Below are 576,716 nucleotides of genomic sequence, written 5' to 3'. Positions count from 1 at the left end.
AGAAATATAGAGAAATATACAAAGTAGGATAATGGAACGGACCTGGGATTAAACCACGACCTCCTACGTATGAGGCAGAAGAAGTAGCCATATGACTACCAAGCCCGTTCTATTATTATTTTAATATTTAGTTAGCATTTATGTGATTAACTGATAATCAATTATTATTTATTTATTCAGACTTAGGCCGAAGTGGCCTGTGCGGTATATAAATGTCTTTTATATTCGGCTCGGTCCATGGCTACACGTCGCCATTTACGCAGTATACGGAGGGTCCGCAAGTCATCTTCCACCTGATCGATCCACTTTGCCCGCTGCGCACCTCGCCTTCTTGTGCCCGTCGGATCGTTGTCGAGAACCATTTCACCGGGTTACTGTCCGACATTCTGGCTACGTGCCCGCCCCACCGTAGTCGTCCGATTTTCGCGGTGTGAACGATGGATGGTTCTCCCAGCAGCTTATGCATCTCGTAGTTCATTCGCCTCCTCCACGTACCGTACGCCTTCTGCACCCCACCATAGATGGTACGCAGCACTTTCCTTTCGAAAACTCCAAGTGCGCTTTGGTCCTCCACGAGCATCGTCCAGGTCTCGTGTCCGTAGAGGACTACCGGTCTAATTAGCGTTTTGTAGATTGTCAGTTTGGTACGGCGGCGAACTCTATTCGATCGGAGCGTCTTGCGGAGTCCAAAGTACGTACGATTTCCGGCCACTATGTGTCTCCGAATTTCTCTGCTGGTATCATTTTCACCAGTGAGCCCGAGTACACAAATTCTTCTACCACCTCGATATCATCACCACCTATGCAAACTCACGGTGGGTGGCTCACATTGTCTTCTCTTGAACCTCTTCCTATCATGTACTTCGTCTTCGACGTGTTGATGACTAGTCCGATCCGCTTGGCTTCCCTCTTCAGTCTGATGTAGTCTTCCTCCATCTTCTCAAAGTTTCGTGCCATAATATCTATGTCGTCGACGAAGCCAAATAGCTGGATGGACTTATTGAAAATTGTACCACTCGTGTTAATCCCTGCTCTTCGTATTACCCCTTCCAAAGCGATGTTGAATAGCAGACACGAAAGACCATCACCTTGCCGTAACCCTCTGCGGGTTTCAAAATCCGTGTTCGTGCATTAGCTGTCATAGCTGGTCCCGATCGATTGTATCATATGCGGCTTTGAAGTCGATGAATAGATGATGTGTGGGCACGTTGTGTACTTGGTGTACTTGCGGCACTTCTGCAGTACTTGGCGAATGGCGAACACCTGGTCTGTGGTGGAGCGTTCGTCCATAAATCCCGCCTGGTACTGCCCCACGAACTCTCTTGCAATTGGTGCTAGTCGACGGCATAAAATTTGGGAGAGTACCTTGTAGGCGGCGTTCAGCAATGTGATTGCGCGGTAGTTGCTACAATCCAGCTTATCGCCCTTTTTGTAGATGGGACACACGACACCTTCCATCCACTCCTGCGGCAAAACTTCCTCCTCCCAAATCTTGGTAATGACCCAGTGCAGTGCTCTAGCCAGTGCCTCACCACCGTGTTTAAATAGCTCTCCTGGTGGTTGGTCAACCCAAGGGGCTTTGTTGTTCTTCAGCCGGCCAATCTCTTCCTGGATTTCTTGTAGATCCGGAACCGAAGTCGCATGTCCTGCGCGCGTTCCCCCAGGTCTATCACCATACCGATACCGCCATCTTCGTCTGCCACATCGCCATTCAGGTGCTCTTCGTAGTGCTTCCGCCACTTTTGGATCACCTCACGCTCGTTCGTAAGAAGGTTCCCGTTTATGTCCTTACACATATCAGGCTGTGGCACGTGGCCCTTACGTGAACGGTTTAACTTCTCATAGAACTTTCGTGTGTTATTAGCGCGGTACAGTTGCTCCGACTCTTCACGGTTTCGATCTTCCTGATGGCGCTTTTTCCTCCGGAAAATCGAGTTTTGTCTGTTCCGCGCCTGTTTATATCGTGCCTCGTTCGCTTTCGTGCGGTGTTGCAGCAATATCGCCCATGCTGCATTCTTCTAATCCACTAACTGCTCACATTCGCCGTCATACCAGTCGTTTCTCTGATCCGAAGCCATCGTGCCTAGTGCAGCGGTTGCGGTGCATCCAATGGCGGATCGAATATCTCTCCAGCCATCTTCAAGAGACGCTGCGCCTAGTTGATCTTGGGAGTGCCTTTTCCAGCTACTGCGCGTAGTCTTGGGCTAGTCTACCATCTTGTAGCCGCCCAATGTTTAGCCGAGGCGGACGACTCCGACGCGTGTTGTACACCGTCGAGAGTTTTGAGCGCAGGTATACTGCAACGAGGTAGTGGTCGGATTCAATATTCGCACTGCGGTAAGTGCGGACGTTCGTGATGTCGGAGAAGAATTTACCGTCGATTAGAACGTGGTCGATTTGGTTTTCCGTTTCTTGGTTAGCTGATCTCCATGTGGCATTTTGGATATTCTTACGGGGGAAGAATGTGCTTCGGACTACCATTTCGCGGGAGGCTGCGAAGTTTATGCATCATTGGCCGTTGTCGTTCGATACGGTATGCAGACTATCCGGTCCGATGACCGGTCTATACATTTCCTCCCTTCCTACCTGAGCGTTCATGTCACCGATGACGATTTTGACGTCCCGCACTGGGCATCCATCGTATGTCTGCTCCAGCTGCGCATAGAACGCTTCTTTCTCGTCGTCGGATCTCCCTTCGTGTGGGCAGTGCACGTTGATGATGCTATAGTTGAAGAAACGGCCTTTTATCCTCAGCTTGCACATCCTTGCGTTGATTGGCTGCCACCCAGGTAGAAGGTAGCCGCTCGATGCCCGCTTTTCCACACTTTCTGTCCTGTCCAGCAGATTTCCTGCAGCGCTACGACATCGAAGTTGCGGGGATGTAATTCATCGTAGATTATCCTGTCGTAACCTGCAAAGCCTAGCGACTTGCAGTTCCATGTTCCAAGCTTCCAATCGTGATCCTTTATTCGTCGCCTAGGTCGTTGCCGATTGTATCGAGTCGTATTATCTTCTATGTCGTTCGTAATTATTGGTTTTCCAGGCGGCTTATTGGGCCTGCGCAAACCTCCTGTCTCGCCGGAGGGCCATCGTGTCAGGGCTGTTTAGCGTCCCACCTAACACCAGGACTTGGGCTTGTGCGCTTTGAGCGGCACACGGTCGCTTTGGCGGAGCCTACTTGCGGATACATGCAGCTTTTTATAGAGGTTTAACAGGGCCCACTGTCAAACCCCACCATATCCTAGGCAGGCGCCACAACTCGCAGATGGCCTGGGGAGGGATCGTCAAGCCCTTGGACGATTTGATTTGTGTCCATTAAATTTGATAATTTGTTGGCGGTCAGTTAGGTATGATTCAAGCCATTTCAGGAGTCGTGGTTCAATTCCAATTTTGTGTAGTTTAAAAAGCACCATCGGTATATCAATGCGATCGAATGCCTTGCTAAAGTCCGTATATAGAGCTTCTACATGGTTGCCGTTATCCATTGCATTCAATGCAGAGTCTACGAATTGAAGTAGATTTGTCGAGGTCGAGCGACCTTTAAAAAAGCCTTGTTGTGTGTCAGTTACTCTGGTTTTGATTTGCAAAAATAGCTTCTCGTTGACAATTGCCTCGAAAAGTTTTGGAATGCAAGAGATAAGGGCTATTCCGTAATAATTACGTACGTCTGATTGATTTTCGACCAGATTTAAATAATGGTACTAGAAAAGAGCTTTTCCATATTTCAAGGAAGATTCCAGATTCCAGAGAAGATTGGAATAAACTTAGAAGAAATGGAATAAATTTAAAATATATCCCACAATTATTCTCAATACCACCTTCTTCCGCTCTAGAGCACGCTGCATCTCTTTCTCCTTCTTCCGCAGCTGCATCTCCACCTCCAACTCCTCCACCTGCCGCTTCTGTCGCTCCACCAGCGCACGCACCTTTGCTTCCAGACTAGAGACGGCCAAATAAGCATTCTTGCTGGATTTGTCGGATTCATCGGCTTCTCTCTGGCAACAGGTCTGATGCTTCTTGACGGTCTTCTTCTTCTAGGACACCTTGGCCATCTCCTGAGAGGCTGTCCATAAACCACGTAGACTTTTGAGGGGGAGGGAGGGGTTTAGAAAAAGTCTACGTTAGTCTACGAAGGGGGACGGGAGGGTATATCAAAAGTCTACGTAGACTTTTTAATTTTTTTTTTTTGGAATACAATTTATACAGAAGCTATGTGCAAAGTTCACGATTTTTTTTAGGATTTTCCTAAAAAAAATTTGCAAGTCGTTATCGAAATAATCTAATGAATTTCACTAAGTAATAGTCTGTACTACGGCTTAAAACTTTCGAGAAAATTTCAAAATTTCCACTTGGATTTAATGGCTATTTTTTTAATTTTCGTCGTGATTCCTTATAATTTTCGAAATTTCCGCGAGAAACCCTTCACTGGAGATTTTCTGGGAGGTCCCCGGGAATTTTTTCTTAATTTCGGAAATTCTTCGGAATTTTCGCGAGGAATTCTTCAGATATATAAGCGAAATTCTTCGAAATTTCCATGGGAAATTCTTCGTATATTTAAGGGCAATTTCTTCGGGAGTACTAATGCGAATTCTTTGGAATATCTTAGGAATTTCCAAAGAAACTGTTGAAAATTTTTACGAGAAATTATTTGAATATCCCATCAAAAACTCTTTGAGTTTCCGTAAAAAAAAAAGTTTGCCATTTTTGTAAGAATGCTATAATTCTATATAATTTCCACCGCAAATGAATAAAAAAGTCTTTGGAATGTCCATAGGATTTTTTAAAAAGAATCTCAGGAAATTGCTCCAAATCTGCAAGCAAGAACGTAGGAAACCATTCCAAAATTCCACGGGAAATATTTCGGAATGTCCATTTAAACTTAAAATTACCTTGGAAAATATTTCTTACTTTTCACGGAAATTATGAAAACTCTTCGATTTTATACAAATTTGAACCGGCGTGAAGAATTGTAGGTCAGATGTGTGACAGATTTTAAGCAGTGGCGTGCCGATCCAAAAGTGTCGGCAGCGGTGGTGCACACCTCTAGGAGGAATCAAATTTAACAGAAATTGAATAAATTGACTTAGAGGTTTGGTTTCAGGAGCAGTGGACAAAGGATTAAATTTGATTTCGGTTTTGATTGTAATCACATATGATTGTAAAATTTGGAAAAGTCTACGTATACTTCAAGGGGTGGGGGAGGGGTTTCGGAAAAGTCTACGAAAGTCTACTAGGGGGGAGGGAGGGGTTTGAAAATATGAAATTTCAGTCTACGTGGTTTGTGGACAGCCCCTGACAGGCATCGCAGGGGCAGAACCACTTTTTCGGCAAATTGAACTCGACAATACCCACGCAACGAGAATGAAACCATCCCGAACAACCGTCACACCCTACCATTTCCTCATCATGCGTTGAGGGGCCACATATTTCGCATGGCGTTTCCGTGAGATTTAGGACCGTTTTGTCCTTCACGGATTCGGAACCGGATTGCATGTTGCAGACAGTACACACTCACTGAACACTATTTATTTCGAAGAAATCGAAATATTCGCTGGCAATTTGTTCAAAAACAGTTTTTTGTTGTTTTCTCGAAATTGGTACAATGGATATATGCAGTTTCTCAAACAAATGATTCATTTGTATTTTTGTATTACAAAAAACAAATCATTGCAATATATTATAGCTTTGAAGCTGCATATTAGCTGCTATCTGGATTGTTTTCCTTTCCGTCCGAACAGTGATCGCTGAATTATTTCACCGAGTTCCCAATATATTTTTTTTCAAGGGGATCACTGCCGATTTTTGGCAGTCTTGTTTTCTGCTGAATTCTTAGTAGTGTTGCTTGTTTTTTTTTGCTGAAAATCAGCTTACAAATTCTCTTTATTGCCAAAATTTTATTTGGCAATATACTGATGACGGTTTGATAATTTGTAACATAATGCGTCTCGTATGATGCATGATCTATACGTACTAGAGTGGGGCGCAGTTGTATGGAAAAACGCAAACTTCGTCCGATCAAGTGAGATCAAGGTTTTTCTGAATCGTTTTGGGACCCCAATCAACTGTGCAAAATATGGGCTCGATTGGTTATAACCTCGCATGCCGCATCGCGTTTTAAATTTACATGGAAATTAGTATGGGAAAACGTACTTTTTTACATTTTTGCACTTAGCGGCTTCAAATTACCATCAATCACGTGACTCAATACGTTAGCATATAGCCTGGAAGATGCCGAAAGACTTTGCCGAAGAAGCTACGTAGCTGGAAGGTCTACAAAAAATGTTATTACGTTTCGAAAATTGATTGTTTAAACCATATGCAAGAAATCAATGTTTCTGCCAGCACTACCGGACAACCTGTAATTGTCAGAGGGCAAAACCCATTTTCCTTCTAGTCGGAATTTCTACTTTGTCAAATCATTCCGAATATCTCCCATTAGCTCCAAAGTCCAATAAAATCAATAATTTTGAAATAACACTCAGTTAAATTATTACTCCACGTAGTACGGCAGTGCTGGCAGAATAAACGATTTTTTGCATATTGTTTGAACACTCAATGTTCGAAGCGTTATAACTTTTTTCGTGGACGTTCCAGCAACGTGCCTTCTTCGGCAAAGTTTTTCGGCATCCTTTGGGTTATACTTTAACGCAATGTGCCACTTGGTTTACGATGAACTGAAACCTCTAGCAGTAGAAATGCAAAAATATACGTTTTCCCATACTAATTTCCATACAAACTTCAAACGCGATGCGGAAAGCGAGGAAGCAACCAATCGGTCCCAAATTCTGCACAGTTGTTCATGACCCAGAATGGGTTCGAAAAACCATTGATTTGAAAAAATGACCATGACGCCCCACTCTAATACGTACTGTCGCCAGTGCAGTCTACTTTCAAGACAAACTTTCATCCGCTATTATACTTTCAAAATAGTGCGATAAAAAACTTCGCCCTAACGAAGAATCCATAGTTATCAACGTTTTCGAATATTCTAAATATTGCAACATTTTATCGACGTGTGATTACTCAAACTCTTCCAATTCACTCTTCAGGCCCGCTTCTTACGAATCGTATCACATAAATATTTTCCAAACCTGCTGCCGATATAATCCAACGTTAGCATTTTTCGTTGCTCCAGCAGCGGCGCAGAGCGTGGTGAAACCTCCAGCATGGAAACTCACATCGCTGCTAAACCAGCGAAGACTCCAATTGCAGCACCCAAGTTCCCTCGGTTTCATAGCCAGAGCATAGCTTCTCGTTTGACGGTGCATTTTGTTGCATGCCGCAGCAAAAGTTTCAAATTACCTACCGCTGGCTGGCTGGCTGGCTGGCTGGCTGGCCTGTTACCGGAGCGTCCAGCAGCGAACGAAGCCCCATGCACGTACGTACCTACATTGATGCCTCTGGTGTGTGTTGTAGAGCTGTAGGGAACCTCGCTCTTCTACACGTTGTCCGACCGCCGACCACCACCGCGAGAGCCGTGTGATACTATGCGGTTAGGTCGCCCTCTCGCGCTCTGATCGGTTCGCTAATAGACACCGTAAGAGTGATGGTAGAATTTGTGGCAAGTTTTATTTGATAAAAATTGTTAAAATGAAATTATGGATGATTTCGACATTGTTACAGACAGGTTCGTAATTTCTGAGCAAAATTTAAATTTTTCAAATTATTTCGGTTAAGGTGAAATCGATCGCCATTTTAAAATGGCGGTTTGAAATCGTTTGTGAGAACGCGATCGATAACTTCAAATAGGGATTCTACTGACAAACTGTAACGCCGTATATTGGCAAAGCCTGCTGAGTTTTTCAACAATTGTCAACAAAAAGTGCAATCTGGTATTGCAGTTTTGCTTTGGGTGCCCGCTGAGTTGATTACTCCTCGGTTAGACCGTCAGTGTGCGTTTGGGGAATGTTTATGCTGAGCCAAGCTGCATTCGCGAGCTTAGTATATGTGTTCCGATTGCGCTGGTCTGACTAACTACGAAGACGGCGAGGAGACGGCAAGCGCTCGCTCAGCGTTTTTCGTCGCGGTGCTGATTCAGTTGCTTTCGGATCGCCTCTTGGGAAAGAGAGAATGTGTCATTAGGTGTATCGCGGTTCCGTCGTGGACACTCGTTTCTATGTTTGAATATTTTTCTCCTGTCGCGCTTTCTGTGTGTCGTCGCCGTTGTCCCCGTTGTCGGTATCGCCTTCTTGTGAGTTTTAATCAAGTTGGGGCTTAGTCCAACCGAGCCAAGGAGCTCTAAACAGTGTCACCAGCGCGCGGAGTGCGACAGCAGCATAGCGGCCAGTGCAAAAGCGCAACAAGAATAGCGATAGCGGAGTGTCTTTCCGTGGTAGACCGCATATTTAGGAGGAAACTAGTTTTCTTTCATCGCGCGAGGGCTGCCTTTTACATACTTTCGAACGATTTTTTTTTGTCTTCGCTTCTTGCGAACGGTGTGTGGACAAAACGTTTCAGTGTTTATCCCCTTGGCGCCTTGTACTACATACCACACGCGAACCAAAGGCCCCGGATTGGGATGTGGCCTTAGGAAAACCGCCTTTCAACGATTATCGGCTGTGATCGGTTAGTTTTTTATGTGCATAAATTGTTCGAAAATTGAACCAAAATTATTTTCTGAGTGTATTTCCACCCGAACTGTCAGACGAAAAGAATCTAAGTGGGCGATGCAATGGAATGCTGCACCTGATGAAACCGCAATTAGAGTGTATTTAAATTTTGAAAAGATTTGATCCACGACGAAACCGCAATCGAGTTTCGTCCCAATTTAAAAGTGAAGTTTCCGTTCACCTATAATTCGTACTTATTAACCTTAAAAATTCACGTTTCTCGAAACCGCATCCGCGAGTGGCAATTTTTAGTGAAAACAAGTACCCGACCAAGCAACCAACCAACAGCGCAACAGAAACAGCACCAACAATAATAGCAGCAAAAAAAGTGGAATGTTCAACATTCTTTCGTCGTCTATATGTCAATCGGGTGGTGGGGTTCCCACCCACCTCTGGTTGCAGTCCGCCACCACACCGCATCTGTCACGTACTCTCTCGGAAACCATGCTCTACGACACACACACATACACATGTGGCAGTGAACCACCGATCAGATTCGTTTATGGAATCGTTCGCTCGCACGAATCGAGAGCGCGAGAGATCGCGCGCTCAGAACACAGGATCGCGCAATGTGGTGCAGCGGTGGCGGTGACTCCGATGCAGAGCAGGCGGGGCGGGGCGGTGCCGGGCGGGCTGCGTTCGTTTGGATCGGTGCCGTGTGGCACAACGGCAAATGTGAAATGCCATGAAATACTGATTATAAAATAGCTGTAAATAATTTAAATATTTTTCTCTGCACAATTTTATGCCTTTTTCTCGTCGGAGGCGCGCACGCTGCGACGTGATGGGCCCACAAGGTATTGCCGCGGCTCGGATTGGATCAGGGGGGGAACCTGGTGTGGCGACGACTGTGGAACAAATGATTGCGAATAATGTGTGCTGAGCCAAGCTCTGCGGCTTGCTCTCCACACTACTGCCGGCTGGTATCTACCCCCAGCTCGTGAATGTGTGATGAGTTGAAAAAGTCGGTGGAATTGCCCGACACTTAGTCTTAGAGCGAGCGATGGAATTGCTGTGATTGGGCTGATGGTGACGAAATTTCGCTGGAAAGTATCAGATTGGGCGACAATGTTATCGAGCAAAGTTTATTCGTTTGGATTGTATCAGGTTTGGTTTTTAGTATTGTCCAATTGTTTAGTGAATTCAAATCACTGATGATAAGAGGGTGATATTTTTTTTCCCCTGAAACCAGTTTACAATCAGCTGGAATGTCTCCGTTTACTACATAAAAGAGATCAGTCATATATCAATCCTTGACATCTCAACGAAATACAAAGAAACTTAAATCTGCCACAAGTTGGGATATTTGAAAGCAGTTCAATAAAACGCATAACATGTTCTTGAGAAACTTAATTAAACTGATGGAGAGAGCATGATTATCAATGGAAGTTGTAAAGGTATGAAGGGGCTATAAGACGAAAATTTCTTCATGTCATTGCAAGAATATTGAATATGTTCAGACACGAAAATCAGTAGGTGTATTTGATTATAATCATTTGGTTCACAAGTCGATTTATTCAGTAATGAGACAGTGCGGATTTTGAGTTAGAGAAGTTAGTTCATAGATAAGGAAAGCCCTGTTTCAAATAAGATTCGTGCTTACATAATTTAATTTTCTATTCAAGTGGGGAAGGACGATCAGTATGCGCCCCAAAGCAAATCTTCGAATTTAACGATGATAATAATCAAAAGTATGCACTGCCAATGTGTTAACCACTAATTTAACTTACCATCTATTATAATACGGAATAAAAATGTGGACGAAAAACTAAAACACCCACATTCTGACGTTTAGCTGCTTTTTAATTGGGTTTCGCCCCAATTAGTGAACTCCCAACTAAAAGGCACCCGGCGGCAAACCAGAAACATTTATCAATGAGAAAAAGGGGAAACTGTTGAATATACGATGGGCAGAGATAATATACCTTGCTAAAATAACTACTTTGGCTATCATTTCTCCAGGCTATCGAAGTATTCATTGCCTGACTTCACCACATGGTCCTTCTGCTTCCGATGGCGATTCCGACCACATAAAAGTTGGATTTTATCGACCCAACGAAGTACAACAGTTTCTCCAAACCAGCGACAGACCCATTCCTGAATTTGATTTTTCTGGATTTTTTTTAGAATAATAGCGATTTCGACCATCAACCGATTTATTTCAGTGTTGAATTTTCTTGACTCAACAATCTTGCATAACATTTCTCCAATTAAGTGCTATGACGTTATGGACTGTATGAGTTATAAGGATTCATAATAAGTAAGTAAGTAAAGATTCAAAATGATTGAATGTAAACTACTGCACATTTTCTTCTTTAGTAAAAGAGGGAGGCCCACAAAAAAAGATTTCGCCAAGGGCGCCGGGAATCTACGCTACGGCTCTGTATATGCCCCTTGTAATTCCTAATATGATATATGCCCTTGATAGTCCAATAAATCTCTGAAGTAGGGCCATAATGTCTACAGGAGCAACAAAACACCAACCAAATTGTTTTAGACATGGTACATGCCCTTTGTGACACATGGAATAGAATGCGTTCCCAGCATAGATTCTTGATCGTCCATGAAATGCGTAACCAAAGATTACTTTGATTGTTTCAAATATGGCACATGCCGTTTGTGATGCATAGAATAGAATGTGTTCACAGTATGTGTTCTTGGCTGTCCGATAAATCCCTGGAAAAGGCCTTTAGATCTACATGCGTAACCAAAGATCGATTGGATTGTTTCAAATATGATTCATGTCCTTTGTGATTCATAGAATTATCTTTTGCTACGCATGTCCAATTGACCTTTTGATATTTTGGATGTCCGAGAAACTCTGACATGGACACAAAAAGGCATGTACCATTTTTAAAACAGTTTGATTGATCTCTAGTTACGCGTGTAGATCTTAAGGCATAGCTCCGAGTATTTCTTGAACGACCGAGAATATCTGACGCTGACTTATTATATTCTACACATCCAAAAGGTCATGTGCCACATTTGAAACAGTCCGTTAAACTCCAAGGATTTCTTGAATGACCGTGAGTCTCTAACTTTGACATATTTTTCATACACACCCAAAGGACGCATGCCATATTAAAAGCAGTTTGATTGATCTTCCGTAACGCGTCTAGATCTTTAGCCCTTACTCCAAGGATTTTTTGGATGCCCAAAAATCTATGCCGAAAAAAATCTCGATTATCACTTCTGACATCCCATTTATCAATATTCCTCTTCTAGATTTTTCACTTCTCATTTCTCACACAAAGTATCTCGATTATTATCTCGCACATTCTAATACTTGCTTCTTGCATTGCACTGATCACATCTTAATTCGCACTCCATACTGCTTGCGTATCGCTTTTCTTTTCTCAATTCACATTCTTTCTTCTCGCTTCTCCAATCTCACTTTTCATCCCAGTTTTCAATTCAATTCTCACTTTTTTGATATTTTTTAAAAATATTTTATTGGTGGCCATCTATAGTCAAGCATATCTTATGGGTGCTTTTTATACTGCATGCAAAGTTTTTATTAAAACGTGTTTTTTAAAATACACATGCAAAGATTATTGAAAAAATATGTATATCTAGTGAAAAAAAAACCTTAAGGGTACGGAAGCGTAAATTTTATCAAAAGGCGGGAAAAACAAATTTATTTTCGACTGAAAAGAAAAACATTTCAATTATCCGGTTTGCAGTGGGACTCTGTTTGCATGATTGCACATATTGAAAGTCATTTACGTTTCAATTTAACACGTCGCCAGATGGGTTCCAGATCATACCAAAAAGTAACATAATTTCCACAGGAACTAGAATTCAGGAATGCCGCAGAACGTGCCAAACACTACACCAGAACCGCCAAATGAACTGCATATGTATTTCAAAGTCATGATGTTTGACACGTCGACAGATGCTCGCAGGTTCTGTGAGGGGTGAGGAACTTAACATCGTCACCCTCGGAATGTACTAAGCTGCATATATTTTGCGAAATATTGAAGCATTTTACGTCGCTACATTGGTTTTAATACACTTCAAGGAGTTGCACTTTTTTGTGATAAACAGCTTTCGGAGAGTGCTCTACTTTACAAACCCACCATACAGCACTTTGTTGTCAAAAATTCAACCACTGAAGCCCCGGAATCAAATTTCAGTAAAATTTAGTAATTTTGGTCAATTTTTATAGGGCAACTGTTCCGATCTCCATCTCATCCCTAAACAAAGAAATACGGCACCAAATTCGTCGCTTCTTTTTGTCAACATGCGTGCTCACTGCTGCAAAAACAACAATAATGTTCAATTGAATCAAGCAGTGAACAAGACGTGTTGAACCAACAACATTGAAGATTGAAATGAAACAACAATATCCACCTTGTTTGACGCAACAATCGGAATACATAGTTGTTTCAATCGTGCAAGATTCTTCTGCCTGCAAGAAACAAAGTATTTGAGCGAATTTTCTCAGCAACCTGAAAAAAAAAACTGAAATAAATTTTCTCCCCGTAACAAATTAAGAAATAAAATAAAGAAAATTTTTCCTGTTTTGCTTTTATCCTAGATTGTCAGAAACGAGAAAGGGTCGTATGGCCGAATGCCACTAGGCCGAAAGTTGTTTGGCCGAATATACCATTTGGCCGAATAGACCATTTGGCCGAACAGACCATTAGGCCGAAATGGTCGTTTGGCCAAAAAGGTCATTTGGCCGAAAGGATCATTAGACCGAATGGGTCATTGGGCCGAAAAGGTCGTTTGGCCGAAAGGGTCATTAGGCCGAAAGGGTCATTTGGTCGAAAGGGTCATCAGGCTGAAAGGGTAATTTTGGCCGAATAAGTCATTTGGTAAAATAGGTCATTTGCCCGAATAGGTCATAGGAGTATGAAGAGAGACTTCTCAATTCTCATTCCTAATTTCTCAAAAATTAAGAGTGCGCAAAGTGAGTAGTGATACGTCTCACTTCTCACTTCGCGCTTCTCACTTTTTACAGCAAGAAGTGATAAATGAGGAATGAGAAGTGAAACGTCTCACTACTCACTTTGCACTGTTTACAACGAGAAATGAGAAATAAGGAGTGAGAAGTTAGACGTCTCACTTCTCACTCCTCATTTATCACTTTTTAAATGACCTTATCGGCCAAATGATCTATTCGGCCAAATGCCCTATACGGCCAAATGACCCTTTCTGCCTAATGACCCTTTCGACCTAATGACCTTTTCGATTAAATGACCCTTTCGGCCAAACGACCCTTTTAGGAAATTGATCCTTTCGGCCGAATGACCCTTTCAGTCAAATGACCCTTTCGGCCCAATGACCCTTTCGGCCACATGACCCTTTCGGCCAAACGACCCCTTTCGGACAAACGACCCTTTCGGCCGAATGACTTTCGGCCCAATGGTTTGTTCGGCTTGTTCGGCGAACGAGGTTCTGCCAAACGACCCTTCTCCGCTAGAAATTTATCTATTGAAGTTTATCGGAATTAAACTTCTTTTGCACAAAAAAAGGAAATTCTGACTACCTTCAGAAACAAGTTATAAATCAAGCAGAAGAGAAACATAGCCGCCTCGACTTGGGTGATATGTGCTCGAATGTGCTCGAATGAAAGTTTTCGCTGGGCCAATACTCGAATAAGCGAGGCTTTGGCCAACTTCACCGCAGCCTTCCAAAGACCGCCGCAACTTGGTGTTCGTGGCGGAATTAATTTAAAAACGTTTCCTCGCTGGACAGTTTCGTTGGAAATTTCGGATGCAGTTTTTGGATCGCTTTGTAGATCGTTAAGTTCCCGAAGCTGGTTTCTGTCACCTTTTAGGTTGCAACCCGTATCCTAGTGGATTTCAGTAGTAAGACCTCGGCGCGAGATGAATCGCCAAAAAGCAGAAAGGAAAGCCGAAGTTGTGAGGTCTCCTACCAGCTCGAAATGAACCACCTTCATGCGCTACTGCTCGGCAATGTACGGGCTTGAGGTAGACAGGCCCATAATACTCCACACCAGTGATAGCAAAGGGGCGAGAGGCTGTTGTACGGAGTTTTTGAAGTTTACCAGGGGCTTGGGATATCGAGACATGGTTGGTTCGGAAAACATGGTTGCTAGGGAGAATCATGGGGTGCCGAACGGGATACGACTCACCAGCTAGCTTCAGCCGGCCTACAACGCAAAGTATACACAGTAAAGGTGAAGGAATTTTAGCGGCGAGTGCGCAGGAACAACTCAATGGTTGGCGAGAGCCATGATCTCCACAGCAAAAGGTTCCTTTTGAAGACAGCGTACTAATGCGCATTTTGCCTTTTGCAGTTCCGCAATAGTGCGTTACGTTTTTCTTCCCAGCAGTTCTTCTGATGATGGCTCGTACTCCAAACGCTTAGCGGTATTCCAGTGCTAATCAAGTAAAGACATCCAGTATGGACTATGAAACCAGTACCGCTTGTCAACGAGATCCTTTAGCATCACGTTTCTAGAGATGAGATCGGCTGGATCTCAACTCCCTTAACGTGGTTCCACCGGTGTCCTTTTAGTTAGCGTTAGCTTCTAGATGTGCGAAACGCAATTTTCAAAGAAAGTCGGCAAAACATGAGTCATGTCAAGACAACGGTAGAATCCGACCAAAACCTTGTTTCGGTATCTTCCATCTTCAAAGCCTTAACGGTGGTACAATACAGTTTTGCGGCCACATGAGTGCCGCAAAGTTCAAGCCTGACTAGAGTCATCTTCTTTCTAGGCTGGCTGGTTGGGATTTGACTGCTAAAAGCCCCACTTTGATGTGTCCAACCAGGTCGATCGAACGGGCATATACAACAGCCTCCGAAGCATCCCAAAAGACATCATACTGGACTAGCATGGGATAGTTGGTGAAAGCATGTCATTTCTTCTAGATCTCTGGGAGAGCAGGTAGTTGTTGGTAGTACTCGGTCCGCCTAAGCGCTAAATCGTGGGAAAAGGGGTCACCCATACTTGCACTGAAACCCACAACATCTGCGAACGTATCTTGGTCCAAGAGATGACTGGAGCCGTAATTTCGCTAAGGTCCAGGTGAGCGATATTGGAATACACCTTGCGCCTCCCCCACTGCCCGTTTGCAGCAAGCTTGGAAACATCAATGCGAAACAAATCCGGTCCTGGTTTCCAATAAATTCATAGTTCCTTCACCTAATGGTCGAAATTAAGCGTAGACTGAGTCCCTAACTCGTCCACCGGAAGACCTTCCAACACACCTTTAGCGTCAGTTGCTTCATCCAGAGAACGGTTAGAAGTCGTCTTTGCAAAACCGTCGAACACCGGTCGAATTCTTCGTGGTCACACTCGATTCTTCAATAACCGGATGATGAGGCAAATATTCGTTGTAATGCCTCAGCAAAGCTTCGTCCTTTCCCAGTCGCCTTTCAAGCTGCAACAGTCTTCGCAGCACCACATCCTTCGACTCGTCAACCATCTGCTCGAAACCTATTCGCTTCGGAAGTTGCACCAATGCACCATATACAGGGGTTAGACAAAAAGGTTGAGATAGGTAAAAATAAGTCTAAATTTAATTCAGCATAACTTTGCGTATAATAGTCCGATTTTGATAAAACCAGGACCATGAGAAGCGGACACTCTTCTAGTATACTGCCCCCCTGCAAAACCTGAAATTGGTCCTTGGCCACCGGAAGTGTTCCGGGTTTTCCGAGGGTATGTTCAAGATGCATTTTTTCCACTGCTTGTCATTTTATGTGAAGTTAACTTTCATCACGTTTTATGCTTTCTCCGAAAACTAGAGCTAATATGCCGACCAATGGTGGCTGTAGATCGGCCATTTCCGTAAAAACGGTACCGGGAACATGATGAAATCTCGCTTAACTTTTCAAAAGGACCCAAGTAACATTTTTTTCATGAATTAATTTGAATAGCGCAAACAACAGAAAAACATGAAAGCTTTTGATTGCAGTACTGAAATTAATTCATGAAAAAAATGTTACTTAGGTCCTTTTGAAAAGTTAAGCGAGAAATGATAACAGTTCGGAATAATGCAAATATGAGTACCGTCAAATGGGGGGAAGATGATCATTGAGGCAAGGATGATCATTTGATGTGTCAGTCAAAAGTGTCTAATTTTTTTATGAAACGGTAGTCAACAATATTATCCGTTCAAGTAATATTACCGCTATGTAGAAAATCCGAGTTTTTCGATTATAATCATAAAAATGTATTTTGTGAAGAAAGAGAGAGATAGTCATAAATGACGCTATTTTCGTTTCAAATATTGACTTCGTAGACTTCTTTACGTAGTAAATTCAACATTTAACCTAGTGTATTTTGACGGCTTGGTCATAATGATTTTAGTACAGCTATCTTGATCAACTTCACCCCAAACCAGATTACTCAAAAAATGTGTGATAATTTAATTTATTTTAAAAAATCCGAACGCATTTAAGAAAACTAAAGTTGTTGGTTATTGCAACGTATAGCAGTACATGTTTTGAAAACATTTGTATCGATTTAAAATGTAAACACACATTGTTATTGCATGTTTTGTCTTAAAAATGATCATCTTCCCCCCAGATGACGGTATCTGACTTCATGGATTTGCAAGACGATGATTACAGAAACATTTCCAGAATGATAATGTCCACTGCCACCCTTATAGCAGGTTCCATGGCTTTCCAGGAGGGGCCGGTTTTGGCACCATCTGGACCATGCATTTATGGGTGTCAAAAATCATGTTTTCCCAAGACGATGAATATAGGATCTTCATTAGAGACATATGTTGAGGACTGTAAGACTTTTTGGCCAATTTGTAACAGGTTCCGGAAGTTCCGCGAAAGTGACATTTGTTCAGGGTGTATGGCCAATCCCGTATCGTTTTCACGAAAATCGCCATATCTCTGCGTATACCTAACGGATTTTCGATCTGCAGCCAGCATTGGTCAGCATATTAGTTATAGTTTCTGGGGAAAACATAAAACATGATGGCAACAAACGTCATATAAAATTACAAGCAGCAGAAAAATGCATTTTTAACATACCCTCGGAAAACCCGGAACACCACCGGTGGCCAATGGCCAATCAGAGGTTTCGCATAGGGCCAGTATACTAGAAGAGTTTCCGCGTCCGATGGTCCCAGTTTGATCAAAATCGGATCATTCTACGCAAAGTTATGCTGATTTGAACTTCGACTTTTTTTTCCTATCTCAACCTTTTTGTCTAACCCCTGTATCTCCCTGTTCGATCGCGTGAATATGTGGCTTGAAAAAACTCCTCGCAGTCCTGTCCTTCTTGAGTGAGCCGTGGGACATCGGGCAACTCTTTGATGGCTCAGAAACATACGATTTTTTCAACTTGCGCTGATCCCATCAAAACGTGGTGGCACAGTCCTGGGTTGAAAATCAATGGGAGCTCTCTTGTTGATACCTGGATCCACTAGTACCATGTTTGGAAGCAGATTCCAACCGTTAATTGGAATGATTGTTGGTGGTTGATCCTCAGTAGAGTGGCCCAGCCTAGTATGGGGAGAAAAAAAAGTTGTCGGATTCTACGGGGCACCCTCCAGGATTTTGCCTTTAGGTAAGAATATCATTCTCTGAAAATTTCAGCCTGATCGGTCATTGCATAAGCTGGCGCAATTGATTTGAAGTTAATATGAGGGTTTCAGCCGAAATATATGGGGAAATACACCTCTGTTCCTATTTCGTACAGGAAATTGGATGGAAGAGCCCGATTGAGCCCAGATTTGCTGGAAATGAAGTTAACATTCCCATGAACAACTCGACATAAAATTCTTGTATTACTAAATAAACTTTAAATCAGTTTTTGGCTGATTTATTTGGAGTTGGGTTGAGCACTTTGAAATTCATTAATTGCCATGAAAACATACGCAAGCAATCAAAGCAAATCCTGGGGGGTGCCCCGTAGAATCGGACGACTTTTTGTATCCTGGTCCAGTCTAATCCTCAGTTACCTTCTTCAGTATAAGGAAATCCACGGGAAGCGCATATTCTGTAACAAGTGAACCGATTGTGGCAAAATACGAACCATTTATCTAAATCCGCGCACTATCCACACCGAAAACCGCTAAATTGCAATCCTTTCGTGGAAGCTTCAGCGTTTGGCATAACCTCTACGAAATCGAGCAGAGCCCTTACTTTGTACATCCGTCCGTTGCAATCCTTTACCGAAACGAGAATCGTTGACCGGAAAATGTGGACTTCTCGCGACTCAGCTGGAATGTTCGTAGCGTAGATCTTAGTCACTGAAGATTGAAGCGACTATAGTGGCTACGACGAAGACAGTTGATGTACAGTTTCTTCGCATTTACAATCTGGAACCGCTTATCCAATGTTAGTTTCGCAAAAGCCGCGCAATTAATGATGTAGTGTGGTCTACTGCAGCATTCGGAGCGTTGATCGACCGCTATCGCATCCAGAATTCGGATTTGTCCCTCGAGGAACTCCAACATGTGCAACGCGAACAGTACCCAGTCTCTTTGCGTCAAATCGTCCAACTTCGAAATCAACAGATCCAGGATCCAGGATCTTCGTGTGCCTATCAAAACAATCGATGACGTCATGTACCCTATTCGCGTGCATTTTTTTTCAGTTTACGCATTGACTTGGCGTTCCTTTTGCAGATACACGTTCGAATAACGTTTGGTCAATGCGGACCAGGCAACCCCATAACTGACTTCACTCATTGGAAATGAGTCAATCTCTTTTAGCGACTCACCCTTTAGAGCCGCTCACAAATAGTGGAAACGTTGAATAGCGATCAGAACCGGATTAGTGACTTTGAAGATTTGAAAATTTGAAGCTCGAAGATTTGGAAAATTTAAGATGTCAATATTTGAAGATCTAAAGATAAAAGATATGAAGATTTGAAGATTTGCAGATTTGAAAATTTTGATGATAGAAGATTTGAAAAATTTGATGATAGAAGATTTGAAAATATTTTAAAAACTTGATGATCGCAGATTTGGAAATTCAAAAATTGGAGGGTTTGAAGATCTGAAGATTTGAAAACTTGAAGATTTGCTGATGTATAGATATGAAGATGAAGATGTATAGATATGACGAGATTTGAAAGTTTGAAGATTTGAAAATTTGTCAATCGAAAAATACTTGTAGATTTGATTCGATAGATTTGAAAATGAAAATGAAAAGTTTCGAAGATCGAAGAATCAAAATTTTAAAGATTGAATCATTTGAAGATTTGAAGATTTGCAGATGTGAAAAGATTTGAAATGATTTGAAAATTTTGAAGATGGAAGATTTGGAAACTCGAAAATTTGAAGATTTGAAGATCTGAAGACGTGAAAATTTACAGATTTGATGGTTTGTAAAGCCATTGAAAAAGAAGAAGATATGAATATAACAAGATTTGGAGATTTGGAAATTTGAAGATTTGAAAATTTGCAATTTGAAAATTTGAATACTTGTAGATTTGAATACTTGTAGATTTGAAGAAAAGAAGATTTGAAGATTTGTAGATTTAAAAATTTTGAAAATTTTGAAGATAGTGGATTTGGAAATATTAAAATTTGAAGATTTGAATATCTGAAAACTTGAAAATTTTAAGATTTCATGGTTTGTAATTATGAAGATAACAAGATTTGAAGATGTGATAATTGGAAAATTTGAGTGTATGAAAATTTGAATTTTACAAGATTTGAGAATTTGAAAATTTAAAATTTTGAAGGTTTGTAGATAGGAAAATAAGAAGATTTCAAGAGTTGCTTGTTGTTAAGTTGCAAATTCATAGATTTGATGATTTGAAAATTTGTAGATTTGAAGATTTGTAAAGCTTTGAAGATTTGATTATCGAAGATACGAAAGTTTGAAGATTTATTGATTTAAAGATTTGAAGTTTTTACGACTTGAAGATTTAAAATAAAAAGATTTGTTGATTTGCAGAATTGAAGATTTGGAAAGCTGTACAGATTTGAAGACCAAAGATTCGAAAATTGGAATATTTATTAATACGAAGATTTGAAAACTTGAAGATTTATAGATTTGAAGGTTTTCAGATTTGCAGATTTGCAGATTAGAAGATTTGAAAATTTGAAGATCGTAGATTTGAAAACTTTGAAAATTTGTAGATTTGAAGATCTGAAAACTTGAAAATTTGTAGATTTGAATGTTTGAATATTTGAAGATATGAATATTTCGGCACCAACATTTCAAAAAGGCGAAACTGCTTTGGTAAACAAGAGCTTCTCACGTCGCTGGTGGGTTAGTTTGAGCTCAACCACGCAATCCAACAACACTGACGGAAGCAGCGAGTCCTCTTCTTTCATTCAATGGCGCTGGATTGCGTGGATGGGCACTCTCAAGCCCACCAGCGACGTTAGAAGCTTTTGTTTACAAAAGCAGTTTCGCCCTTTTGAAATGTTGGTGCCGATTTGAAGAATTGTAAATTTGGAGATAAGAAGATTTGAAGATTTGAAAATTTGTAGTTAAGGAGCTCTGAAGCTTTGGTGGTTTGAAAATTTGAAAATTTAGTGAAAAGGAATCGTTCAAAAATTACGTACATAGTTTTTCGGTATTTTCAACCCCTCTTCTCCTCCTGTAACAATCTGTCACAAATCACTGACCCCCCCTGTACGTACAACTGTAAAATATATAATGGTTCGTCTTCTTTGTACACAATTTTATTTAAAAAAATAGTGGGAATTAACTCGTTTAGACAAGGCAAGAAAATTGAGCTTGAATCGAACGCGAATGGAACATGTAAACACTTTAATTTAATTCATTTGAACGAAAAGAAAGTTGAACATGTTCAACTTTTGGCAAATCAATTAATTCACCTGAGTTGTTCAATTCCCTTGCCCTGTCAAAACGTAGCATAACAGCAAATTAAAATACTTTTTAGCTAATCAATTGTTTCTAAAATGTAACAAAGTATTTTTTCTTGTTGGACATAACACAAGACGAGACCCCCCCCCCTCTCCCTCTGTCACAAACTGTCACACATTCTAGACCCCCCCCCCTTCTCACAAACCTTGGCCGTAATTTTTGAACGATCCTAAAGACGATTTGAAGATTTGGAGGGGTTTAAAAAATCTGAAGATTTGATTTGAGGAGCTGCAGATTTGAGAAATTTGAAGATCAAAGATTTGAAAACTCGAAAATTTAAAGATTTAAAACTCGGGAGATTTAAAAATTAAAAGATTTGTGATTATGAAGATTTTAGGATTTGAAAATTTGAAAATTTGATTTCAGGATAAAAAGATTTGAAGATCTGAAAATTTAAAGATTTCATGATTTGAAGATTTGCAAATTTACAGATGTGAAGATTAGAAATGAATGATGTCAAAATCGACGATTCAAAAAGTTTAAGATTTAATCATTTGAAGATCTGTGTTGATTTGAAGATTTGAAACCGTGGAGATTTTAAGATTTTAAAATTTTAAGATTTGATGATTTGAATATTTGAATATTTGAAAATTTGAAGATTCGAAGATGTTAATATTTGAAGACTTGAAGATTTGTAGATATGAAAATTTGGAGATGAGAAGATTTGAGGATTTGAAAATTTGTAGATAAGAAGATTTGAAGATTTGATGGTTTGAAAATTTGAAAATTTGGTGAAAAGACGATTTGAAGATTTGGAGGTTTGAAAATCAGAAGATTTGATGATTTGAAGACTTGCAGATTTGAAAAAATTTAAGATCATATTTAAAAACTCGAAAATTTAAAGATTTGTAATTCTGGAGACTTTAAAATTTGAAGATTTGGTGATTTGCGGATATGAAGATTTAAAAATTTAAAAATTTGAAGACTTTTAGATTTGAGTATAAGAAGATTTGAAGATCCGAAAATTTGAAGATTTGATGATTTGAAGATTTGCACATTTACAGATTTGAACATTTGAAAAGCTTGAATGATGTGAAGATCGTCGATTCGAAAAATTTAAGATTTAATGATTTGAAGCTTTAAAGATTTGAAAATTTGAAGATTTAAAATTTTGAAGCTGTGGAGATTTGAAGATTTTAAAGTTTGAAGATAAGATGATTTGAATATTCTAAGATTTGATGGTTTGAAGATTTGCAGGTTTGAAAAGATTTGAAATATTTGAAAATCAATGATTTGAAAATTCAATAATTTGAAGATTTGAAGATCTGAGCACTTGAAAATTTGAAGATTTGAGGACTTGAAGATTTGAAGATTTGAATATTCGAAGATTTAAAGATTTGAAAAATTTGATGATCAAAGACTTGAAAATTGAAGAATTTGAAGATTTGAAGATTTAAAAATTTATGACGATGATGATTGGCAGATAGGAAGATTTGAAAAGTTTTGAAGATTCGAAGATAGAAGCTTTAAAGATTTGAGGATTTAATGATTCAAAGATTTGAAAATTTGGAGATAAGAAGATTTGGAGGTTTAAAAAATTGGAGATAAGACGATTTGAAGTTTTGGTTTAAAAATCTGAAGATGTGATGATTTGAAGATTTGCAAATTTGAAAATATTTGAAAAAATTGACAATTGAAGATTTGGAAATTCGAGAATTTAAAGATTTGAAGATCTGAAGACTTCAAAATTTGAAGATTTGGTGATTCAAAGATATGAAGATTTGAAGGTTTGTAGATTTGAAGATTTTAAGATTTGAAAACTTGAAAACTTTTAGATTTGAGGATAAAAAGATTTGAGAATTCGAAAATTCGATGAGTTGATGATTGCTGAAAAATTGAGAATTTGAAGGTTTGAAGATCTGAAGGCTTGAAAATTTGAAGATTTATTGATTTGAAGATGTGAGGACCTTAAAAATTATTGATTTGAAGATTTAAAGATTTAAAGATTTGAACATTTGCAGATTTTCAGATCTGAAGTTTGAGATTTGAGGATTTGAAGATTTGATGATTTGCAGATATGAGGATTTGAAAAGCTTTGAAGATCGAAGATTAAAAAAATTTGAAGATTTAATGATTTGGAGAGTTGAAAATTTAAAGAATATATGATTTGTAGCTTTGAAAATAAGATAAGAAGATAAGAAAACTTGAAGACTTGATTATTTGAATATTTGCAGAATTGAAAGTATTTGAAAAATTTAAAAAAATTGAAGATTGAATGATTTGAATATTTGAAGTTTTGCAGATTTGAAATATTTGAAGATCAAAGATTTGTTAATTCGATAATTTAAAGATTTTATGATCTTTTTAGCTTTTTAGCTAATCAATTGTTTCTAAAATGTAACAAAGTATTTTTTCTTGTTGGACATAACACAAGACGAGACCCCCCCCCTCTCCCTCTGTCACAAACTGTCACACATTCTAGACCCCCCCCCCTTCTCACAAACCTTGGCCGTAATTTTTGAACGATCCCAAAGACGATTTGAAGATTTGGAGGGGTTGAAAAATCTGAAGATTTGATTATTTGAAAAATTTGAAGATCAAAGATTTGAAAACTCGAAAATTTAAAGATTTGAAACTCGGGAGATTTAAAAATTAAAAAATTTGTGATTATGAAGATTTTAGGATTTGAAAAATTTGATTTCAGGATAAAAAGATTTGAAGATCTGAAAATTTGAAGATTTCATGATTTGAAGATTTGCAAATTTACAGATGTGAAGATTAGAAATGAATGATGTCAAAATCGACGATTCAAAAAGTTTAAGATTTAATCATTTGAAGATCTGAAGATTTTTAAAATTTGTTGATTTGAAGATTTGAAACCGTGTTGATTTTAAGATTTTAAAATTTTATGATTTGATGATTTGAATATTTGAATATTTGAATATTTGAAGATTTGAAAATTTGAAGATTCGAAGATGTTAATATTTGAAGACTTGAAGATTTGTAGATATGGAAATTTGGAGATGAGAAGATTTGAGGATTTGAAAATTTGTAGATAAGAAGATTTGAAGATTTGATGGTTTGAAAATTTGAAAATTTGGTGAAAAGACGATTTGAAGATTTGAAGGTTTAAAAATCAAATAATTTGTTGATTTGAATATTTGCAGATTTGAAAAATTTTAAGATCAGATTAGAAAACTCGAAAATTTAAAGATTTGAAATTCTGGAGACTTAAAAATTTGAAGATTTGGTGATTTGTAGATATAAAGATTTGAAAATTTGAAAATTTGAAGACTTTTAGATTTAAGTATAAGAATATTTGAAGATCCGAAAATTTGAAGATTTGATGATTTGAAGATTTGCACATTTACAGATTCAGATTTGAACATTTGAAAAGTTTGAATGATGTGAAAATTGTCGATTCGAAAAATTTAAGATTAAATGTTTTGAAGCTTTAAAGATTTGAAAATTTGAAGATTTAAAAATTTGAAGCCGTGGAGATTTGAAGATTTTAAAGTTTGAAGATTAGATGATTTAAATATTCTAAGATTTGATGGTTTGAAGATTTGCAGGTTTGAAAAATTTGAAATATATGAAGATCAATGATTAGAAAATTCAATAATTTGAAGATTTGAAGATCTGAGCATTTGAAAATTTGAAGATTTGAGGACTTGAAGATTTGAAGATTTGAATATTAAAAGATTTACAGATTTAAAGATTTGCAGTTTTGAAAAGATTTGAAAAATTTGATGATCAAAGATTTGAAAATTGGAGAATTTGAAGATTTTAAAATTTATGACGATGATGATTTGCAGATATGAAGATTTGAAAAGTTTTGAAGATTCGAAGATAGAAGCTTTAAAGATTTGAGGATTTAATGATTCAAAGATTTGAAAATTTGGGGATAAGAAGATTTGGAGGTTTAAAAAATTGGAGATAAGATGATTTGAAGTTTTGGTTTAAAAATCTGAAGAAGTGATGATTTGAAGATTTGCAAATTTGAAAATATTTGAAAAAAATTACAATTGGAGATTTGGAAATTCGAAAATTTAAAGATATGAAGATCTGAAGACTTGAAATTTTGAAGAACTGGTGGTTCGCAGATATGAAGATTTGAAGGTTTGTAGATTTGAAGATTTTGAGATTTGAAAACTTGAAAACTTTTAGATTTGAGGATAAAAAGATTTGAGAATTCGAAAATTCGATGAGTTGATGATTGATGAAAATTTGAAGGTTTGAAGATCTGAAGGCTTGAAAATTTGAATATTGATTGATTTGAAGATGTCAGGACCTGAAAAATTATTGATTTGAAGATTTAAAGATTTAAAGATTTGAACATTTGCAGATTTGCAGATTTGCAGATTTGAGATTTGAGGATTTGAAGATTTGATGATTTGCAGATATGAGGATTTGAAAAGCTTTGAAGATCGAAGATTAAAAAAATTTGAAGATTTAATGATTTGGAGAGTTGAAAATTTAAAGAATATATGATTTGTAGCTTTGAAAATAAGATAAGAAGATAAGAAAACTTGAAGACTTGATTATTTGAATATTTGCAGAATTGAAAGTATTTGAAAAATTTAAAAAAATTGAAGATTGAATGATTTGAATATTTGAAGTTTTGCAGATTTGAAATATTTGAAGATCAAAGATTTGTTAATTCGATAATTTAAAGATTTTATGATCTTTTTAGCTTTTTAGCTAATCAATTGTTTCTAAAATGTAACAAAGTATTTTTTCTTGTTGGACATAACACAAGACGAGACGCCCCGCCTCCCCCTGTCACAAACTGTCCCACCCTCTAGACCCCCCCCCCTTCTCACAAACCTTGGCCGTAATTTTTGAACGATCCTAAAGACGATTTGAAGATTTGGAGGGGTTTAAAAAATCTGAAGATTTGATTTGAGGAGCTGCAGATTTGAGAAATTTGAAGATCAAAGATTTGAAAACTCGAAAATTTAAAGATTTAAAACTCGGGAGATTTAAAAATTAAAAGATTTGTGATTATGAAGATTTTAGGGTTTGAAAATTTGAAAATTTGATTTCAGGATAAGAAGATTTGAAGATCTGAAAATTTGAAGATTTGATGATTTAAAGATTTGCAAATTTACAGATGTGAAGATTAGAAATGAATGATGTCGACGATCGACGATTCAAAAAGTTTAAGATTTAATCATTTGAAGATCTGAAGATTTTTAAAATTTGTTGATTTGAAGATTTGAAACCGTGTTGATTTTAAGATTTTAAAATTTTATGATTTGATGATTTGAATATTTGAATATTTGAATATTTGAAGATTTGAAAATTTGAAGATTCGAAGATGTTAATATTTGAAGACTTGAAGATTTGTAGATATGGAAATTTGGAGATGAGAAGATTTGAGGATTTGAAAATTTGTAGATAAGAAGATTTGAAGATTTGATGGTTTGAAAATTTGAAAATTTGGTGAAAAGACGATTTGAAGGTTTAAAAATCAAATAATTTGTTGATTTGAATATTTGCAGATTTGAAAAATTTTAAGATCAGATTAGAAAACTCGAAAATTTAAAGATTTGAAATTCTGGAGACTTAAAAATTTGAAGATTTGATGATTTGTAGATATGAAGATTTGAAAATTTGAAAATTTGAAGACTTTTAGATTTGAGTATAAAAAGATTAGAAGATCCGAAAATTTGAAGATTTGATGATTTGAAGATTTGCACATTTACAGATTCAGATTTGAACATTTGAAAAGTTTGAATGATGTGAAAATTGTCGATTCGAAAAATTTAAGATTAAATGTTTTGAAGCTTTAAAGATTTGAAAATTTGAAGATTTAAAAATTTGAAGCCGTGGAGATTTGAAGATTTTAAAGTTTGAAGATTAGATGATTTAAATATTCTAAGATTTGATGGTTTGAAGATTTGCAGGTTTGAAAAAATTTGAAATATATGAAGATCAATGATTAGAAAATTCAATAATTTGAAGATTTGAAGATCTGAGCATTTGAAAATTTGAAGATTTGAGGACTTGAAGATTTGAAGATTTGAATATTAAAAGATTTACAGATTTAAAGATTTGCAGTTTTGAAAAGATTTGAAAAATTTGATGATCAAAGATTTGAAAATTGGAGAATTTGAAGATTTAAAAATTTATGACGATGATGATTTGCAGATATGAAGATTTGAAAAGTTTTGAAGATTCGAAGATAGAAGCTTTAAAGATTTGAGGATTTAATGATTCAAAGATTTGAAAATTTGGAAATAAGAAGATCTGGAGGTTTTAAAAATTGGAGATAAGATGATTTGAAATTTTGGTTTAAAAATCTGAAGATGTGATGATTTGAAGATTTGCAAATTTGAAAATATTTGAAAAAAATGACAATTGAAGATTTGGAAATTCGAAAATTTAAAGATATGAAGATCTGAAGACTTGAAATTTTGAAGAATTGGTGGTTCGCAGATATGAAGATTTGAAGGTTTGTAGATTTGAAGATTTTAAGATTTGAAAATTTGAAAACTTTTAGATTTGAGGATAAAACGATTTGAGAATTCGAAAATTCGATGAGTTGATGATTGATGAAAATTTGCGAATTTGAAGGTTTGAAGATCTGAAGGCTTGAAAATTTGAAGATTGATTGATTTGAAGATGTGAGGACCTGAAAAATTATTGATTTGAAGATTTAAAGATTTAAAGATTTGAACATTTGCATTTGTGGATTTGAAGATTTGATGATTTGCAGATATGAGGATTTGAAAAGCTCGAAGATTAAAAAATTTGAAGATTTAATGATTTGGAGAGTTGAAAATTTAAAGAATTTAAGATTTGTAGCTTTGAAGATAAGATGAGAAGATAAGAAAATTTGAAGACTTGATTATTTAAAGATTTGCAGAATTGAAAGTATTTGAAAAGTTTGAAGATTTGAAGATTTGAAGATTTTAAAATTTGAAGATTGAATTATTTGAATATTTGAAGTTTTGCAGATTTGAAAAGTTTCGAAAAGATTTGAAATATTTGAAGATCAAAGATTTGTTAATTCGATAATTTAAAGATTTTATGATCTGAGCACTTGAAAATTTAAAGATTTGAAGATTTGACGATTTGGACCTGAAGATTTGAAGATTTGTATATTTGAGGATTTACAGATTTGAAGAAATGCAGTTTTGAAAAGATTAGAAAAATTTGATGATCAAAGATTTGAAAATTCGAGAATTTGAAGATTTATTGATTTGCAGATATAAAGATTTGAAAAGTTTTTAAGATTCGAAGATCGAAGCTTTAAAGATTTGAGGATTTAATGATTTGAAGATTTGAAAATTTGAAGATTTGGAGGTTCAAAAATCTAAAGATGTGATGATTTAAAGATTTGCAGGCTTAAAAAGATTTGAAAAATTGACGATTGAAAATTTGGAAATTCGAAAATTTAAAGATTTGAAGATATGAAGACTTGAAATTTTGAAGAATTGGTGGTTTGTAGATATGAAGATTTGAAGGTTTGAAGATTTTAAGATTCGAAAATTTGTAAACTTTTAGATTTGAAAATAAGAAGATTTGAAAATTCTAAAATTCGATGAGCTGATAATTTATAGATTCACAGATATGAAGATTTGAAAAGCTTTAAAGATTTGAAGATCGAAGATTCGAAAAATTGAAGATTGAATGATTGAAAATTTGAAAATTTCAAGATTTGAAGCCGTATAGTTTTGATGATTTGAGGACTTAAAAATTTGAAGAATTTTAAATCTTTAATTAAAGATTTGCAGATTTAAAAAAAATATGAACAAAAATTTGAAAATTCGAGAATTTATAGATTTGAAAATCTGAAGGCTTGAAAATTTAGAGATTTATTGATTTGAAGATGTGAGGAGCTGAAGACTTAGTGATCTACAGATTCAAAAATTTAAATTTGTAGATTTGCAGATTTATTGGAGATTTGATAATTTAAAGATTTTTGATTTGCAGATATGAAGATTTGAAATGCTTTGAAGATTTGAAGATCGAAGATTCAAAAATTTGAAGATTTGATGATTTGGAGAGTTGAAAATTTGAAGAATTGAAGATTTGCAGCTTTGAAAATTTGAATACTTGTAGATTTTAAAATAGGAAGATTTGAAGATTTATTGATTTGAATATTTGCGGATTTGAAAAAGATTTGAAAAATTTAAAGATCGAGGATTTGGTATTTTGAAGATTTGAAGATATGAAGACTTGAAAATTTGAAGATTTTATGATTCGAAGATTTAATGATTTGAAAATTTTAAATGTTGAAGATTTGCAGATTTGATGACTTGAAGATTCAAAGATTTGCAGATTTGAAGTTTTGAAAAGATTTGAAAAATCACAGATCGAAGATTTGGAATTTTTTTAAAATTTAGAGATTTGAAGATCTGAAGGCTTGAAAATTCGAAGATTTGGTAATTTGTAGATTCAAAAAATAAAAGGATATGAAAATGTAAATGCTTGTAGATTTGAAGATAAGAAGATTTGAAGATTTTTATTCGGGAACTAGACTGAGGAGTGACCGATCGTAAAGAACAAAAGACTGGATTTGGGTCATCAGAGCGCCGGTGAGCAGGACGCCCTCGGTCACGATCCCCTACTATCGTCATTGATCTTTGCTTTGAACTAGCTTGAAGCAACAAAGCTACATATAACATATTTTGAATAAGCACTGAAAACTGCCACGGGAAATTGTTTAGACGTTCTATGAAAAATGCTTTAAAATATCCACGAGAAATTCTTCCAAATTTCCACTGAAAATTATTTCGATTTCCACGGTAAACTACTTCGATTTTCCGCGTGAAGTTTTTTAGAGCTTCCACGAAAATTCTTCTAAATTGCTGCGGTACATGCTTTGATTGATTACAAAACCGACCTTTGCCAAAATCCCTGTAATCCTTTAGGCCACACAGCCCTTCTCTTATATATGCAAATGGCATAGATTGTAACCGAACACATAAGGTAATCACTAGAAATCCGGAATTATTGAAAGTTGAAGTCCGCTAGTCCATAAATTCTACAAAACTCACGTCATTGGAATATTGCAACATTCCTGCGAAACGACCTCTGCAATTATCACCTCCAATTTTCAATTATTTTCCTTCGTCAGGCCATGCATGCATGCCGCACACATTTCCGCGAAAAGTATGGCCCTGCGTGACGGGCGGGCGTGAAGCTCGCGCGGTACAGCATCGTTCTGCCTCCTTTCTGGTTCAGGTCCCTTATGCTTGGCCTTGCTCTAGCAGGCCCCAACCACAGTATTGCACACCGCGAGTGCAACATCGCATCGCGGAGTGTCCATCCGCTTTGCCACACCACGGTGACCTCTCTCGCCCTCTCCGCACGGACCGATAGTGTGCAACCAAGCCGCTAATAGCCGTATGAAAACTGCAAATAAATATCAAACAAACTTAATAACCACACTGACTGACTGACACAGGCCGGCCGAACCGCGGCGCGCCGACTGAAATAGCACATGCCGACGACCGTCCGACCGAGGAGAGCGCGTTTGGCCACAGTCCGTCTGATGAGGCTGCGAAAGCGTCGTCGGACGCAGGGTGCACAGCAAGGTAACGTTGCTGCGCTAAATTCCAACGTGATTTTGACATTCTCGGCGCAGTTCAGTTTTGCATTACCGACCGACCGACCGACCGCCCTAAAGACTAGGCTAGCAGAAGGAGGAGGGCCCCTAATCGACCGAGGTCGATTCATCGCGGAAAAAAGGCAGAGTTCAGATGCAACCCGTCCACACGGTGGGGGCTCATCTAAGGGGGCGAAATGTTTGATCTTTCTTTGATGACGCACCGCATCGTCGTCTCTAACGGGATGATGATGATCGCTTGGGTCGCATTGCAGCTCTCCGAAGGGTGATCGTAATGTGGTACGGAATGCGTTGCTTTCCAGGTCCGATCCCAACGAGGCGGGTGGTAAAGAATTCGATCTAGTTGGAAATTTTACGCTTGAAGTATGTCTTTATGAATTCCAATCGGACTACGTAAGACGCGATGCAATAGTTTGCACAGTTGTTTGTTGGAACAAGATTTCTAATGGTTCGATAAGGAGCTGTTATGTTTTGGGAATCCATATGGTGCAAGAGGAAGCCTTTACCGATTTGTGTTAGAATTGATTCTATGCCACTGTTACCTTTAATATATTTCAAAATTATCAACTAACTGGGAAAGAACTGCTTACATTAGATCGGGATCGTCCAGGACGAATTGTTAGAAACGAATCAAAATCACTGCTAATGTCAATTTAACCGAATAGAGTCGGCCATGAAAAATTAAAACATAATATTCGCATTGTGTTGCTCCTCAAACACCCAACCAATATTGTCAATATTTGTTTTATCCACATTCTTCTATTTGTTTAACAAGCAGCATAAATTTTACGTTGCTTCGGTCAACATTTTCCTCTCACCACCCTGCGTTCCCCTGTCGAGGCGTATTCCCAAAACACCCGAACCGCACTGTGCCAAACTTATGGCCGCAACAACCAACAACATCATCACAATCCCCCATCATCATCGTCATCGTCATCAGCCATGCCGCAGCCTCAGCAATATACCAGCGAACAGGCTTGGCAACAGCGCATTTGCGCTTCACGCAAACACCTTCAAACCATGCTGCTGCCCCTTGCGTGCGCGCACCACACACCTCTCGCAGAGGGTACTTGCTGGGTCTCTGATGGTGAACCAACAACGTGAGCAATGCGTCTCCAACTCTGACACAAACACATGGCCTACTGGATCTGTTGCTGCTGCTGGTGGATGCGCATCGCGCACCGATCGACCGTCGTCGTCGAGTGGATCACTTTGCTTGTAGCAAGAAGGAACGATCGCATTCGTTTCCACACCATGGCAGAAGGTCCATCATCGCATTTACAGTGCTGCTGCTGCTGCCGCTGGGTTGGATAGACGAACGCCGATCGCATGGACGCGATCGTCGTCGTGGTACTCACGCTTTACACGGGGCTGAAGCAGTGTGCGTTGCGCGTTCGAATTGTTCCGAGGAAAAGGCCAACTGCGGGGTAATTCAACTGCGGTGTGGTTTGGCTTTTCTGTGTTCGATTTTAAGACACTTTTGACTTTTAAACTTAAATGTAACTCTTCACATAGTATTTTAAAACTCTTTGGAATTGATAAACTGACTGAAAATAAAGGTCGGTGGTCGGCTGAAACATCAAAAATCCACACTTCTCACAGTGTGAATATAAACATGAATCATTAATTAGTTCAAGACAACACTTTCAAAACGACTTATCTGCTTTGGTAAACAAAGATTCAAACGACGATTTGACGAATCTGATAGCTCTCCCACGCAAACTCAAACCATCAATAGGTAGGTGAAGAATTCCGCTACCTGTTGATGGTATTGGTTTGCGTGGGAGAGCTATCAGATTCGTCAAATCGTCGTTTGAATCTTTGTTTACAAAAGCAGATAAGTCGTTTTGAAAATTTTGTCTTGATTTGCAGTATGCATGCTCTTTAAACATTCGATGTTTTGTCTCTTATTTTTGTGTATGGGTCATTTGGCATAAAGTCACTTGTCATGACGACCATTTGGCATAATATTGAACCGCTACTAAAGAGTGGGTCATTTGGCATAATTTGGAACTGTAAATGAGAAAGAGTTTTTTAAATGTATTTTTTCACATAGATAAAGTAGGTACAAGATTTATCAGAACATATACATTTATAATGATGGTAGACATTTTCCGGAAGGACGATCAAACAAAACGGCAGATCTACTTACGAGGATCACATCCATCTTTGACTTATTCTAAGCAAACGCCTACTTCCAAAAAGGAACCGCAATTATAACAGTCAACAGTGTTTCACTCTCCTCGACCATTTTCAGTGTACATAAAAGTTAAAAGTCATGTATTGTACTTCCAGTTGAAAACCGAAGTGAGCTCTCGCGACAATCGAGTATTCTCCCGTTTCCTTTTGTCGCAACTACGTCGCGACTAGTGCGCATCATGGCGCATGGCGGTGGCATAGATGCGCACTAGTCGCGATGCAGTTGCGACATCAGGAAATAAGGAAAAACTCAATCGTCGCGAAAGCTCACTTCGGTTTTCAACTGAAAGCACAATATTCGGATTTTTTGTAACACGTAACAGTTTTTGAGAAAAACGGGTTCCAATTCATAGAGCTACGTATTCTCATGGAAAATTGGTTTCTATGCTCTGCAAAGCCGAATTTCGGCTTCTCACTTATGCAATAAAGCTTGAATTTCGTAGAATGAACCTTGCAGAATGCATATGGTTTGATAGATTTTAGTTGGGACAATCATTTGTTGTGAAAAAACGGAATTTAATTTACAAAAGTACGTATTTTCATCGAAATTTGGTTTCTCTCCTCTGCAAAGCAGAGTTTCGGCTCCTCACTTTGAGAATAAAGTTTGAATTTCGTTAAATAAACCTTGCACAATGCATATGGTTTGTTGGATTTTATTTGGGACGGTCATTTGTTGTGAAAAAGGGAAATTTATTCACAAAAATACATATTTTCAAAGAAATTTGGTTTCTCTGCTCTACAATATTTCGGCTCCGCACTTTGAGAATAAAGTTTGAATCCAGCTTTTCGCGCACGGCAATGGCGACTGCTGTGGGTTTCAAAGTATATCCGTCCCTGTACTTCTTTGACATCTGGCTTGGATTTGTCACTCCGTTTTCCTCCTGTTCCAGGATGAGGGGAGAGGGTATTCAAAATGTCAAGCCCAAGCCAAGCCACTGAAACCCACAGAAGCCGCCATTAACGTACGAGAAAAGTTGGATATCGTAGAATAAAGATTGAATTTTGTGAAAGGGGCCTTGCAGAATGCGTATGGTTTGTTGGATTTTCTTTAGCACGTACATTTGTTGTGAAAAACGGGATTCAATTAACAAAAGTACGTATTTTCATACGTACGTATTTCTCAAAGTGAGGAGCCAAAATTCAGTTTTGCAGAGGAGAGAAACCAGATTTCGATGAAAATACGTACTTTTGTGAATTAAATCCCGTTTTTCACAACAAATGAACGTGCCGAAAAAATCCCACAAACCACATGCATTCTACAAGCCCCATTCTACAAAAATCAAGTTTTATTCTCAAAGTGAGGAGCCGAAATTCAGCTTTGCAGAGAAGAGAAACCAAGTTTCTATAAAAATACGTACTTTTGTGGATAAAAATCCGTTTATCTCAAAAATTGGACGTGTTACAGAAAATCTGAATTCAGCGTAAAAAAATCTATTGAGTACATTGAAAATGATTAAAGGGAGCGAAAAAAAGTTCAATTTTGTTGGATAGTGTTATTGCTGCCTGATGCCAGACAAACAAATGCCCCTGTCCGGGCAAACTTCTACTTTTAGAAAAGGGATCACATCTACCACTGCCTTGTTCCGGGTTAACGCCTACTTTTAAAGAAGGAATCGCATCTACTATTACCCTAATCCGGGCAAGCGCCTAAATTTAAAGAAGGGATCACATCCAACATTGTCGTAACCCGAGCAAGCACCTACTTGTAGAGAAGGAATCACATCCAAACTGCCTTATTCCGGGCAGACGCCTACTTCTTAGGAAGGGATCACATTCATAATTTACTTAACCAGGGCAAGCGCCTTCTTTAAAAAAAAACAATCACATCCACCATTGTGTTAATATCGGCCAACGCCTACTTTCATAGAAGGGATCACATTCACCATTGTCTTAATAAGGGCAAACGCCTACTTTTAGAAAAGGAATCACATCTACCATTGTCTTAATTCGGGCAAGCGCCACCTTACAAAGAAGGAATCACATTCACCATTGCCTTAATTGGGTCCTAAAGCCCTACCTCGTTTATAGTTGCAAACGATAGTGCATCGGTCAAAGATACTTGATCCGATGTTATAAAAATTCTCTTAAAAGTCTAAATCAGTAAAAATAATATTTTTGTGTTTAAGACATTTTGAGGCAAATTTTGGGCTGTGCAACATTTCAGAACGAATCAACCATCAGGCCCATATATTAATTGTCAAAGGTTGAGTCAAGTGCCCTGCGGTGTTTTGCTAGTGCGTTTGAATCATATTATTCCGTACGTCAAACAAGACCGAAAATGTCAAGGAAGCATTTTTCATCTATTTTCAAATTTCAAATTTAACAATAATCTTTTTGATTTTTGAGTCGGAAGAAAAACTGATTCGTTCAAGATGATTAACTTCATCGTTCCCTGAAGGAAAATCAAATATCGATTCTTCATTTCAGGACCCAATTCAGGAAAATGCCTACTCTCGAAGAAATAATCACATCCATCATCGCCTTGATGATGGCAAACACCATCCTTTAAAGTAGGATCCACTTCTACCTCTTTCTTATTCCAGGCAAACGTCTACTCTTAAAGAAAGGATCACATCCACCATTGCTTTAAACCGGGCAAATGCCTATTGAGAAATCATGTCCACCACTATCTTAATGATAACAAGCGCCTTCTTCTAAATAAGGAATGACATTCACAACTGCCTTAATTCAGGAGAATGCCTACTTTTAAAGAATGCCACTTAAAGAAACTTCATCCAGCATTGCCCTAATCCTATCAAACACCATGCTTTAGAGAAGATCCATTTATACCGGACTGAAATAACTCCCTCTAAAAATAAGAAATTTTTCATAAAAAAATTGGAAATTTTTCATAAACAAATCAAAATGTTCCACGGAGAAAATACAAAATTGCCATAAATACAGATCCCATTCAATTTTGGCAACACAAATTTTTGTTTTATTAATTTTTTATTTTTGATATTGCTTATAAACCAAGTAAATATCGTAATCCTCGTAAAAAAGTAGACCCCTAAACCGACGTGAATCACTTGATTTTTTTTAAGAAGAACTTCTAAATAACGAAATTTTCGTAAAAGAAATTGATTGGACCTCGAAAACGACGAAAAAAAGTTTAAAAAAAATCCACCTAAAAATGTTTTCTAGTGTAAACGTTTAGATTTCAATACTCGCGTAAAATAGAATCTTAGTGTGTCTAGCGTCACAAAAAGTGAAGAAATGTTGAAGTATCATGAGAAAACAAAAACCATTCGATTTTGGCAACATAAATGTTCCGAACGTGTTGCCAAAATCGAATCTGTTAGAATCGAATGGGGTCAATATTAGCGATAAAAATGACAAAATTTCTCGGGAAAGTAAGTATTCTTTTACCACAAAAAAAATTAAAAACTTTCCATGAAAAAATCAATAGAGAACAAAAAAAAAATTAGAAAATTCCCATAAAGATGACCCTTTCTTTAGAAGCGTCTAAAGTTCATGGAAAATTTTATCAATTTTATTCCTTTTTCATTTTTTAAATGGAAATTTACAATTTTTTTTCACTGCCCTTTATTGGTTATTTTGTGGATTTTTTTTTATTTTTTTTGAAAAAAAGATATTTTGTGGCAAATTTTGCTATTGTTCATTGCTAATACCATCATTCAAATTAACGGGGTTCATTTTTAATTTGAACTTCTGGTTACTCTATTTGCATCAGAAAAACTGATTTCTGGTTGCTCTCTTTGCTGGTTTGTTTTGATTCTGCGTTCCGTTTCACGATGTTCCATTTTTCTTTTCTCGATTCCACGTGTTGCATGAACGATGTTCAAACGAACGGGGATCAAATTAAAAAGTGTTCAAATTAATAACTGTCATATTACCGGGGGTCCACGGTATTGATTTATTTATGAAAATTTTGTATTTTTTTCGTGAAACATTTTGATTTCTTTATGGAAAAATCTTCTTTTAAAATTGCAATGCTCCCTAGTAATATTTGGTTTTATGCTGGTTTAATAACACTCTTGTAGAGTAAATTATGGTCTTCAAGAGCGTTATAAAACTAAAAATGTTAAAAGAGCTAATTTATTTTTGTTTTTTGGAAAATTTTCAATTGTTTATGGAAATTTTGTTATTTGTGGAAATTTTATATTTATTTATTGCTCATACACTGATTTCTTTATTGGCAATTTTCTGATTTTTGTGGAAAATTTCTAATTCTTCATGGAAATTTTATTTTGCTGCCTTTCTACCGTTGTGACGAACTCGTACTTTTAACGAAAGAATCACATTCACCACTGCCTTATTTCTGACAAACTTCTACTACCAAAAAAAGGAATTACATTTTCCGTTACCGGATTCCAGACAAGCGGAATAACATTAATTATTGCTTTCTACAGGAAGCGCCATGAATCCTAAAGAGGAATAACAATTATCATCGCTTCAAGCTCGGATAATGCAAGCTTCCTACGAAAGGATTATGTCTTTTCAATATTATTATTGACCGGTGTTGTATTCACTATTCTGAGTTTTTTTTTATCAGCACCACTTAGTTTTGCTGCTTAACTAACTAAATTTGAAGAACACAAAAAAAATATGCCAAGTGACACTCACGTTTGACCCTGTTCAAAATTATGCCAAATGTCCGTTTTGCCAAACGACCGTTATGCTAAATGGCCTTTATCCCAAATGGCGTTATTTTAAATGACTTTGAACCGAATAACCCGCTCCCCTTTTCAACGCAGATATTATTATTAAATTTATTTAATCGGAAAATTATTTAATCTGGAATAATATTTCTGAAACAATGGTCTTATGATTATGACTATGACTGAGTCTAATGAATGTTATTGCAACACATCAATTAGCGACATTATATCTGTTTTTTTCTGTCCCACTCCCAGGCCAATTCAGTTAAGGCCCAGTCTAGCTCCATTCCAGTCCTAGTTCAGTTCCAGTTCAGTCTCAGTTCAGTCCCAGTCCAGCCCGATTCCAGTCCCAGTTCAGTCCCAGTTCAGCTGCAGTGAAGTTCCAGTACAGTCCCAATTCAGCCCCATTTCAGTCCCAGTTTAGACACAGTCCATTCCCTTTTCAGTCCCAGTCCAGTCCCAATTCAGTCCAAGTTCAGTCACAGTTCAGTTCCAGTCCAGTCTCAGTTCGGTTCCAATCCAGTCACAGTTCAGTTCCAGTCCAATCTCAGTTTAGTCCCATTCCAGTCATATCCAGTGCAGATCCAATTCAGTGCCAGCCAATTCGCATTACAGTCCCAGTCCCAGTTCAGTCCCATTCCAGTCCCAGTTCAGTCTCAGTTCAGTTGAAGTTCAGTCCCAATTCAGCCCCATTTCAGTCCCAGTCCAGTTCCATACCAGTCCCAGTTTAGTCCCATTCCAATCCCAATTCAGTCCAAGTTCAGTCACAGTTCAGTTCCAGTCCAGTCTCAGTTCGGTTCCAGTCAAATTTCAGTCCCAGTTCAGTTCCAGTCCCATTTCAGTCCCTTTCCACTCCCAGTTCAGTTCCAGTCCAGTCTCAGTTCGGTTCCAGTCAAATTTCAGTCCCAGTTCAGTTCCAGCCCCATTTCAGTCCCTTTCCACTCCCAGTTCAGTTCCAGTACAGTCCCAATTCAGCCCCATTTCAGTCTCAGTCCAGTCCCAGTCCAGTTCCAGTTTAGTCCTTGGTTCAGTTCCATTTCAGTACCAGTCAAGGCCCAGTGCAGATCCAGTGCCAGCCCATTCGCATTTCAGTCCCAGTCCAATTTCATTCTAGTCGAGTTTCAGTCCCAGTCTCAGTTTACTTCCAGTCCAGTCCCATTTTAGTCCTTTTCCAGTCCCAGTTTAGTCCCATTTCAAGCTCAATTCAGTCTAAGCTCAGTCACATATTCAGTCCCATTCCTGTCGCATTTGAGTCCCAGTCCCAATAAAGTTCCTGTCTGGTCACATTTCAGTTCCAGTCGAGTCACATTTCAGTCCCTCCCCCATAGCACCACCCGCTGTGCTCGTCTTCCAGAGACTCGACGGAGGGTTGTTGGAAGCTGGGAATCGAACCCATGACCATCCGCTTATAAGGCGAACGTGTAGCCAACTACGCTACGGGACCCCCCTAAAATTACATTTTATTAATGTTTTTTTCTTTGAGATTCTTGTTATTCTTATCCGCAGATTTTTTCCACTTATATTTATGAAAAAGGGATTTTCCCAAAACCGGCCTTAGGCAGGGTATTTGAATTGCTCAGAATTGGAAAAGTTTTTGATATTGCTTAATACAGTCAACTCTCTACAACTCAATGTTCTATATCTCGATATCTCTCCCTATGTCGATGGTTTCCTCAGTCCCTTCAATCTACATACATTTGTGCTTTCTACATCTCGATAACCTCCCTATCTCGATATCTCTCTCGATGGGTTCTGATCATATTTTGTTCATGATTCACTCTCTTTTATGTCGATATGTTCAAATTTTTAGGCTACTAGACCATCTTTGGACAAAAACAAACACATCAACAACAGGAAATGACATTTGTTTTGTTGACGTTTTTCATAGCAACGAGCTTTTTTGGATCTAGTACCCATTTCAATTTTCCTTCCATTCCTCGATCTCTCCCTATCTCGATGGTCCCTTCAATATCGAGATGTGGAGAGGCGACTGTAATAAACTCCTTAATGTATATCAAAGAATAGATCAAAATAAAATTTCAAAATTCTACATTTTTATTAAACATTGAAAGATGCGTAATTTTCTGTTCCTTTGTGGTTTTGTCCGCGTTGATGAAGCGTGAAATATTAGTAGTCAAGTATTAAAGTTTCCACAACTAACTTAATACAATAGAATGTTATGATGGTAAATGATTCACTCTGAAATATTTCTGATTTCTTATTTACGAAAAATGAAAATTAAGGACATAGTTGGAAGAGTACCATGATGGCAGTCAATAAGGCTCCATAAACAACATAATATCTAAAGTTTCCAATTTGCCCAACAAGACTGGGACTGCAAGGAGAGGGGAACAGCCATTTGACCAAAAGTCCTCTGGCCGAAGAAACCATTTAGCTGATGACCATTATTCCGAAAGTTATTCAAACAATTAGGCTTAAACCCATCTGACCTTACGTCATTTGGCCGAATGGGGCATTTGGTCGAAATGTAGTTTGGCTAAAAGGGTCATATGGCAGACAATGTAAGAAATAAGAAGTGAGACGTCCCAGCAAACTTCGGAAGAGGATAAAGCGTTTAGGGGCCGTCCACAAAGTACGTCACGCCTCTAGGGGGGAGGGGGGGTTCAGAGCAGCGTGACGATCCATGCAAAAATTTTAGAGGTTTATTACAAAAAGTGTGACGAAGGGGGGAGGGGGGGTCGAAAATCGCCGATTTTTGCGTGACGTACTTTATGGATCTTCCCTTATTAGAAAAAAAAGTCTTCATCAATCAAAAACCCTGCTTACCCAACAAATATTGGAGGTGGGTAAAGCACCTGTATGCACCAAAAATAGGCTTCTTCAGCTAAAAAACTTGCTTATTCAGCTAAATGTTTGCTGGGGTCTAACTCCCCATTTGTCATTTCTCACAGTGACGGCCTTTTCTGCCAAACGACTATGATCGGCCAAATGACTTTTCCAACCACACGATGAGTAAGGCCGAGCAACATTTTGGGTCGTATATCCCATTTGGCCGTATGTCCCGTATGTTTTTGCTAAATGACATCTTCGGCTAAGCGTCTTATCTGCCCAACAAGTTTTCAACCAAACATTCAATTCGGCTGAATGTAACTCTGGGGCTATGACTGGATGATGATGATGATGATGGTGATGATGATGACTGGGACTGGGACTGGGACAGAACAGAGACTACGACTGAGACACGGACTAAGCTGGTGCTAAAATGGGACTAAAATGGGACTGAACCTAGATTTAACTGGAATAGGACTGGGCTGGAACTGAAATGGAACTGAACCACCGACGAACCGACGTGTTACCCCATGGAAAATAATTCAAATTTGCTGCCCACGACGCCATGATGAAAAATCATTGAATACTACCGCCACCCCCATAATGACTCGCGAAGTTTTCGTAGCTGGTACAGGAAAGCAACTGGACTGGAACAATAATGGGACTGAACTGGAACTGGACTGCGAGCTGGACTTGTTCTGGACTGGTACTGGACTGGGACTGAAAAGGGACTGGACTAGGACTGAGCTGGGACTGGACTCGGACTGAAATGGGAACGAGCTGGGACTGTAATGAAATCAGATTGGGACTGGACTAGGGCTGAACTGGAATGGAACTAGACTGGAACTAAAAATGAACCAGATCGAAACTTTACTGGGACGGAAATGCAACAGAAATGGGACAGAAATCGAACTGAAGAAAGACTGGGGTAAAGAACCAGGATTGACACTGAAATGGGGTTGAACATGGTCTGAACTGGGACTGGGCTGGGACTCGACTGGGATCAAACTAGAACTCGACTGGGACTGAAAAAGTGGAATTGGACTGGGACTGAAATGGGACTGGACTGGAACTGGATTGGGGCTGAACTGGACTGGGACTGAACTGGGACTGAACTATGATTGGACTGGGACTGAAATGGGACTTGAATGAGACTGTACTGGAACTGAAATAGGACTGGACTGGGACTTAAATGGGACTGGGCTGGACTGGTATTGAACTGGGGTTAAACTAGGACTTAAATGGGACTGTTACTGGAATGCGACTCAAAATGGGACTTGAATGGGCTGAATTGGAACTGAACTTGGATTGGATTGGACTGAACAGGAACTATACTGGGACTGAAATGGGACTGGAACTGGAATGGGACTGAACTAGGACTGGAATGGAGCTGGACTGGGACTGAACTGCACCTGGAGTGGTGCTGAACTTGGATTGGAATGGGGCTAAAATGTGACTGGACTGGAACTGAAATGGGACTGGAGTAGGACCGAGTGAACTGTGGCTGAACTAGAACTGGACTGGGGCTGAACTGAGACTGAAAAGAGACTGGACTAGGAGTGAAAAGGGACTGGACTGGGACTCAACTGGGGTCAAACTGGAACCCGACTGGAACAGGAAAGCAACTGGACTGGGACTGAAAACGTGGGACTGGACTAGGACAATAATGGGACTGAACTGGAACTGGATAAGGTATGAACTGGACTGCGATCTGGACTGGGACTGAAAAGGGACTGGACTCGGACTGAAATGGGAACGAGCTGGGACTGGAATGAAATTGGATTGAGACTAGACTGGGGCTGAACTGGAACTAGAATGGGTCAGGACTGGAACTGAAATGGAACCAGACCGGAACTTTACTGGGACTGGACTGGGACGGAAATGCGACGAATGGGACTGAAAAAAGATTGGACTGGGAGTGAAAAGAACCTGGATTGAGACTGAAATGGGGTTGAACACGGTCTGAACTGGGACTGTGCTGGGACTCAACTGGGATCAAACTAGAATTCGACAGGGACAGGAAAGCGACTGGACTGGTACTGAAAAAGTGGGACTGGATTGTGACTGAAATGCAACTGAACTGGATCTGGATTGGGGCTGAACTGAAACTGGACTGGGACTGAAATGTGAGTTAAATGGAACTGAAATGGGACCAAACAGGAACTTTACTGGGACTGAGACTGAAATGCGACAGAAATGGGACTGAAATGGGATTGAACTGAGACTAAAATGGGAACAAGCTGAGACTGAACTGGGAACGAGCTGTGACTGGAATGGAACTGCACTGGGACTGAACTGGAATGAGACTAAAATGGGACTTGACTGGATCTGAACTGAGCTGGGACTCGCCCGTCCAATGCTTGGTCTTCAACCAGTACCTGAGACAACATTTTCTCTTCAGATGTATTCATCAAAACGTATCCCGAATAATGGCAACCGAACAATGGCTCTCATAACGATGGACTCTTTGAACAGACTAAGCTGGACAGTTCAAGTGCGTGCGATGATCACCTGTCGGTAAAGAAGATGGGTTAATTTGCAAGAACAACTATTAGATTACGATAGTGTATAAAATAGAATTATTAAAAATGTAATTTAAATTATTTCCATGAATATGGTATAAATGTCAAATCTAATCAATTCACAGTCCTTTTTGAACGAAATTGATTTAAATGACGCTAAAAGTTGCATCACACCTTGGGAATCTTGTCTTGTTTTGTTCCTATGTGCTCCAATAAAAAGCGGGACTCATGCAATTTTGTCGCGAAAAGTAAAAACAAAATCCTTGCCAATTTAAAGTCTGGTTTACAGCTCGAACTCTCGGAGAATTCCGCCAGATATTATTTTAAATTGCGCCGAATTTTTAATTTTTCATAACGGAATAACATAATAAATCCCGTCCACACACATGGGAGGGAAATTTGCAGACAAGCTCCCAATGTGTAAGCTAGCCTTAAAGTAAGTGAGGACCTTAAATCTAGCCTTTAATACGACCAAATTTTCCCTCGGTTCGAAACTGCCTTAAACCACCATGTGCTTAAACTCAATTTTGTTCAGTTGATTTTTAAATTAATTTTTATGCCGTCGTTTTTTATAGTGGAAATATTCAGAATTATTCAGAAAGACTTTGAATGGTTCATAATGTTTCGAAAAGAATCAACTGATTGAAAAATAACCAGATCTGAAAAATAAAAATTCATACTTCGGAAGATTTAAAAAAATAAAATAAAAAAGAACTTAATCTGAAGAATAGAATGTCTGTTCCCACGCTTCATTTTATTGACGTTGAGACGTGACCTGTTTTTCAGGAAATAATTGCCTAAATTACAAATTACTAACTCCGTTCAAGCCACTGATGAAATTGGCCACATTTTAATGCCTTCGGAAAAGCAACGGTTGGCAATAACTTTTAAAAACCTTAAGAAAAGTCGATGAATGGAAAATGCAAAACGGCATAGAGAGCAATCTCACACTTTTTTATTGGTTTCGTCCTTTTTCTTTGTTGAGTGTTGAGTCAGCCAAGGGCTGCAAATCCCTCCAATATAGAAACAAAATGAAATAATTTTCTATATATTTGATTTTAGATTCCTGCCTAAAATAATGAATTTATATGAATAATATTTTGAAGCTCCTTGGAAGAATTAATGAAAAAACGGGACAAATTGAGGCCTTTTTAGACTACGACGGGACAGCACAATAAGGTCTAAAAAACGGGACTGTCCCGTTGAATACGGTACGTATGGTCAGCCTACTATAAAAGCTCAACTGTAACATATATGAAATTCATATCAATATGAGACAGTTATGCTTGCAGCACCAGTAAATCAACGCTTTTAACGCCGTTGTCGACCTTCACGAAAAGTGGACAATCTTCTTGAGAAAATGGTATCGTTTCGAAGCTCCGGTATTGAAACACAGAGTACACTGTATTCAACGCATTTTTTAAACCCATAAAGGAGATCATTTAGACTCATCGTTTCACATCTTATTTTTAGGCAGCATATCATTCCGCAAATAAGCAATCCGTAGCACCATCGCCCAGATCTCAAGTTTTCCTAACCAGCCTCACTGAAAAACGCCAAACGCTCTTCGCATTACCTTTCCCTCGCGCACAGCAACCGTAAAAGCATTGGAATTTCAATTTAATTCAATATGGCTGGCACTGTTGCTGCGCTCTCGGCCGAAATGGTTTATTAATTGCCAGTTGTTGGTTTCGGTTTTCCGACGGTTCTAGCGTTTCAGCGAGAAGTTCTTATAAACTATAGTTGCGCATATTCCAATACTCCAGCGTGACAAATTCGCCGACTGACAGTTCGCGGTGTAGTGCAAAATTTCAAACTGGAAATAAAAGAAGTGTGAATCGCCTCGAATCGAATTGTAATCGTTGATTGCTTTCTATCTCTTTCTCCGTCTCTCGGCACAGAATGTGAAAATGCTGGCAGCGGTAGGAGCAGCAGCAGCAGCAGCAGCAGTTGGATCACAGTCGTTGTTTATGTGAGGTGCACGCGCGCGCGAAGGAAAACGGGCCTGCTACCGACCGATCTCTATCCAGGCCAATTTCTCACCAGGGAAAATACGGGGCAACGCGCAAATCGTCAGCCAGATCGGTTTGTGGAAGGAAAAGTTTTGATGACGGAGTAGTGAGTGTGCGGCGAGAGCGTTTGTGAAACGAGCAAGCAAAAAAAAAAAACGGAAGAAGTTTTTCAGATTTAGTGCAACCGTGCGGAAAAGTGTTGCGTTGTGAAGAATACAGGAGGCAACGACTTGTCCACGATTTTTGCCAATTTCGGCGAAGGAAATGTAGTGTCTGAAGAGTGGGGCAGTGAATCGTGCGTGAGAGTGTGAACGCGGTGACTCCATGGACAGCCATGGAGAAGAAATACGCCTAGCCAGCTACTGTAGGACTGTCGTAACGTCGCAGCCAAGGCATTGTCACCTTCGTCGCCGAGTAGGCCGAGAGGTGAAAATTGTCTGATCGCACCGAGAGAATCGAATTGCATGTGGAAAAGGGTTCTGGGAAGTGGTTCTGAAACCGATGGCTGTGAAGTGAATGGATGTGATTGAGTGCTCGGTAATAAATGAGAAGAGGCTGGAGTACGGCAGTATCCGGCAAGGGGGAGAAAAAAGTGAAAGAAGCTGCGAAATAGCTAATGAAGAAAAGTTTTTTTTCTCGAGCAAGTGAGGGAGTGAATGATCGGGCAAAGTGAAGAAAACGAAAAGTTCTGAGGGTTCAAATTGAATATCTCCTCAGTCGAGAACGCAAATATCCTCAACTAAAACAACCTGATTCGATCAGTCACCCGATCAGTTCGAGAATTGGAAGCCGCACTGGAGAGGACGGGATAAATTATGCCAAAAATTTCCAGCGATGCAGATTTACCACTCGGCTGGGAGATTAACACCGACTTTGATGGGAAGGTTTATTTTATTGATCATATTAACAAGAAGACCACATGGATCGATCCCCGTGACAAGTAAGTAAATTGCAACCTTGCGGAATGGAAAACTTCAAAACTGTATACACATGGGTAGCTTATAAGAGCGATAATAGTCATCTTCGTGCCGTGCACATCAACCGCAAGGTTTTTTTCTTCCTCAAATGTTTATGTTTCGAGCAAAATTCGCACATTCTTGACGTGTTTGTGCAATTGGCGACCGTGCGCAGCAGCACAGCGCAGAATACAGATTAGATTATGGAATGCGGCGTCGCACAGTGACGGGCTTTCGAACAATGGTACGATGAAAAATTGGTTTTGTGGGAACAAGCTACATGTTAAGTTCCTCGTACAAATCAGTCCATGGAAATCAGTTCAAGAAAATTAAATCGAATTTCGATCATTATTAGAATTCATCTCGTGCATTATTAAATAAGAAAACAGTTTGTTTAAATTTATTTTCTACTTATTGGTTTGTTCCCATATAATTCTCGCTTAACTTTTCAAAAGTACCTAAGTAACATTTTTTTAATGATTTAATTTGAGTACTGCAATCGAAAGCTTTCATGTTTTTCTGTTGATTGCGCTATTCAAATTAATTCACGAAAAAAATGTGACTTAGGTCCTTTTGAAAAGTTAAGCGAGAGAATTAAACTTTCTCGACGATATTTACGAGTAGTCACATCTTTTTGAATGTCATTGAAATTCAGAAGAAATTCTTTCGAATTTCAACGGATTTTTTTAATCTTCACGTAAAATTCTTTTTAATTTCCACAGGTAATTCCTCAATTCTTTCAAAATTCTGCTAAAAATTCTGAATCTCTACGAAAAAAAAAACAATTCTTCCAAAATTCCCCAAATTTCAGTAATGAATTTTGTTAAAAATAAGTTTGAGGGTGAGATACGTTACAAATTGGGCAATACACTTCCAGTGTGCATTGATGGCAGATATGCAAATATCATCCGTATAACGGGTCGGTTCCTTGATTGGTGAACAGCAGGCCATGACTTTCCCTTTTTTCTCGCCGAGTAACCAACGGGGTTCCACGCTTCATAAAACAGCACACAAGTGACCAAAACCAACGGATAGCTCATTCGGCGTAATTGACCACACAATAAGTTCTTTACTTGTTCAGTTGAAAGCCAGTCTGAAGTGAGCTTAAGCAAATCCACCCTCCTGTCTGGACCACCCTTAGACTTAATTTGATAACATGATAAAAACCTAGGGTAAACAGAGAAAACAGGAACTTAAGTAATACATATAAAGCTCTGAGGTAGAACTGGACGATTTCACAGAACGATGGTTTTAGTTGAGGTAACCGTTGGTCTAGAAAACATATCTCGCGTTTAGTTTCATAGGGGCGTAACTGTATTGATCGATTTCTCTTAATCGATTTTATATTTTGTCAATAACTCAATTGTTTCAAAAGCTACAACCGTGATTATTGATTCTGGTGCAATATACAATCATCCTTTATCACAACAAACCATTAAATCATCGACAAACTAGCGCAATTCGGTACAATAATAAAAAGAAAACATCGACGAAGAGAAATCGATCAATACAGTTACGCCCCTATGTAACTAAGCGCGAGATATGCCATAACTTGGAGGTCTTCTCCGGAACAGCCTGCTTGTGATTCATAATCAGAATCTACGGAATGGTGTTGTAGATGCGCTGTTCTTCGGATATATTGTTAACTCTTCTTGAGATGTAATCCAAACCTTTCGCCTTTCCTACTTTCAATCGGCCGAAAAATGATTCAGAGCGGAAATATTTCCGTAGCTGGCAATGATCAGTACGCCGGCTTGGCGGAAGGTGTGGTAAATATACAAAAATTTCATCAGAATGCTGTATTAAAAGCAACACCAGAACGTGTAGTTTTTTTTTAATTCCTGTGAAACTGCAAGTAAGCGGCCGATAAAATTGTAATCAGTGGGATAAATTCGGTGATGCACTGCAAGGGTTGGGAGTGAAGACCTCACAGTTGACATTGTCGAGAGTTAAGTAATTCGGGATTTGAAGTTGAAGCTTACTGCCCAGGTTTGGGTGTCCAGATGTCCCAGTCATGGAGAGGGAAGGCGGCTCACAACCTTTGATGAACCAGAAAGGCCCGTTCGCCTCTGTTCGTGGGACATACGGCTCTGTTGCGTAACACGGGGTTCCCAAGGAAACATGTGTTTGTTAAATAAGGCGATACAAGCCCCTATTTCTAAGGAAGCAGATGACCAGCCATAAAAAGCCTTTTTGACTCTAATAAGGATTCTGAAGGCTCCCTTTAGAATTCTGGGACCTTGGCACGGGAAATGTTCCACTGTATTGTGCACTCCGCAGATGATGCAAAATATCCGGAAGGTCGATGTCCTCCAGTTGCGGTTCCACTGTTCACAGATAGATTTAATAATCCAGACCATGGTGTCTGAGAATGGAACGGACGCTGGGATAGCCGGTTACCGTTTTGTGATCAAGACAAACGTCGTGTTCTGGCACTTATCAGGCTGCATCATCAGTGAGAACTAGCACTGGCTCAATAAAAACTGCGGCCACTTTGGCAGAAAATATACATATGGCGTTATTATTGGTTGAACGTTCGGGAAAGAGCTTCGACCAGGTTCCGATGAGCCAAGCAGGCAATCTCCAGTCCGTGATGGTCTTACGTTTTCCAGTCAACGGCATCACGGCGCCAGCAAGGTCTCTTGGCATGTCTTAAATCTTTTGAATTGGGAAGTGGTTACTACCGATGTGCTTCAGTAAAGGTGTGGGCCAAAGTCCTCTATGTCTGTATTAGTCGAAAAAATAATGTAAACATCGCCACCCACAGTGGGCGGGCGGAGTGAAACGTCACGTCTGTTATAAAAATTGTACTGAGTATGCCAGACGTGACGTCACATTCGGCCATCTTCGGCAACCCAGCTGAGAGTTTCTATCTCAAAAGAGCGAATTTTCGTTGAACAAATACTACTTTAGGGTTTGGCCCACACCTGTAGTAAAGCACATCGGGTTACTACTTGATTCACTTTTGAATTGAAGAGAAGATAACTCGGATGATGGTGGGTCATGTGAAAGAAAGCACTGTTGTATTTAAAGTTGGAGGCCCCGGTTTGTTCCAGCAAATGTCCGGAAGAGTCAGTCGGCTGCTTAGGCCACCTGTGGAGCGAATGAAGTAATCCCGCGCAGGGCCTCCAGGGAAATGGTGCTTTGACCGAAAAGGTCATTTGGTCGCAATGGTCGTTTGGCAGAAGTCTTGACATTTTCTGCCAAATGGCCCTTTCTTTCAAACGACCATTTCGGACAAACATATTCCTGATGATTCGGCCAAACGATCTGTTAGGGCAAACGACTTTTCAACCAAATATTCAGCTCGCCCGTATTTTGCTTTGGACAAATGAAAATTTTGGCCAAACCGTTTTCGATGATTAACTGTTTCGCCCAAACGTTAACTTCAACCAAATGCAATATGGCAAGATGACAGTCGGCTTAACGTGTTCTTCGGTCAAATGGTTTTCCGTTGAATGATTTTCCGTCAAACAACTCTTCTTTTTTTATTCCTTTGTTTATTTGGTAGGCACTCTGTGTTTCTTAACCGCTACAGTGCCGTGATCTTCTGTGGTATTCTGCTGTGCAGAATCCATACAGAATCTATTTTTAGACATTCGTTGTTGTTATCATTGGCGGGTCTATCTCATCGTGAGTCCATTGTGTCCTTTTTGTCCGTATCGTGAATCAAATTGCTCGTTACATTGTTCGGTTTCTATTTATCCGGGTACGTTGGATGAATGCCTCCGAGAAGAACAATTTGTCAGTCGTCACCGGGCAGTCGTGTCGGCAAGACGGCGCACCCCAAACGCCATAGTTTAGGCTGCACTTCAGGCAACTGACAATGGCTTGGTAGAGGGGCTGGAAATCGAACCCATGACCGTCCGCTTATAAGGCGAACGTGTAGCCAACTACGTTAAGGGACCCCCTAAACGACCCTTCTCTTTATTAATGATTCCCATCCATAGAATTTCCAAAGATTTTTTATAGACGGTACGAAAGAATTTCCCGTATGAATCAAAATAAATTCTTCGAGATCCTGAATAATTATCCATTGGAATGCCGAACATTTTTCCCTGAAAATTAAAAAAAAAATCACAATTGTGAAGAATTTTCCATTAAATAAATTAAAAAATCCGTGCAACTTCCAATGAATGTCATATGAAAATTCCGAACAATTTTTCGCTGAAATTCAAAGATTTTTTTTTACTGAAAACCTCATTTTGAACCTAAGAATAGATACGGCAACGTCTGCCAGTAGCCTACGTCTACTGACACACACCTTGGAACATTATCCTCGATAATACCGCAACAGCAGTCGAAGCCCTCTTGCACGCGTAGTCGACATGGCTGGTGAAGGTCAGCTTGTCGTCTATTACGACCCCGAGGAGCTTCAAACTCCGCTTTGATGCGATCGCGACTTCACCCACGTGAATCACTGCATGTTGAACCGACTTGCGGTTGTTGACGATAACCACCTCCGTCTTATGTTGAGCGAGCTGCAGGCCTCTAGCGCTCATCCAATCCTCCACCGTGCTGATCGCGTGTGCTGCGGTCAGTTCTACCTCGGAAATTGACTCCCCGTAGACCTCCAAGGTTACGTCATCTGCGAAACCGACGATCTTAACACCAGGAGGGAACTTTAGCTTCAGAACCCCGTCATACATAAGGTTCCATAGTACCGGGCCCAGTATTGAACCTTGCGGAACTCCTGCGGTAATAGGTACGCTTCTCTGACCGGCATCGGTCTCGTATAATAGTACACGGTTCTGGAAATAGCTTTCCAAAATCCGGTACAGGCCCACCGGCAGGCTAAGCCGGTGTAACGAGAGCGCGATGACATCCCAGCTTGCGCTGTTGAATGCGTTCTTCACATCAAGTGTCACTAACGCACAGTATCGAATACCTCGCCTTTTCTGTTGGATCGCAATCTCGGCGGTCTTTACCACCGAGTTAATAGCGTCCAACGTGGACTTACCCTTGCGAAAACCGAACTGGTTGTTAGACAGGCCGTTCGTACCCTCTGAGTACGGGGTTAGCCTACTGAGGATGATTCTCTCTAGCAACTTGCCCGTCGTGTCTATAAGGCAGATTGGTATATGCGCCGATGGGTCGCCCGGCGGCTTCCCGGCCTTCGGCAACAACACCAGTTTCTGTCTTTTCCATCTTTCGGGGAATCTACACTCATCTAGGCATCTTTGCATAGCTAGCCTGAACATGTTCGGGTTCGCTTTCCTCGGCATGGTGGTATCACAGGCGCGTGATAGGACAGCTATCAACGCATCCCTGCTTAGACCTTCAGTGTTGGCTTCCAGTCCCAGGGCCGCGGTGAAAACTTCGCTGTCGAAGTGATTGATTCTCCACCCCCGGACCTGGCAGGGATCCCCAGAAAGCTGGCAAGCTGCAGACGACACAATGGGAAGCAACCACATTCCGATATGTCTAAAAATAAACGAGCCACAGATAAGATTTGAACTTTCCAAACGGTGGTTGTACAAGGACGCAAATTGGAACGAATTCGCACGGGAATTCGAAAAGCAAATGACCACGGACTTTGAAAGCGCAGCATAAACCTTTGATCAAATTATATATCGTGCGGGGCTTCCATCAATACGTGCATGTTACGAGTCCAGAAACAATCGCTGAGCGTTTCGCCAATATCTTTGAGAAAAATATTTCGAAAAACCACGGGCAATCAGCCAGACAACTGTACAACAGCAGAGCAGATGACGTGGTTATCGAAAACGATGACACTGGTCCCGCTGAAATGTGCTCCACGGACTGTCATTTTACTCTTCCGGAATTATTGAATGCAATCGAATCAACGAAAGGACACTCAACCGGAAGGGATCTCATAGGATATCCGATGATTAAGGAACTACCGCCATCTGGATAATTAGCAATGCTGACACAGTTCAACAAAGTATTGGCTGAGGGACGTTTTCAAAGCCGTTGGAAAGATTGTATCGCAGTGCCAATTTTATAACCTGGAGAAAAGCAAAAATGTGTCACTAGCTACCGACCTATCACGCTTCTCACGTATCGGCAAAATCTATGAAAGAATGGTCAACCCTAGATTAACAACACCATAATCGTTTATTACATTCTGACCAGCATGCATTTCGAGCAGGCCATGATACCGCCATTGTCCGCACACTCTCCCCCACATGAAAAAAAAACTCAAAATTGAGTTCCTAATTAGCTTTCAGAATCCCAGTGGGGTTTTCTCCTTATTATAATTTCAACACTAACTTTAATATTTTAAGACTAAATAGGAAATATTTTCCCATGGTTCTTTTGCTGAACTGAATGAAATGTTATCGCATGCAATCAGTACGAATCAACACTGTGAACTGACATTGTTGGATCTTCGGAAAGCCTATGATAGAACATGGCGTCCATACATACTTCGTATGGCAAAGGAGCTTAAACTCGTCGTAAATATTACTAGACTAGAGTTCAAGAGACCGGAGTTCCGTTAGGCTCGATACTCTATGGTCACTCTATCCCCCTGGCGATTGATACAATCTTTGAAGTCGTCCCTAAAGGCGTCAAAATTTTACTTCATTCGAATGATATTTTATTGGTTGCAATAGGAAAGCAAGCTTTTCTAAGACTTAGAAAAACCATCGAAGCAGTACGAATATGGGCAAAAAGCAAACTATTTGAACTGTAATCTAACAAATCCACAATGCTCTATATGTGCCAACGATATCATTCGAATAAATTTGCAATCAAGATCAACGGGGAGAAAATACTTGAAGCCCCATCAGCTAGAATTCTTGGGGTCTAACTGAACAGACGATGTACTTTTAAGAAACATTACATAACAGTCAGAGAATCAGTCAAAAGGCGTATCAATTTCATAATAACGAGTCATGACTTAGAGAAATTGCATGGCGAATAGCGAATGCTATATGCCTATCGAAGCTTTTATATGGTATCGAGCTGTACGGAATGAAATGTACAAAACCATATCAACCAGTCTTCAATAAGTTATTACGCGCGTCTTCCGGAGCTTTCCGAACATCATCATCAATAGCGATGATGGCCATCGAGAATGGTATTCTACAATTTAAGGAACAAGTTGTTTTAACTATAGTTAAAATATTTAAAAAAAATCTAGAACCAAAAAGCATTTGCTTAGAAAATTCGCCGACTTGGCGATGACTTCTCCAGATGGAAAAGTCATTTCACCAGTACAAAAGCTTCGACATCTTGGTCGTCGGCCATGGAATGCAGTCAATACATCTATAGGCTGGACAATCAAAAATGAGTTCAAAGTAGGACCAGGCTCAACGTATTATGTCCAGGATACTGAACGGAAAATATACTGCTTTTGAAAAGTTCCCTACGGACGTTTCCAAGCGAGAATCCGAGGTCGGATTTTGGTATCATCCGACCTGGCCCTATAATCGAGCGGAAACTACCTCATTATTTCAGCCTCTTCTCGGTAGAAGCTGAAGCTATCGCTGCAGCTGTGAAATTTGCCAGCTGTTTGGAATGCATGCATTTAAACAATCCATCGTCCATCGGGCAAAATAACATCAAATTTTGCTGGAATCCTAGTCACGTAAGAATCGAAGGAAATAAAAATGCCGATCAAGCAGCAAATAGAGGTAGATCATCGCGACTGCTGACACGAAATATACTGTTGCTGTAGACGTCAACAAATGGGCCACCGGAGAAATCGGGAAGAATCACCGAATCAATTAACAGGAACGTCACCATCATCTAGCATCTATTAAAAAGAGTATAGACAAATGGTCAGATCAATTCGAACGTGAGGAACAAAGAGCATTAACACTAAGCTGCGAGGCGGCTCTGTCCCAGTGTGGGGATGTAATGCCAATAAGAAGAAGAAGAAGAACGTATTGACCGCAGCAACCCATGCAATCTATCACTTTGTTGACCTTTCATTACGCGAAATAGACGAAAGCAGGTCGAGAATTGCATCTAAGTCGGTAAAATATCGCTCGAATAGCTTATCTTTCTCTCTGATTTGCATCAATAGTTGCGATAGTGTTCCTATAGTTGCGAGTCGTATAGGAAAACAATAGGATTCGCAACAGTAGGAACTCGAATTAAAAAATATCTTAGCTATTGTAACATTACACCAATAATTGGAGGTATTATTTTTGGTATAAAATATAATTGATTAGCTATTAGCTTTTGAATGCGTAGCTAAGGTGAGCGAAATGAAGTATAGACGTGGTTTAAGCAAATAAATAGTGATGGATCATTCTCAGTTCCTCCACTATTGGATAATACACTAAAATACTTAGTTTGTAAAGCAGGCCTCGTTCTTGTTGGAGTGTAAGGCCAGTAAAAAAGAGAAGATTTAACTCGAGCGGATTTTTTTTCGAAAAGAAATTTGCAAGAAGCAATCAATACCTTGAGCTATCAGTTTGTTCTCATCTATAGCATTATCGTGATCTTGACATGTTTAATTGTATTGTCTGTTCTTTTATTTATTATAAAAATCATGTCCATATCATGTTTTGCTATTCTGTTCATGACTTCTGTCCGGGAATTGATAGAACTGAGCGATTCTCGCGGAAATCACTTTTTTTATTTCAAATTTGTAGTTTTTAAATTTTTACTAAAAAGAACAATTTGCATGACGAACCGTCATATTTTACCTTAACCCTTTCAGGTCCACGGGGTTATATATGACCCCAAAAGAAAAATGGATGTATAAAATTGTACAATGAATAAAAATGCACACTGTCTTCAGCAAAATTGCTTGAAATATACTCCCCTATCAGGGAAAAATATCAGGCAGGGGCGATTAAGGCATTACGACAATCTAGAACGTCCTGAACACGGTGAAGTAAGGAAAAGGAAAAAATTAGGTATATTTGTAGCGAATGGTCCTGTTTTAAGGTCACTCCTGACGGAATCCAAGTTTCAAAGTGCTCGCGTTTTCGGAGGCACACCACTCGATACGGAAGCAACGCACAACTGTCATTTTTGTTGATCTAGTTTTGCTGCGTCGCAGCATGCGTGAAAAAAAAAGGACAGTTGTGCGTTGCTTCCGTATCGAGTGGTGTGCCCCCGAAAACGCCAGCATTTTGAACGTTGGATTCCGTCAGGAGTGACCTTAAAATAAGATTTTTATTCAAACGTATTCGTAGGGTTACAAACAAACTATTTTTGATCTTCCTTGGGCGTCCTAGGCCATCCAAACTCTCTTGAGTTCCCAGCTATAATAAAGTCTTGTGATCTACAGCTATAATAAAGTATTTTTTTAGTCCTCAAAGTTTCAGTTGAATCAATTACAGCTCCTAGGAGATCAACAGATACCGTGAGATAGTTTTGAGATGTTCTGGGCCATCCAATCTGTTCTTGAGTACAGGACTTGAGATCTACACCAACAAAAAAGTCTTTTTTCAGTCTTCAAAGCTTCAATATGCATTCAGTTATATCCATTACAGCTACTGGGATTATGTCTCTCGATCTCCAGGAATATTTTATGGAGATGGTTTAATGCATCGACCCCTAAGGCTCTCCTTCGTCGGCCAGAGAGTCTGCCCACGCTCGCTTGTCCCGTCGACATGAGCGTTTTACTTCCATCTCAAGAGCCGCGTATCGTTGACGGGCTAAGACTTTGGCTCCTCTGGGTTTCGATCGCTCTAATGCGGCTTTGGCTCCTCTTCGCTCCTATATCTTCCTCCAGGTCTCATCGGTGATCCATTGTTTTCTCTGGGTGCGTAGTTCGCCCAGATTGTTCTCGCTGGTGGCGATGAAGGCATTCTTGATGGCGGTCCATTGGTCTTCCACGCGGCCACCTTCCGGAATATCCGCAGCACGCGTCTCCAGTTCTTCAACGAAGGACCGTTTCACCGTGGCATCTTCCAGTCGGCGTGTGTTGAATCGTCGTCCAACTCTATCCTCCTGCCGACGAATCCGCGCAATGCGCAGGCGTATTTCGCCGGTGAGGAGATGATGATCAGACGCGATATCGGCACTACATTTATTCCGTACATCAAGAAGGCTCCGTTTCCATTTTCGGCTGATGCAGATGTGGTCGATTTGATTTTCTGTAAAGCCATCACGGGAGACCCACGTGACCTTGTGAACCGGTCGATGAGGGAAGAGCGATCCCCCGATCACCATGTCGCTATTACCACAAAATTCTGCGAACAGCTCTCCGTTTTCGCTCATTTTTCCGAGACCATGGCGTCCCATAATGCGCTCGTGGTTCGAGTTGTCGGATCCGATCTTCGCATTAAAGTCGCCCAAACAGATCTTGATATCACCCTTCGGAATTCTATCTACGACGGCATTGATTTGACTGTAGAAGTTCTCTTTGTCTTGCAGATCAGCAGCATCGGTTGGCGTATAACATTGGATTATAGTAAGGTTTCGGACCCGTGTTCTAAATCTGGCAACGATTATCCTTTCACATATAGGTTTCCACTTCATAAGCGCAGAGTGTGCCTGAGCGCTTAGTAGGAAGCCAACTCCGCGATGTCGGGGAGCGTGTTCACCTCGTGAACCAAAGTATAGCAGAACTTGTCCCGACGGCGTTCTGTGTTCTCCAAAGTTTGGCCAATGGACTTCACTCAGTCCCAGGATCTCAAGCTTCATGCGGCGTGCCTCATTGGCAAGTTGTGCCAATTTACCCTGCTGGGCTAGGGTTAAAACGTTCCATGTTCCTATTCGTGTCCGTTGTTTCGCGCTAAGTGTCGTCGCCGTAAAATCAGTCGGATTCTCGAACAAATTGATGTTTCGGGAACAGTCGGTTGTTGGCCCAAGGTTCCCTATCCACCTGGATGGGGCTGCCATCTTAGGTATAGCTTCCGGGAAATATCATTTCATACGCAGCCGCTGGATGCCAGAGCAGACGCTGTTGGAGCCGCACCTCCTTGGTGGACAGACGCTCGACCAGTCGGGTCAAATTTGTTTAAAGTTCTACCCAACACCAGGACTAGGATAGTGCGCTTTGAGCGGCACACGGTCGCTTTGATAGAGCCTGCTTGGGGACACATGCAGCTTTTTATAGTAGTTCAACAGAGCCCACTGTCGAACCCCGCCACATCCTAGGCAGACCCCACATGACGCACCCTCTCACTCTAGCTGGTGTCAGAAGAACAACAGTGCCCAGGCTACACTACCAGCTAAGTACGCTACCCTTAGCTGGCGGTCAATTGTCATCGGAAGACCCGTGGAAGCGTGAGTATTGGAACTTGTGAGCACCAGAGCTATGTTAGGCGCCCCTTCCCGGATGTCAACTCACCATTTCGTAGCCCGTGGCGCAGTAACCATTACAATTATTTCTCCAGAATATGCTTCAAAATACTTTGAGGAAACATTTTCAAGGAAATTGCTAAAGTGATTTCCAAAGAAACTCGTGAAAGAATTGGCAAAGGAATTTCCAAATGATTTTCTGAAGGAATTTACATAAGAAGTTCTTAAGGAATTCTTGAAGAAACTCCCAAACAAAGTTTGAAGTTTCATTGACGAAATTATCGAATTTAAATTCAAAGGAATTCATAAATAAATTTGCCAAAGAATTCTTAAATAAATTTCTGAAGAAATTCCAGAAGGAATTCTTGAAGAAATTTGAAAAGAAAATCTGAAGAAATCCCCAAAGTATTTTACAAAGGTATTTCCGATTGATTTTCTCATTATTTTTTTTAAGGAACCTCTAAAGAAATTTCCAAAGAAATTCGTAAACGATCTCTAAAGAAATTAAGGAATTTCTGGAACAATTCCTGGAGGTGTTTTCTAACGTTTATGTGAAGATATTTCCGAATGAAATTCTGGAGGAAGTTCCGAAGGAATTCCCGAAGAAAATTCTAAATGCCCGAAGCAATTTCTGGATGAATTTACGATGGAATTTCATTAAGAATTTCTTAAGTAAATTACGAGAAAAAATGTTGTGAGGCCAGCAATAATTTCTTTTGAAAAACTTTTTTTGCAATATGCCTTTACCTGGAAATTAATGGAAAGCACCTGGAAAAAACAGGGAATTTTGTTTTTACAGATGAGTAGACACCTCGATGCAGAAAACAACCTATCATAGGTGCCATGGGAGGATTTTGGAATTGTTAGTGTGGAAGATTATTGCAGTAGGAGTCGTTTTGATAGAACGTGAAACACAGAAAGAACTAAGATAGAAATACAAAGAAGGAAAGGGATGAGCCTGGAATTGAATCCACGACCTCTTGTTTATAAGGCAAAAGCTGTAGCTACTAGCCCATCGAGGTCGTCTCCTGTCCTGACGGTATTTTTCAGAAAAAAAAATCAGATTCTTCTGTAGTAATTGTGGGAACATTCCTTCTAAAAGGTAGGAATTATTTTAGAATTGCAAATTCATACTATCGGGAATTCTCTCAAAAAATGTTTCGAGAGCTCCCTCAAAAATTTCTATAAAATTCTGCAAGCAAAATCTTTAGGATGAAATTTTACGAAACTCTCTAAGCAGTTCCATTCACAATACCTACTATGCTGCCAAAGACAGAATTCCAAATTCCTTAGGATTTTTTTAGGATATTGTACACCAATTTTAATTATGGATTTACGGCTATGCAGTGCAATATGATTGGAACGAGTTCTTTTATTTGACAGACAATTTTAATTATGGATTTACGGCTATGCAGTGCAATATAATTGGAACGAGTTTTTTTATTTGACAGACTTTTCAAAACGGTATTAGCCTTCTTTGGTCGTGCTGTAAGATGTGCTGCCACAAAGCAAGACCATGATGAAGGTGGTTGGGTTCGATACCCTGGGCATAAAATTATCCACGTATTATCGTGACGAATGTTTTTTTTTTGTTGAAGCGAGAAACCACTGCGTCCACTAGTTGAACTAGTAACCTGGCTTAGAATCTTAGCAACTAACATATGTGGAAGTGCTTAATGAATACTAAGCTGCGAAGCGGCTGTCACCGTGGGGGCTGTAATGCCAATAAGAATATTAGTTACTGACACTTCCAAAAGCACGTTATTAAAATTACCAACTTATTCTTTTCACTAATTCCATGTCGAATCGTCAGAAGAGTCAAACACTCGCTTCAGCCAAACGAAAATTCTTAGCCGTAAAGCTATAATGTTATCATAATTATGTTCTCCAAAGGTTCTTGGTAATTCTTCGAGATGAAATTTAATCAAAGATCTGCACAATATTTCTTCGTTTGAGATTTTTTTAATATTTATTCCTTTCATCGGACTCAAATCAAAATTAAGTCGAATGGTGGAAAGCCATCTTAAACTACTTTTCCACGGACCTATGATAACTTAAGTTAGCATAGATCCTTATATATTTTAAATATTTGAGCGAATAATAAACTCTATTTTGAGATTATTCTGCGATCTAAGCTAAAAAAAATTCAGCGTTTTGGCTGCACCACCGCATTGAACCGTTGAACTAGAATTCATCAGTGGACATAATTCTAAGAAAGGGTATGCAATGCATTCCAATGCATTCAATACTTTCGTCAATTTCTGGTAAAATTAGAAAAAGACAAAAATGTAATTTTAGTGAACGTGCATCAAGGGGCCATCCACAAAGTACGTCACGCTAGGGGGAGGGGGGGTTCCGAGCAGCGTGACGACTCATACAAAAATTTTAGAGCGTCAATACAAAAAGTGTGACGAAGGGGGGAGAGGGGTTTGAAAATCGCCAATTTTTGCGTGGCGTACTTTATGGATCTTCCCCAATTAGATATTCACCCACGATACATTGAAAATAATCTGTTTAAAAACTATATTGCCGCGTTACATTGATTTGTGCAATTGTAGCAAATAAAAATTCCAAAAAGGTTGTCTTACCGGCAGCACACACCAGTTTTCCCCCATGAAGCTACACATTCATTGGATCAACTTGACCCACATTGCCTACAAAAAATCATACCGCGAGAAATTCAGAAACAAAGGCAGTTACTACGCACTCGAAGTCGATAAGGCGTAAACTCAATAAGCTCTACAAAACTCATAAACAACAGGCAGAAACGCGTACTCAGCACGCATGTGTCGATTGCCTTTACCGACAAACTAAAGAAGAAAACAAAACCTATAGAGATCCTCCCGTCCCGACTGAGTCCAGCTCACTATGAACCGCACTCCAGCTTTCGAGGGAAACAGCGAAGACAAACGCATCTGCTTCAGTTGGGTTTTTGGAGATTGGTTGGTACACGTTGGAATAATTGCTAACCATGGCACAGCATATGTATGGCGGAGGGAGGTACACAACCTGATCATATGCTGCTGCTGCTGATGATGATGCTGCAGTTGTTGATGTTGTTGTTGTTGCCGAGGCAGAATGGGACACGAACGATCCGACAAAACAGACCCCGGCCGTGCAGTCCCGAACAACGAAAATGACGAGAAGGAAAAAAAATGAGATGCTGTGGTATGCCAAGGTCATTAGCAAATATATTTTGACTGACGACGACGACGACGTGAGCGGGTCGCGTTGAAGTTTCCGTTCCGATCGGTCGGATCTGTTGTTTGTTGATGTGGATGTTTCCGAAATGTGCGTACCGCACATGCTCGCAGGCAAGCAAGCGACAGTTGGTGCGGATCGGACCTCGAGAGAATGCATCAGGATCAATGGGTATCAAGTGGTTGAGCTGAAGGACACGGTTTTCGTTTTGTAATTTATGGATTCAAAGCTATTGACATTAGATATATTACAAGTACATTAAAATACTTGGCTGTAAATAATGAACATTTGAACATTATTGTCAGGTCAGCTGTGATTACACGAGAATCGAAAGATGATGTTTAGGACTAACACCATTCTTTGTGCGAGAAGTGGTGAACCAAAATTAAGCGGCACCATGTCCGAATGCAGAAAAATGTAGGAAAGTGTTGAAGGCTTTGATGAAAGCCAACAAGGCATTTGCAGTTCTATCACTGTGATGTAAGACATATGGGAAGTATAGCAGGGTTCGCCTGCAGTTTGTGTTTGATAGAAGCACGATTTCCTTTTGGTGTCTCTTCGTTTGTTGTGATGAAGCTTGTGATAGAGCCCATGTTCTTCTAATTTGAGAGCTACAACGATTTATAAAAAGTTATCGATCGATGATTTGAAGTTGAGTAAAGATATGTTGAGCGTTACATTTTTAACCAACTACTTCCTAAACCATGCCTTTCGTGAAATTTAAAATAATGTCCATGACAAATAGAAGATTGATCTTTTATTTACTGATAAAAAGGTATATTTATTACCAAAATGCCACTGAAGCTCCAACCCACCTAAAATTCTTGTTCAAAATTAAACAATTGGTTGATATGTTTCCATTTCTGATATTCGTTTCGGTCCAATTCCTAAACTATCCACCCCGTGGAAGCCACATGACTTAACAGCAATCAACTGTCACGCAGATCGAGTCAATAAATCGCACATCGTTTACATACTGGCTCGTTCCTTAATAGGGAACTAAATTATCCCCTTTGGTCGGAATCGTATGCGATTAGCGCCCACTGTCGAACCCCTTTTATGGAGCAGCTTAGCACTCAATAATCGAGCGAGGGGGATTTTCTTTTCTGTCCAGCCTAGCCACATTCCATCTAAGCAATCCAAGCAGCCAGCAGTGCGCACCCAATCACAATCGCCGGTATTGTTTATCGCGCGAAAATTTATGCGTCCCATTCCCGACACCGAAAACGGGTTTACGCATGTAAATGTGCTCCACCAGCAGCGATCGCATATCGCCCGAGGAAATACCTACCTCTATGTATATAGCGCAAAGATCCCGCACCCCGAACCGTCAAGTCCGCCAAGAATGGGGTGTTATTTTGGTTTGGTTTGGTTCGGTTTGAGAAGAAAATGCCGCCGCCGTCGTCGCGCTGCCGCAATCTGCGTCGCGCATTCGACCGCCGTAAACCCGACAATATGGCTTATCGAATTCCATTGCCGTGCACGGCGGCCCCAGAGCTGTGGAATGTTTTGTGTAAATATACAAACACAAGGCGTTGTACGTACATACTATGCGAGCAGGCAGCACCTATACACATTATCGGGAAAGTAAACTACGCGTATTGGAGGTACAGTGGCCGAAGGCCGGACCTATTTTCGATTTTATCCAACTCTCAAGCTTAACAAAATCGTTAAAACAAATTTCCAATAGTTGAAATAAAACAAATCTCTCCACCAGTTATTAGCTTATGCCTATTGGCATTCATTGGCATGCAAATATCACCATATTGCGCAACTGGACGAAAGTTATTGACCAAAACAAAAGGGTGCCGACAACCGACCACCAACCCTTACATTCTTACAAGAAAAGAGTTTCTTTTGAAAGTTTGAGTAGCGCAACAACAGCAAAATTTCCAATATAAATCTGAAACATTCAGTCAATTTTTGCCGAGGTTAGTTCAGTTTTTTGGAACTTTTTTGTAGAAAATGTTGTGTTTGCAAGTAGCTGCAATTCGCCCAGGAGATTCTAGTTCATCCTCACGGTACGAGACTCTCCGTAAATAACGTGTACGGTTCGGGTTTTCGGTGAAATTTCTTCAAAAGGTATATCTAGGTTTATTTGATATATTCCGTTTGTTTCCGTGGTTAATAAAGAAGAGATGACAAACCAAGTTGAAGAATATAGTTTTAGGAAAGGTCATCCAAATCGGCCTTGATTTCAGAACTGGCGATCTATAGACGATACAGTATTTTTTTTTAAATTACCCACATCGTGTGCCATACTCGTAGTCAGAACTGGTGATTTGCAACCGCCACAGTGAATTTTTCGACTCAATGTTTTGAGTCGAAATGAAGGCCAAACAACATCGTTTAATAGTTTGGTCATCCAAACTGCCCTTGAATTTAGGATTTGAGTTCTACTGCTGCGAAAGTAGCCTATTTCGTCCCGACAGATACCGCAAGATAGTTTTGGGATATTGTTGGCCATCCTGTACTTCAGTTCAGTACTTGCAGTCAACAGTTGTGACAATTTCTCTTTTCGTTACCTGAAATTTCGCGACGCATTTAATCATATGCTCCCTAAGGTCAAAGTTTGAGATCTACAGCAACGACAGTAGATAATGCTCAATGAATCACAATGCTCACATACATGTAGACTTTGAGAAACGAAACAAGTTTTTATGCAACTGTAGATGTTAAGTAATAAACTAAAGGTTTCGGAGACGAGCCACCCTCGGGCTGAAAGTCTCTTTAATAAAGACACAAAAAAAAAAAAAAAAAAAAAACTAAAGGACAGCTTGGATGACCCAAAATATCTCAATCCTATTTTACGGTAACTGTTGACCTTCCACAAGATAGTCAAGTCAAGACAATACGAAAGTCAAATGATCAAGAATACATCAAAACTATCCTACTAAGGACTGAAGGACTGTATCGGAAGTAAGTTATCCTCTTTCAAAGTGGTACTACTCAAAATCTAATGAAGGTATTGGTTTGTTTTATACTGCATTCAATGTAGTCTTATGTTGAGTTTCATACCAGTTTTTTTTTTGTTTGTTGATTTTTTTTTTTGTTTCCGATTAACATCGGAGTAATTACATTTAATTTTTATTTTCAAATTAACTTAGTTGAGGTCACTAGAAATGAGGTACAAGGTGTTTAAAAATATTTAATCGGCGATTTAAAAAAAAAGTGTTTTTTATTAGTTTTTCCCCAATATACCCTATAAAAAGTTAACTGATAACTCAGCACTTGATAAATCATTATAATTAGCCCTCAAAATTAAAAATAATAATATTTGTAGCTCTTTTTGTATCGATTACTTATCTCGAAACGGATCAAAATTATTGAAAAATAAGTTTTTTCTGTGATTCAAGCGTTTTCAAAGTATCTTTTCGGATATTTTTTTTCTAATTTTTGCTTCACTGATTTTTTTTTTAAATTTTAAAAAATTACCTCCGGCGTTAAATAAATCAGTTTTAGGCCTAAGTTAGGTCTCGGTACAATACAGGCGGAAACGAAATTCGCTGTTTATAATATGTACTTTAATTCTACCGGTGGGCAATAACGGACATTAAATGTAAAGAGGCAGACCAAGAAGCTTCTGAATTTTTGAAGCGGAAGGTGCTGCATACAATACATAGTGGTGGCGCATACGCACGAATTAAAAGTAAAATCATTTGTTCAAAGGAGAAAACATTATAATTCCTTTAAAATACGGCGTACTTCAGTGGGCAGGTCATCTAGTGTAAATGTTATAGATAATGAAGATAGAATTTCATAAACAATATTCATCAGACAACAGTATAGACGCCGGAGAAATCCGATTGTTTTCTATACAAAAAAGCTACAAATATGTATGTTTTTAACTTTGAGGGCTAATTACAATTATTTATAAATTTCTGAGTTTTCAATTAACTTTTTATGCGGTGTATTGGGGAAGAAAATAATAAAAATCATTTTTTTTAAATCGCCGATAAAATATTTTTAAACAGTCATTTCTGATGACCTTGTCTAACCTTCTGTGAAAAAAATCAGAAGAACATGAAATTTCGATAAGAATCCATTTTTGTACACCGTGGCGGAGAACGTTTGGTCTTTCGAACTTTTTTTGGGCTTCCGAACGGAACTCTTTTTGGGCTTTTGAACAAAATCCTTTTCGCTTCCGAACGGAATCTTTTTAGGCTTCGGAATCCCAAAAGGATATCCCTTGTCCTGGAACAGAAATAAAAACCATTGAGAAGCTCAGATGGCTCCACGAGAAATTCCAAAAGCGTTCTGTTCGATAGTCTAAAAGGAATCCGTTTGAAAGTAAAGTCCAAAATATTTTCGTACAGAAGCCCAACATGGTTCCGTTCGGAAACCCAAACGAATTGGTTTTGGAAGTCCAAAAGAATTTCGTTCAAAAAAATAATACCTATAATACCTTCCAGAATCCCAAATAGTTTCGTTCTGAAACCCAGAGAAAGGGCCTCTGTTGGGTATACGAACCGAGATTTTTTTAGTTTACTTTTATTGGTTTTCGGGAGGAACTCTTCTGGGATATCGAAACGATTCCTTTTGCGCTTCCTAATAAAATCCTTTTAAGGGTTCGGTAAGAAATTCCATAAGTATTCCAATTGGAATCGCTTGTCCAGAAGCAGAAAAAGTTTCCTTACAAAAGCCCAGAACGCTCCAATCAAAACTTCAAAGGTATTTTTTTCGAAAATCCGTTCGGATTTCGTTCGGAAGGCCAAAAGTAATTCCGTTCGGAATTCCAGAATGATTTTGTTCAGAATCCCATCAGAATTCCGTTCGGAAGTCCAAAAGAATTTCTTTGAGAAGCCCAGAGTGATTCCTTTCGAAAACCCAAAAGAATTTCGTTCAGAAACTCAAAGGGATTCCCATAGTAAACCCAGAAGAATTACGTTCGAAAGTTTTCATAATTCTGTATGGAAAGAAAGACAGGTACACCGTCTTCGACCAGAACCCGAGTAGACGAAAATAATTCATTAATATCTAATGTTAATAAGATAGCATAATGAGATATTGACATGATTGATATAAGAGATAAAAGATCACATTTTGCATATCACAAGGAGATCAAGTTATGCTATTTGTAAGAAGTGATCAATATCAAGTGCCATTAGTTTGTTCTTATCCACAGCATATTTTGATATTCAAATGATATTTCGGTGCAAATTTTTGATATTGTTGTCTGTTCTTTTATCTCTTATATCAATCAAAACCATATCATGTTTTGTTATTCTGCTCATGGCTTCTGCCGCTTCTGACACCTAGCACGAGACAACGGACAGGACACATAACACCCAATGGACCAGTGGAGAATTTTTCTATCACGAAAATTTTTCTCTTTACCGGGGCGGGAATCGAACCCACACTTCATAGCACATGCGTCTAGACGATTGACGTCGCTTTCCGCACGGCCACGAAGCCCGCAAGAAGAATTGATTATTTTTTGACTTCTGAATGGAATCTTGTTAGGTTTCCGAAAGGAATCAAGAAATCTTTCCGTTTGAAATTCTAAAAGAATTCTGTTTGGAACCCAAAAGGGATCCCGTTCTGAAGCCTAAAAGCACAGACAAACAGACGTAACAGCTAGAACAATTTCCTGAAAAATTAATCGCCCAGTTACTTTATCACCATCCCGTGTGCATGTTGAATGAAAATTTAATTTAATTTAATTTAATTTTTGTTTAGTACAACATTGTCAACAGACGGCGCCAGAGTGAGATGTCATATCTAAAGATAAACTCGCTCCTCTAAGTGTGGAACATGTAACCAGTGTAATATAAAACGACCGTTTAGAGCATCCACGATGGGAATTTCATCAGTGTTACGACTGTTACTCCTGTTACTTTCGCAGCCCAAAGCGGTCGCTCCACAGTGCTCATCTGATTCTTTACCATGTTCTGAGTGTCCTCTGAAAATTTGAGCTCATTTGGATTAAAACTGATTTAGCACAAGCCGTTCCAAGTTTGCATGTAAATTAGTATGGGGAAATTTATTTTTTCATTATACTGTTAATGACGTTCCTCCATTAAGCGCAGGTAAAAAGAAAACCTACATAGCTAAAAGGAATACTCAACAGCTTTCACCGAACGAAAATCGCATGTTGATTAATCACCCCAATAATTAGTAATCGATTTTAAGAATCTTTAAATCATGATCGTTAAACTTCTTTGAGGGCATCACTGAAATGTGCAGTGCAACATAGTAGCCTGAATTTGTGTGTGCTATCTTTCGCGCCACGAGCAGCAATGTTGCCTGTTGGTGAGTTATGCAATTAGCTCCAGAAAACTACGGTATAGTTTAAATTCGATTACTAATTATTGGGGCGCTTAATCAACATGCGGTTTTCGTTGGGTGAAAGCTGTTGAGTATTCCTTTTAACTCTGTAGGTTTTCTTTTAACCTGCGCTTAATGGGGAAGTGTCATTAACAGTATAATGAAAAAAATAATTTCCCCATACTAATTTGCATGCAAACTTGAAACAGCTTGTGCTAAATCAATTTTAATCCAAATGAGCTCAAATTTTCAGAGGACACTCAGAACATGGTAAAGAATCAGATGAGCACTGTGGAGCAAAATCGATTTTTTGAACCACCCTAACATACAGACATGTCTGTATGTCTGGCAATGTAGGCTCGTAAGAAAAAATAGTGACGTATAGGTTATCGCCACGTGTTGGAGTGCAAAAAAAAAGCATGCTGAGAGCGTAAAGCATCGCCACAGTGTGCACATTCGAGCTAAAAAACGGACGCAATTCAACCACGGTACGGGCCCTCGTTAGCCGTGCGGTAAGACGCGCGGCTACAAAGCAAGACCATGCTGAGGGTGGCTGGGTTCGATTCCCGGTGCCGGTCTAGGCAATTTTCGGATTGGACATTGTCTCGACTTCCCTGGGCATAGAAGTATCATCGTGTTAGCCTCATGATATACGAATGCAAAAATGGTAACTTGGCTTAGAAACCTCGCAGTTAATAACTGTGGAAGTGCTTAATGAGCACTAAGCTGCGAGGCGGCTCTGTCCCAGTGTGAGGATGTAATGCCAGTAAGAAGAAGAAGATGTACATATCTGGAGAGTACCTTAAAAAAATCACAAAAATCCAAAGAGTCTAATGGTGCCGACCCCTTTGCCGTTAGAATACTGGAAGTGGCCTATTTTGTCCAATTTCCCCTACAATTAGAGAATTTTGCTAATGCATATGTTCACATCAATCGAAAATACAGGGAAAATCTTGACTTGTGTTATGGAAATATCATAATATATATATAAAATGCTTCAGATGATACAAATTTAAGATTCGAGGAGATCATCAAATGAGTTACTGTCAGTTATGGAATTCAGGACGATGAAATAGTGTTATCCTCGGACAATTCACTGGGAATATGTTTAGTGCCTGTTTTTGTCTGATGCCCCCTATAATTTAAAAATATTTTCAAAAGTATTTCATCAAATCAATTTTAGTTTTAGGAAAATGTACTGAGATCCTTGAAGATTATTGTAGGCATATCAAAAGGCTATTCCTTTTTTGCAGTGTCCCTTCCCTTCTCATTTTGTCCAATATCCCTTATACCTTGAACCGTTTTTATTCAATTTCTCAGAACACACAAATTGAAAGTTAGAGAAAATTTTGTAAAAATCGGCGAATTATCTGGACAATGAAATTTGACTTTTCCTAGGGGGTTGAATAGTGTCTGATTTTTCTAAATATCCTGTATAGTTAAATGAAATTTTAGAATAAGATAGAGCAAATCAATTAATAACTTTGAAAATTATATTAGCATCCTTGCTTACTTAGTGGACATATTAAGAGAGGTTTTTTTTTTCTTTTTCAGAGTGCATCGTCCAGTGTCTCATTCTGTCTAATACCCCCTATACTATGAAATTCTTTTAATGCACAAAACATCAATTAAAGTTCGAGAGAATTTTGTGAATTAAGCTAATGTTAGCAAATCACTTGAACAATAAAATAAGGTCGTAGCCTTAGCTAATTAACAGGGAGCTGTGTAATAATAAATGAAGTTCCGTTATATAGTAGAACAAATCAATAAATAACTTAGAAAACTATATCAAGATCCTTGCGTATTATAGTGGCCATATTAAAGGAAGGTTGTTTTTCTTAAGTGCACCATCCAGTGTCCCATTCCGACAAGTATCCTTCTAGGAAATATTTCAGCTGGAGATATATCAGCTTCCACACTGATATTCTTCCCTCCCCTTGGAGCTTGGCAGAAGGAAGGTCGTGTGATATGTGCCATCACAAATATTGCCCTCCGCTCGCTTTCAAATCGACTTCTATAAAAACATTCTTCATGCCTGCCGTATCCTAACGGAATTATCAATTCTATACTTTCGCCTCTAATTCTATCATGAACATGTGCGTCTAAGTTTGGAAGATGATATTAGCATTTCCATATCAATATTTTAATGCTACGAACACACAAATCAAAATAACTAGAGAATTTTGTGAAAATCAGTGACTCATCTGTACAATAAAATGTTCTTCTTCGAAATGAGAGTTCTGATGAGATATATCAGAGCAATAAAAAGTAATAAAATGTGATAAGAAAATTATTTTGAGCTTTTTAGTGGAATGTTTTCACCTGTCATAAGACGAGTTTGAACAATCCCATTGAATTCCACCACTTAATTGTATCCTGACAGATACGTATTTCGACCTCAACAGTAAGGCCGTCTTCAGTGTCTTGTACGTCGAGTCGAGTCAAGTACAAGACACTGAAGACGGCCTTACTGTTGAGGTCGAAATACGTATCTGTCAGGATACAATTAAGTGGTGGAATTCAATGGGATTGTTCAAACTCGTCTTATGACAGGTGAATAAAATGTGGTTCTCCTCATTAATTTGTTTAGCAGTTTTGTGACTGGTTTTGCCAAATACTTGTTTTATAATTTAAAGTAATAAACTAAACATATCAGATCACTATGAATTTGAGTTATTTCCACTTGCTGATTGTAGGCAGCAGATTGTAGGAATTTGTATGACGAAAGACATCTAACGCGGGTTTTCTCGAAATTAGGAACTTTTCATGAAAAACTATTTGGTACCGGTTATGAAGGATGGTGTCCGTTACTACGCCTACCAAATATTTTTTTTGATTAAGGTCCCTAATTTTGAGAAAATGAACCTTAGATGCCTTTCGCCATACTGATTCCAGAAAGTTAACTCCTAGTGTGCCGCTGTAAGCACGCTCAAAGCAGGCGATTCATTGAATGCATTCCCAAAACAGTATAGAAGTACATGTAAAAGATTTCAATGCTTCTAGGTCAACCAGATCATACTGTGTTATATAGCTAAGCATCACAAAGCCTACTTTTTCTTATCTTCATAATCATGCATGATGCAAAAACTTTTCCATTTGGCTGCTTGTTAAAACCTACGTAACTGTCATTACAATCTGACGTGATTGTTGTAGTTCAAACGTGTATTCGGAAAATGAAGAATAGAGAAGTTGAGGAGATCTATTTGAAATCAAAACAAGATCAAGAGTATCTGGTCAATGAGCTTACCGCAGCAGGAGTGAAGGATAGGAGAGCGTTCCCGAGTAGATGAAAATAGCTCAATAATATCAAATGTTGATAAGATAGCAAAATGAGATATGGACATGATTGATATAAGAGATAAAAGATCAGACGATAATATCAAAATTTTGCACCAAAATATCATGGGAAGATCAAGTTATGCTATTTGTAATAAGTGATCAATATCATTTGCCATTAGTTTGTTCTTATCAATAGCATATATTGATATTTAAATGATATTTCGGTGCAAATTTTTGATATTGTTGCCTGTTCTTTTATCTCTTATATCAATCAAGTCCATATCATGTTTTGATATTCTGTTCATGGCTTCTACCCGGGTTGTAGACCAAAGTTAAAACATGGATCCGGGATTTCCGCTATCGTTGGAAAATATCTCATGTGAAGCAGAAATTTTATGAGAAATACCGCGACTGGCTTGATGGAACCTTCACGGTAACATACCTATCCATTACATGTATTGCCTAATGTTATTTTGGAGGGCCATTTTGGACCTAAATGTATTGATCGATAAGTTATGTCTATTTTTATAGCATTAACACTATTAAATAGAGAGATTAGCCAGCCTAGGGCTGAAAAACTCTTCAATAAAGACAAAAAAAACTATTAAATAGCACGATTGAGTCTTCTACATTTTAAAACTTTGAACATTTTTTTACTTCTTTATTATTGAATTCAACACATCAACGAGGAAGATCCAATAGTTCCTATTTTCGAACCAGGTATCCTCAACACCGGAAGTTGGCGATAGAAAATGTGGCTTCAGCTTCGAGTTCCTTTCTGAAAGTCTTAAGAGTAACAGAAGTTAGACTCTCGCAGAAACAGAGCCACTGGAAATGCTGTTGAGAGCTGCTGAGAAGAAATGTGGCCATGGTTCATCGCCTTTCATGGCAAAGGTGCTCAAGAAACTGAGGGTCCAGGGATAGAAATGGGCATGCACAGTTTTGAAGAAGGATACGGGGCGAGAGAAGCTGATTGAGCCCACAGCGGAAAGATCGTTACACCTCAAGACACGGCAGGGACTGACCAATAAAAAGTATCACGGTATCAGAAGATACACGAAATCCGTTACCGCTGAATACGCTTTAGTGCCATGGGCAAAAGCAATGCAGTATCGAAATACAATTATTCCGACATTTGCTCCTCCGGTTTGGGAAGAAGGCGTCTTAGGATGCAGAGTCACGCTACAAGACATGGTATCAAATATCATTACAAGATTGCTGTGCTTAGATGAAGTTCAAAAAAGAATCTCAGATCTCACCGACGCCGAACTTGATTGCTGTTTAATGCTAACAGCTGGTGTAGACTCCTCTACTGGCTTTAGTCATTATAATCAGAAATAAATTTTGGCGAAAGACGATTCTCTTCTCACGGAACGTGTCGTACCCCTAATTCTGGAAACTAAAATGGGACAAAAACTATGGACAAACCCTAACCCACAGTCAGACAAGCTTTGCAGAGCAAAGTCGATGAGCTGGCAGAAGGAAACGGAATCGGTAACAAAGCGAATTTTCAATAGCTTCTATGCTGAAGTTGAACAAGTTGCGGATCATCCAGTAGTTGTTCGAACCCAGGTATTTTTTTCTGTTTTCTTGTTTCATTATCTTGACCTAATTGGTTTTACTTACTTTAGCATGGAAAAATGCTACGAATCAGTATTTCAGCTATTTTTTCCATGGTGGATGGTAAAGCAGCGAACGCTATTGTGAACAATCGGAGTACACATGCTTGTGCTATATGTATTGCTGGTGTTGATGCTCGCGTTGGCCCTTCATATATTCATTGTCGTTTGAATACGGTTGAATGGCTAATTCGTGTTGCGTCCCAACTACAAGTGCCAGGAAACCCACCGCAAGCAGATGCCCAAGTGAAAGCGAAGGGAAGAGACATTGCCAACCAGTTGGAAGCATCTTTCAAAATGCAAATCAATAGACCAAAAATTGGAGGAAGTGGATCGAACAATGGAAACATGGCTCGGAGACTCCTGGCTGACCCACAGAATGTTGCTGCTATCCTGGTTATCAATCAAGATTTGGTTGAGAAGATCCGGTTGATCAGCAGCCTAGCTCTATCTTCGAAAAAGCTGGATGCGGAAAAGGTGCAACATCTCCACGCTGAACTCGAAAAACTCATTCGAACGCAGTTCCCGTTTGTTAAAAAGTTGCCTCTGTCTGTTCATAAACAGAATTCATCAATAAACTGGTAAATCCATGCAATAATTTTAAACAAAAAAACTAGAAGATTTTGGAAATTTTATTTTACAGCCGGAGAAAGATGCCATAAGCGGTCGAAGTATGGCCGTACAAATCTAACTTGGTAGATTTGGTAGACCTTATGAGACTTTCTCTAGCATGGTCGGATCCTCTGTTTGCAGATCAAGATATTAGAAAGAAACAGAAATCAAGGGCAAAAGTGGACGAGGAATTTGAACGGCAGGTGGCTTTCTTTTTTTTTGGAACGATCTGAGTATGAAAATGACAGGAGCGATGATTATGAAAATCTCCATGAATCTGATGAAAGTGAAGAGGACAGCACTGAAAACGACAGCGATTGAAACGGAGTTTTTGAAATAGATCCAATAATTTTTGACGTAGGACTTATTTTTGCAATGGCTCAGAACAGCCTAAATTTGTGTTTAACTTTCTAACATCAGAACCTTTTTTTTACCTGTATGTACGTTATTTTTGTTGGATCACTAACCACTACTGATTTATCCGCCGAGCGGTGTTGATACCCTTTTTGAGTATTAAAAAAGGTAGCACTAATAGAGGGATAGGTCCTTACTCATTGCAAGAATTCACGCTGCTCGACACAAGGTGTACTAAAAAAAGATCACATTTTCCTTCAAATACGACATGTTGCCAATAAATCGAATGAGGCTAAGCAGCAAAAAGTGTGTGTCACATATATGTGCAGATAGATATTACCTCAATTCGTTAAGCCATTATATACCAATTAACAATTGGTATATAATGGCAGGTCTTCTGGACATCAAAAAGTCAGATTTTTTATTACACATTGTTGTACGAGAAAGGTAAGAACTAACCTTTTTAGGAGATTAGGAATCAATTCAAGACAAAATTTTCAAAACGACTTATCTGCTTTTGTAAACAAAGATTCTAACGACGATTTAACGAATCTGATAGCTCTCCCACGCAAACCAACACCATGAACAGGTAGCGGAACCCTTCACCTACCTATTGATGGTATTGGTTTGCGTGGGAGAGCTATCAGATTCGTCAAATCGTCGTTTGAATCTTTGTTTACAAAAGCAGATAAGACGTTTTGGAAATTTTGTCTTGAATTCTTAAGTTTTGCAAGACGAATCTTATTACCTATATTTTATTTCAATGTGGCATTGACCAATTTGCTCATCTCATTCAAGAAGATAGTTGGATCAATTTTTTACTATTGAAAATCAGCTAAATAGGTCTTTGTTTTGGAATTATGGTCTAAAGTTTGAAATCTTAGTTCGTGATTCGATTAAATAGATATTCGGAACAGTATAACTTATTTGTTTAATATGCGAGATAATCACATTTTAATGGTTAAAAGACTATTATTCTTCCATTTACTTCCACTATTAACTTTTTTATGTATCAACAATCAGATACGCATTTCGTTTCCTACTTGGAAACTTCTTCAGTGTTTGTTATCGTCGATAACAAACACTGAAGAAGTTTCCAAGTAGGAAACGAAATGCGTATCTGATTGTTGATACATAAAAAAGTTAATAGTGGAAGTAAATGGAAGAATAATAGTCTTTTAACCTTGTAGCATTTCCCCTAAGACGCTCTAAAATAATTAATCACATTTTAATATTCGTTATTGCTCTCTTCTGTAAAGCCACAAACGTAGCCAGAAACGAAAACCATTGTTCAGATGATTCGATTAATTTCACAAAGTTCTCTCGACAGTCCAGAACATTTATTATTGGTTCAATGGCTGAGGTGTGTTAGTAGGAAATAGGAATGGGACACTGGACGGTTCTCTAAGAAAAACAACCTTTCTTTAATATGTTCACTATAATACGCAAGGATCTTGATATAGTTTTCTAAATTATTTATTGATTTGTTCTACTATATATTGGAATTTCGATGCATCGTCTCGGTTCGGCTTGTTCGAAGATAGTAGTTATGTCATATGTTTACATTCAAACTGCGCCTGTCTTGCTTTTGTTTGCCGTGGGTATGACGCGTGTGTGGTAAATGACTCGCGCACTGCTTGCTGGTTTGTTTTTGAAGGGTATTAACCCAGAAGGCTATTCATCCCTGAATGACTCGTGCGCGGCAAGCTCTGCTTCTTTTACAAACAAAAAAATCTTTGGGGAATCAAAAGGCTCGTAACTTACATCAATCTGATGTCCGTGTAGGAAATGCATGAACGGGATTAGTTAGTACTGATTTTTTTTACTAGGTATGACAAGAATTGAAATTTTCAAAACGTGTAAAATCTTACATAATTTCGTGACGGTCCCTAATTTTAGATTCTGATTTGACACTCAGTACCTTCAGGTACAACATCAAAACTTTTTTGAAGCTTTTAACGATAACCTTCATGCATTGATGATTTGGTAATCACATCTGTTGAAGTCATATTTAACGGCTACATATTGGCTAATTTGTTTCATCACGAGAACGGACGTCGATGATTAAAACTAACAGCTTATGATGACGTAAAATAGTCCTCAAGACATTTATCTAAACAATTCTTCAAAAGTGATTTCCAGAAAAATTGCCAATATCTTCCAAGTATTTGTTTTTAAACGCTCTTGAACACCATTATTTACTCTCCAAGTGTGCCTTAAAATAATTATAAAACAAAAACTTTACTGTTGAGATTTTCATTTAGTAATGATTTACATACCACAGAACATGCCAAGAAGGTTGGAGCTGTAGAATAGAATGATTTATAACAATTTTACATTCCTATTCTCAAGAAACAAAAAGGAATAGTTAAAAACAATGAAAGTTTTTAACATTTACCTCCACCGCATTTCAAAATCTACGTTTTCTACAGGTGTCACGGTAACTTGTATTGCAAGCCAGATACACATTTGCTTCTTTTTCTCCTATTCTGGGGAGAACGAACACGACAAAAACATTTCGCTCGGTCGGTATCAGAATGTGCGGGCATACCAATAAATTCAACGAACTGTTGCCCAGGGTTCTAAGGGGACCAAGTTTCCTCGATATGGCATTCTTTTCTTCTCTACTCTTCCTGTGCACCGTTTCACAACTTCGTTCACCCGCGCACCTTCTTCGATTGCCATTTCTTACGGAATACAATCTCCTCTTCCTAACTTCTATTCGGTCACGACAACGACGACGACGGACCATGGACAATGAACGTAGGACAGCAGCAGAGGGTTGTAGACAGAAGGCTATAGACCGATGTTATGTTGCGTCCACTTTCTTCGGTCGATCTTCCCCGATTAACAGGCGTGTTACCTGCCGGATCGGCACACGACGATGACGATGAGGGACCATGCGGAATGGGTGGTGGTGAGCATAGAAAAAAAAAGACCAGGCTGAAAAGGAAATATAAATTCTTGGCAAGTTATTGACCCGTTTGTTTGTGGGAACACATAGTTTCGGCCTACGGTGGATGGCGACAGTGGTGTAGAGGTTCCACTCGGTGTTATTAAAACACTAATAAGTAAAAATCTGCTCATTTTAATTAGCAAAAATGATAATGCCAATAGTTAAAGGCAATATAAAAAACCCGACTTAATCCACCTACAGTGAACGCAACCCTTCTTACACTTTTGAATGGTTGTGTGTGCCCAGTGCATATTACAATTTCTATGCATATGACCTTCAATTGAATGTAAAATAACTGATATTATCATGCTTTTAATGATTTCAAAATAAAAAAAGGGATATTTCTGGAAATTTAACAATTTTTAAAAAATACAAAAAGACTGCAGATTTGATTTGCCGCCTTAAATGGCAATATTACAGCTTCTATTTAAGCCCAAAAGAGTTCAAATCGGGTCATAGACGGCTGAGATATTGGTGTGACAATTCTTCATTAGTAGTCTGAAAATATGTCTCATATTCGTATTTCACAGATATCTCTGAAACCGAATTTCCAATTGCAGAAAAAAATGAATGGGTCCAATGACAAAACATAGCTTTCGTTTAAAAGATAAAATCGCACAAATCGGTCCAAGGACGACTGAGATTTTGATGGGACATATTTACCAATGTGTGAAGTTGATACGTCTAATGCTTTATGTTCGTATTTCAGAGATATCTCCGGAACCCAATGTCTAATTGCAAAACAAAATACAATGGGTTCAATGGCAAAGTCATAGCTTTCGTTTAAAGATAAAATCATGCAAATTGGTTTACAGACGGCTGAGATATTCATGTGACATTATTATGTTAGTTTTCTGAAAATGCACTTCATGTTCGTATTTCTCACATATCTCTGGAACCAAATGTCCGATTGCAAAAAAATTGAACTCGTACAATGACAAAGTCATAGCTTTCGTTTAGTGTTAAAATCGTGCAAATCGGTCCACGGACGGCTGAGATCTTGATGTGAGATTTTGTAACGCACACACATACGCACACACGCACATACGCACACACACACACACATACATACATGTGCTCAGTTCGTCGAGCTGAGTTGATTGGTATATACGACTTGGGTCTCCGGGCCTCGGATAAAAAGTCGACTTTCAAGCGATCTTTATACCCTTCTTAGGGTGTAAGAAGGGTAAAAAGCGATATTTCTGAAAATTTAACAATTTTAAAAAATACAAAAGGCTGCAGATTTGATTTGCCGCCTTAAATGGCAATATTACAGCTTCTGTTTAAGCCCGAAAGAGTTCAAATCGGGTCATAGACGGCTGAGATATTGGTGTGACAATTTTTCATTAGTAGTCTGAAAATATGTCTCATATTCGTATTTCACAGATATCTCTGAAACCGAATTTCCGATTGCAGAAAAAAAAAATAATGAGTCCAATGACAAAAACATAGCTTTCGTTTAAAGATAAAATCGCACAAATCGGTCCAAGGACGATTGAGATCTTGTTGGGACATATTTTACCAATGTGTGAAGTTGATACGTCTAATGCTTTATGTTCGTATTTCAGAGATATCTCCGGAACCCAATGTCTAATTGCAAAAACAAAATACAATGGGTTCAATGGCAAAGTCATAGCTTTCGTTTAAAGATAAAATCATGCAAATTGGTTTACAGACGGCTGAGATATTCATGTGACATTATTATGTTAGTTTTCTGAAAATGCACTTCATGTTCGTATTTCTCACATATCTCTGGAACCAAATGTCCGATTGCAAAAAAATTGAACTCGTACAATGACAAAGTCATAGCTTTCGTTTAGTGTTAAAATCGTGCAAATCGGTCCACGGACGGCTGAGATCTTGATGTGAGATTTTGTAACGCACACATACGCACACACGCACACACGCACACACACACACATACATACATGTGCTCAGTTCGTCGAGCTGAGTTGATTGGTATATACGACTTGGGTCTCCGGGCCTCGGATAAAAGTCGGTTTTTCAAGCGATCTTTATACCCTTCTTAGGGTGTAAGAAGGGTAAAAAGGATATTTCTGAAAATTTAACAATTTTTAAAAATACAAAAAAAGGCTGCAGATTTGATTTGCCGCCTTAAATGGCAATATTACAGCTTCTGTTTAAGCCCGAAAGAGTTCAAATCAGGTCATAGACGGCTGAGATATTGGTGTGACAATTTTTCATGAGTTGTCTGAAAATATGTCTCATATGTGTGTTTCACAGCTATCTCTGAAACCGAATTGCCGGTCGCAGAAAAAAAAATAATGAGTCCAATGACAAAACATAGCTTTCGTTTAAAGATAAAATCGCACAAATCGGTCCAAGGACGATTGAGATCTTGTTGGGACATATTTTACCAATGTGTGAAGTTGATACGTCTAATGCTTTATGTTCGTATTTCAGAGATATCTCCGGAACCCAATGTCTAATTGCAAAAACAAAATACAATGGGTTCAATGGCAAAGTCATAGCTTTCGTTTAAAAGATAAAAATCATGCAAATTGGTTTACAGACGGCTGAGATATTCATGTGACATTATTATGTTAGTTTTCTGAAAATGCACTTCATGTTCGTATTTCTCACATATCTCTGGAACCAAATGTCCGATTGCAAAAAATTGAACTCGTACAATGACAAAGTCATAGCTTTCGTTTAGTGTTAAAATCGTGCAAATCGGTCCACGGACGGCTGAGATCTTGATGTGAGATTTTGTAACGCACACACATACGCACACACGCACACACGCACACACACACACACATACATACATGTGCTCAGTTCGTCGAGCTGAGTTGATTGGTATATACGACTTGGGTCTCCGGCCTCGGATAAAAGTCGGTTTTCAAGCGATCTTTATACCCTTCTTAGGGTGTAAGAAGGGTAAAAAGGGATATTTCTGAAAATTTAACAATTTTTAAAAAATACAAAAAGGCTGCAGATTTGATTTGCCGCCTTAAATGGCAATATTACAGCTTCTGTTTAAGCCCGAAAGAGTTCAAATCGGGTCATAGACGGCTGAGATATTGGTGTGACAATTTTTCATTAGTAGTCTGAAAATATGTCTCATATTCGTATTTCACAGATATCTCTGAAACCGAATTTCCGATTGCAGAAAAAAAAATAATGAGTCCAATGACAAAAACATAGCTTTCGTTTAAAGATAAAATCGCACAAATCGGTCCAAGGACGATTGAGATCTTGTTGGGACATATTTTACCAATGTGTGAAGTTGATACGTCTAATGCTTTATGTTCGTATTTCAGAGATATCTCCGGAACCCAATGTCTAATTGCAAAAACAAAATACAATGGGTTCAATGGCAAAGTCATAGCTTTCGTTTAAAGATAAAATCATGCAAATTGGTTTACAGACGGCTGAGATATTCATGTGACATTATTATGTTAGTTTTCTGAAAATGCACTTCATGTTCGTATTTCTCACATATCTCTGGAACCAAATGTCCGATTGCAAAAAAATTGAACTCGTACAATGACAAAGTCATAGCTTTCGTTTAGTGTTAAAATCGTGCAAATCGGTCCACGGACGGCTGAGATCTTGATGTGAGATTTTTGTAACGCACACACATACGCACACACGCACACACGCACACACACACACACATACATACATGTGCTCAGTTCGTCGAGCTGAGTTGATTGGTATATACGACTTGGGTCTCCGGGCCTCGGATAAAAAGTCGGTTTTTTAAGCGATCTTTATACCCTTCTTAGGGTGTAAGAAGGGTAAAAAGGGATATTTCTGAAAATTTAACAATTTTTAAAAAATACAAAAAGGCTGCAGATTTGATTTGCCGCCTTAAATGGCAATATTACAGCTTCTGTTTAAGCCCGAAGGAGTTCAAATCGGGTCATAGACGGCTGAGATATTGGTGTGACAATTTTTCATTAGTAGTCTGAAAATATGTCTCATATTCGTATTTCACAGATATCTCTGAAACCGAATTTCCGACTGCAGAAAAAAAAAATGAGTCCAATGACAAAAACATAGCTTTCGTTTAAAGATAAAATCGCACAAATCGGTCCAAGGACGATTGAGATCTTGTTGGGACATATTTTACCAATGTGTGAAGTTGATACGTCTAATGCTTTATGTTCGTATTTCAGAGATATCTCCGGAACCCAATGTCTAATTGCAAAAACAAAATACAATGGGTTCAATGGCAAAGTCATAGCTTTCGTTTAAAAGATAAAATCATGCAAATTGGTTTGCAGACGGCTGAGATATTCATGTGACGTTATTATGTTAGTTTTCTGAAAATGCACTTCATGTTCGTATTTCTCACATATCTCTGGAACCAAATGTCCGATTGCAAAAAAAATTGAACTCGTACAATGACAAAGTCATAGCTTTCGTTTAGTGTTAAAATCGTGCAAATCGGTCCACGGACGGCTGAGATCTTGATGTGAGATTTTTGTAACGCACACACATACGCACACACGCACACACGCACACACACACACACATACATACATACATGTGCTCAGTTCGTCGAGCTGAGTTGATTGGTATATACGACTTGGGTCTCCGAGCCTCGGATAAAAAGTCGGTTTTTCAAGCGATCTTTATACCCTTCTTAGGGTGTAAGAAGGGTAAAAAGATTTTTCAGATAAGTTAAATAAAAAAAAAAAAATAGAGGATGTAATATAGTGACAATAAAATGCAAGTTCTGATCCAATTTCGATAAATACCAACGAATTATTGATCTTTTCAGAGCTGCTTTTTCCGCATCTAAAATGAAGAGGTCTTACCTCATTAAGTACGTCCCACACAGGTTGAATCATGAACTACTTGAATTGGTATCGATATTGCATTCCATAAGTTGAACTTCCGACGTCGTTCGGTAAATTAATTCACAGCAATGGATTTACACTGACCAGTGACCAATTGCCACATACAGAAACCTCAGCGACTTCGATTGTATGTTTGCCGTTGAGAAAGAATGATTCATGGAGCATTTTTAGTAATTTTTCTACAACGATAACATTGAAAAACAATTTCAAGGAATTCAAAAGAATAATTTGGAATCCTGGCTATAGTTGAATCTCGTTCGTTTAAATTGATTCGAGACTGAAAAAGTTCATTTAATTATCATTTCATAAGTGCGTTCTGGGATGGAATAAACTCCATTCTATTTTCTTCGAGAGTCTGTCATTTTAATGATGTTGTGTTCGATATGATCAACGGCTTTTACTTTTTTATCTGTTCTTCTGAAATCGATAGGAAACTCTGAAATTGGAATCTAAAGTTTCATCTGTATCGTGTGATAAATCAGACCTAAAATAACGAAAAGACATAAGAAGAAGATTAATTACTAACGATTCTTACTCGAGTGTCTATGATTTGACGATTACAACCAACTTCTTCGATATATTCATTTCACCGATACGCGAGAAGAAAGCCCACAATCTGTTCCATCCTACGGATCAACCTGTCCGACCACTCTTCTTCGAACGAGTCGACGGCACCGGTTCCAACCGATCGCTCCATTTTCGCCACCATTTGCCAAACGGGTTCCAGCGGAACTGAACCATCACTGAACCTGGTCCCTGCTGGACGGCTGGCTGGCTGGTTTAGCGGGAAACCTGATTCTCCGCAAACGAGCATCCGGATAAGGCGAATTCCTTAAGCCCAAGCTCGAGCCAAAGCAGGGGACAGCAGGATTGTAGACTCATCGCACTCGCCGCCCATCGAACCTGTGCAGTAAATAAAAACCACAGCAAATCAAACGGCACTTTTAATCGCAAGAACTCCTCCGCGCATCGCGGCTTAACCCGCCATTAGGGTGACCATTGGGCTCCGTAAGCCATGTTAGCAAATTAACCATTGTCAAAAAGTTGATTTAATGGGTTCAAGTTGTCTTGATTTGGCATAATTTACCTTCAAACCCCGCACAAACAAAGACTCCTGTTTGCAGAAACAAAATATGCTGACTATTAATTGAGTTAGCTATTTGATTGCAGTGCATTAAAACGTCCATTTCCGGTGTCACCCTACCCTTCATTCAGGTTCAGGTGCTGGCAGGGGATGGTGTCTCGTTCCAACTCGGGAATCGGGTTCACTGGCAGCTTAATGAAGGCAAACATTTTTACACAAAGTGAAACATTTTCCTGCCCCGACCGTCGTCGTCGTCGTTGCCGGTTGTCGATCTATACGCTATCTGTACTGTAGCAGTGCGAGTTCGCGCGAATTGGAAATGATAACATTATTATGCCGCCGCCTTGTGCCGTCTTCTGGTCGTTTGCAGTCGTTCTGACCACGACAAAGGCAGAGTGCACTGGGGCGGGAGGAAATGAAGAAACGATTGCCTAGATATTCACCTCAATGGTGGGAAATTGTGCTCCCTTTCTTTCGAGGGGTCTTATTTATTAAGCGATTCTACTATGCTGAACCGGTATCGGTGATCGCACTGTGGAAATCCGGGTGGCCAAAAATAGTGCGGAGATCACGGGTTCAGCTCGACGAGTCAGTCGGAATCAGACAACACGACGAGCACATCAACTGTACGATCATGTTAAATGATCGAAACAATCAAGTAAGTTATCAAGTCACAGATAAAATATAACCGTCTATACTTTGCAAGTTGCCATAAAGAAAAATCATAAGCTTGAAGGACTCCTTGTTTTTCAGACAAGGACCTTATGAGCAATGACCACCAATTCCGTGAAAACTGCTCAAAGTTCCAGCCGTAGGGGTCTCACCTCGTTGGAGATTCCTCGGCTAATGAGCAAAACAAAGCGCAATCCGCACGATGATGGTGCGATTTTATGAGGAGCTGGGTTTGGGGTAGGGGAGCGGAGAGGGCAGCCAAGCAAATTGGATCTTGAGACCCGCTGCACTCTTACTTGCCAGTTACCACCGCACCCACCGCCTTACCGGGCGGACGCATAGAACCACCGAGTCGGAGCCAGAAGAAATGATGATGTGGTGTTTCAGTCCGGGTACTTTAGAACCAAATTTATGCCACCGTTGGAGTGATAAACTATGTTGTGTTTGTTAAGCGGGGTGAAAATTTTCCCACGGAATTTGCTTCGAATGGAAGGGAAATGGCTGTATCGGAAGATTTGCGACCTAATAATACAGAAGTTTAGTACGCCTGGGTGGAAATGGATTCAGAATTTCTTATGAAGGCGATTTATCATAAATCTCGCATTCGTAAAGCATGGTCGAGAAGTTGTTTTATGAATTTTTAGATTGTTTGCTTTGGAGAAGTATCCAATGGTAAAATATTCTGTTTCATTAATTAAAACATAAACTCAACTCAGTCAACAGAATCTGAATTATATTTCTCGAGTACTTATTCAAAAGAACGTATTTGATTTTGTAAACATAGATTCAAACGTCGATTTGTCCAATCTGATAGCCCTCCCACGCAAACCATCACCACAAACAGGTAGGGGAAGCCTTCGACTACCCGTTGTTGGTGTTGGTTTGCGTGGGAGTACCATCAGATTGGATAAATCGACGTTTCACATACGTCCTTTTGAATAAGTACCCGACATTTATTAAATGGGGTTTGTGGCGACTATAAACCAGGTCGACTGAAAACATGGAGTGCGAAAAATCGAGTAGTGACATCTGTAATGAGGTGGCTAGGTCAAATAACAGTGCATATTTGGTCGAGGTTATACCAAACCGAACCAAGCGCCAGTGGCAGAGGCAGTTACAATCAATCACATATCGTATTAATGGTTCATCAACTAGTAATTGAGACTAGTGTATAAAAATACACGCAATAATAAATATGAATACATTTCTTAATTACTTCCATTTCATTAACTTAGTTTGACTGTAAAGTCTTTCGAATTGTCATGGATAAATACATTGTAAATCATCTGAATTTTATGAATTTAAAAGGTTATTTTTTTATTTTCACAATAAAATCTTCTGAATATTCAAGTGAAAATCTTCTAAATTCTCAGGGAGGGGGGTTTAAATGTTTTCTTTCATTACAAGGAATTAATTTTACCGTGGCCACATCTCTTCATCCTCGATTGCGCCCCTCGTTCGCCACGTCGTTCAGTACCAGGTCAGTCCACCTCGCTCGCTGTCCTCCACGCCTTCTTGTGCCCGCCGTATTGGAAGCGAATACCATCTTTAGCCTGACTTCCACAGATGATGCGCCTTCGACTAACGTTACTATCAGCCGTTAGCAAGGACCAAGGTAGACGATTCCATCGATCACATCGAAAGAATCCCGTCTATCGTAACACTACTTGTGCTTTGTCTTTGACACATTCCCCACCAGTACACCTTTTGTTGCCTCATGTTTCCGGTGGGTGTACAGTTCTGCCACCTTTGCAAATGTTCGGCCGACCATGTTATCCGCAAATCAAACAAGTTTAGTGAATCTGTGGAAAGTCGTACCCCGACTGATACACTCATGACACCTTCTAGCGCAACACCTGACCAAGTCTTTACGATCAGTGGGAATATGGGTAGAACTTCACAGATATCTGAAGTTGAAATTTGGTTGGGTAATTGTGGGATGTTTTCCATGGCGAAATAACGTAATTTTCAATGTTTACAACAATCTAATCGGAAAACAATGGCATTTGGTATTGCATGAAATGTGAATGGTGGAAAGCGATAGCAATTCCGCATACTTCTGAAATAAGCTTAATAATAATGGATAATTTAAAAGTTGACATTGGTATGTGATGTTGTGCCAGAGCCATCGTCTCATTAAATGTCGCTGAATATGATTGATTATGTGTACAAGTTAACGGTTTAATAATCGCTTTTTGTTCTTTACTCTGTTAGATTACCATAAACCATAATTCCTATCATTCACCGACCACCTTTGAAAGGCTAATTTCAAATCGAATTCATTACAATCGAACACTAACTTTACAAACTTGGTAACTATTTCCTTGGCAAGGATTTGATCAGGGAAACAGCTAAATGATTTTAGGTCTAGCAAAGACTCGAATGATCCAGAAGTTTAGAGATTCGGCAAGTCACCGCTTCACGCTTACATACGCAGTATGGAATTGCTGTTGAAAATATCGTTCAGGTAAATATATTTGATGGGATTCGGCTTTACAGTCTCAAAATTGTTTAAACAATAATGTTTTAACTGCCCGACGTTTCGGCTGTGTTTGGCAGCCTTCCTCTGAGGGAATTAGTTTTACTGTTTTCGTTGTTTTGTTACACTGTAATCTTTTGTCGTGTTGTCATTAATGTTTTCTGTTTTGATTATTTTGATTAGGATCCGTAATTGATAGTGCGAACAAATTGAAATTTTTTTTTGATAAAATCCACGATAATCAAAATAAAAAACATGATTTACAGATTACAATGTAATAAATGCCAAACACAGCCAAAACGTCGGGCAGTTAGAACATTATTGTTTGAACAATTTTGAGACTGTAAAGCCGAATCCCATCACATATATTTAATAGTCGAGATACCATAGAGGTAAACATATTTGTGTACTGTGTGGCCCTAAATGGCCGGAACGGAGTTATGACGGCGACTCCCCGTGGATGCGCGTGCACGCCGTGGAGGTCTGACTGGAAGAGGCAAAATCATGGCTTGCTGCTCGCCGATTGACACGCTGATGTGTGAATCTATCATAACACGCTGAAGGCATTTTACTCAAACCCCACATTTCCCTTCTTCTCTCATTAAAAAAACGCAAAAAAAATCTTCTAGCATAGGATGCAATGCTTGTTTTTCTCCTGGGTTATTTAAATTTTTGAAGCCTTATTTTGTTTGTCAAATACAATGACAAAAAACATTCCAAATCTTACCCAAAATGCAATCCAAAACTAAGCGGCGTTGAACTTCATTACTAATATAATTTAAGAACAACCTAATAATGATAAGAAAATTCATGCTAATCCAACTTCAATCCAAATCCAATCCAAATCCAATTCAAATCCAATCCAAATCCAATCCAAATCCAATCCAAATCCAATTCAAATCCAATCCAAATCCAATCTAAATCCAATCCAATCTAAATCCAATCCAAATCCAATCCAAATCCAATCCAAATCCAATCCAACCAATCCAAACCAACCAAATCTAATCCAAACCAATCCAAACCAACGCAAACCAATCCAAACCAATCCAAACCAATCCAAACCAATCCAAACCAATCCAAACCAACCAAACCAATCCAAACCAACCAAACCAATCCAAACCAATCCAAACCAATCCAAACCAATCCAACCAATCCAAACCAATCCAAACCAATCCAAACCAATCCAAACCAACCAAACCAACCCAAACCAATCCAAACCAACCAAACCAATCCAAACCAATCCAAACCAATCCAAACCAATCCAAACCAATCCAAACCAACCAAACCAATCCAAACCAATCCAACCAACCAAACCAACCAAACCAATCCAACCAACTAAATTCAATCCAAACCAACCAAATCTAATCCAACCAATCCAAACCAATCCAAACCAATCCAAACCAATCCAAACCAATCCAAACCAATCCAAACCAATCCAAACCAATCCAACCAATCCAAACCAACCAAACCAATCCAAATCCAATCCAACCAATCCAAATCCAATCCAAACCAATCCAAACCAATCCAAACCAATCCAAATCCAATCCAAACCAATCCAAACCAATCCAACCAATCCAAACCAATCCAACCAATCCAAATCCAATCCAGATCCAAATCTAATCCAAATCCAATTCAAATCCTTTCCAAATCCGTACATTTAATCCAACTTTTAGTTTAGCGTACAGTACACCATCAATTATTTGCCATCAACTAGTATTGCTAGCCAATAACTCCAAACTAATCTTACGCATAATGAATTCGAACTTCCAAATAGCTTTGTAAAGTCCAGCAACCTTATTAATTTTTCAAATTCCAAGATATCTGCTCCTACAGGTAATCCCGCTATGGCTACTAAGTCAGTACATTCCAAGATAAATTTCTAGATAATATATTTGGCTTTCCGAACAGTACAGCATTGAATATTTCTCCATTTCTCTCAGATTTCGTTATATAATAGCTCGACTGGTAGTCTCATGTACGTTGCCAAGTGGCTTCATGTAATCTAAATTTGTTTTAATCAAAATCAATGCTCGCAGGACTTTGAAATTTTCTAGATCGTAAACCATTTTCCGTTGGTCTTCCATACTCACCTTGTAGTTTCATGAACTACAATACATTTTTTCGGCCACCTTTCAGACACGCCTTATAGTTTTCTAAACCACAAATCATTTCCACCGATCTTCCAGACGCGCATTGTAATTTTGCAAACCACAAACCAATTTCTGACGGTCTTCCAGGCGATGCTTTAATACTCTTCAAACCACAAACCATTTTTCCAGCGGTCTTTCAGACGGGCCACCACAAATGTCCGACGACGCGTAATGAGATTTAGCAAACCACAAACCATTTTCCGACGGTCTTCGAGACGCGTCTTGTGATTTAGCAAACTACAAACCATTTCCCGACGGTCTTCGAGACGCGTCTTGTGATTTAGCAAACCATAAACCATTTTCCGAGGTCTTCGAGACGCGCCTTGTGATTTTGCAAACTGATATATATCACTCGTCACAATTTAACCACTTGAATTCAACTCACCTCATGAAATCAGCGACAGGATCCAAAAAAATAGACTGGCAGGTTCGCCAAAATGTGTGGCCCTAAATGGCCGGAATGGAGTTATTACGGCGACTCCCCGTGGATGCGTGTGCACGCCGTGGAGGTCCGACTGGAAGAGGCAAAACCATGGCTTGCTGCTCGCCGGTTGACACGCTGATGTGTGAATCTATTATAACACGCTGAAGGCATTTTACTCAAACCCCACATGTACTGCATGATAAAAAAAAAACAAAACATGTTAGAAACAAAATGTTCTTAGCCTTGTCATGAAGAAACCGACATGGCGTGTCAGTAAATCCAATACTACACTACGGTGAAGGAACGCGAAAAAGAAATTGCAAAGCTTTCGAAAGAAACACTTGGCTTGCGGATTAACGAACCAAGACCTGGAGGCGGAAATTCAAATGATTAAAATACTGCCCGAAAGTCTTTCAAGAATTGGAAACTGGTCGCAAAAAGCAAATAGTAATTGAAAATGAAAAAAAATGATAATTTTTCAGTGCATTGGTATGGGGTTAGTTTAAACTTCTCCCCTGATTTATATAAACGAAAACAAAGCCTGAAAGTAGTATAAAAAGGTCGGGGAAACAGATTAAAAAAATGTTTGCGCCAATCATAGATACATCCATTTGGAAAAAAACATTTTTCTCGAAGAAAAACCTCAAACTTTTGATCCGCATAAGATATCAAGAAGCTATGGTCGCGAAAACATGCACCTTGCAAAGTTCTAAAAGTGGTGTGAACCAGGGGACTGATGAGAAGGCTAATACGCCTACCCACCATACATTCAATATGGCGTACAATGTTTTTGTTCTAATTCATGATAACAAAAAAATTTCGAAATAAAAAAGCCATACAAACACAAAAGGTTCGATGTACCTCAACTAATTGCAAGTTTTCGCCAGGAGAAGTTAATTGCCGAAAATTAGCACTAACTGCGTACGAACCAATCACCCAAAATGAGCATTGCTGAGAAATTTGAAACAAAAGAGTTAGAGCAAAAAACTGTTTTTTTTAGAAACTAGCCAAGCTACAACTTTGTTTGCAAAACAATGTATTTTTGTATCTCTGTGAATAAAAAAAACTATATTTTCTTTTTTTTTATGTGGTCCACCCTAATTTTTATTATATCCACAATAAGGCCCTAGCCATCTGGAACAATTTTGTAGAACAAAGTTTTTTTCTATCTCTGCTATTTTTGGCTTGAAAAAGCTATGACCATTTTTAGGCTACCTGTACCATTGTGATTGTTGATCTGGTAACGCTTCGGGCTTGCACAGTACTGCTGGTTCAGCTCTTTCGAGTACTCGTTACGCCATCTGTACCAAAAATTCTGGGAATGCCATTGGAGCTTTTCAAACAGATTGAGACGGTTGATGGCTACATCACGAATATCGGCTTCAGATAACGGACAGTAACACAAGGAAATGAGCTGGGGCAAGATGAATACACAGCTAGGTGTTTCAATCTGCCTAATTTATGGACGAGAAGAAGGCGGGGGTGCAAAACATAAACAAACTGGCTGGCTCACCCATACTAAAATCCAAGATGGTTGAATCGTGAATTTGGCAGAATGGATTGGTGTATTCATCTTGAGCTGGGGTGAGCGCTCTAAAGTCGTTAGGATCAAGATGAATATACCACAGCGAGTTTGTTTACGTTTTGCACTGAAAATGAATATTTCACCACCGCCTTCTTATCTTCCATAAACTTGGCAGATTGGAGCACCTAGTGGTGTTTTCATCTTGGTTAGGATCACTCGACAGCGGCAAAACCCGATCAGGAGAAATTAACTCAATAATACCTCGTTCTGTTATTGATACCATATTCTGTTATGAACTAGCGTTCCCTAAGAGGAGGTAAAATACCAAAAAATAATAACAACAATAATTGATGACGTGGCGGTATTAGATGCCACTGAATGCTTTCTTCTGCGAAATGCTTGTTGATCAATCCGATCAACGACGATCTATTCGTGCAGTGCTGAACATCCCAGCAGGTCCATTGAGCCGATAAGATTTCACTCATTACTTTTAGAAACTACTACAGGCTATTTTGGTTATTCAAAATGTTCTGGAGTTGGGAACATGCGATCTATCCGATCAACCAAACCTTTAACGATGTATACGTGCATCGCTAAAGATCCCAGCAGATCCATTGAGCCGATGAGGTTCCACCCATTACTTTTACAAACTACTACAGGCTTTTCAGTTCTCCAAAACGTCATGGAGCTCAAAACATGCGATCTATCCGATCAACCAAGTCCTGAACGATGTATTCGTGCATCGCTGAACATCCCATAACTTGTGCCAGTTTGCGTTGTAATTCCGGGGAAACTTTATCGTCCCATCTCAGCGACAAGAGCCAGAGGTTCTGCGTGATGTTTTTTTCCTGTACAACAACGGGGTCATACAGCTGTACTATAGCAGAGAGAATCGTGCGCTTGGTTGGTAGGAGATCCTTCACGATGACTGAGATGTCTAATCGAAAAATATCGGGCCCGGGTTTCCAATGTATTCCAATAGTTTTTAAGCTTTCATCAGGGTCGAACTTCAATGACGATTGCGTTCCCTGTAGCTATGGTGGTAAGATAACCAGCTCAGGAAGCGAATTCGAACCCCATTTACGGAATGAATTGTTTAATCTCAGTGAGACCTAATATTTTTTCCATGAATTAATTTGAATGGCGCAATCAACAGAACAACATGAAAGCTTTTGATTGCAGTATTCAAATTAATTCATGAAAAAATGTTACTTAGGTCCTTTTGAAAAGTTAAGCGAGAAATCCACCTTTTTTAGAAGATCAGTTAGCTCCATGCGAAGCTGTCGCTGCAGGACATAAGATCATCAACGTATACGTTCTTTTTAATAGCCGTACTGGCTATCGGGAACGAACGACCTTCATCTTCAACTAGTTGCAGAAGTGTTCGTGTTGTGAGGAATGATAACGGAGCAAGACCGTAAGTAACAGTTCCCAGTTCATACGTCTGAATGGGTGTAGAACTTTTAAAGCGTGGGGTATTTTGGCATGCTAACTACGTGGTAGATAGTTCGAACCGTTATTTTGAAGAGCTAATACGCCAGAATAGTTCTAATTGATCGCTAATAGAGTACCTGTCGACACATGACAAGTTACTGTAGCTTGCCGGAGTAGTTCCCCGAGATTTTCAAATTTTCCAGCAATTATCCAACCAAAGACAGTTTCAACTAAAATAGGACCCTGGTTGGGCAAGCGGAATCGGCCATCTCGAAGAAATACGCAAACGTGGGCTGCGCTGATAATCATGTCGACTTTCCTAGAGGTGTTGAAATCGGGATCGTCGAGAAGGAAGCTTTCGACGATTTCCCACCGGTTGGTGCAGAACGATACCGATGGCGTTACTTTCACTGGTTACGTGAACTCGACTACTCGGGAACGAATTTCTACACGAACCTCATGCGTTTGTGACTGTACTATCGACCCCAACTATAGGAACGTTGACAACTTCCCGTGGAAGATGCAACAATTGGCATAGACGTTCGCTGATCGCGTTAGGCTGTGAACCGGTATCCAGCAAGGCTTTGACGACTTGTTTTTGGCCGTGGACATCAATGACAATCAGCACTACTGTCGTCCATAGTACACTGGCACTGGTTGATTAGACTGTCGTTAAGGTTTCACGGCTCGGAGTAACTGCGACAGCTGTAATTACGCCAGATGGACCAGCGCAAGAATTTTTAGAACTGTTTTCAGAAGCTGTCTTTTTCATGTCCAATAATTGGACTAGGTGAATCATGGAGTTATGCCGATTACGAGCACTGCTAAAACAGTTGCTGTACAACTTTTTATCAGACACTACTACGGCCTTTAGCGAACCGTTGAAAACTGAACAATAAGTGTCTGTCGGTGCTTCTCACATGCTGGAAAAATCGAGAACGATATCAGCGATGATTCAATAGCTGCGCTTGTACCTTACTTAGGCGATACTGGTTGGGCTTCTTCGGGGCAGCAGAGTGAATATTTGGCTTAGAATGTTGTGCATGGTTAATCGAAATAGTTTCCAGTATGCGGGCTCGATTCTGCAGAAATTCAACCATGTTGTTTTATGTGGAATGCGCATTTGTCGCAATAGATTCTTCCCCAGAAGTAAGCGATGCGTCGTCCAACTTGTCCTCCAGTAACTCAGGTTATAAAGTTGTTCGAGAACCTTCCTGTGGCGCTGAAACTCGTCCACGATTTTGAGCAAGGCTTCAACATTGTTGCTCGGGATCTTCGGGTATTTCAACAGGGCTTGTGTGGAGTATGACCTTATTTGAGTAGCACTTTACTAACGTGTCTCAGGCGACGGCATAGTTATTCGTCGTTATCGTAATAGACTACACTAAGTTGGCAGCTTCACGCTTCAAAGCTGCCCTAAGGTAGTGAAATCTTTGTACTTGCGAGATTTCCGTCGAGGCATGAATCATTGACACGAACGAGAAGGAGAGATTGTGGGTAACCTTACATTGACCATTGGAGACGGGCCGACGGGGGCAGCAGTAACGGCGGGGACACTGTAATTTTCGAAACCGATCCAGCCTTCACACGAAAATACAGCTGTTCAACCTGGCCGCGGATCTCTAGGTTTTTCTTGACGAATTCATTCTTATCATCCAGCTCCTCGTATTTCTTTTTGAACCACTTCGTAAACATTCCATTCTTGTTCCAGCCGCTCCAATCGATACGGAAGTTCGTGTTGATATTCGGCGGGTTCGTAGTTCTCGACAAACCGGCCCAAACGCGTCAGTGTTTCGACAGCATTACTTCGCTTCTGTTCTTTCGTCCGGCATAACTCCATTAGAGATTTCGCACGATGTCTAAAAAGGTCAAAATAGACCAAAGAAGTACCTCAAAACGGGAACTAAAGTGATTGGAAAGGTACTCATCTGGCCCCCTGTATGATATAAAAAGCGGGAGTCAGTAGCAATACTTCCAGCGGCCACAATCAATCGTTGTGTGCGGCGAACGGGGTGACCATCAATCCTGATCCTGGTCACGGCACCAAAATGATGTGTAACGGACTGACTAAATGGGATGTAAAACCTTCTCACTGGTTTTCGGGGATTGTTTGCGGAGTATTTTTCGGGATAAATTCCCTTTTAACGGAGCAACGTGATTCATAGCGTGATTAACTTAACTCAATTACGAAAACTAATATAGTCTTTACAGGTCAATATAAACGAGTTAACAGGCCGAATTCAACTCTCGGATCAATGTAGCTGGGGAGTCTCTACCATAAACCATTGCAGGAGTTCATCAAACTCACTCACCTAGTAGATTTTGACACTTGAGCGGGGTATTTACTAGAACAAAAGTTCATTTTGCGTTCATTTACGACCCGCTCAAACGTCATAATTTATTAGGGGAGGAAGCCTCCGGAAGCCATAAACTCAAAGATGAATTCTGGACAGGGATTGCGTTGCGTGCGTTGCGTTCTGGACAGGGATTGAATTCTATAGAGAATGAAAAAAAACTCTCACTTATCATCTCCGTTCAATATGGAGCATACCGTAAAAGACTTTTTTCGAAAGCTATCATGATAAAGAACTGATTCGGCAGGCTATATCTTATGATAAATTTATTTTAAAAGGCTCCAAACGCGGGGAGCACTGGTTCTGATGATGCATTTCAACTTGTTCTACACAGCAGTGCGGTCCCCAATACAAAATGAGCGAAAACAAAGCGTGAATCATCACTTATTTGTGGGGGTTGCCTATCCGATTCTGTTTTTTCGCAGTTGTATACAAGTTTGATTAATTTGTTATCATGGCTTGTTATGATTCGGATTTCGGAACAGTTTTTGCCTTTCTTTGATTTTTGTTCGTTATTTATTGAAAGCGATTTCTGCAAACCCTGATCCTGAACAATCATGCGTGATTAAACGTATACAATTGCTAGTCGCTATTTAAACCTCGGTAATTGATCCTTCCTTGGTCATGCGGTCAGATACGCGGCTACAAAGCAAGACCATGCTAACGGTGGCTGGTGGTGGGTTCTATTCGTGGTCCGTTCTAGAATTTTCGGGTTGGATATTATCTCGACTTCTCTGGCTTCTGGTTGGCTTTTATACGCATCATCATGTTGTTAGCCTCATGATATGAATACAAAACTGGTAACTTGGCTTGAAAACTTCGCAGTTAATAGCTGTGGAAATGCTAAACAAACACTAAGCAGCGAAGCGGCAATGTCCCAGAGGAATGTAATGCCATTTATAAGGAAAGAAGAATTGAAGGCAGTCATCTACAATCTACCCCAGTTGCGTTTAGTATTGGAAAGGAAAAGGATGAACAACTGAAGATATGTACCTAACCTAGTGACTATATGTTCTTCACTTATAAAACTTTGACTCAATGTTCGTCACATTACCCGCTTAGGGTTTCGAACCTCTTTCTACAGACATAAAGAGGCGCATGATTAGCATTAGCATTTAGCAGTTCGCACAAATTCGTAGGTGGTACAAGCCAAGACTGTTGTATGAGAGTAGTATCACTTTTATCCGTTACCACAGATATTGATTTGGGGCTAATCACTAACTCTTAGATGGAAGCAATGCAGTCTCCAATAGTTGTGTCCTGTCCTGGCCACGTCCTTGCGAATGCTGAGGAAGGGGAAGGATGGTTTGTTGAACACCTACTTAAGAAATATGCAGAGAACTCTACGACCTCTCATAGGTGCCACGGGAGGTTTTTGGGATTGTGAGGAAGGTTATAACAGTAAGAATCGTTTTGGTATAACGTGAAACACAGAAAGAACTTAGATAGAAATACAAAGTAGGAAAGGGACGAGCCTGGAATTGAACCCACGACCTCCTGCTTATAAGGCAGAAGCGATAGCCACTAGACCACCGAGCTCGTCAATACAGACATAAAGAGGCGCATGATACATACATTTTCAAATTTTCACAAGCAGATCTCCAGTTAGCCTTGTGTGCAAAGGCGTATGAATGTCATTCTGGGGATGGCGAGTTCGCCCATCACAAGATCGTATATGATGTCACATAAGATGCTAAAGTGGATGCCATATAGGTACTCCCCATACAATATGTACGTATATCGCCTCTACTTTAGCATCTTATGATGCATCATATACGATTTTGCGTTGACTGGACGATTGTTGGTCTGGCCTACAATGTTTTTGATTGGAACGTGAGAAATTATTGATCTGCTGCGTAACATAAGAGCCAAGTGTAGTGTCATATATTCATAGCCTCGATAGCCTTTCCAATGACACCGAATATGCGACGTTTTTAAGACCTTATTTGCTGTCCTTAGTCTACTCGCTGGTCGCAGAAAATGATAAAGTTCAAACTATCAACTAATCCAGCGCCAAGGCATTGTCAGATGATTCTAGAAAGTCAATATTCGGATTAGAAGCACAAACACAAAGAATTCCGTCGTCTGAATGTGATAGGTGGTGTATATAAATATATCGATGATGGACACATTTTTTTCTAAATTGTGGAATGGAATTCGAGGACAGCCGGCAATGGTTTGTTTAAAAATTCTCATCTGCAAGTTAATCGGTGAATCAGCCGATCTTCTCAGAATTACCATATCATTAACATAAAGCATGTGCATAGTAAAATTCAGCCAAAATGAAATTCTACGATATAAATCCAGCTCAATTTCGGTATTAATACAAACGAAATTTTCGTTTTTGACAGGTGTATAAATTTCTTTTATATTTGTCACACAGAAAACATTCTAAAACATGGCAACTACAAGTTTCTGACCAAATTGGAAAGCAGATTGGTATTCGAATTGGATTCATATTTCAGTGACCGAATTTTGCAGCGTGTGTACCTCAATTTGGCCATACTCTACACACAAACCCACCACGTCACTTCCGGCCGTCATTCAGAAATGTCTCAAAGCTAACTGAGCGCGAGCTGCGCGCGCCCCTGCCGCGCTTCTTCCCGCTTCGTGGCACACCCCGTCATGAGAATGGCAGGGCAGCAAAATTATCACTCTCGGGGGACTCACGATGGCACATATTTTTATCGCCAGCTAATCACCTGAGGAATTTTCATTATCTCTGCAGTGCAAACGCAGCACAAACCTCTCCCATACACAACACACATCGCTTCGGTGGACTCGCAGTGGCGACGTTCGGGGCAGCACACTACACAGAAGGTGCGGTGAAGGTGAATATGAGGCATGTAAATAAACAAGTTTTCTGTGCTCTGCTCTTCCTTCTCCACGGTATGTGATCGCGCGCTTTTTTTTCTCTTCCTGCTTCTAACTGCTTGAAACAGCGGAACTGTGAGGAGGAGAACCGTTTTATTCGGTCGAGTCGAGCGCATTCCGGGCAGCCAACCGACCGACCGACGACGACAAGTAGCTATAGGGTAGAATGTGTTTCATGAGAATAAGGGCCAGCAGCAGCGGTAGCGAGGCCTGTTTGTTCCTCGAATTATTTAACTGCAGCCATCTGTCGTCGAGCGGTAGTCTTCGACTTGTGGACGACGTCGATGTGCAACGTGACGATGACGGCAATAATGATGGGATGGAACCGTAAACACAGCTTTCTTCTGCAGACGTCGATGCGCTATAGCTCATATGATTTGACACATTACAATCGGAATTTTAGTTTGCATTAATTATTTAAATATAATTATTTTAAAAGATAAACGTTCTTCAAAAGCTCAAAAGTTAAAATATTGTTGTCGACCCATCTGATTAAGGATTACTCACTGTTTCGGGGCACCTCAATACTTAATATGGATCAATTTTTTTGGAAGGTCTTTAACAATTGTAAAGTACAAACAGTTGTTAACAGGTAGTATTGACTTCAATCACTTTTCGTTGAGGAAAAATATTCTTAGTAGTATTATTATTATTATTTTTCTTTTCAACACAAAATTTGGAGGAGGGAAAAACCTCTTTGGGTGAATTCCTAATGAATTACTTCTAAATTAAATTAAAACATTAATCCATTAAGGAGCCAGATTCTCGATGAAAACAGTAACAAAGAATAACATCAATCGTAGGGGCCAATATTCTTAGTATTATTCCGCAAGGAAAAGTGACATAACTCGCATACTTGAGCAGGATGATTCCCAAAAAATCTGCACGCAAAGCTTTTTTTCAGCGCTTCTAGTGATCCGCTATCAAATGTTCTGACAGCAAATTGTTTGCGCAACCCTTTAAGAAAAATCTTTAAAATCAACGTGATATTTAACCTTTCAGCAAATGAGGGAATTGTTCTTTGAGAACTTATATAACAGCCATGGGCGTAGCCAGGATTTCGAGCAGGGGGGCAACTTTTTGGGTCTATGGTTTTATGAATGGTTTTATGAAAACACCTGAACATTAGTGCTTGGCACTATTTCCTTCTAAGTTCCAAAAACTTTGAAACGAAATCCACAACCAACAGTAAAGGCTGGATCACAATAGCCCGTTGCGCTGGGCGTTGAAGTCAGCGTTTTGTACTAGAACGCAACGCTAATAAACGTGACGCATTCATGCCCACAATGCAACGTTCGCGTTGTGCGTTTATTTTATTAATGATATATGAATTTCTAAACAAATCCGCTCTGAAATAATATTTATTATTAAATAGGCAGAAAAAAACAATATGCAAGCTTCCTCCAGGAATTCCTTCGACATTTAGTCATTCTATCCGAAGTTCTATCAGGAATTCTTTAAGAATGCCTCCAGCAACTTCTTCGGCAATGTCTTCAGGAATTTCACCATTAATTTCGCCGGGAATAAATCCAAAAATTTCACCATTATTTACTCCAAGAAATCTTCCACGAGCTCCTTTACAAGTTCTGCAGGGAATTCTTCCGATAATTCTTTGTGCTGTTTCTCATACAAATTTCTGAAAAATTGCACCGTGAAGTTTCTAAGAATAGCAGAACTGCCAGTAAACATTCCTAAGAATTTCGCAAAAAATCTTTGAATTTCTTGTGTAAATTCCATAAAATTTTCCCTGAAAGTTTCAAATAATTTCTTGTGAAAATTTCAAAGAATTTCTTCTGGGATTCCACCGAACATTTATACAGAAATTATACCGAAAATGAAATTTTCATCAAGATTTCCACGGGGAGATCCTCCAGGAGTTTCTCCAAAAAATCCTCCGGGAATTCTTCCAGGAGCTCCACCGGCAGTTCCTCCAAGAGTTCCTCCAGGATTTCCTTCGAGAATTATTCCAGTAGTTCTATCGGCAGTTCCTACGGGGGTTCCTCTGAAAATTCTTCCGGGAAATTCTCCAGAATTTCCTCTGGGAATTCATCCAGGCTTTCTTTCTGGAATTCATTCAGTTTTCTTCAGGAATTTATATAGAAATTCACCCAGAAGCTCCTCCGAGAATTTCTCTGGGAGCTCCTCAGAGAATTCTCTGGGATGTCCTCTGACGATGAAGATGGTCCAGCTATATACCCCTACAAAGGTTTCAGCTAGACAAGATTTGTCTATAAGATGAATTTTCCACGATTTTTTCCGAGGATTCTTCTGATAGTTTCACTGGCATTTCCTCCGGGGGTTCCTTTGAAAATTCTTCCGGGAGTTTCTTCAGAAATTCCTCCGGAAGTTCCTACGAGAATTCCTCCGAGAGCTGTTTCGGGAATTCCACCAGTAGATCTGCCAGGAACTCATTCAGGCTTTTTTCAGGAAATCATTTAGGCTTTCTTCAGAAATTTAAATGGAAATTCCTCCTGAAGTTCTTCCGATAGTTTCTGTGGGAGTTCCTCCGGCAGTTCCTTCGGGAACTCCTCTGGGAGATACACAGAGGAAGATACAGAAGAGGATTTCCAGAGTAATTTCCGGAGGAACATTCGGAGGAACATCCGGTGGAATTCCCGTAGAAATTATCAGAGGAATTCTAAGTCGCTAAGTTAAATAAGTCCCGTTTTATTAGGAAATGCTAAGACAATGTAACAATAAAACCGGACTTAGTTAACTCCTTCATAAAGGTACAATATATGTAACCGAAACGTCGGATAAAAACGTAAAACCCGTTTTTGAGCATAAGAAGACTGAAAGCCATAACCTCAAATATTATTATTATCTTTATTTGGGAAGTTTTCAGTCCAAGGCTGGCTCACCTCGAATCCAGGAATTCCCTGTGAAGTTCCTGGAGGGATTCCCGAAGGAACTCTTGGTAAAACTCCTGGAGGAGTTCCCAGAGGTACTCCCACAAGCACTTCCGGAGGAATTCCCACAAGGAAGTCCTGAAATAATTCTTGGAGAGGTTCCTGAAGGAATTTCCGGAGAAATGTCAGAAGTAATTCCCGGATAAAATACCAGAAGAAATTAATGCCAAAATTCCCAGATGAAATCCTGAAAGTATTCCCAGATGAATTGCTGATGAAATTACTGGATGCATTCCCGGGCGTTTGTTCTGAAGAAATTCCTGGAAGAACTCAATGGAAGATGTCCTGAAGGAACTCTCAAATTAATTTCCGAATGAAATTCTGGAGTATATTCCGAGTGAAGTCCGGAAAGAATTCTAGGACAATTCTGCGAAAAATATCCCGGAGTAATTCCTGAGGGAATTCCAGGAGAAGCACCTGAAGGAATTCCCGGAAAAATACCTGGAAGAATTTCCGGGGAAATACTTGGACGAACTCCTGGAGAAATTCTCAAAGAAAATTGTAGAGGAATTCGTGAAGGAAATGTTGAAGTAATTGCGAAAAGAATTCTAGAATGAAATCCTAGAGGACTTCGCTATTAAGTTTATGGTGGTTTTATCCCGGAGGAATTAAAGAAGAGCTCCTGGAGAAATGCCTGAAGAAGTTCCTTGAAGAATTTCCGAAGGAATTTCTTATAGATTTACAAGTGAAATTATGGAGCGAAATCGGAGAATTTCTGTCATAAATTTTTAAAGAAACTTCTGGTGGAATTTCGGGAGGAAATTCCGTATGTATTCTTAAAGGAAATCTCGAATACATTCCAGAAGAAATGCCGGAGATTTTTCTGGAAGAATAGCCGAAGAAATGTCCAGAAGTAAAACTTAGAAAGAAGTAAAAAATCTTCAAGGAATTTCCTCATGAATTCCCTAAAATAAATTTAGTGAGGGGTTTCTAGATAAAAAGGAATTACAATTACATGAGAAGGATTTTCGAACGATTTTCAAACGGAATTTGTGAGTAACTTCCCGGAGGAATTAAGAAGTTCCCAGGGGAGCTGCTAGAAGGATTTTAAGGAGAATTTATGACCCCGAAATGTTTCGAGATGTTTTGAACTTTCATATGTATTATGGGTCCTGGATACCCTAATAAGTTTTTGGGAATCTTTTGAATTTCAACCACCTATTTCTGAATATGATTGGATTGTAAAGTGCACATGTTAAGGGAATTAATTTCAGTCCCCGTTCAATCTTACCACCATTTAGGGGGGGGGGCGACGATATTCCGGGATATTCCGGGTAAAATCCTAAATTTCTTGGTGAATTTTTAGGTAACTTTTGGGAGGAGTAACTGAAGGATTTTTAAAGATAATTCCTGCAGAAGTTTACGTAGGAATTGCCGGGAGAATTTCTTTATAAATCCCGATGAATTTTCGGGGGATTCTTCAAGCAATTTCAGAAGGAGTTCTTGTAGAAATTTCTGGAGGAATAACTGGATTAATTTGTAAAGGATTTTTAAAAGTACTTACAGGGAAATTACTGAAGACCCTTAAAAGAATTTCTTAACCATTCTCTAAGGGAATCGTAGGAAGAATTTTAGGAGACATACCCGGAGGAATTTCCGAGTAAATTTATGGATGAATTTCTGGCTAAATAGGCCTAAGGCAGATTGAAAGGAATTTCAGGGCGAACGTCCGACGGAATTCTTGGGGAAACATCCAGCGGAATTCCTGGAGGAACTTCCGGTGGAATCTCTGGTGGAACTTCCGGCAGAAATCCTGGAAAGACTTCCGACGGAATTCTTGAAGAAAGTTCCGTCGAAATTCCTGGAGAAACTTCTGGAACTTCCGGCGGAATTCCTGGAGGAACTTTCGGCGAAGTTCCTGAAGAAGCTTTCGGTGGGATTCCTGAAGAAGCTTCCGGTGGAATTCCTTGAGGAACCTCTAGCGGAATTCCTGGAGGAACTTTCGGTGGAACTTCGGGTGGAATTGCTGGAGGAACTGTGGGTGGAATTTCTGGAGGAAGTTCTGGCGGAATTCCTGGAGGAACTTCCTGTGGAATCTCTGGTGGAACTTCCAGCAGAAATCCTGGAAAGACTTCCGACGGAGTTCTTGAAGAAAGTTCCGGTGAAATTCCTGGAGAAACTTCTGGCGGAGTTCCTGAAGAAGCTTTCGGTGGGATTCCTGAAGTAGCTTCCGTGGAATTCCTTGAGGAACCTCTAGCGGAATTCCTGGAGGAACTTTTGATGGAACTTCGGGTGGAATTGCTGGAGGAACTGTGGGTGGAATTTATGGAGGAAGTTCCGGCGGAATTCCTGGAGGAACTTCTGGTGGAATTCCTGGAGGAACTTCTAGCGGAATTCCTAGAGGAACTTCCAGTGAAATTCCTGGAGGAACTTCCGGCGGAATTTTGAAGGAGTTTCCTGAGGAATTCCTGGAGGAACTTCCGGCGGAGTTCCTGAAGAAGCTTTCGGTGGGATTCCTGAAGAAGCTTTCGGAGGAATTCCTTGAGTAACGTCTAGCGGAATTCCTGGAGGAACTTCCAGTGAAATTCCTGGAGGAACTTCCGGCGGAGTTCCTGAAGAAGCTTTCGGTGGGATTCCTGAAGAAGCTTCCGGAGGATTTCCTTGAGTAACCTCTAGCGGAATTCCTGGAGGAACTTCAGGTGGAATTCCTGGAGGAACTTCTAGCGGAATTCCTGGAGGAACTTCCAGTGAAATTCCTGGAGGAACTTCCGGCGGAATTCTTGGAGGAACTTCCTGCGGAATTCCTGGTGAATTTTTTGGAGAAATATCCAGCGGAATTACTGGAGGAACTTCCAGCGGAATTTTGAAGGAACTTCCTGTGGAATTCCTGGAGGAACTTCCAGCGGAATTCCTGGAGAAACTTCCAGAGGGAATCTTAGAGGAACTTCCGTAGGAATTATTGGAGGAATGGCTGGAGGACCGTCCGGAGAAATTCGGAACAATTTCGACTGCATAATATTAGTTCACGCTGCCGATCACCAACGGCGTTACGCCGCCACGTAGTGAAATAGAGCTATCACTCCGCCGCTGATACATTTTTAATCGGTGCTTCACGGGCTTCACGAATAGAGTTGAAATGGTTTCAGCCTGCAGCCAACAATTTGATAAGTAACAGAATGTAGTTTTACCAAGCATCGTTCTTCGATTCTCTACGAGATGTAATAAATCGATACAGTGTTGACCCGATTTTGTCACTCCCCGATTTTGTCTACCCTCGATTTTATCACGTTTTCGACCCGATTTTATCACGTTCCGATTTTGTCACGTTTTCGACCCGATTTTGTGACCCCAAAAAAATTGGCATTCTTTTTATTTTCGTAAATAATACCAAAAACAACATTAATTTTCATGAAATAACTTTCACCGCCTGTAGTTTATAACGAATGACTTCTAAATACCTGGGAAATATTCTGTAAGCAATTTCGACAAGAAATAATGGGTACCGTTCACGCATTTTGTCTTTCCAAGGCATAAAATGATTCATATTTGTGGAATTAATTTAAAAAAATGAAAATATTTTTTTTCCGATTTTGTCACATACCCTGTTTTATCACCCCAAAATTCATCAGGGGGGTGATAAAATCGGGATATTACTGTATATTCATTTTTAATTGACTCACCTATAGGGTTCAAAATTCCAATTCACGAACGAGCAAATAACTTCCTCTTATCTGCGTAGATTTTATCGTCTCCGCGGTTTATCGCCTTACGGCGATAAACCATTGGTAACAAGTTCGCTATCCACTCCACGCAAATATAGGGGAAAAGGTGGTAAAATGAACAGTTGGCTATATTTAGATTAAAACATGCCTTGCCAAAATGTTAGATGTTTCATCAAAACGTGGAAAATTTCAGATTTTCCTACATTCCTATCTGTTATTTTGACACTTTATTCGCCCAAATTACATAAATTTTGGTTTTGATATCTCAAACATAGTAAATATAAGTGAGAGTCGTTTTGCCTCGGGGGGCGTTTTGGTGCCTCTTCCCCTATAGAGTAAAATTCCTGTAAGATTCAATCATTGTACAAAAAATAGAATCATTCAATTAGGTACTGTGCTTATCGAGTTGACCTTGAAAAGGACTTTTTTTACGTTCATGGTGTTGACATTTTGCTTTTTCACCGCTGATTTGATTAGAATCGGAAAAGGTTGAAATGTTGTTTGATGAAAAGGTTATTATTCACACAAACAGAGTGATTGTTATTTGAATATCTATTATTATTAATTAGACTAAGACTAAGGTCGAAGTGGCCTGTGCGGTATATAAGAGTCTTCTCCATTCGACTCGCTCCATAGCTACACGTCGTCAGTCTACGGAGGTCCGCAAGTCATCTTCCACCTGGCCCGCTGCGCACCTCGCCTTCTTGTGCCCGTCGGGTCGTTGTCGAGAATCATTTTCACCGGGTTGCTGTACGACATTCTGGCTACGTGCCCGGCCCACCGCAGTCGTCCGATTTTCGCGGTGTGAACGATGGATGGTTCTCCCAGCAGCTGATGCAACTCGTGGTTCATTTGCCTCCTCCACGTACCGTCCGCCATCTGCACCCCACCATAGATGGTACGCAGCACTTTCCTTTCGAAAACTCCAAGTGCGCGAGCATTTCCCATGTCTCGTGTCCGTAGAAGACTACCGGTCTAATGGGGAATACCCCGTTAGGGATAAGTACGTTAGGCATAATGGACGATAGGCATAACGGACGTTAGGCATAAAGTACGACATAAGGAAGGCAGAATTATGCCAAACGTCCATTATGCCTATCGTACTTATGCCTAACGTCGCGGACCCGGTCTAATGAGCGTTTTGTAGATTGTCAGTTTGGTACGGCGGCGAACTCTTTTTTTATGTCTTTATTATCGAGACTTTCAGCCCAAGGCTGGCTCGTCTCGTTGGGAAAAAAGAGTAATTACATTTTAATTTATTATTCTAGGGTTGGAATCGGACCAGATGGGTTCCGTCTTAAAATTTGTTATTCTAAAGGGGGCTGGCCCATTTAGGTACCGAAAAAAGAAAATGTTGAAATTTATGTTTGGTGCATGTTCCGTTGATCGTTGTCCGTTGGGTTTAGCAGAGGGTCGTTCTGGGTTCCGTGGGGGATGTTGTGGTCCGTTTATCCAAAGGGGTTCCGTGTTCATTGCTGGGTCTTCGTTGTGTTTTGGGTGATGTCAGTGTCATTCTTTAGAGCTGTGTACTCGTTGTCGATGTTATACGCTCTTCTCGCCTCCTCGTATAGAGGGCAAGAGTTGAGGATGTGGCTGATGGTTAGCCTGCAGCGGCATGTTGTGCATCGTCGATGGTATTCCTTCGCTCCCAGGTTGTGGGTAAGGTTTGTGTGGCCCGTGCGTAGGCGGGACAGCACTACCTGCTCTCGCCGGTTGGGGAGGTCTTCACCAGGAAGCGTTGAATTTTTTTTACCATGCGGCAGACGTTCCATTGCCTCCTCCAGTCGTTTTCCCATGCCGTGTTGGTTTGGTGTTTGCTCCATGTCTTGGCGTCGTCGGCTGGGACGCTACGACAGAGGAAGTTGCTCGTTCTGCCGATGTACGTTAGGAGGTCGGCGCTCTCGTTCCCCCGGATGCCGGAGTGGCCGTGGACCCACATCAGGGTGATGCCGTCGTGCAGTATTTGTTGGGTTGCCTGGATGAAAGGGTGACGATTGGTTGTAGATGCCAGGGCCGCGAGCACGCTTGCCGAGACGGTGATGATGAGTATCGGACATGTCCGGTAGTCGATGAGAGGTGGACGGGTTGTCGCTTGAGTCGATGCCTATACCTACTTTGCCCGTGGCTTTGGAGCCGTCGGTGTACCTTACCTGGAATGACTGGTAGCGGTCTTCGATCCGCTGGCTGAAGAGGCATTGCGCTTGCTGCCTGTTGGGTGGTCTTCGTAGCTGCCCAACTAGAAGAGCATAACAAAAACTTAACACAATTTTAACATATTGTGATAGTTATAACTTATGTTGATACAATTTTGTTCTTATTTGCCATTAACTTTCAAATGCTGTAACAGAATTTGATCATAATATGATTTAAAAAAATGATTAACACCGAATTGCCCAACAGTAGGCAATTATAATAACATCTAAGGCAAAGTCTCCTGCCATAGTTATCATATCGATGATATAATTTGAAAAGGTTGTCTAATTTGTAATGTTGCTAGTTTTATGTTCAGGAAAGCTTTGATCACCGCGTGACTTTATCGAAATTAATTTATTGGCTTTTTTCGGTGATAATTATACTACTCAAAGCGAAAGGGAGTAGATGAAAGTAATGAAGATACAGATTCGATTGACACCGCAAGCGAGCGGCAAGTGTGAAATGAATAGAAACTGAAGATTAGCAGAGGGTCATATGAGAGAACAAACATTGTTGAAATCGCTGTTATTCTGCCTAACGTCCACCCAGGAACGGCTTGGATAGTGACGTGGTGATCACTGTACCAAGACAGCCTGTCTTGGTACAGTGATCACCACGTCACTATCCAAGCCGTTCCTGGGTGGACGTTAGCATGAGCATGAGCATGAGCATGATTGACCGCCCACGGTTGCTACTCCGTTATTGCCAGGTCAGCTGTAATTACACAGAGAACCAACAGATGATGTTTGGGACTAACATCATCTTCAATGTGTAAGAACTGGTGACCCAAAATTAAGCAATACCAGCGCCGGCCGTGTCCGAATGCAGGTCAATTAAGGAATAGGTAGGAAATTGTTGACGTGATACTCGCTTTGATAGAAGCCGACGAGTCATCTGCACTTCCACGAGAAATCACTGGGATGTTGGATATATGGGGTAGGGTGTGTGGCAGGGTTCGTTTTGGTAAACGGTTTGCCGTGTGTAGCGTGTAGTTTGATCGACGTTAAACAAAAACACAATCGAAAGCGCACCAATTATTTGACTTTTGACTTATCGATCGCACATAGCAGAGCTAAATATTTCAATGATCACGCGATCGTCCTGCGTGCTAAAGGAAACACGATCGGACGCGTACTAACTATTTGCTTGCTAACTAATTTACTCACCCGCGCAACGCAGTATAAAGTACTCCGATGATCGCGTGATCGTTCTGCGTGCTTGAGGTGATAAGTACGGACGCGCACTCTTAACTACGAGACCCACAAAAGAGAAAAACTGTGTGGGACAAATGTGCATAGAACGACGCAAGAAAAATCTTACTTCTGTTTAGCTTTCTAGTACAAACAGCGACAGTGCAGTAAACATCAGTTTGCAGCTACATTTTCAAAACGATATACCAAGCTGTGCCCCTATTCTAATGTGACCAGCATGCGTCCTGCGAAACGTGGGACTCCTATCTGGATTGCGTCACTGGCTTGCAAATGGATCCTCCGAAAGTGTATTTCGCATAGATTTTGGCCCAAAAAAAATTGGAAAAGTATTTGTAAAGCTGTATGAATTGTATTAAAATTGTAAAACGAAGTTGAAAATTACAGCGTCTGGTCACATTACCCTATTCCAACCAGTGCCTAATTCAGTTCACGCAAGATACAATAATAGATAATAAAGAGTATATGTTTGAAAATAACCGATACATATTCTTGAAGTTTTCTATGGTTTTATACGCATGAATTTAAATGAAAAGTAACATCATTTTTAGCGATTGACAGCGAAAATTTAAACACATTTTGTTGGACTGGATAGCTGCCATCATTTTTACCGTTTTCTTCAACTCACTTGCTAAGAACATCTGTCATATTAATCAAGCGTTTTAAAATAGACAATTATTCTAAATTTCAAATACAGCTGCATTTCAAGATGTAACAGGTAGCATTAGAGTGCATTACCCATTCGTTGTCTGTATGGTAAGTAAGGTAAGTTGTCTGAAGAACCCTGAGTAAAAATTCAGTTTGGACAAGATAGCAATAAGAATAATTTTGCTCAGAGATATTGTTGTGGTAGTTTCAGGTCAAAATTACGTTAACGCTAAGGTGGAAAACTCCGATTGTATCTGTCCTTTTCTGTGGTCATGCTGGTGTGTATTTAGCCTCAATGTAATTATTGAATTCTCATAATAGAACAAGGGCACAGCACGGTATGTGATCCTGCAAACGAAGAAGACTCAAACCTCGACCCGTCGTAGCCCTCGCTGTTACGTTTCGATAGGGCAAGTGAGTCGAACCTGTATGAACGCGAATTGAACGTCTAACTATCTCTATTCAAAATGTATAAAAGTTGAACATTTGTCCACACTAAACTCAACTTATATGTCTGTGATGCCGGAGGGTATGCTACCAAAATTGACAAATCGACGCCCGAATCCACACTCTCGAAGTCACGCACGAAAAAGTATCATTGAGTTGTGCCACAAAATTAGTAAAAATGAAGTTGTGAATAAGAAAAACTTACCGTTGTAATCCAACTTCAGTAATACATCTAGTAAGAAAAAGTTTGATAATGTGATACCTAGCTGCGGCCGTATATTCTTCCTTCCTGAACACTTTGAAAGATTGGTATTTCCAAGTTGATGATGCATCCTAGACATTTCCCATTGCACATTCCTGAAGGTAGTCAATATCGCCGTCATCTTCCGTTGAGAAATATATTGCCGCATCCAATTCCTTTTTCACTGTTCGAGTTCCGGCCGCGAAAAATCCTTACGTCGTTCACTGGGCCAGTCTCCTCAGCTTTGACACTGCACGGCAGGTAACTTTCAAAGTTTCCACATTATAAAATTTTCTCAAACCTTAGGTATTTCTATTCTTGGATTTTATTCTGACGGAAGAAAAATCACGTCTTTCCACCATCGTAGCTTACTTCGATCTTTTTCAAGCCGTTCCTGGGTGGACGTTAGGCAGAATAACAGCGATTTCAACAATGTTTGTTCTTTCATATGGCCCTCTGCTAATCTTCAGTTTCTATTCATTTCACACTTGCCGCTCGCTTGCGGTGTCAATCGAATCTGTATCTTCATTACTTTCATCTACTCCCTTTCGCTTTGAGTAGTATAATTATCACCGAAAAAAGCCAATAAATTAATTTCGATAGTTTTATGTTCTTAAAAATATTCTTTTTTAGACAAAAACTAATATTTCTGATTGCTGATCACAATTTGGTGGCCTATCACGACCTGTAAAACATTACAACTGCATAGAGAACAATATATTTTGTATCTGATTCTAATATTTTTTTGATTTTTGTGTGTAATTTTTGATAGAAATTTAGATATTTTAACAACATCCTGCATCATGTTTCTAACAAATTTTGTTATAAAAATTTAGTATAACATAATAACATATGTTGATATAATTTTGATACGACCTTCTAGTCGGGATGAGCCTTCAGCGTCATGTCTAGTCTCGGGGGACCGGAAGCCCAGCTTCTGGGGCCGAGGCAGTGGAGCCCGGTGATTTTAGGTAGCTGTTGTTGGGTTTTACTACGGAAGTCAGTGTTGGCTCTGTCGAGGAGGTGACAGGAGTCACGGGTGGCTTTGGTTTTTTCCAGGTACCCAACAGTTTTGGAACTGAGGGTTGCGGTGACCTTGTAGCGGAAGGGTATTACGCCAGCCTCGGCACAGGCGATGTCCGCAGGTGTTGACGGGAGGTGTCCCGAGACAAGCCGAACCGCCCGATTGTACACGGGGGCTACTGAGCGGGTGACTTCTGGTAGGTTCAACGACGTAAGCTCCAGACCGTACAGCAGGCGGCTTGTAATGACCGCGTCTGCCACACGGAGGCGCAGAGCTCGGTCGCTTCGGGTTCTCTTTCTGGAGATAAACTTGATCATGTTACCTCTTACCTTGCAAGCTTCTTTCGTCCTTTTGCAGTGTTCTGCGAAGGTCAGGTCAGGACCCGTTCAGCACGATGGGCTGCCCGGGGGGCCGATGGTTGCTTTGGCATACACAGAAAAAAATAATGAAAAGTAAACAGCGCGTAAAACTTGACATGCGGAAATTTACGCTATTCTATGCTGAAATGGTTCTCTTCCTAACAAGATTGCTTACAACTTGTATACAATATCGACGATTCACGTCAAATATTGTATACATTTAGGCTATATCCCGTGTGGAATCACGCTAATAATGGTGTTCCATTTATGTGCATGATTTTTAACGTAAATTTCAGTGGATTTTTCTATCTGTGTATGTGCGTTCTCACGCACTTGTTGGCTGACATTACGAAGCCGACCGAAAGGCACCATTTACTCACCTTGCTGACGGCGGACTGGATCCTTCTTCGGAGCCTCTTGGGGTGCTTGCCGACGGCGATAAGAAGGATGTCGTCTGCGTAGACGAGTATGTGCACGTCCTTTGGCAGATTGGCGAATACTTCCTCCATTGTGACGAGAAACAGCGTTGCAGCGATGACCGAGCCCTGGGGCACCCCGGTCCTTCATGGGTTTGGATGCGTAATTCCCGAGAACGGTCGGAAGCACTCGGAAAGAACGGTCCAGCAAAAAATTCTTAACGAAATGGAGAAGGTTGCCGGAGACGCCCCAGAGTGCCAGCTTTTTCAGGGCGCCGGGAGTCCACGCGCGGTTGTAAGCGCGCGATATTTCCAGGGACACCAGCTCGGCGCGCTTACCTTGGGATCTGCCTGATCAGGATTATAACTCAATTCTATCAATAGTTGTTATTCAAAACAACGTGTGTTATAATTAGATAATTCGATAAAAAACTGTCTTCGGACAGTTTTATTTCATATCAAAATTATAACAACATTAGTTATGTATATTTACACAAAATAATTGCCTACGAGGGGCCCTCCTTAGCCGTGCGGTAAGACGCGCGGCTACAAAGCAAGACCATGCTGAGGGTGGCTGGGTTCGATTCCCGGTGCCGGTCTAGGCAATTTTCGGATTGGAAATTGTCTCGACTTCCCTGGGCACAAAAGTATCATCGTGCTAGCCTCATGATATACGAATGCAAAAATGGTAACCTGGCTAAGAAACCTTGCAGTTAAAAACTGTGGAAGTGCTTAATGAACACTAAGCTGCGAGGCGGCTCTGTCCCAGTGTGGGGATGTAATGCCAAGAAGAAGAAGAAGAATTGCCTACATTTTTGATATTGGAAAAAAGCGGAGGTAATCACCTCCAGTATAACTTGAATCAATGTTCGATGACAAAGTTAATTGCCTACATTATGGAGTACAGTTAAAGCAGCCATTAACGACGCAGCGGAGAACAACGTCGGGTATATGGGTCGAAGTCGACGGAACGATTGGTTCGACGAAGAGTGCAGACAGATTCTGGAGGAGAAGGACGCAGCGCGGGCGGTCGCGCTGCAGCAAGGTACCCGGCAGAACGTGGAACGTTATAGACGGAAGCGGAGACAGCAGACCCGCCTTTTTCAGGAGAAGAAACGCCGCTTGGAAGAAGCGGAGTGCGAGGAGATGGAACAGCTGTGCCGTTCTCAAGATACACGCAAGTTCTATCAGAAGCTCAACGCATCCCGCAAAGGTTTCGTGCCGCGAGCCGAAATGTGCCGAGATAAGGATGGGAGCATCTTGACGGACGAACGTGTGGTGATCGAAAGGTGGAAGCAGCACTACGAGGAACATCTGAATGGCGCTGAGAGTACAGGCAGTGAAAGTCAAGGCAGCGGAGGAGATGACTACGTCAGTTCAGCGGACGATGGAAGCCAACAAGCCCTACCTTGAGGGAAGTTAAGGATGCCATTCAACAGCTAAAGACCAATAAAGCAGCTGGTAAGGATGGTATCGGAGCTGAGCTCATTAAGATGGGCCCGGAAAAGCTGGCCACTTGCCTGCACATACTGATAGTCAGAATCTGGGAAACCGAACAGCTACCGGAGGAGTGGAAGGAAGGGGTTATATGCCCCATCTACAAGAAAGGCGACAAACTGGAGTGTGAGAACTTTCGAGCGATCACCATCCTTAATGCCGCCTACAAAGTGATATCCCAGATCATCTTCCGTCGTCTGTCACCATTAGTGAACGAGTTCGTGGGAAGTTATCAAGCCGGCTTCGTTGACGGCCGCTCGACAACGGACCAGATCTTTACTGTACGGCAAATCCTTCAAAATGCCGTGAATACCAGGTCCCAACGCACCATCTGTTCGTTGATTTCAAGGCGGCATACGACAGTATAGACCGCGTAGAGCTATGGAAAATTATGGACGAGAACAGCTTCCCTGCGAAGCTTACCAGACTGATCAAAGCAACGGTGGATGGTGTGCAAAACTGTGGGAAGATTTCGGGCGAACACTCCAGTTCGTTCGAATCGCGCCGGGGACTAAGACAAGGTGATGGACTTTCGTGCCTGTTGTTCAACATTGCGCTAGAAGGTGTAACAGAGCCGGGTGTAACAGCTGGGGTACGATTTTCAACAGATCCAGTCAATTTTATTTGCTTCGCGTGGATGACATGGACATTGTCGGCCGAACATTTGCAAAGGTGGCAGAACTGTACACCCGCCTGAAACGTGAAGCAACAAAAGTTGGACTGGTGGTGAATGCGTCAAAGACAAAGTACATGCTTGTGGGCGGAACCGAGCGCGACAGGGCCCGCCTGGGAAGCAGTGTTACGATAGACGGGGATACCTTTGAGGTGGTCGAGGAATTCGTTTACCTCGGATCCTTGCTAACGGCTGACAACAACGTTAGTCGTGAAATACGAAGGCGCATCATCTGTGGAAGTCGGGCCTATTACGGGCTCCAGAAAAAACTGCGGTCAAAAAAAGATTCGCCACCGCACCAAATGTGTCATGTACAAGACGCTAATAAGACCGGTAGTCCTCTACGGACATGAAACATGGACAATGCTCGAGGAGGACTTGCAAGCACTCGGAGTATTCGAGAGACGGGTGCTTAGGACCATCTTTGGCGGTGTGCAAGAAGACGGTGTGGCGGCGAAGAATGAACCATGAGCTCGCCCAACTCTACGGCGAACCCAGTATCCAGAAGGTAGCTAAAGCCGGAAGGGTACGATGGGCAGGACATGTTGCAAGAATGCCGGACAGCAACCCTGCAAAGATGGTGTTCGCTTCCGATCCGGCAGGTACGAGACGGCGTGGAGCGCAGCGAGCGAGATGGGCAGACCAGGTGCAGAACGACTTGGCGAGCGTGGGGCGTATCCGAGGATGGAGAGATGCGGCCTCGAACCGTGCATTGTGGCGTCAAATTGTTGATTCAGTGTTATCTGTTTAGATGTTAACTAAATAAATGAAAATGAAAATGGATGGAAATCCGGCGTTGTAGCGTACCACATTTTTATACGTGATGTAGGCAATTACCATGAAAGTAGATTTTTGTACCTCATAATCATATCAACGGTTGTTATAATGTTGAAATGAAGGTAACAACCTCTGATATAATTATGTTACGGCTAGAGGGAATTTTGATATAATTTTTGTTATTTTAACAACTAACCAGCCAATTTTATAACACATTTTGTTACATTATTTTTCTGAAATAAATAACTCCCCTTGTTATAATTTTGTTATGCATTCTTGATCGGGTGGCGTCTTCAAGAATTTGCCCCAGGGAGGCGAGGTAGGTCCCTGTGCCGCTTCCGGGTCTGAAGGCGTGTTGCCGGTTGTCGAGCTTTCCCATTGTTTCCAGATGGTGGGTCAGTTGCCGGTTCACCATTCGTTCCATGATTTTGGAGCCGACATTGGTGAGGGCGATGGGTCGGTAGCTTCCTGCTTCGTTCGCTGGGCCTTGGTTTTTTGGTATCGGGACTACCAAGCTGGATCTCCACTCTGCAGGGAAGGTGCCGTTGGTCCACTCTTGATTGATTTCCTTCAGGAAGGCCGCCTTGCCACACGGAGGAAGGAACGATGAAGTTTGAATCTCTTCTAGTATTCAAAGCACTTCTCTTGAATAAATTGATCCAATGGTAGCCCGTGGAGCAAAGCGTGCTTTTCATTGCACCAGTTATTAAAAAAGTAGATAATCAATCTTTGAAGTTTTTCCAACTACTTTTGCACCACCCTTTCTTTAGTTTTTGGCCACCATATTAATGCAGCATATGAGATTCTGGGTTCAACAATCGCCTTTTGAATCCACTGAATCATTGCTAAGTGCTTTTCGGAGATGTAAGTTCCAATTCAGCTTTCTGTCAAGTCTAACTCCTAGATGCTTGATTGAGTTTAAAAGTTTCAAATCTGTTCCTTTCAAGTTCAAAATTAGAAATGAACTATTTATTTTTCTTGTAGATGCCGCTAATGTGGTCTTCGAAGGATTGATTTAATTTAGAGCAATTTGCATTCGGTTAGAAATAATACAGTCATATTTTCCGCGAAGCCAGTTATTTCGAAGTCTCGAGCTTCCAGAAGAAGATCATCAACGATTAAAGACCCCAACAGAGGTGACAATACGCCTCCTTGGGGACACCATTTAACTGCTCTCACACTGATTGATGAGCTTACAAGGGTAGCTAATATTTCTATCAATACATAAATCGAAACCTCATTTCAACATAGCATCCTTCATTGACCTGTGAGACGTGTAATCGAATGCTTATTCAATGTCAAGGAACGATCCAAGTGAAATTTATTTTGCTTCAGAAGATTTCTTCAACTTCTTAACTAACCTGTGCAGTGCCGATAATGAAGATTTGCCATCCTGATATGCAAACTGAATTTTGCTTAGAGGAGTTTTCTTGGCGTAGATGAGTTGGAAAGCTGGATAGGGTGGGTAATAAAAAAGGAAATATAGCGGTGTAGCCATTTTCTATTTTTCTAACTTATTTTAAGTCAAATAAAACTTTTTGAAAAAGTGCTAACCTAAAGTTTTTTTTATTTGATAAGTAAGTTTTCAATTATCTTTTATAGAGAAGGAACGGGGGTAAAGTTCGAAATATTTGATTATAATGAAAAGTGACAACTGCTTGAGCATTCTCTACGTCACTGATGTACACCAATTCATTTGGTAATTTATCGAAGATGTCCAAAGCTAAACACATTCGATGGAGCTATCAGTCGCCGATGAAACTAGTTTGCAACATCTGCACTACCACTAAGCTCTACTAACTAGCGCAACAAGTTGTACCCACTTACTCCGAAGTGGCATTATACTGAAACATGTGAGCAAACATTTACAAGTATGCGTCCAAGGTGCATAAAATATTTCAATGCAAAACCTCGAAGCGGTTTTCGGCTTTCTGTACCACTGATGGAAGCGTAATGTGGCTTGAATGTTAGCAGCGGCGGCGGCGAAGGGCCCGATTCCACAAAGTAAGTGATCGAGATCGAAAAGTTGTACGGCGGCGGATAGCGTAGCGAGGTGAAGGTAAAGCCCCCAGAGGGATCGTACCTACATATGTTTTGCGCACCACTTGAGTCATCCGGTCGCGGTGGAAACGCGGTTCGGGCACTACCGACGGACGCTTTAGCGCGCCAACCTCGAAAGAGAAGGTGCTTGCGGTGCGATTTTCGCCCCGGTGAGATTGTAGTTTCCTCGGCGGCTAGCGATTCGTGGTGCATTTTGCGTCCGGCACTTGAACTGGTTTCACTGCAACATAGTAAGATAATGTTATTCATTTTTAAATGTAGATTAGTGTGTCTTCTTGGCGTCTATTGTCCAACTGGAACACAATTTCTCGGCAAATTGTGCTCTGCTGATTTGTTGGGAACTTAATCGATTCCAATGGAATAAATAATAAGCGATTTTTTTCAAAATAAATTATGAAAATTATTTCGGCAATTTATTAATCCGATGATGCTTTCTACTGGACCTTGTTGGGTAACAAAAATCTAGCTCTGGAGTGAATTGGTAGATTGCTATCGGACCTATTCGGATCAACAAAAACCCAACTCTGAAATGGCTTGGGTTAAAACGAGCAATTTCTTCTCAAATCTACAAAATATCCAAACCACAGCTTCCCAGTATCAATCATCAGAGCAAACAGCCCCTCGGAATTTGATCATCCGGTTGCAAATGGATGAATTCCCTAAAGGAATCAACTGAGGAAAGCTGAAAAATTTCGAACCTATAAATTTGAGAGTAAATTGTGCTGTAAAACATGCAGGTTCTAGATAGAGGTGTGCGCCGCTGCGCCACGCCGCCGACAATTTTACATCTGCACGCCGCTGTTAAAATTTTGTCACACCGCTGATTTGTTATTTTCCACGCCGATTCAAATTTGTAGAAGTCCGCAGAATTTTCCGAGCAAATTCTGTTGGAATATCAGGAAGTGTGGAACACTTCGCAGTAGATCGTAGATGGATAGGAAGCAGGCGCCAGTTGGTTGTAGTTGCTCTTCGGTAGATTAAGGAATATTGTTATGGATGTATTGTATATACTGCCGCTAACCGCAAGTCAGACTGGATATGGCTTCCATATACAGATAAGTCTGACTTGCGGTTAGCGGCAGTATACCTGTTGTTGAATAAAGAGAACTGCAGCTGCTGGCAGAAGTATCAGTCAGTAGCCTGCCTAGGAGTGATAGGAAACTCTAGTATTTGTTGCTCTTGATGAGGGAGTTTTCTTTTGTTTGAGTGTAGTTTTCGTAAAATTTCCTGATTGATATCCTTACAACATAACGTTGAAACTCCATTGATTTTTTTTTTTTTAAATTCTAAAGCTCTCCGTAAAAACGAAGAAAAACTTCAAGTGGAAAGAAAGGAAGACTTCCCGTTGAAATCCGAAAAAGTTCTCGTGGAAATGTAATTTTGAACGCCAAAGACCACGAACCGAAGGTTGTTTGACCAAGTACGCCATTTGACTGATCAAATCGTTTGGTATAAAATGACATCCGGCCGGCAGAACAGTTCTTTTGGTTGACAAAGTTGTTTGGCCGAAAATGCCATCGTTGGTACACTGATCATTTAGCCGAAAAGGGTATTCGGACGAAAGTGTCATTCGGTCATTTTATCAACTGGTCATTTTATCGAAAAAGTCGTTTGGTTGAATAAGTCATTTGGTCGAAATGGTTATTTGGCAGAAAGGACATATTCGTGCCAGATGGCTCTTTCTGCCAAACGACCATTTCTATCAAACATCTTTTTCAACCAAATGATCTATTCGATCAAACGACATTTTCGATCATACGGCCACTTCGGTTGTAGGACAAAAGGTCGAAGGTCAAAAGGTCGAAGGACAAAAGTACGAAGGTCAAAAAGTCGAAAGGACAAAAGGTCGAAGGGTCAAAAGGTCGAGGGGACAAAAGGTTGAAACAAAAAACTGCGTCAAAAGGACGAAAGGTCTTTCTTTTTTATTCCTTCTTTCTTATTTCTTCTTCTTTTTCCTTCTATTCTCTTCTTCCTTTCTCCTACTTACTTCATATGTTTCCTTCCTTCTTTCTTTCTTCTTCCTTCCATCTTTCTTCCTTCTTTCTACCCTTTTTCTTCCTTATTTCTTCCATCTTTTTCCCTTCTTTCTTCCTACTTGCTTTCTTCTTTCTTTGATCTTTTTTCCTCCTTTCTTCCTTTTTTGACCCTTCCTTCGGAAGTGTCTATAATTTCACTTTGTATGCGTTACGCAGGCGTGTTATGTATTAATCTATCAATAAACCTTTTGAATTATGAAATAAAATGTATGGCAATTGAAACAAATTCACTTTAATATTGAAAATATAATTACAACAAGTGATATGATATGAAAATATGCTTATTTTTCGGGTTTGTTTCAAAGAAACAATTGATTTTAATTAAGTAACAGATAGAAACATGTACCGCAAAACCTTCTCAGAAAAGCAAAAACGTGAAAATTTGAAGGGATTTCAAAAATTTCTTTAGTGGATAAATAGCAAATGTGAGCATGTTTTGAGATACTAATAGACCACTTATATGCATGTATGTGTGCGTATGTGTGCAAATTCTGAAATTTACTACCATTTAAATCTCACTCATTTTTAAGGTATTAAACATAATTAGGTTTACTAAATTAGGCAACCATAAGGCAAAATATATGTTATTATTGAACGCTATTGAGTTTCGTTCAGATCAATGACTGATTTAGTTAGCTCTGGATTAATTAATATCAAGGGGTCTGGAAATTACGAGTACAGGTAATCTTCGATATAACGTACCCCCGATATAACGTACACTCGATATAACGTCACTCGATATAGCGTACATTTTTCCCCGTTATAACGTACACTTTGAAAAATAATTTTAATTTTGGTAGTTATTACAAAATAATTTACTAAATCGTTATGATCATTTATGTAGGGATGGCATTATTGTATGGAGTCTAATTTTATCAGCTAGAGGCATTAATTACTGTTTTCCCCACTTTGCACTATCCTCAGAAGGATAGTATTCCTCCCGAGGTATTGGATGATATTGAGTTAATGAGGTTTTAGGCATGTCTAGTTGATATTAGTCAAAGTCAGAATTGATGACGGGTTGTTTTCAGGACTTAGTCAGCTAATGTCGAGTGAAGTAATGGTGTTGTAGATCCAGGCTTGAAATGTGTACCAGATTATTTTAAAATTAATTCTAGAGGTAATTCTTGGAGAGGCTCCCAAAATAATTTCTGGTGAATTTTGTAGAGGAATTCCTGTAGGAAATTATAAAATAATTCCAAAAATAATCTCCGAAATAATTCTTAAAAAAAATCTGATTAAATTCATGAAGGGATTAAAAGAAATTGAATAAGTTTTCGAAACGAATTCGTAAAGTAATTTCTGGAAGAATATTTTAAAGAACGTCCAATGGTATTTTTGAAGGAATTCTTAAAATAATCTCCGAAGGAGTTTCCTGAATATATTTTCAAGCAATTTCTAAAGGAATTTAGGAAGGAACTCGAAATAGAATTTGCGAGAAAATTCCTAAATTTCTACAGGAATTCCTTCGGAAAATCCTTCAGGAACTCCAGCAAGTCCCGGAGGGATTTCTTCAAAACATCATCCCGAAATAAATCCAGTAATTTCTTCGAAAATTCTTCCAGGAATTCTTTCGGAATTTCCCTTAGACATTAGGTCAATACTTTCACATCGTATTTGTTCTTTAATTTCTTTCAAGAAAATCGTAAGACCTCCGAACCCCCTTCGGATACACCTTGAGCAACACTTTTAGAAATCATCCAAGGAATTTCTCAAAAAATTCTAGAATAAAAGTGATGAGCGTTTCCGAAAAATTCTTGAAAATGTTTGCTAGGGTGGCTCAAAAAACACTTTTTCAAATTTTTTGATGGGCCGCCTTCTTATTCGGTTCTATTTGATGCCCTGATGCTCTGGACAAAATTTCAGCCAAATCGGTTTACGTTTGGGCGGTGCTAAACTCGTTGGAAGTTTATATGCAAAAATGTATGCAGAAACATCCAAAAAACAGTGATTTGCAGTTGGACGGCACAATTTACAATCAAGAACCATGATACTCATTCAATTCTTGTAAAATAAAATACAGAATGTTATGCTGAAAACCGCGAGAAGATTAGAGTTTATTACGCAAAGATATTAACATTTTACTGGAGTGTTGTAGGGGTGAATTTATTTCTTTTCAAAGGTAAAAGAAACGAAATGTGCTCAAACCCCACTGCAGAGAAATGCTAATAACTAAGCCAGGCAAACTCAAATCTTCTCGCGGTTTTCTGCATAACATTCTGTATTAAATTCTCCAAGATCTGAATGAGTATCATAGTTCTTCATCGTAAGTTGTGTAGTCCAGCTGCAATTTACTGTTTTTGGATGTTTCTGCATACATTTTTCCATATCAACTTCCAACGAGTTTAGCACTGGCCAAACGTTGACCGATTTGGCTGAAATTTTGTCCAGAGCATCAGGGCATCAAAAAGAACCGAATAAGAGGGCGGCCCATCACAAAAATTGAACAAAGTTTTTCCCATACTAATTTGAGCCACCCTAATGTTTGCGAATGGCAGGTAAAACTCGTCTCGTAGGTTTTCCCAGTACTTTAGCAATTGCAGTAGAGCAGGGCATGATTAGCCTCCACCACCCTATAAGACCGCATCCAACCACTCACAATAGTCCTCCAACCCAACACCAGAAGGCCAGAAGTATCTTCGTTAAGTAGCCATTAAGGGGTGGCGTAATTGGGTCGATACTATGAGACGAGGTCACTGACTTGAAAAAGGAGGTCATGACCCTGGGATGCGGTCACTATTCCAAAGTATTTTGAAGCGAACGGATGTTACAAAGTTACCAAAGTTGGAAGTTGAAGAGTAGAGAGAAAGTACTTAGGTCAAGGGAAGGCGTTGAGAACAACCCCACGGTCTTTACGTTGAAAACCCCAGCAAGAACCGCCGTAATTCCCTGGTTCCGTAGTCGGCCACATCCGACATTGTTTCCGCTGATAGTCGATCGCCCATCTTATTGGTCGAGTTGTAACGAAGCAAGAAGCGAGGAAGATCTCCAAGCCACCCAGCGATATCACCTGTAAGCCCGCATAGCCACAGAAGGAAGGAAGGAAGAAGAGGAAGGAAAGAGTGGTGCTGCGAGGAAGGCCAGGGCTCTAAAGACAGGTTAATTAGCTGGGATTTTTTTGAAAAAATCATCCGGAAGCAACTTCGGAAATAAATCTAAAAATCATTTTTAAATTCCTCCTCAATGTTTCTTCGAAAAGAACGAATTTTAAGAATTACTTCTGAATCTACCTAATGAGTTCCTTCGGAATTCAAAACTTCTTCCTGGAATTCTATAGGAAATTCTTCGAATCATTCATTCACGAATTCCTTTTAAACATTATCCGGAAAAACCTTCCGAAACTCCTTTGGAAAGATCTACGGAAAATATTTTGGTAATTCTTTCGGATATTTCTTCAAAAATTCCTTTGGAGATTCGTTCTGGAATTCCTTTACAAATTCCTTAGGAAAGTTATTAAGGTTTTGAAAATTCGCTTAGGAATTTCTTCGGAAGTTGCTTTAGATTTTTTTTAGGAATTCATTTAAGAGTTCCTTCAGGAATTCCACCGGAAATCCCTATGGAGATTCTTTCGCAAATACCTTAGGAAATTTCTTCAGAAATTCCTGTTAGCGTCGAACTTAATTTCTAAATTAAAAAAAGACGTTAATAAAAATTAAAAAAAAACAGGATTTTCTAAAAAGTCCTCCAGAAATTCGTTTAGAACTTTTTTACTTTTATTACTTTGCATATTCCTCAGTTTTTTCAGCCACTCTTTCAATTTCTTCGGAAATTCCTCTGGAATTTTCTTTAGAATTTCCAGAATTTCTTTAAACATTTCTCAGGAAATTCCTTCAGAACGTTTTTCGGTAATACCAGCGGAAATGCTTCTTTTTATTTTTTAGGCATTCCTTTGGGAAATAGTTTAGAAATGTCGTTTGGAATTTCTTGGCATATCCCTTTAGGAAATCTTTGACTTTTTCGTTGAAAATTCCATCAAAAAATCCTTCAAACATTTTGTTGAAAATTCCTTCAAGGAATTATTAAAATTTCTGGAAGAATACATCCAACAAAATATCGGATAGAATCCAGGTATTTTGTATGATTTAATTGAAGAAAAGAATTCCTAAAGGAATCTCTGAAAAATATATCAAACGAATTTCCGATGAAAAAATCATAAAGTTCTCCAGACTTTTATTCAGGAATTTCTCCAGAAATTCTATTGGAAATTTCGAATAAAATTGATAACCGTGATATCAGCTTTTATTCAGAATAATGTTGGTGTATATAGGGGAACGGTTCGCCACTTCATTTCATAGCTCCTATTTCCATCCCATCAAAAACAAAGCAATGAAAAGGAATTGGGTGTGTTTATTATTTTTGTGATTTTTTTCAGCAGTGAGCACGCATGTTGGCAAAAAGAAGCGTCGAATTTGGTGCCGTATTTCTTTGTTTAGCGATGAGATGGATATATGTACAGTGAGATGGAGATCGGAACAGTTCCCCAAATTAAATATTTATGAAAATATTCAATTTGGCGGGTCAAGTGCCCCATCGTGCCCTAGTTTAAATCCACTAAAGATCGCGGATACTCAATAAATAAAACAAACGGTGCAACGAAAAGCAAGCCTTGTGTTTCCAGTGCCTCTTAGTCTCTTATTTCCTGTACTATATGGCCGGGGTTCTGCCAAATCGCACCAAGCGCCAACGAAAAATAACCCATTTTACTGCTCAAACTTTCGTTCAGCAGATTTAATTAATCGCAAAGCGTATCAGATATCCCTCAACCCCAAAACTGAGGATATCCTAATGCAAATGACCGCTTGAACTGATATGAAATGATTTTCATTGTCCTTGTACGAATAAAATATCACAAGTCAGTCAAAAAGCCGCTTGGTGCGGTTTGGCTGAACCCCGACCATATATAGACATACAATGACGAATACAATTCTTCGGGTCATTATACTTAGCAACGAAAAATTTTGTAGGAATTGTTCACAAGAAAAGCTGTTTCACACTGCTAGCTGCTCATTATATAAAATAAAAATCGCCCATAAAGTACATGATAGTACAACATTTATGTAGTGTAAAATAAGGATGATTACTCATGCTTCGATATAACGTACAATTCGATATAACGTACAAACTTGAAATCGATATGTACGTTATATCGAAGTTTACCTGTATACATGCTGCCAGCGTTACGATAGTTTCTAACCAACCATGTTACCACATGTTACAATAGCTATTCAATCCGACGAGCACCTGATAGATAGGCAACCTGACGTACAGTGCGGAATCATTCGTTTTGTTGTCACTTAACCCATGGAATCCGCCTTTTGGTAGGCAATTAATTTGTCATTTAAACTTTCAATCGCCGTGGGAGGTTGAGTAGTTTTATCTCGTTTCAAATACTGGAGTCTGAAAATATTTCCTTTTAATTAAGGAAGGGTCAAAATCTCACTGTTGGTGGATTAATCTGGGTTTTTTTTCCTTATTTCTTCTCTCTTTCTTTTTACTCTCCTCCCCCTTTTTTCTTCCTTTTTGTTTCCTGTTTTTCTTCCTTCTTTCTTTTTATTTTCTTCCTTTTTTCCTTCTTTACTCTTTCTTTTTTGCTTCTCTCTTCCTTTTTTCTTTTTCTTCCTTCTTTCATCCTTCTTTCTTCCTTTCTTCCGTATTTCTTCTTTCTTTTTTCCTACTTTTTTTCCTTCTTTCTTTTCTCTTCCTTCTTCCTTTCTTCCTTTTTTCTTCTTTCTTTGTTCTGCCTTTATTCCTTCTTTCCACCTTCTTTCTTCCTCCTTTTTTATTTGTTTTCCCTCTTTCTTCCTACTTTCTTTGTTCTTTTTTTCTTCTTTCTTCCTTCTTTCTTCTCTCTTTCTTTCTTCTTTCTTTCTTCTTTCTTCTTGTTTCCTGTTTTTCTCCACACTTTATTTTTCTTTCTTCCTTCTGTCTTCCTTCTTCCTTTCTTCCTTCTTTCATTCTTATTTCTTCCTTCTTTCTTTCTTCTTTCTTCCTCATTTATCTCTTCTTTGTTTCTTATTTCTTCCATCTTTCTTATTTATTTCTTCTTTCTTCCTTCTTTTATCCTTATTTCTCTCTTCTTTCTTCCTCATTTCTTCCATCTTTTTTCTCTTTCCTGTTACTTCTTCCTCCTTCTTTCTTTTGTTTTGCTTCATTGTGTCTTCTCTCCTTCTTCTTCCTTACTTCTTTCTTCCTTCTTCTATTTTTCTTTTTTTCTTCCTTATTTCTTTCTTCCTTCTTTTTTCCTTCTTCCATCTTCCTCCTTTCTTTGTTCTTTTTTCCTCTTCTGTTCTTTTTCTTTCTTCCTTCCTCTTTTCTACTATATATGTTTCCTTTCTTTATTCTTTTTTCCTTTTCACTTTCCGTTCTTCATTTCTCACATCACATTTCTCACTTGCCACTTTGTACTTCTTATTTCTTCCTTTCCCCTTCTTACTTTTCACTTTTCACTTCTCATTTATCTATGCTCACTACTTCCATCTTGCATCTCACTCACAACTCCCATCTCATTTCTTGTCTTTTTGTTCCTTCGACCTTTTGACCTTCGACGTTATGACACCTATTCGACCTTTTGACCCTTCGACCTTTTGTCCTTTCGACCTTTCGACCTTTTGTCCTTCGACCTTTTGACCTTCGATCTTTTGACACAGATTCGCCACTTCGGCAAAACGGCATTTACAGACAAAGGACCTGTTAGTGCTATTAACTTTTTCGACCAAATTACCAATTCAGCTCCATGTCCCTTTTGACTGTATATCGCTTTCGGCCAAATAAAATGTTTGGCCAAACCATTTTTGACCTAACAACCGTTTCGGACAAACGTTCAATTCGGCCAAGTGGAATTAAAGAAAAAGGCTTTCCTCAGAATGACTTTCGGTAAAGAGAGAGAAGATCCGTTTGGTCGTAGACCACAAGGCCGAAATGTTTTTGCCGAATATGTAGTTTGGTCGAAACTCGTCTGGTCGAAAATGTCATTTAGACGAAATGGACATACGGCTGTAAATTTCATTCGGCCAAATCGATCCTATGGCCGAAAAAGTAACTTGTCTAAATAGGTCATTTAACCGAAAATGCCGTTTGCCGAAATGGTCGTTTGGCTAATTTTTATAAATTTACTTCCGTGAATTTTGAAATGACTTCAGTCCTTCACCGTTGGCTTAAAGTTTCATTTGGGCATACGGTCGAAAATGATCCTTTGGTCGAAAAAGTCGTTTGACAGAAAGGCCATTTGATCGAAAATGTCTTTTGGCCAAACGGATCGACATTTTTGATCATACACAATCAGGTTTATTTCTGGAAAAACGAACAGATATCCCGGCATAAATTACTTTTGTTAATTGACTTTCGGCGAACTATTTGCAGATTTTCAGCAACTTTGACAGATATTTCAACAAAAAAATGTTTGCTAGGGATCGGCTTCTCGGTAAAAGTTTAACAAATTGCTGAGATCTACCGCAAAGATTTACAAATTGCTGAGCTTCCGCTAAATGGCGTTTTTAACCAAATAACCTATTCGCCGAAACGACCTTTTGGGCAAACGGCTTTTTCTGCCGAATTTCGCTTTTGGTCAAATGAAATTAACGGTTTTCGAATCAATAACCGTTTCGCTCAAATTTGAAATTATCATGCATGACGCTTTTTTTGCGTGTTTTAAAAACTACATTGATTTCGATCAACACGGTTTTTCATCCGAAGCGGTCAGTTACTACGAACTTGGTTCAATTAACTTCCAGCTGCCTGCGTTGTTTGGATTTCGGATGGCAGGTTGATGCAGCATATATGGATCTGAAAGCCGCTTTCGATACTGTGGACCATGAAATTCTGCTTGCTAAGCTGATGTTACTTGGCATCTCATCAACGGCTGCCGATTGGTTTGGATCATATTTGCAGAATCGTTCGATGCGTGTGAAAATTGGCACGTCAGAATCAGAAGTTTTCGCAAACAAATCGGGAGTACCTCATGGCAGCAATCTGGACCCGCTACTATTCTCGATCTTTATTAATGATATTGTTCATTCACGGAATATCGTATCGTAGCTGTATAAAATTTGTAGCAGCCAACTAGCTTCCTTATGACAATCGTCGACATAACTGAGCAATGAGATATGCGTATGTGTACTTGCGCGTTGAAATATTGTATAGCTTTATTATCCAATTGTTACAAATTATTGAAGTTAATGTTTATACGGAAATCTTTGTCATTAGTCCATCTATAAAATCTCCACAGACGCTAGAATAAGAAATAGTCCTTGCGACTCGTTGTCCAAGCGACATACAGTTTGTGATATAATCCGCGCGCAGTTAAATTTTGCTGTTTGTTATTGTCAGTTTGATTAAACTATACCAAATTAAGTGAAGGCAATCGTGTATAATAAATTACAGTCCTCCAAGTCAGAATTCCGTTCATCCATCCTCAATAAACCGTGTATTTGTTAAAGACAAAGTGATTGAATTCATTGCCTAAGCCCACCGAAACCCGACTGTGATCAAAACCAGCAATCGCTCTTATGTGCGTCAACATAAAATGATCCGGCTCGAAGTACCTTACCGCCCACTTTGAAAGACGGTAAGCTGAAGCTGAGGGCTTTCAGCAAACTGCTCTAACTATAAAGGCTTATTATTGTTTGGGATGTGTGCTACATACACTAATTTCGTGTGTTCTAGTCTATTTTCACTTGTTTACTGCTGGTCTGCGGATGTCATCATTGGACAGATGGTCTGTATAGTGTTGTCGCTAACTTGTTGATTTTGTGTCTCAAAACCCTTTCGTTGTGGATGGCTGTGCAGCTCCGGGAGGACGTGATGGCGCATTTGTGCTGGAACCGCTGAGCTTCTTCTCGTAAGCTGCATGCTGAGTGAACGACTGTACTGTACGGGATGCCGTGGATAACTGCTGTGTCAGGCTGGATTGACGGCGATGGATTGTAGTGGTGCAGACCTTCGATGGCCATATACTATGACCAGCATGCTCGTTGACGTGGGTGCTCGAACTATGGATGACGATCAACTCTATCAATAAAATGAGAGACGGCTTTTTCGACTGAATTGACATAATATATAACGACTTGCCTGAATGGAGGCCATAAGGCCTCCGATGAATGCCCGTTTGGCACCAATGTCCCGATACTTGTTGAGGTGCTTCTCAGTATTCAGGTAGTCCCTTAGCACTATTTCCTTCCTCGAGTCTGTGAAGGTTGTTGCAGTGCCGATTGCACGGCCAGGTGCTTGTTGATGTCTCCTTGATTTCTCAGACTAGCTGACGTTGACTTCCAGGTGAGGTGCTAGCTGAGCCAATGATAATCTTCACGGTTGTGAATTCGGCTGCGGTTGTAGTTTGACGATTTAGTTCACGTGTGATCAACGATAATACTGCTCTCCTTAACTGATGGAACCTTACTCCAAAAGTTTTGATGACCCGATGTATTTCTCGATGTTCAGCTGCTCTTCGACTGCAGAAGCCTCGACTGGTAGGCACGATACAATACAATTTGCGCTCCTTCGGATGCTCATACTAGCTGGTTGACCTCCATTCGAGGCACTAACTGAGCCGACGGTACTTCACGGCTGTGAAGCTGTCTCCATTGACGGGCAGACTCCAATGTGTGGTATCCACTCTTGTTAAGTGAACCGACTGAAATCGTATCGTGATTTTCCAATCACCTCCTCATACTCCAGTTATCGCTAGACTGTTGGCCTGATGCGTATGAGGTACCAACGGACCTTTAACCGGTGGCATGAAATTTCCCAGAACTAATCCTCATACTCCAACGACCGATTTTATTGGACTGCTGGCGGGTGCGCATGAGGGACCAACGGACCTTTAACCATTGGTCGGAATAGTTGACCCTGGGTGGTCAACCCTAATCAAAGTTTGGAAGTACGGCTGCACTGACATAAACAAATAACACGGATGGTGAAACGATTGCAGGGAGCATTATCTCATGACCTTCGTAGAGATGACCCGTGGTGGGTTTCATCAAAGATGGCAAGAAGCAACAAGATAACCGAGTTCAAAACTTTTCATACATCTCACCGGAGACACTGAAATCAATGAAAGTGCTTCCATCTGTTGCACAAAAACTCAAGCATTAATACTATTTTTGAAGGTTTTTGTTTATCGTGTATCGAGAATGTAAATATAAAAAAGAGCACAAACGTCAATTACACCGTTACACGGCAACACCATCTGTGTTTTTTGTTTTTGCAACGAGATTTGTAAAAGCAGAGTTGGCGAAATGCTTCGAGCAGATTTGACTGCTCTTATTGATACCCGGGTTTTGACAAAACTCGATCCATCATAAACAACATAATTTAATATACGCACTTCATTAAATGAAAATAAGATTGGTAAACATCTTGCCAGTTCACTTTTAAAGAAACTGTTTTTGGCCATCGCCTTGTATGAGTTGTTTGCATAGTGCAATGGCTCAGCTGTTTTTGTTTTATTTTATTGACATTTCTTTAACAGATGATCGATTTAAATTAACAGTGTACTAGTTCGATTTTTGTTCACTTGGGGCGCTTATCGTGTCTCCGTAAAATCATAGAAGTCGGGTATCTTGTTGCTTCTTGCCATCTTTGGTTTCGTTCAACTGCTACTGCACTGCTCTGATTTCGATTCGTTCAACAATCTAGCTAAATCCTAGTCTCCCAGTTGCATTCTTAGACAACTATCTCGTTGCATGCTGTCTTCGATTACTCCGTTCCCAGCGACATTCAGCATGAACGGTGGATCGAACGGATGTGTAACGATTTTCTAATTATGCTCGGAAAGTCGAGCCCAGCTGAAGGAGGAATTACCAGAAGCTGACAACAACTGAGGAATTACCAGAAGTATTAAGTGCTGAGAGTCTTGCCACCGTACCATCAGCGAAATCTGTTTCAACAAATCAATCGGAAGATGAGTGTATCCAAAAGGTCAACATCGAACGCTTTAACGAGGGCATAGCTGGGATAAAAGTGACTCCGATTAAATGGAGTAAGATGGACTACGTTTATTACCCGGAGAAAAAATACCGTGAAATAAACGAAGCTGTACGAAGAAACCTCTTCAAATTAGGACCTGATGAAAATACAGACTACGATGGAAATACAGACTACGATGAGGTAATTATAAATATGAAGGAAAGGTTCTCGAATGCAGCCACGACAAGGATAGAAAAATTATTGATTTTGTCGATGCTGCCAAGTTCGTGGTCTATTCAGGATGCCATTGATGAGTTCAAAACCAATAGAAATACTGTTTGACTATTATCGGCTCTTTCAGTCTTATAAAGCAGCTAAAACGTTATTGCATCTATTTTCCGACGTTTCGGTGTATATTTCACCTTCTTCACACACATACACAACAAAACGTAGCCTCTAAATCCCTGAAGAAGGTGAAATATACACCGAAACGTCGGAAAATAGATGCAATAACGTTTTAGCTGCTTTATAAGACTGAAAGAGCCGATAATAGTCAAACAAAATTTAACACAACAGTCGAAAGCATCCTTTCAATAGAAATACAGTAAAAGAGGCAAAACAATTGAAGAATAACTGTCCTTCAACCAAAAATACTAGGTCTAGTACTGCATTAACAGATGAGACAAAAGAAATAGTAGTTCAATATTTTGAAGATGATGAAGTAAGTCGAGCTATGCCTGGTCAAAAAGATTATGTATCAGTAAAAAAAGATGGAAAGCGTCAAGCAATCCAAAAACGATTAATGATGACGACTTTGAAAGAAGCGTACACAAGCTTCAAGGAAATCAACGATAATATTAAAATAGGTTTTCCTCATTTGCAAGCCTTCGGCCAAGGCAATGTAAGCTTCTTTCCAATTCAGGAACACATAATGTGTGTGTGCACAACCCATGAGAATATTAATCTTATTTTACATAGTTTGAAAAGAATCAATTTAACAAAGGATATTAAAATGTTAACTGGTAGTCTTTTGTGTGAAAATACAACATCAAATTGCTATCTACGATCTTGTTCGGATTGTCCAGATTCTTCATCATTGGAAAATACTTTATTCGCTGAGTTTGAAGAAAAATATATTGATCAGTTATCATTTGAGCAATGGGTGACCACGGATAGGTGTGACATAGAAACTATTGTAAAACCTGTAGATGAGTTTGTGTCATATTTTTGCTTGAAATTAGAAAGTTTAATCCCTCACGATTTCATTAAAACAGAACAATCCAGCTTTTTAAAAATACGAAAAATACATTACAAAATGGTGAATTTTTAGTCATTTGTGATTTTTCTGAAAATTACAGCTTTGTATTGCAAGATGAAGTGCAGTCCCATCACTGGAACGTACAACAAGCTACAATTCATCCATTCGTTATTTATTTTAATGGAAGTACGCAAATTGAACACTTAAGTTTTATTATAATTTCCGAAGATTTAAGACACGATTCAGTATCCGTAAACTTGTTCATTGAAAAAATGATTAACTTTTTACGCGTTGATAAGCATAAAGAAGTCAAAAAGATATATTTCATGTCTGATGGAGCAGCGTCGCAGTACAAAAATCGTAAGAATTTTTCGAGCCTATGTCAATTTAAATCAATGTACGGAATTGATGCAGAATGGCATTTTTTGCTACATCACATGGCAAAGGTCCTTGTGATGCTATTGGAGGAACAATAAAGCGCATGGCCACAAGAGCAAGTTTAGCCAAAGAACGTGAGCATCCAATTAAAACTGCGAAAGAACTTTTGATTGGGCAAATCGTAGAAAAGAAAAAGATTTAACCAAATTATCATTTTGTTTTACTACTACTGAAGAGTACGAAATAAAGGCTTCAGAGCTCAGCGAGCAATTTAATAACGCGAAAACGATCCAAGGAACCCAAAATTTCACTGTTTCATTCCATTGTCGGAAAATAAAATTAAAGCAAAACTATACTCAAACTGTGCTGATAATAATTCAAAAGTGTTCGATATTTTAAAAATTTGAATAAAATAAATAAAAATAAGTATTAATAAACTGTTTTCATGATATCATAACCCATACCAAAATTCAAACCCAAAACTCTTAGAGTTTCTATAACAACATTGTGTAACTGCCACATTTAATTTAATACTTAGGATAATATTAATTCATTTTTATTTATTTATACATATAATATTTATACATATAATATACATAATATCGATGAATACATAAATATGGAATATCATACAAACAACTTGTTTAACTCACGCAAGGCCCTTAACAATAAAATCAGCATCAAACTGCGATTCTTGAAAAAAAAACCCAGATTAATCCACCTAGCAGTGATAGTGCCTTTCTCGATTCTTGTGAGTGAGTAATTTCTTCGCACTTTTGGTATGAAAAAAAGTATTTTGGCCACAACTTCTGAGCCCATAGTCCGATCCGGCCAATTTTTAATAGGAAACAATGGGACATGATTCTGCGTCGAATGTTGCGAGTAAATCAGCCGAGAGTAAGTGCTTAAATAGAGGAAAAGAATTTTTCTTGTAAAAACTGGCCATAACTCCGAAGCCCATAGTCCGACTGGGCCGGTTTTCGATATGAAACAATGGGACAAGATTCCGCGTCAAATGCAACTTGTTGCGAGCAAATCGGTTGAGGATAAATGCCTAAGAAATGAAATGGTTAAGGATAAGTGCCTGAAAAATCTGTGAGATTATTTTGCGCACACACATACACACACAGACATCACTTTAATTCGTCGAGCTATACAAGAAAGGCAAAAAGTATTTTGGTCATAACTTCTAAGCCCATAGTCCGATCGGGTCAATTTTCAATAGGAAACAATGGGACAGGATTCTGCGTCGAATGCAACTGTTGCGAGCAAATCAGTTGAGAATAAATTCCCAAAAAGTAAGCTAGACTTTTTAATATGATTTTTATGAAAAAAAAAGTATTTTAGCCATAACTTCTAAGCCCATAGTCCGATCGGGTCAATTTTCAATTAGAAACAATGGGAAAGGATTCTGCGTCTAATGCAACTTGTTGCGAGCAAATTGAGAATAAGTGCCCAGAAAGTGAGCTAGACTTTTTAATGTGCTTTTACACGATTTTTTTTTTGGCCATAACTTCTAAGCCCATAGTCCGATCGGGTCAGTTTTCAATTGGAAACAATGGGACAGGGTTCTGCGTCGAATTCAATTTGTTGCGAGCAAATCGGTTGAGAATAAGTGCCCACAAAGTGAGATAGACTTTTCAATGTGATTTTTTTATGAAAAAAAGTATTTTGGCCATAACTTCTAAGCCCATAGTCCGATCGGGTCAGTTTTCAATAGGAAACAATGGAACAGGATTCTGCATCGAATGCAACTTGTTGCGAACACATTGGTTGAGAATAAGTGCCCAAAAAGTGAGCTAGACTTTTTAATGTGCTTTTTTATGAAAAAATGTATTTTGGTCATAACTTCTAAGCCCATACTCCGATCGGGTCAGTTTTCAATAGGAAATAATGGGACAGGATTTTGCGTCGATTGCAACTTGTTACGAGCAAATCGGTTGAGAATAAGTGCCCAAAAAGTGAGCTAGACTTTTTAATGTGCTTTTTTATGAAAAAAAGTATTTTGGCCATAACTTCAAAGCCCATAGTCCGATCAGGTCAGTTTTCAATTGTAAATAATGGGACAGGATTTTGCGTCGATTGCAACTTGTTGCGAGCAAAACGGTTGAGAATAAGTGCTCAAAAAGTGAGCTAGACTTTTTAATGTGCTTTTTTATGAAAAAATGTATTTTGGTCATAACTTCTAAGCCCATACTCCGATCGGGTCAGTTTTCAATAGGAAACAATGGGACAGTATTCTGCGTCGAGTGCAACTTGTTGCGAGCAAATCGGTTGAGAACAAGTTCCCAAAAAGTGAGCTAGACTTTTTAATGTGCTTTTTTATGAAAAAAAGTATTTTGGCCATAACTTCTAAGCCCATAGTCTGATCGGGTCAATTTTCAATAGGAAACAATGGGACAGAATACTGCGTCGAATGCAACTTATTGCGGACACATTGGTTGAGAATAAGTGCCCAAAAAGTGAGCTAGACTTTTTAATGTGCTTTTTTATAAAAAAAAGTATTTTGGCCATAACTCCTAAGCCCATAGTCCGATCAGGTCAGTTTTCAATAGGAAATAATGGGACAGGATTTTTCGTCGATTGCAACTTGTTGCGAGCAAATCGGTTGAGAATAAGTTCCCAAAAAGTGAGCTAGACTTTTTAATGTGCATTTTTATGAAAAAAAGTATTTTAGCCATAACTTCTAAGCCCATAGTTCGATCGGGTCAATTTTCAATAGGAAACAATGGGACAGGATTCTGCGTCGAATGCAACTTATTGCGAGCAAATCGGTTGAGGATAAGTGCCCAAAAAGTGAGCTAGACTTTTTGCGCACACACACACATACACACACACATACACACACACATACACACACACATACACACACACAGACATCACTCGAATTCGTCGAGCTGAGTCGATCGGTATATAACACTATGGGTCTCCGGGCCTCCTATAAAAAGTTCGTTTTTGGAGCGAACATATAGCCTTTACGTATACTTTGTATACGAGAAAGGCAAAAAATACACGGAAATTTTTTTTTGTTTACTATATGTGAAAATTGTGAAATGTTTGAAATGTCATAACTTTTTTGTTTATTAGTTTACCATCACCAAATGTTTATGGTAGATAGCTAATATAATGGACCGTTTTCCCTAAAAAAATTACGTTCGAAAAAAGATAGGGTTTTGAGATATTTGAGTTTTTGTGACAAAAATGATATTTTTAAAGGCAAAAAAAAATTTTTTTTACTTTGCACATTTTCTTAAGAATCACCATTTAGTTGTCTAACTTTGCTGAAAAATCATAACAATCGAACATTCCGTTTTTGCTGTGCAGCTTTTTAAATATTTTTGAACCATTTTCACATACACCCTTTTGAAAAGTTAGTCGTGACTCAATATGAAGATTTGATATCGAAAAATGACGATTTAGATGAAATTGAAAAACTGTGCAAAGTTTCAACTCAATAGAAAATCATGAATTAAAAATTTTCTTAAATTTTGATGCTGTTGCTTGGAATCGCTCTTTTGCAATCACGATTTTCATAAAACTTCCCAGAATCGATTCGATTTCACAATGTTTATGCACAACAATTTCACAAAAACGAGCATTTTTACATATTCGGCCGGAATTCCCGATCGAACTTTTTGTTTGTCTCACTGCTGAGCAGACGGAGGCTTTTTTCGCGACGCACTTTCCAATTTGATCGCGGGGATCACTTTTCAAACATGAATACGAGTTCTACCGGAGTTTCTGGGACAATTTTCACAAATTTCACGAAACTTTTCTCGACGGACTTGTAACTGCACGTTTGCGGATTGGTTTGCTTCGATCGCGCATACATACTAATGTTCATCTCGTTCGACCGAGAGCTGCGGTTGATGATTTTATTATTCGCCCGTTCAATGGTTCATGGTTTATGTGCGCGTAGGTGGTTAGGTTCGCAGACGGGTACAATTTACCCAGCAGAAATGTTTTAGGGCACCTTTTCGAACTGTTTTTACTTCACCATAGAGTACGATAGAACAAAGATGGTACACTTTACGGTAAGCATAATGGCGAATTACACAAAGCAATCACTTAGCGATGACGGAGTTTTTCTTAGGCTTGTTACATTACAATACGGATAATGAACGGGATTTACACCAATTCGCGGCGTTTTGGTCATGCGTGTTTCATTCGACGAATATTTTAATTTTTGCTAGTCGCACAACTAACACTGACACATTTTGCCCAATCCATAGCAGTTTTGTTATGTCGACGATTGTCATAAGGAAACTAGTTGGCTGCTACCAATTTTCTACAGTTCATCCTCTCTAATACGATATTCAATTCACGCGTGAACAAATATTTTCATGCTGTTGTCACAAGGCTGCCGACTCTTCTACGCAGACGATTCAAAAATCTATTACGTTATAAAAAACCTGACAGACTGCAACGAACTACAAAATATGTTGTATATTTTTGCGGACTGGTGCTCAAGAAATCTTATGGACTTAAGTATTGAAAAATGCAACATCATTTAATATCACCGGAAAAACGCACCAATCATCTTCGATTATGTCCTGTCTGGATGATCGCTCACTCGCGTTCAGCACATTAGGGATCTTGGCGTCATCCTGTATAGCGGATTGACATACAGACCTCACTACGATGCCATTGTAGCCCGAGCTAATCGTCAATTGAGTTTTGTTTTCAAAATTGCCGGTGAATTCCGTGATCTGTATGCTTTAGATCACTGTACTGTTCCCTTTTGCGATCAATAGTGGAATCATCCGCTGTTGTTTGGTGCTTTTTCCAGACCACATGGATCGCTAGAATCGAAGCCGTTCAACGGAAGCTTCTAAGATACGCTCTTCGATCCCTAAGGTGGCGTGATCCGACGAACTTGCCACCGTACGAGGAGCGGTGCCGGTTGATTAGCATCGAACCACTAGAGTTTAGACGGATCGCCGCTCAAGCTACGTTTGCTGGGAAGCTGCTCACGGGTAACATGAATTGTCCAGCACTACTGTCGCAGTTAAATCTATATGCACCTGAAAGACCTCTTCGTCAGCGTCTATTTTTGCTTCTAGAACCACAGACTAGCAACTATGCACTACACCAGCGGTTCTCAACCTGGGGTACATGTACCCCTGGGGGTACCTTCGCTAACTCCATTATTACAATTTTGATACAAATTTATCGATAATGTTCTGATAATTGTATATACTATTTTATTTCAAAACTTTGTATTGTACATAATATGCACGGCGATCAGTGAATCAAAGTCTATTAAATCCGGCGCACTACAACCAGCACAGTATTTGAAGGGCTGTTGGATGAAGGATCTGAAAAAGAACTTCAAATGCAATCTACCTGTTCGAAACAAAACGTTGAATAATATATTAAGAATATGCAATCTTAAATTTAAATGTTCGGAAATCTTCATTTGAGAGGCATGAAGGCTTTTTTTTTAAACAGCGCAGTTGCTTCGTTGCAAGAGGCTGGAAACCGCCTTCTACGCGTGTCGAAGGCCTCATTTCATGTAGGTCCTAAGCCTCCTTTCAAATGGTTTGGAAGTCTCAGTTCAAGAGGCTCACAAACTTCTTTTCAAGAGGCTTTCAAAAGGCTAAAATGCCTCCTTTCAGGAGGCTCGGAAGCTTCGTTCCAAGACTCTCGAAAGCATTTTTCAAATATGAGGCGTGGAAACTTATTTTCAAGAGGCTCGGAAGCCAACTTTCAAGAGGCTCGGAACCCTCCTTTCAAGAGGCTCGGAAGCCTTCTTTCAAGAGGCTCGGAAGCCTCCTTTCAAGAGGCTCGGAAGCCTCCTTTCAAGAGGCTCGGAAGCCTCCTTTCAAGAGGCTCGGAAGCCTCCTTTCAAGAGGCTCAGAAGCCTCCTTTCAAGATCCTTTCAAGAGACTCAGAAGCCTCCTTTTAAGAGGCTCAGAAGCTTCCTTTCAAGAGGCTCGGAAGGCTCATTTCAAGAGGCTCAGAAGCCTCCTTTCAAGAGGCTCAAGCCTCCTTTCAAGAAAACTCCAAGCCTCCTTTCAAGAGGCTCCGAAGCCTTCTTTCAAGAGGCTCGGAAGCCTCCTTTCAAGAGCCTCGGATGCCTACTTTCAAGAGGCTCGGAAGCCTACTTTCAAGAGGCTTGGAAGCCTTTTTTCAAGAGGCTCGGAAGTTTCCTTTCAAGAGGCTCGGAAGCCTCCTTTCAAGAGCTCGGAAGCCTCCTTTCAAAAGGCTTGGAAGCCTCTTTTCAAGAAGCTCGGAAGCCTCCTTTCAGGAGGCTTGGAACCCTTCTTTGAAGAGGCTTGGAAGCCTTCTTTCAAGAGGCTTGGAAGCCTTCATTCAAGAGGCTTTGAAGCCTCCCTTCAAGAGGCTTGGAAGCCTTCTTTGAAAAGGTTTATTGTAGGAAGCTCCTTGATGTATAAGCATTGAATGTGAACATGTTTTCAGGTCTGTATTTCGCCTCCATGGGCATAAATGTATCATTGAGTTCAGTGCGTGATCTCTCATGTTTCGGACAGCAGAACGATCGCGCGGTCGGCCGAATTATTGTGTTCTGCATTGCGCGGCCGGTAATAAAAATAATCAGTTCAGTGCATGATCTCTCATGTTTCGGACAGCAGAACGATCGCGCGGTCGGCCGAATTATTAGTGCTGTCCAATGAGCAGCTCGAAGTAGCTCGAAGTTGTTCCCGTCCTGCTCGTTCTTTTTTGTCAACAAACGGGCCTGAGCGTGACAGGAACAACTTCGAGCTACTTCGAGCTGCTCATTGGACAGCATTATTGTGTTCTGCATTGCGCGGCCGGTAATAAAAATAATCAGTTCAGTGCATGATCTCTCTTGTTTCGGACAGCAGAACGATCGCGTGGTCGGACGAAATATTGTGTTCTGCATTGCGCGGCCGGTAATAAAAATAATCAGTTCAGTGCGTGATCTCTCATGTTTCGGACAGCAGAACGATCGCGCGGTCGGCCGAATTATTGTGTTCTGCATTGCGCGGCCGGTAATAAAATTAATCAGTTCAGTGCGTGATCTCTCATGTTTCGGACAGCAGAACGATCGCGCGGTCGGCCGAATTATTGTGTTCTGCATTGCGCGGCCGGTAATAAAAATAATCAGTTCAGTGCGTGATCTCTCATGTTTCGGACAGCAGAACGATCGCGCGGTCGGCCGAATTATTAGTGCTGTCCAATGAGCAGCTCGAAGTAGCTCGAAGTTGTTCCCGTCCTGCTCGTTCTTTTTTGTCAACAAACGGGCCTGAGCGTGACAGGAACAACTTCGAGCTACTTCGAGCTGCTCATTGGACAGCATTATTGTGTTCTGCATTGCGCGGCCGTTAATAAAAATAATCAGTTCAGTGCATGATCTCTCTTGTTTCGGACAGCAGAACGATCGCGTGGTCGGACGAAATATTGTGTTCTGCATTGCGCGGCCGGTAATAAAAATAATCAGTTCAGTGCGTGATCTCTCATGTTTCGGACAGCAGAACGATCGCGCGGTCGGCCGAATTATTGTGTTCTGCATTGCGCGGCCGGTAATAAAATTAATCAGTTCAGTGCGTGATCTCTCATGTTTCGGACAGCAGAACGATCGCGTGGTCGGCCGAATTATTGTGTTCTGCATTGCGCGGCCGGTAATAAAATTAATCAGTTCAGTGCGTGATCTCTCATGTTTCGGACAGCAGAACGATCGCGTGGTCGGACGAAATATTGTGTTCTGCATTGCGCGGCCGGTAATAAAATTAATCAGTTCAGTGCGTGGTCTCTCTTGTTTCGAGGCGGTCTTGGTAGTCATATGACTACTGCTTCTGCCTCATACGCAGGAGGTCGTGAATTCAATCCCAGGTCCGTTCCATTCTCCTACTTTGTATCTTTCTCTTTATTTCTCATGTTCTAGCAATCGCTAGAACTGGAAATGGACTTCCATACCGTTTCCATTACTATTCCTATACCTTCAATTTGAGTATTCTAACAGTAATCTGCTAGAATGGAAATGAACTTATAGAGCTCGTTTCCTATATCCAATTAGAAATTCCATCAGTTACCTTCTCCTATCTATCACATTGGCAGCTCGTTAACCAAGACGGACCTCTGCCTCTCCAACCTAACCCAGAAATTCCAACAAATTCCGCATGAACTCGTGGCAAGTGCAGAGGTATATTCGGCTTGCAGTGGGCGAGTGATTGCATCATCATTTCCTCCCCCTTCCCTACATTGACTTGCATTCTGACGTGGCAGGCGCCAGTATGACCTAACAAATGAGATCACCAGTACTTGTACATTGAAGATGTGTGCCAGTCCCAAGCAAACATCTGTTGGTTCCCTGTGCAAGAACAGCTGATCTGGTCATAATGGAGTAGCAACTACGAGCAGTCAATCAAGCTCAAGCTCAAGCTCAAGCTCCATGGGCATAAATGTATCATCGTGTTAAGAAAATTATTTTGAGCTTTTTAAATAGTGTACACCCGATTTTTTTTTACACGGGGGATGCGTTCCGTGTAAAAATAAATCCGTGTAAAAATAATCCGTGTAAAAAAAAAATCGGTTGTATTGTCTCCACTTGTCATAAGACGAGTTTGTACAATCCCATTGAATTCCACCACTTAATTGTATCTTGACAGATACGTATTTCGACCTCAACAGTAAGGCCGTCTTCAGTGTCTCGTACTTGACTCGACTTCGAGTCAAGTCGAGTCAAGTACGAGACACTGAAGACGGCCAAGGATGTTATCGATCATTTAGTAATCTGCGTTCGATCATTTAGCAGTTTGTCAATAACTCATTCCACCGGCCTTATTTTCAAAATGTGTTGTATGGTGGACTTTTAGTGCGAAGGTTTTTCTACAACTCTCCTTAACAGGTCGATGTTCGAATTCCACTGTTAAAGGAGTTACGGTGCTAGTTTCTATACTTATATTAAGTGATAACAAAATATGCAATCATTTAGTCTAAGCTACTGCTACTAGCGCTATAGCTCCGTTATTAGTGAAATTCAGACAACGAACTATTAGGCAAAGTTGTAGGAAAACCTTTGCACTAGATGTCCACCATACAACACATTTTGAAATTTAGCCTCTGGAATCAATTATTGACAAACTACTAAATGATCGAAGGCAGATTACTAAATGATCGATAACATCCTTGAAGACGGCAGTACTGTTGAGGTCGAAATACGTATCTGTCAAGATACAATTAAGTGGTGGAATTCAATGAGATTGTACAAACTCGTCTTATGACAAGTGTATCATCGTGTTAGCCTCATGATATACGAATGCAAAAATGGTAACTCGGCTCAGAAACCTCGCCATTAACAATTGTGGAATTGCTTAATGACTAAGCTGCTAGGCGGCAATGTCCCAGTGGGGGACGTAATGCCAATAAGAAGAAGAATATGAGTTACTTTTATTTTCATTTACAGCCAAAAATAGGGGGTACCTCAATGAATGCAAAAGACCAAAGGGGTACCTTTCTAGAAAAAGGTTGAGAACCGCTGCACTACACGAACCAATTCGATTCATCAGTCGCCGCTTAACGAATCCTTCGATATTTTTTACTTTAATTCATCAGTGGCCGTGCGGTAAGATGCGCGACTACAAAGCAAGACCATGCTGAGGGTGGCTGGGTTCGATTCCCAGTGCCGGTCTAGACAATTTTCGGATTGGAAATTGTCTCGACTTCCCTGGGCATAAAAGTATCATCGTGTTAACCTCATGATATACGAATGCAGAAATGGTAACTTGGCTTAGAAACCTCGCAGTTAATAACTGTGGAAGTGCTTAATGAACACTAAGCTGCGAGGCGGCAATGTCCCAGTGGGGGATGTAATGCCAATGAAGAAGAAGATCAGTTGACGTGTTTCGTCATCGGTTACTAGACTTTTTCCGTACCGCTGACCGTAACCAATTAGTTTAACTAATGTTTATTTAGACATTCATTATCAGTTGAATTATTTTAATAAATAAACAAATATTAATTTCGGCCAAATGAAATTCGGCTAGATGACTTTCAGCGTAACATGTTTTTCGGCCAAATAGCTTTCCGTCGAATGACTCTCGGTTAAACGACTCTTCCTCTTTTTGCATTATTTCCCGTGAAATTCTTATGTACAATACAAAAGTATTTCCGAAGAAATCTTAAGAAGCTTTCTTAATTTTCCAAAAAAAATATAAAGGAATCCCGTGGGACTTCCCAAGAATTTCTCATGGAAATTCCAAACAATTTTTTTAAATCCAAAGAATTTATTAAATCCACTTTTTGAACAGTTTTCCATGGAAATTCCGGGAAATGTCCCGTCAAAATTTCAGGGAAGTTCTCATGAAAAGTCCTAAGAGTTTTACGCGGATATTTCGAAGAATTTTCTGTGAAAATATTCAACAGAATTTTTGAAGAGCTTTGCCAGGATATTTTGAATAACTTTCGGTAGAAATTTGGAACAATTTCCCGTGACAATGAATCATTTTTCATAATTATTCCGTAGAATTTTCTGCTATTTTTTTGGGAATTCCGAAGACCCTCCCTTGAAAATTCTACAAAATTTTCTTGTGGAAACTTTAAATTAGTTCCCGTGAAAAATTAGAAAATAAATTCCATATCAATATTTTGGAAAAAAGGTAGCTGGGGACGTACATTAGGGTTCATTCACAATTTACGTTGTGCTTGCGTTATGTTATTTTGCCGATTTTGAATCTCCTTACTCCCCTCGTAACAACTTTTGTATGAAAACTTTTTTTTTTTGTAAGAACCGTAACGCTTGGCTTGACTCCACCCTCCCCCTATAGCGTTACGTAATTTGTGCACAGCCCCTTCGATTGTTTCGACGATATTCAAAAGATTCTCACGTAGATATCTTGAAAATGTCTCTCTAAAATGGCTGTCGGCGTGACGCCGAAAACGCCGCCGCCGCCAACCAAAAATTATGACAAACGCCGCCGCCGACGATTTTCGAACCGGCGCACACCTCTAGTTCTAGATTCTAGAAGCTCATAGGTGGCCGTAATAGTGGCAACAAATTAAACCAACGCGATCCACGATCTATGAGTATCAAAGTTCATGATTTTCAAATAACTTCTTAAATACGATACTTCCAGATTATTTATATCCCATTGACCTTTGGACTTTGAGACTGATTTATTATTAATTGTTTCTTAATCTTCCGGGACTCGCATGGTCTTGGATCAGCCTTGCAATCTTCTTGTGAGCGGCAAGCGTGCTTGTTTCGAAAGTATTGTACTTTTTACAGCAGCGAGAGTCCCGGAAGGTCTCCTATTAAAATTGTTCTATTTCTCATAACGTTGGGATTTCGACGCCCTTAGCAAAGGTCAATCCGACCAACTGCATTCTGCAGCGCTGCTTCTGAATTGTGATGGTAGCTGTTTCAGACTTCCACTTCTTTTTCGAATGCCATTAAATAGAATTCGAATGCTTTTATTCTGCGTATGAGCGCTACGCCCGCTATTCCTGGAACAAACGCAAACGGATAGACCAAAGATAATTATCTGCGACACTGCAACCAAGGCTGCTTGACAGGTCTCGTGCATTTTACCAACGTTAGCCAAGCAACAAATCCTAGATCAAAGCACAATGAGGTACCGCATTCAAAAAAAAAAATCTAAACATTTCCGTCGTCGCATGATAAAAATAAAATTGATAAACAACATTTCGGATACTAATTGTCGTCATCTGAAGCATTCATTCACGGAATCTAATTAAAATGGAACCGTTTCCGTCACCGCGCCGTTAGCGACAAGAACGAAAACATCATTACGAAACCTTCGCCGTCTTCTTCGTTATTGTGTCGAACTCGTCTTCTCGCGCCTAATAGGGCCCCGGTGCCGGCACTTCCAAGATGTTGACGATGATGATGGGGCTCTATCCAAACACATCGCGCGCTGTACGCTAAACAAACAGCCCGAGTCTCCACATTCCATTCTTATCGTTTTATAAACAGTTCGCTTCATTATCTTCGTTGGACTGACGGGGAGTGAGCGGACGAGCGGCGCCGCGTCGCGTCGCAGGCCGCATAACCACTCCCCTTTTTACCAATTTGCGCCCACCCTACTTTTACAGCAAATAGACTCATGAAGTACTCTGACGTGCATTCCATGCTTTTGTTCAAAATAAAGTAATGCGGACTTTGGCAGAAATGATTTCCATTCGATTCGATTTAAATTCTACTCACGTGCTGTTTACAAATCAATCAATTTCGATCTGGTCAACATCACAATATAGTCATCCTATCGAAAAGTTAAGCATCTGCAGTGTCAATCCGTGTTATCAACTGAGAAAATGATCCCTATCGGGCGCCCGATTGATTACAATTGACCGCCCAATCCTTCCACCCCGTACATGCACGTCTGCGTTGCAATGCATCCAATCCTCGGATGATTTGACATCGTCAGCAAATATTACTTCTGACGACGATTTCGAGAGTGGCGACTGCGGAATGCGGTACCCTACGTGATAGAATGCGCATAGCGCTCCGTCAGTTCGACAGCTCAGGTGAGCCGCCACCGCACCGCCGTGCGTCGTACTACCTCAACCGGTGATGAGGCACAACGCGACTACTCATTTCGTCATACGGCAACAGTTTTGACGCCCGACGTCGCCGGGAATTTGTGTACCATATTTGCATGTCCGCCCGTTCCGAATCGTTTGCGGGTTTCGATTTCATCTGGGATTCGATGAGTCCGCAAATCCCACGCCTCGTTGCACGTTGGCTACGACGACGCCGGGCGGCCTATTGATACCATTTCCGTAATCAGCCTGTTATCGTCGCGCGGTGCCGGATTGGGCGGACCCGCCTGCGCGTCGAGTGGTGGAATTTTTCGCACTTGCCTCGAAACGGTTAAACGTTTGCAGGAGACGGACCGGACGCACTTGAGCGTGACACGACGGATGGATAGATATAGGATGGTGCAACATGTTCAACAACACGCTGATGAGTGTTTACAATTACTCACTGACGCTTGACGTTTTGTAGGGGAGGGCAGTCAAGTGCGAGACGAATTTGACGAGTAGTTGTATGTGCACATATTTGTATTAATTTGCTTTCCCTCACAAAATCACATGCATTGATACGCTTTACTTATTAGAGACCACGACTCCTTTATGTACTGTGAGAAAACGTGACCGACCATGCACGATTCTTACTTGATATAACACTTGTGCGAATACTTGATGATCAAGCAATATTTTTGGCTTGTGGGGGTTGTGTGTCGATGCTGTAGAATTGAGCCCTTTTCTTGCGTCTCGACATATTACTCATTACAATGTCTGAAACTCGATTTGTGCAATTGCACAACACGTGAAAGATTTAGTTCGAAAAATGTAGAAAACGTGTCAGATGCGTTACTCTTTCTTAACAATTTGTTGAACCTTTTGTTTCCTTATGGTTTCTGATAGAAAGAAAATACAATTAGATTTCACACAGAAAACTGTCAAATTTTGTCTTCAATGATGATACTTATCTCGGTATTTAAAAAAACTCACGTTTTTTTTTTAGGAGTAATTCTTCTCAATTTCTATGAAAAATCCAACTGAATTACAGAGCTGGTAGCGGTTTAAGGGATAAATAATAGTTTCTTCAGTGAAATTGTGACCAAAAAGTGACTTCCAAATTTGCCCAAGTAGCACATGTAACAACTCTTAAATATAAAAATAAATGAATGGTTACATAATGGTTGGATTTAGGATGCTTGAAACATTACAAGTCACGGTTGATTGCATTTGGGTCATTTTTCAGTCATCTTGAAACATTGTGTTATCAGTTTTAAAGCAGTTACAGGGTCATTGAATTTTAACCATAACATTGAACTGTCATAAGCACTCAAGTCATAATAAAGTTTTTAATTAGTTACCGAAAGACTATCCGAATCCTAGATGCCAAGTAAAAAAAAACACCACAATAATATCATGATATAGAGTGAGGGGGCCTCCATCCTGATTTGAATTTCTAACACCATTGATGTCTGGTGTCGAATTATAATTTTGATACAGAGATACTGCACATGCACACTAGAGTGATTCAAATTTTGACTTTTTCGCTCCCCTATGCTTAAACGATGGCATTTGATGTTTTATTAATCCTCCTAAATTTTTAGCTAATTTGGATGTAACTAGACTGAGCACGCGCAGTTTCAAGTTTGTATGAAAATTACTATGAAAACAGTCACTTTTGTGGAAAACCGTTCCGCAACGTTGCTCATTAGGCTCTAAAAACATATAAATATGTTGCCAATATAGAAAATTTTGCAATGAAACTGATCGTCTTTGTTGCGAAACGATTCTATACTTGCAAGATAAGTTATTAGAGAAATACTGAATCGTGGTAAATTCAATTTTAACACGTAAAGAATAACATCAATATCAATAATGAGCATTTTTGTTTCATTAATAACTTTGCTTACAAAGTCAAATCGCTTCGCAACAACAACTGGCCTCTCGCTTAGGAAGTATTCTATGAAAGCACCGTGTCGATTACATTTGAATAGTTAATGGGTCGCAACACGGAACAGTTTTCACTTATGTGGCAATTCCTATAGTAATTTCCATACAAACTTCAAACTGCGCGTGCTCAGTCTAGTTACATCCAAATTAGCTAAAAAATTAGGAGGGTTATTAAAACATCAAATGTCATCGTTTAAGCATAGAGGAGCGAAAAAGTCAAAATTTGAATCAGTCTAATGCACACTATATACACTAATTTGGAATTGAATTCAATAATTAAAACACAATACGAATTATTTTAAAAGTTGCCAAACGTCAAACGAAGCGAGTTACCCTGAAACATCAATAGCTAAGGAAGCAAATTACAATGTAACTAATTTCAATGTTGAGGTGAGTCACATCAATGTTGCAAAAAAAAAATTGTTACTAGTAACTAATCTTCACAGGCGTACTAGTTGCAATGTAACTTGTTTATGATTTGTAAAAATGATAGGTTACTTGTAACCCGTATGTAACGGATTTGTATAGCCCCATTTATATGATCAACACTGCATGTGAAATGATTGTGTCCATATCGGAAATCGTTGTATACTGAAAAGTTTCATGTGCACTTAGAAAAACGAATTTTGGTATTATCGTTTAAAGTACTAAAAATTATCGTCTAGTTTAATATTGTTTAGTGCACAGAAATTTGACAAAACTGTCTTAACAAATTTGTCTTAACAGCCATTAGTATAAAATAAGGTAGATTTTTTCTTCTTTGAAAAATGTCAAAGGCATCTACTAATCTCGGAAATTTGTATTTAGATACAATTATTCGAAGTTTTTTCCTTATAGTTTTTTTTTCCACATAGCTGTTTTTTCCATAACTTTTAAAAAACAAGAACAACAACAGTGTATTAATGATGCTGCTTGTCGACCAAAATTCTTGTTTTTATAAAATGTGGGAAAATACTTATCCGTCAGAATTTTTGTATCAATATTCCTATGGAATTACCAGCAAAAAATAAGTTTCCATTCCTATTTACAAAGGAAAACGAAACTCAAAGGTGTGCATTAGTGATGCTAAAATTATGTCATTAAAAAATCAAGAATTTTCTAACTATGAAATGTTATTTGAACACCTGCTTTAGAAAGATGTTGATAAATCTACGGCCTTCCTTAAGGGTCATGTTGTGGAATTGACAGTATGAAAAGTAAAAAATATAGAGATGCAAATAAGCAAGAAACGATTGAACCATACACGACCTTTTACTCAAGGCAGAAGCATTATCCAAATGCAAACATCAGTACATTGAAAAATTACATAAGTTATCAAATCTTTTGAACCTCCATGTATGCGGTCGCTTGATGAAATATGCCTGTATAATATATTTTTGGTAAATGATGAATATAATAAATAAGAAAACGACTGTCTCTATGAATCTACTTTTAATTTTAAATTCGAGATTTAGAGATATAATAATGGAGACATTTTTTTTTCTTTTCTGTTATTGATGCTTATTTAAGAACAAAAATGCACTCATGTTACTTACTTGATAACACCTAAAAGTTGGTTTGACGGAGGGCGCGAGGTTTTTAGCTTGCTAAAATGATAGGTTTCACCAAAAATTCCATTCCGCACATTAATCTCTGCTAATATAACATAAAAATATCGCTTTGCTTATAAACATTTACCATTTGTTGTTTTAGATTCATGTCTTCAACTTTCTGATTAATGACACTCAATTTAAGTGACATTGTGACCAGATTTGTTTTATTTTCGTATTAAATACATAACAAAGTTTCATGACAACAAATAAAATGTTGACAAGTAGAAGTCAGTAAATAGTTGCAAAGTGGCAATCAAGACCAGAGTGTTTCAGTTACTGTATCATGGAAATGTTACGGATGGATTACAGCGCAACTTATGTAATGTGAGACCGTATAGTTAGTAACATAGTAGCTCAATTTTTTGCGCTTTTTTGTTGCACTAGTGTTACAAATACAGTTACAGTTATTAAAATTTCACATATAATTTTGTCGCATATCGATCACCGTAATTCAATTGTGACAATCTGTGCTACTTGGGTGAGTATTTTATAGTTTTCTATACATTTGTTGTATAAGTACAGTAGAAATTAACTAAGTGAACACCCGTTAAGAATAAGTACTTTATGTAAAGAAGCCTGTAATCAAACTTTTTTGTTCTCCATGACCTCCTGCATTTGGTCCGCAGTTGCGAAGCCTTTTCTTTACGCACGATCGAAACGCCTTCTAGCATGCTCTATGCTATTATTACTTACTCATTAGACATTTCGGGATGAGGATGGGAACAAGTCTAATATTCAAAAACGAATTTAATGTTCTTCATGTCATTGACGCCGTACCATTGCACAATGGTCGGGCTCTTTACATAGGCCAAAATTACCAAAACGCAGATTGTATACTTTGTTTGATATCATCAAAAAGTAAATAAACTATATTTTCATGCGCACTGATTGAAATCTAATTTGAAAATTGTTTTCATTTACAATGTTATGAAAACTCATATGTGGATATGTACGTTATGTGGAAGATATTGATTTGGAAAATGTATGGGAGGTAACCACTTTCCCTTCGATGGGACTCGAACCCATGACCCTACAGTACGCTAGACTGGTGCTTTAATCAACTAAGCTACGAAGGACCTCCGTCGGCCTTCGCAACCTAGCGGCTACTGAACGAGCTCGAGATTCCCAAATTGGGCGCATAGTCAAATCACTCGCAATCCATTTTCTCAAGCCAATACTTCCACATGTGTATAGTACACGTCCACATTAAAGAAGCGTGAGTATTTAGAATGTCTGGCGGCTGTACACATTCTTCAATTCACATTCCAATTTGGGAATCTCGAGCTCGTTCAGTAGCCGCTAGGTTGCGAAGGCCGACGGAGGTCCTTCGTAGCTTAGTTGGTTAAAGCACCAGTCTAGCGTACTGTAGGGTCATGGGTTCAAGTCCCATCGAAGGGAAAGTGGTTACCTCCCATACATTTTCCAAATCAATATCTTCCACATAACGTACACTGCCAAAAATATCTATATAACATATATGTGTCGCCGTTATAAATTTTTGCAATAGCTTCACCCTAATATAATCAATATAGAACCACACATAAATTAAATTATTGCTTATTCGGGACCACATATAAAGTTTATTTAGATATATATTTTATTAGTAGTTCGCGTGGAGAATGGTTATGTGTGTGCTGATATACATCATAAGTTAAATCTATGGATTTTTGCCAATAAATATGTGTGGATTTTTAGTAGTGTACATATCCACATATGAGTTTTCATAACATTGTAAATTAACGTCCAAGGCTTTGGTCCGATTCGTGAATTAAAATCGAAATTAACTTAAAAGTGACAGTTCGGAAATTATGAAATCTCCCGCCCATAAGAATGGCTGGTGCTACCCAGCAATACCAACAAAACATCTATCAAAAATGATTCAATATCTGTCAAAAGTAATCTTGCTCTGCGAGCAGGGTTATTTGGAAATTTTTGAACTGTCACTTTTAAGTTTAATTCGATTTTAATTCACGAATCGGACCAAAGCCCAAGTCGGGTGGTTTAATCCCCGGAAAATAGGCAATTAACTTTGATTGAACTTGTTTTCATTGTTGTTAGAGGCATCAAAGTGGCCCTAGTGAAAAATGTGGGAAAAGTTGAATTACAAAAATGCGTAAATAACAATAGGGTGGTACAAGAAATCGATTTTGCTCCACAACGCTCATCTGATTCTATATCATGTTCTGAATATACGTTCAGTTTGTTTATTATACTGATTATCGGGTCACTTTTTAGTGACTTGGTCACTTGTTTCTGGCAAGTCACTAAAAAGTCTCTTTTTTCGACCTCAAGTAACTAAAGTCACTTTTTGTCGCAAAAAGTCATTATTTTCAACTATTTTGAAACTATTGACTAAGATTTTTCTTAATAAAGCTTCTTGTATCCGTCGGATGATGCTTTGTTCTTGGCGGAAATGAAAACACGGATCTTGGAAAAATGATCGCTCTGACACTTTGCCACCCTGTTAACTCGCTGCTCTTATTGACATTTCACCAGTAGCTAATGGAAGGTGTTTTACGCGACAATTTATAAATCGGTATACAGTCATGCAAGAGACCTGCCGGTTCAGATTTTTTTTTCAAAGGTCAAACATTATACAATAGGGGAAGGTGGGGAGACTTGATTCCTTGAGAGACTGATTGATTTAGTTCTCGATAACTAAAATAGTGTTGTTATAGCGTATTTTTATTATAGATCCTCTATACAAATGATAGTTTTGTGGCGAGTTGTTTTTTGATTGACAACCTTATTTACTCTATTATTTACTGTGTTTTGTCGCTCCTAAATATGTTTTAAGTGGCCAACATTCCATCACAATTTCAGGATAATTGGATTTTGAGTTGTTGCCATAATATGAGGATACTGAGATGAGCATCAGCTTGAGACTTGACAAATTTGGCGAAAAAAATCAAGAAAATATAAATTGTTCTCAGGTGGATTTGCAAGATTTGACAGATGTAAAAAAAAGTATTGAGTAGAATTCATAGAGAGGGAATCAAGTCTCCCCAATTTTGAATATTGCATGCTCTATCGCATTCCATAGCAAAAATCGTTCATGAATACGCACAGCAACTTGGAAAATCTGGGGAAAATATTTAAAACTCCAGAGATTATCCTGCATTATAAACAGGAGGTCTAGCGTCCAATACCAGGGTCCCCTAGCAGCACACTTGTTCCACTTAGGTTACTGCAACTCGTTTGTGACCAGATTTAGTCACAAACAAGTTGCTGCAACCAATTTTGCCTGACTTGTGCTGCTTGGGTCGTTGTACCTGAATCTTTTAAATTTTTGTTTTGTTCCTTTTACACTAAAAATTCCAAAAAAAGTCATGTCACCTGTGACAAATCGTGGAGTTCTCTGCATCTTTCTTAAGTAGATGTTTAGCTAAACCAGTGATCGCAATTTTCACTCATTCTCACGAGACGAGAATGCTCATTTACGCAGATTTTCACCAAGAAACCATTTTCGGTAGTCTTATGAGTGATAACCATGTTTCGCTCACTTCCAGTGGCGTAAGAATTTGATTTGCTGGCAATACTCATAGTTTTGAGTAGTCCTGCTTTTGACTGATATTGAGTTAAATCTCCGTGAGATTAAAAGAGAGGGGAAAACAATTTTACTTAGTCACTGAGTAGATAAAAGTTAGCGTATACGATTTTCGTTCGTGAGTTCGTTCTAAGAAAGTTGTAAGAGAAAAGAATGGTGAGTGAAAGATGTTTTCCGCAGGCTACTGACATCCTATTGTTTAGCCCATTGCCAGATCGTAGCCAGGATGTCCCGGGAACTATTTTTTCATATTGCTTTTTAATGATGACATCGGTCTATGTCTATTGATGATGATGACACAGCGCTTGTCACAGGCTTGGTTTTCGCCACAAATTACGAAAAAAAAAATCTCATTGGACCCAAAAACGCTTAATTTCGTCTCATAGAACTTGCAACTGAAACTGAAAGTCACTATTTGGTCACTTTTTCTGCAACTGAAAGTCACTATTTGGTCCCTTTTTTCGCCAGCTTTGGTCACTAAAGTCACTATTTTGAGCGGCATCGGTCGCTACCAGCCCTGATTATAGCACTTCCTCATTAAGCTCAGGTTAAAAGAAAACCTACATAGCTAAATGGAATAATAGATTTCACTCAGCGAAAGCCTCATCTTAAATAATCGTTCCACTTAATTTTAACTAAAATTTTAAAAATAGTGTTTTTGCCTTCCTCGTACAACAAAGTTGTACCGAAAGGCTACCATTTCACTCCAAAATTGAACTTTTTATAAAAGTCTCGGAGACCCATGATGTTATATACCAATCGACTCAGCTCGTCGAACTGAAGAACTGAACAGTTCGTGTGTGTTTTTTTTGCAAGGGTTTAAGGCTTTGGAAAAATCTGCGCGACAGACACCTCGAGCATCCACACTATGCTCAAAGGCGAACAGGGATGGGCTCCTCCCGACCTGCTAAAAATGCGCCTCCCGGATAAACCTCCCTTATCCCCTTATCCCTGATCCTCTTTGCCTCGATCCCCCCGGGACCACGGGATGCTGCGACTACTTCGGGGGCCGGAAGGGGGGGGGGGGTGGTCTGTGCTGCTCATGCACTTCTTCTAAAATTCCGGCCCCTAGCTTAGGCTAGTTCGCCGACTGCCTTGCTGAGATCCACTGCTACGTTGTCTCGATCCCTCGGCGGTTGTGCCACAAACTTCCTCACTCGAATCCTCCTGACTTCCCCCGGCGTCTAGGGTGGTCCACCAGTTCCGGTGAAGGAAACTTCCGCACTGATGGTGCCCCGACTACCGGCGGCTATCGCAGCCCAAGTAACATTTTAAGTTTTATAACGCTCTTGAAGACCATAATTTACTCTTCAAGAGTGTTATTAAAGCAGCATAAAACTATAATGTTACTAGGGAGAGGACGCTTTCGTGCATTGCGCCGACCTCATCTTCGGGTTGTAGAGGTGGTCCGACAGCTCTGGTCGTGGATGACGTCCGCACTGGCGGTGCCCTACATACCCGAAGCACTTCCTTCTTCTATCTTCTTTCTTCAGCAGGTTGGCGGTTCGAATGCCGGGGTCGATCCGACGATTCCGGTTGGCAGAAGACTTCCGGTTCGCTGGCGCCACGATGACACGAGGTCAAAAACTGCTCACTGTGCTGGATTTCTCTCCAAACCGACGCTTACTTGCTGGTCCCTTCTCCATCGACGCTGCAGCTCTGACAGTATTTGCGTCACAACTCTGCTTACCACATTCCACGTACCTTCACGACACATTCGCTCTGAGATGGCAGGCATTCTTCTACGTGCCTCCGCACACCTCGGGCAGTCGAATATCACGTGCTTTGGAGTCTCCTTTACGTTGATACACGCCGGGCAGACTGACGATGACGCATGGCCACCGGTGCAAATATTGGCGGAAACAACCGTGTCCGGACAGGAACTGAGTGAGATGAAAGTTCACCTCACCATGCTCCCTGTTCACCCACATCGACACTTTGGGGATGAGCCGGTGGGTCCTCCTTTCATTATCCCACTCCTGCTGCCACTTCACCATAGAGTCCAGTCTCACCGCCTTCCTCACATTTCTGGTATCCCTTCGTTGGTAGCATTCGATATCCTCTGCTAGGGTTATGCAGATTGGAATCATCCCTGCGATAACCTAGACTGCCTCCGCCGAAATACGTACGCAGTCGCGGCTCGAATAGTCATTAGACGAAACACGCTATTCTGCTTCCTCCGATTAAGTTTCGTCTTGAGCGCAGCTCCCCAGGCTGGAACTCCGTACCATAGTACCGTGGATGATACTGTCGCAAGAAGACGCCTATTGCTGCCTTTCGGACCGCCGACGCTCGGCATGTTCCTTGCTAACGCACTGATCATTTTAGCCGCCTTTTCACAGGAATAGTCCACGTTTTGAACTTCAACCGGTCATCAATCATCACACCTAGATGTCTGAGAGTCTGCACCGACGGGATGTCGTGCCCTCCGATGGTAATCTGCATCCGCTGGATTACTTTGCAGTTGCTGACTAGCATCACTTCCGTTTTGTGATGAGCCAGCTGCAGCTTGACTCCATTCATCCAGGTTTCTACTGCGTCGGTTGCTTACGTCACCAGCATTTCCACCTCCTCCAGTGACTCACCGGTTATCGTTAGGGCGTCATCATCCGCGAATCCGTAAATCTCTACACCTTTGGGCAACTTCAGCATCAGCACCCCGTTGTACATCACCCTTCCATAACGTCGGGCCTAGTATGGACACTTGTGGAACACCCGCCGTAACCTTGTTCGTGTCGTAAACCAGAACCCGGTTCAGGAAGTAGCTCTTAAGGATCTTACACAGGAAGTCGGGGATTTGCATTCCATGCAGCGCTGCGGCGATGGTCTCCCAGCTGGAACTATTGAACGCGTTTTTGACGTCAATCGTCACTACCGCGCAGAACCGATTACCGCTCCTCTTCTTCTTGGATGCCCTCTCTCAATCTTCAATAACTGTCCTGATTGCTTCCACAGTCGATCTGCCTTTACGGATTCCGAACTGTTTTTCCAATAAGCCAGTCTCACCCTCCGTGAGCTGTGTAAGCCTATTAATGATAACCCTTTCTAGAAGCTTCCCCAGTGTATCCAGCAGACATATGGGCCTATACGATGCTGGATTCCCCGGCGGTTTTCCTGGTTTCGGCAACAATACTAGTTTCTGAATTTTCCACTTATTCGGAAGGTAGTCGTCTGCTAGGCATTTCTGCAGCACTATCCTGGAAAAATCCGGAAACACCAGTAGTATCGCAGTTTTTAGAGCCACGTTTGGAATTCCACCCGGACCCGGAGTTTTATTCATCTTCAAACCTTTCGCCACTGATAATAGCTCGTCATTGGAGACTTGCATACCTGCAGCGCTTACTTGGTCTTCATCTTCGTACGGCGTACGCGGCCACGTCGTAGAACCATGCTTCGGGAGAAGGCCCTCCACGATGATCTTTAGCTTGTCCGGACACATTTCGGCTAGCGTCGCAGGGCCCCTGATCTTCTTTGTCACGACTCGATAAACGTTACCCCAAGGATCAGCGTCAGCTTCCCGGCACAACTCCTTGAAGCAGTTGGACTTGCGGATTTGGATCGCCCGTTTGAAAGCCGTTCTAGCTTCACGGAAAACTATCTTTCGCTCCTTTCTGACCATTTCAAACCTTGCCCTCTGAAAGTGTCTCCTAGCTCTGAGACAGACAGCGCGAAGGTCAGCGTGTCAAGTACGAGACACTGAAGACGACCACACAGTTGCGGTCGAAATACGTATCTGCAAAGCTAACAAAACGTAGTGGAATTTCCACTAAATGGAATTCCACTAAAAAGAGCTCAAAATGTTTTTTCTGAAACTTTTTTTTTGTTTTTTAACAAAATCACTCGCTGTTTGCGGGAACTTTTTCTTAATGAAGTAAAGACAGCGGGATTGAATGAATACAGTGCGGACTTGATGTAGAAGAGCGGAAAGTATGCATTTTCTCATTTATTTAGTCGACTTTTCCCATATAAACTTCATGCTTGTTGAGCACCCGCTTAGACTTGACGGATCTGGCCGAATTTTTTACATAAGCTTCTGGGAGCAAAACAATCTTATTTTCAATTTTATTTTACGTCTAGAAAAAATAATATTGATTTTTTTCATATAAGGCCGATACAAATATTAAATTTATTTTATGTCACCCCCCCTTCAACTTTCCTAAAATATTGAGGGGGCGAAAAAAAATTTTTTTTTTTTTGAAGTATTTTATTTTTTTAAATTTTGAACATTGTACATAACTGCTTTTATCTTGTTGCGAAATATACCATCTATAGACCATACATTTGTTACCATCTATTTTAATTGAAAATACAAAAATATTCTATATCCTATCAGGTCCCGAATATTGAGGGGACTCTTGCTTACAGATTTCATCCTCCCTTGCATTATGTGGCCATTTCCATCCACGTTTGCAGCATCTATTGTTATCTGAGTCTGATGACTTTTATGTTGCTCGGCACACAATATCCAGCTGTAAGGCCGTCAAAATTATGAATTTTAGACATCATCTGCGTTATATCTGCCTATACACAACATGTTTCACAATAGAGTAGTACATTCGAATTTTGGTGCGTCCGGTTGGGTCTCCGAATATTTCGAAAACTCGCGAAGGTAGCCCCAGCCTCTCTGACTCGTGCTTCCATGTCGATCTTAATTTCGCCGTCTGATGATATAAGACTGCCAGGATATTGAAATCTTTCGAACGTCCAACTACTGCAAAATTTTAGGAGCTGTTCCAGTTGACACTCAGCCACCTCGTCATGCTGACGTTGATGGTGAGACCAGTCGCAATAGAGCATACGGTTAGCTCGTTGTACTAATATACCGTTTCATGATCATTCAAATCAGAGTCGTCTAGATGTTACACGAAAATAAACTGCCAAAGCAGCTCAAGGTATAATACACAGTCAATCGCACCCACCAAGATCTTATCGATTACGCTCAGAAGTAACAGGGAAGATGAAATCCTTGCCTCACATCAGCGACTATCCGAATGGGGCTAGACATCTGAAAATCGATCTGAAAATCTGAAAATCCCTTGCACCCCTGGGTGCCACACAGATTTTCGTGACTCAGACAACAGAAATCCCTTCCGTAGTCAATGAATTACAAACAAAGGGACACTTCCAACTTGTTGCCGTGCTCCAGAATGATGCGGAGTGGGGAAAAATATTGCGTAATAGTTGCTACAACATTCGCACAGACAGTATAGGATCAGCCCTGAACACCTCCACCGACATCCGACCGACATTGGGGCCCCCTTAGATTTCATGCTTCGGATGGTTGCTTCATGAAGAACACTGACTGAGACTTGGAGAAAGTATTCGAAGTGCTCACCAACATTTCAGCTGTCCAAGTCAGTGAGTAATTGATAATCTCCGGTTGCTGTAACCATCCTTTCTGTCCTGTCCTGCCTGCAGCAGCGCCCGCCTCCTACTCACAGAGACACATACCGTTGACGGGACTCGAACTCCTCTGATTCTCTCTGTTGCTCAATCTTTTCTTCTCTATGCCCCTCAATCTTCAGTTCTTTTCGCTGAGTGCACAGCACACCCAAGTTGTTGTCGCCGGTTGCGATAAAAGCATTCCGCCCATTTCTCCTCTACGCTACCACCATCCAGAATATCAACTACCCGAGCTCCAAGTTCTTCAACGAACGATTTCTTCACAGATGGATCTTCAAGTCGGTCTATTTTTATTCGTCGCCCGTACCTCTCCTCCTGCCGCTGAATCCAAGCAATGCGTTGTCGGGTACCATCTCCACTTTCAGCTAATCCATTACCAGAGGAGCCAAATACTAAACCTGTCAACTAAATGCGGCTTCAGAGAAGTAAGTCAAACGCTGCTGGCTGCATACGGGAGAAACGGGCGCTGGTGGGCTCCACGATCGACGATGGAAGGAAGCCGAAACAACCGTCAATAATAGCCTCTTCTACGATATTTCACGACGCAAGGACAAATCTGTGAATGTCAGAGAAAGACGCGACTTGTCAGTCACTGACCACACCAACTGATCAGCTGAAACGTTGGCTCGACCACTTAGAACAACTTCTTGAAGTTTTGACGACTTATCCTAATTCAGCTATAGGGAAAGGTTGACGGCAGCAGGCAGGATTCCCCTGCACACGATCAAGTCAGAGCCATTCTGTCACGCTTTGCATCATTGAATTTCAAAAGTACCTCTAGTTGGTACTAATTGCCCACAGAGTCCTGCGTAATCGTATTATATCTCTGTTGCTGTTACCCATCGAAATCGACGAAATCATGGACCGCTCTAGCAGCCCACCACCATAGAGCAATCGAACAACCTCAACCCAGATGATGATACAGCCTTATCATTGCAAAAGTGCTCTACCGTGTAGAGTAAACTGAATGACCTGGCCGTGTGACTGAATGACACTCATCAACGTCAACAAGACCAAATCGTTGGATGTGAACAACTTCAACTGTGCGGTTGCCGGGCAAACAGTGGAGAAGGTTGAAAATCAACAACCGGCGGCGGACCAAGATCAACATTTAACATGGAGATCCAATCGGTTCAGGCAATGCACCAAACCCCGAATGCGCAACTCTAACGTGAAATCTGTTATGTTATACCCCAGTAAGACTTGGTGTGTATTAGCAGAGATCACAGATTTGCGAGTATTTATCAACCGATGTCAACGTCCATCGAAATCCGATATCAACAGCATCTCTACAATGTGAACGGATGTAGGCGGGTCACACACCACGTAAGAGCGGAGAAGAAATCTGCAAGCAAGCGCTGGACAGGAATCCGGCAGAACATCGTAGCACAGGCAAACCTAGGATCTCCTGGCGACGAAACCTTAACAGAGAAATAAACGAAGTCGATAGGAATCAGACTTGAGCCGAAGTCAAGGATGGAGATCTTTTACGTTGGCCCTATGTTGGCCAACTAAAGGTACTCAGAACACACGTACATGGGTGCTGAGAAGGAAACCAACCCCGGTGTCGTAAAGCCAATGTAATTTTGATTAACTATTTTATAAAGAGAGATTTATTTAGATTATTTTAGAACTTGTTTGGAAGAATGTTTTATTTTTCATAAAACTCCCAATAATCAAGGTTGTTTTTAGTGTATCGTACCTTTGCTTGAAGTAAGGTAAACGAAAATCTGCAACCAGACACCTGAGAAGACATCTCAGATCGTGTGGGGGTTGGGAAGCGCCCAGACAGCAACCGCCGTGCTTGAGCCGAAATGACCTCCGTAGTCGATCCGCTAACAAGTAGTAGGGCATGCTGAAATGATGATTCACCGATTCTACTTCACACTTCACATTAGAGTGGCCCAGCCTAGTATGGGGAGAAAAAAAGTCGTCGGATTCTACGGGGCACCCTCCAGGATTTTGCCTTTAGGTAAGAAAATCATTCTCTGAAAATTTCAGCCTGATCGGTTATTGCATAAGCTGGCGCAATTGATTTGAAGTTAATATGGGGGTTTCAGCCGAAATATATGGGAAAATACACCTCTGTTACTATTTCGTACAGGAAATTGGATGGAAGAGCCTGATTGAGCCCAGATTTGCAGGAAATGAAGTTAACATGCCCATGAACAATTCGACATAAAATTCTACTATTACTAAATAAACTTTAAATCAGTTTTTGGCTGATTTATTTGGAGTTTGGTTTAGCACTTTGAAATTCATTAATTGCCACGAAAACATACGCATGCAATCAAAGGTGCCTGCGATGCGTGATTTCGCGCGCACTGAAACATAAGTAACTGAACGCGCGCCACAACACATATCGCAGCTACCTTCGATTACATGCGATTGTTTTCAAGGCAATTAATGAATTTCAAAGTGCTCAACCAAACTCCAAATAAATCAGCTAAAAACTAATTTAAAGTTTATTTAATCATAAAAGAATTTTATGTCGAATTGTTCATTGGCATGTTAACTTCATTTCCTGCAAATCTGGGCTCAATCGGGCTTTTCCATCCAATTTCCTGTACGAAATAGTAACAGAGGTGTATTTTCCCATATTTTTCGGCTGAAACCCCCATATTAACTTCAAATCAATTGCGCCAGCTTATGCAATTAGCGATCAGGCTGAAATTTTCAGAGAATGATTTTCTTATCTAAAGGCAAAATCCTGGGGGGTGCCCCATAGAATCGGACGACTTTTTGTATCCTGGGCCAGTCTACTTCACATGTATTCCGTATAGTCCGGGAAGTCTGCAATTCCGAACCTTTGCAAGAACTTCATAAAATAGTCATGTTCAGACAACACGTCTGTGATTTCAAAAGTACATCTGACCATTGCCCCCATTTATTCAACCAGTTTGAGTTTCATTTATTTATTTATTTATCATCAGACTAAGGCCGGAGTGGCCTGTGCTGCACATAAAAGACTTCTCCATTCAGCTCGGTCCATGGCTGCACTCCGCCAACCACGCAGTCTGCGGAGGGTCCGCAAGTCGTCCTCCACCTGATCGATCCACCTTGCCCGCTGTGCACCTCGCCTTCTTGTTCCCGTCGGATCGTTGTCGAGAACCATTTTCACCGGATTACTGTCCGACATTCTGGCTACGTGCCCGGCCCACCGCAGTCTTCCGATTTTCGCGGTGTGAACGATGGATGGTTCTCCCAACAGCTGATGCAACTCGTGGTTCATTCGCCTCCTCCACGTACCGTCCGCCATCTGCAACCCACCATACATGGTACGCAACACTTTCCTTTCGAAAACTCCCAGTGCGCGTTGGTCCTCCACGAGCATCGTCCAGGTCTCGTGGCCGTAGAGAACTACCGGTCTTATAAGCGTTTTGTAGATAGTCAGTTTGGAACGGCGGCGAACTCTATTCGATCGGAGCGTCTTGCGGAGTCCACAGTACGTACGATTTCCAGCCACTATGCGTCTCCGAATTTCACTGCTGGTATCGTTATCGGCGGTCACCAGTGAGCCCAAGTACACGAATTCTTCAACCACCTCGATTTCGTCACCACCGATAGAAACTCGTGGTGGGTGGCTCACATTGACCTCTCTTGAGCCTCTTCCTATCATGTACTTCGTCTTCGACGTGTTGATGACTAGTCCAATCCGTTTAGCTTCGCTTTTCAGTATGATGTAGGCTGAGTAGTTTGAGTTTCATACTTGACTTAAAAAAGTTTATAATTCTGGCAGTACTAAACATTTTGTTGTTATTGTTTTAACAGTTAATAGTCCATCAGTAAAACAGCATTTATCAAAAAAAAAACTAAACAGCAGTACGGAGGTGAACTAGCCTTGAGCTAAAAACCTCTTTAATAAAGATTTTAATAATAATAATAATAAACAGCAGTAAAAACTAAACAGCACTAAAAAAAAAAAAAACAAAATGTTCTACTAAAATAAGTTCCATTTTTTTTTTTTAAATATAAGTTTATGCTATATTCACTACTGGATAAATATGTTACAAATATTCATATTCTTTGCTTTATCTAAAGATTCTTTGCTATCATTATCCATTAAAATTTTAAATTTCCCATGGGATAATTGCATTTGGACCTTTTTTTTTGTTTCCTTGTTATTTTTTTTATTCCCCCCCCTCGTACCTTCCGAGAGCTGTCGGACATAAAATAAATTTAATATTTGTATCGGCCTAAGTGTAAGTTGTATTCAACGTGGAATCGGGTCCCATTGTTTTCCATATAAAATTGAACCGATCAGACATTGTCTTCTGATGTTATTGCAAAAAAAAAGCGGACTTTAAACAAATTTCACTGTTAGTGTACATAAAATGAATGTGTTCTCCACTGATACACACCATGTTTCGCTAGCGTATAACAGCACAGATTTCACGTTAGAGTTGAAAATTCGTATTTTGGTGCGTTCACTTATCTGCCTGTTATTCCAGATATTTCTTAATTTCGCAAAGGCAGCCCTTGCTTTCTTGATCCGTGCGCCTATGTCGATCTTGGTACCACCGTCCGACGCCATTTGGCTACCAAGATATTGGAAGCTTTCAACATTCTCCACTGGTTGCCCGGTTACTGTGAAACTGGAAGGAGTCACCGTGTTTACATCCAATGATTTGGTTTTGTTGACGTTGATGACTAAACCTGCCGAGAAGGAGCGCTCGGCAAGGTCGTTGAGCTTACTCTGCATATCAGAGCGCCGTTGCGTGAGAAGTGCAACATCATCAGCCAATTCGAAGTCGTTTAGGTGCTCCATGGTTAAAGGCTGCCATAACAGCCCGCGGTTTGGTTCACGGTCAATCGCATCTACCAGAATCTCATCGATTACGATGAGGAACAGTAACGGTGATAGAATACATCCTTGCCTCACACCAGCTACGACCCGGATAGGGTCGGACAGGACCCCATTGTGCAGCACTCTACACGAAAAGGCCTCGTACTGTGCTTCGATAAGGCCGATGATTTTCTCAGGGACCCCCTTGCGTCTCAGGGCGCCCCACATATTCTCGTGATTGAGGCGGTCGAAAGCTTTTTCGTAGTCAATGAATACCAAGTAAAGACCAAGACTAAGACCAAGACCTGCTCCAGAATGATGCGGAGCGTGACAATATGGTCCACACAGGATCTTCCGGCACGGAATCCGGCTTGCTGCCGCCGGAGAGTCGCATCGATCTTCTCCTGAATCCGAGCTAGGATAATTTTGCACAGAACTTTGAGAACGGTACACACAGCAACATAATGCCTCGCCAGTTATCGCATACAGTCAGGTCACCCTTTTTGGGCACCTTCACTAAAATACCTTGCATCCAGTCGACTGGGAAAGTTGCGGTATCCCAGATATTACGAAATAAACGATGCAGTAGTTGAGCGGATGTGATGGGGTCAGCTTTGAGCATCTCGGCTGATATGCGGTCGACCCCTGGCACTATGGGGGATCCCCATACAAGCGAGCGGTCAAAAATAAAATTGGACTTTTAAAGTGATTTTCCACTTAGTTTTAGCTGTGTATGGTCGAAATAGCATGAATATACAATTTCCAACCCCCCCCCTTTGGGGATCGTCTATGAATTACGTAATTATTTTTTTCATAGGTTCGATTAACGTGACAAAGCAAACCTATTTGGGAAGTTGAAATTTCGTGCGTTTTCTTAAGGAGAAGGAAGGGGCTGTACAAAAACTAAGTTCAGCAATTTATGGACATTATGGCGGCGATCATGTTAAATGACATTAATTTCATGACATTCCGTGATATTTTTTGTTCTCACTCTCATGCCTCACAATTTGTATTTAGAACAATTTGTTTGACAAAGTACTAGGATCTGAAGGATCATAAAGCATTAAATGTTAATCAAATAATCAGAATTGAAAATAACTTTTGAAAAAGGGTATTAGCAAATTAGAAATCGCAATCCCATGACATTTTTACGTGTACAAGTTATTCAAAAAATGAGATTAATATATTCTCAAAAATGTGGACATTCATTGTGGAATGTAAGAATGCTCCATTCTTCCGAAAAGCAAAATTCTTTTAATTTAAATAACAACACTATTTGAATTACTTTTGATTTGTTTTCATGATTTCTACAAGTTATATACAGCATCATTCTTTTTCTGTGTCAAGGTTTAAGTCTTCAATGATATTTTCTTCAATTCCATCAACGATGGAAGATGAGATAAATTCATCTAAAGTATTAGAAGATAAAGAACTTTCTTCAAATCTTCAAATATTACAAAATTACGCATGGCATAAGAATAACTAAGTGAAAAAATTTTTTCCAACGTCTCCTCGTTATCCAAATCGAGCTTAAAATGGATCTGATTCATGTAAGGCACGAAGGAAAATGTCAACATTTGCCTCTCTTGATCATTTTCTTGCATTATGAGTTCTAAATTTCTTCAACTGTTTATATTGACTTTCCGCTGGTTGTTCAGCCAGTGAACCTCAAAGTGTAGATGAGTGAATAAATATTTCCCTACCATTAGCCAGACATTCATGAACACTAGCAGGAATTTCATACGCTCCGTTCTAACTAAGATATTGTTCGTCTTTACTTTTGCAATAAACATGTCGGGAATTATTGATTCCAGGAGATTTATAAATATTTACATATTATGAAATCTCATATTTAGTTCTCCATCAGTAGCTAATGAATAGCTCAGAAAATTAGGTTTAGAGAATGACTCAAACCACTCAAGCCCCAAACGCATTTCAGCGGAATGGCGACGGAAACGGTAAAATTTGACAGGAAATATATGAGCGAACTGTTAAATCCTTCCGTTACCGTTGTGCTGCATTGCATTGGGGGTTTTATTCATTACTCCTTTGAAAAGTTAATTAAATGAGCTCAAATGGTTATAAATAAAGTCGAAGTTATTACCAATAAATGTATTTTGACCATACCCTTTGAGCGCATAGTTCAGTCTGACCCATTTTCAATAGGGAAACGATGGGACTAGATTTCCGTCGAATGAAACTTGTTGCGAGAAAATCGGACACAAATAAGTGTCTAAATGGCGATTGCGTTCTTTTGCGCACATACATACAGACGCGCATGCACACACATACAGACATCACCTCAATTCTTCGCGCTGAGTTAGTTGATATATACCACTAGGGGTCTCGGGCCTTCTATCAAACATTCGTTTTTGGAATGAGCATTAACCTTGGAGTACGAGAGAGGCAAAACACAGTAAAAAACAAATGAAAAAAATCAGAGGGACTGAACTCTGTTAATTGCAAATACTGGCAAGAAATTCTTTCGGGACATTTTAGTCGAAGCTTTGTCCTTGATGTGTATCATAAAAGAACCCGGGGATTCCTGAGGAAAAAAAAGTTCTTCACTAGCAAAGTTGAAAATAGCGTCGTTTTGGAAAAAATATTGCTTCCGCATTTTTTCAATTTTTTCACAGTGTAACCATTAGTTTTTGCACACCATTTAAAAGCTTATACAATAACCTTTGTAATGATGTATTAACATTGAAGAAAAAACATTTAAAAAATATTTCAATAAATAGTTGAAAATAAAATATTTTTTCAGAAAATTTGCTAACTTTTTTACCCATTTCTGACTTTTCCACCTTATATCTTTGGAACTAGTGCACCTAGAGACTTCAAATTCAGAATTTCTCTTAATTAGAGTATTGACAATGGAGAGAAAATATTTTAAAATAATTCGGAAGACATGACATTTTCGATTAATGACCGCCCGAAATCCTATAGTGCCTGGGGCTTTATTCGATTTCGTGCTTTGGATGACTGTTAGAATCTCTAGCAGTGATGGAGCTTCAGTATTGACGCGTGTTATACGTCGGATCCTAGGCAGATCCTGCCGAGGTGGTGATGGCCTGGCTGGCACTTGAAAAAGTTGTTGGAAGTGCTCAAACCAGCGTTTCAGCTGGTCAGTTGGGTCGGTCAATAACTGATCATCGCGTATTTCACAGGCATCGTTGCATTCATCTTCGCCCCGCTTAAACGTCGTGAGATATCGTAGAGGAGGCGAATGTCCCCGGTTGGGGTGGCTCTCTCTCTCCTTCGTTGGCCAGAGAGTCTGCCCACGCTCGCTTGTCCCGTCGACATGAGCGTTTTACTTCCTTCTCAAGAGCCGCGTATCGTTGGCGGGCTAAGACTTTGGCTCCTCTGGTTTTCGATCGCTCTATCGCGGCTTTGGCTTCTCTTCGCTCCTCTATCTTCCTCCAGGTCTCATCGGTGATCCATTGTTTTCTCTGGGTGCGTAGTTCGCCCAGATTGTTCTCGCTGGTGGCGATGAAGGCATTCTTGATGGCGGTCCATTGGACTTCCACGCTGCCACCTTCCAGAATATCTGCAGCACGCGTCTCCAGTTCTTCAACGAAGGACCGTTTCACCGTGGCATGTTCCAGTCGGCGTGTGTTGAATCGTCGTCCAACTCTTTCCTCCTGCCGACGAATCCGCGCAATGCGCAGGCGTATTTCGCCGATGAGGAGGTGATGATCAAACGCGATATCGGCACTACGTTTATTCCGTACATCAAGAAGGCTCCGTTTCCATTTTCGGCTGATGCAGATGTGGTCGATTTGATTTTCTGTAAAGCCGTCACGGGAGACCCACGTGACCTTGTGAACCGGTCGATGAGGGAAGAGCGATCCCCCGATCACCATGTCGTTATTACCACAAAATTCTGCGAACAGCTCTCCGTTTTCGCTCATTTCTCCGAGACCATGGCGTCCCATAATGCGCTCATGGTTCGAGTTGTCGGATCCGATCTTCGCATTGAAGTCGCCCAAACAGATCTTGATATCACCCTTCGGAATTATATCTACGACGGCATTAATTTGACTGTAGAAGTTCTCTTTGTCTTGCAGATCGGCAGCATCGGTGGGCGCATAACATTGGATTATAGTAAGGTTTCGGACCCGTGTTCTAAATCTGGCAACGATTATCCTTTCACTTATAGGTTCCCACTTCATAAGCGCAGAGTGTGCCTGGGCGCTTAGTAGGAAGCCAACTCCGCGATGCCGGGGAGCGTGTTCACCTCGTAAACCAGAGTATAGCAGAACTTGTCCCGACGGCGTTCTGTTTTCTCCAAAGTTTGGCCAACTGATTTCACTCAGTCCCAGGATATATATATAGATAATCAAAATTGAAAAATATCATTCAAAATTGGACGAAAAACCATTTCAACGAAAAGATGGGGCATTGATCTAAAAAGTATTCCAGTTTCATCATAAAATTTTTCCTCGTAAATAAAAGAAGAAAAGTTTAGCTTAGACTAACTGTATTCATATCAATGGTTGCTACTCCGTGATTGATCAGAGCTGGTGCAAATTGCACTTCGATCCAAGTGAATAGTGGTTGGGGTTTATCATCTATTCTCGAAGTGCACGTTTCAGCAGCTCGCACATGTTGATCAGTAACGGCGCCGGCCAAGTCCTTACAGTCAATTGGGAAAGGAAGGGAAAGTTGTGTGTGGTAATTGTTGCTACTAGAGACCGAGAATACCTCTGCATCTTCACAATTACCACAGGAAGGAAGTTTTGTTAGTTGGGTAGGCGGTAATCAGAAACATAGATCGGGATGCACCATGGAAAGTGATATGACGTATGAAACTTCTATTTACTTCTATTTTGAATATTATCATTTCCTTATCTCCTATAATTGTTCATCCTTCGCGAGGATAAACAATCAATCCGCTTAAAGTAACAAAATAACGCGAGGAAAGTAGAAAAAACGGGCATGAATTTGAAAATAAGGAGAAAACCATGGCTGTTTAACCAAATTGATAATTATCGGAAAGCGAAAAACAATCAGCCACCCTTATTGAATCTCAACTTGAGGTAAAAAAAGAATGAAATATTTTGACAATTTACGTTGATTTTGATGTTTATTTTACATGTCGTTTGGGAATGTTTGGGAATGTTTGCTGTCTCGCGCTTAACTCGGCTTCGAGCTGAGTCCGACACACGCATCCGTAAAGATTAGAAAAGTGTCATATTTAAGTCAACTTTGAAATGGAAATCAAGGAATTCGGGTAGTTGGAACCCAGAAAAAAATGACGGAGCGAAAAATTTACACTTCCGATATTTGCCATGGCACACTACTCGTTTCATTTTTCCTCGTAAATAGAAGAAGAAAAGGGATATAAATTGGGCAAAATATGGGCTGTGATGCGCGGTCGTACAAATGCCAACTTTGTTTTTTATATATAGAAAAAGATGCAGATGTTACAATCTTTATCTTCAATTTGATGATTTTAAAACATGATGGAACATCAGCTGCCATTGGTATTGTAACAAAACTGGGAATGTCGATCCCACATCGCTGCATCTGTTGGATATTAGTGGAGACACACTAGGCGATGAAGAAATTCTATACTTCTTGGAAACCTGCAAAACTTGAAATGGATATTGTGCATAGTTTGGATTGATTTTGTTAATAGTTAACCTTTCTTTTAAGTTCATAATAACATCATCAACCCAAATATTAAGAAATGTAAATGTGTATACAGGAAAAAAGTCCAATGTGGGAAATGTTAAAAAATATTTGCATCAACAGCTAGATGTGAGACAAAATACCGTGCGTCTCCATCTGTTTGAAAATGCATGATGACGAGTATTTTCCCCATTGTTCCCCTGAACGACATTCCTAGAGATATAATCATTGGAGATCTACCTAATATGTAGAGGAAATGTTCCATTTTCTGTTTTACGATCCGACATGCTTCTTATCTTTATAGAGTGAACAAAGCAATAAAGATCGAGTGTGAAACCAGGCACCTTCGGCTAGCTATGCCTTCTTTTACATCCATAGTCACATAGTTTCAGTCATAACGACCTAAAATTACCAAGCAGTCTAATAAAATTATTGATGCATTGATTCGGAGATTACAAATATTTGAAATATTCGAGATCTTTTGATATCTCACTTTCTAAAACAGAACCACTCAACATGCACATGTGGTTACTTCTCCAACTTCTATTAAGAACGAATGTGTTTGATGTCAAGGACGGTCATAAATATCCATTTTCATCATGTAAAAACAACCCTTCGTCATGTCCATATAGAACTTGCATATCTATAATCCGCACTATCAATATCAAACCGGGTGCCATGCCTCGGTTCATTCCTAGGATGAGTTTCCTATGACTCACCCGTCTATTTGTGGCGGTCCACCACCATCGAAGCAGGAGCAAACAATTTTCCGCAATCTTTTCCTCGCCACCCTGCCAAACGCAAAATCGCATCAATCTCTAACGGTACCAAAATGTGTTGCATTCGCTGCTGTGTGTTGAAGCACCGTCCCGAGACCCAAGCTCCCTTTGCCGTCGCCGTCGTCATCGCGCGCACTGCTGGGAAAATATGTTTGCTTACAGTAAATATACGGGGAAATATTTCGCATACCAGGAATTTCTCGGCGAAAGAGTTTGTGCCTGCCTTGTGCCATAAAATTTCTCGTTCTGGTCTGATGGCGCTGCTGCCGGGATGGGTGCTCGCGTTTGCGAGTCTAGATATCAGATCGGCACATAATTCTTACTGTTCGCGCTCGAAGATGTCGGCGATTACGAATATGAGGATGATGCGATGCACGAAGCTAAACGACTATTTTTGGGCCGCACAGAAGTTCCTCGAACCAGCACAGCGCGCACTAATTTTCGTGTGAATTTCCCGTTTCCCTCGTTTTTCCTCAGACTCACCAAGCCAGAAACGTTTGCCGACTGCATTGGAAATGAGCTGCCGTTCGGGTGGGAGGAGGGCTATGACCCCCAGATTGGAACCTACTACATCAACCACAACTCGCAGAAGACCCAGCTCGAGGACCCGCGGCTGGAGTGGAAAAGCAAGCAGGAGGAGATGCTTCGCGAATATCTCTGCTCCGCACAGGACACACTGGAGGCAAAGAAGGAGATCTTCAACGTGAAAACCCAGCGGCTGCACCTGGCGCAGGAGGAGTACAACCACCTGAACGCCCTGGCCGCCAGTAGGACTAGCTGTGAGTATGATCGGGATTGGTCAAAAAGGATTTTGTTGACTTAGGTTCTATTTCTTCTTTTCAGTATGTTCATCAACTAGTTCATGTAGTACAAAGTTCGATCCGGAGTTACTTCGAGCGGATCTTGCCCTGGCTAAGGAGCGTGTGTCTCGCCTCAAGAAGGAACTCTCTCGGATACAGAAAGAAATGCATAATACTCAGAAAGGTGTCGATACTCTATCGAGGTAAGTTTCGCCCAACCCTAATATTGTGAATCAAATTTAATCAACCCATCGCTTTGTTTCAGTGTTGAACAAAAGCTGAACTCCCACATCAATGGCTGCTACAACATAACCGAGGCCCAAGCCATATTGGAGGAGGTGAAGATGATTCAGAAATCTCTGATAACGGGCGAGAAGGAGAAGAAAGAACTGATGAAGAGTCTGGCGCAGGTGAAGGACGACCTGACGAGGTTGCAGCTACGGCAGGAGAGTCCCGACGCGTCCACCTTCAACCTGGCGCAGGATCGCGTGTGCGCGGCATCGCAGACCGACCTGTCGTCCGACAACTTCCCGATGGGAGCTCGGGAGATGGCAAAGATGCGCCAGCGGTACGACGAGTGGCGAAGGCGCGTCAAGGAAATACAGGAAAAGCTGGCAGCACTGGAGGAGAAAATCCGGCCCGGGGAGGTTGAATCCGACCAGGACCGGTTACTGCTGTTCCAGGAGAAGAAACAACTTCTGCTGGAGTACCGCAGCATAACGCCCAAGTCCCGATCGCAAACCGAGATGAAACGGATACAAAGCGTCTGCAAGAAACTGGAAGCGGACCTGAACATGGCGTACGAAGAGTCCAATCAATGCATAGCAACCCGCCTGAAGCTACACGAAGAGAAGCAAGCGCTACTTCAGAAGCTGCTGGAAGCGCTCAAAGAGTTCACTCATCTGGAGAATCAGCTCAAATCCCTCTCCGCTAGCACTCTATCGATCAGCAGTAGCTCCAGCTTGGGCTCCCTGTCCACAGCCAGCAGCAAAGGCTCACTTAGCGGTCTCAGTTTCACCGACATCTACGGAGACCCACTCTCCACAGAACCCCAAATCGATATGGTCGACATCAACCGGCGAGTTCAACGGTTATTCCACCCGAGTTCGGAAGTATCGCTATCGCCGCGTAGCAGCTTGTCGATAGAAACTCCACCTGCCTCCCCCATGAAGATGGAATGGAACGGCGGCGAAGCGTCGTCCAGCAAGTGCTCCGCTCCGTTCAACATTCCAGCGCCGAGCTACGCTCCGGATTACAACTTGGACAAACAGCGGCTGGAAGAGCAACTGCAAGAGCTGAAAATGCAAAAACTCGCCATTGCCCCTCTCTCGCCAATCTACGAGAAACCTTCGTACCTGGACATCCCCCCGGCCGTCATCCTAAGCCGGTCGTCTTCCACGTCCAACACGCGGTCCGTATCGACCACCGTGAGCGACGAATCCGTGGCCGGTGATTCGGGCGTCTTCGAAGCATCCCGCGCCCTGCTCGCCAACAAGGATTGCGCCCAGATCCAGATCGGCATTCGGTACACCACCGCTGACTGTACCCTGCGCATTGTGATCGAGAGGGGACGCAACTTGACGGCCCTGTGCATACCGGAGGGCTGTCAGCTGTTCGTACGGGCGATTCTCCTTCCCGGCACGACGGCAAACTTCATTCGAACGAACGCCGTGACGGACTTTGTGAAGCCGGTCTTCCAAACAGCGCTACTGGCGCAGATGCCGCTGGACAAGGTGTACATGAAGTCGCTGCACGTGAAAGTGATGATCACGATCGGTCAGCGGGAGGACTGGGTGGGTAGTACACAGATCAGTTTGGCGGAGTTTAATCCAACGGACGGCAGCAGCAAGTGGTACAACATCATCAGCCGGAAGTCGATGAACGAGCTGGACGGACTGGAGGGTTGTTCCTCCGGGTTGGGCATCAAGGAGGAATCGTCGGACGAATCGACGATCATTTCATCGCAGACGTCGACGTTGACGCGAAACCAAGGCCAGGATGAACTGCAGGCAGTGCTGGAAATGGTGTTCGACGATCTGGGCGGGGATGATTGTGAGGAGGACGATGAAGATGACGAGGATGAGGAGGACGAAGAGGTGGAGGTGGGAGTGGAGCTTGATGAGGAGGCGGCGAATCAAGGTAAGTTGGAAGAATGGCTTGTTGTGGGAGGGGATATTACAATTGCGATTACATTTACAGCAGCGACACAGTTGATGCTGGAGGAGTACATGAATAGCGTGAAGGGTACGATTGCTACGGACGTGGACGAAGCGGCGGAAGCGATCGCACTGGCAGTGGAAAAGGTCGACAAGGAAACCAATACGGAGTGCGCCTTCCTGCCGGAGAAGGGCCGCCGGCGGTTGCATGATCCGGCGCGCAACAGTAATGGGACGATCGATGAGAACGCAGTGATCGACGATCGGCTCGTGAAGCGGTCGCAGACATTCTCGCCAAGGTATGTGCATACGTTTTGCTTTAGATCTTGTCGTAACTTAGACGAGCTTCTTATCCGTTATCTACCAACAGTGCCGTCGCCAGTAAGGCTCGCTACATTTGTCGGTTGAACCGCAGTGACTCGGACTCGGCCATGCATTTCAACAATCCTGTGACGCCGCATCCGTTTAAACGGGGAGCCGTCGAGCGGAGATCCTTGAGGTACCATAGCCGAACTCCCAAAGTGTATCACAGTAAGTTAGCCCCACTCTCCCAATCATTCAGCCTGTAGTTTGCTAATATTTCCTTTTGCTCTCCCCTTCAGAAATGCACCCAGCCGTGCCCCGTACTAGTCTGGACCTGGAGTTGGATCTGAAAGCGCAACAAACCAAGCTGGAAACGCTGACGGACGAGATTGGTCGGTTGCGAGATCTTAAAAAGCGTCTGGAGCTGGCTCGTGATAACAATGACGTCAAGGTCGCCACCTGGGCACTGGAGAACGAAGATTTCCTCAAGCTGATCAAGAATGCGGGCAGTGCGACGACGCCGGAGGAAAAGCATCTGGCCAAGCTACTGCACAAAACCTCCAAGGAGATCTACAAGCTGCGCAAAACCAAAGCCGGCAAGGGGAAGCTGGATCTGATTTCGTTCAAGTAAGTTCTCTCACATCGTCGCTTCTTCGGACGCAAATCTAATCGTTTTCCATTCCTTCCCATAGAGAAAAGATGGCATTCTTCACTCGCCGGGGGGTCTCGGTGCCGGAACTCCCAGCCGACATCCTGCAGCAGGACGACAGTGAGGAGCTGTCGTCCAGTTCGTGCAATTCCCCCAGCAAACCGGTGGACCCGTGCGGGGAACCGTCGACGAGCAAGGGCTGCCAGTTTTCCTACGACGACGTCGATCGAACGTACGGTGTCGAGGTGTAGCAACAATTCGACACCTATCCAAACAAATTCGAAACATGACAAAAGTTGGCGGCTGCGTCGCCGGCACATACACACACACAAACCAGCGAACGGCTGGATCAAAGTAAACAAACACAAACAAGAAAAAAAACTTTAGCAATGGTAAAACGACCACACAAAACAGGGGTTATCGTTTTTGGTTAACTTTTTTAGTAGGGAAAAGGACGGGGAATTAGGGAGAAGCCAAACTCTGCGCTTTGTTCTGCGAACCAAAGCTCTACGTGCATTTACGAGATAAGATTTTGTTTTAGAGAAAGAGTGAACGCATTACAGAATAAGCTCCGATTCTACTACCGCACCATATTTATGCGCTGCTACTACCAATTCTAGTACGGCCTGTATAGATTTTGTTTTTGACATATTTCGGATCATGGACGATGAGTCATCGTGATTGGCAATGGCGAGCGGCATTGACGTCCCACACATTGGAACGGGGACGTGCGGAAAATTGGAACCGGGGAACTGTTTTTATTTTGTCTCTGCTGAAAAAAAGAAGCTTACGATTTTAGCCAGTGAGTGTGAGCAGAATAGGGATGGGGAATGCATGCGATAGAGATAGCTAGACTGACTGAGCGACCGGTGGAGTCAAGATGGAATGTGCAATAACTTTGTAAATATATTTAAACACGGAACAGGGCAAGGGGTGCGATTGAACCGAGGTGGGTGTGTGAGAGTGATAGGAGTATAGAAAATGGGGAATTTTAAACTAATATGCGTGGAATAGGACGGGAAATGAAGTAATCCGATGGTTTTCGAGGGAACGTTTCGGTACGAGTAATAATATTTGTTCAGTTTCGACTCAGATTCGGATCAGCTCAGTTTCAATCCAGTTTCAGTTCAGTTCCATTTCAGTTTCACTTCACTTTCAGTTCAGTTTCTGTTTTGTTTCAGTTCAGTTTCAGTTCAGTTTCAGTTCAGTTTTAGTTCAGATTCAGCTCAAATTCAGATCAGCTACAGTTGAGTTTCGACTCAGATTAAGTTGAGATTTAGTTTCCGTTCAACTTTAGTTCATTTCCAGTTCAGTTTCAATTTAGTTTCAGTTCAGTTTCAGATCATTTTCAGTTCAGTTTCAGTTTCAGATCATTTTCAGTTCAGTTTCAGTTCAGTTTCAGTTCAGTTTCAAATCAGTTCAGTTTCAGTTCAATTTCAATTCAGTTTCAGTTCAGTTTCAGTTCAGTTTCAGTTCAGTTTCAGTTCAGTTTCAGTTCAGTTTCAGTTCAGTTTCAGTTCAGTTTCAGTTCAGTTTCAGTTCAGTTTCAGTTCAGTTTCAGTTCAGTTTCAGTTTCAGTTCAGTTTCAGTTCAGTTTCCGTTCAGTTTCAGTTCAGTTTCAGTTCAGTTTCAATTCAGTTTCAGTTCAATTTCAGTTTCAGTTCAGTTGCAGTTCAGTTTCAGTTCAGTTTCAGTTCAGTTTCAGTTCAGTTTCAATTCAGTTTCAGTTCAATTTCAGTTTCAGTTCAGTTGCAGTTCAGTTTCAGTTCAGTTTCAGTTCAGTTTCAGTTCAGTTTCAGTTCAGTTTCGGATCATTTTCAGTTCAGTTTCAGTTCAGTCTCAAATCAGTTCAGTTTCAGTTCAATTTCAATTCAGTTTCAGTTCAGTTTCAGTTCATTTCCAGTTCAGTTTCAGTTCAGTTTCAGTTCAGTTTCAGTTCAGTTTCAGTTCAGTTTCAGTTCAGTTTCAGTCCAGTTTCAGTTCAGTTTCACTTCAGTTTCAGTTTAGTTTCAGCTCAAATTCAGATCAGATACAGTTGCGTTTCGACTCAGATTAAGTTGAGATTTAGTTTCCGTTCAACTTTAGTTCATTTCCAGTTCAGTTTCAATTTAGTTTCAGTTCAGTTTCAGTTCAGTTTCAGATCATTTTCAGTTCAGTTTCAGTTCAGTCTCAAATCAGTTCAGTTTCAGTTCAATTTCAATTCAGTTTCAGTTCAGTTTCAGTTCAGTTTCAGTTCAGTTTCAGTTCAGTTTCAGTTCAGTTTTAGTTCAGTTTCAGTTCAGTTTCAGTTCAGTTTCAGTTCAGTTTCAGTTCAGTTTCAGTTCAGTTTCAGTTCAGTTTCAGTTCAGTTTCAGTTCAGTTTCAGTTCAGTTTCCGTTCAGTTTCAGTTCAGTTTCAATTCAGTTTCAGTTCAATTTCAGTTTCAGTTCAGTTGCAGTTCAGTTTCAGTTCAGTTTCAGATCATTTTCAGTTCAGTTTCAGTTCAGTTTCAGATCATTTTCAGTTCATTTTCAGTTCAGTTTCAGTTCAGTCTCAAATCAGTTCAGTTTCAGTTCAATTTCAATTCAGTTTCAGTTCAGTTTCAGTTCATTTCCAGTTCAGTTTCAGTTCAGTTTCAGTTCAGTTTCAGTTCAGTTTCAGTTCTGTTTCAGTCCAGTTTCAGTTCAGTTTCAGTTCAGTTTCACTTCAGTTTCAGTTTAGTTTCAGCTCAAATTCAGATCAGATACAGTTGCGTTTCGACTCAGATTAAGTTGAGATTTAGTTTCCGTTCAACTTTAGTTCATTTCCAGTTCAGTTTCAATTCAGTTTCAGTTCAGTTTCAGTTCAGTTTCAGATCATTTTCAGTTCAGTTTCAGTTCAGTTTCAGTTCAGTCTCAAGTCAGTTCAGTTTCAGTTCAATTTCAATTCAGTTTCAGTTCAGTTTCAGTTCAATTTCAATTCAGTTTCAGTTCAGTTTCAGTTCAGTTTCAGTTCAGTTTCAGTTCAGTTTCAGTTCAGTTTCAGTTCAGTTTCCGTTCAGTTTCAGTTCAGTTTCAGTTCAGTTTCAATTCAGTTTCAGTTCAATTTCAGTTTCAGTTCAGTTTCAGTTCAGTTTCAGTTCAGTTTCAGTTCAGTTTCAGATCATTTTCAGTTCAGTTTCAGTTCAGTTTCAGATCATTTTCAGTTCATTTTCAGTTCATTTTCAGTTCAGTTCAGTTTCAGTTCAATTTCAATTCAGTTTCAGTTCAGTTTCAGTTCATTTCCAGTTCAGTTTCAGTTCAGTTTCAGTTCAGTTTCAGTTTAGTTTCAGTTCAGTTTCAGTTCAGTTTCAGTTCAGTTTCAGTCCAGTTTCAGTTCAGTTTCACTTCAGTTTCAGTTTAGTTTCAGCTCAAATTCAGATCAGATACAGTTGCGTTTCGACTCAGATTAAGTTGAGATTTAGTTTCCGTTCAACTTTAGTTCATTTCCAGTTCAGTTTCAGTTCAGTTTCAGTTCAGTTTCAGATCATTTTCAGTTCAGTTTCAGATCAGTTTGAGTTCAGTCTCAAGTAAGTTCAGTTTCAGTTCAATTTCAATTCAGTTTCAGTTCAGTTTCAGTTCAGTTTCAGTTCAGTTTCAGTTCAGTTTCAGTTCAGTTTCAGTTCAGTTTCAGTTCAGTTTCAGTTCAGTTTCAGTTCAGTTTCAGTTCAGTTTCAGTTCAGTTTCAGTTCAGTTTCAGTTCAGTTTCAGTTCAGTTTCAGTTCAGTTTCAGTTCAGTTTCAGATCATTTTCAGTTCAGTTTCAGATAATTTTCAGTTCACTTTCAGTTCAGTTTCAGTTCAATTTCAGCTCAAATTCAGATCAGATACAGTTGAGTTTCGACTCCGATTAAGTTGATATTAAATTGAGATTCAGTTTCAGTTCAGTTTCAGTTCAGTTTAAGCTCAAATTCAGATCAGATACAGTTGAGTTTCGACTCAGATTAAGTTGAGATTCAGTTTCAGTTCAGTTTCAGTTTCAGCTCAAATTCAGATCAGATACAGTTGAGTTTCGACTCCGATTAAGTTGATATTAAATTGAGATTCAGTTTCAGTTCAGTTTCAGTTCAGTTTCAGTTCAGTTTCAGTTCAGTTTCAGTTCAGTTTCAGTTCAGTTTCAGTTCAGTTTCAGTTCAGTTTCAGTTCAGTTTCAGTTCAGTTTCAGTTCAGTTTCAGTTCAGTTTCAGTTCAGTTTCAGCTCAAATTCAGATCAGATACAGTTGAGTTTCGACTCAGATTAAGTTGAGACTAAGTTGAGATTCAGTTTCATTTCAGTTCAGATCATTTTCAGTTCAGTTTCAGTTCAGTTTCAGATCAGTTTCAGATCATTTTCAGTTCAGTTTCAGTTCACTTTCAGTTCAGTTTCAGTTCAATTTCGAATCAGTTTCAGTTCAGTCTCAAATCAGTTCAGTTTCAGTTTAGTTTCAGTTCAGTTTCAGTTCAGTTTCATATCATTTTCAGTTCAGTTTCAGTTCAGTTTCATTTCAGTTTCAGTTCAGTTTCAGTTCAGTCTCAGTTCAGTTTCAGTTCAGTTTCAGTTCAGTTTCAGTTTCAATTAAGTTTCAGTTCAGTATCAGTTCAGATTAGATTCAAAATCACTAAAAACAACCCATCTTTGGTGAAAAGAACATCACTCGTACCGAACGACACAACTCGGCTGAACTAATATTTGCCACACTGCCTTCGATATGTTTTTGTTTTGAAAATAACCTAGTAATTGTATTTCGTAAATCGATGTCTTGTTTTGTCACCTTTCATTGTTGATTGTTATTAGCAGAAGCCTAAAATACAAAATATTTTATCTAACGAAGCTAAATGAATTGAACTTAAGCTTATTACACTCAAATTTTATTAGAGTATATATTGATGTTGTAGGAACCGATTTCGGTCGTTGTTTTCGTCCGAACACTTTTTTTTCAGAATTTGTTAAATCAAACAAATATATCAATGGGGCCAATTATTTGACCCTAATCGGAAGGACACTCGCCACTACAAAGTTCAGAACTTTCGTCACACCTCTGGCGAAGGCTCTTTTGTTGTGAAATGAGCCTGGGGAAATTAAAGCTGCGTAATTTTAATTATTTTTTGTACAGAATGAATCCAAGTTAGTGGGGTGGACATGTAAAACAACTTTTTGAGCGATTTTAAACGTTTCACGTTGAATTTTATTTTAACTTATTAAAACAAAAGAAGGGTAGCGAATCAAGAAAAGGGGAAAGCAAAAAACTGTATAAAATGTGCCTTATGTAACGAATTACAAATCAATTTAACACTAAAGTATAGTATTTAATGCGAAACAATTGGGAGTAAATGGGAGGAAGATGCTTGCAAATTAACAAAAAAAAAACAACTTGAATTATTAGGAAGCATAAAAAGAAAAGAAAAACAGGTTAGTTAACGACTGCAAATGTCGGTGATTGATATGCAATGTTGGTTGAGCTTCTGCTGTTTAACAAAATACAATAACGGAAAATAATCCAACTAAACTTAAATTCGAGAACAAAAAAAATAAATCTGTGCCCAAATCTAGTATTTTCGAATTGTTAGTGTTTTTTAGCTGAGCGCTGTGTACAATAGATGTATTGAAGGGGAGGGGTTTAGAGAGAAATACACGGAGAATAACGGCTAGTTTGACGAAGAGCTAACCAAGAAAGTCGACTGCAAATGATTAAGCGTAGCATATTAGAACCTAGTAAGGGGGGCAGCGTAGTTAGCTGCGACCGAAATTAACGAAACTTGTGTACAGAGACGAGAGTGAGAGAGAAAAAGAGAGATACGAAATTCACGAAACTAATAACACTAAACATTGATTGCCAATAATAACACTTTTCAGCTGATTAGTAGAGGGAAAGTAATACGCAGAGTGAACGTACATGGGCGAACGTTTTGGATATTGTATTTGTTATTTAATTTTTATATCTGTAGCTATTACTATATATTTACATAGTTTTTACAGGAGAAGAAAAAGCCTAATAAAATTGAAAAAAAGATCTGAGATGTAAGACCCTTTGGCGTTTTGTTATGGTGATTCGATGACAGCATTGATTTGAATAAGGTCAGAGCCAGAATGAAATGAGGAAACTAAGCCAAATGATTTTAACCCTCGAGGACTAGCACTGTTGTAAAAAGCGAACTAGCGAATACTAGTGAAAAAGCACATTTGTAAAAACTGGCGGGAAAAGTGAGTGAGTATACGGTCCCTTATCTCCTATCTTTATCTGTCTTCATATATCTTCTATAAAACAAAAATTATATTTCCTCATGTGAAAATCACTAAAAAGGTTGAGAAAATTAAGAATAGTATGGAATTTTTGCATGGGCAGTTCTCAACACGTTTGACCACATATCAAATTACGCCAATCTACTTCTTGGGTGCAGTTTGGCTAACCATCTTAAGATTAGAACATGCACACAAACGTTAAAAATGCTTAGTAACCCTCCTAAATATCTCAAAAAATTCTTCACTTATACGCGTTCAGCAAGAACACCGTCACTGATTGTTTCGTGATACTACACAAATTACTTGAAGGATTCATTTCGTCACCGCGCGGTCAAATTATGGAACGAGTTACCGTCAAATTGTAGACTTGAAAGACATTTTCATTCGTTTAAAAATAGAATTACATAATTTTTCAACCGTAGTTAGAGTACAATGGCATTCTGCAATTAGTTATAGTTATGGTATCATATACTTTGAAAACCTTTAAAGGTTATTTATGTTACTATATAGATTATTAAATAAATAAATAAAAATAATGTCATTCGATTGGTCGAACGCTCCTCCAAGAAGCGGACAACCACCGAATTCGGTCAGAAGCCGGAGGAACACGATCGAAGGCGGGAGCCTCGGAACCGGATCGATCCAGTGTGCTCATGTGCTTGATTATTTTACTCTGGCGGTGCAACAAAAGGAAGCGCATGGTACCTGATACTTTGTTTCCGCATACGAGATCCGGGTGAAGTAAACCAACCTCGATGGAAGACTTGACCAATCAAGCGATGACGAAACGACGAACGTTTTTTTCAATTTAGTACTCTCCTACATTTCCTCAGATATTTATTGAAGGCTTTATTATGCCCGCCATTGCATAATACACTATGTTCAGGGAGTCGAGAATGTTACCCACCGAAAAACATCCTAGGCCTGACCGAGAGTCATGCAAGGCTAATTCCTTTTGCATATTCGTCCGTATGCATCCCGTAAACTGTTAATGCTCGTTTAGTGGATCCTTTATTATGTACTTCACAAGTCCTCCGTAATACTAAAAATGCATCGGGTGAAAGCACCTGAATTCTTAGGCGAACATGGAGTTGATCGACTGCTCCTTCTAGTCCTTTTACCACTTGATATGAAATTTGCGAAAAAGAATCCACGGGTCATTTGCACAGTCAAGATATTTAACAAAAAAAAATGTTCGTGCCGAGTTGCCGAATAATATGCAATTAATTGTAATTAAGTGTCGGTCTTCCACCGTCATTAGTCGTTTGAGCACGCGGGACCGCATGCGTAGAACAGTCACAATCATCAAATGCTCTAGCCAAGCAAGCCTTTGGCACAGCAGTGTGATGTTTTCGATATAAACAATGTGGTCTCGCTTGACTGTGGATATACAAACAGTAAAGCATATGTGACAATTGGGCAAATCAAGCATCCGAAAGATATTCAATTTGCAAAAAGAGCTATCCGCGGTGAAGGTTGGTACTCGGATTCTGATGGCTTTTTCGCAAACGGGCCCTTTAAGGGGTCTTGTTGTGTAGGGGTTATTACGCCTATCTAGAGAGTAGGATAGGAGGTCACGTGGATTCTTTTTCACAAATTTCATATCAATTTGTCCATTTTCGAAACATGTGCATATGCACAGCCAAGATATTTAACAAAAAATAGGAGTTGATCAAGAACTAATATATTATGACCAGCGGTGCCGGGAGTGCGTAAGACAAGTAGGACATGTCCTACGCACATATTTTCGTGGGTGGGACAGTAAAGGCATTGTCATACACACGATTATGGTGAGTATATATCATCCAGGTTATTATTTTAGTTGCATTGCAATACTGTCTGCCTAAAACAAATCGCTGATTTCTACGAAATTTCTCCGAAATGTAAATAGCAGAATTTTGAGAGTTGAACAAAGGAAAATATCTCAACAAATCTGGGAAATAATTACCGATTGTTGGGATTTCGGCGAATTTCACCGAAATTCATCGAGATCTGTGGTATGTCGGGTTTCTACCCCGTAAAGCTGGTAGATCACTTTTACGTAGTGTTTTATGGTGTAAGATCTACCAAACCCTAGCCCTGCCCTAGCTTAATCAATTTTTTAAGCAAGGGCAATAAGTTGTGAAATTATAACAAAATAACTTTACCCTGCACATGGTTTAAAGACTCAAATTCTTCCCGTTTGTAACCAGTCGTTTAGCAATGTTCACTCTCCTCTCAAGAAATTCCAACCACAAATGTTGGAAATTCAGCTAGCTAGTAGGGACAGTCTGAAACCATATATTACACTAGTGAAAATAATATCAATAAATATGGTTCAAATTTTTTTTTTTAAACTTTATTAAAGTGTTTTTAATATGGTTCATAAACTAAATCATGCAATCAAATAATAATCATGAAGAATTACTTAAAGCTAGATAGGAGGACGGCACAACGGTCAAATTGAAATAATGCAAAAAACACAAAACAGAATTTGTATCTACAGTCATACAACACTACACTTCTACAAAACACCCTTCTCGCTGTCTGAGCTTGGTAACCGTTGTATGTGGGCGAAACCGTTTTCCACTGGTCCCGACGAAAAAAGCCTTTTCCCCGATTCCGAGATGGTCTAGCTCTCTCCTACTTGGCAGATTCTGAACAACCACGTTAAGAACAACACGTTTACTAAAGGTATCAAGAAAAGTTGTTCAAGTTCACTAAAAGTAGTGTCAAGCGTCGGTAGATAGTGACGAGCATAATTGGACCTCAAATCACCACCATATCTAGTGAGTGTCCCGGAATAACCGGTGAAGAACTCCGGTTCTGTGAAAGGTGAGAGTTCCGGACTCGAACGTGACGGCCGACGACCTACCAAAACGTGAAAGCGTACTCGGAGCATCCACTTTCGGACGCGAACGCGACGGTAATAACCCTTAAACACCATTCCGGCCCGGCGGCCGACCCCTCAGCATCGTAGCGACGGTACACGAAGTGGCGGACCGCAGGCATCAGCAAAGTCATCGAGACGATATTTTGGCGACGACCACCGGATAAGGCATCTCGCATGAGCGACTGCGTCTCCGGTGCTACGACTGTCCACGAACGGATCCACAGAAATATACCAGGCGGCGGCGTCATCAGGGCCCCACACTTACACCATACACTAACTGTGAGTATTTTGTCAATGGTAGGCCGTAGTTGAGGCATTAGGGACGCTAGGGACCAGTATCAATCAAAGCCGTCATTACTCCGTATTATTACCGTATTTTTCTCTTGTTCGTTGGAAAGAACTGACCCTGAGTGGGCTGGGAGTCCTTGTGACTGAACGGGCGTAACAAACGTAAGTTACACGTTTGAGGCTAAATTGTATGTAGCGGAAACATATTTTCTAGCAATTGTATGTATGTATGTATGTATGTAGTAAGCCACCATATCCTGGCTGGAGTCTTGCTCTGCATGCGGTTCCACTTAACAGTAAGGTCGAATTTCAATATCATTTTAAATTCAACATATTGCTGTATGAAGGGCCAAAAATGGGGGTGGTGGACCTGTAAGCAGAGACATTTACACGAAACCCACGGGGAAATAAGAATCTCCTTCCAGCAAAATGATTCAACAAAAAGAATAATGAAATTTTCAATACTTGTCAAGCTTTCCACGGGATGGTTTGTTTGAAGAAGGGCGCGTCAACTGGTTAACAACTGTTGGAGATAAAAGTAATAGACGCGAACGACTAATACTTTCTTTCCTCGACTCCGATTGGCTACCACTTCATTGTCCAGTTGTAACTTCATTGATGCCCTGATGCACCCTCCCAACCCCATCTTATATATTTACAGTCAAATCAGTAATATTTTAAAGGGATAATAAGGCATGTGTACAAAATATATGAAATAGTGATATGGTAGATTATCCTGGAAAGGTACTGTGCTCCGATACTTTACTCTGTATCATCAATTTCATCGTAAATTTAGGTTATAAATTACTAGTTCCTGTTAGCACAATGACTTGAAGAATACTCCTATGGAAAAATCATTATATGTAAATATATACAATATATAATACAGCTTATGTATACTAAATACAGGATACAGGATAAGATGCAATGTGATGAGTATGAAATATGTAAAAGTACCTAATCCATATTTAAAATATAAAAAACAGCGATAAACATAATCTATACATTCAATATAGTAAATATTATGATCATAACAGGGCCAACAAAGACCCTGTATTGCCAATCCGAAGAAAATGATTCTGGTACAGTCCGGAGGGTGATGTGTTCGACAAAGGTCCAGTAAGACATGTTTTCTTTTTTTTTTTTTTGATAATGTTATGATCTATAAAATGAATTTATTAGTTATCATTAAACATTGATTATGATCTATTTAATATATGTGATAAATATAATGAATTTTATGGAAATACATTGTCATTGGCTTAAAATGAATATATTTTGATGAATGTCTTGAAATAAAATAGATACAATGATCCCAAGTAGCACACGCAACATCTTCCTAAAAACACCTTGTTTCAGTTCAGTTTCATTAAAGGCATTGGAAAAACTTCAAAGCACAAGAAAGTTGCATCAAGATGTCAAAAACGTTAGAATTGTGATCAATGTTTCATTAAAATTGCAATGCAGTACGTGTTTGACATTTGGAAACAAACAAACAAAGAATACTGCACTTCATGTTGCAAACACGAAACAAAATCATTAAGTTGCATATTCTTTACCATGTAACTTGAATGCGTCTTTCAAAATTTAATTGTTTGTTTAAATTAAGTTGCAGATAAGTTGAATGTGTCTTCATGTTTAATTTAGCATCGTTCAACGTTTTGACAACTCACATTTTTTTCCTGTGATGGTGCAATCAAGTAGCAGGAAACCCGAGTACAAAACTTCATAATCGTATGGTGAGTCAACATGCAATCCCTTCGAAGTGTTGAATGGTGCTGTGGTAGAGTGAAGGACCGTCAATCAGAAGATCCATAAATCGAATCCAGTTTTATATTTTTATTTTATTTTTTTCTGCTGTAGTATTTTGCAACATTATTAGAATTTTACTGCAATCGAATGATGTTTCCGTAAGCTCCACCTCTTGCGCTTTTTAGATTGCAAGAGAGTTATATTTGATGGCACATACGCAAACATTGTTTCTTTCCGAATAGTTGCAACACAGTAAAATGTTCAGTAGTTAAACAATTGTGGATATTCTTACGGGGGAAGAAAGTGCTTCGGACGACCATTCCGCGGGAGACTGCAAAGTTTATTCATCGTTGGCCGTTGTCGTTCGATACGGTATGCAGACTATCCTCCCTTACTACCTGAGCGTTCATGTCACCGATGACGATTTTGACGTCCCGCAGTGGGCATCCATCGTATGTCTGCTCCAGCTGCGCATAGAACGCTTCTTTCTCGTCGTCGGATCTCCCTTCGTGTGGGCAGTGCACGTTGATGATGCTATAGTTGAAGAAACGGCCTTTTATCATCAGCTTGCACATCCTTGCGTTGATTGGCTGCCACCCAATCACGCGTTGGCGCATCTTTCCCAGCACTATGAAGCCGGTTCCCAGCTCGTTGGTGGTGCCACAGCTTTGGTAGAAGGTAGCCGCTCGATGCCCGCTTTTCCACACTTTCTGTCCTGTCCAGCAGATTTCCTGCAGCGCTACGACATCGAAGTTGCGGGGATGTAATTCATCGTAGATTATCCTATCGCAACCTGCGAAGCCTAGCGACTTGCAGTTCCATGTTCCAAGCTTCCAATCGTGATCCTTTATTCGTCGCCTAGGTCGTTGCCGATTGTAGCGAGTCGTATTATCTTCTATGTCGTTCGTAATAGTTGTTTTTAAAGGCGGCTTATTGGGCCTGCGCAAACCTCCTGTCTCGTCGGAGGGCCGTCGTGTCATGGCTGTTTAGCGTCCCACCTAACACCAGGACTTAGGCTTGTGCGCTTTGAGCGGCACACGGTCGCTTTGGCGGAGCCTACTTGCGGATACATGCAGCTTTTTATAGAGGTTTAACAGGCCCACTGTCAAACCCCACCACATCCTAGGCAGGTGCCACAACTCGCAGATGGCCTGGGGAGGGATCGTCAAGCCCTTGGACATAGTCCCTGCTGCCCAGTTCAATGCAGTGAACTAATTCTTATGAATATGACACTTTAGAGGGCGTCTAGAGAGAGTTAATTTTTAATAAATGTAATATATAATGAATAAGATAATTTAATAACACGTTGTGATGTAACAAGCTTGCAATGCCTTTGACAGACGATGGTTAGCATTTAGTTTGATTTGTCACTGTGACAATGGGCATTTTTTGGCCTTATTTTCTCTAATTCTGAAGATAAAGTAGCATGAAACGAGCTCACCCATTGTTAGTGGTTGATCCAAGTCGTAGGTTCTTGAAACTCAAAACTGGCGGAATAATTCCCTTCCAGTCAGCTCCGTCAAATTGTTATAATGTTTATTTAAATCTCAGCTGATTGAACTGCATATCACTAGCGTTAACTTCATACACAAATTTCACCGGATTTCACTTGTAGGTTTATGAAAATAACAAACCGTGCCACCATCAGCCGAATTGAAAAATAACACTTAGATCAAAGTACGAGACAAAATGTCAAGAAGGTCCATTTTCACCCAAGGCACACTGCGACTCCACAGAAAACAATTTACATTGAAACATATTTTCTAGCAATTAGTCATAAAACCAGGGCCCATCGACCTAAGCTGAACTAACTGCTGGAAAAAGTTCGAATTAGGGTTCTATGGATGTACTAACTCTTCATGAACTGATAAACAATGTTTGTGAAGAGAAGGTGTGAACCAAACACCGAAACGTCGGCGATGATAAAATAAACCCTTCCAGCTGTTAAACAATGGTAGTTCGAGGAACACACGGAAATTCTTGTTACTGAACAACTTCTCTAGATTAAAATGGTCTTGTAGATAGAGCTAAATCCCGGGTTTGTAGCTTTACTGGTGATATTCTAGAAGCAAGACAAGGATGTGCCTGGGGCTCCGATGCATGGCCAATTAACAGTATTACTGGAAAAGTACTGCACATAAATCGCGCATTTACAAGCAACCATAATTCAACCAAAATATTGTTTGCTACAAACTTCTACATTGTTCAAAATATCACCAATCGGTTTGCATCTTCGGACCTTTTCAGATGTAGTGCGCTTCATTATATAAAATTTCCATTTATTTGGAACATCTTCACCACAATCTTCCAGATGTAGTGGAGGGCTTAAGATAATTCTTGTTACATAATTTGCATAAATCTCATACAATTGAGTCATATTGAATAGCTCTGTTCATACGGGCTGATAAACGGACCATTAAATCGTCAAATATGACCAGTTTTATATATCACAGGCCATAAAAAGGTGGATGGTACGGAGGGTGGGTTTGCATGTATTTATTGCGAAAAAGTATAGCTATTCTCCTTGACTGTAGTGAAAATTGCAAGCAAAAACCTCTGTTCTTAAGACCGTCTTAAAATATTCTTCCTTTGTAATTCATCCATCGTGGAGGGGATATATCGCGCACTCCTGTGCGATTGGCGAAACTCAAATCTACTGGATGTTTTTCCCGAACGATCAGTTCCACTTCTCCAAACGCCCAAAGTGCTGATGAAAGATCATCACCTTCAAGTTCCTGTGGCAGATCAGATATTCGGAGGTTCCTGCGATGAATATACGCAATCCCACCGACTTTCCGTTAACATACGAGAGTTTTTGTGGATCTGCATCTTTTCTCAATGCTTCCTCTATTGCCTCCAGGAGTCCAGGGTCGTTCATTTAACAAAAAGCAACCGTTCCTGTGCCATTCTATAGGCAGTTTCGATTTGCATCAAATCTGCATTCAACTGTTTCACGAAAGTAGCTACTTTCTCCCATAAAAGTCGTGGACATCCCACCGGGAAACGAAATTGAACGGTGTGGATAATTTCAATCACCTCGAATAACTGAGTGTTGCTTCCAACGAGATAACAAAAGCACCAACGACTAGTCAAAAAACAGTGTAACGACCAACAAAGCATGCTTAAAAAGGAACCGCTTTAAAGAACACAGAAACGAACAACGTGGAGAACGTTTGTGTGTTTCCTCTCCCCTATTTTCAGTGAACGGCTGCGTACTTCGTTCCTTTTAAATTTGTTCATTTTGTGTTGCCAAAAAATAAGAATCTTCGTAAGTGACCGCAAGCCATTCAGCTAATTCAAGCAATGTCGGCTTGCATGAGTAAATTTGGAAAGTTGCTTGGCTTGTAATAATATGGTAATTTGGGTCATGTAGACTTTGTTGAATGCAACTTTTCAAGAGAAATGACAGAAAATAGGATTCTAGGTAACAAGACATTTGTTCTATATGGTAAACGATGCAACGAGGATATATCCTTAAAATTGCGTTAAGGCTTATTCTATGCATATTGAAATGATGTACCTTCAATGCTGCCGTTGTATGTATAACTGTCTTATGTTAATAGGAAATCCCAGCAAACATGAGACAAATATGCGTATGACGGCAGAACGAACCTTGAGGTAAATATAATAAAGTTATAAATATGGTCTTTTGTTGAAGACCTGACCTTTACCGTTTTAAAACCATTCATAGAGAGTTTGCAACTGCATCATTTTACATTTGTAGCACATGGCACCACTTCAACCGGCATTCATTCATTCGCATTCACTCACGAGGTGGTTTCGGACTGTCAAGAAAACATGAAACAGCAAAATAAACAAAAACAATCTACGTACGTACGAGGACGACGACGGGTGGTTATCGAACGTCTCTGGTTTTCATTGAACAGAGCTTCAGTGAGGTGCTGTGAAATAAGTTTTGTTGCTTGTGTTCCAAGTGCTTTTGAGAGGATTTAGTGAAATTGTTACAATTCTGGTAGCGGTTAGTGTGTGCTGTTTTGAAAAGCGAGTTACCGATATCACATCAATCCACGCCTTCACTGACGAGCCTTCGCAAGCTACGCATCATCCCGCTTCCTGAACATATAAATCCTACATGAGTCAGCTAGTTTTAAGCTCGCTCGATGTTAGTGGTGCAAAACTGGTATCAATCAGGTGTTTGCACAAGATCATACAGAATTTCAACATTCTTTTTAGATTAGAGATACCGTCAAATGGGGTAACTTGCAACGATGGAGTTATGTGCAACCTGTGCAACACTTTGACTGGATCCCATTCAGACGCATTTTTCAAGGCTGTTCGTTGTGTTTTTATTCTGGACATCAAGGCTGCCAAATTTTAGCATGTGATAGCAAGTTATGACGTTCATTTCAGAACAAAAATAAAGGCCGGAACCCGTACTTCTTACTATTCAGACGAGAGTTGCTCAAAGTTCAAAGCTTGCACATTTCAAAAGAATAAATATTATGTAATTAACAAAATTGCGTGTTAAAAGTTGTATGAGTTGAACAACAAAACTTAAAAAATGTGCTAAACTATTTGGGGAGTTTTGAGTGTGTTTATTTTTGAGTGACGTTGTTTATGAATGGACTTTGCTCTACACTCAAAATTATTTTCACTAAGAAGCTACATGAAAACATATGGAAATATTCTCCATCTAGTTTCGTGTGTAAAAGTTACATGATGCATCAATGATGGTACTCATTTATCATTTACTATTAAAGCAAATTAGTTTTAAGTGAATATTTGTTTCGCAACTTACATAGATTTTACGTAAAACATCTTTCTTAATTTCCCTGTTGTAGTGGTAGCAATGAGGTTATTTAAAAAATATTAAGAAATTAAAGTTGAGCAAAATTCAATATTATTTTAATGTTATACATCTTTGCATATCATAAATTCTTGAACATGCGATGTAACCAAGTTATGAAAGCTCAGTGCGTATTGCTGACAATTCGCCAAAATGTAGGCAATTATATTGAAACTAATGAACTTGAAGGCATTAATGGTAAGACATGGCAACAAGGTATGAATGGCACGAATGGAGTGTTAACTCATCATTAATGGACCATGTCTCATATGTCCATAGATATGAGTGAAAAAGATAAGAATGTTTGAATTTTTGGCCGATGTGTTGGAACGCATCGAAGGTGGAACGTACACCTGGGCGGAGACTACCGTAGCGTAGTGCCCATTCCTAGACCAGGACCTACAGGAGTAGGTCCAAGCGGCGGAGGACCTACAGGAGTAGGTCCGTGTTCCCGGTGGCATTGGTAGGCAGCGGGTAAGCGGGTGGCACCGCCCCTGCTGGTCGAAATGTCGCCGGAGGTAGCAGTTCCCGATGACGATTAAGTCAGAGAGCGGGTAAAACTGCTCTCTACTTAAATTGTCGTTCGGAGATAGCAGCATTAGCTCCGATGAGGAGCTTTGGTTGGTCTGGTCGCGACACCTGTCATGTTATGTCCACTAAGAGCAGACGAGGTCAAAAAATGAAGCAGAACATTATTTCATACGCAAACATTTTGTTTTGCAAATCGTTCTCATTAAAGTGCCTGCATTATACAAGTGGCGCAATACTCCTACCTTTAAGAACCTTGTACTCGATTGGAACACCTGATTTGACAGCAATTTTGACATTATTAAGCACTTCCACAATTATTAACTACGAGGTTTCTAAGCCAAGTTACGATTTCTGCCTTCGTATATCATGAGGCTAACACAATGATACTTTTATGCCCAGGGAAGTCGAGACAATTTCCAATCCGAAAATTGTCTAGATCGGCACCGGGAATTGAACCCAGCCACCCTCAGCATGGTCTTGCTTTGTAGCCGCGCATCTTACCGCACGGCTAAGGAGGCCCCCTCGTTATCTTGGATGTAATGTGATAAATACGGTCAAACCACCTAAGGCAATTGCGGATCAGTCACACTCATCCATATTTTCTTTTCTCATGCACATGTTTTCTATTATAGCCCACAGTATCAAAGTGTGGCTATCGCATCTAACTGTAGTAGCGCTTGGCTTTGTCCCGGACACTCCAAGGACAATATGTGACGGATCGCTGTCAGGTTCCCACCGGTATATTTCATATTCTATCTCTAATGAAAAAAAAAATGTAACATTCTTCCTGGGATTCCGATGAGAATCCTTTAGTGACTCCAAAGGGAATGTTCCAGAGATTACGACGGGAATCTCCAGACATTTCTACAGTATTCCTCCGAGCATACCGACCGAAAGGAACATCCAGAGATTCTGAAAGGAATCAGGGATTCCGACGAGAATGTTCCAGGGACTCCCGGGATGTCAACGGGAATGCTCTAGGAATTCCAACGGGAACATTCCAGGGATTCCAACGGGAATGTTCCAGAGATTTTGACGTGAATGTTCCAGGAATTGCGTAGGCAATGCTCCTGTGATGTAGAAGGATTTCGAAGCAATATGTCGAGGGAGCACGAAACAATTCGTCGAGGGACTTCGAAGTAATCCTCCAGGGATTCCAAAAAGAATCCTTCAGCGATTCCGAAGGGAATCCTCCAGAGATGTTGAAATAAATTGTTGAGGGATTCCGAAGCAAATCAACGAAAGATTTCGAAGCAAATCGTTGAATGATTCCGAAGCCATTTATCGAGGGATTGCGAAGTAAATCGTTAAGGGACTCCGAAATAAATATTCGAGGAATTTCGAAGTAAACCGATGTATTCCACAGCAAATCGTCGAATGAATCTAAGCAATTCTCTCTGAATTAAATCTTCAAGGGATTCCGAAGCAACTGGTCGGAAGATTCTAAAACAAATCGTCAAGGAATTCCGGAGCAAATCTCCCAATGATTCCGAAACATATCTTCGAACTTCCTAAACCGAAAACGATGACATCGCTCATCCAGAGCGCCTTTGGCAACATAGGCCGAAACCGATGGAAACTCGAAGTCAATCCGACGCTTTTCTAGAGCCGAAACCGGTGAAAACCCGAAACTGAAGCAATCTTCACTTACCGTACAAACAATTAGTTATAGATCTTATAAGGCTACTTCTTACTTAACTTGTTCCTTAACTTAACTTTACTTAACTTTGAAGAAGGTGGAGTGAACACACTGTCGGTAAACTGTATCCCTCTACGATACCGAAAAGAATTCAGTATGATTTCCTCTGGATTCCGGTTGGAATACTTCGATGATTCTGACAGGAATTCCATAGATGTTCCAATGAGAATAGGGCAAAGACAAAGGTGCTGTTTGAACGAGATGGCGCCACAACATTTAAAGTAAAATGAATTTCCTTGTATGGACAAATCATCCGTTCTCATCAACTACGCATCGCATCTATATGAAAGCTAGGTCAAAAAGCAACAAATAATTTTTAGATTTTTTGTACCCACGACTTGTTTTGCAGTTCTAAACAATAAAAGAGATTTCATTGTACTTCCATACTAAATTCTAGCTGTATACTTTCGATTGCTTCAAGACTGTTCTCCACCTCGTGTGTGTGGAAGGAACATTGAAAGCTTACGATATCGAACAGCAGATGTCACTAGTGTATATGCAATATTACATTAATACAAACACGCAGCAACACCACCTGTCGCCTGATAATGGAAATATTGCAATTATACCATCAGGTGTAGTGGCTGTTGTTAACAAGTTTTGAAAGGGCCTCAAGCGGATTTTTTGGTAGAATGCAACTGACGATCTCCTATTGTTCTCGGATTCTGATGGGTTTTCCTTTCCACTAAGGTAAAGACAAAGGTGCTGTTAGAACGAGATGGCGCCACAACATTTAAAGAAAAATGTCGTCAGTTGCATTCTAGCAAAAATTCCGCTTGAGGCCCTTTCAAAACATTTTAACAACAGCCACTACACCTGATGGTATAATTGCAATATTTCCATTATCAGGCGACAGGTGGTGTTGCTGCGTGTTTGTATCAATGTAATATTGCATATACACTAGTGACATCTGCTGTTCGATATCGTAAGTTTTCAATGTTCCTTCCACACACACGAGGTGGAGAAAAGTCTTGAAGAAATGAATCGCCTGCTTTGAGCGTGCTTACAGCGGCACACTAGGAGTTAACTTTTGGAAATCAGTATGGCGAAAGGCATCTAATGGTTAATATCTCGAAAATAGGCACCCTAATCGAAAAAATATTTGGTAGGCGTAGTAGCGGACACCTTCCTACATAACTGGTACCAAATAGTTTTTCACGAAAAGTTCCTACTGGTGAGAAAACCCGCGTTAGATGTCTTTCGCCATACAAATTTCTGGTGATTAACTCATGCTGGCTATTTTGCGCATATACTATAGCGCCTGGATGTGACAGCGGCGGGTAGAAAATCAGCCACTGCCAATAATTCATTGAAAGTATACAGCTAGAATTTAATATGGAGGTACAATGAAATTTGTTTTATTCTTTAGAACTGTAAAACAAGTCGTGGGTACAAAAAATCTAAAAAATATTTGTTGCTTTTTGACCTAGCTTTCATATTGATGCGATGCGTAGTTGATGAGAACGGATGATTTGTCCATACAAGAAGATTCATTTTACTTTAAATGTTGTGGTGCCATCTCGTTCTAACAGCACCTTTGTCTTTACCTTATTCCGAAGGTTCAAGAAAAAAATTCTTCATAAAAAGAGATTTACAAATTCCTTTTTCTCTTTCCAAATTCCGCATTCGAATAGATTGAAGAGAAAGAAATAACTAAAATTTCCTGCAAAGAAAAGTATTAGTTAATATTTCTAGACCAACATTTGAAAAGGACGTAACAGCCAAAATTTATTCCTTTCGATTCTTCGTCCTTATATATAGCTATATATGTAGACAAAGAATCAGAAGGAATACATTTTGGCTGTTACGCCGCTTTCAAATGTTGATCCAGATTATCCACTAGATCTCTTTTAACAAGTATTGTATGCTCTACTTTTTCCCACCTACAAACTTAATTTTTTTTACCGGGATCTCAGCAAAATGTTGAACTTTTACCGAGTTTCGCACAGCCGTGCCCCAGCAAACATGTTTTTTGCCGAGATTTCTGTCAAAGTTGCTGAAAATCAGCAAATAAATTGCCGAAAATCAGCTAACAAACGTCATTTTTGCCAGGATATCAGTTTTTATTTTGCTGGGCAGACGGCTGTGCGGATTTTTGCCGAGCTGCAGAATTAAAAACTGAGTGTGTACCTGAACTCGTTCAACCCGCCGACTGTAAACGATAAGCAATCTACGAAGTGAACTCGAGAAACTGTAGCCACGGCCAACGCAATGGGAGTGAATTTTCCCAGCCCCGTGGAACGCAATACAAATTAAAAACTCAAGCTAACTCAAAAAACTCAATCATGGCCATGAAACAACAAGCTCACATACCTGCGCAGGTTTTTTGCTTCTTGGTGCACTGATGCGTTGGAAGTACTCCGCCGAGAAGATGGCGACGATGTCCTCCGACCAGGTTGTGGCGATGGCGGCCGATTGGCTTTGCCGCAGATGCTGCAGATTAGCGCGCAGCGATGGAGGTCGAGCTCGAACGATATGGCCGAAACTAAAGATGCAGAGGGAAGGAGTTTCGGCTGGATGAAAGGCTTCCAATTTCGGAATAGAGCGTGGTCCGGAATACCCGCTCCCTCAAGCTAGTAGCTTCCATTCCCTAACGACCCGGCTTCGCGTACCTTTCCGGTTCACCGAGCGAGGACTAAAAGGAAAACTACTAACCGTCGGTTCGGGTTCGGTCCTGCGTACGATTATTGACGACTTACGGGGACCGCACTCTCTGGAATGATCCACGGGAATTGGCTTGGGGATCTTACCTTCGACAGTTGATTGGCGACCGCCGAGTTTTCGCTTTTTGACGAGCGACTTCACTCCTTCTCCGTTTAACTACCTTTACAGCGGGCCACACACTCGAGCTCTCGATGTCCGTTGGACAAAATGGCGGATCATGTAGACGCCACAAGTATTCCCGTACCCGACTCCGGTCGAATACTCAAAATCCAGCCCGATCCAAAAAGCGCAATGCGCTGGAAAATCCAACACGAATTCGTTTCATTAACAAAAACTTTACATTAAACAATAAAATTCGTTTTACCTTTTTGTACGTTTCACTTAACTAACTCGGTGTTCGCGGAATTCAAAAAACACGTCCTAATGACGTCTGCTACGTTAATTGTCAATTTGGAAATTTGATTAAAACAGACACATAACAATTAAATCCAATCACATTTTACCTTTTAGTCGAACTAGCCAAACTCAACTTTAAATACTGAAAAACTTCGTAGCCTACTTGCAAACACTTCTAATCACCAGCCGTTCACTTAGCGAAATGATCGAGTTCTTGTCTGAATTTTATAAAGAAACTTATCCTTTTGAAAAGTCGTCAATTATTTTAAATTTGCGCCAAATAAATTTGAAATGGCGACAAAGAGTGCGCGGATTGTACGACAATTCCCCGAAAACCAATTCCCCGAATGCAATTTCCCCGAATGAAATTTCCCCGAATAACAATTCCCCGAACGTAACATTTCCCCGAATGTAACAATTCCCCGAATTGTTTCCACAGTGCAGATAAAACTAAAACTGAAAAAGGAATCTGCGTCGTTTAACATAAAGTCGCATAATTGGCTTTTGACATAATTTTGAGTTGCAACAAAAGTGAGAGTCGCGGAACAACTCGCTTAAAAATTGTAAAAAAAAAGATGCTGGCACATTGGGCCGAAGACAATTACAGTCAAACCTCCATGAATCGATGTAGAAGGGATCGTCGACTCATGGAAATCTCGAGATGTGGAATAGAAAATCCTCTGGAAGCTGATTGAAGGGACCATCTAAGTAACCCAGGAAATATATTTTAATATGGCATAATTTGCTTCCATGAGTCGATATCGAGTCATGGAACATCGACTCATGGAGGTTTTACTGTATGCCGAACCGTCATTAGGCCGAGTAAGAAGTAAGAAGTGAAAAATTAGTAGTGAGTAGTGAAAAGTGAGACGTGAGAAGTGAGAAGAGCGTAATGAGAAGTGAGTAATGAGAAGTGAGAAATGAGAAGTGAGAAGTGAAAAGTGAGATGTGAGAAGCGAGATATGAGAAGTGAGATGTGAGAAGTGATAAGCGAGGTGTGAGAAGTGAGTGGTGAGTAGTGAGTAGTGAGAAGTGAGAAATGAAAAGTAAGAAATGAGAAGTAAGTACATAATAAGAAGTGAAAAATATGGAGTAAGTAGTGAGAAGTGAAAAATATGGTGCAAGAAGTGTTATGTGAGGAGCGAGAAAGAGCGAAATACGAAGTGAGATGTAGGAAGCATGAATGGAAAAATAAGGAAGAAGGATAGAGATACAGGAAGAAAATTACTGCGTCTTCCGGTATAAGGCGAAGGAAAGGGATAATGCTTTTTATAATCGCTTCGCCCGGTATTAGAGGAAGACGAGTTATAATGCCTTCTTAAAATAAACACGTTTGCCCGATATAAGACAAAGAGGGTAGATAGACCCTTCTTCAATTGTACACGTTTGCCTGGAGTAAAGCGAAGGAAGGAGATAATGCCTTTCTTAAATGATCGCGTCTACGCACTATAAGGACAATGGAGGAGATATTGCCTTCTTTGAATGAACACATCATTTTTTTCGATTTATATAATTGATATTTATTGCTAGATGCGATCTCATATATTATATCTATTCCAGCCTAACTCGTCTACATCAAAGGAAGAGACTACATTTATCATAACCTTATTGCAGGCAAATTCCTACTTCTGAAAAGGTAATTTCATTCTACTTTGGCTTATTTCGAGCTAACGTCTAACTTTAATGAATTGATCACATCTACCGTTTCCATAGACCAGGTAGATACAGATTTTTAAAGAAGGAATAACATTCACTTCTTCATTATTTTGGAAAAAACATCTACTTTCAAAGTAGAGATCAAATTAATTCATTGCGTTATTCCGAGTAGATGTACTGAGCATGAGCATGAGCATGATTGACCGCCCACGGTTGCTACTCCGTTATTGCCAGGTCAGCTGTAATTACACAGAGAACCAACAGATGAAGTTTGGGACTAACAACATCTTCAATGTGTAAGAACTGGTGACCCAAAAATAAGCAATACCAGCGCCGGCCGTGTCCGAATGCAGGTCAATTGAGGAATGGGTAGGAAAATGTTGACATGATTCTCGCTTTGATAGAAGCCGACGAGTCATCTGCACTTCCACGAGAAATCACTGGGATGTTGGATATATGGGGTAGGGAGTGTGGCAGGGTTCGTTTTGGTAAACGGTGTGCCGTGTATAGCGTGTAGTTTGATCGATAAAAACAAAACTAATAATTTTAATTTAAAGCCGCACAAAGCAGAACAAAATTTCGATGACCGGCTGATCGTTCTGCTTACCGCACAAAGCAGAACAAAGTTTCGATGACCGGCCGATCGTTCTGCTCCCCGAAGAAAACATGTCTGGACGCGATCTAAATTTTAACTTTCTAATTAATTTACTTACCCGCACTGCGCAGAACAAAATTTCGGTGACCGAACGATCGTTCCGTTTACCGCACAAAGCAGAACACAATTTTGATGACCGGCTGATCGTTCTACTTAATGAAGAAAACATGGACGCGATTTGCGATCGTTCTACCAGGAACTAATAACCGGGACCAGACACTCGGGATTTTCCCGTGTTGCGTTCAAGTTTCAATCGGTGTGTAGGAGTCCTAGGTATACAACTGAAAAGACACTAACCAGATGCTGTCAGTCATCATTTTCCGCAAGATTATTTTTCCGTGCACGCATAACTGACAGCATCGATGTTTTGTTTTTGTTTTTTTGTCTGCTCTGATCATAAATAAATAGTTCTGTTAAAATTATAAAGTGAGATGAACTTGATGGTTCTTAGTTCCTGCTAGTGCCACCGTGAAGCTAATCGTTGAGATGGAGATTAGTAAAACTACCATCGGGATTGCAGCTGGCGTGACCGGAACACTGTTCCTGGGCTACTGCATCTACTTCGATCACAAGCGCCGCAAAGATCCGGACTTCAAAAAGAAGCTGCGAGTGAGGAGGTTAGAAGTTCATTTCGTGGAGAAAAGCAGGAAAATTTCTTCGCTTTTCGACCTCTCTCTCGTTCGGAATTAACGTGCTAGTGCCACCGTGAAGCTCGGGTCCGGAATCGTTGAGATGGAGATTAGTAAAACTACCATCGGGATTGCAGCCGGCGTGGCCGGAACGCTGTTCCTGGGCTACTGCATCTACTTCGATCACAAGCGCCGCAAAGATCCGGACTTCAAAAAGAAGCTGCGAGAGAGGAGGTTAGAAGTTCATTTCGTGGAGAAAAGCAGGAAAAATTTTCGCTTTTCGACCTCTCTCTCGTTCGGAATTAACGTGCTAGTGCCACCGTGAAGCTCGGGTCCGGAATCGTTGGGCTGGAGATTAGTAAAACTACCATCGGGATTGTGGCCGGAACGCTGTTCCTGGGCTACTGCATCTATTTCGATCACAAGCGCCGCAAAGATCCGGACTTCAAAAAGAAGCTGCGAGAGAGGAGGAAAGCGAAGAAGGCTGCTTCGGCTGCTGGAGGGCCACGGACGACGATGCCCAACATGGCAGACCATGAAGAAGTGCAGTTTCCTCCAGGAAATTCAGATGGGCGAAGCCCTCATCTCTTCCGGTGACATCGAGAACGGTGTCGAGCATCTGGCCAACGCAGTGATCGTCTGCGGCCAACCGGCACAGCTTCTCCAAGTCCTCCAACAGACCTCCAACAGTGCCAGCCCAAGTGTTCACACTACTGATATGCGGCAGTACGGCGGCGGACAGGGCGGAGGCGCGACAGCGAGAGGGCCAGATTGCAAGAAATGAACGACGATCTGGAATAGCTTGGAGTGTTATAGAATTCATAGTAGTAGCAACAGACGGAGATTGGAGATACCAAATACAAACAGAGAAATCCTAGAGTACAGCTTCGTCTGCGGTTATCGCCCACGCAGTTTGATGTATCGAATCACACAATAATTATAGAAAGAACATATGTTACAAGAAGCTTCTCGAAAGAAAAACACTGTTCAGCTGTCCGTGATTTATTTTCTGCACCGCGTTTAAGTTTTGGCATGACAAGCGGAATCACTATTCCGTAATCCACATTGTTCGAATGTTAACCCATACACGATTGTCGTGATCGCTGATTCTCTATGGGTTCAATTGTCCTGTGTTGATTTCGGGTTTGCGACGGCAAATACCGCAAAATTGATAGCTAGTTAAACGTGAAACCTTCATTTTCATTTATTCAGACTAAGGCCGAGGTGGCCTGTGCGGTATATAAGAGTCTTCTGCATTCGGCTCGGTCCATGGCTACACGTCGCCAACCACGCAGTCTACGGAGGGTCCGCAAGTCATCTTCCACCTGATCGATCCACCTTGTCCGCTGCGCACCTCGCCTTCTTGTGCCCATCGGATCGTTGCCATTTTCACCGGGTTACTGTCCGACATTCTGGCTACGTGCCCGGCCCACCGCAGTCGTCCGATTTTCGCGGTTTGAACGATGGATGGTTCTCCCAACAGCTGATGCAACTCGTGGTTCATTCGCCTCCTCCACGTACCGTCCGCCATCTGCACCCCACCATAGATGGTACGCAGCACTTTCCTTTCGAAAACTCCAATTGCGCGTTGGTCCTCCACGTGAAACATCTTGTGATGGCGGGGAGGAGTCGGAATTTCGATTGACGTCTACTTTTGACAGTTAACTGCTTTTTAACTGGGCTGCAGCAGTTAAGAAGCGCTTAGTTAGCGAATTGTTTCTGAACGTAGTAGAAGTCATTAAGCAAAACAAAATGAATCGGACTTAGTCATGAACTGGCTTTTACTTCATGTTTTCTGTCCCACAATAAATTACACAAATCGTCAAAAATTGCACATATGTATTGCGTTTTTCTATATCCACGACGTTTTTGCCTTTATGGTCACCCAGAAAACGAATTTTTGATAGAAGGCCCGGAGACCCATAGTGTTATATACCAACAATCGACTCAGCTCGACGAACTGAGGTGATGTCTGTATGTATGTGAATATGAGTACACATTTTTTTGAATAGTTTAAAGTACAAGCTCTAACTTGTGAACAATGAGACGTTCAGAGTACTAAGCAGTGAGTACTTAGAAATGGAAGTTAGTACTGAGTAGTGAGATGTGAAACCTTATCTATCTACTAATATAAAAACGGAGTTTACTGTTAATTCGAATATGCTTGTCGTATTCCAGCCGAAAACAGCTGTATGGAATCCGCCGTTGAAGAGCGGTGCGACTGTTCGTTTTTAAATTCGACAACAAACTGTCGAACTGCTTTTTTAGTAGTTCGGTACTGAAGTTCTGTAAAAAATAGAAAGTAGATATTCGTTCATTCATCACCTGTTTGGACAAGCTGAAGATAAATTTGCATATGAGGTGCGAATTTTCTTTGACAAGAACAAATCGCAGAATAGTTCTACGACAATGATGTTTCATGACAAGGACAAGGACCAGTGGCGTAGCCACGGGGGTGGTTTTGGGCATAAAACCCCCCCCAGAGACAACATTTCCAGAAGATTTTTTTTTTCTTCGAAAAAAAAAATGTTCAGAAAACCCCCCCCCCCAGATCAATTTTCTGGCTACGCCACTGACAAGGACGTCCACATGTTTCCTACAGTGACCAACCAGCATAGCGTGCGACAAAATCTACAGTCCCAATCATGAGATTAATCACGGGTGCGAATCGGATCCTCCACTAGTGTAATATTTGTAATAATACGAATTATCACACTTTGTGTTAACTCTTTTAAAAATGAACGTAAAAAGAAAATAACTTGATAACATCAAGGCAAAATAAAATAATTAATAATTTGTTATAATAAAAGATATACGAAAAATACATTTTTGACCTATATTCAATTTTACAAAAAAAAAGCACACACTGTGAGTCATTTTTTCGCGCTATTATCTATAATAGAGCTGTGCAATAAAAGCAGTTTTTGCAGATTTTGATTCATCAACCTTTGATAAAACGCCGGATGATACTTTATACCTTCTCACCAAGCATGCTTTTCCATAGTCACAATACGATAGTCTTTAAAAAAGAACGGTAATCCTGTTAAATGAGGCTTAACTAAAACGTGCTAAAACACTGTTTTGACTCGTTCAAATGTTCAAATATACTACGGGCAAGAAGAGCACTTGTAAAAATCAATGTATTAGAGCATCAATATTAACAAAACATAATAGCTATATTAAGTTATATTTTTTAAATTATTTTTCATTAATTACCTTCAAAATCACATGAAATAACTGATTCGTATCTAGAATTTTAAAAATGTATAAAACCATTGAATAATAAAAATCAGCTTAAAATGATAGTAAATCTGATAACGTACGTTACTCAACAGATTCAGCGCATAGTAAATCATAATTGAAGGTTGTGCAAGAGTTTTAGTAGCTTCGGTATCATTTAATTGTTTAAATATGGGGTTTTCTTGCCCCATTTGAGATACATTATTCAAATATTATCAAGCATGGTCAAGCATTTAACTATTAATATTTTTAATGGTCCTGAAATATTCTTTGAAGACATGTATTGTGCTTCCAGTTGAAAACCGAAGTGAGCTCTCGCGACAATTGAGTTTTTCCTTATTTCCTGATGTCGCAACTGCATCGCGACTAGTGCGCATCTATGCCACCGCCGTGCGCCATGATGCGCACTAGTCGCGACGTAGTTGCGACACAGGAAATAAGGAAAAACTCAATGGACCAATCAATAAGCAAAAACTGCCGCTATGAAATGAGCAGATTGCGCCACCGTAGACATGTTCTGTCAAACACACACGAGTAGAAATATGCGTATACAGTGCCGCCGTTGTTTTGATGCGGTGAGTGCAAAATGAGATACCTTGATTGATCCATTGTCGCGAGAGCTCACTTCGGTTTTCAACTGTAAGTACAATACTATGTGTACTTGGGGAACGTCCACAAATTACGTAACGCTTCGAGGGGGGAGGGGGGGTTGAGTGAAGTGTGACAATCCATACAAAATTTTCAGAAGCTTCATACAAAAAGTGTGACATAGGGGGGAGGGGGGGTTGAAAAAGTCCAATTTTGGCGTTACGTAATTAATGGATCTTCCCTTGGTCAAGATCTTCATTAAAAAACCCAGATTAATTCACCTAGCGTTGGTGGTGCCTTTCTCGCCTTTAGTTGAGACACCAACCTTATATGGAGTATATTAGGGATCCTATAATGAGAGATATGCAAATACTTTTCCAGACGATTTAGCAACGCTGTTACTTTTGTTAGCAAACGCTTCCAGCACTTGCCGCAGCGCAAAATGTTGAAGCTTGTATATGACTTTGCATTTGAAAACAATTTGGAATATGTTTGTATGTCCACTAACAGTGTTTAAATAAGCATTATCACTAAAATGACAGTGCAATACAAATAGGCGAAACACGATACAAAAACTAGATTACTTTTACTCGCAAAAGTAAAACAAATTGTTTATTCGATGAAACTTTCTCCAAATTTATCTCAATACCTTTCAACCTCGTCTCAATCTGCAACAATAACAACGTTCATTTGGCTCACGTTTTGACAGTTCTCAATGCTCGATTGGCTTACAATGGCCGCTTTCGCATATCTCTCATTATAGGATCCCTAGAGTATATATGGTCCGATGTGCCATTTTCTTCATAACTTTCAAATGCAATGACCGATCGTTATAAAATTCAATAGTGATCAACAAGGCTTTGTCCCCTGTCGAATGAAACTTGTTGCGAGAAAATCGGTTAAGGATTACTATACGAAAAGTTGTCTAATGTTTTTCATAGCTTTTGTGCACACACATACGCACACACATACACACATACATACACACGGACAGACAGACATGTGCTCAGCTCGTCGAACTGAGTCGATTGGTATATAATACTATTGGTCTCAGAGGCTTCTATCAAAAGTTCGTTTTCGGAGTGAAATGATAGCCTTTCGGTACAACTTAGTTGTACGAGAAAGGCAAAAATATGTTTTTAAATACTGACTTCTTTAAGAAAATCCAAGTTTTCATCAACTTTTGCTAATCTTTATTTACGAGATTTTTATAACAGATTTTTATTTTTACAATATTTTTTTGAGTGTCAAGTTTTTCTGGACTGTTTAACAGTGTGCATGGTTATTTAGAGAGAAACATTGTTTTGCAATTCCTGATCATAATACCTGGTTTCGTGCTTGAGTGATGAAATGCCCTACTTTTTATATCAATGAAAGGGGTGCTTTATGACCATTATTCAACTGAAAAGAGTTGCTTAAAATCCGTTTTTACACTCATGTGGGTGCTATAATTATAAACGAACATTAGAACAGTACGGGTATTGTTCACATTTTGTTCACGCATTTTGTCTAGGGTTAAGAAGATTCATATTTGTGAAATGAATTGAAAAATTAAAAATTATTCTCTAAATTTACCAGGGGGTGATAAAATCGGGCTATTACTGTAGCTTGATGAACAAAGGCAAGTTCTTCTACTTCTACCGCTTCATGGTTTGTCGAACTATGCAGTGTTTCATAACTTATTGGCAAGAATGATCATGTGAAGTAATTTAGAATGTACAATGTTGGTATAGATTTATCATATTAAAACCCCATTTCTCGCCATTGCAAAAAATAGCTTGTTCAAAACTTGATTTTCAGCCCTCGTAGTATTTATCGCACAACTGAAACGTGAATCAATCGTACAACGTGCTGAAAAACATCTTTTATAACTAGTTGCAAGCACTACTAACGCATTTGCTCAAAAGTACACGCGGCGCTCCCCACAGGAAACGACACACCGCGCTTTTTCTGGCCGTATACTCTATTGTGATGGGGAGATAACATTGTGGCATTTCCTAAGGTGCGGTTGTTCCTTTCGAATCATTGCAACATATCAAAATCAAGGTAATAGACGAAGCAAAAATAAGAAGACACACGACGGTGTTTAACAGACAGATCTTGCAGTACAGCAGAGATAATTTTAAAATGGTTGTAATAAATTCTAGGCATCTAAGGCTCGATTTCTCAAAATTAAGCACCTTCATCGAAAAAATATTTGGTAGACGTAGTAGCGGACAGCATCCGTCATAACAGGTACCAAATAGTTTTTCAAGAAAAATTCATAATTTTGAGAAAACCCGCGTTAGATGTCTTTCGCCATCAAATTTCGGGCGGTTAACTCTTGCTGGCTATTTACGCATATACGACAGCGCCTGGATGTGGAAGCGGCGGGTAGAAAATCAGCCACTGCCAATAATTCATTTATTGTTGATTCACATGTTCTGAAAATTATAACTGCAATTGGCAATCGTTAGGAGATGGCGCGACAATCATTGTTGTCTAAAACGCAGTCCAAATGCGACTATCAAACGCATTGGCTACGTTCGACGATTGCTGATAAGTTGCGTCCGTATGTAGTTCCGCTATCAGTTGAGTAGATGGCAGTAGTGAGCCTACGTATATTAATTCAAAAGTTTACACATGATTTTCAATTAAATTGGTTCTAGTTAAAATATCTGTTATCTGTGGTGGGATGGAAAACGGACCTTTTTTTCCCACAAATAACAGATTAGAGTGCTTTGAAAATAGGTCCTATGTGCAAAATTTATTGAAAATCTTGTGTAAATTTTTGAAATGATACGTTGACTCACTACTGCCATCTACTCAACTGATTGCGGAAGTACATACGGACGCAACTGATAAGTAATCGTCAAACGTTTGACAGTTGTATATATGCTGCGTGTTACACAGTAATGATTATCGCGCCATCTTCAAACGATTGCCAACCGCCTTCCAAATGATATATGCATTTGAATCAACTGTTGCTGATATTTACACACCTATGGTTCTTCTCCTTTTTCTTCTTATTGGCATTACATCCCCACACTGGGACAGAGCCGCCTCGCAGCTTAGTGTTCATTAAGCACTTCCACAGTTAGGGGGCATCTACAAAGTACGTCACGCTTGGAGGGGGGAGGGGGGGTTGGCCAAAGTGTGACGATCCATACAAAATTTTCAGACGTTTCATACAAAAAGTGTGACATGGGGGGGAGGGGGGGTTGAAAATGCCCAATTTTTGCGTTACGTAATTAATGGATCTTCCCTTATTAACTGCGAGGTTTCTAAGCCATGGCTTAGTATGGTAACCTGCAGGTTACCATTTTTGTATTCGTGTTTCATGAGGCTAATACTAATGACCAAGGAATTAAAATAACAACATTGCCAAAGACAACAACATTGTCCTCTCTTGTAAATGTTGGGTCAAACTCAACTTGCAATAAGCGTTTGTCCCAAACAGAATAGGACAATGATCGCCTGCCGCGCATTTTGAGAAGTAGTCGGTTTTGCCTTTCTCGTACAACAAAGTTGTACCGAAAGGCTATCATTTCACTCCGAAAACGAACTTTTTATAGAAGCCTCGGTGACCCATAGTGTTATATACCAATCAACTCAGCTCGTCGAGCTCAACAAATGTCTGTCTGTCCGTGTGTATGTGTGCACACGAAAACCGAAAAACATTAGCCAACTTTTCGTATAGTAATTTTTAACCGATTTCCTCGCAACAAGTTGCATTCGACGGGCGACAAACTCTACTTGATCACTATTGAATTTCATAACGAACGACCATTGCGCTTAAAAGTTATAAAGAAAATGGTACATCGACCCATATTAGCACCATATAAGGTTGGTGTCTTGGCTAAATGCGAGAAAGGCAGTATCACTACTCGGTGAATTAAGTTGGTTTTTGATGATATTTTTAGTTAAATAAGTATCAGTTATCAATGTTTAGACATAAACTTAACCATCTGTTTACATGATTTGTGTTTTACTTCTGAAATATACAAGTTATCGCAGTTTGAAAAGTTCACAACAATTTCCTCTCCATGTTTGTTGCAAATAAAACGGAACGCAATATTGTCTTTATCCTTTGCAGATGAGGACAAAGAGTTATCGCTATTCTCTTGTGTTGCTTGTTTTTGCATTTTTCAGCGACAATTACATTCCTTGCTAATGACACACTGGTGGTATAAGTACCTTGGCACAAGAATCTTGAAATGAGTACCATACCAATTATTGTCTTTATCAAAGATAGTCCTGAAATAATTTTTTTGTCCTCTTGTACCATGGTACAAGTACCACAGGTGTGTCCTTAGTATAACACGATGATACTTTTATGCCCAGGGAAGTCGAGACAATTTCCAAGCCGAAAATTGCCTAGACCGACACCGGGAATCAAACCCAGCCATCCTCATCATGGTCTTGCTTTGTAGCCGCGCGTCTTAGTGCATGGCTAAGAAGGGCCCATATATGCTATACCAGCCTAAATATCTGTTATCTGTGATCTCACTGAACATATATTCATCCCATCGCAAATCAAAGAAATACCACACAAAAAAATCGTTGGTAAAAATAACGTTGGTAAAGTTGAGAAAATTAGTTAGTAATTTTCAGTAGAAAGTATTAGACTGTTAAATCTACAAGTGCAAGAATGTTACTTCGGTACGAACTGTGACAGGAGTTGACTTTTTAAAATGACATTTTCCTCTCAAAACTAAATGTGTATTTTACTTTCGAATTAACAGTTTAGCATTCAAAACAACAAGTAGGGTGTGCTTTCAATTTGAGTCTGTAGTAGGTCAGAATAAAATTTTACGTATGCAAAATTGAATATTCCGTTTTCATTTTATTTATCATTTTTTATTCGCATATACTAATACAGTAAAACAACAATCACAAATCATGTATATGAAATACATATAAAAACCGCGAGCTACCGTCACGCCACATTTCCGCATATTATTATTCTGCATTATCATCCGCAGGTGGAACCTGCCTTAGGCCTTTTTCGTCTTCCAGGAATCCTGATTCATTGTTCTGCAGCTCGGAACCGCACTACCAGAATCATTGTATTATCATCTGTGAAGGCGGATGTTTCTCCCACTCCTTCCGGTAGACCACATCTCCGGTGATGTTGAAGATGGTGTAGTAGATAAGATCAAGTCTAAAAAATGTTTAAAAAATTATTCACTATATTGAGATATGTATTAGCATATTACAGCATAATACGCCATTCCCTGAACCTCAAATGGGTGGCACACTGCAATTTTGTGTCAAAAACAGGGTGGTCGTCTTGTTCCTCATTTTCCTTACTTACCTAAGGACCTTCTTAATCGATGTCCAGCGTTGTATCTTTGCCTCGCTTCGTTTGATCTGAGCCATCAGCCGCTCAATGTCCTGCAGCTCGTGGCAACGTTCCCAGAAGACCTCCACCTCCTTGGCAATGTTTTCCCGACCGTCCCGACCGATTCGTTGGTTTTGACTTTTGAACTGATTGAAGTCTCGTTTGTTCCAGTTGGTGAAGCATTGCGTCAGAAGCGATTCTTTTCCTAGCAGCTCCTAATCGCTGAGCGGGTCCGCTTTATGGATCTTACGCTGTTCCTTCCGTTGGACCTTGATTGCTTCCATGCTCATGCCCGTTTTGTGATAGTTGTACATTTCATGATCGAACAGCTCACAGAGACTCGGTGGGAAAAACTGGAAGTCGTGAACAATTCGTTGCTTCGGAGGACGGGCAGCTTTCGATATTTTGGGTTCGTCCACTCGGAGAGCCTCTTTGAAATATACATCAACTGCATAGTTGGTTTTATGCTTGCCATTTTTGGTTTAATCCAGGAGCTAAGAGCGTGCAGTTTTTGTTTCTCATGATAATTCTCTCCATCGAACTGATGGACCGAACGGTTTTCGAGGTATTCGGTGTCCAAGGTAAAACTACGCAATGAAGATTCTCCCTGCTTGGCAGCTTGCTCTGGGGTTTGCTTTTCACCTCTCTGCAACACATGATCGAAAACGCGATGGGGGCGAATCGAATGGTTTTGTTGTCCACTAAACGCCTTTGTTGAATAACCAATTTAACCACTTGATTTTCGCATTTTGACCTCCTTTTGGCAGCACCCTCTTCTCTACTTCCGATTTCAGGAGCAGGAAAGGTTTCAATACCGCATGCAAACGTTCAATAATTTTGTTTTCCCCAATGCATTCATTAGGGTCGAACCAGGAGTCAAAATCATTTCCGATGTTGAAAATATCCGGCAACAGAAAATTCAGCAAAGCCCACAACTCATGTAGTTTTTCTGCGTTCCCATCCGCAACAGGGTGTTGGCCGAATTCACTTCACGATAGGCATTGGAGCTACCGAGGAACGAGATGCAGACCGCGACGACGAAGTTGAAGGGCAAGGAGTTGTAGAAGACGTGCGTTGCAACGGTGGCGGTTTGGGTTGCTTTTAAAGAAACATCCAACAACGAGAGAGCTTGCGTTTGAATTGAACTTCGTGCCGTTGACGTGGATTAACTACCGTGCTTTCACGAGGTGGTCTTTTCGGTTTTCCAACAGATGGGTTAGTTGACTGTAGAACCATTTCAATGCGATGTTTTTTAGAATGCGCTTGAAGTAGAAAAGAAATAAAATTATTTTCGAGAACAAAATAAATCTATCTAATTTACGATTACCTTTTTTGATTAATTTAGGTGCCTGTTCTTTGGCCTTCGATTGGATTGCTTAAGATTTTCTTTTAAATGCATACATCTTGATTTTGTCAATGTTTGTTGAAATGTGGATGTTAGGGGTTGTCGGCGGTTCTAGGATTTTCAACGCCGCTTTTGATCTGATTTTCTTCAATCTGATCATCCTCACCGTTGTAGATCAAATAGGTTGATGGCAAATTAGAAGATGTCATAGAAGATCCTAGAAAATCATAGAAGATTAGGGAAGCCCCATCTTCAACTCTTCGTCAAAAACTCTTGATGGAGTTTGAACTAGCAAAGAATCAGTATCGGGATATAATTCTAACAATAATACTTATTTGTGATGACACCGAGGCAGATGTTGCAGGTGGTAATTCTGATTCAGATAAGGCAATTTGGTTCTCGGTTGCCTTCATGCAATTCTTGAATCACAAAGCCACCTACGATAGTTACGCTTTTCACTTGGTGAGTACAGTGATTCTTTGTTTTCATGAAGTCGTCATCATCGAAGCAGATTGATATCATAGAACTGCTAAATGCTAATATCAATTAACGGGGTCGAAGGGATCGGTTCATCCGCGTCCGAGTTTAAATTGTCATCCGTAGTACCCATGACGGTGGATGCGTCGATTACTCTCGATTGGATGCTCTCTAACGAAGGTTTGGCGTACTGGGGTAAAGTTTTGTGACTCAACGACAGCGACTGGAATTGCATCTTCGAAGTCAGGTTGATCTGAACAATTTCGGTTTTGCAGATTGGAGTTGTGTTGTTGTTTTCCGATATTTTATCATTAGGATCATTAGGATCGCTGACACTGGTACCAATCGCAGCAGTCGATACGATTTGATTTGCTTCATGATACGTTGTCTCATCCAAAGGCTCTGAAATTGAAGATTTTTATTTTTAATTGTCCATAGGTCCATATTATTTAAAAACAGTAATATAAAAGATAATCCAAAGGTGGCTGCAGCACTATGAAGGGCGATGCGGCAGAAAATGAGTATGGTGACGAACCTGAGAGCACGAGCGCAGAACATGCGTTTTCCTAGTTAACGATAGTTAGTTAATCCTAGTTAACGCTAAACTACTCAACGCTTGTCACTGGCTAGTTTAGCGCTGATCGTCTCCTTAAACTGCGACAGGATCTTGTTTTTGCGCTTCTGACGTTCTCCCTTGCTGAACATGGACAGCGCTCGTTTCTCGTCTGCAGAATAGATTTGATTTTCCTTACAATTACGGACCGACTCCGTGCGATGATGCCTGAAAAAAAAGAAAAATTATGTTATTCATTATCTTTTAAATTGTTCATCCATATACAAAAGAAAATCATGGCAAAATTAAAAGATAGCCGAAACGAGAATAAAAGAACAAAAAATAATAAAACTAAAAAAGAACGAAAAGCTTAATGGAAAAGCAGCGCTTTAATGAAAGTATACCCGAGGATATACCAAAATTAGTAAAATGACAGAATGATATAAAAAAGTGATAAAACTTACCTGCTACCGCTCATCACGTATACAACGTCCTCAAAATTGGCAATCTCGTCCGATGTAAGCCCGATTTCACCACGCCGCGGAATTCGGTTGTCCTCGGTCACATAGGCGGCCATCGCGACACCCTCACCAGGCAGCAGTGCCCGACCAAAGTCCTTCTGGCTTAGATTACCGCTGGTTTTGATCGGTCCCACTACGCCATCGCCCAGTTCCTCGTCCGCGCCACCACTATCCTTGAAAGATTCGGCTCTGGCTTCCGCTTTGCTACCCGACTTTTCGACCAACTCCTCTTCCTCCTCGTTGTTGTTCGATGATGACGAATAAGAGGACGAATCCGCGGACGAGGAAGAAACCGATTGCGGTTCTTCTAACTGTATTTCTTCTTCTTATCATCCTTCTTATCACTGCTATCCTTTTTCTTCTTCTTCGCCTCATTTTTTTGGCCTCGGATTGCTCCTTCTCCTCATCGGATCTCCTCCCTCCTCTCCAATAATTTCCCGCTGCTGCAATCGCCTTGACTGCATGACTTCCTCGTTCATACTGTTACTTGCACTTCCTCGTTCCTTCCCCCAGATCAATCCGGCTCGACGGCCACGATCCGCATCGCCTCGCGACTGTTTCTCCTGGTACATGTCGTGTTCCCATCTTCGACAGGACCGGACGATTCCCCACCATCTAAACTTCTGCTGGTCCATCCTTCAATGCAGAACAACGGTTTTGGTTAAGTGTTCATTTCGTTAAAACGTTAAAGGTTCAAAATTAAACGTTACCCTGCTTACATTTTCAACAAACAAACAAACAAACAAACAATGAATGCAAAACGGAAATCGAGATCATAAAAATATCTGTCAAAACTCACAGCAAAAAAGTCTACACTTTCCGAAACACTTCAAAATAAATTTAACCATAATGTGAGTAAACTACACTAGCGCCTCTGGCGGTGCTGGTCTCGTCAGCTCTTCTGGGTTGCATGAATTTTTAATCGGTTCTTCGGGACACTCACGTCCCGGTTATTAGTTCCTGGTTCTACGTCCTACAAAACACGAACAAACCTGCACTGATTGTTCCACTTTATTATTAATTTACCCACCCGCACAACAGAACCGGACATTAAGATAATCGCGCGATCATTTTATGTCCAATACAAAGCACAAAAAAACAAAGGCGAAAAGAGAAAACGATAAGGGATTACATTACGAATTTAGATCTAAGGTAGCAGAGCATGTGTATAAGGAAAATCACCCAATTACGGCATCAAATATTAAAATCTTAAGAAATGTCTCTTCCCCATGGAAACTCGATGTAGCTGAGAGTTTGGAAATCCACCGACAGGTACAAACAGCGCTGTTGAATAAGGATCAGGGAAATGGCAGCTCTTGGCTCTTCAAGTTTCTACCTAAACAATAAAGTAATTTACTGTATAGGTAAATAAAGTAGGCAAATAAGATTAGATTAGGTACCTAGCGTAGTATAAATAGTGTAAGTTGCGATTGTTTTCTTCAAGTCGAGTCAAGTACAAGACACTGAAGACGACCACACAGTTGTGGTCGAAATACGTATCTGCAAAGATAACGAAAATTAACTGGTGGAATTAAATGGACAGTACTTAATTCGTCTTAGACGGTTTAATACATTCCACTAAACGAGCTTAATATATTTTTACAAAAAAACTGATTTTTTCATTTTCTTATATTTGTATCTCACCAGCACTGCAGAATCGGACATTTCGATAACCACGCGGTTGTTCTGCGTCCAACATGAAAAAGCTTGCTCTCGCATGTTACACCGAGAAAATAAAAAAAAATAAATAAATAAAAGAGTGGAGATCATGTGTGTCCAATAAGCCATTTTATAGAAAGCTCAAATGACAGGAGACCAAATACTAATATTTACATTTTACAAGGAACATTTGCGAAAATGAAATGAAATGATGATGATGACGAAATGATGATGGTTTACATGCAAATTTACCAAAACAAAGACCGAGCCGTCCACTCAAAATTTCGATCAGCTGTTCGAATCGGTCTCATAAAATGGCTTATTTCTCCTAATATATGAAGTGAATAATGAAAATATAACAGAAAGACATGTATTGCTCTTTTCACAATTGTTTAGCTTTATGTGATAATCCTTCTCTCCCCGTTTTCGAACTTCGCACTGTCAACCGCTTTGAGACGATGATGAAAACAAACTATTTTTATTGTTGCGCCCATGCAAATTGCCCATCAAATCCCTAATCTAGTCTTTCACGATTTAGTCAACTTTACACGTAATTTCTGCATGAGGAAATATTATATAAACCCGTCGGAAACTACTTTTCTTTAAAAATTCAAAATGACATAAAAAGTGGAATGTTCGTTATCTCATACCCTTGGCTATTTTTATAGATTCATGTTAAAAAGTTAAAACTAAATGGCTTTGTTTTGATGTTTTGAGGGTTCGCTTCAGGCGACCCATCTTGCCCCGTCCTATTCTATATTTAGAATTGCTTTTCTCCATGAAATTAGTACCAGCGGATAAGTTTTTGAAACAATATCAATCAAATCCTGAATCAAATAAAAAAAATTACTCGGAAAATCCTAAGTGTCATTTCTCAGGATAACCGTCGCAAAACAGGTACACAGATCATATGTCTTGACGAAAGTACCTCATTTTTAGTTAGATGATTAGTGTATGTTAACTTTGTATTGGTTTGTAGTATTGAACATGAATAAAAAAGGATCTGACTTACCGAAGTTTTGATACCTACTCCTATAAATATCTTTTATGTATCAAACCTGAGTCATTCGTTCGATCTCGAGACATCCTTATGCCCAGCTTCGATGTTAAATCACCTTCGTGATGAAACCACTTCGCAAGTCGCATGGATGAAATGGGTTCCCTCTAACGATCATTCGAGCTGCGATGTTGGTGGAATTATTCCGATAACGATTGCTTGAATCACAAAGATGTCAATGGAATGGCAAACAAACAGCACAGCATCCGCTCATCACAAATATTATCTTAAAATAAGTGCACTGAAAAACCTTGAATTTCCGTTGTTTTTTTTGTGACAGAACATGGTGTGTAAAACTTTTCCCGTCTGCTCGCGATCACGGCATGCTACGCACTCCAGCGCTGAACTTTCCAATCTGCGTTATTCCGAGTAGATGTACTACTTTTAAAGAAGGGATCACATTCACCATTGCCCTATTCCGGGCATACGCATTATTTTTTTAAGGATTCATATCCACGATTACAGTAACTTCTTAAGAAGAGATAGACCTTACATAGGACAGGAGTTTGATTTCGTAAATTTTTACCATTATGCTTTCAAATGGAATTTCTGTTCGAGATTCTGCTTTACCAAATAAATTCAGCCTATGTTCGAATATTTAAAAAAAAAATGAATATGAAAACACTTTATTATAATATCTTTATAATTTAACAATAAGATATATAATTTAACAGTAAGGAATATCAAGGGCATACAATACTATCAAAAGATTTGGTCATGTTCGGCATCTCCAAAGAGACACTCTGGAACAAATCTTTGAACGCTGCTCTGTTCGGGTGTCAATAGTTGATGACAATTATGTGTTTGCAAAAACTACTTTATTTTCGGGGATTTGTTACATTCGGGGAAATGTTACATTCGGGGAATTGTTACATTCGGGGAAATTGCATTCGGGGAATTGTTACATTCGAGGAAATTGCATTCGGGAAAATTGCATTCGGGGAATTGGTTTTCGGGGAATTGTCGTACAATCGAGTGCGCGCCTTCGGTGAGTCGATAAAAACAAGCACATGAGAACACTACAGCAGTACATGGTCAATTTCAATTCAGATAATAATTTAGTCAAGACACAAACATCGTAATCGACATACAAATAAAAATTCAAATTTCTTTTCGATCGGTTTGTAAATGATTTACGTAATATTTTACCATTTAATTAATTCCAAATAATTTAAATTTATGATTTTACTTAAAAAGAGAAAAACGTCATAAATTCTTATTTTGACTTGATCAAAAATTGATCGCAAAAACGTGAAACGTTACCAGCTTTAGCTTAGCTTTAGCTTAGCTTTAGCTTAGCTTTAGCTTAGCTTTAGCTTAGCTTTAGCTTAGCTTTAGCTTGGCTTTAGCTTAGCTTTAGCTTAGCTTTAGCTTAGCTTTAGCTTAGCTTTAGCTTAGCTTTAGCTTAGCTTTAGCTTAGCTTTAGCCAGCTTTAGCTTAGCTTTTAGCTTAGCTTTAGCTTAGCTTTAAGCTTAGCTTTAGCTTAGCTTTAGCTAGCTTTTAGCTTAGCTTTTAGCTTAGCTTTAGCTAGCTTTAGCTTAGCTTTTAAGCTTAAACTTTAGCTTAGTTTTAGCTTTTAGCTTAGCTTTTTAAGCTTAGCTTTAGCTTAGCTTTTATTTAGCTTTAACAGCTTTAGTTTAGCTTTAGCTTAGCTTTAAGCTTAGGTTTAGCTTAGCCTTAGCTTAGCCTTAGCTTAGCTTAGCTTAGCTTAGCTTTAGCTTAGCTTTAGCTTAGCTTTAGCTTAGCTTTTTAGCTTTAGCTAGCTTAGCTTTAGCTTAGCTTTAGCTTTAGCTTAGCTTTAGCTTAGCTTTAGCTTAGCTTTAGCTTAGCTTTAGCTTAGCTTTAGCTTAGCTTTAGCTTAGCTTTAGCTTAGCTTTAGCTTAGCTTTTTTCTTCCACACTTTCGTCGGAACAAATTTTGAAAATCTCTTCGAGAATTTCTTTTTGCCCGGATTTGGGCAGCAGATCTGATCATGTCAGATAAAACCTGAAAAAATCAGGGAATTTTGTTTTTACAGATGAGTAGACACCATGGCTACTGGAGACCCCAAATTCCGAAGAATTCTACGATAATAAAATTTTACGATTTTCTACCAATGAAATTCAGAAGATTTCCCAAGTCAGAGTCAGCTTTGAAGACTATCCTAAGGGTCTGTCTCATTTGGATAATTTAACTGAAATTAAACGTAAAAGTGACATTTCAATAATTATCGAATAACCCTGCTCGAAGAGCAAGATTACTGTTGACAGATATCGAATCATTTTGCATCGATGTCTTATGGTCACTCCTGACAGAATCCAAGTTTCAAAGTGCTCGCGTTTTCGAGGGCACACCACTCGATACGGAAGCAACGCACAACTGTCATTTTTATTTTTTCACGCATGCTGCGACGCAGCAAAGCTGCATCAACAAAAAATGACAGTTGTCCGCCGCCTCCGTATCGAGTGGTGTGCCCCCGAAAACGCGAGCACTTTGAAGCTTGGATTCTGTCAGGAGTGACCTTATTGGAGTAGCTGGGTAGCACCAGCCATTCTTATGACCAGATTATTTGCTAATTTTCGAACTGTCACTTTTAAGTTTAATTCTCCAAATGAGACAGACATCGCGAGAAAATTCCGAAGCAATTGGGTTGTTTAGGGGTATATATGTATATATATGACAAGGCAGTCAGCCGGAAGCTTGCTGATTAAGCGGCTTCCCAAACGGCCGGAAGAAGTAGTTACCAATAGGTGGCTAGGTGATTTCACAGCCAACGAGCTTCGATGCGGCGGTGGTGCGTTTGACGGAGGGCAGTTGCTTTACCGGACCAGCGGGTGACGTCGCAGGTATCGGCTATATGCCGGACGGTGATGTAAACAGCCAACTATAAAACCACTGGGTGGTTGCGGTGTACGGAATCAGCTCGAGGAGGCGGTGGCCGATCAATTTTCGGCGGGAGTCGCCCTTGGGCGTCCTTACTACGGGATTCACTAACTCGTGACCGGCAAGGAGGCCACGTATTTTAACTGCAACAATTTATTTCTCGCGAAACAGCACCTCTCTATGCCTCAGTTTCATAAACCTAACTCTCGAACACTGCTCTCGCTTCGTTTGTCCGCCCTTTGGCTTGGACAGTCATTCACCCACCGAAAGCCTGCGTTCAATATTTCCGTCATTCCTCCCTTTTCTGTATCGCACTGGACAAGGTCGCTCATTTTTGATACGCGTTTCGACCACCCAACGCAAGGTTTAAAACCACCGTTTGAAAAACAAATCTAACAATGTTTTTCTTCACGCTCGAATTTACCAAAAAGTATACAAATATTACCCGCCAGTGTTTTTTTCAAAGTTGCTTGACATCTAACAGCTAGTTTGAACCCAAGTATCTCTTAATATATTGTTTGACAACAGGATTCCAATCATTTAGTATAAGTTACTTAGTAACTGGTGGAGTTCACACTACAAACTGTAAGGCAGAGCTGTGGGATCAACACTTTTTGATGTTTGGCCTCTGAGATCAGTTGCTGACGGCTTACTGGGTGAACGAGCCCGGATTTCTGGTTCATCAAACTATCTTTGGTTGAATACATATTGTGGAACCAGTTAGAGAATATAGTTTTCCAAAACAACTTGCTTTCATTTTATTTTACCATATATGTTAAACTTTTGTAAGCAAAAATTGTTTTTTGGAGTTTTTCTGACACATGTACATTTTTACTTAAGCTGGACAATGTGTAGTAGCATATCGAGTTCTGAATGGTATCACTTTTCAGCATGGGAAGATGCAGAAGGGTTTGATTCTGATACACATAGTATACTCGGTATCCATGGATTACGCCATTTTTGCGCTCTGGTTCCTGCCAGCTGATTCGGATAGTGGTTGAAGTTATCTCCAGAATGCTCAGATTGCGAGGTTTACTTGGAACTGGAAGCAATGGAATATTCAATAAAAAGAACATTGTGAATTAAATGCTACCCTGTCTACTGCAATTTTTTTGGTACAGTAATATCTTGATTTTTTGTCATTTCATATTATGTGTAGAGAAAAAATATATTTCGAATCTAATGGGCGTCACGTATTCTTGCACCTATTAGATCACTGCAGAATTATTGTCCATTTTCTGTTAAATAACCAGCTCACCACAGTGCAAAACATAGTTGTTTTGTACTCATAACGTTAATCTTCTGATTACAACGATACAACAAAAAGAAAAAAAAAACTTTGTTGTACGAGAAAGGCAAAAAAGTCAGAATACATATGCATATTAATCAAAACAATTATGTTATTATGTATGATACCGCCATCCGTCTTTTTATTTCATCTTTACAGAAATCAAGAAATCTATTTCTCGATGTTTGAACCAGAATGAAATATATTCCCCGATCTGAATCAGGACATTTCTTGAAGAGCTATTGGTTTTCTATCTCTGAAGGCATAACTCTAATGCTAGCTGGCATTGAAGAAAGGCCCTCCCTCATCCACGACAAAGGAATTGAAACTTGGTGAGAGAATTCCATTATATACATATATTTACCAAATTATATTGAAACTATATGATTAAATACCATAAAAAAAACCATCAGGGCACCCGATTGAAGCGATTTGGATAGGAAGAGTGGAATCGCCAACTTCCTATTGTTAACATCTCGTGGATAAAGGGCGGGCTCTTCTCCCCATCTATTGGGTCAATCTGGGAAACGAGGGCTAGATTATAATTTTGTGTGTACGAACTTTCTTCTGGGAGGAGATTCTCTATTCATCCCATGGATTCGCATAAGTGTCTTTGCTTATGGAACCAGCCCATCCATTTTTGGCCCTTCGTACAGGAGATTGATGAAATACATACAATAGTATAATCATGATCAAATCGTTTGTCAGATATGGCCAGTGCTATCGGCAGGTGCCTTGCTACAATAGATGGTAGTATCATCATCATCATCATCATCATCATATATGTTTTTACATATTCTGATTCTGCATAAAAAACTGAGCCTAACCCCAATTTTTCAGAATTTTTGGAGCCCCGGAACTATTTTTAATTTGCATTTTAAATTTATATGGGACTAAAAATTTGTTCTTATGCTGAATGGGCTAACTGTCATTCTATGAATGTTAGTGTCATTCTATCGATTGAAATGACTTATTTGTTGCTGTATAAAAATGTAAATAAAAGGTTCACAAACAAAATAAAAATATGTTGGAGATCAGAAAAGCATGCTCTTTATGTTAAACTATAAAAACCCTCATATTTTTCTTTGCTAAACAACCAAATTTTCAATAAAATGACGAAAACAGTTTTCCATGAAAATTCCAAAAAACTTTCCAAATAAATTCTACAGAAATTATCAAGAAAGTTCCGAAGAAATTCCTAAAATTTCTGAAAAATTATTCGAGAAAAAATCGACTTGCTTTACAATACTTAGAACATTGGTGATTTTCAGTCATTTGCCCCAACTAACAGACAGAATTGATTTGTTGCCCCGTGACCTATCCAGCAAATAATAAATGTATCCGAGAAATGCAGGTAAAATTATCCACTCATTGAGTGATTTGGTCATGGATGGAATAACATAAATAAAGGACCAGTGATCAAAAAAGGTCATAAACTTCAAAACGTTCTTTGTAAATCATAAATCAGGACGATAAGTTTAAAAGCGGTACACAGAGTATAAATTATTTTTCGCCACTCGCGCGCTTCTAAGCGGCATTACATCGAGAGAATGTTGCGATTTTGGTGGAGACGCGCACGCCTCGAGCAGCAATGTAGACACGAAAACATTTTAAATATAAATATTCCCGCCGCCGTCACTTGCTCGCGGTTTCTCATCCCTAGTAAATATTTAGCAGCGCAGAACTTAGTAGAAGCAATCGTCCCTTACACTCCATGTTGCATTTTCCCAACCGTTCGCAAAACCGAAATTGGGCGCCAATATTGCTCGCATAACTCTTCGACGCAGGGGATTAGCAGTGAGAGAATTTTCCCCGATTATGACTCCTTCCGAGCGCTCGTAAGGCCAGTTACAGTGGCGAACACCTGGTATGAGTAAAATTTTCGTAATTTTCTTCCTTGAACCGATTGGTGGTGGCGGCGCCAGCAGCATCCTACGGCTGGCCGCGAGATTGGAATGGAGGAAAGTTCATCGTCGTCGAGGTTTTGAATGACGGATGGTTGTTGCAGCGCCAGCGGTCGGCAGTAGTCGACAAATCCTAGTAGTCGCCTATTGATCGTTGGGGTGAAAGCAATCGTCGCTCAGTGCTCAGTGAAGCGCGGTGGATTGACGTGATAAAAAATTCGGAAAGTTCACCACGCACTAAGTGATCGGAAGAATCTAATTAGATTTATTTGAAAACGCGTCGTTTATGTGAAAGGTGATGCTGTTTGCTTGCACTATAATTGAAGAAGAGAGGCTACAGAAGCAGCGAAGCAAAAATAATTGAGTGACATAATCAGTTTGATGACATAGGTAAATAAAGCTGTGAATGTGAGTCTAGACAAATCAACAATAATATTGAGAATACTGTGATCTGATTAAGGGGCACAGAAGTGAAAAAAAAAACAAAACAAATCATCAGCAATAATGGAGGAGAGCAACGAAGTGGTGCTTTACATCTACGATCTGACGCAGGGCATGGCTGCAATGATGTCACAAATGCTGCTAGGTGAGTTTCTATTACATGACTGTCTCCTGGGAGTTGTTACATTACATAGTTATATAAAGTTTCTATGGAGCAGAATGAATATTTTGTTAAATTCGGCTTACTACGGTGCTTCTGATTTGGCTAGAAGAAGCGTTTGCCCACGACTAATTCCTATACCGCCTGCTGCATTTGAGAAAGAATTTGTTGATATCTAGACCAACATTTGAAAAGGGCGTAACAGTCAAAATTTATTCCTTCTAATTCTTCGTCTACATGTAGACGAGGAATCATAAGGAATATTTTTTGGCTGTTACGCCTTTTTTAAATGTTGGTCTAGAATTTAACGGTTTCTGGTTTTTAGGTTATTTACTTATTAATTGTTAGGTACCTATATGTCGGTCGCTCTTATATAGATATTTTACAAATTAGATAAAGCAGCGAAAACTCAAAATACCAACTAAACTAGACCCCTATGAAAAATGTTTAATCAAACGTGAACACTAATGAGCCCTCCATAGACCACGTGTTTGGAAATTTGCAGCTATGATACTATGCTGACGTGCAGAACGTACACATTATTGAAAATAATTCACACAATGCTGCGGTTTTAAAATAAGAACCGAACCAATTAATAAAATCTGGATAGACATCAAGCCTTTCCAGTTTTGCAAACAATATACCATGATCAACTCGATCGAAAGCAGTGCATCCACTTGGACTCCTAGCTCCATAGTATGGAGGCACACAGATACGGAGCGAGATTCACAATTATTTCGGAAACTAGCCCAAGCACACAAAGATGTGATCCTTCTGTACTTTTGCACGTTTCGCTCATCATCTGTTTTAAACACAGGGAACATAAAAGAAAACTTCTAGAGTTCAGGAAATGCACTTTGACTATCCCTAGCTCAGTAGAATATTTCTTCAAAATACACGACAGGATACCATCAAGACCTACAGTGTTGGAATATTTTAGCATTTTGGCATTTCAACCATGGTCCGACTAAAATGAATTAGTTGAAATTGACTACTATTTGTAAAATCAATACATTGCAATGGTTGTAGAGACACGATCATCATTGCTTGCCATAACTTGCAACTTGGCTGTAGCTTGGCCTTGGGCATTTCAAAGAGAAAAGTCGTGTTTTTCCTCATGCATTGTTAGGGGCAGGTTGACGAAGTGACACGCAGTTCGAGATAATTTGGCTTTAAGTTAAAGTCAACCGCATCGTCAAAGCTTGCAAACTTGTCAATAAATCGCCATCATATGCGCGTCTACAAAGCAAGACCATGCTGAAGGTGGCTGGGTTCGATTCCCGGTCCGATCTAGAACATTGTCTCAACTTCCCTAGGCATAAAAGTAACATCCTGTTAGCCGCATGATATACGAATGCAAAAAGGGTAACTTGGCTTAGAAACCTCGCAGTTAATAACTGTTGAAGTGTTTAGAGAACACTAAGCTGCGAGGGGGCAATGACCCAGTATGGGGGCGTGTAGTGTCAATAATAATAAGAAGAAATCGTCAGTTGGTCTGCGTAAGTGTGTCATCATAGCAACCATTCTGTTGAAATCAAACGCCAGAGGATCTTCCACGTTTTCAAAATTGAGTAGGGACTAACAAACTACGGTTTTCTGTCAGGTGATCAGCATCAAGTCCTATAAAGGCTCTGCTTTGCCAAGAAAATATTAGTGTTGTGACCCCCGGAAATAGCGTTCTAGCACCAAACTCCGACACACAGCGTGCCTTTACTGGTGGAATAAGTGTGCAATTACTCCAATGCACCAACGGGTTCTGCTCTCTGTTCTTTAAGGCTTTTCAAACAAACTACACAAGCACTTCAACAGGTTCACAAACAGTTTATTTGCATTTAACACTTATTTCAGCTATGACAGACACTTTATTGGGCAACTAACTATACATTTATTACAATAACTACTTCTAATAAACTCTAATTAATTTCGGTGACCGGCCGAGCAAGATGGGATTTTTTGAATAATGCGCCGACATACTGGAGATGCTCTTTTATAAACCTAGATGGCGGGAAAAAAGAGGGTTCGTATCTAATCGGAGCTTTCGATGCATATGATAAGCTTCCGAATTGACCTTAACCTATACAAAGTACCTATATGTATTCAACATCACAGTATATAACTTTACGCCTACCCTAATGCTACTACACACAAACAAATATTTATAGCAAACTCTTTACTACAACATAGCCGGCCACCTAAATTTGAAAGCTCGAATTTATATAAACAAACTATCACGATGCAGACAAACAGGAATGGCGTTATTTCACAAAACAATTACTTAATTATCTATATTTTCAGCTAACTGCGTATCGGAAATATCGGCTACGGCTTTCATCGGTTGCTGGTCGAAGTTAAGCGGAAAAATTCGGGTCACAGGTCGTTTGTAGGTTCCACTAGCTGTTCGCAAAGTTACGACCCTTACTACTCCGTCTGCTCCAGGATGAATTTGTTCGATGCGTGCAATAGGCCAAGCGATGGTAGGTTTGCCGTCCTCCTGAACAAAAACAATTTGACCGATGTGAACATCAATGGGAAGTGTTGTTTTCTTTCGACGATGGTTCAGTTCTGTGAGGTATTCTTTCCTCCAGCGATCCCAGTGCTGCTGGACCAATTTTTGCCACTGCTGGTAGTGATTCAGTCGGTTGATGGGAATTTGCACATAGCTTGGCTCCGGGAGGCTTATGAGTGGTGCCCCGATGATGAAATGGCCGGGAGTGAGGGCATTCAGCTCAACAGGGTCGATGAATAAGGACGTAAGCGGTCGGCTGTTCATATTTGCTTCGATCTGTGCTAGCACCGTCGCGTAGTCTTCGAAGGACAGCTGCGTTTTTCCTAGTACCTTTCTCAATGTTGTTTTCGCGGTTTTCACAGCGGCCTCCCATAGACCACCGAAGGTTGGTGCTCTTGGAGGAATAAAGTGCCACTGAATTCGGTGTTTGCTGCATTCTCGGTTGATTTTTTTTTTTTTTTTTTTAACTCATTTTATTTGCTAATTATCTAATACATGCATTCATCTCTTAGACTAGGTGTTCCGTGTTTTCTAACACTATCATCCTTATTTGCTATGTTACGCTTTTAGTTATTATTAATACATTTCAATTGCCTCTGGCAGTTAGAATTTTTCCTCTGGTTGAATTGAACCATGTAGGAATTACAATGTTTTCAACTTAAACTAAACTTAACCTATTTTATACTAAGGGTACAAGGAGTTAATCGTTGCAATAGAAGATTGCAACGATTTTTGTCTAAAATTGGAAATTATTTTGTTGGACATTTGTTGCAATGTCTCAATATTAGAAATTCTATGAAGTTCATTGGTACTATACCATGGAGGCAACTTCAGAATCATTTTCAAAATTTTATTTTGAATCCTCTGAAGTGCCTTCTTTCTGGTATTGCAGCAACTAGCCCATATTGGCACAGCCTATCGATATACGTTTTATACAAATCCCAATCAGCTCTATGATAATTAAAAGTAGAGCTGATTGGATTATAAATGGCTTCTTGTGAGATTTCAAACGTCACAGGAAGGTGATCAGAGTCAAAGTCAGCATGAGTTACCAATTGGCCACACAGCTGACTTGAATCCGTTAAAACTAAATCAATTGTAGAAGGATTTCGACTGGAAGAAAAACAAGTTGGTCCATTGGGATATTGAATAGTATAATATCCCGCTGAACAATCTTCAAATAAAATTTTACCATTGGAATTGCTTTGAGCATTATTCCATGAACGGTGTTTGGCATTGAAGTCACCAATTACGAAGAATTTTGATTTGTTGCGAGTCAGAATTTGAAGATCAGCTTTCAGCAAATTCTTTTGCTGCCCATTGCATTGAAAAGGCAAGTAGGCTGCAATGAAGGAAAATTGTCCAAAATTTGTTTCAACAGAAACTCCCAAGGTTTCAAAAACTTTGGTTTCAAACGAAGAAAATAATTTATGTTTGATACGTCTATTAATGACAATGGCGACCCCACCACAGGCGCTGTCAAGACGATCATTTCTGTAGATAAAATAGTTTGGATCTCTTTTAATGGAGAGTCCTGGTTTTAAATACGTTTCAGTTATAATGGCAATATGCATTATTATGAACTGAAAGGAAGTTGAATAATTCATCTTCCTTACCCTTTAGAGAGCGGGCATTCCAATTTAGAACTTTCACACAATTATTTGGATCCATTGAAACGGAGTCCGATAACAATTTTTGTGTGTACTTTATACCAACCTGAACAGCTTCAGGAATGGTATTTGCTTTGAACATTACATCAATCATGTGATGCAATTGTTCAGTTAAAAATCAAAATCGGAAGCAGTCATGCTACCTGAATCGGCAACATGACCATTATTTTCCGTTGGGACATGGGTATAAACCTCATTTTGAGAAGAGAAATTTTGTCTACCAGCAGCGATGTTTGCATACGTAGGTACATTCGAAAATTGGAATTTACTGAAGTGCTTGCTACCCGTTGACGAGCGGCAAAATTTGTTTGAGAATTGTGGTGGGTATGAATTGTTCGACCGGTAACCGGTTTTGAAATTTGAGCGTTTGAAAAATTTCTACCCGTCGAATCTGGGATCCGATTGGAATTTCCGTCATCAATTTTGCACGGGAATTCAAAACTTTTTGCGTGAAGGGCATTCCCAGAAATTGGATTTATGATTGCCCCACAGTTTGCGCACTTAAATTTATTGAATCTTCTCTCTCACAGGACATGCGTCCTTGGCGTGAGAGGTTCCACCACAAATCATGCATTTAGCATCCATGTGACAAATGTTTGGTTCCATGACCCCACTTTTGGCACTTACGGCACTGGATAGGGTTTTGGAATTTCCCCAGGCCTGCGGAAATGTTCCCATGTAACACGGACATGAGACATAATACAGGCCTTTTCCAACTTTTCATATTATTTAGTTCACTTTGTTAAAATGAACTAAATAAAATTTTTGAGAAATGCCCCTCTGGGAAGTACCAAAGTGGGATTTCTTTTTCATCTTAATTACTTGGACTGGTGAAAATCCAAGTAATTGAGAAATTTCCATTTTAATCTCATCCAGTGATTTGTCATCACTGGGGAGACCTTTCAAGACGACTTTGAACAATCGCTCAGTTTTGTCGTCGTATGTGAAGAATTTATGGCGCTTCTCAGTTAAATACTGAAGAATACGTTTGCGATCGTCAAAGGATCCCGGCAAAACGCGGCAGTCACCCTTCCTAGCAATCTGAAATGAAACCTTGATCCCCTGAAGGTTACTCAAGATTTCATTCCGAAAGCCAGAAAACTCGGCAACAGATACCACAATTGGCGGAATCCTTTGTTTCTTCGCATGAATCGAATCACCTGGGCTAAAGGTAGATTCGATTTGCTCAATTTCATCATTAATCAAATCGAACTGATTGCTCAGTTCGATAGGAGAAGAAACAATGTCAACATTAGATTTAGAAGGAATATCTGAAGTCTCCAGCTTCCTTCTATTTTTTCCGCGCTTGGGCAGGACGGTCTTGAAAGCTTGTTTCTTTGAAGGAAGTGGAGAATTCAGAGACTCCCCCTTCCTCTTGTTTTTGTTAATACTCATTGCTGAGCGTGGAGACGTAACCTTCTAAGAGGTTTTTTCCCAGAACGGTGTCCCTGCAGGATTACCACCGCTTGTCGGAATTTTACTTCCGCAAACGGGTCCAACGTAAAACGAAGGCACGGGTCCTTGCAAAGATCGTAACAGGATCAGTGGGTACAAATAGCGCTAAGAAGCACCGTTGAAATTAAAATAGCTTCGGGTAGTATTAAAAACTTCCTTCCGCAAAGAGAGAAAGAACCGCACAGCACGAAAGCACGATGCGGTCTGATCGGTTGATTGATTCTATGGTGTGTTTCGCTTCGAGAAGACGGTAAAATTCGGTCAACGCATTAGACGCCCCTTGAAAATTTGTACCGTTGTCCGAATGGATTTCTGCTGGCATCCCGTGGTGTGCGATGAAGCGACGTAAGGCTGCAATAAAGGCCTCCGTGGATAGGTCACAGACCAATTCCAGATGCACGGCTTTGGAGGCGAAACAAACAAATACGGCAATGAATGCCTTCCGTGATGCTGCTCGTCGGTGCGCTGGTTTTAAGTAAACGGGTCCGCAGTAGTCCACTCCAACTACGGTGAAAGCTCTACATGGTACTGTGCGGGACTTTGGCAATTGGCCAACGGGTTGAGAAACTGGAGCAGGGTTTAGGCGATAGCATTGCGGACATTTGCGACACACAAAATTGGCCATTGTCTTTCCGTTAACTGGCCAGAATTCTTGATGCATTGTAGCTAAGGTCATGCGAGGACCGGAATGCATGCATTGTTCGTGATAGTGCTGTGTTATGAGGCGTGTGAGTGGGTGGAATTTTGGTAAAATTATAGGCTGCTTTGTGTAGTAGTTCTCGGAGGAGTGTTCAAGTCGTCCACCGAGTCGAATGATTCCCTTTTCATCGAGGAACGGGCCAAGTAGTTTTAAAGATGACTTTTTGGAGACGGTTCGCGTTTTATCCAGTTGTTTCCACTCTTCCACAAATACTTCCTGTTGCGCCAATTTCGACAATGTTTCCTTAGCTTGCTCTAGTTCTCCTACTGAAGCGAATAGGTTTGGGTGGCAATTTGGTTTGCGACGACATCGAATCACAAAACGAAGAATTAATGCAGTAATCCGAAGTAAACGCCAAAAGCTTGAATAGCGGTGGAATAGAAAGTTATGCTCTGGTGTTTGTTGAATCACGAGTGCTGTTTTTCGGCATTCTAGTAGATCCTCGGGTGGCGTACCAGCTGGGTGCTTAGGCCAATATTCCTCCTCGTTCGAGAGCCATGATGGACCGCAGCGCCACACAGTGGTGACGGAAAAATCTTGAGGAAGCATTCCACGTGAAATTAAGTCAGCCGGGTTTTCAGTTCCTTTCACGTGATTCCAGCTGTGCCCGTGGGTTAACTGTTGAATCTCTGCAGTCCGGTTCCCGATGAAGGTTTGCCATGTGTTAGGTGGGGCCTGAATCCAATGAAGCGTCACCATTGTATCTGACCAGAACCAACAAGAAACTCCTTCCATCTTGAGTGCTGCTGAAACTTTAGCATATAATTTTGCTCCCAGGAGTGCAGCACAGAGCTCGAGCCGAGGTAAGCTAACGCGCTTGAGTGGTGCAACCCGTGATTTGGCTGCTATGAGCTCGATTTTGATTTGCTTCGCCTTATCGATAGAGCGCGCATAGATGCAGGCACCATATCCAATTTCCGATGCATCGGTGAATACATGGAACTGTATAGAGACAAAATCCGGCAGAAAGATGAAGCGAGGTACCTTATAGTCGTTCAGAATCGGCAACTGTGCCACAAAATCCATCCATTTGCTTGCGATTTCCTCCGGAACTGGATCGTCCCATTCAACAGCGGTTAGCCAAAGATGTTGCATTCGGATTTTTGCCCAAGCGATGACCGGTGAAACCAGTCCAAGCGGGTCGTACAGCTTGGCAATCGTAGAAAATATTTTGCGTTTTGTCCAAATACACTCTTTCGTCGATAGTTCAACCTCGATGCACAGATGATCTGGTTTTGTTTCCCATCCGATACCAAGCGTTTTTGTCCTCTGATCTTCTCCAAAGTGTAGAGTTGTTTCACCGACAAGAGCCTCGTTAGGAACATTTTTCAAGACATCCGAATTATTTGAAGACCATTTCCGAAGCTCTAGACCTCCTTCTTCCAACAAATTTTGCACTTCCTTTTGAAGCAGTATTGCCTTTTCCACCGTGGCTGCACCCGACAGGAAGTCATCCATATAAAAATCTTCTTCCACGGAGCTGGCTGCATGCTCGTATTTTTCACCCAAATCCAAAACCAGTTGCTTCAGTACCCGGGTAGCGAGAAACGACGATGGAGACAATCCGTAAGTGACAGTTTGTAGCTCGTAAACTGCTATTGGATCCGAAGGATCGAATCGCCAAAGAATTCGTTGGAGCGGTTTATCGTCATCATGGATCAGAATTTGACGGTACATTTTTGCAACGTCCGCCACCAGGGCAACGGCATGTTTCCGGAATCGAATCATTATTCCAAGTAGTTCGTCTTGAATAGTTGGCCCTGTAAGTAGAGCTTCATTGAGCGAATAGTTCGTGGAAGTTTTCGCTGATCCGTCGAAGACCACACGCATTTTCGTCGTTGAGCTTGTTTCCTTAAATACAGGATGGTGTGGAAGATAGCAGACAATTTTTCCATCATCCAAGCTTGAGTCATCCGCCACTCAAATGCACTTCATGTGACCCAGCTCAATGTACTCCATCATGAAGTCACTGTACTGCGATCGCAGATCACAGTTTAGTTTCAATCGTCTTTCAGTGTGATGAAATCTTCGGAGAGCCATCTGTTTCGATTCACCAATCATGCTGTTGAAATTCATGTGCTTAGGGTACCGCACAATATACCTGCCAGTGTCATCACGAGAGACTGTGTTAACGAAATGTGTCTCACAATCTTCCTCTTCCTGTGAGCGTGGTGTTTAAGCCGTAAATTCCTCCACTGCCCAAAACCGTTCGATTGCCTTGTCCAAAGATTCCACCTTCGCAATATGGCAACTAACCCGCGACTGCCCTTCCATACATGTAACCTCGCCAGCTGCTACCCATCCAAATACCGTATTGACAAATACTGGGAGCGTATTGTCGAATTTACGAGTTTGCAACCGGCCACCATCGCTTATATGGAAATCATAGTACTGGGTACCTAAGACCAAATCGATCGGACCAGAAACGTTAAAACCAGGATCAGCCAAAACCATATCAGCCGGAGGTTTCCATTCTCGCATCGGAATCGAGTATGATGGCTGATCGTCAGTGAGCTGCTCTAACACCAGAAATTCCATTGAAGTTGAGAAATTCTCCGTCCGAGAAGAAATTGTAGTGGAGACTTCATAAGCCGTGCAATTTCGTGATCGACCAATACCAGTTATTTCCACCTTTTTGTCCCGCCTTGAAAGTTGAAGCAGCTTGCAGAGATTTGCCGACATCAAGTTGGCCTGTGATCCGGAGTCTAGAAGCGCCCTTGCCTGATGTATCCTTCCCCAAACGTTCTTCACATTGAGCAATACCGTGAGCAAAAATATATGCGAATTAGCCTGCCCTACCGAATTGGATGAAATTAATGCCATCGAACTAGAAACAGATTCACCAGAGTTCGAAGCACCGCCAGTTGATGATGATGTAGAAGGATTTACGTTTTCATTCGTTGCCGAAGTAGAAATAGAAGTGGGAACAGAACCAGAACCAGGAAACCCAGGATGCAACAACGTATGGTGCTTCTTCGAGCACGTTCTGCAACGATATTTTGATGGACAGTCCCGTGCCAAGTGATTCCGGCCAAGACAATTACTGCAGAGCCGCTTGGAATAAGTAAGCTGCAGCCGTTTATCTATTCCTAAATTTGCGAAAGTTGGGCACTGCGTAATCCAATGCTTTTCATTACAGGCGAAGCAGTTCGGCGACTTCGTTTCAGTCGCCGAGTTGACCGAAACTTTCGTGGGTCGGAATTTGCTAATGCTAGATGACGTTGTCGTTGAAAACATACGCTGATCGACCGAAACCGCATCTAACGACCAACGACCCAAATGACGGTTCCTTATCTGGTGTCACAATTTCTTCCCACCGTTTCTGAATAACTTCGTCCAGTTTGGAAACCAATAAATAGACTAACATTGCTCCCCAACCACTCGTTCTTTCACCTAACTGGTCCAGGATTTTTGTGTTGCGCTCGAAACAATCAATTAGATCGTGCAGACCAGCAGCTGATTCCTTCTTCATCCTTGGGTACTCGAACAACGCATTAAGATGACGTTTTTTGAAGAGATAATTGTTGGAGAACCGATCGACCAAAACCTTCCATGCAACCCTATAATTAACCTCACTCATCGCATATGAATCGATAACCTTTAAAGCATCACCTTTCAAGGAGGCACGCAGATAATGGAATTTCTGTATGTCCGTGAGCTCTGCCGAAGAGTCAATCAAAGATAAATAAATATCGTGAAACGGAAGCCAATTTTGAAAGTTGCCATCGAACTCCGGCAAATTGATCTGTGGAAGTCGTACGGAGGCTTGGACATTTGGAACTTGATTTGTGTGCGCATTGGATGTGTTTGGTGTCGCTTGACCTTGCTGTACCTTTCTCGCCAACCCTCCTCTTACCTCAAAGTACTTTCCTTCGAATTCGGCCCTGAGTTGATGGTGCTCTGGCATGTTCTCCTCATTGTCCTCCATGCCCTCGATGTCGTTCTGCAGATCCTCGAACTCATTCCACTTTTGCTCGAGTTTCTCTATCCGAATGTTGACCGACTGCTCATCGAACTCCTTGGTGTTTTTCAGGTACTGTTCAATCCGGGCCATGAAATCGATGACGCTGTCTCTGTTGCGTATCAAGTTCTTGAGTTCCTTCGACGTCGACGTCGACAACGGAATTCACGAGATCAGCGAGCTGTGGAAAATTAACCAGGGAAGCACCTTCCAGAGAAAAGTATATTTGATGGACAGGGACTCACCTGGTGAGCCTGTCTAACAGGCCTTGTAAACTAATACAATCTCTGGGCAGCAATAGTCCACAACACCAGCAATACCATACGAGAGCTCGAGGGCTGTAAAATTTAACCAGCGAAGCACCTTCCACAGAAAAGTATTTGATTGGACAGGAACTCACCTGGTGAGCCCGTCTAACAGGCCTTGTACAATAATACGATTTCTGGGCAGCAATAGTCCACACCTCCAGCAACACCATACGAGATCTCGAGAGCTGTAAAATTTAACCAGAAAAGCACCTTCCAGAGAAAAGTATATTTGATGGACAGGAACTCACCTGGTGAGCCTGTCTAATAGGCCTTGTATACTAATGCTCTGGTCAGCAAACAGCGCCGGAAACACCTCGCGAGAATTGACGTGCCTTGCACAGGACCGTCCACTACGTTAGCGTTAATGGAGTCCTAGATTGTTCTTCCTCACCCACCAGTAGTCCAAGATGCACGTTGAAGAATCCGGCCACCGAAAACTCCGTCGAAGTAGTTTTAGAAATTCATTTAATTTTTTTTTCATTTATTTAGTCTACATCTATACAGATAACACTGAATCAACAATTTGACGCCACAATACACGGTTCGAGGCCGCATCTCTCCATCCTCGAATACGCCCCACGCTCGCCAAGTCGTTCTGCACCTGGTCTGCCCATCTCGCTCGCTGCGCTCCACGTCGTCTCGTACTTGCCGGATCGGAAGCGAACACCATCTTTGCAGGGTTGCTGTCCGGCATTCTTGCAACATGCCCTGCCCATCGTACCCTTCCGGCTTTAGCTACCTTCTGGATACTGGGTTCGCCGTAGAGCTGGGCGAGCTCATGGTTCATTCTTCGCCGCCACACACCGTCTTCTTGTACACCGCCAAAGATGGTCCTAAGCACCCGTCTCTCGAATACCCCGAGTGCTTGCAAGTCCTCCTCGAGCATTGTCCATGTTTCATGTCCGTAGAGGACTACCGGTCTTATTAACGTCTTGTACATGACACATTTGGTGCGGTGGCGAATCTTTTTCGACCGCAGTTTCTTCTGGAGCCCGTAGTAGGCCCGACTTCCACAGATGATGCGCCTTCGTATTTCACGACTAACGTTGTTGTCAGCCGTTAGCAAGGATCCGAGGTAGACGAATTCCTCGACCACCTCGAAGGTATCCCCGTCTATCGTAACACTGCTTCCCAGGCGGGCCCTGTCGCGCTCGGTTCCACCCACAAGCATGTACTTTGTCTTTGACGCATTCACCACCAGTCCAACTTTTGTTGCTTCACGTTTCAGGCGGGTGTACAGTTCTGCCACCTTTGCAAATGTTCGGCCGACAATGTCCATGTCATCCGCGAAGCAAATAAATTGACTGGATCTGTTGAAAATCGTTCCCCGGCTGTTACACCCGGCTCTCCGCATGACACCTTCTAGCGCAATGTTGAACAACAGGCACGAAAGTCCATCACCTTGTCTTAGTCCCCGGCGCGATTCGAACGAACTGGAGTGGTCCCCCGAGATCTTCACACAGTTTTGCACACCATCCACCGTTGCTTTGATCAGTCTGGTAAGCTTTCCAGGGAAGCTGTTCTCGTCCATAATTTTCCATAGCTCTACGCGGTCTATACTGTCGTATGCCGCCTTGAAATCAACGAACAGATGGTGCGTTGGGACCTGGTATTCACGGCATTTTTGAGGGATTTGCCGTACAGTAAAGATCTGGTCCGTTGTCGAGCGGCCGTCAACGAAGCCGGCTTGATAACTTCCCACGAACTCGTTCACTAATGGTGACAGACGACGGAAGATAATCTGGGATATCACTTTGTAGGCGGCATTAAGGATGGTGATCGCTCGAAAGTTCTCACACTCCAGTTTGTCACCTTTCTTGTAGATGGGGCATATAACCCCTTCCTTCCACTCCTCCGGTAGCTGTTCGTTTTCCCAGATTCTGACTATCAGTTTGTGCAGGCAAGTGGCCAGCTTTTCCGGGCCCATCTTGATGAGCTCAGCTCCGATACCATCCTTACCAGCTGCTTTATTGGTCTTTAGCTGTTGAATGGCATCCTTAACTTCCCTCAAGGTGGGGGCTGGTTGGCTTCCATCGTCCGCTGAACTGACGTAGTCATCTCCTCCGCTGCCTTGACTTTCATTGCCTGTACTCTCAGCGCCATTCAGATGTTCCTCGTAGTGCTGCTTCCACCTTTCGATCACCACACGTTCGTCCGTCAAGATGCTCCCATCCTTATCCCGGCACATTTCGGCTCGCGGCACGAAGCCTTTGCGGGATGCGTTGAGCTTCTGATAGAACTTGCGTGTATCTTGAGAACGGCACAGCTGTTCCATCTCCTCGCACTCCGCTTCTTCCAGGCGGCGTTTCTTCTCCTGAAAAGGCGGGTCTGCTGTCTCCGCTTCCGTCTATAACGTTCCACGTTCTGCCGGGTACCTTGCTGCAGCGCGACCGCCCGCGCTGCGTCCTTCTCCTCCAGAATCTGTCTGCACTCTTCGTCGAACCAATCGTTCCGTCGACTTCGACCCATATACCCGACGTTGTTCTCCGCTGCGTCGTTAATGGCTGCTTTGACTGTATTCCAGCAGTCCTCAAGAGGGGCCCCATCGAGCTCACCCTCTTCCGGCAACGCTGCCTCGAGATGCTGCGCGTATGCAGTGGCGACATCAGGTTGCTTCAGTCGCTCTAGGTCGTACCGCGGCGGTTGTCGGTACCGAACATTGTTGATGACGGATAGTTTTGGGCGCAGTTTAACCATCACCAGATAGTGGTCAGAGTCGATGTTAGCGCCACGATATGTCCTGACGTCGATAATGTCGGAGAAGTGCCGTCCATCAATCAGAACGTGGTCGATTTGTGATTCTGTCTGCAGTGGTGATCTCCAGGTGTACCGATACGAGAGGCTGTGTTGGAAGTAGGTGCTGCGAATGGCCATATTCTTGGAGGCGGCGAAATCAATTAGTCGTAGGCCGTTTTCGTTCGTCAGCCGGTGAGCGCTGAACTTTCCAATAGTCGGTCTAAACTCCTCCTCTTGGCCAACCTGAGCGTTCAAGTCTCCTATGATGATTTTGACGTCGTGGCTTGGGCAGCTTTCGTACTCACGTTCCAGCTGCGCGTAGAATGCGTCCTTATCATCATCAGTGCTTCCGGAGTGTGGGCTATGGACGTTGATTATGCTGAAGTTGAAGAACCGGCCTTTGATCCTCAACTTGCACATTCTTTCATTGATCGGCCACCACCCGATCACGCGCCTTTGCATATCGCCCATCACTATGAAAGCTGTTCCCAGCTCGTGTGTGTTGCCGCAGCTTTGGTAGATGGTATGATTACCTCTAAACGTTCGCACCATTGATCCCTTCCAACAAACCTCCTGCAGCGCTACGATGCCGAATCCACGGTCCTTGAGCACATCGGCGAGTATGCGTGTTGCTCCGATGAAGTTGAGAGATTTGCAGTTCCACGAACCGAGTTTCCAATCGCTAGTCCCTTTTTCGTCGCAGTGGTCTTCGCCGATGGTTCCGGTCCGTACTCTCTTGTTGATTGTTCGTTGCTTATGATTTTTTAAAGGCTGGCTTGCAGGGCCTGACACCAAACCCCCTAAATTTCCGGAGGACCATTCCTCCTTATTTCCGGTGGACCATGGTGCACAGTTTCATTTTAGAGTCCCTCGCTGGCACTCGGACGATGATCAGCCGCCCTAACATGGAGAACAGACGCTGTTGTGAGCCGATCCTGACATGGAGTACAGACGTTCAATAAGATTTGCACCTCCGGCAAACCCCCCCTTCCCTGTCAGCATACGACCATAGTTCCCACCGGGGTTGGTTACCCGATCTTCCCTAAGGTTGCTCGTATCCCGGCCAGCACCGCGGGGAGGTAGGGATAGGAGTTGCTGGGTAAGAGGCTAAGGACCGCGAGATGGGGTCTATTTTATTCCTTCAGGTACGCGAAGTACCAATGGTACGCTTTACCCAGCATTTGCCGTGCCAAGTTTTAGAAATAGAACCAAGAAATGACCAGGTAGAGATGAATATAGAAGTGTAATTCGTTGGACAGGTCCTCACCTGGTAGGCCTGTCTAACAAGCCTTGAATAATTATTCAATCTCTCCTCGAAACCAACTTCAAAAACTGCTATGGCTGCGCCCAATAGTTCCAGATATGTGATATTCGTGATGGCAGCTCGAGTGAATTCACGATTATAGCTATGGCGCCTTTCACCTTTGTAGTCGCCGAGAATGGCGCCAAACCAATTGTCTGTTGACCCAAATGGCTTATTGGCGTCGGAAATTTCCCAAGAAACGCTATCCTGGTCACGGCACCAATGTTGTGACCCCCGGAAATAGCGTTCTAGCACCAAACTCCGACACACAGCGTGCCTTTACTGGTGGAATAAGTGTGCAATTACTCCAATGCACCAACGGGTTCTGCTCTCTGTTCTTTAAGGCTTTTCAAACAAACTACACAAGCACTTCAACAGGTTCACAAACAGTTTATTTGCATTTAACACTTATTTCAGCTATGACAGACACTTTATTGGGCAACTAACTATACATTTATTACAATAACTACTTCTAATAAACTCTAATTAATTTCGGTGACCGGCCGAGCAAGATGGGATTTTTTGAATAATGCGCCGACATACTGGAGATGCTCTTTTATAAACCTAGATGGCGGGAAAAAAGAGGGTTCGTATCTAATCGGAGCTTTCGATGCATATGATAAGCTTCCGAATTGACCTTAACCTATACAAAGTACCTATATGTATTCAACATCACAGTATATAACTTTACGCCTACACCCCAAAAAAATTTGCTGTCGAAACTACCATTCCGAGGGTTAATTTAAGAATACGCACCGACGATTTTCAGCAGACAACAAACCCGTTTGATTTTACCATGCGCGAAGTAAAAATCAACTGTGGTCCTGGTGGAATGTTGTTGCATGAACTGAATCAGTGGTGAATTTGTCCGAATGCGTGGTTAATTTAACTGAAAATTTGTGGTTGTTTTAAAAACATGGCGTAGTCTACAAAATAGTAACCGTTACCATGGAATTTTTCTCAGTGTACCCTAATGCTACTACACACAAACAAATATTTATAGCTAACTCTTTACTACAACAATTAGAAATATTCAGGGTTTGCAGAAATCGCTCTCAATAAATAACGAACAACAATAAAAGAGATGCGAAAACTGTTCCGAATCATAACAAGCCATGATAACAAATTTATCAAACTTGTATACAAGTGCGAAAAAAAAAACAGAATCGGATAGGCAGCCCCCACAGAAAAATGGTGATTCTCGCTTTGTTTTCGCTCATTTCGTGTTGATTACTGCACAGCTGTGTAGAACAAGTTGAAATGCATCATCAGAGCCAGTGCTCCCCGCATTTTGAGCTTTCTAAAAGAAATTTATCATGGGGTATAGCCTCCCGAATCAGTTCTCTATCATGACAGCTGGCGAAAAAAGTCTCTCGCGGTATGCTACATATCGTATATGTATACAGAGATGATAAGTGAGAGACTTGTTCATTCTCTTTAGGATTCAATCCCTGGAAATATTAATAACGATCAATACCGTCATCGGAAGTGACAATGGATTAAATGGAGGAACTGTTTCAACTACTTAGAATGCATGTGGAATAGGTTGAATGTGTCTGAAGGCAAGAAAATTAAATTAATAATAAACCGTTTTGAACGATTTTGCCATGCGACTGTTGGTAAGAGCGACATGTACCGATTCACAGCCGTAATGTAGATTTTCTTTTGAGTCGTGAGAATTAGATGAAGTGTACTGCGAGAAGTGAGGAATTAGACAAATCTCACATCTAATAAGCGTTTATAATGGATCAATCGCCGCCAACCAACATCCAATAAGCAATAAAACGTGAGAAGTATGTGAGAAGTGACAAGCGAGAAGTGAGAAAATGCAAGTTAGAAGTGAGATGTGAAAAATAAGAAGGACAGGACTGTTACAACAGTCGCGGATTTCGCGATTTACACGTTTTTCAACCAACCTAACAGACCTAACAAATTGATCATATTGTAACCCTTAACCCTGGATTGCCGAGACGCCGAATTGTGTTTGGATTTCCCATGAATGTTGTTGTCTTTTTTGCTATCATCCGGATCAAACGCATTGAAAATCGGCTCTGGGACCGCCAGAACGGAGCTGATGTCGCACGTAAGCATGCTGGTTGTTATCAACTCCTTCCACTCGGTTGAGCGATGGAGCTGAGGCTCTTCATCTTTCCTAACTTCTGAAGCACAAAATCACTTTATTCTCACATTTCTCTTTGCATTGAACATGTGATTTTTTTTACATGTGCCATATCACAACGCTTCTCAGACAGACCTAAAAAAATCAGACACTTAGGTACCTGACCCCCAGTTTCACGTAAAACTCGATTTTCAAAATGATGGTCCTCATCAGTCTTGCATCGGAATTTGGTTCTGTTTTCTCCAATCGATCACCAAATTCCTAAAGTTTCAGGGACATTGGTCATAGTTTTGAAAATGGACATGGCCCTGGAGATATTGATGGGAGTACTGAACTGGGGTAACCTCCTGGTCCGGAAAAATGGGCTACTGCCAGATCAAGCCGGAAACACGTCTTTCAACGTGGTAAACTACATGAATTTGCAAAACAAGTTCATAGAAATCTGTTCTGAGGGTATTTGGCTCATCTGGTCATATTCTGGAACACCCTGGAATGCTGGTATACTTGGGGAAGTGGCCACTTTTTGATTGATACTGAATCCTGGCTTGCGACGTATCAAACTTTATGGTTTTGCAAAACAAGTCAATAGAAATTTGTTCTGAGAGTATTTGGTACATCTGGTCACATTCTGGGAACCAGCATTCCAGGGTGATCCATAATACGACCAGTTGAGTCAAATACCCTCAGAACACATTTCTATGAACTTGTTTTGCAAAATCATGAAGTTTGGCACGTCGTAAGACTTGTTTCCGGCTTGATCAAGCAGTGGCCATTTTTTCCGGACCAGGAGGTTACCCCAGTACTCCCATCATTATCTCCGGAGCCATGTCCATTTTCAAAACGATGACCAATGTCTCTGGAACTATAGAATTTGTGATCGATTGCAGAAAATATAATCAAATTCCGATGCTAGACTGCTGAGAATCATCATTTTGAAAATTTAGTTTTACGTGAAAATCGGGGTCTGGTACGTAAGTGCTAATCTTTCGCCACGGAAGCCGCAAAGCCACGCTACGGCTCTGGCAACAAGCTTACTGTTATTTCAAATTGAAATAAATTCACACCGTGTTAGCTTTAATCCAATTGAATAAGACATATTCATTTGTTGAAAAGAGCTGCGTTGTTACATGTTTTTGAATTTCCAATACTTTTTGCTGTCTTCAAAACGTTTCTGCCATTTCGCGGTTCAAAATTTCACGAATTGTGAAAAGTGAGAAGTGAAAAACAGAAGGAAGGAAGTGAAGAGTGAGTAGGGAGAAACGCAAGGAAGAAAGTGAAAAGTGAGAAGTTGGAAGTGAGAAGTGAGAAATGAGAAGTAAGTAGTTGGAATTACATGAAGTTTACAATGAGAATTCCTCACTTCTCATTGTAAACTTTATGTAATTCCAACTACTTACTTCTCATTTCTCACTTCCCATGTTTCTCACATCTCATAAGAAGTAAAACGAGAGAAATGAGAAATGTAAAGTGAAAAGGGAGAGAAGATGTGATAAGTGAGGATTTAGAATTAAAAGTGAAAAATTAGAAGTGCGACGTGAGAATTAAAATTATCTAACTAATCCTTATTCCTTCCTATTTCCCACATCCTTCTTCATTTTCTTTTCTCCCCTCTTTCATCTAACTTCTTTTCTCTTTACTACGTCTGAAACTCGATTTATGCATATGCCCAACGGGGAGGGGCCGTTTGGACGAATACAGAAGTGAGACGGCTCACTACTCACTTCTCATTTATCACTGCTTACTGTGAAAAGTGAGAAGTAAGACGTCTCACTACCCACTTCGCACTACTTTCTTTGAGAAGTGAGGTGTCTCACTTCTCACTCCTCATTTCTCGCTGATCACTGTAAAAATTGAGTAGTACGATGACTCACTTCTCATTTCGCACTACTCACTTCCCACAACAGTGGGAAGTGAAAAATAAGTAGTGAGAAATGAGACTTCTTACTTCTCACTGTAAAAACTGAGAAACATGAAGAGAGTAGTGAGTAGTGAGACATCTCACTACTTACTTTGCGCTTTTCACTTTCTACAGTGAGAAGTGAGAAATGAGTAATGAGGAATGAGACGTCTCTCTACTCACTCCTTATTTCTCACTTCTCACTGTGAAAAGTGAGTAGTGTGAAGTGATTAGAGAGACGTCTTACTACTTACTTCGCGCTCCTCACTTTAAACGATAAGAAGTGAAAAATGAGGAGTGCGAAGTAAGAAGTCTCACTTCTCACTGTGAAAAGTGAATAGTGCGAAGGGAGAAGTGAGACGTCTCACTCACCAAATGCTCTATTCGGGCCAACGTCCTATTCGTCCAAATGACTTTCGGCCAGATGGGTTTCGGCCTAATGGTTTGTTCGCCCTAGTGACATTCGGCCAAATGGCTTTCGGCCAAACGACCCTTCCTCATAACATGTGATAGATTTAGTTCGAAAAATGTATTGGAGGGTAACCACTTCCTTCGGTGGGGTACGCTAGATAGACGTTTTCCCTACTTAGCTTCTTTTTCCTGCTTTCTTTCTTATTTTTTCTGCTTCTTTGTCATTCCTTCCACTTTCTCTCATCTTTATTATTTCCTCTGCCTGCTTCCTCCTATAATCTCCCTTGTTCCTTTTTTGCACAAAGCTGTACCAAAAGGCTATCATTTCACTCCAAAATCGAACTTTTTATAGAAGGCTCAGAGACCTATGGTGTGATATAGCAATCGACTCAGTTCGACGATATATCACACCATGTGTCCATGTGTATGTATGTATGTATGTGTGTGCACAATTGCTATAAAAAAACCCAGATTAATCCACCTAGCAGTGATAGAGCCCTTCTCGTGTGTTATAAAAATAGTATTTTGCCCACACACACAGATATCACTTCAATTCGTCGAGCTGAGTCGATCGGTATATAACACTATGAGTCTCCGGGTCTCCTATAATAAGTTCGTTTTCGGCGTGAACATATAGCTTTTACGCACTACTTAAGCATACTTTGTACACAAAAAAGGCAAAACATTAGCCAATTTTTCACACAGGAATTCTCAACCTCAACCTCAAGTTGCATTCGACAGAGAATAAAGCGTAATTGATTACCATTGAATTTCATAACGATTGCGCATACCAACACATGAATTTGACATGTGCAACAAATAGTGCACAAGCTTTGATGGCATGCAAGTTAAGACGTATAACGCCATAAGATGCTGGGTCATTAGGTCGGACGGTCATTAGGCCGAATGGTTGTAAGACCGAATGAGAACTGGGGAGTGAGAAATGAGTTGTGCGAAGTGAGGAAGGGAAGAAAGGGGAAGAAGGAAGGAAAAAGAAGGAAGTAGGAAGAAGGAAGAAGAAAGAAAGGAGAAGGTAGATGGAAAAAGAAAGAAAGAATAAAAACCCAAATCCACCTAGCTGTGATGGTGCCTTTCTCGTGTATTATATAACATGATAAAAAAACACAGAAGAGAGGTCAAAACTGCACTTTAGGGAGATATATTCAGTTATTTTCATCAATTCACGTTTATTTGCGAAAAAAATCCAAGGGGGTACCCTTAAGAAAAATGGCGAAACAAACAATGTTTTTTTAATAACTCCGGAACGCAATGGCCGATAGCAAAGGATTTCGCGTCGAATGCAACCTGTTGCAAGCAAATCGGATAAGGCTAAGTACAAAAAAGTGTATCACATTTTTTTGTACATACACACACACATACAGTGAACTCTCCCTTACTCGATATTGCGGGGACCATCGAGTTAAGGAGGTATCGAGATAGGGAACACATTTACCTTTGACCAAATGGCGTTTAGCCGAACAGCCAAAATTTGTTTCCTTATTAAGTGAAGTGAGAAGTGGGATGTTCGAAGTGAATGGTGAGCAGCGAGAACTGAGATGTGAGAAATGAGATTTTCGAAATGAGTACAGAGTAGTGAGAAGTGAGTACTGAGAAACGGAAGTGAGTATTTAGTAGTGAGATGTATGCAGTAACATGTGAGAAATGAGAAGTGAGAAGAAAGTGGTGAGATGTGGGATGGAGTAGTTGCGAACAAGTTGTGAACAAAGATGTGAGTAGTGAGAAAAACAGAAGCAAGGGGTAAGATGGAGAGTGGATGATTATGAGGTGAGAAGCGAGATGTTGAGTAGTGAGAAGTGAGTGAAGAGATATAATACAGGAGAAGGAAGATAGAAGAAGGAAGAAGGAAAAAAATCTTGTTTCTCATTGTCACTTCTCACTTCTTACTACTCCATTCTCACATCTTATTTTTCATTCCTCATTTCTCACTTTGCACTCATTACTTATTTCTTACTTTTCTCTTCGCACGTCTCGTTTCTCACCTCCCTTTTCTCACTACTCACTTAGCACTTCTCACTTCTAACTATTAATTTCTCACCTCTCACTTCGCACATCTTATTTCTCACTTCTCATTTTTCACTTATAACTTCTTATATCTCACTTCTGACGTCTCATTTCTCCCTCATCACTTTTCACTTCTCACTTTTCTCTTCTTACTTTTCACTTCTCACTATTTGCTTCGAACTTCTCACTTCTCACCTCTCATATCTCACTTCCAACTACTCTTCGCATTTTGAATGTCTCACTTCTCACTTTGTATTTTTTACTTCCCCCTACTTACTTATTTCTCACTTCTTACTTCGCACTTCTTATTTCTCACTTCTGACTTTCCACTTCTCACTTGGAATTTCTCACTTCTAACTTTTTCTTTTTCACTTTTCATTTCTCACTTCTACCTTCTTATTTCTCACTTCTCATTCCTCACTTCTCGCTTATCACTTTTCATTTTTAACTTCTAACTATATCATGCATGTACTGTTTCTGACAACATCGAGTTGGCGAGGTGAACATGCATTGGAAAATCACTTCGACTTAGAGAAAATCGAGTAAGGGAGTTATCGACTTACGAGATATCGAGTTACAGAATATCGAGTTAGAGAGAGTTCACTGTACATACATACACACACATACAGACATCACCTCAATTCGTCGAGCTGAGTCGATTGGTATATAACACTATGGGTCTCCGGGCCTTCTATCAAAAGTTCGGTTTTGGAGTGATCCTATAGCCTTTACGTATACTTAGTATACGCGAAAGGCAAAAAGAAGGAAGACGAGATAAAGAAGGAAGAAAACGGAAGAAAGAAGAAGGAAGAAGAAAGAAGAAGAGAGGTGAAAGAAGAAGAGAGGTGAAAGAAGGTGGAAAGAAGAGGGGAGAAGAAAAAAGGAACAATGAAGAAGGAAGAAGGTGGAAAGAAGAGGGAAGAAGAAAAAAGGAACAATGAAGAAGGAAGAAGAAGAGAGGTGAAAGAAGGGGGAAACAAGAGGGAAGAAGAAAAAAGGAAGAATGAAGAAGGAAGAAGGAAAAAGGAAAAAGGAAGAATGTGGAAGGAAGAAGGAAGAAGGAAGGGAGATGAAGGAAGAAGGAATAAGGAAGAACGAAGAAGGAAGAAGGAAAAAGGAAAAAGGAAGAAGGAAGAAGAAAGAAGAAGGAAGAAAGAAGGAAGAAGGAAGAACGAAGAACGAAGAACGAAGAAGGAAGAAAGAAGAAGGAAGAAAGAAGAAGGAAGAACGAAGAAGAAAGAAACGTTATGGATACTGTACACCTCCGTTGGTGCAAAGGGCCGACTTGAAAGATCTCCATCCTGAGCGTTGCCCGGCTATCGCTTTAACCTGTTGCCAGGTTAGATTTCGGTCGACTTCTTTTATTTCTTTATTAAGGCTTCACCGTCATGAGCCTCTGGGTCTGCCTCTGCTGCGATGTCCCGCTGGGTTCCAGTCTAATGCTTGTTTACAGATTTCGTTTCCGCCCCTACGTAGAGTGTGGCCAACCCAGCCCCACTTCCGATCCCGAATTTCTGTTGCTATCGGCCTCTGGTGACAACGACGATGGAGCTCGTTGTTTGAGATCCAGTTGTGAGGTGATAGAATACATCCTTGCCTCACACCAGCTACGACCCGGATAGGGTCGGACAAGACACCATTGTGCAGCACTCTACACGAGAAGGCCTCGTACTGTGCCTCGATGAGGCCGATGATTTTCTCAGGAACTCCCTTGCGTCTCAGGGCGCCTTACATATTCTCGTGATTGAGACGGTCCAAAGTCAATGAATACCAAGTAAAGGGACTCTTGGAATTCGTTGACCTGCTCCAGAATGATGCGGAGCGTGACAATATGGTCCACACAGGATCTTCCGGCACGGAATCCGGCGAAAGAAATGGAATGTAGAAAAAAGAAGAAGGAATGTAGAATGTAGAAAAGGAATGTAGAAAAGGAAGAAGTTAAAAGGGAGAAAAAAGCGAACGAGAAATGAAGAAGAAAGAAAGAATAATTGAGAAGGAAGAAGGAAGAAGAAAAAAGAATAAAAAAGAGAGAAAGAAAAAGAAAAAAGAAGGAAGAAAGAAGAAGGAAACAAGTTTAAGAAAGTAGAAAGAAGAAGGGTGGGGAAAAGAAGAAAAAATATCCACCAGTGGTGATGATTCAATATGTTTAATTCGATATGTTCAATATGTTTAATTCGAATTAATGTTGTAAATGCAGTGCTTATTGCCTACATTTCGGCGGTAAAAAGATTTGGTGCGATTCTAATACGTTGCTTTAAAATTACTCAATTATGAGAGTAATGGGTTGCGCCACGGCTAAAACGACTAATGATTCAATGTGTGCATTTGTGTTTTTGTTGATTAAAAATAAAAATTTAATCCAACCTGCTTGAAAGAAGGGAAAAGGAATAAGTAGCATAGAAGAAGGAAATAGGAAGGAGCAAGAAGGAAGAGCAAAAAAGAAAAAAAGGAAAAAGAAGACAGATAGAAGAAGGAAGAAACAAAAAGGGAGAAGGAAGCAGGGGTAAGGTGAAGAAACTTCTCATTTTTCAATTTTTGCTTCTTTTTGCTAATTCGGCCTAATGGCCTGACAAAATGCCGTAACGCTTCTACAGGTATAAAAAAGCTCTAATGCAGCGATTCTCAACCTTTCTCTTGAGAGGTACCCCTTCGAACTTTTCCATTGATTGATTGAAGGGATGCTCCTTTCAGTTTTTGAATTCCTTTAAAGTAGGTTTCCGCACCTCTTGATTGAAGGCTTCTGAGCCTCTTTGTAGATAGTCTTCCGAGCCTCTTGAAGGCGGTTTACGAGCCACTTAAAATGAGGCTTCCTTTGCATCTTGAAAGGAAGCTTTTTGATAGCATGCTTCCAAGCCTCTTGGAAGAAGAATTCCGAGCCTCTTAAAAGGAGGCTTATGAGCTTCTTGAAAGGATGCACCCTATCCACTTGAAAGGAGGCTTCTGAACCTCTTGAAAAGAGGCTTCCGAGTTTCTCGAAAGGAGTCTTCCGAGCCTCTTGGAAAAAGGCTTCAGAGCCTTTTGAAATAAGGCTTTTGAAAGTAGGCTTCTGAGCCTCTCAAAAGGTGGCTTCTGAGCCTCTTGAAAGGATCTTAAAAGAAGGCTTCCGAGCCTCTTGAGAAGATCTTGAAAGGAGGCTTCCGGGCCTCTTGAAAGGAGGCTTTTGAGCCTCTAGAAAAGGAGGCTTTTGAGACTCTAGAAAAGAAAGCCTTTGAGCTTCTTGCAAGTAGGCTTCCGAGCCTCTTAAAAGAAGACTTCCGAGCCGCTTGAAATGAGGCTTCCGAGCCTCTTGAAAGGAGGCTTCCGAGCCTCTTGAAAGAAGGCTTCCGAGCCTCTTGAAAGGAGGCTTTTAAGCCTCTTGAAAGGAGCCTTCCGAGCCTCTTGAAAGGATTTTTTGAGCCTCTTAAAAGGAGGCTTACGAGCCTCTTGAAAGGAGGCAATCTAACCACTTGAAAGGAGGCTTCTGAAGTGCCCAGGAGGCTTCCGCGCCTCTTGAAAGGAGGGCTTTAAGCTGTTCGGAAGAAGGCTTCCGAGAAGCGTAGAAGGATGCTTCTAATCCTCTTGAAACGAAGCAAACGAGCTTTAGTGAAAAATAAAATCATTTTGTTCATTCGATGTTTTGTTCGTTTGATCTTTTGTTCCGCAGCCCTTCATACATTTTGCTGGTTGTGGAAGGCAGGATTCAGTTGGGATTTATTGATCGCATTGCATATTATGCACAATATAAATTTTGGAAATAAAAAATACACAATTATCAAAACTTTATCAACGTTTGCGATCATCAAAGGATCCCTGCTAAACGCGGCTGTCCCGTTTCTGGCAATCTCAGTTCGAACTAATTACTCAGTTCGATAGGAGAAAAAACGTTTGCAATATTAGAGTGAGAAGGAATATCTCTATTTTTCCCGCGCTTCGGCAGGATGGTCTTGAAACCTTGTTTCTTGGAGCGTAGTGGAGAATTTAGAGACACCCCCTTCCTTGCAGGACGGAATTTTACTTCCGCAAACGGGTCCAACGTAAAACAAAAGTACGGGTCCAAGCAAAGAGAGCACTGAGAAGCACTGTTGAGATTAAAATTACTTCGGGTAGCATTAAAATTCCTTCAGCAAATAGTGAAAAGATCCACACAGCGCGAAAGCACAATACGGACTGATGCGGAGTATTTTGGAGTATGTCGTTGAGAGCGTCACGTCAACGCTAGCAACGCCTGCCGCTAAAGATAAGAACATATCATCTGTTAAATATTATAATATATTATTTTATATTATATACGACTGAGCTTGTCAAATAAATGAACTAGTTAAAAAAATAAGCACAGTTCATAAACACGTCCTTAATAGTCAATTGATTATTTACATTGAAACATGTATGTTTACCTTGAGGTAAACTAAATTAATTTCCCATGTCAATCTACAGGCATTAAACTCTAATGATTGGAGGCCCTACCTGCAAGCACTCATGCGGCTTGCGCTTGCTTTGGAGATTTGAAAATGCTTCTTTCTTGCACATCCGTCCCCACAATTCCTACTCCATATAAAAAAGAAAGAGGAGAAAGAGGAGCCAAAATTTTTACGCCAATTATTACGTTTTTGAATTAATTAATGCTAGCTGCTACTATGAATTATCAAAAATATACTTCACGTGAATTGAATTCAAATGATCCAATTTAATAATAAAATTCCAAATAATTCCATTCCAGGTCGACACATTGAGGGCATTTGGCACACGGCGGTTGTCGTGTTCGGACGTGAACACTTCTTTGGATCCCATGGCATTACAAGCTGTTTACCGGTGAGTGAGAATGCGTAGTCAAGCGATTTTTGTTTTACTCGAGGATATCAAAGTCATTGAAATATCGCCTAACGCCTACCCCAACCATGAAACTTGATTATTGGATGCTCCTACATGCAATTCGTTTTGTGGAGTTTAAGATTTTCTGATACGACCTAGTTGTATGAGAAAGGCTAAACAATAAACACCTTTCATTTTGTTTAGAAGTAGACATATGAGTAACACCCAAAAAATACCAATTAGTCACACAAATCACATTAATATGACTACCGCTGATTCTTGCAAGCAGCCCAGTCATAAATTTGTCTGTGTCATCCCGTAAAATATCGGGAACAACGATCATCAGTAGTTGTCTCGGAAAATTTCACCTACGTGGGTAAATAAAACGCCCACCCAACCTGGTCGTTTTTGCACTGCCTACCGTCGCGTATAAAAGGGATAACATTTCCACAGAATCCCGTTTTGCCCACATTATGGTTGAGGTTGAAATATAGATATTTGTCGGTCTAAAAATAGAAACCCACTTGTACGACAACAGAACAGTAATCCTGAGACAACTATTCTTTGTTGACTTCAAACTTGTTTTCCAATTATGACCAATTTTAATTAGTGGGTTTACCTGTCTGGTGTGGTTTGACAGTTGAAAGCACATTAACTAGGCGTTAGACAATCCTTTGTTTGTACATTCAACGGTCGTACGGTGACCTAGGTTGCACAAAAACAGTTGTTTTTATAAAAAGGATCAATGTGATATGTGTAAAGTCTAATACATTTTGTGCCTGCACGTTTAAATGATCCGGTATCACTGATTATATTGTGGAAAATATAGACAAAGCTTAGGGAATGCATATTGTACCATCCTTTCCTTATCTAAACAAAACTTAGAACTTTAAGCATAACCACTTTCTTTAGGTTTGAACACTTTTTATCCCTTTTATCAACCAGCGTGAGTCAATCTCATCAGATTTATGTGAAACGTTGATGGCGAGGTTCATCGATCCAACTCAAATCACGCAACCTTCGTAAATAAAAACAAACGGCTTGGAGTTCCATCGTATCGCACGCATAAAAATACATCTGTTTCTAATTATTACCCCGATGATTATTTGTTATTAACTCCGGGCACACGGCAACGAGGAATGTGTTCTATTTTTGAAAATTCCCGTTTTCTTCACTCAATGTGTGCATTCTGGCACATTTAATCAAATGTAGCACCACCATATAAACGCCGAAATGCATTATTGTAGGGTGTCCAGACCTACTCTAAAATGCTTTTAAATAGAACTTCTTTAAATAATTGGGTCGCCCTTCAAGGCTCTGTAATGGCATTATTTTTAATAAAATCAACTTGAAATTGGGAAAACAATTCTGGTCACCCTAGATAAAACACATCCCCAAATGAACCGAAATAACGTTCCTCCATTCTAAAATGGGATCACAGTTTGGCTAAGGTGCACCTTTAGGAGACATTAAATGACGGTAAAAATTGCTTCTTTATGATGCACTTCTCGAGACGGGGCAACGACAACGATGATTTCCACGATCGAATATGAATGTCGGTAGGCACCTTCATACATTGGTACGAGAAGGTATATGCCGCGCGTTTTCTCCGCAAATCGAGTGTGAAAATTTCACGTGCCCGCCCGGTCATTGGTTGGCGAATCGGCGGCGTAAAATTCGAACAGGAAAGATTTTCCGCCCAACGTCATGCTGTTTTTAAAGTGATTTTTTTCCGCTCGGGGGGTGCGAAAAAGTGCGCATCTTTTGTCGCCCTCCTATGATTGACGTGTTGACCAACATTGAACTGTGACGCTGGCGGTTCGTGCTATGGCGGTTGGTTGTTTTAACAATTATTAAACTTTGGTCCAACCATGAATCGCGTGTGACCTTGCCTAAAAAATGCGGTTGTTTTGACGACTTTCTTGTTACCGGTAATGATTTTCGATTCATGTTTGAGGGTTCAACACGAAGTCACGGTTTCTAACGATGGCTTATATATAGTCAGCATCATCAAGTACAATTAGAAATTTATCAGACAAAATTGCCTACTTTTCTCGCCTCAGAGGTCAAAACATAATTATTGCATTTGAGCCTAGTGTAGTAAAACTAGATATGACATGCTGTAGTAATAGTTAATGCAATAATTGGCGTAAGAAAAACACAAACTTTCCTAATTTTGTGACGCAATGCACCATCGCAACACGAATCCACAACATACCACGCGCCTCCATGCTAACAAAAGATGACGTGAGAGACGTTTTTCGCTTCAATTGCGGTGCACTGATGCTGATTAGACTGGCCTAGCTTAGTATGGGGAGAAAAAAATGTTGTCGAATTCCACGGGGCACCCCCCAGTATTGTGTCTTTGGTGAGAAAATCAATTTCACAAAATTTCAGCTCAATCGCTTGTTGCATAAGCTGGCGCATTTGATTTGAAGTTTGTATGGGGATTTCGACCAAAATGTATCGGAATATACACCTCCAACACTCATTCGATCTGGAAATTGGTTCTGATTGCTCGATTGAGCTCAGAATTGCAAAAAGTGCAGTTGGCATGTTACAGATCAATTTTACAGAACATTGTACAATAATGATTAAATGAACTTTTTCTTACCTTTCAGCTGGTTTATTAAAGGGGAAGTAAGCCACGTTTGTGACAGGGTGGATTGTTTGTCTCCTCTGCCCGCGTCATTTTTTTTTTTTTTTTCAAAATTTTTCGAATTATTTTTCGAATTGTGGTGAAAATGTGAATTTTGTTTTGAAGAAATTGAACTCTGTGTTGTGAAGATGTTCAGGATTTGAAGGGCATTCTTTGGACGATTGATGGTCTGCAAAACATTCAAATGCGATCAGTGGTAGCGGTAGAACTGAAGCGGACCCAGGCAGAATATGTGGCGACGACAATTCAAAAAGGATTACGCCTGATGGTACTTGGAAATACTTTGTATCGGGTGAGATCAATCTATTTTATGTTTTTATACAATTTTATTAGATTAGAATATTTACCACACTTAATGCTCGTAACCTTCGGGGACTCGCGCCGTTGTAAAAAGTACAACACCTTCGAAAAAAGCACGCTTCTCGTTCACAACAGAAGCGGGACTGCGTGAGCGGTCCAGTACCAAGCGAGTCCCGGAAGGGTAAAACAAGTCAATATGTCTGAGGAGTCTTTGGCCAGGAGGTTATGTTTTTATTGTATTGTACCACACCACTTTGACACTATGTGAGTGTGATGTGAGTTGACACTATGTGATTTGCATCGTAAATAGCATCACGACAGGTGACAATTAAGATCTGTATGGGCGAGATTGGACCCAAGCAACACCACTTGTTTCTCAGTGAGTAACAACTATGGTATAACTTACTAAACGTCTGAGTTATGCACAACGCATCGTATTTGGAACACTTTTGTGACACAAAAAGCGCAAGAGGGGGAGCCTATTTGCAACATCTTGCGGCTACACTGAAAATAAAAACACAACAACCAACCGGGAATCGAACATTGGACCTTGAGATTTGTAACCTTTCACTATAACTATCACACCATCAATTCCATTGGGAGGTTCTGCTAAAAGTGCACTACATAAACAACAAAGTCATTTGTAACTTCATATACCTTATACGGAACATGCAAAGAGACTGTCAAAAATAAAATACTGCTCTGCTGAGCTCAAAGTGTTTTGCAACATATCAAAAATATTATCGTAGCCAGCATTTAACCGAAGAGTTATTAATACTGCAACTTATCTATTTTGTTTCTGATATGGAACTCATCGAATTCCAAATCACCCAAAAAGTCAGATTCGTGGCATATTGCAACGCCGTTTGAACGGATATGAAACATTGAGTGTTTCGGAAACTGGAAAGTGGCTTAAATGTGACTCAATGTATTGCCAGTGTCTTCAAAGCATTTTTTAGGAACAAAAAGCTATTTAAAATATGTATGCGCGTACTGCTTGGGATCTAACGTTTCAATTTCACATAGATGTAAGAAACTGAGGTTCATGCTGCAGAGTTTCTGATAACAATGGCATGGTGATCAAGGGATCCCTCATCTTCATATCTGGTTCACAAGGTCATGTGGATTTGACTGAATATAAAATCGACTTCACCATCGAAATCTTTCGACAATTTCTTCAGCAATTCCTCTGAAATGATTTCGGTATTACCCCCAGGACTCTTTGGCAAGTTTCCCAGGATTTCCTTAGGCAATTCCTCCAGAAAAAATTTCCACAATTCCTCCAGGAGTGCCTTTGGAAATTCCTCAAGGAATTATTTTAGCGATTTCTCCAGAAATTCATTCGGAAATTTGTACAGAAATTTCTACGGCATTTTCTTCAAGAACTCATTCAGCAGTTCCTCCGAGAATTGTTCCGGAAATTCATTCTGCATTTTCCCCAGGAATTCTTACAAGAGTTCCTCCAATATTCACTTTGGCAATTACTCCTGGATTTTCTTTGACAATTCGTTCAGTATATTGACACTTTCTTCAGGAATAAGTTCAGCAATTCCTTTAGAAAATCCTCCAAACAATTCCTTCGGCAATTCTTTAAGGAATCCCTAAGGCAATTATTTCTGGACTTCCTTAGGCGTTTTCACCCAAAATAAATTCGGCAATTTCTTTACGAATTACTTCCACCCGCAATTCCCTCCGAAATTTTTTAAAAAGTTCCTTCGCTAATTCCTCCAGCAAAGTTTTCGGAAATTCTTCTAAGAATATCATCTATAATTCCTCCGGAAATACATTCGGCAATACATTCACAAATCCCTTCGGCAAATCCTTCTAAAATATCTTCGAAAAGCCCTTAACGAATGCATCCGGCAAATCCTCAAAAAAGCCTACGGCATTTTCTCCGGGTTTTTTTTCTTTGAGCAATTTTTTCAAACATTCTCCTTCAGCAATTCCTCCAGGTGCTCCTTTGGCAATTCCTTCATAAATTCATCCATGATTTTTTTCGATACTTCCTTTTGCAATTTCTTTGGCATTTCGTCGATGACCATAAAAAAATTACTTAGGTAATTCTGTCAGCATTAATTTCAGCAGTTCCTCCAGGAATTCATCCATGAATTCTGGCCGCAAATCCGTCAGGCATTCCATCGGTAATTCCTCCAAAAATTCCTTCGGTTACTCCTCCCGAAATTCCTTTGGCAGCTTTTCCATGAAATTGCTCAAAAATCGTCAATACATTCTTTCGGCAATTCTTCCAGCAATCCCTTCGGCTAGTCTTTAAGAAACTCCTTCGGCATGACCATAGAACATAAACCCCCCTCAGAGACAATTTTTTAACTGCTACAACAAGACCTTTTGAAATAATTTCAACAGTTTCTCCAATAGTTACTTCAGAAAATAATTCGGCAAGTCGGTCAGGAATGCTTTCGGCAATTAGTTCAGAGAATCTTTCGGAAATTTTGCTAGGATCTTCATCGAAAACTTGTCAAGTAATTCCTTTGGCAATTCCACCAGAAAAAAAATTCGATTCCTCCAAACTCTCTTCTAAGTATTCCTTCGGCTCTTCATCCTCAAATTTCTTTAGAATGCAACCGTCTAGGACGAGTTGAGTGCTCTCCATTTGATTCCACCGATTATTTCAATGTCTTTGCGTGTTTCGACCACAACTGTGTGGTCGAGTCAAGTACGAGACACTGAAGACGGCCACACAGTTGTGGTCGAGATACGTGTCTGCAAGGATGTCGGAATGGTTGGTGGAATTGAGTGGAGAGTGCTTGACTCGTCTTAGACGGTTGAATACATTCCAATAAAAAGAACTTAACATATTTTTTTTTCCTTCAGAATGTTTTTCAGGAATGTATCTGTTCAGCCCTTTAGGAATTATTCCAGCATTTTCTCCTAGAATTCCTGCTGCATTCCTTCACAAATTATTTTGACATTTTTACCCTTCTTACACCCTAAGAAGGGTATAAAGATCGCTTGAAAAACCGACTTTTTATCCGAGGCTCGGAGACCCAAGTCGTATATACCAATCAACTCAGCTCGACGAACTGAGCACATGTATGTATGTGTGTGTGTGTGTGCGTGTGTGCGTGTGTGCGTATGTGTGTGCGTTACAAAAATCTCACATCAAGATCTCAGCCGTCAGTGGACCGATTTGCACGATTTTAACACTAAACGAAAGCTATGACTTTGTCATTGTACGAGTTCAATTTTTTCTGCAATCGGAAATTTGGTTTCAGAGATATCTGTGAAATACGAATATGAGACATATTTTCAGACTACTAATGAAAAATTGTCACACCAATATCTCAGCCGTCTATGACCCGATTTGAACTCTTTTGGGCTTAAACAGAAGCTGTAATATTGCCATTTAAGGCGGCAAATCAAATCAGCAGTCTTTTTGTATTTTTTAAAAAAAAATGTTAAATTTCCAGAAATATCCTTTTTTTATTTTGAAATCGATAAAAGCATGATAATATCAGTTATTTTATATTCAATTGAATGCATAGAAATTGTAATATGCACTAGGCACACACAACCATTCAAAAGTGTAAGAAGGGTTGCGTTCACTGTAGGTGGATTAAGTCGGGTTTTTAATATGTATTGTCTATCATTAACTCGAGTCTCGCTAATAAAGACAAAAAAAAAGCTCGTCTACGTAATGGATATTCTATTTGCTACTGTTTCGCATGTTGCTTTCATTGAAGTTTTATGAAAAATGTTTGCTTATTCTCGTAAATATTCTGAATAATTTATACAAGTTAAGAAAATGGTTGATTTGCTCAAAACTTCACGTGTCGCCGCTAAACTATGAATCAATAACATTGTGATGTTTTTTCATGTGCGGTACGTAATTTCCTGAGTGGGACCACGTAATATTACAATTACAGAAACACCCAGCATACATTTTTCAGGGACAGATTATGTTAGAATTATCACAAACCAATTTGCATTCCAATACAGTAGTTACATAATTCTTAGCTACCAACGTAGAAAGAGATATAACTATCTTTTTTTTCTGTACGTGAAAAAATCTATGTTTTGTAATGATTATTTTCTCTCGCGTTAGATGAATATGAAACAATCACAGACAGTTAAAAGATAAACTAGTAATTGCTCTACCGGAGCGATTGATTGTCTGCCTTTACGATGAACACAGGGGGGTGAACAATGACACAACACAATACGTCGTAACTGATATTAACTTTGTTCTCGCGTCAACATTAACATGATAGTTACTTGGATTACATCACTTACCAAGGTGAATCCTGATCTAAGTAATGACACTTCCTCTCCCTACTTACAATACTCCTTCCCGTAACAACCGTAGAGATGCAGACGATTCGTCGGTCTCTAAAACAACGGTTGTTACAATAACATTCCTTCCCTTCCCTCGATGATCGTAAGGAAGTGGCCGGCGCCGTTATTGACCCATTAAAAGTTGAGCTTTCGGAACGTGCAGGATGGAGAGCTAATCCCAAGTCCCATCTGTTGGTTCCCTGTGCAATTCCGCTAGTTCTGGTCAATCACGGAGTAGCAACTACGAATTGTACGATCATCTCATGCTCATGCTCATGCTCCTTTCAGCTGGTTTATTAAAGGCTGGATTGCGTAATTTTGAATTTATTGATCGAATCGAATCAGCCGAAAACTATATAAAAGTTCATTTAATCATCGTTCAATGTTCTATGAAATTGTTCTGTAACATGCCAACCGCCCTTTTTGCAATTCTGAGCTCAATCGAGCAATCAGAACCAATTTCCAGATCGAATGAGTGTTGGAGGTGTATATTCCGATACATTTTGCTAGAAATCCCCATACAAACTTCAAATCAAATGCGCCAGCTTATGCAACAAGCGATTGAGCTGAAATTTTGTGAAATTGATTTTCTCACCAAAAGACACAATCCTGGGGGTGCCCCGTGAAATTCGACAACGTTTTGTTTCCTGGGCCAATCTAATGCTGATGATGCATTAGCTTGGTTAACACGGCCGGGCATCTAATCGTAAAAGCAAATTATGCCATAGTAAAACAAAATTCTGGGTTACTGCAATGATTGCTTCTAATAGCTTTTTAAGGATTATGTGTTCCTCATTTCGGTATTCCTATGACTCGATGACCCCTTCAAAATCGAAAAACTTTTGGAATTATGTGAAGATTGCGAGATTCTAATTTCATTTTTTTGGCTCCAGTAAACATTTTGAGTATACGATTACTGATTCGAAATCCCGAGTGAAACTTTCGAACTACGACCAAAATTCCAGGAATCGAATGGATATTACTAGGTTTCCGTTGTGAATAAATTCCATTTTTTTTATTCCTAGATTTTTAGTTTATCAGACATCAAATTTAGTAAGATTTTAAGATATTTAGAAGCCCTGTAGACCGGTGGCGACGAGGATCGCAAACTTTTTTCTTACATTAATATTTTGTTGTCTATTTGATTTACGGATTTCTTCCAAGATTCATATAAAACTCGTCCACTAATTCTTTCAGGAGTAATTCCTCAAAGAACTCCTCAGGAAATACCTTCAGGAACTGCCTCCGAAAAGTTCTCCAGGACTCCATTATAAAATTCCTCCAGAAGTTCCCCGGAGATACCTCCACGAATTCCTCACAAAATTCTTCCACGACCTTCTTTGGAAATTTCTCCAAGGACTGCCTTCAGGAGTTTCTTAAAGAATTCCTTCCTGAGTTTCTCCAGAATTGCTTTTCGAAAATTCCTCCAGCAGTGCTTCCGGGAATTCCTCCACGTATTTCTCTGATAAGTCCCCCAGGAGCTCTTTTGGAAACTCCTCCTGGAGTGCCTCTAAAAAAATCCTCCAGCCATTCATTCAGGAGTTCCTTTGGAAATTCCTTTTGGAATTCCTCTAGGAGTTCCTCACGGAATTCGATCTCCTAAGGGAATTTGTTCAGGAATTTCCCTGGAAACTACTCAAGGAGTTCCTTCGGAAATCCCTCTATGAGTTCTTCCGGAAGTAATTCAAAGATTTCTCAGAAAGTTCTTCCGGGAAGTCTTCCAGGAATTCCTCCAGGAGTGCTACTGGAAAGTCGTCCAGGAGTTTCTTCGGAAATTCCTTCAGAAATTTCTCAAGGAATTCCGCCGGAAATTCCTCCAGAAGCTCCCCGGAAATACCTCCAGGAATACTTCCAGGTATTCCACCGTAAACTTCTACAGAAACCCCTCCCGAATTCTCTCCCCGAGTTCCCCAGTAAACTCCTCTAGAAATTCTCCAGGAAATTCTTGTAAGTAATTCTTTCACTGCCTCCTCCGGCAATTCCTACAAGAATTTCTTAGGGAATTCCTACAGGAGCTTTTCCAGAAATTCGTCTAGGTATTCCTCCGCAAATTGCTCCGAAAATTCTTTCAGCAGCTCCTTCGTAAATTCCACCAGGGATTCCTTCACGATTTCCTCTGGAAAGTCCTCCATGACTTGCTTCAGAAACACCTCCGGTTATTTCTACGAAAACTCGTCCAAGAGTTCCTCTGGCAATGCCTCCAATCATTTCTCAGGAAATTCCTACAGAATCTTCTCCAGAAATTCGTCCAGGAGTTATTCCGGTTATTTTCCCTCGCTCCCCGTCATAAAAATCGTCAAGGAATTACTCCAGGTTTTCATCCGGAAAATCCTCAAGAAACTCCTCGGATAATTCCTTCGGGAGCTTCTCTAGAAATTCCTCAAGGATTTTTTTTGTCGAGAATTCCTAAAGCAGTTCTTCCGGGAATTTCTCCATGATTTTCTCTGAAAAATCACCCAGGAGTTCCTTCAGAAATTCCTCCGTTACACCTCCAATAACGCCTCCAGGGAACGCCTCCAAGAACTTCACCAGAAATTCGACTAGTAATTTTTCCGGCTATTCTCGCAGAAGCTCGTCAAGAAATCCACCAAGGGACTCCACCGACAATTCCTCTAGGAGTTCCTCTGAAAACTCGTCCCAGAATTCCTTCAGAAGTTCCGCCGGAAATTCGTCCAGAAAATCCTTCCAGAGTTCTTACAAAAATCACCTGGATTTTCTTCGAAAATTCCTTTAGGAGTTTGTCTGGGAGTTTCTTCGTTGATTCCTTTAGGATTATCCTACCGCAAAAAAAGGATAGAAGCCTAGGTGTAAAACATAGTCACACTCGGTGGTATATGATCCATTCTCCTTACCGACAGAAGGCATGAACTAACATTTGTTATCTCATAAAATACTAACGGCACAGACTGAGGTGGAGCCCAGGCACACTGAAATTCTCCGGAAGTTCCTCCAGGCATTCCTTCGGAATTGCTCCAGGAATTGCCCCGGAAGTTTCTTCAGGAATTCCTCCAATAATGCTTCCCGAAGTTCCTACGAAAGTTCTATCAAAATTCCCCCAGGAACTCCTCAGAAAGTTTCTAAAACAATTTCTTTGGAAGTATCTCCAGAAATCCCCCTGGAAATTCTTCCAGGAAGTCCCCTAGATGCATCTCCAGGAATTCCTCCTACATATCTTTTTGGAGTTCCTCAAGAAAATTCTCATGAAGTTCCCGCAAGAGTTCCTCCGGAATTTCTTCCACAAATTCTTCCGAAAATTCCTCCATCATTTCCTTTAGAAATTGCTCCAAGAATATCGCCGGAAGTTTCTTCAATAATTTTGAGCTCCTCAGGGAGTTCGTCTGGAAGTCCCTCAGATAATTTCTCCAAAGATTCCTGCAGGAATTTTTTGGGAAGTTCCTCCAATTTTCCTTTGAAAATTTATTTAGAGTCCAGATAAATTTCTCCGTGAATTCCTCCAATATGGATGGTCCCCTGGAATGTCCAGCAGTTTTTCCTCAAGGAATTTCTTCTGAAGTTCTCCCTGAAGTTCCACTGAAAATTCACGGATCCCTGTACACCTCCGGTGGTGCAAAGGGCCGACTTGAAAGATCTCCATCCTGAGCGTTGCCCGGCTATCGCTTTAACCTGTTGCCAGGTTAGATTTCTTTATTGAGGCTTCGCCGCCATGAGCCTCTGGGTCTGCTTCTGCTGCGATGTCCCGCTGGGTTTCAGTCTAATGCTTGTGTACAGATTTCGTTTCCGCCCCTACGTAGAGTGTGTCCGACCCAGCCCCACTTCCGATCCCGAATTTCTGTTGCTATCGGCCTTTGGTGACAACGACGATGGAGCTCGTTGTTTGAGATCCAGTTGTGAGGCCACCAGGCCCGAATTATATACCGCAGACATCTGTTGATGAACACCTGCAGCCGTTGAGTGTTCTCCACTGATACACACCATGTTTCGCTAGCGTATAACAGCACAGATTTCACGTTAGAGTTGAAAATTCGTATTTTGGTGCGTTCACTTAACTGCCTGTTTTTCCAGATATTTCTTAAACTCGCAAAGGCAGCCCTTGCTTTCTTGATCCGTGTGCCTATGTCGATATTGGTAACGCCGTCTGACGCCATTTGGCCACCAAGATTTTGCTTTCAACATTCTCCACTGGTTGCCCGGCTACTGTGAAACTGGAAGGAGTCACCGTGTTTACATCCAACGATTTGGTTTTGTTGACGTTGATGACTAAACCTGCCGAAGAGGAGTGCTTGGCAAGGTCGTTGAGCTTGCTCTGCATATCAGAGCGCCGTTGAGCGAGGAGTGCAACGTCATCAGCCAATTCGAAGTCGTTTAGTTGCTCCATGGTTATAGGCTACCATAACAGCCCGCGGTTTGGTTCACGGTCAATCACACCTGCCAGAATCTCGTCGATTACGATAAGGAACAGTAACGGTGATAGAATACATCCTTGCCTCACACCAGCTACGACCCGGATAGGGTCGAACAAGACCCCATTGTGTAGCAATCTACACGAGAAGGCCTCGTACTGTGCCTCGATGAGGCTGATGATTTTCTCAGGAACCCTCTTGCGTCTTAGGGCGCCCCACATATTCTCGTGATTGAGACGATCGAAAGCTTTTTCGCAGTCAATGAATACCAAGTAAAGGGACTCTTGGAATTCGTTGACCTGCTCCAGAATGATGCGGAGCATGACCGGAGCTGCCGCCGGAGAGTCGCATCGTTCTTCTCCTGAATCCGGGCTAGGATAATTTTGCACAGAACTTTGAGAACGGAACACAGCAACATAATGCCTCGCCAGTTATCGCATACAGCCAGGTCACCCTTTTTGGGCACCTTCACTAAGATACCTTGCATCCAGTCGACCGGGAAAGTTGCGGTGTCCCAGATATTACGAAATAAACGATGCAGTAGTTGAGCGGATGTCATGGAGTCAGCTTTGAGCATCTCGGCTGATATGTGGTCGACCCCTGGGGCTTTATTCGATTTCATGCTTTGGATGGCTGTTTGAATCTCTAGCAGTGATGGGGCTTCGGTATTGAAGCGTATTATACGTCGGATCTAGGCAGATTGTGCCGAGGTGGTGGTGGCCTGGCTGGCACTTGAAAAAGTTGTTCGAAGTGCTCGAACCAGCGTTTCAGCTGGTCAGTTGGGTCGGTCAATAACTGATCATTCGCGTCTTTCACAGGCATCGTTGCATTCATCTTCGCCCGCTTAAGCGTCGTGAGATATCGTAGAGGAGGCGAATGTCCCCGGTTGTGGCGGCTCTCTCTCCTTCGTCGGCCAGAGAGTCTGCCCACGCTCGCTTGTCCCGTCGACATGAGCGTTTTACTTCCTTCTCAAGAGCCGCGTATCGTTGACGGGCTAAGACTTTGGCTCCTCTGGTTTTCGATCGCTCTATCGCGGTTTTGGCTTCTCTCTATCTTCCTCCAGGTCTCATCGGTGATCCATTGTTTTCTCTGGGTGCGTAGTTCGCCCAGATTGTTCTCGCTGGTAGCGATGAAGGCATTTTTGATGGCGGTCCATTGGTCTTCCACGCTGCCACCTTCCGGAATACCTGCAGCACGCGTCTCCAGTTCTTCAAAGAAGGACCGTTTCACCGTGGCATTTTCCAGTCGGCGTGTGTTGAATCGTCGTCCAACTCTTTCATCCTGCAGACGAATCCGCGCAATGCGCAGGCGTATTTCGCCAATGAGGAGGTGATGATCAGACGCGATATCGGCACTACGTTTATTCCGTACATCAAGAAGGCTCCGTTTCCATTTTCGGCTGATGCAGATGTGGTCGATTTGATTTTCTGTAAAGCCGTCACGGGAGACCCACGTGGCCTTGTGAACCGGTCGATGAGGGAAGAGCGATCCCCCGATCACCATGTCGTTATTACCACAAAATTCTGCGAACAGCTTTCCGTTTTCGCTCATTTCTCCGAGACCATGGCGTCCCATAATGCGCTCATGGTTCGAGTTGTCGGATCCGATCTTCGCATTGAAGTCGCCCAAACAGATCTTGATATCACCCTTCGGAATTCTATCTACGACGGCATTGAGTTGACTGTAGAAGTTCTCTTTGGCGCGGCTCAGCTCAGGGTAGAGCTCAATCAAGTTCAAAACTTGGACTGTGTGTTCAGGCTGTGTGCTTAGGCGGAGAACTGAGGCTGTGAGAAAAGGTTTTGGGCCGAGCGCGATGCTTTACGATTATCCGGCACGTTTCGTATACGCCATAGTTGAGTGGCATAGCAAAAAAGACAAATTGGTGTTAGTAGATGAAAACAAGTTACCAGAAAGCAGCATTTGCATTTGCGTGCATCAAAACGGAAAAACAGTCAAAACGTTCGCAAAAGTACCCATTCTGCGTGGCCCTTTAGTATGTGAAAAGCAAGCGTGTTATGTTTTATTGTTGAAAATAATCCAAAACGTGAAACAAACTAACTTTAACCTGAAAATTTAGTGTGTTAGCAAACAGGGTACATAACATTATTGTTTCTTATCACATTACGTAAAATTCTATAAATTTCGGGTTCTGCGACAGGTACCCTGCATACACAAAATATATGATCCATATTTGATTATTTGAACATGTTTTCCGATGATGTACTCTGATAATGGCTGAAGGTAAAACAAAATCACGGATTACAAAATTGTCCTTCAATATTGTAAACTTTAGCGGCATTTTAAAATATAACCACGTTCCTACTCGCTTAAATGAAATACAATGACATCCGCGTAGAAAAACTTTTGTAAAAAAATCGCGTGGAAAAACGGCGTAAAAGTCGAAATCCGCTTAAAAAACGACTCCAGTATACACATTCATAACACTATTTTTCACTTGTGTGAAGATAGGTCAGTGCAAGTAGTTGGACTTTTCAAGGAAATTACATAAAACTTGAAGTTCCCACCTTTTTCAAAGTCGAAGAAGAAGCGTAAAGACAATAGCACAGGACACAGGGAAGTAACCGAAAGAATTTTTTAAAAACTCTTCTCAACAAGTCTTGTAGCCGGCAAGGAGCGATCCGTCCTTAAAGCACGTGGCTTAAGCGCCACTCCATTAAGGAGACCACGGCCCAAGTTATTTTGCACGGATGAGACTCCCAAAGGGCGAGTCCATTAATTTCCCAGATAGGATTTACGGATCGTTCCAACTGGCTACGAGCTAATTCTTGCCAAACGGTATCACCCTAATTATCGCAGCATGCTTTACACAGCCCGGTGGCATCCCTATCTCATACAATAGGTTTGTTTTGCAGCCAACATTGCGCGACCGTATCCCACTGACAGTTCTGTATCCTAATGAGACTCAAATGTAATGTTTGTAAACAAAACACATTCATTTCATTTATTTAGTTAACATCTAAACAGATAACACTGAATCAACAATTTGACGCCACAATGCACGGTTCGAGGCCGCATCTCTCCATCCTCGGATACGCCCCACGCTCGCCAAGTCGTTCTGCACCTGGTCTGCCCATCTCGCTCGCTGCGCTCCACGCCGTCTCGTACCTGCCGGATCGGAAGCGAACACCATCTTTGCAGGGTTGCCGTCCGGCATTCTTGCAACATGTCCTGCCCATCGTACCCTTCCGGCTTTAGCTACCTTCTGGATACTGGGTTCGCTGTAGAGTTGGGCGAGCTCATGGTTTATTCTTCGCCGCCACACACCGTCTTCTTGCACACCGCCAAAGATGGTCCTAAGCACCCGTCTCTCTCGAATACTCCGAGTGCCTGCAAGTCCTCCTCGAGCATTGTCCATGTTTCATGTCCGTAGAGGACTACCGGTCTTATTAACGTCTTGTACATGACACATTTGGTGCGGTGGCGAATCTTTTTCGACCGCAGTTTCTTCTGGAGCCCGTAGTAGGCCCGATTTCCACAGATGATGCGCCTTCGTATTTCACGACTAACGTTGTTGTCAGCCGTTAGCAAGGATCCGAGGTAGACGAATTCCTCGACCACCTCGAAGGTATCCCCGTCTATCGTAACACTGCTTCCCAGGCGGGCCCTGTCGCGCTCGGTTCCACCCACAAGCATGTACTTTGTCTTTGACGCATTCACCACCAGTCCAACTTTTGTTGCTTCACGTTTCAGGCGGGTGTACAGTTCTGCCACCTTTGCAAATGTTCGGCCGACAATGTCCATGTCATCCGCGAAGCAAATAAATTGACTGGATCTGTTGAAAATCGTACCCCGGCTGTTACACCCGGCTCTCCGCATGACACCTTCTAGCGCAATGTTGAACAACAGGCACGAAAGTCCATCACCTTGTCTTAGTCCCCGGCGCGATTCGAACGAACTGGAGTGTTCGCCCGAAATCTTCACACAGTTTTGCACACCATCCACCGTTGCTCTGATCAGTCTGGTAAGCTTCCCAGGGAAGCTGTTCTCGTCCATAATTTTCCATAGCTCTACGCGGTCTATACTGTCGTATGCCGCCTTGAAATCAACGAACAGATGGTGCGTTGGGACCTGGTATTCACGGCATTTTTAAGGATTTGCCGTACAGTAAAGATCTGGTCCGTTGTCGAGCGGCCGTCAACGAAGCCGGCTTGATAACTTCCCACGAACTCGTTCACTAATGGTGACAGACGACGGAAGATGATCTGGGATATCACTTTGTAGGCGGCATTAAGGATGGTGATCGCTCGAAAGTTCTCACACTCCAGTTTGTCGCCTTTCTTGTAGATGGGGCATATAACCCTTCCTTCCACTCCTCCGGTAGCTGTTCGGTTTCCCAGATTCTGACTATCAGTTTGTGCAGGCAAGTGGCCAGCTTTTCCGGGCCCATCTTGATGAGCTCAGCTCCGATACCATCCTTACCAGCTGCTTTATTGGTCTTTAGCTGTTGAATGGCATCCTTAACTTCCCTCAAGGTGGGGGCTGGTTGGCTTCCATCGTCCGCTGAACTGACGTAGTCATCTCCTCCGTTGCCTTGACTTTCACTGTCTGTACTCTCAGCGCCATTCAGATGTTCCTCGTAGTGCTGCTTCCATCTTTCGATCACCACACGTTCGTCCGTCAAGATGCTCCCATCCTTATCCCGGCACATTTCGGCTCGCGGTACGAAGCCTTTGCGGGATGCGTTGAGCTTCTGATAGAACTTGCGTGTATCTTGAGAACGGCACAGCTGTTCCATCTCCTCGCACTCCGCTTCTTCCAGGCGGCGTTTCTTCTCCTGAAAAAGGCGGGTCTGCTGTCTCCGCTTCCGTCTATAACGTTCCACGTTCTGCCGGGTACCTTGCTGCAGCGCGACCGCCCGCGCTGCGTCCTTCTCCTCCAGAATCTGTCTGCACTCTTCGACGAACCAATCGTTCCGTCGACTTCGACCCAATGGCTGCTTTAACTGTACTTAATGGCTGCTTTAACTGTACTCCAGCAGTCCTCAAGAGGGGCCCCATCGAGCTCACCCTCTTCCGGCAACGCTGCCTCGAGATGCTGCGCGTATGCAGTGGCGACATCAGGTTGCTTCAGTCGCTCTAGGTCGTACCGCGGCGGTCGTCGGTACCGAACATTGTTGATGACGGATAGTTTTGGGCGCAGTTTAACCATCACCAGATAGTGGTCAGAGTCGATGTTAGCGCCACGATATGTCCTGACGTCGATAATGTCGGAGAAGTGCCGTCCATCAATCAGAACGTGGTCGATTTGTGATTCTGTCTGCAGTGGTGATCTCCAGGTGTACCGATACGGGAGGCTGTGTTGGAAGTAGGTGCTACGAATGGCCATATTCTTGGAGGCGGCGAAATCAATTAGTCGTAGGCCGTTTTCGTTCGTCAGCCGGTGAGCGCTGAACTTTCCAATGGTCGGTCTAAACTCCTCCTCTTGGCCAACCTGAGCGTTCAAATCTCCTATGATGATTTTGACGTCGTGTCTTGGGCAGCTGTCGTACTCACGTTCCAGCTGCGCGTAGAATGCGTCCTTATCATCATCAGTGCTTCCGGAGTGTGGGCTATGGACGTTGATTATGCTGAAGTTGAAGAACCGGCCTTTGATCCTCAACCTGCATATTCTTTCATTGATCGGCCACCACCCGATCACGCGCCTTCGCCCATCACTATAAATGCTGTTCCCAGCTCGTGTGTGTTGCCGCAGCTCTGGTAGATGGTATGATTACCTCTAAACGTTCGCACCATTGATCCCTTCCAACAAACCTCCTGCAGCGCTACGATGCCGAATCCACGGTCCTTGAGCACATCGGCGAGTATGCGTGTGCTCCCGATGAAGTTGAGAGATTTGCAGTTCCACGAACCGAGTTTCCAATCGCTAGTCCCTTTCGTCGCAGTGGTCTTCGCCGATGGTTCCGGTCCGTACTCTCTTGTTGATTGTTCGTTGCTTATGATTTTTGAAGGCTGGCTTGCAGGGCCTGACACCAAACCCCTAAATTTCCGGAGGACCATTCTTCCTTATTTCCGGTGGACCATGGTGCACAGTTTCACTTAGAGTCCCTCGCTGGCACTCGGACGATGATCAGCTGCCCCTAACATGGAGAACAGACGCTGTTGTGAGCCGATCCTGACATGGAGAACAGACGCTCAATAAGATTTGCACCTCCGGAGAGGAGCAAACCCCCTTCCCTGTCAGCATACGACCATAGTTCCCACTGGGGTTGGTTACCCGATCTTCCTAAGGTTGCTCGTATCCCGGCCAGCACCGCGGGGAGGTAGGGATAGGAGTTGCTGGGTAAGAGGCTAAGGACCGCGAGATGGGGTCTATTTTATTCCTTCAGGTACGCGAAGTACCAATGGTACGCTTTACCCAGCATTTGCCGTGCCAAACAAAACACATACTATCATGAAATTTACACTGAGATGTTGGCTGCAAAAACATGGCGTCGTGCCACCCACCTGGCTTTACAGCCACGAAGCCACTCAGCGAGACGGTGAGAGCCCACCACACCTAATACACTCTAAGCGTGAGTGCCCCTATCATCATCGGCAGACTCTCTCCGCTCGCCTGCTCTTCTACAACGAATTGGAAGCATACAATATATCCAGTCAAACTCGCAAAGAAACACAGAGGACGGGACTCGCAACTATGATGACGCGTTGTGACGAAAAATACAATTAATGAACAAATTTGCTAGGGAAAGACTGTTATTAAGGCTCAAGACTCCATAACTCTGTTTTGAAAATTATTGATGTTATTGCTTGTTAGTAATACGAAAAAGTGACGAAAATTTGAGGTGGGTGGAAATGGGGTGGTAAAAGCTTGTCAGCTGCTACATAATGTTGCCAGATGCAACAAAATGTTTATTTTTGAGCATTTATGAAATATTTATTATATGGAAACTTATTTTAGAATTCATCATACACCACTGGGCTTTCAACATACAGTGTTGCGGAAAGTACAGTAAAACATTTTGATTCTCCGAATATTTACATTTTATCCGGTAAAATTACGTGCACCGATCACACTGAGACAGTTTCCCAAATTAATGTAAGACGAAATTATGTCTATTTTATTCTTCATTCGCAGACTGTTTGTTTGCTGCTACGTGAGTCTCGTGCCATCCATTCACACTTTCTTGTGCGCAGTGCAAATAGAACAGAATCGAGTTGAATAAGGCTGTGGCACAGCCTTGAAAGAGTGCTACACATACCACAGATACTGATTTATTAGTTCAAATCTGTAAAATGTGTAAGGAATAATGAAATGTATATTTGCCACCAAAACCGATTATACGTTGAGAAATTATTCTACGAAAACATTGATTGTGGGGGGAGAAAATAGTAAAAGTATGTGCTGTCGTCTGCTTGGTCGTGGCTGCTGCTGCGGCTGCCGTGGTTTTGTTTTTTTTGACTGCATGGTAGGATGAATGGTACGGTAAAATTAAATGTCAACCATTCTCCACCCTGCAAACAAAGCTTGCATAATCTTTTCTTTTTTTTCTAGTTGATTTGATTAATTCGACAAACCGCAATAATTATTTGATTAACCCTTAAAAGGCCGGCACGACAGTCACCTCCTTCAAAGTGCTCGTTCTCAGTAAAGCGTTGACCAAATTTCATGACCCCGGACTTTTCTCAAAGGGGATTAGTAGGGCTTTCTTTTGACTAAGGTGCCGCCCCTCTAGACCCCTCCCCGCGTTCATGAGTTTTGAAAATGTCTGTGTTTTTTTTTCTATATTTTTTGCTATGATGGACAAATTTCTTCAGTATTCAAGTACAATAAAGTTCTGGCGTCATAAAATAAAGTAGTTACATGAAATATATCAAGTTGAAGTGATTTTGAACGTTTCCAAGTTATCTGATCACTGTAATTACCGATATTCAAAGCCATATTCCTGATCTAAGAGTTATGGTCATATTTCTTAAAATCTGATCACGAAATAAACCAAACTGTGCCAGACAGGAGGGAAAAATATCACAAAAAACTGTAGACATATATGATATCAATTTTATGTGTTGAAGATACTATTTTGGAGCATTCCAGTTCATCCAAAATATCCGTGAGTTCAGGTCTTGAATTCTACCATAGAAGCGAAAGGTAATGTGCACATAAAAATACTCAGAGTACATCCTACTCAGCTCAAAGATATAAAATGAATCATGTGGAATATTTCTGCGTGCACCATTGTGACATTCTAGAATGCGCGAAATTTTCTGAAGTTCAGCTCGTGAGATCTACGCAACAACGACCTCCAAAATGTTTTCGGCAGCTATCAAAACCCTTCCCAACAGATCCTTAGATACCTGCCAAGAAGCGTTATACCAATCTATCTGCATTTCGATACACTGAAGGCCATCCAAAATGTTCTTGAGTTCAGGTCGTCAGATCTACAATCAAGTAGAAGCGCAATGCTTGTTTCAAATCAAGCTCAGATCATCCTGCCCAGTTCAAAGAAATCAAATGACTTATTGGATTTTTTTCTGTGTGCCCTATAATGACATTCGAGAATGTGCTAAATGTTCTGAAGTTCGGCTCGTAAGACCTACGCAACAACGGCCTCGAAAATGTTTTCGGCAGCTATCAAAACCCTTCCCAACAGATCCTTAGATACCTGCCAAGAAGCGTTATACCAATCTATCTGCATTTCGATACACTGAAGGCCATCCAAAACGTTCTTGAGTTCAGGTCGTCAGATCTACAATCAAGTAGAAGCACAATGCTTGTTTCAAATCAAGCTCAGGTCATCCTGCCCAGTTCAAAGAAATTAAATGACCTATTGAAATTTTTTCTAAGTGCCCCATAATACCATTCAAGAATGCGCGAAATGTTCTGAAGTTCGGCTCGTAAGACCTACGCATCAACGGCCTCCAAAATGTTTTCGACAGCTATCAAACCCCTTCCCAACAGATCCTTAGATATCTGCCAAAAAGCGTTATACCAATCTATCTGCATTTCAATACACAGAAAGCCATCCAAAACGTCCTTGAGTTCAGGTCGTCAGATCTACAATCAAGTAGAAGCGCAGTGCTTGTTTGATTAGTTATTGACCGACCCAACTGACCAGCTGAAACGCTGGTTCGAGCACTTCGAACAACTTTTTCAAGTGCCAGCCAGGCCATCACCACCTCGGCATGATCTGCCTAGGATCCGACGTATAACACGCGTCAATACCGAAGCTCCGTCACTGCTAGAGATTCAAACAGCCATCCAAAGCATGAAATCGAATAAAGCCCAAGGGGTCGATCACATATCTACATATCAACTACTGCATCGTTTATTTCGTAATATCTGGGACACCACAACTTTCCCGGTCGACTGGATGCAAGGTATCTTAGTGAAGGTGTCCAAAAAGGGTGACCTGACTGTATGCGATAACTGGCGAGGCATTATGTTGCTGTGTACCGTTCTCAAAATTCTATGCAAAATTATCCTAGCCTGGATTCAGGAGAAGATCGATGCGACTCTCCGGCGGCAGCAGGCCGGATTCCGTGCAGGAAGATCCTGTGTGGACCATATTGTCACGCTCAGCATCATTCTGAAGCAGGTCAACGAATTCCAAGAGTCCCTTTACTTGGTATTCATTTACTACGAAAAAGCTTTCGACCGTCTCAATCTCGAGAATATGTGGGGCGCCCTGAGAAGAAGGGGGTTCCTGAGAAAATCATCGGCCTCATCGAAGCACAGTACGAGGCCTTTTCGTGTAGAGTGCAGCACAATAGGGTCCTGTCCGACCCTATCCGGGTTGTAGCTGGTGTGAGGCATGGATGTATTCTATCACCGTTACTGTTCCTCATCGTAATCGATTAGATTCTGGTAGATGCGATTGACCGTGAACCAAACCGCGGGCTGTTATGGCAGCCTATAACCATGGAGCACCTAAACGACTTAGAATTGGCTGATGACGTTGTACTCCTCGCGCAACGGCGCTCTGATATACAGAGTAAGCTCAACGACCTTGCCGAGCGCTCCTCTTCGGCAGGTTTAGTCATCAACGTCAACAAAACCAAATCGTTGGATGTAAACACGGTGACTCCTTCCAGTTTCACAGTAACCGGGCAACCAGTGGAGAATGTTTAAAGCTTCTAATATCTTGGTAGCCAAATGGCGTCAGACGGCGGTACCAAGATCGACATAAGCGCACGGATCAAGAAAGCAAGGAAAAACAGGCAGATAAATGAACGCACCAAAGTACGAATTTTCAACTCTAACGTGAAATCTGTGCTGTTATACGCTAGCAAAACATGGTGTGTATCAGTGGAGAACACTCAACGGCTGCAGGTGTTCATCAACAGATGCCTGCGGTATATAATTCGGGCCTGGTGGTCTCACAATTGGATCTCAAACAACGAGCTCCATCGTCGTTGTCACCAGAGGCCGATAGCAACAGAAATTCGGGATCGGAAGGGGGGCTGGTTCGGCCACACTCTACGTAGGGGCGGAAACGAAATGTGTAAACAAGAAAGTTGTCCGAAATCTAACCTGGCAACAGGTCGAGGCGATAGCCGGGCAACGCTCAGGATGAAGATCTTTCAAGTCGGCCCTTTGCACCACCGGAGGTGTACAGGATCCATAAGTAAGTAAGTAAGCAATGCTTGTTTCACATCAAGCACAGGATATCCTTCCCAGTTCAAAGAAATCAAATGACTTATTGAAATTTTTTCTGCATGTTCCATAATGACATTCTATAATGCGCGAAATGCTCTGATTTTCGGCTCGTAAGATCTATGCAACAACGGCCTCCAAAATGTTTTCGGCAGCTATCAAAACCCTTTCCAAGAGATCCTTGGATTCCTACCAAGAAACGTTATACCGATCTTCCTGCATTTCAATACACTGAAGGCCATCCAAAATGTTCTTGAGTTCAGGTCGTCAGATCTAAAATCAAGTAGAAGCGCAATGGTCGTTTCCAGGGCTTGGATGAATGAAGCAATGAAGATGAGGTTCGATGCATCAGCACCAGATATACTCCCGTGGAAGGTAGCTTCATTAGAGAACAGTTTCAAAGCGCTTAGTGAAGAATGCTTCCTCGCTACAAATAGCACTGTTGTACGAAACAGTTGGAGAGTGAAATTAAGCACCCGCTTGTGCAGAGAATATTTAACTCTCTTGCCTCACTTATAATGAGTTGCGCATTTCTGTTGGAATGAATGTGTAAAAGAGAGGTATATAATGCATTCTCTCTCTTTCTCACTAATATGGTTTTATATTTACACAACGCTCACTCGCATCTGAAACACTGCCGATGAACGAAGGAAGCATCCTCATTTCACGCTGCCCTACTGAACGATGCCTCCTCGGCACTACCCGGCTTGTTTAGATGCCACGTTCAAAACTCCCCACTTTCAATGAATAAAACTAATGCTTTGTATTTGCTTCTTCCCTTGTTCGTGCAGCCAGCAGCACGTCATCGAGCGCACATCAATCGGTGCACCGAAATTAAAACCTCACTGCGGGCTAAAAACGAAGCATTCGTTCGTTTTTGAACGAGTTTTCCAAGCCTTGGTCGTTTCAAATGAAACTCAGCTGATCCTGCCTAGTTCAAAGAAATCAAATGACTTATTGGAAAAACTCCTGTGGGCCTCATAATGACATTCTAGAATGCGTGAAATTTTCTGAAGTTCAGCTCGTAAGATCTACACAACAACGGCCTCCAAAATGTTTTCGGTAGCTATAAAATTTCTTCCCAACAGATCCTTAGATACCTGCCAAGAAACGTTATACCGATCTTTCCGCATTTCAATACACTGAAGACCATCCAAAACGTTCAGGTCGTCAGATCTACAATACTTGATTGTATTCAACGATCTGTTAGGAAGGTTTTGATAGCCGTCGGAAATTTTTTTCTTACTAGCCGAACTTCAGAATATTCCACGTATTCTAGAATGTAATTGTGGGGCACTACGCTTCTACTTGATTATAGATCTGACGACCTGCTTTCAAGAACGTTTTGGATGGCCTTCAGTGTATTGAAATGCAGATAGATTGGTATAACGCTTCTTGGTAGGTATCTAAGAATCTGTTGGGAAGGGTTTTGATAACTACCGAAAACATTTTGGAGGCCGTTGTTGCGTAGATCTTACGAGCCGAACTTCAGAACATTTCGTGCATTCTCGAATGTCATCATGGGGCACACAGAAAAATTTCCAATAAGCTTGAGCTTGATTTGAAACAAGCATTGCGCATCTACTTGACTGTAGATCTGACGACCTGAACTCAAGGACGTTTTGGATGGCCCTCAGTGTATCGAAATGCAGATAGATTGGTATAGCGTTTCTTGGGAGGTATCTAAGGATCTGTTGGGAAGGGTTTTGATAGCTGCCGAAAACATTTTCGAGGCCGTTGTTGCGTAGGTCTTACGAGCCGAACTTCAGAACATTTCGCGCGTTCTCGAATGTCATTATGGGGTAAACAAAAAAAAAATCCAATAAGTCATTCGATTTCGTTGAACTGGGCAGGATGACCTGAGCTTGATTTGAAACAAGCATTGCGCTTCTACTTGATTGTAGATCTGACGACCTGAACTCAAGAACATTTTGGATGGCCTTCAGTGTATCGAAATGCAGATAGATTGGTATAACGCTTCTTGGCAGGTATCTAAGGATCTGTTGGGAAGGGTTTTGATAGCTGCCGAAAACATTTTGGAGGTCGTTGTTGCGTAGATCTTACGAGCTGAACTTCAGAACATTTCGCGCATTCTAGAATGTCACAATGGGGCACGCAGAAAAATTCCCCATGAGTCATTTTATATCTTTGAACTGAGTAGGATGTACTCTGAGTATTTTTATGTGCACATTACCTTTCGCTTCTATGGTAGAATTCAAGACCTGAACTCACGGATATTTCGGATGAACTGGAATGCTCCAAAATAGTATCTCCAACACATAAAATTGATAACATATATGTCTACAGTTTTTTGTGATATTTTTCCCTCCTGTCTGGCACAGTTTGGTTTATTTCGTGATCAGATTTTAAGAAATATGACCATAACTCTTAGATCAGGAATATGGCTTTGAATATCGGTAATTACAGTGATCAGATAACTTGGAAACGTTCAAAATCACTTCAACTTGATATATTTCATGTATCTACTTTATTTTATGACGCCAGAACTTTATTGCACTTGAATACTGATGAAATTTGTCCATCATAGCAAAAAATAAGGAAAAAACACAGACATTTTCAAAACTCATGAACGCGGGGAGGGGTCAAGCGGGGCGGCACCTTAGTCAAAAGAAAGCCCTACTAATCCCCTTTGAGAAAAGTCCGGGGTCATGAAATTTGATCAACGCTTTACTGAGAACGAGCACTTTGAAGGAGGTGACTGTCGTCCCGGCCTTTTAAGGGTTAAATAAATCTGGCAACGATGAAATGATGATTCTTTTCTTGTATATGTATAAAGTTGTTTGCGTGTCGACTAGCATATTCGATGTATTGTTTTGATATTTCTAAGTTGCTTTGCCGAGATTTTGAGCGCACTATTTCACATAATGCGGTAGTGAATTGGGTTGTTTAGGGGTATGTATGTTTTTACATATTCTGAATCTGCCTAATAAACTGAGCCTAACCTCAATTTTTCAGAATTTTTGGAGCTCCGGAACTATTTTTAATTTGCATTTTAAATTTGTATGGGACTAGAAATTTGTTCTTATGCTGCATGGGCCAACTGTCAATGTATGAATGTTAGTGTCATTCTATCGATTGAAATGGCTTATTGTTTGCTGTATAAAAATGTAAATAAAAGGTTTACAAACAAAATAAAAATATGTTGGAGATCAGGAAAGCATGCTCTTTATGTTAAACTATAAAAAACCTCATATTTTTCTTTGCTAAACAACCCAATTTGGGTGTTCCGAATTTTGCAACATTCACAATACGGCCGTCAAATTTATCTCTCACTTCAAATTTTTTAGAGCAGTTTTTGTTGGTTTTTCGAAATGAAGTGAAGAAATTGGTGTTCAACATCAAAGACAAAAGTGAAAGTTGGGTAGTGAATTATGTTTAGTTGTGATAAAATCAAGAAAACGGCGAGAAAAGAACAAATGAAAAACTGAGTGCATGTTCAAAATAAGTGTATGAGTGTGTTTCGATCGTTCGGAGTTGGTGTGTGTACAATTAGTATACGAAAATTTTTCTAGGAAAAAGCAGTTTTAAGCGCTTTTCAGTCAATTAATTAATAATTAATTAGCTTGGTGAGTGAAAAATTTATATAAAAATACCATGAATATACGTTGACATAGGTAAGTTGGTAAATAACAGTGAAATATTGAATTTTAGCTAAAATTGCATTAGTATTAGTGCGTATGAGAACAAAATCATCTTCATCATCAAATTGATTACGGTTTATAGAGCCTTAAGGTGGTTATACAACAAAGCCACAAATCGGCCATCTTGGAAACCACGTGCTTTTTCTTGTGATTTTTCAAGAGCACGAATTGAGAGAATCACTACGCCCATGGGGATGAATCATCCGTAGATCGTTTGTTTACTTGTGCTAAACAATCGACTTTAATTTCAGCATTGTAAGAACATTATTACGTTAGATTTGAACTTTGGTAATAGGAGTAGAAAACCGTGTGGTGAATTTGAAATTCACCACATGGATTGATTGTATAATCACCTTAAGCGACATGGAAAACATTAATGAACATTTATTTCCTTACTTCTAATAGGGACACATATTTATTGGGGGACAGTCGCATATGCTTCTATTTGTGTTGGTGTTCGTTCATACTATTCCCTAGCTGTGTGCGGTTTACTCTTCCCTAGCTTCTATTTTCTTCGTGTGTGCTCTGTGCGTTCTGCGCTATTACGTGACGTCACAACTAACTTTCGCGCATCTCCTTCACATTCTGCGCTCCTGTTACCAAGTCCACTTTTAAGAGCAATTGGCAACGACACCTTCGATGGTCGGTGACGTCATCGGTAACAGTCGATAGCCCTCTTATTAGTATGTGCTCCTATTAACTGGTTAGGTGGTGGCAAATTAGCTCACGCACGCATGTGCACGGTCCGTGATGACGGACCCAATTACTTGTCGGCGGGGTAGCAGCTCACGACAAAGAAAAACAGCGCGATGGCTTTAGCGGCACATCCTTCAGTCTACGACTGGGCAACAAATTCCTCCGCGGCGCCCTCCTTGGACGCCGCACTCCGTACAAAAAAAGATGGGAGACTCACCGTATCGATGGGGCTTACAGTCGATGACCGTTGGGCGAGGTCGATGCTCCTCTGCCAGGGCAACGCTTGGCGATTGCTTCTCAATGAAGCGTGTTGGTGAATCGCGATGGCGGTTTGCCGACGGGGTCACTTGAATTGCCGGTAGCTTGACGGGCTGGTGGATTCCGTCCACTTAGAGGTCCCCCGGCCTCCTCGGACCGATATAGTTACGGATCGTCCGCTTCTGGCCGGTTGGCGACTGCCAGGAATCTTACGTCCGTAGGGGATGAAGCGCGCGCTTGGGTGCGCGGAATTCGCTGCGGGTGAAATATAAAGCCAATCTGGCAGAACAACACATAATGAGCACAAGCACCGTTTCGCACATCTAGAGCACATTTTTACCTGATTGTTGCACTTTAATTACTACAAACGCACACGAATAACACGTACACTTGATTTGCCTACAGCAACTAAAGAACGAACAGGTAATTTATTAATTAACTATATTTAACGCCACTTTAATTATCCCACTTGTAACACACGAAACACTAACAACAAACGTGTACTTCCAACTTCTTGGAGAATCACGGACGAAATGATCGAGTCTATGAATCCTCAGATTAAGGAAGGTGGGACTCGGACACAACCGGAAGTACGTCATTTCCCGACCCCTTTGTGTACAATCGTGGCTTTATCGGCACGATTGATAACTTGACCAGATAGTCGCGCTGCTATCCCTTTCCCACCTTATCCAGGAAACAAATGGCCTCGACCTTGGAAAGCTTGGCTGCTTGATTAATGCTCGCTTGCCTATGTCAAGGGAACATTATATCTAAGTTTATTGGCGATTGAAAGATTTGTATAGGGGAACAGACGGCTTTGGCAGGTTTTGTTCTATTATTGGCAGGGGGGTTTTTGTCGACCGAATTTTATGAAATTTGGCCACAATATTTTTTGATATGCAAAGAATGTTTGGGCCAAATTTGAGCATAATCAGTCATAAGAAACCCCCCTGCCAATAATAGAACAAAACCTGCCAAAGCCGTCATTACCCCTACTTACAATCTAATTTATTTACAAAATCTATTTACAAACTATATACAAAATTACTGAATGCTACAGTCTAAAGGCTATTTAATTAAAAATGGTTAGAAGTACGGGGTTGGACTTTTCTTAGAATGTCCTGTTTTTTTGTAGAATGTGATTTTACTCTGTCATTGGGAATATTTCAAATATCTACGCGCATAATAAGATGATAAATAAGTTCCTTTCTACTTTTACGAAAAAAGTATCATCGAATCATTCAATTGTATTAAAACTAGAGTTTCAACACCAAAATGCTAAGCCAAGCCAACCAAGCAATGTCTGTTGATTGTAACCGATGTTTTGTATCGTGCTCAAAGCGGCGCTCGCAGCCGCGCTGAAAACATCAACGTTCGAGCGTCGCTGTGATCGCGGTGCAAAACATGAGCATCCAGCCTACGCTCGGGTTCATGTTCATTTCTACCCGTAGCCCGAAGTGAATGTTCAAACAAGTGCGGCAGCAAGGATAAACATTTACGCGGATAAACATTTTACTTGAAGATTGTCGGACACCATTAGGTTGTTCCCATTAACATCTAAACCGACTCCTTGTTCTTGTTGAACTCGGTGTTCAGCAGCTCGGCGACCGATTTTCGTAGAGCTTCCATGTTGTCCCCCCTTGTAAAGCGCCTCACAATGGAGTGATTTATGTTGGCTGTGGAGGATTGCCAACTCCTCGTTCCGTGCCAGTGGACTCTAGCTACTGGGGGAAGGTTGACGCTGGTTGTTATTTAAAACAACGTGTGTTAAAATTAAATAATTCGATAAAAAAGTGTCTTCGGCCAGTTTGATTTCATATCAAAATTATAACAACATTAGTTATGATTATTTTCACAAAATAGGGACACGGCAGGTATTTTCGTCTGTTCGTCATAGTCTCGAAAACCAATAAAAGAGACGCTTTTTTGTAAAACTCATACACGCTCATTTGAATCAACTCAAAAGTGAGTCAAATTTGACTCACTTTGGAAAAAAGTGGAACAGCTCACTTTTGAGTAACCGTATGTTTACTCACTTATGAGTATATGAGCATTATGTCAAAATTAGAGTAAGACCTACTCACTTTTTCGCCGTCCAAAGTGAGTAGATCTTACTCACTTTTGAAAATGATGGTTGCATTTCGATTGATAATGGAATGACATTTTATTTAAAAAAAAAGAAGCTTCGCTTATTTCATTTAATAATTTATTATTTGACTTGAAATACAGTACATTTCTGTTTCTGGTTCCTAGATCAGTTATTACTAATCTAACACATCATTGTAAAAGCATGTCAATTTCCAGTGGCCGTAAACCACGTCGAATGGTTTCTTCTAGGGTTGTTTGACGAAGAACTAGACGAGCCTGATCCTGAGCAGGACTAACCATCAGTCGCGAAAGTGACGCCCATGCTTTGGCCGGGGGTCTTCTTCTTCTTATTGGCATTACATCCCCATTTTCTTATTGGCATTACATGGCCGGGTGTATCTTCTTCCAATTCTGCGTATGCCTATAAATAAGAGTCGAGGATAAATATTAACACAATTAAAACATCTAGCAGAACCAAACACTATTACCTGCATCAGAGCTTACTGCTTGTTCAGTATGATCTGGACCTGGATTTCCAACTGAACGTAATCGTCGCCGGTGCCAGTTATTGACTCCCTTGCCACGGAGACAGATGCGGGTGTGTTACGATGTGTCAGTATCCAAGACCACCTGGATGATTAGATTTTTGTAGACGCCCTGCAACCGTATCCAGCCAAAGAAGATCGCTTGTGAGAGGAAAATGATTGTTTCGGTGTGCACATCGGAACCGTGTCGGCAGAAGTAGCGACACTTCTATACGCTGTGAATATAAAAATAAAACAAGGATAATTTCATAACGCATTACAATGGAGACAGCGCATTATTTTTGTTCCTTTAACCATCTAACGATGACAAACTCATTGTTGTATTACAATTTAAGGAAAACAAATAATACAACACTAATTTTGTCGGTTGCTTTTAACAACATGAGTATCCACAGTTGGAAAATAGCACGTAACGAGCCTTCTTAGCAACTTACTTGAATGTAATGAAGAGATCCTTTTTTGAAACCGTCTGACCATCCTCAACGCCGGCCAGCACTAGGACGGATACCCGCTTTCGATGAACTGTCCGATGAACTGTTAATATCTTTAATATACAATCACGGTCCCTAACAATACCGACAGGTGAAACGCAATGGTCCGGAAGATATTCTCCATTGCGGTTCCATTGCAGTACTGGCACTTGCTGGTCTTGGTGCGCGTTTGCATCATGATCCGGTACATTTGAGGCATATATTCATGACACCGCGGGCCGCTTGGGCAAAGGTCGAGTTCATGGGAGCTATCAAGTTCCATTAGTTCCTGGGCGCCATCAAAGCCATAATTGGAGAAATAATCGAATCCGGCCTTGAATCCTCCGTCGTCGAAAAATCAACAAAACAACTCCGGATCGATCGAGTTACGGAACTACCAGTTCTGCAAGAATCCTTGCAGACCATGCCCAGCCAGATCACCACCATTACGGTTTGCTAACCACATCAATTTTCCAACGAAACTCAAAATCTTTTTAATAATATGATAACCTTTTAATGGAAAATTTTCAAACTGTTTGACGGTTTGAAAACATTTACGCAAAAGTGAGTTATCCTTTAAACTCTGAAAAGTGAGTGAAAATTGACTCACTTGATAAATATAATGTTACTCACTTTTTGACATTTCCATCAAAATACTAAAGTGAGTCATTTTGACTCACTTTTGCGTAGATTCAAATGAGCGTGATACGTACCAAATCGTAGGCTCAGGAGCAGGGATGCCAAAAATACAGATTAATCTGTATTTATACAGATTTTGTACTGGTTTTCAAACACAGAATCTGCGTACACAGATATACAGATTTTTTGGATCACGATCTGTCTGTATAGATATTTTACGAACTCGTCTTATGACAAGTTAAGACATTCCACTAAAAGCACAAAATAATGTTCTTATGAGATATTTTAATTTTTCTTAGCAGCACCGTGAACAGTCTGTAATATCTTTTTGGCGTTACATAGACCTACGTTTCAGAACTACGAATTTAATTTCTCCATGTCTGACAGCTGTATAGTTTCATATGAAATTTCCTGTGGTAGAACTGAAACAGGAAATGGCCTTGTTTCGTTCACATTATCACAGATATTAAAGAGTTTTTCCTATATGTAAAAGTGAAGAGATGCAGAAAAAAGGGCTGTAAGCAGAGAGGTGTCATGCTACGTTGAGATAGGGCAAGTCACTCAAATTGAATAAATTGAATATCTAAGCGTCTTCATTCAATTGACTTGAGTGAAAAGAAAGTTGAACTTGTTCAACTTTTGTCAAGTCAATTGAAATTAACTGAATTGATAAGATAAATTCACTTGCCCTGTCAAAACTTAGCAAAAGTGACATCTTGCTTAAAGTTTATTTGAATATAAAGAGAAATGCTTTTGATTTAAGGCTTTGCGGTATTATGATTATATTGTTGATAGGTTATTTATTATATATGTTAAAAGTTACATACAATTTGTATGGAACAATAACTTATTGAAACACTTTGTGCCCACTCAATTGAATTTTTATCATTTGAAACCCTCAATTTTAACATGTTGTTTTCAATACAGATATTGATACAGATTTTTTTAATGAGAAATACAGATGAAAAGATTTTTTTTGGTAAAAACACAGATTTTCATTTGGCAACCCTGCTCAGGAGAAACGTTCTGCTATAGTGGAGTTGGACGATGGACGGAAATACCTGCCTACATTTTTTGTAGACATGGAAATCAAAACCGGAGGTCACCCTCAGTATAACCACAGATAACAGACATTGAAGCTAGAACAAATTTTATTGAAAATCCTGTGTAAACTTTTGAATTGATATACGTTGGCCCACTACTGCCATCTACTCAACTGATTGCGGCAGTACATAAGGATGCAGCTGAATTACAACCGTCGAACACAGCCAATGCATTTGACAGCCGCAATCGGGCTGCGTTTTCAATAACAATGATTCTTGCGCCATCTCCAATCGATTGCCAAACGCGGTCCGAATTTAAAATACATTTGAATTTACGGTTGCTGATGTTTACACAAGTATGGGATGCTAGCCTCAACATCTGTTATCTGTGGTATAACTTGAACCCGCTCGATATTAATGCATAGCTGGAACAAAGTTAATTGCCTACATTATGGATGGAAATCCGTCGTGGTAGCGTACCAGCTTTCTATCCGTGATGTAGGCAATTACCTTGAAAGTAGATTTTTGTACAGAAAAAATATATCAACGTTTGTTATAATGTTGATATGAAGGTATCAACCTCTGTTTTAATTGTGTTATGGCTAGAGGTATTTTTGATATATTTGTTATTTTAACAACTAACCAGCAAAATTTATAACACATTTTGTAACAATATTTTTCTGAAATAAATAACTCCCCTTGTTATAATTTAGTTAAGCATTATTGATCGGGTATGCTGCGGCTTTTTGGCAAATAGCTGCCTGCACACGGTGGCAAAATGGGAGGGCACCCGCTCTGACGCAGGCTGCCTCAGCAAGTGTAGAGAAAAGAAGCCCGGAGACTATGCGAAGGTATTGGTTGAAAACTGGGGAGAATATGCTGACAAGCTTCAGACGTGCTACACAAGTCTGCTTCAGTCCGTAAAGCAGTCAATCAACGCTTGCCCGATACGATACCGAGTTGCCCTGTTGTTTGACCTTTGCGGTCTTGATAAAGTATAAACTAAATTAATCCTCGGTCGATGAAAACTCTGAGGACCTTGATGAGTTTCCGGTTTGGATCAGCTGCCCGTTATTCTTGAGACTGGGGCCGGAGAGACAATGTCGCCCGTTGCGCACATGCCCGCGGACACTTTCCGGCCGACATGGTGAAATCGACCGACGAGGCCCAACGATGAACTGCACTAACTGTTGCTTGGGTTCGGATACGCGTTCGTACCGGAGTCTCTCCGATCACCACAAGCAGGATATCGTACGCGTAGACAAAGACGTAGGTGTTCTTTAGTAGGTCATTGAAGACCACGTTCATTGCATTCAGAAGAAAGGGTCACCGCCAGAACAGATCCCTGCTGGTATGTCCTATAGCCGTAGTTGCCGATAAGGACCCGGAAAGACCGGCAAGAGAGAAATTTGTGAACAAAAATAGAATGTTACCGGTTAAACCCCAGTCCACTAGCTGCTTAAGCACTAGTGAGGTCCAAGTGCGGTGGAACGCCTTCGAAATGATGATGATGATGATGATGATACTACCATCTATTGTAGCAAGGCACCTGCCGATAGCACTGGCCATATCTGACAAACGATTTGATCATGATTATATTATTGTTTGTATTTCATCAAACTCCTGTATGAAGGGCCAAAAATGGGTGGGGTGGTTCCATAAGCAGAGACACTTATGCGAATCCACGGGATGAATAGAGAATCTCCTTCCAGAAGAAAGTTAGTACATACAATAATATAGCCTAGCCCTCGCTTCCCAGATTGACCCAATAGATGGGAGAAGAGCCGCCCTTTATCCACGAGATGTTAACAATAAGAAGTTGGCGATTCCACTCTTCCTATCCAAATCGCTTCAATCGGGTGCCCTGATGATTTTTTTTTTGGTAATAATCATATGGTTTCAATATAATTTGGTAAATATATATAATATATTATATAATGGAATTCTCTCACCAAGTTTCAATTCGCATGTCCTGGATGAAGGAGGACCTTTCTTCAACACCAGCTTGTTTTGGATTTATGCTGTCTTCAGAGATGGGAAACTGATAGTTCGGAATATTCTTCATTCTGATTCAAAGATCGAAAAATAGATTTCTTGATTTCTGAAAAGATGAAATGAAAATGACGGATGGCAGTATCACAGATAATAACATGAGCGTTTTGATTAAAATGAATATGTATTTTAACGATGAAGAATTATTTCCATACTTAAAAAAAAAAAAAAAAAAAAAAAAAAAAGCTCCTGGCTTTTTGGCAGCACGATGCGGCTAGAAGTTTTTGGGCCAAGGTGATTTTTTATTCGGTTTGAGGATATATTTCATTTACGTATTTTGCTTTTCTTATGCATAAACTGATTCATATTTATGTAACAAATTAAAATTGGTGGAACGCCTTCGAAATATCCTAAAAAACTATATCGGCGTGATTCCCTTGGTGGAAGGCACTTTTGAGTACGTCTCCGAATCCGCCGAAATCCGAGTTGGCCCCGTACCACGGGCGAAAGGCGTGTTGGCGGAAGTCAAATCTTCCGTCAGCTTCAAGATTATCACGACCTTTGATCAGGGATTGAACTTATCATTTCATTATCATTTAGTGGCGTCTTGGATGATCGTACGACATTCGTAGTATTTTAGTGTGTAGTTCTTCAAAGCACTTACGTTATTTGTCCATGTTATTATTTGTCCATGAGGAAGCTTCCTGAGCGCTAGGAGTGCCTCCCTTGTGGCCTTGACGGATCGACTCGTCTCATCCGACCACCAACGGAGAACGGACGGACCTTGGAGAAGTCAAATAGCGTTAGCGGGGTGCTTCTCTATAACGCGCGTCGAATGTTGCCATCGAATAATTCCCAGTCAGCGGCATAATAACGTCATCGAGGCCTCTTAGTGACAGCCGAAGGAGAGGCGTGCTTGGGTAGTGAGTGATTGCTTCTGTAGAGGTCCGGGGGAAACTTCCCATTTTAGGACGGGAAGAAAGGACCGGCTAGCAGTGGTCACATCAATGGCGGTAGCCGAGTGGCCGTTTAAAAAGTCAGGGGTACCATTGTTCATGTCTCCCACAAGTAGAAGGGAAAAGAGGACCTCGCTAATTATACCAATCACCTTTTGCTTAATACCGAAGATTGCTTCGCAGGAATGGTGAACAATTAATACACTGATGAGAATGCTTCCTATAATATACTAATTGTATATTAATAACTAGCAAAAAATACCCAGCTTCGCCCGGGTTGCAAACGTCACATACTAAACAATTTGCAGCACCGCACTCTAGATCAATATCTGTGCGATTGTTTACTTTCCTTAACAGGTGACCCTAAATTGTACACAGAAAAAAATAATGAAAAGTAAACAGCGCGTAAAACTTGGGATGCAGAAATTTACACTATTCGACGCGGAAATGGTCCTCTTCCTAACAAGTTTGCTTACAACTTGCAAGCAACGTTGACGATTCACGTCAAATATTGTATACATTTAGGCTATATCACGCGCGGAATTACGCTAATAATGGCGTTCCATTTATGTGCATGATGTTTGGCGTAAATTTCAGTGGATTTTTCTATCTGTGTAGTCAAATGACTTTTTACCTTTCCCTGTTAAATTCAACAACTTTTCGTATATACAAACCTTGCGCACCCAAAACGAATCGATTTGGGAAAAAATCTTGCCAATCGGTTAACCCGTTCGCGAGTTAAATCGTCAGGAAGGATAATAGATATATTAACTAATATATTAATAACATATATAATATATTAAATAATATATAATATTTATATGACATAATATATTAACCCAATCATAATCACATTTCTATTTTGCTTTTTGACATTAAACAATAACAACACGCGTACCTATTAGTCTGCCACTCTCTGTGTCTTACGATCCCATACCTGATCGTTTTGCGACTTTTCCCATTTCCCGATGTTGTTTCGTTCGATTCCTTTTTTGCTCTATGGCCGACCACGCTGGGCGAGTCGACGCGTCTACCATGGCAAATATTGAGAAAAACAACAATTCGCACACTTTGACACACCGAACGTCAACCCACGGCGGCGCGACAATGACTCTTGGCATGGGAGGAAAAACACCACCCATGAGAGAGCAAGAGAAAATGATCAAGCGCGTGTGGAAAACTGAGAATTTTGAACGCAAATGCACCGACCAAAGCACACGGGGGTGATAGTCCGAGTCCGATCCCAAAACGATCGTCGTTTCGCAGTTCGTTCGCATTCTCTCACGGTGCTAGCAGAAGTTCTATCCGCATCTAGAGCTGCTGTTTTCCTCCGCGCAAGGAAATTGCGGAAAAACGTGCGTGAGTTATTGCAGCTAGGATCGTTTCTTACGTCTGCGGTTCGCCATTTGAGGTCAAACCGGTGATTTTCAGTGTTGGAGATCATAAATTTTCCGTTTAATTGGACAGGTACTGTAACTGGTTGGGAATGTGGCTCACTAGTGCGAAAATTCAGAGAAATTTCCGTAAAACCATAAATTTCCGCTCTGATTTCCTTCTTTTGATTTTTCAGGGAGCTACCGTGCTCGGACAACCGTTGCGAAAGCAGGTGATCGGTCAGACGTTCATACCCCAGGCCGTATTCTCGGACTACGTACGGGGCCTAGCGGAAAGCACCTTCAGGTAAGTGAATGGCGTATGCAGTGACCCAAAAAGCTATTTTCTTCCCTGTTTGGTTTGACTCTTTGTCGGCTGATTGATGACTACTTAGCCTAATTTGGGGTGCCACCTACTACGTGGCACCAATACAGTGACGGTGTTGTTCAGAGTCGGCGGATTTGAAGCGAAAATTTGCCGGGTGGATAAAAATAACCTCCTTCAGAGTAGCGAGGAAAAATGGAAGAGTCCCGTCACGAGGGGAACGTGGTCTAATATATTTCCATTGCGGAAAATAGTTGTCGAACGAAATAAAACTTGATGAAGCACTCAAACAACATATTTCAGCAAACATTCTAGACTGTTGCATCTTTAAAATGTTGCTTCATCTGATATACGTTATTTTCTCTAAAGTATGAAAAAAATCTACGTTCATTTCCTTCACAGCTTCATTTTATAAGCGAAAAGAAAAGTAAACAAAAAAATGTTTTTCTTATATCCTTCCTTCTAAACAAATATCAGATGAGCTCAGTGATAAGCAATTTCTCTCCAACTTTGAGAAACAGTTTTAAATTAAGTTAAAAGGATTGAAAAACAAGAGCATGTATTATACCAATCTCCTCTATTCTGTAACTGCGCCTTAGTATTGGTGTGAACGTTCGGGAAAACTTTGTTCAGTATTATTGTGCGATTCTATTCCGGCTGTTTTGCGGCATGAAATTGGGCAAGACGTTTTGGCTTAAAGCAGCACTAAAAATAAAATCGCATAGGCGTTATAGGGCCCAACCAAATTCCTCCCGTTGTTGACGATGTTTGGGAAGAAGAAGAACTGGTGGGCGGCTATGAGAAGGCGTTGACACCGGCTCTGAAACCGGTGGATGCAAATATTTAAATACGTACTACTTAAATTCACGATTCAATTCTTTTATAATTAATGGTTCTCTAAAAGAGCGTAAATTATTCAGACGCAGATAGTGCAAAAACTGTGTTTTCTTTAAATGCCATTCCCACTGTTCTGGCGGTAAGACATTCACCAAAAAAAGTAATTTCTCCATCAGACATCATGGCTTGACTTGTCTACAATACATCCTAATTCTTAAAGCCTTAGATGAATACTTCTGGTGATCACCAAAGCAGTTAAAAGGGCATCGCGCAAAAATTACTTTGTACAACAATGCTCAGGACAGCAGCAACATTTTCAAGATGGAATTGATGCCATATATGTTCCAAATTATTGCAAGTATGATGATTCGCATATATTTTATGAATCTGAATACGAGCAAGTAATTTAATACAAACTTTTTGCTGCACGACAGAGAATACTTTTGCATATTCTGAATTAAGCCCAAGATGACGGCCTCAACCATAGAAAAGCTATCGCCACGCTGCATCCATGGGAGATGTTGCAACTGGACGCCGCTAGTCGCATACGCTCTCGAGTAAACAACCGCTTCTAATCATGTGACCGCCTGATAAGAATAGATTCGTGATCTGCGCATACTTCATCAGTATACATCCCTGGAAACAGTCTCCGAGCTAGAACAGATTGGTCAAAAAGTTTTTGAAGATCTCACAGATTTTCCGTCGTACCATTCACTTGAGCGTGATTGTTTGTTATGACAGGGTTATGGCAAGTAACTTCGTCTGCTTTATATTTCTCGTTGAAGACTCGAAACGCAATATAAAAGGCACTTTGACACCAGAACTCACCCGTATCAAAAACAAGGTTCAACAATATTCAAACACGTTGTTTGGTGACTGTAGCAACATAAAAACTTCAAAAATAAAAAAGGTATAACAGTTTTCAAGGATTTTTAGTCATATTTGATATAACTGCATCTTGTCAAGAGCGAATTGTGGCAGACAATTCCATACGCATCACAAAGTACAAGTAATTGACTTCAATTTAATACCTGAACTGTCGAGTTGTAAGCGAATGTAAGGCATGTTTCATCAAAACCATTTCCTACTGTTCAAATCAGATACCAAACTTCCGTATTTTACCATTAGCCCTGTGAAACTTCAAATTGGTCTTAACCTCAGGGTATTTATTTGAACATAACTTGATGCAAATATGCTCTCACTGTTATGCAGAATATTATAAACCTCTAATTTTTGCACAAAAAGTTTAGTCACAAGAAGTTGATGAAACAATGCACCATGCGTCTCCATATGCCTGCATGCTTCTAAGATAAACATGTTTGAAAATTGTTTAATATTAACATCCTCAACGAGTTAACATCATCAACGACAGATCTGTATGTATGTACATATGTACAGGGGTTAGACAAAAAGTTTGAGATAGGCAAAATTTGGCCGAAGTTCAAGTCAGCATAACTTTGCGTAAAATGATCCGATTTTGATAAAGTTGTGACCATCGGACTCGGAAACTCGAGTATACTATCCCTATGCAAAACCTAAGATTGGTTCCCGGCCACCGGAGATGTTCCGGGTTTTCCGAGGGTACGTTCAAGATGCATTTTTTTCCACTGCTTGTCATTTTATATGACGTTTACTTTCATCAAGTTTTATGCTTTGTCCAAAAACTAGAACTAATATGCCGACCAATGGTGGCTGTAGATCAAGAATCCATAAAAACTACACAGAGATATCGCCATTTCCGTAAAAACGGTCCCGGAAACATGATGAAATTATAATAGATCGGAATAATGCAAATTTACAGATTACAGATTACAGAAACATTTCCAAAATGATAATGTCCACTGCCACGCTTATAACAAGTTCCAAGGGCCTTCCCGGGTGTCAAAATTCATGTTTTCGCAAGATGATGGATATAGGATCTTTATTAAAGATACATTTTAAGGACTGTAAGAATCTCTGACCAATTTGTAACAGGTTCCGGGTGTTCTGCGAAGGTGACATTTGTTCAGGGTGTATGGCCAATCCCGTACCGTTTTCACGAAAATGGCCATATCTCTGTGTATACCTAATGGATTTTGGATCTGCAGCCACCTTTGGTCCGCATATTAGTTCTAGTTTCTGGGGAAAGCAAAAAACAAGATGTCAGTAAACGTCACATAAAATGACAAGCAGAATAAAAATGCATTTTTAACATATTCTCGGAAAACCTGGAACATCTCCGGTGGCCAATTTTGCATGGGGATAATAAACTAGAAGAGTTTCCGCGTCCGATAGTCCCAATTTCATCGAAATCGGATTTTTCTACGCAAAGTTATGCTGATTTGAACTTCGACAAAACTTGCCTATCTCAACCTTTTTGTCTAACCCCTGTATGTAATTAGCCACTATCCTAGATGGAGTCTTGTTCTGCATGTGGTTCCACTTAATAGTAAGGTCAAATTTCAATATCATTTTGAATTAAACATATTGCTGTATGAAGGGTCAAAAATGGGAGTGGTGGACCTGTAAGCAAAGACACTTTGTTACGAAGACGGTCACGTTTCGGACTCTTAACCAGAAAATTCGTTATTTGCTTTGAGTAGGCTTTAAGCTGAAATTAGTATTTATTATAATTTCTTTTTGCATGATTAATTTTAAGCGAACTTACATTTGTTGTCTTCTACGTTAACTGTCCGTCTACTTGTAACAAATGTAATTCGTGGTTGTGAATGCCCATATAATATTAAAAACAAATTCTAGTTTACCACTTCAGAATATAAGATTTAAAGATAATAACTTTAGAATAATTGATTTAGGTTTAGCGAATCGAATCTTCTTTCTTGAATATTCGTATTAGATAGCTATTTTTGCCAACCATTCCCCGTGACGTTTACTCTTGACGATGTCAGTTTATCATTCGCCCGGTTGATTTCAGGGTTGAGCTAAAACCGTTCGCCGACGACGAAGGGTCTTGAATCGTTGCGCATATACCCGGCCGTTTTCTTGAAGTTCTGTCTTCAGCCATACAATCTTCTTTTAGAACGTACAAGACCGCCGGCTTAGTTGTTGAACGAAGAAATACACCTGCCTTCGATTTCACATCTGCGTTCCGTATGCGCACATCTATTCCAAGGTTCATTTTCACAACTACTCCTCGTTCCCAGCTGTTCCTACTTGCCTCATCCACTACTATAACCAAATATCCCACTCGTATGAGCTTAGTTTCACCGAACCATTTCGACTGCCTTGCAATGACCGGTAGATACTCGATAACCCATCTTGTCCAAAAACGGTCCAGCATAAAGCGCACATGGTTCCAGTTGGCCCGAAGTGTTGGCTTCACTACGATCGGATTAGCGACTGGCTGGCATACTCCTTTCGAGCTAAGAAGCAGGAAATGGTTGGGTGTGTGCGCTTTACTCTCTGCGGAATACAATGGTAGATATGTAAGCGGCCGTGTGTTTAGGATGGATTCAGCTTCTGTCAATGCGGTTTGAAAAGTTTCATCATCTGGATTTATCGATGTCTCCATGGCTGCCAATGCCAGTTTCACTGAGCGTACTAACCGCTCCCATATACCTCCCATATGAGGAGCATAAGGCGGATTCACCTTCCACTGTGTGGCTGCATTTGTGAAGGTTGAAGCCAACTCTTGATTCAGCTTTCGAATTTCTTCGCGCAACTCCTTTCTTGCTCTCTGGAAATTTACTCCTTGATCAGAGTATATTTCCAACAGTGTACCACGGCGAGCTATAAACCGACGAATGGCAAGTTTACATGATTCGGTCGACAACGTAAAGGCTACCTTAAGGTGAACTGCCCTTGTTGTGAGGCAGATAAATAATGCTGCCTATCTCTTCACGTTCGTGCGTCCTACCCGTACAGTTACGGGACTGAACTAGTCCAACCCGGTAAAAGTGAACGGCCTGATATAGGGAGTAAAACGTGCTTCCGGGAGAGGGCTCATCCGAGGTGGTCGTGAAACCGCTTTGCGTACCTTACACAACGAATAGGACTTCGCTACTTTCCCCAAAGCTACTCTTATCATCGACGCATGGAATCGTTGACTAAGCTCATTCACGATGGTTTCGTTGTTTGCGTGTGCAAGCTTTCGGTGACGGTGATATCCGTCGATAATCAGCATTGTTACGTAGTGTTCTTTCGGTTATATCACCGGAAACCTTGCGTCGGAGCTGCACCAATCCGCCCGTCCTTGCGGATCAGTCCATCTGCTCCGATAAAAGGATTTAACTTGTAGATACGACTTTTCTTCTCGATTTGTCTCGGATGATGCGACGAATCATTCTGCATCGCCTCTAGCACAGCAAATTCTTGCGGGTAGACCTCAAGTTGAACCAATTTCAACACCATAATCTCTGCTTCCTGCAACACTTTCCTGCGAATATTCTTTGTAGTCAGGCACGGCAAGTTGTTTGGTTTCTCTTTCCAAGACAGCTATTTAGAAATCGTCTAACATACCCCTTGCTTGCAAAAATCGTTCCCATTTGGAAAAGCGCTTCGTTCCGGTTACGCTGCATCGATGGATCGTTATTATATTCCGCTATTCTTCTGCTGTGCTCCATTCTTCTTCCTGACATCCTGGCCATTCTGCTTCATTGTGGTAGAGAAACGATGGTCCACGAAGCCACCGGGATCCTTCAGAGGCATCTGAACCATAACCCCATTTTGTTGCTTTGTCTGATACATTTCATTTTGAGGGTACTTTCCTTCAATCGTTGACGTTGGTGGATTCCAAAATCGCTCCTACCCTGAATGCCACAAACTGGTGGAACCTTCGTTGATCCGCTATGAGCCAGGCTAACACGGTGTTAGAATCATTCCACAGTATTTTCCTGTTTATACGAAAAGTATGGCTTGACGTAATTGTCTTCATCAACCTTGTACCGCTGCTTGGAGCTCAAGCCTTGGCACTGACAGTTAAGGGGCGCCACTTTGGTTTTTGGCGCTACAAACTGAACTGTTCCACGGTCCACAATCCGGACATAAAGAGCTGCAGCATAAGCAGCAATACTTACATCCACAAAACTGTGCAATTCTAGTGTTTCCAAGGCTTCTGGACCATATCCGGGACAATAACATCTTTGAATTCGTACTTGCTCCAGACTATGTAGTGCCCGTACCCAACGACTCCACGACGTAAACAGTAACTCTGGAATTTTGTCGTCACAAGTGCTTCCGGATCTCCAAACTTCTAAGACCGTGTATCACAAAGTCAACTACCAATCCAAGAGGGTCTAAAATACTCATCACCAGGCTCAACAACTCTCTTTTGGTGGGATGCGTATTCCCGTCCAGCAATCTCTTCAGGTTTTCGCGGAACTGTATTGCGAACGTAAAGATGTCTTCCTGCGGCAACCAACTTAACCCCAACACTCTCTCAGTCCCAACGCCCTTGTCCATCACGAAACTTTTCTGACGGTTTTTCTCCGATTTGCTCCAACACATCCACACTATTGGACAACCAGTGTCGGAGTCCAAACCCGGCGTGTTGATGTAACGTTTTGACTTCTCTTGCGAGCTCCACTGCTTCGTAGACGCTATCAAGATAGTCGTCCACATAGTGGTTCTCCAAAACCGCGGTTGCAGCTCGGGGAAACTCTCTGGACAATTCAATCGCATTGCGATTCTTCGCAAACTGCGCAGCACTTGGGGAGCACGTAGCTCCAAATATGGCGACGTCCATAACAAACACTTCCATTTGCTCTGACGGATTGTTACGCCACAGAAATCGTTGTGCTTGACGATCCTCCGGTCGGATAACCACTTGGTAGAACACCTCCTTGATATCCGCATTGAACGGTAAGGACTGAAGACGATCTGGTCCTTTTAGCAGAATGGAATTAAATGAAATTCCTTTTACCGTTGCTGCAGCGTCTCCGGCTGTTTAGGGTTTACTATTACACCTAGTTCGGTTGCTTTATGATTATAACCCTTGGGCAGATAGTGAGCAATTTTTACCCTCACCTTGTCGTACAACATTGGGTCCTCTGACAGTCGTCTTTCAAGGCACTGCAACCTCCGCTCCGTCATTATTGGTTTGCTGTCCGGAAACTCCACCAAGTCGTACCTCCACAAAAAGCCCTGTTTGAAACTCTCCCGACTCTGACCGAACAGTGGTATCCTCCAATATTTTCCGTGCCCGTTTTTCGCTAGATGATTCGACTATTTCGTCTGAACCTACTCCAGTACCTTCGACAGTGAAAAACGATTTGACGAGCTCATGAAGGTCTTCATTCGCTAACCGATTGCATGCGTGCAGTACTCGGTGCACCACTTTTAAATCCTATTCTCCAGACCTTGACTTCCGCTACCTTCACGAAGCTTCAACGTTGCCTTTATCTTGGTGTTGTCCAGTCCAATTAATATTCCCGGAGTAGCATCGTCATAACTTGCGATTGGGAGTCCTTTCAGATAAGGGAATTTTGTTTGAAGTTCTTCGAAGTCGATTGTTTATCGTGGCATATCGAAACTAGAGACAGTGTGGACATCTTTAATTATAAAACTTTTGCCTTTGTTACCGGAAATCTCCAGCATCACTCTTCCCGATTCTTCTACAGTACGCCTCACACCATTTGTCTACTGCATACAGAGAAGAAACACAGCTCCGGTGACCCCAAGTTTCTCAGCAATGGAGTTGTCTAATAACGTTAAATCCGAACCACCATCAAAGAAGGCAAAGGTATGCACCGATTTTCCATCGGCGTGAAGACTGACCGGAATGACACCAAACAGGACCCTGTGCTGCAGATGTTGATGTACCGTTACTACCCCTGTAGTTAAATTTGATGCATTCTCACTCGAGGAATTTCCGACGTTTGGATTGCCGGGATGAAGGTATTTGTGGTGATTTTGTTGGCATTCATTTGTCCCACAAACAGGAGCCTTACATGGCCACTTTCCATGAAGGTATAGACAACGTTTGCACAAAAGTGCATCTTGCACGGCCTTCCAGCGTTCACCAAGTATTTGCGCCTTGAAGATCGGACATTTTTTTAGTTTGTGCCCATGTACTTGACACACTGCACATGGACGCACTTTAGGAGGATTCGTTGACTTTGAATCCATAACACTTTTACCCCTACCGGTGACCTTTTCTGGATAACGTTGATCATTCCGACCACAAGATTCCGAACGAACTGAATTGACGAACGCCTTTCCTTTCTGTCGATCCGCCTTGGTACTTTCTGTAACCCCACTCGATACACTCACTACTAGATGCACTGATGATCGCGTTCATGTAATTTACAAACGGAGATTTTCTGCTTCGGTGTAGCCGCACATCTGCGTTGAAGTATTGTAGCTACTCCAAAATAGTGGCCATTCCGCAGGATTGCCACCGAAAGCTGGAAGCTCTTTTGGGACCACATGACGAGCTGCAAGCTGCTGAGCATTCGGACCCAGTTTTAAGTCCGGGTGCGCGGAAGTTAACGACACTGGAGGCGCGTACGCAGTCGATTGAACACCAGTTATTGACGATTGAATTTGATGAAATTGGAGAATTGTATTCGGAATAATTGGCACCTGATTCCCTGACTGTCCTATTGGCAAATAACTAGCTATATTGTCCTGCATTTAAGGTATTTGATTATCTTCAACTAACCGTTGATTTCGAACATAGTTTCGGTACATATTTGGCAAATTAGCAATCCCATACCCACTACCCCCATTGGAGCTTGCACATGCTGACTGGCTGATGAAACATTCTCTTGCCCACCAAGATTCATATTGATCATACTGGTCGAAATTGAAGTAGCATTTACCTGAAAGCACATCGGTTGCGTGTTTGCGTATTGTACCTCAGCTGGACGTCAACCGCTAGATGAACTCGTTGGTGTTGAGTGGTGTAAACAGGACGGTGCAGCAGTGAGCGATACGATGGGCCGGCATGACCATGTTGATGTTACCGATGATATACCTTGCGCTTGTGCTGTGTAAGTTGCTAACGACTACTGTGGCAGAAATGAGTTCCCGAATGATGGCATGAAACTGATCGGCTGTGTAGTGGTCAGTGACGGCAACGAAAACAATACCATCGACGCTGTTGTTGGGGAAATCACAAACATATTGTGTGCATCGACCGACGCAGAGGGTTTAGGAAACTGTTGCACGCTCGCCGCCGTTGTGACTATTGGCATCACATTGTTTTCTTGCATGGCGTGGTCGCTGTGTAGTAGGATGCGAGATCGATACGTTTGTAGAATAGGATAATGCGACATTGTTGTTTCATAAGGGCGAAAGTAGCTAATATAATCGAAGTGACTGCAGGAGCTGAATGTGGATTCACCTGGCCTACTTCGAATAGTTGCTGTTGCTGTTGCTGTTTCTGATAGGCAGAATTCGTTGGTTCCAGCTGCGATGTGAGTTCGGTGGGTTTGTTTCCAGAATTGGCACTGATGGTCACAGCCGGGTTACGGGTGATCCAATCTTCAACTTTCTCCGCTCCACGGTTGCAACGGCTACGAACACTAACTGCATCTCCATCGTCATCCAGTTGGGTATGAAGCAGGTCGTACTTTCGTTGGATGTATTCCTTCTCCAAGGCAAACATCGTCCTGATGGCCTTGTCTCTCCGTTCTCGTTCCAAACGCAACGTCAGAGATTATTTATTTATTTATTTAATAATCTATATAGTAACATAAATAACCTTTAAAGGTTTTCAAAGTATATGATACCATAACTATAACTAATTGCAGAATGCCATTGTACTCTAACTACGGTTGAAAAATGATGTAATTCTATTTTTAAACGAATGAAAATGTCTTTCAAGCCTACAATTTGACGGTAACTCGTTCCATAATTTGACCGCGCGGTGACGAAATGAATCCTTCAAGTAATTTGTGTAGTATCTCGAAACAATCAGTGACGGTGTTCTTGCTGAACGCCTAGAAGTGAAAAAGTTCTCGAGATATTTAGGAGGGTTGCTAAGTATTTTAAACATTTGTGTGCATGTTCTAATCTTAAGATGGTTAGAAAAACTGCATCTAAGAAGTAGATTGGCGTAATTTGATATGTGGTCAAACTTTCTTAAATTGAATACATATCTTGTAATAGTGTTAAAAACTAGTGTCAGTTTTCTGAGGTTCCTTTGAGAAACAAGTCCAAATAGTACATCTCCGTAATCCAAAAGTGGAATAATTTGAGATCTAGCCATATGTTGAGGGGTGTAATGTCTTAATATTACTAAGTTATGGAGAGCGTTGTATACTTTACCACACACAGCATTAACTTGAGCATTCCAATTCATATTGCAATCCATGATAATTCCAAGGTTTTTAACTGTTTCAGAATATTCAATAATGTTATCCCCAACTTTTATCATCGGGGCATCTCGCACACACATACGTTTTGTATAAAAAATAATGGATTGGGCTTTCTTGGTGTTTAGTGTTAGTCCAAATCCAAAATTATCACACCATCTGATCACATTATTAATGTCGATGTTCATGTTCCTAACTATTTCCGGAAGATCACTATGTTTGCCCGAAATATACAACTGGCAATCATCAGCGTATAAATGGAACTTACAAAATGATAGTGCAAGGGGTAGATCATTTATGTACATCGAGAATAGCAGGGGACCCAGTATAGACCCTTGAGGTACACCACATGATACCGATATTTTCTTAGACCGTTTGTTGTTAAATTCAACGAATTGGAGCCTTTCTGTTAAGTAGGAAAACATTAGGTTTACTGAAGGTTGATCAAGTTTGAAGTTTTGAAAAAGCTTATCACAAAGTAAGTGATGGTTAATTGAGTCAAATGCCTTGCTAAAGTCTAATAAAACCATTAAAGTTGCCATTTTGTTATCAAGCGCCTCTCGAATATCATTTTCAATTCTAATCAAGGCTGTAACTGTACTGCAAGTTGTGCGATATCCTGATTGAAGTGTACATAGCAAATTATGTTGCGTTAAATATTCATTAAGCTGATTAGAGAGAATGGATTCAAATATTTTCGATAAAGCGCAAAGAATACTTATAGGTCGATAGTCTTTCTCTGATTTAGGATTGTCCGTTTTTTTCTATTGGTATTACCTTTGCAGTTTTCCAATCACTAGGAAATTCGGAGCTAGTTATGCTAAAATTGGAAATATCGGTAATGTAGGGAAGAATAACAATCAAAGACATTTTCAAGATTTTTAAAGGAAATTGGTCATCTCCAACAGCATCACATGAAGCTTTAGCAAATTGACCTAGAACCTCGTCATTGGTTACACATTTAAATGAAAAACGAGATTGAGATACTGAGTCATTCAGTGAGTCGTTGAATGTATGTGGCACACAGTGTGAAGTGAAATAGCGATTTAGAGTTTCAGCACAGACATCTCCTCCACCTGCTTTTGAATGTGTTTGTTTAAGTCCAAGTTTTTTAATATTTTTCCATAGTTGTTTTGATGGTAGGTCTGCGTTAAGATTAAATGCAAAGTATTCACGTTTTGCCCGTTTAATTTCGCGGTTTGCCAAGTTTCTCAATTTTTTGAAGTTATTCCATTTTTTAGCATCAGTTTTGTCACGCTTCCAGCTGGTCATTCGTTGTTAACATCTTGATTTTATCACATGGAAATGCTGTACAGGAGAAGTGCTTTAGATTAATGAACAGTATTTGGTTGTAAACCAGCATAACCAGCAAGCATAAAATATTCAATTTCATGAAGCACATTCACTCCGACTTTTGACATTCGTGTTTTGATTATTCAAAACATAGAATAACTTACTCAGTTTACTTCTTCATAAAGTCATTCAATTGATTACAACTGAGTATGGTAACTGCGCGCGAAAAAAACAAAATTAGCCTTGACAACATTGACATTTGGCGCTAAAAATGCCCCTCAATTGAACATCGGGATTTGATCTATGCGTGTATTTATTTAAATCATCCAACATGTGTTCAGTTTTACGATTATTTAATAATTTGTGATATTCAAATAAATACTCACTGACCCATATTCATTCTGAAAATTGACGGTGCAGAGCCGAATATGAATATGTTTAGAAGTGAAGTGAAAAAGAAGGCCGATGGGCTTCATAAAAAATAATCAAATATTTTAAGCTCTGAGCATAAGAATGAACAAAAGACTGGCATAACTGGCTACAATAGGATATGTAGCAATAGTAGAAATAATCAAATCCATAATAATTTTCTGGTCGAGATAAAATAAGTCTCACGAACTGAAAATAGATTGAGAAAAAAATATGAAAAACATAAAGGTTATTATTATTATTATCCTAATTAAAGAGATAGGCTGGCTTATCTCTGAAACATGAAGGTGTTGGAGAGGATGGATGCCAAAATATTGGCAGATTCATTTATTTGTGGTTAATTCTAGATCATTATTTGTGAAGGGTGTAACAGCCAAAATTTATTTTTGCTGGTCCCTTGTCTAAATACATAGGCAAAGAACGGAAAAGAATAAATTTGGGCTGTTCCCCTTTTTTCAAATGTTGGTCTAGAACAATCGATTTTAAAAATAGTTAGAGCAAAATTAGCAATAATTCTGGGGAAGGGCCGTTTGGCCGAATACCGTTCGGCTGAATGCCATTTGGCCGAATGCCACTAGGCCGAAAGTTGTTTTGCCGACTATACCATTTGGCCGAGTAGATCATTTGGCCGAAATTCATTTGGCCGAAAGGATCATTTGGCCGAAAGGGTCGTTTGGCAAAAGGGTCATTTAGCCGATAGGGTCATTTGGCCACTTAGGATCATTTGGCCCAAAAGGTCATTCGGCGGAAAGGGTCGTTTTGCCGAAAGGTTCGTTTTGCCGAAAGGGTCGTTCGGCCGAAAGGGTAATTTGGCCGATAAGGTTCTTTGGCCGAAAAGCTCGTTTTGCTGAAAGGGTCGTTTGGCCGAAGGGTCATTTAGCTGAAAGGGCCTTTTGGCTGAATGGGCCATTTGACCGAAAAGGTCATTTGGCCGAAAAGGTCATTTTGCCGAAAGGGTCATTTGGTCGATAGGGTCATTTGACCGAAAGGTTCGTTTGGCAGAAAGGAAAAATTCCTCCGGAAGTTCCTCCGGGAATTCCTCCGGAAGTTCCTCCGGAAGTTCCTCCGGGAAATCCTCTGGAAGTTCCTTCGGGAATTCCTCCGGAAGTCTCTCCGGGAATTCCTCCGGAAGTTCCTCCTGGAATTCCTCCGAAAGTTCCTCCAGGAATTCCTCTGAAAGTTCCTCCGGGAATTCCTCCGGAAGTTCCTCCGGGAATTCCTCCGGAAGTTCACCCGGGAATTCCTCCGGAAGTTCCCCCGGGAATTCCTCCGGAAGTTCCCCCGGGAATTCCTCCGGAAGTTCCCCCGGGAATTCCTCCGGAAGTTCCCCCGGGAATTCCTCCGGAAGTTCCCCCGGGAATTCCTCCGGAAGTTCCCCCGGGAATTCCTCCGGAAGTTCCCCCGGGAATTCCTCCGGAAGTTCCCCCGGGAATTCCTCCGGAAGTTCCTCCAGAAATTCCTCCGGAATTTACACCGTGAATTTCTCTGAAAATTTCCTACAATAATTTATCCAGAGTTTTCCCCAAAAAATTCCTACAAGAACTTTTACCGGAAAATTGTTCATAACGTTGATTCTGATGGGATCCAGACGGGTAGAAATCTTCTGCCGGGTCTCGCTACCTTGGTGCTTGTCGCTACAATCGACGCACTTTGATTTACCTATAGATTCGCGCTCTAGCGTACTTACCACCTGGTTTTGACCTGCTACAATCTATGTTTGGAACATCCCAACAACTGGAAGCATATCCATTAAGACAATGTCATATATGCCCTCGACATGTTGTCTGATTGCTTAGAATGGCCAGCTCCCTAAATTTGCTTTCTAGAATATACCGAAAATATACTTCGCCTATACTAGAACCAGTAGTACTTGAAATATAGCCATGGGAGGGGTCGTATAAGGAAGGGTAGCCAGCTTCGAAATGGAACTCATTTCGGTCAATCGTGTAGAATAATATAAGAATCCGATTACTTAGAGGAGAGTAACTTCGCGGGTTTGTCTCTGATTTATTCCGTTTTAATAACCCATGAATTCGGTTTGTTTTGCTTTCATCAGGGGGAGAAGGCGAAGCACTGAATCCCTACCCCGACATGTGCTGGTTCTAAAATGTAAACAACAGTGTTAATTTTCTACCACCTTTTTGTTATAGCGAGGCAATTTTTATGCAAACTTTTGTTTTCGATATTTTATCAAAATTAAACACTCAATCATGCAGCAATATAAGGATGTGGTATGCTTGAGATACCTGCTAGATTAAAAGGACTAGAAAAAGAAGTTATTTGCAGTAACTAACCGAATATAAAAATGTTCGCATTAACGATTGCGCCCTAACACTGCAGTGACAGGCGTATGGGGCTCTTGGCTTTCATGGAGCGAGTTGAAATGGATGTTGAGCGAGATGAAAATGAAACGGAATTCCTCCTTTGGTCACCAAATCCAATAATGAAACAGGCACAGTCACAGTGTGGAAAGGGTTTTTATTCAAAAATTCATTTCCCATCTTTATATCTCTCCTTATGACATGGAGATAATGAATTGGTTGATCCAATAAATCCAGGTTCTCAAATCTGTGAAATACTATATTATAGCATCTGAATTAATCTCGAAAATCTATTTCAAACATCCGCAGAGGCACCAACTACAACCTCCTGCGCCACAACTGCAACACCTTCAGCGAGGACCTGTGCCAGTTCCTGTGCGGCGTTGGCATCCCAAAGTACATTCTAGACCTGCCACAGGAGTTCCTGTCCACACCGCTCGGGCAAAGTCTCGCCCCGCTGATTGCCAGTCTCGATTCGGGCGGTGATCCGACGGCAAACTTCCAGCACGAATCGGACTTCCTTCGGGGAGGGCCACCGCGTGCACCCAGTCCCGGTTTCGACCAGCTGAACACTCAAATCGAACAGGCTCGCCAGCAGTCGCAGGAGCTGACCGAACGACGGAATAAGATCCGCGACAAGATCGACAAGAAGAGTAAGAAGAAAGAGAAGAAGTCCAAGAAGGACCGGGCGCAAGGTTCGGCTGAATCAGACCAGAACTCCACCGGAATGTCTGAGGGTGAAGCGGAATCGATGAACGGCAGCAACGGTGTGAATGGATCCATTCCGCCGGAGATGTTGCCGTCGGAGAAGGTACGCAAGGAGGAGGAAGCTGAGCGATTGGCGGAGGAGGAGCGCAAGAGGAATCGTGAACCACCGATTATTTTTAAGGAAGTTGATGTGAGTTGCAATTTTATTAGTTGAGCTTCATTTAGATACTAAATACGATTTTCTTATAGCCAAAACTCGAATTAGAATGTCTCGTCAACTTAGTCGATGGGAAACTATCCGAAGAGGAACAGGTAGCGGTGGACGAACTTCATCAGTATCTGCTATTGGGAGAAGGAGCCTGGGCTTTGGGTGACAGTTTCCTGGTATTCGTTGGACGAATGCTTCGGGATAATTCTCTATCGACCGAAGTTCGCGTCCACTTGATCCGTGCGTTGGCCAACGCTGCTCTAAAGGACGACATCATTTTGCTGCTTCACCAAGACAGACGAGATCACGTGCTGATGAACTTTGCCCAAGACATTGACAGACATCCCCCAGAGGAACAACAGGCAATAGCTCTCTTTGTAAGTTTCCGCCCGTTGTGAGTCTGCAAAATATTAACTTACCGTATCCTTATTTTAGATGTGCAACTTGTTCGAGAACGACAACGCCTCCGAGTGGCTGCTTTACATCTCCGAGTGGCAATACAACAACCAATCGATTTCGAATATCCGTGCCTCTACGAAGGTGGCCGTGCACTGTTTGCTGTCCGCCTGTCCCCGACTGAAGGAACTCGGCACTGCGCTGGTCCACAACTTAGCCTGTAAGGAAGTCAAAACTGTGGTATTCGACGACGTAGCGGTGGAGATCTCGATGGCCCTGCTTCAGTTCTTCAACTCAGAACCATCGGAAGAGCACCTCTTCCGAACGATGAAGGCCTTGGCTAAGTTTGTTAACGTATGTATTTAATATTAGTCCATCGTTTTGCGGTGTTTAACCAATATTTGATCTCGTAGGTTTCCCCAGATGTTCCGCAGTTCATTCAAATGATTGGACCACACCCCAAGACACTGCGAGGCAAGAGCGATCGAATCAATGAGCTAATTGATCAGATTTCCAAAAAAGTTCGCTAACATCATATTTCTTTAACTTCTCTCCAAAGATCGACTTGTTTAGATAGTTGAGAATTTAACCGTAGAACCAATACACAAACAATATCCATAAACCTAGAGCAGTTAGACGACAGTCAGTACGATAAGTTGAACAAGGAATACCGATGATATTTAATGCGCCATATTTCATGATTCATTTTTTTTTTCATGCTTCCCAATAAAGGAAATTCGGAGCATTTGCATTTTCCCCGTTGGCGGTTAGTAATATAATTGCCACACACAAATCTTTACTCTAGTGCAATATTGTCTAAATTGGAATCATATCTGTTAGAAACTACTTTCGTTTTCCTTGGAAAGGGGGATAATTTCTGTTCTAAAACTATGTAAAAGATCAGTGATTTGTCTTCGACGAAAAGATAAGTGTTTTTTCTTATTTCTTTGGATGAAAATCGTACTAACGCATTATACAAACAATATATGATATTTTTATTGAAGCAGTCCTAAAATTAGTCGAATCTTCGAAATATCCATAAACGGCATTTCAGAAATTGTTCTGTTTCTTGGCTCCAGTTTCCTCGACATTGTCGCATCGCAAGCCCTCGCTAGCGTTTCCGTCAACTCATCTGCATCAAGCTTTGTCTGTTCGAAGTGCTTTGATAAAATGATCCAAATAGAATTCCTTCATCTTCCACATTCGCCCAGTAGTCCTTATCTATCGTCGTACCGTCGGCATTCGTGTTCCTACACTATACCGGATCGCCAGGTGAGTGCTATGGTACCAACGCTGTGTTTACTTCACTGACCAAGGCCGTAAGGCCGAGCTCTTGATCGTGATATCCTTCTTCAGGTCGAATAGCGACTCTCCATTTTGGGTACGCCTAGCCCTCATCCTTTCTCACTCAAGTGCTTTACTCCGAGTTATCTCTCACCATTTTTAGGATCGGTGCGTACGTCATTTTATCGCTCGCTTCGACTATCAAGGCGTTCTCCTTAATCATCTACCCCAGTGGAGATCAACGATTCTCTTTTTTCTTTTGTTTCCTTTTATTTTTCACATTTTCCTCCTGCTTCTTCCTCTTCTCTCGCTGCCTTTTCACGCTGTGCCAATCGCCTTCCATAAGCACGCTGGCACAATCCTGCACGTCCCGCTGCTTTTTCTGGACTTTCTGCTCTCCAGACGAGTTCTTGGCTCGTTTTTCTGTGCGAGTATTTCGGGGGATCTTTGGTGTCTGCTGTGCCTCAACTGCTGTATGCACCGTAGCTTCTTTCAGCGTCTTTTCAGCTACTTCAGCTCTCCTTTTGAGCGCATTATGTTCGTGTTCAGCTGCTAATAGTATCACTAGTAGCTTGATCTTGTGCATGTCCTTCATGAAGTCTTAAAGCTCGTTGACTCGCTTCTGCACCTCCAAGTTGTAGCTAATCCGAGGTAGTACTCCTTTCCGATTTTGGACATCCTATTCTTGGATACTAACTTCTGATTCCCTGATTCTCATCAGTCTTGTCCGTACTGCTGGTACTTGCTACAGCTGCCTGCGACGTCACTGCAGCTTCCCACTTCTTGTAAGAACAATCACCGCGCCTGCTCCTTCGTTGTTCCTTGTATTTAATTCCATGCCAAAAGAATCCCTCCTGTGGGCCGTTATTTCTACCAGAAAATGGTAATGATAACAGATATCACAGACGTAATGATGTCTTTTCTGAGGGGAAGGGTCAGGTTGTTTGGCGGAATATACCATTTGGCAGAAAGGGTCGTTTGACCGAATGGCTCGTTTGGCCGAATGGGTCATTTCGCCAAAAGGGTCGTTTGGCTGAAAGGATCATTTGGCCGAAAGGGTCATTTGGCCAAAAGGGTCATTTGGCCGAAAGGGTCATTTGGCCGAAAGAGTTGCTTGGCCGAAAGGGTCATTTGGCGAGAGGGTTATTTGGCTGAAAAGGTCGTTTGACCGAAAGGGTTGTTTGGCCGAAAGGGTCATTTGGCCGACAGGATCGTTTGGCCGAAAGGGTCATTTGGCCGAAAGGGTCGTTTGAACAAATGAGACATTTGGCTTAATGGGTCATTAAGCCGAATAGAACATTTGGCAGAATAGTTCATTTAGGCGAATAGTTTATTGAAAAATGAGAAATTAGGAATGAGAAGAGAGACGTCTCACTTCTCACTCCTCATTTCTCAGTGCCCAAACACAATGTGAACGGCAATGCGGCAGAACGGTAACGGCAAATTTCCAACACATGGAACTATATGGTGCAGCCCACAATGACGGCGCTGCGGCAAAAGTGACATTGTACTAAATTTCAGAAATTTGGAACTTGGCGAAACAGCAAAGCGGTAAACGTCAAACGTCCCAATCAAGATCAACGAATGAGAATGCCTAAGGTACTTTTTAAGATGATTTGTAAACAAATATAATTTTGCCTAAAAATCTGCTCACTAATGTATATATTTTTGAAGAAACAGCAAGTCATGATACCCTCCTTTTATTATACTAATAAAAGTGAAAATAATGACAACAATGTTACAAAAATAAACTGTTTGTGGCTATTTTGAACTGTCAGTATCGCCTTTGAACCGTTCACATTGTGGGTTGGTTAGCGGCAAAGCGGCAACGGCAGAACGGCAACGGCAGTTTTAGAACAATTCCGCTCTGCCGCAGTTCCGTTCTGCCGTATTGCCGTTCACATTGTGTTCGGGCACTCACTTCCCACTGTAAAAAAGAGGAGCAACAAGTGAGAAATGAGACGTCTCTCTTCTCATTCTTAATTTCTCACTACTATTCACATAAATGACCTATTCGGCCAAATGTTCTATTCGGCTTAGTGACCCATTCGGCCAAATGACCCATTGATCCAAACGACCCTCTCGGCAAAACGACCATGTCGGCCAAACAACCCTTTCGTCCAAATGGCCCTTTCGGTCGAACGACCCTTTCGGCCAAACGACCCTGTCGGCCAGACAACCCTTTCGGCCAAATGACCCATTCGACCAAACGACCCTGATGCTGCTGCTACATATTATGACAGGTAAAATACTCTTTATTCCAAATTGAAATATTTAAGTGACATAAGTTTCTGAACTGTGTCTGCTCTACAGTGATGGACCAGCTAAGCCAAAATGCTGTCGGAAATTTAAGTACGGGAGAGGAAGAGTACTTGGATGAATCACAGCACGAAATGGATCCAATGGCTGCTGCGTGTGGGGCCCTCCTTGGCCGTGCGGTAATACGCGCGGCTACAAAGCATGACCATGCTGAGGGTGGCTGGGTTCAATTCCCGGTGCCAGTCTAGGCAATTTTCGGATTGGAAATTGTCTCGACTTCCCTGGGCATAAAAGTATCATCGTGTTAGCCTAATGATACACGAATGCAAAAATGGTAACTTGGCTAAGAAACCTCGCAATTAATAACTGTGGAAGTGAATACTAAGCTGCGAGGCGGCTCTGTCCCAGTGTGGGGATGTAATGCCAATAAGAAGAAGAAGAAGCTGCTGCGTGTGGATCGGAACTGTACCATGAGTTTCCGGATATTTTTGACGATGTTCATTTATATTTTGCTTGGAATTGTACTACGTCCGCCATTACGCATTTTTGTTCAAGGTACCCCCTGGGGCCAGCGAAGGCACCCCTAGGGCTACTTGTACCCCAGGTTGAGAACCGCTGCTCCAGCCGCTGTCCGCTCGCTCTGTCCTCCGTCCCAGGACTAGCTCCAGTAGGAACTCCCTACTATTATTATTCTACCTCAGATAATTACGTTTATAATGTTATATACTGGATATTTAATTCATCATGGTTCAACTGTTTACTTGAAATCTATTCTTATACAAATTAAATTAAAATAATTACCGAACAGATTTGCTGTTGAGATTTCGGTAAAATTTACCGAATACTGTGAAATGAGCTAAGTGTGTGGTGTATTTTTTGACGATAAAATCAGCATGAAAGGATAACTTCTTGTTTTCTGCATCTTCGTTGTCATTTTCATCGCATGAGCTGGACAGATTATCTCGGACTCCCACATAGTCAAAAATATCCGGAAACTCATGGTACAGTTCCGATTCACACGCAGCAGCTTCTTCTTCTTCTTCTTATTGGCATTACATCCCCACACTGGGACAGAGCCGCCTCGCAGCTTAGTATTCACTTCCACAGTTATTAATTGCGAGGTTTCTTAGCCAAGTTACCATTTTTGCATTCGTGTATCATTAGGCTAACACGATGATACTTTTATGCCCAGGGAAGTCGAGACAATTTCCAATCCGAAAATTGCCTAGACTGGCACCGGGAATTGAACCCAGCCACCCTCAGCATGGTCATGCTTTGTAGCCGCGCGTATTACCGCACGGCCAAGGAGGGCCCCACACGCAGCAGCCATTGGATCCATTTCCTGCTGTGATTCATCCAAGTACTCTTCCTCTCCCGTACTTAAATATTCGACAGCATTTTGGCTCAGCCATCACTGTAGAGCAAACACAGTTCATAAACTTATGTCACTTAAATATTTCAATTTGAAATAAAGAGTATTTTACATGTGATAATATGTAGCAGCAGCCGAGGCAGTAGCAGCAGCATCAGTAGAAGTGATTAGTTGAATACAAAATCTCGGACTTTTTGTCCTGCAGTGTGAATTTGACAATTCAAGACAAAATTTTCAAAACGACTTATCTGCTTTTGTAAACAAAGATTCAAATGACGATTTGACGAACCTGAGAGCTCTCCCACGCAAACCAACACCATCAACAGGTAGCGGAAGCCTTCATCTACCTATTGATGGTATTAGCACAGACAAACAGACGTAACAGCTAGAACAATTTGTTTCAAAATCCATCGCCCAGTTATTTTGCCACCACCTAACGTGCATGTTGTACGAAACAAAGTTTAGTACAACAATGTCAACAGAAGGCGCTAGTGTGAGATGTCAAATACACAGGTATACGATGCGCGCGCCCCCTGGATGTGAAACTCGCAAGCAGTTGAATTTAAAACTACTGTTGAGATCATGGTCGATGGGAATTTCCTCAGTGTTACGTCTGTTTGTCTGTGGTATTAGTTTGCGTGGGAGAGCTATCAGATTCGTCGAATCATCGTTTGAATCTTTGTTTACAAAAGCAGATAAGTCGTTTTGAATATTTTGTCTTGAATTGTTTGTTTTGCTTTACCAGTGTTGGCAAATATGACAGAATTTTGGTCACTGCGTACCAGTGATAGGAGATTCGGCAATAAAATAGTTGGCAACCATTGAGCGGCGTTTAATTTTGGCGAAACAAGCAGTTGGTGCGGCGTGTATGTTTCAGTGAATGACCACTGGTTTTTATTTCGTAATAAAAATCACTACACAGAAAAAAATTTCGTTGTAAAAACTACTATTTTGTAGACTATATGCTCTGTTTTTAAAACTATCATGGAATTTCAATAAATTTACCATGGTTTCAGAGAAATTCACTACTGTTTCAGTTCATTTGACAACATTCCGCATGGGCCACAGTCAGGGGTATAGCAAAAGTCAAAATCACCGTATCAAACATGAAATACACATCTAGATATGTTTACTCTTTAATTCGTTGACTTACACAGATTTATAACTTAAAAATTATTTATTTCTCTGAATCGTGTAGTGCACTTGCACGTGCACGCCAAAAAAACGAGTCGTTTACAGGAGTTAACCCAGTTGAAACTCATGGAAAAAGGTCAACTGAATTAAGCGTGCACAAACCGAAAATGTCAGAATGCCCAAAACTGTCAGAATTTCCAAAAGTGTCAAATTCATGTTTACTACGGTGCATCTGTATGGGGTTGACAGCTGCGCTATATCCCTGGCCACAGTTGATTTTTACTGCGCGCATGGTAAAATCAAACGGGTTTGTTACCTGCTGAAAATCGTCCGTGCATATTCTTAAAATAACCCTCGGAATGGTAGTTTCGACTGCAATATTTTTTTGCGTGTACGTATTCTTGGTCGACTAAATCTTCTCAGCTGGATCACTGACCTACGTTCTGGCTCATTCACCTCACAGACGGGAAGCAAAAAAAAAAAAAGTTGCACTTTTGATGCACCCAGGGACAGAAAAAGTCAGTTCAACTACACTCTGAGACGAGACCTGCAAAGACGCTGCTTCTTTTTTCTTGTTTTGACACTTGTTCTTCTTTTCATCACAGTTGACCATCGAGTTTCAACTGTTTACTTGACTGTTTCACCTAAGCCCCAGGTGGACCCTTCTGAGCACAATAAAAGTGTATCCAATTCACGAAATAGTTAATTCATTTTCATAAGGATTTTTATACCGGGAACAAAACACAGGTTTATTACTGATTATAACCAAGCTAAACGGAAGGTTTGGAATACTCGTTAAAGTAAAAAAGTCTTGGTAAAACAAAAATGATGTGGAATATTTTATTTGGGATACCAATACTTTCATTCAAAAAGCTGCTGGTTGCACCTGACAGTTCGTGACAGCAGTTGACTGGCAGCAGCTGAAGTTACATTTTTTCCTCTTTGCAGGTCTCGTCTCAGACTACACTCAAACAGCTGACATCCAACACACAATCAAGTTGCTAGTCCTTCCCGAATTTGAATGTGCGAATGAATAGGACGGCATGTGCACGAACAGCAGCAAGCGTTGTTTTGTGCGGTGTCAAAATGAATCTTCAGCTTGGCACATTGATATTCAATTTGAAATCTCAAAATATGAATATCATTTCATACTGCGGTGCATGGATTCAACATTTTGAAGTCAGATTCCTAAAATATATGCATCTGTTTAGTATATAAAGTAAAATAATCATCATTTATCGGTGCAAATCAACCGCAATTCAAAATATTCATTTCAGCCCCGGTAGATATTCGTTTTTTACGCTCGATTATCAATCGGCTATTGAGGATCGGGTGGTAAATTTGGTATGGAAGTTTGACAGCATGCTGCAAGATGTTCGTTCGTGCATTGCCAAGCGTCTGATAAAAAAAAACACGAATCAATGACGAAGCTGCCTCCTGAGCATCGATGTAACTGATAGTAAAACGAAGATTTCCGTCCTTGGATGCACCAACTGGATGGCAACACACGCTCATTTTGATTTTACTCACCGGTGAGTAGTTTTGTATCGCCGTCTCTTTTTTTCCCACAGAAATTTTACTCACTTTTTGAAAAAAAGTGGAACTACTCAAATTTTGAGTGGTTCCACTTTTTTTCAAAAGTGAGTAAAATTTCTGTGGGAAAAAAAGAGACGGCAATACAAAACTACTCACTATTGAGTAGAAAAAAATGAGCGTGAAGGTTGGCTGCTTCGTCGATCAAAAGCCACAGTTGACTCACTGTCCGCTTTCCTTTTTGGAAAGAAAACGTGCACGCTTACTTCAGTTCACCCAAAAATGGGTGAAGAGTACCTAAAATCACCAAAAAGTGCACATACCTAAATATGGGTGAATCCCCGTTTACCCATATTTGGGTGTTTCAGTCAGGAGGGTGAAACGCCTGTCATCCGCGGTACAATGGCACTCTACCCAACATCGCTTTTGGTACTTCTGTTTTTGGTACCCAGTTTCTGGGTAGTATACCCGAATTCAGCACTCATTTTGGGTGATTGGTTCGTACGCAGTTAGTGCTAATTATCGGCATTTAACTTCTCCTGGCGAAAACTTGCAATTGGTTGAGGTACATCGAGCCTTTTGTGTTTGTATGGCTTCTTTATGTCGAAAAGTAGCTCGTCGATACTTCGGATATTTTGTTAACATGAATCAAACGAAATTAAAACAAAAACATTGTACGCCATATTGAATGAATGCTGGGTAGGCGTATTAGCCTTCTCTTCAGTCCCCTGGTTTCAGTATAGGAACAGTTTATAGGTGAATATTACCCAAATATAGGTACTTTTTTTAGCTTTTACCAGGGGGCCGTTTCCATTAAAGATTTGAAATTGCATTTTAAATATTCCGATTTCTTAATATCAAATGAAAACAATACCTTTAGAATAACGTGACAAACATCATTTTTATTTATGTAAATTATGTAACAATGAACTACAAGGAATTAACATTTTCTGAAGCAGTATATTATTGCGCTTGTTGCTAACTACCTATACTGCTCATCTATGTTGCATCTTATTCCATGGCTAACCAACAGTTGATGATTTTTGACCGGTAGGACGTGGATATGTTGCCCACCGTGTTGGATATGTTGTAAAACATTTTAGTTTGAAATGAATAACATCCCTCGCTTCATTCTGGCAGTCGCTATAAATCCTCCTTCTACCGAATTTCCTGCATGATGAATTTATACTCACAAGGTATACCTATAGATTTCATTACTGCCGACTGCAGTTTCCTAGTAGTCGATGTCCGGCCGGAAGCAAAATCTGAAATTACGGATGAAAATGTACGTGTAAAGTATAAATAAAATGCTTCTAGCCATTGTCATTACTTACCGAGTTGAATATTCACCAGTGAATAATAAAAACATCCTTAAATTAGTGTTTTCCAAATCATGGAATGAATTGTTAACACGACCGAGGAGCACACTGAATGTTGTCGACTGGGGAACGAAAATGTTTTATTTTTCATCCAAATATGGGTAAACTCATTTACCCATATATGGGTAAAGCATGCTTCACCAACATTATAAGTTAACTTTACTGATATTATTGGTATGTTTCACCCATAATTATGGTTTACCCAAATATGGGTGAATCAAGTACCCATAAATAGGTAGAGTGAACTAAGCGTGTGGAAGAAAACAAAGGGATCGATTAACAGCGCTATTGCCGTCCTCTTCTGCACGGGTAGATCAAACAACCCAAATTTTGAGTTGTTTTCGATCTGGCATCTCTTTCATTCCATCCTTTGATGTCAAAAACAGAGAAAGAAAACCACCCAACGATAGCAGTACGATGGGGGAAGCCAACGCTAGGTTAAAGTGGTTGAACTTAAATTTAGGTTGTTTAAACCTATTTGAACTTAACATTAGGTAGAAACAACTTAATATTTAGGTACTTTTTCACACGGGATCAACACTCAGAAATAAATTCATACCAAATAGATTAAAAGTCATATTAATGGCTATTCGCCTGGTTGACCGCAAATTCGTTTTCGATGCAACAATACCGGGATAGTATAAATTCAAAAAATTTATTATTTTTTAGATCAGCGGTTCTCAACCTTTTTCTTGAGAGGTACCCCTTCGAGCTTTTGCATTAATTGAGGTACCCCTATGTTTTTCGTAACTCTTAAGATATATGAAAAGTGAGCCTGAAAACTAACGAAACATATGGCTTTGCATAAATAATTTCTGAAATTTTCATTTACTTTGAAACTTCTCAATTCAAATTAAGTTCATACATCGAGCTTCCTACAGATTTTTTTTGACTATTGAAGGCTTCCGAGCGTATTGAAAGGAGGCTTCCGAGCCTCTTGAAAGTAGGATTCCGCGTCTCTTCCGAGAGAACCTTTCGAGCCTCTTGAAGAAAGGCTTCCGAGTCTCTTGAAAAGCGCTTTTCGAGCCACTTAAAAGGAGGCTTCTGAGCATCTAGAAAGGACGCATCTGAGCTGAAAGTATGCTCCCAAGCCTCTTGGAGAAAGAATTCCGAGCCCCTTGAAGAGAGGGTTCTGAGTCTCTTGAAAGAAGGCTTTTAAACACCTTCAAGGGAGGCTTGAAAGTAGGCTTCCGAGCCACTTGAAATAAGGCTTCTGAGTATCTTGAAAGGACGCTTCTGAGCCCTTTTGAAAATACGCATCTAAGCCTCTTAAAAAATGAATGGACGCTTCCAAGCCTGTTGAAGGAAAAAATCCGAGCCTCCTAAAGGGAGGCTTCAAGCCTTTTGAAAGGAGGCTTCCGAACCACTCGAAAGGAGGCTTTCGAGCCTCTTGGAAGGAAGCTTTCGAGCTTTTCAAAAGAGCCCGACTAGTACACTTGTCATACACGAGATTCTATAGTTGATATACGACCAAATCAAGTAGTAAGCAGTTAGATTTGTGCTTTTAGGGAGTCTTCCGAGCCTTTGAAAGAAGGCTTCCAAACCATTTAAAAGGAGGCTTCGGAGTATCTTAAATGGACACTTCCAAGCCTCTTGAAAAAAAAAACCGAGCCTCTTGAAGGAAGGTTCGAAACCTTTTGAAAGAAGGCTTCCGAATCATTAGAAAGGAGGCTTCCGACCCTCTTGGAAGAAACCTTCCGAGCTTTTTTAAGAGAGCCTTCCGACTCTTTTAGATGAAAGGATGCTTCCAAACCACTTTAAAAAAGGTTTCTGAGCCTCTTGAAAGAAGGTTTTCGAGCCACTTAAAATGAGACTTCTGAGAATCTTGAAAGGACGCTTCTGAGGCTTTCGAGAGTACGGTTCCAAGCCTCTTGAAAAAAGAATTCCGAGCCTATTTAAGGGAGGGCTTTCGAACCTTCGAGAGCGTTTTGAAAATAGCTTTCCGAGCTTTTTAAAAGAAGGAGAAAAGATAAAACAGTTTAAAGAAGAAAGCTTAAAAGAAGATTCCCCGGCCTCTAGAGAGGAAGCTTCCAAGCCTTTTTAAAAGGAGTATTTCGAGCCTGGTGAAAAATGCCTTCCGAGCCCCTTGAAAAGTCATTCCGACGCTTTTGAAAGAAGCAGAAAAAACAAAAAAAAATATAGGAAAAAAAACTTAAAAGAAGGAATCCGGCCTCTTGAAAGAAAATTTCCGTTATTCTCACTTCCGGGTCACTTGAAATGAGGCTTCCGGGCCTCTTGAAAAAAAAAGTCTTCTGAACCTTTTAAAAGGAGTCCTCCGAGCTGCTTCGAAGGAGGTTTCCGAGAAGCGTATAAGGATGCTTCCAATTTTCTTGCTTCGAAGCAACTGAGCTTTTCGGGAAAAAGCCTTCATGTCGCTCAAATGGAGGCTTCTGAATTTGTAGACTCTAGATTTTAGTTAGGAATCATATTCTTAACATATTACTCAACATGCAGTTTTGATCAGGTAGATTGCAAAGAAGATTTTTTAAATTTGTTCATTCGAGGTTTTGCCCTTTTGATCTTTTGTCCCACAGCCCTCTATCCATTGTACTGGATGTAGAAGGCAGGATTTAATTGGTCATGATTTACTGATCGCCATTATGTACAAGACAAAGTTTCGAAATAAAAAAATAGGAAATTATCAAAACTTTATCAATAAGTTTTGATTAAAATTGTAATTCATCCGCCATTACGCATTTTTGTCCGAGATACCCCCTGGGCCCGGCGAAGGTACCCCCAGGGGTACATGTACCCCAGGTTGAGAACCGCTGTTTTAGATTATACTTCTGTGAAAATTATGATCCAAAATATTTAGGTTATGTTGTTTGTTTTTCTTTTTCGTTTTCAGAATGATATAAATAAAAGGATACTTATCACAACAAATTCATATTTAATTAATCTTGGTGGAGTAATATGCAATCAAAAGCGCGAGAGAATAACATGCGGTAGTTATTTTTTGTGGTTCGAATCGTCCTGGTCACATCACCATCAATTCTTGACTGGCTCTCGCATATCCGGCAAATTCAAAGAAACGTCGCAGTGAAGAAAAATCACTGAAATGGAGACCGGCGTTGGTCCGTTTGAAGCAGACTTTGCCGTAGAGCTGAAAATAATTTTAACGATTTAACGTTAGATATCTATTTTCATTCAAAGATAACACTTCGATTCATTACTTACATAGAATCATTTACTACGTGCCTGAGATAAATTGCGTCAGCCCGAATCTTCATTACTTGAGACCGCCGAAGGGGGCAGCGAGACTTAATTTGGTACTCGCTTCTGACGCGTTTGATAAACGGTGTGGCTGGGCGGCCAAGGAAGAGGCATTGTGCGAGTTTCGGAATTGGTTTGGTTTGGTTCGATGAAAGAGGTTTTTTTACATTCCGGTTGACAGGGGCAACCAAGCAAACAAAATGGCAAAGATCAATGTCGAGCGCTGTAAATTTCCTCCGGAAAGGCGTGCTTTTCCGCATTGCACAACAATTTAACTTATATGCATATAAACGAATAGCGGATCTAGAAAAAGAAAATTAATATGAATCTCAACGTTTGTAACCATATGCTCAGTTTCTTACTTTTTAGTCGTCCTTAGTCTGTTTATTGAAAGAAGTATTAAATTGATCGAAATCACCACGCGTATGAAGAAAATATCAAAATCTGCAAAAGACAGAATGCAAACAAACATATTTTAACGTTATTCTTGCTTAGTATAAATCATAATGAAAGGTAGTATACATTTTAATCTGAAGCAAGTATAATTCATAGAAATGACAAATAAGTATAATTTCAAAACATTCTTGGATTAATATTATTTCTGAGTGTAAACGGAAACTACTCAAATCCGAGTTCGGCCATCCAAATCAAAATTGGCTTCCCTCACCAACGGCGGTCCAAATTAAGTGAAATGAACTTAATTTTGAGTTGTTTGAACTTCATTTTGGGTTGTGTGATCTAAACGTGTGGGTCAAGAGTAGGGGAAGAGGCCCCAAAACGCCCCCCCGATGCAAAACGCCTTTTGTGGTTTCCGTCATATTTACCGTCATTAAGATGGCCGTAACAAAACTAGATCTAAAATTATGTAGGTTAGGCGAAAAAAGTTTCAAAATAGTGTATGGGAAGGTCGGAAAAACCGAAAATGTCCACATTTTGAAGAAACATCTAACATTTTGGCGAGGCAAAACGCCCTAGTGGCGCTAACCTACAATGTACTTGCGTCTCCACGCACTATCCATACCAGAATGCTGATTCGCCGACGCATGGTACTTTGTTCCCTAGTAGTTGCCAGCTAAAAGGAGTTTTGCCTCATGAATTTTCCGACAACAGAATATCACCAATTTTTTGAAATGTGAATATTATCAATATGATTGAGATGTTTGACAATTTTTGAATTGCATCAACTAGCTATCTTGTTTAACTGTTGCATAATGTAAAAATACCCATGAATAGCGTTACAAATAAGACAATAATTTTGCCCCCTTCCCCTAATGGATACGTTTGCGTGCGTTTTGACAGTTTTTCAATGGGAAAACTGTCAAAACGTATGCAAACGTATACCTATTCTGCATGGCTCTTTCTTAAAAAAAACTACACGCCAAAAATGGTGTAAATAAAATAGCCTCATTCACTGTGCTTTAAACCAAAGAATACAAAAGAACAATGAGCATAATGCAGTATGCAGTATCAATAAGAATCAAGAAGAAAGCACAATACAAAATGGCATTTTTGCTGTATAAAAATAGTGATTTTCTTAATGAGGTCCATGCTTGTTTTCATGCAAATTGCACTAAAATTCACTTAACAACTGTTCTAAATGACGCTGATATCCTAATCAAGCGAAATTCCCTATCTTAGTGTACTATACAGCACGCAATCAATGCATACAAATATACTGAAGATAAGAAAACGTGTAGCAAAATGGCATCATATAAAAAATAATAATAAAATCAGCCAATACCATCACTGCATCCAAATTCTTTCCCTGTTGAGCTTTCGTCGATTACAGTAAAATAAATCATTTCTCACATAATCTTAAGTGAGATGCGAATAACTGACTTTATCCTTGTCACCACTGTAAAGTATAGGCGTAGGGTTAAGTTGAGGTTTTTCGTGACAGTCTTTAGTTAAAGAAACACTTCTGTCTCAGACCGATAAAACACTTTCTGACTTGATTTATTCCTTTTGTTTTTCATCACACTTCTAATTTCTCTTTTGCCTCAATCTATCTCTCTTTCGTGCAACTATCTCTTTGTTTTTTTCTTTGGCAAAGGTTGGTCGACTAACACAGTACAAGCAGGGGAACCGATCAACGAGGCTAGTTCGGAATGTTGCTGAAATTGTGAAACCCACAGAGCTCCGTGATCTCACCGAGCTCTGTGGGTTTCACAATTGAGTGCTCTTGATATACCAGGAATTGGACTGCACCAGGACCCGATTTTGTGCATAATTTCTGGTATAGAAAACTCACAACGGTCCACGGGCGGATGGCGGAATGCTTCAACACGGTACTAGATAACCCCGTGCAGCTATCGGAATTCATCACTAGGTGTCTGCCGAAGGATCGGAGCACTTTGAACCCAGCCAAGTACAGACCAATAACGTGTTTTTCGAGTCTGTACAAAGTGCTCTCATCGGTAATATATAAGATACCTGAGCATGGCGTATATCGAGTATCGACTATAAAAAGGCATACGACTCAGTACCTCACTCGTACCTCCATAAGGTACTGTAGTTGTATAAGATAGACGGTAACGTCATCAGGCTAATGCAGCACGCTATAGGGATGTGCAGCACATCCCTACAAATTACCGATGAAGAAAAGGTGTTACGGTCCAGGACTCTCAGCATCAGGAGGGGCATATTTTTTTATTTTTTTTTTCATCTCAACAACCAAATTGTAACGCATTGGTTGCGTTACGCGAAAATAAATCATGAAATCATGATTTATATTCATGGTGTATTTTCATAACATGAAAATACGTTGGATTCATGAAATCATGAATTTTTTTCTCATTTCCAGGAACGGATTTTTACTCGTGTAACGATGTAGCGAAGATTGTACACCAACAGCTTGCTTTAAGCACAACTTGGTTAACCAGTTTGTCGCCTACTACAAATATGTGCCTGTCCCGGTTCTGGAAAATAGTTTCGTGAAGCTGTACTGGGATCGCGAGATCATAACGGATGTCCTCATTCGTGTCAATCGGCCCGATAATGTGGCCTACGACAAAAGGATAAAGTGGGTAACCCTCATCGACATTGCTGTACCGCTAGACCATAATGTCCAAACAACATTCTCCAACAAGATAACGAAGTACCACGACTTGGCGAAGGAGTTGAAACAGATGTGGCACCTGGAGGACGTGCGTATAATTCATCCCGAAATCTCTTCTGAGATCCTTAGGAGAGCTGGAACTATCTCATAACCTCCATAGCATCCAAAAGACAGTGGTTCTTGGAACTTGCAGTATTGTAAGAAGGTTCCTGAACCACCACAATTAATACATCTGGTGCAAACGCTTATAGGATTTAAGTCAGGTGAATGAGATCCACAGAGCCTAATCCCCTTTGGCATTCAGATTAGAGATGGGCGCTCCGCTCAGGAGCTGTTCCAAAGATTCGCTTCCTTACATTGAGCTGATGAGCCATGGATCTTTTTTAATGAAGCCCAGCTCAGCAGCTCACTTTAAATTGATGAAATCATTGTCAAACACGCGCCTAGAGAAACTCCCTCGAGCGTACGAACTCGAGTACGCGCGCTGTTGTATTTTGTACAGCACAAACGAAAATACCACGCTCGCGGTACACATCACAAGCGAGCTTGTATGAGCATTCCAGTGCAGTACCGCGCACGTGCTGATCGTATATTATTTGCACCTCAAGCATCATCAAGCCAAGCGACAGCACCTTCTAACCAAGCAACAGAAAAATCATTTCTGCTGCAGAGAGGAATAAAAAATACACAATCAAAAATAATCTAGCTTGAGGTCTATTTCTTAACCCATACCCACATATTCGGCGCTACGAACGGACGCACAAAAGATACCTAGTAGGGTAGTGAGCTAATTCCCGTCGTAGTAGGTAGTGCTTGGTTTTCAAATCTAATTTATACGCCAGCCCAACTACTTTCTCTAACTAAGTTGTATGTAACACGTATGTTAGAGTTCCTAGTTTTCATTGTGTACTATTAGCGCATTGAACAAATCATAGTTTATTGAGAATCGGCAATCAAAAATACCCTTCAAATTTTTCAAATTTGTCTTATGAAAATCTGTTTACGTCCATGAGAATTTTCATTCGTCCAGTCTGAAACTCGATGGATTGCTGCCAAATAAATCTGTTGGTATTGGTGTGCGATTTCTACAAGTACACCAAATTAGTTTTTTATGCGGTATCATACCGTGTTAAATAAAAATTACATAAATTCAATTAATATTGGCCTGTTCTGAATATGATATGTGTAGATTGTGAAACATTGAATAGAATATGTGTACGGAGGATGTTCGCGGCTATCCAAGAAATACCTGAAGTCTAGATTGCTTTGAGAATAGGTCGTATGTGCAAAAGAGAGATTCTCTTTGATCACGCTCTCTTTCGCTAATATATCGGCAAGTATAGCATGTTTTGCTACATTTCCACTTCAGAATGATAGACAAAGCTATTGTCTTTGGATATCTGCCAAGAAATTCGAAGTAAATTTTTATATAGTTTCGTAATAATCGAAAGAGAATAGATCCAAAGAGAGACTCTCTTTTGCACATACGACCTATTTTCAAAGCACTCTAGAAGTGGAGTTCTTCAGATCTTCACGCGTAACCAATGATCTACAGGCCTGTTTTGTAAATGTAATATACCCTTTGTGGTACATATGATAGAATCTGCGTATGGAAGATCTCCACGTTTATCTAAGAAATCCCTGAAGTGAAGGCCTTCAGGTCTACACGCGTAACCAATGATCTACAGGCCTATTTTGTAAATGTCATGTACCCATTGTAGTACATATAACAGAATCTGCGTATGGAAGACAATCGCAGTTATCTAAGAAATACCAGAAGTGGAGGCCTTCAGATTTACACGCGTAACCAATGATCTACAGGCCTGTTTTGTAAATGTAATATACCCTTTGTGGTACACATGATAGAATCTGCGTATGGAAGATCTTGACGGTTATCCAAGAAATCCCTGAAGTAAAGCCCTTCAGGTCTACACGCGTAACCAATGATCTACAGGCCTGTTTTGTAAATGTAATATATCCATTGTGGTACATATGATAGAATCTGCGTATGGAAGATCTTCACGGTTAGCCAAGAAATCCCTGAAGTGAAGGCCTTCAGTTCTACACGCGTAACCAATAATCTACAGGCCTTTTTTGCTGATGTAATGTACCCATTGTAGTACATATAACAGAATCTGTGTATCGAAGACGTTCGCGGATATCCAAGAAATACCTGAAGTGGAGGTCTTCAGATCTACGCGCGTAACCAATGATCTACAGGCCTGTTTTGTAAATGTAATATACCCTTTGTGGTACATATGATAGAATCTGCGTATGGAAGATCTTCACGGTTATCCAAGAAATACCGGAAGTGAAGGCCTTCAGGTCTACACGCGTAACCAATGATCTACAGGCCTGTTTTTTAAATGTTATGTATCCATTGTAGTACATATAACAGAATCTGCGTATGGAAGACGTTCACGGTTATCCAAGAAATACCGGAAGTGAAAGCCTTCAGATCTACACGCGTAACCAATGATCTAAAGGCCTATTTTGTTAATGTAATGTACCCATTATGATACATATAACAGAATCTGCGTATGGAAGACGTTCGCAGATATCCAAGAAATACCTGAAGTGGAGGTCTACAGATCTACGCGCGTAACCAATGATCTACAGGCCTGTTTTGTAATTGTAATATACCCATTGTGGTACATATGATAGAATCTGCGTATGGAAGATCTTCACGGTTATCCAAGAAATCCCTGAAGTAAAGCCCTTCAGGTCTACACGCGTAACCAATGATCTACAGGCCTGTTTTGTTAATGTAATGTACCCATTGTAGTACATTTAACCGAATCTGCGTATGGAAGACGTTCGCGGTTATCCAAGAAATACGTGAAGTGGAGGCCTTCAGATCTACACGCGTAACTGAAGATCAATTTTCCGGTTTCAAATATAGTACATGCTCTCTGTAGTACAAAGAACAGAATGCGTTCACTGCATATATTTCTGGTCATCCAAAAAATCCCTGGAGTAAGGCCTTTCGATCTACACGCGTAACTGAAGATCAATTTTCCGGTTTCAAATATGGTACATGCTTTCTGTAGTACGAATAACAGAATGCCCTCACATCATATGTTCTTGGTCATTCAAAAAATCCCTGGAGTAAGGCAATTTGATCTACACGCGTAGCTGAAGATCAATGTTCCGATTTCAAATATGGTACATGCTCTCTTCATATTGAATACATTTGTGTTGAACTTGATGTTAAACTTAAATAAAGACAATGTTAAACTGTTAAACTTAAATTAAACACAAATAAAGGGATGATTCAAATATGACGTCCACTACTTTTTGAGATTGATCATCAGCTACGCGTGTAGATCGAAAGGCCTTACTCCAGGGATTTCTTGGTTGACCAAGAACATATGCTGTGAACGCATTCTGTTCTTTGTACTACAGAGAGCATGTACCATGTTTGAAACCGGAAAATTTATCTTCAGTTACGCGTGTAGATCGAAAGGCCTTACTTCAGGGATTTCTTGGATGACCAAGAACATATGCAGTGAACGCATTCTGTTCTTTGTACTACAGAGAGCATGTACCATATTTGAAACCGGGAAATTGATCTTCAGTTACGCGTGTAGATCGGAAGGCCTTACTCCAGGGATTTCTTGGATGACCAAGAACATATGCAGTGAACGCATTCTGATCTTTGTACCACAGAGAGCATGTACCATATTTGAAACCGGAAAATTGATCTTCAGTTACGCGTGTAGATCGAAAGGCCTTACTCCAGGGATTTCTTGGATGACCAAGAACATATGCAGTGAACGCATTCTGTTCTTTGTACTACAGAGTTCATGTACCATATTTGAAACCGGAAAATTGATCTTCAGTTACGCGTGTAGATCGGAAGGCCTCACTCCAGGGATTTCTTGGATGACCAAGAACATATGCAGTGAACGCATTCTGTTCTTTGTACCACAGAGAGCATGTACCATATTTGAAACCGGAAAATTGATCTTCAGTTACACGTGTAGATCGAAAGGCCTTACTCCAGGGATTTCTTGGATGACCAAGAACATATGCAGTGAACGCATTCTGTTCTTTGTACTACAGAGAGCATGTACCATATTTGAAACCGGAAAATTGATCTTCAGTTACGCGTGTAGATCGAAAGGCCTTACTCCAGGGATTTCTTGGATGACCAAGAACATATGCAGTGAACGCATTCTGTCCTTTGTACTACAGAGAGCATGTACCATATTTGAAACCGGAAAATTGATCTTCAGTTACGCGTGTAGATCGGAAGGCCTTACTCCAGAGATTTCTTGGATGACCAAGAACATATGCAGTGAACGCATTCTGTCCTTTGTACTACAGAGAGCATGTACCATATTTGAAACCGGAAAATTAATCTTCAGTTACGCGTGTAGATCTGGAGGCCTTACGCCAGAGAATTCTTGGATGACCAAGAACATATGCAGTGAACGCATTCTGATCTTTGTACCACAGAGAGCATGTACCATATTTGAAACCGGAAAATTGATCTTCAGTTACGCGTGTAGATCGAAAGGCCTTACTCCAGGGATTTCTTGGATGACCAAGAACATATGCAGTGAACGCATTCTGTTCTTTGTACTACAGAGATCATGTACCATAGAGTAGAGTGGGGCAAGAGTGCGCGTGGGGTAAGAGTACGTTTTCGATTTTTTGAAGTAATAAAAAAAGATAAACTAGTAGCACTGCATCAGTTTGACAGGTATTCTGGCCAACCATTATCATGTGTAATTGTGAACGATTTGAATAAACAACAAGGGAGATATGGAGTTAGTTAACTTTTTGGTCATTTTGCTAAAAATAATTGGATTTCCGCAACTAGTATTTCATTACCATATATACGTTCAATCAGGTGAACATTATACCATTTCGATAACCTATTGTATAGAGTACTTTATGGTAAAGAACACCAATCCGGTTGGTTTTCCAAGAAGTCAAAACCATTACTTGAATAATTTTTGGGACTGTGGGGTAAAAGTACGCAGGAACCGGTGGGGCAAGAGTACGCATATGAATCTTCAAGTTATGATGTCAAACCCGTATGTCCGGCCGAAATAAGACTTCTTCCAAAGCGTAAAGATTCACAACTAAGAAAAAAGGGACAGAATTCGAAATTATCACAAGTTTTTAGGATAAGTTGAAGTAGTTCGGTGTTAGAAAGGATTTAGCGAACAAAGCACTGAAGCGATATAATGAAATTGTATTAGGACTTGTTGTACACCTAAACATAGTACGAAAACACAACTTCGTCTAAATAATAATTTCATTTAATCAAAAGAAACATTCATAAATTACGCAACGTTTAGCTGGGAGGGGTTACGAGATGTGTGACGATCCATATAATTTCTAGAGGATTCATACAAATAGTGTGAGATAGGGGGGGGGGTGATGAAATAGTCAAAATTTACGTTACGTGATTGGTGAACTTTCTTTAAGGAAAATGCCTTTGTATACGCCACGCTAAACGTGATATATATTTTTATCTCTGTAGTTTTTCTGTATATATAAAAAACAATGGTTATTCGTATGAAAGTGCACATTTTTAGAACCCCCTCCCCCTTTAAGAGTTACGTAATCTTTAAACATTCCCTAATATATGCTCATTAAACATCAATTAAATGTTATTAACTCTTATTTGTGTTAATATATACTTAAAGCACATGATTGGATAAATGCGTACTCTTACCCCACCCGGTGCGCACTTTTACCCCACCGGTGGGGTAAGAGTGCGTTTTTCACTTGTCTTGCAATAAAGGTTCTACTAAAACGAATCTCAATAATTTAAATATTTTTTTTACTGGGTAACATAAAGGAAGAGTATATGAATCATCGACACTGATTTGATATGCAGAAGCTTGCTTCATAAGGGCCACATGATCGATTGAAAACTAAGTGCGTACTCTTGCCCCACTCTACTCTATTTGAAACCGGAAAATTGATCTTCAGTTACGCTTGTAGATCGAAAGGCCTTACTTCAGGGATTTCTTGGATGACCAAGAACACATGCAGTGAACGCATTCTGTTCTTTGTACTACAGAGAACATGTACCATATTTGAAACCGGAAAATTGATCTTCAGTTACGCGTGTAGATCGGAAGGCCTCACTCCAGAGATTTCTTGGATGACCAAGAACATATGCAGTGAACGCATTCTGTCCTTTGTACTACAGAGAGCATGTACCATATTTGAAACCAGAAAATTGATCTTCAGTTACGCGTGTAGATAGGAAGGCCTTACTCCAGGGATTTCTTGGATGACCAAGAACATATGCAGTGAACGCATTCTGTTCTTTGTACTACAGAGAGCATGTACCATATTTGAAACCGGAAAATTGATCTTCAGTTACGCGTGTAGATCGAAAGGCCTTACTCCAGGGATTTCTTGGATGACCAAGAACATATGCAGTGAACGCATTCTGTTCTTTGTACTACAGAGAGCATGTACCATATTTGAAACCGGAAAATTGATCTTCAGTTACGCGTGTAGATCGAAAGGCCTCACTCCAGGGATTTCTTGGATGACCAAGAACATATGCAGTGAACGCATTCTGTTCTTTGTACTACAGAGAGCATGTACCATATTTGAAACCGGAAAATTGATCTTCAGTTACGCATGTAGATCGGAAGGCCTTACTCCAGAGATTTCTTGGATGACCAAGAACATATGCAGTGAACGCATTCTGTCCTTTGTACTACAGAGAGCATGTACCATATTTGAAACCGGAAAATTAATCTTCAGTTACGCGTGTAGATCGGAAGGCCTTACTCCAGGGATTTCTTGGATGACCAAGAACATATGCAGTGAACGCATTCTGTTCTTTGTACCACAGAGAGCATGTACCATATTTGAAACCGGAAAATTGATCTTCAGTTACGCGTGTAGATCGAAAGGCCTTACTCCAGGGATTTCTTGGATGACCAAGAACATATGCAGTGAACGCATTCTGTTCTTTGTACTACAGAGAGCATGTACCATATTTGAAACCGGAAAATGGATCTTCAGTTACGCGTGTAGATCGAAAGGCCTTACTACAGGGATTTCTTGGATGACCAAGAACATATGCAGTGAACGCATTCTGTTCTTTGTACTACAGAGAGCATGTACCATATTTGAAACCGGAAAATTGATCTTCAGTTACGCGTGTAGATCGGAAGGCCTTACTCCAGGGATTTCTTGGATGACCAAGAACATATGCAGTGAACGCATTCTGTTCTTTGTACCACAGAGAGCATGTACCATATTTGAAACCGGAAAATTGATCTTCAGTTACGCGTGTAGATCGAAAGGCCTTACTCCAGGGATTTCTTGGATGACCAAGAACATATGCAGTGAACGCAATCTGTTCTTTGTACTACAGAGAGCATGTACCATATTTGAAACCGGAAAATTGATCTTCAGTTACGCGTGTAGATCGAAAGGCCTTACTACAGGGATTTCTTGGATGACCAAGAACATATGCAGTGAACGCATTCTGTCCTTTGTACTACAGAGAGCATGTACCATATTTGAAACCGGAAAATTGATCTTCAGTTACGCGTGTAGATCGAAAGGCCTTACTCCAGGGATTTCTTGGATGACCAAGAACATATGCAGTGAACGCATTCTGTTCTTTGTACTACAGAGAGCATGTACCATATTTGAAACCGGAAAATTGATCTTCAGTTACGCGTGTAGATCGAAAGGAATTTCTTGGATGACCAAGAACATATGCAGTGAACGCATTCTGTTCTTTGTACTACAGAGAGCATGTACCATATTTGAAACCGGAAAATTGATCATCTACGTATTCTTTCTCTGTACCACAAGGAGCATGTACCATACTTAAAACAGGACTGCAAATCTTTGTTCCTGAGCTCAAGCCATTTCTTGGATAACTGGACGACTTATCTGTGACTTTATGAAGAATAACTATCATTTCGGTCAATTTTGAAAGACAAACTTAAAGGTTTATTTTCGGTTCCAGTTAACAAAAATTTCCTATTGCAATCCCATTTCGACCGCATAAAAATGGTTTCGATTGTGCTGCCATTCAGTTAAATGCCTCAGTCTGTCAAACAACTAACACACATGCTCAACATGTACGTGGGTAGTGCTGCCAACAGATTTCTGTTATGAAATTATTTCTCCTGTTTCAAACTTTTGGAATAGTGGAAAATTTTAGTGTGAATGACGAGTGTGTATGAAAAATATTTATTTGGAAGACTTTACTTTTATTACGCTAGCGGAAAATAATTGAAAAACCTTCTTTTATTGACTGCATGATGTATTATCAGATGTGTAACATAAGATTATTTCAGTTCAAACCGCCAGTTTGGCAACGCGTTTTTCGACTATAAACAAAGCGACGAAGAAAATAAATTTCAAACGCTCTAAAGTTTGAAAAAACAGATCATTTGAACGCCTTCCGGCAGTTATTTTGCAATAATTATTCACTTGAGCAATAAACATTGCTTTTATTTAGTGCGCAGTGAGAAATTTATGTTAAAAAGTGCGGTGAGAATCAGTGAATTACGTTGATTTTGGTGACGTTGTTGCGCGTCTTCTACAGTAGTAAACGAACTGGATTTTCCTTCGTCGCACGGATAGCGTAGGAAATTGTGAAAAAGTCACTGCCGCAAAGTTAAATTTAACTGTATTTCAAGTAAGTAACACCGGAATGTAATTTAAATGAATGCAGATCGTAGTGTACACTTTTTTCTATCTCGCCAGATGATTAGTTCATTATTTTAGTTTACGATTCGCGAGTATTTAGTGATTTAGAATTTGATATGACGAATGCTAGCGCCATGGACGAATTAGCGCATAACCCTAGTGCGGTAGCGAACGAACCGTACCAAGCAAAAGATCCGAAGATCCGAACAACTCTCAGCTCCGCTCATGTCGTTGTCCAGCTCAAAATTGCTGTGACATGGAAGCGAGAGCTGCGCCACCAGCTCAGATCCGTGCGACACGGATCTCGATCCGGATCAGTCGCGACCGATTCTAGCGAGCGAACCGTGTGGTTCAAACGAACCGAACTGGGAGCTGTGTCTTGCACGGAGCGGATCTTTTACTTGCGACGGGTTTTCCCGTCAGCATACTGCTACATATGCACTCGGTTTGTTTGTAGCACCATGCTCTGAATTTTTTTACCCTCTTGTTTTTATTTCTCTCGCATTTCGGGAACCAATATAGATGAATGGGCTCGCTTGTATGAAAATGTCAACTACGCATGGTTAGAAGGGTTAGAAGCGCGCGCAAACAAGGTATTGATTTACTGCACCCAGTATGAAGAGAAAACTTATGACACGTGATATGGTTCATATACATATCAGAGACTAGATACTGAATTATTCAAATTAACGATTTGAGAAACGTTATCAACAAAATGTAACTTAGAATTATGAACAGAAAATATTGTTGAGTTAGTTTTTGTATAGAAATAAATGTGATGGTTCTAAATGAATTCTTAAACTTCAAAACTAGACGGTTAGAAAAAGCGTAATAAATGTTATTAGTTTGAAATTGTCGGTTTTTCAATAGAAATTATTACCTCACTCTTGCTTAACATTTTAAAAATTTCAAAGTGAGGTAAATAGATGAATGATGAATGGATGAATAAATTAATGAATGACATACATTTTTTAAATTTTTGAACAATAATTAAAATAATAATATTAACAATTATGTTTTAATATATGTAGCATTAAAGAACTGAAGAGCTAATCCAAGGAGCTGACTCTTTTCAATGAGCTGAACGGATCAGATCCGCTCACTGCAATGAGCTGTTATGCCCATCTCTAATTCAGATTGCCCGGGGTAGGTGAAAATCCCAGCACGTTTTCCGAGAAAGTGCTAAAACTCTATAATAATGAGAATAAGACTGATGTTGCTTTGCTGTCCAACATGTACCGCATCCCTGCTAGGCATAGCAGTTAGATTCCGGGTTAGTCTAGAATAGTGACCATCTGGACTTGCGCCCGGTACGAAAATTTTGCTGAGATCGACAAAATAATTTAAGTGTGCAAGAATCTCAAAACCATCTTACCATATCTGTTGATCTCATCCTTACTTTTCTTATTAGTTCGTTTCTGGGTCTCGTTCGCTCTTGCTACCGTGTATTGTTTGCATTTTATAACGGTGGCAACTAAGTGATGAACTTGGCTTACAATTAAAAATTATAAATTATAATAAAGTAATAACAAAAACGGTAGCAGCAAAAAAATACAGGAAGTGGTCGAGGTTCGAATCTTATAGGCTTTGAGTAAGATGGTCCTCAACCAGGGACTCTGAATATCACTTCTGATGCTATAGATGCTGGCCCAAAAAAAAGTCTTCCGGAGTATTATTGTTCGTTGCACAATACCAAACATGTCTAGTCACGATACAACCTCGTGAGTTTAAAATATTTCAATAAAATTAAAGTCAATGGAAAGATACTGTCAGCTAAAAAACGCTAATAAGTTTCCGCGTCAATTTACAACCTATCGGAGATAAATGCATAGCAATGAACCACTGGAGACAAATAGATAATGGTAATTAAAACCCCGCATACTTACCCGTCCCATCTTTATCTTCATCGGTAGACGTTTACTTTCGATGGGATTTCCCCACCAGGGTGTAATTAGGTGCACTCATTTGCGCGTGAACAATTCATTCCGACCATGTCTGCCATGTTGCGTCAGAGCAGAACCCCAAGGGTTCCATATATTCTTTTGTGTTTTGTCTGGTAATAGAGAGAGAGAGTAATAGTTTGTTCTAAATACATATATGTATGTTAACAACAGAACTATAAAAAATGAAATTATATTTTTTCCTCAATTCGTTACTAATTTTGAGTATTTCAAATTGGATATTTGCCTTGCAGTCTAATATCCTTCGATTATTCCCTCAGTTATTATCCGTTATTATTTTAACGTTATTCCATTTATGCACTGCAAAAACATGTGGCTAGCAAACATATTCAATGTACCTATGTTTGTTATCTTAGTTACATAAATATAATCTAAGAAGATTTTGAAAAAAAAATGCTGCAGAATATAGTTCCTTTTAGGTACACCTGCGAAAAGTCATGGAACCGACAAAGAAGACAAATAAGTAAATGGAGACAAAGAAAAAGACAAAAGGAAAAGAATACGAAGAATACAGTGAACATAAAGAAAGCTAAGAAACTAAGAAGACCAGTAAAATACAAAGAAGAAGAAGGAGCTAAACAAGACAAGGAAGACAAACAAAGCATAGACCACCAAGAAAAAAACAAAACAAAATAAAAAAAGTTTATCGAGGATTGAATTACAATCATACTAAAGGCAATCATATATCTGAAGCAAGAACACACCTTAATGTGCTTCTTGTTAACACATGTCCTACTTTTGATATAAGTGTCAACAGTGAGATAGTTTTACGCGGTGGCATCTTTCGCGTACGGTGATGCTCTATTTGATTAGTGGCATTATAATACCCTTAATGCAAATAGCCGTCCAACGTTGAGTGGATGATAATTGATAAGAGACACGGCATTAGCAGATGAGATTTTTATCTGGCGGTAGATTGCGAACGAGGTTTCGTTCCATTCGCGGGCGGTAGTTCTGCCGGGTCAGTGCGTTCTTTATTTGCCTCGAGCCAATCAATCCACAGTCAACTGGGCCGCGACTTCAGAGACGGTTGATTAGACATCCGGGATGACGAGTTCGTGGTTTCCCCCAAAAGAAGGATTTATTGTGTCGTAATTTTTCAGCTGTCCAGGATACAGTTAGGGTAGTTGTTTTAAGATATGATATATTTTGGATGTGCTGTTGGTGTCCTCCAGTCTTGAGCTGGCAAGGGTGGAAGAATAGTATCAACGGTGCGTTTATGGTAATCGGACTAGAGTTAGTTGTTCTCAATCCTCAAAGTGAGTAAGCTGGTGGAAATATGAATTCCGTTACGGAAAACGAAGAACTTAAGACACTACAGTTCAAACCGAGTCATAATAGGAGAAGTTTTTGTGGAGTTCAATGTCTCAAGAACACACTTCGGAAAAGGATTAACATCCTGAACTGGATTACTTCCTACAGCCGCGAGGATGTGATATCGGATATTATCGCGGGCGTCACACTTGGATTCACCATCATTCCGCAGGGCATTGCCTATGCGGCGCTCGCTGGGTTGTCCTCGCAATATGGCCTTTATGCGGCGTATATGGGTAAGTTTAAACTCTACGAATATGGGCAACTCTGTTGATTAATAACTTCTTGTAGCTGTGAATGAAACAAAACGAAGAGCAATTCATCTGCTTAAATGGTTGTGAAATGTGATATGACAACGGTTTTTAGTAATTTGGGTTCAATAATTTAGTAGTTTGTCAATATACCTCATGTAAACCTCATTGCAGAGGTTGAATTTCAAAATATCTAGTATGGAGGTCATCTTATCTGAAGATTTTTCTACAACTCAACAACAACAACAACTTACTAATGCCGGCCTTAAAGTGCTAGTTGCAGTAACTTATACTAAAGGATAACAAAATAACAATCATTCAATTTGAATTACTGTAACTAGCACTTTAAGGCCGGCATAAGTAAAATTTAAAGTTCATACAACAAACTATTGGGCAGAGTTGGAGAAAGTCGAAGTTCACCATACTAAACATTTTGGAAATCAGCCTCTGGAATGATTTATTGACAAACTACTAAATGGTCGAACCCAAATTACTTTTTGATAAAAAAAATATCCTAAAAGTCTAAAAGTTTTCCAGAGGTGAGAAAAGTTGTTGAAATCAGCAAATGTGATCAATTAACATTTTTGAAAGTTTTGAAAGACGAAGTACGTTTAAATGGATTATTGGGAGACTAAGAAAAAGATTTTCCATGAACCTCAAAATATTAATTGAAATCTGAGGAACCACAAGCAGTTCGCTTTGAATCACTTGATCCATAACTAGGTATTTCTGAATTTTATTGTGCCTTGCAACAAAATGACAGATTTCGTGACAATTTTCTCAAGGCTCTCATAGATGTGAGAAGTTTATTCGACGGAGAACACATAGCACGTGCTATCAAAGCATTCGCCTCAAGAAACCACCACATGGCGGCCAAATTTTCAAAAATATCAAAGTAGCCTTTTTTCTATGGACTCTTTGGCAAATGGACGTATGATTTTCAATCAATCGCCTTATGGCTCAAATTACCGTAATCCAGTCATTGACAAGAAAACCAGCCACGTGCTTATACCACCCCCAGGAAAAGATCCGCCCACCGAGGAGAAAATGCATTCCCCAGCTGAATCGGGGAAGCATTCTCGTGTTAAAACTATATCAACACATAGTGATGACTTCAATACATCCGTGGGATGCTTCATTTGGATGAATTTCGTAATATTATTTAAAAAAACTGCATTTTGCTGAAAATATTGCAAAGTTGAAAAAATATGTTTTCCAGGAGGGGAAACCGTCGATTTACTCTCACGCTCTCTTATACTTTGCAGATACTCGAAAATCATCGTTCAGTGTTGCGTGTTGATTTGTTCTATATATTATGCTTGTTTTCTCGAATATTTACGTAAACATCAAGCAATAATCTATGAAAATGTTGCTTTTCATGCTATATATTGACACTAAATATTGGATGTGAGCTAGAACTGTGAAAACGCAAGCATTCATAAGCAACGCAGGTTATTTATTTTTTCATAATTCAAGTGTTGATATTATAGTGCTGCTAAACCGGCATCACTTTTCATGTACACAGAGAGAAGACCGATCATATGGTCATGTAAACAATCCATTGAATCTTGACGAACATTTGAGAAGGTAGTCAACTGCATCATAATTTTACATTCATGTAAAATACATGTAGAAAATTGTGTAATTAGGAGAAGGATGCACATCAAATCAATCTCAGATGCATTTTTGAAGTTGTTTATGCATATTGCCATAATCTATGCGCTGTACAGGTATTGAAAAGGACGTTAATATTTTGTGGAAATATATAGAGTTTGATACCTTATGAAATGTTTGTGTACTTTGTTCAAAATCAGATCTGAGCGAATGAGTAGGCTCTCCGCAAAAAAAAAGAAGCGAACAGCAAGAAAAAGAAGTCGATTTGCTGGATGACATTTGAACCTTATGCTAATTTGCCACAAGGTATCGGTTCCAATATGTTGCCTTATGAATGATGATTTCAATTTAAAAAGAAGTAAAGTGCGGCAGACACGGGCGTAGCCAGAGGGGTGCAAAATATAATAAATAGTCGAAAGATTGGACGGGTACTGAAATGAATTCCCTAAAACATGTGCACTTCACGAACCAATCATATTCAGAAATAGTTGGTTGAAATTCAAAAGATTCTCAAAAACTTAAAAGGGTATCCAAGATCCATAATATATGAAAGTTCGAAACAACTCGAATCATTTCGGGCTCAAGAATTCTCCTTGAAATCCTTCTGGAGTAAATTCCGAGTGAAGTACGGAAAGAATTCTAGGACAATTCCGCGGAAAAGTTCCCGGAGAAATTGCTGAAGGAAATCCTGGACAAGTACCTGAAGGAATTCCCGGGAAAACACTTGGAAGAATTCCTGGAGAAATTCCTAAAGAAATTTCTAGAAGAATTCTTGAAGGATACTCTAAAGCAATTGCGGAAAAAAATCCAGAATGAAATCTTAGAGGATTTCGCTATTAGATTTATGGAGGTATTCCCGGAGATTTTCGTGGAAGTTATCCCGGAGGAATTAAAGGAAGAGTTCCTGGAAACTTCTAAATTCCTCCGGAAAGTTATCCACAAATTCCTCTGAAAATCGTTCGAAAATCCTTCTCCTGTAATTGTAATTTCTCCTTATCTAGAAACCCCTCACTATTTTTTTTAGGAAATTCATGAGGAATTTCCTTGAAGATTTCATTTCTTCTCTCCAAGTTTTACTTCTAGACATTCCAGAAAAATCTCCGGCATTTCCTTCAGGAATTCATTCTAGAGTTCCTTCAAGAATTCATACGGAATTTCCTCTCAAAATTCCACCAGAAGTTTTTTCAGAAATTTATGACGGAAATCCTCAGATTTCGCTTCATAATTTCACTGGTAAATCTATAAGAAATTCCTTCGGAAATTCTTTTAGGAACATCTCCAGGAACTCTTCCTTTAGTTCCTTCGGGATAACTTCCAGGATTTTTTCCGGGAATACCTCCGTAAATCTAATGGCGAATCTAATGGATTTCATTCTGAAATTCTTTCCGCAATTACTTCAGAATATCCTTTAAGAATTCCTCTAGAAATTTCTTTAGGATTTTTCCAGGAATTCGTCCAAGTATTTTCCCGGAAATTCTTCCAGGTATTTTCCCGGGGAATTCCTTCAGGTACTTGCCCAGCCAAAAAAAAACTCACGCGACGAACAATCAACAAGAGAGTATGGACCGGAACCATCGGCGAAGACCACTGCGACGAAAAGGGACTAGCGATTGGAAACTCGGTTCGTGGAACTGCAAATCTCTCAACTTCATCGGGAGCACATGCATACTCGCCGATGTGCTCAAGGACCGTGGATTCGGCATCGTAGCGCTGCAGGAGGTTTGTTGGAAGGGATCAATGGTGCGAACGTTTAGAGGTAATCATACCATCTACCAGAGCTGCGGCAACACACACGAGCTGGGAACAGCTTTCATAGTGATGGGCGATATGCAAAGGCGCGTGATCGTGTGGTGGCCGATCAATGAAAGAATGTGCAGGTTGAGGATCAAAGGCCGGTTCTTCAACTTCAGCATAATCAACGTCCATAGCCCACACTCCGGAAGCACTGATGATGATAAGGACGCATTCTACGCGCAGCTGGAACGTGAGTACGACAGCTGCCCAAGCCACGACGTCAAAATCATCATAGGAGATTTGAACGCTCAGGTTGGCCAAGAGGAGGAGTTTAGACCGACTATTGGGAAGTTCAGCGCTCACCGGCTGACGAACGAAAACGGCCTACGACTAATTGATTTCGCCGCCTCCAAGAATATGGCCATTCGCAGCACCTACTTCCAACACAGCCTCCCGTATCGGTACACCTGGAGATCACCACTGCAGACAGAATCACAAATCGACCACGTTCTGATTGATGGACGGCATTATCGACGTCAGGACATATCGTGGCGCTAACATCGACTCTGACCACTATCTGGTGATGGTTAAACTGCGCCCAAAACTATCCGTCATCAACAATGTTCGGTACCGACGACCGCCGCGGTATGACCTAGAGCGACTGAAGCAACCTGATGTCGCCACTGCATACGCGCAGCATCTCGAGGCAGCGTTGACGGAAGAGGGTGAGCTTGATGGGGCCCCTCTTGAGGACTGCTGGAATACAGTCAAAGCAGCCATTAACGACGCAGCGGAGAACAACGTCGGGTATATGGGTCGAAGTCGACGGAACGATTGGTTCGACGAAGAGTGCAGACAGATTCTGGAGGAGAAGGACGCAGCGCGGGCGGTCGCGCTACAGCAAGGTACCTGGCAGAACGTGGAACGTTATAGACGGAAGCGGAGACAGCAGACTTGCCTTTTTCAGTAGAAGAAACGCCGCCTGGAAGAAGCGGAGTGCGAGGAGATGGAACAGCTGTGCCGTTGTCAAGGAACACGCAAGTTCTATCAGAAGCTCAACGCATCCCGCAAAGGCTTCGTGCCGCGAGCCGAAATGTGTCGGGATAAGGATGGGAGCATCTTGACGGACGAACGTGTGGTGATCGAAAGGTGGAAGCAGCACTACGAGGAACATTTGAATGGCGCTGAGAGTACAGGCAGTGAAAGTCAAGGCAGCGGAGGAGATGACTACGTCAGTTCAGCGGACGATGGAAACCAACCAGCCCCCACCTTGTGGAAAGTTAAGGATGCCATCCAACAGCTAAATACCAATAAATCAGCTGGTAAGGATGGTATCGGAGCTGAGCTCATCAAGATGGGCCCGGAAAAGCTAGCCACTTGTCTGCACAAATTGATAGTCAGAATCTGGGAAACTGAACAGCTACCGAAGGAGTGGAAGGAAGGGGTTATATGCCCCATCTACAAGAAAGGCGACAAGCTGGAGTGTGAGAACTTTCGAGCGATCACCATCCTTAATGCCGCCTACAAAGTGATATCCCAGATCATCTTACGTCGTCTGTCACCATTAGTGAATGAGTCCGTGGGAGGTTATCAAGCCAGTTTCGTTGACGGCCGCTCGACAACGGATCAGATCTTTATTGTACGGCAAATCCTTCAAAAATTCCGTGAATACCAGGTCCCAACGCATCATCTGTTCGTTGATTTCAAGGCGGCATACGACAGTATAGACCACGTAGAGCTATGGAAAATTAAGGACGAGAACAGCTTCCCTGGGAAGCTTACCAGACTGATCAAAGCAACGGTGGAAGGTGTGCAAAACTGTGTAAAGATTTCAGGCGAACACTCCAGTTCGTTCGAATCGCGCCGGGGACTAAGACAAGGTGATGGACTTTCGTGCCTGTTGTTCAACATTGCGCTAGAAGGTGTCATGCGGAGAGCCGGGTGTAACAGCCGGGGTACGATTTTCAACAGATCCAGTCAACTTATTTGCTTCGCGGATGACATGGACATTGTCGGCCGAACATTTGCAAAGGTGACAGAACTGTACACCCGCCTGAAACGTGAAGCAACAAAAGTTGGACTGGTGGTGAATGCGTCAAAGACAAAGTACATGCTTGTCGGCGGAACAGAGCGCGACAGGGCCCGCCTGGGAAGCAGTGTTACGATAGACGGGGATACCTTCGAGGTGGTCGAGGAATTCGTCTACCTCGGATCCTTGCTAACGGCTGACAACAACGTAAGTCGTGAAATACGAAGGCGCATCATCTGTGGAAGTCGGGCCTACTACGGGCTCCAGAAGAAACTGCGGTCGAAAAAGATTCGCCACCACACCAAATGTGTCATGTACAAGACGCTTATAAGGCCGGTTGTCCTCTACGGACATGAAACATGGACAATGCTCGAGGAGGACTTGCAAGCACTCGGAGTATTCGAGAGACGGGTGCTTAGGACCATCTTTGGCGGTGTGCAAGAAGACGGTGTGTGGCGGCGAAGAATGAACCATGAGCTCGCCCAACTCTACGGCGAACCCAGTATCCAGAAGGTAGCTAAAGCCGGAAGGGTGCGATGGGCAGGACATGTTGCAAGAATGCCGGACAGCAACCCTGCAAAGATGGTGTTCGCTTCCGATTCGGCAGGTACGAGACGGCGTGGAGCGCAGCGAGCGAGATGGGCAGACCAGGTGCAAAATGACTTGGCGAGCGTGGGGCGTATCCGAGGATGGAGAGATGCGGCCTCGAACCGTGTATTGTGGCGTCAAATTGTTGATTCAGTGTTATCTGTTTAGATGTAAACTCAATAAATGAATGAATGAGAATTTAAAAACCCAATATTAAAAACCTTAAAAAGTTTTTATTTTTTTTATTTTTTTTTTTATATTTAAGGCTTAAATTACATTTTGTTTTTTCAATTTTTGATTTTGTTTTTTATTCTTTTTTGTAATATTAAAATATTTTTTTTTTGAATTATGAATTTTTTAATTTTTATGTTTTAAGCAGGGACAGAAAAAGTCAGTTCAACTACACTCAAACAGCTGACATCCAACACACAATCAAGTTGCTAGTCCTTCCCGAATTTGAATGTGCGAATGAATAGGACGGCATGTGAACGAACAGCAGCAAGCGTCGACTCTCGGTGTCAGCGTTGTTTTGTGCGGTGTCAAAATGAATCTTCAGCTTGGAACATTGATATTCAATTTGAAATCTCAAAATATGAATATCATTTCATACTGCGGTGCATGGATTCAACATTTTGAAGTCAGATTCTTAAAATATATGCATTTGTTTAGTATATTAAGTAAAATAATCATCATTTTCGGTGCAAATTAACCACAATTCAAAATATTCATTTCAGCCCCGGCAGATATTCATTTTTTGCGCTCGATTATCAATCGGCTATTGAAGATCGGGCGGTAAATTTGGTATGGAAGTTTGACAGCATGCTGCGAGATGTTCGTGCCTGCATCGCCGAGCGTCTGATCAAATCAAACACGAATCTATGACGAAGCTGCCTACTGAGCATCGATGCAACTGATAGTAAAACGAAGATTTCCGTCCTTGGTTTTAAGACCTAATTTAAATTTTTAGGTGCCACAATTTGATTTTTTTTTTTTTTTGCTTTTTATTTTTTCCCCAGGAATTTCTTTCGAAATTCCTCAAGGCGATCGTCGGAAATTTTTCCAGTAGTTCATCCGGAAATAAGTACTAAACTACTTCGGAAATGTCACCGCAAATTTCTCCCGGAAAATTGTTTTGAAAATCCCTCCCGGTTATCATACATAAAATTCCCCAAGAATACCTTCGGAAATTTCTCTAAAAAATAATTCAGAAACTACTTCGAAAACTCCCGAAAGAATTCCTTCGGTAATTCCTTCGGGAATTCTTCCAGTGGTTCCTCCGATAAGTCATACGAGAGTTTCTTCAGAAAATTTATCCAAAAATTAAGCAAGGATTTCCTTCGCCAATTCCTTCGGAAGTACCTTCTGAAGTTTTCCGGAAGTTCCCTGAGGAGTTTTGTCAAATATTCTTCTAATATTTCCTCCAGAAATCCCTCTGGACATTCCTCCAGGAGTTTTCCTTCGGATTTTTTTTTCTAGGAATTCTTCCAGGAGTTTTGTGGAAACCCTTCCTGAAATACCTCCAAAAATCCTCCAGGAGTTTCTCTGAAAATTTCTCCATGATTTCCTCAAAAAATGTGTGTTTCGGAAGAAATTTCCGGAAGATCTCCTGAACGAATTTAATATTTTAATATTCAATATTTAAATTTTAATATAATATAATATTTTTCTAAGGAAATTCTGGTTGAATTTTCGGAGGAATTTTTGACGGAACTTCTGTAGGATTTTTTGGAGAAACCGAGGAACTACCGATTCCTGTAAGAATTTGCGAGAATAATTTCTGGAGGATCTCCTGAATAGAGAGATGAAATTTCAGGCGGTTCTTCTGGAGAAATTTACGGAGAAATTGGAGGAATTTCTGAATGATCTCCCGTTGTAGTTTCTATGGAAAATCCTCCAAAAGGTCCTTCGAGAAATACTTCAGGAGTTTCCCCTAAAGGAATTCATTCTGAAATTCCTCCCGGAGTTCTCCGAAATGTTTTTAAGGTGAAACTCTAGAAGAACTTTCCGAAGAAACTCCTGAGCGAATATCCGAAGAAACTACTAGAGGAATTTCCGGATGAAGTTCTGGAGACATTTCCGCAGGAATTTACGAAGGAACTCCTGGTTGAATTTGCTGAGGAATTTCTGGAGGAACAGCTGTAGGTCTTTCCGAAGGATCCACTGGATAAAGAAGTCTTTTAACGATTGTCGGAGTAATCCCTGGTTGAATTCTTGAAGAAATTTTGGAAGGAATCACTGGTGGAATTTCCGACTTTACTCCTGGAGGAATTTTTGGAAGAAGTATTTCCATAGCCGTTTTTGTAGTAATTTCCGGAAGATCTCCTGGGGCAATTTCCAAAGGAACTCTTGGCGAACTTATAGCTATAGAAAGTTTTGGAGGGATTCCTGGATGAATTTCCAAAGGAACTCTTGCACGAATTTTCTGAAGATGGCCTAGAGGAATTTTAAAAATTCATTTGCTTCAGAAATTCCACAAGGGGTTCTTCCAGAAATGGAATTTTCGACGGTACTCCTGAAATAAATTTTGAAGGAATTTCCATAGCTACTTCTCTAGAAATTTCTGGAGAAATTTCCAAAGAAACTTCTGGAGTAATTCGCGGGAGTATTTTCGAAGCACTATTTGTAGTAATTTCCGGAAAAACTACTGAAGCAATTTTTGAAGGAAACCCTGGCGGACTTTCCGAAGGAACTCTTGGTGGAATTTCAGAAGAAACTTCTGGATAACTCTGCCAGACTTTCTCTTGAACTCTTGAAAGAATTTCCGGAGAAGTTATTCGGTTAATTTCCGAAGGAACTCCTAGAAGAATTTCTGGAGAAATTTCTGAAAGAACTCATAAAACACTTTCCGTAGGAACTCTTGGGCGGATTTCCGGAAGAATTCCTGAATGAATATCTAAAAGAGTTTCTGAATGAATAGGCGAAATTACGAAGAAACTCCCGTAGGAAATCCTGCAAGAAATTGCGGAAATATTATCAAAGATTTTTTTGAAATAATTTCTGGGGCTATTTCGGGCGGAATTTCTGAAGGAACTACTCAGTCCTGGCTGACTTAACGTATGAACTCTTATAGGAATTTTAGGAGAAATCCTTGGGATAATTTCTGAAGGACTTTCCGTAGGAACTCCTTGAAGAATGCTGGTGGATTTTCTGGAATACTTCCTGAAGGAGCGCCTGGAACAATTTCCCGGAGAATTCGTGGAGGAATTTCCAAAGCAACTCCTTGAGGATATTCCGGAAGAAGTATTAGGAAAGTATCTGGAAGAAATTCAGGAAGAATCAGCCATCTTTCCTGGAGGAATGTCCTTAGGGTTTCCAAAAGGAATTTCCAAAGGAAATGCTTGTGGAATTTCCGTTGGGACTTCTTGAGGAATTTTGGAGTATATGCTGATGGGATTTCTGGAGGACTACTGCAAGAATATCCTAAAGAACTCATGGAAGAATTTCGGGATAAATTTCTGGAAAAACACCGGGCTGACTTTCCGCAGAATCCCGTGAAGGATCTTCTAGATGAACTTCCGGTGTAATTCTTGGAGGAATTTGGAAATGGATATGCTGACGGGTTTTTTGGAGCTCCTTGAGAAATTTGCGAAAGAACTCATGGAGGAATTTCCGAATGAACTCTTGGAAGAATTTTAGAAGAAATTTCTGTAAAAAAAACCTCAAGCGGACTTTTCACAGAAGCTCTTGGAGGAATTTGGAATTTTCCTGGATGCACCGTAAGATATCCTGTAGCAATTTTCGGAGGAACTCCTTGAAAAACTTCTGGAAGAACTCTAGGCGGAATTTCTGGATGAACTTTTGGAGGAATTCCCTAAAGAACTCTTGGAAGGATTCTTGGAGGAATTTCCGGAGCACATTCTGGAGTAATTTCCTAAGAAATTCCGGGAGGTATTTCCGAATCTACGCCGTCGCCAACGACTGGAAATGGTCGATTACGCTTTTGCCAACAAAATTTTCATCGGCGCACAGTTGTGCTAAAAGTTCAAAAATCTTAAAAGCCTAAAAAACTGAAAATCTAAGAATAAAAAATCTTGAGAACCTTTTAACTAAAAACAAAATAATGCCAAATTTTTCATACTTTTATTACTTACAAACATTTTTTATTTCAAAATACTGTTAGTAGAAACAAAAATCATTAATTTGTTAGAATATTGTATATCGATGTGCAAATTTATGAGAAATGAAATGAAGTATAATATTTTTCTGAAATGTATTTTGGAAGCATGAAAGAAATTTCCCGAACACCCCTAAAGGCTACCTTACACCTCGGAGAAATTTTCCGAGGGATTTTGGTACCCGTGTATTTTAAATAGGCCGGGATTTTAATTTTCCATGCCCAAATCTCGAAAACATCGCATATGCAACAATACATTGGGGAAAATCCACGGACCAAATTCCCGGTGTGTGACCTCAAGGGGCCGCACACTAATTACGTAAGCAAATTGTTTTTTTCCATACAAATATTTTTTGATTTATATGGAGCGTAAGAAAATGGCAGACCCCCCTCCTCCATAAGTGCTTCCGTATTTAGTGTACGACCCCTAACCCAGCTGCCGAAAGCGAGGTTTCTTCTGGCTAGTTATTACGTCGCTTTGGTCATTACGTCAAACATATTACGTCTTACATTGTTTCATTTTGGCGAAAAAATGCCAATAAGGCAAAGACAAAGGTGCTGTTTGAACGAGATGGCGCCACAACATTTAAAGTAAAATGAATTTCCTTGTATGGACAAATCATCCGTTCTCATTAACTACGCATCGCATCAATATGAAACCTAGGTCAAAAAGCAACAAATAATTTTTAGATTTTTTGTTCCCACTACTTGTTTTACAGTTCTAAACAATAAAAGAGATTTCATTGTACCTCCATACTAAATTCTAGCTGTATACTTTACATTTCTTCAAGACTGTTCTCCACCTCGTGTGTGTGGAAGGAACATTGAAAACTTACGATATCGAACAGCAGATGTCACTAGTGTATATGCAATATTACATTGATACAAACACACAGCAACACCACCTGTCGCCTGATAATGGAAATATTGCAATTATACCGTCAGGTGTAGTGGCTGTTGTTAATATATTTAGGAAGGGCCTCAAGCGGAATTTTTGCTAGAACGCAACTGACGATCTCCTATTACGTCACTTTTTGTAACACAAAACAGATGTAATAATACATGCGATTTACGACGGCGATGATGTGCATCAAATCCGATGGATATTACAAATTTTTTTTTTTTTGCTTTGTTCTGTTGAAACATATGTTGACTCACTTTGGTGTAATCACCGCATCGGGTAGTATCGGGAATGTACCCATTAGAGGGTAGACAACTAATGATGTGTTAATTGAAGTTATCAAATTCGCATATTGTGAAAAATAACAATATGTTAGTTTCACACGCCACGAGAATTAAGAGGCGGATGACAACATTGAATGATTCAGAAAGATGGGGGACTTTAAAATAGTAGATTGTGAAACTAGTTACAAAAGGATGATTATTTCAGCACGAGTTGTAAGCAAGGTTTGCTGACTTGGATAAATAGAGGACGACATAATTATACCTTGGTATATAGGGTGAGATCCCCCAGTGCCGGACACATAAACCATTTAACGTAAAACCCTCTAACTATCTAGCTATCACAAAATATGATCATTTATGATTCATTCATTGATCATTTGGACAAGCTTTTCGACGATGTAATTTGATTATTAACATAATGATGTATTATGATGAATTTTGATGAAAAATTTCACCAAATCATTTGTCATTTACAACGAAACAAGATTTTTCGGCTGAACAAAAACTCTGCTGTACGAAACGTCATATTTCATAAATAAATCTATTAAAGTAGAAAGTAAGCACTACCTTTTGCGCGTTGGATTGATTTCACGACGACATGAGGTGTAAAATGTGCTTTGACCTTCGGATACTGAGAAGTAATAGAATAATCAAATAGTATTGTCGAATAAATCATTCATAATGATGATTACTTGTTCAATTGACACTCGCACAAAAGTCTAACGCGTCAAAATGTGACTGTTCTGTTTAACTTGCTGGCATTTGGTCTTGAAATACAAATGTCCGCATCGTTTGTGAACGTCAACTGTGTTCGCGAGAGATGCTTGAAAAAGCACCATTTTAATTCTAAGCTGTTGCAGGTCACAAATATGTACATCTCATCATTAACTTCCGTTTCCCACAATTATATAATTGCAATAGTGAGCTTCCAGCAGTCTAAAAACGATCGATTGTTCTCTGTTTGCTGGTTCAGCGAAAGTTTCCTCTAAAGCTAAACTGCTCCCCCTGTTCACAGTTCCTCGTGCCCCGTACCCGTCGTAGCCCATCTGTAAATATCTGCATACGAGTGTAGGGGGATCCACAACATTGGATTCAAGATTTGACCGATTGGTACCTGCCGGCAACGCGCCAGCCTGTTTTGCATGCGCAAATAAATCAACGCAACAACGGTGCGAGGAGGTTGCCAAAATTTGCACAGCGGTCCATTCGATCTCAGTTCGGTGCGAGCGATCGCCAAAACAAGTTGTTTCGTCGCGTTCCCGATCCCGATTCCCGTGCGTGCCTGTGCTGTTGATTCGCGAACGCCATCGATTATTGGTGGCATGGTGGTGCAAAATGTGAGAACTGACCTGCGCAAACGGGCGGTGGAACGTGTTTCCGGCTCGTGTAATGGCCACGCCGCTGTAAAGGACACGATTAGGCGACGGATAAGTATTCTGCACTGGATCGGGTCATACGAGCGGAGTGATATGCTGGCGGATTTCATCTCCGGAATCACTCTTGGGCTTATCATCATTCCGCAGAGTTTGGCGTACGCCCCGTTAGCGGGGCTTCCGGCGCACTACGGGCTGTATGCGGCTTACGTGGGTGAATACTTAGTACACTTATTCAAATTAGCCTAATTGACACGCGAGTGAGGTGCCATTTTGCGTCGATTTATGTTGAAGAAGTCGATAATCACAAGATTAGCCAATGATTGCAAAGATATTCAAACGAGATAGATAAACAATCTGAATAACTGCTATGGGAATAGCAAATTCGTCATCGTGTTTGAAATACTCTTAGCGTGTTAGAAGAGTGAAATTTTTCGCCCTTCAAACGTAATAACTGATAATTATCTGAATTGAGGTTTTGGGTTGCAAAGTGATTTAATAAAACTTCAGAATATAGCAAACACATAATATCAAAGTAATATCGTGAATTATGCTGAATTAGCAATCTTATTAATATAATTAGCAAAGGTGATTTACTATACTAACAGCTAAAAATTAGCAAGTTTATTCGCTCATTGTTCTACAGAATGGTTTTTAGCACCACTGTAGTGTACATTGTTCAAAAACTGTGTAAATCCCCATTAAAATATATGACGAAATCAAGAGGGACTTCTAATTTGGGGTTTTCCAAATGTTACAATGGTATGTGTGTTTTTGTTGACCTTTTGGGGATCACGCGTGTTTGGTAACCCAACTAAATTAGTTAGTTCTCGCTTCTGTGAAAACTTGTTGAGCATAAATCCTTGATCTTAGCCAGTATCTCAAGTCTACTTATCCAGGTGAATGAGGGCAGCAGTCACAGCAAGTGCATCATCAACACCTTACTAAAAACGATCGATCGGATACCGAAGTTCTAATATTCCGGATGGAACATTGCTCTCGGTTAGCGGCACCTCAACGAACTAAAACCAGTACTGCGTCGTAATATTGTCGGTCTAGCCTCAGACGATGGTACATCCAAGTGCTACCCCGGGTGCTAAGGTAGGTCCAGTGATTTCAGTGAAACAAAGCGTTCGGTTTTCTGATGTTGTTTCTGATGTTACGCCATTGTTCTGACACACATATACTTTGAAATTTTTTGTAGAGGTTTGTAGAGTAGAGTTTGAAATCAAAATTGAAGCTTCATCTCACATGGAAAAAATCCGAAGAGTACAATGATAATTGTACCAAAAGGTTATTATTAGGCTGTTGAATGCGTTGAATGCTACAGACTATCCTGTCAATAGTCCAATTGCACAAACTCTTGCCGACGGCCGCAGCTCGTACCGATACTGACGCCATCAAATTTCGATCTCGAAATATTGCGAGAAAATTTCACTGGATGCCATGAATTTGCTACAGTCACAGTACAGCCCTATTACTTTCTTGCGATTATAATACTTTTTCAATAATGTGCTTCAGATAACACTGAATCATCAATTTGACGCCACAATACAGCCTACATCTCTCCATCCTCGAATGCGCCCCACGCAGGCCAAGTCGTTCTGTACCTGGTCAGTCCACCTCGCTGGCTGCGCTCCACGCCGTATAGGAAGCATTCAGCATTCAGCTGTTCAGCATTCTTGCATCATGCCCTACTCATCGTACCCTTCCGGCTTTAGCTACCTTTTGGATGCAAGGTTCGCCAGATAGCTGGATGAGCTCGTGGTTCAACCTCCGCCGCCATACACCGTCTTCTTGCACACCGCCAAAGATGGTCCTAAGTAGAGGTGTGCGCCGGTCCGATATTCGTCGGCGGCGGCGTTTGTCAGAATTTTTGATCGGCGGCGGCGTTTTCGGCGTCACGCCGAAAGCCATTTTTGCCGGCGGCGGCGGCGTGAATCGGCGTGGCGATTTTTTTATCGCTTTTCTTTAAATTATTTTCGCATTTTTTGGGATATTTTCAAGACATTAAAGGAAGAATCTCTTGAGTTTCGCATGAAAAATCTAATGAACTTCTCCAGAAAATTCTATAAGTTTTTCCAAAATTTGGAAATTATTTTCGGATTTTCCATGGGAACTACTTTGAAGTTTCGAGAAATATTTGGAATTTCCATATAAAATTGTTTCGAATTTCCCCATAATATGGGAAACTTCAGAATTTTGACGAAAAATGGTTCTTAACTTTTACAGGAAAATCTTCGGAAATTCACGGAAAGTTTCTGTTGGGTATTCTTCGCAATTTGCACAAAAATCTTCATAATTTCAGGTAGAATGACTTTCTCAGTCTTGAATAATTTGGACGGCAGTTTGGCATGGCCAATGACTAAACACTTAAACAGTAAATTCTTAAGAATTTCCATGGGAGGCTCTATAGAGTTTTTAAGGAAAATTCTCTGGAATTTTTACGAGAAGTTCTCCGTAAGTTTAACGGAAACTTTAGAATTTCCACGGAGGATTGTTCAAAATGTAGATTTCATAAAACCTTTGGATTTCAACGGAAAATTGTTCCAAATTATTGGATTTCTACCGAAAATTCTTTGTACAGAAGACGTTCGATAACTGGAAGTCATTTAACTACAAGGCTTTTAACTGCAATTCGATAGATACATCAGTTTTACAGGGTTCGGACAGCTGAACTTCAAAACGATGTCAAAGTCGATGAACTGCATTAGGGTCTCGCCGAAATTTCTCACCAACACGAATGCAGGTTCGTGGTTGCAAACAATCCCATTTGATTTTGCCGTGACAGCTGCTCGTGGTTGCAAACAAACCGAGTAAAAGTGTGAGTGAAACGTGCGTGTACGTACACGATCGCTGAAAGCCTAATTGCGCTGCACAATCAGGTGCACTTCTATTGCATCTGACGTCGTCTGACAATTGTTTGGCGTCTAGAATGCGTCGCAGTTATCGAACGGCATTCGCCAACTGGACCGAAAACATGTTGCGGTTATTGAACGACTAGCGTAAAGCCTGTCCACGTTATATTTCGGACACCCATCATCCATTGCTATTTAAAAAAAAATACAAACCACTGAGGAGATCAATTTACATGACAGTTGAATCTCTCCGCTATATGTTATTCTTTCAGCGGTTTTTATTCTTGTCCAAAGCGATGAAATGGCCAAAAATCAATTGGACATTGACTCAGTGTTGGAAATTTAACGTGGACAGGCTTCATTGTCCAAAAGAAATTCTTGGGAAATTCCATTGGCCGAAAGCGACATACACACTTAGTTTTTATTTCTGCAGCTCGGCAAAAATCCGCACAGCCGTGCGCCGAACTGGAGAATTGGCCGAAAAAGTTGTTTGCCCTAACAGGTCGTTTGGCCGAATATGTCATCAGACCGAAAATGTCGTTTGGCCGAAATGGTCGTTTGACAGAATGGGTCATTCGGCCAAAAATATCGTTTGGGCCTACAGGTTATACGGCGGTTATATATATTTGAACAGACCCTTATTGCATAGAGGAAAAAAATTAAAAATGTTGAAAATTGTTTATTTTCTTTAAAATAGCATAAAATATACTAATGCATAATAATTTATTGTAACATGTTTTAAATCCTACCAATTTTTTTCTCAAAAAACTGTTTGTTACGCGTTACGCATACGTTAGTTCTGGAAATTGTTACAGATTGTTACGAGGGGGTGGGGGGTTCTCAAAAACAACGTTTTTCGCGTGACGTAATATTTGAACAGATCCACTGAACGGGTAATTTGCAGTTTTTGAACACTCATCATACTTAACAAAGAGCAACGAAACATTGGACAAAATTTAAAAATTTGTTCTAATGAATCAGACTGCATACTGGCCTTTAAGTCAAAAGTCATCTACCCAAATCCCATTAAGCCGAATTGAACGTTTATCCGAAACTGTTATCAGGTCGAAAATGGTTTGACCAAAAATGTAGTATGACAGAAAGCGACATACAGCCAAAATGGACATTCAGCCGAAATGTTAATTTGGCCGAAAAAATCGTTTAACCGAAAATGCTGTTTGGTAGGAATGGTCATTTGGACCGAAAATGTCTTTTCTGCAAAACAATCCTTCCGGCCAAATGGAATTTTCTGTTTAATGACCTATTCGGCTGATCGTCTTTTTGGGAAAATGATCAATTGAGCCGAACGATACTTTTTCAAAGTAGGAAGTAAGATTGCAGAAAGGACATTCTTGGGCCAAACGGCTTTTTCTGCCGAATGGCACTTTTGATAAAATGATCCATATTCGGTCAAACGACTTTTTCAGCCGAACGTCATTTTCAGCTAAATGACCTGTTAGGGCAAATAACTTTTTACAAGTCCGGCCAAATTTTCTATTTGCTTTCAGCCAAACTACATTTTCGGTCAAACCAGTTTTGACCTGATGAAAGTTTCCGTTAAACATTTAGTTTTGCTAATTGGTACATGGCTAGATGTTTTTTGGCCTAAGGGTTAGTATCGACTCAAAAATAGAGAGGCTACGGAATTTTGTTAAATGGTCGATCAATTGACAAAAAGTCTAATTAACCAAACGAGTGACCATTTTTGATCATATTATCCGTTTAGTCCGAAGTTCAGTGTCATTGATATTTGGCCGTATGACCCGTTGGACCGAATTACATTTTCGGCCAAATGGACCATTCTGTCAAAAAAACCATTTCAGCTAAACGGCATTTTTGGCCAACGATTATTTAGGGCAGATGACCAACTAGCAAACGCCTTTTTCGACCAAGTTACCAGTTCGGCCCGTCTGTCGCTTTCGGTCAATGGAATTTCCCAAGAATTTCTTATCGAAAATAGAAAGAATTTTCTGAAGTAATAAAAAAAATCCTCAAAAATTCCGAGCATTTTTCCGTTGTTTTAAAGTTGGCTATGCCAAACTAGCCGTCTAGTGCTGAACTTCTCCCTGTGTAAAAATCACACTTATTAAAGATAAAAAAACTAGCCGTCTTAAATAATCTAGATTGGCAAAGTCAACGTTAAAGCGTCACTTTCACTAATTTTCTGTGTAAATTTCAAAGAATACTCAACAGAAACTCAATCAGAACTTTCCGAATATTTTCCTGTAGAAATTTGGAACAGCTTCCTGTGGAAACTCTGAAGAGATTCGCATGTACATTCGAAACAGTGTTCCTTGGTAAATCCAATAAGGGCTGCTCTTGGTAATTCTATAATGTCCATTCCGAATGTCCATTTCGAACAAAGAGTAAATTCGGCTATTACGCTATTGTGTACTTAGTTTGTTATCAGAAACCAATATCAAAATTAGTTTTCGATTTGCTCTCATCGACAGCAGCAATAGTTTTTTACTTGATTCACAGTAAGATATTCGAATCATTTGCAAAATAGATAGTGAAAGATCTGAGTATAGGGCTAACCGTAATTTAAAAAAAAAACATTCAAAGAAACAGGCGATGAAGTAATGATTGAAAATCAGAACGAAAATATCCCAGGACTTTGGAGAGTTAAAATTACGGGGAAAACCCAAATATCTTAGGCCATACTACAAGTTATGCAAAAATGTATCCAAACAACAAATAATGATGAATAGCAAAATTAAGTTCATTCAAGTGAATCTGCACCACGCAAAGGGAGCAACAGCTGTACTTTGCAAGAGATTTGCTGAGAGCAAACTGGATATTGCGTTAGTTCAGGAGCCATGGACGAACAACAGTAAAATCTTAGGTATTCCTACGAGTACTTCAAAAATAATTTACAAAAATGGACAGCAACCCCCCAGGGCTGCAATTTTGGTGAATGAAAAAGCAAAAATTTTTCCAATCACAGAATTCATTGAACGAGATACTGTTGCGGTAATGATGGAGGTACCGACAATTCGTGGAAAAACGGAAATATTTGTTGCCTCTGCATTCTTTCCGGGAGATGCTGATGATGTGCCTCCACCAGAAGTCACCGCTTTTATCTCTTATTGCAGAAAGCAAAATAAAGCTTCATTATTGGTTGCGACGCAAACGCTCATCACACAATATGGGCTAGTTCGGATATCAACAAAAGAGGTGAGCACCTGTTAGACTACATCGCAAAAAAACGAAGTAGACATATGTAACAGGGGAAATAAACCAACCTTTTCAAATGCCATCAGGCAAGAAGTTCTTGATTTAACCTTGTGCAGTCATACACTTTCGGAAAAAATCAAAAATTGGCATGTATCAGATGAAACATCTCTATCTGATCACATGCACATATTATTCGAATATGAGGCTGGAAATCAACTCATAGAAACCAAAAGAGATCCCAGGAAAACTAACTGGGAATTGTATAACTCAAATTTAATAATAGAGGCGGAAAACGTTAGCACCTCTTTAAACTCTTGTCATGGACTTCGAAGCAACTTTCCTGCTTGATACTGCAATCTTTTCAAGTCAGCTGCACTGCTAAGGAACTTTCTTCAAATAGAGACGTTCATTGGTGAAATACCAATCTTTAAAAGATGCGAAAGAAAACCCGGAAACTCTTTAACAGGGATAAACGCACACAACAGTGGGATCAATACAGATAATCCCTCACTACTTACAATAGAGAAATTCGTAGATCTAAAAGGATAAACTGGAGGCACACTTGTAAAAACATTGAAAGTACTCCAGTTGCTGCCAGACTGCAGAAAGTCCTTGCTAAGGATCACACAAATGGTCTTGGGACTATTAAAAAAGATGATGGTTCTTTTACCAAGACAACTTATGAAACATTAGAAGTAATGATGCAAAAACACTTCCCATGTTCTATCATCAATTTACATGAAGACCAGAATGTATCTGTATCGCAAACTAGTGTAAATGAAGCCAGGCGAGATATTCAACAAACGAATAAGGTCACTGGGATGAATTGCACTAGGAGCGAAGCTAGTACTCTGGCCAGTGAAATATTTACTGAACAGAAAGTAGAATGGGCGATTGATTCTTTTGCACCCTTCAAAGCGCCAGGTAGGGACGGAATTTTTCCTGTACTACTACAAAAGGGAAAAGAAATCTTAGCACCCATTCTGACTAAGATGTTCCGATCAAGCTTAATATTAGGCTATATACCGACTGCATGGAGGGGAGTGCGTGTCACATTTATCCCAAAAGGTAATAAGAGGGATAAATCATCCCCAAAATCCTTCAGAACAATTAGCTTATCGTCCATCATATTAAAAATAATGGAAAAACTAATAGATGAGCATATAATTTAATATATTTAACGAAAACTCCTCTAAGCGGAAATCAGTTCGCGTATCAGGAGGGAAAATCTTCAGTAACAGCGCTTCACAAGCTAGTTACAAAGTTGGAAAGATCTTTTGAAGCAAAAGAAATCTCACTTGCAGCGTTCCTTGACATTGAAGGAGCATTCGATAACACATCTCACAGTTCAATGAAGGATGCTATGTTGAAACGAGGTTTCGATGTATGTATTGTTGATTGGATTGGCGAGATGTTATCAAAAAGAGAAATATCAGCCAAGAGCAGTAAAAGGGTGTCCCCAAGGAGGCGTACTATCACCTCTATTGTGGTCTTTAATCGTTGATGATCTTCTCAAACAACTGGAGGCTCGTGGCTTCGAAGTAGTTGGCTTCGCGGATGATATAGTTATATTGGTGAGAGGAAAATATGACTGTGTTATTTCTAACCGAATGCAAATTGCCCTAAATTTCACCACACTATGGTGTGAAAAAGAAGGATTAAACATAAATCCTTCAAAGGCCACATTGGTGGCGTTTACAAGGAGAAGAAATCATTCTTTTCCTACTTTAAAATTGAAAGGAGCAGATTTGAAGTTTTCAAACTCAGTCAAGCATCTTGGAGTTAGACTTGACAGTAAGCTGAATTGGAACTTACATCTTGAGGAAGCATTGAGTAAGACTACTAATGTTTTATGGATAAGTAAGGCGACATTCGGTAAAAAGTGGGGACTGAAGCCAAAAATGATGCAATGAATTTATACGGCGATTGTGAAACCCAGTATCTCATATGCCGCATTAATATGGTGGCCAAAAACAAAAGAAAGGGTGGTTCAGAAAAATTTGGAAAAACTTCAAAAATTGGCTACTCTTTCAATAACTGGTGCAATGAGAAGCACGCCCAAAATAGCGCTAGACGCTTTGCTGCACGTGCTACCATTGGATCAATTTATTCAGCTAGAAGCAGAGAAGAGTGCTTTGAAGATCAAAAGAGATTCAAACCTCTTCGAAGGTGACCAAAAAGGACATCTTAGTATTCTAAACAAAATAAATATCAACTCACTTATCACAAATAATGATGACTGGATGAGGAGAAGATACAACTTTTGTCGTTGTTTTGATGTAATTAATCTTGAGCGAAATACATGGGCAAACGGTGGACCAAATCTTCGCTCAGGATCAATTGTATTTCACACCGATGGTTCAAAGCTGTACAATCAAGTTGGGACAGGCGTGACTGGCCCAGGGATAAATATTTCGATTCCCATGGGCAAATGGCCAACTGTTTTCTAAGCTGAAGTTCAGGCTATTCTTGAATGCTCTAAATTATGCTTACGCAGAAATTATAGGCATTCAAATATTTGCATAATGTCTGACAGTCAAGCAGCATTGAATGCTTTGAAATCAGCAATATGTAGATCTAAACTCGTTTGGGAATGTAATCAGTCACTCCAAACCTTGGGTAGTCGTAACAAAGTGAACCTGTATGGGGTTCCTGGTCATTGTGGCATTGAAGGCAATGAACAAGCTGATATGCTGGCCAGACTTGGTTCATCTCGACAATTCATAGGTTTCATTTTGTGGTGTTTCTGCGTGTTCTCTTCGAATGGAACTCAAATCTTGGGAACAATATAAAATAGAGGACATTTGGAAAAACACATTGATTGCGAGGCAGTCTAAACGTTTCATCACACCAAACGTATTTATCACTCGCAAAATTCTAGATCTTTCAAAAAAGATCTTAACACATACACAGGCCTTATAACAGGCCATTGCCCGAGCCGATATCACTTGAAGCTATTAGGAAAACTTCAAGATGATGTATGTCGTTTCTGCGGCATACATGGAGAAGACTAGGAACATCTGTTATACAATTGTCCGGCAATTTTTAGAAAGAGATTACAGTTCTTCAACAAGGGGCTGATAGAACCCTCAGAAGTTTGGAGAACAAGTCCCAATATGGTAGTACGATTCATCAGAACCATAATACCGCATTGGGATAACGCTGGTAGTCAAGGTAATGCAATTGCTCTAAATAGTAATGATGCGTCAACTTGACAAAGCTAGATCAAATGGGGCATATATCACAATAGATCTAACAAATGGTCGCAGTGATTAAAATACCCAACAAGGAAAAAAAGATTTTTCTGCAATACGTTTGTTATTTTAACCGTCAAAACGACCAAAAAGATATCAAATTAAGAAGACATAATCGATGATTTCACAACATTAAAACAAATTATTGATTTGCTCTCAAGCTTTGCTCGGGTAGACTTCTACCAAATAGTCTTTTCGTTTGAACAACATATTCCGCCAAACAACTTTCAACCTTGTGGCCTTCAGCCAAATGGTTTTCTGCCGAACGACTGTTTGCCATTCAAAAATTTAATTTCAATGAGATTTTTTTTAAATTTCAACGGGAAATCCTTTGCAATTTTTCACACGAAGTTTTGCTTAGTTTTTACGGAGAGCTTTTCGAAATTTGAACAAGAAATTGTATGGAATTTTCATGGAACTCATTGGTATCTTCGCGAAACATTCTCAGTTTCAACGTGATGTTGTAAAGATCTATCAGGAAATTATACGGAAGTTCCACTGAATCTTCGCAATTTCCACTGAAAATTTTGTGGACTTCTTCAAATTTGAATCGGCGTGAAAATTATAAATCAGCGGCGTGACAAATTTTAAACGGCGGCGCGCCGATGCAAAATGTTGGCGGCGGCGTGCCAAAAACTGTCGGCGGTGGCAGCGTGGCGCGGCGGCGCACACCTCTAGTCCTAAGTACCCGTCTCTCGAATACTTCATGTCCATAGAGTACTACCGGTCTTGTAAGCGTTTTGATCATGACACATATGGTGCGTTAGATGATGATGCACCTTCGTATTTCACGACTAACATTATTATCATTACCGTTAGCAAGGGTCCAATGTAGACGAATTCATCGACTACCTCGAAGATATCCCCGTCTGTCGTAACACTGCTTCCCAGGAGGGCTTTTTTTTTCTTCCTAAGCAATGGAGGGGGAATCTGCTCAACAGACATCCTGGGTTGTCCAGGAAGTGCGGGGTTAGGGACCACCTCCAACAGCAAACGAGGGAGGCAGGACTTCATCCCCGACCCGCTAGACCGTTTCCATTGCCGCCAAGCCCATAGTCCCTTCGGTACAACCAGAAAGTAATGCTTCAAAGCGGGGCCAGTGCACAACGCACCCTCGAAGTTAGCTGCGTGTCCTTGCAGCACCGAACATCGTGACTCGCTTTTTTAGAAGAACCCATGGTATCGTGCCAGCGCATTGCCGGCTTTCCAGGTGGCCTTACCACGCCCTATGTCCTCGGAAGGTGGGAAGGGTCGACTTCGCGCCTGCTTCCCTCTGCACGACTGGTATCGAGAATGATGATGCCGCGTGCATCCCAAATTGACCTTTCTGCGATAGGTTCTATTTACCAACACACAGAGGTACTTGCCGACGCGGTGCCTACGCCTGCCCCAGCCTTGACAAGGACCCCTTTCCATCCTCGCCCGGATGACCGACGCCGCGAAAGCGACGATACCGTGTTGTTCTTCGTACGGCCACTTGTTCGATAAAAGGATCGAGTTCGACTACAGAGCATGACCACCGGTATGACCCATGAAGCCGACACCGATCCCTTGGACCACCTCTTATTTGCGCCTGAACTAGCCATCCTTGAGTCCACGTGCCACCTTCTGTGTAGCTCCGAGACGATTTGGGCGATAGCCGATAAAACGGCGTTCCAGCCAACTTCATCTTTACACATCCTCCGAACTAGGTGTCCAGACCACATGTGGCAAGCATGTGGCCACGCATTGCGCGAAAACGTGAGCACACGAACAACACGTGTTCCGCCGTTTCCTCTTAACCTGCGCACACCAAACATTCGGGCGAGGCCGAGCAAGCCAGCTGCGTTACCTGCACTGTGATTTTGCAGCACGCCTAAACGCCGGGCACATCGAACCCCCCATGGGGTGCTTGCTGTTCGCAGCTTTGCTGAAACAAATTAAACAATTGGGAGGTATTTGAGGTTATGGCTTTCAGTCTTCTTATGCTCAAAAACGGGTTTTACGTTTTTATCCGACGTTTCGGTTACATATATTGTACCTTTATCAAGGAGTTAACACAGTTCGATACAAACAGAATAGAAGTGGCGCTAAAAACGTACTACACGATAGTTCCTGGTGCCCGGATAAATTCAATTTCGCAGCCCCTACCGAAAAATAGAGGGGGCGATTTAACATAAAGTTGTGACAAAACGTTCTATGCTAAGACAATGTAACAATAAAACGGGACTTAGTTAACTCCTTGATAAAGGTACAATATATGTAACCGAAACGTCGGATAAAAACGTAAAACCCGTTTTTGAGCATAAGAAGACTGAAAGCCATAACCTCAAATATCACCATCATAGTCGATCTCTCCTAGACAATTGGGAGGGTTCGTGCAGCATTGTGCTATATGTCCCTCCAATCCGTAGCGTCGGCAGAGCTTGCTTCTGTCAGGGCCTTTGCAGTCCCATTGCTTGTACCCCGGTTCCAGGCACTTGAAGCAAACTTCGGGTTGCTCGTATATGCCCACAGGGCACACCGACCATCCCACATTGACCCTTCCTAACTTGACTACCTTGGAGGCGCCCGCTGCAGATAGCCGAACCAATGCTACCTGCGTCCCTGCCGGACCTTTCCGTAGCCGAACGGCTGCGGTGGGCGTCTCCACTTCACACTGTCGCCGCATTGCCATGATGAGCTCTTCGACTTCGGTGATCTCGTCCAGGTCTTTTACCCTTAGATTCACCTCCGTCGTGAGTGCCCTCACCTTGACCTTCTCGCCTAGGACCTCCTCCGCCAACTTCTTGTAGGCGGCGCCCTTTTGCGAGACGCCCCGCTTTGGCTCGAGGATCATCTCGCCCATCCGGGTACGTCTTATTCGACGTACGTCGGCGCCGAGTTCACCGAGCTTGACGTCACTCCTCATCGCCTTCAAGACGTCCGAGTACTTAGCCTAGTCGTGATGACTAGGGCATCGCCCCTGGAGCGATTGGCGCCTACCCTAGACTTCTTGCTAGTCTCATTCACCTGGGCCTTCTTTTCGGCCCTTGACGTGTTCGCTTTCCTCTTGTTCTTGACCAGGGTCCAGTAGGCGTCATCTCTATTTCCCTGGTCTGGTGCGGCTGAGAGCTCTCAGCCTGCCGTAACCCCTTACCACCGTCTTTCCTGGGTGGACGAACCTTTCCAGGTCCTTCCTCCCCCGGTTTTGGAGGTACCTGGCCGGGGTTCAGCTTCCCTGCCCCACTACCCTTGTTCGGGATAGTAACCCTCCGCGTTTTGGAGTGGCCCCCAGGGAGCTCATCCCCTGGAGACTGTCTTCCCCGTTTTTATGTCTGCTCCGTTGGAGCAGTCACCCCCGACGTGCCCGCGAATACTTGAGCCGCAGTCTGGGTAGACTTTGGCACCACCGTCTTCGCTGGCACGCCCTCGGTCGATTCGACCTTGCCCGAGTCCGCGAATCCTTGGGCCTCAGTCTGAGTAGACCTCAACTCCACGGATTTCACGGGTTTACACTTGGCCGTCCTGACCGTACTCTCCAGCAGTGACGGGAAATGTCATATCGATGTCATGAGACTAATTTGTTAATAACTTTTTTCACAAGCAATTTACAATCGTCTGTTTTATATAAACATAAAGCACTCAAAGGATACTAAAACTTTTTCTAATAGGTCATTGCTCTAAAACTGAAATTGGCGGCGTGAGAGCCGAATTAGTGTCAAATGACATTAATGTCATGACATTCCGTGACATTTTTTTAAATTCGTTATCATGCCTCACACTGTATATTTAGAACAATGACCTGTTTGGCAAAGTTGTAGGATCCTTTAAGCATTACATGTTAATAAAAAAATCCGAGTTGTAAAAGACTTTTGAAAAAAGTTATTAGCAAATTAGTAATAGCAACCCCATGACATTTTTTTGACATTTCCCATCACTGCTCTCCAGCTTGGCGTCCAACATCGACTTTCGAAGTTTCAGCAAGCTCCTCTTGAGGTCCTTACTGATATTATGCTACGATGACGCAAAGTCAATGATAGCGTGCAGCTGTTCAGTCGCCACCTCGAAGACCGAAAGCCCATCGCGTTTTCGGTTCATCGCCCCCACAAGCCATGGGCCGTCCATAACCTCTACCGGCGTAGCCAAGAGAGAAGCTTAAGTGACCCACGCTGGCGCTGCGTACCGAGCTGCCGAATATTGCCCCTGGCCTCCTAGGCGGAGACCTGAACAACCCACCTCTTGCGAAGGGGTTGTCGCCTACACTACTACCACTAATTGAAGAATTGACGTTTTCCATTTTGGTCCCACGAGTTGCTCGGGAAAAAGGGTCCACCACGCCAGAGCCCTGCATGACGCGGTAAGGGAAAATTACTGTGGAAAAACTCCGTTAAAGGCCTAGTTCATTATTTCACCCCAATGGCCATGCATTCCCTCGGCACGGGTCGCTAAACGCCTTGGGAATAGGGGTTAGGGACGATGGTCTCTTTGGTCGCACCCCCTCACTCTAGCTCATGTCAGAAGGACAACAGTGCCCAGGCTGCACTACCAGCTAAGTACAAAACCCTTAGCTGGCGGTCGATTGTCATCGGAAGACCCGTGGAAGCGTGAGATTGGCACTTGTGAGGACCAGAGCTGTGTAGGTCGCTCCTTCCCAGATGTCAACTCACCATTTCGCAGCCCGTGTGAGTACGTGTGTGTGAATGTCTGTATGTGTGTGAGCAAAAATGATCTTAACTCTTTTTAGGCACTTACCCTAAACCGATTAACTCGCACCAAGTTTCATTCGTCAGGGAATGCTGTTCCATTATTTCCTATTATAAATAGGCTGGATCGGACTATGGGCTCAAAAGTTATAACCAAAATACATTTTCTTATAATGTACGAGAACATTACCGTTAGGAGGATTAATCAGTATTTTTTGGCAAAAACTTTTTATTCAATTTATATCTGAGTTACTCAATAATGTCACTTTAAATGAATTTGGCGATGAACACAATGTTCATAGCATTTTGAGGGGGAGGGTTATGTCTTAATGTTGTGCCTAATTCAAGGAAAAAATCATCTATCATATAAAAAGCTTAAAACTCATATGTGAATATGTAACAAATCAGTATCTTCCACATAACGTACATATTAGACTGGTCCAGATTACTATGGGGAGAAAAAATCTCGCTTAACTTTTCAAAAGGACCTAAGTAACATTTTTTTCATGATTTAATTTGAAAAGCGCAATCAACAGAACAACATGAAATCTATTGATTGGAGTGTTCAAATTAATTCATGAAAAAAATGTTACTTAGGTCCTTTTGAAAAGTTAAGCGAGAAATGTTGTCGAATTCCACGGGGCACCCCCCAGAATTGTGTCTTTGGGTGAGAAAATCAATCTCTGAAAATTTCAGCTCAATCGCTTGTTGCATAAGCTGGCGCATTTGATTTAAAGTTTGTATGGGGATTTCAGCCAAAATGTATAGGAAAATACACCTCCGTCACTTATTCGATCTGGAAATTGGTTCTGATTGCTCGATTGACCTCAGAATTGCAAAAACGACAGTTGGTATGCTACAGAACAATTTCACAGAACATTGCATGATGATTAAATGAACTTTTATATCATTTTCGGCTGATTTATTAGGAGCTGATTTGTGTATTTTTGGGTTTTTTGATTGAATCGCATCAGCCGAAATTTATATAAAAGTTCATTTAATCATCATACAATATTCTGTGAAATTGTTCTATAGCAACTGCCAACTGCCGTTTTTGCAATTCTGAGGTCAATCGAGCAATCAGAACCAATTTCCAGATCGAATAAGTGACGGAGGTGTATTTTCCTATACATTTTGGCTGAAATCCCCATACAAACTTTAAATCAAATGCGCATGCTTATGCAACAAGCGATTGAGCTGAAATTTTCAGGGATTGATTTTCTCACCCAAAGACACAATCCTGGGGGGTGCCCCGTGGAATTAGACAACTTTTTGTTTCCTGGGCCAGTCTAGTACATATTCACATATGAGTTTTCATAATATTGTAAATTAACGTCCAAGTCGGGTGGTTTAATCCCCGGAAATAGGCAATTAACTTTGATTGAACTGATATAAAAAGCGTTACGCAGTGAGAAGGGAAGGGGCTCAAAATTATCTATTTTGACATTACTATATAATAGAAGCGAATTATAGATTCAACCATAATGTGCTGGATGAATAGTGTGTTGAATAACTCCTTGTCACAATACACCCAGTTCTTTTTTTACACGGGTGGGTTTTAGTCGATTAAGACATTTAGCGTTAATGAAACTATGAGTTAGCCCCATGAAAAAATTCACAAAAAATCAAAGAAAGTTCAGGTGGTATTTAAAAAGCCGTGAAAGCTCAGGTTAACCGGGACATTTAAGAATACCAACCGTATAAACAAATATTGGGTGTACTTTTTTTCTAATAATTATGAAAGAAATCTTAATGAAATATCAAATAAATGAAATTCTCTTTCGTGACGTAACTTTCTCTATGACGCTAATTGAATCTGTTCAACCTTCCTTTGGTAATTTAATAAGTTCTACTTAGTGAATTTTCAACACCAAAAGCTAATAAAGCTTTATTGATCCATTTAGGAAATCTGTGTTGCGTCCATTTGTCTGTGACACGAATATACCATTAAACCTTTTTATGACTATTAGTATTTTATCTAGTATCAAACAGGCTTAAAGCAAGCCAAAAAGTGACCATATTCCGTTGGTTTTGTAAAATATGACAAAAATCGATACTATGCCGAAAATTGGTCCTATACCCAATTGAAGCCTCAGAAAAAATAGTTTTCTTTTCTATCTATGTTTTTTTAATGAATACCACCATTTATTGCAGGATTAATAATTTTGACCCAAAATACCCTTCTTCAGGAATGGTGCTAACTCGTTATTCAAGAATTGTGGAATATTCTTATCACAGACAAACAAACATGATACTCGGGAAATTTTCATCATTCGCTGATTTACTGGTCAATCGACGACTCGTGGCGTGCGCATCGGTTTTGCTCAAGTTTGACGTTTGCTCACTACTGCCATCTAATTCGCGATTTGCCTAACTTAGTCAAACCAAAAGATGTCGTTAGTGTTTGTACGACGATGAATTTGATGAGTGAATGTTCAATATGTTATGTCTGTTTGTATGTCTTCTTACTTTAGAATTTTTGGAGAATTTCTCCTTCAGAACTCTGGGAAATTCCTCTTACAAGAATTACTTCTACGGAAATTCTCCGGAAAACTCATTCAGAAATTTTGCATAATTACCCCTCCAAAAGATCAGTGCAATTCCTTTCGCATGAATTTTAATAAAATCCCTCCCCAAAAAATTAAGAAGAATTCCTCTTTCAGGAATTTGGAGAAGTTTATCCTACGATGATCTTGGCGAAGTACTCACCTTAGTCCAGATATTGTAAATCTTCTCCTATGAATTACAGGAAATCTCTTCGACTGGTCTTCGATAATTCCTTCTACAAGAATTTCTGTAAAATCCTTATCCATGAATTCTGGGATGAAGGGTTTATTCTCAGATTCTTAATTAACTCCAAGAATTCCTTATCAAGAAGTTCTGAGGAACGATTAATATGTGTCGCAGAATTTTTAGATGAGAAACTCCTGGAAAATTCCGAGAAAAAATCTGTACGATTTACACGTATGTCTTTAAATCTCTCATCTGAACTTTTTTGTTGAAGTTGCATCCCCCATTTGAAAATTGCCGTGTCGCAGTTTAGTATTCATAAAGCACTTCCACAGTTATTAACTGCAACGTTTCTAAGCAGATTCACAATGTTTGCATTCCAGTGTCAAAAAACTAACACGATGATGCTGATAGGCATATGAAAGTAAAAAAAACATTGATTCCAGTCACCTTCTGCATGGTCTTGCTTTTTAGGCGCCAGACTAAGGGGCAAGCCAGAGTAAACGCGACGTGCGATGCGACGCAACGCGACATTGCAGTTTGATTGTTATTCTTTTACGTGAGTCGCGTCGCGTCGCATCGCTTGTCGCGTTTACTCTGGCTTGCCCCTAAGGTAGGAATAATTCAGGATTTTTACTAGTATTCTCACTACGAATTACACAAACTCACGAAGAATTTCAAGGAGAATTTCTGGAGAAATCACTGGAGAAAGAAATTCATGAAGAAATTTTTGAAGGAACCTTAGGTGAATCTTCTCGTGGTATTCCTGAAGACGTAAAAGCGCATCAATATAAATTATGCTTATTGCCATAAGTGCACGAGAAACGCAAATATAGAATAAAGGTATTGTTGGGCATCCACCGACGAAATGTTTGAAGGATATCTTTTAACCGTGCCTGTCCGAACCGCCGCCGCCGACGCCGAGAGCAACCGCAGCTTGCATTCACGGCGCCGTCGCGTCGGCTCAAAGTACAGATTGGCGCACAGGACAAGCTTATAGACTCATTTTTCCTATCCAATTTAAATTATAAAATCATAAAATATTTGCATAAGTAACATTTAAAAATTATGAAAATATATAAATATTACTTATGTTAATGAGTAAATTTATGAAGTTTACTCACCGAAATAGCCTATTATAGAATGTCCACGATACATTTTGGACAGTTAGATAATGTGTAATTGATTTGTCGCCATTTCATCAATTTGAACAAGAGCTAAGACATGCTGAAAACAGCAGTAAAGCGAACAGATTAAGCTGTCATGTAAATAGATGGTCTCAGTGGTTGGTAAAAATGTTTAAAAATCGCGTTTGGAGATGGGTGTCCGAAATTTAACGTGGGCAGGCTTCATGTCCTCCTAGAAAAAAAATCGTTGCCGCTGGACACATTATTAAGAAAGTACCATTTCAATTTAAATTAATAACAATTACGCTGACTTGCTAAAACAAAACACAGGTCAAATGTTGCTATAAAACTAATGCACAACCTGTTCTCACGGAACAAGTTATTCTTCGTGGCCCTCGATTGATATAACTTACCGACCTTTCGTCCGCTTTTGTAGTGCCATGTACGTGCAAAAAGTCACGTACGCAAAATCGCTCATATTCCAATTGATTCTAACTCACATGTGCGCATTCTGTTCTGCTCCTATACAGGATCCCTGGTGTACGTCATATTCGGCACAGTCAAGGAAGTATCAATTGGACCAACCAGCCTGATGGCCCTGCTTATCATTCAGTACACCGTGGATAAACCGGTGCAGTACGTCATGATACTCGCATTCATAGCCGGCATAGTGGAATTGTTGATGGGCGTGCTCAACCTGGGATTCCTGGTCAGCTTCATTCCGATTCCGGTAACCTCAGCTTTCACATCTGCTACCGCGATGATCATCGTGGGCACCCAGATAAAAGACCTCTTAGGAATACCCACCAAGGCGAAGGGATTTTTCAACATACTGTACAGTATGGCCGCTAAAATCACCGAAATAAATCCAGGGGATGCAATTTTGGGTGGCCTAGCAGTGGTCTTCCTCCTGGGTTTCCGACAGCTCACGCGAATTCCAATCGATGACAAAACTCCTCGAGGCAGAGCACTGAAAAAGTTCATTTGGTACCTTAGCCTTGCACGAAACGCAATGATCGTATTCATCACTTCGGCGGTGGCGTTTAAATGGAGTGCATCGGGAGATGAAGTACCATTCAAATTGTCCGGACACGTCAAGCCAGGTATACCCGGATTCGAGCTACCAATCTACAACGTTCAATCCGGGAACGAGACCATCTCTTATTTTGAAGTTGTCAAGGAACTCGGGAGCAGTTTATTGGTGGTGCCTATGGTGGCTGTGTTAGCCAACGTATCTATCGCGAAAGCCTTCTGTAAGATCTGAGCTAATGTTTTTTATATTCAATCAAATCTAATTTTTCAATAATTTCAGCAACTGGTAAGATAGTGGACGCGTCCCAGGAGATGATCGCTCTCGGACTGTGCAACCTGCTCGGGTCCTGCTTCAGCGCGATGCCAACATGCGGCGCATTCACTCGATCAGCCGTTAGTCATTCCAGTGGCGTTCGAACCCCGCTTGCCGGAATCTACTCAGCCATCATGACGCTACTGGCGCTGAGTTTACTAACTCCGTACTTCTACTTTATTCCGAAGACTACTCTGGCAGCGGTGTTGATATGTTCTGTCGTATTCATGGTTGACTTGAGTATCGTGAAAGTCCTCTACAAATCATCCAGATCTGATTTCCTCTCATGGGTCGGGTGCTTCGGCGTGAGCTTGTTTGCCGGCGTTGAAGTGGGCTTAGTGTTCGGAGTTTTGATTAGCATCGCCGGTCTGCTGAAAGTTTGGGCACGACCAGAACTCCAACAGGAATCGATCGAAAAGCAAGGACTAAGATACGTGAAACTTAGTCCGGAGACGGGAATTTTCTTCCCCTCCGTGGACTTCCTCCGGACCAAAGTAATCAAAGTCGCCAATGAGCAGCAGGTGCCGATCGTTGTGGACTGCTCGTCGGTTATTGGACTGGATCACACCTCGACGAAGGGCATGAAGGACTTGGCCAACGAGCTGGAAAAGGTGAAGCAGAAGCTGATTCTACTCAATTTGAAGCCATCCTTGAAGAAGGTCTTGCAGGAGAGTGATGCAAAGTTGTTCACATTTTGGGAGGACGAGAAAGATGTGCAGCTTGGGAATAACAATGTTGCTATGAACATGGCTTAACGTGGTGGTTCTCTATTTTTTATATTTATTGTACTACTGACCTGTGAATCTTAGTTTTAATCATGTGTTCAAAACAAATACACGAAATGTAAAGTTAACCTTCTCACAAGCATTTTTTTTAAATCTGATGGCCGAAAAACAATTTTTGCTGGATGTTGAATTTTAGTATCAGTCTCGAACAGAAAACGATGAAATTTTATTGGGCACAGTTTGCGTTTATGTTTCGTCTAAAGTGCCTGAATTTTTATTCCTGTTATCAATTCAGCCTCGTTCGTTCCAACAATATCGACTTGCAGAAAAGCATGTAGCACGACGTTCATTTAGAATCTTATGTAATACAAAAGTAAACTATTTAAAATCTTTTACCTGTAAGGAAAATCAAGCCGTCATGTTGCGAACTATTCTCAATATTTGCGATTGAAATAAAATATTCAAAATCTTGATGCTTTACCTTACTCTCAAATCAACAATAATAAATGCGATAAAATCATTTCTTATTATGTCGAGATGATAAATTTTAGTCATAGTTTGGATAGCGTTCATTATTTGATAGATATTATATGTGATTATGTTTTGAAAATACTTTCAGCAGTGATATGGAAATGCTAATATCATCATCCAAACTTAGACGTTCATTTTCATGATAGAATTAGAAGCGAAAGTATAGAATTTGATAGTTCCGTTGGGATACGGCAAGCGTGAAGATTTTGATTTAGAAGTAGGTTTGAAAGTGAGCGAAAGGCAACTTTGGTAACGATATCGTTCCCGAAAGAACTTCCACTTCCGCAGGAGTTCCCGAAGGAAATTCCGCAAGAGTTCTCGAAGGAACTTCCGCAGGAGTACCCGAAGGAACTTCCGCAGGAGTTCCCGAAGGAACTTCCGCCGGAGTTTCCGAAAGAACTTCCGCAGGAGTTCCCGAAGGAACTTCCGCAGGAGTTCCCGAAGGAACTTCCGCAGAAGTTTCCGAAGGAACTTCCGCAGAAGTTTCCGAAGGAACTTGCGCAGAAGTTCCCGCAGGAACTTCCGCAGGAGTTCCCGAAGAAACTTCCGCAGGAGTTCCCGAAGGAACTTCCGCAGGAGTTCCCGAAGGAACTTCCGCAGGAGTTCCCGAAGGAACTTCCGCAGGAGTTCCCGAAGGAACTTCCGCAGGAGTTCCCGAAGGAACTTCCGCAGGAGTTCCCGAAGGAACTTCCGCAGGAGTTCCCGAAGGAACTTCCGCAGGAGTTCCCGAAGGAACTTCCGCAGGAGTTCCCGAAGGAACTTCCGCAGGAGTTCCCGAAGGAACTTCCGCAAGAGTTCCCGAAGGAACTTCCGCAGGAGTTCCCAAAGGAACTTCCGCAGGAGTTCCCAAAGGAACTTCCGCAGGAGTTCCCGAAGGAACTTCCGCAGGAGTTCCCGAAGGAACTTCCGCAGGAGTTCCCGAACCCAAGTAGCACACGTGTCATAAACGAATTACTGTGATCTTTGTATGACGAAATCTAGTCATATATGAGTTGCTACAACCAAATTGGTCAAAATTGTGCTACTCGGATAGGAACTTCCGAAGGAGTTCCCGAAGGAACTTCCGAAGGAGTTCCCGAAGGAACTTCCGAAGGAGTTCCCGAAGGAACTTCCGAAGGAGTTCCCGAAGGAACTTCCGAAGGAGTTCCCGAAGGAACTTCCGAAGGAGTTCCCGAAGGAACTTCCGAAGGAGTTCCCGAAGGAACTTCCGCAGGAGTTCCCGAAGGAACTTCCGCAGGAGTTCCCGAAGGAACTTCCGCAGGAGTTCTCGAAGGAACTTCCGCAGGAGTTCCCGAAGGAACTTCCGCAGGAGTTCCCGAAGGAACTTCCGCAGGAGTTCCCGAAGGAACTTCCGCAGGAGTTCCCGAAGGAACTTCCGCAGGAGTTCCCGAAGGAACTTCCGCAGGAGTTCCCGAAGGAACTTCCGCAGGAGTTCCCGAAGGAACTTCCGCAGGAGTTCCCGGAGGAACTTCCGCAGGAGTTCCCGGAGGAACTTCCGCAGGAGTTCCCGGAGGAACTTCCGCAGGAGTTCCCGGAGGAACTTCCGCAGGAGTTCCCGGAGGAACTTCCGCAGGAGCTCCCGGAGGAACTTCCGCAGGAGTTCCCGAAGGAACTTCCGCAGGAGTTCCCGGAGGAACTTCCGCAAGAGTTCCCGGAGGAACTTCCGCAGGAGTTTCCGGAGGAACTTCCGCAGGACTTCCCGGAGGAACTTCCGCAGGAGTTCCCGGAGGAACTTCCGCAGGAGTTCCCAGAGGAACTTCCGCAGGAGTTCCCTGAGGAACTTCCCAAGGAATTCCCGAAGGGACTTCCCAAGGAATTCCCGAAGGGACTTCCCAAGGAATTCCCGAAGGGACTTCCCAAGGAATTCCCGAAGGGACTTCCCAAGGAATTCCCGAAGGGACTTCCCAAGGAATTCCCGAAGGGACTTCCCAAGGAATTCCCGAAGGGACTTCCCAAGGAATTCCCGAAGGGACTTCCCAAGGAATTCCCGAAGGGACTTCCCAAGGAATTCCCGAAGGGACTTCCCAAGGAATTCCCGAAGGGACTTCCCAAGGAATTCCCGAAGGGACTTCCCAAGGAATTCCCGAAGGGACTTCCCAAGGAATTCCCGAAGGGACTTCCCAAGGAATTCCCGAAGGGACTTCCCAAAGAATTCCCGAAGGCACTTCCCAAGGAATTCTGAAGGACTTCAAGGAATTCCTGAAGGACTTTAAGGAATTCCTGAAGGACTTCCAAGGAATTCCTGAAGGACTTCCCAAGGAATTCTGAAGGACTTCCCAAGGAATTCCTGAAGGACTTCCAAGGAATTCCCGAAGGACTTCCCAAGGAATTCGAAGGACTTCCCAAGGAATTCCCTGAAGGACTTCCAAGGAATTCTGAAGGACTTCCAAGGAATTCCCGAAGGGACTTCCCAAGGAATTCCCGAAGGGACTTCCCAAGGAATTCCCGAAGGGACTTCCCAAGGAATTCCCGAAGGGACTTCCCAAGGAATTCCCGAAGGGACTTCCGCAAGGAATTGCCGAAGGGACTTCCCAAGGAATTCCCGATGGGACTTCCCAACGAATTCCCGAAGGGACTTCCCAAGGAATTCCCGAAGGGACTTCCCAAGGAATTCCCGAAGGGACTTCCTAAGGAATTCTCGAAGGGACTTCCCAAGGAATTCCCGAAGGGACTTCCCAAGGAATTCCCGAAGAAACTTCCCAAGGAATTCCCGAAGGGACTTCCCAAGGAATTCCCGAAGGGACTTCCCAAGGAATTGCCAAAGGGACTTCCCAAGGAATTCCCGAAGGGATTTCCCAAGGAATTCCCGAAGGGATTTCCCAAGGAATTCCCGAAGGGACTTCCCAAGGAATTCCCGAAGGGACTTCCCAATGAATTCTCGAAGGGACTTCCCAAGGAATTCCCGAAGGGACTGCCCAAGGAATTCCCGAAGGGACTTCCCAAGGAATTCCCGAAGAAACTTCCCAAGTAATTCCCGAAGGGACTTCCCAAGGAATTCCCGAAGGGACTTTCCAAGGAATTCCCGAAGGGACTTCCCAAGGAATTCCCGAAGGGACCTCCCAAGGAATTCCCAAAGGGACCTCCCAAGGAATTCGCGAAGGGACCTCCCAAGGAATTCCCGAAGGGACTTCCCAAGGAATTCCCGAAGGGACTTCCCAAGGAATTCCCGAAGGGACTTCCCAAGGAATTCCCGAAGGGACTTCCCAAGGAATTCTGAAGGACTTCCAAGGAATTCTGAAGGACTTCCCAAGGAATTCTGAAGGACTTCCCAAGGAATTTCGAAGGACTTCCCATGAATTCTGAAGGACTTCCCAAGGAATTCTGAAGGACTTCCAAGGAATTCCCGAAGGGACTTCCCAAGGAATTCCCGAAGGGACTTCCCAAGGAATTCCCGAAGGGACTTCCCAAGGAATTCCCGAAGGGACTTCCCAAGGAATTCCCGAAGGGACTTCCCAAGGAATTCCCGAAGGGACTTCCCAAGGAATTCCCGAAAGCACTTCTGAACGAATTTTCGAATGAACTTCCTAAGGAATTCCCGAAGGAACTTCCCAAGAAATTCCAGAAAGGACTTCCCAAGGAATTCCCGAAGGAACTTCCAAAAGAATTCCCGAAGGAACTTTCGATGGAATTCCCGAGAATTTAGAGGAATTCCCGAAGGAACTTTCGAAGGAGTTTTTTTAAATAACTTCCGAAGGAATTGTCGAAGGAACTTCCGAAGGAATTCGGAATTCCCGAAGAAATCCCCGAAGAAACTTTCGAAGGAATTCCCGAAGAATGTTCCGGTGGAACTTCTGGAGGAACTCCCGAAAAAGCCTCCGGAGAAATTCTCGAAATAACTTCCGGAGAAATTCCTGACTAACTGAACTTCCAGAGGAACCCCAGAAGAAACTTCCGAAGGAACTTCTGAAGGCATTTTTAAAGGAGGTTCGGGAGGAGTTCCTGAAAGAACTTTCGTAAATTCTTTCAGGAATTTTTCCGGAAGTTTTTTTAAGAAATTCTTTCATGATGTCTTCCGTAAGTTCCTTCAGGAATGTCTCCGGAAGTTCCTTTGTTTATTTCTCTAGACGTTTCTCCAGGAATTCCACCGGAAATTCCATCAGAAATTGCCCCGCAAGTTCTTCTATTCATTTTTTGCGTACAATGTTTCAAGAAATCTTCCGAAATTCATTTAGAAATTTCTTTTGCATACAAGACCCCAATAGAAGTTACTCCAAAAAATTTCCCCAAAAAAAGTTCTTGAATTTTTCCAAAAATGCCCCAGAAATTTTCAAGAAATTCGCTTGGAAACTGCTTCTAAAAGTCTCACGGAAATTCCCCAATAAACTTTTCGTAAACTATTTCGAGAACTCTCCAGAAATTCCCTCTGAATTCTTTCCAAAACTCACGAAGAATTCCTCTAAAGTCACCTCCCATCCACGACCCGAGAAAATCTTCCGGAAATGCCTCCCAGAGTCCCAGAACTCCCGATAGGAGAGACTGGGTAGACTTGATACCCTTTTCTGATTTCCGATGTATCACAGCCAAAAATGAATAAACATACGCAATTTCCACACAGACTCTCTGAGAAATATAGTATTTAACTTTACAGATGTATGACAGTCCTTAAATTATTGTTGTTTTTGATACACAATCGATGTTTTGGAGTGCTGTCAAAAATCAACTTTTAAAATATTCGGGGGGAATTGATCCCTCTCCAAGAACTTGCTTTGATAAAATTAGAAAGGTGCCCTCAGATTTTATAAATATTTTTTCATCAAAATACGCGGAATTTTAGAATTTCTGTGCGTATACGTGAACGATTTTTATTATTGAATTCGATAGCACATGCAATTTCAAAATTTGGGGAGACTTGATCCTCTTTTTATGATATCTACGCAATAAATATTTTTTCCTGACAACCCTTCATCAAATCTGTCAAATCTACAAAAAATTAAAAGTCTGAGAATAGATTTATAGTTTTTTGAATTTTTTCGCCAAATTTTTGTATGGGTGACTAATGGGGGATCAAGTGTCCCCATATTGAGGCAATAACTTCAAATCCAAATATCCTAAAACTTTGATGGAATGTTAACATTTTCATCACTGCAGATCATTAAGCATATTTATGGCTTTGTGCTGTGAAAAAACGAAAGCATTTAGTCATTGTTATGAAAAGTTGTTCAAATTTTGCTTGGCCAATAAAAAAATCTTTAGGAAGGTCAAAACATACAAACCGCCCTGCAGAATAAATAAGGTTGTCAATCCAAAAAATAACTCACCACATAAAGGTCATTTTCCTAGAGGATCTATACTAAAAAATACGCTAGAACAAAACTACTTTAGTCCTCGATAAAACAGGGGGTGATCAAGTCTCCCCATGGATCAAGTCTACCCACCTTCCCCTAAGGAATTGTTTCGAAAATTTCTTCAAGATCTCTTAAGAACATTCCTCCAAGAATCCTTACCGAAATCAGCCGAAAGTCATCTAAAAATGTCGGCAGATACTCCTCCCAAAACTTCTCCAAAAATGAATGCAATTACCCTTTCAGGATTATCAGGTAAAATCTTTTATGAATTTCACTGGGATACCCAAAAAAATACCCCGGAAATTCTTTCAGAAATTCTCACACTTTTTCCTGAAGAAATCTCTTCAAGAGTTCTTCCAGTGATCTTTTATTAAATTCCCGCGGAAATTTATTCATAAATTCCCATGGGAATTCGTTTCGGGAATCCTCCTAAATTTCCTCAAGCCATTCTTCAGAAAATTTTACCAGGAACTGCTCCGGAAAATCCTGTATTCACTACAAACTAGCTGACCCGTTGAACTTCTTCTCGGCCAAAATTATTTAGTTAGCACAAACACTTATTTTGTATCCACAATTTAAGTTTTAACGTCTGCTCTGTGATTTGATTTCATTTGGCAGAGCAAACGTGAAAACTTCTGTTTTTCCCAGGGATTGAATCCTAAAGAGAAAGAACAAGTCTCTCACTCATCATCTCTGTTTACATATACGATATGTAGCATATCGCAATAGAATTGTTTCGCAAGCTGTCATGATAGAGAACTGATTCGGGAGGCTATACCCCATGATAATTTTCATTTAGAAAGCTCCAAATACGGGGAGTACTGGCTCTGATGATGCATTTCAACTTGTTCTATACAGCTGTGCAGTAACCAACACGAAAGGAGCGGAAACAAAGCGAGAATCACAATTTTTCTTTGCGGGCTGCCTATCCGATTCTGTTTTTTCGCAGTTGTATACAAGTTTGATAAATTTGTTATCATGGCTTGTTGTGATTTGGAACAGTTTGTGCCTCTTAGTTATCGTTGTTCGTTATCTATTGAGAGAGATTTCTGCAAACCCTGGTTTTTCCGCATGCCAGATCGGGTTCGATTTGCTTGATTAGCAGAAATAAGTATTATATTTGTATAGAGCTGAGAGGGGTCTCGAACCAACAAAGAAACATTTCTTGTCTTCTTGATGGAACTTCTGATTGAATATCGAGTGGATTTTCTAATTGAGAAGAGAATCTGAAACGTATTTTAAAATGAAGTTCATAAGTAATTACCAAAAAAAGTTTCTGGTTTTCCAAACAAATTTCAAATCAAATTTTGAAATAACTTCAAACTGAAGTACCAAAAAATGCTAGCATGAATTTCAAAGAGCGTTTTAGTATCAATTCACATATCAATTCCATAATTTCCTTAAGAATAATTTTCACATTTTGTGATAGATTAAATACCAATTCGGTGGATTTTTCCAGAAAAAAAAATATGTTTACGTTTGACAGAGAATGCGTTGAATGGTATACCCAACATGAATTGTTCATAAAAAAAATTTTCGGCTCCGTAACGCCGAACGGGAAATGAGCCTTCAAAACAAACGCAAGATTAAAAAAAAGTATTCCCAACCAGCGACTGTTAGATTTTCTAACAATTCTGTATAAGAACCTCCCAAAACCTGTATGTGGGGCATCTGCGAAATTGTTAGATTCTCATACAAAAAAATGTCAGCTCACAAACAAATATTGTAAGAAAAGCTGTTAAGTCTCATACATTATTTGTATAAGAATCTAGCATTTTCGCATATGCCCAGTTCTTATACAGGTTTTGGTACGTTCTTATACAGAATTGTTATAAATCTAAAACTCGCTGGTTGGGAATACTTTTTTTTAATCTTGCGTTTATTTTGAAGGCTCATTTGCTATTCGGCGTTACGGAGACGGATACTTTTTTTGTACAATTCAAGTTGGGTATACCGGTTGGAAGTAAGGGATCTAGTGGCCAAGTTGCCCGTACGTACGTCGGTACGTCGTTTTTCTCACCTTTTCAACTCGAAGTCAGTTCCATGCTAGCTGCAATAGTTAGTATGCAATGATTTCAATCTATAGACTTTTTCGGAAATGAGAATGAATGCTGCAAAACTATTAGGAGATAATTGTCGTACGAACTTGGCTGAAAGCATGTATTTACGATAGTAAATACCATTCAGGATAATGATTAGTGATTTGCAATAGAGCGGGGACTCTCTCATGAAAAAAAAATATATGAAACCCATTAACCTACTGCATTTAATAGCCACCGGTAAACATGTTCGGCGGCGTGGTCAATTTTCACGACGACGGCGTACAGTTCTAATTTGAATGACTGGGAGGTGGTTGATTAAGAGGTTTTACTCATTTTTGCTACGTTCCATAATAATCACTGTGACAATCTATTTTAATATCACCATGCGCCTGCATATATGCAGCTCTATCCGAAAAACTAAAAAAACAATCTCTTCCATTCCTATGTACTAGAGCCACGTACTTACACTTTCGAAATCATGTTCTATTCATATCTCCATAAAACGTAACTTAGACCTTCAAATGCAGTAAGAATAACAGCCATCGGCAACGTCCAATCCAAACTAAAGTGCCTCTCATTATGGACCCGGCGACAAACGGCACCTAAACCTTGTAGGTACAGCATCCAGCAGATGGATTTGCTTGGAAATACGCGACGTCAATGCACTCATCGACCATGGCCGGCTACCTCGTCCTCGCGGCAATCTGCAAAAATTTCCATCACGCGACAACAGCATGACCGGAGTTGCATTTATCGCCAACGGTAAACGGTTCGAACAAAATACGACTGACCCAATAATCGGAAGCTTCTTGGCTGATCCGGTGCACTTTCACTGCATGAACCGAAGCATTCAGTCGTACCTGCCTTCAAGTTGCGCATCATCATGTCGGTACGGATGAGCAAATTGTGCCATTCGTGCATTGATCAGCCCCCAAGCCGTGTGTGATATGCACCGGTTTTATGCACATGCAACCGCATATCATCCGCCGTTGTCGATGAACGGTAGAGTAAGGTGGGGTAGGATTACGATTTAAGTTTTAACAAGAAAGTAATGAAGAAAAACTGGTCTTTCTGTTTTGATTGGATATCATTTATTACTGGACAGATTCGAAAAAGTAATCTTGTGATAAATAACCGGTATTTGGGCGAACAAAGACAAACGCAATGAACACCTCCCAACCGATCGACGGAATGTCGTGGGGTCTAAGATTCCCAAAGGTTAGTCTTCCTTTACGCTAGCCTCAGAAGCGATTGTCCTGAAGAAAAAACCCTTTGATTTACGGATTCTGTCGAGCTCTCTTCCTATATACGCACAGTAGGGTAGGATTTCCAACCATTTGTAGAAAACAAATTGTTATGTTGATGAAATTAATCCTGTCCCAATCCAGCACAGAGACTACTCTGAAAGGTCAAAAATCTACCTTCAAGGGTTTTTACAACTATCGAACTTCAATAGTTTGGCCTCAAACTCTAAACCTTCTCAGAAACAGAGCAACACCAACATGTCACAAGTATGTCAACATAAAACGGCTTGGGCTTAGACAACTAGGAGTTTACCAGTTCACCGAGAAAATAACACACTATTTAGGGCAGCAATTGACTTTTCTGTGGAATAGTGAACCGATATCTCCAAAAGCGTTATAAAACCGTAATTATTGGGTTGGTACTGTCAATGCGCAGGTCATCAATCCAAAAACCCAGAACACCTTCGAGACAAATTCTGCTATACTCTGGTTTACGAGGTGAACACGCTAGATTTAGAACAGGGGTCCGAAACTATACTATAATCCAATGTTATGCACCACCCAATGCTGCCAATCTGCAAGACAAAGAGAACTTCTACAGCCAACTCAATGCCGTCGTAGACAGAATTCCGAAGGATGATATCAAGATCTGTTTGGGCGACTTCAATGCGAAGATCGGATCCGATAATTCGAACCATGAGCGCATTATGGGACGCCATGGTCTCGGAGAAATGAGCGAAAACGGAGAGCTGTTCGCAGAATTTTGTGGTAATAACGACATGGTGATCGGGGGATCGTTCTTCCCTCATCGACCGGTTCACAAGGTCACGTAGGTCTCCCGTGACGGCTGTACAGAAAATCAAAACGACCACATCTGCATCAGCCGAAAATGGAAACGGAGCCTTCTTAATGTACGGAATAAACGTAGTGCCAATATCGTGCCTGATCATCACCCTCACTCCTCCATGACCATCACGCCTACGCATTGCGTGGACTCGTCGGAAGGAGGAAAGAGTTGGATGACAGTTCAAAACACGCCGACTCGAAGATGCCACAGTGAAACAGTCATTCGTTGAAGAACTGGATACGCGTGATGAAGATTTTTTTGATTAATTATTTTAGAGCGTCTTAGGGGAAATGAGAAAGAAGATTATTCTTCCATTTACTTCCACTATTAACTTTTTATGTATCAACAAGCAGATACGCATTTCGTTTCCTACTTGGAAACTTCTTCAGTGTTTGTTATCGTCGATAACAAACACTGAAGAAGTTTCCAAGTAGGAAACGAAATGCGTATCTGCTTGTTGATACATAAAAAAGTTAATAGTGGAAGTAAATGGAAGAATAATAGTCTTTTAACCTTGAAGATTTTTTTGTTGTCTTTATTAAGGAGACTTTCAGCCCGAGACGGCGTGATGAAGATATTCCGGAAGGTGGCAGCAGGAGCGCCATCAAGAATGCCTCCGTCGTCCCGTCGTCGTCACCAGCCAGAATAATCTGGGCGAACTGCGCACCCAGAGAAAACAATGGATCACCTATGAGATTTGGAGGAAGATAGGGGTACGAAGAGAAGCCAAAGCCGCGATAGACCGATCAAAAACCAGAGGAGCCAAAGTCTTAGCCCGTCAACGATACTCGGCTCTGGAGATGGAAGTGAAACGCTCATGGGCGGACTCTCTGGCCGACGAAGAAGAGAGAGCCACAGCAACCGGGGACATTCGCCTCCTCTACGATATCTCGATATCTTGACGCTTAAGCGGGGCGAAGATGAATGCAACGATGCCTGTGAAAGACGTGAATGGTCAGTTATTGACCGACCCAACAGACCAACTGAAACGCTGGTTCGAGCACTTCGAACAACTTTTTCAAGTACCAGTCAGGCTACCACCACCTCGGCATGATCTGCCTAGATCCGACGTATAATACGCGTCAATATCGAAGCCCCATCACTGCTAGAGATTCAAACAGCCATCCAAAGCATGAAATCGAATTAAGCCCCAGGGGTCAATCGCATATCAGCCGAGATGCTCAAAGCTGACCCCATGACATCCACTCAACTACTGCATCGCTAATGCCGTAATATTCGGGGAATCCGCAACTTTCCCGGTCGACTGAATGCAAGGTATCTTAGTGAAGGTGCCCAAAAAGGATGACCTGACTGTATGCGACAACTGGCGAGGCATTATGTTGCTGTCTACCGTTCTTAAAGTTCAATGCAAAATTATTGTTGCTTTCACAACGAAAAGGAAACAGTAGTCCGTAGTTTTAACGCGTTTATTGTAGATTTAACGGTTAAAATTTCCCTTTAAAGAGCAATTAATTAGTAGCGGTAATATAGTTGTATAATTTGTCTTACGTTTTGTGAGTTTCCTTCTCAATCCGATTGTCGGAACAAAATATGCATGTGTTACTTCTAGATATAAATTGCCAATTAGATTAAGGTTCAAGTTATGCAAATTCAATTATAATACCTCGGCTACTCGATGCTATATAGAATGCACTTCATGTACGGTTGCATGTGTGATCTTCGTAGACCTATTTTACAATGTATTCATTATAATATCGGTTTGAGTTTTCCGCTATTAGGAAACTACCTACCGTTTTCAATCTTCTAGTATTAAGTAGTTTTAGGATAGTTTAAGAAATTCAATAGTATAACAAATTAATAGTTTTAGAAATAATCAACTTTAGATGTAAGCTAAGCTAAACGCACGTTGTTTTTCTTCCATCCATTGTCGTCATCCTTCTTCGCCAGCCGTCAGAAATAGTTCTCTATATAAACGTCGTCACTCACATCGCGATGGCAAGATAGTCTTCAAGCTAGCATTTTCATCCGTAGGTGCGGCGGCGCATAATGGGCGTTCGCAATCTGCCTAGATCCGACGTATAATACGCGTCAATATCGAAGCCCCAAGCCCAAATCCTGGTGTTAGGTGGGACGCTAAACAGCCCTGACACGACGGCCCTCCGACGAGACAGGAGGTTTGCGCAGGCCCAATAAGCCGCCTAGAAAACCAATCATTACGAACAATATAAGAGATAATGCAACTCTATATAATCGGCAAAGACCTAGGCGACGAATACAGGATCACGATTGGAAGCTTGGAACATGGAATTGCAAATCGCTAGGTTTCACAGGTTGCGACAGGATGATCTACGATGAATTACATCCCCGCAACTTCGACGTCGTGGCGCTGCAGGAGATTTGCTGGACAGGACAGAAAGTGTGGAAAAGCGGGCATCGAGCGGCTACCTTCTACCAAAGCTGTGGCACCACCAACGAGCTGGGAACCGGCTTCATAGTGCTGGGTAAGATGCGCCAACGCGTGATTGGGTGGCAGCCAATCAACGCAAGGATGTGCAAGCTGAGGATAAAAGGCCGTTTCTTCAACTATAACATCATCAACGTGCACTGCCCACACGAAGGGAGACTCGACGACGAGAAAGAAGCGTTCTACGCACAGCTGGAGCAGACATACGATGGACGCCCACTGCGGGACGTCAAAATCGTCATCGGTGACATGAACGCACAGGTAGGAAGGGAGGAAATGTATAGACCGGTCATCGGATCGGATAGTCTGCACACCGTATCGAATGACAACGGCCAACGATGCATAAACTTCGCAGCCTCCCGCGGAATGGTAGTCCGAAGCACCTTCTTTCCCCGCAAAAATATCCACAAGGCCACATGGAGATCACCTAACCAAGAAACGGAAAACCAAATCGACCACGTTCTAATCGACGGTAAATTCTTCTCCGACATCACGAACGTCCGCACTTACTGCAGTGCGAATATTGAATCCGACCACTACCTCGTTGTAGTATGTCTGCGCTCAAAACTCTCGACGGTGTACAACACGCGTCGGAGTCGTCCGCCGCGGCTAAACATTGGGCGGCTACAAGACGGTAGACTAGCCCAAGACTACGCGCAGCAGCTGGAAGTGGCACTCCCAACGGAAGAGCAGCTAGGCGCAGCATCTTTTGAAGATGGCTGGAGAGATATTCGATCCGCCATTGGAAGCACCGCAACCGCTGCACTTGGCACGGTGCCCCCGGATCAGAGAAACGACTGGTATGACGGCGAATGTGAGCAGTTAGTAGAAGAGAAGAATGCTGCATGGGCGAGATTGCTGCAACACCGCACGAGGGCGAACGAGGCACGATATAAACAGGCGAGGAACAGACAAAACTCGATTTTCCGGAGGAAAAAGCGTCAGCAGGAAGATCGAGACCGTGAAGAGACGGAGCAACTGTACCGCACTAATAACACACGAAAGTTCTATGAGAAGTTGAACCGTTCACGTAAGGGCCACGTGCCACAGCCTGATATGTGCAAGGACATAAACGGAAACCTTCTTACGAACGAGCGTGAGGTGATCTAAAGGTGGCGGCAGCACTACGAAGAACACCTGAATGGCGATGTGGCAGACGAAGATGGCGGTATGGTGATGGACCTGGGAGAACGCGCGCAGGACATAATTCTACCGGCTCCGGATCTCCAGGAAATCCAGGAGGAGATTGGCCGGCTGAAGAACAACAAAGCCCCTGGGGTTGACCAACTACCAGGAGAGCTATTTAAACACGGTGGTGAGGCACTGGCTAGAGCGCTGCACTGGGTCATTACCAAGATTTGGGAGGAGGAAGTTTTGCCGCAGGAGTGGATGGAAGGTGTCGTGTGTCCCATCTACAAAAAGGGCGATAAGTTGGATTGTAGCAACTACCGCGCAATCACATTGCTGAACGCCGCCTACAAGGTACTCTCCCAAATTTTATGCCGTCGACTAGCACCAACTGCAAGGGAGTTCGTGGGGCAGTACCAGGCGGGTTTTATGGGCGAACGCTCCACCACGGACCAGGTGTTTGCCATTCGCCAAGTACTGCAGAAATGCCGCGAATACAACGTGCCCACACATCATCTATTCATCGACTTCAAAGCCGCATATGATACAATCGATCGGGACCAGCTATGGCAGCTAATGCACGAACACGGTTTTCCGGATAAACTGACACGATTGATCAAAGCGACGATGGATCGGGTGATGTGCGTAGTTCGAGTTTCAGGGGCATTCTCGAGTCCCTTCGAAACCCGCAGAGGGTTACGGCAAGGTGATGGTCTTTCGTGTTTGCTATTCAACATCGCTTTGGAAGGGGTAATACGAAGAGCAGGGATTAACACGAGTGGCACAATTTTCAGTAAGTCCGTCCAGCTATTTGGTTTCGCCGACGACATAGATATTATGGCACGTAACTTTGAGAAGATGGAGGAAGCCTACATCAGACTGAAGAGGGAAGCTAAGCGGATCGGACTAGTCATCAGCACGTCGAAGACGAAGTACATGATAGGAAGAGGTTCAAGAGAAGACAATGTGAGCCACCCACCGCGAGTTTGCATCGGTGGTGACTAAATCGAGGTGGTAGAAGAATTTGTGTACTTGGGCTCACTGGTGACAGCCGAAAATGACACCAGCAGAGAAATTCGGAGACGCATAGTGGCTGGAAATCGTACGTACTTTGGACTCCGCAAGACGTTCCGATCGAATAGAGTTCGCCGCCGTACGAAACTGACAATCTACAAAACGCTAATTAGACCGGTAGTCCTCTACGGACACGAGACCTGGACGATGCTCGTGGAGGACCAACGCGCACTTGGAGTTTTCGAAAGGAAAGTGCTGCGTACCATCTATGGTGGGGTGCAGATGGCGGACGGTACGTGGAGGAGGCGAATGAACCACGAATTGCATCAGCTGTTGGGAGAACCATCCATCGTTCACACCGCGAAAATCGGACGACTGCGATGGGCCGGGCACGTAGCCAGAATGTCGGACAGTAACCCGGTGAAAATGGTTCTCGACAACGATCCGACGGGCACAAGAAGGCGAGGTGCCCAGCGGGCAAGGTGGATCGATCAGGTGGAAGATGACTTGCGGACCCTCCGTAGACTGCGTGGTTGGCGACGTGTACCCATGGACCGAGCCGAATGGAGAAGACTCTTATATACCGCACAGGCCACTTCGGCCTTAGTCTGAATAAATATAAATAAATCGAAGCCCCATCACTGCTCGAGATTCAAACAGCCATCCAAAGCATAAAAAAGAATTAAACCCCAGGGGTCAATCGCATATCAGCCGAGATGCTCAAAGCTGACCCCATGACATCCACTCAACTACTGCATCGCTTATGTCGTAATATTCGGGGAATCCGCAACTTTCCCGGTCGACTGAATGCAAGGAATCTTAGTGAAGGTGCCCAAAAAGGGTTACCTGACTGTATGCGACAACTGGCGAGGCATCATGTTGCTGTCTACCGTTTAAGAACGTTCAATGCAAAATTATACTAGCCCGGATTCAGCAGAAGATCGATGCGACTCTCCGGCGGCAGCAGGCTGGATTCCGTGCCGCAAAATCCTGTGTGGACCATATTGTTACGCTCCGTATTATTCTGGAGAAGGTCAATGAATTCCAAGAGTTCCTTTACTTGGTATTCATTGATTACGAAAAAGCTGTCGACCGTCTCAATCATGAGAATATGTGAGGCGCCCTGAGACGCAAGGGGGTCCCTGAGAAAATCATCGAGGCACAGCACGAGGCCTTCTCGTGTAGAGTGCTGCACAATGGAGCTTTGTCTGACCTCATTCGGGTCGTAGCTGGTTTGAGGCAAGGGTGTATTCTATCACCACTACTGTTCCTCATCGTAATCGTCGACCGTGAACCCAACCGTGGCAGCCTATAAACATGGAGCACCTAAACGACTTCGAATTGGCTGATGACGTTGCACTCCTCGGTCAAAGGCGCTCTGATATGCATAGTAGGCTCAACGACCTTGCCGAGCGCTCCTCTTCGGCGGTAACCTCTTCCAGTTTCACAGTAGCCGGGCAACTTGTGGAGAATTTTGAAAGTTTCCAATATCTTGGTAGCCAAATGGCGTCATACGGTGGTACCAAGAATGACAGGCGCACGGATCAAAAAAGCAAGGGCTGAATTGGCGAGTTTAAGAAATATCTGGAAAACAGGCAGATAAGTGAACGCACCAAAATACGAGTTTTCAACTCTAACGTGAAATCTGTGCTGTTATACGCTAGCGAAACATGGTGTGTATCAGTGGAGAACACTCAACGGCTGCAGGCGTTCATCAACAGATGCCTGCGGTATATAATTCGGGCCTGGTGGCCTCACAACTGGATCTCAAATATCGAGCTCCATCGTCGTTGTCACCAGAAGCCGATAGCAACAAAAATTCGGGATCGGAAGTAGGGTTGGGTCGGACATACTCTACGTAGGGGCGGAAACAAAATCTGTAAACAAGCATTAGACTGGAACCCAGCGGGACATCGCAGCAGAAGCAGGCCCAGAGGCTCATGGCGGCGAAGCCTTAATAACAACCTGGCAACAGGTTGAAGTGAGACCCCAAGGAGCTTAAAACTCCTCTCTAATGTGATCGCGACTTCACCCACATGAATCACTGCATGTTGTATCGACTTGCGGTTGTTGACGATAACCACCTCCGTCTTAGGTTAAGCGAACTCCAGGCCCTTGGCGCTCATCCAATCCGCCACTGTGCTGATCGCGTGTGCTGCGGTCAGTTCTACCTCGGAAATTGACACCCGGTAGACATCCAAGGTTACGTCATCGGCGAAACCTACGATCTTGACACCAGAAGGAAACTTTGGTTTCAGAACCCCGTCGTATATAGGGTCCATAATACCGGGCCAAGTATTGAACCATGCGGGACTTCTGGGTAACAGGAACGCTTCTTTGACCGGAATCGGTCTCGTATAATAGTACACGATCGGCTTTCCGGCCTTCGGTAGCAGAACCAACTTCTGCCTTTTTTATCTATCAGGAAAACTACACTTATCAAGGCATCTCTGCATAGCCATCCTGAACATGTTCGGGATTGCTATGATTGCTGCCCTGAGAGCGGTGTTCGGAACTTCATCAGGCTCTGGAGCTTTGTTCGATGCCAGGGAATTATCCACCGCGAGAAACTCTTCGCTCATCACCGGAGCCACTATTTCGGCCACACCCAAAACAACGTACGGTGCATGAGGCCAGGGACGTGTGTGACGCAACGGTAAGAGTACCTCGATAATCCTCGCCAATCTATCCAAGGGATGAAGAGACCCACTGGTCTTGGCCATCACAATCCTGTAGGCGTCACCTCATGGATACACGTTGGCTCCTTCGCACAGGTTGTCAAAACACCATCTCTTGCTGCTCTTAATGGCCTTATTGAGGGCATTTTGCAGCACGAAACACTTCACGGTGGTCCACTTTTGCCTCCTCGGTGCGGGCACGTTGCATCCTTCGTCTAGCCAGGCAGATTGATCAAATATGTGCAATTTCGGCACTCCACCAATGTACCGGGCGTCTGCCATTTCTCGGCAGGGCTTTCCTCGGCATGGTGTCGTCGCAAGCGCGTGATACTACCAGTGAATCCTCGCTTAGACAGTCAGTTTTGGCTGCAAGCCCCAGTGCCACGGTGAAAACTTCGCTTTAGAAGTGATTGGTTTTCCACTCATGGGCCTGACAGGGATCCCCCATCCTTGACCCGTCTGCAAGCTTCTGGCCATCTTTGCAAAAACTCATTGAACAACTATTCCAATTACTATTCCTTTTTGAGCAATCTTTGAGGCTTTTAATTTGCCCCGCATTACGCATTTCTATTTGCTACGATGCGCAGTGTTTTCTAACCCAGGAATTCGTGATCAAAAATGTTTTGGCCATGAAAAGTTGATTTTAGAGTCTCAGTGACTTCGGAGAAAAGTTTCAGTATGTTAAGCTCCATAAGCAAAAATGTTTGGCTAATCCCCCTAAAAGTGAGATGGAAATTCTCTTTCCTCCGATTATGAAGATACATCATTGGTGTCTTCAAAAAAGTTGTAGAAAAAGTTTCTACGAAAAATTTTTCTACATAAACTTTATTTCTATCTGCTATAGAAGTCGAGATATGGGTTCATAAATAACGGAACGACCACCAAAAATCATTTTTTTTCACGATACTTGTCAATATATTTTTTAGATTTTTCAAATGTTCTACAAAGATGTCCGTCGCGATAAAAAACATGAACCTTTCGAAGACAGTTTCATTTTATTTTCAATATTGACGATGTTATTGATGATTTTCGGTTCAAAATGAGTATTATAACATAATACATTTATGCATACATTTAGTGGCAGAATTTTATTTAGGTAATGGAAAGTATAACCGCTTGCAAAACTGGATGGATGCGCTTGCAAAACAAGCGATAAAAGAGAACCAACGACAAAGCTTTGTTTTTGTCGGAGATAATAATGACAAAGATCCGATTTTTTTTGTCAGCAACAAAAAAGAAGACAATTTTGTTGCTGACTTTTTATCCCGTTATTTTACATTATCTCTACAGTAAATGTTGGTTTCAAGCTATCATAGTTTCTGCTTTTATGGAAATATTCGAGAATCTAACTAAGATTACAAAATTAGCATCGTATTCGCGGAAATATCAGAGCATGCAAGTCAAATGATTCTTGTCATATTGTGTTTGGTTTCTGACAAAGGCTTGTTGCGAGGTGCGTTTGTCTGTAACAAACTCTGTTGACGACAAATGGTATATTGTTAGGCGTTGCTCGAATATTGATTCCCTGATCATGCACTAATGGTTGCGTTGCAACATATATGTGACATAGCTTGACATAAGTGCCTTATGAACATCCTTTTCTTCTCCTTCTTGTTATATATAAAAATGAATTCGTCTGTAGCTGTATTGTGCATAACTAACAAACGGCTGGATAGATTTTCTTCATTTTTTCAGCAAATTTCTTTATCAACATGTCCGACGAATTTACAGAATATTTTCTCATGTACAAATCTCGATTAAAATAGGAAAAATTATGAAAAATTTAAATTAAAATTTGTATGGAAATTTTAAAAAGGTAGATTACAACACGCATTCTCGCCTACTATGCAGGGCAACGTCTGCAGGGTCATCTTTACACTTACACCAGACCTATGATTTAGCCAAATACAAAATTTTCTAAATGATTATTGATGGATGTTTTACAGAACTGACATGAATGGCAAATTCCGCGGGAAGAAACAACGCGTAATTAAAAAAAATCATCAAAAAGTCAGTATACAGCGACCCGAGTAAAAAGCGACTCCAGTGTATTTAGGACAATTATATTATTTTAGAAATCACCATACAGCCAGGAATGTTAATGAGAGGAACTGCAGTATCGGGTAAATCAGTATTCTTTATTGAATGGAAACTATGGTTAGTGACGCCTCAAACATCATAGGTTTAAATATAAGTTTATGTAAACAATTCGAAGGTACTTGTTTTACCTATTTATTTTTCAGAATATCCCGGAATAATAAAAAGCCGGTTTGTTACATCTAAAACATCACAATATTGCAAAACAGGTTAACAGAAAAGTGTTCCAAAAATTTTAGTTTATTTCTTTTCATTTAGAATTCTCTAGAAATACCAATATCCCGATATATTGGTATTTCTCTGTAAAATATCCGTCGATTCGATAATCATTTTCAAAATTTGGACATTAAGACAAGACATAGGTCTGGCGTAAGTGTTATTACCATGAACTAGATGACCCGGCAGACGTTGTCTTGCACAGTAGGTGAGAATGCGTGTTGTGATCTGCCTATACAAAATACCCATACAAATTCTAATTTGAAAATTTCATATTTTTTCAGTTTAAGTCGTGACTTTTACATAAGAAAATATTATGTAAGCCCATCGGAAATTGTGATGAAGAAATTTGAACCCAGCCGTTTCTTAGTTATCCGAAATACAGACCAATTCAATTTTATACATATATAACAAGAAGAAGAAGAAAATATTCATACGGTACTTACGGCAAGCTATGTCACATATATGTTGCAATGCAACCGTTAGTGCTTGAGTTGTACTTTCAATCTCCTAATTAAAATTCTGCCCCATTTTGCCCCTACATGTATGCAGTTAATGTCAAAATGCTCATTTTTGAACAAAAAATCGTCAATTACTTCGTCAATATTGAAAATAAGAAGAAACTGTCTTCGAAAGGTTCATGTTTTTATCGCGACGGAGATCTTTGTAGAACATTTGAAAAATCTAAAAAATATATTGACGAAAGTATCGTGAAAACCCTGATTTTTGGTGGTCGTTCATAAATAACGACCCATATCTCGGCTTCTATAGCAGATAGAAATAAAGTTTATATAGCAAAATTTTTCGTAGAAACTTTTTCTACAACTTTCTTTATAATTGGAGGAAAGAGAATTTCCATCTCACTTTTAGGGGGATTAGTCAAATCAAAATTTTTCCGAAATATGGAGCTTAACATACTGAACCTTTTCTCCGAAGTCACTGAGCCTCTTTTCCTGGCCAAAACATTTTCGATCACGAATTTCTGGGTTAGAAAACACTGTGCGATGGGTTGAAATGCGGAGCATCGGAGCATGTCACAATGAACTATTTGCAGCACCGCCTATTACGAGAATTCCTTGAGGATCTATTCCGTTAAGGTAATGAAATTATTCCACAAAACATACTCAGAGCAATTATCGTATTGATTTTAGTTATATGTTACTACGCATCACTATTGAAGTTGAAGGTCGAGGTAACATGGGTTTTCCACTTACCCCATCCCACCACGGTAAGTGGAAAAACAACTCCTAATTTAAAAATCTATTTCCATAAATTTCAAGCAACCAAAATGGTATGAATTACCGCACAGTTGGTGCAAAATTGACTGTTTTTGATAGTCCATTTTGATTGAACGCATTTAGATCATTTAAACTGGTTTTACACTAATTCAAACATGCACTATCGATTTTTCCTTTTCCACTTCCCCCAGTGTTCCTTGTATAGATGAAAGTATATACCCTAGATAAGAAAATCGGAAAATATTGAAGCGCTATATTTATTAAGTTTTTATTAAGCTGATAAAAATAAAAAATCGTTCGTTACATTGATTTGTATAATAAAAGTCAATTTTTCTCCAAATATAAAGTTTTATACACCCAGGTTTTTTTTTACACGGTTTGGTTTGAGTCGTTTAAGACCTTCAGCGTCAATGAAAGAATGAGTTAACCCCACTAAAAAATTCACAAAAAATCAAAGAAAATTCAGGTGGTATTTAAAAAGCTGTGAAAGTTCAGGTTAACCGAGAAATTAATGAATTCCAACCTTGTAAAAATAATCTGGGTGTATACCATTTCAAAGCTCAAAACCTTAGCTTTTCAATAGTTTGCTTTGCACGTTGAATATTAATATCAAAATATTGTAGAAGAAACCTTTAATTATCATAATTCTTCGTTATAAAATGGTCCCGCAAACCTAATGTCCCCTCAACTGTAAATGGGGAATTGAAATATAACCCTAGTACCACCTTTTAGTGAGTGATTTGCTTGCATATTTGCGCTTTTACAAGAACGCTGCAATCAATTTTTTCTTGAAAATTATGGTTTTTGTTCTCTATACCTCGTAATGATTATAAAATGAACAACATTATTAGGGGTGGTGGGCGTAAATTGGACACCCTAAGAACTGCTGCTGTTTATCAAGTGGCTATCAAGAAATTGCATTATTTAATGCAGGCGTGTCGAAGCTTATCTTATTGGTTAACAAAGCCTGTTGTGAAAACAAATTGAAAAAATATTCAAATATGTTATTTTGATCATTTAAAATTAGTCCAAAATAGTTCAATTTTTTTTGGGCGGGGTAAAATGGTCAGGCGGTGCTTTGTGCTTCTATATTATTAAAATGGATGAAATGTTTGTGACATGGTAGTTGGTAACCCTACCATAAGTGTAACTCTTTGGGATCGCACACCCCTGGGTCCGCGAATGTATCACAGCAAGCCAGTAACGACACGGCGTTCAACGGCGATGTTTACGTGTCGGCATCAAAGGGCTCGTGCATAGCTACGAGAAGAAGTCGTCCTCTTTTTTGTGCTGTCCGCCGACCAGGTAAGTCGTGTGTGCTGGGCGACAGGCTGGAGCCACCAATTGAAACGTCACAATGTTGTCCCTTGTTATACTCTATTACAGAAACTAGAGCTTTTATTAAGTGGATTGATATATGGATATCACTGATCGGATGACAAACATCTGAAATATGGATGTTTCCATGAACGAGGTGCGTTGTATGGAAATATTCGCTCAGGAATGAAGAAATTGTACAAAAATGTGTGTGTGGAGCGTAAATGACCAGATTCCCCTTTTCTTCACCCCCTGATTGATTATCCCACTATCGACCGAACCGATTAAGGTTGAAATTTGAGCTAGTTTATCTCCATTTCTCTGTAAGAACATTGCTCACTTTACCCCCAGGCGACATGACCAATTTACCCCCATAGCTACATGTTTTTCAAATAACACCTTAACTAATAAAAATGTTAAAAAACTATCTTACATCAACCAGTTCCGCTTCATAACAAGCAAAATGAACGATGTGAACGATATTTTGGTTTAGAACTACTAACTCCTAGTTTTCATGGCTTAAATGCAACAGTGCCGAAATTACATCAAACTAGCATTTTGCGAAAGCGCGCAGAATTTTGCTAAAATCTAGCTGTTAAATAGATATTTCATGATTTGAAATAGCTCGGAGAGCATGAAATGCTTAATTTATGGTACAGCATGGAAAATTATACGATAAATCCATAAATAGGGGTTAAACAAGCCGTTACCCACTTTACCCCCGCTACCCCTACTAGAAATATGGTTGTTTGCTATTTTATGCATGCTGTATTAGAAATAAACAAAAAAAAATGCCCAAAATATTGAAAAAAAAATTTTTGCGTTGGGCATTTTTCGAGGGGTTAACGGTGGCCTTTAAAGGGTTAAAAAAATTGAAATCTCACGCTTAGTTTCATAGGGGCGTAACTGTATTGATCGATTTCTCTTAATCGATTTTATATTTTGGTAATAAATAAATTGTTTCAAAAGCTACAACCGTGATTATTGATTCTGGTGCAAGATATAATCATCCTTTATCACACCAAAGTGTTAAATTATCGGAAAACTAGCGCAATTCGGTACAATAATAAAAAGAAAACATCGACGAAGAGAAATCGATCAATACAGTTACGCCCCTATGAAACTAACCACGAGAAATATTCCATCACATTATATATGTTGCATAGAAACAGTTTTCGTTGAAAACATATCTATGGCTACAGTGACTATAATAACAGTGTCGTCAAGTGTCAGAATTGGAACAGAATCGTCTGTCAGTTCCATACAAATGCGTGTTCCAAACGAGCAGGAGACCTGTCAAACGTGGCACATGACGTTACTCTTCTTATAGGACTCTATCTATGGCCACCCATTTGTATGTGAATTGTGCAATGTTGTCTGAAAAACACTCATGGGGCATACAGATATCGTTATAACTTAGTATTTTAGCTCATATGACAATGTCATCATGCAAGCATGCAAATAACTTCAACGCCTACGTTGAACAAATCATCTCGGAATTACATATCTCATCGCAACACATAATCATCGCAAAAACAAACTAAAATCGTATTTTGTTGTCCAATGCTAATGCAACTTTAGGTAAATTAGCTATTTTCGTCTAACTTGCCATTTTCTCTATGTTAGCGGTTCTCAACCTGGGGTACATGTAGGGGAGAATGGTTCAAAAAGCTTTTTCGTTGTTTTCACCAATATGAACAAAAATACCAAACCATTTCAAGTGTAGATGCAAAATTTACAAACCCAGCTACATTTCACAATAATCTTTTATTCAAAAAAATAAGATTTTCATGACTTTCTAACGAATTTAAAAAATGTTTCAAAAATAGACCTGGGGCTAAACGCCCGAATGAATGGTGGTGTAAAATGACTGAATTGCATGTAAAATAATGATGAACGCATGGTTGTTTGTTTTTCCTTAATGAATTGAACTACAATCTTACGGGTGAGGTGGAAGAATCGCAAATCGTTAAATTTGAGTGAATATGAAGGGATTTTGCTTATTTTTTTTCTAATTCAGCTCATTAATGGATAACTAATCATGAACTGTAATGTTAATATGCATTCATAATGTTGTGACAGGCCGAGATAAATTCCACAACAGCTAACTTGATTTAATTCACTTTATTAACTTTAATAATGATGCTGATTAGATTTACAATGAGCACATGCTCGCATCCGGGGAGGCAGATTCTAACTGTCAATTAAGGGGCGAGCAAAGTGTGTGTGTTGTCAGGTGTAAGTAGTAAGGTGTCTTACAAAGCAGGTGTAGTGTATTGAGTGCACAGTAAATAAAGCTTAGGTATAACAACTCTCCCTCTTTTTGAGAAAATGGACATTAAAATCACAAATTTAGTTTTTGGGGAGGTTTAATCACTCGATTTGAACGTCTTAGAGGCTGCAGAGGCAACCTATTTGCTGTTTGGGGCGTCCTGGTCGCCGCAGAACTCGAGGGCGGCTGGGAAATAGGATCCATGGGTGATGCAACAGGTTGAGGGCGCGCTATTGGACTCGCACCAACAGCCACTTCACCAGCAGGCTCGATAGCAGTTGCCACCGGAGCAGAAACAAGAACCGTAAAGGCCATTCGTTCAGTGTTCACCTCCTCCCTAGGAGTGTTCACCAATTCTTCACGCAAATGCGCACCTACTCCAGCGATGTGGTCAATGTGGCGTTCCCAAACTCTTCCGTCATCTAGGCGGACCAGGTACCGCAGTTTACCAGCTTTCTCCACGATCTTCCCGAACTTCCACTTGTCTCGCGAAAGGAAGTCTCGCACACGAACGCGGTCTCCGCCCTTGAACAGTCGTACTGCAATATCCTTCGTAGACGTCGGCTCGTTCTTCGGTAGCATGAGGTCGATTCTCGACCGGATTTGACGGCCGAACATCAGCATGGACGGCGATTGACCTGTGGAAGGATGCAGCATCTTCCGGTATGTCAGCAGGATGTTCGAGATCTCCATGTTGAAATCGGATTTCGGGCATTTCATAGCTTTCAGCTTTTGTTTGAAAGTCTGCACGTAGCGTTCCGCTTGCCCATTCGTCGATGGATGATACGGAGCTCCCATTTTGTGCACTACGCCGTTCATCCGCAAAAACTGTTGGAACGCCTCCGAAGTGAATTGCACTCCGTGATCGCTAACTAGCACCGACGGAATTCCGAATGTAGCGAATATTTCTCGACACATCTTCACCGTACTCTCCGCAGTAGTAGACTTGCACACTTTAATCTCCGGCCACTTGCTGTACGCATCAACCAATATGAAGAAGTAGGTATCTTGAAAAGGTCCAGCAAAATCCACATGGACTCTCTGGAACGGCATCGTCGGCGTTTCCCAACAATGCATTCTGGTTTTCACTGGATCGGGTCGGACCGATTGACACTCGGCACAGTTGGATATCATCTCCTCTATATCGTGATCCATTCCTACCCACCAGCAGTAGGCTCTGGCTAAGGACTTTGTCCGTGTCGTACCGAAATGGGTACAATGCAATTCTTCCAGCACTCTTCTTCGTAACACAGGTGGAACATAGACCCGTATACCGCGTAGCAAACAACTTTTCTGGAGTGAGAACTCGGTCTGATCCACTCCGAAACGTTCCTTGCCATCCACTGGTTGTCCATACTTGATCCCTTGGATGAGATTCCGCACCGTCTTATCTTCAGCTGTGGCCTGGGCAAGTTCTGCAGCAGTCAGCGGCAGTGTTTCAATTTGGTTCAACTCGATGACATCAGCTTCCTCCAACAAATTGTCCGGATCCGCTTCATCCAGAGGAATTCGGGACATTGCATCTGCATTAGCATGGTCAGAAGACTTCCTGAAACGGATCTCATAGTCGAAGGACTGCAGGTATGTTGCATAGTGTTGCATTCGAATGGCGGACATTACCGGCAGCCCCTTGTGTTCTCCAAATATTTTGAATATTGCTTGGTTGTCAGTGATAAGCGTGAACTTCCGGCCGTATAAGAATTGGAAGAACTTCTTGACGCCGAAAATGATGGCATAAGCCTCCTTGTCAACTTGCATGTACTTTTGTTGAACTTGGTTTAGCGTTTGAGAAGCAAATTGTATCGGACGCTCCGTTCCGTCCGGCATTAGGTGACTAAGCACCGCACCAACACCATAGGGTGACGCATCGGTTGCAAGAAGCAACGGTAGTTCCGGCGAATAATGAACAAGACAACTATTCGACTGCATTTGTTTCTTCACGGTTCTGAATGATACTTCGCACTGCCTTGTCCACTTGAACGGCACATCATTTTTCAGAAGGTTGTTCAAAGGATAAAGAACCGTACTGAGGTTCTCAAAGAATCTTCCGTAGTAGTTAATCAGGCCAACGAACGACCGGACTTCGTCCTTGTTCTTGGGCTGACGCATATCTTGAATCGCTGTAATCTTCTCCTGCATCTTATGGATTCCTTCCTTATCGATGGCATATCCGCAATAGTCGATCTGCTCCGCAAAGAATACGCACTTCTCTTTATTTACTCGAATACCATGTTGGTCTAGCCTCAGGAGAACCTCTTCTAAACGCCGAAGATGCACTTCATCGCTCGGTCCCGTGACCTTTATATCGTCGAGAAACACTCGCACTCCCTCGATTACCTGTAGAATCACTTCTATCTGACGCTGCCAGATTGCTGGCGCCGACGCGACGCCGTACATGAGTCGGTTTGGACGATACAAGCCACGATGCGTACTCAAGGTAAGTATTTCCCTGTCATCCGGGGCTACTTCAAGCTGCAAATATGCTTGCACGAGGTCAATTTTGGAAAATTTCTGTCCTCCAGCTAACGACGCGAAAAGTTCATCCACCGTAGGTAGTGGATGGCGGTCTACGAGAAGATTTGGATTGACCGTTTGTTTATAGTCCCCACAAATTCTCACACGGCCTTGGGACTTCTTCACTGGAACGATCGGCGTAGCCCAGTTACTCTGGTTTACCTTCGTTAGCACACCTTCTGCTTCAAGCTTGTCTAATTCATCTTCCACTGTCTTCTGTAGATTGAATGGAATCTTCCTCGCCTTCAGAAACACCGGCCTGGCATTCTTCTTCAACGGTAGGCTGGCTTGAACACTACAGATCTTCCCGATGGAGTCGTCGAACACTTTCGGAAATCTTTCCAGTATCTGCTTGAGAGCAGCCGTGCGCGAGGGAGTAGCATTTGAAATCGCATTCACCGCGCCGCGATTGTGGAACACGGTGTTCCAGTCGATCAGAATCGTATTTAACCACTCGCGCCCGAGAAGTGGATGTTTTTCGGATTCCACAACGTACAACGGTAACGTAACTTTTCCACCGCCGTATTCGACCCGCGTGTCGATTATACCCAGTACTTCGATACTGGTTCCGCAGTAGCTCACGAGATTTGTGCTACAATCACGCATTCGTAGTCCAGAAAAATATCTGTCTTTGCATTTCGCGCTTACGATACTGACCGGCGATCCAGTGTCCACTTCGAACCGAATGTTTTTCCCGTTCACTAGTACGTCCAACAGGAAACGAGCACTACCGGATCTTGCATCTACGTTGCACACCTTCCGCACTGGTGCACTTCCGCGATCGTCACCGTCACCGGACTGATGCAAATAGTTCGTTTGCACCGCATTCGTTTTCTTCCCGGAACGGCTTACATCCGACCTCCCGGAGGTCGACTTTTTCATGCACACTTTAGCGAGATGTCCGTTCAATTTGCAAAACGAGCACACAGTGTCTTTATGGCGGCATGTATTTGCAAAGTGCGACTTTTCCCGCAACGAAAACAAGAAGAATCGCTCGCACTTCGCCCCACTTTAATAAAAGACTTCACCCCAGCGTTTATTTTGTTTTGCTTCTCTTGTTTACCTTTTTGTCCGGTCGATCGATGCACGGCGTTTACCTCTTGCTTGGCCAGATTCCCTTCAATTTCCGCACCTCCTTTCCTGGAAAGCTCCATGCTTACAGCAACGTCTCGAGCATCTTGAAGGGTCAGCTGTCGCCTCTCTAGTAGCCGGCTCCGGATATCGTTCCGTTTGATACCGAAAACCAACTGATTCCGCAGGGCCGTTTCGAGATATGCACCGAAATTGCACGTAACGGCTATTCGCCGCAATGCCACCAAATACTCGTCGACCGTCTCGTCGGGAGAAGCAGCATCCTTATCGCCTTGGCGGCGGCACTTAAATCGAAAATTTTCGCTGATTTCCAGCGGCTGGGGGTTGAAAAATCCCTCGAGAAGGTTCACAATCTCGGCATACGTTTTATTCCGAGGCGTAGCTGGTGCGATCTTGTCGCAGACGACGTCGTAAGTTTCGCACCCCATATGGTGCAGCAGCAAACTTTTCTGCATCGCTTGATCGGCGATGCCGTAAATGACAAAAGCATTTTCCAATCGCTCCACCCACCGCATCCACTTCAACTTTTTTCTATCGAAGGGATCAATGGCGAAGTTTGGTGGCGGAGCACCAGCACCAGCAGCAGCAGCCATTGCGCCTCCTCCGGCAGCAACATTCACACCGGAAATTCCACCTCCGGCACCAGCAACAGCGTTTGGATCTTGCAGCATCCTCGTCGCCAGAACTGTTGTGACTGGCCGAGATAAATTCCACAACAGCTAACTTGATTTAATTCACTTTATTAACTTTAATAATGATGCTGATTAGATTTACAATGAGCACATGCTCGCACCCGGGGAGGCTGATTCTAACTGTCAATTAAGGGGCGAGCAAAGTGTGTGTGTTGTCAGGTGTAAGTAGTAAGGTGTCTTACAAAGCAGGTGTAGTGTATTGAGTGCACAGTAAATAAAGCTTAGGTATAACACATAAATGTCCTACAACAGATTATATGAGTGGTTTAATGAGTGAGGCCTGTTTGCCCCAGGGGTGCATTGTGGACTGTTCTCCCCTACCTGGTCCCTTCACTGGGCCAAGGGGTACCTTTGACAAAAATGCGTAATGGCGAATGTATGAAGAAAAAAATTATACAGTTTTGATAATTGTGTATTGTTTTATTCCAAAACTTTGAATTATATTGTAATATGCATGGTAGGTAGGTAGGTACACCCACCGGCCGATACCTAAAATATCGCACTGGGTGGGGACACCCCATGAGAAAGTTCACTTCCATCTGACACAATTCCTGTCAGGCCATGGCTGCTTCCGGCAGTACCTCCACAGGTTTGGGCACGCGGAGAGCACCTTCTACCCTGACTGCCCAGGTGTTGATAAAACTGCAGAGCACATACTGTTCGTATGTCCTCGTTTCGACGTCGAAAGAAGAGCTATGCTAGACGTTTGCGGTCGGGACACAACCCCGGATACCCTTATCTCAGATTGCCTGCAGCTCAGATTGCCTGCAGCTTGCAGAGAATCTGGCGCGCCGAGCAGCAGTCGACAAGCATGTACTAACTTGTGATTGGTTAGTTAGAGCGAAAACAGGGTGAACGCGGGCAAGTGAATAAGAGGTTTGCACATGTCGAGGTAAGAGTGTCGCAGCGGGTGGCAACCGCAGTCGTAGCGTAGAACTGTTAGTACCTATCGCTATCGACACCTCGAGGCATGGCAGAGGAGAGTAGAGTGACCATCCAAGTCAGCCTAACGTGGCATGTTAAGAACGATCACTCAAGTCAGCCTCGCATGGCATGTCAGAAGTGAAAATCACATGGTGTGTCAGGAGGAGTGGCATGGTGTGCTAGAGTGAGCACCCAAATAAGTATCAGATTGGTTAGTTAGTCTAGTTAGTTAGTTAGTTAGTTAGTTAGTTAGTTAGTTAGGGTGAGCGCCCAAGTTAGACTCACATGGTATGTCAGTAGTGAGCAACCAAGTAAGACTCATATGGTGCGTCAGAAAGAGTGTCAGGGTGTGTCAGAGGGTATGTTAGAGAGTGCACCCAAGTAAGCCTCATACGGAATGAGTGCCTATGTGAGCGTGAATGAGCGTGTACATTAAGTACTGCCTATCCCCCAGAAGTATTGCAGGGAGGCAGTTCCTGGGGGAATCTGGATATTAGTAGAGAAGGTAACTCAAGTAACCTTCCGATAATTGGGTGGGTTTAGTGGGTCCGGCGATACATCAGCCCCACTCCCTGAGTGATAATTTCAGGTGTCTGTTTGCAGATTTATCTTCATCCCTCTATAAAAAAAACCCTGATTAATCCACCTAGTGGTGATGGTGTCTAGCCAGTTTTCAATAGGAAATAATGGAACAGGATACAGCGTCGGTTAAGGATAAGTTCCTGAAAAATGAGTAACACTTTTGCCACATTTTATTGGGTAGGTGTACACGCACACACACACACACACACACACACACACACACACACACACACACACACACACACACACACACACACACACACACACACACACACACACACACACACACACACACATGGGGGCAGCAGGGACTTTGTCCAAGGGCTTGACGACCCCTCCCCATGGCCACTGCGAGTTAGACCGGGACCATCGTCCCTAACCCCTAATCCCAAGGCGTCAAGCGACCCGTGCCGAGGGGATGCATGGCCAGGGGGTGAAATAATGAGCTAGGCCTTTAACGGAGCCTGTGGGGCACCTGGGCACCCTCCACAGTAATTGTCCCTTACCGCGTCATGCTGGGCTCTGGCGTGGTGGACCTCTTTTCCCGAGCAACTCGTGGAACCAAAATGGAAAACCAAGTCAATTCTTCAATTAGTGGTAGTAGTGTAGGCGACAACCCCTTCGCAAGAGGTGGGTTGTTCAGGTCTCCGCCTAGGAGGCCAGAGGCAATAGTCGGCAGCTCGGTGCACAGCGCCAGCGTGGGTCACTTAACCTTCTCCTCGGCTACGCCGGTAGAGGTTATAGACGGCCCATGGCTTGTGAAGGCGATGAACCGCAAACGCGATGGGCTTTCGGCCTTCGAGGTGGCGACGGAACAGCTGGACGCCATCATCGACTTTGCGTCATCGAAGCATAATATCAGTAAGGACCTCAAGAGGAGCTTGCAGAAACTTCGAAAGTCGATGCTGGACGCCAAGCTGGAGAGGGCGACTGAGGCCCAGACTGAGGCCCGAGGATTCGCGGACTCGTTCAAGGTCGAATCGACCGAGGGCGTGCCAGCGAAGACGGTGGTGGCAGTCTACCCAGACTGAGGCTCAAGTATTCGCGGGAACGTCGGGGGTGACTGCTCCAATGGAGGGTTACTACCCCGAACAAGGGTAGTGGGGCTGGGAAGCTGCACCCCGGCCAGGTACCTCCAAAACCGGGGGAAGCAGGACCCGGAAAGGTCCGTCCACCTACGAAAGACGGTGGTAAGGGGTTACGGCCCAGCCGCCCCAGACCAGGGAAATAGAGGGCGGTGACGCCTCCTGGACCCTGGCCAAGAACAAGAGGAAACCGAAGACGGCAAGGGCCGAAAAGAAGGCCCAGCAAGTCACGATGTTCGATGCTGCAGGGACACGCAGCTAACCTCGAGGGTGCGTCGTGCACTGGCCCCCCTTTGAAGCATTACTTTCTGGTTGTACCGAAGGGACTATGGGCTTGGCGGCAATGGAAACGGTTTAGCGGGTCGGGGATGCAGTCCTGCCTCCCTCGTTTGCTGTTGGAGGTGGTTCCTAACCCCGCACTTGCTGGACAACCCAGGATGTTTGTTGAGCAGATTCCCCCTCCATTGCTTAGGAAGAAAAAAAACACACACACACACACACCTCAATTCGTCGAACTGAGTTGATCGGTATATAACACTATGGGTCTCCGTCTGCTGCTAGGGATGTAGGTACTGAGACTTAACAATATTCAAACTGATCTCAAAGTTGTGCCAAAGTTCCCAAGGAACTTTGCATCTAATCAATTATCTCAAAACTGAATGTTTGTCACTAACATTTCTTCGCTTTCAAGTCCCTTAAATATATCAATTTAAGTTTCAGCAGCCACAGCCGGATTATTCGCTTACGCTTCTTTGAAAGAAAGCACGCATGCAATTGCAAGCAGTTTATCGCCTTGCCACCCATTTCACATAAAACTCGGTCTATTTGCAAATAAATAAAATGTGGCTATGTTTGTAGTAACTAGAGGCCGGCGCTCAGCCGTTAGACGACCGTTCGACACTACGTACCGTTCGGGCCCGAATCCCGCTCTAGAATAGATTTCGAGCATATAAATTGAAACTATGAAAAATAAATCAATTCCTTTATAGTATGATTCCGGAACATGGGTTCATTGTTTAACAACTGAACTTGGGTATGAATTTCCACTTGTAGTTTGTATAACATCGTATAAAATATTGTAGCCTTCAGTAGGGTGGTAACTTAATGCGACTGTCGAAAAAAAGAATAACGGAAACAATATTGAACATGTGCCCACATAGAGACCAGCAACTTCGTGGAAGGCCATGCAAACACTGGCTGAGCGCCGTGGAATCGGACCTTAAACGTTCGTCCAAGACCGAAAAAGATTCAAACAACGATATGAAAAATCTGACGACAAATCAACGCAAATCGAGACCACTGCCAGCATTAGTGTACGTTTGCTATCAGGTTCGACTAGCCGGCGTTTGCATTGTTTTCAAAAGCAGATATAATTGTCGTTCTGGAAATTTGTTTTGCATTTTATCTTTGTGTGTATACCAGAGACATACGTCAAGCGATTCTTATATTCAGCATCCGATGGCATTAAACATTTGAAGAGGACCTAAGGGCATTATTGCTCTCAACTTTAATGGTGGCTGGAAATGATTTGCTTTTCCTTATTTCCTTATGTTAAAGAATAAACCAATAGCTCAAGATATTGATAAATGCTTGTTAATGGCAAAACCTGATATGTTTATGATATTTCGGTGCATCGGTGTTATTTTCGCTTATTATTTTTACTCTAATTTCAAACAAGTTCATATCATGTTTTGTTATCAATATCACGTTTTACTGTTAATAAGCTATTATCGTCTACTCGGGATTCTTACAAAAAGCATAACTTAATCTCCACATGATATTTTAGTGCAAAATATTGATATTGTCGTCTGATCTTAGTGATCTTTTATCTATCATATGTGTGTGTGTGTGTGTGCTTCATCCTCTATCCCTCACCCAGCTGGGGGTGTTGATCAAGTAGTACTACGAATAATTTGATCAGATCTCATGTTCTGTAATGGTGCCCTTTTTGTTACGAAGACTAGTACTACGAAAAGGATTCACTTCTGAAGCAAGAAAGGTGTCTTCAGAAGTGTGGGGAATGGGATGTACTAGTTGTTCATAACAGGTACAGCAAAACTTCACAAGGACGCCCTTATTCGTACTAATTACTCAGGGAGTAGAAGGTCGAGAAGAGCCACCATTGCTAACTAAAGCGTGAACCGGATACCTGGGACTCCCACAATATCCGCGGCAATAGCAGCAAACGATGCCCTGTGCGTATTTAGTGTTCAGTTTAATAAATTTACATGTTGGCGAAGCAATGGGAGAAGGAAAAGTAAGGAACTGGAACGTGCTCACCAATTTAGTTCGTCCAGAGTTCTGTATGATCCTCCTTTGCTTCCATTTAAAACGTGATCTCATTGCCCAACAGTTCGCCCAACTGTGGCTGATTTGGCAGCTGCGAAAGTTCTCGTGAGGTTAGTGCCTGTAGCAATTCCGATTGCTGTTACTCTCTTGGCTGTTGCTGTATTGAAATTGGTTGTAGTGCGTTTACAGTATTGAGTCAATGTCTTCAAGCATTTTAAAGTAGGAAGTGTTCAAATATTAAAAAGAATTCTTGAATCCTGAAAAGATGAGACGAAAAAAGGGCAGTATCAAACATTACAACATGAATGCTTTTGTTTGAAAATCAATATGGTTTCCCTCATTATCACCGGGAGTTTTAGGAAGGTGTGTAGTGGCACACTAAATCAGCTCCCGTTAATACCCAACTGGTGTCGGAAGATGATGCAGCGTTTATTGAGGCAAAAATAGGCCGGATCAAATGTCTTGCTGCTCTATATGGATAATTATTGAGACCAATTAATAGTAGAACCACAAGCTAGAACACGCCAAGCAAACCACTTTGCTTGAATATGAATAAAGGTGGCTTCACCTAACTTATTTCTAAGGCAATATTTTTACCACCGGTGCGTCATTTTAGAGTGAGAAGAAAGGGTTCATACTCTTTTTCACTTGGAACGTACCTATAATTTTAGCATGCCTGGCCTACGCTCCAACTCACTTTCACCTGTAGGAGTTCGTTCTGAATAACATATTCGGAAGCTTATCTCAATTTTTGAATATTTTCCGAAAAGGTATCTATCATACCTCAATCAGACCTCAATCACACCTTGTCCAGAATTCACCATAAGCATTCCAATCCTCCTACGATCCTCCTATGCTGCGCTGCAGGATCTTTCAAAGCTAACACCGTCGTGCGTCTTCCCCCCATTTCCACTTAGATTCGTCTATTCTATCAATTAAAATCAGAAATACAAAGATACGGATTGATGTCAAATAGTACAGATAGATTGTTAGTGGAAATATAGAAAATTCGATAAATTAAGCGCAATAACATTAAAACTAGTACTGTTTGTACTTTAAGTTGCATACTTACCTGATCTGGTAAAATTATACCTATATTTATCCTGAAACTGTCGTACTAAGTCACATACCATCTCATCACATATATTCTTGCTGTCATGATTTACTTGACTAGCTATCTTGTCTCCCTTCAATCGTTGCAAGCGATTACTGTCCATCTTGCTGATTTTCCGCTCGAGGAACGATTTTTTCTTCAGCCTTCATTTTCTATGCGATTATATATCGCCAACACCGGAACGTAATTCCCATGTGCATCTAGTCCACTTAAGCACTGGGACTTTGATTTTGTTTGAAAAAGATTTGGAGAGAATATTTTCTACCAAGAACTAAAGAAACGTAGGTATGCAAAAACAATTTAAAGCAAAAAAAAAACAAAAAAATCACTTTTGCAACGAAAAAAATGACGGATGAAATTTTTCGCGTCCGCTCCTTATCACAACTAGGGATCCTACATTCAGAGATATGCGAAAGCGGCCATCTTGAGCCAATCGAGCATTGAGAGCTCCTTTTGCTTTTATCTATCATATCAATCATTATCGTAATAATAATCATAATCATAATAATAATCATAATTGAATCATTTGTTTGAGAAACTGCATAAGTCCATTTTACACTATTTCGAGAAAACAACAAAAAACTGTTTTTGAACAAATTTGCACCGAATCTTTCGATTTCTTCGATACAGATCAATAGTTTTTGGCAAAACTTAACACCCTGGAGTACTTTCAGTGTAAAAAATGTAAGTAGTACTCCACAATTGCTCTTCAAAACTTTCAATACTTGATGCTTTTATTCAGAGAATTTTGTCTCAAATGCCGAACGCCCGAAATGCCGAAAATATCTCAAAATTTGAACACTTTGAACTAAAATTAAAAAAAAAAAATCAACGTTTTCTCATTGCTGGACAATTATGATGTTTATGATCTGTAAGCCTGCTGATAAAATTCGTTTGTTTATGCAATAAAACCTTCATGTAACGAGTGTTCGGAATATGAGTCTGTTCGAGATTTGAGTCAAAACGGTACTTAGACTAAGACCAACTGACATGCAACCGGTCAGCCCGCCACTAGCGCGAGCGGACGACGACGGCGCTTGAAGGCAAGAGACGGGGCTGATGGTGCATTTTAAACCAATAAAGAAAAAGTCCATCAAAAAACAGGTATTTTCCTTCAATTTTGCTGATGGCTACAACACCAGCTGATAAACCAATGGGAAAAACTCCAACAGCATTAGGGGTGTTCTGTGATTTGTACTCAATTGTCTAACTATAACGCAATTTAACCATCGCCTCCGGATCGCAACCGTTTGGCGAGGTTCGTCGCTTGGCCGTGAAACCAACTCACTCGTATGAAAATCGCGTGGTGCGTGTGCTGGAAAACTGGGTGGTAGAGTAGGGGCAGATTGGAAAAACCGAACAATCCTAGCAGCGCCCACACATATGCGGCACGTCCGTCGATCGGGCGGCGCTGAACCATGTAAGGAGCGTGCGCCTCATCGGAGGAGCTGAGCAGAAAAATGCTTTCCCATCTGGCTGGTCAGTTCTGTGTTTGCGCGCGATTAGGAAGGTTTGTTTAGGAAAGTGTTCGGACTCGGAAGCCACCAGGCAGTTAGACGCGACTCGGTTTCAGACGGGAAAGTGCACTTTCTTCGTGCTGCTTCGTCCTAAGGTCAGTGGACCCTTGAGTAAGTGCGATGCTTGGCGGAGAGAGGATGGTGTTGGAAAATTTGGCATAGAAAGGGAAAATTAACGTGACCGTGATATGTTGGAGCGATGTGCAGGCCGGGCACGGTGAAGTTGAATTCAAAGGACATTGCTGGACTTCAGGGGACTAACTTGATGGCGCTAAACTCTACTGTGAAGATGACTTCTTTCACGCAACAGGAAATCATATCTAAGTTAGGATTAATAGCTAAATGCTGTACCAGTGAGTGGTGCGATCTAAGCTGTGAAATGAACCGTTGCATAATGAATGCAACCGATGCAGTTGCAAACCGATGCATTTTTATTATTACTATACTGCCGCTGCGTGGTACGGGTTTATAGCGCGGCCGCCGTCTTGTGGAGCATAGAGTCTAATGCTTGGTGATATAGGCCGGCCCTCTCTTGTTTACATAATCACGATTGCTGCGTACAATAATTCTGGCTGGTTGCAGACTAACTGGTTGAAGGAATGTAATTAATGGGGTGGTTTTTCACCTGAGCTTTCAACTTTAGCATGTTTGATGAAAAACGTAGTAATTTGATTTTGATATCATGCTCGTCAATGGGTATTCCAAAGCTTGAGTAAGTATGGTAGCTGAGGTTCTGGGCAGTTACCTTTTCTCTGATCCTTATTTTTTTTTCTTTGAATGATGAATATTAGAACACAAACTTATTTGTTAAAATTAACGATCTTGTTAAAAAAAAACAATATTTTACGAGATACGTACAATCGAACTTACTCCAAACGTATTTTCCCGAATCTCATTGAAATGGCGCTTATTTGCCAAAACTAAAAAAAGTATATTCTTATAAGTTATGACCAGAATAAAAATCAACTTTCCTATGCAGGGAGAAAAGGAAACGACCCAATTTTTCCTGACAATAGTAATAACGATGCGCACTACCGATGTCGATAAATCAAGATCCGAACTACATGCGCTGTAGTAAATACTCTGGAAAAAATGCCGAAAATGTACTCCAAAATTCCAAAAAGTCGTTTTGCCCCGGGGGAGGTGGTGATATTACCCCAGTTTCCCCCATTTACGTATTGGCGTATGAGTTTGGAGATTGACTGGCACGGGTTTGTAGTTCCGGTACCCTAACCACATTCGAAAAGTTGTATTCGATTTACGGCCAGGCTGTTCGAATTTTTATGCTAGCTGTGTTCATATTCGGCATGGATGCATGGCAATTCGCACTGAAATGAACTTTCTGTAGCGGCAACACTAAATGCATGACTGTTCCATGTGGATAAGAATTCAAGCAAGCATGTTTGGGTAAGTCTATGCGCAAACAGTTTGTTCTAGTTTTAGATAGTTAGAAAATTCCAATCAATGCGGAAAGTTGCCCCATTGTTAACTGTTGAAAGATTCTGATTGGTTAAACTAGGTTCTTGACTACTAAGCCATGAAAAGAGTGTAAGGATGACAGGCATTTTATTATAAAAACCATTGGGCTTTGAATATTCCTACAGTGGGTCCAAAAAGTATTCGTCTAGCTGCATATTCTTTAGTAAAATGTAAAACTTAGGCGTGATAGAAGTGAAATCAAAAAACTTTCTTCTAAATTTGGTAGAAAACTTATCAACACATGATTATTATTCAAAAACAAATAGAAAATTCAATTACTTTTTCTGGTATGTAGAGAATATCTAAATTTCGTCAATTTCGTTCGCTCAAAAAGTATTCGTCTATTCAGAAAATAATCGTGTGAAACACGAATATAATAGTTTTATTCGCATGTAGTTACACTAGCACACTCTAGTGATGTCTAGCAACATTTTTGTCAATATTCAATGACAGGTCAAATAATGTTTTTGTTTTGCTTGAACTTGGCGCGGGAAATAGAAGAACCATGGGTGAAAAAAGTAGAAAGATGAGCCCAAATGAAAAAAAAAATCTACGCCTGCATAATTAGTGCAAGTTGACTAGGGTAGTCAGTATTGACCATTTTTGTCAAATACCGGTATTCGGTATTTGGTGGAGTCAATACCGGTAATACCGGTAGAATACCGGTTTTTGTGAAAATTTCGAGTTGTAAAAGAAAAACTTTGGATTTGGAGTTTTTGACGAAAAACAATATTTGTTGACTAACTTCAAATGTTAAAATCATTGCTTGTTGAGCTGGGCAAAGCGAAACTTAAGTAGACATTACATACTGAGCCATTCATCTCCCAATCCGCATTGGATTTTGTTGGCAATGTTGCCAACTACTGAGAATGCCCTCTTTGGTTCAACCGAAGTAGGACGCATGGTTCCAAGACCGTCGAAAATCAGTGTCAATTAAATATTTGCCCTTAATCTCTTCCAATTCATAGTAGGAGAAATCCATACGGATTGTATTGAAGGATTCTGGCGTCAATGTATTTGCCACCAGTGATGCTACAGTCTCTTCACAAGTTTTTCTTTAATCGATAAACCAGAAAAATATCCATAGAGGCATCTTTTTCGTACCGATCGTCAGATAGATCCCACACGCTTGCTTAATCAAAGTAGCTCTGGATGCCTCGAAGAAATGCCAAAATCGTTTCTGATCAATTGCTTCACGGCAGAATTATTCAAAAAAACAAAAAGATCGGCGTATTTGGATCGACTCTCTTGGATTCATTCCTTAAAAGCATCGAAATAGTGGCAGAAATGGCTGTGGCTTAATTTGATAATAGTTCCAAGGTAAATTGGAACGCCACGTCGGCTTCATATAGAGTACAAAACTCACAGAGCAGTAGTTCCACAACAGCTTGTACAGATTCGAGGGCTTGAATTATTTCAGCGTGCCTTGGCATCAGCCACTAATTCAAATTCTTTTCCGAATTCAGAACGGACATATTTTTGCAGAAAAGCGTTTTTCACAGGTGATCTCCGGAAAAGCACTATGGGCTCGTACCTTTTTCACAATTTCATACATTGCGAGAAAATTCTCGACGATATCAACAATGTTCATTGAAGAAAAAGTCATTCGCAGTTTGACAGATGGTTAAGAGAATGAAGTAACAGGTGTGATTAATGATGATGTCGATCGATTTTTGTTGTAGCGTAAACGTCGTCAATGATGCTTACTTGGGCAAAGTTTCTCATGCGCACATTTAATTGTTCTATTTTTCGCTCGATTTTTGATTCTGACAGCAAAATGTGAAATACCGAAAATACCGGTATTTTCGGTACCCAAAATTGGCCGGTAATACCGGTATTACTACTACCGGTTAGACCACCCTAAAGTTGACTTATGACTTTGCAAGAAATGTGGGTAGACCAAGGGTAGCAAGAATTCAACCATTTAATTGGTGATTGATCGCATCAGCGCCACAAAAATCTATCAAAACAAATAACAGAGTGGTCTTCAGCGATGGTAAACCGATAACGATGAGCGATTTATTGCGCGGAAAATAAAAAAAAATCATTAAAAACGAGTTCACCCATATAGGCAAGTGAGTTGGAGAGAAGAAGTCAGATATGAACCAATACGAACAGAAATACTTGTGAAAAGTATGGGTATAATGGGCGAGTATCACGGAAGAAAATTCAAGTGAGCCATCAAATTATCAAAAACAGCTCTATTTCCGCTAAAAATATCGCTGGAAGAAGGATGACTTTCGGAATCAAGTCATGTTATCTGACGAAAGCAAGTACAGCACATTTGGATCCAATGGCCGATGTATGGTATAGCGGAAAAGGAATATTGAGATACAGCCGCAGAATCTCTTTTAAGCAGTAAAGCATGGTGGGGGCTACGTCATGGTTTCTGAGGTGCTTGAGCGCAACCGGTGTGGGAAAATTTCACATTATTGAAGGAATTACATATATGTATCACAAAATGTTCATCCGCATTTTGAAAGAAAATTTGAACGCCAGTGCTGAGAAATTGGGCTTACAGGGAACATACATCTTACGGGGTGATAATTATCTCAAGCACACAGCCCGAAGTACTAAGCTGTAGCTACTCTGTAATACCCCAATCAACTCAAAACGCCTCCTCAGATCTCAGATATAAATCCAATTTAACTCCATTGGAAGGTTCTGGACTACAATTTTTTCGTGAATTTCGTGAAAGTCATATTTCGAACAACAACCAATTGAAATTAGTGTTGAAAGAAAAATGGAAGAATATTCCGTCCCCCATTACGGCTAATTTGGTCAGTTCCATGTCACAAGAACTACAGCCCGTCATAGATACACAGGGGAATTCAACGAAATATTAAATTCCATTCTACAGCTCCTGTTTTAGTTTCAAAAGCGCACTAAACCTGACTAGACGAATACTTTTTGAGTCCGTTTTTAATTAAATGTTATGTTTTGTAACCTTTGTTTTTGTTATTGTTTTATTTTTCAGTTTGGTTTTTAACCATAAAGATGAATTGATTAATTTACTACACAATGTAATCGATAGTTTTATTTCTTTGAGCTTACTAGATTCTATCTTTAACATTTTCTAGAAAACATACAGCTAGACGAATACTTTTTGGACTCACTGTATTTGTTGCCATGGTCATTTAACAAAATCATTGTGCAGTCACTCATTTCAAAACCCTGAATCATCCACCTAGCGGTGTTGGTGCCTTTCTCGTGCAAAAAAAACATACCAAAAAATATTAGTGTTTTGTGCAAAGAAAATAGCATTTTGGCCATAGCTTTTAATCCCATAGTCCAATTTAGCCGTTTTCAATAGCAAACAATGGGCAGAATTGCCCATCGAATGGAACTTGTTGCGAGTTTTGCGGCCAATGATAAAGTCGAAAAAGTGTGCCGACAACTTTCTAAGACAAGTTTAGTAGGTACTTTCCATTTAATTCCACTACGTTTTGTTATCTTTGCAGATACGTATTTCGACCTCAACTGTGAGGCCGTTTTCAGTGTCTCGTACTTGACTCGACTTGAAGAAAACAATCGCAGCTTACACTATTTATATTACGCTAGGTACCTAATCTAATCTCATTTGACTACTTTATTTACCTAAATAACTACAGGCAAAACGTATGCAAATTCATTCAAAATAATATTTTTCATTTGTTTTTAAATAACTAAGCATCAAGGCTGATGGATACCTACCTAGAATTTGTAAATACTCCGACATTGCTTGAGTTGAAGTGATTGAAAATTGTCTCAGACTAGCTTTGATCATTTCTTCTCCTGCTTTCTATCCTCTGACTTCTGTCAGAGTCTGTCTTCTGTCTGTCTTCTTAACGAATTGTGAAAAAAGTGTAAATATCTTTTTAATAAGAAAATGTGTTTCTCTGACACTCTTTTGTTCGATTTTTTATATAGTTCTAAGTAATTCGTTTGCAGTCTTCTTGCATTAACATCATCTTTCAAGTAATTGGTGATGTTTTGTTCTATTCGTCCACCATTAGAGCAACCATTCACTAGTGCATGGTTTTCTAATTCACCAAGTAATCCAATATAATGGGCAGATATATTCCAAAGCAATATGGTTTTCAACATGAATAATGGTTTTGGCTTCTTGAACAAATTTCTAGAAACTATCAACTTTCAAAATCTCATGAATTCCAAAAGAACTACTATGGTTTAGACCAGGGCTGCCCAACGTACGGCCCGCGGGCCGGATGCGGCCCTCAGCTCCATTTTTTGTAGCCCGCGCACCGTGGTAGAAAATACTTCATAACCGGCCCACAAGATTTTATATCTGGCTCGAGATGCTCTTTTTTATAATTTATTAATAAATACTGTGAGTTATCACCGGCTTACGAAAAAGTCAGGTAATCTAGCCATTAACTTAACGTGTTCCAATAATTCCTTTTATTCGTATTAGAACCAAAATATAAGATATTTCATATTTTTAAAAGGCTGGATTGAGTGACCAGATTGACCCAATGAAACGAAAGGAAAGTGTTGCTGTATTGAAGGAATATGATCTGAAACGACATTACGAAACCAAGCGTCCATGCGACATTTACACTGAACTAGGAAGATAACAAATGTTAAAGAAGCTTCAAAGATAAGATGCTAATTTAATTTAAATTTCCATTATTAATTCAAATTATTTGTGAAACAGTGGATTATCGAAGCAGGAAACTCACTTCACTCTGACAAACACGAAGCCAGAAAATGCAGTACGGACCAGTTCTGCTTTACGAACGAGCGTGAGGTGATCCAAAGGTGGCGGCAGCACTACGAAGAACACCTGAATGGCGATGTGGCAGGCGAAGATGGCGGTATGGTGATGGACCTGGGAGAACGCGCGCAGGACATAATTCTACCGGCTCCGGATCTCCAGGAAATCCAGGAGGAGATTGGCCGGCTCAAGAACAACAACGCCCCTGGGGTTGACCAACTACCAGGAGAGCTATTTAAACACGGTGGTGAGGCACTGGCTAGAGCGCTGCACTGGGTCATTACCAAGATTTGGGAGGAGGAAGTTTTGCCGCAGGAGTGGATGGAAGGTGTCGTGTGTCCCATCTACAAAAAGGGCGATAAGCTGGATTGTAGCAACTACCGCGCAATCACATTGCTGAACGCCGCCTACAAGGTACTCTCCCAAATTTTATGCCGTCGACTAGCACCAACTGCAAGGGAGTTCGTGGGGCAGTACCAGGCGGGTTTTATGGGCGAACGCTCCACCACGGACCAGGTGTTTGCCATTCGCCAAGTACTGCAGAAATGCCGCGAATACAACGTGCCCACACATCATCTATTCATCGACTTCAAAGCCGCATATTGCCGTTGATCAAAGCGACGATGGATCGGGTGATGTGCGTAGTTCGAGTTTCAGGGGCATTCTCGAGTCCCTTCGAAACCCGCAGAGGGTTACGGCAAGGTGATGGTCTTTCGTGTTTGCTATTCAACATCGCTTTGGAAGGTGTAATACGAAGAGCAGGGATTAACACGAGTGGTACAATTTTCAATAAGTCCGTCCAGCTATTTGGTTTCGCCGACGACATAGATATTATGGCACGTAACTTTGAGAAGATGGAGGAAGCCTACATCAGACTGAAGAGGGAAGCTAAGCGGATCGGACTAGTCATCAACACGTCGAAGACGAAGTACATGATAGGAAGAGGTTCAAGAGAAGACAATGTGAGCCACCCACCGCGAGTTTGCATCGGTGGTGACGAAATCGAGGTGGTAGAAGAATTTGTGTACTTGGGCTCACTGGTGACTGCCGAAAATGACACCAGCAGAGAAATTCGGAGACGCATAGTGGCTGGAAATCGTACGTACTTTGACTCCGCAAGACGCCCGATCGAATAGAGTTCGCCGCCGTACCAAACTGACAATCTACAAAACGCTAATTAGACCGGTAGTCCTCTACGGACACGAGACCTGGACGATGCTCGTGGAGGACCAACGCGCACTTGGAGTTTTCGAAAGGAAAGTGCTGCGTACCATCTATGGTGGGGTGCAGATGGCGGACGGTACGTGGAGGAGGCGAATGAACCACGAATTGCATCAGCTGTTGGGAGAACCATCCATCGTTCACACCGCGAAAATCGGACGACTGCGATGGGCCGGGCACGTAGCCAGAATGTCGGACAGTAACCCGGTGAAAATGGTTCTCGACAACGATCCGACGGGCACAAGAAGGCGAGGTGCGCAGCGGGCAAGGTGGATCGATCAGGTGGAAGATGACTTGCGGACCCTCCGTAGACTGCGTGGTTGGCGACGTGTAGCCATGGACCGAGCCGAATGGAGAAGACTCTTATATACCGCACAGGCCACTTCGGCCTTAGTCTGAATAAATAATAATAATAACCAGTTCTGCTGTGAGTGATAGCCGCCTGCTTCAAATTCTGCTCTCTCGCAATCGATGACAATACCGAGGTTGAATACTTGGCACAGGTGACTGTCTTCATAAGGGGAGTTGATGATCATCTTTAAATCAAGGAGGAATTGGCAGTTTTGATCCTAATGAGTGGAACGACTGCCGAAAAAAAACCTGAGGGGAGCTGTTAAACCTGTATGAAGGGGCTCCTCTAAAAACTTAAGTGGCCTTACAACTGATGGAACCGGCACTGGCAATGACGGTAAATATCACTGGCATTGTGACACTTCTAAGAAAGGAAAAGCATGGTATGGTTATGAGAATCTATGGGCGAAAACGATTGATATTCCTGAAGTACTTGACTTTATCCACGCGAGGGATTTACAACCACCAATTCTGAAATGATGTTCACGGAAATGGAAGCAGAATACGGAGATTTGCTGTATTGTTGCGAAGTTCGTAGAACCAGACTTGAGAGGATTTATTTTATTCTCTTCGAAACGAAATTGCACTATTTTTACAAGATAAAGAAAACCCAATGCCCGAATTGAATGATCCTGAATGGGCTAGTGGCTTAGCTTTTCTGGTAGATATTACAAGACATCTCAATGATATGTTCAAGTCAAGCTGTAAGGCACGGATCAACACGTCGAACTTTTACTATCCAACATTAAAGCTTTTGGAACGAAATTGGCGCTAAACATTTTTGTACACTTTGTTGCTGAAGACTGGTACTTTTCCTTTTATAGAACACATTCACGAATTATCCATTTTCTCAACACCGTTTTATGATGGGAATAATAAAATGCATCCGAAATGTTTCAAATGGGGATTATCGACTTCCAATACAACGAGGAGATCAAATCTAAATTTTAGAAAGAAAACATCTCTCTTCTCATCACATTTTAAAAATAAAAGCAGTAAAAAACTTCGAATCCTGTTTTTGAATTTTGGTCACCGATTGCGAAAACAATATGCGATAATTATTCAAGAATAGGCAACAATTTTATGTTTCCAATGGAATTGGCAACCAAAAGACCGCAATTCAATCGTGTTTAGTTTTTCTCTGAAGATTTTTTCGCCATTTTGAAAAAATGAAAAAAAAAAATCAACGTTTCAAAATTTTGAAAGTGGGGTACCTAATCCGTTTTCCATCTCACTGAAAATATATTTATCTTATCGCAATACAAAGATATGCAGCACCAATCTCGTCGCTTCTTTTTGCTAACATGTGTGCTCACTGGTGAAAAAAATCAAAAAAATAAGAAACAAACCAAATTCTTTTTCATTGCTTTGTTTTTGATGGGATGGAAATCGGAGCTATGAGATGAAGTGCCGAACCGTTATTGTTTGGCCCACCAGAAGGTGTTAATTCTGATATTTGGCCCGTGGCTTGAAAAGGTTGGACAGGCTTGGTTTAGACAGACCTCTTGATTGTGTTTTTAAAGTGGCAATCAAACTTTTATTGAGGTTTGGTAGTCGGAGGAATGATGAAGGTATTCGTCTTAACTCTTTCAGGACGAATGGGTCATATATGCCAAGCGTTTTACACAGTTAAAAATTCTGAAAATTACTTGCCATGGAAATGTTTGAACCCATATTTTTGTATTCAATAACCTCTAATTTTACATCCTACTTTTTCTTGTACACAATATTGTATACAAGCCCCATAGTAATGACAACCTGTAATTTTAAAAAGTGATGGAAAAATGAGTCGAATCGAACGGAGCCTTTTTGTTACATCATATATGCTGTAACATTTTTATACTGTGTAGATTGAAAATCCGAAAACGAGATGTTCAAGGTTCTTCAAAATGTTTTCAAGTTCGATCGCACTTTCAAATTGTTATACCTTAACGCAACAATGTAAAGGTCTGAGACTTCTTGACTTTTACTATTTCGTGGAAAACCACACAGTATAAAAATATTACAGCATATATGATGTAACAAAAAGGCTCCGTTTGATTCGACTTATTTTTCCAAACTTTTTAAAATTACAGGTCGTCGTTACTATGGAGTTTGTATTCAATATTGCGTACAAGAAAAAGTTGGATGTGAAATTAGAGGCTATCGAACACAAAAATATGGGTTCAAATATTTCCATAGCGTGTATTTTTCAGAAATTTTAAATGTGAATGTTCCGGAACGATGACCTCCTTTGTACAGCGTTCTTGAAGGGCTCCGAAGAAACTTACACTTACGGAGTTCGGGTCATATTGACAAATATTTGACTTAGCAATATCTCCATACATTTCTCAGCCAAATTCACATGTTTATGGAGTAAAAATAATCGTCAGCTCATCAATTTTCAGAAACTGAAACAGATTGTTGATCGGCCACGCCTACATCCTGTAATCGTCGGAGGAAGGATCTTCAGTCGACCACTTTGATATGGACGAAAATTGCACACCAATACCGCGAATGAACGCATATTGCAGTTTTTCTCAGAAATGTACCCAATACTATTTCAGTGATGACGAATCATGAATACAGACAGTATTTCTACAGATGTTCTAGGTTCTCCAAACCATTCTGAACTTTAGAGCCTTGGTCTACCAGGACAATTACGTTTGGTACGATACCAATAGCAACCCATGGTGCTCCTCATACAGGCCCTTAAAGGCCATGCGTCTGATTTACGATCTATATGTGTCCATACCGGATATTAAAAGCTCTCCAAATCGTTCTGGAGTTCGGGAAAATTGATCTACTAAGACAACTGAGTACGATATAAAACCAATAGCAATGCGCATGACAAACGATTTATTTAGTCTAGTCTAGTCTAGTCTACACATACACAGCCATCACTTGGAAGAATCCTGGAAAGTGATAGATTCGACTACATCTATAACTTTTCTTGTCAATAGGGTAAATCACTACTTGGGCCTATGGACCCGATTCCCGGCTCACTGCACAGAAAACTAAGGATTTATACTTTTTGGAAGCCCTAGGTTTATGGTTGATGATTTTACAAAAGTCTCCCGTTTATTACGCACAATACTCAATATTTTTCAACCATTTATTTCACTCCTAATTGGTCCAATTATAAGAAATAAAAATGTAGATTCCGAACATTCGCTTTCCGTTGCTACACTTTTTTAGCATGAAAAAAATTCCTTCAACGTTCATAGGAAAACTATCTAATACGTTGACGCTATCATGTTATTTATAATCCTCTCGATTTCAAAAAGTGAAAAAAATATAGTTTTTAAGCGTTTGGAAGTAATTTGGATGAGTGAATATATCTTTTCAACCCAATAAAAAATATTAGAAATAATACCATCTGGCATCATGTCGGCGTTGAACGTGCATATTTTTGTTTACGTCGCATTTTCTACCGTCCCGAGAGAGAATGAGAGTAATATGTTGAGAGATTGAGCGAAATTTTGCTTAGGCCGGGAGCTGGTTTGGAAGTGGGCCGGAAACGAAATCGCTATGACTGAAATGAGTGCTGGACCTCGTTAATTTAAATCAAATAAAAGCTTTTTCAAACGATGTTTACCAAGAAAAGCTATTTTTAAGCAGAAGTGAACCCCAATGCAGTATTATACGGCCCACGAAATTTAGGAAAAGTTGTTTCCTGTCATAAATATCAATTGGATAATGCAGTCGTATGCATGTTAGGCCGGGAATGGGGTAAGAAACCCTATTTATGATTGAAGCACATTAGAAATGTATTTCAAACATAAAAGCGGCCAGGCCTACTGTGCAGCGTTGTTAATTTTAAGTGAAAATCAGTACTTAAGGTCACTCCTGACAGAATCCAAGTTTCAAAGTGCTCGCGTTTTCGGGGGCACACCACTCGATACGGAAGCAACGCACAACTGTCGTTTTTATTTTTTCACGCATGCTGCGCGCAGCAAAGCTGAATTAACAAAAATGACAGTTACCCGCCGCCTCCGAATCGAGTTGTGTGCCCTCGAAAACGCGAGCTCTTTGAAACTTGGATTCTGTCAGGAGTGACCTTAACCCGTTTCGGTCTGACCTAGAAATCAAAATTGAAATAACCCGTGTAGGCTCATTTTTCGTCCGATTGCCATGAAATTTTCAGGGAACAAGCGTCATCATGTCTATTTTTTGGTGCATGACTTGATTTGACCATGGTGCCAACCCGGCTGGATTTATTAAGGGGGGGTCCTGGGTCAGATGCAGTCAAAAACGGGTCATTTTTTTAAAACCATTGACAAATGAACGAAAGTGACCAGAATGCTGATGCAAACGTGGTCAATCATCATTGACCAGCATCAGAAGTTAGTTTTGATACATTTGAATTACCAGGACATGGTTCCGGATGTTCCGGGAACCTGGTTCCCTGGGGTATCCCTGGGGCGGTGGACACTTTTCAAGTGGACACAACCCAGTCTTGCGACATATCAAACTTCAAGGTTTTGGAAGAGAATCCTAATAGATGAGTTTTTGGGAGGTTTTGGACACATTGGCCACATCCGGAAGTGTTCCCGGGATCCTGGTTCCCTCAAGGAAGTGGACAAATTTCGATTAGCACCGAAACCCATCTTGCGACATATCAAACTCCATGATTTTGAAAGACAAGCTCAATAGATGAGTTTTTGAGAGGTTTTGGACACATTGGCCACGTTCGGAAGTGTTCCCGGGAGCCTGGTTCCCTCAGGGAAGTGGACAAATTTTGATTAGCACCGAAACCCATCTTGCGACATATCAAACTCCATGATTTTGAAATACAAGCTCAATAGATGAGTTTTTGAGAGGTTTTGGACACAGTGGCCACGTTCGGAAGTGTTCCCGGGAGCCTGATTTCCTCAGGGAAGTGGACAAATTTTGATTAGCACCGAAACCCATCTTGCGACATATCAAACTCCATGATTTTGAAAGACAAGCTCAATAGATGAGTTATTGAGAGGTTTTGGACACAGTGGCCACGTTCGGAAGTGTTCCCGGGAGCCTGATTTCCTCAGGGAAGTGGACAAATTTTGATTAGCACCGAAACCCATCTTGCGACATATCAAACTCCATGATTTTGAAAGACAAGCTCAATAGACGAGTTTTTGAGAGGTTTTGGACACATTGATCACGTTCGGAAGTGTTCCCGAGAGCCTGGTTCTCTCAAACTCCATGATTTTGAAAGACACGCACAACACATGATATTTTGAGAGGTTTTGGACACATTGGTCTCGTCCGTAAGTGTTCCCGAGAGCCTGGTTCCCTCAGGGAAGCGGACAAATTTCGATTAGCACCGAAACCCATCTTGCGACATATCGAACTCCATGATTTTGGAAGACAAGCTCTATAGATGAGTTCTTGAGAGGTTTTGGATACATTGGCCACGTCCGGAAGTGTTCCCGGAAATTTGGTTCCCCCAAGAAAGTGGACAAATCTTGCCTAGCACCAAAACCCATCTTGCGATACATCAAACTCCATGATTTTAAAAAACAAGCTCAATAGATGAAATTTTGAGAGGTTTTGAGCACCCTGGCCACGTCCGGAAGTGTTCTTGGGCGCCTGATTTCCTCAGGGGTCCGGACAAAGTTCGATTAGCACCGAAATCTTGCGGCATGTCAAACTCCATGATTTTAAAAGACTAGCAGAAAACATGAATTTTTGAGAGATTTTGGACACATTGGTCACGTCCGGAAGTGTTCCCGGGAGCATGGTTTCCTCAGGGAAGTGAACAAATTTTGATTAGCACCGAAACCCATCTTGCGACCCATCAAACTCCATCATTTTGAAAGACAAGCTCAATAGATAAGTTTTCGAGAGGTTTTGGACACATTGACCACATCCGGAAGTGTTCCCGGGAACCTGATTCCCTCAGGGGACCGGATAAATTTCGATTAGCACCGAAACCTATTTTGGGGCATGTCCAACTCCATGATTTTGAAAGACAACATGAACACATGATCTTTTTTTTTGAGATTTTTGGACAAATTGGCCACGACTGGAAGTGTTCTTGGGAACCTGGTTCCCTCAAGGAAGTAAACAATTTTAGATTAGTACCGAAACTCATCTTGTGACGTATGGACAATATGTCCAAAACCTCTCAAAAAATCATGTGTTGTGCGTGTATTTCAAAATCATGGAGTTTGATATGTCGCAAGATGGGTTTCGGTGCTAATCAAAATTTGTCCACTTCTCTGAGGGAACCAAGTTCCCAGGAACACTTCCGAACATGGCAAATGTGTCCAAAACCCTTTCAGAAACTCATTTATTGAGCTTGTCTTTCAAAGTCATGGAGTTTGACATACCGCAAGATGGGTTCCGGCGCTAATCGAAATTTGTTCGCTTTCCTGAGGAAACCAGGCTCCCGGGAACACTTCCGAACGTTGCCAATGTGTACAAAATCTCTCAAAAATTCGTCTATTGAGCTTGTCTTCCAAAATCATGGAGTTTGACATGTCGCAAGATGGGTTTTGGTACTAGGCAAGATTTTTCCATTTTCTTGAGGGAACCAGGTTCCCGGGATTACTTCCGGATGTGGCCAATGTGTCCAAAACCGCTCAGAGTTTGGCATACCGCAAGATGGGTTCCGACGCTAATCGAAATTTGTTCGCTTCCCTGAGGGAACCAGGCTCCCGGGAACACTTCCGGACGTGGCCAATGTGTCCAAAGTCTCTCAAAAATTCATCTATTGAGCTCGTCTTCCAAAATCATGGAGTTTGACATGTCGCGAGATGAGTTTTGGTGCTAGGCAGGATTTGTCCACTTTCTTGAGGGAACCAGGCTCCCGGGAATACTTCCGAACGTGTCCAATGTGTCCATAATTTCTAAAAAAAACATCTATTGAGCTTGTCATTCAAAATCATGGAGTTTGATGTGTCGCAAGATGGGTTTCGGTGCTAACCGAAATTTGTCCTTTTCCCTGAGGGAACCAGGTTCCCGGGAACACTTCCGGACGTAACCAATGTGTCCGAAATCTCTCAAAAATTCATGTATTCTGCTTGTTTTTTTAAAATCATGGAGTTTGACATGCCGCAACATTTCGGTGCTAATCGAACTTTGTCCGGTCCTCTGAGGAAATTAGGCGTCCAAGAACACTTCCGGACGTGGCCAATGTGCTCAAAACCTCTAAAAATTTCATCTATTGAGCTTGTTTTTCAAAATCATGGAGTTTGATGCGTCGCAAGATGGGTTTCGGTGCTAATCAAAATTTGTCCACTTTCCTGAGGAAATCAGGCGCCCAAGAACACTTCCGGACGTGGCCAATGTGTCCAAAACCTCTCAAAAAATCATCTATTGAGCTTGTCTTTCAAAATCATGGAGTTTGATATGTCGCAAGATAGGTTTCGGTGCTAATCGAGCTTTGTCCACTTTCTTGAGGGAACCAGGTTCCCGGGAACACTTCCGAACGTGGCCAATGTGTCCAAAACCTCTCAAAAAATCATCTATTGAGCTTGTCTTTCAAAATCATGGAGTTTGATATGCCGCAAGATGGGTTTCGGTGCTAATCGAAATTTGTCCACTTCCTTGAGGGAACCAGGATCCCGGGAACACTTCCGGGTGTGGCCAATGTGTCCTAAACATCTCAAGAACTCATCTATTGAGCTTGTCTTTCAAAATCATGGAGTTTGATATGTCGCAAGATGGGTTTCGGTGCTAATCGAAATTTGTCCACTTCCTTGAGGGAACCAGGATCCCGGGAACACTTCCGGGTGTGGCCAATGTGTCCAAAACCTCCCTAAAACTCATCTATTAGGATTCTCTTCCAAAACCTTGAACTTAGATATGTCACAAGACTGGGTTGTGTCCACTTGAAAAGTGTCCCCCGCTCCAGGGATACCCCAGGGAACCAGGTTCCCGGAACATCCGGAACCATGTCCTGGTAATTCAAATGTATCAGAACTAACTTCTGATGCTGGTCAATGATGATTGACCACGTTTGCATCAGCATTCTGGTCACTATCGTTCATTTATCAATGGTTTTAAAAAAATGACCCGTTTTTGACTGCATCTGACCCAGGACCCCCCCTTAATAAATCTGGCCGGATTAGCACCATGGTCAAATCAAGTCATGTACCAAAAAATAGACATGATGACGCTTCTTCCCTGACAATTTCATGGCAATCGGACGAAAAATGAGCCTACACGGGTTTTTTTAATTTTGATTTCTAGGTCAGACCGAAACGGGTTAACTTGATTTCACATTTAAGTCATAGAACGGGGACATCTCGTACCAACCGCTCCGTTTATAGTATTAGCACAAAACAGATAGGCATCATAGAACAAACTGCAAATTTCAAAGTAGGCTCTTTGTGTATCAACAATCGACGAACGGCACTCCCGTATATCCAGGGCGAAAGAAAGAGACAGCAAAGCATACGATGCTGCTCTTGCGTATGCGTGTTGTTCAGTAAAGCTTGACTTCCACCGCTAGGTTCGCTAGCGTTTCAACATCATGGAAGGACCACATTCCACGCAAAGATGCCTATATGTTATGTGGTATTAGGTTATGTTTGACGATTCGTTGGGAGCGACTTAGCTTAGAGGATTAATGTACACTCCATGGGTGCGGGCTTCGTGTCCGTGCGGTTAGCGACGTCAATCGTCTAAACGCATGTGCTGTGGAGTGTGGGTTCGATTCCCGCCCCGGTAAGTAGAAAACTTTTCTTAAAGCGAAAAGTTCTCCACTGGTCCACTGGGTGTTGTGTAAATGTCCTTGTCCGTTGTCTCATGCTAGATGTTAAGTGTTTAGTCTGTGCGACCTCTGGTCGAAGACGGTGATCCTGTCTTTTTCAACATCCTGGGATGGGACACAGATTTTAGTGTAGTGCCCTGGCCTATACAGACCTAGGTTTAATCGCCATAACTCACTCTCTGGAACGAGAAAAAAGAAGCACACCAACAAAGAGGCTACAATAGCCTTTAAAATGAATATTATTTTGAAAAACATAGTCTGCGGGCAGCAGGGACTATGTCCAAGGGCGTGACGATCCCTCCCCAGGCCAACTGCGAGTTGTGGGGCTTGCCTAGGATGTGGTGGGGTTTGACAGTGGGCCCTGTTAAATTCCTATAAAAAGCTGGATGTATCCGCAAAAAGGCCCCACCAAAGCGACCGTGTGCCGCTCAAAGCGCACAAGCCCAAGACCTGGTGTTAGGTGGGACGCTAAACAGCCCTGACACGACGGCCCTCCGACAAGACAGGAGGTTTGCGCAGGCCCAATAAGCCGCCTGGAAAACCAATCATTACGAACAATATAAGAGATAATGCGACTCGATATAATCGGCAAAGACCTAGGCGACGAAGGATCACGGTTGGAAGCTTGGAACATGGAACTGCAAGTCGCTAGGTTTCGCAGGTTGCGACAGGATAATCTACGATGTATTACATCCCCGCAACTTCGACGTCGTGGCGCTGCAGGAGATTTGCTGGACAGGACAGAAAGTGTGGAAAAGCGGGCATCGAGCGGCTACCTTCTACCAAAGCTGTGGCACCACCAACGAGCTGGGAACCAGCTTCATAGTGCTGGGTAAGATGCGCCAACGCGTAATTGGGTGGCAGCCAATCAACGCAAGGATGTGCAAGCTGAGGTTTAAAGGCCGTTTCTTCAACTATAGCATCATCAACGTGCACTGCCCACACGAAGGGAGACCCGACGATGAGAATGAAGCGTTCTACGCACAGCTGGAGCAGACATATGATGGATGCCCACTGCGAGACGTCAAAATCGTCATCGGTGACATAAACGCACAGGTAGGAAGGGAGGAAATGTATAGACCGGTCATCGGACCGGATAGTCTGCACACCGTATTGAATGACAACGGCCAACGATGCATAAACTTCGCAGCCTCCCGCGGAATGGTAGTCCGAACACCTTCCTTCCCCGCAAAAATATCCACAAGGCCACATGGAGATCACCTAACCAAGAAACTGAAAACCAAATCGACCACGTTCTAATTGACGGTAAATTCTTCTCCGACATCACGAACGTCCGCACTTACCGCAGAGCGAATATATCGCAGTATGCTTGCGCTCAAAACTCTCGACGGTGTACAACACGCGTCGAAGTCGGACGCCGCGGCTTAACATTGGGCGGCTACAAGATGGTAGACTAGCCCAAGAATACGCACAGCAGCTGGAAGTGGCACTGCCAACGGAAGAGCAGCTAGGCGCAGCGTATCTTTAAGATGGCTGGAGAGATATTCGATCCGCCATTGGTAGCACAGCAACCGCTGCACTTGACACGGTGTCCCCGGATCAGAGAAACGACTGGTGTGACGGCGAATGTAAGCAGTTAGCAGAAGAGAAGAATGCAGCATGGGCGAGATTGCTGCAACACGGTACGAGGGCGAACGAGGCACGTTATAAACGGGCGGAACAAACAAAACTCGATTTTCCGGAGGAAAAAGTGCCAGCAGGATTATCGAGACCGTGAAGAGACGGACCAACTGTACCGCGTTAATAACGCACGAAAGCTCTATGAAAGGTTGAACCGTTCACGTAAGGGCCACGTGCCACAGCCCGATATGTGTGAGGACATAAACTGGAATCTTCTTACGAACGAGCGTGAGGTGATCCAAAGGTGGCGGCAGCACTACGAAGAACACCTGAATGGCAATGTGGCAGACGAAGACGGCGGTATGGTGATGGACCTGGGAGAACGCGCGCCGGACATAATTTTACCGGCTCCGGATCTCCAGGAAATCCAGGAGAAGATTGGCCGGCTGAAGAACAACAAAGCCCCTGGGGTTGACCAACTACCAGGAGTGCTATTTAAACACGGTGGTGAGGCACTGGCTAGAGCACTGCACTTGATCATTACCAAGATTTAGGAGGAGGAAGTTTTGCCGCAGGAGTGGATTGAAGGTGTCGTGTGTCCCATCTACAAAAAGGGCGATGGATTGTAGCAACTACCGCGAAATCACATTGCTGAATGCCGCCTACAAGGCACTCTCCCAAATTTTATGCCGTCGACTAGCACCAATTGCAAGGGAGTTCGTGGGGCAGTACCAGGCGGGTTTTATGGGCGAACGCTCCACCACGGACCAGGTGTTCGCCATTCGCCAAGTACTGCAGAAATGCCGCGAATACAACGTGCCCACACATCATCTAATCATCGACTTCAAAGCCGCATATGATACAATCGATCGGGACCAGCTATGGCAGCTAATGCACGAACACGGATTTCCGGATAAACTGATCATTGATCAATACGACGATGGATCGGCTGATGTGCGTAGTTCGAGTTACAGGGGCATTCTCGAGTCCCTTCGAAACGCGCAGAGGGTTACGGCAAGGTAATGGTCTTTCGTGTCTGCTATTCAACATCGCTTTGGAAGGGATAATACGAAGAGCAGGGATTAACACGAGTGGTGCAATTTTCAATAAGTCCGTCCAGCTATTTGGCTTCGCCGACGACATAGATATTATGGCACGTAACTTTGAGAAGATGGAGGAAGCCTACATCAGACTGAAGAGGGAAGCTAAGCATATCGGACTAGTCATCAACACGTCGAAGACGAAGTACATGATAGGAAGCGGTTCAAGAGAAGACAATAATGTGAGCCACCCACCGCGAGTTTGCATCGGTGGTGAAAAAATCGAGGTGGTTGAAGATTTTGTGTACTTGGGCTCACTGGTGACTGCCGAAAATGATACCAGCAGAGAGAGAGACGCATAGTGACTGGAAATCGTACGTACTTTGGACTCCGCAAGACGCTACGCTCCGATAGAATAGAGTTCGCCGCCGTACCAAACTGACAATATACAAAACGCTCATTACACCGGTAGTCCTCAACGGACACGAGACCTGGACGATGCTCGTGGAGGACCAACGCGCACGCAGTTTTTGAAAGGAAAGTGCTGCGTACCATCTATGGTGGGGTGCAGATGGCGGACGGTACGTGGAGGAGGCGAATGAACCACGAGTTGCATGAGCTGCTGGGAGAACCATCCATAGTTCACACCGCGAAAATCGGACGACTGCGGTGGGTTAGGCACGTAGCCAAAATGTCGGACAGTAACCCGGTAAAAATGGTTCTAGACAACGATCCGACGGGCACAAGAAGGCGAGGTGCGCAGCGGGCAAGGTGGATCGATCAGGTGGAAGATGACTTGCGGACCCTCTGTAGACTGCGTGGTTGGCGACGTGTAGTCATGGACCGAGCCGAATGGAGAAGACTCTTATATACCGCATAGGCCACTTCGGCCTTAGTCTGAATAAATAATAATAAGTCAAATGGGTTCAATACAAAGCCAATAGCAACCCATGGTATCCATACAGGCCCTTAGAGGTCATGCGCATGATTTACGATTTAGATATTTTCAAATCGAATGCCCTAAGTTCTCCAAATCATTCCGCAATTAAAACGAATTGGTCTATCAAGACAGCTATGCTCGATTCAAAGTCAATAGTATCCCATGGGGTTAATACATGCCCTTAGAGGCCTTGTGCATGATTTACGATCTTGATATGTCGAAACCTGATATTTTAAGTTCTCCAACTCATTCTAGAGCTCAGAAAAAATTATCTACCAAGACATCTGAGGTCGGAACAGAATCAATATCCACCCATATTCTCCACCCAGTCCAAACCAGATGTTCTAAGATCTCCAAATCATTCTGGAGGTTGGTCTACTAAGACAACTGCGCTTGATACAAAGCCAATAGAACTCATGGTGTCCATACAAACCTCTAGAGGCCATGTGCATGATTTACGGTTTAGAAATGTCAAAACTGGATATTCTAAGTTCTTCAAGTCATTCCTCAGGTGGCACACATGTTATAAGCAAGTTTCTAATGGTCAAATACAACCAAATTCAATCATATATGGGCAACTGCAACAAAATCTATCTGAGTTATGCTGTCTGAATTTCAAGCATATTGGTCTACCAAGATAACTGGGTACGATGTAAAGCCAATAGCAATCTATATGATATCCATACAGTGCCTTGGAGGTCATGCGCATGACTAACGATTTAGATCTGCCTAACCGGTCATCTTAGGTTCTCCAAATCATTTTAAAGTTCAGACAAATTGATCTACCAAGTCATCTGAGGTCGGTACAAAATCAATAGCAAGCCATATTCTCCACTCAGGCCAGGATTTACGATTTAGATATGTCCAAGCCGGATGATTTAAGTTCTCCAAATCACTATGGAGTTCAGCCCAATTGATTTACCAAGTCAACTGGGCGCGCTACAAAAGAAATAGCAACCCATTGTGTCCATATGGGCCCATCCCTAGTAACATTTTGGTTTCATACTGGTTTTATCACACTCTTGTAGAGTAAATTATGGTCTTCAAGAGCGTTATAAAACTTAAAATGTTACTTGGGATGTAAGCCATGCGCATTATTTGCGATTTTGTTACGCCTAAATTGAATGTTCGAAGTTCTCCAAATCATTGTGGAGTTTAAACCAATAGATCTTTCATGTCAACTGGGCTCGGCCAGCAGCCATGCGATTTACCATTTAAATATAGACTGTTCCAGAAGTTATAAGCAAACTTGTGTTTTAAAATATTTTCTAACTTTTAATAACTTTTAACTTTTAATAACTTTTTTCAAATTTTCTACAAGTATAGTTTATTATCTTATCAACTTTCTACGAGTTTTGCCGATTTTATGGAATATGAGTCATGTTTCAGGATTTTTTTACTTCACACGATTTTTTAGGTGTTTGCACAACAAAGTTTAAAGTAGTATCTTCAAATTTCTCATCAATACCACACCCAGTCAACATTTTGGTACCTATAACTCTTGATATAGGTTATTATATAAGAACCAACTAAATCGTATATAATGCACAGAATGGCTATATACATACCAAAGTGGAGGCGATATAGGTACATAGGAGTTTTATTTCACGATTTTTCCCGACATCATACGAACAGTATTACGATTAAACATTAAAATATGAAAAATAAAAAAATCTTACCAGCACCAAGTCTCGAACATGCGATCTTTGGATCTGCAGGCGGATACTCTACCACGGCACCATAGTGCACATCTTGAAGTGGGTCGGATTTTTGTCCAACATAAACTACACAATTTATATCTTTACAACTGCTTGAAACTTCTGCAAGACACTTGGACTGAGGTGGTTTCGATTGTATTACGATTCACGTAGACATTCATTCGCACTGATATAGGATATTACAAGGAATATAAGTAATTATGAGTTTTTATTTACACAATTACGATTGATTTTCACTATGGTAAAAATTATCGTATATGATACGTTCAATACAACATTTGTCGACAATAAACTGATAAAGTTTGATATGCAGTGCGATTTAGATTTTTAATGGACACAAATGCGACTTTATTTGCTGTTTGTTATACGATATGTGGTTTACTGGGCACTAAGTCCATTACATATGATCATTATACTCATTTACCAAACACTTCTTCTTCTTCTTTTTCTTCTTCTTCTTCTTGGCATTACATCCCCACACTGGGACAGAGCCGTCTCGCAGCTTAGTGTTCATTAAGCACTTCCACAGTTATCAACTGCGAGGTTTCTAAGCCAAGTTACCATTTTTGCATTCGTATATCATGAGGCTAATACGATACTTTTATGCCCATGGAAGTCGAGACAATTTCCAATCCGAAAATTGCCTAGACCGGCACCGGAAATCGAACCCACCCACCCTCAGCATGGTCTTGCTTTGTAGCCGCGTGTCTTACCGCACGGCTAAGCAGGGCCCCTTACCAAGCACTACAGGTGTCAAAACTTAAAATATTGTAACCGAAGAAGAAATAGGCGTATTTGAAATTCACATGGAGCCGCTCCGCAAATCGTCAAATAAATGTCGAGCACTCGTTTTCACTTATTTAACATGTTTTTTTTTATTTATTTGGTCAATGTTAGGTTATGACTAAAATTCTTAATGAACCCCAACATTACTTACTTGATACTTGATGGGCTACAGCTCTTCGATGAACCTACGCCGAATGGAGTATCCTTCTCCACTGAACTCGATCCTGGGCCAATCGCTTCCAGTCGCCCTGAACATTGAGCGCCCTCAGTTCCTCTTCAACTGCAAAAGCCATATCGTACGCGGCCTTGCACGAAGCCTGCGACCTCTTCCGGTTTCTCTACTAAATATTATCTTCGCTTGACGTTCTTTCGGCATACGAACAACGTGATCAGCCCACCGTAGTCTGCTGTGTTGTATAAGTTTACTAATATCCAGCCCTTTATACACCTGGTACAATTCGTGATTCATACGACGCCGCCAGATACCGTTCTCCTGTTTACCGCCGAGTATTGTCCGCAGCACCTTACGCTCAAACACTCCGAAAGCTCTCCGATCAGCCTCCTTTAACGTCCATGTCTCATGGCCGTATACAGCCACCGGAAGAATCAGAGTAGTATACAGCGCGAATTTTGTTTTCGTTTGCAGACTACGGGACATAAGCTGGTTACGAAGTCCGTAAAAAGCCCTATTTGCAGCTGCAATACGCCTTTTCACCTCGCGGGTAACATCATTATCGCACGTCACTAATGTTCCAAGATACACAAATTTTTCTACCACTTCAAATTTTACACCATCCAGCACTATTTCGCTACCACCATCACTAATGAACCCACGTTGATTGCCAGCGACCATGTACTTCGTTTTGCTGGTATTAATCGGCACGGCGATCAATTCCGATAATATCGATATCGTCCGCAAATCCCAGGAGCATATGCGATTTTGTGATAATGGTACCGCTTCTTTGCGCACCAGCTCTCCTAATCGCTCCCTCGAGCGCTATATTGAACAGTAGGTTCGAGAGTGCATCACCCTGCTTTAATCCATCTAAGGTAACAAATGACGTCGATATTTCATCCGCAACCCTTACACTTGATTTCGATCCGTCCAACGTTATACGAATCAGCCGTATCAGTTACGCCGGAAGACCATGTTCAAGCATAATTTGCCATAATTCATTCCGTTTCACTGAATCGTACACCGCCTTGAAATCAATAAACAGATGATGTGTCTGCAAGTTGTACTCCCGGAATTTATCAAGGATTTGTCTCAGGGTAAACATTTGATCCGTCGTTGATCGGCCCTCGCGAAAACCTGCTTGGTATACGCTGACGAAGGACTCTTCAAGCGGTCTCAATCTGTTGAACAGAATACGGGACATAATTTTGTACGCCGAATTAAGGAGGGTTCCCGAGCAACATACATGTTGTAAATCAGTCTATTATACTCAAGTACGACTAAATTTGGTCATGTATTAGTTATTTCAACCAAATCAACGTGAATTGTGCTGCTAGGGTTATTCCTCGGTAATTGGCGCACTCCAGTTGTGGCCTTTCTTAAAGAGAGGGCAAATGAGGCCGTCCAACCAGCTAGCAGGCATTTCCTCGTCTTCCCATAACGCTGTTCATAGTTATACCAAAAGTTCATGGCGTTAAGAATTATTGGCAAACGCGTGCATGGCAAATAGGTGATGACCAATTCTGGGGAATGGTCCATTCTGGGAAATGGTACATTCTGGCAAGCGACTTTCTGGGGAATAGTCCATTCTGGCAAATTGATTTTAAGGGTGCTTGGTGGCCTTGTGTCACTGCTTCTGCCTCATAAGCAGGAGATTAAGGGTTTGATCCCTGGCCCTTTCCAATTTTCCTATTAGATAATTTCATTAATCATATAACTCAATCTCTTTGCAAATCAAATTCTCATTGCTAGCAAGTATGATTCTAAATATAGAATTGTTATAAAAAGCTGCCTGTTACTTAGTAGCAGTAAATAAAATGTAAAAATAGATTGGCATTCATTTGTACCCGTATACGAATGCTATATACGGTCGCTATGCTCGTGCAGGCCTCATACAAGTAAGAATGTGTGAGGGTTGATGTGCGGGTAACGATGGTATGGTAGACGTGTGCGTGGTATTAGAATCCAATAGCATTCAAATTCTAATTGTAAAAAAATGAATCCCATTAGAATTCACTTTAATACTTTCTCATTACTCTAGTACTTCTAATTCTCATTCATATATTCCTATCCCATAGATCGCATCACTTACCAAAGTGAATCCAGATAATGTATCCCTTCATACTAACACAATATCCTATCCTAAGACTATCGTGGAGATGCAGAGGTATACTCGGTCTCTAGTAGCAACGAGAGTTGAACTAATAATCCTTCCTTCCCTTGATGACCGTAAGGACGTGGCCGGCGCCGTAATTGACTTAGTAAAATGCATTGAATTTCCGAAATTTGCACATTGAGAATGATAGCTAAAACCCAAGCTCCATTCAATTGGTTCAATTTCGCAAGTTCTAGTCAATCACGGAGTAGCAACTACGAATTGTACGGTTATCCTGCTCATGCTCATGCTCAATAGTCCATTCTGGCAAATTGATTCTGGCAAAAAGCCTTCTGGCAAATGACTTTCTGGCGAATGTCATACAACCCATAAATTTTTTCAAAGGAAAAGTCGAAAATCGAATCTTTGTTTTTGATGCCAAATGACATAAAAATGCATGAAACGTCGAGATCTGACGTTATTTCAAAAAAAAATTGAAAAAAATCGATTTTTTCTCTTAGAACATTTTTGGGACTTTTCAGATGATGCAAAAAAATTTCATCGAATTTTAACACCGGACGATACGCAAACGTTTTCGTAGCCAAAAACATCCCCCTATGCAAAATTTCAGCTAAATCGAACATGATTTAGGGGTGCTCAAAACTAATCAAAACATTTTATTTTCTCACAAAGGGGAAATATTTTTTCTTGTTTTTTGATGCCAAAGAACTCAAAATGCATGAAACTTTGAGAATAATTATTTTGAAAAAAAAATTTACTATTTTGAGACTATGAAAAAATTTCTTATGACGAAAACAATTTTTCATTGAATTTAAAAACCGGACGTTTCGCAAACATTTCCTTAGCCCTAAAATATGCCCCTATGCAAAATTTGAGCTTCATCGGACATGATTTAGGGGTGCTCAAAATCTTGCTATCAAAGTTTCGGCAATTATTCTACGAATTCCTTAAATAAATTCTGCCAGAGATTGCATAAGGGATTTCTTCCAAATTTTCCTAAGGAATTTCTTCAGAACTTCTTCCAGCAATTTCTTTAAAACATTCTCCGGGAATACTTCCAGAACTTCCTACAGGAATTCCATCGAAAATGCCTTCATAGGTTCTTTACGAAACTCTTTCAGTAATACCTTCGGATTTTTTATCAGTGTTAGTTGTTTAATTTGTTTGTTTTATTTTTTCGAAAATTCAATCAGCAACTCCACCGAAAACTATTTCATTCTCTAATTAATTTCCAGTGGATATCTTGGAAGAAATCTAATAAGGAATCCCGGAGGCTTTTCGAAAAAACTTTTAAAGAAATCCCTGGTGAAATATACAAAGGAATTCTTGGTGGATTTTTTTAGATTATTCAAGAAATTTTTTTAGTGGCTCTTAAATGAATTTTTGGAGTAGTTTTGAAGAAATTCCTTGAAGGTTTTGTATTTAGAGATTTTTTTAAAATAATTCTAGTTTGAACTACTTTAAAAGATTTTGAAGGTATTTCAAAAAGACTTCCCAAAAGAATTCCTAAAGGAATTTCCATAGGAATCCATAAAGGAATTTTTGAAGGAATTTCCGGAGGAATTCTCAACACATCGTTGATTCGTCCAGTAGTCCTGTACGGCCATGCATCATGGACGTTCAAATATGCAGATTATCAAATTCTCGAAGTGTTAAGTTGAAAATACTCAATACTTGGCAGCGTGGTGGAAAATGGTAAATGGTGCAGAAAAATGAATGAATCACGAGTTAAGCCAAGTGTACTAAAATGCAGACATAGGCAGGTTGGTAAAATAAAGAAGATTACAGTGGGTTGGACAAGTAGTGCGCATGGAGGAAGAAAGACCAGCAAAAGAACTTGCAGAGAACCTGGAAGAGGACGTTGGCTCTGGGGTGTACAATCGATGAAGATGCGGGAGCACACTTTCCAACACTACTTCAGGAATTCTCTCGGGAAGTCCTTTAGAAAATTCATTTAGGAATTCCATCGAAAAATAGTTCATTCTTTAATAAACTTCCGAATAAATTCCTGCAGGAATATTGTATGTTTTACTAAAGGAACCACGGTTCACGGAATCAAAACCGCGTTAATCTAAAAATCCACGGTAAAATTGATTTTTTCTTCCACGCCGGTTCAAGTGATGAAAGCAGGTTGCCTTATTTTATCAACCTGGCAAAAGTGGCCACCACGCCGCCACCGCCGCCGATGATATGGCCGGCGAACAGGTCTATTCCAACGCGATTCACCTTAACCGATTCAATACGGATGGGTCATATATGACCCAAGACAATCAGCTGTCAAAAATCAAAATTTTAAGAGATAGAGCCTTGCTTTCTTCAGCAAAAATGTTCAAAATTAACTGCTCCATCCAGGAAAAATATTGCACAGGTCAGGTTACGGTCCATACGATGATCTAGAGCATCCAAACTATCCTTGAGTTGTAATTTTGATGTTCTTAGGAATCAACACCATACTTTACCATTTTCTTGTTGAATAATTGAAATTAAAACGCTTAATGATAAAATCCTGCGCCTGCCCAGTGGTATAACAGATCTTTTACAATATCTACGCTTCTCCAAACCATCCTTGGATTCAGATCTTAATATTCATATCGATCAACAAGAATATCTACGATGTCCTCACTATTTTTATGAGTTAGTATAGCTCCACAGTACCTCGTAACACCATTACAGACACATTATAGACTTCACTCGTCATATACGACTCTCCAAACTCTCCTTGAGTATAGATCTTAATATTCAAATCGATCAACATGAAGATCTTCGATGTCACAACTATTTTTATGAGTTGGAATAGCTCCTGGTTTGGAATAGCTGGTTTGGGAAATTCTGGGAAAATTGTGTTTAGTATATACTAGTGTAATAATATGCCATGGAGCTTCGCCAACTAACACACAAGCTTGGAAACCTATGAATCACTCTGTTGGTCCTGTAGACCTCCAATATCTGAACTCAAGAATGATTTGGAGTACCGCAGGAACTCTGAAAATGTTGTAATTTGTATATACTGGTGTAATGATGTCTCATGTGTTTGCTCCAACTATCACACAAGCTCAGGACCCTATGACTTACTCTGTTGGTGTTGTAGTCCTCCAATATCTGAACTCAAGAATGGTTTGGAGTAGCTATTCTTAGAATGTTGAATTTGTTATATACTGATGTAATGATGTCCCATGGGGCTTCTCCAACTAACACACAAGCTCGGGAACCTTTTGAATTACTCTGTTGATCTTGTACACCTCCAAGATCTGAACTCAAAAATGGTTTGGAGTACCTTAGATGTTCTGAGAATGTTGATATTTTATATACTGTTGTTATAGTGTCCCATGAGGCTTCACCAACTAACACTTAAGCTCGGAAACCTATGAATCACTCTGTTGGTCTTGAAGATCTCCAATATCTGAACTTAAGAATGGTTTGGAGTACCATAGCTATTCTGTGAATGTTGATTTTTTTTAAAATACTGATGGAATGATGTCCCATGGGATTTCCACAACTAACACATAAGCTCAGTAACCTATCAAGCATTCTGTTGGTCTTGAAGATCTTCAAGATCTGAACTCAAGAATTGTTTGGAGTACCGTAAATATTCTGGGAATGATGTATTTTGTATATACTGGTGTAATGATGTCCCGTGAGGTTTCTCCAACTAACACACAAGCTCGAGAACCTATGAATTACTCTGTTGATCTTGTAGACCTCCAAGATCTGAGCTCAAGAATAGTTTGGAGTACCGTTGATGTTCTGGTAACACTGCGATTTGATAAAAAATAGTTCAATTATGTCTCAAGTACCATTTCCAACTTCATATTAGGATTGAGGCCCCGTAAAACGCTTTGTTACTTATGTAGATCATCAGGATCTGAACTCAAAAAAGGTTTGGAAGCCCTCAAAGTTCTCAAAAAAAAATATTTCCACTCTTATTTCTACTTTTTTATGGTTTGCATCCGTTTTTTAAGCAGTATGTCCAAAATTTATGTTGAAATACGACGAAAAAAAATCCGTATTGAATCTGTTAAAGAAATTTCTCTGAATTCCTGAAGAGAGCTCTTCTGAATTCCTAAAAGATATTAATCTCAGTTCCTGAATTTACTTCATTCGAATTTATGAATGGATTTTATTTGACTACCTAAAAGGAATTGTTCTGAATTCCAGGGAGTACTTCGTCAGAGTTCCTAAAAGGGAATCGTCTGAATTCATAAAAGAAACTTGTCTGAATTCCTGAAGCAAATTTGTCTGAATTCGACAAGAAAATCCGTTTGAATTGCTGAATGGACTTCGTCTGGCTTCCTAAAATAAACTCTTCAGATTACCTGGAGGATTTTTTTTCGAAAGGAATTCGTCCTGAAAGGATTTCGTCTGAATTCCTGAAAGAGACTTGTCTGAATTCCTAAAGGAAGCTTATCAATATGTGTTATCATGTTAATAAAGTATTACAAAAACCTGAAGGAATTTCGGCTGATTTTTTAAAATCTGCGTTTTACACTCGTTTACACATTTTGCTTATTGGTATATACATACTAACCTTCCGGAACTTGCTTCATCCTGGACCGCTCACGCAGTCCCACCTGTGTTGTGAACGAGAAGCGTGCTTTTTTCGATCCTGTTGTACTTTTTACAACGGCGCGAGTCCCCGACGGTTAATTCAATGATATTGACGTTTTAGGTTGTTGGAACTATTGAAAACTTTTGCGTTCGGGCTAGAGCTCGAACTTCGAACCCATGTTTCATCAGCATAAACTGCTTTGACTATATCACGTCTTACCATTGAGCTGTGCAAGACCGTCAAATTGATCAATGACCTGATGATTTGAACTGAAGCCTATAAACTATCGCATGTCACAGATGCAAAATGCGAGATAGTTTCAATTTTAACACTAGATAATTATTATTTAAACAAACAATATGAAAAATGCAAATGTATGAAGTGATATTCCATTAATGTTTGTACAGTAATTCTATATACTTCAAGCCATAATCACAACGAGCCAAATGTTAACGAACCGTAACATCTAAACCACGCACAGGCTAATAACTACTCTGCCGTAGCGCTACGCAATTCTGTCCCCAAACCACGATCAAACTAATCGCATCTGATTGCTGATCCCATCGGAAGATGGATCTTCCGATATTAGCTCAGGTGGAGAGCATTGCAAATCGTTTTCATTCGTTGAAATCATCATCAGTTGGAAATGATGAAACCGCTGGCGGTATCGTTCTCAAGAGCAAAGCCATGGTCAAAACCGATCTGAACAACAACGTTGAAGAGAATGCCGCTCTGGAGGATCTTTCCGGCGAGACGTACGAGATTCGTCCATTTTACGATGGAAAGAATATCTTTGTGACCGGAGGAACGGGATTCCTTGGAAAGGTGCTGATCGAAAAGTTGCTACGCAGTTGCGATGGGATCAAGCACATCTATGTCTTGCTCAGACCAAAGCGAGGGTTGACAAGCGAACAACGCTACCGGGAGTTCATCAAGCATCCGGCATTCGATAGGCTACGAATGAAGACGCCCTTTGTCTTGGAGAAGATGATCTGCATCGGTGGCGACATCACGATGCCCCAGCTGGGATTGTCCGAAAAAGATATGCAGCTGCTGATTGAGAACGTGAACATTGTGTTTCACGTAGCTGCGACCGTTAGGTTCAATGAAGGACTCAAGGAAGCAGCTGTGCTGAACGCTATTGGGACTCAGCGAATGCTGGATCTTTGCGTGAAAATGTTTCAATTACAGGTGAATTATAAAATGAACAATAAAAATAAAATGGAATAAAAATAAATTTGCTTTTGCAGAGCGTAGTCCACGTCTCGACCGCCTACAGCAACCCATGCAGGCGCGATGTCGACGAAGTGGTTTACCCACCGACGATGAATGCCGACTCGTTCATACAGTGCGTCAACATCCTTCCGGGGGATGTGATCAACGCACTGTCCGAGAAGCTGCAAGGCTCCCACCCGAATACGTACACCCTGACCAAGTCGATTGCCGAACAGCTGGTGTCCGAGTATAGTAACCGGTTGCCAATCTGTATTGTGCGGCCGTCGATTGTAACCGGATCGCTGAAGGAGCCGTTTCCGGGATGGGTGGATAATGTCTACGGGATCACTGGTAGGCTTTTTCGTCTTACTGACTATGCTTATCTCTGATGTGAAATTCTAATTTCAAGGTATTATGATGGAGATCGGACGAGGAACGATCAGTAGCATCATGTGCGACCAGGATTGCGTCATGGACGTTATTCCAGTAGACATTGTTTGCAACACTCTTATCGCAGCTGCTTGGGAAAATTCTATAACCACGTGAGATATTGGCGAAAATATATTCCAACTTATTGACCAATTATTTAAAAATTTCAGGTCTAATCCAATCCGAGTGTACAACTGCACTTCCGGTCCGATCAACCCGATCAAGTGGTACAAATACGGCGAAATCACCCAGAAGTGGGCTATCAAGAACCCCACTAAGTACGTGATGCTGTATCCGGGCTTCCAGTATCGCACCAATCGAATAATCCACAAAATCGTCGAACTGTTCCTGCACTTCCTGCCCGCCTACCTCTTCGATATAATAATGCGACTGCAGGGATCGAAGCCCATCATGGCGAAGATTGCGAAACGTTTCCAGAAAGCGGCGGACACCGGAGAGTTCTTCGCGATGCACCAATGGGACTTCAAAGCGGACAATTTAAGACAGTTGATGCGCAAAGTTCAACGCGCGAAGGATGGCCTCGACTTTGATTTCGACATGACCAACATGAACTGGGACTCGTACCTAGAGAAGTACATGCTCGGAATTCGCAAGTTCGTACTGAAGGATGATCTCGACAGTATGGAGAAGGCTCGCCGGAAGATACGACAACTGTACTGGATTAGAGTGTTTCTAGTGATCGCAGTGCTGATGTTATTGTATCACTTTTTATTAAAAAGGATATTCATCTGAAAGAATGTTTGCCGGTGATGGTGAACATTTTATTAGTTTTATTATTGAACAATTTTATCATAAAAAAAATCCCATAGTGTTTCGAACAGCATATTTTAGCAATGCTAAGATTTTTTGCACATCATCTAATTAAATGTAGTGTACCAAATGTCAATATTATCATCTAAAATAAATACACATCTTTCGATAAAAAAAAATGTAGGACAAACATGACCGGGTATGTCTGGAGGCTGTATATGACAATTATCTTCATTAGCATTAGCATTAGCATTGAGCAATTAGCACAAATTCGTAGGTGGTACAAGCCAAGACTATTGTCTGAGAGTAGCATCACTTTCATACGTTACCATATATATTGATTTGGGACTAATTATTATCTTTTAGATGGAATCAATGCACTCTCCAATAGTCGAGATCTGTCCTGGCCACGTCCTTGCGAATGCTGAGAAAGGGGAAGGATGATAAGTTGGAGACCTACTTAAGAAAGATGCAGAGAACTCTACGACCTCTAATAGGTGCCACGGGAAGTTTTGGGATTATGTGGAAGGTTATAACAGTAGGAATCGTTTTGGTAGAACGTGAAACACAGAAAGAACTAAGATAGAAATACAAAGTAGGAAAGAGACGAACCTGGAATTGAACCCACGACCTCCTGCTTATAAGGCAGAAGCGGTAGCCACTAGACCACCGAGCTCGTCAGACAATTATCTTCATTAGGATTTGCCGTAAAATAACTATATTTCCAAATCATTTACAAAGTCAAAAGTCTGAAGCTGAATATGTATTATACGAATTTATGTACGTCTGTTTCACTTCTGCCACCGGATAGTATGAAATACCAAAGCTCATTAGTTATGCCCAAAGTATTTTACTTATATTGCTTATTATAAATTTTGGTATTTTACCTCTTAGGAAAGATCCATTAATAACGTAACGCAAAAATTGGCAATTTTCAACCCCTCCCCCCTATGTCACACTTTTTGTATGAAACATCTGAAAATTTTGTATGGACCGTCACACTTAGAGGGCAACCCCCTCCATTGCTCGAAGTGTGACAATCCATACAAAAAATTTGAATGATTCATATAAAAATTGTGACATAAGGGGGAGGGGTTGAAATTGACAATTTTTGCGTTACGTTATTAATGGATCTTCCCTTAGAAGCTTTTTTCGGTACTCAAAGTTTCGATATGCATTTAAATATATTCATTACATCTCATGGTAGATATCGTAAGATCGTTTTAAGATATTCTGCGTCATCCAAACTGTCCTGGAGTTCAGAACTTGCGATCTACAGCTGCAAGAAAATCGATTTTCAGTACAAAAAGTTTCATTATGCATTCGATTATATCCGTTACACCTCCCGGGAGATCAAAGGATATCGTAGGATTGTTTTGATATTTTCTGGGGAATCCAAACTGTCCTTGAGTTCGGGACCTGAGATCTACAGCTGTTTATAAGCTCTTTTCAATACTAAAAGCTACAATATGAATTCAATTATATTCATTACACCTTCCGGGAGGCCAACGAATATCGTAAGATATTTTTGAGATATTTTAGGTCATCCACACTATCCTTGACTTGAACACTTGAAGACTTGAAATCTACAGCAGCGAAGTAGCTCTTTCGGAACTTAAAGTTTTCAAATGTATTTAACCATGTGCAGTACTGCTTCTGGATGGTCAATATACATAGTAAGATAGTTTTATATATTCTGCATCATCCAAACTTTTCAGGGCTACAGCTGCTTTGAAGGCTTCTTTTGTCGCTGTAAGTTTCGATATGTATCCTACAATGTGCATCACATCTCTCGTAAGACCTCTTTTTACGTCACTTTTTAGGGGGACGTATAAAAATTTCTAGTATTTCACCTAATTTATTGATTGTAGGATACATTTGTCTTCTGAGTACCAGTATTTCACTTACGTCTCAAATACAGGCATATGAGATGTTGCAAGATCTCCAAATTGTCGTGGAGTTTAAATCGAATGGTCGAATGAATCAACCAAGACTTCCATGATGTCATCAGCCGCGGTATCATCCCAATCATGCCCTCCGAGTATTTGTCTTCCACTTGCGTCTCAAGTCCAGGTATATGAGATGTTTTATGATCTCCAAATTGTCCTGGAGTTTGAATCAAATGGTCTACCGAATCAACCAAGGCTTCCACGATGTCCCCAGTCACGCTGTCAACCCAATTTTGTTTTCTGAGTATTGGTCTTTCACTTATGTCTCGAATGAAGGCATATGAGATATTGCAAGATCTCCAAATTGTCCTGGAGTTTGAATCAAATGGTCTACCGAATCAACCAAAGCCTTTATGATCAATTATGTTCTCTGAGTATTTGTCTTTCACTTGCGTCTCAAAACAAGACATATGAGGTGTTGTAAGATCTCCAAATTGTCCTGGAGTTTGAATCAAATGGTCTAATGAATCAACCAAGGCTTCCATGATGTCCTCAGCCACGGTATCATCAAAATCATGCCCTCCGAGTATTTGTCTTTCACTTGCGTCTCAAGTCCAGGTATATGAGATGTTTTAAGGTCTCCAAATTGTCCTGGAGTTTGAATCAAATGGTCTACCGAATCAACCAAGGCTTCCAGGATGTCCAGGATGTATTTCATTAGACCATTTGATTCAAACTCCAAGACAATGTGGAGATCTTGCAACATTCATATGTCTGGACCACATGACGCATATGAAAGACAAATACTCGGAGGACATATTTGGGATGAAAACGCGGCTGAGGGGTCTAGGGAATTCTTGGATGACCTGGAAAGGAACGGCTGCTTAAGGCATATTGAGTTTGGTTAAATGGATCATATAGGGCATGAACCATTTAAAAAAAATAGATAACAGCCCTTCGGTTACGCGGGTAGACCTCAAGAGCTATACTCCAGGGAATTCTTGGATGACCTGGAACGGAATTTAATTAAATATTTCAAATTGGGCATGAACCATTTTTAAAAAGAGATAAAAGCTCTTTCGTTATGCTTGTAGACCTTAGTTCCTTGGTTACGCGTATACCCAACTAACAATTTTGGTGCTAAAAGCTTCAACTTCTAACCTAAGGCTGTATAATATTTGAATACAAGCAGCCAATGTTGAATAAAAGAAAAACCTTCGCAAATAATCCCTTAAACTTCAACTCGACTATTACACAAATATCTATCAGCTAGTCAGTTTGTGCCGAATATATTTCATCTTTTATCGTTTATGCAGCTTTCATATAGTCATAAAACAGCTCTGTCTGAATTAGCAACAAAGCTTATCGGTTAAGAGCTCATGTATGTAATTAAGTTGCTTGTTAGCAACTTCCTATATTACGGTTAGTAGCATTCACAATGAAAATGTTTTCGCTGTTGTTATAGCACTAACAATATAGCGTAATAGCGCTATAAATGAACTAACGAAGCTTTTAGGCAACTTCTGTACCTTTGAAGATTACACAACGTTTAAGTAAACCTATTACTGCTTCTTTTAATAGCTTATCAGTATGGAACGTCAGAACCGCAATGTTTACAGTTGATTTTTGTTGCCGGAGCTATTGATTTCTGTAATGCAGCTACAAAGGTATGCACCTGCTCTTATAGCAACTGACAAAGCGATGTCATTAATGCTAGCCGATAGAGTAAGAAAACAAGCCGTCTAGAAGTCATATTGCTGTTGACGGCTACTGTTAAACGATTAGCAGCAGAGTAGCATCTATACAGATCGAGAAAATGTTGCCTAAAAACAATTTCAGCGATTGATGATGCATAAAAGTTAGCCCACAGAACATGCTGACAGATGTTTGAATAATGGTTGAAAGAATGCTGAAAGCATACTTTTTAAGCTTATGTGCTGAAAGCAGCATGTAGGCCTCTTTCTAACGTTTATTTATTTATTTATCATCAGACTAAGGCCGGAGTGGCCTGTGCTGCACATAAAAGACTTCTCCATTCAGCTCGGTCCATGGCTGCACTTCGCCAACCACGCAGTCTGCGGAGGGTCCGCAAGTCGTCCTCCACCTGATCGATCCACCTTGCCCGCTGTGCACCTCGCCTTCTTGTTCCCGTCGGATCGTTGTCGAGAACCATTTTCACCGGATTACTGTCCGACATTCTGGCTACGTGCCCGGCCCACCGCAGTCTTCCGATTTTCGCGGTGTGAACGATGGATGGTTCTCCCAACAGCTGATGCAACTCGTGGTTCATTCGCCTCCTCCACGTACCGTCCGCCATCTGCACCCCACCATAGATGGTACGCAGCACTTTCCTTTCGAAAACTCCAAGTGCGCGTTGGTCCTCCACGAGCATCGTCCAGGAGGACTACCGGTCTAATGAGCGTTTTGTAGATTGTCAGTTTGGTACGGCGGCGAACTCTATTCGATCTAATCCAAAGTACGTACGATTTTCTGCCACTATGCGTCTCCGAATTTCTCTGCTGGAATCATTTTCCGCAGTCATTAATAAGCCCAAGTACACAAATTCTTCTACCACCTCGATGTCGTCACCACCGATGCAAACTCGCAGTAGGTGGCTCACATTGTCTTCTATTGAACCTCTTCCTATCATGTTCTTCGTCTTCGACGTGTTGATGACTAGTCCGATCCGCTTAGCTTCCCTCTTCAGTCTGATGTAGGCTTCCTCCATCTTCTCAAGGTTACGTGCCATAATATCTATGTCGTCGGCGAAGCCAAATAGCTGGACGGACTTATTGAAAATTGTACCACTCGTGTTAATCCCTGCTCTTCGTATTACCCCTTCCAAAGCGATGTTGAATAGCAAACACGAAAGACCATCACCTTGCCGTAACCCTCTACGGGTTTCGAAGGGACTCGAGAATGCCCCTGAAACTCGAACTACGCACATCACCCGATCCATCGTCGCTTTGATCAACCGTGTCAGTTTATCCGGAAAACCGTGTTCGTGCATTAGCTGCCATAGCTGGTCCCGATCGATTGTATCATATGCGGCTTTGAAGTCGATGAATAGATGATGTGTGGGCATTCGCGGCATTTCTGCAGTACTTGGCGAATGGCGAACACCTGGTCCGTGGTGGAGCGTTCGCCCATAAAACCCGCCTGATACTGCCCCTCGAACTCCCTTGAAATTGGTGCTAGTCGACGGCATAAAATTTGGGAGAGTACCTTGTAGGCGGCGTTCAGCAATGTGATTGCGCGGTAGTTGCTACAATCCAGCTTAACGCCTTTTTTGTAGATGTAACACACGACACCTTCAATCCACTCCTGCGGCAAAGCTTCTTCCTACCAAATCTTGGTAATGACCAAGTGCAGCGCTCTAGCCAGTGCCTCACCACCGTGTTTAAATAGCTCTCCTGGTAGTTGGTCAACCCCAGTGGCTTTGTTGTTCTTCAGCCGGCCAATCTCCTCCTGGATTTCCTGGAGATCCGGAGCCGGTAAGATTATGTCCTGGGCGCGTTCTCCCAGGTCCATCACCATACCGCCATCTTCGTCTGCCACATCGCCATTCAGGTGTTCTTCGTAGTGCTGCCGCCACCTTTGGATCACCTCACGCTCGTTCGTGAGAAGGTTCCCGTTTATGTCCTTACACATATCAGGCTGTGGCACGTGGCCCTTACGTGAACAGTTTAACTTCTCATACAACTTTCGTGTGTTATTAGCGCGGTACAGTTGCTCCGTCTCTTCACGGTCTCGACCTTCCTGCTGGCGCTTTTTCCTCCGGAAAATCGAGTTTTGTCTGTTCCGCGCCTGCTTATATCGGGCCTCGTTCGCCCTCGTGCGGTGTTGCAGCAATCTCGCCCATGCTGCATTCTTCTCTTCTACTAACTGCTCACATTCGCCGTCATACCAGTCGTTTCTCTGATCCGGGGTCACCGTGCCAAGTGCAGCGGTTGCGGTGCTACCAATGGCAGATCGAATATCTCTCCAGCCATCTTCAAGAGACGCTGCGCCTAGCTGCTCTTCCGTTAGGAGTGCCACTTCCAGCTGCTGCGCGTAGTCTTGGGCTAGTCTACCGTCTTGTAGCCGCCCAATGTTAAGCCGCGGCGTCCGACTTCGACGCGTGTTGTACACCGTCGAGAGTTTTGAGCGCAGGCATACTGCAACGAGGTAGTGGTCGGATTCATTCGCACTGCGGTAAGTGCGGACGTTCGTGATGTCGGAGAAGAATTTACCGTCGATTAGAACGTGGTCGATTTGGTTTTCCGTTTCATGGATAGGTGATCTCCATGTCCTTGTGGATATTTTTGCGGGGAAAGAAGGTGCGTCGGATTACCATTCCGCGGGAGGCTGCGAAGTTTATGCATCGTTGGCCGTTGTCGTTCGATACGGTGTGCAGACTATCCGGTCCGATGACCGGTCTATACATTTCCTCCCTTCCTACCTGTGCGTACGTGTCAACTATGACGATTTGACGTCCCGCAGTGGGCATCCATCGTATGTCTGCTCCAGCTGTGCGTAGAACGCTTCTTTCTCGTCGTCGGGTCTCCCTTCGTGTGGGCAGTGCACGTTGATGATGCTGTAGTTGAAGAAACGGCGTTTTATCCTCACCTTGCATATCCTTGCGTTGATTGGCTTCCACCCAATCACACGATGGCGCATCTTACCCGGCACTATGAAGCCGGTTCCCAGCTCGTTGGTGGTGCCACAGCTTTGGTAGAAGGTAGCCGCTCGATGCCCGCTTTTCTACACTTTCTGTCCTGTCCATCTCCTGCAGCGCCACGACGTCAAAGTTGCGGGGATGTAATTCATCGTAGATCATCCTGTCGCAACCTGCGAAACCTGGCAACTTGCAGTTCCATGTTCCAAGCTTCCAATCGTGATCCTTTATTCGTCGCCTAGGTCTTTGATGATTATATAGAGTCGCATTATCTCTTATATTGTTCGTAATGATTGGTTTTCTAGGCGGCTTATTGGGCCTGCGCAAACCTCCTGTCTCGTCGGAGGGCCGTCGTGTCAGGGCTGTTTAACGTCCCACCTAACACCAGGTGTTGATTATGTCACCTTTGGCGCGATCGAAACACCTATTGACAGCAGCTTCTGTTGATTAGCTTCAATGCTGTATATTGATAAATTTATTAACATAATTCTTTACAATATTTACTTAAAACTACTTACATTTAAGTGCACGAATCGCGGATTACCAAAGGGCAAATTCGTTTCAATTCAAATCGTAACTCATACTGATTGATCCGCATTAGCTACATACATTACTGATCAGTGCAGCCAGTTTCACAGACCTATTAACCTTCCCCAACAATCTCCCGCCCGTGAAACTGGCAATCAACTGGTAGACAACCTGTCCAATTTACAATTATACATGCAGTAATCATGGTATATTTCCAATATCAATACAAACCAAATATCAGCTTACAAGCATCCTCCAGGATCGTAAATAATGAACCCTGTGTCCACTATCCACACTTACACGTTGCACTTTTCACTTGCAAATTCGTTGTCTGCATCATATTTGTTTTTATTCGAACTGCCGTTTTGTCGTGTGTTGGTGTTTTTCTCTCCCATTCGTACGTAAGAATAGTTCCACAGTCTGCTGCAGTCTTCGACGGCATTCTCCACTATTTTGTCTCGAACAATCCTGGCTTCACGAGAACTGCAAACAATAGTCAAACAGCAGCTTCTGTTGAGCAGCTTCAATGCTGTATATTGATCAATTTATTAACATAATTCTTTACAATATTTACTTAAAACTACTTACATTTAAGTGCACGAATCACGGATTACCAAAGGGCAAATTCGTTTCAATTCAACTCGTAACTCATACTGATTGATCCGCATTAGCTACATACATACATTACTGATCAGTGCAGCCAGTTTCTTTACAATACATACCCGGATAAAAATTTACAGTAACTTGTATGACATAACCCATTGAAATACAATAGATTGTGTGGCAAACAATACAAACTATTGTATGCTTATTGTAAAATGTTCACGGTTGTAAAAGATCTTTATTGTACGTACATTAAAATAACAATATATTTAAATGTTTCCGATATATTCTATTATATTTTTATTGTTCGCTTATGTTTAGTATTTCTCATCCAAAAACTACACAAATTTTAAAAGTATTCGGTTTGGATGATCTGGAAATTCGTCTAATGTTATTGAATTAATATAATTTTGGAATATTTCATGGATTTATTATATTGATGAAATAACAATTGAAAACAATAAAATTACAATAGCTTTGTTTGTTAAATAAATAAAAATGTTATATCGATTCTCAAGTATATATTTCCATATTGAAGGTCTTGTTGCAGGTCTAAAAATGTTATGCAATACAAATTTGATTTCAAAAAAATGAAAGGGAACAAAAACTTTTGCCTATCATTTTACTCGGAGAATGGCTGGATTCATTTGAGCGTGTACAGTTTTGTTCATAATTAGTGAAGAGATGAAAATAATGAAACTGTATGGTGCAGATATTGTATTTTTCATTACAGTTTCTGCTGCTGGGCAAGCGGTAGATCACTATGGCTTCTGTACCGTGGTAAGTATCTGAAGTGTTGAAGCGCGTTAGAGCATTATTACTGGGCGCGAGTATTTTGATCACCCTCACTCACCCATTTTCGGTTATCATTTTGGTGGCTGCATTCCGTATCGACGTTCGACGTTTGATAGTTCATCAAATAGTAGCACTGTTATTTGGTCAATTTGGTCACCTGTCAGCTGCGCTACTGTTTTAGCAGCGCGTTTAGTAGCGACCGATAAAGTGCCAAGTAATGATACTGCGCTGACAAACGGTTTATACTCACCACCGGTAATCGTAATCTTATTGTTCTACAAAAGTTCAATGTACATAATGAACGCAGTGGTTCATACCGAACAAAAAATAAATGAAAATTTTATCATCATAATACCTGATGACATGCCTGGTAACATGTATCCTTGTTCCTTTACAGAAATGAAGCTTATGATAAATAAAATACTGCTGCTTGCTGGTCACTGATTCAAGATCGTTCAGTGGCTATCATTGGCCAATCTCACCAACGGAATATAATAAGAACTAACGCAGGTATTTTTTTTCTTTTCTTCTCGACGTATTTTTTCTAATAAAACTGACATTCTTTTATAATTTACATTTTTCACAGGTTTATATCTATACACTGAAAGAAGCGGCATGGTAATGCCAACAATATCAAAGGTGAAAATAAAAACATTTTACCACTTAATTTTGGTAGAACGCAGAAGGTATTTGAATCTACTGCAAAGTGCGGTAAATTTTACTATGCCTCATTGAGCATAGAAATGTGACAGATTTAACCATGTTCTTGCCGTTGCTACTATGCATGGATGAACTTGAAATATAGTAAATTTTACTACGTAGCGTGGTTTCCGTCACTATATTGTCATGGTAGCATGGCATTGCCTGGAGCATTTTTTTATTGTGATTTTGCCAAAAAAAAATTAAATAAATACGCATTCACCTAAAATAAACCATTTTATTTTCAACAAATTTTCTGCAGCTTACCATAATTTAATGCGAAATAGGTGTTCAAATTTTTTGAACATGAACGAATATGAACGACAGCAGCATTATCAGAATTTAATGAATTACCAAGCATTCTGGCGAGTTTTTGCTAGCAGTAGAGACGGATCAAACCTTCATGGTACCACCAGGAGTTTCCAGTTAGTTCATTCTTTACAGGGCCCTGCCGCTTCCATCAGTATTCTGCTGTGTGAATGAAGAACATTTGATTCTCCCATACTGACGAAAATACCGGAATTGTCAATTCAATAGTCAGCTTAAATCCATGTTCATCATAATTACCAAAATATGGCACTGGTGGCACATGGCGAGTTTTTGCTAGCTAACTCCAGAAAAGTTGAATGGTTTTAATAGTGCTGCTGCCGTTCATATTCCGATTGTCGCAGATACAATTCTCCATTAGAAATGTAACACGGAAGCGGCGAGGGAAGGGCATGCCGAGCAGAAGCCATCTTCGTTTTGTTTTCTGGAAATGAGAAGAATTTTATCAATTAGGTATGCCTCTTTCAAAAGCGAAATGTTCTTATCAATATACACACCTACCTATGTTATTGGTCCAAAACGCTAATTTATATAATTTATAAATTAATAAAGCGTGATCCGAATTAAAAATCGCGTAAAACTGCTTGTTGTTTTCGTTCATCACCGTTCGACGGCACCCACGGTGGTAGAAGATAGGCTACGGTTGAATTTACCATGGGAGTCAGTAGTACAAGATTGTCAATGCATATAGTAGCGTGGACAATAATGTGGTAACTCATACAAATATTAAGGTTATGCGTACTATTATCGTGCATGGTAAACTTCAACATGACTGTGTGTTTGTTGCTACTATATATTTTTTATCAGTGTATGTATTGTCTATTCGGAACAAAGTTAGTACGCTTTTTAAACCGATGTTGGATTTTTCTCCAGATACAGGCAACCCACTTAATTTTGGAAGTAGTGCGCTGGATTCGTCTAAAGATATGCTAAACAACCGAAGGAAAATAAAATGATTTGTAAAACAATTAATTGTATTGTATTTTTATTGTAATATTGGAGTAGAATGTATTCTAAATCCTGTTGTATTTCTATTGTAAAACAATAGAAACAGTAATTGAAAACATTTAAAACACAATGTTTTCTATTGTTTTGTCGCTCGAAATCATCCCATTGAAGAACCGTAAAATCAATTGTTTTGCTCCGAATTTTGTATGGAAAATTTTCGATTTTTTTATTGTAAAGATACATAACAACCCCCCTTTTTAATTGTAAAAGTCCCATTTACCATTCATTTTATCGTGGAAAACCATTATTTCTCATGTGATTTTATTGTCAAAATTCCATTATATTCAATGGTAAAAAATATGGTTTAAATGGTGTTGTAACAACAAAATTTATGATATTTTAATGATATTTTTTATCCGGGTATCCAAGCTTGGAGAGATGAAAAAAGCTAAAGTAGTGGATGTAGATCCCAAGTTCTGAATTCAAGAAGGGTTGAATTTAAGCATGTCTCCTGAACTTCTGGAGTATATGATTGAATACATATCGAAGCTTCTAGTGGCGAAACAAGCTAGTGTCGTGGCTGTAAATCGCAAGTTCTGAACTCAAGAACAGTTTGGATGATCTAGTACATCCCGAGAAAATATTTTTCATCTTGTTTTTTTTTTTATTTATCCATTATTAATCATAAAAACAAATGGAACTTATCAAATTAACTAAGTTATACAACTCAGAAAAATTTGGGACCAAGTGCCCAAAAATGAGCTAGACTTTTTTTTCGCACAGACACACACAGACATCACCTCAATTCGTCGAACTGAGTCGATTGGTATATTACACTATGTGTCTCAGGGCCTTCTATTAAACTTTTGGTTTTGGAGCGAATACATAGCCTTTACTCGTACTTAGTGTCTAAAACATTCTACTAAAATACCCAAACCAAGAAATCAATTGATCTTGGATGACTTTTCTGGACTCTGGATCAGCCAACATTAACGATTCCAGATACTGCAGGCAGACTGAATCAATCCCTCGGCTTGGTAAGTTGTTTGTCAGTTTGCTCAGCACAGCACATATGCTTTTGTTCGAATTATATTATAGGTTTGTCATTGAACCGAGAGAACAGGTGCCTCCGATGCCCCACAAGCAAAGCCCGTTCCGAAAAGTGTTGCGTTCTCCCTTCTCAGTCCTAGCACTTCAACACAATGCTCCGAAATCAGTGACGATTGAGATCCACCGTCGATCATGGCCCTCACTGCGTGAAGCTGGCCATCTGTTTTGACATTTGCTGAATGGGATGCTACTTGCTTGGTAGCTTCATCATTTTCATCATTGAGATGTGGCTAGAAGACTCTGGATTACTGATCAGGCATAACATAGTTTGAAGCCTTTGCTGGCAATTTGGTGTACCGCATGAAGATTTGGAGGGATATGATTTCACACCGTGGTTAGGACGCAGACAATTACAGCACATCCTTGTGCGTTGTACCAATTCGCACCTGTCCTTCACTAAAGGTTCTTTGATAGTGGCGCACTGATAAATGGTATGATCAACGGAAGAGTACAAAGGACACAATTGTTGGGCAATACCAAAACTCCTTATCTCCTTTTTAAAAGCAGGACTTTTCCTTGTTCTTCCTTGTAGATCTCCGCCTTGACGTGTTCCATTTGTTTTCCTCCGAACGCAGCACAGGTTTCTAATGCATCACATTTTTGTTTGAGCAATTTGAGCCGTTCCTGAAAGGTTCAGTTGTCTATATCAACGAAATGCAGGGCTGGTAGCGACCTATGCCGCTCAAAATAGTGACTTTAGTGACCAAAGCTGACGAAAAAAGGGACCAAATAGTGACTTTCAGTTGCGGAAAAAGTGACCAAATAGTGACTTTCAGTTTCAGTTGCATTTTCGATGAGACGAAATTAAGCATTTCTGGGTCGAGGGAGAATTTTGTTTCGTTTGTGGTGGAAACCATCTTTCACTCACCACTCTCTCATAACGATCTCAGAAAAGAAACGAAAATCGTGCACGCTAACTTTTGCCCTTTTTTTTATCCCAAGGATATTTTACTAAATATCAGTCAAAAGAAGGACTACTAAAAACTATGAGTACCGTGGACCCCCGATAATATGACTGCTTTTAATCTGAACACTTTTTAATTTGAACCCCGTTGGTTTGAACATCGTTCAAATTAAAAATGGTTCAAACGTCATTTAGAACGTGGAATCGAGAGAAGATAAATGAAACATTGTGAAACGGAACGCAGAATCAAAACAAACCAGCAAAGAGAGCGGCCAGAAACCAGTTTTTCTGATGCAAATAGAGTAACCAGAAGTTCAAATTAAAAATGAACCCCGTTAATTTGAATGAGGTACCGTTCAAATTATCGGGGGTCCACGGTAGTCCTGCGAGCAAATCAAACGTTCGCGCCACTGGAAGTGAGCTAAACATGGTTATTTATCACTTATAAGACCTGTTTTTCTTCCCCGAAAAATGATTTCTAGGCAAAAAATTGCGTGAATGAACATTCTCTTCTCGTGAGAATGAGTGAAAATTACGATCACTGGATTAGCTGAACACCTACTTAAGAAAGATGCAGATTTGCTATAGGTTTAAGAAGTTTTTGGAATTTTTAGTGCGAAGGGAACATCAGTACGGATCGTTTTGGTAGAAAACGAAACAAAAATTATGAAAATTCAGTTACAACGAACCTGGGATTGAACGAATTGAAGAATCTTTCACATTTATGCTATTTCAAATGTATAAAATATCATCACAATATATTTTAAAAATTCCAATATTGATCGAAGTGGATGTTGGGAAGAAAAAACGGCTTTTATTTTCTCATGTTCGAACATCAAAATTATTTTGGGGATCCCTTACGTATTTAAAGTATCGCCTTTCAATTCGAATGCAGTACAATCATAGATGCAACTATCATTATTTCGATTTGAAAATAAATATTTTCATTTCACCAAAATATCACGCGCTGAGAATCATAACTTCAACAGTTAAATTGTTGCGTAATTGCACCGCGTCTGGTGCAAGATACAATCATCCTTTATCACACCAAAACATTAAATCTTCAGCAAACTACCGCAAATCGCTACAATGATAAAAAGAAAACATCGACGAAGAGCAATGGATTAATGCAGTTACGCCCCTATGATTCTAAGCACGAGGTTTGTGATAAAACAATTTTCTGTTATGAAAAAACTGATAAGCATGTTTGTTTTGGGTATGCACTAAATAACAAGCCTTTCATCAACTATTGGGTTTCCTGAAGCACCAGGAAGAATATCTAAAATTCAAAAGATTAATGTGAACCGCCAATAGTGCAATTGAGAGGGGAGACTGGGCAGACTTGATTCACTTTTCTAAATTTCGATGTATCTCAGCGCATGCAATCTTTGAAATTGGGGAGACTTTATCCCCTTTATATAATATCTCTCTATCTACTCTCTCTCTCTCTCTAAAACCTCGAACTATTTAAAAAATCCAAAACAAAAGTTGAAAAAATGCTGCACGTGTGAATCGGTCTGAAAAATTCACCCACTGTTCGTTCAAAATCGGGCGAATGTTAGCCCAATCTTGAAAAACAACACTTTTTAAATATTTTGTTTTAAATTTAAAAAATACTTAGAGGCGTCAAAAAATATGGGTTTTTTGGGAAAGTTGACTTTAAATAAAATAAATAATCGATTGAGCAAGTTAAAAATTTTGACGGGAATGGTCAATTAGCTACTGGTGAAATGCCAATAAGAGCAGCGAGTAATATGGCTGACGAAGTTTCAGAGCGATCATTTTCCCAAGATCCGTAATTTCATTTCCGCCATGAACAAAGCATCATCCGACTTATACATAAAGCTTCATTCAAAAATAGTCTATACTGCCGCTAACCGCAAGTCGAGCACATCTGTATATGGAGCCCCATATACAGATGTGCTCGACTTGCAGTTAGCGGCAGTATAGCTTCAAAATAGTTGAAAATAGTGACTTTTTGCGAGAAAAAGTGACTTTAGTGACTTGAGGTCGAAAAAAGAGACTTTTTAGTGACTTGCCCGAAAAAAGTGACCAAGTCACTAAAAAGTGACCCGCTACCAGGCCTGCGAAATGTGTAACCTATTATGATAGCAGAGTTTCTTGACTATTAGATGAATTAGCCATGGATCTCTGGTCCCATACATTGAATCCAAGGCTTTGAGCTGGCGTCAGATCACCTCGTCGGAGATTGATACAAGCTTCCGTAAGTTGACAAGAGTGGCCGCTTCGATCACTACTAGCTGGTAACAAAACTGCACAGATTGTATAAAATCTACTTTCAAAGCAGTCTAAGCATATTTTTCATATCTTATCATCAAGATTTCAGTTTGCCTTACTACTGTGACTTGTGACTTGTGTCAAATAGCATTACAAGGAGATGTCATCTAATTTAGAAGATAGTGTCAATTTTTAACAATTTAATTCTTGAAAGCTAGCTGAAAGGGAATATATGTGTAGCATATTCTCTGATAGAAATTTAGAATACTAATACGCACATAGCACTACCATCTTAATCTAGTTATATTATGGCAATCACATTCATATAAATAAAGATAATTTTCAATGCGTAGCATTCAATGTTATAATGTTATAGACAAAAAATCTAATCGGTTTAATTTGGGTACGAGTTTTCCGAAGTTCCATAGAGTCGGTTTTCAAGCGGATTGTGTTTGGTTGATGTGTCCTCAAGTTTAAAGAAACAATTCATTGTTTCATATTGTAATTAAGCATCTTGAAGAAAATCACAAACGGAATAGCAAATGTCTACCAGTCTGTACAATAAACAAAGAAAATTAACACGCTTTGATACAATCGACACAATTGGGAACTTTTGAAAATAAAAAAAAGTATAGCGCCTCTCCTGGACCACATCTTGATATTGACGGGTCTCTAGATAGGGAGAGATCGTAAAATAGAAAAAAAAAACATTATTATGGGTACTAAATAGATCGTAAAACGCTCTTTGCTATGACAAACGACAACAAAACATCAAACTGTCATTTCTTGGTTTTAGTGTGTTTGTTATTGCCTAGAAGTTGGAATTCTTTAATTTCTCGGTTAATCTAAACTTTCACAGCTTTTTACATAAGGGGGAAAGACGGCTTTGGCAGGTTTTGTTCTATTATTGGCAGGGGGGTTTTTGTCGACAAAATTTTATGAAATTTGGCCACAATATTCTTTGATATGCAAAGAATGTTTAGGCCAAATTTGAGCCTAGTCAGTCATAAAAAACCCCCCTGCCAATAATAGAATAACACCTGCCAAAGCCGTCATTCCCCCTACCTACCACCTGAATTTTCTTTGATTTTATGTGATTTTTTCATGGGGTTAACTCATTCTTTCATTGAAACTAAAGATTTTAATCGACTTAAAAAACCTTGTAAAAACATGGGTGTACCAATCTGCCGCTAACCGCAAGTCGAGCACATCTGAACTTTTGACAATTTTGAGTAATTATCATATTTCACTTTATTTTCACATGTACTATGAGTTGGGCTATTTTATGCAAGAAGTTTAGTCTAGAACAGTGGAAAAAATACCAAGGTTAATTGTCCCATATGGAAAAGTAATCGCAAGTCAGTTACATCGAGCCACTTCGTAGAATGGCATACAAATTGATCATATTTGTTCAATCCATGTGCTCAGAACACCTCTCAAATACAATAACAAATCATTTTGAAAGAAAACTGCGGAAGAAAATTGTGTAAACATTAGGAATTTTAGTTTATGTTGTGGTTGGAAGTTAGGTTGAATTTGAAGATTGATGCATAGAGGAATATACGTTGCATCAGTAAATTCCAATATAACGTGTTGAAACTTGCACGCTATATATAGCAAAAGTCCTTTCGAACATGTTTTTGTTTATGATAAAGATTTTTTTAAAGTGATGTTTACCTTCCATTTTACTTAATGAACAACGAACTTACTATTGTGAAATCATTCTAACTTCTCACCCAGATAATGAGTTGGATTTTAAACTGATTTACTTCCGGGCTTTGATACATTTATGCGTTGTTTGTTACTATTTAATCAATAAAATTAAAAGGAGTGTGTGTTTTCTCTTGTTTCGGACAGCAGAACGATCGTGCGATCTGCCGGAATATTGTGTTCTGCATTGTGCGGCCGGTAATAAAGTTAATCAGTTCAGTGTGTGTTTTTTCAGAGTAGCTATTGAGCAACCCGAGTAACACATTTCAGACAGATTTGGTTGCAGCAACTCAAATACGACTAGATTTGGTCGTACATAGGTCAAAGAATCATTTTTATGACAAGTGTGTTGCTTGGGAAGCATTGTGCAGTGCGTGTTTTAGTCGTCGCGAAGTAGTTCAATTATCGAATCAGTCTTCGGAAAATACGTGTATATGGCGTCGTTCAAATGAGATAATTAGTCGCTTACCAGGGCGATTTCCAATATATTTCCTTCCCAAATAACATACTATTCCTTTCCAGTGCACTCATGGAGATGCAGAGGATTCCTCGGTCTCTTGTAGCAATGAGTGTCGAACTAATTTTCCTCCCATTATCCTAATTGACTGTGAGGACGTGGCCGGCATCTTTATTAGTCTTGAATTAAAGAAGAAACTCCGAAGCATGTACAGTGCAAAAACCAATGATAGTCGTGCTTACTGACACGTCCACGTGCCAAAACATTCCAAGAAACATTTTAAATTTTATAACGCTCTTGAAGAACATAATTTACTCTCAACAGTGTTATAAAACCAGCATAAAACCAAAATGTTACTAGGAATGGGTGGGCCTTGGGACAAAATGACAAGCAGCAGAAATGACGTAGCAGGATTCTTAAGAAGGATGAGATACATCCTGCAAGCTATTGTCAGATATGTGGAATTAGGGATGATTATGGTTTTACAATTGACTTCTAACAATTTATCTAAACTTGGTAGAATTTATAACTAAGACTATTTATAAACTTGTAATTAATCATATTAGCAGATTTCAACAATTTTTATTTTCTACAGAAAGTCATATAGAATTTCAAACATTCTTTTGAGAATCTAGAAATATTTTTAAAAGAAACCATTGCGTATTTCCTGGAAATGTTGAATAACCTCAAAGAAAATCATAAGGCCATCGAAACATTTAATTTCTTGGAAAGCCTAAACATTCTTGATTCCTGAGCCTCTAGACATTCTTGGATTTAAAATACTTAGAAAACTTCTTGGATTAAAAATTCTTCCTGTCAGGAGACTTTTTGGAAAAGAATTCTTCACCATGTTTGTTATTAGCGCATTATATTTTTTTTAGAAATTTGAGTTTTTCTCGACGGAATGTGACTGACTTGCGGTTACTTTTCTCATTGAGATGAAAAGTAATCGCAAGTCAGTCACATTGCGATTTCTAATATGGCAAGTGAGTTTTTCACTTTGTAGCCACTATGATCCATTAAATATTCAAGCAATCTTTGGTGTGTGACGTTTATAGCTGATCAAAATTACTTAAACAATTTTTTTGACGAGAAATTTTTTCTCAATTGCACGTTTCTACAGATGTACTCGACTTGCGGTTAGCGGCAGCAATATCGACAAAAGGAAAAAGAATCCTGAACAAAATATGACCAGAAAACATTGAAATAGAGAGATATCGAGATATGGTGGTTATCGAGTTGCAAGAAGCTAACATGTATGGGATTTTAAGGGACTAACAAAACCAAGGACAAAGAGAGAGTTATAGAACTCAAAATCCTTTTAATTACTTTATTCTTTATGAGACTTACGTAGGGGCTATGAGCTGACGTGCAGGAGCTATGATGCATATAAAGTTGTTTACGATTTAGAGAGAACATGTATAAAGCCGTAAACCGAGCAAAACATAGAACTAATTCAGGTAAACCGATTACATTTTTTTCTGATTTTTTTTCTTTGAAAAAAACTAAATTGCAAGATCATTCGGTCACTACACTTCTTATTTGAACTTTGTTATACTGTTCAAAATACCTACCAATCCACGAACACGCCACACCAAAAACCTACTCCGTTTTCCACACGAACGGCTCTAACCGGTCGTCCACGTCCAGCAGATTGTTCAAGTACTCCATGCTCTCGATGTTCTGGTTCAGGATGTCATTGCACCGGGTCAGTTGCTGCGATATCACCCTCACCTTGGAGAACGTCTCCGCGTAGGAGGTGTACAGTTTCTGCTTCTGCACCAGCTGGGCCAGCGCACTCGATATCTCCTGGTCCACCTACGAGTTACACAACAACAAACTCAACGGTCTTTGCATTCTGTACCAAGTTCAGTTACTCACCTCTTTGATTTTGTTGGTTATCTGCTGCTGCTCGGAGGCAACCTGGGTGGCACAGGTGTTGAAGTGGCTCTGCAGCCGGCTGCACATGTTGATCATGTGGTTCGGGTGCAGCCGCTCCAAGACCTCCGGGTCACGATTCGCCGGCAGCGAGAGGGTGCCGCGCATCACCGGCAGAAACATGGGAACGCTCTGAAAGGCAGAAGATAGGGGGCGAAATGATAAACTTCGGTTCAGGTGTGCAATAATTGAGGCTTGCGAATTGTTGTTTCGAAAAAGGTATACGTTGCGAAAGATTGAAAAACCTCAAATTAAGTACGGTGATAAATCAGAATCAACATGTCTGTGTCACGTGAATAAGGGGAGATAAATTACAGTCATGCACTGTGCCAAAACATGACCATTGAACGAGTAGATCAACACACAGACGATTTCAAGCTACAAACAAAATGGGAAAACCTTTTGTAAGACTAAAAGGGGAAGCGGACATCCTTGTACTTGATTCCTGTTTAATTTGGATTTACACAGAAATTATTATAATTAGCGAAGCGAGCTCAATGTTAGTCAAATGTTTAACTTGCCCGTTATAATATTTTTCGTTTCAGTAAACGTTTTTATCGTAATATGTAATGATTCTTCACCGCACTGTTACTTTTAATCTTGTTAAAACAACTATAACGATGCAAAATTGGAAACAAAACAACTCCTGATTTCGAGTTCACTTTCCCCTATGATAGTCTTAATACAGCGCGATCGAAATGAAGCGGTTTTCGATGATGGTGTTCAATGTGGCCGGATTGAGTTGTTGCTACAAAACAGCAATATGTACATTGTACAAATCTGGGTGCAACCAAAGTTATAAACAACATTAGGGACAAGAAGATCGTTAATCGCCTAAAGGGCACTGCGGCTCTTCTACGGCCCACGTGGTCGTGGATGTCGTGTAGACAGCAGCGGACGCGTCGGACACCCAGCCAGCTATAGCTGTCGGGTCGATCGATCGATGCGATGTTAATGGCGGTGGGTAGTAGTGAGTGAATGCGTGTGTAGGCTGATGGCAAGGCAAGCATTAACAAATCGACACATACCTACCAGGCACAATGATGTTTTATGACATTTTCGGCACGGCGAATTGGATGAATGCAAATCAATCGAAGGGTGTCTTTCACCAATCACCAATGAAAGCAAAATAAAGTTGAACCGTGAGGTAAATAATCAGAACCAAATCTGATCCGACATTGTGATTTGTAAAATAATTTCTCATATTTAACTTCAACAATGGCAGTGTGACAAAAAATCAAAGCCAAGAGAACAACATTTCATGAAAATAAAAGGTTAAAAAAACTTAACTTAAGTTTATAATAATGACATCTGATTTATTCCATTATAACATTCATATTTCCAAAAGGGACTAATTCGGTTTAAAATCCGCATACACTCAATTTGCGATAAACTCTTGATCTGTTGGGATCGGGATAAAATTATTAGGAATTTTGCGTAGAGATAGTTTCATGTGTTTACAATCCGTGATTTGATTTCATCGAATGCGCAAAAATTTTCAAAATGAGGATGAAAGAACCCCAAGTAAGTCCGACCAATTCAGTCTCTCAGTCTCGACTGACGAACAGTTGTTCCAACCAAAACAACAACGAACAATAACATCAGCAAACGTCATTTCGCTAGTAACTTTGTGCTTGCGCTGACGGTTTTGTTGAACTCCTGGAATATCCGGAATAAAAGTACAAATGGTTAATTCGAAAAATTCATCGTAGAGCGGCGGGATTTTTTCAGAATCATTTCCTGTCGAACTTTGAGTACGGAATTGATGTTTTACCCTCACATGGACCATTTTAGCCACATTATATCGGATATTCCTTCAAAACCACGTGGTGTGTAGCGGAGACGAGCCACACGCTAAAAATGAACTACTCAAAATTGAGTCGAATCCGACTCATTTTCATTAAAAACGGGACAACTCAAAATTTGAGTAAAAGATACTACTTCAATAAAATGATGATTGTACTTAAACTAGGAGTCTGTTTGTCGTACAATGCACTTAGATAGATGGATAAACTTGATTCGCATCTGTCGTATTAAAAATTGATGGAAGGCCAAGCTTAACTTTCGCGAAATCATCATTTTATTGAAGTAGTATCTTTTACTCAAATTTTGAGTTGTCCCGTTTTTAATGAAAATGAGTCGGATTCGACTCAATTTTGAGTAGTTCATTGTTAGCGTGCAGCCTCGGGCTAAAAGACTCCCTAATAAAGATACAAAAAAAAACCCAAATTTATCCCCAAGTGGTGATTATGCCTTTCTCGATTCGATACACGCTAACAATGAACTACTCAAAATTGAGTCGAATCCGACTCATTTTCATTAAAAACGGGACAACTCAAAATTTGAGTAAAAGATACTACTTCAATAAAATGATGATTTCGCAAAAGTTAAGCTTGGCCTTCCATCAATTTTTAATACGACAGATGCGAATCAAGTTTATCCATCTATCTAAGTGCATTTTACGACAAACAGACTCCTAGTTTAAGTACAATCATCATTTTATTGAAGTAGTATCTTTTATTCAAATTTTGAGTTGTCCCGTTTTTAATGAAAATGAGTCGGATTCGACTCAATTTTGAGTAGTTCATTTTTAGCGTGTATGTTGGATTCGAATTAATGTTGTAAATGCTGTGCTAATTGCCTACATCTTGGCGGTTAAAATATTTGATGCAACTCTATCACGCTGCTTATAAATTACTCAATAATTGAGTAATTTTTAAGCAATTATTATGAGAGTAATGGATTGCGTCATGGCTAAGTTGATTAATGACTTAAAGTGTCCATGTAAACAGCGTATTTGTTAAAAGAAAAATATAAATATTATTCAAATTGAATGAGTTATTAGCAAACAAAAACAATAGTGTCCAACTAGTAAAATTTCTCCGTCGAATGAAACTAGTTGCGCTCGAATCGGTTTAGTCCTTCTATATGATACGTGTTTAACAATAAAAATTCCTGGCCTACACACACACACACACACACACACACAGTCAGACATGTGCTCAGTTTTTCGAGCTGAGTCGATTGGTATATAACACTATGGGTCTCCGAGCCTTCTATCAAAATTTGGCTTTTGGAGTGAAATTATAGCCTTCTGGTACAACTTTGTTGTACGAGAAAGGCAAAAACGTGTTGTGTGGGTGAAATGTAATGAAGATGCAACGCAGCTCCGTAACGCAGAAGCATCGAAGCAACCATTGCTCAGATGTCAGGTAATGTTCAGTCTTCATAAAAATAGTTCCACAGCTGAAGACAGGCATGTTTTCATTATACCGGTACGAATAACTTTCCTTGGGGTGCCAATAGGTTATGGGCCCAGCATTTAAATCAAGACCGGCGAAGTTTAGAGATATTTTCACTGAAGAATCGAACAAACTGCTGAAAATGGAGAAGTCGTGTTCAAAGCTCAATGGTACTAATTACGACAACTGAGTTTCCGTATGAAGCTACTTCTGGTCAACGAAGGATCTTGAACCGCCGTAAAGGATAAGAATCCTGAACCGGAAACCGCTACCTGGAAGACAAAGGATGAACAAGCGCTGGCGACCATTGGACTGGCCCTGGAGGACAATCAGTTGGTACGCATTAGGAAAGCCAAATGTTCTGCCGAAGCATGCACACTCAGTTTTTATTTCTGCAGCTCGGCAAAAATCCGCACAGCCGTGCGCCAGCAAAATAAATAACTGATATTCCGTCAAAAATAGCGTTTGTTAGCTGATTTTCGGCAAATTATTTGCTGATTATCAGTAATTTTGACAGAAATCTCGGCGAAAAACATGTTTGCTGGGGCACGGCTGTGCGATTCTCGGTAAAAGTTCAATATTTTGCTGAGATCCCGGTAAAAAAGATTAAGTGTGTGGGAAGTCAGCATAGTTGTGATCGAGCAGTGCTGGAGACGAATAAAGTGGTAGGGGTTGCAGACTATTGGGAATAATTTCAACCTGAGACATTTCAACTGAACGTGGTTTGATCGTAGGAACGGATTTGGGATTTCTCAAAATCCTTCCGGTTTTATTCATTCCGCTGACTTCTCCCACAAAATGTGCCTATAAAGCAATAAACTTATAAAATTGGTGTTCGACAAGTTGCTCTGAACATTACTTACGCTGCATATTCTACCATTGGCAGTAACTTCGTCATCATCTGATGGAAAGCCGTCTGACTCATTTCTCGTCTCCCCGCAGAAATCGATCCATTGTTTCCTCACCAATGGATCTTTCGGAAACCTATAAAAATGCGTCCCGGGATTGGACCGGGTGTTCCGTTCACAATCTTTCACTCGACAGAGCATTATTTTCACCCTTTTTTAATGCAAAAACTACATTAACAGCTTACTCTTCCCACGACGAAAAAACTGAAACAGGCAAGCGACGTATTTATCACTGGTTGTCACGCAGGTATCCGACAAAATGTTTATTTCACCACTAGCTCTCACTAAATAAATTTTATCATTCACATAAATTTTCCCGATTTCAAATCGCGGAAAACTTATTCCGTTATCCGATATAATCTACTCGATATGTACTTATTCCTCCACATATTGAGTGCATTGAAGAGTTTACTTCCGAGCGTGAACATCTCGCTCGGAAATCGATGTAAACAGAAGTGACAGCGACCGCTTGAAAATTGTTGTTTGAAATAAATTTTCTTGGAAAAATGGAAGAACAAAACAACAAAATTCCGATGAAAAAGAAAACCCAGTTTGCAGGTCTCGTCTCAGGTGCGAACCTAGTTCCAACCTGAGCGAATAAAAAAACACTTTGACAGCACTTAGGTTGGAACTTTTTTAAAACGAATTCGACATAAGCTTTATTTTGATTACTTTTATTTTTATATAGATCAAATCAAACTTATCTAGATAAATTTAATCTTTTGATTGGAACGATCTTGAGCAAAGCACCCTTCTACAAAGTTGTTGTATTGACATTTCAGACATATGCTCCAAAGACACCCATGCTCTATAACGTTCCTAGATGGCGCAACTTTTGTTGCTTCACGTTTCAGGCGGGTGTACAGTTCTGCCACCTTTGCAAATGTTCGGCCGACAATGTCCATGTCATCCGCGAAGCAAATAAATTGACTGGATCTGTTGAAAATCATACCCCGGTGCGATTCGAACGAACTGGAGTGTTCGCCCGAAATCTTCACACAGTTTTGCACACCATCCACCGTTGCTTTGATCAGTCTGGTAAGCTTCCCAGGGAGAAGCGTGTTTAGGAATCGCGGATTCCACAAAGTCTGGCAATCATAAAACGAATCGAAGAACGTATAGCTGTTGATCGGAAGTGAAGCCGTCTGGTCAACAAGAACGATCACAAACGCGTGATTGGGGCTTTTCAACGGAAACCGAACGTCTCAATTCGAGATGTGTCCAAAAAGTTGCATGTGAGCAAGACTTTCGTGAAGAATATCAAAACTCGAGCTGGGATTGCGTACGTTTAAGTTTCACACGCAAAAAAAGCGTTCATGAGTTCGAGAACTAACGAGTTCACGGTGTATTTTTTCGGGAACAACAGTCAGGGATTCGGGAATACAGTCACGTTTTCTGGAACGTTCTGGAAAACGTGACTGGTGTTCCCGAATCCATGAATTAAATCACGGTGTATTTTTGCTGGTTCACGAATTCGGGAACGCCTTTTTTGCGTGCAGAAGTCCCAAAACCGTGACGATAAACAGAATACGGTTGCAAAAAGCCGTCCCAGGAAGTTGTACGTCCAGAAGTTAAGGAAACGAAAGCGAACTTCAAGCAGATTCCAGGAAAACTGTGTGACTGCCTAGGATAAGTGTGATGTTCCAAGTTCGCCAAGAAGTTTATAATTTGGCAAGCGATTACACTTGTGGAAAGCGAAGGGCACCTTTCATTAATAAAAATTCGAACTTTGAAAATGAATTTCGTTTCGAGCGGTACACCCTTTATTGGGCAAAATACAGTTTTGAGTGAAAACAACCAACTTTTGGGCTCCTTGTACATTATGCATATCGAGTTTCTGTTTTTCACCCAGAAATGAACCAAGAATCGATTCAACCGTCTCCGGATTGATAATCCAAACACTTTGCTCGTTCTGCTTATTTGGGGCCTATCTTGTTGCTATAAGCATTGAAAAAAGACGAATAAACATTATCCGCTTGGCTTATTGGATGTTTCGCGGTCGCGGTTCGTCGCTCGTTATCGAACACAACGATATACAGCTTACCTACTAACTGGTTACAGCTTTCGTTCGCCGGCGGTGTTATGACTTGCCTATCTGTGGAGTGGATGAATACACCACTCTGCTCCGGATCCGTTGTAGGTATCCGATGTATAAGGCAGCGACGACGTTGAGGAAAATTGATCACAATGCGATGCGACGCGTGCACCGTACGACATTGAAAGTTGATCAATAAAAGAAATCTTTATGCGATCGATCCGGTAGGTAAGTTGTCCATGATGTGTGGGTGAGAGCTAGATACCTAGCAGGCCTTCTAGCACACCGTCAACCGAGCATTCAAAGTCATTAATTGTGAAAGCTTAACTGTTTATACGATCGAATAATTCAACATTCAAATATAATAGATGATAGTATTAAATCAACGCTTTTTATTGATAGCATTACTCGTCTTGAAAATCAAGCCTTCAAATCAATAAGACCACTCATGTAGGTATGCGTAATAATATCTTCATCATAAGCACAGCGAAAGACGCGGGAAAGTTATGAAGATCTGCTTTTCTTGTCCTCACCTCCGCCCATAAGCTGTGGAATGCAAAATCGATCACTCAAGCACTGCCATTGCGATAAGAAAAAGAAAATCCGATTAGTCGCATTAATCATGAACTGAAATCCTAAAACGTCTCAATCCTAACGATCGACAACATCTGGAACCGGCTGTAATGGATCGGGTCTGATCACCATTACCGATCTACAACTTGACAACGACAACAACAACAACAACTAGGTACTTCAACCAGATCCATTCGTTGCAGATAATTTAGCCGGCTAGTTAAGAATTTAAATTGCGTAATATGGCAAACACCGAGCAAAAACTGTGCACACGATGAATTATTCAGCGGCGCGGCACGAGGAACAATGTGGGCCGGTTTGTTCGGTGCTTTCGCAGTTAGACTTTCTGTTTCGCTAATGTCATTCCGGGTACAGCCATTCAGCCCTCCTGGCGCGGTATTGAGTCGGTCTTACTGGTGCGATGTTCGCATGCAAGCGAGTTCGCGTGACCGATGACGGACTAGTCTAACGTTCACTTTTCATAAAGTTGGTCCTCGATACTAATTGAATACGATTCCTTGTTAGATTACATGTGCCCAAAACAGCGTGTTTTTTTTCAACAAATTTCAAAATTCAAATATCGTTCATCATCCATCCGATCAGCCCGTGCTCGAGCACATATGTAGAATTAGATCTGCCATTATAAGTTGGGCATGGCCGCATATGGCGCGAATGAGAACATGAGAATAGCGGCGGAATAAAATCACATTACACCTACAACAATCTGGGCGCGCTGATACACATTTGTCGTAGGCAGATTTACGGCCTTGCTCCTTAACGAGTGTAATAAGACGGGCGGTGGCGGCGATACCAGTGGCCTCCAGTGAGGTATGTAGGATGGTATTCGACAAGATCTCGGACGGAATTGAAAAGCAATTAATCAGTAAAAATGCTTCGGTTGTATGCGGTAATATATCAATGAACCGATGCTTGGTTTGGAATAAATTCAAAGCATTGTGAAAAATATTTTACAATTCCGAAGGGTTCATTGAACAAAACCCTTCAATATTCTATACATCATTTGAATTTTTGTACAAAGTTCGAAAGTATTGTAATTTGTAATTTTCGACATCGTTCTTTTATAACACATTTCTGAACATTTTGTTAAAATATGTCAGATTGATTAAAGAGGAGTTGAGGAAAAAAGAGAAAAGATCCCTCCTTCTTCAAAAACGCAAGAAAAAGAGGAGAAGGAAACACCAGAAAACAGAAAACAATAAAATAAACCCAGATTAATCCACCAGCGGCGATGATGCCTTTCTCGTGCATGTACTGAAAAAATCACATAAGAAATGTCAAAAAAGCACTTTAGGTAAATAGATCGCATACTTTCTATCATTTTGCATGCTTTGCAATAATTACTATGCATTGCCACCATTCTTGAAAAAAAAAACAATGTTCGACTTTGAAATTTTTTTCCAAGAAAGGACCCTTGCGAAAAACAATATTTTTTCAATAATTCTGAAATGCAATGTCCGATCGGGTCAATTTTCAATAGCAAACAATGGGATTGCATTCCCCGTCGAATGCAACTTGTTGCGAGTGAATCGGGTAATGCTAAGTTCCAAAAAGTGTGTCTACAAAATTTGTACACATACACACACATACATACGCACATACAGACATCACCTCGATTCATCGAACTGAGTCGATCGGTATATAACAAACTGGAACAGAGACTAAGCGCCCGCCACTAAGAGTGAAATCAGGAGTGATTCAGTTTCATTCCAAATTTTCGACCACTATTCTAGCTGGTTTCCACAAACTCGCTGGTTTCCCCAGCAGTGTTCTATTCATATTTTTCAAATTTTCAATTAAATCCCGCATAACTCTAAACCATTCATAGACAGTATCTCTCACTGTTGTCGACATTTTCTGTTAATGTAAAATAACCATATATCCACATTCTATCGAATGATTTTGACCACATCACAAAAGGTTATTGGCCGAATCACCATATGCTGAATGGGTTGTTAAGTTAGGTTACCATAAAAAAATGGCAATTTTCGCGAACAAAATTTTCGCCCTACTTTATGCCAAGAAGTTGATGTACTATCCATTTTCTTGAAGCTGAACTACAACACATACTGTGATGTAATTTTTGGAGAATATAATGAAAAAAATAGTTTGCACCTTATCTTATATGTTTATGCACAAATTAAAAATACATATTTCTCAGAAGAAAAATAAAAAAGCGCATCATTTTATACATCATTATATTTTTATTTTCAATAAATTACTTGAAAAAACAATCTAATCCACCTCGAAATGCCCGTAATTCTTGAGTCCACTTTAGTATGCGCAGCTGTTCGAACTGCCAATCACCAGCGCGTCCAATTCTATCCATGCCGAAATCTTACGGATGTAGGTGGATGACTCTCGTTAATGTTTTTTGCTTGCCGCAGATTCACCTATAGAATAATTCATATATGGAACATCAATGTCATGATGTACATCAAGCTAAAATTTGATTATTGCTTACCTTGAATCGTGCTACATTATGCACTGGACGAGGCACTGGATGAGGGTCCCGGCTAGTGCAATGATGGTGATACTAAAATATTGAAATATTAATTTATTTTCATGTAAATAATAGCAAGAATCAAACTCACATTTTTCATCACGGCTAGTCTGTGTAAACAAAGATGGCAGTTGAATAAAGCGAAAAAAGTGACTGAAAGTTCTTGCATGCACACAAATGTTGATAACTGTAACAGATGTGGTAGCTTTAACCTGAAACAGTATGATGCATCAAAGTGTGTGTGTGACAAGTTTTGAGGCTATGGAAAACACGTAATTATGTTCAGACTGCATACTAAAAGATCACAACTTGTTAGATAATCCATATAAAATATAATATCATTCATTAGATTAAAAAAATAAAGGTGGAATCAAGGGAGGAACATAAAAATCTTTCGTTGACAATAAGACATAAATTGATAATCAGAGATAATGTAGAGTCATTGTTATACAGAGTGAAACACTGAAGAAAACCTAAAGTTAGACATTTTCTCAATCATAATGTTAACGGTGAGCTCATGTAGTAAACTTTGTATTTGGTTGTGACAATTCGATCTAATGTTTTTCACTATGCGGGATGAAATCATCATGTTGGCGCCAAGAAAGGCGCCGTAAATGCAAAGTGGCTTGATCTGTAGATAAAATGGCGCATTCATAAACCAAAACATTTGGAAAATATTTGAATCTCGTGATTCAATCGTGATTCAAATCTGCAGAAAATAGAACGGAGCGTTATACCAGTTTTATTTTTTGAACATTTGACTGGTATAAAAAATGAATCTAGAACAGCTGCTGGGAAAATTAATGTTTCAGATTCATATTCAAACTGACAGCCCCGAACGATTTGAATCACTGCTGATTTCACTCTAAGTCAGTCTCAGCCCCCGGTGGCTTATTAAAGAGAAGCGCATCGTGAAAGCTGGACTGTCAACGGAGTTTAGTGGTCATCCTATGGAGGAAGTCTGAGTAGACGCGACAAAGAAGTTTGACAGTTTATTGATAATAATTAATATTCCTTCACATGAGTTGCGTCGGATTTTGCGTTTACTTCGGCAGACACCTAGGAATCAGCTGAAACGAACCGAGAAAAGTTTCCCAGAACGTATCTACTGCAGCAGCAAAGAAGATTCCGAGCCCCTCTACTGGCATCAATAGACGTAAGCGAGAAGCTGTCGTCAAACGCCCTCAAGTTTTCGAGAGAACGCGCATGGAAGTTAGCAGAAACGAACTGCACCAAATAAAAGCCCTGAAAGTTGCATTAATTTGACGTCTATACTGGCTTGAGGTCTCCAGTTAGCCTCGCAAACAAAGCTGCAGAATCTAGGATGTTTTCGGGTGGAAAACATTCTCGACACCCTGGGCATCCATTGTATTTGCCACACAAGATACATACTAATGCAATTGCGGGCAAAGAAAGCTTTCAATTGATAACTGTAGAAATGCTAATAGATTACTAAGCTGAAAAGCAGGCGAAGTTCCAGCTGGGATGTAGTACTATGGAAGATGACGCTTGCGTTGCACTTACGAAATTGACTAATTGACCGGAACCGATTGCTAAACTGTTAGCAAGCTTTCAATAGTGAATAATCATACATAATTGTATTGTATGTTGTATGAGGAAGGTAAAAAGAAGAGAGAGTGATGCAAGACAGATAAAAAAGAGAATAGATGTAAAAATAAAAGAAGAAAACATAAAGAGAATACTTGCTAGAAAAGATATAAAACATTTGATTCAGATGGAATGCTTACAATTCCGATGAAATCCTTCTAATTCCGATGTAATGCTTCCGAATCCGATGGTATCGTTTCGATTCCGATAGAAACCTTTCGATTCCGAAAGAATCGTTTTCCGAAGGAATCTTCTTCAAAAATCCGAAGGAAATTTATAGATTCCAAAGGTAACTTCTTCAAACGCCGAAGAAATTGTCTTAAGATTCCGAAGAAATCTCTTTCACAGACCGAAAGAGTCTTCTTCAGATACCGAAAGAATCTTCTTTGGATTGATGTTCTTCATTATCCAAATAAATCTTCTATACATTTCAAAGGAGTCTTTTTCCGATTCTGAGAGAGTCTTCTTCAGATTCCGAAAGAATTATCTTCATCTTTTCGATTCCGTAGAATGGGTCTTTCCGATTCCGCAGAACGCATATTTCCGATCCCGCAGAATGAATCCCTCCGATTCCGTAGAATCCATCTTTCCGATTTAGAAGAATGCATTTTTCCGACTCCGCAGAACGCATTCCGAAGGAATCTTCACATTCCGCAAAATGCATCTTCCCGATTCCGCAGAACGCATCTTTCTGATTCTGCAGAACACATCTTTCCAATTCCGCAGAACGCATCTTTCATCTTCACGTTTCCAAAGGAATCTTCACGAATATTTAAAAATTCTAAAAAAATATGATTCTAAAGGAATCCTAACGATTCCAAAAAAATATTGACTGAAAATATTAACAATCCAATGAAAAACTCGAGCTTCAAAATTTTTAAATTTCAAATTTCGAAGAATAATTTACGAATTTACGAGGAATCATTGAGAATTCAAGGTATTCAATGCAATTCCGAAAGAATCACTGCGCTTCCAAAAGCATTTTTGCGATTTCAAAGGAATTTTTCAATTGAGAAATAATACATCCAATTCCGATGGAATACTTGCGATTCTGAGAATCGTCTTCAGATTCCGAAGAAATCTTTTTCAGATTCTGAAAGAATCTTCTTCAGAATCCGAAGGAAACTTCTACAGATTCCAAATGAAACTTCTTCAAATACCGAAGGAATCTTCTTCAGATTTCGGAGACCCGAGGAATCTTCTTCAGAGTCCTAAGGAATCTTCTTAGATACCGAGAAAATCTTCGAATTTCGAACTAATCTTCTTCACATTCTAAAAGAATCTTCTTCACATTCCAAATAAGTCTTTTTCCGATTCTGAGAGAGTCTTCTTCAGATTTGGAAATGGCTTCTTCAGAATATAAGAAAGGCGAAGAAATCTTCTTCAGATTCCGAAAGAATCATCTTCAGATACTTAAGGAATTTTCTTTAGATTCCGGAGAAATCTTCTTCCGAATCCGGATACGAATAAGATTACGAAGGAATTTTCTTCAGATACGTTAGGAATCTTCTTCAGATTCAGAAGAAATCAGATTCCGGAGAAATCCTCTTCAGATTCCGTAGGAATCTTCTTCAGAATCCGAAGGAATCTTCTTCAGAATCCGAAGAAATCTTCCCGAATCCCGGGGAACCTTCACGATTCCGGAGGAATCTTTGGGATTCCCGAGGAATATTTACGATTCCGAAGGAATCTTTAAGATTCCGGAGGAATTGTCATGAATCTAAAGGAATCTTTACGATTCAAAAGAATTATTTATAATTTCCGAGAAATATTTACAATTTCCAAGGAATCTGTTCGATTTTGAATAAAATTTGTACGAAGGAATGTTTACGATTCCAAATGAATCTTTAGTATTCCGAAGATATCTTTACGATTCCGAAGATATTTTTACGATTCTTCATGATTCCGAAAGAAATTTACCAATCCGAAAGAATCTTTACGATTCCGAAGAAAACATTCCGCTTCAAAAACCATTGTTTGCGATTCCAAACGAATTTTCACGATTCCGAAGGAATCTTCACGATTCCGAAGGAATCTTCACGATTCCGAAGGAATCTTCACGATTCCGAAGGAATCTTCACGATTCCGAAGGAATCTTCACGATTCCGAAGGAATCTTCACGATTCCGAAGGAATCTTCACGATTTCGAAGGTATCTTTACGATTCCGAAGGAATCTTTACGATTCCGAAGGAATCTTTACGATTCCGAAGGAATCTTTACGATTCCGAAGGAATCTTTACGATTCCGAAGGAATCTTTACGATTCCGAAGGAATCTTTACGATTCCGACGGAATCTTTACGATTCCGACGGAATCTTTACGATTCCGACGGAATCTTTACGATTCCGACGGAATCTTTACGATTCCGACGGAATCTTTACGATTCCGAAGGAATCTTTACGATTCCGAAGGAATCTTTACGATTCCGAAGGAATCTTTACGATTCCGAAGGAATCTTTACGATTTCGAAGGAGTCTTTACGATTCCGAAGGTATCTTTACGATTTATTCCGAAGGAATCTTTACGATTCCGAAGGAATCTTTACGATTCCGATTCCTAGGAAATCTCGTTCATATTTGAGCGAATGTTCTTCAGAATCCGAAGGAATCTAAAAAAAAACTTCCTCAAATTCCGAAGGAATGTTCTCCATCTTCAGATTCTGAAGCAATCATATTCATTTTCTGAAGGAATCTACTTCAAAATCCGAAGAATCTTCTTCAGGTTCCGAAGAATTTTTCTTCAGGTTTTAATCTCCAGATCCCTACCTCCGTTCTGCTCATGATCTTAAGTATCTTGAGTTGTCATATTATATAATGTAAGGGGCTTGCGTGAAATAGAACTTGAAACAAATGAGTGTTTAGAACAGGTATCCAACACTAAACGGATCAACTTAAAATATAAATTTATGCTTATGCAAAAAAGATATTTTAGTTACTAGATAAAGATTGTCGCTTCGGTTCCCTTTGTTCTGCTGTCCGAAACATGTGTGGTACATACCTGTCAAATCGTATGGATTTTCCTTCTTTGACATTTAGCTCCCCTATCCTCGCCAGCAAAAGATGTTCCGGACAGCGACGACAGCGACAATATTTATCTAGTAACTAAAATATCTTTTTTATGCAACCTAATAACTTTTATTTTTGTTCACGCATCAATTTCTCAGGAGGTTTGTTTTAGTGCATATTACATAACGCAAGAGAGGGTTTAAATTTAAACTCTGCGTTACTACTACAGTAATAGCAGCTTCGGGGTAGTTAGGATCGAGTTTGGACAACCAAAGTAAACATGATTTATTAAAGCAAGTGCATGTAAATTTTGACAGCTGATTCTTTCACAAACGAATGTGCTGCTGCCTTAACCCTTTATACTGATTGAAAACTAACAACGATAATAGGAAGTATCTACTAGTTATAGGGTCAGTTATGTGACGAGTAATTTGATATCCAAATCACAGTATACCGAGCTCCGAGCAAGACACTTCATCCGTACCTGAGACGCCTGAGACGAGACCTGCAAAGACGGCTTCTTTTTCCTTGTTTTGACACTTGTTCTTCTTTTCATCACAGTTGATCATCGATTCTCAACTGTTTCCTTGAGTGTTTCACCTAAATCCCGGGTAGAATCTTCTGAGCACAATAAAAGTGTTTGTGATTTACGGATTTGTAAACTTATTTTTATAAAGATTTTCCTATCGGAAATAAAACACGTATTCATAACAGTTCAATATTAAGCTGTCCGGCTTTTCTAGAATACTTTTCAAAGTGGAAAAGTACTCGTAAAACAAAATAATTTGGAATACTTTTTGAGAGATACCAATACTTTTACACAAAAAGGTGCTGGTTGCATCTGACAATTCGTGACAGCGATTGCTGGTTGCAGATGAAGTTACATTTTTTCCTCTTTGCAATTCCCGTCCCAGATCCGTACCATGCCGGGGTGTCCATGGTGTAAACGTTGAAGTATTTGCTTCTGCTGAATCGAATTACGGGAATTACGAATCTCTCTCTCCGAACAAAAGTCAGCCTTGAATGACGGTGAGGCTATCTTTCCAATTATAAAACGCTGCCATCTCTGGATTCATTTGTGTGCCGGATTTGATTTCCCAAGAAGAATGGAGAGCCTGTGCTACTTGCTTGATAAGTGGATGTGCGTTGATTTAGCAATCATCTTCGCAGTGATTGAAATTGAACTAACCGCATTTTCCCAAACCGATGAAACATCTTCTTCGTGGCGCATTGAAGCAATTACGTAATCATCTTCGGGTTTAGCAGCGCCGTCGATGAGTCGAGAGAAGATGTCAACGTACCCAAACTTTGTCGTGTTGATATACTTGATTGTAAAATCATAACATAACAACGTCAACGCCCACCACTGTAATCTGTTTAATGTATGCGCAGTAGAGTGGCCCAAGCTTATATGGAAAAAGTGAAAAGTCTGGAATTTCAAACCTTGCACCCTTAAATGACAGTTTGGGAGTCCCAGAAACTCCCCTGAAAATTTCAGCTCATTCGGTCCAGTGGTTGGCGTGCGCAAATGGCTCAAAGTTTGTATGTGAAAAGTGATCCAAATGTATGAGGAAACGCAACCGTTTCAGTTTTTTGCTTCTAGGTGGCGCTGTAGTCGACGGATTCCTGTTGTGGACAAAATGTAGAACCTTTTTTATATAAGGAAGCGACTGGTGAAGACCGGATGTAAATCCCTTTGAAATTGGCCAAGTTATAAGCATCCAAAGTCGAGGGTATCGAGCGTGTCCCCCAGGGGTGTTTAAAATTAGAGCAACGTACCACCGACCATTGCGGCGGCGATGCAGGCGTATTCGGTGCCGTGCAAAATTAAATGCATGATTATCACGCAATCTCGCGAATTTTTATCCGATTGGTAAATACTTTCCGTGCTCTGTACAGTAGTGTAGAGAGGGAGGGGGTGACTTACCACTGAAACCAACGAGCTGAAGTTTTTAAGGGGAGACAAAATTCATGAAATATTTGTAACGAGTTGTTTTCGGACATCGTGATGCCCGTTGCATCAATTTTAGAACGATATGATGTAATCGTTACAGACAGACGGACAGAAGGACAGAAAGACAGAGAGACCTGGGATATTATATAAGTTATATATTTTTCAAACAACAGTTTTAATGTTTATAGCATAATTTATTGACTGTATAAAATTACAAAGTTATCAACAAATAACACTTATACCTATATTAATTATTTATTTCAACTACTAGGCCTTCCTTTATAATAGAGCGAGTACAACCTGGAAAATTTTGCTTATGCTGTTGAACAACTTTGAGAAGATATTGAAGCTGTTCTTCATTTTTTGTCAGTTTTCCACAAAGATCTTGAACTAGTTTAACTCAGCACAGTCATTCACTACCAAAAATTAATTAATTTTATTTCTATTTTCAAAAATTCTTCCAATTCATCCCATATACTAGGATCTTCTTTGAGAAAATTTGCAGATATTCCAGAAATTTCAAAAAAATCATCGTATTTAGAGAAACAAAATCCGAAAGCGTACAAGAAGTCAACTTATCGATCGTCGTTAAATTGTGTGCCATTTCTTTTCTCTCATCAGTAGATATTTCTGGGTCTAAAAAAGCCAGAGCGACTAGTTCTTCACTCAATTACCATAGATGATTTGCAAATCTTGAAGCCGCAGCCATATACACATTTCTTGATTGATCAGGGAAAGCATCTCGTATCAATTTTTTTGCCAGGTTTAGATCATTTCGTGCTGCTGATGAGGGTAAAAGAGCTTTAAACCAAGACCAAATGTAAACTCGTAAAATAAAAGCACACATTACTGGAAATTGGCCTCTAAACAGCCATATTTTAAGACAATAGTCAAATTGGCCTCTAACCAGCCATATTTTAAGACAATACATTGCTTTCGCCATCCATCTGGCATTGCTATGGGCTCCTGGTTTTGAAAATTTAATTCTTTTCACACCAAGAAATGCTAAAGATAAATTTAGCAACTCTTTATAGTCTTGTCGTTGCTGTTGAATATTGAGTTGGTTTTTTAAAAATTCAATCAAATGTTGTGTTTCATCACCAAGGATCTCAATGATGTTTTCGTCTACCATATTTTCATCAAAGGATTGATCCCCTTGCCCCCTTATTCACCCCCTCCCTCTTTGACATTCTTTGGAACTTGTAAGGGAAATTCTCCGAAATTTCCTCGATGATTTTCTTCAAAATATCCACTTAAGATTTTCTGGGAAGTTCCCGGGAAATTTTTCTTAATTTCGTAAGTTCTCGGAATTTTCACGAGGAATTCTTAAACATATAAGTAAAGTTCTTCGAAATGTCCATGGGAAATTCTGGGAATTTCTTCGGCAGTTCTATTGCAAATTCTTTAGATTTTTTTTATTGGAAAATCTTCAACATTTATTTGAATTTCCTACCAAAAACTCTTTGAGCTTCCACAAAAAAAATTGCAATTCTTGTAAGAAAGCATTTGTAATTTTCATGAAAATTTATTCGAATTTTTACGATAAGTTCACCAAAAATTCAACTGAAAATTCTCCATAATTTCCACCGAAAATTATTCGGAAAACTCTTTGGAATGTCCTTAGTATTTTTTTTCAAATTTCGCTCCTATTTTGCAAGAGAAATTTAAAAACATCGTACCGTTTTGGCTCAAATTCCGTACATGGTTCATATCCCGAACACTCGCTTTTAAATGGCCGTTTTGGCGTTATTTATGTAATTTTATCCACAGAAGCTTGAATTCTTTTGCAATTTTGATTCTCAGTATGGAAAACCAATGAGAACTTTAGTTTTAGTGCGGTAAAACGCCAGTGTTCGTAATTTGAGCCAAAATGGTAGGTATAATCATTCTGAAATTCCACGGGAAATAATTTTAAGTTTTCTCGGAAAATTACTCGGCATTTTAACGGGAAAACTTTTGGAATTTAAAAAAAAATTCTTGGGGTTTCAACGGATGATTATTTAGCGGGATATTGCATGGGATTTTCAAGAAAAACATCGGAATTATCACGGAGAGTTCTTTAGAGTGTAACCTGGAAACTTTAAAGGTTGTCAATCGGGAAATTCTACGGAATTTCCACGAAAAGCTTATTGGAATGTAGACTTTACTTTCTCGGAATTTCAACTCTAAATTTTTCGAAATTCCCTAAATTCTTCGGTTTTCTACAAAATTTGAACTGACATGAAGAATTATAGGTCAGATGCGTGACAGATTTTAAGCAGTGGCGCGCCAATGCAAGTGGCGGTGGCGGTGGCGCACACCTCTAGGAGGAATCAAATTCAACAGAAATTAAATTAATTGGCTTTGAGATTTGGTTTCAGAAGCTATGAACAGATGAGTAAATTTGATTCCGTTTTGAATTAATATTTGTTTTGCTGGATTTTGTTCAGTTTGATTTCGTTATGTTTTTTTTAACTAATTTAATTTGCTAATTATCTAATACATGCATTTATCTCTTAGACTAGGTGTTCCGTGTTTTCTTAACACTATCATCCTTATTTGCCTTTTAGTTATTATTAATACATTTCAATTGCCTCTGGCAGTTAGGATATTTCCTCTGGTTGAATTAAACCATCTAGGAATTACAATGTTTTATTTCGTTATGTTTGAAATTTGAATTGTTAACTGTTATGTTAACAATGGATTTGGAAATGGCTTTGAATAGCTGAATTGCTGAAAATGTGGTTGATTTTTTTTGAAAATTTGAAAAAGTCTATGTAGACTTCAAGGGGGTGGGGAAGGGGTTTCGGAAAAGTCTACGAAAGTCTACAAGGGGGGAGGGGGGGTTTGAAAATGTGAAATTTCGGTCTACGTGGTTTGTGGACAGAGAAAGAAGAAAAAATCAAGCAAGAAAAAAAAAACAAGACACAATGAGGAAGGAAGAAGAAAGAAAGAAGAAGGAATAAGGAAGAAGAAAGAAGACATAAGAAATAAGGAAGAAGAAAGAAGGAAGAAGAAAGAAAGAAGAAGGAAGAAAGAAGAAAGAAGAAGAAAGAAGAAATAAGCAATAAGGAAGACGGAAGAAGGAAGAAGGAAGAAGGAAAAAGGAAGAAGGAAGAAGGAAAAAGGAAGAAGGAAGAAGGAAGGAAGGAAGAAGGAAGAAGAAAGAAAGAAGAAAGAAGAAGAAAAAAGGAAGAAGGAAATAAATAGAAGAAAGTAGAAAGAAAGAAGAAGGAAGAAAGAAGAAGGAAGTAGAAAAAAGAAGGAGGAAGAAGGATGAAGGAAGAAGGAAGAAGGAAGAAAGAAGAAGAAAGAAGGAAGAAGGAAGAAAGAAGAAGGAAAAAGGAAAAAGGAAGACAAAAGAAAGAAGAAGTAAGAAGATAGAAGGAGGAAGGAAGAAGAAAGAAGGAAGGAGGAAGAAGGAAGAAGGAAGAAGGAAGAAGGAAGAAGGAAGAAGGAAGAAGGAATAAGGAAGAAGGAATAAGGAAGAAGGAAGAAGGAAGAAGGAAGAATGAAGAAGAAAGAAGGAAGAAAGAAGAAAGAAGAAGGAAGAAAAAAAAGGAAGAAGGAAGTAGAAAGAAAAAAGAAAAAAAGGAAGAAAGAAGAAGGGAGAAGAAAGAAGGAAGAAGGAAGGAGGAAGAAGGAAGAAGGAAGAAGGAATAAGGAAGAAGGAATAAGGAAGAAGGAAGAAGGAAGAAGAAAGAAGGAAGAAAGAAGAAAGAAGAAGGAAGAAGAAAGAAGAAGGAAGAAGGAAGAAGAAAGAAGAAGAAAAATAGAAGAAGGAAGTAGAAAGAAAAAAAAAGAAAAAGGAAGAAAGAAGAAGGAAGTAGAAAAAAAGGAAGAAGGAATAAGGAATAAGAAAGAAGGAAGGAGGAAGAAGGAAGAAGGAAAAAGAAAAATGAAGAAAGAAGAAGGGAGAAGGAAAAAGGAAGAAAGGAGAAAGAAGAAGGAAAAAGGAAGATGGGAGAAGGAAGAAAGAAGAAGGAAGAAGGAAAATGGAAGATGAAAGAAGGAAGAAGAAAGAAGAAAGAAGGAAGAAGGAAGAGTAAAGAAGGAAAAGAAAGTAGGAAGAAAGAAGAAGGGAGAAGGAAGAAGGAAGAAGTAAAAGGAAGAAGGAAGAAGAAAGAAGGAAGAAGGAAGAAGGAAGAAGGACGAAGGAAAAAAGAAGAAAGAAGAAGGAAGAAGGAAAGAGGAAGATGAAAGAAGGAAGAAGGAAGAACTAAAAATGAAAAAAAGAAGAAGAAAGAAGGGAGAAGAAAGAAGGAAGAAGGAAGAAAGAAGAAATAAGAAAGAAGAAGGAAGAATGAAGAAGGAAGAAGGAAGAAGGAAGAAAGAAGAATAGAGGTGTGCGCCGCCGCGCCACGCCGCCGCCGCCGACAGTTTTTGGCACGCCGCCGCCGCCGACATTTTTGCATCGGCGCGCCGCCGTTTAAAATTTGTCACGCCGTTGATCTATAATTTTTCACGCCGATTAAAATTTTCAGTGGAAACTTCTAAGATTCACTGGATTTTCCGTATAATTTCCTGATAGATCTCTACAACATTACGTTGAAACTCCAGAGAATTTTTCGTGAAGATACCAATTATTTCCAATTATACCAATTATTACCAATTATACCAATTATTTATGGGGCCCTCCTTAGCCGTGCGGTAAAACGCGCGGCTACAAAGCAAGACCATGCTGAGGGTGGCTGGATTCGATTCCCGGTGCCGGTCTAGGCAATTTTCGGATTGGAAATTGTCTCGACTTCCCTGGGCATAAAAGTATCATCGTGCTAGCCTCATAATATGCGAATGCAAAAATGGTATCCTGGCTTAGAAACCTCGCAGTTGATAACTGCGGAAATGCTTAATGAACACTAAGCTGCGAGGCGGCTCAGTCCCAGTGTGGGGATGTAATGCCAATAAGAAGAAGAAGAACCAATTATTTCCATGAAAATTCCATACAATATCTTGTTAACACTTCGAAGAGCTCTCCGTAAAAACCAAGCGTGAACATTGCGGAGGAGTTCACGTTAAAATAAAAAAAACTGTTTTAAATTGAATTTTTGAGCAGAAAGTCACAAGGCTGAAAGTTGTTAGGCCGAATCGTTCAATTGAAAAGACTATTTGGTAGAAGCCTACCCGAGCAAAGCTTAAGAGCAAATTTATAACTTGATTTAATGTTGTGAAATCTCGCTTAACTTTTCAAAAGGACCTAAGTAACATTTTTTTCATGAATTAATTTGAATAGCGCAATCAACAGAAAAACCTGAAAGCTTTCGATTGCAGTGCTCAAATTAATTCATGATAAAAATGTTACTTAGCACCTTTTGAAAAGTTAAGCGAGAAATGATCGATTATGTTTACTTAATTTGATATCTTTTTGGTCGTTTTAACGGTTAAAATAACAAAACGTACAGCAGAATTATCTTACTGTGACATCAAATTAAAAACTATTTCTGCTGTCGATGAGAGCAAATCGAAAACTAAATTTGATATTGATTTCACATAGCAAAATAAGTACACAGTTTGATGTCATATCATTGAATTTAGTAATCTACAGCAACATGAGATCAAAATATCTAATCAATCATTATGATTTATACATATTTGAAAACTAATTATGAATCAATTTTTGAGATATAGCTGTGATCAAGAATCTGTATATACAGATATACAGATTTTAGGAAAATTTACAGATTTTACAGATTTTTTGAGGATTTTAGTACCAAAAATTATTGTAAATTACTTTTATTCTACTCTAAAATGATCCTAATTAGAGCCATTTTGAGATTAACTCAATTTCAATTTAAAAATACAGAGCATGTGGTCTCTGGTAGGTTTTGCTCTTAATTGGCAATTTATGCAGATTCATGATTTTGAAATTCGATCAGAATGTTCAGATTATATTTTAATACATGTGATCTTAGAGAACGCTCTAAAATTAATACTAAAGAATCAGGTCTATATATTATTGGTCATATCTGAAATGCTTTGAAACAGTTTATTAGTACTGAATACTAGTCCAATAAAGATGTTGTCCATATGGCTATAATGGATCCTTTACATATGTTATTCGTAAATGATCAAATATTAAACATTGAGAAAGCAAGCATTGTTGCTTGTATTCCTTTATTTGTAATCCTTGGGAAGAAATGTGCAAAAAAATGCTAAATATTGACGTCTGACTTGTTGTTCCGCATAGTATTTCCGGACTTTATCTTTTCAAAACTAACTTTATAAAAGTCGATTTTGATTTGGTTCAGATGGATACAGATTTGCAATACAGATTTTTTTACTTGAGATACAGGAATAAAGATTTTCTGGGACAAAAATACAGATTTAAATGTGGCAAACTGGTTCTGCATTGCGCGGCCATAAATGCCTGTTTTGTCGTGTTTTTGCTCAGTAAGCAGATAGTTAGAGAATTTTTCTGGAAAACTCCTTAGAGTCTCCCGCGGAAATTCTTAATAATTGACTGTTTTATAGTTGGCCATGCCAAACTAGCCGTCTTTATTATTCTAGACTGAGAAAGCCATTCCCATTCAACCAGCCGCACTCTACTACAATCATCAATAATGTTCTGTGAAAATTTGGAATAATACCCAACAGAAACTCAACAAGAACTTTTAATTAATTTCCAAAGTTTTTCCTGTAGAAGTTAAGAACATTTTTTTTGTGAAAATTCTGAAGTTTCTCATGTAAATTGTGACAAATTTTCTGCTGAAATTTCAAACAAGTTTAATTGGGAATTCAAAAGAGCTTCTCTTGGTAATTCCAAAGATTTCGCGAAGCTTCAAACAATCCTAAAATATTCTGGAGAAGTTCATTAGATATTTCATGCGAAAATAAAAAAAATCATATGAAAGTATCCCGAAAAAATTAAAACAAAAAAAATCTTTGAAAAACGTTATGAAAAAATCACCACGCCGATTCACGCCGCCGCCGTCGCCGGGTAAAATGACATTCGGCGTGACGCCGAAAACGCCGCCGCCGCCGGGTAAAATTTTGACAAACGCCGCCGCCGACGAATATTGGACCGGCGCACACCTCTAAAGAAGAAGGAAGAAGGAAGAAGGAAGAAGGAAGAAGAAAGAAGAAAAAGGAAGAAGAAAGAAGAAAGAAGTAAGAAGGAAGAAGAAAGAAGAAAGAAGAAAGAAGAAAGAAGGAAGAAGGAATAAGGAAAAAGGAAGAAAGAAGAAGGAAGAAGAAAAAAGGAAGAAGAAAGAAGAAAGAAGAAAGAAGAAAGAAGAAAGAAGGAAGAAGGAAGAAGGAATAAGGAAAAAGAAATAAAGAATAAGGAAGAAAGAAGAAGGAAGAAGTTCTCTGTTCACTTTTTTCTTCACACTTTTCTCTTCACACTTTTCACATCGGACTTCTTACTTCTCATTACGCACGCTTCATTTTCCTTCATTTTTCAACTATTCGGCCAAACGGCATTCGGCCAGACGGCATTCGGCCAAATGGCCTGACACCATGGAGATGTGTTCTGAGGGTATTTGGAACGCGTTGGAATGCAAATTCTCTGGGGGAAGTGGCCACTTTTTGACCAATCTTCTTCTTCTTATTGGTATTACATCTCCACACTGGGACAGAGCCGCCTCACAGCTTAGTGTTCATTAAGCACTTCCACAGTTATTAACTGCGAGGTTTCTAAGCCAAGTTACCATTTTTGCATTTGTATATCATGAGGCTAGCACGATGATACTTTTATGCCCAGGGAAGTCGAGACAATTTCCAATCCGAAAATTGCCTAGACCGGCACCGGGAATCGAAACCAGCCACCCTCAGCATGGTCTTCCTTTGTAGCCGCGCATTTTACCGCACGGCTAAGGAGGGCCCCAATACTGAAACCAAATCAAACTTTATGATTTTGCAAAACAAGTGCATAGGAATTTGTTATGAGGGCTTTGTTTCATCTGGTCACATTCGATAAATTACGAAACCTGGCTTGCGGCGCATCAAGCTTCATGATTTTTTCAAACCAAGTACATTGGAATGTGTTCTGAGAATATTTGGTCCATTTGGTCACATTATGGGACCCCCTGGAATGCTGATTCCCTGGGAGAAGTGGCGACTTTTTGATCACTGCTAAAACCTAGCTTGCGACGTATCCAACTTTATGATCTTGCAAATCAAGTCCATACGAATGTGTTCTGAGGGTATTTGGTGCATTTGGTCACATTCCGGGACTCCATGGAATGCTTGTTTCCTGTCACTTTTTGATACATCGCATGTCAGCTTTAAGCAGTGATCAAAAAGTGGCACATTCCCCAAGAAAACCAGCATTCAAGGGTGTCCCGGAATGTGCCCAGATGGACCAAATAATCTCAGAACACATTCCTATGGACTTGATTTGCAAGATCATAAAGTTGGATACGTCGCAAGCATTCATTTATTTAGTTTACATCTAAACAGATAACACTGAATCAACAATTTTAAGCCACAATACGCGGTTTGAGGCCACATCTCTCCATCCTCGAATGCGCTGCGCCCCACGCTCGCCAAGTCGTTTTGCACCTGGTGTACCCATCTTGCTCACTGAGCTCCACGCCGTCTCGTACCTGTTTGATCGGAAGGTTGCTGTCCGGCGGGGTTGCTGTCCGACATTCTTGCAACATGTCCTGCCCATCGTACCCTTCCGGCTTTAGCTACCTTCTCGATACGAGCGAGCTCGTGGTTCATTCTTCGCCGCCACACACCGTCTTCTTGCACGCTGCAAAATATGGTCCTAAGCACCTGTCTCTCGAATACTCCGAGTGCTTGCAAGTCCTCCTCGAGCATTGTCCATGTTTCGTGTCCGTAGTGGACTACCGGTCTTATCAGTGTCTTGTACATAACACATGTGGTGCGTTTGCGAATCTTTTTTGACCGCAGTTTCTTCAGGAGCCCGAAGTAGGCCCGACTTCCACAGATGATGCACCTTCGTATTTCACGACTAACATTGTTAACAGCCGTCAGCAGCAATGTCCATGCCATCCGCGAAACAAATAAATTGACTGGATCTGTCTTAAATCGAACTCCGGCTGTTACACCCGGCTCTCCGCATGACACCTTCTAGCGCAATGTTGAACACCAGGCACGAAAGTCTATTACCTAGTCCCCGGCGCGATTCGAACGAACTGGAGTGTTCGCCCGAAATCTTCACACAGTTTTGCACCCCATCCACCGTTACTTTGATCAGTCTGGTAAGCTTCCCATTGAAGCTGTTCTCGTCCATAGTTTTCCATAGCTCTACGCGATCTATACTGTCGTATGCAGCCTTGAAATCAATGAACAGATGGTATTGGGACCTGGTATTCACGGCATTTTTGAAGGATTTGCCGTACAGTAAATATCTGGTCCGTTGTCGAGCGGCCTTTAACGAAGCCGGCTTAAAAACTTCCCACGAACTCATTCACTAATGGTGACAGACGTCGGAAGACGCCTTTCTTGTTGATGGGGCATATAACCCCTTCCTTCCACTCCTCCGGTAGCTTTTCAGTTTCCCAGATTCTGACTATCAGTTTGTGCAGGCAAGTAGCTAGCTTTTCCGGACCCATCTTGATGAGCTCAGCTCCATACCATTCTTACCAGCTGCTTTATTGGTATTTAGCTTTTGGATGGCATCCTTACCTTCCCTCAAGGTGGGGGCTGGTTGGTTTCCATCGTCCGCTGAACTGACGTAGTTATCTCCTCCACTGCCTTGACTTTCACTGCCTGTACTCTCAGCGCCATTCAAATGTTCCTCGTGATGCTGCTTCAACCTTTTGATCACCACACGTTAAGATGCACCCATCCTTATCCCTGCAACAAATTCCTATTGACTTGTTTTGCAAAATCATAAAGTTTGATATGTCGGAAGCCAGGTTTCAATAATGCTCAAAAAGTGGTCATCAGGGAACCACCGTTCCAGGGTGTTCCGGAATGTGACCAGATGGGCCTAATACCCCCAGAGCACTTTTATAGGAACATGTTTTGCAAAATAATGAAATTTGACACGTCGAAGTACACGTCGCCGGCTCGATCAGGCAGTGACCATTCTCTAGTACTCCCATCAATATCTCCGGAAGCATGTCCATTTTCAAAACGATGACCAAAGTCCCTCAAATTATAAGAATTTTGTTATCGGTTGCAAAAAAACAGAACCAAAATCCGATGCAAGACTGCTGAGAAAATTGAACTTTCCGTGAAATTGAAGGTCAGGTAAGTAAGTGCTAAAAAAATCAAGTTGGAACAAAAACAACCCGTTTCCATATTATCAAACCGTATTGCGCAGCTCGACGAACTATGAAGCGATAGTTGCTTCTGCCTGGGAGGATTTTGAGGTCATATCCATCAAAATATTCAACATTCAACGCGACGCAGAGGATACAATTTTCGTTCCCTCAACCAAGGTTAATTGCGCAAAATGTTATTACACAGAGAAAAAGACGTCTCACTCAAAACAAAATGCAATGAAAATCACCGTCATCCAAAGACGAATTGTAAAACTTGATGTTATGATCCGTAATTGCAGAAAACAAATATTGCAAACACTTACAGATTTCTCTAAAGTCTTAAGTGCTTTTGATTTCAAATTTATCATTTGAAGATTCTTCAAAAAGTGAAATTCAGATGGACAATTTGTCTTTGTCAAAGCGGTTTCAGAAATTTAAATATTAATATGTAGGCTTACGGATGGTATTCCCGGCAAGGTCTAACGATACATCTTGTTGAACTTAAAAAGAGGTAGCCCGAAGCGCAACGCCCAGTCGGAAATACCTGCCGATACTCTACTTCGTAATAGATTTCTGAGCTCCTGGAACATTCTAAATAGAACAAGCGTATAAGCAAAACGAATTTCTAGGGCTACCGAAGTAATTCCGTTGCTTTTCGTATAAATGTTTGGATATCTAAATTGAAGGAATATTTTATTTGAAACTGAACTGTAAATCAGAAAAGAATCTTCATTCTTCGGACTCCTAAGCTGTACAAAATCATGCCATAAAGGCTCTCAGAGACTGAAGAAATATTAATTGACCTTTATCATTATAACCCTCGGAATTTTGATTATCAAAATAACATTCAATAATTCAACAATAAACTTAGAGGGACGATGGAAGGTGCACTCTTTGAAGACATAAAGGCATCTTTCCGAAGATCGATCCAAGCAAGAAAAATGCATCAATCTTCCGACATTGCACACCACCTCGCTTCGCTTTGCTCGACCGAACCTAACCGACCGATGCGCAACAGCGCGCCCGCATACTCCTCCGCAGCTCGGGCCGACTACATACAATAGTGCAATACTACTAACTGACTAACTGACTGACTGACTGGATCCGATCCAACCCGATGGTGCAGCAACAGGTTCTCCACGTTGCTTTCCACCAGCACACAGAAGGACCAATCTTCAAAAAGACGGTCAAAAAGCATTTTTTCAAAATGATCCAAATTGATAACTTGAGTCATGGGGTGTTAGTAGAATACTTGACGATGATGTTAACATAGTTTTGAGTCATTTTATTCGGGTGGATCTTACCTTTACAGCCAATACAAGTTGAGCATGTTGTCGATTTTTAATTCTGTTAAATCTTTTAACATTTATCTTACAGCTTCATTATGTTGGCCACGACGTATACATCTTCCAAACCTATTATATTTGGCACCATCACAAAGTGTAGTCCAAAAACTAATAAAGCCACGGATATACGTTCGTAAATTATTTTTGATCGCGCAGAAAGTGCTCGGTCTTTATTATGTATAAAATTATTATTGTATTATCTTCTTGCTGTATTCATTGTGAAATTCAAAAAGGTACCCATCGGTACCCATCAATGAAATTCACACTGTAGTTTCATTTTTTTGTCAGGAATCCAATCCTGCAGAAATTAGGTTCCGCCACCCTCCGCCCGCTCAGTTATTTCGGTTTTACTGACAGTGGTCGTTTCGGTCTTGCCAATCAATTTTGATAAAAAGCAACGCACAATATGTTTTCTCTTCTCCTAATTCTCATTTGCCCCAATACAATGGTGCAACATCAGCTGAAAATTGTCTAGGGGTCGTACACTTATTACGTAAGCGTCATTTCCGGTTTTTTCAACATCCCTCGCTTCTTGTAAGATTTCTTACATACAAATGATTTTTTAATTTATAGGAAAAACGACAGATCCCCCTCCCCCATCAGGGCATACGTAATATGTGTACAGCCCCCTAGTACCATTTGTTCTTTTCTCACGCATACTTTAATTAAGGAAATTCCACGTGATCATGAGTTTTTACAGGCACTTGCGCTCTGAGATTTTGAAAATATTGTTAAAGGAAGTAGGACAAACTATCAAGTCATGTTATGTTTAGTCGCAATGCAGGGAGAGTATTTTATTTGACCACTACGTCTAATTTTCCATACTTACTCTGTAAAAAGATCATGAGTTTTCACATGAACCGTAATATCAAGAAACGATTAGCGCCTCTACAGCTTTACTTTGTGTATGGACGAAATAAAATCCATTCTATATGTTTACAATTTCTAATAATGATGGAATACATTTTTCTGTTAGCACTGCAGTGAAGTGACGACAGAAATTGGTAATTAAAGGAATACCTCTGAAAGTGCTCATAGAAATAGAACTCTACACTGGCGGCGCTAGCCATTGATATTTGATGAGGCACCACTTGGTGCAAGCACGTTGTCTTTGAGAACGTTAGCGTGCTTGCGACGACTGGTGCCCCACCTCTCGTTCCGGTAGTGGATCTCTAGCTTACGAGTCGGTGATGTCGAGAAGATGAACCATCCATTCAATGAAATATCATAATATGTGGCCTGCTAGACCATTTTATTCACTTCTAACATTTTTGACCGTCTTTTTTGGAAATGGTCCCACTGTGCAGCAGGCGCTTATTCAACTGTTTCGCGTCGGATGGGACGGATCGAGTCGAAATCGAAACCACGTTCTCTTGCCTACCCAGACGCGTCGAGCGAGGTAAAGAATGTTTAACGGTCAACGGAGGTAGCAATACGAAACATCGTGAAACGACGCGTCGCGCCACCGAATCTCGTTCTGGGAATCAGTCTAGAACGGTGAATTAATTGAATGAGGTGATCGCAGCTGAAAGTTATAAATTTCTTCAAGTAGTGAAATAAAGAATGAGTGCTTTGTGATAGTGATATGGCGGGACAGAAATTCTTTCATGGCCTCACCGAGGCCATGATCAATCGAGCATCGGATCGACCAGATCGTCAGAAATCCAGCTTTTACTGGCCGGATGAGTACATGCAGGAACCAGAAGAAACGTACAAAACTTCCAGCCGCCGCCAATCGACGGCATCGTCGGTAGTATCAACGCCCACCCAGGGATGTGCCAGTCCTGCCAGTGAGTACGAGTCGGCCGATGTTCTGAAACAGCGCCACAAAAACAATGCCGAGTCGCACATCTCGTTCTACGACGAGTGTGATTCCTCCTTCTCAGAAATCGCACGCGATCGCCAGCGAGAGAAGTTAAGAATAGAACAATTTCTCCGCGAGCAAAGCGACGACGTTAGTGAAATGGCCAAAACGCGCCGTCAGAACACTCTGAAATCAAGAATTCAGTTCTACGATTTCGCTGAACCAGGAGACCGATCGCCGCCAAAGTCCGTGTCCCCCACTAAACCATTCACAAACGGACACCATCCACCACAAACCCCAGAGCAAGCAGAGCCAAGCCGCTACAGTCCCATGTCCAATGGGGGTGGCAGCGTCGACCGCTCCCGCAGGCAACTCTCCTCGCCGGGAGGATCGTTCGAGTACCACTACTCGGCACGCTACACCGGAAGCTACGACGACTTCGAGGACGACGACCGGAGCTACAAATCAACAGAGTTGAATTTCAGCCCGCCGGGAACGCCCTCGGGCGACGTTCCGGAACACAAACGCAACTCGCAGCGCCACTTGCAATCGAGCATCAATTTTTGCAACGGCGTCGCAGTTGCCGACGATGACGAGGCGCCGCGCAAAACTGTTAGCGTGCGGGAGGCGGCCGCCACGCAGCGCGTGGGAGTCGGATTACCAAATCTGTAGCATTCGATGTGTGAGGAGGGGAGAATGTTTGTTGCGGGGGGCGGGGACGAAGGAAGAGTGCAATGAAACGAGTGAGACACAATGAAAAGTGAATATTCTTGAGATCAACCTACCTACTAAAGTTAGAGAAGTTCTGAACGTCTTTGGAGTGGAAGTGTGTTGGTGTGTTGATTTACAACTGGCCCGAATATTTAGCAGCGAAGAATGGACGACATGTGTTTATGGTGTTTACCCGCGGAAGTGTCCCCGCAGCGGACGCCCAGAGACGAGAGATTGGCTGTTTATGGAGGTAGGTTTCTAAAAATGGAAAACTGCGGTGATTTTCTTTCAATCGGCTACAAGATTTTGTGGTTCTCTGTCGAAGGTAATGCAGTGCCTTGTTTGCATGTTTGTTCGAGTTTGGTAGGAACAAACGAAAGATTCGTTGAAAAAATATTTGAACTGCTGTGTGAAGATCGACACGAGTGGGGTACGTTTATGGCTCGATTGTCTGAGCGGAGCAGACCAAATTTGACTCAAAGATGCTTGTGGATGATTGTGCTGGAAATAGCTTTTTATGTTAGTTTGACTTTTTAGAATGATAGATTCTGCGAGTTTTATACCAGACTTATACCAGATTCAACAATCCCAACTAAGGGATCTAATCGATCTTCAAGATCTTTCCAAATATTCAAGATGTAAATCCACTCCTCATTAATGCAGCGGCCTTCAACGTGCATTCTTCGAAAGTGACTTTGATGTATACCGTAAAACGGAGCGAATGGAAACTCTTAGGGGAAAGATTACGGCTTCTTAAATTCATAGCACATACCCATATTAATAAAAAAAAAACTAATAATTGGAGTTAAAGTTGCTTTGTTTCTCATTTTTGTAATTGAAGTAATTAAAAGCGAGAATGGCGTTCCCGAATTCGTGAACCAGCAAAAATACATCGTCATTTAAGTCGTGGATTCGAGAGTGTCAATCAAGTTTTCCAGAACGTTCCAGAATACCTGACTGTTGTTCCCGAAACCATGACTCAAAATACACCGTGATCTTTTTGGTTCTTGAATTCAGCGTTGACGCTTTTTTGCGGGTATTTTCAGCAGTGAGCAGTGCGAACGTTATTGATATAGGAACGTGTTATTAATAATGGAACACGTATCTATATGCAGTTGTACACATTGGTCCCATAAAGGTGATTCACCCACAGTTTTTGAATAACTTTAGTTTGAAAGAAAAAGTTGGAATGAAAACTGCTTTAACCATGATAAAATGTATTTGGTCACTAACTTGAGTATCCGCTTAAAGATTACAACGGGTTTCCTCGGGGTATGTGTTGTTATATACACAAAAATAATTAAACGCACCAGTCCGTTTCTTTTCCGGTCAAAATTGTTCTTTTTGCATAGGTTTGACCAGATGCAAGTTCGTGAGCGATAAGCTATGAAATCGGTTTTACAAACTTGTGCCTCGAAATTTGAAGCTAAAATAAATAGAGACAACGTTTATAAGCGAGGAGTTCTTTTGATTTTTTTTTTTTTTCATTTTAATATTTATTTTTTATTATCCCCCCTCCCCTTGACCTTTCGGAGACCAGTAGGACAAAAAGTTAAATAAATATTTGTAACGGCCAATTTGTGAGTCCGTTTTTGAGTTTTTGAATCGCGCTGTTGTATTTTGTGCAACGCATATTAATTTTCTGCTACAAGTGAAATATTGACATCAAGCCGTCATTCCTCAAATGACGTACCCTGCAGTCAACAAAATAATGTCCGGTCATTGGGCATTATCGGGTAGCTACAAAACAATTTATAGTAGCTAAATACGTTGTTGGAGTGATAATTGCAAGTAGTCAGCACCCTATTAGGTTAGATATCTCGCGGTCTGTGGGATATTTTTTTTTTCAAATTCGTTTTTTTGATAAAGTGTTAAACACTTTACATCACATACAGACAACAGACACCCCGCCGGTGTTCAGGCCTGTCCGGCCTCTAGAAGGGTCTAGACAACACATCTGCTGCTACAACAATAGTTGGTAAAGCTGATGTAGCCTTGATGTCCGACCCATACCGCATCCCTGCTGCAAACGGCAGTTTGATCGTGCACTTCGAGTGGCACACGATGGTTTTGAAAACAAGTGACGCAAAAAAGATATTGGGTTTAACTATGACCAAATACATCCCGTGTATCATTTCCGGTTTCAAACTCCATTTTTTACTAAAACTTTCTTCTTTATAATATCTAGAAATCATTTCAAGCCTTTACAATGTGCTGTGCTAAATGCTTATTCCAGTGGAGTCAATTTATATGTTTCGCGGATGACATGGACATTGTCGGCCAAACATTTGCAAAGGTGACAGAACCCGCCTGAAACGTGAAGCAACAAAAGTTGGACTGATGGTGAATGCGTCAAAGACAAAGTACATGCTTGTGGGTGGAACCGAGCGCGACAGGGCCCGCCTGGGAAGTAGTGTTACGATAGAGGGGGATACCTTCGAAGTGGTCGAGGAATTCCTCTACCTCGGATCCTTGCTAACGGCTGATAACAATGTTAGTCGTGAAATACGAAGGCGCATCATCTGTGGAAGTCGGGCCTGCGGTCAAAAAAGATTCGCCACCGCACCAAATGTGTCATGTACAAGACGCTGATAAGACCGGTTGTCCTCTACGGACATGAAACATGGACAATGCTCGAGGAGGACTTGCAAGCACTCGGAGTATTCGAGAGACGGGTACTTAGGACCATCTTTGGCGGTATGTGGCGGCGAAGAATGAACCACGAGCTCGCCCAACTCTACGGCGAACCCAGTATCCAGAAGGTATATAGTTAATGTCGGAAGGGTACGACCGATTTTGTCACTCCTTGATTTTGTCTACCCCCGATTTAATCACGTTTTCGATCCAAACGCATACCAGGAATGACAATATTATGTAACTAAGATGAACCTCCGATCTATTTTCACAGGGTTCTAGTACTAATCATCTCCTTTCAGGAAACAAGGCGACATTTCAAGATTTGGCAGGGGTTTGATATATAGGTTGAGATAGGAAAAAAATGTCAAAATTCAATTTAGCATAATTTTTCGTGCAAAACTCAGTGTTATCCGATTGGCTTGAAAAGGGTGGTATTCATCATCCCCATTATTTCCTATTGAAAATACGCCATAAATACGTCGGACTATGGGCCTAAAAGTTATGGCCAAAATAATATTGTGGCACTTTTCTGGCATCTATACTCATCCGATGTACTCGAAACAAATTGCGTTCGACGTGAAATTTAAAAATGAGTATAAACGGATACAAAAATAAGGACCTATCTACCTATCAGTGATGTTTTGGACCTTTCTTGACTCTTACAAAGGCACGAGAAAGGCATCATCACCGCTATGTGGAGAGCTTTACACTAACCGAGACCATGCAATTATACAATATTAGCTTTCATATTTTGAAAACGATATCTACTAGAGCAAGAGGGAATACATTCTAAACACTTTAATATCCAATACTTTTAAATGCAATGATCTATGGGTTCGGAAAGCTTTGCATATAACGGAAATAACCAGAAATAGTAATTCAATCATGTTCTACAAATATCAAAGGTATCAAAGTATAATTCAGTTATTATAATACGGATTATAGTACAAAATACCAATATGGTTGAGGTATTTATCATCCTATCAACACAATTCAGACCATTTGGACACAGAAACTTTCGTATAAATTAATAAAGTCGTGTCACAGTCATTGTAACTTATCTATGACGAGTATCCTTTATTAACATCATGTTACGCCGGGATAGAAAGGGTGCGTTTCGTTAACGTAAGCCTGCTTACTGTACGACAAGTTAGCTCTAAGGATAACTGAAAAAAAGATAAAAATGTAAACACAAGGCGATGCCGTATTGGTAGATGTTTGAGAATTTCAAGTTGAAGAGAAGAATCTGAATAATATAAAGTGAATTAGTATATTAGTTAAATATTTAGTCTGTAATCTGTTTGAAAGAGTAAGTAGAAGTTTATTTGATTATTGTCAAAATAATAACGGCAATGTTTGATCTAGACGTTGGAATTATATCGTCATACAATCGCTAGCTACAGTGGCTCGGATATCAGCTAAAGTTTAACCGTAAGTTGGTGTTAATTATATACACTTATACCGAGTTTCTAATGTAGATAACTTTAGATTTGTGAAACGAGACGGTAAGCGGGACGAAGTTCGTTTAGTCGATTAGTACATAGAAAACTAAATCTGTAAGTATGAATTCCGTCTATTTGTATACTAGATCTACTGGATGTACTGAACTAATGCTAAATCTGAATTACAGTTTTGAGTGTGTCGAATAACCTACTCCAAAAAGTGTTTTCGATATGTTGTCACGAACTCCTTCTCCCAATACATCAAGTTATGATATATGTATGTATGTTATTATCTTATGCTCTGGTTTTGATTAGATTTTCAGGACTGTAAGACTCACTGACTTATCTTTATCAGTTGCCAGGTGCCATAGAAAAGTGAAATCAGTAATTGCCAAAATTGCTTACCAAATGAAAAAAATATTAGCAACAACGGTCATAATATTTCTGTTGTGAATGCAACTTGTGTTCAAAAACATAAAATGACATTCTTATCGAATCTGGATAATCAGAATTATTATCTTGAAAATATCTAAATAGTCATCGATTCGCATAACTATAAAGTTTGATTGATGGGGGCAGCAGGGACTATCTCCAAGGGCTTGACGATCCCTCCCCAGGCCATCTGCGAGTTGTGGGGCTTGCCTAGGATGTGGTGGGGTTTGACAGTGGGCCCTGTTAAACCTCTATAAAAAGCTGCATGTATCCGCAAGTAGGCTCCACCAAAGCGACCGTGTGCCGCTCAAAGCGCACAAGCCCAAGTCCTGGTGTTAGGTGGGACGCTAAACAGCCCTGACACGACGGCCCTCCGACGAGATACAGGAGGAGGTTTGCGCAGGCCCAATAAGCCGCCTAGAAAACCAATCATTACGAACAATATAAGAGATAATGCGACTCGATATAATCGGCAAAGACCTAGGCGACGAATACAGGATCACGATTGGAAGCTTGGAACATGGAATTGCAAGTCGCTAGGGTTTCGCAGGTTGCGACAGGATGATCTACGATGAATTACATCCCCGCAACTTCGACGTCGTGGCGCTGCAGGAGATTTGCTGGACAGGACAGAAAGTGTGGAAAAGCGGGCATCGAGCGGCTACCTTCTACCAAAGCTGTGGCACCACCAACGAGCTGGGAACCGGCTTCATAGTGCTGGGTAAGATGCGCCAACGCGTGATTGGGTGGCAGCCAATCAACGCAAGGATGTGCAAGCTGAGGATTAAAGGCCGTTTCTTCAACTATAACATCATCAACGTGCACTGCCCACACGAAGAGAGAGACCCGACGACGAGAAAGAAGCGTTCTACGCACAGCTGGAGCAGACATACGATGGATGCCCACTGCGGGACGTTAAAATCGTCATCGGTGACATGAACGCACAGGTAGGAAGGGAGGAAATGTATAGACCGGTCATCGGACCGGATAGTCTGCACACCGTATCGAATGACAACGGCCAACGATGCATAAACTTCGCAGCCTCCCGCGGAATGGTAGTCCGAAGCACCTTCTTTCCCCGCAAAAATATCCACAAGGCCACATGGAGATCACCTAACCAAGAAACGGAAAACCAAATCGACCACGTCCTAATCGACGGTAAATTCTTCTCCGACATCACGAATGTCCGCACTTACCGCAGTGCGAATATTGAATCCGACCACTACCTCGTTGCAGTATGCCTGCGCTCAAAACTCTCGACGGTGATCAACACGCGTCGAAGTCGGACGCCGCGGCTTAACATTGGGCGGCTACAAGACGGTAGACTAGCCCAAGAATACGCGCAGCAGCTGGAAGTGGCTCTTCCAACGGAAGAGCAGCTAGGCGCAGCATCTCTTGAAGATGGCTGGAGAGATATTCGATCCGCCATTGGTAGCACCGCAACCGCTGCACTTGGCACGGTGCCCCCGGATCAGAGAAACGACTGGTATGACGGCGAATGTGAGCAGTTAGTGGAAGAGAAGAATGCAGCATGGGCGAGATTGCTGCAACACCCCACGAGGGCGAACGAGGCACGATATAAACAGGCGCGGAACAGACAAAACTCGATTTTCCGGAGGAAAAAGCGCCAGCAGGAAGATCGAGACCGTGAAGAAACGGAGCAACTGTACCGCGCTAATAACACACGAAAGTTCTATGAGAAGTTAAACCGTTCACGTAAGGGCCACGTGCCACAGCCCGATATGTGCAAGGACATAAACGGGAACCTTCTTACGAACGAGCGTGAGGTGATCCAAAGGTGGCGGCAGCACTACGAAGAACACCTGAATGGCGATGTGGCAGACGAAGATGGCGGTATGGTGATGGACCTGGGAGAACGCACGCAGGACATAATTCTACCGGCTCCGGATCTCCAGGAAATCCAGGAGGAGATTGGCCGGCTGAAGAACAACAAAGCCCCTGGGGTTGACCAACTACCAGGAGAGCTATTTAAACACGGTGGTGAGGCACTGGCTAGAGCGCTGCACTGGGTCATTACCAAGATTTGGGAGGAGGAAGTTTTGCCGCAGGAGTGGATGGAAGGTGTCGTGTGTCCCATCTACAAAAAGGGCGATAAGCTGGATTGTAGCAACTACCGCGCAATCACATTGCTGAACGCCGCCTACAAGGTACTCTCCCAAATTTTATGCCGTCGACTAGCACCAACTGCAAAAGAGTTCGTGGGGCAGTACCAGGCGGGTTTTATGGGCGAACGCTCCACCACGGACCAGGTGTTTGCCATTCGCCAAGTACTGCAGAAATGCCGCGAATACAACGTGCCCACACATCATCTATTCATCGACTTCAAAGCCGCATATGATACAATCGATCGGGACCAGCTATGGCAGCTAATGCACGAACACGGTTTTCCAGATAAACTGATACGGTTGATCAAGGCGACGATGGATCGGGTGATGTGCGTAGTTCGAGTTTCAGGGGCATTCTCGAGTCCCTTCGAAACCCGCAGAGGGTTACGGCAAGGTGATGGTCTTTCGTGTTTGCTATTCAACATCGCTTTGGAAGGTGTAATACGAAGAGCAGGGATTAACACGAGTGGTACAATTTTCAATAAGTCCGTCCAGCTATTTGGTTTCGCCGACGACATAGATATTATGGCACGTAACTTTGAGAAGATGGAGGAAGCCTACATCAGACTAAAGAGGGAAGCTAAGCGGATCGGACTAGTCATCAACACGTCGAAGACGAAGTACATGATAGGAAGAGGTTCAAGAGAAGACAATGTGAGCCACCCACCGCGAGTTTGCATCGGTGGTGACGAAATCGAGGTGGTAGAAGAATTTGTGTACTTGGGCTTACTGGTGACTGCCGAAAATGACACCAACAGAGAAATTCGGAGACGCATAGTGGCTGGAAATCGTACGTACTTTGGACTCGCAAGACGCTCCGATCGAATAGAGTTCGCCGCCGTACCAAACTGACAATCTACAAAACGCTAATTAGACCGGTAGTCCTCTACGGACACGAGACCTGGACGATGCTCGTGGAGGACCAACGCGCACTTGGAGTTTTCGAAAGGAAAGTGCTGCGTACCATCTATGGTGGGGTGCAGATGGCGGACGGTACGTGGAGGAGGCGAATGAACCACGAATTGCATCAGCTGTTGGGAGAACCATCCATCGTTCACACCGCGAAAATCGGACGACTGCGATGGGCCGGGCACGTAGCCAGAATGTCGGACAGTAACCCGGTGAAAATGGTTCTCGACAACGATCCGACGGGCACAAGAAGGCGAGGTGCGCAGCGGGCAAGGTGGATCGATCAGGTGGAAGATGACTTGCGGACCCTCCGTAGACTGCGTGGTTGGCGACGTGTAGCCATGGACCGAGCCGAATGGAGAAGACTCTTATATACCGCACAGGCCACTTCGGCCTTAGTCTGAATAAATAATAATAATAATAATTAATGATCGGCCAGGTACACCTACACCCAACCAGCTGATGGCAGATTTTAATACAGTTCTACATAAGAACTTTACAGAAACTGTATAATGATTGGGCCTATACAATTTCGGAAGATTTTAATACAATCTTTGTATTGAAATAATACAGATTTGTATTATTTTAATACAATATTTGTATAAAAAGCTTACAGAATTGTATATGCCCAGCTTTTATACAATAATTGTCAGATTTGTTTTTTGGGTGTACACACTGTAATCGACGGTGGATGTATCGACAGTTGGCCCTTTTCATATGGACGGAAATTGCACATTAAAACCGCGCAATTACGATTTGATTACTTTTTTTTTCTAGAAAATATGCCAAAACTATTTTACATATGCAGGGAAACGTTCTGCAGCCAATAGTCCTGCAGATGTTCCATGTTCTCCAAATCATTCTTGAATTCAGATTTTTTGTCAATAACATACGGTACAAAATCAATAACATCCTTATTATATCGATACCATACAGGCCCTTAGAGGCCAATCGAATGATTTACGATTTAGATATGTCCAAGCCAAATTTGGCAAACAAACGGGATTTCCGTTTTCCTTAACACGATATTCTAAATTCCTCAAGCCATTCTGAACTTAAGACCAATTAAGCTACCAGGTCAGCTAGGCCTGTTAGAAAATCAATAGCAAATCCACCCATCAAGCCATTAAAGGCCATGCGTATGATTTACGATTTACATTTGTCCAAACCGGATATTGTACGCATGGTCTCTGAGGGTCTGTATGGTCATGATGAGTTGCTGTTAATTTTCTACCGAGTTTATTTTACTTGGTAGAACAATTAGTCCAAAGTCCAGAACTATGCGGATCATGTCTAAATCAAAAATCATACTCATGGCCACGAAGGGCCTGTATGAACATGATGCGTTGCGTTGCTATCAAGCATTGCAATTTATCCCATCATTCGATCTTTTGAGCAAAGATACTGGTGATGTGCTGGAATATCGATCTTAGCTATCTATCTGCTCAGTAAACAAAGTGCAATGTTCGCCATGGAGAAAAGTTTTTTCACTGCTTTTGTTGTAGCAACGCCCTCGCAACGTGAACAAACACCGAACCGCACTGGCAACCAGGATCATCATCAAAGGCTCAAAAATGATAATATCTTTCCAGAGTGCTCTTTGATTAGGGATAATATCTTTGTACAGGCAAAGATGTCCTGTGCTCAGATGATATTGCAATGCCTGGTTGCTATACATTTCTAGCCGAGCCAAGTTGACCTAGTATAACAATTGGTTCGAGCTCCATAATGATTTGAGGGGCTTGATCATCGTTTTTGGTCATTTATAAATAAAAAAATCATACGCATGGCCTTAAAAAGCTTGTAAGGACATGATGGTTTACTAACGATTTTATTCCGGACATAGTTGACTTGGTAGACCAATTGGGCTGAAACACAGAATGATTTGAAGGACTTAGAACATCCGGTTTGGTCGTATTTAAACTGTATGCGTGGCTTCTAAGTGCCTTTCCGTCACGTTTTCCATCACATCTTTAATAGTTTAAGCACGTTTTCAAGGAAAACATAGAAATATAATTGAATCATTTGTTTGAGAAACTGCATAAGTCCATTTAACACAATTTCGAGAAAACAACAAAAAACTGTTTTTGAACAAATTGGAACCGAACCTTTCGATTTCTTCGATACAGATCAATAGTTTTCGGCAAAACTCAACACCCTGGGGCACTTTCAATGCAAAAACTGTAAGCAGTACTCCATAATTGCTCTTCAAAGTGCGTGGACATATGTAGTTTTCTTCATACATTCCTGAACAAAAATTTTTTTTTCGTATTTTTTGCCAGAATACGTATTTTTGGAAAAGGATTCAGAATATATAAAAATCTCATTTTGGCCAAAAATGTTACATATGCAGTTTCTCAAACAAACGTTTCAATTGTTGTTACGCGGTTATTATGCTATTACCGCCCATATAAAAATGGCAAACTGTTGATCCGTGTACCGATCATCAATCTGAGGCCAGTTTCGAGAAATTAATGACTTTACGATCGTTTTGAGAATATAAACAGGTAAATTTTGACTGATAAATGTCTGGAACATTGCCAAGTCAAATTTGGTTCGATATGCCGCGAACTCCTAAGTGTAAGTGTTTTGGGCACTCCAGCAAAATTAATTTTTGAATTAAAATTTTTCAAATTCAGGCAATATACTTCAGACGATATTCGGACCATATTCGGCTAAAATTGAATTAAAACGCATATCAGGAGAGTGACCCCAAACTTATGACCGGTTCATCATATAGTGGGTGAACCCAAACTTTTGGCCGATGCATACCATGCACTTGAGTAAACATTTTGATTTTTGATAATAAAACAATTTTTTTCGCCGAAATATCATCAATGCCTATCAAAGGAGATTAAAATTGGGTTCCATTCCAATCACAATCTATGTATTGAGCTAACAATACCCGCAATCAGATGTAAGACGGCAAAATTACGGCCAAAAACTTTTGCTTATATTTGTTTAGGGTGAACCCAAACTGCTCGGTGGCACAAGTCTACCAAGGCGAAACCGTGGTACCCCTAAAAGCAGAGGCAACCCTAAAAACCGTGGCTGAATGGAAGAAAGGGAGAAAAAAAGGAGAATCAACGAGCAAGGTGTAAGATCGAGGCAGTCGATCGAACACCAAGCGAAGATCAAGACGGAAGAACACCAGACTACGACCTTTCTTTTAAAGCGTTTATAAAAACCGCGTGTGAAAACGGTTGAAACCGGGACCCGAGCATCGAGAAACCCACGAATATTACGATTCAAGACCTCGGATAGGGATCCAAGCCGCGTATCGCCGAGTATTTTCGAAGGCCTGTCGTAGCGTCTGTAAACACACGTTCCACGGGTTGTACCGCAATCGTTTGGCCGGAGTCGTTCGTCATCCGACAATTTTCGGGCGAATGTGCCCGGGGATAACCACGTGGTCAACCCTGACCCTACCTACGGCGTTCGGCGAAGCCACAATATTCGGGAACAAGCCTCCGGGTCCAACCCCAACACCGGCGGCGTTTTGCCGTATTCGGCCGTCTACTTGGCCTACTTTCGCCAGCCTCCGTGTTCAACCGCAACCATCAACACCGGTGGCGTTTTGCCGCGTCCGGCCGTGTGCCCAACCTGCCTTCGCCAGTCTCCGCGTCCAACCACAAACACCCACCCCCGGCATTGTGCCGCATTCGGCCGTGTGCTCGGTCTGCCTTAGGTAAGGCCCAGTCGTCAAAGAAAGTCTTCGTGTCCAACCTCAACCACATCTGCGATTCACCGCCGCGCTCAGCGAAACTTGTAAGGCGGTCCCTCAATCATTCGAGAGCAGGTAGCATGCAGACACGGTATGTTAAATCGCATGCCAACAATGGGCCCCAACGTCTCAGGCCGGCCACCCCACTACTAATCCTATGAACTAACCCAAAACAAAAACTTAAAATTAAATAAAACAATGCTTTAAGATCTATTTTTCATTTTCAATTCCTTCTACCAACGTGTTTGTTGATTCGTCCTGGTAATGTCCGTTTCTGCCTCTTTGGTGTCGTAGGCCCCTTAAGCAGGTTACAAGTCGACCCTGAGAAATTTGGTGAGCTAGTTAGGGACGTCTGGACGTCCACTCCATAGACGTGAGGACGTCAAGGGAAAGTGTTGCAATTGGCGATCCACGTAAAAAAAAATATTCTCGATATTCTCGAATATTTTACACCTGCACGAATATTTTACACACCTCGAATATTTTACACCTGGTTTCTCGTTGATTAATCGTGAAAATCTCTTAGTGACGTCAAGGAAGGGGTTGTTTGGATTGGGCTAAGGCTTGTTTGATCCTTTTACACCGCTCTTGCCGGTCCGAGTCATCCACAGCGATTAGTTGAACTATTTTGAATTGCTTCGGGTTTCACTGATTAGTATAAAAACATTCTTGTATATTTCTTAGATTTTTCACTATTATTATATTATTACACCATATTGAATTGAACTTTATTAGGCTTAAATACTTAGATTAGGGATATATTTTTTGCATCTAGATTATTTCACTGAATTCGCTATAAATTTAAACTGAATTAGAGATGGCGGAAAACGTCCAAAACTTAGGATTACGAGAGGAAGATTTAACCAAGATTTTTTATGACATTCGTGTCGACCACCTGAATGAGGATGAGCTCGACTTTGAGCTTGAAGTAAGGGATATTGTATTCGGCCAAGACGAAACTATGAGCCGGAAACGAAGGGCTTTGAGGGAAAGACTTAAGCAGCAAAAGGAAGAAGAGGCTATTGAGCAATGTTCATTGAAACGCGATCCGAGGAATGAAGTGGTGGTTTGCGAGGAAAAACTCCGAGCAATAGAAGCCACGGCCCAGAATTCAACTAGGGACCTACCGCCAAGATGTCAGTCAGCACTGCTGCACTTGGGGCAGAGAATAAGATTGATAAAAGCTTGCATAGAATCAGAGGAACAGCAGGAGTCTAATGAGATCATGGGATGATTGTTATTACTTCTTTGGGTGTTTTTTCTATAAGAAATGTTCATTGAATAACCTAGGGTTAAATGGGTTATTTAATTATCATACCACAAGCACCTCCTAAGCCGTGCAGTAAGATGCGCGGCCACAAAGCAATACCATGCTGAGGGTGCTGAGTTCGATTCCCGGAAATTTTCGGTTTGGAAATTGTCTCGACTTCCCTGGGCATAAAAGTATGATAATATCATACTTGTATATTATACAAATGCAAAAATGGTAACTTGGCTTTAAAACCTCGCAGTTAATAACAGTGGAAGTGCTTAATGAACACTAAGCTGCGAGGCGACAGTGTTCCAGTGGGGGATGTAATGCCAATAAGAAAAAGAAAAGAAACACCTTTCTGGCAGCGATATGCCAACAATTACATAAAAATTCTTTCTGTCTTGTGAGTAGCACACGAAATACCCGTTGACCATGACAACACCTCCCGGAAAAGTTTCTCTCCTTGGAGAAAATCAACGACGAGATCAACGTTGGCATTGCCGTTAGTTCAATATTGTTCGTTTACGTTGACGTAAATTTACCGAAAACTCAGCGCAACATCGTTGGCGTTAAATCTTTGAAAAGTTAACGCTATCGGTGTTAATTGTTGATTAACGTTAACAACCCTGGTTGGGAGAACCATCCACCGTTCACACCGAAAAAATCGGAGGACTGCGGTGGGCCAAGCACCAGTCAGAATGTCAGGCATTAATCCGGTTAAGAAAATTATTTTGAGCTTTTTAGTGGAATGTCTTCACTTGACATAAGACGAGTTTGTACAGTCCCATTTAATTCCACCACTTAATTGTATCTTGACAGATACGTATTTCGACCTCAACAGTAAGGTCGTCCTCAGTGTCTCGTACTTGACTCGACTCGACCTGACTCGACGATTAATCCGGTGAAAATGATTCTCGACAGCGATTCGACGGGCACAAGAATGCGAGGTGCGCAGCAAGCAAGGTGGATCGATCAGGTGGGAGATAATTTGCGGACCCTCCGCATACTGCGTGGTTGGTGACTTACAGCCATGGACCGAGTTTTGTTGATTTTGTATCTACACGTTGAGATGCTCCGATATTTCAGTTTACATTACATTCGGCCCACGCTCGACAAGTCGTTTTGAACCTGGTTTGCCCATCTCGCTCGCTGCGCTCCACGCCGTCTCGTACCTGCCGGATCAGAAGCGAACACCATCTTTCCAGGGTCGCTGACCGGCATTCTTGCAACATGTCCTGCCCATCGTACCCTTCCGGCTTTAGCTACCTTCTGGATACTGGGTTCGCCGTAGAGTTGGGCGAGCTCGTGGTTCATGCTTCGACGCCACAAACCGTCTTCTTGCACACCTTCAAAGATGGTCCTAAGCACCCGTCTCTCGAATACTCCGAGTGCTTGCAAGTCCTCCTTGAGCTTTGTCTATATTTCATGTCCGTAGAGGACAACCGGTCTTATAAGCGTCTTGTACATGACACATTTGGTGCGGTGGCGAATCTTTTTTGACCGCAGTTTCTTCTGGAGCCCGTAGTAGGCCCGACTTCCAAAGATGATGCGCCTTCGCATTTCACGACTAACATTGTTATCAGCCGTTAGCAAGGATCTGAGGTAGACGAATTCCTCGATCACCTCGAAGGTATTCCCGTCTATCGTAACACTGCTTCCCAGGCGGGCCCTGTTGCGCTCGGTTCCGCCTACAAGCATGTACTTTGTCTTTGACGCCACCTTTGCAAATGTTCGGCCGACAATGTCCATGTCATCCGCGAAACAAATAAATTGACAAACAAACAAACAAATGACTAGAGTACATGTATTCACCCAAATTTATGTTTTTTTCATAATTATTCGTTTTATTTTATAAGTTGTTGATAGGGGCAAGATGGGTCACCATCACCGGGGCAGCATGAGCCACTGACAGACTATTTTATTTGTTTACTTTTCGATTTTGAGGTTAGCTTCTTGGCGTTGTCGGTGTACAGGAAAATAAAACCGTAGTTTCCGCGAGTGACATGGTCCGCAAATACATACGAAAGTCTTGCCGCGGTTCGTGGACGGCGCAAGACTTAGAAACAGCATTGAAGAAAGTGGAAAACGCTGTCGTAACTGTGAGGGAAGCATCGGTGTCTTACAACATTCCACGTGAAACACTGCGGCGCCGAATAAATCAAGTGCAGAATTGTGTTTCCATACCGAAAAATCTCGGTCGTTTTGGCACTGTTTTCCCCCCGGAACTGGAATATATATATTATTTTGATGGAGAGACGATTCTTTGGCATGAAGTCATATGACGTGAGGCACCTAGCCTACCAGCTTGCGATCAAAAACAATTTGCCAAACAACTTCTGCAAGGAGACGGAGCTTGCGGGAGTAGATTGGCTAAATGGATTCATGAGGCGTCATCCTGAGTTGTCCCTGTGTACACCAGAGAAAACGTCGATCGCCAGAGCTAGGTGTTTCAACATACCAACGGTGGAGCAGTTCTTCAAAATGCTGGAGGAGATAATTGGTGAAACTTATTTCTTCCCTCATCGAATTTACAACATGGACGAAACGGCAATAACAACCGTAAGTTGATATAAAAATCGCAAATAGTTTATCTCACAGAAGTTATTAAGGTCCAATCACGAGCGACGAAGATTCTTGCTAAAAAGGGAAAGAAGCAAGTCGGGGCACTTACGTCGGCGGAGAGAGGGATTCTCATCAGTGCTGTTATTTGCATGTCTGCGACCGGACATTATGTGCCCCCGATGATAATCTATCCTCGTGTTCGTATGAAGGACGACTTGAAAAGCGGAGCTCCCACCGGAATATTGTTTCGTGCTCACCCTAGTGGCTGGATGCAAGCAGATCTTTTTGTGGACTGGTTCAAGCACTTCATCCAGCATACCAAACCTACAAAGGAAGACCCCGTGCTACTAATTGTCGATGGACACGCGTCGCATACTTAGAATATGGAATTCATCGAATTGGCACGTGCCAACTTTGTCACAGTTGTTTCACTACTGCCGCATTGCACGCACCGCCTTCAGCCTCTTGATGTGGTATTCATGGCTCCTTTGAAGAGCTACTATAACAAAGCCATCGATAATTTTTTTCGAGTAACACATGGACCAGGTGACCAGTTCGCCAGGTGAATGTTGCGGCTCTTTTTGGTGATGCATACGGGAAGGCTGCATTGATGGCTACTGCTGAGAATGGATTCCGCCGAACCGGTATATATCCGCTCGATGTCAAAGTTTTTAAGGATGAAGACTTCGCTCCATCGGAAACATCAGACGTGCCTCTAAGTACGCTGAACAAACTTAGTGCATCGAAAAAGCAGCCGACAAATTCGGAAGATCCACCAAGGAAATTGGAGAACATGAATCTTAGTGGATCTGAAGGACAGCTAATTGCATCACAAACATATCAGGATGAGACTTCGGATTGTGAATTCATTTGGTTTGATAAAGATACACACACATGAACCGATGTTTATAAAGCAAACTCCGAAAACCGACCTGCGGGAAAAAGTTGTGCTCGAAGAAAGCATTCAAGACTGTGAACCGAAGGTGAGTTTTCGACCCAGTGATATCATGCCTCTGCCCCAGCAAATTCAACGATCCGTTCAAAAACGAGGTAGACAACCCGAAAAAGCAGCAGTTCTTACTAGCGACGATTTCGTGAGCGCTCTTCGATTAAAAAAGTTGAAGAAGGAGGATACTTCCGTGGCCATTCCTCCGTTGGCGGATTCAAATGGTCGTAAGCATCCAGCAACTATGAGGCCCAGAGTGAAGAAAGAGTCGGATCAAAACCTGCCTCCTTCGGCTAGCTCAACTATCTGCAAGCGGAAGACACCCAAAAAACTAAGAGGCAGTCGATCTGCAAAAGTTCAGCGTAAGAAGTAATTCAACTGCAATTTAGAAAACATGTTTGTTGATTTGATTTTGTTGAACAAAAAGTGTAGAGGAGAAGTAAGCGTAATTAAGTAAGGGTAAGAGTAATAAAGGATAAGTAAGGAGTAATTCAACTACAATTTAGAAAAAAAAATTGATTTGGTTTTGTTGGAGAATTTTTTTTTTTTTAATGTTATGCAGTGCATATGTCGTATATTCAACAGGCTGAATTGATAAGGCGTTTTATGTTTTGCTTCCCCTTGTTAACAATAAAGCGGATTAAAACATGTTTTTGTTTCATTAAACAAAAAAAGGAAGTGTCAAATTTTATTAATTTTGATCGAAATATTGCAGCTATTTATACAAGTTCCAAGTGTCCTTATTGTCGCAAAGAGTTCCGTTCGAAAGTTTGGAAATTCAAAAAACCAAAAGTTTGTAAACCCAAAAAATATCCGTTCCGTTCTTTGGGATTTCAAACGGATTTATTCCTTCTTCATAACGGGTTTTCAGTTAGAAAATTGCGTAAATATCATCAATTTATGCAAATGTAACAACATACATATTAATAAGAACATTATTTAGAGCTTTTTAGTGGAATATCTTCACTTGTCATAAGACGAGATAATATATGGTTTTGAATAATTTTCTAATTCCTGCACCTTCTGAACTCTATACAGACAAATACGGACATTTTGCTGAGATTGATACAGTCTTATAAAAATTGTATCTGGCATTTTTGGCAGATATCTTGTTAGCATTCATCTTTCATCGTCAACACAATGGTGGAGCAACGTATTTAAATTGCTTGAAAATCTGCCTCATGAAGGTCAGAACATATATGAGTGCAAATGACCGTGTTAATTAAATTGAACCACCTTGGCAGCATTTGAAGCCAAGTGCCGATGACTAACTCAAAAACACTGGCTTGTGCGTTTTTATCGTCGCGTTTTGAGTTAAACTTAAAGTCCCGGCACTTGTCCCAAACTGAATGACGCTGATGTTAGTAGAACAAAACGCCAATTACTGCACAGGGTTAAATTAAAACGCTCCCAATTGTTGCACATTCCATTAACGAGCTGTGCAACAATAGATGAGATTTGAGTCTAGGCAGCAATTGATGTACTGTTCTATTATGAACAAAGTGTCTTGATTCTTCTAGTAATTCTACGATTGTAAACATGATTCTGGTTGAGAATTTCGCTGATTTATTATCATTATACGTACCAAGATGCTCCATTTTCTCTTCTCTTCATAACGTGCTAAATGATAATTAATATGTAAATAAATCATATTTTTATTCTTAAACAAGCATTTAGCGGAATTCCGAAAGGAACCCTTAAAAAATCGAGCGAAATACTAAAGGAAATTTTATACTAATTCCTGAAAAACCCGTTTGTCTTGCCCATGCTTTGTTTCCAGGGTTGGTTTACTGTGGAAGTACTGAAAGAAAACTAATCTACGAGTCGACTAATCTCAGTTGAAGAAGATTTTTGATATTATTTATTGAGTTTCTCCTTTCCTAAAGTTAGAACCAGAGACAAAATAAGACTTGCAAGAGTTGTTATATGGTGGATAGGCTGCTAAATGATTTTCTGATGAAAGTCTAATGAAACCAATTATTCCGAATATAATTAATCGACAAACCAAAATAAGGAAATGTTTAATTCAAAAGTCAATCTCTATTTCAATTTCAGAACAACGGCATCATTCGCATCGGCCTCCAAAAGCAGTCAACGGCCAACACAAACCAGACACCGTAGATACAGCAACCTTTCGAGCTGACACCCGATCAATGGACGTGTATTACTCTCCGCAGTGTAATAATAATGTACCACGCCCGGTTAATTTACAAACTGAATTATACATCACAATTGTCCCAGATTGGTGCTTTCTGATGGGACTGCTGCGCGCCAAATAAGTATGACAAGTCAACCCGAACATAAAGAACACACCACAAAACAGAGCCCTCTAAATTAAGCTTTTCAATACCTGATCCGGTCGCATTAACGATTATTTATAGCAAACAGACGCACACACGATCAATTAACGGCTGCTGCAAAAAGAGAATATAAAGTAACAAACAATAAATGGTGATAAATTATTCATCGATCCGAAGTTCTTTGTGTACCGATGTAGCGCAACTTTTTTCTTGCTATCCGAACTCCCGCGCCCCAGAACAACATCGCAGCCATCCTAATATGGTTCAGTGGCAAAGTAGAGTTGTTGTTGTAGAGGTTTTTCTTAATGGACTCACCTGCAACCGGACGATGTCGTCATCCTTCTCGATTCCAGTCTCTTTGACGGCGGCCGACTTAACCACCACGATATTGTGCGCCCGGGTAGAAGAGGCCGTCGTTGAGGCGGTGGATCCGCTACCACTAGCACCAGATGACGACGTTGTGCTCGAAAAAGATCGCTGCTGCCGGCCGAGGAGCATGGCACTGCCCCCGCCGACGCCACCAACAGAACGCATCGCTTCCTGGCTTCTGCCCACGATGACACTGCTGGGGCGGATTTTGCCCGATTTCGCTTGCTGCTTGTTGCGCAATTTGGGAGAATCTGCGGAGGAAGGTGAGAAATGGCATGGGACCATATTCGTCATTTTTATGATTCAGCCAGCGTTGCTTTTTTTTATTTGGAATGATTTTTTGATTCACTGTCTTGTCGAATGCTCAATTTATGTTTAAAATGTTGAAAAATAGTAAACATGATAAATACAAGAAGACAAAGCACAATAGATAACATAGATTATAGAGTAAGAAGAGAAATTAAGAGAAATATTCTAAAGAAAAGAAGGCAATAAATGTATGCGGAAGGATATAAGAAAAATACAGGTACAGACAAAAAGATTTATAAAAGTAAACCTATAAGGAAGAAGTAGTAGTAGAAAAAAAACCTGACATTTAAATAATGAATTTTACAAACATAATTTAACAAAAGAGCCACAAATTATTTATCATCTCAACGCACATACCTCCAATGGGCTTGTCCGTGTAGGATATGTACGGCAGGTCGGAATCGGAGCACACGCTCATCGGAGGCGAAACCGGTCGCGAATCACAGATATATGCCGACGACGGTGTCCCCGTCGAAGAAGGGCCAGCGTAGTCGCCCAAATTGAGGGCGGATATCTCCGCCACGGCAATGGTGTTTCCTCGCAGCAGTTTGGCTCCGGATGCGGCCGACGATCGCGACGGAGTTGGAGTTGCATTGCTGGATTGCGCCCGCAGGCTTCCACCCCGAACCGTACCACCGGCTTCACCGGCTTGCTGCTGCAGCTGGGACTGTTCGGATCCCATTTTGGTGTTGTTACGTTCTAATATTTAGGAGAAATTATTCTCATCTGAAATGAAAATAAGAAAGGCATGATCATTAGTTGGTGCACGCTAATCGAGACAGCCATTCGTAACGACGCGATCGCGGAGAAACACCCCATTTGGAGAGAAACCATAATCCAGTGAAACAGCAGCAAAAGCAGTATGGCTCATGTAACTAATTAAAACATTGGAGCGTTTAAACTGTAATTATTCAAATCGACCGAACATCCCAATCACCATATAATAGCAATCGAGCAAGCAACTTCTTTCGCTTTAGTCGTTGCTTCAGATCGGACCAACCCGATATCTAGGTAGGTGGGTAGCTAGGTGAGAGTGTTGCCGTTGCATCGTCTTTTCGGCTGCTTCGCGGTTACGGCCTGCTTCAGCTCATAATTGGCAACCGGCGTACCACGCGATGCAGACTGCGATGGTGAAGTGGCGAAGCCTCCTGATACCGAGAGCGTTGTTTTGGGTGTAAAATCTGTCACCAAGGTTAGTTGGTGCTTAGATGTTGACATTGGAAGAATTGCATCTGTCCATGGTGAAATGTGGAAGTTATCTTCACTGGGGCTGATTGTGTCGATGATGTGCTGGGAATTCAACAAGTTGTCCGGCAACAATGATAGAGAAGCTTTACGTGATTATAATGGTGAACTTCTTAAACGCGTTAATGGTGGACGAATTGGACTTCTGGGGAACGTATCCACACAACCTCTGGAGGAGGGAGATGGTAGGTAGAATGAATGATATACAGTGATTCAAAATTTAAATTTTATCATCGATTCGTAGCCATAGAACCAGACACATTATCACAGCAATAATTAAAGCCATTATTGTTTAAAGCAGGTTTATTTCGCAATCATGATGCGTGGATCCAAATCTTAATTCTTTTTCGAATGAAGCAGGTTGTTTTGATAAACAGTGCATTCCCGATGATGTGTTTAGTGTTTCGGTTACCTCCAATCAATTTTTAGATTAAATCTGTGCATATGCACATCTTTTCCTTTTCGTTGACATTAACTACCCCAGTGGCCATAGCCATCTTGTTGTGTCCTAATGCTAATAAGGCACTTATTGGTTTCGAAGCTAAGTTACCTTTTTTATATAGGTAGCATAAGGCTAACAAGATGATATTTTTATATCCAGGAAAGTCAAAACAATTTCCAACCCAAAAATGTTTAGTGAGAATCAAACCAAGTCACCTGATCGATCCACATTGCTCGCTGTGCACCTCGCCTTCTTGTACCCGTCGGATCGTTGTCGAGAACCATTGTGACCGGATTATTGTTTGACATTCTGACTACGTGCCCGGCCCACCGCAGTCTTCCTATTTTGACGGTATGCAACTCGTGGTTCATTCGTCTTCTCTACGTACCGTCCGTCATCTGCACCCTACCATAGACGGTACGCAACACTTTCCTTTCGAAAACTCCAAATGCGCGTTAGTACCGCAACATCGACCAAATCTCGTGTCCGTTTGAGCCAGTTTGCTACGGCCACGGCAGCCCTGGTTCAAACATGGAATAAACCTCTCAGTCATTGGAATGATTAAATTGACCATGGGTGTCTTTAGTGAAGTTTTAATATACATCAATGCCGACATTTTGGTCAATATTCATCATTTTTAGCGATAATCGCATAAAAGTCCCATACGCCAAATTGGCCAAACAGCGTTTTTAAAGTGTGATTTCTTCAGAGAAGTTGCTTGTCAGTTAATTTTGATGAACCTTGGTAAAAATATCAAATTTCCAGAGCCTACTGTGATGATTTATTTGGTTATTTTGAAAAGAAAGACCAAAAAATGAAATTTGATCGGTAATTGTACTTTTTCGACACTTTTACTACTGGATATTATTCAAAATCATAGATATTGGTAAAATACATGATTCGTGGCGGTTATCCAGTTAGAAAAAATGATTTTTGGCGATTAATCGTGGAAAAAAGGCTAATTTATGGTATTTTTCACATATGCCGATTATGCGATGGGGCAGAGACGGGCAGCTGTTTTAATCGGCAATGGACAGAAAAATTTATGCCCTTTCAAACAAACACTTTCCCAAAGACATGATATTCGATGATTTTTTTCAAAATTAATTTTATTGAATGCCAGTACTGATGCTATAAAAAATACCTCCTAATGATTTTCGATTAGTTAGGAGGGTAAAAAATTGTACAACATGGTACGATGAAAAAAATTAAAATTTGCATCGCTTTTGTTTAACATATATTTAAGAACTGATGAAATATTATTATTGCCCCTCTGGAATCGTCATAATCGCATAATCGTCATATGTGAAAAATACCATAAATTAGCCTTTTTTCTACGATTAATGGCCAAAAATCATTTTTTTAACTGGATCAACGCCACGAATCGTGTATTTTACCAATATCTATGATTTTGAATAATATCCAATAGTGAAAGTGTTGAAAAAGTACAATTAATGATCAAATTTTATTTTTTGGTCTTTCTTTTCAAAATAACCAAATAAATCGTCACAGTAGGCTCTGGAAATTTGAAATTTTTAGCAAGGTTCATCCAAATTAAGTGATAAGCAACTTCTCTGAAGAAATCACACTTTAAAAACGCTGTTTGGCCAATTTGGCGTTTGGGACTTTTATGCGATTATCGCTAAAAATGATGAATATTGACCAAAATGTCGGCATTAATGTATATTGAAACTTCGCTGAAGATACCTATGGTAAATTTCATCATTTTAATGGCTGAGAGGTTTATTCCATGTTTGAACCAGGGCTGCCCCAGTGTGGGCGGCGAACTATTCGATCGAAGCGTCTTGCGGAGTCCACAGTACATACGGGGGAAACGCATATTGATATGGCATAATGCCGTTTGCAATAAGGCTGTTTGGCATAACGCCATTTGGCATAACGACTTAAATGTCTAAAGGCCATGGCATAATTTGTTGGGTTCCTCGAGGCCATTTAGCATAACGACCTTTTGGCGTAATGATTATTTGGCATTATCGTTGAAAAGATGTATCAAATACAATGGGCTGTTTGGCACATTGGTACCCCATTTGGCACAAAAATGGTTAATCGTATATATGAATTCCATTTTTACCTGGAATAAGCCAAAAGAGTAGACCCCTTCTTTAAAAGAACGCATTTGCCTGGATAAGGCAAAAGAGTAGATTACTCCTTATTTAAAAGTATGCATTTGCCCGGAGAAAAGCAAAAGAGTAAATGACTCCTTTTTTTAAAGTACACATTTGCCCTGAAAATGGCAAAAGAGTAGATGACTCCTTCTTTGAAAGAACGCATTTGCCCAGAATAAGATAAAAGAATAGATGACTTCTTCTTCAAAAGCACGCATTTGCCCGGAAAAGGCAAAAGAGTAGATGACCGCTTCTTCAAAAATACGCTTTTTTCCGTAAGACGGCAGAAGACTAGATGACCCATTTTTCAAAAGAAGCGTATATGATTTCTTTTCTACGTATACGATCGAAATAAGACAAACGAACTAATGATTCCATATTTTAAAGCAGACGATTTCTCCTTATAACGAGAAAGCATGTATGCATTTGGTTGGGGGTCGTACACATATTACGTAAGCATTTTTCTGGGTTTTTCGACTCCCCCTCCCCCCATGAAAGATTTTTTCATACCAATGATTTTTAAATTTATATGGTGCGTAAGAAAAAGATAGACCTACCATCCCACCATAAGCGCTTACGTAATATGTGTACGGCCCCTTGGAAGAATTCTAATGAGTAGATCATTCCTCCATTCAAAGCACGCATTTACGTTTTCATCATCGGAAGCCCGTTCAGATTTTTTTTATTACCAGACTAAGGCCGGAGTGGCCTGTGCAATACATAAAAGTCTTCTCCATTCGGCTCGGTCCATGGCTGCACTTCGCCAACCACGCAATCTGCGGAGGGTCCGCAAATCGTCCTCCACCTGATCGATCCACCTTGCCCGCTGTGCACCTCGCCTTCTTGTTCCCGTTGGATCGTTGTCGAGGACCATTTTCACCGAATTACTGTACGACATTCTGGCTACGTGCCCGGCCCACCTAGAGATGTCGCAAATTAATCGATTACTTCGATTAATCGTTGTGATAATCGATTACTTCCCAACCATTAATCGATTCAATAATCGACAAGAATTGAGAGTAATCGATTAGTTACTAATCGATTAATCGGGATTTTACGACAACGCTTAGATGTCGATTACTTCGATTAATCGATTCATCGTTGTGATAATCGATTAATTTTGAATCGATTACTACTCAACGATGAATCGATTCAATAATCGTCAAGAATCGAGTGTAATCGATAAGTTACTAATCGATTAATCGAGATTTTACTACACCCCACCATAGATGGTACGCAGCACTTCCCTTTCGAAAACCCCCAGTGCACTTTGGTCCTCCACGAGCATCGTCCAGGTCTCGTGTCCGGAGAGAACTACCGGTCTAATAAGCGATTTGTAGATGACGAATTTCGCGCCAACTCTTCTATGGGGCTGGCAGCACCATCTCATAATCGAATGAAACTTGGTGGGCATAAAGATATGGTATTTCTAAGCCACTGTGCATACTTAGTTTTTCAAAAATAGCCAAGAGTAACATTTGATGAGGACCTAATTTTTTTTTCATTGATTATTTAAAAATCGATATAACTCTAAAATGACAAGACTTACAAAAAAGTGTTGTATGGCGGACTGTCGTGAAATTCCCAAAAGTTTTTTGGAAACATATTGTGGATTTACTTGACCAATGGATTCGAAGGTCGGTTCACTTTGCCTATTTCAAACGTTTCCTTTTCCTGCAAGGTTTGCCAAACTCAATAAATGTTTGGTAGATTACCTTGTTTTTTTGCTCCTTGTCTATCAAAACAGATATCAAAACATCGGAAAAAGAAAGAGAAGTCCGAGGGAAACAGCGAAAAACACGTGGCAGACTTATCAGTTTTGACAGATTTTGACGGGTGTGAAGGTGAAAACGGCCAAGGAGCTAGACCTACTAAGGTGACGCAGTCCGAAAGTTAAATGTCAAAACAACAAAATTGTAGCCATGCTGCTGACGTCACCATTTGTGTTTATATCCAAACGGCTATGGAAATTGTGCGATATAGTAAAGTTTTATTGATTTTCATCATGTTTTGTGTGCAATTTTTCCTAATTAACACCACGTAGCAGTAGTTTTTTACTTGTTGAACCAGTATGCAGTGGATAGCAGTCAAAGTTATGTTCAAAGAGGCGAGAAACATTACAGTTAAATTCAGCATCCACTCCCACGAATCGAGCTAGATGACTTCTCGCGCATTTAAATACATAACAGCTGTGTAAATCTTTTGGGAATATCGGCGTAAAGTCAAAGATTCCGGACCATCGCTATAAATATGCCAGGAGGCATTTTGATTAATCAATTTGATCAATACTGACTGTTATAGTTTGGTTCAACATGGTAAGATTGAATACATAATTTAATCAATCTTTGTTTTAATTGAAAGTAAATTTTGTTTCAAGTTTGGCGATTCCTTCGAAAGCGTTCCAGTGATGGGATGAACCGAGATAAACCGAAATAAAAGTTTTTACTGATAATAAGAAAGGAGTTGGCAAAGCTAATAAAAGATTCCTGAGAAGATAACGTTCAAAGTTTGAGAGGAATACGGTCTCAGAATGCCCTGTCGCGATCAATGTGCTTCAACAACTGCTGCCTTCACGCTGTTAAAGTCAATTCTATAGGAACGAGTTGATACAGAGTTTAAACAATAACCTGAAAATTGTTAGAAGAACTTTCATCTAAGATATCGAGACAGTTCTTAAGAAGACCTCATGAATACTAATTTCTAATCGTTACATGAAGCGAAGCCATATCAAGAGCCATATACTATCTTGGAGAACTGACTCGTTGAAAAAACACCATAAGATGAGACTTCTAGAAACGTCAAGTAATACGTTTATATTAAAAAATAAATAAACTATGTTTGGTCTACGCAAATCACCTGAACAATTGTTTTTTTTTTTCTTAATTAGATGTTTAAAAATATTTATTTGGAAATAAAATAATTACTGTAAATTGAGTTCAATTGGCTTGTCCTGTTTTCATGGCTAGAATGTGCGATAGCTCAAAAAATAATATATTATAGTATATTTCCCATATAAGTTCGTTGCCAGGCGCAATTAGTGACGTCACTACATTTTTGATAACTACTACACATGCATATGCTGGTCTGCGTCACCTTAGTAAGTCTAGCTCATTGGAAAACGGCGATTTCAACGACCGTTCAAGGAGTGACTATTTCGAATGGTCGGGTCCAATAGGGAAATCCACGTACAATATCCAAAAAATAATAAACCGATTTCTACACTGAAAAAAAATAGTTTTAGAAATTAAAATCGATATTACAAAAAACTCATCTTTGAAATCGATGAAATTTCTTCTGCAGATAGGTATTTCAATTATCTAACTTTTCTGGGAATAATGTTCCTGTGGCATATTTAAGGAAAAAAAGTTTTTCTAACAAAAACTTTTTCCATGTTTCCATGAACCATATTGAGAGAAAATTTATTAGCGTGTTTTATGCCTACAGCGCCAAATATAGGTTTAGCAGCCTATCATCAACCAACGACACATTTTGGAAGTATAAAAATTTGTTTAGGAAGCAATTTAGCATAATCTAACATTAATGTGGACCAACATTTGAAAAGGGTTTGTATTTTCTATGACTTTTTGTATCGAAGTAACTTAAAAACAATTGGATTCACAAAAAAAAACAAAAAATTGCATTGATAAAAAGAGTACTTTAGGTCAAAGTTGTACTGTTGGATTTCAAAACGAAAAAACAGTAAATTAGAAAACGTTAACGAAAGCTTTATTATAATATCAGAAGTAATGACCCATGACACAAAAGCTGTCCACTTATTCATTTCAAAATTAATTGACTTTTTGAAACAGTCGATCGATTTTACAAAAATTACTTTTGTGTCTGGTGGAGCTGCAGCACATTATACCAATAAAAAGAGCTTTGCAAGTCTGTGCAGTTTCAGTTTATAACATGACTTAGAAGCAGAATGGCACTTTTTTGCAACATTGCACGGAAAAGGCCCTTGCGATGCTATTGGTGGCACTCTCAAACGAATGGCAAAACGAGCAAGTCTTGCCAAAGATTATGGAAATATTATTAAGACTCTTCGGGAGTTGTACGAATGGGCAGTCACACAAACAGACAAAAATATCACTAAATTACATTTCTGTTATATTCTGCAATACTCAACAATGGCAGAAGAGTTTGATTAACTTTTCAGAAAAGCAAGAACCATAACTGGCACACAAAAGTTTCATTCTTTTATACAAATTGCTCATAATAAAATCCTGGCTAAAAATATTCCAACGCTGATGAAGACCCAAAAGTTTTCAAATTGTTCGAGTAAATTAACAAATTAATGAGCATTCAAATAGAAATAAGAATTAAATGTAGTAACAAATAAAATTGAAGAAAATTCAAAAAAAAAATGAGAAAATATTATTAATATAAAAAAATGCGATAAAGCTATACCAATTTTAATCTGTACATTCATCGATTTATTTTCTCGGTGAACGAAACGCTCTTTTATGTTTCAGATTTTACAGTTTAGCAGAGGTTCCCAAACTTTCGGATATGCGACCCACCTAGCAGAATCCCATATTGCTTGCGACCCACCAGGTACCAAATGCATTGATTTTGTGAAATTAGTTAAAAATGAGTTCGCGTAAATAAATTGCTCATTGTATTTGTCAAAAATTCGTCAATTTTTTGGATTGGATGTGGATTGGATTTGGATGGAATTTGAATTGAATTTGGGTTGGATTTGGATTGGATTTAAAATTTATTCAGATTAGATTTGAATTGGATTTCGATTTGATTAGGATTCGATTTGGATTGGATTTGAATTAGATTTGGATTGAATTTTAAATAGATTTGGATTTGATTTAGTTTGGATTCGAATTGGATTAGGATTGGTTTTGGTTTGAGTTCAGGACTTACATTTGGATTGTATAGGACTTCTTTCTACTTGCCCAAATATCGTTACAAAAAAAAGGCCGTTGACCTCGTCAGGTTTGTTGTTCTTTAATCATCCAATCATTAGTTAAATCCTAAAATAGACCCCATCTCGCGGTCCTTAACCTCTTACCCAGCAACTCCTATCCCTACCTCCCCGCGGTGCTGGCCGGGATACGAGCAACCTTAGGGAAGATTGGGTAACCAACCCGGTGGGAACTATGGTCGTATGCTGACAGGGAAGGGGGGGTTTGCTCCTTCCGGAGGTGCAAATCTTATTGAGCGTCTGTTCTCCATGTCAGGATCGGCTCACAACAGCGTCTGTTCTCCATGTTAGGGGCGGCTGATCATCGTCCGAGTGCCAGCGAGGGACTCTAAGCGAAACTATGCACCATGGTCCACCGGAAATAAGGAGGAATGGTCCTCCGGAAATTTAGGGGGTTTGGTGTCAGGCCCTGCAAGCCAGCCTTTAAAAAATCATAAGCAACGAACAATCAAAAAGAGAGTACGGACCGGAACCATCGGCGAAGACCACTGCGACGAAAAGGGACTAGCGATTGGAAACTCGGTTCGTGGAACTGCAAATCTCTCAACTTCATCGGGAGCACACGCATACTCGCCGATGTGCTCAAGGACCGTGGATTCGGCATCGTAGCGCTGCAGGAGGTTTGTTGGAAGGGATCAATGGTGCGAACGTTTAGAGGTAATCATACCATCTACCAGAGCTGCGGCAACACACACGAGCTGGGAACAGCTTTCATAGTGATGGGCGATATGCAAAGGCGCGTGATCGGGTGGTGGCCGATCAATGAAAGAATGTGCAGGTTGAGGATCAAAGGCCGGTTCTTCAACTTCAGCATAATCAACGTCCATAGCCCACACTCCGGAAGCACTGATGATGATAAGGACGCATTCTACGCGCAGCTGGAACGTGAGTACGACAGCTGCCCAAGCCACGACGTCAAAATCATCATAGGAGATTTGAACGCTCAGGTTGGCCAAGAGGAGGAGTTTAGACCGACTATTGGAAAGTTCAGCGCTCACCGGCTGACAAACGAAAACGGCCTACGACTAATATTGATTTCGCCGCCTCCAAGAATATGGCCATTCGCAGCACCTACTTCCAACACAGCCTCCCGTATCGGTACAGCTGGAGATCACCACTGCAGACAGAATCACAAATCGACCACGTTCTGATTGATGGACGGCACTTCTCCGACATTATCGACGTCAGGACATATCGTGGCGTTAACATCGACTCTGACCACTATCTGGTGATGGTTAAACTGCGCCCAAAACTATCCGTCATCAACAATGTTCGGTACCGACGACCGCCACGGTACGACCTAGAGCTACTGAAGCAACCTGATGTCGCCACTGCATACGCGCAGCATCTTGAGGCAGCGTTGCCGGAAGAGGGTGAGCTCGATGGGGCCCCTCTTGAGGACTGCTGGAATACAGTCAAAGCAGCCATTAACGACGGAGAACAACGTCGGGTATATGGGTCGAAGTCGACGGAACGATTGGTTCGACGAAGAGTGCAGACAGATTCTGGAGGAGAAGGACGCAGGGCGGGCGGTCGCGCTGCAGCAAGGTACCCGGCGGAACGTGGAACGTTATAGACGGAAGTGGAGACAGCAGACCCGCACTTTACAGGAGAAGAAACGCCGCCTGGGAGAAGCGGAGTGCGAGGAGATGGAACAGCTGTGCCGTTCTCAAGATACACGCAAGTTCTATCAGAAGCTCAACGCATCCCGCAAAGACTTCGTGCCGCGAGCCGAAATGTGCCGGGATAAGGATGGGAGCATCTTGACGGACGAACGTGTGGTGATCGAAAGGTGGAAGCAGCACTACGAGGAACATCTGAATGGCGCTGAGAGTACAGGCAGTGAAAGTCAAGGCAGCGGAGGAGATGACTACGCCAGTTCAGCGGACGATGGAAGCCAACCAGCCCCCACCTTGAGGGAAGTTAAGGATGCCATTCAACAGCTTAAGACCAATAAAGCAGCTGGTAAGGATGGTATCGGAGCTGAGCTCATCAAGATGGGCCCGGAAAAGCTGGCCACTTGCCTGCACAAACTGATAGTCAGAACCTGGGAAACCGAACAGCTACCGGAGGAGTGGGAGAAAGGGGTTATATGCCCCATCTACAAGAAAGGCGACAAACTGGAGTGTGAGAACTTTCGAGGGATCACCATCCTTAATGCCGCCTACAAAGTGATATCCCAGATCATCTTCCGTCGTCTGTCACCATTAGTGAACGAGTTCGTGGGAAGTTATCAAGCCGGCTTCGTTGACGGCCGCTCGACAACGGACCAGATCTTTACTGTACGGCAAATCCTTCAAAAATGCCGTGAATACCAGGTCCCAACGCACCATCTGTTCGTTGATTTCAAGGCGGCATACGACAGTATAAACCGCGTAGAGCTATGGAAAATTATGGACGAGAACAGCTTCCCTGGGAAGCTTACCAGACTCAAAGCAACGGTGGATGGTGTGCAAAACTGTGTGAAGATTTCGGGCGAACACTCCAGTTCATTCGAATCGCGCCGGGAACTAAGACAAGGTGATGGACTTTCGTGCCTGTTGTTCAACATTGCGCTAGAAGGTGTCATGCGGAGAGCCGGGTGTAACAGCCGGGGTACGATTTTCAACAGATCCAGCCAATTTATTTGCTTCGCGGATGACATGGACATTGTCGGCCGAACATTTGCAAAGGTGGCAGAACTGTACACCCGCCTGAAACGTGAAGCAACAAAAGTTGGACTGGTGGTGAATGCGTCAAAGACAAAGTACATGCTTGTGGGCGGAACCGAGCGCGACAGGGCCCGCCTGGGAAGCAGTGTTACGATAGACGGGGATACCTTCGAGGTGGTCGAGGAATTCGTCTACCTCGGATCCTTGCTAACGTCTGACAACAACGTTAGTCGTGAAATACGAAGGCGCATCATCTGTGGAAGTCGGGCCTACTACGGGCTCCAGAAGAAACTGCGGTCGAAAAAGATTCGCCACCGCACCAAATGTGTCATGTACAAGACGTTAATAAGACGGTAGTCCTCTACGAACATGAAACATGGACAATGCTCGAGGAGGACTTGCAAGCACTCGGAGTATTCGAGAGACGGGTGCTTAGGACCATCTTTGGCGGTGTGCAAGAAGACGGTGTGTGGCGGCGAAGAATGAACCATGAGCTCGCCCAAATCTACGGCGAACCCAGTATCCAGAAGGTAGCTAAAGCCGGAAGGGTACGATGGGCAGGACATGTTGCAAGAATGCCGGACAGCAACCCTGCAAAGATGGTGTTCGCTTCCGATCCGGCAGGTACGAGACGGCGTGGAGCGCAGCGAGCGAGATGGGCAGACCAGGTGCAGAACGACTTGGCGAGCGTGGGGCGTATCCGAGGATGGAGAGATGCGGCCTCGAACCGTGCATTGTGGCGTCAAATTGTTGATTCAGTGTTATCTGTTTAGATGTTAACTAAATAAATGAAAAATGAACAGTCGGAACACAGTGAAGCTACTATCGTAAACTAGTAATGTAACTCAAGGCCACTAGAGTTAAATTGTACATCCCTACGCTGGCTAGTTGAGTTCTGTAGTCTGAGTGCAAAGTCCTCGCTCAGTCTACTACCACTCTTGAAAGAATTATGCATCCGTTATCGAGCCGACTGCCGTGCAAGACGTGGTTGAAAAAGGTCGGGAATCGACTAGTTAAGGTTTCTTTTAAAATTAGTGGCTCCTGGGATTTTGTGTAACATTATTTTCGCTTTTTATTGTGTGGCTTTCTCAGTCTAATTTAGTTAAAACGATTAGTTTTGTTTTGCCCGACGTTTCGGCCTGTATTCTTGGCCCTTTTCAAGGGTGAAACAGTCTAGCCAGACAAATTTATAATAGTCCATCCAACATCACAATTTTGTAGATCTGGTCATTTGTGTGAAACATTGATATAGAAATCTAGGAAAATATACGCCCTTTTCAAACGTTGGTCCACATTAATGTTAGATTATGCTCAATTGCTTCCTAAACAAATTTGCATACGTCCAAAATGTGTCGTAGGTTAATGATATTCTGCTGAACCTATATTTGGCGCTGTAGGCATAAAACACGCTAATAAATTTTCTCTCAATATGGACATGAAAAAAGTTTCTGTTAGAAAAACTTTTTTTCCTTAAATATGTCACAGGAACATTATTCCCAGGAAAGTTAGATAATTAAAATACCTATCTGCAGAAGAAATTTCATCGATTTCAAAGATGAGGTTATTTTGTAATATAGATTTTAATTTCTAAAACTAATTTTTTTCAGTATAGAAATCGGTTTTTAATTTTTTGGATATTTTTCCAAAAAACTTCTGGGAATTTCACGACAATCCGCCGCGAAATTCGTCAGATAGTCAGTTTGGTACGGCGGCGAACTCTATTCGATCGGAGCTTTTTACGGAGTCCAAAATATGTACGGTTTCCTGCCATGATGCGTCTCCGAATTTCTCTACTGGTATCGTTATCGGCGGTCACCAGTGAGCCCAACTACACGAATTCTTCAACCACTGCGATTCCGTCACCACCGATAGAAACTCGTGGTGGGTGGCTTACATTGAACTCTCTTGACCCTCTTCCTATCATGTACTTCGTCTTCGACGTGTTGATGACTAGTCCAATCCGTTAAGCTTCGCTTTTCAGTCTGATGAAGGCTTCCTCCATCCTCTTAAAGTTACGTGCCATGATATCAATGTCGTCGGCGAAACCAAATAACTGGACGGACTTCGTGAAAATCGTACCACTCGTGTCAATCCCTGCCCTTCGTATTACTCCCTCCAAAGCGATGTTGAATAGCAGACACGAAAAACCATTACATTGTCGTAACCCTCTACGCGTTTCGAAGGGACTCGAGAATGCCCCTGAAACTCGAACTACGCACATCACCCGATCCATCGTCGCCTTGATCAACCGTATCCGTTTATCCGGAAATCCGTTTTCGTGCATTAGCTGCCATAGTTGGTCCCGATCGATTGTATCATATGCGGCTTTGAAGTCGATAAATAGATGATGTATGGGCACGTTGTATTCGCGGCATTTCTGCAATACCTGGCGTACGGAGAACACCTGGTCTGTGGTAGAGCGTTCACCCATAAATCCTGCCTGGTACTGCCTCACGAACTCTCTTGCAGTTGGTGTTAATCGGCGGCATAAAATTTGGGAGAGTACCTTGTAGGCGGCGTTCAGCAATGTGATTGCGCGGTGGTTGCTACAATCAAGCTTATTGCCCTTTTGTAGATGGGACACACGACACCTTCCATCCACTCCTGCGGCAGAACCTCATCCTCCCAAACCTTGGTAATCACCCAGTGCAGCGCTCTACCCAGTGCCTCACCACCACCAGTGTTTAAATAGCTCTGCTGGTAGTTGGTCAACTCCAGGGGCTTTGTTGTTTTTCAGCCGGCCGATCTCCTGGATTTCCTGGAGACTCGAAGCTGGAAGTCGCATGTCCTGCGCGCGTGCTCCTAGGTGTTGTATTAGTGCTAGAGAGCAATAACAATCAGAGAGTATGAAATAGTGAATTGAGAAAAAGGGAATATTCTTGTGAGAGCTCTGAAATAAACTTATCTCAAGTCAGTTTATGTTTGTACGGCACCCAAACTGGACGTGTTTGATTTTATTATCAGTATCACCAATTATTCTTACCAGGCCCTTTTATCCTCGGTCGTTTACCTTGCTCTGTCCGCTTTGTGCTTATTTCAACTGGCGACGAGGAGTAAGTACGTTTTAGCGAAGTCAAAATTGGCGGAAGCAACCGTGTGCACAAATTAAAGTTTCGCTATACAGAGTGAGTTTTGTTTTTATTGTTCCTGGTTTTAGCTGAGAATTATTTTAATTGTTTGGTTTGTATGGTCTACAAAGCAGTTGTTCTTTTATCGGTTTTAAGTATAATTAATGAAACTAAGTGTTAATGCAAGTGAACATTGGAACTAAGTTGTTGCTGTTTCCCAATTCTAGTGTCTTTATTGTACGAATTGTGTAGATTTTTTTAGAGAAAGTACTCAAGTTTTATGTTCCAATTAGTTTGTCCTATTTCATTTTTCACACCATTTTGTTTTTTCTTTTGTCCCAGTGCAGTAACGCTTACCAGCAGATCAGTGGGAGAGTGAGTTACTTCGATCCAATGAGCTAGACTTACTAAGGTGACGCAGACCAGCATATGCATGTGTAGTAGTTATCAAAAATGTAGTGACGTCACTAATTGCGCCTGGCAACGAACTTATATGGGAAATATACTATAATATATTATTTTTTTGAGCTATCGCACATTCTAGCCATGAAAACAGAACAAGCCAATTGAACTCAATTTACAGTAATTATTTTATTTCCAAATAAATATTTTTAAACATCTAATTAAGAAAAAAACAATTGTTCAGGTGATTTGCGTAGACCAAACATAGTTTATTTATTTTTTTAATATAAACGTATTACTTGACGTTTCTAGAAGTCTCATCTTATGGTGTTTTTTCAACGAGTCAGTTCTCCAAGATAGTATATGGCTTCGCTTCATGTAACGATTAGAAATTAGTATTCATGAGGTCTTCTTAAGAACTGTCTCGATATCTTAGATGAAAGTTCTTCTAACAATTTTCAGGTTATTGTTTAAACTCTGTATCAACTCGTTCCTATAGAATTGGCTTTAACAGCGTGAAGGCAGCAGTTGTTGAAGCACATTGATCGCGACAAGGCATTCTGAGACCGTATTCCTCTCAAACGTATTCTTTGAACGTTATCTTCTCAGGAATCTTTTATTAGCTTTGCCAACTCCTTTCTTATTATCAGTAAAAACTTTTATTGCGTTTATTGTTTATCTCGGTTCATCCCATCACTGGAACGCTTTCGAAGGAATCGCCAAACTTGAAACAAAATTTACTTTCAATTAAAACAAAGATTGATTAAATTATGTATTCAATCTTACCATGTTGAACCAAACTATAACAGTCAGTATTGATCAAATTGATTAATCAAAATGCCTCCTGGCATATTTATAGCGATGGTCCGGAATCTTTGACTTTACGCCGATATTCCCAAAAGATTTACACAGCTGTTATGTATTTAAATGCGCGAGAAGTCATCTAGCTCGATTCGTGGGAGTGGATGCTGAATTTAACTGTAATGTTTCTCGCCTCTTTGAACATAACTTTGACTGCTATCCACTGCATACTGGTTCAACAAGTAAAAAACTACTGCTACGTGGTGTTAATTAGGAAAAATTGCACACAAAACATGATGAAAATCAATAAAACTTTACTATATCGCACAATTTCCATAGCCGTTTGGATATAAACACAAATGGTGACGTCAGCAGCATGGCTACAATTTTGTTGTTTTGACATTTAACTTTCGGACTGCGTCACCTTAGTAGGTCTAGCTCCTTGACTTCGATCGCTCACAATAGCCGCTCAGTTTCCTGATCTCACCCAGTGTTGCAGGTGTGAGAAAAGCAACGCTGCTGTAGAGTGAATTCAAGTAGTGAGCTACCCATTTTTGTCAACAACAGTAACATCATAATTGCACAGAATTGAATACTGCAACATAGTGCACGTTTACATTGTTTGCTGCTTTTAATCAATATATGCGGAAGCAGTAGCTGATTTGACCAACTGACTGGTGGAGCAAAGGAAACAAAGTTTGTTTATTTGACGCAACACTCCCGTGTTTAATCTTTGGAGGATATTTTGGATTACGGCAAGGCCAAAAACGGTGGCTGGTTTTGTTGCTGCCGATAGTCGTCAGGTGTAGTACTAGAACACGACAGGTATGTTCACATTTTACTTTCCTTTTTATTAGACATTTGATTGATTGTGACATTTTTTTTTTAAATTTTTACTCAAAAATCATTGAGCAATATTTGATTCCATTATTTTTACCTTGTTTTCTATTTATTTCGATTTTTTTTCAATAAAGCATGTCAGTGACGACGAGTGTTGAGCCTTATTTGCCTAGTTCTATCCCTTTTGCCCAGTATATTGAGCAGCTGGAATATGTTTTTATTAATAACAATGTGCCGGAGGAGCGATATAAGACCTCCTTTTAGCAGTTTGCGGTGTGACGGTTTTTTCTGAAATAAAAAAGTTGTTCCCTGGCCAAGACGTTAAAACTCTAACCTATCAGCAGATTACGGAAGCTCTGAAGAAACGTTTCGACAAATGTGATTCAGAAGTGATCCACAGTTATAAGTTTTGGAGTAGGCGACAGGGAAGACATGAGAAGTCAGAAGATTTTGTGATTGCAGTCAAAGTCTTAGCAGAGCAGTGTGGTTTCGGTACCTTCAAGGATAGAGCGATTCGTGATCTTTTAGTGATAGGCGTTTACAATAGGGATATTCAGAAACGTTTATGCGACGAAGACGACCTGAACGCAGCTAGAGCAGAAAAACTTATACTCAACCATGAAATTTCTAGTAATAGAACAAGTGTGCTGAAAGATGATGATGATCATAACACATCAATAATAGCCCGTTTAGGTAGAAAAGAAGTGCGGTCCCGTTCAAAACAGCGGTATCGCGGCAGGAGTAAAAGTAGTAATCGCAGTGTTTCGTTTTCGCCTAGAGACAAGTTGAGAAGATATGGGGACAGGAAATATGATTCAGATAAACCTTTGTATTATTGTTCATTCTGTAAAAGGAGAGGTCATACGCGTAAATTTTGCTACAAGTTGAATGGCACTGGTAAACATCAAGCAGAGGTTAAGTTTTTGGGTTCCCCGAAGCAGACCGTTTCTAATAATTCCAGTGGGCATTTCAAAAGACCAGAACCTAGTGACGATGAAGATGAAGATCTACCGTGTATGATGATTGCTTCAGTGAATCGTATAAACCAAGCTTGCTTTGTTAAGGTTTCAATTGAGAAACGTTTTATGACGATGGAAATAGACTGTGGCTCGGCAGAAGCTGTTATTTCCGAAGAAAAGTTTGCTAGTAGTTTTAGCCACTGTAAGCTTTTACCCTGCAATAAAAACTGGCAGTAATAGACGGCAAAAGGTTGAACGTTCTAGGGCGAATAAGTGTTTCTGTCCAACTAAAGGGCCATAGACAGCAGCTTTATTTGATTGTGCTGCGGTGTGACGTCGATTTCGTACCACTGATGGGCCGTACTTGGTTGACTGCTTCTATGCTGGTTGGAGGAATATGTTCTCGAATCCTGGTGTCCAAGACGAGAGTATTCACAAGCTCAAAGAGGAAAATTTTATTGATGAGTTGAAAAGTAAGTTTTCAACATCTTTTGACAGGGATTTTTCAACTCCAATAGTAGGTTATGAAGGAGATCTTGTATTGAAGGATGATAAGCCTATCTTTAAAAAAGCTTATGGAGTGCCTTTTTGAGGTTGCGAGAAAAGGTCATTGAACATTTGGATTCTTTAGAGAGAGATGGGGTAATCACTGCAATAGAAACCAGTGAATGGGCATCACCAGTAGTAATTGTAATAAAAAAAGATCAAAATATCCGTTTGGTAATTGATTGCAAGGTTTCCATCAATAAAGTGATAATTCCCAATACATACCCATTGCCTGTGCCACAGGACCTTTTTGCCTCTCTTTCAGGATCAAAAGTTTTTTGTTCACTTGATTTAGCTGGTGCTTATACGCAGCTTTTATTGTCGCAATCCTCAAGGAAGTTTATGGTAATAAATACCATAAAAGGCTTATATATTTACAACCGTTTACCCCAAGGAGCATCGTCCAGCGCGTCCATATTCCAAAGAATTATGGACCAAGTTCTTCACGGCCTGGAAAACGTGTCTTGTTATTTAGACGATGTTTTAATTTCTGGAATAAATTTGGAAGATTGTCAACAAAAACTATATTTAGTGCTTGAAAGACTGGCTAAAGCCAATATAAAAGTAAACCTAAAAAAGTGCAGATTTTTCGTGACAGAATTACCATATTTAGGACACGTTTTGACGGAAAAGGGTTTAAAGCCATGTCCGCAAAAAATTGAGACCATTCGCGAGGCAAAAGCTCCTCAAAATGTATCCGAGCTTAAAAGCTTTCTTAGGATTACTGAACTATTACTCCAAATTTATTCCGAACCTTTCGTCTCGTATCCAGTGTCTTTACGGTTTGATGAAGAAGAACGTTAAATTTAATTGGACAAATGAGTGTCAAGATACCTTCAACGATTGTAAAAAATTTCTTCTTCGACCATGTTTACTGGAATATTTTGACTCCACGAAACCAATTGTAGTTACTACAGATGCGTCCAGCTACGGATTGGGAGGAGTTATGTCACATATCGTGAATGGAGAAAAGCGTCCTGTTTGTTTCACTTCTTTTAGCCTAAATGATGCACAGAAAAAATACCCAATTTTGCATTTAGAGGCTTTGGCGGTTGTATGTGCTGTAAAAAAATTTCATAAATTTCTTTTCGGGATGAAGTTTACAATTTATACGGACCATAAACCTTTGATCGGGATCTTTGGGAAAGAAGGTAAAAATCAAATTTCAGTAACACGACTACAACGTTATATTATCGAATTATCAGTGTATGATTACGATATAATTTACCGACCATCATCAAGACTGGCAAATGCTGATTTTTGCTCCCGATTTCCACTTGAACAACCTGTGCCGAAAACTTTAGACCGAGAGTATGTTAAAAGCCTGAATTTTACAGAAAATTTTCCTCTCGATTACAAGGAGATAGCTAAGGAAACGAAACAGGACGATTTCTTAAATAAGATCACATCATACCTTACGAACGGTTGGCCAACTCGCTTTGATAGAAGATTCCGAGACGTATATTCCCATCACCAAGAGCTTGAGAAGGTCGATGGATGTGTATTGTATCAAGATCGCGTTATTATCCCCGTGAGTCTAATTCCGAAGGTTATGAAGTTGCTCCATAGAAACCATACTGGTATAAGTAAAATCAAACAATTAGCCCGTAAAACAGTGTATTGGTTTGGAATGAATAAAGACCTGGAGGAATACGTTAGATCTTGTCAAATATGCATCCAAATGACTCCGATTCCAAAATCAGCCGCTTATTCAAAGTGGGTTCCAACAAATAAGCCGTTTAGCAGAGTGCATGCAGATTTTTTTCATCTAGATCAAAAAAGTGGATTGAATTGGAATACATGAAAACAAATACGGACTGTAAAAACATCATCAAAATTTTCCTGAATGTTTTTGCCAGATATGGGTTACCGGATGTTCTTGTAACAGATGGTGGGCCCCCTTTTAACTCCAAGGATTTCGTTTCATTTTTTGAAAAGCAAGGGGTAAATGTGATGAAAAGCCCCCCTTATCACCCTGAAAGTAATGGGCAAGCTGAGCGCATGGTACGTTTAGTGAAGGACGTTTTTAAGAAATTCATTTTAGATCCAGAGATGCACAGATTGGAGACCGACTTGCAGGTGTCTTACTTTCTATTTAACTATAGAAACACTTGTTTAGAAGATGACGGGCGCTTCCCATCCGAAAGACTTCTGTCATATAAGCCTAAAACGCTATTGGACTTGATTAATCCCAAGTCAAATTTTAAGCATAATTTAGAATCAATGCATGATGATTTAACACCAGTCGTTTCTACTCCTAACGACAATTTCAACGATCACTTTGTTGAACTTAAGTGCGGTGACCTGATCTACTACAAAAACTCTAACAAAAGCGACATGAGACGATGGTTGCCCGCAACTTATCTTAAACGAATTTCCGCGACTATTTTCCAGATTTCACTTGGCGGCAGGATGATTACAGCACACAAGAGACAGCTAAAGATTTATGTGGATTCTGGCCGAATAACTAGGCCAAATTTTGTTTTCCGTAAGGAAGGTGGCCATAGTAACCCGAAGAAGCGAAGAAGAGAAGATGACGCTGACGACGCTGAAAGCATATCAGACCATGAGCCAGATTTCTACGGGTTTCCGGCAGATTCGTTCATTTTCGGGGAAGAATTCACGATCGGAAATCAGCTGTTTGATAATGAAGAAACTCAGATGTCGAAACCGTTGAGAAGATCGAAAAGAAACGCGAAGAAGATACGCCAAGAAGGTTTTAAATATTATTAGCTTAAATTTGAAATAATGAAATGAGTTAGTGTTTTAGCATATTCGAGAGATTCGAGTTCGATTTTAAAGTAAAATTTTAAGTATGTAATCTGAATTCCTAAAGAAGGAAGGAGTTGTTGTATTAGTGCTAGAGAGCAATAACAATCAGAGAGTATGAAATAGTGAATTGAGAAAAAGGGAATATTCTTGTGAGAGCTCTGAAATAAACTTATCTCAAGTCAGTTTATGTTTGTACGGCACCCAAACTGGACGTGTTTGATTTTATTATCAGTATCACCAATTATTCTTACCAGGCCCTTTTATCCTCGGTCGTTTACCTTGCTCTGTCCGCTTTGTGCTTATTTCACTAGGTTCATTAACATACCGCCACCGTTGTCTGCCATATCGCCATTCAGGTGCTCTTTGTAGTGCTGCCGCCACCTTTGGATCACCTCACGCTCGTTTGTAAGAAGGTTCCCGTTTATGTTCTTTCACATATCGGGCTGTGGCACGTGGCTTTTACGTGAACGGTTTAACTTCCCATAGAACTTTCGTGCGTTATTAGCGCGGTACAGTTGCTCCGTCTCTTCACGATCTCGATCTAAATCGAGTTTTGTCTGTTCCGCGCCCGTTTGTACCGGACGACTCCGACGCGTGTTGTACATCATCGAGAGTTTTGAGCGCAGACATACTGCAACAAGGTAGTGGTCGTATTCAATATCCGCACTGCGGTAAGTGCGTACGTTCGTGATGTCGGAGAAGAATTTACCGCCGATTAGAACGTGGTCGATTTGGTTTTCCGTTACTTGATTAGGTGATTTCCATGTGGCCTTGTGGATATTCTTGCGGGGGAAGAAAGTGCTTCGGACTACCATTCCGCGGGAGGTTGCAAAGTTTATGCATCGTTGGCCGTTGTTGTTTGATACGGTATGCAGACTCCCCGGTCCGATGACCGGTCTATACATTTCCTCCCTTCCTACCTGAGCGTTCATGTCACCGATGACGATTTTGACGTCCCGCAGTGGGCATCCATCGTATGTCTGCTCCAGCTGTGCATAGAACGATTCTTTCTCGTCGTCGGGTCTCCCTTCGTGTGGGCTGTGCACGTTGATGATGCCATAGTTGAAGAATCGGCCTTTTATCCTCAGCTTGCACATCCTTGCGTTAATTGGCTGCCACCCAATCACGCGTTGGCGTATCTTTCCCAGCACTATGAAGCCGGTTCCCAGCTCGTTAGTGGTGCCACAGCTTTGGTAGAAGGCAGCCACTCGATGCCCGCTTTTCCACACTTTCTGTCCTGTCCAGCAGATTTCCTGCAGCGCTGCGACGTCGAAGTTACGGGGATTTAATTCATCGTAGATCATCCTGTCGCAACCTGCGAAACCTAGCGACTTGCAGTTCCATGTTCCAAGCTTCCAATCGTGATCCTTTATTCGTCGCCTAGGTCGTTGCCGATTGTATCGAGTCGTATTATCTTCTATGTCGTTCGTAATGGTTGTTTTTAAAGGCGGCTTATTGGGCCTCGTCGAAGGGCCGTCGTGTCAGGGCTGTTTAACATCCCACCTAACACCAGGACTTGGGCTTGTGCGCTTTGAGCGGCACACGGTCGCTTTGGCGGAGCCTACTTGCGGATACATGCAGCTTTTTATAGAAATTTAACAGCGCCCACTGTCAAACCCCACCACATCCTAGGCAGGCACCACAACTCGCAGATGGCCTGGGAGGGATCGTCAAGCCCTTGGACATAGTCCCTGCTGCCCCTGAGTCTTTACTTATACCAACTACGAATTTGTGCGAAGATGTGCGAATTTGAAGATGCTTTAGGGTAAATGTTCATTTTTTTACCTATTTTTTAACTATGTGCCTTCAAATGTCAGTGTATATCGATCTAACACATCTGTGGATCTAATGACTCGTTTGAACAAGCGGAATCTTTGCAAGCTATAGTTGGAAATTATATTCGTGAAACAGAAATTTAAAATGATCATCAGTTATTTGAATTCGGAAATATGAAATTTCATCATTTTGGGCAGCGGAGAATATATAAAGGTCCAAATCAAGGTGGAATACGGATTTTGCGGATTTTGCAAGACGGTTTACATAAAGAAAATAGGGGAATGTGTCATAATATAGCCGCAGGAATACCAAGGGCACCGTACGCCTGTCATTGGCGAACAAAGATCGTGTACTCTGCATCGAAGCTTAGAAACGGTAGTAGGGCGCTATCGTTAATGCATATTTATATTCGGTTAGTTACTGCAAACAAATTCTTTGTGCACGAGAACAGAGGGCTCTGAACCAGACAGCAGAGTTAACTATTCAAAGATAATTTATAAACTAGCTTGAGTAGAGGTTCAAATATAGGAAAATCTCACATAGTCATTCGTTTGGGAAAAATTAGGTTTAATCACCCAGAACGTTATCAATATGCTCCTTTATTGATTTACTCCAACAGTTTGCTTTCCATGTCACTAACAGAATAGAGTTGCAAATTCTTAGAATTGAGTATTTTTACCCTTCTTACACCCTAAGAAGGGTATAAAGATCGCTTGAAAAACCGACTTTTTATCCGAGGCTCGGAGACCCAAGTCGTATATACCAATCAACTCAGCTCGACGAACTGAGCACATGTATGTATGTGTGTGTGTGTGTGCGTGTGTGCGTATGTGTGTGCGTTACAAAAATCTCACATCAAGATCTCAGCCGTCCGTGTACCAATTTGCACGATTTTAACACTAAACGAAAGCTATGACTTTGTCATTGTACGAGTTCAATTTTTTTTGCAATCGGACATTTGGTTCCAGAGATATGTGAGAAATACGAACATGAAGTGCATTTTCAGAAAACTAACAAAATAATGTCACATGAATATCTCAGCCGTCTGTAAACCAATTTGCATGATTTTATCTTTAAACGAAAGCTATGATTTTGCCATTAAACCCATTGTATTTTGTTTTTGCAATTAGACATTGGGTTCCGGAGATATCTCTGAAATACGAACATAAAGCATTAGACGTATCAACTTCACACATTGGTAAAATATGTCCCATCAAGATCTCAGTCGTCCTTGGACCGATTTGTGCGATTTTATCTTTAAACGAAAGCTATGTTTTGTCATTGGACCCATTCATTTTTTTCTGCAATTGGAAATTCGGTTTCAGAGATATCTGTGAAATACGAATATGAGACATATTTTCAGACTACTAATGAAGAATTGTCACACCAATATCTCAGCCGTCTATAACCCGATTTGAACTCTTTTGGGCTTAAACAGAAGCTGTAATATTGCCATTTAAGGCGGCAAATCAAATCTGCAGTCTTTTTGTATTTTTTAAAAATTGTTAAATTTCCAGAAGTATCCCTTTTTGCCTTTCTCGTATACTAAGTATACGTAAAGGCTATAATTTCACTCCAAAACCAAACTTTTGATAGAAGGCTCGGAGACCCATAGTGTTATATACCAATCGACTCAGCTCGACGAATTGAGGTGATGTCTGTTTGTGTGTATGTATGTATGTGTGTGTGTGTGTGTATGTGTGTATGTGTACAAATTTTGTAGACACACTTTTTGGAACTTAGCATTAACCGATTTACTCGCAACATTCGACGGGGAATGCGGTCCCATTGTTTGCTATTGAAAATTGGCCTGATCGGACATTGCATTTCGGAATTATTGAAAAATCATTGTTTTTCCCAAGGGTCCCCCCTTGGAAAAAAAATTTCAAAATCGAAAAAAAATTTTTTTTCAAGAATGGTGGGAATGCATAGTAATTAATGCAAAAACATGCAAAATGATAGAAAATATGCGATCTATCCCCCTAAAGTGCTTTTTTACCTTTCCTATGTGATTTTTTCAGTACATTTTACGATGCACGAGAAAGGCATCATCGCCGCTAGGTGGATTAATCTGGGTTTTTTATTTTGAAATCGTTAAAAGCATGATAATATCAGTTATTTTACATTCAATTGAAGGTCATATGCATAGAAATTGTAATATGCACTGGGCACACACAACCATTCAAAAGTGTAAGAAGGGTTGCGTTCACTGTAGGTGGATTAAGTCGGGTTTTTCTAAATATTGATACAACAACAACTATCTAGTATCTAAGTACCTACTGACCTAATAATAAAATTTGTTAGTAAACAGATTCATTTCCACTATGAAATTCTTATAGAGAAGAGACTAATTTGATTGTAATTTATTTATTTATTATTGTTATTGATTATTATATTTCTCACTCATTTTTTGCGAGAATTATCGTCTTAAAACTATTAACTAGGTTACTTGTTTCACAACGGCTACTACCGTTCGCATTGATGATGCCACGAAAAGACTAAGATGTGCTAAAAAATCTGCAAACCATCTTTTCTCGACATCCAAAATGAGCGAAAAATCTCTTTAGCTCTTAAAACTGTTATTCCTTCCCGAAAAGCGATGTGTCGCCGAAATCGTTCGCGAGTGAGCAATGCATGCATGCGGTGCTCTTGAGATTGAGTGAACTCAGGAAATCAGTAACTATCACCGAGTAACTCTGATCTCAATCAGCTGCATCGCTTCTCTTTCCAATTGTTGTTGATAACATTTCACATATCTTTTTGCGCAATTTACCTTCTTTCTTTTCATTAAATCATTTTATTAGAATAATAAACTTTTGAAAGAGCAAAAATGATTAATCAGTGATTCAATATTTTTAATCGCCTACATGCAGCAGCTCATAATTTCTTCACTACCCCGTCGCCAGCAACAACACCATCAGCCGAATTTACCACATCGACTTTGGCGCCCGATCGGTTACGCTTGCGTGATCTGATCGGGCGGAGCCAGGTGCAGTACATCGACTACAAAGTGGAGTACGGACTACGCTACGATCCGGCCGTGTTTGCCAACAAATTCAAACGACTGCCACAACAAGCCCACGAACAACCACAACTTTCAACTTCCCCTCCGGTGCAGGTGATCGGACCACCAACCTTTCAAAACACTACTCCAACAACAGCAACGGTGGAAAGCGACAACGTCACCACATTGTTTGGTAGTGACGAAGAATCTAAATCAACCGAACCGCCACCAACGTTCAATGCGTCGATTATCATCAGCGAGAACGTCATGCGGCCACCGACCGGGGTGGAAAGCACTTTCGAGCAGCTGGGTGACCGACTACGGACCCTACTGTTGAACAGCTTTGAGCCGAACTCCACCGAAAGTAGGGTAATCGAGAAGTTAAAATCGCCGCTCTCGGTGTTCAGTTTGTTCAATGTGATCAAATTCGAGAACAGGCCGTGCATCGCCCGGCGGGAGCAGCTGGCCACGTTCTATGGGATTTGCTACCACGAAATGGAATGCAGTCAACTGGGTGGGGTGCCGATGGACCATTGTGCCGGAGGATTTGGCGTGTGTTGCGTTTGTATGTTCTTTAACTTGTTCTTTGAATTTTCCTCAGAAATGAACTCTGTGGAAAGCTTTTTAGTAGAAAGTGGTTGGATTCAAATAATGACCTGTTGCGTGTCTTTTAGTTCAACTGGGATGTAACGACCAAACGGCTCAGAATATCAGCTACTTCCAGAGTCCTGGCTATCCCACAGCATTGCGCACCAAACTGACGTGTACCTTCACCGTGACGCTCCGATGGAACGTTCGACAAGTTCTCCTGGAGTTTATATTCTTTGAAATGGGACCACCAGCCGATGGGAACTGTCTGGGTGACCAGCTCATCATAACGGTCCAGAATGGCTACATGAAGTATCCGGTTCTTTGTGGCATCAACAGTGGGCAGCACTGTAAGACAAAGTGGATGCTTTGTGTTATCGGTGATGTATTTGATAATGGTAATTTTCTTTTCAGTTTACATTCAAGTTGACCGAGATTATTCACACTCCCTGCACTTAACTGCCGTATCAAACAGCAATGAACCAAAGGCATTCAATATTCGGATAACGCAGGTAAATCTAAGATCAGTTTGTTGTTCTTGATGCATAAAAAAATGAACTGAGTTACACTAATTATTGTTCACGCAGCTCACATCACGGGAAGCCCCAGAGGGATGCCTGCAGTTTTACACTGGAATCAATGGGTACATCAAATCCTTCAATTACGATGACCACTCTGTGGTGGTCACCGAAAGGAAGCCCAGCTATTTGGTAGGCGCATATTATGATAGAGAAAAATGTTTTTCAGCCTCACCTACCTCACTATAGCACGCTATTCACTAATTTCCTCATTGCACAATTTCACTATTGAATATATCACCATTTAACACACAATTATTGCTGGAATGTATAACTAAAAATGCCTTGCACTAATAATATTTTCAGATGTTAAATTTTTTCACGCAAAAATTAGACTGCAAATAAATCAAAACAACGAGTTGCATTTTGGTAAACACATTTTGACAGCAAAATGCATACATGCGATGTTTTCGGTGCATCGTAATCAGAGATGCCAGATTTGAAGACATGTCTTCGATTTGAAGACATTCAAATCTCTGTGAAGACATTTTTTTTCGTGAAGACATTTTGAAGACTTTTCAAAATATTTGAAGACTTATCTACTTATTTGAAAATACTTGAAGACAATCAATAAGCCAGCCAGGAGAAAATACAATTTTATTTCTTACTTATAAATTCTGCGACTTCTATATGTAAATTATACAAAAAAATTACAAAAGTTATAATAGTCTTTGTCTCGGACTTATGGGCCAAACACAATTGGTACGTTTGCGTACGTTTTGACAGTTTTTCCATGGAAAAACTGTCAAAACGCACGCAAACGTATCAATTGTGTTTGGCCCATTAGAATCTCAAACATAAAAATATCTTCACACTAGCTGGCTGTTAACTGCAACGCATTTTAGACCTTGAACGCGCTTGATTTTGAGTTGTGCGCTGGTAAAAAATTCTCGATGGCAGAATTTGTTTGAATTTTCCTTGGCGGCGGCGTTTTTGACGTGTATGTAAAAAGGTATTTCGATCATTACATCGGAACTCAATGACCGATCTAATTCACGGCAAAAATAATGAAATGAAAATGAAAATTATGAGGAATTTCTTGTCTAAATTCAAGTAAAGGCTGCCTTACACCTCGGGAAAATTTTCCGCCGGAATTTGGTCCCCGTGTATTTTAAAGGGGGCCGGGATTTTTATTCTCCGTGCCCAAATTCCGAAAACATCGCATATGCAAAAATACATGGGGAAAAAATCCGCGGACCAAATTCCCGAGGTGTAAGGTGGCCTTAAGGGATCGTTCAAAAATTACGTCCATCGTTTTTCGGCATTTTCAACCCCCCTCCCCCCCTCCTGTCACAAACTGTCACAAATAATTGACCCCCCCCTCCCCCTGTACGTACATGTCTCATTTATATTTTAGCGATTACTGTGGTTTATCTTTTTCTTTTTGCTATGCTACTGTGGTTTATCTTTTTCGTACACTATTTTCACAATAACATAGTGAGTTATGTCCCTTACTAACAGTTTGAATGTTTTTAAAATGCAAGTTGTTTCTAAAATGCTTTCAGTATTTTTTTCTTGTGGACGGACGTCACATAAGACGAACCCCCTCCCTCCCCCTGTCACAAACTGTCACAAAACTCTGACCCCCCTCCCCCCCTCAAACCTTGGACGTAATTTTTGAACGGCCCCTAATTGAAATTCGAAATTCAGTACAAAATTTATACTTAATAATTTCCGTAAAAAAGATATTAAGGACATCCTCCAAAATTTACACAAAATATTCATCTTAATTTCCACAAGTTCTTCTGCACAATAAATCTCTTTTATTTCCACAAGAAAATTGTCTCAAATAATTCTTCTGGTTATCTGGTTCTGGTGTTAAATGGAAATTTCTGATAATTTCCATGGTAAATTTCTACAGGAAAATCATCCTGAGATAGATTCAGAGAAATTCCACAAAAAATCAGTGGAATTTTAATTAAAGACTCAGTAGTAAATTCAGAGGTAACTTGTTTCACGTTTTCTTTAAATTCTTCCTTGAATTCCTTTGGTAATTTCCACGTGGAAATTTAGTTATAAAATCCGACTCAGTACAAATTCCAGAGAAAGAATTTTAAAGAATATTCTCTTGAATTCTAACAATTTGAATGTCAAAAAAAAAATATTTCACATCAGTAAAACAAGGAGAATATTACAAGCCTACTGAATTTTGAAATTTTTCGCTGATGATCATAATTTTAATATTGAAGACATTTGAAGACATTTTTAAACAACTGTGAAGACATTTGAAAATATCATCTGGCATCCCTGATCGTAATATTGGCAGCGTACTTTTAACTTTTAAGCTTAGGGATGTCAAGAAAAAAAACATGCGCACTTTAATCCACATAAATAAATAAATACTGGGTCCTAAAACGAAGAGACGTTAGGGGAAAGTGGGGTAAGATGGCCATATGGGGCAAGACAGCCAACGTTAATTATGCCTTAAGTGAGCATTATATTCACATTATTATTACAAGGGATAGTTCACAATAATGTAAAAGGGCTATACAACTGAAAAATGCACTTTGACAACCTCCCTTGTTCTCGTAATATTGATTTGAAGATGGTTTAGTTGAAATTGAATTTTCTTATAATTTTCTAGTTACATAATTTAACAATTGAAGCCTAAATTACTCATTTTTCAGGACAAATTGATATTTACCGAAGCTTTTATATAACTATAGCATATATACAATAATAATTTGAGGAGATTCACAGTAATTAGGTTTGATAGGATATAAATCTTTGGATATACGTCGGCTTGGGGCGGTATTGTCAACTGTATAGGAACAAGGTCATCTCCAGGATTAAGAGTCGCCTAACACTTAAATGCATTTAAAAAATGATCAAAATAGTTTCTGCGTGAATCAGAGATGATTTAAAACAAAGGATATGGTTTTAACAGTAGAAATTAGTTTTAAGCACAATTCTGATATTGTCGTAGTGCCAGTTGTCAAGAAATCAACATGAAATACGACATTTTTAAACGAAGCATCATTTGAACATAATCCATAGAAGTGCAAGAAATGTGTCCCCTATTCTAAATAAATTTAGCACACTTTTGATATAGTTTTTGGTCCAGGCTCGTCTTGCCCCGAGGGGGTGGTCATATTGCCCCATATGGTAATTATAGGCATCATAAAAACAGCCTTTTTAAAACCAGTTTATAAGATACTGAAACTTTATTAATCAGTGTTTATTGATACTTATGTCAAAGACGGGTCATCATAAAGGTGTTTCATGGAGAAATCAGCACAATTTGAAGTAGTGTCACTATTTTACAAGGGTTACCGCTTAGTATGGCCATCTTGCCCCACTTTCCCCTATTCGATTTTATTCATGGAACGATAGAGCGCAAGATAAAGCAAAGCTAATCATTCTGAACGCGTCAGATTTTTACTAACGCACTTGTTACAGAACTGCTCAAAAAGGTCTTAAAAAGGCTAAACATCTGATCCGTCGTTGATCGGCCCTCACGAAAACCTGCCTGGTATTTGCCGACGAAGGACTCCGAAAGCGGTCTCAGTCTGTTAAATAGGATAAGCAACAGAATTTTGTACGCCGAGTTCAGAAGGGTAATCCCTCTGTAATTAGCATACTCTAGTCTGTATCATTTCTTATAGATTGCACATATGAGGCCATCCAACCAGCCGGCTAGGTGCATTGCCTTTCCACACTCCTCCTCAATGAACAGTAGCTTCCAGTTCACTACCGTAGGCCAAGAGCTTGACAGAACTGCATGTGCTTGGTTGGCCCCAACGGTTTGGTTATCACGCCGGCTGTCATACTTCAATGACCCTCTTGTTGCACAGCTGCTGGACAAACTTCTGGCGGGTATCGATGCGCTTCGATTTCCGGCTCGCCCTTTCGCATTTCACAAAGGACAAGCAGCCTTGATTGTCTTCGCGAATCACCGTCGGTTGCGCTTGAGGTTGGCTGAGATCGCTAAGCAGCCTCCGCAGCCAGACGGCTTCTTGGCACGCCTCGCTGAGGGCCATATACTCGGCCTCCATGACGAGAGCCTAACACAGCCTTGCTTGCGGCTTGCCCATGAAATCGCTGAACCGCCGAAGAAGAACACCATACCCGGTATCCGTGCCGATTGCTGATCCGCCGGGTCACCGGCCCAGTCAGCGTCGCAGTATCAGCTCAAATGTTGATCTGGATTGCCACCAACAACGAGATAATAATCACTTGTCTGCTCCAGATAGCGCAGGGTTTGCGGCCGTCCAATCCTGTTGTGTCGGACCACAAAACTTCCTGCCAAGAATAGCTGCTGCATTGGCAATATCCGGACGAGCTGCTACTGTCTGATACAACCGGCCTCCTACAAGACTCCGGTATTGGATGTCATCCTCCATAACTTCGCTGTTTTCGTCACATTTCAGGTAGCCTGGATCCATTGCCTTTTGCCCCTTTTGCGTCTTCCATTTCGTGACTTTTGACTTCTTGAGCTTATTGATGTACGGTTTCAAACGAATCTTAAACGCTCCTTCCTCCCGTTTCACCTCCAATCCAAGGAAGTGGGACACTGGTCCCAACGATGTCAAGTCGAACTCCACTAAGCTTTCGAACATTTTCTCCGAGGCCGACTCAATCTCCAGGTCATCGACATAGACCAGCAGATACGCTTTGCTATCACCCCGGACGTAGAGGCAGGGATCAGCTGCCGACATCTTAAATCTGAGTTTCGCAAAAACTTTATTCAGCCGTCGGTTCCAGCACCTAGCGGATTGCTGGAGGTCATATATGCTTTGCCAACACCAACTGCTTCGGCCTTTCTTCTCGAACCCTGGAGGCTGCCTCATAAATATTTCCTCGTCGAGAGAACCGTGGAGATAGGCAGCTTTCACATCGAAATGGTGAACATGAAATTTCCTGTTCGCAGCAACTGCGAGGAATGTACGCAGAGATACATGACTTGAAACTGGCGCGTACACGTCACTGAAGTCAACTCCTTCACGCTGCGTGTAGCCCTGAGCTACTATTCTGGCCTTGTGCTTCACCGGTTCCCCCCTCTCGTTGTACTTTAGTTTGAAGACCCACTTGGATCCAACAACCTTCTTTCCTTCTGGCAGGGTTGCCAACTCCCAAGTTCCATTGCGTTTAAGGGCTTCGATCTCCTTCTCCATGGCGCTACGCCAGTGTGGATTCCTCATGGCTTCTCCGTAGTGGTTGGGTTCTTCGAATGCACAGGACGCTTTTTCAATTACACTTTCTAGCACGTAGTCGCCAAGCCTCAGCGGTTGCACTCCACGGGTATTGACCGCCGAACAACTTCCTGATCGTCGCCGACTGACTCGGCATCTTCGTACAAATCTTTGCAATCAGACCCGTCTTTCAGCGGATCCTGGTCCTCTAACGATTCGTACTTCTGCAAAATACTTTCACGCTCATTCTGCTTAGGAACACTTCGCCGAGATTTCAAGTGACCTACTTCATTCATCGGAATTTCGACACTCGACGATCCGTTACCCAACTCCAAGAATCGAGCGTCCCTGCTGACGGTTATCTAGTCTGTGTAACGTAGTATTTAGCGTGCATTCTATTACTCCTTTGAAATGTAGACCTCCTTATGTTTACGACAATGAATAAACAGTTTCATGCTAGACAGCAACGCACACACATGGTGTCAGAAGATACTGGTCGAAAAAAGTGAAAATATATAGCGAAAAGTTTCAAAATTTGACGGAAAACAAGTTCAAAGCGCGATCGGTCGGGAGACAATGAACCCGGAGCGGAAGCAAGTGGAAAATTACTGGGAAAGTGCGAAAATTTCAAGTGAAGAAAAGTGAACATGGCGTCAGGATCCTCGACGGGCCTCAAGCCACCGAAGCCCCTAGTGTTGAGCGAGAACATGGCCGACCAGTGGCGAAGCTGGTATCGCCAATTTAAGTGGTTTTCAGTTGCGACTAATCTTGAAGAAAAACCGGGTTCAGTGCAAGCGGCTATGCTGCTTAGTGCAATTGGCGCTGATTGTATTCGAATTTTCGACACATTTGGTCTGCGTCCTGAGCAAGAAGAAGACATTGATTTGATTGTGGACAGGTTTACTGACTATTTTACGCCGAAGTCGTGTGTTACCTACGAACGTTATCATTTCAATAAACCTGAACAAAAAGAAGATGAGTTGTTCGACACTTTTGTGACGCGTGTGCGTGAGCAGGCGAAAAAGTGTGCGTTTAGTGTCCTACACGATTCGCTGATTAGAGACATGTTGATCGTAGGAACCAAATTTGTTAAATTGGTTCCACAGTTGCTCAATGATGAACTAACGTTGCAAAAAACAATTGAATTATGTCGGAATTATGAGCTAACCTCAATGCAATCAAAAGAACTGCTCAAAGAAGAAAAATCGAAGTGGTCAAATCGGTCAAACGATGGAAGTGAACAGAAGAAATAATGAGCGTAGTGATAGAAGAAATAGTGAGCGTGCAGGTGATGAAACCGTGGACTGCAAATATTGTGGCTGGAAGCACAGAAAAGGCGCTTGCCCAGCGTTTGATAAAAACTGTAATGCGTGTGGACTGCAAGGACATTTTGCGGTGATGTGTCAAGGAAAAAAAAAGTGGAAAGAAAAGTGAATGAAATCAAAGAAGCTGTATATGACGATGAAGATTCTGGAGCGGAAGAAGAGTTTTACGTGCACATGGTCGAAGGTAACGTGCACACGGGTGATGATGAAAGTGACTGGTACGAGACCATCGAAATTCAAGGAAAGAAAATCACAGTCAAGCTGGATACAGGAGCTCAGTGCAACGTTCTACCAGAAAGAGCTCTTCGTGAGCTTTCTCTTTGCATCAAATCCTCAAGAACAAAAAGCTTGGTCACGTACAACGGCCAAAGAATTCCAGTTCTTGGTGAGGTTTCCACGGTGTTCCTGATAAAAGGTAGGTCCAGTCCAATTATATTCAAGATCGTGAAGGAAAATGTCACTCCACTGCTGGGACGAAAAACCTGCTCATCACTACAGCTAATAACTAGAATCCACACAGTTGAAATTAGCGATGTCGATCTCTATGAAGGGTTGGGTGTCTACGGAATTTTGTGTACGATATTGACCTTGTAGATAATCCAAAGTGGGACATCAGACCTTCGCGTAACGTGCCTCATAGCATCAGAGAGGCAGTTAAAACGGAGCTTGATACGATGGAAAGATTAGGGTCATTGCTAGAATCCATGAGCCTACCCTGGTTGTGAACGCTATGGTTATCGTTAGGAAGAATAGGAAACTTCGGATCTGCATAGACCTTCTGCAGGTGAATCAAAATTTGTTGCGAAGACATCATCCTCTCACGACGTTGGAGGAAATTTCGTCGCGCTTGACGAACTACAATCGATTTACAATTCTGGATTGTAAAAAGGGGTTTTGGCAAATCAAGGTTACAGATCGTACATCGAAATATCTCGCCTTTGGTACACCGTGGGGACGATATTGTTGCAAACGGCTTCCCTTTGGATTGGCGTCGGCACCGGAGGTCTTCAAAGGGTGATGCAAGACTTGCTGGGCGACATCGAAGGCGTCGAGTGCTCAATGGACGACATCCTCATACACGCAGCAGATTCAACAGAGTTACAGAAGTTGACGAGTACGGTAATCAGTCGGATCCATGGTGCGGGCTCAAGTTGAATAAGGAGAAATGCCTGTTCGATCAGTCGTCGGTCAAGTTCCTGGGGCATATCGTCACAGCTGAGGGACTGCAAGCAGACAGTGATAAATTGGATGCAATACGGAACCTTCAAACCCCAGCAAACAAACCGCAGCTGCAAAGAGCATTGGGGATGATTACGTACCTGAGTAAGTTTATACCAAACCTATCTGAAATAACTGCTCCGCTGAGAATATTGCTCACGAAGAATGTAGTATAGGACTGGAATATTGAACAACAGCTTGCCTTTGACAGAATCAAACAAATGATGATTTCTCCTCCCATCTTAGCCTACTACGACGTGAATGCACCGGTAACTTTGTCAGTAGATGCCAGTTCGAAAGCCATGGGAGCAGTTTTGTTGCAGCGAGGCAAACCAATAGCATATGCTTCAGTCCCTTTCCCAAGCAGAGCTCAATTATCCGCAGATTGAAAAAGAGGCAGCAGCAATTCGTTTCGCCTGCAATAAATTTCATCAGTACATATACGGAAAAAGATTTGACAGTTGAAAGTGACCATAAACCTCTAGAGTCGATCTTTCGGAAGCCTCTTGATCGAGCTCCACCGCGGTTGAAGGGAATTAGACTTGATGTCGCGCAGTATCACCCGCGTGGTATATGTCAGAGGAAAAGACATTCCAATACCAGACATCTTGAGTCGCGATGTGAAGAACAACCCTACGGATGATGAAGAAGAATTCGAGGTCCACATTGTGCTACAGATGTCGAAGAGATCTGCCAACGAGCTGAGACAGCACGTCGAGACGGACTACGAATTGCAGCAACTAAAACCGGTAGTTACAATGGGCTGGCCTGAAAATCGAGATACTGTGGATCCAGTGGTACGCAAATACTGGTGCTTCAGAGATGAGCTGTCGGTGTACGAAGGATTGGTTTTCAAAGCACATCAGGTAGTGGTACCTCGGTCGCTTCGTAAGAAGATGTTAGTAGCAATTCACAGTGGTCATCCGGGATTGCATAGTGGCGTTAGAAGAGCGAAACAGGTGCTGTTCTGGATAAACATGGCTGCAGATATCCAAGAGATGGTAGACTCGTGCGCCGTCTGTCAGAAGCACACTCGTAGTAACGTGAAACACACCATAGTATCGAAGGAAGTTCTGTCGCTACCTTTCGAGAGAGTAGCAACCGATCTACTTTATACGAAAGGCAAGGACTACACCATGCTGGTTGACAGCTACTCTGGGTTTTCGATTTCAAGGATTATCGAATACGTCGTCCTGAGCGGTAATTGAGCAGCTCAAGGAATGGTTTGCGGTTCATGGTGTACCTAGAGTGCTTGAATCAGACAACGGTCCACAGTATTCGTCGGAGGAGTTCAAAAGTTTGCCAGCGAGTGGTGTTTCGATCATTGCACATCTAGTCCAATGTTTCCAAGAGCCAACGGACTGGCTGAGCGATTTGTGCAAACCGCGAAAGGTATACTGAAAAAGTGTGGTGAGGACAAGTCCGATGTAAAACTTGCCTTATTACACGCACGTAACACACCACGGACGAGTGAATTGGCAGCACCAAGTGAAAGGTTAATGGGAAGACTTCTTCGATCAAACTTACCAGTTACTGAAAAGAGATTGGTTCCCAAATTGGTTACCGGAGTCACTGAAGCACTATTGGAAGAGAGAAAACATCAAAAGCAGTACGCAGATAAAGGAGCGGTGGAATCAAAGGAATACGACAAAGGTGAGTCAGTGTTACTTCAACATCACAGCGACAAAACCTGGCAACCAGCGAGGGTGGTGTCGTGTTCGGACGGAATACGATCGTATATCGTATCAGATGGAGAAAGAACGTTGAGAAGGAATTTCCATCATCTACGTCCTGTAAAAGCCCTGGACAACGCAGAGCATCAACAGATTCAAGATGCAGTACAACCAGCACCAGGAGATGAAGAGGTTCAACGTGCTGTCCTGTCAGAGGCTAGCCTCCGTGCTGATCCATCTCCCTGCGCACCGCAGCCTAAAACGAGCCGTGTCGGCAGAGTGATTAAAAATGTGAATAATCCAGATTTCGAATATTATTGAATTTGTTAAACAGGAAAGATGTAACGTAGTATTTAGCGTGCATTCTATTACTCCTTTGAAATGTAGACCTCCTTATGTATACGACAATGAATAATCAGTTTCATGCTAGACAGCAACGCACACACAGTCTGTATCTCGATCCGGGAACCGGTACCCCTTATGTTCCATGGAGTACCCGATGAACACAAATTCGCGCGCCTTGCTGTCCATCTTGGCGCGCTTTCCCAAGCAACCAGAAGTTCGGATAAAAAGGGCTATTTTGGCTTAATCAGCTCTCATTTTAAGTAATTTTTTGTATGTAACGGAACTTTAATTGAACTTTAAAGTTCCGTTAAGGATGCTTGGAACTTGATGTGAACCATAGTGAACCAATTAGTTCGGTTAAGAGTAAATTTAAGTAAAATTTGAACTTCTGGTTGCTTGGGTTACTGCCGGAACGCGCACACGCACAGGTGTGACAGATCCGGTTTTCGCCCCCACCACAGCTCGTAGGGAGTTTTTCCTATCGATCTCGACAGCAGCCGATTCTGAAGATCAACACTGGCTCAACACTGCTTCTCCCCAATAGCGCTTCTCTAAACTCTTGTTATCAAATTCTCCTCCTCCATCCGAGCGCACCACGGCGGGGTTTGAGCAGGTACGTCACGGTAAAGCGACTGTAGTCGGCTATAACGTGCATAACCACTCGGAGTCTCGTTTTTCATGGAACCGCAGAGGTCCGTATACATGATGTCTAATATGCGTGTTGATTTTCGTTCGACGACCTCCGGAAACGGCTTCCCCTCCAAACATGTTTCACAAATAAGTTTCATCCCACAGTTGCTTACCTTTATTCCGTCGACCTCGCCGTCGACCATACCTTCCCTCAACATCCGTTCGGTGGCAGCTCAGTCGCGATGATCGAGTCGACGATGCTAGTAGTGTTTGCAGTTCTCCTGGTGCTGACTATCGGTTGCCTTCATTGCTGCACCAGCTGCATAGAGGAGGTACAATCCTCCGCAGCGAGCTCCAGTAAGAACCGTACCACCGCTCGTGTCGACGATCTTGCAGTCTTCTTTGCTGAAATACACAATCATGTTCTTTGCTTACTGACCAACATGAGGCTATTCGCAAGACCAGGCACGTATTAAACGTCACTCATATCGATCCGAACGATATTTTCGTCTTCGTCGAACTGTGTCGAACTTCACCGAGTAATCCAGCCACTTGCAAACTCGTTCAGTTCAGAAAAGAACACTCTGTCACCCGTCATATGGGCGCTAACCACACTGTCGATTAGCCACGAGCGTGAATCCCCATCGACCGTCCTGTTTGCCGTTTTCGATTTTCTATCTTCTTCTTTTCAGTCTCTCGACCCACTGTCTTCGTTCTTCAGATACTCTTTATATTTCCGACAGTTCCGCCGGAGATGTCCGGACATCTTTCAAAAATGGCACTTGCGCATTTCCTTCTTCAATTCCGTGCGCATTGCCTTTTCCTGCTTCGAATCATTCGCACCCGCATCGCGTTCTAAACGGCGACCGTACTCATCCGAGAGTTTTGCTTTCACTACATCCAGCGTGATTTCATTTTCCAGACGACTGTCCACAGCCGATACCAAACCGTCAAACGAACGGGGTAGGCTCCGGAGGAGCATGCACATTTGCGTCTCTTTATCGAGCGTCATTCCCGAGGCCTCCAAACGGTCGAGTAATTTGTCCACTTTGAGCAAATGCTGCTCTAAGTTTCCGCCTCCACTCTGTGCGCGTGCAAGAGAAAGATGATTAAGCGTCAGCAATCCTTATATTTATTTATAACGGTTTTTGATACACAGTTTAGACACACGATGAATTTCGGTCGGAATAAATAAAAAGTTTTGCGCTACACGAGGACAAGAGAATCCGCGGGGTGCGTCGATGCGGAGCTAGGTGCATTGCCGTTCCACTCTTCATCCTCCCATATTTCCTGGATAATGTGGTTGACTGATTGATGCAGCTGCTCACTTCCGTGTTTGAGATGCTCGACCGGGATCTCGTCCTTCCCAGCAGCTTTACTGTTTTTCGGCTCGTTTAGAGCTTTTTTTTACCTCGTTTTACCATCAACGCTGGGATGATTCCACAGCTTGACAGTCGCCGGCTATGTCCATCATGTCCCTTAATACACTTTCATTTTCATCGTTCAACAAATTTTCGAAGTACTCCGTCCACCTGGCTGCCACCGCGCGCCATTGACAGTTGCGTAAAATCTCCACATTCTATCCATGTTCTCTTACGCTTCAGCTATCGCACTCTTTTCGTGTTGCTCTTTTTTTCTGCGGTGGATTGGTTTCTCTTCTGCCCTTGCTACACTGTACCGCTCTCTGTTGGAACGGGTACGAGCCACTAACAGCATTTTTACACAGTCTACTATGTATTGCATAAGTTCAATCATGGGTTGCTGGTACCTCCTTCAAACACATAGCCAAATGTAAGGTCTCGAGTTCCAATAAAATCTCACTTGATCATTCATCACAGAACAACCTAAACTACGCCATCTGCATCCGGAGAGCCCCGAACTTCTGTGCCGTGACTTTCGAAAACATTGGCGATGGCGGTGAGGACAATCAGTTCCAACTGGTAAACCTAGACGAAGGTATCGATCATATACGTCAACGATTGTACACCCTAAATAAACTTCTACTCCCCAATTCACTTCAGACGGCGACAGCTTGGTCCGACCGGGCACTGCCGGAGTGGAAATCTACAACTGCCCGGACGATTTTATCGCCATAAACTACTTGCGGCTGTGCGGCGAACGACTGAATGATGGAGCCACAACTGAGGATTACACCCGTAATAGTCCGGTCACGGACGACAGTGGGGGACCGTTGGTGGTAGGTGTACGATCAAATGACGCTACAGTTGGTCGGGGATTTAAATTGCGCTATCGGCAGGACATTTGTCAGAAGGGTTGAATAAATCGCATGTTACCAAAAGCCGTGGCACATGGTTCAAAAGTTTATTTGAAAGAAAATCAACAAAGGTTTGGTTCGGTCATTTAAAAATTCTGCTATTGTACTTTTCGCGACACATCTCCACGGTAGTGTAAATGAGTAGTAACCGTCGTTCGATGGCGTCGTAATGGTCTTTGGTTAGTAAAGGATGCAGGAGATCAATTTCACTCAATCCCTTAAGTGTTTCTGTTAAAGCTCCGCCGGAAAATATTTGCAATCGTTCCCACGTAGATTTGCGGATACTATTAAAGGAATCGAAATGACGATAAATACATAGATTATGTAAAAATAGTATTTGACCTTACATGCAGCATTGATACAATGGTGCCAATATATCGAAATGGTCCTTGAAAGGATTTCCGAATCCTTTCCCATTGTCCATGAGTAGTACCCGATCATCTCTGGTTTCATAGTGATGTCGATCACCGTTCTGAATTAGGAAATCAAAAATGGCTACATCTATCAGATCCAACAGTCGGTCCAGAGGCAGTCTTTCCTTGACTCTTCCACAATATCCATCGGCACGTTCCCACTCAGCCTGTACTCCATCGCGATAGGTTCGCTGCCACGGTGAACGATATTTGGAGAACTTGCCCGGTACCAGCAGAAGGAGTGCTCCTTCCAGTTGATCTGTCTCCGCATCATCGCACACGGCTTCCGTGGGCTTGCAGTAATGGCACTTACCGTAAACACACTGTCGTGTATCGTTCTCTGGAAAATTAAATTCCGTATACATACATCAAAAGGATCACAATAGGTTGCCAAAACTTACTCATCATCGTTGCTTGCAGTTCAGTGTCCGCCAAGCGATAGATTTCCTGCAGGGAGACACGTCGACCCACGACGATAGGCGTCCAGCGCATATTTAATATTGCACCAAGATGGAACGCGACAACTTCCGAGTTGTGGCGATCCTTTCCCGAGTAGACGGTGCCCTCAATGATGGTATCCCGGCGGTACCAGCTAGGTTTGAATAGGACGGTTTGTTTTCCAGTCAAATCGAATAATAATTTCAGTTGGGTTCCCCTTGGCGTGTTCCTAGCCGAGACTATTTCTGCTTCTTGCAGCGCTTGAACAACCTTGCCGAGGCGTTCGTCTTTCGCGGGGTAGATTTCGTTACCCGAGGGCCACTGAAAGTGAATATTACGTTATTGGAGCTATTGTTATTTTATTGAATATGATAACTGGTATAGAAGTAAAAGCGTATGAACAAAATGGATTTATTTGACTGCATATTGTCGTGGGATTTGAGAATCGCTGATTAACTAAACCCAAAAACACAACAAACACAAACACCATCCAACATAAACCGATCAATGCACTCGAAAAGTGCAAGAGAATGAAATTACATTCAGTGTGGCTCATCGCTAGTTGCTGTCGTGATACTTGATGGGCTACAACTCTTCGATGAACCTACGCCGAATGGAGTATCCTTCTCCACTGGGCTCGATCCTGGGCCAACCGCTTCCAGTCGCCCTGAACGTTGAGTGCCCTCAGGTCCCCTTCAACTGCATAAAACCATCGTGTACGCGGCCTTCCACGAAGCCTGCGGCCCCTTCCGGATTTTCTACTAAATATTATCTTCGCTGCTCACTGCCATGTTTGAGAAGTTCAGCCGGGAGCTGGTCCTTCCCTGCAGCCTTATTGTTTTTCAGCTCTTTAACAGCTTTTTCAACCTCATCTAGTGTAGGTGACTCCACAGCTTGTCCATCGTCGCTAATATTTATTCTGTTCACCGATGCACCGTCACTTCCACTATTCAACAAAGTCTCGAAGTGTTGCTTCCAGCTGGCAGCCACTTCGGTTTTATCTGTCAGCAAATTCCCTTGTTGGTCGTTGCACATGACGGGAGATGGCGCTGTCTTCATCCGCACACCATTGACAGACTCATAAAACCTCCGCATATCGTTTTGCTCCATTTTTTCCTGCGCCTTGTTAATCACTTGTTCTTCATATTCTTTCTTCTTCCTGCGGTGAGCTCGTTTTTCGGCTGCTCTTGCTTCCTGTACCGATCTCTATTCGATCGGGTACCCGACACCAACATCCGGCTTCTGGCAACGTTCTTCTTGTCTGTCACTCTATGACACTCCACATCGAACCAACCCGTCCTGGGTCGCCTCTGTGCAGTGCCTACCACTTCTCGTGCTGTTGTGCTCACCGCTCCACGGAACGACTCCCATAGATCGTTGAATTTGTCGCTAACGTTGATTGCACTTCTCCGTTCGTCGAGCTTCTGGCGGTACTCAGCAGATACTCCTTCCCCGACAATCGCTGGATATTGTAACGCATCGTTCGCTGTGATCTTTCGTTCGATACAGTTGACAACCGTGATCGAATTTTACTGACAACGAACTCTGAATGTCCGCACATCGATAACATCCGACAAATGGCGCCCATCCGCCAGAACATGGTCTATCTGGTTGCAAGTTTCACCATTTGGGTGTCGCCAGGTGTGCTTTCGGATGTTCTTTCGTGCCCATCCTGAACCCAGGATACATTTATTGGGGAGTTGTTCTGACTTGTCAATATCCCCAACTCCAAACCATGTACTTTGCTTCAGTGGTCGATAGAGACACTGTGGCTTGCCTCCTGGAAGTCCATGGAACAGTTCCGCCACTCTGGAGAAAGGCAAATCCGCTTACCTACTCGGGATTGTTCTCCCAAGCAGCATTTCGGTATCCGCAAAACGTGAAATCTGCCTCCCGTCTGTACGTTAGCTTCCACTGGTTGGAATCCCGAAAGTATCGTAAGAATCTTTTCGCTGCTGTCCAATACGGAAGCCCTGGACCACTGCAAAACGAGCTGACCACACTGACCAGCGTGACTGATGTCCAGTCTCGTGCGCTCTGCGATGAATTTAAGATTTCCAGTCAGCTCACTATATGGCATCTTCTTCAGCGAGTTGCAAGTAGTTCCACCGCAAATTCATCAGGAAGTTCCCCTGGAAGTTCAACCGGAAGTTTCTCAGGAAGTTCCTCTGGAAATTCAATCGTAACATCCACCAGAAGTGGCTCCAGAAGTTCCTTCTGAAGTTCCACCGAAAGTTCTTCCTCAATTTTCCGGAAGAACTTTGGAATTTTGGAAGAACTTCCGATGGAACTTTTGGAAGAACTACCGATGGAACTTCTGGAGGAACTTCCGATGGAACTTCCGGTGGAAGTTTCTTAGGAAGTTTCTCAGAAAGTTGCACCGGAAGTTCATCCGGAAGTTCCACCGGAAATTTCATTGTAAGTTCCTCCAGAAGATCCACCGGAAGTTCCTCCAGAAGATCCACCGGAAGTTTCTCAGGAAGTTCCACCGGAAGTTTCTCAGAAAGTCCTCCGGAAGTCGGATCGAAAGATCCACCAGAAATGCCTCCGGAAGTTCCTCCGGAATATTCAACAGAAGTTCCTCCGCAAGTTCCACCGAATGATACACAGAAAGTTCCACCGGAAATTCTTCCAAAAGTTCCATCGGGAGTTCCTCCAGAAGTTTCACCGCAAGTTCCACTGGAAGTTCCATCATAATTCTCAGGGTGTTCCACCGGAAGTTTCTCAGGAAATTCCACCGGAAGTTCATCTAGAAGTTCCTCCGAAGATCGAAAGTTTCTCAGTAAGTTCCTCCGGAAATTCCACCGCAAGTTTCATCGTAAGTTCCACCGGAAATTCCATCTGAAGTAATTTCAAAAGTTCTACCGGAAGATCCTCTCCACAAGTTCCTCCGGAAGTTCCACGAGGAGTTCCTACGAAAGATCCACGGGAAGTTCCTCCGGAAATTCCTTCGGAAGATCCTCCGGAAGTTCTACCTAAAGATCCACCAGAATTTCTCAGGAAGTTCCTCCGGAAGTTCCACCGGAAGTTCCACCGGAAGTTCCTCCGGAAGTTCCACCGGAAGTTCCTCCGGAAGTTCCACCGGAAGTTCCTCCGGAAGTTCCTCCGGAAGTTCCACCGGAAGTTCCTCCGGAAGTTCCTCCGGAAGTTCCTCCGGAAGTTCCACCGGAAGTTCCTCCGGAAGTTCCACCGGAAGTTCCTCCGGAAGTTCCACCGGAAGTTCCTCCGGAAGTTCCACCGGAAGTTCCTCCGGAAGTTCCTCCGGAAGTTCCACCGGAAGTTCCTCCGGAAGTTCCACCGGAAGTTCCTCCGGAAGTTCCACCGGAAGTTCCTCCGAAAGTTCCACCGGAAGTTCCACCGGAAGTTCCACCGGAAGTTCCACCGGAAGTTCCTCCGGAAGTTCCACCGGAAGTTCCATCGGAAGTTCCTCCGGAAGTTCCACCGGAAGTTCCTCCGGAAGTTCCACCGGAAGTTCCTCCGGAAGTTCCACCGGAAGTTCCTCCGGAAGTTCCACCGGAAGTTCCTCCGGAAGTTCCACCGGAAGTTCCTCCCGAAGTTCCACCAGAAGTTCCTCCGGAAGTTCCGCCGAAAGTTCTTCCGGAAGTTCCGCCGAAAGTTCTTCCGGAAGTTGATCCGAAACCGGAAGTTCCTCCGGCAGTTCCACCGGAAGTTCTTCCGGAAGTTTCGCCTAAAGTTCTTCCGGAAATTCCACCGAAAGTTCTTCCGGAAATTCTACCGGAAGTTGATCCGAAACCGGAAATTCTGCCGGAAGCTCCTCTGGAAGTTCCGCCGGAAGTTACTCCGGAAGTTCTATCGGTAGTTCCTCCGGAAGTTCCTCCGGAAGTTTCACCTGAAGTTCCACCGGAAGTTCCTCCGGAAGTTCCACCGGAAGCTCCTCCGGAAGTTCCATCGGAAGTTCCACCGGAAGTTCCTCCAGAAGTTCCACCGGAAGTTCCTCCAGAAGTTCCACCGGAAGTTCCTCCAGAAGTTCCTCCAGAAGTTCCTCCAGAAGTTCCACCGGAAGCTCCTCCAGAAGTTCTACCGGAAGTTCCACCGGAAGTTCCTCTGGAAGTTCCTCCGGAAGTTCCACCAGAAGTTCCTCCGGAAGTTCCATCGGAAGTTCCTCCGGAAGTTCTACCGGAAGTTCCTCCGGAAGTTCCATCGGAAGTTCCTCCGGAAATTCCACCGGAAGTTTCTCCGGAAGATCCACCGGAAGTTCCACCAGAAGTTCCACCGTAAGTTCCACCAGAAGTTCCACCGAAAGTTCCTCCGGAAGTTCCACCGGAAGTTCCTCCGGAAGTTCCTCCGGAAGTTCCACCGGAAGTTCCTCCGGAAGTTCCACCGGAAGTTCCTCCGGAAGTTCCTTCGGAAGTTCCACCGGAAGTTCCTTCGGAAGTTCCACCGGAAGTTCCACCGGAAGTTCCTCCGGAAGTTCCACCGGAAGTTCCTCCGGAAGTTCCACCGGAAGTTCTCTCCGTAAGTTCCACGGAAGTTCCTCCGGAAGTTCCACCGGAAGTTCCTCCGGAAGTTCCACCGGAAGTTCCTCCGGAAGTTCCACCGGAAGTTCCTCCGGAAGTTCCACCGGAAGTTCCTCCGGAAGTTCCACCGGAAGTTCCTCCGGAAGTTCCACCGGAAATTCCTCCAGAAGTCCCATCGGAAGTTCCCCCAGAATCTCTACCGAAAGTTCCACCGAAAGTTCCTCCGGAAGTTCCAGCGGAAGTTCCTCTGGAAGTTCCACCAGAAGTCCTTCCGTAAGTTCCACCGGAGGTTCCTCCGTAAGTTCCACCGGAAGTTCCTCCGTAAGTTCCACCGGAAGTTCCTCCGTAAGTTCCACCGGAAGTTCCTCCGTAAGTTCCACTGAAAGTTGCTCCGGAAACTCCACCGAAAGTTCCTCCGGAAACTCCACCGATGTTCCACCGGAAGTTCCTTCGAAAGCTCCACAAGAAGTTTCTCCGGATGTTCCACAGGAAGTTCCTCCGGAATCAAGGGTATAGATTTCTATTGCTCAAATAGAAATAGGAAACTCACAGAAATGTATTTAAAATTTGAACTTACCGCCGCTGCTGTCTTCCACACTGTCGAAATGTTGTACGTCTTTCCTATGAATGCTCGTAATATCCCACGCTTCACCGGATAGTAGCGAGGGTTTCGATTCCTATACACTGCCTTCAATTTCCCAACACGAGATTGCACCGCACCGAGAATGCCTTCCGCTCGATTTGCTTTCAACCCCTGCTGCTGACTTTCTTGGCGGTCTAACTGCACTAACAGAGGGTTGCTATCTTCAATGACATGGCCATGCCGAGGGGCCACATCCTCACCTGGGGACACGTTTCGATTATCCACCGCCGTCAGCCAGTTAATGAAGAAAAAGTTCGCCACAAATATGATCGCCAGCAGCAGGAACAACAATCCAACCACAACCAGATACAACTGCCGACGTTTTGTCATCGTAGACGACAGCAGCAACGGCACCGGAAGGACGGATGCTTCCTCATTTAAATTTTAACTCTGATGCGACTCACTGCAAGATATACCAAAGCACTGCGGTTTGAATTTCAAAGCACAACACAGCTGATCCGCGAGTCAAGCGAACCCATTCGAATCGCGCGCGGGTGGTGGTGGATGAACAAAAAGAAAACAAAAACAAAATCAGCTGCACTGTGGGAAATATTGCGCGAACAAAGAAGCAAGTACGGAGCCAGATGCGATGTTTTAGTACCACGTGCGCTATTTGTTACGAATAACAGAATTACAACAAAACCGCAAAAAACTCATTTTTCGTTTTACATATCGCTGCGCATATGGTGCTTGATGATTAAATAATTTTCCAAGTTTATTCCCCCGTGAAATGTTACGAAATTGTATAAAAACTTTACAATATTCTATTAATGGTGCCAGAAAAAGTCCTCACCGCTCGGTAGTGCAAATCCGACAATGTTCTTCCGCCAGCGAAAGGTTCGAATTGACGACGGACGAACTGTTCGAACAGTTCAAGGACAAAATTCGCTACAGCTCGTTTGTGGAAAACCAAATACTAAAGTTAGGATACCGGCGCAATAAGATTCTCGAGTCGCGGTTGGAGAAAGCCCGACGTGATCACATTACCCATCAGGCACGGGCCAGACCGTTTCCGATTGCCCTTGAGCAGCTGTACGGCGAAAGGATTCAGGAACCATCGCCGGTCGATGCCGAGGAGTCGGAGGAAGTGGTCGATTACTTCCCGTACCAGAAACTGATCCGCAAGATTGAACATGCTCCCGTAGAGGATTTACCCGAGGATGTCGCTCCCTCAACCGGTCAGTGGATGTCCGACTACGAGTACTACGAAGAGGATGAGGACGACGATCGGCAGTCATTGTACGGAACACCGGATCCGAAAGAGCCGGTTTCCAACGTGCCTTGTGGGGGTTGCGGTGCATTGTTGCAATGTGCTGAACCTAGCATTTCCGGCTATTTGCCAAGCCAGTTGTTTAAGAACCGCTCGAAGCAGCAGTTGATGACCAGCATTTGTCAGAGGTGTCACTTCTTGAAGAACTACAACACGGCTATCAACATCACCGTGTCGCCCGAGGACTACATCGAAATGATTTCATCTATTCGGAACAAGAAAGCGCTGGTGCTGCTCTTGGTAAATTGAATAGAGCTAACCCATGATTTTTGTAATAAAGTTACTAACAATCAAACTTACATTTTAGGTAGATCTCTTGGACTTCCCGTGCTCAATTTGGCCGGGCCTGTCGGATATTTTAGGGCCTGAGCGATCCATCATCGTTGTGGGCAACAAAGTCGACCTTCTCCCTCGCGACTGCTCTGGATATCTTGACAATATTCGCAACAATCTGACCAAAACCTTCCTGGAAGCAGGCTTCACCAAGAACAATATCAAACACGTGTCTCTTATATCGGCTACCACCGGCTACGGCGTCGAGCAACTTATCACCAAAATCCACAATGTCTGGGGAGTGCGTGGCGATGTGTACCTCGTCGGTTGCACCAATGTTGGAAAGAGCTCACTTTTCAACGCACTACTCCGCTCAGATCTCTGCAAAGTCAAAGCTTCTGACCTGGTCCAGCGGGCAACCGCCTGCCCCTGGCCCGGAACCACCCTTAAAATGCTCAAATTCCCCATCTTGAGACCGTCGGACTATCGCCTCTATCTTCGCTCGAAGCGCCTCCAATCCGAACGGGTTATCCTCGCCGAAGAAGAGAAACTTCGACGGCATCAAGCTCGCAGCACCGGATCGCCTCAATTCGCCACCCTTATCGGACACATCGGTCAGACATTCGCCGCAGAAAAAGCGCAAACTAGCGACCACTTCTCCGTATCGCAAAATAGCGGCGGAGGCGCGGCACCCATTCTTACATTGAACGAAAAAAGCGACGACTACATCAACAGCAAATGGTGCTACGACACTCCCGGGGTGGTCCAGCCTGAACAAATAACCAATCTTCTCACCACGGACGAGCTTCTCCTGACCCTCCCGAAGCAGATGATCCGCCCAAGAGCGTACCTCATGAAGACCGGGCTCACTCTGTTCCTGGCCGGTCTCGGTCGACTGGACTACATCGAGGGCCCCGAATCTACGCGCGTTCTCCTATACGCCTCTCCGAACCTTCCGACGCTGATTTGTGACACCGAGCATGCCTCCGAAATCTACCGAAATTTTCTGGGAACCGATTATCTCCGAGTGCCACGAGCTGGTCCCGAGCGCCTGGCCAAGTGGCCCGCACTGCAAGCCGGTCCGGACATATTGCTGTGCGGCGAGGAGAAGCACATTTCCGTAGCGGATGTGGTTCTCTCGTCGGCCGGTTGGATTTCCATCAACCTGTCGGCCGATTCGGAAGCCGTATTTCGGGCGTGGACCCCGGAACGTAGGGGAATCTTTGTGCGGCAGCCCGCACTTTTGCCCTTCGGTATGCGGCTAAGGGGGAAACGGATACGCGGAAGTTTGGCCTACCGAGACGGGGATGCGTTTGTGAAGCAATGAGTTAAGTGTTGTTCAGTACTTAAAGGTAAGGTATATAATTGTTTAATTGAACGATTTCTAATAAGGCAAATTGAAACCGGTATTGTTTGTGATCCGAAACTTCAATATATATTCCGTTTCGAATGATTCATGTTTCATGGTACCGTTGAAAATATTTTCCTCCAGCGAATCGGCATTCACGAGATGGCCTCCAGGAATCCAATATTAATCCCTCTAGACTCCCAGAAATACAGCTTATTGAGATTCTTTTTGTCAGCCACTTTGAACAACTTTGAAGTCCCTACCTTTTCCTTCTTGGCAGCATTTTTATGTGTTTACTTATGGATCCGAGTGGCGCAAATGGCCGACTTGAAAGACCTCCATCCTAACCTCCATCCACTGTCCAGCTATCGCTTTAACTTGTCGTTATGTTAGGTTAGATTTCGGTCGACTCCTTTTGTTTCTTTTTGAGGTTTCGCCGCCAGAAGCCTATGGGTCTGCCTCTACCGCGAGATCCCGCTGGGTTCCAGTCTAATGGTGTGGTCGATCCAGCCCCACTTCCAATCCCAAGTTTCTGTTGCTATCGGCCTCTGGTGACAAGAACGATGAAGTAGATTTTTTTCGATCCTGTTGTTAGACTCTGACCACCATCTATTGATGGTTAAACTGCGCTGAAAACTATCCGTCATCAACGATGTTCGGTACCGACGGCCGCCGCGGTACAACCTAGAGGGACTAAGGCAATCTGATGTTGAAAACTGCAGGAATACAGTTAAAGCAGCCATTAACGACGCAACGGAGAACAACGTCGGGTATGTGGGACGAAGTCGACGGAACAATTGGTTCGACGAAGAGTGCAGACAGATTCTGGAGGAGAAGGACGCATGTTGGAGTAAATCGGCAACAAAGTATGCTGATGACCTCCTTGGAGACCGAAGGCCTCCATAGCAACATAAGTTTTATTGAATAAACAATTGTAGCAAATCATTCATTCCTGTTCAAGCTCTCCACCGAACAAGTTGAATAAATAGTTTTCTGCTGTTAAACTGCTGTTCTATTTTATTCCGACAATCAAGAGGTTATGGGCGACTCACGCAAGGATTCGGTCCACGGGATCCCGTTGTTCTCGGGCACCGGCTTTGACAATTGGCGTTTTCGAGTGGAGAAGTATTTGAAGTCCGTGAAGCTATTGGATGTCATCAAGAAGGATCCTCCAGCGGAACCGGCCGAGCTTGCGAAGTTCCAGGAAGAAGACGGTAAAGCGGCGTACCTGCTGATCTCATTTATCCATGACGATCTGCTGGATCTTGTCCGGGACAAGGAGACGGCAAAGGAAGTTTGGAGCAGCCTTGAAGCCGTCTACGCCAAGAAGTCCGTCTCGTCGCAGACATTCGTCAGAAAGCAACTTGCGAAGCTGCGAATGGCTGAGGGTTCATCCGTGAAAGATCACCTGAAGACATTCGAAGAGCTGATCCGACAACTGAAGCTGGCCGGGGCGAAGCTTGAAGAAAACGATGTTGTGTCCCAGCTGTTTGCCACCCTTCCCGAATCGTTCGATCCGTTGGTTACTGCGTTGGAAAATCTTGGTGAGGATAATTTGAAGCTGGAGCGCCTTCTTGCCGAGGAACTCAAGAAAACCGACCGGGTAGTCAACTCTCAAGAGAAACCATCAGCATTCCAAAGATCGAAGCAGAAACCTGGTAAGTTTACCGGAAAGTGCAACCGCTGTCAGAAGAAGGGACACAAGGCCAAGGACTGTCGCGTGAAGTTGAAGACGGATGTGCATGCTGAAGCTAACGCTGCTTCCGGAGGTAAGGCGGTGGTTTTCATGACCGTGTTGTGTCACCCACACTATCTATGTATAAATATGTATATACCTGTAAACGTATAAGACTTTGATACAAACGTCAAACGTTCGTAAAACGAATCACCTCGTGCTTGCGAGGTACCAAATAAAGATTATTCGTCCTCTTTCCCATTAGACCAGCAACGAAGCCACACGTCTATTCTTTCAACTGGCGGGCGACGAGGAAAAACTATAATCAGTTTAGTGCCTGAACGGTTAAGTCTTTAAAAATTGAAATTTTGATCAAGTGATACGGATAAGTTTGAGTACAGTTGTACGATTTTATGAAGTGAGATTGTTAGGAAGGCTACAGCAAAGCACGCCGCGAATTATCACCTTGATTACGGCAACAGTGAAAACCGACGGCATTTTGCGAGAGTGTGTGCGACGATAATTTCGGAAAATTACGACGACGAATAAGGCGACGTTTTGTGCAGGCGGTATGATTTTGCTGATTTCTTGTTCTCCGACGGCTACGGTGAAGTACGCCGAGTGCAGAATATGCGGTACCAACGGAAAGTGCATGAATTTACCCCATTACGACGACGGAAATAATCACCCACTGGACGAATTTCTCGCCGGAACGGCCCGTAACTGCATCAACAACGTCTTGCAACGAGGACAGTGTAAATCGTCCCAATAGGTGCGCCGGATAACCGCGACGGAGCCAGGGAATTCCGTTATCATCGTGCAGTGTGCGGAGGGGATAAAGCGTTTCGTCGAAAGGTCGGTAACCAGCAAGTAAACCTTTTTGTAAAGTAACACGGAACCATTTTGTGGGGTGGGAAATTCCATGTGGATTTTTTATTTCATAGTTCCCATTGTTCACCAAACAAAAGGATATATAATCCTTAGTGATTTTTTTTTTGTTCTCCTTGTCACAGAATTGAGCGTCAATTTTATTTAAAGAATTCTAAAAGCGTTTTCTTCTAATCCTTTAGATCTCAGGAAGTGTTCGTGCTACCAAGAAGGTATCGATCGTGGTTCGAGTATACGGCTTCAAGTCGTTTTCCGTAAAACCGCATAGGGTAACTGCGACAATTGTCGGCACGGGCAAAGGCCTAGGCGAGAGCCAATCGTTTCGTACGGGTAAGTCGTTTTGATCTTTTTATTCTTTTCCGAACCTACAACTGAAGATTTTGGACTTTTTGTTCTTTTTATTTCTTTTATAAAGAATTAAAAACATGTATGGCAATCAGATCCCAGGTGGCATGGCTTCTAGTATTGAGCCATACCGCAAGGGAACGTCTTTTTCAGACTGGGTTGACCGTCTGCAGTTTTCTTTTGAACCAAATGAGTTATCAGAAGTACAGAAAAAGTCACATTTTATGAATTTATGTGGACCTTATGTCTATTCTCAATTGAAACTAGTGTTTCAGCAAGGAACATTAGCGACAGTTAATTATGCTGAAATAGTTAATAAAATGAAACAAAGGTTCGACAAAACGGAACCAGATTTAGTTCAGCGATTCCGGTTTAGTCATCGCGTCCAACAACCAGATGAGTCAGCCGAGGATTTCGTCTTGGCGGTAAAACTCCAAGCGGAATTCTGCGGTTTTGGCGGGTTTAAGAACATTGCTATTCAAGATAGAATTCTGCATGGACTTAGAGATGAGGCATTGAAGCAAAGGCTTCTGAATGAGGAAAACTTAACCCTTGAATCTATGGACAAATTCATTACAACATGGAATATAGCAAAAGACAATGCGAAAACGATTAACACGGGTTTCCTCAGGGTTCTCGGATAAATCAACTGCTTCAAGTTTATAATACAGCAAGGGATAGTTCGGCGGGAACACCGGAGCGGCCGACTCAAGTTCGGATACCAGTTAGGGAAAGATTAGGTTTCCAGCCCTACAGACAAAACAACCGGAATACACAACCATTCAATAACATGAGACGTACCCAAGATTACAACAATCATGCACAAAAGACAGCTAGATTCAATTACCGAAACAATGACAGACGTAGGACAGACTATTCTAGTATGACGTGCGACTTTTGTGGGGTCAAGGGACACATAAAAAGGAAATGCTTTAGGCTAAAAAACATGAAAAGGGATGCGGTAAAGTTCGTGGATGTTGCGAAACCGGGTACGAGCGCTGAGAAAGACCTGAGCACCTTGATGAGTAGAATGTCGACGATTCCGGGGGCTGACGATGATGACAAGGATGATGATGAATGGAATTCAGGTGATTTGCAGTGTATGTGTGTTGCGTCTCTTAATAGAATAAGTGAACCATGTCTTATAAATGTCTCAATTGATGATCGTTTGGTACAAATGGAGGTTGATTGTGGTTCTAGTGTAACCGTTATGGGAAAATCTCAATATTTTTCATTATTCAAAAACCCTTTAACCATGAGTGAGAAGCAACTGCTAGTCGTCAATGGGTCAAAACTAAAAATTGAAGGGGAAACAAATGCTTTAGTGAATCTAAATGGATTGAAAATGAAATTGAATCTTTTAATTTTAAATACGGGTTTTAAATTTATTCCCTTGTTTGGCCGAAATTGGCTTGATGTTTTCTTTCCTCAATGGAGGAACAATTTTCTTAGTGATCAAATGGTAAATAGAGTAGATTCAACGGACAAAGAGTGTAAAGTTTTAATACCAAATACTTACCCTTTTCCTTTGGCAGCCGGACTTGTTCGCTAAATTGGCAAATTGTAAAGTTTTTTGTACGCTAGACCTGGAGGGAGCTTATACACAGCTAGCATTGACTGAACGTTCCAAGAAATTCATCGTGATCAACACAATCAAGGGATTGTTCACCTATAATCGTTTACCCCTGGGGGCTTCCGCAAGTGCATCGATTTTCCAACAGGTTATGGATCAAATTTTAGAAGGGATTATAAACGTTTATGTTTATCTTGAAGATGTACTCATAGCAGGTGAAAACTTGGAGATTTGTCGTGAAAAATTGTTTCTTGTTTTGGAAAGACTCGCAAATGCAAATATCAAAGTAAATGTTGAGAAATGTGTCTGAATTGCCTTATTTGGGCCATATTCTCAGCGAAAACGGGTTACTACCTAGTCCAGACAAAATTTCATCAATTCAAAGAGCAAAGGTTCCAGGAAATGTGACTGAGCTAGTCATATTTAGGCTTGATCAACTACTACAATCGTTTCGTGCCCCATATGTCTATCAAGTTATTCCATTTGTATAAACTATTGAAGAAAAATACTAAATTTGTTTGGGATGGTAATTGTGAAAAAGCTTTCCAAGAAAGCAAAAATGCACTGGTTAATACCAAATTTTTAGAATTTTATGACCCATCAAAAGACATTGTAGTAGTAACAGACGCTTCAGGTTATGGCCTAGGAGGAGTGATTGCACATGTGATAGAAGGCATTGAAAAGCCTATTAGTTTTACTTCTTTTACGTTAAATGACGCGCAAAGAGGTTACCCAATTCTTCATTTGGAAGCATTGGCCTTGGTTTGTACTATAAAAAAATTCCACAAATATTTATATGGGCAAAGGTTCATAGCTTATACCGACCACAAACCATTGATAGGGATTTTCGGCAAAGAAGGAAAACATTCCATATTTGTAACAAGACTCCAACGATACATACTTGAACTCTCGATTTACGATTTTGAAATACGGTACAGACCTTCTGCAAAAATGGGGAATGCGGATTTTTGTTCGAGATTCCCATTGGAGCAGAAGGTGCCCATTGAGTTAGATCACGAGTTTATAAAAAGTATAAACTTTGGTGATGAATTTCCCATTGATTTTGTTTTGATTGCCAAATGGACAAAGGACGACGAGTTTTTACAACAACTTATGAAATATTTGCGTGATGGATGGCCAAAAAAGCTGGATAAATGTCTAATGGACGTTTTTGCAAATCAAAATGATTTGGAAATTGTTGAAGGGTGCATTTTGTACCACAGAACAGGGTGGTAATTCCACATAAAATGCAAAATGGAATTTTGAAGCTTTTACACGCCAACCACGCAGGAATAGTTAAAATGAAACAATTGGCAAGAAGGCAAGTGTATTGGTTTGGCATTAATAAAGACATTGAGAAGTATGTATCGAATTGTGATGTATGTGGAAGTATGGTAATAGTACCAAAAACAAAAGTTTTATCCAACTGGAAACCTACAACAAGACCCTTCAGCCGAGTTCACATTGACTTCTTTTATTTTTCTCACCACACTTTTTTACTGATTGTTGATTCTTCCTCAAAATGGTTGGAGGTAGAATGGATGAAGAAGGGCACGGATTGTGCAAAAGTGGTGAAGAAATTGGTAGCTTATTTTGTTAGATTTGGTTTACCAGACGTACTGGTATCAAACGGCGGTCCTCCATTCAATTCATATTCATTCACAACATTTCTTGAAAAGCAGGGGATAAAAGTATTGAAAAGTCCAGCCTATAACCCCTCCAGTAATGGGCAGGCGGAACGGCTGGTGAGAACTGTTAAAACAGTATTGAAAAAGTTTCTATTAGAACCAGACTTGCAAGATGTTGATTTGGAGGATCAGATAAATTTATTTCTAATGAATTATAGAAATAATATTGTTTCAAGTGATGGGGAACTTCCCTCGGAGAAAATATTTCTTTTTAAACCAAAAACGATTTTGGATCTTTTGAATCCAAAAAAGACTTACAGAAACTATTTACAAACACAGACTCCAAATGATGTAAATGATGACAAAAATGTGTCTAATATGCCGAAAAAGTCGAATGACGGTTTAGACACACTGACAGAAGGAGATACTGTATGATATCGAAATTTCCATCATCATTTACCGAATAAATGGATTAAGGCAACGTTTCTCAAACGTTTTTCTATCAACACTTTCCAGATAGCAATTGGAAGCGCTCTCACCATGGCCCACCGAAATCAGCTTAGGTGCTACAAGGGGCAAACTCCGCAGCCGAGGCAAAACGTGTGGCTGGGAGTCGGTACGGGTGGTAGAGATGCTATGATCGAAGAACGAACTGGAATTGAAGAACGACACGAAGAGGACACCGAAGAAGTCAACGCTGGAAGCGGCTCTGAAGATGAACCATTCAGGGGATTCCCTATGGTTCCGGCAAAGGTCAGGAAGCGAAACGCGACATTGGCGAACTTGCCGAACGCGTGTCCACGGCGATCGAAAAGAATCCGCAAGCGAACGGTAGATCCAGATTACGTGTATTCTTAATGTATAAGTTTCAAGTGATGAAATTTCGAGACAGTGAATTATCTGAATTATTTTTCATTGAATTTTGTTATTTTGTATTATATTTGAAAATGTTCAACTTCTGATTCTATTACACGAATACTAATGTATTAATTAAAAGGGGGAACAGCTGTTGTGTCACCCACACTATCTATGTATAAATATGTAAATATATGAAATGAGATAAGACAACTCGGAGCTGAATGCCTTCTTATAATTTAAGATCGCTCCACGCGACGGGCAGTTCCAGTGCGACCATATTTTTTTCACCAACTAAAAATCAACAAGAGGAATTAATATATATCAATAATTAGCTAATTCTGATCAGTTAACCTGTATTCCTCAATCGCTGCATAGTCAGAATGATGGAAATAATGTTTTAATTTAAATTTAATTTAAATTTTGCGTTCAAATTGGCAATGAAAAAGTTTGTTCTTGTTAATTTATTACTTTCAAATCTTAAGCTGAAAAATTCCCGACTACTAGCAACACCACGAAATCAATAACAAAGTACCCACCTGCAAAATAAAGCAATGCTTTGCTTGCCGGCGTCTGTCAAATCGCCCAATAAAAATTGGTCTTTTCTGACAGGCAAATGGTTTCAAAAAGGGACAGTGAGATGTCTTATCTCATCTCAGGTATATACCTGTAAACGTATAAGACTTTGATACAAACGTCAAACGTTCGTAAAACGAATCACCTCGTGCTTGCGAGGTACCAAATAAAGATTATTCGTCCTCTTTCCCATTGGACCAGCAACGAAGCCACACGTCTATTCTTTCAGACCGGAAAGTGCGTTCGCACACAGGACGATGGTATGGTGTCCTTCAAGCTGGATTCTGGAGCCACCGACCATCTTGTGAACGTGAACCACTGTTTCGCCGATCTCACGAAGCTGAAGCAACCCGTCATAATCAACGTGGCGAAAGATGACCAATCTCTGGTTTCCTGGCACCGAGACACGATTAAGGGCGTCAACAAAGAAGGCAATCAAATCAGCCTGAAGGATGTCCTCTACGTACCAGATCTCCGAGCGAATTTGCTGTCTGTGAAGAAGATGGCAAAAGCGGACCTGAATGTCACGTTTTCGAAGACGGAAGCAATCTTGAAGCACGAAGGTGAGCTGATTGCAAGATGTCCCATGCGGGGCGATTTTTACGAGCTCGATCTGTTTGTCGATACGGTGGCGGCCAACATGTGTGGAGCTGCGAACGGTAACCTGTGGCACCAACGCGTCGACTTGGCCATTTGGGAGAAAGGAACATGCAAGCACTCGTTAAGCACGGAATGGTAACAGGTACATATTCCCGAGGAGACAGGTAAATTGGATTTCTGTGATGTTTGTGTTCTCGGAAAGCAGTGCCGAGAACCATTCACGGGTACTAGAGCTCGTGCTGCAAGACCTCTAGAGCGAGTGCACTCCGATGTGTGCGGTCCCATCACACCAGCGGCTTGGGATGGTTCTCGGTACTTCGTCACCTTTATTGATGATTACACGCACTTCGCAGTAGCTTATCCCATCAAGAAGAAGTCTGAGGTGTTCCAAAAATTCAAGGAATACGAGGCTATGCCTAGTGCTGCTCAGGAGCACTCGATTTCGAAGCTGACTGTCGATCAAGGGAGTGAGTACTGCTCCAAAGATCAGCGTGCGTTCTACGTTTCCAAGGGGACCCAGATCGAGCCAACCGCAACCTACACACCACAGCAAAATGGGGTGTCCGAACCGTTCAATCAGACAATCGTCGAAAAGGTGCGTGCGATGCTTATTGAAGCCCAAGTTCCGAAGACTCTATGGAATGAAGCGGTCCTAGCGGCGGTGCACCTGACGAATAGAAGTCCAACCAATGCGATATCTGGCTGGAAGACTCCTGCCGAAATGTGGACTGGTCACAAACCGGATCTGAAGAAATTGCGTGTCTTCGGATGCAAAGCATTTGCTTGGCTGTCAGCGACACAGAGGAGAAAATTGAGCCAAAAGCAAGCCTGTTGTGATGATCGGCTACGCGCCGAATGCATACCGTCTGTAGGATAAAGAGAAGAGACAGTTATTCCTTGCCAGAGATGTGAAGTTTGATGAGAGCAGTTTTCCATTTGCCACCGAGATCCGTGATGAAGCTCCATTGGTTGTTGTTCCGTACGAGTTCGAGGATCAAGACAAGGAAGACTTGCACCACCCGGTGCGGTCGTTTTTTTTTTTTTTTTACAAGGGAGAATGCATTTACACACTAACCCAGTACACGTGCATTGTAGTTGCCAAACTACCACACGGAAGTGTACTGGAGTGTCGGACTCGACCATACCGGTAATACCGACTAAACTCCCTTGGGCTCCACCATCGTTTCCCCAGGAACTACCTCGCAGTACTACTACTTCTGGGGGACGCCAGTACTAAGCGTACTCGCTCATTATCGCTCACACAGGCACCCGTCCCATGCGAGACTGACTTGGGTGCTCACACACCATTCACACCATTTGAGTCTTACTTGGATGCTCTCCCAGGCGCTCCGCTGCCATGCCTCGAGGTGTCAATAGCGGTAACTGCTTGGGCCTACAGATATTACGCTACGACACTCCTGCCTCAGCACGAGCAGATCAATCACACCACTGCCGAAGCAGACCACACGCTACCCTGCCGAAGCAGGGACACTCCCCATGCACCACATGTGCACAACTGTAGGTGTGTGGGTGCAACCCACTGCTACCCTGCCGCCGAAGCAGCTTCTCCAAAGACCATTCGCTCCATGTGACCCTTTTCGGGTGCTCACTCTAACACTTCCACTGCCATGCCTCGAGGTGTCGAGAAGGTACCTCGACTCCTACCTCAGCATGTGCAGTCCATACTCAGACTTCTGCTGCGCTTCGAGGTGTCGATAGCGGTAACTGCCTGGGCCTACAGATATTACGCTACGACACTCCTGCCTCAGCACGAGCAGATCAATCACACCACTGCCGAAGCAGACCACACGCTACCCTGCCGAAGCAGGGACACTCCCCATGCACCACATGTGCACAACTGTAGGTGTGTGGGTACAACCCACTGCTACCCTGCCGCCGAAGCAGCTTCTCCAAAGACCATTCGCTCCATGTGACCCTTATTCGGGTGCTCACTGTAACACTCCACTGCCATGCCTCGAGGTGTCGATAGCGGTATGTAGGGACGAATCAACGATACTACGCTACGACACTCTTACCTTAGCATGTGCAGTCCATACTCAGACTTCTGCTGCGCTTCGAGGTGACAATAGCGGTGACGCGCTATGACACTCCTGCCTCAGCACAAACAGATCACTCACTCCCTGCCGAAGCAGCTCACGCGCTACCCTACCGAAGTAGGGACACTCCACATGCCAATTGGCACTCCCTGGGCTTGTGCTTTTGAAGCGGCACACAGTCGCTTTGATAGAGTCTGCTTACGGGCACTTGTGGTTTTTTGGGAGGGATTTTAGCAGAGCCCACTGCTAAATCCCACCACGCCCTAGGCAGTTCTCCCTGACTCGCAGACAGCTGGGGAGGGGTCGTCAAGCCCTTGGACATGGTCCATGCTGTCCCTGCTGCCCCCCCCCCCGGTGCGGTCTGTTCAAACCAATCAGCCACTCGTGGCTCAACAAGATGACATTCTGACTGACGATGATGACGACGAGGGTGAAAACGAAGTTGACGAAAGCGAAGCGCTCCCTTCGCAACTAGACCGTGGTTCAAACCTCGAACCCCGAGGCGCAGCGAACGGGAGCGCAGACTCCCCAGTAAGTTGAAAGAATTTCTGGTTGGGAAACTTTTCACTGCCGTGCAGTTTCCTTCTACAGATGCTATACAGAACGTTCCCAATGCGCCATTCGACGGTTCCGATGCACGAGATGAGGCTGAGCGTTTGATCTTCGATGTTCCTGAGGCGTACAAGGAAATCGCTGGACGAGCTGACGGAACCCTTTGGCAGAATTGCAGTCGTTGGCGGACAACCATGTTTGGCGATTGGTGAGATGTCCAGCTGGCGTGGTTCCGCTTAAATCGAAATGGGTCTTCAGAGTGAAGCCAGACGACCGAGGCGAACCAGTTCGTTACAAGGCACGCCTGGTGGCGAAAGGATTCCTGCAGAAGGCCGGCATCGACTACAACGAAACGTATTCCCCCGTAGCGAAGTTGACCACAATCCGAACCGTTCTTGCTGTAGCAGTCCACCGAAGGATGCACGTTCACCAACTCGATGTGAAGACCGCGTTCCTATACGGTGAGCTGGAAGAAGATGTGTATATGGCCATACCTGAAGGCATTACGGCACCACCGCACCTCGTATGTAAGCTAAAACGTTCACTCTACGGACTGAAGCAAAGCCCATGCTGTTGGAACAGCAAGCTGAACGACCTCCTACTGCATTTCGGCTTTACTCGTTCGCGACACGACTACTGTCTGTATACCAGGATCGACGATCGTGGGAGGGTATTCATCATCATCTATGTGGACGATTTGCTGATCGCATCCGATCGGTTAAACCTGGTGCAGGGAATCAAGCGTGCACTGTTCAAGAAGCTTCAGATGACGGACTGCGGCGGTATAAACCACTTCCTCGGAATCAAGATCCGATACGATAGAGCCACCGGTAAGATGTCCCTGATACAAGAAGTGTTCTAGCAAAGTTCGGAATGCAAGATTGCAATCCCGTCAAGACTCCAATGGAGAAGGGCTGTCTCCTACCGGCGCGATCTGTGAATCCTGTGTCGCATCCGTACCGTGAGTTGCTGGGCAGCCTTATGTACACAATGTTGTGTGTCCGACCCGACATATGCTATGCGGTTGGATACCTGGGGCGCTTCCAAAATCAACCTGGTGAAACTGACTGGCAAGCGCTGAAGAGAGTAGTTCGGTACATGAAGGATACGAAGAACCTCAAACTTCAGTACAAGCAGCACAACGACGCTGAGGCACTAGTCGGATACGCAGACGCCGACTGGGCGTCGGACACTGAAGATATAAAATCTGTTAGCGGCTACATTTTCAAGGTTTATGGTAACACCGTGTCCTGGGCTAGCCGCAAGCAACAAACCGTTGCGCTATCGTCGTGCGAAGCAGAGTATGCAGCCTTGAGTGCCTCGGCTTCCGAAGGGCTGTGGCTGCACGGAATCCTCCAGGACCTCAAACAAGTCTAACCGAATATGGCGTTCAAAATTTTTGAAGACAACCGTGGCTGCATTTTGATGGCCGCCAATACGGAGAACAAGCGTGTTAAGCACATTGATGTGAAGCACCACTTTCTTCGCGACCATGTAGCACAAGGACGACTTACAATTGAAGCAATTGGTACAGCGAATCAGATAGCGGACACGTTCACCAAACCCCTGGAACCTGGACGTTTCCGCGAACTAAGGACCCTCCTAGGACTTACCGATTCAGGGGGGGGGGTGTTGGAGTAAATCGGCAACAAAGTATGCTGATGACCTCCTAATATGTACGGCAAAAAGGTAGACGAAACACCCGCGGCGAACTATTAGGGAACCAGAGAAGAATAACTACAAAGGGTTTTCGGAGCTGTTCTAGAGACGTGTTGTTTACTCGGTGGTTTGAGATGAAAGAGACCCACAGTCGCCGGATCGGTTTATTTAAGCGGTATCGGACCGCTTACTATAAATCTTTTTATAGCGTACACTCTCAAACATGTTTAGTACATTTGAAGTACATATTAGTCCTTCCTTTTTTCGAGTTAATAGTTATCTATTAATTAAATAAAAACAATTAATTCGATCATTTAACATCAAAAATATTTGAATTCATTTTCATGATTACTCCGCGTTTTCTTCGAACGCCTCGGCAGGCCATCGAGCGCCAAATTTGCATCAGACTTCCATTTTCGATTCGGCTTAACCACATGAGATTCGACATCGCACAACTCGCACTCCGGGAAACTCCGTAAGGACTCCTCACACGGCTCGTCTTCTTGGATCGTTTCTTGCAATGGTGGTGGTGGTGATGGACCAGGGTTATCGACAGTACGGTCGACATGCACCACCATCCCTCGCCGCACACGGCTGCCGCATCGTCGGTGATCTTAACTTGACTTCGATGCGCCGTGGTAATCATACCGTTTTCAATCGTAATCTGTAAAATATTTTTACAAGTACGTTTACGAAAATTAGCTTTTAACCATGTAGACAGAGGTTACTGTTTCTGTACCATAACACATCATCAGCCATTAGGCTGCCTAAAGGATCTTTACTAGGCGTTTTGTCAATACCGTTACTATATCTTGTCGACAATTTATCACATTTAGTTAATGGTACATTTTTATCGTTTTTGTTTAGTATTACATTAATCATATCGATTAACAATTTAAAAAAACAACATAAAACATTTCGAGAAGAAATAAATCCTTCCATCGTCATATTATTTTTAAAATGTATTAAAACTAGTCCAATTAGATCCTCCTCTGCGTATAAGTACTTTGGGTCAAGTAAAAACATTCTAATTACATCTTGAACCATTCGAACTATTCTCTCCGCCTTGCCATTAATAGCAAGATTATACGGATGACTGTTTAAACCCCATATTCCTTGCCTCTCAAAAAAGTGAGGACTTAATAGAGGACCACTACTTGACATTCTATCTGGAAACCCATATTTAGCAAAATATACTAACAGCAGTTTTATCAATTCATCATATTCTGTTCTATTTTTCATCCATTCAACTTTAACATTTAGTAAATTAACGTGATGCTTGGAAGTAGACACAGTCCTGTTGTATTCTACCAGAATATATTGTGGAAGTAATCCATTTCGTATTATTCAACTGTTTTGGTTGCTCTGCCATAACAGCAGGAGCATCACAAGCATTAACAATCTTTTCCAAATCAGCAACTGACTGCTCCATGGGAATCGCAAACAAATATCAGCACTATTATCCCTTATTGCATCAGGAACGTCAAAAGCTTTCCTATAAATAGGTGTGTCAATTTTAAAACCAATTCGGTTTCATTACCTTTAATAGGAGTCAAAAATCTTTAATGAAAGCATCAGACAATTTAGTCTTGACATAAATCATTAAGTCGGTGTTCTTGTGTTCAAATATTCTGTTTCCAGTTACTTGTTTATCAAAACTATTACGCCAGTTGGGAAAGAAAACATCCAACCAGGGTCTCCCAAATAAAGAAATAAAATCATGATCACTATCCAATACTAGAAGTTTCAATTTTGCCTTTATATTCCGAAATACAACCGAAACAACAACTTCCCCAGCAATTCTCAAACTGGAACCGTTTACCACTATTGAATTTCTAAAACTTTTCTTTAGGGGAACATCGAAATTCGCCAAAAATAGCTTTTTTCCAATCACGGAAACGTCAGAGCCACTATCCATCTCCATCTGCACATTGATGCCTTGAATATCTAGTTCTAATAAACATTGATGGCTTTTGTTAATGGAGGAAACATGCATGCACTGTAATTCTCCTGGATCCGAATCATCACTTTTGTCATCCCATGACATACGATTCATCATACTGGACAATTTGTTATCCGTGTTTGTACCGGGCTCCTCCATGTTTACATTATTGACCAAGTCTCTCTTTTCAGTTTGAAACATTTCCTTTTGGCGAGTCCGAGCACTCCACAATAATGACACACTCTTTGATCGATGACAATCCGCTTATCGTTTTTGGACTCTGCCGGTCGAATATCAGCATCCTGGTATCTTTTTCGTTGCTCCTGGAACCGCCCCTGTCTAGACTGCCTGGAGTGCGAAGAATGGTTTCTACGATCATCGTACCTGTGGGATGTGGCGCTGCGCTGAACACCTCTTGCAGGAGAAACGGACGGAGGATTGAACCCTAGTCGACTCTTGACTGGTCCACGACCCTGAGCTAGATCCTTAATACGCTGCAAGAGTGCTCCTCGCCCTCCAACTATAGAGGCAATTTGTCCTGTAGAATTGTCCTGAGTCAAGACCCTCGCATTGAAGTAGCCATTTCCCATGTTGTCACAATCCTCTCGACCTGAGTCAGATTCAACTTCTCACTATCCTCTGACAATAGCTTCTGTCTTAAATTGTCATCCGACAAGCCTATCAAAATTCGATCCAGTATGCGGTCCTGCTTGTCGTCTTTGAAATTGCAATACTCCGCTTGGAGTTTTAGCGAGAACAGGAAGTCACTAGCTGTTTCACCAGGTTGCTGTACCAGGACCTGAATTTGAAACGCTGAATCAAAGCAGAATCCGTTTTGTCCAGCTTTTGCTTCAACTTCGCGATCAACTCGTCAAAGGGTGCTGCATCCAGCAACTGTTCATTTAGGTACAAGCTCTGAGCTACTTCGAAAAGAAAATCGCCTCCTAAGAGAAACATTTGATCCTTCCTGTCTGCTTCTGCTACTTTGTTAACGCGAAAATGGTATCCTAGTCGCGTAAACCAGGAAGCAAATGATTGTCCTTTGCGGTACGGATCAATATTCGGAGCTACATAAGACATTGTTTTTAATAAATTAATTTCAATGCCCAAAATAAAATCAATTATACACTCAATAATTGTTGCACCAAAAAAAAAACGAATCAGTTTAAATATTCCAATCTGTTATAAACACTTTACGTAAAATGAAAAGCAACTTCTATAAATCATCACCAAAAAATGAAAAAAAAATTGAAATAAAATTAATCAAAACGATTCAAATTGACAAAAAGGGGCATCCGCTTATTATGCGGTAAACGGCCTATTGTTTCGTATTAAAACACAATGCATAAAATTCATGAACAATACAATTCACAAGCAAATTTAAAACAATGACAATAAAGGAACAAAAATGACTTACCAATTTCAATTTAACCTTTTCCCGATACCTGGGTAACTTTACCGGAAACTCAAACGAAACGCATTCTCCACAAAAATCGTCCGGGCCGGAAATTGTCGCTACAAACGTCACGATGTCAAAGCCAGTCAGCACCAGTCCACCTCCACACAGAGTGAATCCAAACGAATTGAAATGTACGGCTGCTCTTTAGCGGGAGGCAACAGCCTGTCGCGATCTGATTGCTATTATAATGCCAGCGAAACTATCCGACAAAACGGCCAAACAGCTGCAAAAAATTCGTCGCCCTGCCGACGGGTCTTTAAACCTTTGTTGAATAAAAAGAAAAATTCACTTTAATGTGTTATAAGGCAATTTGGCACACTTTTACTCCAGTAAAATCACTTGAAAAAACCATACGCCCTCAAAAAACAAAATGGCGTTACGGTACGGTGAACAAAAAACACTGTCTCAGCCGCCCAAGTTCATCACCCAAAATCACCAATTGATTGAAAGAAAAAAATATAAAAAACCACTTTTAATTAAAAAAATCACTTTTTTCTGTGTAACGATTTTGATTCGATTTGATGATCACTGCCACAGAATGGCTTTTTTTTTCAAACCTTCTGTTACCTAAACCGCTTCTCCGGTCAGTTCACGTCGGAAATGATCCGTTTCTAATTACCGATCTTTCACTGCTGCTGCAGAAATCGCGCCTCCGCCCGGGGCCTTTTTTTCCACACAATTTCACCGGGAATTTCCAAACGAAAAAAAAAATCACACGCGTTTTTAACTTTATAATAGTTTTCCTCGTCGCCAATTAATATGTACGGCAAAAAGGTAGACGAAACACCCGCGGCGAACTATTAGGGAACCAGAGAAGAATAACTACAAAGGGTTTTCGGAGCTGTTCTAGAGACGTGTTGTTTACTCGGTGGTTTGAGATGAAAGAGACCCACAGTCGCCGGATCGGTTTATTTAAGCGGTATCGGACCGCTTACTATAAATCTTTTTATAGCGTACACTCTCAAACATGTTTAGTACATTTGAAGTACATATTACTCCTTGGAGACCGAAGGCCTCCATAGCAACATAAGTTTTATTGAATAAACAATTGTAGCAAATCATTCATTCCTGTTCAAGCTCTCCACCGAACAAGTTGAATAAATAGTTTTCTGCTGTTAAACTGCTGTTCTATTTTATTCCGACCATCAAGAACGCAGCGCGGGTGGTCGCACTGCAGCAAGGTACCCGCCAGAACGTGGTGCGTTATAGACCGAAGCGGAGACAGCAGACCCGCCTTTTTAAGAAGAAACGCCACCTGGAAGAAGCGGGGTGCGAGGAGATGGAACAGCTGTGCCGTTCTCAAGAAACACGCAAGTTCTATTAGAAGCTCAACGCATCCAGCAAAGGCTTCGAGTTGTGCAGGGATAAGGATGGGAGCATCTTGGCGGACGAACGTGTGGTGATCGAAAGGTGGAACCAGCGCAACGTAGAACATTTAAATGGCGCTGAGAGTACAGGCAGTGAAAGTCAAGGCAGCAGAGGAGATGACTACGTCAGTTCAGCGTACGATGGAAGCCAACCAGGCTCCACCTTGAACAAACTGATAATCAGAATCTGGGTGAAGGCTACCTTAAGGCCACCTTACACCTCGGGAAAATTTTCCGCCGGATTTTGATCCCTGTGCATTTTAAATGGGGCCGGGATTTTGATTTTCCGTGCCCAAATCCCGAAAACATCGCATATGCAAAAACACATGGGGAAAAAATCCGTGGACCGAATTCCCGTGGTGTGAAGCTACCTTTAAGGCTACCTTACACCTCGGGAATTTGGGCCGCGGATTTTTTCCCCATTAGGGCCGATGCCCACGTAGCGCAACGCTGCGTGCACGTGGCGTTGAAAAAACGCAGGTGTGCATCGGTGCGGCGACGTTGCGTTACCGCTTTTTCCCGATGCACACATGCGTCCTTTTAACGCCGTGTGCACGCAGCGTTGAAAAGACGCTACGTGGGCATCGGGCCTTAGGCTTTCTGCGAGTGTGTACGCACACGCACATTTCACTCACACTTTTACTCAGTTTGTTTGCAACCACGAGCAGCTGTCACGGCAAAATCAAATGGGATTGTTTGCAACCACAACCGTGCGTTCGTGTTGGTGAGAAATGTCGGCGAGACCCTAATAGCCTATTCAGATTACGCCATTAATGACATAATAATTGGCGTTTCAGGGTAAATACGCTTTATGATGTCATTATTTACGTAATATTCCATACATTTTGCGCTGTCAAAAGATACCCGCTAAAAAGAGTCATAAAGAATTTATTACGAACAATTATTACGAGAGAGCTTTCGTTCTAACTGGGATGCAGGGAGAAATTCAACAAAACAGAACTGACAAGCGTCACGCTCTCTTTGTCAGAGAGAAAATTCTCTCTGTTTTCATTTCGTTTCGTAGTTGACAGTCATGCTCTTTCTGTTGCAGCAGGGTCGAATGCATGTTAGATGGAAATCTTCTGAGCGCTGAAGAATAACTCGGATTATGATGGTTTTGTGGAAAGCATTTTATATGATGAAAAATAATGATGATAATTATTTATTCTCCACTTATTCAACATGAATTGTTTAAAAAACAGATGCTCTCTAGAATTAACATGAAGTATTTAACTTAAACCTAGATTTAATAGAACAAATCGAATAAATTTTCAAAGTTCAAGGGCCAATGCGGCAGACAATTTAAAACGTAGGAATGGTTGTAAAACGAATATATTTGATGAATAAACATGATTTCATAAATTGTTTCAATTCTGCTCCTTGAATGGCTTAATATACTTTGGATTTCAAAATTTTTCATGTGGGACAACTGTACGATTTGAATGGGAAAGTAGAATAACCTTAAATAAAACATGGATTGGTAATGCATTAATTCATCCGAAATCCAGTTTAAATTATATCACATTCACACGATTCGATTTTGTTAGAAGCTGTATCATTGATTGCCGAGTAGAACGCAATGGTTCAGTTTCCATTTTTGAAAAAAAAAAAATTGCTGAGTTGCCCTTCATACATGGAGATACTGGTGGAAATACATTTTAGTTCGATAATATTTCTTGAAAATTGGTCCAATCGTCCTTTGTTTATTTATTTGTGAGAATTCCCAAAAGTATCTAAATTTTTCTATCAAATTTCCGTTCGATCATAGTACAGAATCAAAATACTTTTTAAACTTAAAAATAAATTGAGGAATAGTCTGATTCCCCGAAGAACGGCGCACCCAACTAATGAATGTAGCTTCGCTCATTATCCTTAATGAGAGCTTCAAATATTCTTCGAAAATCCCTTTTTATTTTTTTGTGTCTTTATTAAGGAGACTTTCAGCCCGTTCCCTTTTCATATTTTTTTTATATTTTTTTTCGTAGAAACTTTGTTCAGAAAAAAAATGTTCGATTGTCGCCAAACAAATGCTTGATTTCGCAAATTAAATTTTAAAACTCTCCTTGAATTCAACTCTGTATTAGCGTGCAATTGAGGAAACATGGAAACGTCAAGATATATTACCTTGCTGCAGTCTGAACACCTCGTAATAATTGGATACCCTCTCACTTAACAAAGTCATTAACCCATCCTTATCCCTGCACAACTCGAAGCCTTTGCTGGATGCGTTGAGCTTCTAATAGAACTTGCGTGTTTCTTGAGAACGGCACAGCTGTTCCATCTCCTCGCACCCCGCTTCTTCCAGGTGGCGTTTCTTCTTAAAAAGGCGGGTCTGCTGTCTCCGCTTCGGTCTATAACGCACCACGTTCTGGCGGGTACCTTGCTGCAGTGCGACCACCCGCGCTGCGTTCTTGATGGTCGGAATAAAATAGAACAGCAGTTTAACAGCAGAAAACTATTTATTCAACTTGTTCGGTGGAGAGCTTGAACAGGAATGAATGATTTGCTACAATTGGTTATTCAATAAAACTTATGTTGCTATGGAGGCCTTCGGTCTCCAAGGAGGTCATCAGCATACTTTGTTGCCGATTTACTCCAACACCCCCCCTGAATCGGTAAGTCCTAGGAGGGTCCTTAGTTCGCGGAAACGTCCAGGTTCCAGGGGTTTGGTGAACGTGTCCGCTATCTGATTCACTGTACCAATTGCTTCAATTGTAAGTCGTCCTTGTGCTACATGGTCGCGAAGAAAGTGGTGCTTCACATCAATGTGCTTAATTTGATCCGCGGATTTTTTCCCCATGTATTTTTGCATATGCGATGTTTTCGGGATTTGGGCACGGAAAATCAAAATCCCGGCCCCATTTAAAATGCACGGGGACCACACGGTAACCGCAAATTACACCTTTTATGAGTACAGTTCACACATTTTTCAGTTTATATTGTATACACTCTGAAATAAATCTATTCTAAATAGTTTAAAAGTCATTCTAAATGACTATTCGCCTGGTTGACCCCAAATTCGTATTCTATTCGAAAATACCGGGATAGTATAAATTTCAAAAAATGTTCTATAGTATAAGTAAGCACTATGATTGGTTAGCTTATTTTGGATTTGGTCATAGTTTCTAGGTTATGTTTGTTTGTTGTCACTGGGTTTTCCTTTAATAATATTGAAAAGAAATAGCAAAATAAGATAAATATACATGTTTTATTCTTCATTTATAAATAATTCGACATTTCGTCACATTCGTGATGGTCGTTCACCTGAAGGTACGAAGCGGGACATAGTTGACACGCTGAACATAGAAGTGGATTAGTGTTGCTCGTCTTCCGGTGCTCAGTAATCCTCCTCCATTCTCCATGGTCCATGTAGAAAGTGTAGCTAATCTTCATTCATTCATTCGCATTGGATTCGACGATCTGGGAAACATAATTAATTGAATACAAACAACCTCCAAAAACTGACGCTGTCTTACCAAAATAAGAGGCCGAGTTTTTCCTATCAAATAATCCACTGGGAATAGGGGTAGCTGTTCCCTTGTCGTAGCTGGCAGGTGTTAGAGCGTTTTCTTGCACCGAAGCTGTGTGAGTAGTTCCGGGATCAGGTGTACACACTTTTTACGGGTTGTAGGCGGAAGTCGTCCTTGAGAAAGGGCTGCAGTTCTGTTCTGGAAATTGCCCAAACAGGCCACCAAACGGATGAAAACCGCGTGCACTAGTCGCTTCGTTTGTAGCAGTCCAAATCAAATTGAAAGGCGTTCTCGGCAATATCCACTTCCACTGCCAATTGCCTTGTCGTGTGGCTCCGGTCGGACGCTAATAGAGTCCAATTTAGGTCATTTTAGTTAGATTGCGGTCCGTAAAAACTCTGGATTTGTATAATGGAAGTTCGCGGAACACTTGCAATGGAACGACTGGTATTTTTGGCCGAATTTTGTCTGGGAAGTTTACCGGAAAATATTCAAACGGACATTGTTGCACACGCGATTTGATGTAATTTTGCAAATGACAGAATGCAAACAAAAATATGTTTACGTTATTCCGGCTTAGTATAAATTATAATTCTCGATAGTATACTGTTTATACTTTGTAAGGTATAAAAGTGAATAATGACTGGAAAGATTAATTTTAAATCCGTCACAGATTTATTTTATTTCTGAGTGTACGTCACAAAATGAATTATTTTTACTTCTCAATAAGGAGTAGAAAATATGCATTTTCATAGATTTACCATCATCCTAAAAATGCGTAAAAAATAGTACCAAACCATTTTCCATTTGTGTGCTCGCCATTTTTTATTTGTTTGTTCCGTGAATGCACATAGTTTCGTGCTATCTTTTATAAAAGGTAGTAAAAGTGAAGGATTTGCCAATTTTTTTGGCCAAAGATAATTTTGAGAAGCTTAAGAATAGAAGGTAAGAATTATGATTTTGTAAAAGAAATTCCTGTTGGTTTTGATCAATTATTATGACTTTTAAAAGGTATCCAATATCAATCACCTCACATACCAGGTTACTTGGAAGAATTGAAGCACAAATTTCGGAAGCACATACTGAAATATCACCCGCCGAAATTGCAGCCACAATCGGGCGTTGATGTTCCTTCACATCCGGATTAATCCAATGGGATTCGAAGGCAAACTATAAGCACACCGAATGATGTCGAATGAACTCGATGATGAATCCTAACTATTCCAGCTTTTTTTTTCTAATAATCCCGCATTTAAAATGCACGGGGACCAAAATCCGGCGGAAAATTTTCCCGAGGTGTGAGCGTGCCTTTAAAACCTTTCGCATTTCGTTTCTGAAGGGCACAGAGCACTGATAACATGATTTTTGTTGGTGTTCGTGAAACCACGTGCTTTTGTCTGTCGAATACCAAAATAACCGGGATCGTGAAGCAGCTGTTTTGTTTTGATTCTGTCTTGTGTGATTCGCCTTGCGTTGCGTGGCGTAACAACTTTGAAATCGCCACAGCACCGTAAAAATCTCTACCAAAATCCGGTTTCAAAGGATGAAGTTTCTGTAGAACCCATAGTCAAAAAGTGCCGCGCCATGTTGTGTCCGGTTTTGGTTCGAGTTGTGTCCCGAAGGATTTGCATACCTTTCGTTGGTCGTCTTAAAAGTGTCGGTCATAGATCCCTGCTGCACTCCTCGGCAACTGTGGGTGCTAAGAAGTTCTCCGACACGGAGAATGATTTTGCCCATGGCATTTTGTTGCAGCTTGTGCCCTCCACAATTGGAGTACATTCACTCGCACAGCGACCAGCGATCGATGGAAAGATTCTGGACATGGCGGAGGTTGGGAACTGGGAGTCGCTCACGACGCGGGACTTGCTGGATTGGTTCCACAGGGTGGCGGACGATTGCAAGCAGGATGGTGTATGCATATCGGATGAAGGCTACGACGGGTTCGTGGAGGCTATGGTTGATCGAATGCAAAGCTTAACCGACGAGGAGGTGGTGGAAGCTCTTGGTCTGCTGGCGCGCATTGGGCCAGAAGCACACGCAGTCGATATGAGAAATTACGTCCAGCTGTGGAATGCGGCGGACAGGGTTTGTCTCGGTCGAGTCCACCGTTGGGATACACAAAAACTTCTGTTCATGGCGGATCAGTGGTACCCGATGCGGGTGGCCAAGGTGGGCAAATTTGTCGGAAAGGCGATGTGGAAAATAAGCTCTAAGTTGAAGAAACTTCCAAGAGATCAATTGGTTAAGACGGTATTTTATATCAACCTAACACGAACTCCAGTGGAAAACATGATCGACATTGAGTTCAATTTAAAAAGGAACTTTTTCGATTTTGAGATTGACGACATTTCGATACTTTGCATGGGTTTCTTCAAAACGGAGACTCCCATCCGAAGCTTCGAGCTGATCGAAAGGATATTTCAGTTAACCATTCATCACTCGAAAGACATCCAGGACATCAGTTTGACGGCTATTTTAAAACTACTTCGGTACTCTTCAAGGATTCCTCAAGCGGCGTCTATGGAGCGGTTGCTGTCGGCGCTGGTACCGGAGATCCCGAGGTTGTCACATTTTTCTTGCTTGCATATAGCTCTGCTTGGATCTGATATCCAACTGTGCCACCAACCGAGCCTGGAGGCTATCATTGAACGCTTCACCAAAGATATTAAAGAGTTGCGATTGAAAGACATGGAACGAATTGCATTCATAATTGGACATTGCAACATGACCATGGCGGACAAAAAGGATGTGAAACTTTTGAATGCCATCGTTGAGGAATTGCCCAATCGGATCCCAGAGATAACCCAATATCCAAAGTGCTATCTGACTCTGTTGAATTTCCTGTCGCTTAAAGACGTTTACAATGAACAACTGATTGCGGCTGCCTTTGAGAAGCGTTTCCTTTTCATGACGTACGGCCGTAACGTTGCAGGGGCTGGTCGGGAAGTGATATCTTTGGATGCTTTCCTTAGAATAAATTTGAAGAATTCAAACTACTCCGGTAATTACTTCCCGGAAAAGCCATTCAAGGTGGTCGCCAAGTTGACCCAAGATTACGTCCCTAGTTTGGAACACCGGCTGACCAAGTCTGATCGGATACTGCTTGAAATCCAAAATGCCTTCCAAAAGCGGCACAAGTTCGCGCACATTATCCACCTGCTGCCGCACTTCCAACGACCGGATGTTCTACTGCTGTGGGACGACGACCAGAGGCAGTTCCTAGATGTGGCCGCACTATGTCCGAAACAGTACTCTGGCGATATTCTAAGCAGGGAGTATCTACTGAAGGACGATGCCGAGCGAAAAAGCCTAAGGCTGATTGCCGTCGTGGCGGGAGGATGGAATTGCTACATACGGGACCAGAATCGAGAGACGGGTGGATTTGCTATGAAGTTGAAGCAACTTGGGCTGATCGGAGTGGAGACTTTGGTGGTGAGTAGAAGGATTTGGTGTCTACACATTTGGGCATGTGATCTGACTATAATTTTCTGCTTCTCCACCAAACACAGATTCCGTGGCATAATTGGCCTTTCGAATTGGAAGCAAAAGAAAAGTTCCTCTTTGATAGGCTGAACCCAATGTTAGACAAACGATGAGCTGGTCAGGTATGTACCGGGAAAACAAAACTTCAAATATGCGTAATTTACATAACACAGATTCAACGTGATTTTATATTTCTTAAAATCTAACACGTACAAAGGCAGAGTTGGCAGGAAACCAAAAATGAAATGCATAAACTGTACAATAAATCTCGGGTACTTATTCAAAAGGACGTATGTGATTTCGTAAACAAAGATTCAAGCGTCGATTTGTCCATTCTGATAGCACTCCCACGCAAACTATCACCACAGACAGGTAGATGAAGTCTTCGGCTATCTGTTGGTGGTGTTGGTTTGCGTGGGAGTGCTATCAGATTGGACAAATCGACGTTTGAATCTTTGTTTACAAAATCACATACGTCCTTTTGAATAAGTACCCGAGAAATGCAAAAGTAGAACATCCGCTACTTCTAGACGAACAGCTCCGTCATCAGCTTTTTCGTGTACTCGTAGACGACAAAAAGAACCGCCGTGGCCGGGATCGTCCGCACGATCGTCGGCTGTAGCCCATTGTAGAACGCTAGGAATCCCTCCTTTCGGAAAATGTCCGCCCCCACCTGGGTCATGCTTAGCCTCAGACTTTGCACCTGTATCCGACTCTTGATCACATCCGCCGGGAAGATGGCCGTCCACAGGGCCACCCCTCCGACGGCTCCGGCGACCATCGTCTTCAGCGGTCCGATGTCGTCCTTGGATTGGCCCGGTTCGGTCATCAGGTCTCTCGATGCTTCGTACCCTCCGAAGAAGAAGAAATAGCCGGGCATCTCTCGCGCGAAGGTGGACGTCAGTCCGCGGAACATACCCGGAATGCCCTCGGTTCGGAGGATCTGCCGCGTTAGCTGAAATGGCGATACCTTCGGCACCTTTTCGTTCGCCTTCAGATTGTTTTGCTGCACCTCGCGAAGGGCTTGAAGTTTGCATTTGATTAGTTCCGTCGGACAGAGAGTGAAGGAGGAGAAGAACGCGGCCAAGAATCCGGCTGTGGCGTTGTCCAGCGCTGTGAGTTCACTGACGGATGGCTTTCGTACGACGGTGGCTACGAGATTTTGGCACGCTCCGTAGGCAGCAAACAGTACTGAATTTTCGGCCACGTTGGCAACGATAGCCGGAATGGTTCCCGCGTAGAGTCCCCGTACGACGCCGTCCCGTCTGAAGGTTCGCATTGTACAGTCGACCATGTTTTTGTACAACGTGGGGAAGGTCTGCATTTTCACTTTGACGGTGTCCATCGGTTGACTGACGTAGACCAGGGCCACTCCACCTACAATGTAAAGGAAAGTGATTAAAGTGGTTAGCTTTATGAAATTTCTGTTTTTGACGTAAACTACGTCTAAGAGGAAGACTCGGATATAGGGTGTAAAATGAAAATTTCAAAATTTGGGACCGTCACGAAATCATGTAAGATTTGTAACATTGATAGGTCCTTTATCTTTCAATGGATTTTGAAGACTTATATATCAATCGATTCACAAACTCTCCATCAATTTGTCAATATTACTGAAACTTTTGAATATCAACGCTAAACTATTGAAAATTGCAGTTCTTTCATGCATCATGTACCGTGAAGTACCCTAATTTCGCGCACTTAAGATCTGACCAAGTTAAAACGTTCATTAAAAAACATGTAGTGGCCATTTGGAAACATTTGCTACTGCATCACATAGTAGAAGGATTCTAGGTTTTCAAAAAAATGATACTTGCAAATTTTGCTGCTATTTTAAAAAATTGGAGTATGAATCCGAAACCGTTGTATGCTCCTTATTTCGCGCAAGAAAATAGGATAGTTCTTAATTTCGCGCAAAAGTGTTCCTAACTTCGCTCATGTTTGAAATTGAATATTGTTATTGGTTTGATGAAATATAATCAATTAACCAATAGAAGCATGCATCCATTGTTCAAAATATGCAGATAACGGTATCAGACAGCCGTCAGTGACCCATTCTTTAGTAGAAATGGTATGTGCCTATATTTCGACCCTGGAGCTTTGCTTAGAGTTTACTTTATGCATTTTAGTTGACACAAGTCATAATTCCTAAAATATCGTTTGCTTTTGAAATATAAACCATATTTTAAGAAAAAAGGCATTGTACGAGCAATGTTTAGCTGGTGTATAAAAAAAGTTTAAATTTTCGAGACGTCATGAAAAAAGTCTTAAAATCTCTTACATAGGACATCTTCAAATATGTGTTTTATTCAAGACATCTTCAATATTATATACATTATCGAAAAAGCTGCTGTAGTTTTAGCTTAAGTTTAGCATCATTTTACACATCGGATTTGGTAGCTATTGCAGGCACTGATCTATAAGATTTTTCAAATCAACATTAGTCGATGTCGGTGGTTATCCGTCTGAAAATTAGATAAAAAGCGTATGGGAATGAACTTTTCGGGTTCTATTCAGTGTAAAACTGTTCTGTGTATTATATTGCTTTTGGTTCATCAGAATGTTGCAAATGAAACTACGCAACAACAATAAACGAAATTAGGCACCATAATTACTCTCATATACCTAATTTCGCTCACGAAGCGAAAGTCTAAATAAACACAATATTAATAAATTTTACACTTTTCAATAGTAATGACGAATAAACATATCCAACAGAGCATAATGGATACAAATATTTCCAAAAAGTAGCCAGTTTTGTACAGTAAAATCATTTGTTTACTTGGGTCATGTTCTTCGTCTCTGTGCTAAGCACAAGCAAATATGGCGGTCGATAGGAGGACCAAATTGAAATAATTTTATTTGGTGTACTAAACCAAGTTTGTTTTTCAAATTCTTTCGTGAAAAACATTCAACAACAATGATATTTTGTAATCCTCCAGATTTTTCAATTTTGACTGGTACCTAAAAATTGAAAAAAATAAATGATTTTATAATGCGCGAAGTTAGGGCGCGCGCGAAATTAGGGCACATCACGGTATTTCCTATACAGCGTGTTCCAATCCATGGTAATTGCCTACTTTTAAAGTATTATCAATTATTTGTTTATTTATGGTGTACATCAACAGATTGTTCGTAATCCTAATGATGATTTAAAACTAGTATGGTCACTACAATAATAACTAATTAATAAAACAGTAAAATCACAACGAAACATAAAATTGTCATGGGACTTAAATACACTTATCTGGCATATGCGCGTCAGCTACTACGACGAAAAACATTTACAAAACTACGGCAAAGCGCATCTCTTGTCAAGTGGTAGTCAAATACTGATGCCACCCTATTAAAAACTCTCTGTAGCCCGTACAATGCGTAGCCCAAACCATAGTTGGTGCGGCGAAGGGGAAGTCTCAACATTATGCTATTCTGCAATGGCCGATGTTGCACGTTAATGTTAATTTGTTGCAGAATGTCGGGACAATCGATCCTCGTATAATATCAGCGACGGACAGTGCTCTGCTTAAGTCCCTATGGATACGCAACGGAAGAAGGTCGATCAGCTGGTAGCGGTCCTCGTAGCTGTGAGAGGGTGCTTTATAACCTCATCATGTTTAGGTAACGCATAGGATTTATGCACCCTTAAATACGTCCCTGCTTTATGCGCATCGTAGCAGGCATCGCTTTCAGCGACAAAGAATCGTCCTCTTTCGTGTTGAACTACCAAGCAAGCAGGTTGTGTGTGCTGGGTGACAGTAGGAGCACAAGGCAGATTTCACAAATGGCGATCCTGCCAAGGGCCACCTTGTCTAGCTGGCATTTTCTTTCTCCTTCCATTTCAATTAATAAAAAGTTGCAGTTGAATTAGTTACTGGGCAAAGAAAAACTACAGGTAGGTTTACGTTTTCAAAAACTGATGCGCAATGATACGGAACCATTGGTGCTGGTTTTTCACAAATGGAGAAAACCCGAGCGACCCAGGGCTACTGTTTTTGATTTGCACGGGAAAGTTTTCTTTCCGGGAACAAGTTTGCTCACTGGTGTCGAGCCGGCAAAAGAGTACAGAACCGCTGGTGCTGGTTTCTCACAGTTGGAGGAAACCCAAGCGACCCAGCGCTACTGTTTGTGTTTTGCACGTGGGAGAGTTCCGGGAGCATTGAAGTTTGCTCACTGGTTCGATCCGGTAAATGTACTGGGTTCTCAGTATCTATTGATTCCGATATTTGGTGTTAATTCGTTTTCAACTGAGTAAACCTTTTCCGGGGAAGTAGAGGGATGTGAGAGGGTGCTTTATAACCTCATCATGCTTAGGTAACGCATAGGATTTATGCACCCTTCAAAACGTCCCTGCTTTATGCGCATCGTAGCAGGCATCGCTTTCAGCGACAGTAGGAGCACAATGCAGATTTCACAGTAACTAGGGAGGCGAAATGGATCTCTCCATGGTAGTTTGCGCAATGCAAAACGAACAAAGCGGCGTTGTATTGATTCGATGCGCTCCTATCCATTTTTGTAGTGAGGACACCAGACCGCCGAGCAGTATTCCAACGTAGACCGGACGAGAGAGCAGTGAAGTGCCTTCAAGCAATGTACGTCGGTGAAATTTTTCCCCACCCTGAACACAAAGCCAATCGTTCTGGCCGCTTTATCGACGACAAAGGATATGTGCTGGGTAAATGTAAGTTGCGAATCCAGAAAAACTCCCAAATCTTTCACGCAATGCACTCGGTTGATGGTCGTGTCGAGAAGAGAGTAACTAAGCCGGATCGGCTCCTTCTTTTGTGAAAAAGTAATTACCGAACATTTCGCATATACCTTGTTGGGTGCTTGCAGATTCACTATTGAATACCATGGGCGATGGAAATCCAGTCTCTTTGCGCTGTTCATTTACGTAGCTCCAAAAGGACTTTGGGTGAGATCTTAGTCGTCGCTGTATCCCTCTCTGGTAACGACTGATCCGCTTATACTCGTTGTTGATTCTGACATAGTGGAATTAGAGTGGCAACGTACGGTGTTTCGTGTAACTTTTGAGTGCAGCTTTCTTGCACCTTTTCAGCGACCGGAGAGCATTTGTCATCCACGGGATCCGAGAGTCTGATCGAACGGACTTTTTTGGGACATGCCTGTCGATGATGTACACCATGATGTGAGAAAAAGTGAGAAAAGAAAAAGAAAAAGCCGCTGTGAATAGGAGTCCATGTAATGCTTGTAAGGTTGAAGTCGCCCAAAATCACAACCTCATCACAAGGCGCGGCCATATCTGAAGCACAAGATACAGATCGATAGATACAGTGTGTGTCAATGAGATCCAAGTCGCGAGTCCGATCCGGAGAGATGTACACAGCACAGAGGAATAGTTGTCTGTCACCAAGCTGAATAACAACCCATACTTGCTCAACGGTGTTCCAAGAATCGTCCTCAACCATTTTTGCTTTCAAGCTGGAGTTAACTGCAACAAGTACGCCACCTCCGGTAGTTTTCCTGCTATTCTCCGTGTTGCGATCACAGCGAGAAACTTCGTAGCCGGCTCCAAAAACGTAGCTCGAAATAGTTCGAGAATCAGTAAACACTATGACGTCGTAGTTCTGATCCAGAACAGCTAGTCGATATTCGTCCAGAAGGACGTTAATTCCTCCAACGTTCTGGTAGCAGATGGATATGTCGGACTGCATGTGACGAGGAGCGGATGAAGCACTGCAAATTGGAACACTCAGGCAGAGAAGAATTCATTGACTGAGAGTACTTGCCGACATAAGGAGTTCGGAAGACCCCATTTCCTGACCCCAACCTATTGAACTGGGGTGTACAAATGGGCTAGCTCAGCTGCTAGACATTGGGGCCCCACTCCTTCACATAGTGAGAGATGCTGCTAGAGCTGGGTAGTAGTGTCGATGGGATAATTCCTTCTCTTCTATATAGTTGGTTCAGTGTACTATATTTGGTTTTGCGTAGTTTACGTCGAGCGGTCGTGTCTTGTATACAACCCCAATTTTTTTTTTCGTTTGATCGTTTCTCGTGTCGTGTTCTCGCGTTGGTGTGTTCGTCGCCGAGTCCCGTTATGGAAGAGGCTGCGGCCAGCTTTCAACGAGCGAAGTGCAAAGCTTCTCTCAAGCAACAATTTTTTCATGATGAAAAATAGAGAAAAGAAAAAGACAGCAACTATTGCTTATGAGAGACCTGAGTGGACGGAGAAATGCCTCCCGTTTATGTGGAAAGTAATTCGATGGACCTGTGCCTCGACCATCGGAAATTGATCGCACGGGCCTTACGTGCACCTTTAGGCTCTATGTCGACAGAGTGAAACTAATAACTAAAATCTCTATCAAATTTTGCACCTTCCAACATTCATCCAATTATTTCAACAACAAAAAGCATTATTTGGCACAACTTTATAGTCTCATTAGACTGCAAAAATAATCAATGTTGTGTAAGAATAGTGAAATTTTTGAAAACAATCAAGTAACTATTGATTTACAATCAAAAACTTTCTTTTTCGTTTTCCACTAATTTTAGCTATGCCAAATAACTCTTGTTCTAACATTTGTTTCATAGGTGATTGCTTCTTATGGAAATCTTTGAAAAAAGAAAGAGGGGGTTAACGCCGAATGATCTTTACGCCGAACGGTCATTAAGCTGAATGGTCATTGGGTCAAATAAGAAGTAAAAAGTTAGGAGTGAACATAAGAAGTTGAAAGGAGACGTCAATTCTTCCCTTTTCCTTCTTTTTTCTATCTTCTCTTTCTTATTGCTAGCTTCGTTCTTCCTGCTTCCTTCTTCCTTTTTCTTTTACAATTTTTCTACTTCCTCATTCCTTCTTCAATCTTCTTTCTTTCTTCTACGTACTATCTTCCTCTTTATTCCTCTTTGATTGTTCCCTCTTCCTTCTCACTTCTCACTTTCCCCTCACATACTTTTCACATCTCCCCTCTCCCTTCTCACATTTCCCCTCTTCCAAATCTTCCAAATATCACATCTAATTGCAAAATTCTCATTTCTCACCATTCACTTTTCACTTCCTACGTCTCACTTCTCGTTCGGTCTAATGACCCAACATCGTCTAACTACGAGAAGATACTTGAGTACCTGAACTCAAAACTATTCCAGTTCTACACCCGACATCCTCACAGTCGTGTTGCGTGGCCTCCCTCAACGATGATGATGCGAAGGAAGCTCTAGAGAATAGCGATCTGAAGCCTTCCAACATTTTCAAAATTCAGCTACCTGTTGAAAATCATCCACATTTATCTGTAGGTGAGGACATTTCGGGTATCTATCAGTGGAGCGAGTTCCGATGCACACATCACCGCAGGGGTCCCCCAGCGTAATTTTACTTACTTATGGATCCTGTACACCTCCGATGGTGCAAAGGGCCGACTTGAAAGATCTCCATCCTGAGCGTTGCCCGGCTATCGCTTTAACCTGTTGCCAGGTTAGATTTCGGTCGACTTCTTTTATTTCTTTATTAAGGCTTCGCCGCCATGAGCCTCTGGGTCTGCCTCTGCTGCGATGTCCCGCTGGGTTCCAGTCTAATGCTTGTTTACAGATTTCGTTTCCGCCCCTACGTAGAGTGTGGCCGACCCAGCCCCACTTCCGATCCCGAATTTCTGTTGCTATCGGCCTCTGGTGACAACGACGATGGAGCTCGTTGTTTGAGATCCAGTTGTGAGGCCACCAGGCCCGAATTATATACCGCAGGCATCTGTTAATGAACACCTGCAGCCGTTGAGTGTTCTCCACTGATACACACCATGTTTCGCTAGCGTATAACAGCACAGATTTCACGTTAGAGTTGAAAAGTCGTATTTTGGTGCGTTCACTTATTTGCCTGTTTTTCCAGATATTTCTTTAACTCGCAAAGGCAGCCCTTGCTTTCTTGATCCGTGCACCTATGTCGATCTTGGTACCACCGTCTGACGCCATTTGGCTACCAAGATATTGGAAGCTTTCAACATTCTCCACTGGTTGCCCGGCTACTGTGAAACTGGAAGGAGTCACCGTGTTTACATCCAACAATTTGGTTTTGTTGACGTTGATGACTAAACCTGCTGAGGAGGATCTACCAGAATCTCATCGATTACGATGAGGAACAATAACGGTGATAGAATACATCCTTGCCTCACACCAGCTACGACCCGGATAGGGCCGGACAGGACCCCATTGTGCAGCATTCTGTGCTTCGATGAGGCCGATGATTTTCTCAGGAACCCCCTTGCGTCTCAGGGCGCCCCACATATTCTCTTGATTGAGACGGTCGAAAGCTTTTTCGTAGTCAATGAATACCAAGTAAAGGGACTCTGGAATTCGTTGATCTGCTCCAGAATTATGCGGAGCGTAAAAATATGGTCCACACAGGATCTTCCGGCACGGAATCCGGCTTGCTGCCGCCGGAGAGTCGCATCGATCTTCTCCTGAATCCGGGTTAGGATAATTTTGCACAGAACTTTGAGAACGGTACCCAGCAACATAATGCCTCGCCAGTTATCGCATACAGTAAGGTCATCCTTTTTGGGAATCTTCACTAAGATACCTTGCATCCAGTCGACCGGGAAAGTTGCGGTGTCCCAGATATTACGAAATAAACGATGCAGTAGTTGAGCGGATGTCATGGGGTCAGCTTTGAGCATCTCGGCTGATATGCGGTCGACCCCTGGGGCTTTATTCGATTTCATGCTTTGGATGGCTGTTTGAATCTCTAGCAGTGATGGAGCTTCGGTATTGACGCGTGTTATACGTAGGATCCTAGGCAGATCATGCCGAGGTGGTGATGGCCTGGCTGGCACTTGAAAAAGTTGTTCGAAGTGCTCGAACCAGCGTTTCAGCTGGTCAGTTGGGTCGGCCAATAACTGATCATTCGCGTCTTTCACAGGCATCGTTGCATTCATCTTCGCCCCGCTTAAGCGTCGTGAGATATCGTAGAGGAGGCGAATGTCCCCGGTTTCGGCGGCTCTCTCTCCTTCGTCGGCCAGAGAGTCTGCCCACGCTCGCTTGTCCCGTCGACATGAGCGTTTTACTTCCTTCTCAAGAGCCGCGTATCGTTGACGGGCTAAGACTTTGCTCCTCTGGTTTCGCTCTATCGCGGCTTTGGCTTCTCTTCGCTCCTCTATCATCCTCCAGGTCTCATCGGTGATTTATTGTTTTCTCTGGGTGCGTAGTTCGCCCAGATTGTTGAAGGCATTCTTGATGGCGGTCCATTGGTCTTCCACGCTGTCACCTTCCGGAATATCTGCAGCACGCAGATATAGTCTGCAGTTCTTCAACGTCCTCACCGTGGCATCTTCCAGTCGGCGTGTGTTGAATCGTCGTCCAACTCTTTCCTCCTGCCGACGAATCCGCGCAATGCGCAGGCGTATTTCGCCGATGAGGAGGTGATGATCAGATGCGATATCTGCACTACGTTTATTCCGTACATCAAGAAGACTCCGTTTCCATTTTCGGCTGATGCAGATGTGGTCGATTTGATTTTCTGTAAAGCCGTCACGGGAGACCCACGTGACCTTGTGAACCGGTCGATGAGGGAAGAGCGATCCCCCGATCACCATGTCGTTATTACCACAAAATTCTGCGAACAGCTCTCCGTTTTCGCTCATTTCTCCGAGACCATGAAGTCCTATAACGCGCTCAAGGTTCGAGTTGTCGGATCCGATCTTCGCATTGAAGTCGCCCAAACAGATCTTGATATCAACCTTCGGAATTCTATCTACGACGGCATTGAGTTGACTGTAGAAGTTCTCTTTGTCTTGCAAATCGGCAGCATCGATTGGCGCAGAACATTGGATTATAGTAAGGTTTCGGACCCGTGTTCTAAATCTGGCAACGATTATCCTTTCACTTATAGGTTCCCACTTCATAAGCGCAGAGTCTGCCTGAGCGCTTAGTAGGAAGCCAACTCCGCGATGCCGGGGAGCGTGTTTACCTCGTAAACCAGAGTATAGCAGGACTTGTCCCGACGGCGTTCTGTGTTCTCCAAAGGACTTCACTCAGTCCCAGGATCTCAAGCTTCATGCGGCGTGCCTCATTGGCAAGTTGTGCCAATTTACCCTGCTGGGCTAGGGTTAAAACGTTCCATGTTCCTATTCGTGTCCGTTGTTTCGCGCTAAGAGTCGTCGCCGTAAAATCAGTCCGTATTCTTTCATTATCGGATTCTGGAACAAATTGATGTTTCGGGAACAGTAGGTTGTTGGCCCAAGGTTCCCTATCCACCGGGATGGGGCTGCCATCTTAGGTATAGCTTCCGGGGAATAGCATTTCATACTCAGCCGCTGGATGCCAGAACAGACGCTGTTGGAGCCGCACCTCCTTGGTGGCTAGACGCTCGATCAGTCGGGTCAAATTTGTTTAAAGTCCCACCCAACACCAGGACTAGGCTAGTGCGCTTTGAGCGGCACACGGTCGCTTTGATAGGGCCTGATAGGTCCCCCAGCGTGGTATCCTCGAACACCTGCTGTTCAATCTGTTCACCTCCCACAAGCCAGAACCTCCTGAAGGCTACAATTTATTCTCTGTTCGCAGATAACACCTTTCTCGTCTACAAAGGTAGACTGATCGCCGATGGATCAGTGATCGGAGTGCTAGTGGCAAAACTCCAACGAGGCCTGAATGTCCCCATCAGCTGAAAGATCTGCATCAACGCGGCGAAGACCCAGGTCATCATTTTTCCACACTGTCAATCCCCTAAACATGTTCCGCCTGAGAGAGGACTGTAACATCATCATCAATTGCACGACTGTGGAATGGGTCGTTGAGGCCGAAAACTTTGGTGTTACCCTCGACAGCAAGCTTTGTTTTCGGTAATAGGTTAACAAGATGGTGACAAAGTGCCCATCAGCAGCACAGTAATCGAATGGACCAAATACAAACCGACGCATCGAGACGTTACTCAATGATGAACTATCGCCGTTCCGGCCATGGAACTCGGAACTGTGAACGCTCGACGCACCCGGGGTGGTGATGCCAACTGTACGGACAAGCAGTAAGGGAGCCGCTATCAAAAACCGTCCATACCGGAGCCATTCTTTGCCGCTCGATAATAGATCCAGCAAAACCCAACAACCCCCCCCCCCCCTGGGTTGCAAACTGCCGCAGCCTTGATCCCTTCCGAAGTCACAAGTAAAACAACTAAAACAGTCTGGTGTGCTCAAGCTATAACAGGAGACACAAATCGATAAGTTTTTGCATTGATTCGGGATGAGTGATAACAAACGCCAAATTAACACCAATGGATAGAGGCTTACTGACCCGCACAAGACTATGATCGGAAGTACCATACAGATAACTGCTATAGACGGTACTTGATGCTTTGTGTGCGTCCACATTTTTTTTGTTTTTTTTTTTTCATAGAATACATTTGGTTTTATCAGCAAGAATCTACTGATTAATAGTATCATAGATATATTCCCCTGGAAGGATTTGCTCCTTGTAAGCGGAAGTCCCTAAGAAACCGGGTCAAAAGTAAGTCCAATTTATATGTAATGTGTACCTAGATATGAATATAAACAATATGTTTTACTTGTTCTATCTTAAGATATCTCTACTTCAGAGCTTTGAAATTTGATCTAACTAACAGTCTATCGTTACATCGATAAATAAAGTGAAATAAGCGAATTCCTCTTACCAAGTGGTGCTTGCTTCCTATCACACCATCACTGGAAATCAGTTAAAATCTTTCCAAGTCTTAAAGTATGTGCTAAAAGTCAAGGTTTGGCTAAAGAAACACGTGCGTACCTTATCGCAAAAACGTCGCGGTCATACACATTGTTTTCTTTGCGATTGTTCGAAGGTCTTGTGAAACGTTTTATTATTTGGTTCATTTGTGAATCGTTAAGATATCTTCTTCCTTTGAAACGCTAATATTATGGAACGAGTTTTGGGCAATAATTTTAAATCGCTTAGAAGCTAGTTCGAGCCAGTTAAATCCATCGAAACTCACCCAACGATCCGGCGGTAAAGTCGATCAGCCCGGTTTTGAATCCACTGCCTTCACCTTTGCCGTGCATCCTGAAGCCGCTATCGCTGCTTGTTCTGCGTAATTTGTTGAATCCTTGGAATTAATCCCAAATCGGGTGTTGAAATTCGTCACACCTAATAAAATAATCGCAGCAAAATATTTCACTCCGCGACGCAGATAAATGCTCCTATCTTACAATAAGTAGCCAGGTAGGTACTTCCGTTCTTTTTTTCCCACCAGGAGCTGAGGAACGATAACAGCTTTGCTCTGTTGCCTTATCAGTTTTGAAGCTTCACTTGCAAAAGCCCACCACTTCGCTGGTATGGTATGCAGAGACTTATAATAAATATACCAATCACTCGTTGCCGACCACGATGCCGTCAACATATGTATGAACCTGTTGTTGTGTTGCGGTTCGATTGCATCAGCGCCCGTCAGTGCGTATATCGCAAATTTGCTTCTTATTTTGTCCTCTTCTTTCAATGGACCATTGATTTTCTTATAAGAGTGAATGACTGCTCTGCTGGGGGCTCGCACTGGAAACCGATAGCGAGTGCTTATCAGTAGCTAATTGAGCGAACAAAGTCACTACCTTCTTTTGATAAACAGGTTTTTACAATCACTCGCAGTCTTCACTCCATCAACTTCTCCGTGCGACTGACCACCGCTGTTCAACTGTTTCATCTATCCATCGACCAGAATGTGGACTATTTTGCGAACTTGTATTTATTTAGGTCGTCATTCGTGTGGGTAAGTCAATATTCTTCGAAAATATTTTTTACGCTCTTCAACGTCGCCATCCCAGTGATAAGGCTTCACTCATCAGAAGCGTTCAGCACACAATCTTCCACCCAGAAGACGGGATGCTCTTATCTTTGTTCTCTTCGGGGATAATGTCTCGTAGCCGTCGAAAACACTTATGATTAGTCACACACTGTGGCGTCGCGTGACTGTTCAGACGATCCTTCGTACTATGCAGGTATGGGACTGAAGTTTTTTACTGCTTATCAGTTAATCATCAGGATTTCAGTCACCATGGAGAAAATAAGTTATGTTTGGTCCATATAAATTTCAAATTAATTAAAAAACGGCAGCTATAATATAGAAAATGAATGAGAATGATTTGATATCTGAAAACAGAGTAATGAGAACAGAATTCCAACTATAATAACTATAGTAAATCTTATCATCACTATAGGCAAGCACTTATATTTAATTGCAAATGGCCTTCTTTTACAACTTTTCCGAATAATATTTGTTCAAGCATTTTATAGAACGTCTAGCAACAAAGCATTCGAATTAAATCCCACATTTCCCTCATTAATTAATTCAAAGCAAAAAAAAATGGAATTAGACGATTGAGTCAAGAATTGATAAAATGCATCAAGAAAAGGTTATTACCCTATATTATGTGCTTATAGCGGCATGAAGCTTGACAGTGTGCGTATATTTAACATCTGTTGCTAGGCAAACACGTGGCTTTGCAGATGTGTTTGTTTAAAAGACAAAGCGTGACAAATGGCAACCCTTCAGAAAAATCTGTCGATGCTACCGTTTCGATTCGAATGCCGAAAGGATCAGATCGATTGACAGAAATAAGCCATTCCCCAGAATAGACAATTTTGCCAGAATGTAAAACTGAAAATTCAGATTATTATTGGTGGCTAAAGAATAGAAAAAGAATTATATAAGGAAGGTAATTTTGCATATCGTAGATTTGGCATTATTTACTAATGAAGGGATTTTTGATATAATTATTTTCATAAAAGGGATATTGACCATACAATTAGACAATTTACAGAGGCTCGGGCTGAAAGTCTCGATAATAAAGAAAAAAAAAAACAATTTACAGACAGATGGATACTATTTATCAAAACCCAGATTAATTCACCTAGCCGTGATGGTGCCTTTCTCGTGAATTTAAGAAATAGTTTTTTGGCCATAACCCATAGGCCGATCTGACCAATTTTTAATAGGAAATAATGGGACAGGATTCTGCGTTGAATGCAACTTGTTGCGAGCAAATCGGTAGAGGATAAGTGCCCGAAAAATGAGTGACACTTTTTCACGCGATTATTCCGTAAAAATTTTTTCAGGATTTTCAGAAGGTATATCCGAATTTCTGAACAAGGTCTTGACGGAATGTCCAAAGGAATTTTCGGAGATATCTAAGACTGTCAGAAGTTTCTTCAGGAGTTACTTTGAAAAAAAAACCTGCAGGGACTTCTACGGATATTCCTTCAAGAACTTGTTCAGGAATTCTTAAGGAAATTTCATTCTAGAACTTTTCAAGGAATTCCAAAAGAGTTCTTAGAAGAATTTCTTGAGGAATTTTCGGGAAAACACCTTAACGATGTTCCCAAGGTTTTCTTAAACAAATTTCTGAAGGAATATAGTTGAGAGATTTTTCGAAAGACTTTCTGGAATTCGTTTCCGGAGGGAATTCCTGGACGAATCTCCATAGGATTTTTTGGAGAATTACAAAAAAAAATCCTGGAGAAATCTAGGAATTACTTCAGAAATACCAGTAGGCATTTCCTCTGAAATTCTATTAGAAATTTCTTCATAAATCTTCATTCCTGCGGAAGTTCCTTCAAATATTCCTTAAGAAATTCCTTTAGGGGTTTTCCATAAACCACGTGGACTCTTGAAGGGGAGGGGGTTCGAAAAAGTCTACGTCAGTCTACTAAGGGGGGCGGGGGTATAAAAAAAATCTATGTAGACTTTTTTTACTTTTTTTTCGGAAAACATTTAATACAGCAGCTTTGTTAAAAGTTCACTTGTTTGATTTTTTTTTTTCGATTTTTCCGTTTTTTTTTCAAGATTTTACCGAAATAATCTCTCGAATCTCTTATGGATTTCACTGAAGTAATAGTCTGAACTGCGGCTTAAAAATATCATGATTTTACCAGCAAATTCTTCTGTGTTGAGCACGAAAATTCTCCAAAGTATTCTATAAAAAAATTCGAAAAAATTTCAAAATTTCCACTTGGATTACATTGATTACATTGTAGATTCTACTAAAATATTTTTTGATTTTCGGAAGGAACTTCTCTAGAAACTACAAGTGATTCTTTAGAATTTCCACGGGGAATTATATCGCACTTCGACGAAAAATTATTGAGAATTTACAAAGTAAGCATTTTGGAATATACAAGAAGAAGTCTTTGGAATTTCCAAAAGGCATTCTTTGGAACTTGTAAGGGGAATTCTCCGAAATTTCCGTGAGAAATTCTTCAGAATTTCCACTGAAGATTTTCTGGGAAGTCCCCGGGAATTTTTTCTTAATTTCTGAAATTCTTGGAATTTTCGCGAGGAATTCTTTGGACATACATATAAGCGAAATTCTTCAAAATTTAACGGCAATTTCTTCGGCAGTTCTAATGAAATTTTTTTGAAATTATCTATGAAAAAGAAATTTTTCAAAACTTTCGCGAGAAATTATTTTAATTTCTCACCAAAAACTCTCTAAGTTTTCACAAAAAAATATTGCAATTCTTGTAAGAAAGCATTAGTAATTTTCATGAAAATTGATTCTATTTTTTTACGATAAATTCACCACAAATTCAACTGAAATCCTCCATAATTTCCACCGAAAATTATCTGGAAAACTCTTTGGAATGCCCATAGGATCTTTTTAAATTTCTTCAGGAAATCGCTTCTACTTTGCAAGAGAAATGTCAAAATATCCTAAGAAACCTTTAACCTTTAGTTTCAACGGGAAATAATTCATAATATTCACGGAAAATTACTCGACATTTTAACGGGAAAACTTTTGGAATTTAGAAAAAATTCTTGAGATTTCAACGGAATGGAATTTTTAAGAAAAATATCGGAATTATCACGGAGAGTTCTTTGGAGTATTACCTGGAAACTTTGAAGGTTATCAATCGGGAAATTCTACGGAATTTCTATGTATGTATTCTATATATGTATTTCTATGTATGAATTTCTATGAATGTAGACTTGACGTTCTCGGAATTTCAACTCGAAATTCTGAAAATTCTTGGGTTTTCTACAAATTTGAATCGGCATGCAGAATTATAATTCAGATGCGTGACAGATTTTAAGCAGTGGCGCGCCTATGCAAGTGCCGGTGGCGGTGGCGCACACCTCTAGGAGGAATCAAATCCAACAAAAATTAAATTAATTGGCTTCGAGATTTGGTTTCACGAGCTATGGACAGAGGATTGAATTTGATTTCGTTTTGAATTTTTAATTGATATTGAGTTGGATTTTATTCAGTTTGATTTTGTTCGGTTTGAAATTTGTATATCTGAATTGCTGAAAACGTGGTTGATTTCCAATTTTTTCCAATCACTTATGACATTTTGTTAAATTTGAAAAAGACTACGTAGACTTCAAGGGGATGGGGGAGGGGTTTTGGAAAATTCTACTAGGGGGGAAAGAGGGGTGGGTTTGAAAATGTGAAAATTCGGCCTACGTGGTTTGTGGGAAGTTGTTTATTTTTTTTTTGTGTCTTTATTAAAGAGACTTTCAGCCCGAGGCTGGCTCGTCTCCGATCGGGAAGTTGTTTAGAAATACTTTCAAAATCTCTTAAAGTAATGATATGGAAATGCTAATATCATCTTCCAAACTTGGACGTACATGTTCATGATAGAATTAGAGGCGAAAGTATAGAATTGATAGTTCCCGTTAGGATACGGCAGGCATGAAGAATGTTTTTATAGAAGTCGATTTGAAAGCGAGCGGAGGGCAATATTTGTGATGGCACATATCACACGACCTTCCTTCTGCCAAGCTCCCGTATGAAGGGGGAGGGAAGAATATCAGTGTGGAAGCTGATATATCTCCACTGGCAAAAGGAAGGTGGTTTGACTTGCTCATATGCCATCGCGTGCGGAAGGATTTGCTATCGACGAGTACAGTCTCCGAATTTCTAATATGACATCAGCATTTAGTCGAATAGGATTTTTATTGCACAGTCCTGTTTTCTCATTGCCGTATCCTAACGGAACTATCAATTCTATACTTTCGCCTCTAATTCTATCATGAACATGTACGTCCAAGTTTGGAAGATGATATTAGCATTTCCATATCATTGTAAATCGTTTAACTTCACGTAGAAGTAACACACACGAAATCATTAATTTAGTGCTCTTAAAGTAGTTCAAACGGGAATTATTTTCAAAAATCCATTCAGGCTCTCTTTTAAAAATGCCTTTGGAAATATATTTAGAAATTCCTGCACAAAGCCATCCAGAAATTTTCTTCAAAAACTTCTCCAAAAATTCATTTAAGAGCTCCTCAAAAAAATTTCCTTGAATAATCTAAAAAAAAACTCCACCAAGAATTCCTTTGGATATTTCACCAGGGATTTTTTTAAAAGTTTCTTCGAAAAGCCTCCCGGATTCCTTTTTAGATTTCTTCCAGGAAATTAATTTAAAAATAATTAGATAATGAAATAGTTTTCGGTGGAGTTGCTAATTGATTTTTGAAAAAATAAAACAAATAAATTAAACAACTAACACTGAAAAAATCCGAAGGTATTACTGAAAGAATTTCGTAAAGAACCCATGAAGGCATTTTCGATGGAATTCCTGCAGGAAGTTCTGGAAGAATTCTCGAAGAATGTTTTAAAGGAATTGCTGGAAGAAGCTCTGAAGAAATTCCTTACACTGACAAAAATCCAATCATATCCATTATGTGTCG

General features: G+C 41.2%; 14 protein-coding genes, 5 long non-coding RNA genes and 4 pseudogenes across 29 annotated transcripts; 12 read left to right on the top strand and 11 right to left on the bottom strand.

Annotated features, from left to right (window-relative positions):
• Nucleotides 1–8,040: 8,040 nt before the first annotated feature.
• On the top strand, nucleotides 8,041–169,492 carry LOC134206851 (protein kibra). The gene is made up of 9 exons (XM_062682583.1): nucleotides 8,041–8,565; nucleotides 44,959–46,009; nucleotides 164,642–164,943; nucleotides 165,008–165,167; nucleotides 165,230–167,103; nucleotides 167,164–167,419; nucleotides 167,491–167,651; nucleotides 167,723–168,050; nucleotides 168,116–169,492. Exons 2-9 carry the CDS (start codon nucleotides 45,885–45,887, stop codon nucleotides 168,321–168,323), a joined length of 3,414 nt encoding a protein of 1,137 aa, XP_062538567.1. The 5' UTR covers nucleotides 8,041–8,565; nucleotides 44,959–45,884; the 3' UTR covers nucleotides 168,324–169,492.
• Nucleotides 168,958–174,071, top strand: LOC134207224 (uncharacterized). The gene is made up of 4 exons (XM_062682945.1): nucleotides 168,958–168,972; nucleotides 169,353–170,953; nucleotides 171,142–171,213; nucleotides 171,577–174,071. The coding sequence occupies exons 1-4, from the start codon at nucleotides 168,958–168,960 to the stop codon at nucleotides 171,584–171,586; spliced, it is 1,698 nt and encodes a 565-aa protein (XP_062538929.1). The 3' UTR covers nucleotides 171,587–174,071.
• Nucleotides 174,072–183,040: 8,969 nt separating this feature from the next.
• LOC134206846 (uncharacterized) lies at nucleotides 183,041–292,253 on the top strand. Of its 2 annotated transcripts, none has more exons than XM_062682577.1 (8): nucleotides 183,041–183,178; nucleotides 213,349–213,639; nucleotides 239,439–239,530; nucleotides 275,674–275,783; nucleotides 290,248–290,836; nucleotides 290,896–291,231; nucleotides 291,290–291,604; nucleotides 291,664–292,253. In XM_062682577.1, exons 2-8 carry the CDS (start codon nucleotides 213,558–213,560, stop codon nucleotides 291,778–291,780), a joined length of 1,641 nt encoding a protein of 546 aa, XP_062538561.1. In that variant the 5' UTR covers nucleotides 183,041–183,178; nucleotides 213,349–213,557; the 3' UTR covers nucleotides 291,781–292,253. The 2 variants fall into 2 exon arrangements, with proteins under 2 accessions (XP_062538561.1, XP_062538562.1); XM_062682578.1 differs by having other exon boundaries at nucleotides 183,051–183,172.
• LOC134213045 (mitochondrial import receptor subunit TOM20 homolog) lies at nucleotides 192,049–193,993 on the top strand (annotated as a pseudogene).
• On the bottom strand, nucleotides 201,108–202,099 carry LOC134207223 (chromatin-remodeling complex ATPase chain Iswi-like; annotated as a pseudogene).
• Nucleotides 202,129–203,116, bottom strand: LOC134213043 (uncharacterized). The gene is made up of 3 exons (XR_009979387.1): nucleotides 203,064–203,116; nucleotides 202,715–202,949; nucleotides 202,129–202,649 (listed from the first exon to the last, which is right to left on the bottom strand). It is a non-coding gene; the product is annotated as an uncharacterized LOC134213043 (long non-coding RNA).
• On the bottom strand, nucleotides 203,363–205,240 carry LOC134213037 (NKAP family protein CG6066-like; annotated as a pseudogene).
• On the bottom strand, nucleotides 268,599–269,939 carry LOC134218889 (protein tumorous imaginal discs, mitochondrial-like; annotated as a pseudogene).
• A 10,946-nt stretch (nucleotides 292,254–303,199) lies between the features above and the next one.
• LOC134207222 (uncharacterized) lies at nucleotides 303,200–426,784 on the bottom strand. Its single transcript, XM_062682944.1, has 4 exons — nucleotides 426,469–426,784; nucleotides 303,787–303,868; nucleotides 303,389–303,727; nucleotides 303,200–303,314 (listed from the first exon to the last, which is right to left on the bottom strand). The coding sequence occupies exons 1-4, from the start codon at nucleotides 426,608–426,610 to the stop codon at nucleotides 303,200–303,202; spliced, it is 678 nt and encodes a 225-aa protein (XP_062538928.1). The 5' UTR covers nucleotides 426,611–426,784.
• LOC134213033 (sodium-independent sulfate anion transporter) lies at nucleotides 318,040–351,322 on the top strand. 2 transcript variants are annotated; one of them, XM_062691511.1, is made up of 3 exons: nucleotides 318,040–318,651; nucleotides 349,644–350,366; nucleotides 350,426–351,322. In XM_062691511.1, exons 1-3 carry the CDS (start codon nucleotides 318,381–318,383, stop codon nucleotides 351,211–351,213), a joined length of 1,782 nt encoding a protein of 593 aa, XP_062547495.1. In that variant the 5' UTR covers nucleotides 318,040–318,380; the 3' UTR covers nucleotides 351,214–351,322. The 2 variants fall into 2 exon arrangements, with proteins under 2 accessions (XP_062547495.1, XP_062547505.1); XM_062691521.1 differs by lacking the exon at nucleotides 318,040–318,651 and adding an exon at nucleotides 331,110–331,517.
• On the top strand, nucleotides 387,283–419,273 carry LOC134213011 (putative fatty acyl-CoA reductase CG5065). 5 transcript variants are annotated; one of them, XM_062691469.1, is made up of 5 exons: nucleotides 387,283–387,421; nucleotides 417,087–417,870; nucleotides 417,930–418,245; nucleotides 418,304–418,436; nucleotides 418,494–419,273. In XM_062691469.1, exons 2-5 carry the CDS (start codon nucleotides 417,250–417,252, stop codon nucleotides 419,074–419,076), a joined length of 1,653 nt encoding a protein of 550 aa, XP_062547453.1. In that variant the 5' UTR covers nucleotides 387,283–387,421; nucleotides 417,087–417,249; the 3' UTR covers nucleotides 419,077–419,273. The 5 variants fall into 5 exon arrangements, with proteins under 5 accessions (XP_062547453.1, XP_062547463.1, XP_062547444.1 ...); XM_062691479.1 differs by having other exon boundaries at nucleotides 387,300–387,437; nucleotides 417,161–417,870; XM_062691460.1 differs by having other exon boundaries at nucleotides 387,300–387,437.
• Nucleotides 426,785–437,260: 10,476 nt separating the features above from the next.
• LOC134206831 (BLOC-1-related complex subunit 5) lies at nucleotides 437,261–513,872 on the bottom strand. Of its 2 annotated transcripts, none has more exons than XM_062682563.1 (5): nucleotides 513,685–513,872; nucleotides 487,130–487,498; nucleotides 486,410–486,714; nucleotides 437,841–438,029; nucleotides 437,261–437,777 (listed from the first exon to the last, which is right to left on the bottom strand). In XM_062682563.1, exons 2-5 carry the CDS (start codon nucleotides 487,452–487,454, stop codon nucleotides 437,562–437,564), a joined length of 1,035 nt encoding a protein of 344 aa, XP_062538547.1. In that variant the 5' UTR covers nucleotides 487,455–487,498; nucleotides 513,685–513,872; the 3' UTR covers nucleotides 437,261–437,561. The 2 variants fall into 2 exon arrangements, with proteins under 2 accessions (XP_062538547.1, XP_062538546.1); XM_062682562.1 differs by having other exon boundaries at nucleotides 513,689–513,872.
• On the bottom strand, nucleotides 446,877–447,359 carry LOC134213006 (uncharacterized). The gene is made up of 3 exons (XR_009979385.1): nucleotides 447,268–447,359; nucleotides 447,138–447,209; nucleotides 446,877–447,066 (listed from the first exon to the last, which is right to left on the bottom strand). It is a non-coding gene; the product is annotated as an uncharacterized LOC134213006 (long non-coding RNA).
• Nucleotides 466,564–486,270, top strand: LOC134206833 (uncharacterized). The gene is made up of 2 exons (XM_062682564.1): nucleotides 466,564–468,014; nucleotides 485,850–486,270. The coding sequence occupies exon 1, from the start codon at nucleotides 466,835–466,837 to the stop codon at nucleotides 467,723–467,725; it is 891 nt and encodes a 296-aa protein (XP_062538548.1). The 5' UTR covers nucleotides 466,564–466,834; the 3' UTR covers nucleotides 467,726–468,014; nucleotides 485,850–486,270.
• On the top strand, nucleotides 487,512–526,150 carry LOC134206829 (uncharacterized). 2 transcript variants are annotated; one of them, XM_062682560.1, is made up of 7 exons: nucleotides 487,512–488,202; nucleotides 512,246–512,908; nucleotides 513,018–513,281; nucleotides 513,346–513,443; nucleotides 513,519–513,641; nucleotides 525,671–525,788; nucleotides 525,854–526,150. In XM_062682560.1, the coding sequence occupies exons 1-7, from the start codon at nucleotides 488,019–488,021 to the stop codon at nucleotides 526,108–526,110; spliced, it is 1,707 nt and encodes a 568-aa protein (XP_062538544.1). In that variant the 5' UTR covers nucleotides 487,512–488,018; the 3' UTR covers nucleotides 526,111–526,150. The 2 variants fall into 2 exon arrangements, with proteins under 2 accessions (XP_062538544.1, XP_062538543.1); XM_062682559.1 differs by having other exon boundaries at nucleotides 512,213–512,908.
• On the bottom strand, nucleotides 526,141–532,559 carry LOC134206830 (glycosaminoglycan xylosylkinase homolog). The gene is made up of 4 exons (XM_062682561.1): nucleotides 532,014–532,559; nucleotides 526,922–527,279; nucleotides 526,455–526,860; nucleotides 526,141–526,391 (listed from the first exon to the last, which is right to left on the bottom strand). Exons 1-4 carry the CDS (start codon nucleotides 532,407–532,409, stop codon nucleotides 526,190–526,192), a joined length of 1,362 nt encoding a protein of 453 aa, XP_062538545.1. The 5' UTR covers nucleotides 532,410–532,559; the 3' UTR covers nucleotides 526,141–526,189.
• A 140-nt stretch (nucleotides 532,560–532,699) lies between these two features.
• LOC134206828 (nitric oxide-associated protein 1) lies at nucleotides 532,700–535,024 on the top strand. The gene is made up of 2 exons (XM_062682558.1): nucleotides 532,700–533,589; nucleotides 533,657–535,024. Exons 1-2 carry the CDS (start codon nucleotides 532,810–532,812, stop codon nucleotides 534,947–534,949), a joined length of 2,073 nt encoding a protein of 690 aa, XP_062538542.1. The 5' UTR covers nucleotides 532,700–532,809; the 3' UTR covers nucleotides 534,950–535,024.
• Nucleotides 535,025–537,286: 2,262 nt separating this feature from the next.
• On the top strand, nucleotides 537,287–542,727 carry LOC134213003 (uncharacterized). The gene is made up of 4 exons (XR_009979384.1): nucleotides 537,287–537,500; nucleotides 537,716–537,863; nucleotides 541,596–542,120; nucleotides 542,594–542,727. It is a non-coding gene; the product is annotated as an uncharacterized LOC134213003 (long non-coding RNA).
• A 3,865-nt stretch (nucleotides 542,728–546,592) lies between these two features.
• On the top strand, nucleotides 546,593–547,096 carry LOC134207221 (uncharacterized). Its single transcript, XM_062682943.1, has one exon. It carries the CDS (start codon nucleotides 546,593–546,595, stop codon nucleotides 547,094–547,096), a length of 504 nt encoding a protein of 167 aa, XP_062538927.1.
• Nucleotides 547,097–547,546: 450 nt separating this feature from the next.
• On the bottom strand, nucleotides 547,547–551,652 carry LOC134213000 (uncharacterized). The gene is made up of 3 exons (XR_009979383.1): nucleotides 551,399–551,652; nucleotides 550,738–551,041; nucleotides 547,547–548,042 (listed from the first exon to the last, which is right to left on the bottom strand). It is a non-coding gene; the product is annotated as an uncharacterized LOC134213000 (long non-coding RNA).
• A 3,683-nt stretch (nucleotides 551,653–555,335) lies between these two features.
• On the bottom strand, nucleotides 555,336–556,233 carry LOC134212996 (uncharacterized). The gene is made up of 2 exons (XR_009979382.1): nucleotides 555,623–556,233; nucleotides 555,336–555,566 (listed from the first exon to the last, which is right to left on the bottom strand). It is a non-coding gene; the product is annotated as an uncharacterized LOC134212996 (long non-coding RNA).
• A 798-nt stretch (nucleotides 556,234–557,031) lies between these two features.
• On the top strand, nucleotides 557,032–570,338 carry LOC134206820 (uncharacterized). 2 transcript variants are annotated; one of them, XM_062682550.1, is made up of 3 exons: nucleotides 557,032–559,048; nucleotides 559,126–559,221; nucleotides 569,609–570,338. In XM_062682550.1, exons 1-2 carry the CDS (start codon nucleotides 557,201–557,203, stop codon nucleotides 559,210–559,212), a joined length of 1,935 nt encoding a protein of 644 aa, XP_062538534.1. In that variant the 5' UTR covers nucleotides 557,032–557,200; the 3' UTR covers nucleotides 559,213–559,221; nucleotides 569,609–570,338. The 2 variants fall into 2 exon arrangements, with proteins under 2 accessions (XP_062538534.1, XP_062538533.1); XM_062682549.1 differs by lacking the exon at nucleotides 569,609–570,338 and having other exon boundaries at nucleotides 559,126–559,265.
• Nucleotides 559,254–572,091, bottom strand: LOC134206821 (mitochondrial ornithine transporter 1). 2 transcript variants are annotated; one of them, XM_062682551.1, is made up of 3 exons: nucleotides 571,026–572,091; nucleotides 559,602–560,476; nucleotides 559,254–559,366 (listed from the first exon to the last, which is right to left on the bottom strand). In XM_062682551.1, exons 1-2 carry the CDS (start codon nucleotides 571,090–571,092, stop codon nucleotides 559,626–559,628), a joined length of 918 nt encoding a protein of 305 aa, XP_062538535.1. In that variant the 5' UTR covers nucleotides 571,093–572,091; the 3' UTR covers nucleotides 559,254–559,366; nucleotides 559,602–559,625. The 2 variants fall into 2 exon arrangements, with proteins under 2 accessions (XP_062538535.1, XP_062538536.1); XM_062682552.1 differs by lacking the exon at nucleotides 559,254–559,366 and having other exon boundaries at nucleotides 559,506–560,476; nucleotides 571,026–571,177; nucleotides 571,240–572,088.
• Between the last annotated feature and the right edge of the window lie 4,625 nt (nucleotides 572,092–576,716).

The sequence above is a fragment of the Armigeres subalbatus genome, chromosome 1, assembly GCF_024139115.2.
Source record: "Armigeres subalbatus isolate Guangzhou_Male chromosome 1, GZ_Asu_2, whole genome shotgun sequence".
NCBI lineage: Eukaryota > Metazoa > Arthropoda > Insecta > Diptera > Culicidae > Armigeres > Armigeres subalbatus.
Note: the sequence above shows the minus strand (reverse complement) of the source record. Positions and strands in the feature narration are given on the sequence as shown.

Excerpts from the sequence above, each read along its gene's own strand:
- LOC134206851 (XM_062682583.1), top strand. The coding sequence starts at position 45,885 with ATGCCAAAAATTTCCAGCGATGCAGATTTACCACTCGGCTGGGAGATT. Across the intron at positions 46,010-164,641 it reads TGGATCGATCCCCGTGACAA|ACTCACCAAGCCAGAAACGT; the intron begins GTAAGTAAATTG and ends GTTTTTCCTCAG. Across the intron at positions 167,104-167,163 it reads TGAGGAGGCGGCGAATCAAG|CAGCGACACAGTTGATGCTG; the intron begins GTAAGTTGGAAG and ends TTACATTTACAG.
- LOC134207224 (XM_062682945.1), top strand. Across the intron at positions 170,954-171,141 it reads TTCAGTTCAGTCTCAAGTCA|TTTCAGTTCAGTTTCAGTTC; the intron begins GTTCAGTTTCAG and ends GTTCAATTTCAG.
- LOC134206846 (XM_062682577.1), top strand. The coding sequence starts at position 213,558 with ATGGAGGAGAGCAACGAAGTGGTGCTTTACATCTACGATCTGACGCAG. Across the intron at positions 213,640-239,438 it reads GATGTCACAAATGCTGCTAG|GTCGACACATTGAGGGCATT; the intron begins GTGAGTTTCTAT and ends ATTCCATTCCAG. Across the intron at positions 239,531-275,673 it reads GCATTACAAGCTGTTTACCG|GGAGCTACCGTGCTCGGACA; the intron begins GTGAGTGAGAAT and ends TTGATTTTTCAG.
- LOC134213033 (XM_062691511.1), top strand. The coding sequence starts at position 318,381 with ATGAATTCCGTTACGGAAAACGAAGAACTTAAGACACTACAGTTCAAA. Across the intron at positions 318,652-349,643 it reads CCTTTATGCGGCGTATATGG|GATCCCTGGTGTACGTCATA; the intron begins GTAAGTTTAAAC and ends GCTCCTATACAG. Across the intron at positions 350,367-350,425 it reads ATCTATCGCGAAAGCCTTCT|CAACTGGTAAGATAGTGGAC; the intron begins GTAAGATCTGAG and ends CAATAATTTCAG.
- LOC134213011 (XM_062691469.1), top strand. The coding sequence starts at position 417,250 with ATGGATCTTCCGATATTAGCTCAGGTGGAGAGCATTGCAAATCGTTTT. Across the intron at positions 417,871-417,929 it reads TGAAAATGTTTCAATTACAG|AGCGTAGTCCACGTCTCGAC; the intron begins GTGAATTATAAA and ends TTGCTTTTGCAG. Across the intron at positions 418,437-418,493 it reads TGGGAAAATTCTATAACCAC|GTCTAATCCAATCCGAGTGT; the intron begins GTGAGATATTGG and ends TAAAAATTTCAG.
- LOC134207222 (XM_062682944.1), bottom strand. The coding sequence starts at position 426,610 with ATGCCGTCGAAGACTGCAGCAGACTGTGGAACTATTCTTACGTACGAA. Across the intron at positions 303,869-426,468 it reads GCAAGTGAAAAGTGCAACGT|ATTTTGATATTTTCTTCATA; the intron begins GTAAGTGTGGAT and ends TGTCTTTTGCAG. Across the intron at positions 303,315-303,388 it reads CACGTAGTAAATGATTCTAT|CTCTACGGCAAAGTCTGCTT; the intron begins GTAAGTAATGAA and ends AATTATTTTCAG.
- LOC134206833 (XM_062682564.1), top strand. The coding sequence starts at position 466,835 with ATGGCGGGACAGAAATTCTTTCATGGCCTCACCGAGGCCATGATCAAT.
- LOC134206831 (XM_062682563.1), bottom strand. The coding sequence starts at position 487,454 with ATGGGATCCGAACAGTCCCAGCTGCAGCAGCAAGCCGGTGAAGCCGGT. Across the intron at positions 486,715-487,129 it reads CACGGACAAGCCCATTGGAG|ATTCTCCCAAATTGCGCAAC; the intron begins GTATGTGCGTTG and ends CTTCCTCCGCAG. Across the intron at positions 437,778-437,840 it reads TAACCAACAAAATCAAAGAG|GTGGACCAGGAGATATCGAG; the intron begins GTGAGTAACTGA and ends TGTAACTCGTAG.
- LOC134206829 (XM_062682559.1), top strand. The coding sequence starts at position 488,019 with ATGTGGAAGTTATCTTCACTGGGGCTGATTGTGTCGATGATGTGCTGG. Across the intron at positions 512,909-513,017 it reads ATTTGGCGTGTGTTGCGTTT|TTCAACTGGGATGTAACGAC; the intron begins GTATGTTCTTTA and ends CGTGTCTTTTAG. Across the intron at positions 513,444-513,518 it reads TCAATATTCGGATAACGCAG|CTCACATCACGGGAAGCCCC; the intron begins GTAAATCTAAGA and ends TTGTTCACGCAG.
- LOC134206830 (XM_062682561.1), bottom strand. The coding sequence starts at position 532,409 with ATGACAAAACGTCGGCAGTTGTATCTGGTTGTGGTTGGATTGTTGTTC. Across the intron at positions 527,280-532,013 it reads TGTGGAAGACAGCAGCGGCG|TGGCCCTCGGGTAACGAAAT; the intron begins GTAAGTTCAAAT and ends ATTCACTTTCAG. Across the intron at positions 526,861-526,921 it reads ACTGCAAGCAACGATGATGA|AGAACGATACACGACAGTGT; the intron begins GTAAGTTTTGGC and ends TTAATTTTCCAG.
- LOC134206828 (XM_062682558.1), top strand. The coding sequence starts at position 532,810 with ATGTTACGAAATTGTATAAAAACTTTACAATATTCTATTAATGGTGCC. Across the intron at positions 533,590-533,656 it reads AAGCGCTGGTGCTGCTCTTG|GTAGATCTCTTGGACTTCCC; the intron begins GTAAATTGAATA and ends CTTACATTTTAG.
- LOC134207221 (XM_062682943.1), top strand. The coding sequence starts at position 546,593 with ATGCAAGATTGCAATCCCGTCAAGACTCCAATGGAGAAGGGCTGTCTC.
- LOC134206820 (XM_062682550.1), top strand. The coding sequence starts at position 557,201 with ATGTTGTGTCCGGTTTTGGTTCGAGTTGTGTCCCGAAGGATTTGCATA. Across the intron at positions 559,049-559,125 it reads TCGGAGTGGAGACTTTGGTG|ATTCCGTGGCATAATTGGCC; the intron begins GTGAGTAGAAGG and ends CACCAAACACAG.
- LOC134206821 (XM_062682551.1), bottom strand. The coding sequence starts at position 571,092 with ATGCACGGCAAAGGTGAAGGCAGTGGATTCAAAACCGGGCTGATCGAC. Across the intron at positions 560,477-571,025 it reads CTTTACCGCCGGATCGTTGG|GTGGAGTGGCCCTGGTCTAC; the intron begins GTGAGTTTCGAT and ends TTTACATTGTAG.